The following is a 576,716-nucleotide window of genomic DNA, read 5'->3' as shown; positions in this document are numbered from 1 at the left end:
TATATATACTGTACTGTACAGTATATATATATATATATATATATATATATATATATATATATATATATATATATAAATATTAAAAAATATGTTATATGATAGTTATTACAATAGTATAACTATAAACAAAATTACAATTAATAATACAAATTATATATATATATATATTATTCTTTTGTATTATCATTCTATTGTGGTTTAATTCGTCTTTGTTCATCATTAATGTCATTGTTTTACGCCATGATGGCTAATTCAACATTATCCGTGCCGGTGTTTTTTACCTATAGATATTATAGTTAATACATTACTGGTCTTTAAGCTAGCCTATTCTCGGTTATCTTAATTTCCTGTGGCCTATACATTTAGGATTTTGCAACTTGTTGCGTATTGCTAAAGAAATTGTCATAACACTTATTGATGAAAAACTGTAGCAATAGGCAAATTATCAATACTATTTTATAACTATATAATATAATTTATACATTTTTATACATTTTTGTATTACATCACATGGACGTCAATCCCCTACTTCATCGGGGGCTTTGAGTGGATTGACGGCCCATTCGATGCAATGCATTTTTTACTTACCCGTTTCTGTTTGCATCTATCACAGTTTTGCTATTTAATTGATTCTAAATTCTAAGGTTCTATATATATATATATATATATATATATATATATATATTTATAATTTTATTATTTATATAAAGGTACTAAATAAACATCAATTATAGATCACCACAAAATTAAAAAGATACCGTACACCTTTTTATAATGAAATAAATATATAAATTTTAAAAAATAATGAGTTTAACTAACTTAAACCCAAATTATATGGCACCCCTGGAACGTTGTTGCGGCACCCCGAGTTGAAACCACTGGTGTAAACTATAGTTCCTCTGACCGAGTTACTGACACCAAACTAAAAAATGAATTACGTTCAGTTCCAACGGATATAGAGCAAGGAAATTTCAATAGTTCAAGTAAGCATCTTAGAAAAATTAAGAAAGGTGAAGGAAATTATGTCATGCAATGGTAATTCTATTATCATTCTCAATTCGTAAGTTTTAAAAGCTTCTAATTAATCCATTAAAAATTAGTGACGACATTTTCTGAGTAATATACTGAAAATTTCTTCAGACAGAAAATCTTATTTGAATAGGGTGGGTGAGACATGCACTCTCTCGACTCTAAACGCAAAACGAAAATGTGGATGCGCGCACCAGGGAACGTTTTATGTATGCCTTGGTTCAATGTCCTCTGTTTAAAACAACAGTATTAAGCCATTAGCACATGAATTCTTCATGCTTTTACCACACAGTCCTTGTTACTTTCAAGATAAAGCTTAGAAACTGCACATCTAATTAAAAATTAAACTGAAATCGATTATTTTTTTGAAGTGCGTGTTTTTTTTTATTATTATTAAAAACCAACATCTCGAGTATTCCCGTGTTACTCTGAGCGCACAGCTGTCGAAAAACTTCCTAATAAAAAGTGTTTACTTGTTTCACACTTCTTTTCTCCTGACAGAAACTGTTTCTTCTTTCCACTTCAGTAGCTTTGGTGCCCTTCTCTCCTGCAAATCTGGCATGATGCCAACACCTTTCATTGCTTACTCTTAAAACACGTCCAACGCTCCAAACATTCCTGCAACTGAGTCGGGACATTGTAAGTCCCCTCATATCCAAGCTAGTAATGTTACCAGCAGGAAATGGACTTGCCATACTAGCAGCACGTGCGAAAGGTTTACAGAAGAAGAAAGGAATGGATTTTCTTTATTCCCTTTTTTGCACCGTTTTCTCGTCCATGCTATTTCTTAAAGCTAGGTTTAAATATTATTCTCTATCGAAAATTTGCAAATAAATTGTACTTTTCCTTCCTATTCCTAACTTAAAAAGTGGCCTGTGATGCATTCCCACACCCACCCTGAGTTTAAATTGTTTCATATTCTCTATTTTCCACCGGTAGCAGCTCCAGGATTTTCTAGAGGGGGGGGGGCTTAAGGCAGTTTCCCGGGGGGTCAGGATTTTGTATGGGGAAGAGCAGACTAAAGCAGTGTTCTAGGGAATCATTAAGCTGTAATCAACATGTATTAGTAAAAAAAAAAAAAAAATATATATATACAGTATATATATATACAGGGTGTTTCAGTTAAACGTTTCAGAACTTCTAAGAGGGGTAGGGTACATCCTGACAACTCGAAATCATATAGCAATGTGGGGTCGGAAATGCTTTCCTGAAGCGGTGTTGTACACAGAAGTCGTCGTGCGACGTCGTGCAGCACAGATTCGAATTTCGGTCAATGAATGGGCCGGTATTATGGGAGATCACCTCATCGGGCCTTACCTGTTACCGTGTCGTCTAACCGGACCTATCTACTTGATCTTTCTGCAGCAAGTATTGCCACAACTTTTGAGAGATGAACAGATTTCTGCATCGACGCAACAGACAATGTGGTTCCAACACGATGGAGCCCCTGCCCATTATAGCGGAGATGTTCGTAACTACCTGGATGTCACATTTGGTCAACAGTGGATCGGACGTGGCGGTCCCGTGCGTTGGCCTGCTCGGTCACCCGACCTATCATGTCTTGATTTTTATTTCTGGGGTCATATGAAATCGCTAGTTTATGACACCCCTGTTGACAATGCTGAGGAGCTGGTTGCAAGAATCGCAGTAGCTGCCGAAGAAATTCGAAATTCGCCTGGAGTATTCCAGAATGTTCGGATGTCCATGCGTCGGAGATGTGAGGCGTGCATTGTAGCCCGTGGAAGAAACTTCGAACACTTACTTTAATCCATGTACCTTTTGCTTCTTTTCATGTATTATTAAAACGATTTCTCACTTACGGTCTCTTTTCTTTATGGTGCTTCTGTGTACAACACCGCTTCAGGAAAGCATTTCCGACCCCACATTGCTATATGATTTCGAGTTGTCAGGATGTACCCTACCCCTCTTAGAAGTTCTGAAACGTTTAACTGAAACACCCTGTATATATATATATATATATATATATATATATATTATATTGCATTATTTTGATCATAAAGGAGGTTGTATGGCCCCTACCTAGGACTGCCACTGTAACACCTTCTCTATAAATTTTATTCCTCTATATCCATATTAGCTCCCACTTCTCTAACCCTGGCCTCTCATTTCTACTAAACACTATACGACTTGACAGGTTGGAAACAAAGAATGCCAGAGCCTTTGAAGCACAGCTACAAAGTGAAATGCAACAAAGAAAGAGTTTAAAGGTAATTACACCGATTTTACCGCAGCGCTGAGATTCACATCGCTGAAACCAGTCAAAGATAACGATTCTTCTTTCCCCCCCATTCAAATTACTGGTTATCTCATTAATTTCAGAACAACAAATTATCCACGCCAACCACTTTGCCTCTCTTCACGACTACTAAACCACCAGCAATTAGGCTCTTTCGAACAGTAAGGTTAGTGTAGAATTAATAGGGCGATGAAGTCCCTGCACACCACATAGATATGTGTGACAAGTCTGTTTTAATTACGTCGAAGTCTTACAGGCCACTAGTTTCCGCCACTACACCGGTGTTAATTAGTACCGCTAACGAAGGGGCCGTAACATTTATACGCTGTATGATTTACAGTAGCGTCACGTACATAAATGCACGTTTGTCTGACAGTGGGCGTTGATTTTTGGAATAGGGACAATATTGGAGCATTTATATGTCCTTGTGTCATCTTTGTACATATACCACGTGGGGCAGCTTCAACACATATGATGAACCGTCATCATGTGCATCTCCCATCTATATGGATTATTCAGCAGATGCACTGAGAACAGGTTTTTTTTTATTTTTTTATTTGGTAGTTGTTGGCGCATCGGCTTCTGTGGCCATAATGCACCTCCCAAGGTTTTTGCAGTACTTTGATCCAAGCCCGAGGCGGGATTCCAACCCGCGACCTTTGGGTTGCTAGGCAGGCACTTTACCCACCCGGCTAGCCCGGTCGGCAGAACAGTTGTTATTTAGGGGCTAAATGGCGCAACAGCTATTGGAAGCATATTGTGGCAACATAGTTCATCAATAAAAAATAGGTCGCCATGAAAGTTTAAAAGGGTCCTTATGTTCCTTGGGAGGAGAGTGGGGGACTTCTACACACTGATAAACCATACTGTGCAGTTAATCTAACACACTTTCTCCTTCTTCACGTACACAGTTGCAATTTAACTCGATAAATACATGTTACATGTGGTGTTATGTCGCACGAGATCTGAAAAGTATTGTACTGTTACACGCACTTTTGTCACCAAAAAGCACAAATGAAAATCAACTATGCTGGAAGGATATTGGATCAAAAATAATTGCAATCAGTAAAAAATAACTACAATCAAAAATAACTACAATTTGGTAATCGCTGGCATTAATGCCAGAGATTACTAAAAGTTTAAAAACAATCCTAGACTCATTTACAAATTTTGATTGCTCTTAAAATAAGTGTGTTTTTTTTTTTTTTTCCAAATAATCTAAAACCCGAAAGAGTGTTGATCCAATAGCACTTTAGTATAGTCAAGATTACGGCTTAAAAGCAGGTGTTCTGAACAAATTAAAAGAAAGCAGGGAAATTATAAATGCCAGTTAGAAGTGTTCATGGAAAGATCTGCTAGTGCCAACGAACGCAGTTTTTTTTTTTTTTTTTCTAGAGTAGGTACAAAAAAATATTTCAACTGGAAAAACTGAAAATGTAAGTTTTACACATGATACTTTTAATATATACTGTACATTATAATACCGCATACTGCAAAACGTTTATTACACAGCAATTCTATATGTATGCAACTTGTTTTGAACTATTTACCGAGCTGATCATCCCTGTCTGAAATTATAGAAATAAAAATATTTCACTATGAGCAGTAGAAGAAAGTAATTTACAGCATGCTATAAATCAAAACTTTAATGTATGAAATATAAAATTTATTGTGACAAGCACACACGTGTACTGAAACCATCCTTTGCGAGAACAAATTATGGATACTACAACTTCTATAACAGGACTGCAAGATCAATCAACAAAGCAAATCTGGAGATATTTAACTCCCCTGGACACTTCAAGAGGCAACTGAAATTGCTAACTTCATCCGTTACCCGAACCTTAAAATTGACTCTTCTTGCAAGTTCCAAGACTGATTGTATAATTTGTGAAGAAATACCAGTGCTCTACCTTACTCCTACCTGTTCACTTAAATCTGACTGATCAGTCCAATTTTTATTTATTTAGTTTTATTTTAATCTATAGATTTCAATTTACTGTTTTGTGTTCTCTTTATGTACGTTTACTTTTCGCTTTACTTTGGAAATGTACACTCCAAGCTTCTGCTTTGAAGCTGTGTAATAATGCTTTGTAGATGCACCCTCAGGCACATTTGATTGCTGTTAACAATAATAATAATAACCAATGGGCCTGTAATTCACCGAGCTGAAACGAATATTAAACTACAATGAATACATCATACATATCAGTAATATAAGTCTATCACGTTAGGAAATCCATTATATTTATATATTTCCCTGAAAACTGGCTAGGGAGCAGTAAAACACCGGATATAAAAGAACGCGACTATTTTTGACAGGAAACGGGAGAATCTTACAATCAGAATTATTCTGCACACAAATAAATTATGATCTATCATTCCAGTCAGCGGGGAAAGCGAAGCCATTACATTTTAAAAACTTCCCACAAGAAGTGCAAACAGTGCCACTGATTAAGTAATGGTAATTGGCTGCTGTATGGTTAACACCAACAGGACCAAGAAATATCCGGGTTCGCAATGATAGTCCATAATTCGTGTAGGGAAATCGATAAGTTACTCATTACATAACAGCTTATTTCCTTTGCAAAGACGGAAGTACGCACAACGAAAATATTCTTTGTATGAAAGTTTTAACTCCCCATTCTATTCCGCTATTTACAATCTACGACCTTGGAAGCCAATAGCAAATACTGCTGCTACACCATTTATGACGGTGTGTGATAATGACAAGGTTCCAAAATGCCATTGGTGCTTTCGTGATCATAAAAACATTATAAATAAAGAGTAACGAGCCTTCAGGCACGGATACTAACAGCATGTCGAAATGCGACGATCTGTCCTTGGAAGGTGACAACATATACTCAATGTTAGGACATAAAGAATAATAATAAAATAAACCCACAGAATGTCGGCACGCAATTTCCTCGCTGTTACTTAAACATCAGATCAACTGTCTGTGTAATGAAATAACTGAAAACATAGTCCAGTCGAGTAGGCAGTTTTGAATCTCGCTAGAATTCCATAAGATTTTCGAAGATCGCTTCCCTTAAAGATTTAATTTAAAACAGATTCGCCATTACAAACAGCCCTGTGCACCGTGTGAGTTTTGTTGAATGAATACAGATTATTGAAAAGTTACCTGACGTTATGTTTCGGCCTCTTATTCCGGCGTTCCGAAAAAACTTTTTGGGATGGTGGTGCATCTGACATTTGAGGGAGGGGGGGAGAGTGAGAAGAGTGCAGATACGCTGTAGATCAGTGGTTTTCAACCTTTTTTTAATAACGGCGCCCCTAAGTAATTTATTTTATTTTGCGGCACCCCTACTCAATTTTCTCAATATATATATATATATATATATATATATGAAATATTATAAATATAAATGTTATATGATATTTATTTATTACATTTCATAATACAAATTATATATAAATATTTATTACAAATTATATATAAATAAATGATAAATATTTATTATATTTCATAATACAAATTATATATATACAGTTCATAATTTTATTCTTTATGTAGAGGTACTAAGTAAACATCAATTATAAATCACCATAAAATTAAAAAGATACTGCACCTTTTTATAATGAGATAAACATTATAAAATGTTTATTTCATTATACTTAAACTCATACCCCTGGAATGTTGTTGCGGCACCTTAAGATGCCGCGGTACCCCGGTTGAAAACCACTGCTGTAGATCATTAGTAACTTTTGCAAACATTACATGACAGTACAATCATATAAGGTGAAAACAAAAGTTATTGGGGATGACTTTAGCGCTCCTTAGACCCTTCCCACGTGAGCAAGCCTATGCTTCAGAACAATCTAATGTCCGGAAAAGAAATTCTTGTAAAATAGTGTAGAAGAAAAATTTTACAATGCCAAGCAGAGTTACGTGACTGCTTATTTTTCAATATAAACAACGCTGTCCACTGAACCACTGATGTTATCTCTTAGAGGAATGAGGAAGCACAGTTGATCAATCAGTTCTAATAAAAATGATTTTTAAGTACAAAATCTATACGAATACATATATGTATACATTTTATGCGTCAAATATACTGCTATCGAAATAAAAATTTTGTTGTCCCGGTTCACCTCCAAAGAGAAAAGAGAAAGAAGAAAAAAAAAATCCAGCAGCTCTAATTACTGTGTATATAACGATTCAAAAACATAGCTTGGTTCTAAAGATGTGAAAAACCTAAAAAAGTTTTCTTTCTCCTGCATCTATCTGGGCGATTAGTTTTCATTTGAGCGATATATTTCTAATAACCGATAGTCGTGTACAATTCCTATGACATTTATAGAAAGGTTAAAAATATCAGTAATGTCAGGAAGGGTATTCAACCGTAAATGTTCAATGCTAATCAGTAACAGAATTTCAGAACGAGCACATAGCCTGTAGAACTTTCTCTGCAGGCCACAGAAAGGCTGGAAATCGACTGCCGGGATAAATCCATTTCATTATGCCTTTGAAACAAACGGTTTCAAAGGCATAATGAAACGGATTAATAAAAAAAAAAAAAAAAAAAACATTGCTGGGATAGTATTTACTTACTATTAATTATTTTTTTTCCCTATTATAAATTCGTGTATATTATTCAAGTTTACTTAAATATTCTTTCATAATGAATTCTGGTTTACTCACACGAGTTACTTAAAATCTCGAACTGTTTTCCCCCCATCCTCCCCCAACATATTTGTGATATGTTACCTGGTTTCCGTAGCCCAGTGGTCAGGAGCGGGAGTGCAGTAGCACATGCTCCTTGAGTAGACCGCGGTTCAAGCCCCTGACTGCTAAATACGGTCGATCTGCCAACCCGCACTGGACCAGCGTAGCAGATTATCGTCCATTTCCCTCAACGTGAATTGTTGAGGAGGCTTCCATCCTGCAGTGGGTTGATAATGGCTGCAGTTTACCTTTTTTTTTTACCTGGTGGTGATGAGCATAATCGAATGATCAGTAATCGAGAGTTTTCAATAATTAAGTTATTTTCCATAATAGAATAATTTGTCAAAATCTAATGATTCCCTATATTCGAAATAATCGATTATGACCATCACAAATGCTATCACTTCTAAAGAGGTGAAGTACACTGAAAGGACAAAAATCGTGGGATACCTGGTTCCTGGACAAAGCAACGCTGTCACCCCTTTCGCTAGTGTACAAACTCACCGCTTGGCAGATATATAGGTACGCTGCATTCACATTGACGGTAATTCTATATCAGTATGGATAAATGTCGTGAGTTAACATACTTTGAAAGAGGTATGATAGTGAGTGCACAACGCATGGATCACTCTATCGCGGAGGTGGTACAGAAATTACACTATCCTCGTTCGACAGTATGAAGAGTGTATCGGGAATAAGCCATTTCCGGAATAGCATCTCGTCGTGATCAGCGCTGTGGACAGAGAAAGGTGGTGAATGAACGTAGCCGTCGACGTCTGTCTCGCATTGTTTCAGCCAACCGGAGAGGACAATGGCACAAATAACCGCCGTTTTCAACGAGGGAGATGCCAAACATGTCTCCACCAGGACGATTAGGAGATCATTAGCTGCAATAGGTTATGGGAGCAGCCGACCACCAAGAGACTCATTGCTAACAGCACGACACAGAACTCCTCTACGCCTCAACTGGACGAAAGAACATCAGCACCGGACATTGGAGACGGGTCTCCTTTTCAGGTGAGTCCCGTTTCCAGTTATTTCGAGCGGACGGGAGGGTGCATATCTGGCTGAAACCGCACGAAGCTATGCACCCGTCATGTCAACAAAGAACTGTTCAGGCAGGGGGACAGTCGATGATGGTCTGGAACGTGTTCAATTGGCATAAGTTGGGACCTCTGGTACTTCTAGACACGTGTCTGAACGGTCCCGGTTACGTGTCCATCCTTGCAGACCATCTGTATCCTTTCGTGGTCACGTGCACCCACAGGGCAATCGACTCTTCCAGGACAAAGTGTCTCCCCACAGAGCCGTTGTGACTAGAACATGATTCGAAGAGTATTCTGCAGATTTTACCACCAAGGAATGGCGTCCCCGCTCACTCGACATGAACCTTGTGGAGCATGTTTGGGATGGTGGAGAAAGGTCCATTCGAGCTTTAGATCCTCTACCCAGGAATGTGACGGAATTATGGACAACAGTGCAGCAAGCATGGATGGCAATACCTGTAGAACGCTTTCGTGAACTAGTGGACTCAATGCCTCGCCGTGTGACTGCCCTTATCCGGGCGAAAGGTGGGCCTACCAGTTACTAGGTAGGTACCCCCATGATTTCTGTCCACTCAGTGTATATTGCTCATTATTGTAAACATAAGCCTGGTCATATTTCCATTGCGAATACCAATGAATACACCAAGGAATGAGAATAGCTTCCTTGAAAAATATCCGGAACTCCACTTTGTATTATTGTTTAACTGAAATTGCATTTCAAATAAACTATGATTCCTCTGGTAATGTCACCATTTTTGCATTGGAAATTTAATTATGACCATCAATAATTATAGTTTCTGATAGAAAACAGCAGCATAGGAGTAATACAGTGAACGGGTAATAATGAAGCTGAGACAATTACCATTATTATTATCTTTCTATACATTAAAATAATTTTCCTCCTAGTGGTATTTATTCAGCCAATGGGAGAAGATGGATGAAGATTACATGGTAATACTAAAATACATAACACAAGCTTCTGTTTAGCGTGATCATACGAGATAAACCTAATGCACGCGCACAAGGTTTATCTAGCATGACCACGCGGCACCATTCTTGATTTCTATATTTAAAGTATTTCTGTATTCATAGCTGAGGAACAAACACACAGTGTCAAAAGCTTCTGTAAGTGTTTTATTTTATCAAAAGAAGCGAGCGCAGCGAGTAGGGGAGAACAAAGCCCCCTAGATATTATTATTGTAGTAGTAGTAATAATAATAGAGGCGTGTGATGCAAGAAAGCAAGCGTCAAAGGGGAGGGGGAAAACAATACCAGACAACCATTCCCTCTAAAAGTTTGTCCAGTTCCTCCTTGAATTTATTTAAGCTAACAACTTCCACAACGACAGATGGAAGTTTGTTCCAGCAATTAACTTTGCTAAAGGCAAATTTCCGCACGTCTATTCTACAACCATCTTTCCTCAATTTGAATTTATGCCCCCTTAGGTTCGCAATTTCAGCAAGCGGAAGAATCACATCAGAATTCAGCGTGCTCAACGTTGTTGCTGCTCTTATATTATTTCTCCCTGACTGGGAGGTTCCACCCCGTGACGGGTATTGCTACCAAGTACACAGGTTGGTTATGTCTGGTGTTACTGCAGGTCGAGGAACTCTCTGAATATCCTACAAGTGTTCAGGATTGCGACCTTCTGGAGTTCCTTGTAGGTGTTCTCTGGGAGATCTACTGCTGCTAAGCTGTTATGTAGGGTCTTTGACACCATACTGGTGGTTGACACGATGATCGGGATGGTCGTTACTTGTTGCATATGCCACATCTCTTTGATCTCCTGTCTTAGGTTCGTGTACTTGATTTTTTCTTCATGCGTTTTCTGGAGGTTGCCAGTGCTGAGCACCGCTATGTCAATCAGATAGGCAGCCTTTTACTTCTTATCGACAAGGGTTATGTCCGGTTTGTTGTGCGGGATCATCATCTCTAGGAACCTTCTTACCCTCTCTCAGCTTCTATCCGGAAAACTGAAGTCACCCGATATTTGGGATATCATCGCCAGACCGTCCGACAGGAGAAGATGCCAGTCCAACACCTCCCCATACAGATCAAAGCTGCGTAGCATGTCCTCCCTGGACAACATGTTTCCACACAACTCCTTTCAGATATTTAATAGATTAGCCATAGACGTTGAGAAACTTTGCAAGGACAGAACATACAGAGCTTCCATTCTTGCAGACATGTATTCCTTAGTCATGTTCTAGGTGGACTCTCTGTGATGCCGCACTATCCACGCTCCGATGTATCCGTATGCACTTTTATTTGTTGTAACTTTATGTTTTTGTATCTTCACCAGTGGCTGTTTAAGGCCGTATATTGTATCTGGCTCTGTATACAATGTATTTGTCTGTATTTTATGTATTATCTCTGTATGTAACTCATGTCCTCTAGCTGCATAGCTGTAAAGGGACATTTCTTCGGAAAATAAATTGATATTAATAATCCGTTATTATGGCGCGGTCCCAATACAGCTTGTTGGTTGGGGTTTCTAGTACTGCCTGGAGTTTGTTTTATTTCACATAATTTCACTTGATAAAATTTCACTTGTCAGAGGGGGCGCCGTTAAATTTCTATTTAATTGGCTTTCGAAATCTAATCAATTATTATTTTATTATCCTTACATTTAGATGTTCTAAATTTTCTTAGTGAGTTTCTGCTGCAATATTTTTACTCTTGTTACCCCTCTCTTCCCTTCCTGTTGTTTATCGTTATGTTTAATTTTGGTTATTTTCGCTCTTGTCTTGCCATACTGCTGGCATTATTTTTATTTTTAATTCCTATATATATATATTGCAATCAGTGAAAAATTTTGCATGTATACCTGATGCAATGCCCATAACAGCAGGCAACAATACTAGTGGTTATATTGGATCATAAGATGAGGGCATCGGAGACCAGTGAATTCTTGTCTAGTGCGCCAGAATTCTACTGCGTACGTCTTCTTTCTAATATATTCGAAGTGAGGTATGAAAGTTAATCCTTAAGGCCAAGGTCGACACGTGCGGAGGCTTTTTGAATCTGGTGCTATTCACACATATTGTAATTGAGTTTTTCTTCTTTTTGTTTGTGAAGGTCATTTGGGCGGTTTTATTTTCATTTAGTTTCAGTCCAATGTAATGTAAGTACTCTTCAGGCTTCCTACTTGTCTTGTTTGCTTCCTCGGATAGATGAAGTGTAGTTTCTTGTTCTTTAGAGGTAACAAAAAATTTCAAACCATCTGCATATGCAATGAATTGTTCACAGTTTTTAGCTAAAAATGGAGCTAGTGCCATTGCGAACGTGGCGGACAGTAGCCCCGCCCCCTTGGAGTACTCCCCTGGAGATACGGTAAATTGCTGTTTGCTTCCAGTTAATTCCGATAATTTTCTTGAAGGGTGTTGGTCAGGACGCAGAAGGTGCTTCCTGCAATGAGGAAAATTCCTTCAGGATTACTGTCATAGTTGGGATAGAGATGTTGTCGAAGGCTGCTGCTACATCCAGGAAAATGACATCCAACTGTTGTTTATTATTTAATGCTCGCTGTATCTGTATTAGTGTCTCCATTAAATTTGTAATAGTCGACCTTCGCGGAAGCACAGAGTGCAAGTATTCTGGCCTGTCCCCAAAGTAGTGCTGATTTATGATGTTTAGGATTGCTTTTTCAAATATTTTTTGCAGAGAGCATCCGATTGCAATGGGCCTGAAATCTTTACTGATTTTTCGGTTGTTTATTTTTGGAACTAGTTTTACATAATATCTTTTCCATGCTGTCGGGATAACCGCCTCAATCAGTATCCGTTGGAAGAGGTGGTGGATCAGGTCGATTACGTATGCACTACATATTTTTACCACGAATAATGAGAACTGGTCCGGCTCGATCGTTGCGATACTGGGGAGAGAGTTTATTGCTTCCCTTAAGTTTTCCCTGGTAATATTAATTTCACTTCATATTACGTTTCTAACTCTATTCTGGTTAGTGTCAGCGGTTTCCAACAGCTTTTTAATAATTTGCTGCACCTTGCGGATGTTTTCCTCAGTTTTTCTAGTTTTCATTTAAAGGCTTTCCGAATGTGGCTTCTGTCTATTCTCTAAAAAGCTGGTCCGACATTTTTTTTGTTGTTGCTTTTCTTGCTTACTATTCTCTTTCCTTTTTTTAGTTTCTCTCTCATCATCTCGAAGTATGTTCGGAAGTCTTTAATACTTTCACTGTTCCTAGACAGGCAATATGCGAGAGAAACTGCGAAATTTTGTCTATGGCTTCTTCAGTAGACATTTTATAAAGGCTTTTAAAGTCATATTCTGCTAGGCATTGTAAGATGACCTCGTTTTTAATATATTTTGTGGATCACATCCGATTCATTACGCTAGTATATAACGTAGTCGGTAACCTGTCTTCACAGAGAAACTTCCATTGAGCACAGTGGTCAGAGGAAAATCGTAAGGAATTGTCTATTAAGGTAATATCTTGTGTGTTATGATAGATTAAATCCAGGCAATGCAATCCTCTTATCGCTGGTGTCGTTGTTTCATTCCGAGTGCTTCTACTATGGTGTCTAGCTCTGCTTTCTCATCTTTATAAGGCGCAATATGGTCTAAGCAGCCCTTGCGCCAAAAATAACAATAACAACATCATCTTTATTCCTCGGCATAGGCATATTCAGATCTCCCAAGATGATTATGTCAATATTTACTTCTAAATTTGAGACTAGCCAGGTAAAAACTCAGTTGTTGAAGCCACACCTTGTAACCTACAGTAAAGACAGTGTAGCCTAATGCAGTGTTTCTCAAACATCTTTTTTCTGGCGACCCCTTTTGAAGTGAACTAAAATCTGCAGCCTTTCTTCATTTGATACTGTGATTTATGTTTAATTTATTATGGTAAATCACAACCTTCCTCCACCCTAAGGTATCTAATAATTTTATGTACTGTATTAATTAATTAATAAAAATTATCATTCTTATTATTAAACTTTGACAATTTTGGATCACTTGGATGTGTCCGAGATTTTATGTAGAAAACTACATTCGATTACATGAGACAAATAAATAAATTTATACTCTCACAGAGAGTCAGAGGAATTTGTATTACAAGAATATTAGCATATTTTGTAGTATCACGGTGCATTCAAGCACACGGATTAACATGCTTGAATGCATGCAACCCTATACTTTGGAACTGGCCACTTGGCTACAGTCTTGTCAATCGAACAGTACAATTCATACGTTTCCCTGCAATTTCTTCTGTATATATCAACAGGTTACCAAAATCATTGTGCACTTCAAAATTTCTTTTCTAACAAGAAAAAGAAAGTGCGCTTTCTGTTGACGGCAATGTTCCGCGCATGTGAAACCTACCACGATCAGGTAGGTGACTATCAAACAGAGGTGTATTGCTAAAAAAAATAGTACCGGAACGCTCGTTCTCCAGAACACTATATGATAACGCCACATCAACTGTACAGTAACTGAATCAGACTTCAAACTCACGGTTCATAGAACAACCAGTTCTAGCGTTCAGCTCATGGCGAATCAAAATGCAGCGTTCGCACGCATTACAGTATATCTCATTCGTTGGATCTCTTTATCTAACACATTGTACTTTAGTAAGAAACGTTCAAGTTTCATTGCGAAATTTATATTTTTGTTTTTAAATAAATTTTTAAAGAAATCTATTAATTTTAAAGATTACTATTAATATATATTTTAGTAGCAATGGGTAAAATAGATATTTCTCCCTCCCCTTTGATTATGCCATTGTTTCATAATATTAGGTGTATAAATTTAATGATTTTCTATTATGGCATTTAGAAAAAAGTACCGGTGCGTTCGGCTCGAATACTCTACTGCTATCAAATGTCTTCCCAAAACATTATCATTCTAGCAAACATCACTATACGAATTCAAGAAAGGGACGAGAAACTTAGCTTAGCTTAGGGGTGTGCGTTAATCTCCAAAGCAACTACGGCTGTGAGGTGTCAGTATATCGAATCAGTTATTGCGTGTCTTCTTCGGTCGGTTTGCTGTATGAAAAACGCAGAGTTTCCAGGGGAAAAATTCGTGCAACACTCGCTTCAGAAAGAGGTTATGTTGTAAAAAAATCCCATAAAAATTCCTTGCATCACTGAGAGGTTTCGAACTAAAGGCTTTTCCACCTGGCGTGGGAGGTCGGTGATAATAATGACTACCCGCGAGGGCTTGGGCGAGAATCCAGATGTAATCTGATCTGAGTTTTTTTTTTTTTTTTTTTAAACAGGAAATGCGTCTACAATGAATTCAATTCTTAAGGTAATTCTTACTCAGTGTTTCGAAATCGGTAAGAAGGTAGAGAATATCTCTTCTGGAAACAGAAATACAACGAAATATTCCGGAGAGAGAGAGAGAGAGAGAGATGTGGAAAAGAAAACAAAAAAAAAAAAAAAAAAAACCAGCGCGGTGGCCACAGCCCGTAACAGTCCAGAAGCGAATTCGTTAGACGATCGATACCTACAGAGAGAGAACATTTCCAAGGTGCAGTCCAATGCAATGTTCAGTGAAGGGTACTGTAACAGTTCCATACGGATTTCCCTTTGCATTTTCCCCTCACCATCTGCCTTACTTTATTTGAATCTAATTTTGTTAAGGACCTGATTTTGTTAAATAGAACAAACTCTCCATTCAAATGTTCGTTAAATCCTATTTTAGTTTCCTTTAAAAGCTTTTCCAATTGTCTTCTTATTCCCACAGCAAATTAGGAATGGATTTTCTAACGTGGGAGCAGTGATGGTGAAATGCAAGCAGTGTAAACAGAAATCATTTCAGTACCTTTCACTGCAATCTCGTTTGAATTCGTTGATAATGTATCGACAAACACTTTTGTGAAACTGTATTTTAGAATAGTACATCTTCCCGATTCATGCACATACGATGAGACATAAATGAATACAAGCTTGGCTTCAGCTTTATTTTTGACAACTGAAAACTGGGACAAAGCACTAATTAACGAACACAGAATACTGTAATCAAATAAAGAGAAAACTTTATATGATGAATAGCCATTGAATGCAATGGTTACTAAAAGCCCGAAATCCGGTAAATTCTAAGATTTACCACGGTGAATTGGTAAAAGGCCGAAATATCAAGCATGAAATATTAAAAAAATGTTCAATGGTTCATTCACTTCTGATTTTTAAACAGGAGCAGGAAAGGGGGATATATCTGCTATCCCTAAATAGGTGTTTGTGTTACATACTCGTATATTCAGAATATAGCGAAAATGCAACACAAACAACCCATTCGGGAGGCAGATATATTTCCTCACTATGTTTAAAATAATAAAATTGAAAAGTGAATGAAATTATCACTGCTTTCCTTTTCGCACTGTTAAAACAATCTTTCGGAGATAGGAAATACATCCTCCCTATTCCCTTGTTCAAAAATCGGAAAAGTGATAATCAGACAGTGTGTAAAGGCAAAAAATGATAATTTCCAGTTTCATTCACGTTTCGATTTGGGGGGGGGGGGATTTCATCCTATCCCCACAAAGTTGCCTGGGTAAAATATTCACTACATTCGGAATGCCTAATATACAGTGCTTCAGTCATAATGGGGGAGGGGGAAATCGCAAATGACATACCAAAAGGCTTTTACCAATTTTTAATGTTAAAATACTGCGATTTAACTAGGATATAGCAACTGTGGGGCCGATCAGATGAGCAGAATGGGGATAAAGAAAGAATAACTGAATTGTAATTTAACTAAAAAATACGAAAATTTTTATTATCTACGAATATCAGTTATTATAAAAACTTTTTTTTTTTTTTTTTTACAAAAGTACAATCTTACAGATAATTATTTAATAATATTTTTTATAATTTAATTAATATTATAATTAATTCAAAAATGTTAGTTAATTAATATTTATGAAAAATACGCATTTCTGATACTTCGCTATAGGCGTCAAAATTCCTAATTACGCTTCTACTAGGATTTACTGTATCACAGCAGTAAAAGTCCAAAATATAGTTAAATTTGTTGATACGTATTTCAGGGTTAATTACATTGCTTAGTCGGATAATGGAAAATATTCGGACTTTCATCAAAGCGAATTTGTAAATCCTAGGATTTACCGAATTTAACTTATATAGTAGCATATACAAGGGCGTTTTATAAGTAACGCACTATAAACTGTAACATCCTTAGTATATGAAATATTGTAACCATACTTCACATACATACAAGCTTCTAGTTCTATTACAGCCAAGACTGTAATAGAACCAGATGCATTGCTACTTTTGAGATTCGCTAATGTCTTCTTCTCTTATATGCCCTTGTGAACATCGACCAATTGTGTGCCTTATAAGAGCTCTCTGCCCGACTGATGTAAGTTAAAGCTACTGAGAGTAGAACGGCCATCATGGCTTTGCATCTACTAGTGATGCATATGACCTGAATTTCTCTATATAATCCATGGTTGCTGCTGCTGCGTCTCCTTGTAGCGCAATTGGATGCATATCCTATTGGTGCTTTACTTACGTACTACTCAATGGTCATTCTGTGGTGCATGATCACTCTCATCCCCATGCCTACTGTGGCGTAATGGGCTTATCTTCTCATTCTTACTGAAACACCACATCTATCTTCTCTCATGATCAGAATACTCTAAGGGAGGAACTACCGCTATCTTAGTGTTCCAACGTCGGGCCTCAGCAGGGGTCTGGCGGCTAAATGGCCAGAAGAACAACGGTACACGACATCACACACCTCAAGATCCATATACTTTTAAATCTCTGGCCTTTACAGTGAACTGTATCACACCACAATGTAAACTACGCGGAGATGGGGGAAACCCCTGGTGCCGTTTGACCCTAAACACACTTTACCTTAAGTGTTCCTTGTTGCATCTTCTTGTGGCGCACTGGAATGTCGATCTTTGATTTACATCTAAACAGCAGCTGGATGGACGGGTTCTATGAGTACGTATTCTCTGATTAGAATTGTATTCTACGACTATGTGAGTGTAGCGTACAGCTCGTCCTTGGATACGCAGATATGTCTGAAAACTGTACAGTACTGTAAAGCGGCGCCTCCGTAGCCAGGTGGGCAGAAGCAGCAGTGCATAGCACACGCTTCTTGATTAGACCGGGGTTCGAGCCCGTGCTCACCAAATACGGAGGATGCGGAAAGGTCAGGGAATGACCACCGCATATCCCTGGAGCAATATGGCCTTAGTCGCTAATGCTCCAAATAAGAAACAAACAGTACTGTAAATAGGTGGCAGGGATGCTGGAGAAGCTGACTGGAACCGCCTGATCTAATAAATAAAAAAAAGTATATCAACTTTGTGAAAATATCATTCAATGTAAAAACCACCGCACTCGCTGCATTTTCCCCGGCATTCTTTCCAGGCAGTGAACGCACTTTTTTTGGTAAAATTCAGAAGGCTTACGTTTACACCAATGTCAGAAATGAGTTCCATATCACTCTCAAAACATCTTACCACACAAATCAAACTGATAGGGCAGGGTGAGGCATTATGCTCCACCCTAGTTGGGCAATCTTTGACAGTGTCATCTGTGCTGTTTGCGGCACTGCGTTATTCTGATGAAACTTTATGTCCTGCTGATTCAGTTCAAGTCTTGTTTCAGAGCTCGATTAAGCTTTTCCAGGGATAACTAGTGTGTCCATTTCATGGATTGTCGCTTGGTTCGTGGCAACCAAGGCAACCCCTCTAAAACACTTTAAAACATAAGGTAACCCCTTTAAAACCCTCTCAGAACCACCAGCACCAAACCTCTCCAGATGATCTTCGCATATCTCTTTTCTCGCAGCCATTATCTCTGGTGTGAACAGCTTAGGCACCCACCGAGAACACATATTTTTCTGTACCCTAGTCTGTTGATGAAACTGTCAAAACACTTCCCGTTGGCATTTTCTCAGCGTCCATCACTTGTCTGGTGGTTATGCACCTGTCATTTGAATGAGCCAGTCAATGAGTTCTTCGTTTTCACTGTTTGTGACAGACGGCGGTCTTCCAGCTCTTGGTTTGTCCTTGATATTGAATTCACCTTCCCGAAACCTTTGGAGCCACCACTGGACATTACTTAGATCAACTGTATGGTCCCCATAAACTGCAAGAAGATTTCGATGAATGGGTAGCCGACTGATCAAGCGATTTAAACAGGAATTCCATCACACACCATTGCCGGACTGTCGCTTTGTCCCTCCATATCTTCAGATTTAAAAAAAAAAAAAAAAAACAGGAAAAATGATATTAGGTATATCAATGGGTAATTGGTAGTACGAGTGTACATTTGTACATCATAAATTCCCCTCCCTTCCTTATGCACGCACGTATGTGAGTAATGTGCATTATTTATTGATCTGCCCTTATATATTTCAGTGGCTATTGAGTGCATAGTGGATCCAGAATTTTTTTCTGGCGTGTGTGGGGGGGGGGGGGTATACAAGCTCCCATGCCAGTTATGATAGTCTAGCTTGTCTAGGTTATACAGGGTGTAACTCCGGTACAGTAAATTTATTTTTTTCATATCAGGACAATCACAAGGATCAGGAAATTGTAGTAAAACAAATTCAGAATTCTAATAAACTTAAATTTTTACATACATAACTACCGCATAAAACGCATTACATAATTCACTGCTAATTCCCTTACAGGGTTTCAAAGATAGTTCAAGTTCAGTGTCCTGATAAGTTTTCGACAGAAGATTTCTATCACCTCTTTCCTTCTCTATCCGGCGTAACAGTACGTTAAGATAAGATGTTGTTACTAATACCAATTGGGGGGGCACGTGCCCCTACCCTAAATCCGCCTATGATTGGGCGTATAATAAGTTTATATACATTGAATGGTAACTGAAATTATGATGTCCATTTACGGCATGTTGGATCCCCCTCGAAGTTGCTAACAGCTTGAACAGGTCATGTTAAGGATGTCATGAAACTGCGAAACACATCCAGAAACAGCCTGTCATGTTGCCTGTAAAGCATTCCCTATTTTCCCACAGCAGCCAATGGTGGATCCGCAAGTCGTAAAATCAGGATAGCTAGTGAACTAAGAGAGGACAGGGAAACCTTTAAATGGCCTGGGAGCCATATCTGTACACATCTAGCAAGGACGCACCCGCCGGTATTGCACTACATCCGGCAGGTATTAGGTATTTGGTATGTTCGGGGTCTGACGGCACATGGGATTTCTCCCATCTACTCGTATGTTCTCTGTATCGGACAAGCCAGAGATTTAAAAGTGTGTGGGATATGTACTGTGTAGTTTGTTGTGCCCATTGTTCATCCGGCCTGTTAGCCGCCGGGCCCCTAGTGAGACCCGACGTTACCAATACCCGCCACAGGGAAGCCGGCCGGGTGTTACCAATATTTGTACTCTGGCTGGTCTTGCCACTTACTTTCCTGGGATTTCAGTGGCTAGGACCAAAAAAAAAAAAATAAAAATAAAATAAAATAAATAATAATAAATAAATAAATCGAGGATGATATCAGTGATACTTAGCAAGTTAGTATTAATAGTATGCGACGTGGGGCTGTGCGGTGAAAGTGAGTTTTAAAAACCAAATAGGTTCGGGCAAGAATTTTGATGTTCTCTTTTGATTTTGAAATGTAGGGCTCAACGCTGTGCAAGACAAAAGTTTGGGGGGGGAGGATGAAGACTGGGGGGGAAGAAATTGGAAATAAGGGGCCGACAGAGTAGATAGCTCCTGTAGGTAGTGAGGCATGCCCGTGCCCCACCAGAGTGAGAAAATTGCGGAGGCAAGGAAAGGCAACCCTCTCCACCCCAGGAGTTTGGAAAGAAAGATCCGCTCAAGAGAGTGCGGATTTGGGTCGCCAATAGGCTGTTCCGGCGGGAGAGTGTCACCGAATGTCGTCTCCATCAGTTTGCAGGCCCTAAAAAGCTGACCGTTGAGTCTCATCTAGGTGGGACACTAATAGGGGGTTAAATCTGGGATGTCATCTTTCCAGACTGAATGTGGTCTGGGTCCTATTTTCTGGTCATTATCTTGGGGTCATAATCAAGTCTACTGGCTGTCATTATGGGGTTTTATCCCTTCCGTAATGTTTGATAGTCCTCACACTACCTTTTATCATTATGTAGTGGGTCTATGCTGCAAGGTCTGGGGACAGTGTCCCTTTGTTCTGATGTCACAACTATTTAAAGGTGTTTTTTTTTTTTTTTTTCGCTTTCATTGGCGGTAATCATGACTCTTGTGGTTAGACAATATATTGTCACTTGTCTTTTCCCAGTTCATTTTGTACTCAGTCCAAGGTCCTATATAGTCGCCTCCTCTGTGTCATCTCGCTGCTATTTGCAAGTTTGTTTTGTCTCATTCCTTTAACGTCTTCTGTATATGGCGGTTAGTGTTTGGCGCCTGGTAAATAATCCCTGGGCAAAATCAGTTAAGGCTAAATATTCCTCTTGTGTATCTAGTAGATGTGACTCAAAATCCCTCGGTAGATAGTGAACTCTAGTTATTAGTCTGCATCTAAGGTCTTCGTATTGGGCACACTCAAACATAATGTGCACCCAGCTTTCTTGTTCCCCACAAGTACAACGCGGATCCTCCACTATTCCCAATGCTGTAAGCTTTGCATTGAAAGCCCCGTGACCCGTAAGGAAGTAGGTCGTGTAAAGTCCGGGTTGCAGCCAGGTTGGAAGAATGGGGGTATACTCTGTCTACGTCCGGGTGTGGTATTTTAGTGCGCTGAGCACTGACAGTGAATAGTAGACCCGGGCCTGGCTCCTCGAACCTAGGGATGGGCATTAGGCAGCAGCTGCCCAGGTGTTGGCTGCTCCCTGGTGCAAAGAGGCCTGACACTAACAACAGAACATACACACAATACTAACACACACATACATCAACACTTTTATCAGGCCCGTTTCGCAGAGGTTCTGCGTCGTCACAGGAGAACAAGGTGGAGATGGGCATATGCCTAGGAGCTACCCTGAATCAAGAAAATACAAAAAAAATCAACACCATTCACAACAGGAATATTAATAACATCAGACATTGTTACAGTTGTGTCATGTGACCCAAAGACTTCTAAAGGAATTTCTCGGACGATACAAATATGTCATTAAAATAAGGGACATGGCAACGAAGGAATCAGTAAATCGTGCATCCTACGGTCTGTTTGGGTCTCACAGCTGTATAACAGTTACCATCAGTTCTTTCACACACTGAAGTAAAGGTATAGATTCGAATCCCGTCTCGAAGGGAAAAACTGTTATCGGCTTTTTTTTTTTTTACAGCGTGAGCGAGTTTAGTCGGTTTCATTTTGCATAGTGTTTTTCCTCCCTTGATGAAAATCAAGGTTTCTTGATTTTTCATCACGCAAAATAAGAAATCCAACCAAAGAACAGGCAAAATTTACAGACATGATACACTAATGCTTCACATACGGTGCAAATTCAAAACACCAAGAAACAAATATGGTCGTTTTGCATGTTTAAGATTTAGTCAGACATGAAATTTTCCACTTCTGACTGCACCGTAAAGCGCATGGAGTGAAAAGAGGCGGTTAGTAAGGCACATGGTGTCTTGTCTGTGATATATAGCACTTTAGCAAGCAGGAAAAAATTATGTCATTATCCATTTGTACAAGACGAAGATGAGACCGCATTTAGAATATGGTATTCAGGTCTGGTGACTACACTTTAAAAAAGACAACTTCATCAAAGGGTTCAAAGAAGAGCAACCAAATTGGCGAAGAACGGTTTAGGTGCTGAATGCGAAGCTTGACAACTGAACACTTTACGGGGATCTGTAGTTGTTATTTGGTTTTTAGGAGCATTAGCAACTAAGGCCATATCGCTCCGAGGATATGCGGTGGTCATTCCCTGACCTTTCCGCATCCTCCGTATTTGGGGGTCACGGGCTCGAACCCCGGTCTAATCAGGAAGCGTGTGCTACGCACTGCCGCTCCTGCCCACCTGGCTACGGAGGTGCCACGGGGATCTGATAGAGGTATAAAAGGCTCTGAAAGGAATCAGTAAAATAAACGAGAATGGTATATATTTTAGAGTTTCCAGAAAGTGGGGGGTAATATCCACCTCTCTCCCGAGATTGACTTAATTGGCCAGAGCAATCGTTATCACTGTTCAATCTGAATGATTCATGATATGGCTGCTATGAAACACGCGCGCCTTTACTGTGACGGGGTAATCACATTTCAATGGCCATTGATTGTACATATGCACTTCAGAAAGTATTGTAAATGGCTAATAAACTCTGATTAGGATATCATAATTCGGGAATACACGGTGCGAAAGGATCTCAAAAAGATAAGCCATTCTTTTGATAAATATATAGGGACCAACAGATAATTAGTTGCCTAAATAATAAATGATTACTGTGTATTTTCTTTTCAAACGAACCGAAACTTACAAATGAATAAATTCATAAATATACAGAAAGAAGACAGAAGAATAGATTAAAATCAAATAACTACAGTTAGTAAATCAATATATAATAACTCAGATTATCCTACAGGTTTGAGAAGCAGAAATATGCAGAAACTTTAATGCATATGCCAGTCGAAAGATAGTATAAATTATTTCAGCATTAGCATGGAATGGGCTAGTTCTTTAACAATTTCACGAATTCGTTTTCTTAATTGAGTGAGACGTATATAAGCTGATAGTGCTCGGACTAAATTTAGACTATGTATATATTAAGTGCAATAGCATCATTAATACTCATTAATTAATCATTATTAATTAATACTCATTAATTAGCATTATTAATTCATAATCATTAAAAACATCTTAAAAACACTTTTCTTTAATTTTATTATATTAATTAATTATATTACTTATTTAATTAATTATATTACTTATTAATACTCTTTCAAAAGAAATTCTTAATGTGCATAACCACATATTATAAACTGTACTTGAAAACTCTAGTATTTTTTGTTTAATTCTTCTTCATCTACAGAACTTCATGAACATAGTAAATTTCAGAGTAGGAACTTTAACAGTAATGTAGGCAACACGAGGGAATATAAAGCTGCGAAGATAGCCTGGAAAACATACACCGACAACAGACTCCTATGATCTATACATAACATTAAGCAGATGGAACCGCGTAATAAAAACAACCCAATTAATAATGTACACATGTTGTGAAACATTTATAACAGACCGATGTACTGGACAGATGAAGACTGAAACCAGACTTGAGCAGTCTGCTCTGCTTAATGTTAGTTGCTATCAGTATGCCTTCAAGATGACCATGTATAAAAATGAATAACAAACGTGTACAAAAGTCAAATCGTTTTAATTAAAATCATGGATAGCAGTGTAATAAAATGCAAAAAACAGTAAAAAACATTACTAACCAAAAGGCATGTACGTGACTCGTGAGAAGCACACAGCAACGTCCAGATGATATAACCAGAGGCCTAATTAGGGTATGACGAGTACGTCCCAACCACAGGCGTCGATTCATCATAAGGTAAAAGAAAATCTTTATTGTACAGTAAAGATACAGATACAATAATGTGCCCGCCACAGCCAGGAGGCCAGGGGCTTGACAATGATATGGGGTAATATAAAAATATGTACAGTATAAAAGATAACATAACAATTAAAAACGTAGCATTAATCATTCAATAGATATGAGTATGTACATAGTTGTGAGGCAGACAGTACACCAAGGTATCTCTCTCTCTCTCTCTCTCTCTCTCTCTCTCTCTCTCTCTCTCTCTCTCTCTCTCTCTCTCTCTCTCTCTCTCTCTCTCTCTCTCTCCACAATTATTCTCAATATGTAAATTATTAACATGTACACGTTCATATATACAAAGCACATATTTAAGCATATTCACACAAGTCAGAATATTTCACAGTGCCCAATTGATGTTCGGTATTGCATTTTCTTGTGAAACAGTTCGTCGATTTGCCTGTGACGTGCCGTTCTGCGCCTAATAGCAGATAGCAGGTGGAGGTGTCGGTATGAGTCGACATCAGGGGCCAAACAAAAGGGGGGAACAAGTTCGGCCAAAGAGCGCCTGTAATTGCGAACAGAAGCGAATTTCTGGAGGTCAACTCCGATCATTAGCAGGGCTTGTACATTAGGAAGTACGTGTCCAGGTAGGAATCTGTCACTGATCTTCAGCCTGTTCCGTTGTAGCTGAAGAAGAGAGGTGGCTCGTAAGGAAGGAAGTGGAACATGCCACTGGCATATATCCCAGAAGTCAGGGGAGTTGATTTTGCCAACCAGCATTTTGACTGTGGTCACAGTTCTCCTCATGCTGATTATTTGAGGCAGCCGCGGGATTTGGAGTTGGTCGGCCATGCTGGTGGTCCTCCGCTGGGGGGGGGAGCCGATGTTTGTGGGTTGCCCACTTCAATATCCAGTATTCACTGGCGAAGATGGGCTTCATGAGAGAAGGTACTGCGGATGCCCATATTTCAAAGGCATACAGAAAGGTATGATACACAACGGTTTCCAGGTATCTGATTGTGGTTCTTGCATCTGTGTTATGAAGAAGAAGATGTTGACGGGCAATCCAGCGCATTCGGCTGATCTTGCGTAGAACACTTTCGATGTGACAGATGAACCTATGGTTTGGGCCGAAGGTTACACCGAGATCTTTGTGTTTAGGTACACTTGGAATAACTGCACCCTGCAGTGAGGGTTGTATGGATGTGGGACACTTCTTCAGAGAAAAAACCATAATAACGGATTTTTGGGGGTTCAGTTTAAGACCGAAATGGTTGAGATGGCTAGAGAAAGCTGTGATCATATTACAGATTTCCGATGTGATCACTCCTCTGTCGGCTGATGGTGGTATTTCCGTTAGGAACTTTATATCGTCGGCATAGATAATAACATCATCTCTGTTACACACAAACGGAATAAGGAGGGCGGTAAAAAGTAACCCCGATAAAACGCCACCTTGCGGCACACCTGCATTGATGGATTGGGTATAGCAGAGGTTGCAATGAGTGAGGTACACTGTTCTATTCCAGAGGAGCGAGTGCAGAAAAGCGAAAACGTCACCTTTGATCCGAAAGAAATTGGTTAGGAGATTCAGAAGGGCTGAGATGTTGAGGCTATCAAAAGCAGCTTCGATATCGGCATAAACAACCGCCATTTCTGATCTGGCCTCAAATGCATTTAGAATTTCCGTTTGGACTGCCAGAAGGTTGGAGACAGTTGATCTATTAGGGAGAACATAATGGAGTTATGTTCCCCCTAATAGATCAACTACATAAATCAACTAAATAAATCTTTATTGCCGAAGGTATACATATAGTATATCTAATGTTAATTTTAAAGAAGGAAATTACTAAAGTGAAACTAGTTAACATCAGAACAGATTAACACAATAGAGAATTGATCAAGTATTAGATCCGTCTTGAATGTGCACGTGCTATTGAAGATGGAATTCAGAAAAAAAAATTGTTAGTTAATAAAAAGCCGAACGGTTAGATATACATTGTTAGTTACAAATGCTTTATGGAAACATTCACTGGATGTGTTCTAGAAGCTACATATTCTTTTGTTCCAGTTCGAAAGTTCAAAAATAAAAATAAAAAAGAAAGAAAAGAAAAGCCTGGTGGATAACAAGAGAGGTTTAAGCTTCAAGTGAACAAAAGGAGAAAGTGGAAAAAAGGGGGCTGTAAAAAGGACACATGTGAGAGCATCATCCCGTTGAGGATGTAAATAAGATCATCATTAGATTCCGGGACTAACTCCTCCATGGAGCCCCTCTATCTAACGTCTCCCCACTCCATAAAGGAGATGAAGAGGAAGTACAACTACAGAACAGTGAGTTTGAATTCAGTGGTGGAATAGATCACGCAATCTGTGGTGAAGGATACAATACACAATTATATCGATAGGAACAGAACCTTAATGGATTACATCATGGGAAACCCTGCATGACCAATCTGGTAAATTATTATGACGAAGTTATAAAACAGATAGCTACAAGAAACTACTTGTTGGGGGAGATGGATGATTGAAAGTTTATATTATTTTCTTATTATTATTTACTTAAAAATTTGCAATTCGCTGAACACCCTATTGACGTCTTTATCACCCCCACATACGCAAATCTGACTACAATTTTCCGAAAATCCCAGTTTCTAGGGCGTGTAAAGCGGTTGTTAGCAGAACATTAAAGCCACACATTTTGTTTACAAAATTTAACAAACTTTTAATGAGATACAACAACATTTACATAAATACAGTATTTACTAAGATGCATTTAGGGCTAAAGCTTCAAGCTGCGAGCAAATTTAGACTATGTATATATTAAGTGCAATAGCATCATTAATACTCATTAATTAATCATTATTAATTAATACTCATTAATTAGCATTATTAATTCATAATCATTAACAACATATTCTGTTTATTCAGAAATAGCTGTGTATTAATGATGCTGTTGCACTTAATATATACATAATACAGCATTTACATAAAAGAAACAAATAATTACATACAAGCATCCTAATTTCATATACATATGTAAACCATGTTACAATACACTACTCTCTCTCTCTCTCTCTCTCTCTCTCTCCACAATTATTCTCAATATGTAAATTATTAACATCAGTTTGTATCAGTTGTATTTTACATAAATTTGACTCCACAATGATCACTCAATCATTCTCTTACCTTACCAATTTCTTTTTTGTCTTTCTCTTACATCAATAATATTTACTTCAGCTCTTATTACTCCTTTAGAATCTTTGTTCTAGCCTCTAACACATGAAGCGTATTACATCTGGTACCCTCTTATCTCAATAAAATTCCTTATAGGTCACCCATTCTGCCTTAATTAATATCGTAGACACCCTAGTTATCACCTTAGTCATCCCTCTTTACTCATGAGGTTTATCTATTAATAAAATTTATTTCTCTTTGCACCTCATCGGATATGTTACCTTGTTTGGCACTTAATGACACAGGTTAACCTATGTCATTAAGGTTAACCTATCCCTACAGTACTACCCATATAAATATAATTTCTTTGCTAATTCCTTTACATTATTACTTTGATTTTACTACTCCTGAACCACCCTTACATTTATTCATAATCATTAACAACAGGAATGTTCCTTTCTTTTACAAGGACTATCGCTCAATGGCTTACAGAGCTAGGTTATGAGTCCTTGAGTTCAGGATTCAATCCAGAAACAAGGAACAGACTTACTTCAGTTTCTTGGGCTCTCCGGTTTTCCTTTGAGGCTGACAGGCTTACTTAAGTTTCTTGGGCTCTCCAGTTTTCCTTTGAGGTTGACAGGCTTAGTTCAGATCCTCGGGCACTCCGGTTTTCTTTCGAGACTGACAGGCATGCTTTCTCTTCTGGGGCACTCTTGACATGACGCACCTTCTTGTGTAGACGATATATTCACAGATTACTTCACAGATAAATTCACAGATAATTTTAGAAATAAATGCCGCTGTAAACTGATTAAGTGAATCCTGTTAGCTATTTCATGTGTAGAATTTCCTTCTAAATTAAACGCAGCAGCCCTTATCCTATGTGGTATTAATTGTGAAAACTTAGTCACCGCAATAACACAGAATAATGGGCTAGTGGCATATGCACGGAATTTATACTACTGCTAGTAGTAGTAGTAGTAGTAGTGGCATGTGATGCAAGAAAGCAAGTGTATGAGCTTATGCAGCATCAGCCAAAAAAAAAAAAAAAAACACCATTCCGTTCAAATTCCTGTCCAGTTCCTCCTTAAATTTATTCAACCTATCAACTTCCACAACGACAGATCGAAGTTTGTTCCAGCAATTAACCACCCGCTGGCTAAAGGCAAATTTCCGCACACCTAATCTACATCTGTCTTTTCTTAATTTGAATTTATGCCCCCTTAGGTTCGTAATCTGAACAAGTGGAAGGATCCCATCAGAATTCAGCGTGCTCAACCCATTCAAGGCCTTATACACTTCAATCAGATCACCGCGCAGGTGCCTAGTCTCCAGCCACTGCAATTTGCAGAACATAAGCCTCTCTTGGTAAGAGGATCCCTTCATTCCCCTCACCAATCTTGTTGCCCTTCTCTGTACACGCTCAAGTAAATCTACATCCTTCCTAAAATGAGGCCTCCAGACCTGTACGCAGTACTCAAGGCGTGGCCTGACCATTACCTTATACAGAGGGATAATCACCTCCTTTTCCCTGCTAGCAAAATTCCTATATATCATTGACAAAACCACATGACCCGCCCTGGCAGCCTGTCTGCATTGCTCAGAAAACTTCATATCTGACTGCAGAATCACTCCCAAGTCTTTTTCATTTTCTACCACCTTAAGTGTAGTACCACACACGTGGTACGTTTCTCTGGGGTTACTTCTACCCATATGCAGTACTTTGCATTTTTCAAGGTTAAACTTCAGTTGCCACTTCTTAACCCATCTGCTCAAATTATCTAGATCCTGTTGCAGTAGCACACTGCCATTACTGTCATTAACAACCCTGCCAACCTTTGTATCATCTGCAAACTTCGACATTAAACCTGATATACCTTCATCAATATCATTGATAAATATACAAAACAACAGTGGACCTAACACCGAACCCTGTGGGACTCCACTAATAACATTAGTCCAAGAAGAGCAGCACCCATTGATTACCACCCTTTGTCTTCTCCCACTTAACCATCCATTTATCCATTGTAGCAACTTACCCTTAATACCATTCTGCTCCAATTTGTACAATAGTCTTCCATGCGCAACAGTGTCGAAAGCTTTCCTGAAATCCAAATATATGATATCAAAATTATTTTTTGCATCCTGTTCCTTTGTAACCACATCATAATATCCTATCAAATTTGTCAGACAAGACTTTCCCTTAACAAACCCATGCTGTGACTGAATTATTGCTGCAGTCTTGTCTAGATGATCCTGCAATGCATCTTTAACTAGTGACTCCATTATTTTACCCGGAACAGAAGTTAAACTAACTGGTCTGTAATTACTCGTGTCACCCTTCGATCCCCCTTTGTGAATTGGGGATACATTTGCACTTCTCCAGTCCGTGGGAACCTCCCCTGAGTCCAAGGACGCTCTCATAATTATGGCTAAGAATTTGCTTAGTTGCTTTGCGGCCTCCTTTAATATAACTGGATAGATCCCATCCACCCCAGGTGCTTTTCTTATGTTTAACTTCAACAATTTCTCCTCCATTTTGCTTTCAGTTATTCCAAAATCATTAAGTATCCTACTACAATTTGATAACCTTCTGCCATTTTCAAACCTTAATAATTCCTAATGTGTGAATGTAGATGCAAAATACTCATTCAGTTTGTTTGCTATCTGAGCAGGATCATCAACAGTCGAACCATCGATGTCAAGTGGACTAATCAGATTCATCCCCTTCCTTTTAGAGTTTATATAAGTAAAGAAATCCTTGCTGTTTTTCTTAGCATCTTTTGCCAAGGATTTCTCGTAATCTGCCTTCGCCTGCCTAACCTCCTTTGTCACCTGATTACAGACTAGCTTATATCTGCCATAGGCTGATATAAGCTGATAGGGTGATGCAATCATGTATGGCACGTGACATCATTTAAGAGTGCTAGATGGAAGATGAAACAGGGTAACACTATTACAAAACATACATGATATACAGGTAGTTCTCGACTTTACGAGTTAATTCGTTCCTAGAGCATGCTCGTAAAGCGAAAACCGTTAAGCAGGAATTTATTTCCCATAGACATAAAGTTAAAAATAGAGGTTACGTTCTCAACAATGAAAATAGTTAGCTAATTAGTTTATGTTTAAACAATAATTGATTTATCGAAAGATATGAAAACGTAGCCTGTAAAATCAAGCAAATTATAATAATAGAGAAATTATTTACGACTTACAAATGTCGAAGAATGGCTATTCTTCATCATCATCGACTAAATGCACACTCGTTGATCACTCATCATTGGTTCGGCACTCGATGGTTAGTGGCACTAGGAGTCGTCTTCTTCAGAAATGCTTCAAGAGGCGTTTGTTCCCAAGATGATCTTCTCTTTTAATTATAAATTTCACGATTGCATGCATAAGCATTTTTTAACAGCACACACAAATTGCAACTAACACGATTCACGTGGAGTAACGATTTACGAAGCATAAAAAAAAATAAGGAAAGAAGAGAAGATTCCGAAAAAAAAATTTTAATACGATTGAAGATTAATCAATCATGTAAAGGGGAAACACATTTCACCATAATAACGTAAAAAACCACACAATTCCAGCTGTCGGTATTTTCGCAAATGCAAGAAGATCGAGTTTACTACCCGTTTATAACTGCTTGCAGTAACCGAAAAGACCGATAAACCGGAAAGTGCAAAATGTTTTTATTGTTTTATGGTCCTGACCTCCAGAAATGTGCTTTAGAAAAAATATCAAAAAGCCATTCAAAAAATTGGTTCTTATAACGGAACATATGATAACGATATATGTGTAGTGCATTTTAATGATTTGAATTGGTAACTAATACAAACCAATTTACAAACTACGCTACATTTACAATTTACGACCTTTTATATGGATTTAAGGTCACGATCGTGACTTTAAAAATGACATTTTAGGGAGATAAATAGCTTAGTTATACAACGAAAATTTCAACATCCGAGATCTTGAAACGAATTACAAAAAAACAATGTGTTATTGGGTTCACATTACGATATTTTGATGATATGATGGACATCTGGAACTGACTAATATCGTAAAGCTGGTACACTGTATTGTATAGCTACGCACGTGGTTTGGAATGCGGTATTTATGAAGGTTTAACATTCATTGTTTGCAATTAATGTTCATATTTTCGATTTTGTCGATACTTGGGAAAAAAAAAAAAAAACTCGTAAACCCGGGAACTCGTAAATCGAGAACTACCGGTATTGCGAAATTTCACAGATATTCCATGAATGTTGCAAGTGACGCAATTTTTTTGACCATCACAGTAACTCTCACTATAGTTACTTAGCATTAGCAAGGGCACACGACACAAGAAAGCAAGCTTATATAGCATCAACCAAAAAATACACCCCCTTCTCATTTCACCCATCCACTCGCTCCAAACCTTTCTCTAGGTCTGCCTTGAATCTGTTTAAACTATCAACTTCCAAATATATGATATCAAAGCTATCAAAATCCAAATATATGATATCAAAATTATTCTTTGCATCCAGTTCCTTTTATGACTACATCATCGTATCCAATCAGATTGGTCAGACAAGACTTGCCCTTAACAAACTCATGCTGTGTCCGAGCTATAACTGATATCTTGTCTAGATGATCCTGCAATGCTTCTTTAACCAGTGCCTCCAATAATTTCCCTGGAACAGAAGTTAAACTAACAGGTCTGTAATTATCTGTGTATCCCTTTGATTCTTCTTTGTGGATTGGGGTCACATTTGTACATTTCCAGTCCGTGAACACTTCCCCTGATTCCAAGGAAGCTCTCATAATTATGGCTAAGGGTTTGCTTACTTCCTTTGCTGCCTTCTTTAATATAACTGGATAAATTCCATCCACCCCAGGTGCTTTTCTTATGTTCATCTGCAACAATTTCTCCTCCACTTTGCTCTCAGTTATTACAAAATCATCTAGTTCATTTACAGAGTTTAATTCACCTCTGGAATTCCCCTCCCTGAATAACTCCTCATGTGTGAATGTAGATGCAAAATACTCATTTAGATTGTTAGCTACCTGAGCAGGATCATCAACAGTTGAACCATCGATATTTAGAGGCCCAATCTGATTCATCCCCTTCCTTCTAGAGTTTACATAAGTAAAGAATTCTTTGCTGTTTTTATTTGCATCTTTTGCCAAAGATTTCTCGTAATCTGCCTTTGCCTGCCTAACATCATTTATGACTTGGTTACAGACCTGCTTATATCTATCAGAGATTCTGTGTCACCCATTGTTTATCCCATGCTTTTTTCTTCTCTGCCACATCTCTCATTAGTTCATCTGACATCCATTTAGGCCTAAACCTTGAACAATATCTCTTAGTTGATATGAAAAGCCTAGTAGCTTCCAAGATTATTTCTTTAATGGTTACCATTTTGAATTTACTGTTGGTAACATCATCAGTTGGTCCTACCGTATAGAACTTAATTACTGTGTCGTACCACCGTAGTCACCTTTACGAAAGCAAGAACCTTTCCTTTTACCCCTGATGGCAGTTACGTTTAGAGTAAATCCCACTTCAGCACATTGTGATCACAGCCACCGAGTGTTTCCTTTATCTGCTGATTCTTAATGCGTGACGAATCACTACTGATAATCAGACCAAGAGTATTACTCCCTCTAGTTGCCTCCTGAACATGCTAATGTAGAAAACAATCATCCAATAAATCCACAAAAGCCTTGCTAGTGTGTGAGTGACCAACCCACAAATTGCAGTCATTCTCTGGTAAATTAAAATCCCGTATTATAAGACACTGATTTACTGACCCACTCTATTTCTCTGCACAATTGCTCATTATACTCATCAGATTCATTAGGCCTACAAAACACGCCTACTCTCATTTTTCCTTTCCCAGTGCTTATGTCACACCAAACAGACTCAACATTGCATTGTCCACCAACATCAATTGGATGCACTTTCTTAGATTTTATGTGTTTCTTAACTAACAGAATAACCCCTCCTCCCTTCCTATTGTGTATGTCCTTTCTGTACACATGGTACTTCCCAAATTCGAATTCTGCACTGCTTATGTCTGTGTGACACCACGTCTCTGATTTCCCAAAAATATCTGCTTTTGATGTTTTGACTAGCACTTCAAGCTCATCAAATTTATTAACTATACTTCTAGCATTGGTATACCTGCAAGTATACATGCACCTGTTTCTACTCTTAGTTGCCCTAACACAGTCCATGTATTTACTTGTTCCACTATGACTCTCAGCAGTCTTGGAAATCCCCAATGCCTTGCTGCTGCCCAATTGCATTTTTTGTTTTATGTAAACCCCAAATACGAGAGGTATTAGAACCTATAGTACTTAATACCGTGCTTGGGTTGGAGTTTGAGAAGAAGGTATTTGTTGACATTGGACTTGAACTTCTGTAGACTGTAATTTTCCGGAAATGCGTATGAAGGAAGGTTGTTGTTCCAGAAAACGGCAGTTGAACGAATAAACGAGAAAGATGAAAAGTTGGTTCTGTCAGTTTGAAGTTTAACAGTAAATGGATGTTGGCTGGTGGCGGCACGCGTATGGGCTGTTTGAAAAAGAGAGAGTGGGAATTATAGAAGCCAATTCAGAAGAACAGTGCCCATGGAAATATCTGTAGAAGAGGCATGCAGCCGAAACAGTACGTCTATAAGACAGCGAGTGGAGAGACACTGTTAGAGATGAATCATTAATTAAACTAACTGCCCTCTTCTGGACGGATCAAGAAGCTTGAGTGAGGTTTTGGGGGCACCACCCCAGATGTGGGAACAATATTCCATGGTAGGGTGGATTTGCAATTTGTACTTTGTGAACAGCAGTTTGGAAGAAAAGTAACGCCGAGAGCTTTCGAGAAAACAAAATTTTTTAGATGCAGAGGAGATAATGTTTGTAATGTGCTTGTTCCAAGAGAGATTAGAAGTCAGGGTAATGCCCAAAAGAGATATATCATTTTGCCTAGAAATTGGAGTGTCACCAAAGATAAGCATAAGAGCAGAAGAATCCTTTTAGCGAGATATAAGACATGACTGAGTTTTAGAAGGATAGAAATCAACTAAGTTGTCTTTGCCGCACTGGAGAATTACCTGGAGATCGGCCTTTAATCGGCTGCAATGTGCAGTCATCGGCAAAACTATGGCTAGAATTTCCAATCAATGGAAGATGGTCATTGATATACAAGAGACAAAGAGTGGGGGAAAGTACTGAACCTTGGGGGACACCGGCATTAATGGAGAAGTTAGAAGACAGAGAGCCATCTACCATCACCCTCAGTGAGCGATCAGAGAGAAAACTGGATAACCAATTACAAAAAACAGTTGGCAAACCATAAGATGGAAGCTTGTTTAGAAGACCTTTATGCCAAACACGATCGAAAGCTTTTGAAATGTCAAGAGCAACTGCTTGTGTTTCACCGAACTTTTCTATTGAATTAGTCCATAAAAGGGTAACATAAGCCAGAATATCACCAGTAGATCGACACTGATGGAATCCATACTGGCGACCGTTGATCAGACAGAAGGTTTCTAGGTAGTTTAAGAGTTGGCGGTTAATTGATTTCTCTATTACTTTAGAAAGAGTAGAAGTAATTGCAATGGGACGATAATTGGATGGGAGGGATTTGCACCCTTTTTAGGAACTGGCTGGGTATGAGCAAATTTCCAAGCAGAAGGTAAAACACCTTTGGAATGAGAAGGTGAAAAAAGGCGGCAGAGAACAGGAGTAAATTCGGCAGCACAGGTTTTGAGAACAAGTGGAGAAATGCCATCGGGACCTGGAGCTCTCTTAGCATCAAGATTCGTCGAAATCCTTTTGACGGAAGACCACATACATTCCATTCACCTTCAGCAAGTCCACCTCCTAAGCCTAGGCTTATATGTGGATTATGCTTCTTCAATGATATTATCTTAAGCTGTTCTTAAAAATATATTATAATAATAAAAAAATACTATTTAAAATTCAACATCACAACACATCTTAGGAGAGCACTAATCCTCTTAGCCGCAGCCAAGAAGGATATAGTCTTAGCTATCGTCGTCTTACATATCCTAATTGGCTGTGTTACTGTCCCCAGCCACGAAGAGGCGGAAGCTACTATCTAGCCCTGCTCTCCGTTTAAAAACTAGACTCACAATTTTATTAAAATACCATAGGGGAGCCCTATCCATGAACATGATCCAAAGATCTTGTTGTTCAAGTTTACCTAGACTTATCTCCAATTCATGTCTTAGATCAATATATTGATCACAATGGAGCATAATATGGACACTAGTTTCTTGTAACCCACAAGAACATAAATCATTTTCCACAAGTCCCAACTCATGGAGTCTTTTTGCCAATCCATGTCCAGTAATAAGAAAAGTGGCATGTAGTCCAAATTGCTGCCAAGGATTTGCCCGCACATTTAATATGTCAACTCTCGGTAAATACATATGGGTGACACGTCCTTTTTCACTCGTGTCCCACCTCTGTTGCCATACAGCCATCAGTTCATTTTTAATTCTTGCCTTCTCTTCTTTATAATCAGATCTTGAATATATCCTATTTAGACCTTGGCAAGAGGAAACTCCCAACACAGTTTTCCTGATGTTCTTTATAGTACAGTATAGCAACGCCGACAAGATGGTCTGCAAATCAGCCGGAAATGGCCCAGCCAAGACCTGCAGAGCATCTGTCGACACTGTTCTGCAGGCCCGTGTTGTGCATAGGAGAGCGAACCTCTGCGCTTGGAGCAAGTACTTCTTTTCAACAGTATTAGTAATTCGGTGCAACCAAACCACAGAAGAATATGTGATTATGGGGACAAATACACAGTCATAAAGGAAATTCAGCACTCTTCCTTTTATCCTCCAATCAGTTCTAATCATTCTTCTCAGCTTGGCATACAGCACTCAAACTTCATTTTTTAAGTACTTCATGTGCTCCAAAAACGCCATCCTCTCCCCTACACACACACCAAGGTACTTTACAGAAGTCACATACCTAATTGACGTATCAAATGCTTTAACAACTGGATTTATATTCATACTCAGTCGTCCTTTAAGCAGCATCTGTACAGTCTTTGTTTTTGAGATCTGTAACTTATACAATCTGGACCACTCTATCAATTCCTCCATTATTTGAGAGGCACGTGCCTCTAGTTGGGACCTTGCGTTGCCATAAACCAGAATTAACAAATCATCGGCATATGCCACTACATTCACACCCACGTGATTTCTTCTCAAACAGTCATCCATAACTATTGTCCAGGCGTGAGGACCAATCACCGAGCCCTGTGGACAACCTCGTTTAACATTCCTTTTTACTTCAGTATATTTTGTCCTGATAATTATCTTTCTATTTGAAAAATATTCTTTAAAAACTAAATACAATTTTTCAGAACATCCAATGGTTCTAATGCTGGAAAGGATTCCCTCCCACCAAAGCATGTCGAATGCCACAGGAGGAATTGAATGGAGCATGTTGGGAATGGTGGGAGGTGTTTTTACCAAGATAATTGGCGCCTCTGTAGCCAGGTGGGCAGTCGTAGCACACCCTTCTTCATTAGACAAGAGTTCGAGCCCGTGACCACCAAATACGGAGGATGCGGAAAGGTCAGGGAATGACCACCGCATATCCCCGGAGCAATATGGCTTTAGTTGCTAATGCTCTTAAAAACCAAATAAATAACAACCAAGATCATTAATACATGAGTTGGAAGAAAAATGGGATGCTAGCAGGTCAGCTTTATCCTTGGCTGAAGTGAAAACAGAACCATCTGGTTTGGACAGATGTGGGAGCAGACATGGGCAAAATTTGCGGCCTATAGCTTTGGCAAGAGACCAGAAATGCTCGGCTACCATTAGAGCAAGAAACAAGTTTTCTACTCTTAGCCTGTTCAAACTCTTGTTTGGACTGATTAATAACTACTTTACAATTGTTGTGAACTTTCGTGTAGGCAGAAAATGAAACTGAAGAATTAGAAAGAAGCCAATTACGATATGTTACGTTCTTCTCTTGACGAGCCTTAGCACATTTATTGGAAAACCAAGGTTTAGATAAAGGACGAGATTTTAAAGTGGAGTGTGGGATAAAGGATTCCATTCCTGCAAGAATAATTTCACTGACCGATCTGAGCAAACGTTGACATCAGAAGTTTTGAAAGAGTGTTCCGACCAAGGAAAAGAAGAAAAGAAATCTCGCAGGTCATTTCCATTTTGCATTTTTGTAATGCCAAACAATACGAGGTTGGGAATAGCCATGTGTTAAAGGCTCCATTGGAGAAGAGACAATCACCAAGTTGTGATCTGAGGTGCCTGAAGGACCTCTCACTTCAACCGTGTACTTAGAAGAGTTTTTTGTGAGAAAAAGATCAAGCGTGTTGGCTGTATAATTAGGATTATCCAGTATTCTTGTAGGTAAATGAACAATCTGTGCAAGGTCATTAGTAATTGCAAAAGCCTCAGCATCTCGACCAGCTGGGTCGGTGTGACTAGAAAACGGAAGCCAGCTGAAGTTGTGAACATTAAAATCACCAAGGAAAATTACTTTACTGTTAGGAAAGTTGGAATGGAGAAAGTCAAGTTGCAAAGAGAGGAAGTCAAAGAGCTCCAAGTGATTAGTGGAGTTGGGAGAACGGTAGAGACAACAAATGAATTTGACACAATGAGGCAGAGAGATTTTAAGCCAAAGAAGATCAAAAAGAGGAGATTCCAAATTACCAAGTCTCTGACGGGGAATATCGGAACGAACATATGCCCAAGTACCACCTTTGAGGCGAAAGGAATCATACAGCGAATAATTTGGGCATCTGAGATGAGCAGTAGTTGAATCAACCGATAACTGAGATTCTGTCAGAAAAAGTATGGGGTTTGGCAGACTGCAAGTGGAAATGGACATCGTTGAGAATAGAATTCAGACCATGTATATTTGTGAAATGAATTATGAAGCGTTTGGGAGGTTTAGATCTTTTGGCAGATAAGTTTACTCTATTAGTTTACCAATTCATGGTGTATTCAATAGCAAGAAAAAGTGGGTGGGACATTCTGTATGAAGTAATCAAATTTTTGGATATGGCGTACACATGGTAACAATATACCCAGATCTATGAAATAACCTGGCCTCGACAATTCCCCCCCGCATGCACTCTACTCAGACTCCCTCCAGTCACTATCTGGCAGAGTAGAGGTAATAGGAGTATTCACTAGCTGATCCGGAAGCCTCCTAGAGAGTTACCAATAGGTTCGGTCCGGTGTACTAATTAGCGGCCGGATTGCGAACACCGTTTTAGAGCTGTACCCTCGAAATGTAATGAACATTGGATCTCGCCACGATGTTCATCATAACCTCAAAAGTCATCAATCAGACTGTACGATGGAAGAGATGGGGAAGGGTTGACTGGAACTTGAGGGTTTCAAGATCAGCTTAAGGGAGGTCCTGTCTCCAATAATGGACTCTCTTGCTTGCATTAGTGCTGAGAATAGAAGGCTCAGAGCCCAAAATACAGAAATCCTGGATGAAGTTCTCTTGCTGAACGATCAACTCAGAGATTTGAAAATCTTGGATGCTGTGTGAATGCTGTCTTCCTTCTAGTCAGACGTCAGGGATCAACAATCGGGAACCCCAGGAGCGTTTAAGTGAAGGAAATGAGCCCCCCCCCGATCCTCAGTCCAAACTGTTCGATCCCAGAAAGGGACAACTGATCCAAAAAAACTACTGAGTTCACCTCTAGCTACAGAGAGGTTTACTCAGCAGATCTTCACTCCTGCCGTTCAGCTGGACCCACTGGATACGCATCCCTCGCATTCTGACCCTGTTGAGCTTGATTTGCCCATGGTTGCTGATAGTCTACATACCCAGGATCAATGTTGGAATCTGGTTGAATATCCTGAATCGTGTCAACCCTGCAGATTACAACAGAAGAAGCATGGTTGCCTGGTTTCGAATCAGCCCAACCATGATAACAACATGATGGAGATGAGTGAACCCCCACGCCAAAACAGGAACGGACGGACCTTTGCTCAGGTGGTTGCCTCGAGTCATCTTCATCAATTGAACCCTCAAGCACAATCTTATAGCCATAACCCTCAAATGGCTATTTCCACCCATGACATTTTGACAGTGAAACCCCAAGGGAACAGATTGCCAATACAGGAGACACAAGTTTCTGTCCCTAGCCAACTGGTTTTGGCCACTCAGTCGAGAAGACTGGAAGAGATTTATAATATATCAGCTGTTCACACCAGAGAAAGAATATTTGTTTCGAGACCGGGTCCTTTAACGCAAGCAGAAAGTATCAAGGCCCTCTTTGCCCATGAACATGGAATTAAGATTGATGCAAAGGCTATCAAAGCGAGGTTTCCGACCTACTCTTCCTTTATTATCTCCTGCCCAGCGAATGCGAAGCATATCGTCTTGGATTCTAGCTGCTGGCCCCTAGGCTCCCTCATTAGGCTGTATCAAGAGAGGAGTAGACCGATCGCGTGCAACGGACCCAGACAGGACATACAAGCATAGCAACAACAAAAGGGCCATATGCAACCAGGTTCACAAGGCGGAAAGCTTTTGTGGTTCATGCAGAATGTACGCAGCATAAAAAACACGCTTCACTCCCTCCGACCATTCTTTTTCTTGACGAGTTTGACATCATTTGTCTTACTGAAACATGGCTATCGGCGGATAGGCAGCTTGATCTTGTGCCTCTTAACACTCCCTTCAAGCACATTGGGAATTCAAGAAACACCAGACGAGGTGGTGGTGTAGAAATCTTTTTTAATGGTCGTGTTCAGCCAATAAGGACAAGAGTAAGCCAGAGTCATTTGTCTTACTGAAACATGACTATCGGCGGATAGGCAGCTTGATCTTGTGCCTCTTAACACTCCCTTCAAGCACATTGGGAATTCAAGAAACACCAGACGAGGTGGTGGTGTAGAAATCTTTTTTAATGGTCGTGTTCAGCCAATAAGGACAAGAGTAAGCCAGTCGAACAACTTTGATGCAATCTGTACAACGCTAAGGAGTCCTCTTATTCAAATTCAGTGCTGCCTGGTTTTCATTCCCCCAGATTACAATGAAGACTCTAGATCTGAGCTGCTCACTTGGTTGGCAACAAATTTAGTACCTACAACTCCAACTATAGTTGCGAGCGATTTCAACTTGCCAATCCCTAAGCACGAAGATGCCCTTGTGGGTGTTGAAGTCACTCTTCGAACCCTTGACCTTACACGGTTCTTAGCGCCAGCTACTAGAGGAGGCCAAGCACTCGACCTAATATTTCATAACCTACCAGACATCAAGTTCCTCCCAGCAATTTCCAGTTTCAATCGAAACACCTGCCAATTGCATGCCAGTTATCCATGCATGGCAATTCCCCTGAGTTACTTGATGAGTATGCTGCTGAACTGCCTAGGGTTGACTTCCCCACGAAATATCTCAAGCCGGACATCATTTTACAGTGTTTGAGCGGATTTGACTGGGGATGCCTCTATCGATAGAGGATGCCACTATGGCCTTGTCCAAACAATTGAAGTTAATTGCACTCCGGGGTGAATCCAAGAAAATTAGGATTTGTAGCAAGTCGAATCTGTGTTTTAATAAGGAAACCAAATTGGCCTTCATCAGGAAGCAGAAGGCCTACCGTAAATGAAAGAAATATCAATTTTCCTCAGACCTCATTATATTTAAGAAAGAAAGAGCTTATTTCCTAAAAAAGAAAAGACAAGTCCTAAACCAAGCTGTTCTTAATAGGTTGAAGAGGGGTAGAAGGATTCTATCACACCAAACAAACCATCATATCATTGATCAAAAGCTTGTCCAGGAATGGGTACAGTGCAACCTCCTGCAGGCAAATTTTCCCGATCCAGATTCCCCTCCCTCACAGGGGGACTGGTTACCTAGGGCACAGATGAATGATAGAGAAATATCTAGGGAGACCCTGATTGATGTCATCAACAAATTACTTATCAAAGCTACTGTAGACGGTTTTTTTTAATATGAATAATGGGAAACCAGACGGTTTCCCATTATTCATAGTAAAAATATGCAGCACGTACATCGTTGACCTTCTACTCCACATTTTCAACCAAATCTTACAATCTGGAAGAGTTCCATCAATTTGGAGATCTTACCACGTCAAGCCCATTCCAAAGATTAGGAAACCTAAATCTCGGAAAGATCTACGACCGATTTCCATCAGTTGCTCTTTACTTAAAATCTTGATAAATCTATTCAGCCCAGCACTGCTTTGGTCACAGGCCCGAGTACCTTCATACCGTTCTGCACAAGAGATCAACAACTACAAATCTTCTAGATATCCTATTCAGAATCCAACAGGCCATCAATAACCAAGCTTTACTATTCTGAAGCACTATTTCGGCCTGGCAGATACCTTGCTACAAATCTTTAAGTCAGTCCTACTTTTCAGACACCTGTCTGTTACTGTCAACGATTTCCAGGTAACTTTCGAAGTTACAAGAGGCATCCCGCAAGGGAGTGTGCTTTCAACAATTCTCTTCGCAGCAGTTTTGGAACCTTTCCTGGCATGTAATCCTAACTTTGTCTCCTATGCCGATGATCTGAAGTTCTACATGAGTTCAAACCATCCTGATCAGATCCTGGATATTAACCAACAGGCCTCTACACAGATAATGAAACTGGAAAACTATCTAGCCATAATTGGGTTGCATCTGAACCCTTTCAAATCTGCTCAACCACAGATAACCAAAAACAAAAAAAGAGTTAAAAATGATGTTGAAATCTTCGTTGGCGGGGAAAGGGTAACTTCCCACACAGACCTAGGCCTCACCTGGGATGTTAAACTCACCTTCCAGCCTCACTTTGTCAGGATGAGACAGAAGATGTAGGATGTTTCTTGTTTACAGCGAGATGATCTTCTGCTCCTGGATACCCAATTGCAGGCTTGCATTTGTGGATGGACTCTAAAGTGGAGATAATGTTAATGTTATTGTTTCTAAGTGTTAAGTTAATGTCGTTCTAAGTGTATGTATTTGCTATTTACATGTAGATAATCGTATAATGTTGCTTTTGTTCAACAAGTGTACATTGTTCTTAGTTGGAAAATTTTTATTTTATTTTATTTTATTATTTTTTTTTTTTTTCGCTGGCCTCCAAGTTTGGGCAGCCTTGGGGGCGGGATTGCTAGCACCTACTAGTATAGCACTACTTCCGGTAGGTGCAGGATTTGTGCATTACAGCACACATAGAGAATGGTGGATCCAGGTGTTAGTTAATCCCTGGTGGCGAAATGGCCTGACATAATGCTCTTTTTTTCAGGCCTGTTTTGCAGACGTTCTGAGCTTTCTCAGGAGTAAAAGGTGGAGATGGGCTTGTGTCTAGGAGCCACCCTTCATATCAGGACACACACAATCAATGTACAGAAAGAGTACAGTATATATAAGAGCTTGTATATAAAATCTGTATATAAATATTGTATATAAATTGATTAATATTGTATATAAATTGATTAAGATATCTTGAGAATGTATATACCGTTGTGTGTTAATAAATAAAAAAAAAAAAAAGAAGATGTACACGGCACTTTGGGCAGTGCGTCAGGAGCTCGGTGGTGTGCATCAGCCAGCGCTGCTTTGTCGGTACATCCTGAGGTGCATTACCACTATCCCTCTCTACGCATCTGAAATTTGGTCATCTGCTCCTGCCTCCCACCTAAAAAAGTACCTCAGTCTGGAATATTGGTTGCTCAGATGGATGAACAGGGTGGTGGGTCGCCCTTTTACTATCTCTAGATCCATCCTCCAAGCTAATCTAGGGACCACTCCCTGGAGACTTCTCATTACCACAAAAATATACTCATGCTAGCTCGGCTTATCACAAGCCCAATAGATGCTCCATATGTATCCACGTTAATCTCTGGCACAAAGAAGACAAGAGGTGAACGCCGCGACTCCTGCCACCCTCTCCAGTTTACACTTCCAAACATTGATTCCCTTAGGAGCATGTTTCCGGCCAACTGCCTCCAAATCTATAATAAACTAGGCATCAACCCTGATACATTCTGTGAGGACAAGCTCTACAGAAAAGAATGCCTCAAGAACTGTTGCCAACTATTGAACCTGTGACGACCGCCTACACCTGGACTTTTTGCCTGTTGCATTTTTATTTTTATTTTTTTCTATTTATTTGTTTATTTTTATATTTTTTTAAATTCAGATGTCTATTGCTATAAACTTTGTTTTATTTGAAGTGTATGTAAGTTCAATTATGTAAATATCTCGGGTCGAGCATGCATGAACTCTTGTACACTGTACACGTGGTTCCTCGCACCTCAGTATGTAAATCTCTCACCCTCCTGGCACACTACCGTCCTGGGGTGACCCACAGTTTCTTGTGGTTAATAAACGGATAACTTAGCTCTGGAGACTAAACATGGGTTCCACAACTTCAAGCCACCAATAAGCAAAGTGGTGGTATTGCACCGGTTGATGAGAATCATCTACCACCTAGTACTGCCTGGTAACACAGAGGGGTGGCATTCCTCCATGTGGTGTGGATGCCACACTCGACCCCTGCTTACGAACCCTTGGTTCACACCCACCGCGCCCTTGTGCATGGAGGTTATACCCAGGATTACTAACAGTCCCACCATCGTGAAGGTGTAAGCAGAGGATTTGGCTGACACAGACCATCCGGACTTCGCCGAAATTGGGTCCACTTGACTTGAGTGTCACCCAAATATCAGTTCCATCAGCGTTTTAGACTCCCACGTAGCAAGTACAGCTTGTCTGGCATATCTGAGAGAATGTCTGTGACAACCTCAAGGACCTCAATTTCAATAGAAGCAGTGCAAGAATCACTTTCACCTCTGCCAGCGGCTACTGTTAATCTATTAGTCCGTGTAATCCCCCAAAGCTAGCAGTTTTCCGATTCACCTAACTTTGCCTCGATAGCATCAGCAAATATCCTTGCACCCTTTCTATTTAAGTGTATCCCCTCCACGTAAAAGCAGTCTCTCCTGTTAACAAACGCAGACCAGGCTGATAAAATTCTACCCTTGGAGCCTTGCACAATATCTCCAGGGCCGAATTGATCGACACGGCTCTCATCATATACTCCCTCCTATCGTGTCTGGGAAGAATTGCAAACACTTTCAAATACAACCCTAACTTACGGCTTTTTTTCAACATTGACCTGTACTTGTTAAGTAATTCCGCCGGTCTCCTACTCTTAGTAATCTCCCTCATGAGACCTGACTTTGTCAGGTTTCATAAGGGAATCTGTGTAGTGATTGCTAGAGAAAAAGTGCGAGGCCACATTTTGTTCAGTAATATCTCTCCGGATGAAAAACTCTCGTTTTCGGCAAAAAAAAATAATGCAACTCTAAGCAAGAAAAACGAAGTCGACAATGGTGCGAAAAAAAGCCCATAAAAGTTCTCCCCGTCGAGACGAAAGGTCCCGGGATACGAACCCAGGCTTTTATAGACGTTGTGAAAGAACAATGATTGTAATCATTGTTAGACTTGAGAGAATGGGGGAGTGTACTCTGAAATAAAAAAAAAAAAAAAAAAAAACACAGTTTACATTAGAACACCATCAACACTGAAGCAGTTACGGCGGGTGCATTCAACCTTTTTTAGCTAGAGTCGAAAATGGATAAAATGTCGAAGATCGCAGGTCACATGGGTTCTCATGGGAAGCAGGCCCCAAGAACACTTCCTTACTACTAATTACACATTTTTTTTCGAAGTAGAATTCAATTTTTGTTATCAGCGTTTACATTTAACGATTAAATACAAAAATCCAACAATTATTAGATAACACTAATAACATTCTTACTATGTATAGGGTTACACAATGGTGTGCAAAATTTAAGGACCAGTCAAGTTTTCAGCGCCTCATAGGAGTGGCCTGGATATGGGAAAAGCATACCAAAGGAACCTCGTGAGGTACAGAAATGATGAAAGAAACAACACCGACACAGCAACGGAAACAAAACATTTCAGAGGGACTTGATTCAAAAACGGCAGCATAGCACTGGCTGCCATGATACCGTTGCATCGCTGTCAAAGATGGAACAAAGGGAAGAAAGAGGTGGTCCTCAGTAGGTGTCGATGCAGGCTTTGCACCGCCTGTCCATACTTAGAACAATGTTGTTAATAAGTTCTTGCGGTAACATCGTCCATTCCTCTGTCAGCGCCATGGTGAACATTTTCTGGTGGGTGTGGACATGCCGCTAGGCGTCTCCCCAGAGCGTCCCATATGAGTTCGATAGGATTTAGATCGGTAGGAACAGGCAGGCCAAGCCATACGAACAATGTCCTTACTTTCCAAAAGCATATCACAGCTGCAGTGCGATGGGGTGTGGCGTTATCATCCATAAACACGAACTCCGGGCCAATGACACCTCGGAACAGACGCACATGGGGAAGGATTACCTCAGTACAGTAACGTGCACCGGTTACAGTACCGCCTTCCAGTATCTGGAGATGTGTACGTCCATCCAAGATAATGCCTCCCTAGACGATAACACCTCAAACGCCATATCGATCCCTTTCAGTGATGTTTGCGGGGTGATACCGTGTGCCAACCTCTCGCCAGATTAGCTGACGTTCAGAATCGCAGCTGAGACTGAATCTACTCACCAGTAAAGAGTACCTTAAGTAAAGATTCCGTGGTTGTAACCTTTAGAAATAGAGTTGGTCCTTAAGTTTTGCACACCAGTGTAATATGGTTACTGTTAAATACTAAGAGGAGGCTTCCATCCTGCAGTGGGTTGATAATGGCTGCAGTTTACCTTTTTTTTTTTACTAAGGAAGACACACAAACCGCCACAGAAAAGCAGTACAGGAAATTCGAATACAGTATTACAAATGATATTTTAAAAAGCCATTGTGAAACGTTAGTTTTCAACCCGGCACATGCATAACGCTTAAGGATGCTTACATGGCACAATGTGAAGGAATGGGCCATACATGGCCCAAATTACATGGACAAATTCAATGGAAAAGTTCGGTGAAATACAAGCAGTTGCTCTTCACATCTCAAAGGTTTTCGATCATGTTTGGCATAAAGGTCTTCTAAAAAAGCTTCCACCTTATGGTTTGCCAACTGTTTTTTGTAATTGGTTATCCAGTTTTCTCTCTCACCGCTCACTGGGTGGTAGAGTGCTCTCTGTCTTCTAACTTCTCTACTAATGCTGGTGTCCCCCAAGATTCAGTTCTTTCTCCCACTCTTTTCCTCTTGTATATTAATGACCTTCTTCCATTGACTGGAAATCTTATCCATAGTTCTGCGATGATAGCACATGGCATTCAACTTTCCATTTTGAGAAACCTTGCCCTACTCAATCAGCCTCAACTTCTAGAATATCTGATACCAATTCCTTAAATGCCGATCTCCAGTGGGGCAAAGATAATTTAGTTGATTTCAATCCTTTTAAAACTCAGTCCTCTCTTATATCTCGCAAAAAGGATTCTTCTGCACCTATGCTTATCTTTGGCGACACTCCGATTTCCAGGCAACATGACATATCTCTTTTGGGGATTACTCTAACTTCTAATCTCTCTTGGCTCAAGCACATTACAAATATTGCTTCCTCTGCATCTAAAAAACTTGGTTTTCTCTTTCGCTCTCGGCGTTACTCTTCTTCCAAACAGCTGTTCACTCTGTGCAAATCGCAAATCTGCCCTACCATGGAATATTGTTTCCACATGTGGGCCGGTGCCCCCCAAATCTCTCTCAGGCTTCTAGATTGGAAGAGGGCAGTTAGGTTAATTAATGATTCATCTCTAACAGTCTATCCCCTCTCTGTTTCCTAGACATGCTGTTTCTGATGCATGCCTTTTCTACAGGTACTTCCATGGGCACTGTTCTTTTGAATTGGCTTCTATAATTCCCACTCTCTCTTTTAAAACAGTCCGAACACGTGCCGCCACCAGCCAACGTCCATTTACTGTCCAACTTCAAACTCACAGAACCAACTTTTCATCTTCCTCATTTATTCATTCCACTGCCGTTTTCTGGAACAACCTTCCTTCATACGTATTTCAGGAAAATTATAAATGTCAACAAATATCTTCTTTCGTCTTCTCAACCTCCAACCCAAACACGATACTAAGTACTACAGGTTCTAATACCTCTCGTGTTTGGGGTGTTCATAAAAAAAAAAAAAAAAAAAAATGAACATTCAATTTTTTTTCTTGAAGGAATCATTTTACTGAACCGTTCTTCCTGCAAGATGGGACATATCTGCACACTTCCAATTCTATTCCTGGCATTTCAGAAAATCATTTCTACTTATAATAAAATGCAGGTGGGCTTGTTACTAGGTGGCTGTTGTTATTGTTATTTTGGTTTTTAGGATCATCAGCAACTAATGCCATATCGCTCCGGGGATATGCGGTGGTCATTCCCTAACCTTTCCGCATCTTCCGTATTTGGTGGTCTCGGGCCCGAACCCCAGTCTAATCAAGAAGCGTGTACTACGCACTGCTGCTCCTGCCCACCTGGATACGGAGGCACCATTTTCGTGGCCTTAATTTATGCGATTACTTTTTATGGAGGCCACCTAAAAAAGACGGTTTACAAAAATCGACCACTCAGGATCTGATAACTGAAAATATGTCGTGTCACTGAGATTACAGCGGCGTTGACTAGGCCAATACATTCCACATGAATTTGAACCAGGTTATTGAAGACGGCGGAACGCACACTGAACGTTTTCAATTAGATTGCTATTAAAAAAAAAAAAAAAAAAAACCCTCCACACTTCATTTTTTAAAGTTAAACTGAAATTACCTTTCAGTTTAACTTTAAAAAATTAAATTTAATTAGTAATCTAATGATTACTAATTAAGATTTGGTTATATACATTTTGATTATTTGTGTTTTTTTTTTTTTTTTAGTTTGTTTATATTATGTGTGTGTATATATGTATTTTATTTTATTTATTTATTTATTATTATTTTATTTTTATTATTTTTTTTTTTTTTTTTTTGCTGGCTCTCAGGTGTGGGCAGCCTGGGAGCGGGATTGCTGGCAGCCACCGGTATAGCACTACTTCCGGTGGGTGCGGGATTTTTGTGCATGAGGCACTTAAATTAGAAGACCAGGCCCAGCACCAAGTGAATATGGGCGGCCATTAGGGTCTCTTCGCCAGCGGGGAGCGGCTGTGCAGGTGACAGCTTCTCCCTGATGGCGAAGAGACCTTCCATACAGGTCTATTTTGCAGAGGTTCTGCACAAAGTCAACTTTATCAGGTGGAGATAGACGGAAGTCTAGGTGCCACCTTAGACATAATAATAATAATAATAATAATAATAATAATAATAATGAAATTACCTTTGCAATTTGTGTGTCTCAATAAAAGTTACTGTTAAAAAAAAAGTCCTTGCATTACAGAAACCACCAAATCTGCAGCCACCCTCTATAATCTCAAACAATTTCCCAATAACAGGTGGGCAATATAATTATCAGAGAACGTCGAATTAGGTTGCCCACACTTTTATAAAGGTGGGGGAGGGAGAAAGAAGTTAAGAACCACTTTTTTTTTTTTTCTGTTAACAGTCTAATAAAGGGTGTGAAGCAATGTGAAAAGTGATCTGCTTGAAATCCTAGGACAAGCGCTTCTGGCTCTTTCCTCACAACATCCATACTTTAAGTTTTCTTTAAGCTAGTAAAACTATCCTGTTTCATTTCGCATAAAACTATGATAGAGTCAGCCTATAGAAGTTTAGAATTATACTAGTACAGTCTAAGTCTGTACATAGCACTGAACAAACTGAGTTTACTACTAAAGTACATAGACCTCACATATTGTGGAAATCTTTCATCACGAGTTGCCTCGGTATTTCACTATGCACTTTAAAAAGCACTACTCCAATGGTGAAGAATAATAATATAGCTCTCTCGCAGAATAAGGGCCGCTGCTCTAAATTTGACGAGCTTCTACAAATATTCCACATTTCTCTGTCTGGAATAACTACATATTTCTTACAATAAATATATGAAAACTGTAGCTTCTATCTACGGATACAAAAATTAGTTCTCGATTTTAACCTGAGCTGTTATTATTTTATTTTTATTTATTTATTTATTTATTTTTTGATAAACTATCAACTCTACTGCACTTATGAGGAAACCGCATTCTCTAAAATGCACATGATGCTAAAACCTCCTTAAAAATCGCAAAAATCATCGATTCTTTTCAAAAGAGAGAGCAATTAGCTTAATCTGTGATCCCTCTCTCTATCTCATTGATTCACTCCATATAGCGGTACAGTTCGCGCTGTATTATACAGCCTTGGAAACTTTCCTGCCTTCGGTGAGAAAATTGGTTCTACATCGACAAACATGAAGGGGAAGAGCTGTAAGAGAACATACTTAATCAGAATGTGATAAGCAACACAGTTGGTGGCTGAAAATTATATGGGCTGATTTATTGAGCGAAAGTTAAATTTACAGAGATAACAGACTTTAATGATGTGGAATATTTCATGCGGTTAGGATTACGACTACTCTCCTTCAACCAGCTGGAAAAGCTCATCGTAATGTCAATTTAACAATCCTACATAACCGTACGCCAGTTTTCCACTTTTAGAGGAAAAGTAGTTCAACAAACGCTCGGTGAAGTAAGATGGTCGGTCATGCGTTAAACACCGTTTTTAACTATGCATTTGTATACTGTAATATCGTCTGGCCCCCTTGGGGCTTACTCGATTTCTGTTCGCTTTGATCTCACGGGATTACTCAAGACTTTTCTTGACAATAATACCGCTACGAATTCAATAAGCCGAAGAAATAGTACTGTACCGCACTGTGTAAAATTTATACTGTAGATCATACCTCCCTAGTAGAGTGCTTGCAAGACCACTACGTCAAAGGAGTTTGCAATCAATGATTTTGATAATAAATACACTCATTAACCGTATTTAACAGTCGACTGGCTTGAACCAAAGTTCAAGCCAGTTGACTCAAAGCACGTGTGCTTCTGCAACCTCGAATATGACCACTTACGTTTCCTGCTTCAATACCAGTCTCCTCCAAGGTATCTCAGAACAGCAACCAGGGCCTCTACTCCAAACAGCTGACAATCTAAAGGCATTCCAATCCTATGCTTCCCAAGTCTTTGAACGCAGCAAGCAAAGCTACATAGTTGTTTACTGCACCAAACAATACCTCTTCAGTGACTTAAGGGTTCCATATTCGCATGCCACCACCTTCTTTCTTCTTCCTTTTTTTTCCCCCCACGTACTGTCTGGAGTTCCCACACTAGTGCAGCTAGTTTATTTATTCATTTATTTTCATTTCATTTCATTTATTTTTTTCTTTATTTTAATATTTTATTTTTTATTTTATTAAATTATTATTTTCCTTATTTTTTGTTATTATTATTATTATTTTTATTATTATTTTTTTTTTTTTGTTATTCACGCGCTCTGCCTTGAGTTCCCACTCTAGTGCACCCAAGTTATTTCATTATTATTATTTATTAATTTTTTAATTAATTTCTTTATTTTGTTATTATTTTTTTCCCCAACTGCACCACGAGTGGTTTTTTTTCCCCTCCTTTTTTTTTTTTTTTTTACGCTCTTCTTTCTTTTTCCACCTTCCTCTGGAATGGACAACACTAGGTGGGTCAGAGTCTTTCTTGAGACAGTATGTGTTTTGCTAGGACTGGCCCACCTTCCCGTGGTGTGGACGAGTACCCAGAATCATTTGTCCAGGTAACTGATGCTTCTGGGTAGCCAAGAGGCCAGATATAACAACAGAACACACACATAATACACACAAACCTACGTCACACACACATCTGGCCCATTTGTAGTGATACTGTCCTTCACAGAGATACGAGGCGGAGTTGAACAAACGTTCTAGGTGCCGCCCTTACATATACACATGTCAGCAGATCATCGTATTCAGAGCTGTAGGAGGGTATGAAAGCGGTATCACGCAGGGCGTCTCAAAGCTGGTATGAACTTGCTGTTTTTCTCTGCGAGAGAGAGAGAGAGAAGAAAAGTGAAAACATGAGAACAACAATTAATGAGAACATTATTTTTAATTTCTTGCATAATGGCAAGGGACTAGGATTAATCAAAAGGGATAATAGTAATTAATGAGGTATGGCTGAAAAGCTTTGAACCAACTTGAAATCCCAATAAGCACAAAATTTCACCTTTTGCCAAAGGCGGATTTATCATGAAGCTAATGAAGCTTAAGCGTCAGGGCCCTCACTTGCACGACCCCTTCCAAGGCCCTGAGATGGGGGCCCCTAGCAATATGGTCACATGTTTTTTATAAACGTTGCTAAAGCAAGATATTTTAACCACAGCGGTTAAGACCGCTGTCTCTTTCCACTCAGATTGCCATCAATCAACTTTGGGAAGGGTCCTTTGTCAGTTTTGAAGGAACATTCATCCCTCGATTTTCACTACGCCACTCGTAGATAACCGGAAGAAGTTATCAAGACTTAATTTTGTAAGTTCTTGATAACTCCTTCCTCCTTGATAAGTTATCCCTCCTTAGGATTTCCCCAATTTCTTTTCTTCCTGCAAATAGATATATTGGAATTAAAGCATGAGCAATTTACACAACACACACTCCTTGATGTTAATTTTAAACAACCTATGCCAATCAACACCATATGTGGAATTCCTTTGCTTAAAATTTCCGTGTATAACTTTTTTTTTTTTTTTTTTGACCGCCCATTCAGTGACGGACTCAGTTGGGACGCAGCAGGGTCATTATACCTTTTAACGCCGAAATCAGACGCTCTGACGCCTTTGCTGTAGTTGGCATCTGCTGAATTACTGCTGAATTTCTTGACGAATGGAGGTGATTAAACGGTAGATTGAGAAAGCATTCGAAGCAGGGCGTGCGATGTGGATGGTAAGGATTTTCGTTTCTCCACTTCTTACTTTAGCTACGTTGCAGAACAGCAAATCTTTTTGGTCAAGATGAACGTACTGAATGGCTTGCCAGTTAACATGATTAGATGGTTTTGGTTTATTTAATCAAGTTCATCTGAATAAAAAAAAAAAAAAAAAAAAATTGTTAGTTGTTTGGAATGGTAATATAACAGAATAAAATTTGATTTCGAAACCATGATGCACTTTCATTATAAAGTTTCGTCGGGGTGATGGATGATTGCGACTTGTTGAAGAAGGATCCTGTTTCTAATGAAATACCCTGCTGGCCAAAATCTTAGGCCGATTACCCATACAAAGATTTCTGCATACTTAAATAAATCGAGTTATACATTTTTTCTCAGAATACTTATAAAGACATTCTTTCAGTGAAGTACTGCGAGGTTCCATGGCAAAATTCCCTTTGTAAGTGGTTCCTGAAGCTTATAATTTTGTGCTTGTTTGGATCTCCGAACCTCCGTGCCACTTTCCCATTTCAAAGGGGTTACAGCAAGGTGGCATGCTCACTTCCACACATTACGACGCTGCCTTGCAGCATTTCTTGGCTAACAACATCAATTTTATTGTGCCTGCTGATCATTTAATTTTTTATCACTTCCAGCAGGCAAGAATCAGTAAACGTCAGCAAGCTAATAGAAAGATACACAGCCTAGGGAACTATTGAGACTGCATTTGAATCTAAGCAAATCCGCGCAAATGATTACCTCCAATAAGAAATTTAAGAATACTATGTCAGTTACCGTAGGGGTAAGGTGTTGTAATGGAAACCACACATTTAGATCTCGGGTTAATGCGGAATGATTTTTTTTTTTTTTTTGTTGTTGTTTGTTATTTGGAACATTAGCAACTAAGGCCATGCTGCTCCGGGGATATGCGGTGGTCATTCCCTGAACTTTCCGCATCCTCCGTATTTGGTGGGCACGGGCTGGAACCACGGTCTAATCAAGAAGCTTGTGCTACGCACTGCTGCTCCTGCCCACCTGGCTACGGAGGCACGGTAATGTGGAATGAAGGTCAAGCTAAAAACACACTGTACTACGGACCACCAGGCAGAAGTCAGCGTGAATTCTGAAACCTGCATCTCCACTGAATATATCGTTATATGCGTTGCAGATTTGGTCCTCAGCGCCAACTAGTCACCCTCAAGCTTTTAGGGATTGCTTGCAGGGAAATCTTTCACCATCTCACGAACCATGCTATATCCGAATCTCAAATTCAAGTCTGGAAACTAAAAAAATTAAAAGAAATTTGCTCATGTTCGCACAGCTTCTCACTAGGAAGTTAGATCTGCCAAAGGTAGAAAATATAATTCGTCGCTAACGGCTCAATGCGAAGATCTCTGCTCCCCAAATCTATCACAGTACGCCCTCGCTGAACACACTTCGTAGATTCTTCCCAATAAACACATTTGAAGCATATAACACCTTAAACCCCGAAAATTTACATGAAGATCCCATATACAGAAGACAATTTCTGGGGATTATTTTATTCTAATCCAATGTGCATCTGTGCGGAATTATTCCTGCTGTATTTTGCGAAATGGTAGTGTTACGTAGATAGCTTTGAAAATCAACCTTTGTAAGTAAATATGTCAAATTGCAGAGTCCACACATTCTTGTTTTATCAATGCTTACTCATTTTGTAAATAGATTTACTGTGTAATACGAGCACAGGTGGAGAATATCTCACAGGTGGAGCCGGACATGTACTGCAATAAAACGTTATGTGCACATTGTAAGATGTAGAATCTTACAAATTAATTAAAATAAAGATATTTGGTGTTTTTTATCTCAAAGTAAGATTAAAATAGAAGAACGTTAGATTTAGAGATGGGATAATTTAAGCGTGAGAATTAGGAATGGTAGCAAAGGGGTAAACTATCAATTCCCATAATACAAAAGAGCGAACAGGGACAGCAGGACTAGGTAAAGGGGTGCCATTTGAGAATAGGCGTGAAAAGGGTTGCTTGAGAACGAACAATAGGATGGGAGACTGGATTAGATGAAGCGCCTCCTTTGATCTTCAACACCGTCAGACTACAATAGGAAGGGAGTGCTCGTCCAGTGTTCGTTTCAAATTAAAACCAGCGTCAGGCTGACTGATATTTGAGTTCTGATACTGTTAGAAAGAAGGGGGCGATAATAAAATCAGTGTTTGTGGAGGTTGCCGGTGGACATCAAAGGGTCATGCTGCCTGTAAGAAAGGAATAAGAATGTTCGAAAAGGGGGATGGTTTGTGCGCTGCAGAGACAGCCTGGGAGAAAGGTGTTCGCGAATGAAACGGAATGTGGATTTAAACTGTAAGAGGAAGATTGGTTAGAGTCCTTGGGGGAGGCGTGCCAGTCTTGAGGGGGAAATGTAGAGTTCGGGGAACAAAAAGAGAGAGCGCGCGAAAAAAAGAGGAGAATTTATTGGAAAAAAAATGTAAGAGTTGAGTGAAATATAGTGAGGAGATAGTCGACGGAAAAAGTCGAAGTGAGGTATCGGAAATGTAAGGGAGTGAGAACAAAAGGAGTGAACGTGTAAGGGGTAGTTAAAGGGAGTTCGGCAAACAGTGAGAATGAGAGAAGAAGAAGATTCACATAGATGACCAAGTTCCACCAAGGAAGGCGATAATACTCTGAAATAGTCTTGAAAAGCAAAGTAGCAGCCCCGGAACAGAAGGTAGCGGTCCTGACAGGCAGAGTAGCAGATCCCAAAAGCTGAGTAGCAGTCCTGAATGTCGTATAATATTCCCCTGGAAGCCGTAAGATATTGCTCTGGATGGCGGAAGATAGCAGCCCTGAATGAGGAAAAGGTAGAAGGCCCTAAAAGAGACATCCAGCCAGAAATTAGAAGTAAGTGCCAAATTAACATAAGCACTCTTTAAATTATACTATAGGAAATAATAAGAGAATTATAGGGGAAGGTCATATGGGAAATTATACACTAAGATATATGTATGTACATGTAGATGAGTATAGTTGTGGTGTTAGAACATAGTACTGAACGGAGAATATATGGAGATGGTTAATTTACATATGAATGAATAGAAGTAAAGTAGCTAATATAGACAGGGAAATTAAAAGAGATAATTAAGGTAAATACTGTTATATATGATGATCCAGTTGTACTATGGTGACAAGTCAGAAAGTTTTTTTGTTTAGTGCTGGTATGAACCAGATAATTAAGATAAAAGCTAGTTAATAGGATGGTTTCAATTGTATAATGGTAATTTAGCCAGAGGAGGTTTTGTGATTAGTATTGCTATATAAGAAGGAAGGATTGTATAAGAAAGTTGAATGTGGAGATTGAGTATGATCCCTAAGAAAAATTGATGATACATTAGAGAAGTTATCATAATGGAAATTCATGAAAGTTTAATGTCCTTGTGCTAAAAAAGTGATGTAGTTGAATATGAATTTACATAACCAATTAGTTCATACAATGTGTCATATATGTGGTTTTATCATGTTATAGTATGTGTATAATTATCCTTAATTTCTTGTCCTGTATATATGTGTAATAAAGATTTGTATATAGCCTTAATGAAGTTGTGACTAGTCATTTTGAACACACAGCTCAATCCGAAGGAGGAATATACTTAATATATAAATTCCCAAGAACCCGATTTCTTCTGTGAGGTATACGAGTCAGGTGCGGAAGGTGGGGTAAGGAAAGGAGAATAAAGTAAAGGTTCAAATAAGAATATAGGCATTCATAAAGATTAAAATCCCCCCCCCCCCACAACATGATTGTTGCCGATTTTGTTGTAGGGTTTTAGGCGCATGAGCGAATTAGACCGTATTGCGCCGTTATGTCTGAACACGTGTGCGTTTACGAGTCGACATGCATGTTGTGTGAGCTGAAAAAGCCGGAATAAAGCACGGGGAAACCTTACTCCTCCGCCTGAGATCGGCTAAGTACAGCCCCAACTGAAGAAGCCTTTAGAGATTCCTCCAGTCTAAGACAGGACTCGAACCCAGAACTCGGTAATATGAGCTAGTGTGGTCCGCTAGGTGGCGGAAGTCTGTAAAGAACTGAATTTTGGTGCTAATTTAGTAAGGATAATGGCTCTCAAACTAAGCACATTTTGTATCAGCGGGTAGCTCTCTTTTTCAACTACTGAAACAAATACCAGCAGAAGACTAAATTAAGCAGGTAAATCTTATTTTTAAGATTAAAACGCGAATATCCGATCGGACATTTTCCAGTATAGCTTAATTGCAATATGTCCGCCCACCGAGGCAACAGACCACACTAAGTCACTACAAGGTCATAACACCCTGCTGATTCCCCTACCCTAATAGATATTGCTATTAGTGCAGCTGGGCTGAAAGGCTTTAGAACAGCTTCAGTAGCCCACCTTCTCTTGTGTGCCCACAGGGAATTAAATACCTTAAAAGCAAAATTGCGACACAGGTCTAACTTAGAAAGAATGGATAAATTTTTGGGATCAGAAGTAACTGAACAAACATATAGCTTATGCCAAAAAGTAAATAAATATACAGTACTATTAAATGCATAGGTTGTAAGGCAGTTATTGGGAGATGTTGCTCTTCAGTTAACATATCTCGCCTGAACAGAAGTAGAAAGAAAAAATTTCTCTGTTCATCGTGTAAAACCAAGAGAGAGAGAGAGAATGATGGGAAAGAGCCAGGAAATAAGACATCTAAGGAACTGTCTAGCGAAGGCGAGTCAGGTGTCGACGACTGCAGTGATCCCGAGCCAACGGACTTCCGGCAAGGTAGCTGCTTTCTGATATCCGGAGAACGAAATGATATAATTAATGACACGATAATAGAAATTCTCGGGTGTGACGCATGCCCAGATGACTGCGAACATCAGAGACGTGATAAGAGAACCCAGGACGGTGATAGAAATTCAGACTTCCCTGTACAGGCTGATGCAAAAAGTCCGAGGCAACGGGAGAAAATGAACTCTACAGCTCGGAACCGAACATGAACAGACATGAATATCACTTAACAGAACTCCTCTCTCCGATGTACAAGGCCCTGCGGGAGATCCAGGAGGAGAACGACGAACTAAGGAAGCAAAATATTAAAATTATTATAAGTCAAAAATTATTGGAGGAAAAATTAAATACAGTACTGGCGCAATTACAATTGCGCCAGTACTGTATTTAATTTCTTTAATTTCTTTAATGCCTTCACACACACACAGCAAACCACTTTACATAGCAAAAAAAAAACAGCAAAATAGGGCAATAACCAATGATGCGGACACGATGAAGACAGAACAACATATACGGATGCAGAGTGATATAGAAGGAAAATTAAGGAATGATAGGTGTAATATCTTACATAACGAGGGTGGCGAGACACTTAAGCAAGCAGAGTATCAGTAGCCGAAATATCCACCGAGAAAGACATCATGTCTAAACGAGGAACAAGATCAGACCCTGCCAAAATTTTTCCTAAACCCCCTACCAACCCAGAACCCAAAGACGACAGAAATAGATATTGGTCTCACTAGACAACCTACGTTCGCGCAAATTGCAGCTCTTCACCCGAAGTCACAGAAGGAAAACGCGTCAAGTGAATCTGCCACATGGATGCCTTCACACACACACAGCAAACCACTTTACATAGCAATCTTGTAGGCTACAAGTATCAAAAAATATCACAAAGCAATGATGAGCACAATAGACCTGACACCGCGCCGAAACGTTCGTTAGGACACAGTCAGAGACTAGAGGACAGATTCAACATAACCTCTGTACAAAACAGAGGAAAAATATTTATCTTAAGACTCGACCCGCAGACGAAGCCAAATCTCATAAAAGAAATGTGCAACAGAGGAATAGGGATCGACGTAGAAGTTAAGAAAATTCGCACAAGACATCCAGCATACGCTTCTTTCGTAATCACCTGCCCAGTAAACAATGAAGACCGTTTCTTGGACAGAAACATCTGGCCAGTAGGATCGCTTGTGAAACCATACAGAGAAAGGGCTGGGAAGCCCACATGTAGGAACAACGCGGCGAACTTGCGAACTGCCCAATAGCAATCAGCAAACAACTCAGCTGACGAAAAAGAATCTAATGGGATCATTATTTTCCTGCAAAATGTAAGAAGTATTTCGAATAAGCTGCACACACTACAAAGTTTATTGCTTAACTTGGAGCATGATTGCATATGTTTAGTAGAAACATGGCTCCAAAATAACAGGTACCTTGATGCCCTTGCGCACTCCTTCGGTTACTATTACCTAGCAAATGAAAGAGAAAATAAGAGAGGAGGCGGGGTAATGATTCTGTTCAAAAATGGATTCTCGGTGGTCAGCGAACATGAATCGCAATCGGAAAATTTCGAGGCTATCATTGCCATCTTTGGAACAGAAATGAAGAGATTTCAATTATGTTTAATATATCTACCCCCAGAGCATACTAAAGAAAACAGAGCTGAGCTTTTTACATGGCTTGCCTCAAACCTGAGCGCGAATACAGATACAATAGTAATGGGGGACCTCAATATGCCACTACCAAAACATCGGGAGGCAAAAAGTGAATTGGATGGTACAATGCAAGACTTAAATATGAACCAGTTGAATACACCAGCAACAAGAGGAACTCCGTGCCTGGACTTGATTTACTACAACACTTCAGATATAAGGTTGAAGGAGAAAGTTATGAAATTCGCGTCAGATCACCGACCACTCACATTTGAAGCCATATTAAGAAGATAACGAGACATCCGACAATCTGGTTGGCATTCGAAAAGTATAACAGGTAATCTTCTCAATAAAATATATCAAAAATGACGTCACTGTAAAACAACTTACCGAATACAACTGGCAAAACCTATACCTCTTGAGCACCGATGCTGCCTTAACAACACTCTCGCATTCACTTTTACATATAGCGCAAGAAGGAGCTTCTAAGGAACTAAAAGTGTCAGAACAGGCAAACCCTTGGTTCAGCCCACAATTAAAAATAATTTTCAAAAATAAACAAAAACTGTACAGGAAATGGAAAAGAACAGGGCATCCAGAGGATCACATCCGGTACGTGCATGAAAGAGCAGGTTTCACGAAGGCTAATAAACAGGCACACCTTGAAATGATTATAACAGAATTTAAAAAGAACAAAAGAATTGCCAAAAAAAAAAAAACCAAATGCATAAAACGACTGAGAAAACCTTTAAGGATTGGGCTGAAGCTAAATTTGGAACATCCCTCAAGGAAAATCAAGTTAACAGTGAAGATAACATTAACAAAATGCAGGATGTAATCAAGAAAATTAAAGACATTAGGAACACTAATCAAATTGTGACTAACAACGAAGAATTGAAGGAAATTAGTATCAGCAGAGACAACTTAAAAAGAGCAATCAACAGTCTCCCAAATAAAGCTAAAATCGGGCCAGACAAATTCCCACTTTTTATGATTAAAATACGTAGCTGTTTCATCATCGATATATTATAACACCTATTTCACAGAATAATGGTGGAAGAGGATTTCCCGAAGCTGTGGAAAAGCTATTACGTAAAACCTATCTCCAAAATAAAAAACCCTAAATCTGTAAAAGGCTTCAGACCAATCGCTGTTGGATGCCCTTTGCAAAAAATCTTCGAAAAAACAATCCTGGACATCATCATCCAACATTGTTTCAAACACAGACCTGAATACCTGCACTCAGTACTTCCTCAGAGATCGACCATCACCAACCTCATGGGAACACTACTAAGGATCCAGCAAGCGCTAAATGACAAGCAGCAACTGGATGTTGTTTTTCTAGATGTGGTAGCAGCATTCGACAACATATCCATCCCAGCTCTAATAGTTATTCTGAGGGACTACTTCCTCATTACGGGAAATGTCCTCCATTTTTTAACGAACACTCTTCTGCGCAGACAAATCACAGTAACAAACGGGAATGTGTGCACTACATACCAAGTCAATAAAGGAGTCCCACAAGGCGGCGTATTGTCCGCCACACTCTTTGCCATAGCCCTCCAACTCTTCTTAGCTCAAAACAGGAAGCAATTCATCACATATGCGGACGATATAAAAATTTTTATTACCTCAGAAGACCAAAAATCTGCCAACTACTGCAACCAAGTGGCTAACGCCAAAATAAAAGAACTACAAAAATACCTCGACTCTATCGGGCTACACCTAAATGAAGACAAGACTGCGCAAATGACCTTCACAAATAAAATAAATCCAAACAAAATAACAATATCCGTGAACGACATCATTGTCCAAAAGGTTCGGTCACATGTTGATCTTGGACTCAAGTGGGACGAAGGACTGAATTTCCTTCCGCACTATGCTTACATCCGTATGAAAACAAACGCGGCGCTCTGAACAACCAGGCAGGAGCTCACCGGTATTAGAAAACAAAATTTAATGATTCAGTATATCAATAGATGTGTTATCCCTGTTCCTCTATATGCGTCTCAAATCTGGTCTTCAGCTCCCGAAAGCACTATAAAGGCTTTTCTAGGAATGGAATACTGGCTCTTGAGATGGCTGAACAGAATTTCAGCTAAGCCTTTTACCATCTCAAGAGGTATACTATACTCCAATTTAGAAGTCACGCCCTGGAGACAAACGATCACTACAAAGAATATAATGACACTTGCTCAGATCTTATCGGGACGGCTGGATTCCCCGAAAGCTCGAGAGTGGATAGTAACACCCGCAGAAAAACAAAGACTAGTTGCAGGTAAGGAACAGCAACTCAAGCCCGCATTTACGCAATTGGATAGTCTGGGAAGATTCTTTCCAGCAAACACTCTAAAGCTGTTTAATACCCTAAAAATCAACCCTGAAAAACTCTGCACAAGCAAAACATACAGAAAAGTTCTCGAAAACTGCTACCTGCAGATACAGATGTAGGAAAAAATAAACAGCACTAAGAACCTCCATACAGTAGCTGACAGGAATCCCGACCTCATCTGGTAACACTCTCCTGGATGTCTTACCAATCCACTCTACTCTACTCTACTCCCACAGAAGAAACAGACTGCTGAAAACAGTAAAAATGAACTTTTACGCTTTTTACTCTGTATTATATTGTATTCTGTATACTGTTCTGCTGTGAATATCTGTGCTAATGTCAATATGGTGATGTTATGCTTTAAACGCAGCAGTATAAAATTTTTTTCGTTTATTTTTTTATTTTTATTATTATTATTTTTTTTTTTATGAGAACCCCAAACACGACAGGTATTAGAACCTATAGTACTTAGTACCGTGCTTGGGTTGGAGGTTGAAAAGACGAAAGAAGATATTTATTGACATTGGCTTGAACTTCTGTAGATTGTAATTTTCAGGAAATACGTATGAAGGAAGGTTGTTCCAGAAAACGGCAGTTGAATGAATAAATGAGGAAGATGAAAAGTTGGTTCTGTGGGTTTAAAGCTGGACAGTAAATGGATGTTGACTGGTGGCGGCACGTGTTCGGACTGTTTTGAAAGAGAGAGCGGGAATTATAGAAGCCAATTCAGAAGAACAGTGCCCATGGAAGTATCTGTAGAAGAGGCATGCAGCAGAAACAGTATGTCTATGAGAAAGCGAGTGGAGAGACTCTGTTAGAGATGAATCATTAATTAACCTAACTGCCCTCTTCTGAACGGAATCAAGAAGCCTGAGAGAGGTTTTGGGGGCACCACCCCAGATGTGGGAACAATATTCCATGGCAGGGCGGATTTCCGATTTATACAGAGTGAGCAGCTGTTTGGAAGAAAAGTAACGCCAAGAGCGAAAGAGAAAACCAAGTTTTTTAGATGCAGAGGAAGCAATATTTGTAATGTGCTTGTGTCAAGAGAGATCAGAAGTCAAGGTAATCCCCAAAAGAGATATATCATTTTGCCTAGGAAATCGGAGTGTCACTAAAGATAAGCATAGGAGCAGAAGAATCCTTTTTGCGAGATATAAGACAAGACTGAGTTTTAGAAGGGTTGAAATCAACTAAGTTGTCTTTGCCCCACTGGAGAATTACCTGAAGATCGGCATTTAAGGAATTGGCAGCAGATTTTCGAAAACTTGACGCTGATTGAGCAGGACAAGGTTGCTCAAAATGGAAAGTTGAATGCAATGTGCTATCATCGGCAAAACTATGGATAGGATTTCCAGTCAATGGAAGGTCATTGATATACAAGAGGAAAAGAGTGGGGGAAAGAACTGAACCTTGGGGGACACCGGCATTAGTGGAGAAGTTAGAAGACAGAGAGCCATCTACCATCACCCTCAGTGAGCGATCAGAGAGAAAACTGGATAACCAAATACTAAAAACAGTTGGAAAACCATAAGATGGAAGCTTGTTTAGAAGACCTTTATGCCAAACACGATCAAAAGCCTTTGAGATGTCAAGAGCAACTACTTGTGTTTCACCGAACCTTTCCATTGAATTAGTCCATAAATGGGTAACATAAGCCAGAATATCACCAGTGGATCGACACTGACGGAATCCATACTGGCGATTGTTGATCAGACGGAAGGTTTCTAGGTAGTTTAAGAGTTGCCGGTTAATTGATTTCTCCATTACTTTAGAAAGAGTAGAAGTAATTGCAATGGGACGATAATTGGATGGGAGGGATTTGTCACCCTTTTTTAGGAACTGGCTGGATATGAGCAAATTTCCAAGCAGAAGGAAAAACACCGTTGGAATAAGAAAGTGAAAAAAGGCGGCAAAGAATAGGAGTAAGTTCAGGAGCACAGGTTTTGAGAACAAGTGGAGAAATACCATCAGGACCTGGAGCTTTCTTAGCATCAAGATTCATCAAAATCCTTCTGATATCCTTTTGACGGAAGACCACAGAAGGCATTGAATGGAGCGTGTTAGGAATGGTGGGAGGTGTTTTACCAAGATCATTAATACATGAGCTGGAAGAAAAATGGGATGCTAGCAGGTCAGCTTTATCCTTGGCTGAAGTGACAACAGAACCATCTGGTTTGGACAGAGGTGGGAGCAGAGATGGACAAAAGTTGCGGCCAATAGCTTTGGCAAGAGACCAGAATGCTCGGCTACCATTAGGGCAAGAAGCAAGTTTTCTACTCTTAGCCTGTTCAAACTCTAGTTTGGACTGATTAATAACTGCTTTACAATTGTTGCGAACTTTGGTGTAGGCAGAAAATGAAACTGAAGAATTAGAAACAAGCCAATTACGATATGCAACATTCTTCTCTTGGACAGTTTATTTATTAAGTCTTAAGCAGATTACAAGTTATTAATGTATTTGTATAATTCTGATAATAAGTACTACATGCATTTTATAATTTAGTAACGAGTGTTACATATAATGTAAAATTGTATATAACATTATTCTCTGTTGCATAACAGAATATGTATCTACACCGCCTAGTCAATGGCTGTAACCGGGTGTCTCCTAGGAGAAATAAAGATAATAATAATAACTCTCCAAAAGAGTGACAAGTGGTGAAATTGCTATGCTGTCACGAAGAAAGTGCATTTCCATCGACGGCCAAATTTGGGAAACACTTCCTGTCGGTACGGGAGGAAATTATGTACTGTATTTATTATTATTTTTCCCTCTCTTCCCACACAGTGGCCAAGTTAGTTGCAAAGATTTAACTCCAGAAAAATCCAGTTTTTCAATTCCTTAAAACAGCAAGTCAATCATAGAATACATACAAGCAATTTACGGATATTCTGACGCCTCGTTGTCCTCACTGCAAATCTAAACAACCTAGCAAGTAATAGGAACGTTCAAGTGTGAGGTTGACGATATGAGAACACAGCATGCAGTACTGAACCATTTTGCACGAATGCTAATAATAATGATAATACTAAGCATTAAGAATAAAGTAAAAAAAAAAAAGCCTTTACACTTTATTAAAATTAAACAATTACATTTTTTTTTTCTTTCATTTTTTTTTTTTTTTTTTTTTTGCGAAGCAATCCCCAAGTATCTGTCCCAAAATAATTCAAAGTTGTAAAGCCTCATTAAAATCCAAGAGATTTGCTTTGAGGCTTGCTTCAGTAATTGACAAGATACCATTGCTCAACATGATGCAACTGATACAACTACAACTGTTCCTGCTCGTTCAAATAAAATGAATAGGATTTTATGTTCCGCCACCACCAATATATTTCCTGCAATTTCGAAGCGTAAAAATCTTAAAATGTCATTTAAATGCTAATGGCAATTTTCAGAAATAGATACACAAGCCAAACCCCCGATCAAACTTTAATGCGATAATCATTTCCTAGCCGCGAGAACTAATGACGAAATTACTTCATGCAAGTAAGATAGCAAAGTTGGCACCGTTCTAAACAGTCAGTTATAAAGTGGAATGGGATACACACGGATTAAAAACTAAAAGCGCGAAAGATATTTGCATCCATTTAAAACAAATCGATTCCTCCACATTAATAGGAGAGATTAAGCTAGTCTGCTGAACTAAATAACGAACACGAATTTTCGTGACTATCTGAAGGAGCTCTATTAAGATGTGCCGAACAGCTATTCTTTAGGTTATAATGCGAAAGCATTCGGAGAACGAAAATATATAATTACATCTGTAGCATACATGAACCATGCCTTTCACACCTCAATAAGCCACACTAAGTTGCAATAAAGTAAATCTTTACTTAAGTAACATCTTTGAAGCAAACTACTTAAGTAAACGTTTTATAAGAAATCACCCACCCCTTCTTGTTCCTGCTTCCACATAGTTTCAGCGATATTTCCTTGAGGAAGAAAAAAGAAAAAAAAAAAGTAAATCCTCTGACCATTTTTCCGGCCGTGAAGAGAACTCTGCCTACATATCTATCTCGCTGTTAGTACACCGATGAGCCAAAACATTATGACCACCTACCTAATATGATATTTGTCCTCGGCGTGCAGCCAAAACAGCTCGTACCCTGCGAGCATGGACGCTACAAGATTTCTAAATGTGTCTTGTGGTATCTGGTACCAACACGTAACCAACAGATCCTTTAACTCGTGTAAGGTCCGTGGCCGAGACGCCGCAGATCGGAGTTGCTGTTCCAACATAAACCACAAATACTCGATGGGATTGTTGTCTGTGGAATTTGGCGGTCAGAGCAATACCTGGTATTTTCGTGTTCCGCGAACCGGTCTCGAACAACTGGGGGGTGTGGCATGGCGCATTATCCTGCTGAAAGACGGCACCGCCAGAGGGGAAGACCGTAAGGTGGTCAGCCATGTTTAGGTAAAGTGTGTTTAGGGTCAAACGGCGCCAGGGGGTTCCCCCATCGTGCGTAGTTTTCATTTCATGTGATACAGTTCGCTGTAAAGGCCAGAGATTTAAACGTGTATGGATCTTGAAATGTGTGGTGTCGTGTACCGTTGTTCTTCTGGCCATTTAGCCGCCAGGCCCCTGCTGAGGCACGACGATGCCCCACTTTAGCCCCGCGGAGGCAGACCAGGTACCTAGTAGTTTGCATTTACTCTGACAGATCTTGCCACCTATTTTCTTGAGATTTCAGTGGCAAGGACCCAAAAGTTAAAAAAAATAATAAATTTTTAAAAAATAATAAATAAATAAATACAATTAAAAAAAAAATTGTGCATTGTACATTGATCACATACATGTTTCCCTGACTGAAGGGATTGCATTTGATAATTTAATGGCCGAGGAGCAGGCGAAATAATTTAGAGAAGCTAGAATTTTGGTGTGGGTCTTGTGCCAGCGGACAGATACAGAGGGGAGGAGACTGAAGGCTGGGGGAATAGCTAGGAAGGACTGGGGTTAATAGAGTAGATGACCCCAGTATGTGCCAGTGGGGCATGCAATAGAATCTGTTAACTCAACCATAGGAATGGACAATTTCAGTAGTAACACTGCTATAAATAGAACCATGGATGGGAAAAACACCAGGATCCCTTTGTCTTGATGGATTATCTTGATGGTGACTGTCCGTGCACTTTATATGGTTGTTTGCAAAGTCATATATTGTGGGCCTCGGAATTGCTATTGTGGCTGTGGGGCCGGAACAGTATGCCTTCTGTCAAAAAGATCTTGTGCAAAGTTTGCCAGTGCTTTGTAGCTGTGCTCCTCCTCCAGTAAGCATTCCTCTTGATTCACTGGTACATAATGTAATTCCATAATTAGTTGACATCAGAGGTCTTCATAAAGCTTGCAATGGTGCATTAAATACTCACGTTTCCACTAAGCCACTTTTCTCAGTCCAAAGGTCATCAGTTTGAATCTGATGGCGCCATGGCCAGGTAGGAGGTACGTGGCCAGCAATCCTGGGGAGAGCCAGCTTGGGTATTTCGGGTATACGGCCGAGACAGGGGGGGATTTTCGCGTTATTTGCCCTTTTGTTGAATTGTGACACCATGTTTACCAAGTTTGCTGGAGATGTACAGTTAGTCTTCTTTCCTTTATTTTCGGATCGCTCGTTACATTTAGTGTGAAATTTAGGCAGGTATCCGGTATGCTTCTGGAAAAGCTGTAAAGGAGTCCACTGCATATCACTTCCAGTCCAAAGGGAGGATACCGGTGAGCACCTGCAGCGCATGTGTACTCACTGTGTTGCAACCACGTGAGATAGTCAGCAAGATGTACCTCTGTATGGTTTCTAGTTTTCTTTTGTTAGCTGTGGTGGTTGCTTTCTTGTAATAGACCTCCAAGGCATAGAGGATGACTGGCAGGAAGACAGTTTTGTGAAAAAAGAGCAAGAGTTTTCTTCTTTATGCCCCAGTGCTTCCGGGTGATTCTAGCAAATAGTGATGAGTAATTTCCGATTTTGTTTCTGGGATAGTTAAGGTGGGTGGGGATAGGTTTCTATCGAGGACAACCAGAAAAATTTAATTTCTGTGGTCAGCTTTACGATGGCTCCCTGTACTTTTATTTGGGGAGATTTCCTGATATCCAGGGTTCCCCGAAGTAGGATCGAGCTTGTCTTAGTGGATGATATCTTCAGGTTACTGTCGTCAGCCCACTGTTGTAAGGTGGCGAGTGCCTGGTTTGCTGTGTTTTCCAGCTGTGCCCCAGAGTTCTCCGCCAGCATCAGGACAAGGTCGTCCGTATATGCCTGGGAGGCTGCATTTCCGAGGTTAAGGTTGAGGAATCCGTCCAGGACCACGTTCCAGAGCAATAGGCCCAGGACAGAGCCCTGTGGGCATATTCTGCGTCTGATTATTGTACAGTAAGGAGCGGTGACTTTTACTGATCTGTTGCACAGGTAAGTGCTGATGCAGTACAGAGTACAGATTACTTAGAATTTTAATTCTAAGTACAGATTACTTAGAATTTTGGCCTCACGGAGCCTGCTGAGAATGCTTGGCCACCAGAGGGTGTCAAACGCCCCAGCGAAGTCAACTGAAAAGTATTTTCGGTCTGTTTCTGTTGCAGCGTTGATGATGCTGCGTAGGGCATTGGTGGTGGAGTATCTTTTTCGAAATCGAAATTGTTTGGGTGATTATAGGCCTGCGTTTATGTAGTGCTTCTCTATCCTGTTTCGCAGGAGATGTTCAAGAAGCTTGCTGAGAACTGTCAGGAGCACTATCGGGCGATAGGACCCTGGGAGGTCCTGCCTCTTCGTGGGATTCTTCAAGATTAGCCAGAGCATTGCCACCCTCCAACCGCACGGGAAGTAGCCTTCTTCGAGGCATTTTTTATATAGTTTCAATATTTCATTCTGGATGGTGTCCACTGCTTTCTTGATGATCTCTGGCTCTAGGATATCTTCCGTTGGGGACTTTTTGTTTCTCTGCTTGGCCGCCGCAATCTCCAGCTCTATCTTGGTGAAAGGTTCCTCGATTTGCTGGGTTGTGTATGTGCTGTGCTTTTGGTAGAACAGTACTTGTTCTGGCGTGGTGGGGATCAATGTGTTCCTGGAACATAGCATCCAAAACATTGTTAACTGTTTCGTGTCACGTCTTTGTGAACTCCCCTTGTGGTTTCCTTGTTGCTGGGACTACCGCCCCTCCAGGGAGCCTGTTTGTAGTCACCCAATAGACCACTCCCAAGGATAATCATTTTCTGTGGAAACTAGGTGCTCCTATGTACGCTGTTTTCTTTCTCTGATTTTTGCTGTGTATTGATTCCTTGCAGTACGGTATCGTTCCCGAAGCACCTCTACTTCTGTGATAGGCCAATCACGTCTAGACCGCTGGAATTTTTTCCGACAGGTATTTAAATTATGATATTAGGGGTCACTGGTAAATGATTACATCTACCTATATATTTATTTTTTTTGTAAATTGCGTGTGTTCTCTGGTCGATTTGCCTGTTTTGCTGGACGAAAAACCTCCAGTTTCTGGGGAAAAAACCTTGCTATCTACGCCTGAGAGCGACTAACTCAGCGACGGAGTGAAAAAAGCCCATTAAAGTTCCTCGCGTCATCGATGGGATGCGAACCCTGGCCTTTTCGACCCGGTACGGGGAGGAAGGTGACGATACCACTATGCTACCCGTGGAGACTCCGACGGGTTTTTGCTGCCTGCCTTAGTTGCTGGAGCTCAGGATTCCACCAGGGTACCATCCCCGGCGATGGTTTCTTTCTTTCGATGGATTTGTCTGCCGCTTCTGTGATGTCTCACCAGTTTTGCTTGGTGTTGGTCTGGGGTTGTACCTTCTGTGTTGAATGTGTGGGTAGGGTTTGTTGGAATTTGGCCCAGTCTGCTTTTCCTATGGCATATCTGTTCTGTATTTGTTTGGGAGTTGTGCATCTGGCTATTGTTCGGTTTAGTTGGAAGGTTATTGCTCTGTGGTCCGATGTTGCCCAATTTTCCGTTACTGTCCAGGCTGTGATGTGATTAGTGACGGATCTTGTGGCACGGGTGACGTCAATTGTTTTCTCCCACATAGTGGTGGAGACCGTTGGGAGGTTGTTTCTGGTTAAGTATATTACAGCAACTGTTTGTGAGGTACTCTTCCAGACGCTGCTCGTTCACAACGCCTCTCCGTCCCTGGGGTTTCGCTATACCACGCCGGTGAGCGGCAGTTTACGTCTGCGTCTACAATTATTTTGGTGTTCGGGAAGTGTGTGCATGGTCTGTAGATAGTTAATAGTTGGAGGATGTCTTCCCCTGGTCGACTGTATATTGAGACAGAGTAAAATTCCACTAGTGCGGTGACTATGTGGGCACATGCAGCCCAGGGGAGGCAGTAGTTTGACAGTTTAGTCACTGTGTAATCCGGATTTCTAATTAGGATGGCTGCCCACGGAGTTTCAGCATCAGTATGCACGATCTTATATTGCAGGGGGTATCCCTTGACTTCTTTGCTGTGTGTATATGGCTCTTGCATGAGCATAATGTCGATATTTTCTTCGTTAGCCATTTATACCAAATGGGCGGCAACCGCGCTAGACCTCTGCGTGTTGAGCTGTGTGAACTAAACTTTTAGTTATGTATACAGTTTAGGGCGTGCTTCCATAGTCGAGTCTTGTTTGGTATACTCCCTTGGCCTTGATGTATACAGGGCACTTGTATGATTGAATGGTCTGCCTGGATTTTGTGCGCCTTGCAGTTTGTCCATGTTGGCGGATCCTCTCTCTTAGGGCATGTCTTAAATTCGTGTCCTACTATAGCACAGTGCCCACACGTTGGTTGCGTTTGGGTGCATGTGTGGGTGGTGTGTTTGAAGCGGCCACACCGGAAACATTTGGGGACTGTCACGTGTTCTTTGTAGCGATGACTGCCCCAGTTTATGAACACTCTTGTGTTTGTTTATAGTATTACAGGCGGCAGGTGAAAGCTCGATCACCTAGTTTGTAGCACTACCTATTCGGGATTTGGTTTGATACCTCGGATTTATAAGTGAAGCTGGATCTACCTCCGGGTGTTCCTGCTAGAGGTTTCTCATATACAGTTCTTCTCAAAGAGCTGTTGGCGTGAGGTCTTTGTCCGTGTTGAAAATAATTATACTAGGCTCTCTTTTTGGGGGCGTTGCCTGCAGGCCAAGGGTTTGTATTTTCGGATTTGCTATTATTATTTCGGCATCTTCCTGCGTATGCATTTCGATTATTACGCCTCTGTTGCGCGTTTTCCGTACTGATTTAATTATTGTGGCCTTGAGGTCCTCCACTAGTTTCGTCATTACTGTGCTTTTGACTGCTTCGCTGGAGGTGTACTCCTCTGTAGTGGTTGGTCTGAGGATGACCAAATTCGGCGTAGGGAGTTGCGTCTTCCGCCTGGGTGCTGGGTGGAGTGTAGTCTCTGGTGGTCCCTGGGTTCTGGTCCTCAGCACTTGAGTGTATGTGGGGGCACTGTGTGGCATTTGGTTTGCCCCACATTCAACGTATGCTTGTAATCACAAAGTTGCTCTTTCGCATTCGACATGAGTGTCAGAAGTATAGTTTCAATTTTATGGAAGATAGTAACTATTCGGGCCCTAAGGCCTGTGGATACTCTGTTTGGGTGGTCCTTGAATAAGTTTTTGAGGGCCATCTTTAGGAAGAGACACTTCCAGTAGACAGTACCCTCTGAGAAAGCAGAGTCAAGTAGTGAGTCATGTTGCTTTTCGTCGTTCTGGTCCTTCTGTGTGGCTATGTTGTGTAATTGGTCTCTCGCTTAAGTCTGAGACCACGTTTTGCATTCTGATTTTGGTACCATTCTTTTGATGTTCTTCCGTTTGGTTGCGAGGGCCCCCGAGCAGGTGTCCTCCAGGGCTTCTGACTGTTCTGCGATTATTTGGATGTCGTCGCATTTATTAGGTTGCTGTGTCCTTCATTTTGTCTGTTTCCCCGTCCATGTCTACACAGTTCGGATTAACGGGGTGATCCAGATTAGCAGAATTTTGTTGATGATTTCTGCTGGCAGATGATGTCAGCCACATGTTCGTGATTTTTTTTTTTTTTTTTTTTTTTTTTTTGATTTGGTAGTTGTTGGCGCATCGGCTTCTGTGGCCATATTGCACCTCCCAAGGTTTTTGCAGTACTTTGATCCAAGCCCGAGGCGGGAATCGAACCCGCGACCTTTGGGTTGCCGGGCAGGTACTTTACCCACTCGGCCAGCCCGGTCGGCCACATGTTCGTGGGTATATTAGTTGACTTGCAGTAAGCCGTTCAAGTTTGGGTTGTACCCAAAGTCAAATGGGAAAGGGAAAATAGTCTAGTACAAAAATACTCCTGGGAGAGCAGGGTGCTTTCTTTGTGGTTTTCACGGACGACGAAGTTTCTGGTAATATTAAAAACTTATTTGGCGCATTGGGAAAAAGATGATAATGGGGGGGGGGGAACATTGTGGTCATTGTTCCTTAAAACGAAGAGCACAAAAATCGCTTAAAATCTGGGAACAGGACATAGTCCAAATTTACTAAGCTGATTCACCTCCCCAGTCAAGTCGCCCGATAGAAGCGTGGCGACCGCGTAATATCGGTCACCTCTCTGCACTCCAAGTGTTAGCCACATGGTGACCATGCGGTCTGACACAAAGAATACAAATAAAAACGTTTCTAGCAGGCTAAAAACCCAGTAAAGTACAGAAAGACACTTTTACTGCGAAGAAAAACACTTTGTGCACAATTTCAGGCAAATCCACAAGCGGCATAACATGGCAGCACGAAAGGCAGCCATATTGGCGACCATGAAGAAAACAAATAAAAACTAATGATAAAAATAATGATCATGATGTTTAGGTAGGTGGTAGACGTCACAGTGGCCGGCACATGGATGACTGGACCAAGGGTATCCCAGCAGAACATCTTCCAAAGCATGACACAGCCATCACCGGCTTGTTTTCGTTCCACAGTGCATCAAGGCGGCATCACTTCCCCAGGTAAATGACGCACACGTACCCGGCTGACCACATAGTGCAACAGGAAACGTCACTCTTCAGACCAGATGACCTTCTTCCAATCACTCAAGGTTCAATTTCGATGTTCGCATGCCCATTGTAGGCGCTGTCGCCAGTAAACCGTGGTTACCATGGGCACTCGGAGTGGCCTGCAGCTATGCAGCCCCATTTTCAGCAGAGTTCGATGTACTGTGTTGTGACGCAATACTTCCATCACCAGCAGTCCAATTACCAGCGAGATGCGCCACAGTCGCCTTTCTGTTGCCACGTACCATCCGGGAGAACTTTCGCGCACCTCGAGCATCGATGAGCCGTGGTCGTCCAACACCTCAAAGGCGGTTCGTGGGTTTTCCCTCCTCGGACCACTTTCGGTAGGTATTAACCACATTTGACCATGAGCATCCTACCGGCCGTGATGTTTCGGATATGCTCTGACCCAGTCATCTGGCCATTACAATTTGGCCTTTGTCAAACTCGCTTAAGTCCGCTGCTTTCCCATCTGAAGAACAAGCATAACACTCATTAACGGATCTTAGTATCAGTTGTTTTTTATACCTGTCCCGACTCGCGCACGCGCCGTAGTTCACCTGCAGTTGCTTCGATTTGCATAACGACTCGCTGGTCATAATGTTTTGGCTCATCGGTGTATATATTTATATCTCCAGCAATAAAGATTTATTTAACTTAAAAGAGTGGATTAATGCATTTCATGCTCTAGGTCCAACTATTATTAGATGAATGAAGACGATTTTTAATTTATATGGAAAATTACGATCGAGAAGCCATTATGTAGGAATACTGTTTAAGTAAGAACGTTTAATAAACACTTTTAAAAGCCAAGGAGCATAAAAATGGTTTTATCTTTATTCAAAGTAATCTTTGATTGAATGCACTTATTACAGTTCTAAAATTTTCTGAAAAGAGTCAGAGAAGGCGCCCAAAGAGATGATATTCAGTTCGGCGGTGACGTTTTTCTTTATTTGCTTTATGTTCTTAACTTCCCGAAATCTTTCTTTGAGGGCAGTTTCACCTTGGGAAACAGGAAGTAGTGCTAAATCGAAGTCTGCACGGTAACACAGTGGTATCGTCACCGTCCTCCCAACACCAGGTGGAAAAGGCATGGGTTCGAATTCCGTCGATGACGTGAGGTACTTTAATGGGCTTTTTTCACTCCCTGGCTGAGTTAGTCTATCTCAGGCGTAGATAACAAGGTTTTTTTTTTTTCCCAGAAACAGGTTTTTTCGTCCAGCAAACAGACAAATCGACCACAGAACACACGCAATTAACTGGCATAAGACACAGCACGGCAGATGAATTTAATTATTCGGATAGCCTAAATATAATAGTTTGGTTTTTTAGTGCTAGATTGGGAGAGTAGTGTGGATGGTTTATCTGTATACAATGCCATGTTTCGCCAGAAACATCTTCATAACAAGTGTGGAATGGGCGGGTGCATTGTCGTACAACAAAAACCAGTTGACTTTCTCTGGAAATTGCGGTGTCATCAGGGAAATGTGCTTCACTAGTCTTTGAAGCACTTCTACGTAGAACACAGCATTGACTCTCTCCTCTTCAGGTACTAAAATTCCTTGCGAATCACACCGTTTGTCAATAATATATGATCAGCATAGTCTTGATCCTAGACTTCTGTAAAAGAAATTATTTGGAACTTGGTGATAATTTTGAAGTCTACTGCATGCGCTGACGCTTCGTCTCTGGGTCGTACTGAAACACCCAACACTCATCTCCAGTGACAATACAGTTCAGGAAATTAGGATTTTCTCGACAAGTCTGGATGACGTTCTTCGCATGATGACACTCTTCGTTGTTCCTGCTCATCCGCGAGGCTGTGCGGTACCAATTTTGCAAAGACCTTCCTTGCTTTTCCCTAAATTTTCGTGTAGAATTTGACGAATCGTTTCCATATTCATATCCAACTCATCAGCCACCATTCTGAGGGTCAAACTACGATCTCTTACCACAATTTCCCGAACTTCTGCAACTCTTCTTCATTTTGAGAGGCTGACAGACGCCCACTTCTTGGGTCAGTGCGAACTTCCTCCTTGAACCGCTTATAACATTCAGACACACTGGTACGACTTAACGTTTCATCACCATAAACAGGTTTTAACATTTCATACGTTCTTTTTTCAGGTTTTCCGAGTTTAAAGCAAAATTTGATATCCGTTCGTTGTTCCATTACAAAATCGTGACACGGAACGTTAACGCTACTAATGAAACTGGTTGTCACTTGCAACTTGTCAGCCTATTGGGCAATCTGTTGGAGGAAGTTTGAACTATAACATACTACTTCCATCTATTTTCAAACTCATTGAACACGACTGCGTCAGACATTGCTGATACAATAGCACCATACCGGGAACTTTATTATCACACCTCGTATAATTAGCTTATTGGTATTCAGGGATAAATGGATACAATACTCAAACGGCCCCAATAATTTCAATGTAGAAATCCAAAAAGTAGCCAATTTTATCTAATTATTGGGACTGTTTTAGTCTAACTGTATCAATTTATCCATATATAACAATAAACTAATTGCAAACCATGTAAATTTAAAAACTGCACGTGGAAAAGTATGTTCATTAATTATTTTTAATTTGCATGTGGAAAATCAAACTCATTTTGAGATGAGACCTGGAATTAAAACTTATTTAGAGGAAAAAGGAGGGATCGTATGACAAATCGTATAACTACGTCCTGCAAAGGAGAGAGCAACTTCTCTTCACTGATACACCTGTCATCACTTAATACTAATGCTTCCAGCTTAAAGACCTACTCTGCGTCTATCTTCTTTAATATTAGTTCTCGCATCCTTGATGCCATTTCAACTAATGTTCCACTGGTTCTGATTCCATCACAAACTGATGCATAAACTACATGTACCACATTGCTATGGAAATAATTTATGGAGTTCTCAACTTTCTTTCCACACATTTCACAATGACGTCACCTGATAACTTGCTGCACTCTGGCGTTTCGTTGTCAACCAAATTCCAACTAAGAAGTCAGAACTGTCATGACCTGACCTTCACCTTCAAAGCTTGTGAATTACTTCCTCTTTCGGCTCTTACATGTGCCAATCTGTCTATCGTCTTTACGGCTTCCATCTTTCATTGGCACGTCCTGCAGAGCTACCTTCACGAGCAGCCTCAAAATTGTTGCACCATCAACAAGAACTAATGAACGGCATACTACTAAACTCTTTTTTAAACAAAAGCAACACCTTCATGGCATTTGCAAGACTACAGGCGAGAAGACAAATCGATTTCAATTCTTCAAAGTTCACTCTAAAAAAAAAAAAAAGAGGAAAAAAAAGCAACTGATATCAAAGCAGTTCTAGAACTGCTGAACAGTATTGGTTCAAACAAAGAGCTGCTTCTTGAAATAAATTTCATGTTTTTTTTTTCACTGACAATCCTTTCTTTGAACAAACAGTTTAAAGAAAGAATTGTTTCTTCTCAACCCTTCTTCCAAAAAAAGTAATAAATTTGTATGACCCTAACAGAGATACTTGTTTTCAAATGATGTCGGTGTTCTGCAGAATGCGATATTTTCAGAACCTGTCTAACCTTTTACAGTAAACGGGACTGTCTACCAGCTTATCCAGTTGTCCATCTCAATCAACTCGGCCAAATCAGCTTATTTCACATCTTTCTTTCTTTCTTCAAACTCAACCCAGATATTACCAATTTTGGGTGATATGACAATTTAAACAGTTCCTTTTTATCGTGAAATGGGCATCACTGATACCAAACTTAGTTTCTGACACCATGTTGAAGCTTAAATACCAGTACGATACTCTACAGAAGAGAAATTTGAGCTTCTGCTGTCCGAGCTAATAACATGACTCGTTTTTGATGAATACTGGCATATTTAGCCATTGTGGGATAGCACAGTTGGTAGAATCGCTGTCCTCCCAACAGCAGGAGGAAAAGACCTGGGTTCGAGTCCCGTCAATGAAGAGAGGAATTATTATGGGCCTTTTTCACAACGTGGATGAGTCAGTCGGTCTCAGGCGAAGGTAGCATGGTTTTTTCTCCCAGAAACTCGAGATTTTCGTCCAGCAAACAGAAAATCGATCACAGAACACACAATTTATAGACAGTGTATATATGGAGCCTTAGTCGCAAATGCTCCTAATACCCAACAATAACGGGCATATTTTCTGGATGACATTTAAACAGAAATAGGTCCAACCTCCCCAAAGATATCCACCATACGAGTCCTTCATAAAGGCAGTGGACCACTTAAGTCATTTGGAGAGATCAGATTTGAATTCTGTCGGAGAACAGAGGAACTCTTAAATGTATATTCTATTTGGAATAGTAGTAATTAGCCGATCATACTAACTTTGGGGGAGGGAGGAAATATGGTTTCCCTCTGAGTTAACCGGAATTTTTCAGTCCACACAACATGCAAATTCGCTCATGAATGCGACACTTGTAGAGCCAGAATACAATATAAACCATATGAACTGGTTGGAACAAGAACTGGTAATAGAAAAAGAACTATGGTCTGAGTGGTCATTAACTAAAAATTACCAGGAACAACATTACGCTGTGCTAGTGCTATTCAACTCCCCATTCAAACTCCACTAAACTAAACCAAACTAATTGCTATCGCCAAAATGCTGCCACTTTCTGCCCCAAGTAATACGGCCTTAGTCGCTGATTCTCCCAAAACCCTACTACAACATCTTTCAATCAACCTATATAGCATAAGTATCTCTATTAACACATAATTTATGCAACAATTCAACATTTTTTGGGGAAGTCCTACTTTTCAAAATTACATTAATTTGGTATTTTTCATGCCTGTTAAGATTTTTCTAATGAACAAAACAAAGGAGATCTCTCCTAAACATTGGAATATTCCCCTAATATTCATCGCTCTCAAAATACTACAGGACGGGTAGAGTTACTACACAAACTAATTTTTAACAATAAATATTAATTAAATTAAAACTTGGAAAATACTCGTATACTATATATAAAAGTCTTCAAAACAGCCAATTTAAAACAGTCATTTAAAAGTCTTCATAACACGCCATTTCTAACATAGTACTAATATAATGCATTTAAATCCAAATAAAAAATGCAATATACTGGTAATAGCCTATATAAAAAAAAAAAAAAGGTTAATTACACAGAAGAGAGGAAAGTTCTATGAAATTTATTTCCAACTCGAAAAAATTTATTTTAAAAATAAGTAATCCAGACTTACTGTTTAGGGGATGTGATAAGCTATTGGAGGTAGTGGATATAACATCGCTCCTCTCACACCGGGTGGAAATGTGGTGTAATCTCTCCACGTTAGCACCACATCCGAGGTACCTAAAGCCAGGAAGCGTAAGTGTATCGTGGCTGCAAATTGCGTTTATACTATGGCCATTTGCATCTTTTGTGCGTTAAAAAAAATCCGAGTTTTCGGAAGCAAATAACAATAAAACTCTCTCTCCCACGATGGAAAAAATGTCCATAAAAGCCTACTCCCTGTCCATACAGGATTAGAGCCCAGGTTTTTCATCATACTTTGGAATGACAACAATTATAACTATCGTGGTACAGGCGAAGATTCCAGCTTATGAAAACATCAGATTTTGCCGTTCCAAAAAATCCTTTTCTACTCCTCCGAGGTAAGTTGCTCAGAGCACGAATTCACTGTACTTGTTACTGTGTGTTAACTTACATGATGAAAAGTCAGTGGGCGGCAACTCGTTTGTGGAACCTTTGTTGAAGAAACGCCCTGCACGCGGTACGCGCATTGACAATTACTCCGGTACATTCCGTCCCTTGAGTGAGTCTTTGGGCGCGGCTCTTCCGGACAACGCAACAAACTGTTCAGAGAACTTTCATTACCAAAATAAACGGCCTCCAAAGTCGGAGTTATATAATATACATATACTACACCTGAAGCACATGCCTTTAGAGGCGCTAAAAATAAGGTCTCTGGACCAACAGGAATTGCACTGTTCCGGGTCCCCTTCCAGCTATCTCAAGGCTCTGGAGAAACTGCGCCAATGAGTGTCGGTAAATCCGTCCTTGGCGGCTTCCCTCCTCGATATTCTACTTTGGATTGGTCATTATGCGTAAGCTGAAGGCTTACACATGAAGATTTACATGGAAGTTTTTTGGATGTCAATAAGCTGTTAAATTAAAATAACCTGTTCCTCATCACCTGTTCAAATTCAATGCGATTGTTTCCATGTGGCATGGTTATTGCAAATTCCACCTCCAACTTATTAATGTCTTATTAAATATGCCTGGGTTTGAATTACGTATGCCTTATTCGTTAGTGACTCATTACTTTTAACAACACTTTATTATGATATTGACTTACTACCTATGTAATGTAATCACACTCCTTGTACAATACGCTATTCTGCTGTTGTTTCCTCACACGATTTTATCTGGGAGTACCAAGGCTACCGCTACTTTGCACTGTGAAAATATATACAGGATACGTTTATTCTGTCTATCTATCGAGGCGCTCTCTCTCTCGTCCATAAAGATATCTTCAACAGCTAAACAGAAAACAAGCACACTTCGGGAAGCAGCAGGTGTTTCTTGTAAGTTGAATAAGGGGGGGAAAGAGATTCCAGAAAACAGTTTAACGGAATTTGCTCTACAAATATTCATCATAATTATTATTAATTAAGGCTATAATTAAATTATGAGTAGATATGGTAACTGTATCATTACAGTTACCATTGTATCAGAAATGGTAACTGTAACAAGCATTTCAATAAAATAAATGTTAGCACAATAAAAATAAAATATCCACAGTAAAATGGAGAGTACAAAAGTGGTTGGTTAATTAATGAAACCGATTTAAAATATGCATAGAAAAAGCAGCTATAATACTGTAATTGCTGTGTTTCTGGAACTATTTTTCTCAGGTGAGTCCTATCTACTTTGTGAAAGCGGTGCTGATGATCACACTTCTGAAGAGCAACAGGGAAGATAATCTCTACAAAGTAATGATCTTATACACGTGATCTTGTATGTAACACCAATTCACGTTTCACTGAAGCAGCATAAACATTCCAGAAACAAAACTAATTTCAGTCGTGGATTTCAATCTGTCCATTAGCAAACGAAAGGAACAAGACAACCTCACACTCCCCAACAATCAATATCAAAGTACGCGTATGTCATAGTTAGGAAAGGACGTTACGTGGTGATTTTCCATGAAATTCATTTCTCTAAATAACCACTTTTATACCACGTGAGTTTTTTAAAGTTAGTTTATTCAGCCTATTCACTAAAGGTACTATACAATTAGGTAACGTTTCGGGAACCTTATAAAAACCAAACATCAGACCATACTTGCCTGTACCGTTAATGGCTTCCTGAATACCTAAATACTGAATACCTAAATTTTCTTCATTCAGAGCCAAGTCTACCACCCAAGGTAAAACAAATTACTCGTGGAATTGTAAATGCGTAAGGCACTCAGACACAAACCAATACAAGCCTCGACCCATATCCAGATTCCACCCTTTGCAAGAGAGAGAGAGAGAGAGAGAGAGAGAGAGAGAGAGAGAGAGAGAGAGAGAGAGATCCATGCAAGTTTGGGACTGACTGAAGGAAACTTTGGCATTCGGCAAGCAGGAGGCTTTTAACTGTACAACCAAGTATAGTCTGACGATTGGTTTCAGCAAGGTTCCCAAAACGTAACCTAATTGTTTATTTGCAATACTTCTCACATTTTGTGAGAAGTATTGCGAAGAAACAGATATCCTCCTCTGTTATTCATGAATAACACTGAACATAAGCGTGAATAATGATAGAAAAGAACAGCAAGAAGGTGGTGTTATCATCTTCTGTGCAGATGAAATTCAAGCTCACACACACACACACACACACACACACACACACACACACACACACACACACACACACACACACACCATTCCTTAAATTTCCTTGAATCTGAAGCATAACAATACTACTGTACTGGCGATTTCAACATGCCGCAGACGCCAGGAACGAACTCGAAGCTGCTCTCAACAAAATAGGATTAACGTAAGTAGTGGCGGACCCGACAAAAGGGGAAATCAGACATTTTTTTTTTTTTTTTTTATGTGAACCCCAAACACGAGAGGTATTAGAACCTATAGTACTTAGTGATAGGGGTTCGCGCGTGCGCGTGCGCGTGTAGTGTGTTGACAAGTGATTTGTATGCTCTTCAACTTTTTAAAAATTTAAATAGTTTCTTCCCGTTTATCAAATCTAAACTTATACTAATAGATGCTTTATTGGATGTTCTTCTCGTCCTTCAACTTATATTATGCAGATTGTCATCAGGTAACCTTTTATTTTGAAATTTTCCTATATGATATGTATATGTGTTAAGACACTCTGTTCGCTGCAGTGTGACACAAGGTCAAAATTCTCAGCTACAAAAGCTTTACAGTCAACGACGGGAAAACACAAGGTCAAACATTCCTATTTTTGCAGGCGTTAAGAGCGCCATCGTACCTCCCTGCTAATAAATAGCCTTACTTGGGATTGTGGTGACCTTCCGATCTGAAGGCGATTAATTAACGGAACACAACAGTTTATTCTGTCAAACGCAGCGGCCTTGTTTCCAATGCATTTTTCGGGAACAATTTCCTATACTCTAGCAGTGATTAACATTTATTAATTTGATTGCTTGCTGAACTATTTACATATTAGGTATTAGGTATGTTCGGGGTCTGACGGCACCTGGGATTTCTCCCATCTCCGCGTATGTTCTCTGTATCGGACAAGCCAGAGATTTAAAAGTGTGTGGGATATGTACTGTGTAGTTTGTTGTGCCCATTGTTCGTCCGGCCTGTTAGCCGCCGGGCCCCTAGTGAGACCCGACGTTACCAATACCTGCCACAGGGAGGCCGGCCGGGTGTTACCAATATTTGTACTCTGGCTGGTCTTGCCACTTACTTTCCTGGGATTTTAGTGGCTAGGACCAAAAAAAAAAAAAAAAAAAAAAAAATCGAGGTTGATATTAGTGATACAAGTTAGTATTAATATTGCGCGACGTGGGGCTGTGCGGTGAAAGTGAGTTTTAAAAACCAAATAGGTTCGGGCAAGAATTTTGATGTTCTCTTTTGATTTTGACATGTAGGGCTAAACGCTGTGCAAGACAAAAGTTTGGGGGGAGGATGAAGACTGGGGGGAAGAAATTGGAAATAAGGGGCCGACAGAGTAGATGGCCCCTGCAGGTAGTGAGGCATGCCCGTGCCCCACCAGAGTGAAAAAATTGGGGAGGCAAGGAGAGGCAAGCCTCTCCTCCCCAGGAGTTTGGAAAGAAAGATCCGCTCAAGAGAGTGCGGATTTGGGTCGCCAATAGGCTGTTCCGGCGGGAGAGTGCCACGTATGTCGTCTCCATCAGTTTGCAGGCCCTAAAAAATTGGCCGTTGAGTCTCATCTAGGTGGGACACTAATAGGGGATCAAATCTGGATGTCATCCTTCCAGACTGCATGTGGTCTGGGGCTTATTTTCTGGTCATTATCTTGGGGTCATAATCAAGTCTACTGGCTGTCATTATGGGGTTTTATCCCTTCCGTGATGTTTGCTAGTCCTTACACTACCTTTTGTCATTATGTAGTGGGTCTATGCTGCAAGGACTTGGGGCAGTGTCCCTTTGTTCTGATGTCACGACTATTTAAAGGTGTTTTTTCGCTTCTATTGGCGGTAATCATGACTCTTGTAGTTCGACAATCTATTGTCACTTGTCTTTTCCTAGTGCATTTTGTAGTCAGTCCAAGGTCTGTATAGTCGGTTCCTCTGTGTCGTCTCGCAGCTATTTGCAGTTTTGTTTTGTCTCATTCCGTTAAGGTCTTCGGTATATGGCGGCTAGTGTTTGGCGCCTGCTAAATAATCCCTGGGCAAAATCAGTTAAGGCTAAATATTCTTCTTGTGTATCTAGTAGATGTGACTCGAGATCCCTCGGTAAATAGTGAACTCTAGTTATTAGTCTGCATCTAAGGTCTTCGTATTGGACACACTCAAACATAATGTGCACCCAGCTTTCTTGTTCCCCGCAAGTACAACGCGGATCCTCCACTATTCCCAATGCTGTAAGCTTTGCATTGAAAGCCCCATGACCCGTAAGGAGGTAGGTCGTGTAAAGTCCGGGTTGCAGCCAGGTTGGAAGAATGGGGTATACTCTGTCTACGTCCGGGATGAACTTTTTGGTGATGTTCCCTTTTGTTGTGTTTGTCCAGCGGTATTGCCAGGTTTCTTTTAGGTATTTCTGCAGCCTGTTCTTTTCAGCCTTGTGGGTTGCATTGTTATCCACTGTGTAGTCTTGGTGGGTGCAAGGCATTCCTTTGGTTATATAATAGGCTATTCCAGTACGTATGATGTCCAGGTCAAGGGGAAGGGCTCCGGCCAAGACCTGTAGGGCAACAGTGCTAGTGGTGCTACAGGCTCTGGTAATGGTTAACAGGATAGTTCTATGGATTGAGTCGATTATGCGTCTATTTACGGCGGTTGATGCCTTGTGATACCAAACCGCAGAGGCGTATGTTATAGCTGGTAGGAATGTCGTTTTATAATATAAGGAGAGCACGCGACGTTTAAGTCCCCAGTCCCGACGAACCACACGTGCTAACAGTGCAGAGTACTTCCTTATCTTTGTTCTTAAATGTGTGAGATGCTGCTTGAAGGAAAGATTACAATCTAATATCACCCCCAGGTACTTAAGCTGGCTTTGGAGTTTCACTATTTACATAGTGAACTAGCTGTGCTGTGTGTTAAATTATGCAAATTTAGATTCGTTATGGTCCTGAACATAATTTGAATATGCAAATCTGCTACGCCCCCTGGCGGATTTAGTAGGACTCATTGGAAAATTGGTAGATTATGGTATAACAGCCCGAAGAGGAGGACTCCCGTTCTGGATCGCAACTAACCAAGCGGAAAAATCCAAATCAACTGATCCCTAGATTGGGGCGGGAAACACGTTCCCATACAGAAACTAAAGAACAGCCAGAAATAGCCGCATCACAAAAAGACCAAAAAGAAGACATACAGCAGGACTCACCCCTCGACCCTGCCATACCGGAGGGTACCATATACGAAAAGACGCTCTCTCTGAAAACCGCACTTGAGAACATTTTCAAGGAAAACTCAAATAGAGTGTCAGCAGCACTCAGATCTGAGATTGTCACAATCTTCCACAAGATGGAGACAATCTTACATGATGAACACCTTGACAGAGAGAGAGCTACCACACGGCTACAGGCCTATATGGAATGTGGGGCAAGTCAAATGCCACAGCGCGCCCCGACATATTCTGATGCGCTGAGGAATCAAACTGCGACAACAATGGCTATCACAAACACCACCAACACCAAGTCTGCACCCAGGAAGACGCTGCTGCCTACACCACATCTTGTGGTTCTTAAACCAACCACTACTGATACTCTTAAAACTAGCGAAGAGGTCAAGAAGAAAGTCATTGACTCTCTGACGCAAGAATTCAAAACAGCCTAGATTAGAGCCATCAGGAAAACGCGTAACACTGGGGTAATAATCGAGACGGAAACAAAAGACGATGCCAACTTGATCATAAATAACGCCAAGATACCGACGCTCGGACTCTCTGCTGAGCTGCCTAGAGAAAAAGGCCCCTCAATTGTTATATTCGGCACAGACCAGATCTGACCCCCACTTCCATCTGCGAGGAGATATACACAAGAAACCTCCAACAACATCTACCAGACAGAGACCACGCAAGTCTAAAAAAAGTCTACTGGTACCTAAACACCAAACCAAGAGCGGGAATGGTAGCTCAATAAACTGGGTGGTCGGACTGGCCCCCGAGGCATGGAGGGTGATAACAAAACAAGAGAGGATATATATAAACTGGAGCTCCCACCGCTTCAGGGAACACATCGCAGTCCCAAAGTGCTTCCGGTGTGCCGATTCGGCCACACCAGCCACACGTGCGTCCAGCAGGAGCCAACTTGTGGACACTGTGCTGAGAAGGGGCACAATTATGCAAACTGTCCAAATAAACAAAGCGACCCAGCCTGCGCAAACTGCAAGTGGCAAAAACTCCCCCACACACATTCAGTCAGAGATAACAAATGGCCGGTATATATTAAAGCAAAAAGCGCCCAACAATCAAGAATATATTATGGGGACTCTTCCTAAAAGTTACAACAGCTGCATTAAATTCCTCCAACTTAATGCACAACGAGCCATCGCTGTAGAGGGACAGATAAGGAAAAGGGCCGAAGAAGAAAATCTAGACATTCTCCTGCTGCAAGAACCTTATACCTGTGCAGGCGCTGTCCGAGGATACCCACCCAGCTATAAAACTGTCCAAATAGATGGAGCAACCCGATGGGCTGCAGTTGTTGTACGAAACCCCAACATAACTGTCACCAAGATCTCACGCCTGTGTCACGAGTGGGCATCCTGTGCACACATCATAACTTCTCTAGGGGAACTCTACATCATTTCCCTGTACTGTCGTCCAGAAGCAGATCTCCTCCCGTACATTCAATATCTGCATAAAGTGCAAACCGAACTAGCAGGAGCCAAGATATTTGTATCCGCCGACTTAAACTGCCACTCACCTTTGTGGCAAAGTGAGACCCCAGAGCTTAGAGGCTCCAGAAATGGGCAACACATGGAGGAGTTCCTGGCCAATAGCAGCTTTGTTGTCATAAATCGCTCTAATAATCTACCAACATTCAGTTCGACTCTCTGGGAGGCCACACTGGATGCCACCATGGCAACTAGATCCCTAGCCGGTCACCTCAATGACTGGAAAGTGCAGGAGGATTGGACCTCCTCCGACCACAGGGCTATCACCTTTTCTATGCATAGGTCACTCCACCGTACTCAGACAAATTGTTACAAACAGAATAGATATGCTGTCAACAAAGCAGACGGGGGAAAATTCAAAGAAGCCATCACTAGAAATGCACAAAACTTGCCATCCAACCAGCCCCACAAACAAACTCCAGACCAACACCACGCGCTGTCACCAATGCCATTGTAAATGCGGCTAATCAAGCAATCAGGAAAAGGACCCCTCGGCCGGGAGCCGTTCTGTGGTGGTCGCAAGAACTTGATATTTTAAGAAGAGAAATGAACCAGAAGAGACGCGCCTTCCAAAGAGCCAGACGGACCTTCCCCCCCCCCCTGAGATGGAACCACTCAGGCAACAGTACAGGGAGGCCAGGAACACCTATATTGCGACGATCAGGCAGCGGAAAAAGCTGTCCTGGGAGCATCTGGTCTCTACTGTCGGCAACTCTGACCCCTGGAGTATCATCTATCGGATAGTCACAAATAAGCTGCCAAGGGGGGGAGGTAACCCCTTCCACCATCACTCCCCAGGGTGCCATGACCAACAACTGGCACGATACTGTAAACAATATACCAGACGCCACTTTTAAATCCATTGAAGGAGACAACACTCCTGAACAGCAACTGCTATGCCAAGCCAACGATGCATACAAATCCCCCAGGACGGAGGAGCCCTTCACCCAAGCAGAACACCAAATTGCTATTAACAAGATAAGAAACAGGAAAACCCCAGGATTAGATATGCTCGAGCCGGAAATAGTAAGGAAAGTGGCTGAGTACATCCCGAATCTGCTCCTGGACCTTTACAACCACTGTCTCCACTCAGGCTGGTTCCCTACAGACTGGAAGGTGGCAAACATTAAATTGATTCTTAAAAACCCTTCAAAACCACAGCACAAGCCGGACTCCTATCGGCCAATAGCCCTCCTGTCTGTGCTCAGCAAAGTGTTGGAGCAGCTGCTCAGACATAGGATTGAATCACACTACCTCACAGCTAGCTTAACAGCAAACAAACAGTTTGGCTTTAAACCTGGAAACTCAACCCTCGACGCACTGGAATGTATCCTTAACATGGCGGAGAGCTGCCGACAAAAATACTTTCTCCTCATCTCTATAGACTTTGCGGGGGCGTTCAACGCCCTCTGGTGGCCGAGCGTCCTCGCAAGACTCAGGGCAGCCCAACTGCCATCAAATCTATTCAGTTGCATAAGAAGCTACCTAACAAACAGACGGATCCTGGTACAGGCCCCTTACTGCAAGGTAGATCGACAGATACACTGAGGATGCCCCCAGGGCTCAGTATTAGGCCCCCTCCTGTGGAACTATGTACTGGACGAGTTCCTCTCCCTCGACTTAGGGGGTGTACAGGCATTGGCCTATGCAGAAGACCTGTCCCTAGCCCTTACTGCAGATTCAAGAGCCCAACTAGAAACTCTCGCGAATGCAGCAGTAACCACACTGCAAGAATGGACGGAAAGGCATCGGCTCACCATTTCGGCCACCAAGACTAAATCCATCTTAATTAAAGGCTACCTAACCCCAACTAGAGCGCCGCAAATAAGAATCAACAATAGGACAATTAAGCTAGTCACAGAACTAAAGTACCTGGGAGTTATCCTGGACCGTAATCTGTCTTCCACCCCACACCTAAAATATATACAGGCTAAGATGAAAAAATACGCTGCCATGCTTGCCAGAGTCACACGTTGCGACTGGGGCCTGAAAAGGCGCACACTTGCGATCCTTTATAAAGCAGCCATTATCCCGGCAATCGTATACGCCTCCGGTGTCTGGTTCCACAAAGCCTCAACAGCGGTAAACCACAGACGACTGGATATCATACATAGACCCATCCTATTGACCCTCACCCGAGCATGCAAGACAGTCTCTACTCATGCATTACAAGTGATCACGGGCGCTCTCCCTCTTGATCTTGAGGTGACTCGCAATGGCATGCTTCAGCAACTCAGATGTGGCAAAGTCACAACCTTCCAGGACCACGCAAACCCACCAAAGCGAGGACCCAAAGCAACAGGACAACCCTCTGGATCCTACTCTCCCTGAGGGCACTGTCCTGGAAAGAACCCTGACACTTAGAACTGCCCTGGAAGATATCTTCAAAGACCAATCGAACAGGGTCACAACTGGGGTCAGGGGGCAGATAGTGTCCCTCTGGACAAAACTGGAGACCATGCTCCTCCAGACTGACAAGGCAAGGGAAAAAGCTTCGACAAAACTGGAGGCATACCTAGAATGTGGGACAAACCAAATGCTACAGCGTGCTCCCACATACGCACAAGCGCTGAGGAACTCAAACAATGCAAACACTACAGTCATGAGTGCCCAACCAAGGAAACCCCCACTAATAAAAACCCCAAATGTGGTAGTGATAAGACCTACAGAGACCAGCGAAACCCTGACCAGTGAAGAGCTGAAAAATAAAGTTATGTCGAACCTCAAAGATGACTTCAAAACTACCAAGATTAAGGCAATAAGAAAGACAAGAAATGTAGGTATTGTCATAGAAACGGAGACAGAGAAAGACATGGAGAATATCCTGACCAACACCAAGATAACTACCATGGGTCTGACTGCAGAGCCACCAAAGCGGACAGGACCATCAATTATTATCTTTAATGTAGACAAAGGAGTCACCCCACAAATCCTAATACAGGAAATATACACCAGGAACCTGTCAGGAGCACTGCCAGATCAGGAACCTCAGGCTGTGGTACAGCCGAAGTACTCAACGAAATCGAAGACCGGGACTAACAAAAACTGGGTTGTAGAGATTGCGCCGGCCGCCTGGAAAACACTGAAATATCAATCCAGGATCTACATAGAATGGGGAAGTCATCGCTTCCAGGAGCGCGTGGCCGTGCCCAAATGCTATAGGTGCTGTCAGTATGGCCACACCTCCCATACATGCACCCAGGTTGCTGCCACCTGTGGCCACTGCTCAGAAAAAGGGCATGACTATAACAACTGTCCGAACAGGGCTAAACCACCGACCTGCGTAAACTGCAAAGCACTCAGACTGGAGCATAACCACTCAATCAGAGACCCCAAATGCCCTACCTATCTCAAAACAAAGAGTCTTTACCAACAAAGAATAAATTATGGGGACTAGGCCTAAGCACTACAATAGAGCTCTGCTAAAAATCATGCAAGTCAATGCACAACGAGCTCGAGCAGTGGTCGAGCAACTTCGAAAGAAAGCCGACGAGGAAAACACAGACATACTGATCCTTCAGGAACCGTACACGCATGTTAAAAAAAGTGCGAGGTTATCCAGCCAATTACAAGATCATCCAAACTGACGAAGATACCCCCTGGGCAGCCATCATTATCCGAAACCCAGCCATTACAGTAACGCGAATATCTCAACTATGCACGGCCTGGGCTGCTTGTGCCCATATTATCTCCCCATTGGGCGCTTTCTTTGTGGTGTCCCTGTACTGCAGGCCAGGGGAGGAAATAACCCTCGCAACTAGATATCTTCAGACCCTCTTGGACACATTGCCTAATCAGAGGATCATCATAGGGGCAGATGTAAACTGCCGCTCCCCGGCCTGGCACAGCATGACGCCAGACAGGAGAGCCACGAGAAATGGCCAGATCCTGGAAGATCACCTGGCAAACACTACATTTGAGATCCTCAACTTGCCACACCAGCTGCCAACTTTCTGTAACACTCTGTGGGAGGCCACAATAGATGTATCACTCGCAACTGCGAACGTCGCCCGATATATTAAACACTGGACGGTCCAAGACTCCTGGACCACTTCTGACCACAGAGTGATTACATACCAGATACAGAACCAACTCAGTAGAACCCCGATGACAAAAACATCACTAAACCGCTTCGCAGTTAATAAGGCAAATTGGGAAACTTTCAAGGAAAAACTCACTGCTGAGGTTAGGGAGCACTACCAGACTGCGAGCCGACCCAGAGAGGCAAATGACCTGCAAAGAAAAGTAACTGAAATCATCATAAAACCTAGCGAACAGGCAATGAAAAGGAAAATCCCAAAGCCAGGCGCCATGCCTTGGTGGATAAGTTTAAGGCTCAGCTGGACAGGTATTTTGAACGAACAGAGGGGTGAAGTGGAAGTGGTTTTTTTTTTTTTTTTTGGCTGATGCTGCATAAGCTTGCTTTCTTGCATCAAATGCCTCTACTAATGCTAATGCTAATGCTAATGGACCCCCGACATTGAAAACCTGAGAAATGAAGTAATGAGACGACGAAAGGACTTCCAACGGGCCCGGCGATCTTGGCCGGTCGCTGAGGTCGCGGCCATGAGGGATAGGTATAAAGACGCAAGGAATCGATACACAAAATTAATAAAGGACACCAAGCGCAAAACCTGGGAAAATCTTGTTTCCACAGCAGGGAACGCTAACCCCTGGGGAGTTGTTTATAAAGTAGCCACTAACAGACACTCCAGAGGAGAAGTCGCAGAAGCAACAATGACCCCGCTGGGTACCCTGACCACTACGTGGGATGACTCGGTGACCAATATCCTAAACACCATCTTCCTGGAACAGGTAACTCCTACCCTCCCAGAACAACTGCGGATCTGTCAAGAAAATGACTCATACTTCACTGACCAACAAGAAACACCCTTCACTGTGGATGAGCTGCATGCGGCCGCCATGCAAATCAGAAGTAAAAAATGCCCTGGCTCAGACCTAATTGAACCGGAAATTGTGAAGAAAACGGTGGAATACACCCCGGATCTGTTACTCACGCTATATAACACCTGCCTCAAAGAAGGAACCTTTCCTAATGACTGGAAAATTGACAACATCAAACTTAAATTGAAAAATCCATCAAAGCAGCCAGAAAAACCAGTCTTACCGTCCGATCGCCCTACTCCCAGTTGTAAGCAAACTATTTGAGAGAATGCTGCACAAGAGGCTACTCCACTATTACGAAGGGGCAAACCTAACAAACACAATGCAATTTGGATTCAAACCTGGCCTATCCACGATCGAAGCTCTCAAGACACTGCTGGATAAAGTAGAAGCCTGTACTACCAAATATTTTCTAGTTATCAGTATTGACTTCGCGGGGGCGTTTGACGCCATCTGGTGGCCGAGCGTCCTCGCGAGACTTAGGCGGGCTGGAGTGCCCCTAAACCTGTATAACACAATCAGGAGTTACCTAACACAGAGAACGATCGAAGTACATGCACCGTATAGGAAGCTAACTAGACAAATCCACAGGGGGTGCCCGCAGGGCTCTGTCCTAGGACCTCTGTTATGGAATATGATTTTAGATGAATTCCTGGCCCTTGATATTGGCGAAGTCGGCGCCCAGGCTTTCGCCGATGATTTGATAATAACTGTTGCTGCTAACTCACGAGCGCAGATCGAAGAAAAAGCCAACCACGCGATAGGAATTTTGCAAAACTGGGCTACAATCCATTGCCTGCGGATTTCTCCAAGTAAGACCTGCTCGGTACTCCTGAAGGGCAGACTCGACCTTGCCAGACCACCGCAAGTGAAAATCCAAGGCACCACAATTAAACTTGCTACAGAAATCAAATATCTCGGGATCATCATTGACAAAAATCTGTCTTTTCAGCCCCATCTAAAGTACATTAAACAAAAGATACGGAAATATTCTGCATTGGTTGCAAGAGTGACCAGGAGGGACTGGGGGCTAAACAAGCGGACCCTGTCCCTCTACTACAAATCTACCTTCATCCCGGTCATCACATATGCTTCACCAGTTTGGTACAAAAAGGTAACCACAGTGGTAAATAGAAGAACCTTGGACAGCATCCAGCGGTCAATAATTCTGACAATCACACGAGCTGTCTCCACAGTCAGCACGCACGCACTCCAGATTCTGGCCGGAGTCCTCCCGCCGGACTTGGAAATCATCAGATGCACCCTGACATATAATATGGCAAAAGAAATACCATGCACTATCCTGAACTTCACGTTGGATCTCGCCAACAACAGGAAACTTGAAAAAACCAGACTTCTCGACCACCTCCGACAGGAATGGCAGGATCGGTGGACAGAATCCACTAAAGGTGAAATCACCAAGAAGTTCCTCCCTAGCGTTAACAGAGTCTTTCCAAAACCCCCGAGTTGGTTTCAACCAGGACTCCACGTCACCTTTCTGCTCACGGGGCACGGGCCATTTAATGCAAAACTATCTAGCTTCCGAATCACTACTGAGGATCCCCGTTGCCTCTGTGGCCACGAGGAGACATGGCAACATCTCATGTATGACTGCGACCAGTATGAAGACCTGCGATGCAGGCTCACCACTGCTATCACCTACTTCCCGCAGAACATGGAACAGCATCTTCTCGACTCGGAACAAGAATACAAAGCCCTTACCATTTTTGCACAGAAACTCTTTGCTAGAAGGCGTGCACTTATAGCAAACCACCATGCACAGCACCCAGAAGCTGATGATGAATCCCAAAACCAGGACTAGAGAAAACCGGAATACACAAGAAAACTGTACCAAATAACCCACGAACATGACCATCATTTAGCCTTGTTCACGAGAGAACTGACAACCAGGAAGACCTACGTCTGAACCAGAGACAACCTGACACAGGACTTGATTCATGTATGACCCTGCGACTGGGATCTGACTCCCACATTGAAAAAGAACACCAAAGAAGATCCGGTTCGGATCACTTGGACCCGCACGTGCTCACAACTGTCAATGCCTGATGGCGATCAGTACCGGGCTCCCTTGCCTGGTACCTTTACTCCCTTTCCCCTGGTGGGGAGGAGGAGACAGTCTTGTCTCCTCCCACCTCTGCCAACCCTGATTCTTCTCCTGGTGGGGCTTGGGCCTGCCTCACTGAAAATCCTGGGGTCGTCTTCTCTATAGTCCCCATACTTCTGTCTTTTCCCCCCAGCCTTCAGTCTCCCCCTACTCTGCCTAATACGCCAGCGTATAACCCCACACAAACTGCAAAAACTTAACTTCGTTCAAATTAAATCGCATACACCTCAATTGGCTTTTCTAATTCCAGCGCTCACCCCTACCGAGTTTTTTTTTTTTTTTTTTTTTTTGGCCCTAGCCACTGAAATCTCAGGAAACTAGGTGGCAGGGCCTGCCAGAGTAAAATTTCATTCTGTGTACCTGGTCTGCCTCCACAAGGCCAAGTGTGGACAACGTTGGGCCTCAGTAGGGGTCCAGCGGCTAAACAGCCAGATGAACAACGATACACAACATTACACATATACAAAATCCACACACTTTTAAATCTCTGGCCTTCCCAGTGAACTGGTACACCTACAATGAAAGCAACGCGGAGATGGGAGAAATCCCTGGTGCCGTTAGACATCAATACACTTTACACTTTACTACAGACCTGGCTAATAACTGTAAAGTTGAGAAATACAGGGTGCAACCGTACTTGACATCGATATGGCAACAACGCTGGACGATTTCTGACAAAGGAGACATCACACGAAGGTTCTTTCCGAACTTGCAAAAGGTGTACCCAAAATATCCGACATGGCTCTGCCCTGGTCTCCACGTCACCTACCTTCCCACAGGACATGGAGCTATCCGCCACAAGCTAAACCTCTTTGGACTGACAGGCAACCCAGCCTGCGCATGTGGTTCCCTCGAGACCTGGGACCACCTGCTACACGAGTGTGAACTCTACGAAGATCTGCGTGGACACCTCATCGCACGAGTCCAGTTCAACCCCAAAAATCAGGAGCACTACGTACTGGAGGACGAGGGAACCTACAATGCCCTAACCAACTTTGCTCAGTGCCTCTTTGTAAGACGCCAGACTCTTCCTTTGCCGGAAAACCTAGGACAACTAGGATAAATACAACAACAATCACAACAAATGATGAACCAAGATAAAACTGGACTGTGCCTGAAATGCATTCTCCCAAATACTGACCGATGGAGGACACCGATTCCATTTGAGAACTGTTAACCAAACGCATTGACTACAATCGGACCTTCGGGAGTCCACCCTGACTGTGACTGAAGCCTATCCTACTGAATATCCACCAGTGGACGGACCTGGATCCCACGAGTAACTACTTAATAAAAGACCAAGCATGATCTGCACAAATGTCAGACAGACCTGGACTGAAAACCTGGACAGAGATATCTTCACTCCACTCCTGGGAATACCAAATGGGGCAGCCCTGACGCCATGGCACCCGACTGAAGCCACCCCACATGTATGCCCTGTTGGCGAATAGGCCAGCTCCCTTGCCTGGCATACTTTCTACCCTTCCCTGGCAGGGGATGAGGGGACAGCCCTGCTGTCACCTCCCCTTCTCGCCACCCCTTCTTTTCCTTCTGGTGGGGCATGGACATGCCCACTGTAAACTGGAGTTGTCTTTCTTATCGGCTCCATACTTCTATTTATCTCCCCCCCCAGTCTTCAGTCTACCTCCCCACTCTACCTGCACGCTAGTGAACGCCCCACACAATCTAAATTTCACAACTGAAAATCAATTTCGCCCACCATTTCTTTTGACCTCCTAGCGCTTCCTCCTCAACGTGATCACATTTTTATTTATTTATTTATTTATTTTTATTATTTTTATTTATTTATTTTTTTTAGGTCCTAGCCACTGAAATCTCAGGAAATTAGGTGGCCGGACCTGCCAGAGTGAACTATATTCCAGTGGATACCTGGTCTGCCTCCACGGGGCAAAAGTGGGGCAACGTCGGGCCTCAGTAGAGGTCTGGCGGCTTGACCAGATGAACAACGGTACAAGGCATCACACATATTTGTACAAAGTCCATACACTTTTAAATCTCTGGCTTTTCCAGTAAACTGGTTCACCTACAATGTAAACTACGCGGAGATGGGGAAATCCCTGGTGCCGTCTGACCCTAAAGACACTTTACACTTTAGTACTTAGTGATACTGTTTGTCTCCACAGAGTATACAAATATATGGCGCAGATGTGGGAAACCACCGGAGCCGCCTTTCCCCCAACACTATGCACAGTACTTAGTACCGTGCTTGGGTTGGAGGTTAAGAAGACGAAAGAAGATATTTGTTGACATTGGACTTGAACTTCTGTAGATTGTAATTTTCAGGAAATACGTATGAAAGAAGGTTGTTCCAGAAAACGGCACTTGGATGAATAAATGAGGAAGATGGAAAGTTGGTTCTGTGGGTTTGAAGTTGGACGGTAAATGGATGTTGGCTGGTGGCGGAACGTGTTCGGACTGTTTTAAAAGAGAGAGCAGGAATTATAGAAGCCAATTCAGAAGAACAGTGCCCATGGAAGTATCTGTAGAAGAGGCATGCAGCAGAAAAAGTATGTCTATGAGAAAGCGAGTGGAGAGACTCTGTTAGAGATGAATCATTAATTAACCTAACTGCCCTCTCCTGAATGGAATCAAGAAGACAGAGAGGTTTTGGGGACACCAAAACCTCTCTGTAGATGTGGGAACAATATTACATGGCTGGGCGGATTTGCGATTTATACAGAGTGAGCAGCTGTTTGAAAGAAAACTAACGCCGAGAGCGAAAGAGAAAACCAAGTTTTTTAGATGCAGAGGAAGCAATATTTGTAATGTGCTTGTGCCAAGAGAGATTAGAAGTCAGGGTAATCCCCAAAAGAGATATATCATTTTGCCTAGAAATCGGAGTGTCACTAAAGATAAGCATAGGAGCAGAAGAATGCTTTTTGCGAGATACAAGACAAGACTGAGTTTTAAAAGGGTTGAAATCAACTAAGTTGTCTTTGCCCCACTGGAGAATTACCTGAAGATCGACATTTAAGGAAATCGTAGCAGATTTTCGAGAAGTTGAAGCTGATTGAGCAGGACAAGGTTTCTCAAAATGGAAAGTGGAATGCAATGTGCTATCATCGGCAAAACTATGGATAGGATTTCCAGTCAATGGAAGAAGGTCATTGATATACAAGAGGAAAAGAGTGGGGGAAAGAACTGAACCTTGGGGGACACCGGCATTAGTGGAGAAGTTAGAAGACAGAGAGCCATCTACCATCACCCTCAGTGAGCGATCAGAGAGAAAACTGGATAACCAAATACTAAAAACAGTTGGCAAACCATAAGATGGAAGCTTGTTTAGAAGACCTTTATGCCAAACACGATCAAAAGCCTTTGAGATGTCAAGAGCAACTACTTGTGTTTCACCGAACCTTTCCATTGAATTAGTCCATAAATGGGTAACATAAGCCAGAATATCACTAGTGGATCGACACTGACGGAATCCATACTGGCGATCGTTGATCAGACGGAAGGTTTCTAGGTAGTTTAAGAGTTGCCGGTTAATTGATTTCTCCATTACTTTAGAAAGAGTAGAAGTAATTGCAATGGGACGATAATTGGATGGGAGGGATTTGTCACCCTTTTTAGGAACCGGCTGGATATGAGCAAATTTCCAAGCAGAAGGAAAACACCTTTGGAATAAGAAAGTCAAATAAGGTGGCAAAGAATAGGAGTAAGTTCAGGAGCACAGGTTTTGAGAACAAGTGCAGAAATACCATGAGGACCTGGAGCTTTCTTAGCATCAAGATTCATCAAAATCCTTCTGATATTCTTTTGACAGAAAACCACAGGAGGCATTGAATGGAGCGTGTTGGGAATGGTGGGAGGTGTTTTACCAAAATCATTAATACATGAGCTGGAAGAAAAATGGGATGCTAGCAGGTCAGCTTTATCCTTGGCTGAAGTGACAACAGAACCATCTGGTTTGGACAGAGGTGGGAGCAGAGATGGGCAAAAGTTGCGGCCAATAGCTTTGGCAAGAGACCAGAATGCTCGGCTACCATTAGGGCAAGAAGCAACTTTTCTACTCTTCGCTTGTTCAAACTCTAGTTTGGAATGATTAATAACTGCTTTACAATTGTTGCGAGCTTTGGCAAGAGACCAGAATGCTCGGCTACCATTAGGGCAAGAAGCAACTTTTCAACTCTTCGCCCGTTCAAACTCTAGTTTGGACTGATTAATAACTGCTTTACAATTGTTGCGAGCTTTGGTGTAGGCAGAAAATGAAACTGAAGAATTAGAAACAAGCCAATTTCGATATGCAACATTCTTCTCTTGAACAGCCTTTGCACATTTATTGGAAAACCAAGGTTTAGATAAAGGACGAGATTTTAAAGTGGAATGTGGGATGAAGGATTCCATTCCTGCAAGAATAATTTCACTGACACGATCTGAGCAAACGTTGACATCAGGAGTTTTGAAACAGTAATCCGACCAAGGAAAAGAAGTCTCGCAGGTCATCCTATTTTGCATTCTTGTAGGGTAATGCCAAACACACGAGGTTAGGAATAGCCATGAGATAAAGGTTCCATTGGAGAAGAAACAATCACCAAGTTGTGATCTGAAGTGCCTAAAGGACCACTAACTTCAACAGTGTACTTAGAAGGGTTGTTTGTGAGAAAAAGATCAAGCATATTGGCTGTATGATTAGGATTGTCCGGTGTTCTTGTAGGTAAATAAACAATCTGTGCTAGGTCATTAGTAATTGCAAAAGCCTCAGCATCTCGACCAGCTGGGTCGGTGTGACTAGAAAACGGAAGCCAGCTGGAGTTGTGAACATTAAAATCACCAAGGAAAATTACCTCACTGTTAGGAAAGTTGGACTGGTGAAAGTCAAGTTGCAAAGAGAGGAAGTCAAAGAGCTCCAAGTGATTAGTAGAGTTGGGAGAACAGTAGAGACAACAGATGAATTTGACACAATGAGGTAGAGAGATTTTAAGCCAGAGAAGATCAAAGAGAGGAGATTCCAAATTGCCAAGTCTCTGACAGGGAATATCAGAACGGACACATGCACAAGTACAACCTTTGAGGCGAAAGGAATCATACAGCGAATAATTTGGGCATCTGAGATGAGCAGTAGTTGAATCAACCGATAACTGAGATTCTGTCAGACAATAAGAAAAAGTATGGGGTTTGGCAGACTGCAAGTGGAAATGGACATCGTTGAGATTAGAATTGAGACGATGTATATTTGTGAAATGAATTAGGAAGTGCTTGGGAGGTTTAGATCTTTTCGCAGATAAGCTTGCTCTATTAGTTTGACAATTCATGGTGTATTCAATAGTAAGAAAAATTGGGTGGGACATTCTGTATGAAGTAATGAAATTTTTGGATATGGTGTACACGTGGTAAGAATATACCCAGATCCTTGACATAACATGGCCTTGACAATGCTCTCCACATACACACTACTCGGACTCCCTCCAGTCACTATCCGGCAGAGTAGAAGTGGCAAGATTATACACTAGCTGATCCGGAATCCTTCTAAAGAGTTACCAATAGGTTCGGTCCGGTGTACTAACTAGCGGCCGGCCTGCGAACACCGTTTTAGAGCTATACCCTCGAAATGTAGGGAATATTGGATCTCACCACGACGTTCATCATAATCTCAAAAGTCATCAATCATACTGCATGATGGAAGAGTTGACCGGAACTTAGCTCTAGAGACTAAACATGGGTTCCACCACTTCAAGCCTCCAATAAGCAAAGTGGTGGTATTTCACCGGTTGATGAGAGTCATCTACCACCTAGTACTGCCTGGTAACATAGAGGGGCGGCGTTCCTCCATGTGGTGTGGGCGCCACACCTGAACCCCTGCTTGCGTTGGTTCACACCTGGGTGGTCACCCACCATGTACTTGTGCATGGAGGTTATACCCAGGATTACTAACAGTCCCACCATCGTGAAGGTGCCAGCAGAGGATTTGGCTGTCACAGACCGTCCGGACTTCGCTGAAATTGGGTCCACTTGACTTGAATGTCACCCGAATATCAGTTCCATCAGCGTTTTAGACTCCCAGCTAGCAAGTGCAGCTTGTCTGGCATATCTGAGAGAATGTCTGTGACAACCTCCCAACGATTAAAGCCATGCCAGCTTTCAGATTTACTTAAGACCATACTAGACTCCTTCTTATTCAATGATTCTGAATTCTCGTACTATACGATGACATTAAACTTTATTGCTATCAGATGGCACGGACAACATGCCTACAATCCAGGAAAAAGATAAATAAAAAGCTAGATAATTTCGTAAGCTACCTAAGCACTATTGCCTTACAGATCAACATTGATAAATCTGTCCAAAAGACCTCTACCAGAAAACGGTTCGAAGAATGAGAAAAAGAACTACACTGAAAGGATAGAACTCATGAGATACCTGGTTCCTGGACAATACAACGCTGTCACCCCTCTAGCTAGTGGATGTACCCACCGCTTGGCAGGTATAATATATACGTACACTGCATCACTACATTCACGTAGACGGCAATTTGGTATCATTATTGATAAATGTCGTGAGTTAACAGGCTTTGAAAGAGGGATAATAGTGGGTGCCCGACGCATGGGTCACTCTAACGCGAAGGTGGTACAGAAACGGCACTATCACAATTCAACAGTATCAAGAATGTATCGGGAATACGCCATATCCGGAATAACATCTCATAGCGGACGGGGCTGTGGGCGAAGAAAGGTGGTGGATGAACATGGCCGTTGAAGTCTGTCTCGCATTGTTTCAGCCAACCGGCGAGCGACAGTGGCACAAATCACGGCCGACTTCAACGAGGGAGGTGCCAGAAACGTCTCCACCAAGACCATCAGGCGATCATTAGCCGCAATAGGTTAAGGGAAACACCAGAGTCCCATTGCTAATTGCTAACACCACGACACAGGACTCTACGCCTCAACTGGACGAAAGAACATCGGCACTGGACTTGGGATGACTGGAGACGGGTCTCCTGGTCCGATGAGTCCCGATTCCAGTTATTTCAATCGGACGTGTATCTGAGGGTGTGTATCTGGCGGAAATCGCACGAAGCTATGCACCTGTCATGTCAACAAGGAACTGTTCAGTCAGGTGGACAGTCAGTGATGGTCTGGGATGTGTTCAACTAGCGCATGTTGGGACCTCCGATACGTCTAGACGCATCTCCGAATGGCCCAGGTCACGTGTCCATCCATGAAGACCATCTGCACCCTTAATGGTCATCGTGCACCCACATGGTAATGGACTCTTCCAGCAGGACAATACACCTCCCCACAGAGGCGTGGTGACTAGAACATGGTTTGAAGAGCATTCCGTAGATTTTACCACCATGGAATGGCCTCCCCGTTCAACGGACATGAACCTAATGGAGCATCTTTGGAAAACTGTGGAAAGGTCCGTTCGAGTTTTGGATCCTCAACCCAGGAATGCAATGGACTTATGGGCAGCGGTGCAGCAAGCATGGATGGAAATACATGTGGAATACAGAATACTTCCATTCAGAAAGTACAAGCACACACTGACCTAGGTCTAATGTGAGACGAAAATTTTACGTTTCAAAGTCATTTCAGTATTACAAAAGGAAAAGCCTTTGCGACAGTGGACCACGAATAAGAGCAGTTGTGCGTAACAGACACAAAACTGGTTGTCCAGTACGTACAAAGATGCCTTACTTCCGGTTGTTTTTCATGCGTTTGCCATTGGTCATCCGCTCCCAAACCCTACATTAGGAAATTCCTCACTACTGAGTACTCAGATGTGCTCATAGATAGATAGATAGAGCTACCAACAATTGCTTTACCACCTGGAAGTCAGTTCTATTTGCAATGCTCAACATGACTTCGTGTAAACAGATTCTAATAGAAAGAAAAATTGCTACCCTAGCTCAATTCTTTTCCAGTCGAATGGATGCACCAGAAGTCTATCAGCTCGTAAACCGAATTCAATCCATGAGAGCTGTAAAAGATGGACACACAACTGCGTTCTCCACAAGGTAAGTTTCCCACAAACACCTCAAAACTGTGCAATACGCTTAACATCGATTATGAAAAACTGCGTAGTGATAAGAAGTATAGAAATATAGTAATGGCAGAAATCTACAAGAAGATAGAATTCTAAACCTCCTTACATCCTTCCCTAAAGACAGTTCAGCACAATTAATATACTTGTGTTCTTCATGACATGTATTTAATGTTATTAATATAAATGCCTTGAATATTTATACAAACGCTATGCTGTACATAATAACGTATTGGTACACTCTCCTAGCCCACTGGCCACAGCGGTGAACTTATGGCAATAAACGGATAATAATATATTTGTTAAGATTGTTGTTGTAGTATGGTTTCGGGAGCATCAGCGGCTACGCCATATTGCTCCGTATATACTGTCTGTAAATTGCGTGTTCTTTAATTGATTTTCTGTTATGCTGGACGAAAAACCCGAGTTTACGGTAGGAAAAAACCCTGCTACCCACGCCTGAGAACGACTAACTCAGTCACGTTGTAAAAAAAGACCCATAAAAATTCCTCTCGTCATTGACGGGATTTGAACTCAGGTCTTTTCCATCAGGTGTAGGGAGCACGGCGATTACATCAACTGAGCTACCCATGAGGGCTATATTACTTGAGATCCACCATGTAATACATATACATCAGTAAACGAACAGTACGGTATCGTCACCGTCCTCCCACACCGGGTGGAAAAGGCCCGGGTTCGAATCTGTCGATGACGCGAGGAACTAATGGGCTTTTTTCACTCCGTGGCTGAATTAGTCGATCTCAAGCGTAGATACCACGGTTTTTCCCCCAGAAACTGGGCTTTTCGTTCACCAAAACAGGCAAATTGACCAGAGAACACACGCAATTTACAAACATAATATATAAACGGGTATATGTAATCATTTACGGAAGACCCTAATAATAATAATATGAGTACTGTAGGGTTGAACCTTTAACAGCAATTAAGGTTGCCGTGGTCAGACGCGAGGGTGCATGTTTATCTTTATTTAAATTTCGTTTAGCCGTTTCCAGTACACTCTGATTTGTCTTTGTTCGATAGAAAATTTTCTGCGGCTGTCGTTGATGGACAAAAATATCCATTCTCGAATGAAAATGAATATTACTGTTGCTTTCTGAAGGATTTGTCACCTGTGTTTTTTTTTTTTTTTTTTTTTTTTTTGTTAGTTGTTGGCGCATCAGCTTCTGTGGCCATATTGCACCTCCCAAGGTTTTTTGCATTTTCTACTCTGATTCGAACCCGCGACCTTTGGGTTGCCAGGCAGGCACTTTATCCACCCGGTAGCCCGGTCGGCTGTCACCTGTGACAACTGCATCTCATTTAGTTGCTGTTGGTTGTCGTAAGGTGTTTTAAGAACATCACAAAACTCAGGCCATACTGCGCTGTATATAATATCTGTAAATTGCGTGTTCTGTAGTCGATTTGCTGTTTGATTAACGAAAGATGAGTTTCGAGGAGAAAAATCATGCTACTTTCGTCTGAGACAGACTAATTTAGCCACGTTGTAAAAGAGACCAATAAAAATTCCTCCCGTCATTGACGAGATTCGAACTCAGGTCCTTTCCACCCAATGTGGAGAGGACGGTGATTATACTAACTGTGCTATCCATGAGGGCGCATCTCCATTAAAGAATGGTAGGGTAGTGCAAATTGTGAACCGGAAATCCACAGCTCGGCTTATGATTCATTAAAAACTATATAGCAACTTAATTTACTCTTTATTACAAATCAAATGGCAGTGTAACAATCTTTTCACACAGAAACTAAGAACCGATCAGTGGATTTTTATTAATCTTTCCACTATACTGTAGTCAATTCATGTCCCATTAGATTAGAGGATATTTTTAAAATAGACCTAGATTTTATGGTCGAGCGATTCCCGGCAACACGAAGACCATAAAAGGATTTCCTTCACATTAAAGCTTAGAGATATTTTTCAGAGAGAGAGAGAGAGAGAGAGAGGGAGAGAGAGATGCTCATCCATACAAGATATAGGTTATCCTCACAATAAATATTTGACTTATCCACCAAAGGAAGATGTGCTACATTTTTCTGGCCTAGTGTAGTTTCTGAACGGTCTGGCCATTTTTTTACCCCGTATTGGCAATCCTTTACTCGGCTGTCCCACTCGCATAAAAAGCAGCAGTAGTTAGTGTATCCACCCTGCAACTCAGTCAGCAAAGCTACCACTTTTAGGTCGGCACAGATATTCCATTTGTATTTTTGTAACATGTTTTTTGCAAAAGAACTTGTAAGTTCTCGTACGTTTCCTTCAAATGAACTGCATGAAACAGTGGTATCGATTAGCGTTTCCCAAAATGTGTGTTCCGCGGAACACTAATGTTCCGTGAAAAATCGTAATTAATAATTTTTAAAAATAATTATAAAATATATAAATTTTTTGCTTATTTGTAGCGTACAGCACTTTTTGTATCATTATAATTTTTAACATTTTTTTTTTCGGTTATTAATATACTGGCATAGACTAATAATCAAATAGACCGCAGAGCACTTTATTTTGGCGAGCTTTTGCATAGAGACGTATGTGTAGAGGTAATGACATCTACGAAAAAGTGGCAATGTAGTGATCTACATTGCTATCATAACTATCATAACCGATATCATAACTAATTTTGTTTTGATAATTATCAGTATTTCGAAAAATATTACTCTATACTTTAAAAACGTTTTCCTCCTAGTGATATTTATTTGAGCCAAGGGGAAAAGAGAGCGAGGCAATTACGTTACTACAAATGCAATTAATTATTGAGAACTGCCTCCATAACGTTCACCAACCTCATGCACGTGATTCAGTCTAACATTTGATGTTCCATTGTAACTTTTTTGTATATTAATGAATATTGTATACAGTATTTGTAAATATTTTAGTGCTGCTCTTTCGGATGCAACAATATTCTTCATGCATTATGGAATCCGAAGCAAAAGGCCTTCTCCTAAGTGACCTATGTAAACGCAGGTACATAATTACATAGTGATATTTATTCGATCTTCAGAATGCCGCGCACTACAAATGCACAGGTAAATAATTACATAGGTCATTTCATGATTAGATATCGATCATAGTGACATAGCGTTTTTTGTCTGGCGGCACCGGGGATTCTCCCCAACTCCACGTTTTCACTCTGTGTAGAATACAATACTCAGGGTGCCTCCGTAGCCAGGTGGGTAGGAGCAGCAGTGCGTCGTATGTAATAAAAAATTAGACCGGGGTTCGAGCCCGCGACCACCAAATACGGAGGATGCGGAAAGGTCAGGGAATAATCACCGCATATCCCCGGAGTAATATGGCCTTAGATGCTAATGCTCCTAAAAACCAAATAACAACAATACTCAGCATAGTGTATGTTTTGTGAACCATTAGTGTGGGTTGTGTTGTTCCTCTGCCCACTTAGCCTTAGGGGCCTGTGGAGAGCCACTAATACCCCCAGTTTCTGTCACTGCCCCAAGGAGGTGGGCCAGGATACATTAGGAGAGAAGAAAGCTCTGGCGGGATGAACCTTGGGTAGCCAGGCATCTAAGGAAAGCACAAAAAAAAAAAATGATTGGAAAGGAGATAATGGGGAGATACGAAGAGGGTGGGATAAAAGGGGTAGAAAACAGAGAGGGGGAAGTAGTGAGGCACTCGCCTGATTTAAAAGGGGAGACAGTAAGTGTACCCCTGGTACAGGACGCCCATCCTGATCCAGAGGGTGGGAGTTCAAAGTGGATAGTGGGGTTAGTCACCAGGCAAAAGGGGTAGGGCCACGAAGGGTGGGGGGAAGGGAATTAGGTGAAGGAGACTCAACCGCCCCTGGTGGTAGGAATAAAAGAACATAGGGAAAGGTTCCTATGGTGGAACCTGCTTTTTGCAGCTCTGTCCCACCTGGCCTGGAGGTTACCCTAATGGCCAGTGTCAGCATCCCATACCGTGCCAGCTAGGAAAAGCTACAGCATGGTGTCAGCTTGGATACCCATGAGGCCCCTGAGGGCCTGCATAGCCATCAGTCTGTCTGGTGAAGAGGCTAAGATTGAACATACAATTAATAATCATTTTCATTCACTCATCATTCACACAATTTTACTTTTTATAGTTTTTCTTACACTTTCTATTTTCTTTTATATATTAGATTAGATATCGATCAGTGCATTTCGACAGGTGTGTCTTTTAAGTAGAAAAGATTTGACTTACTCCGTCATACCTCTATATTACGTAGAGAAGCGTGCGCGGCGGTTGGTGAGCAAAGCGAGAAGGGGCGGAGCCCCCTAGTTAGTATTAAAATAAATTACCATGGATTTGTGGTTGAATAAAGGATCTTTAAAACGAGAAGCAAGTACTTCTAGTAGTGCAAATGTGATCGATGAAAACTAACACAATATTGTCACACTTCAAAGTGAGGATGAACAATCGCAGCCTTTTGTTCCCAAAAAGCCGAAGGAAAAAACAGGAACCAACTAATGAAAGATCAAAACGAAAGTATGATGACAGTTATTTGAATTTCAGTTTTATATGTGTTGGATATAAAGATGCTCCTGATGCACTGTGTGTCGTATGTAATAAAATATTAGCAAACAGGTCTTTGGATCCAGCTGAACTTGTGTTTCGTAAGTGTTCCGTAAATATATTGTGAGATAAAGTGTTCCGTGACTAAAAAAGTTTGGGAAACGCTGGTATAGATGGATATTTATTTCCACTATGGAGAAAAACTTCTTTCAAACTGACCTTGGATGAATAAATGAAAAGCCTCCACAACTCGGGGACGTGCTCCAGATATAACTCTTTCATTAATTTCTGGAAATTTTAACAATAAACTAAAGCACCATCCATGGAATAATAAGTAGTTATGTTAGATTGCCTCTTCCTATAAAAAGACATCTTGACACCTTTTTCAAGAAGACTCCACTGCTGAAGCCGTGACCCTAGTAATTGAGCCTTGGTTTTGGAGAGGCCCAAATCTCTGACCAAATCGTTCAATTCTGCCTGAGTGATTAGATATGTCTTTGCAGTATCAAAAGTTGAAAATTCTGGATCTGTACTCATTCTGGATTCTGCATCTTATGGAGATTCCTTTTCCGATCATGAATCAGAGTCAAGTCAATAAGTTTCGTGGCTTTGACACTGGCATTGTATCATTATGTTGGGATACTCTACTTTATGCTTGGATTTCCCAGAAATATTGGTCATACAAAAGTAGCAATCGTTTATGTGGTGGCGAGTTTCCCGCCATATCACCAAAACAGCAAAAGTCATCGATTTATGACTACCTCTAAGTCACCTGTTAATGTTCTTGAACATGAGCTACAGGAAATCTTTGAGTTCATAGGCTTTTCTCACAAGTTACGGCTTTTGCTGCGATTTTAATACCACTTCTCTGTAAATGTAGCAAAAGCTCTGAGGCTTATTTCGGCAAAGACGCGACACATTTCAGGTACGCGCACATAAGAATACAATTAAGAAATTGTGGATTTTTATTTATAACACATGTTTACAAATACTAGTTCACTAAAACATTTGTTCACTTTGTTCACCACTCGCTCTATGAAACACACAATTTTTGAAATACGAAAATGCTTACTTGGTGCGGAAGCAACTCGTATATACAAAGCCGTGCAAATAGGGGTGCCGCACCACGACCTCCGATCTAGGGTGCCCAATCGAGGGAGCCATGAGAGTCTCAACATAGGTAAACGAGATCCCTTAACTCCTTTTGCATCCGGGCCCCCAAGTACCTTTGCACGACCCTGCCTATATAATATATATATATACACCGATAGAGAAGTTTCTAGAAGGATCACAATGTTTCTAGAGAACTCCATCGAAAGTTATAGAACCCTCCAGAAACATCACGACCTTTCTTCCGCAAGTAACAATATTCTAGAACGTTCCGGAACATTCTCGAATGTTGTAGAAAGCTCCCGAATGTTCTAGAAGTCTCCTGAATGTTTTAGAAAAAAACTCACAAATAAATAGATAAAACAGATGGAAAAGGTGATTAAACCAACTACAGATTTTGGTTTTCGCTCATTAACCTACGATATTTGAAAACTGAGGGTGACGAGAACTTTAAGCACATATCTGAGTTTTTGAACATATTTCCTACGAGAATGGGTCGAAATTATTTCAGGGAGGAAATTGATACCGACTAGTGAATTATTATTACACGCTGTTAGTTTCAAGGCTGCGAAAATTCCGATATTAAAACTAACAGGGCTTAACTGATTCGAACCTTACCTCTAAAACTGTATGGTTAATTCGTGAAGAATGAGAATAATTAAAAATTCAGCAATTAAAACCCTTGAAAAAAAGGTGCACCCTTTTTTATTGTGTCATCATTATGTGAACTAAAAACACGAGAGCATGAAGACACGGAAATGAACCAATCATTCTAACTTTGGTACGATGAGAAGGCTTTATTGAGGGGTTTTCAGTTCCCAAAACTTATGTTCAATGCGTGAGCTGAAAATTTTACGTATTTCAACAGTCATATTGATGAAAGATTTCCAGGTAATTTTACAATCTGCATGTTCTGTCAAAACCACTCGATATCCATGGCTTAATGTATGAATAACTTATAGTTGGAGTTTAATTTCATTAACATCTTAGCAGAATCAATAAGAGAGGCGTGGGAAGATGAGTGTGCATGTTGGCTGAGTTCCGTGGTGGAATATTTTGTGCTGAGGTTAAATTAATGATAACAGGTTAAGTATTCGCTGTTATAGATCCGAATTTAACAGGTGCTGCTATGTTATTTCAGGTTTTTTTGGCATTAGCTGTCTCTTAGTTGGTTCTTTATCGTGTCTTCGTAGTCTCATGTTTTTAGTTCACATAATGACAAACCACTGGAAAAGGGCGCATCTGTTTTCCAGGGGATTCAAATGCTAAGTTTCAAATTTTTATTTATTTATTTTATTTTAATTCTTCTCACACTTTATGAATTAACCATACCGTTTTGGAGGTAAATTTCGAAAAAATTAAGCTTTGTTAGTTTTAGATCAGAGTTGGCAAATATTTTAATTCTTGAATCAAGTTGAGTACCCAATTGTTATCAATTACATATTAGTAAATAAAAATTACTTAAAGAAAGAATACTCACGCGTTATCTGTATTTATCAAGTACCTTACACAGAATGTAAATTTAAAATTTTAAACTACCTATACCCTTAGCTTGACATTAGGGAGTCTAAGCTATTCTTGCTAGGAGCAGAATAGTTTGAAAGTTTTAAATGTATTTATTATATAATTTTGCAATGACAACTAAACGAATGTGCTTCCTTTTATCTATCTTGGCAATTATTTTCCCCGATAAGTAACAATTTTTCTATGCTACCTTCAAACAGAGAAATAATCGAATTTAGATCATAAAATAATTGGTTGTTTTTCTTGTTTACAGAATTAGGCGATTACAGAAATTCTTGCATTTCCACGAATTACAACGAATTAGACAACAAATGCCAAATAGAATAAGCCAAGTGTTATAGTTTTATCAGCATATATGTGGATTAAAGAAGCGAGAATTACTGTAGGGTTAAGGTTCATTCACTAACATTCCACGACGCATTCTCGTACAATTTTCACCTCTTTTCATCAATAAATTGTTAGTCTAAGAAACTTGCTTACTTGGTGCGGAAGCAACTCGTATATACAAAGCCGTGCAAATAGGGGGTGCAGTGGATGTGCCGCACCAGGGCCCCCGATCCAGGGTGCCCCAATCGTACTGCTTACGCAATCAGTAGCACGAATTATGTGGGTGAAATGATACGGAACGGAAGAGAAGAGGACAGCTAATGAAGGCCTGACCTTCATTGGCTGTCTGTGGAATTTCTCTTCACTATAGTTTCTTCTAAGAAATGCAGTAAACTACAGAATTTGAACTTATAGAACTGGACCATGCAGGAAGATGAGTGTGGCGTACTCTACTTGAGACTCGAACCAATGATGAATAGTGACTGAGACACTCGATTCGGTGACTCAAGTCATCTAGCTAAATAACTCAAATCAGAGCAGAGCCATGACTACCTAACATGGTTTTTTTTATTATGAATTTTTCTCATTATGGGATTTTTTTTCATCCCATGATGGGTACTTGGTACAAAGTGCATGGGGGTGGTTGGTTTGGTCCGGTTACTATTATTATTATTCATACAATACAGGAATAATTCCATTTTTTTGTTTTTCATTTCTTCATGCATTAATTAAAATGCATGATGAAATAAAATTGTAGAACCTTGGGATTTTTCCTGAATTGCATGAATAATAATAATAATAAAGATTAAATGTGAAATCAAAGTCTTAGGCTAACAGAGTAATCATGTTTCCCGATTCGAATCTAAAAAAAAAATATTGAAATAAATGTACAATCGATACACGGAATACGCAAGGGGTGTGTGGGACGGGGGTAAAGCAAGAGATTTACAACTTATGCTATATTTACATTTGTAATAATATTATATTAAAAGTATTTGTGACTGTATTTTCGGAAACTTTTATTCTCCCCCTCCCCACCAAAAAAAAAAAAAAAAAAAAAGGCTGAATTCACCCTTGAGAATATAAATAATTGGATTTCCAAGGGAACAAACAAACAGTATGCCCCCTGCGAGCTCCAACAGTACATAGCTGAAAGTAGTATAGAGGGGTTAGTAATGGCGACAGGAAAAAATCAACTAAAATGGATTACCTGATCATTCGGTTGTTATCCTAACCAGTCGAACAATTATTCGGTAAATTGCAACCAACTGGCTTGCAGAATACAAAACGAATGCAATGCACCATTATATAGCCAGTGTATAACGAGATTCGAGTTATATTTTGGCTACTCGGATGCTATCGAGATAGTGTTAGGTGATTCGAGTATAACAAGATTCACAAGTATTTGTGAATCTCGCCAGGGGGCCCCTGACGAGATTCACAAATTTCCCTTTGATCCTTAACAACTATGCTAAACCAAACGTTCGCTCTAACGGGAAGGCGTGAACGTCTGGTTTGCCACCCGAAATGATAGTTTCGCCATTGCAACGCACTATAGGCGCCTCCGTAGCCAGGTGGGAAGGAGCAGCAGTGCATAGCACACGCTTCTTGATTAGACCGAGGTTCGAGCCCGTCACCACCAAATACGGAGGATGCGGAAAGGTCAGGGAATGATCACCGCATATCCCGGAGCAATATGGCCTTAGTTGCTAATGCTCCTAAAAACCAAATAACGAACATCAAGCAACGCACTAAAATAACTATCCTCCAGACTTTAATCATCTATTAATTCCACTTCAGAAACAACCAAACAGTTTTAATTCGATTGTGTTTTTACCTGGCGTGCAGAGCGAGTCAGCATAATACCGTTCAGCTAATCCTAGACCGACACACCATGAATTTCATTTTTTTCCCCTCAATAATTTCATTTTTATCGGTTCACTACAGACAGCTGATCATTTGTATAGCTGCCTGTCATCACCCTCTGGCAGATTGAATCTTATTAATATTCTACGACTAGAATCAGTGATTCACTTAAATTCTTCACTCACTGGCCACTGTTACAATACTGAATGGCGACTTATTTCACCCATAATAAAAGTGACTCAAATCATCGAGTCGATTTTCTTATGGTGCGGGATTTTTGTAGTTGTAGAGGCTTTCCCTCGTACCATTTCTCACTACAAACTTCTACAAGTCAATCATTTCTATCTTGTACACCCACTTATGGTGACGGTTACCCCCTTCTTCCATCTCTTTTTCCCTCTGGTGGAGCATGGGCATGCCCCACTGTAAACTGGAGTTACCTTCCCTTTCGGCTCCATATTTCTATCTATCTCCCCCCAGTCTTCAGCCTTCTCCCCACTCTATCTGACAGCAACGTGAACACGCCCCACACAATCTCAAGTCACCAATCTAAATTAATTTCGCCGAACATTCTGGACTTCTCCCTAGCGCTTCCCGCGACGCGTATGCGATAATTTTTTTTTTTTTTAAGGTCCTAGCTACTGAAATCTCAGGAAATTAGGTGGCAGGACCTGCCAGAGTGAACTATATACTAGTGGGTACCTGGTCTGCCTCCACGGTGCGAAAGTGGGGCAACGTCGGGCCTCAGTAGGGGTCTGGCGGCTAAACGACCAGAAGAACAACGGTACACAACGCTACACATGTACAATATCCATACACTTTTAAATATCTGGCTTTTCCAGTCAACTGGTTCACCCACAATGTAAACTACGCGGAGATGGGGGAAATCCCTGGTGCCGTTTTGACCCTAAACACACTTTACACTTTATGGTGACGGTCTTGCTAGACCGCAAGGCACCTTTCATCAAGAAATTCCGTGTCACAGGGCGACACGGGTGTTGCACATTGGAGAGCAAGCCGTCCGACTCTTCAATTCAGTACAATGTGAATACTGTTCTTTACAACGATTCTGTGATGAACATTTATTCGTTAATCTATATTAAATTTATTTTATGAAGCAAAATTATTTTATCCTTTATATTACAGGCGTTTAGAATGAAATTTCTTTTTGTAATTATCAAAAATAGTTCATAGAGCCAGGGGAGAATCAGTAAGGGGGAGAGCAGTTATCGATTCTTGTAGCTTCTGGATCTGCCGCTAGGTGGCACGCGAAACATTTCCTGTGTGTGGAACGCTACAGAAAATGGTTCATCTTCAGCCATTTTCAATTCACTGCAGGATGAAGTTCTAGTTCCTTCTGTTTTGTATAATGGCCATCCATTTACTGTCTACAAACCCTTGAATTTCATCTGTCCATCTCCGTTGACTTCCAGGTTTTCTTTTAGCTCCTCTTGGGTACCATTCTGTTATTTTCTTGGTCCATCTATCGTCATGTCTTCGAGCTATGTGTCCTGCCCAAGTCCATTTCAGTTCTGTAGTTTTGATAACAATGTCCCCCTTACTTGAGTTTGCTGCCTAGAAAAAAGGTTACTCACCCTTAGTCTAGATCAAATCACAGAAATATTTTTGGCTCCAAACCCCTTTTTATTCCTAGCTTTACCAGCGGAATCCCAAAATAAAATACCACTTTGTTTAATTCTTCTCATTGCGATTAACAAATAAAAATATTTCCAACCTCATTTCGATGTTCAAAATTTGCCCCTTCCACTTTTCAAAATATGTAGATTTTAAAAACACAGTACAATTAAAAATCTAACCGTCTGCCTGTCAATCATCAGTATATGACAGTATCCAGAAATACCAGAGGAAAAAGTATTTAACAGCTTACTTCCCAAAATTAGTGTTAACAGCAGCAAACGACGCAAGAAAGCAAGCTTATAAAGCATTAGCAAAAAAAAAAAAAAAAAATAATAATAATAATAAATAAATAATAATGATTAATAAATAAAGTTCTTCCTTTAATTTATTCAAACTACCCACTTCCACAACAACAGATGAAAGTTTGTTCCAACATTCAACCATCCCCTGGCTGAAGGCAAGCTGCTGTACATCTATCTTGCAACCATCCTTCCTCAATGTGAATTTATGCCCCCTCACGTGTGTAGTCCAAGCTTGTTATTGTTATTTGGTTTTTTTAGGAGAATTAGCAACTAAGGCCATATTGATCCGGGAATATGCGGTGGTGATTCCCTTGACCTTTCCGCATCCTCCGTATTTGGTGGTGACGGGCTCGAACCCCGGTCTAATCAAGAAGCGTGTGCTACGCACTACTGCTCCTGCCCACATGGCAACGGAGGCGCCTGTATCCAAGCAGAAGGAAGAATGCCACCAGTACTGAACTTGCTCAATCCATTCAAAACCTTAAACACTTCATTCAGATCACCTCTCAGGTGCCTAGTCTCCAGAAGCTGCAATCTGCGGAAATGCAGCCTTTCTTGGTAAAGCCACCCTTTTGTCCCCCCCCCCCCCGCCACCAATCTCATTCCCTTCTTTGCACCATTCCATACATCCTTCTTACAATCAGACCTCTAGACCTGTATGCAGTACTCAAGATACGGCCTAACCATTACCATGTACAATGGGATAATCACGTCCTTATCCCTGCTGGCAAAATTTATGTATATCATTGACAAAAAACTCTATGAGTTGTTCTAGCAACCTGTCTGCACTGCTCAGAGAACTTCATATTTTAACTGCCTATTTGACTGCACAATTACTCTTCCCGGGTCTTTTTCATTTTCCACTACTTGAATGTAACATCACACAGTTGGCACGTTAATCTGGGATTACTGCTACCCATATACAGTATCTTGCATTTGTCAATGTGGAACTTAAACTGCCTAATTTTTCTAGATCTTGTTGCGGTAGCTTGCCCTGATTACTGTCATTAACCACCCTGCTAAACTTATCTGCTGCAAACTTAGACAGTAAGCCTGATATACCTTCAGCAATATCTTTAATAAACATAACAACCATGGGCCCAGCACTGAACCCTGGGGAATCATGAAGAGTAGTGTCCATTAATAACCACTCTGTCTTCTCTCATTCTAAGTTACCGATAACTGTAACTTGCCGCTAATGCCACACTGCTCCAATTTGTATAACAGTCTTTTATGTGAAACACTATCAAAAAGTTTCCTGAAATTCAAGTATCTGATATCAAAATTATTTTTTTACATACAGTTCCTTTGTTACTGTGATAGGTGAGTGCTGTATTTTTTGCTATGTAACTTATTCGTGGAGTACATAATGAGCAGCAAATCTACCTTCTTGCGGGCCAATATGGACCACAGTGTGCAAGTCACTGTTTCTCATGTAACCTTTTCGACACCAAGGATCACTTTTTAATTAAATAAGTTTTAATTCTGACTACCAATACATTTTCATATTTTTATTTTATTAATATAATAAAAATTATTATATAAATATTAGCACGAATTCAAAAAAGATATTTACTAAGGAATCGTACTGGTTATAAAAATAAATAAAACCTCCTTTTTATATAGAATCAGTTTACTGATCTTTGATGAATGCACAGAGCACCTATTAAATGCCAGATGACCCCCAAGTTAGAGGCACTTGTCTTTATACTGATCTGTGGGGTAAAAAATGCAGTCCGTGAAGAAATTTGAGTTTCTCGCCCTTTTGTTGGCAAAAACGCCTGGGCGTTGTTGCTAACTGGTCTATTACTAAATTAAATTAGTTGGGTGCCATCATAATTAAAGTCGTTCTGGTAGGTAATATGCGTGCAATCTTGTTTACACTCCGGCACGACCACCAGGTCAGTGGAGTTTACAATAAATTATCAATATAAACGTTAACCGTATTTAACAGTCACGGACTTGAACCCAGATCCACTCAAAGAGCGGGTGCTACTGCACTCACGCCCCTGACCACTCGGCTACGTCAGGCCTATCTGTCAACCTAGGAGGCACTATCGTATCCAGGTATCATCTTAATTCTAATTAAGATGACCAGGTTTTTCAGTGTTTTTTTTTTTTTTTTTTACTGTCATTAACCACCCTGCTAAATTACCCACTTAGATAGACCTAGGAATGCTTATATGCATGGTTAGGGGGGCATATTCCCCTCCTCTGAATACGCCCCTGCCCTCTCTTCCTGAGTAGTGCTGAATTTCAACTGAAAGCCATTATTACAAGTAGTTACAACTGTTGTAACGAAATGCATTTGAATGAAGGAACGAGAAAAGTGATCGCTGATGCTTGGTAAACAAAAAATAGATGTAAACTAGCTTGAAAGTGTACTGTAATGCATAATTTAAGCTAAAATTGCATCTTACAGTAAAAATAAATCATCACAAGCAGTGATCTTTCACTAAAAGAAAATAAAGAACTGCTCTCAAAAGTTACCGCAATAACCTATGGCATCTCCCCATCCCATTTTGTAATCTCCATTAACGAATCAGAAAAAAAAAAAAAAAAAAAAATCTTAAAAGTTTCCTTTTGGTGGTGTACATAAAAGGACGTGCAACGCACTTCTAGAACGTGTGCATGTAAAGCCACGTAACATGTATGTATCATTCATTCCTCGCATGTAGTTGGTTAATCCCTGAAGTTAACTTGCCATCATCTCGATACCTGGCTGTACGGTTGCCAAGGGAGCTGTTTAGTGTCGAAGTACTCCGCTCATTCGTCAACAATGAGTCACGTAGTGGGTATTCCACTTGGAATTGCTGCAAACGCAAACACATTACTTGCGCAATGCACGAGCGCCATTCGCTATTACTTTCGATGTAAACAACTGGTAAAAATCTCAATGTCTTTTAATTGATTCCGTTTTCTATAGTAAACCAACCGGATTTACTCTGTAACGAAAACGTAAAAGGAAAGGAGTGCGGAGGTTGTAATGAAAACGCTGTCGTCGTTTCTCATGAATATTTAACCGCCCTTGGCAACTCTACACTAGAGTATGATATAAAAATCAATAGTTTTATTTATTATTATTATTTTTTTTTAAATTTTTAGTGGACTGCTCAAACAACAATCTGAAATACTGAAAAAAGAAAAGAAAAACCGCAAAGAACAAACAGAATGTAAATGTAAACCTGTGATTCATACTGTAAATATATATTAATTCAAGTTTGTTTAAACAATTTAATTAATAATAATAACAACATACGCTACAGCGACAGTCATTAGTTCTAATGTATCTAAATAAGACGTGAAAATAAATTAGCTTTTAAAATTTTCATATAGGATTGATTCGTTAAACCTTCCAATATGCACAACTGAAAGGGCTTTTGAACAGAATGTACAGTGCACGATTCACTAAATTTGAACATAATATGCATCAGAAATAATAAGTAAGCGACTTTATTTATTTTATTATTATTTTTTTTTTATAAGCGAACAACATTCTTCTTTCTACAGCGTCATCTAAATTGCCATACTTACTATTGTCCCGGCATTGTTTAATAAAGAAACTGTTTTAAATACAGCAAACACAGCCCAAAGATCTAAACTAGAAAGAGTTAGGAATGAATACATAAGAAAAGCAACGGATGCTCAAATAAACATCATCAAACAAAAGAGAACAAAATCGATTAGCATTATTAGAGGCATACGATGCAAGAAAGATAGCTTATGCAGCATCAGCCAAAAAAACAAAAAAAAATCCTCCCATTTCACCCCCTCCATTCGTCCAAATGCCTGTCCAGCTCAGCTTTAAATTTTTTTAGGCTATCAACTTCCACAACAAAAGATGGAAGTCTGTTCCGCCAATCAACCACCCGCTGGCTAAAAGCAACCTTCTGCACATCTATTCTACAACTGTCTTTCTTCAATTTGAATCTATGCCTCCTCAGGTTCTTAATCTGAGCAAGAGGAAGAATCCCATCAGCAGTCAGCTTGCTCAACCAATTCAAGGCCTTATACACCTCAATCAGATCACCTCGCAGGTACCTACTCTCCAGGCGCTGCAATTTGCAGAACTTAAGCCTATCTTGGTAAGAGCACCTCTGTGTTCCCCTCACCAATCTTATTGCCCTTCTTTGTACTCGTTCTAGCAACTCTACATCCATCCTAATATGAGGCCTCCAGACCTGTACACAGTACTCAAGGTGTGGCCTGACCATTGCCTTGTACAACGGGATAATCACCTCCCTGTCCCTGCTAGCAAAATTCCTATATATCATTGACAAGACTCCATGACCCGCCCTGGCACCCGTCTGCATCGCTCAGCAAACTTCATATTTGACTGCACAATTACTCCCAGGTCTTTTTTCACTTTCCACTTTCCTGAGTGTAGTACCACACAGTTGATACGTTTCTCTTGGGTTATTGCTACCCATAGGCAGTACTTTGCATTTGTCAATGTTAAACTTCAGTTGCCACTTCTCAGCCCATTTGCCCAACTTGTCTAGATCCAGTTGAAGTAGCATACTGTCGTTAACAACCCTGCCAACCTTTGTATCATCTGCAAACTTGGACATTAATCCTGACATACCTTCATCAATATCACTGATGAATACACAGAACAACAATGGCCCAAGTACTGAACCCCGGGAAACTCCACTAATAACATTTGTCCACGAAGAGCAGTATCCATTAATTACCACTCTCTGTCGTCTGCCACTCAACCGTCCCTTTATACATCGTAGCAACTTACCATTAATGCCATACCTCTCCAATTTGTACAGCAATCTTCCATGTGCAACAGTATCAAAAAGCTTTCCTGAAATCCAAGTACATGATATCAAAATTATTTTTGACATTCAGTTCCTCTGTGACCACATCATAGTATCCAATCAAATCGGTCAGACAAGACCGATTAAGGGTTCGCCTCTGCTTGCGGCCACTTTTAACCTTTAGTGTATGTAAATCCCACCAAGGTAGCAGTTTTCCGACCCATATAACACTGCCTCGATAGCATCAGCAAATATTCTTACACCCTTTCTATTTAAGTGTACCCCATCCCTGTTGAAGCAGTCTCTCCTGTCAACAAGCACAGACCAAGCTGAAAAAAAATTCTACCCCTTGAGCCTTGCACAATCTCTCCAGGACCGAATCGATCAATAAGGCTCTCATCATATATTCCCTCCTATAGTGTCTGGGCAGAATTGCAGACACTTTCACATTCAACACAATTGTTTCAACATTGACCTCTACTTGTTGAGTGGGCGCCTCCGTAGCCAGGTGGGCAGGAGCAGCAGTGCGTAGCACACGCTTCTTGATTAGACCGGGGTTCGAGCCCGTGCCCACCAAATACGGAGGATGCGGAAAGATTATGGAATGACCACCGCATATCCCAGGAGCAATATGGCATTAGTTGCTAATGCTCCTAAAAAAAACCAAGTAACAGTAACTTGTTGAGTAAATCTGCAGATCTCTTACTTTTAATGTCATTAGTTCCAACGTATTAGAATGGTATGTACATGTTATGAGAATAGGGGAAGATATATTAACTAAAAAAGCAATCGAATGGACATTCCACTAGAAAAAAAAGGAGAGGAAGACCTAGAAGCACATGGATGGAGAGAGTGGAGGCGGCTATGGAAAAGAGGAAATTGAAGAATGGAGACTGGGAAGACAAAAAAAGAGTGGAGGAACAAAATTACATTATAAAAAAAATAAGTTAGGTCGAGGATAACTGTTGATAGAACGGAGAAATCCAAGAAGAAGAAACGGTATCGTTTTTGCAAACTATAAAATATAAATAAGCCACAAAATTACACTGCATTCCTTGCCAATAGTAACTGACATGGGTATGAGATATTCCCTGTCATTAGTAGCTTAATAAACCAAATGTAACAAAGAAAGACTTCATTAATTGTTTTCGAAAACTGCGGTCACCTGAGGAAAAGGCGAATTAATAAACAATTACATGATGGATATTAATAAATAAATAAATTACATAATGAATATTATCTTTTCCCTGTGTGTTACTAAACAAAGTACTGAAATAATTAATAATTGCATATTAATTATTCACCATTAACTGAATATTGAATAATTAATTTATACACAAACACTATTATCTAATTTCTTTCAATGTCTTCGTGGATCTAACAATACTTGTTAAATTCATTCCTGTGTCATCCAATAAAATATGGATACAATAACCAACAACATTTTGGATAGCTATTGTACTGTCACATCTTTTAGTTCTACAGAACAATACACCTGTAGAATGACAAAGCAAACTTATTTGTTCGTAGAAAGAATCAATAAATTCAATTTCTGTTGAATTCACTGACTGTTAAATTCAACTTATATTGAATTTACTGACTGTTAAATTTAACTTATATTGAATTTACTGACTCTTTCTAGGAACAAATAGGTCTTCGTTTTAGCAGTGATAACAGCAAACGATATTAGATTACAAGAGCTTCTACAATACAATGCCTCGCCAAAGCATACAATGTACATACACTGAAAGAATACTCGATTAGATTAAACCCTTCGTGTCATTCCCTACGACATCCTGTCTTTGAAAAACAACAGCGACACGCGAGCGCTAACGCCCACCAATCAGAATGAAGACGTTTATTGTTGAGAAACAGGTGACATCGTACAAGCGTAACTCATTACAACAAACGTTCACGATTTCCTCTATTTGCCGATTCACTTCCTCGGTTTCTTTGTTGGTGCCCTCTCTCTCTGAGAGAGAGAGAGAGAGAGAGCGCGCGCGCATTTCCTCTCGCTCGCTACTTGTTGAAGCAAACCCCACTTACAAACCTCAGTATTAACACATGCTTATTATCGAATCGAGTGGCGCGCGCACAATATCATGAAAGCTGCTAAATTTTCATGTCGGCTCTTTATATAAAATGAAAAGGGCTATGCGAAAACAGCTCTGTTCATCAATAGATGACTACTTAAATGGGTCTGTTATAACAAACTATATGATCCGCGCTTCGCTTGATTTTTAATACATTAATTCCTAATTAAACCTGCACAAAACGACGAGTCAACGCTTCATCATATAATATGCGGAATACATTTAAATTTACTAGGAAAATTATTATATAAGTATAAGCAAATATTTATATACTTATAATTAAATATATAAGGAATAATTACCTATAATTAAATTAATTTAACATTAAAAAGTTATATTGTTTCCTTAACCCTGTCTTTAGACGACTGATCCAGTACATAATTAAATAACTAATAGATGACAGAGCTGTAATGGCTCAATACGTTCTACGTTATATATCATTTAGTTAAGAAAAGGAGGAATTACCTCTACGATGTCTTGTAGAACACTTCTGTGCTGATATTCTCTGTAGTTGAATTAACTATGCAAATAATTTACATGAATTCCCCACATTCTTGGCGCCTCCGTAGCCAGGTGGGAAGGAGCAGCAGTGCGTAGCACACGCTTCTTGTATTAGACCGGGGTTCGAGTCCGTCACCACCAAATACGAAGGATGCGGAAAGGTCAGGGAATGACCACCGCATATCCCGGAGCAATATGGCCTTAGTTGCTAATGCTCCTAAAAACCAAATAACAAACAAACCCACATTCTTAGACAGAATCCATAATCCAATGCACCACGGAATCGGTGGACAGCGGACCCCAAATGGCGTAATCATTCAACATGCTTTTTTTCTTTTCTTTTTTTTTTTCAATCCTCCTTTTTTTCGATTATCCCTTGCTTGTTTAGCCCGCTCCTTATATCTATGCTAATCTTATTAAAAGCAACTGAAGTGCTACACCAAAATTACACCGAATCACCAACCTAAATCTTTGAGTGCGAGAAGACAATAAGTCCATACTTTAATAACAATTTAAATTTAAAATTCATGTAAATTATTAGTTAATTCATAATTAATTCAACAACGGAAGAGTATCAGCAAAGAAGTGTTCTACAAGATAACATAGAGGTAATTCCTCCTTTTCTTAACTAAATAACCTACCTATTCTTCGTGGATTACTTCTATTAAGAGCTAATTTCAAAAAATACAAAACTTCAAAATTACTCCCCAATACTGAAAAATTACGGGTGAAATGAATGAATTCCTCAGTTATATTGTTTATAACTTCATGGTTATAAATTATAACTTCATAATTACAAATTCGTGATCTGACAAATTAATAAATTTAATACTGTAATATTTTTATTATATTTAATAAATTGTTTTTTTATTATTTAATCATATACATTTATTAACGAATGGATAAATGTCATAATTTATTTTTATAAATTATAATGACATTGAATGAAAGGACTTTGATTCTCAGGGCTGTAGCTATCTGCAGTTTACTATCAAAGGTATTTTATCGAGAAATATTATAATATTGTAATTGGTGGCTGTTTTTGAAGGCCATATTCCGAAGTCCTCCGAGACAGTACAGTGGCTTTCTCCACTTTTCACTAGTTTGGAAAAGTCTGGGTTCAAATCCCGTTACAGAGTGGAGGAATTCTTAAAGGCTTCTTTGTGGCGCCTCCGTAGCCAGGTGGGAAGGAGCAGCAGTGCGTAGCACACGCTTCTTGATTAGACAGGGGTTCGAGCCCGTCACCACCAAATACGGTGTATGCGGAAAGGTCAGGGATTGACCACCGCATATCCCGGAGCAATATGGCCTTAGTTGCTAATGCTCCTAAAAAACCAAATAACAACAACAACAGCTTCTTTGTGTAGTTGGGGTATCTGAGGCAGATGGAGTAGGGTTCTTCGATCCCCCTCCATATGAATTATTCCAGGTTATTCAGCCCACGAAACATGGAATTGATCATTGAATATACACACAATGCAGTATGACCTTAGATACTAATCTGCTGTGTAAATAATATTGTGATAGTACAAATGATATCTGGTATTGACAAGTCACATCAATGGCCGTTAATCTAACAACAGTGGTTTTCAGTTCAATGACATTTTGTCCGAAATATCACATAAGTAAAAATTCTTTCGGGATTTTTACAACAAAGCAAAGCAAAGCAAACACATAGATATGCCACCAAATCTAACCGCTCATAGTTGGAGGCTATTTTTCAAACTTCTACTTGGCTAAAGCCCAACTTCTGCTGTTCACAAAGTCAAATTGCAAGAGCTAGGCGTAACCATTCAACATGCTTTTTTTTTTTTTTCTCTCAATCCTCCTTTTTTCGATTATCCCTTGCTTGTTTAGCCCGCTCCTTATATCTACGCTAATCTTATTAAAAGCAACAAGTGCTACACCATACTGAATCTGAGGGCAAGGTCTGGACTAATTGCCTGGAAGGAGTGCAAACGATACAATGATGAGGATATGTTTGATCGAGAATAACTGAAATAAAATCATAGAACACACAGTATTTGTTCCGATTCACTCAGGTTTTCTAGTGGAGGGATCTGGACTCTGCTAGAGTTACCATTACCTCGGAAGTGGAGGGGGAGCTTCCCGCCACAAAATTGAAGCGCAAGGCAAACATCTTACAGAAATTCAAGAACTGAAATTAAGACTCCAGTACAGTATTAGCAATAGTGTACATTCTGAGAATCTGGAGCTTCATCTTTTTATTTGATTCTTTAATGTTTCTTCTAATTAATAGGTCCTTAATATTTGCAAATTCTATTTTTAAAAAAAATAAAATGGTCTTCCGAGGGACGCGACTTTCTCTTCACTACTTTGCATTATTCGTCCGATATTAATTAAAAATACAAGGTTTGATCGAAAAGTCGACGAACCAAAAAATTAATTTCATCCCATGAAAGATGTTTATATTGTGATTTTTCTTTAATATAATCTCTTTCTGCAACTACACACTTATTCTATCATGCTTTCCACTGATCTGAACCCATTTTGGACATCTTTTGTGGTCTTGTTACTTTTAGACGGTCTGTCATGTTTGATTGGATTTCTTGAATCAATTAAAATTGTTTTCCTTTCCATGTCCTGTTTTAATTTTGGGAACAGTCAAAATTTGCTAGGTGCGACAAGAACAGAATGTTTCTTTTGGCAATCAAAAATTGGTAGGTAGCTTTGCCACAACAATGCACCGCGGTAAGGCTCATTGTCGTGGTGAGGGAGCCAACTATTTCTCAATTTTTCTGATTTACGACGGATCGCATTTCTCAACCGTCTGAAAACTTCTTGGTCTATACTCAAAAAAAAAAAAAAAAAAAAAAAAGGATATAATCGCTTATGTTGGCTTCCCTTCCCTTCAGCAAAATTCAAATTTTAAAATTATTAACATCCAAAGCTCATTTCTTGTTATAATTTTTGTTAAAAATCCGACACAGATTACTCGAACAACTAAGGAGAAATGAGGATTCTATGCTGTGATCTAGAGTGAAAATATGTGGAATAAGCTTGGTACTCCCTCGCCTCATACCCAAGTTCTCGTTTAAAATGACCTGAACCGAACCAAAATAAAGAGACGTATCCCAAACAATTTCTAGAATGGTCGTCAAGCCTATAAAAATGATAGTGTGGATTTCATTTTTGGGATGCTGACAGGAGACGACTTCTGTCTTCATCTTTAAGCAAAAAAAAAAATTTCTCATGTAATCTGTGAAACCACTTGAAACCTTTTTTTCATCATAACATGATTTCCGTAAATTGTAACATGCATTTCATTGATTTCCGTGGCTGATTTTGCTGTAAACTTTCCAAGTTTATAACAGTATTTAATGTTTGCACTTTATTCCAATTTCGTTAAATTCAGTACAGGTGACAAATGAGAAAAACAACCGTTCACTAGACTGAAGCATAAGAAGTAAAAACTTAGTGTGCACATGATCAAAAGACGTTCGTCCTGACTTACAATCTTTTCGCTACTGCTATGCATTCAAGAATTATAAATCATTCACTGAACTTTTTGATCAACTCTTCTGTATTTATGAACTATAAAATATTTAGGAGAAGCAAGCGAAGATAATTCAGTGACTTGTTCAATATTTGACTGATAAAATTTGTAAATAAAACGAATTTTTATAAGTAAACACCGGTTTAAAAAAAAAAACTGGAAAAAAGAATACCTCATTATTTTCGGTGATTTCATTATTAAATTTTCGGTGATCAGGTTGCACTATCCATACCCTATAAGGATCTAATCGCTTATGTTGGGCTTCGTTCAGTAAAATTAATATTGGAAAAACCATTAGGTGCCCAAACAGGAAGAGCCAACTTTAAATAAGGAAATAAAAACGCTATATGCAAGTACCTAAATAATGTAGAATTTTTTTAAAAAAATAACTGAGTAGATAGGCAATATGCCATTTTGACGATGTTAAAAATACTAGCTTTGAAGGAAGCATTAGAAGGAAATAGAATACCGAAGTCGGGATTACTCTACGAATCTTTGATCTTTAAAATAGCACAATTAATTAGTTAGCATTGTAACATTATGAGAATGACAACCTTATATTTAGGAATGTTTAAAATACAACTAGTCAACTAACAACTGCAGAGGTTCATTAAAATCTTGGCCCTGCTCCAGAGACGAAATCTAAGCGAAGGGTTTGAATTTGTCAGCATGAACTACCAACAATACTGAAGAATTTTAATGCGAGCTCATTGATGTAAACATTAAACAGCAAAGGTCCAAAAGGATCCTTTGCTTATATTCTATCCGACTATAAGTCCTTCGGGACCTTATATTCAGAAAACTTTTAAAGCGTCACTATTAACGAAACCTTTTAAACTTCTATAAGATACGCCAAGTAATCAAATGCGAGGGTGCAGTAGTACACGCGTTTGAGATGAACGTGGTCCTTCTCGAATATCCACCACCAATTCCTTACATACTGATTTCTAGATCATTCCCCAATGGGACGAAGAAAACTTGGTTAACTTCAATCGTTCTAAAACTCCGTCCTGTCTTATTTCTTGCAAAAAGGAGTCTACTGCTTGCTCTCACGCTCATCTTCAATGACACTTAGATTTCTAGACAAGTCACATATTTCTATTAGGGATTACTCCGACTCAATCTCTCTTGGCATAAGGACATTACAAATATTGCTTCCTCCACATAAAAAAAACCCAGGTTTTCTTTTTCGCTCTAAACTACTTTTTACAAATCTCAAATCAGCCCTACCCTCGAACATTTTTCCCACATCTGCGGTACTGCTCCAAAACTTCTCTCAAGCTTCTTGATTCCATTCAAAAGAGGGCAGTCAGGTTAATTAATGATTCATCTCTTACAAAGTCTCTCCGCTCCGTCTCACAGACATTCAGTTTCTGCTGTATGCCTTTTCTATAGATACTTATATGGGCACTTGTTCTGAATCGGTATCTGTAACCCCTCCACTCTCTTTCAAACCAGTCCGAACACGTGCTCCACCATATCAGCAACCACATCTTCCACTTCTATTTTACTGAACAACCTTCCTTCATATGTATTTTCCGAAAAATACCATCTACAGAAATTCAAGTCATGTCAACAAGTAACTTCTGTCTTCTCAACCTTTAACCTATACAGTACATGTATTAAGTACTATAATTTACATTTAAAAAAATAAAATAAAAAGAGTGACCATTAATACAATTACTGTATTTTCTCTATTTTGTAAACTCATCTGACCCCTAGGTGGCCGTCCCGGGGTTTAAACAAAAATTTCCTTAGTATTTATATATAATTATATATTACACATAAAACTATAATAATAGTATTTATATGTCCTATTCCTTAAACTATTTTAACAGCGGATCTCTAATACCGGGCATTCTTAGTAGGTAAGTAATCCGTCATGAGGTAATGAATCGAAGACAGGTCAGTGTAAATTACATCGACCTATCGGCCGTTAACCGAACAACGCAACGTGAACATAAAAAGAAAAGGCAAAAAAAAAAAAAAAAAGATTGCTGATCTTTGCTGAACTTATTTATTTTACTTATCTTTAGAATTCTGAACCTATTCAACAATGGAGATAACAAATCATTGAAATAAGAAGCTAATTTATAAAAGACTACATAATCAACCATTTGCCTATTCAGTGGGTATCCATTTTTTCGCCATGAAATTAGCATGATATTTAACTAATTTTTTTCATTAACAAAAACAAAATTAAATTAATCAACAAAAGATAATACCTAAAGATTTTTTTCAAAATATCAATGAAATTCCTTCAAGCCACGCGATTTATCCAAAAGTTTAGAGAGTATGTCTTTAATTAGCTTCAGAGAAATTAAGGAGACCGATAATTAAGTCTAATTTCTGACTCTTCGACAAGTTGGCTGAAATTAAGTGCAACATTATCAGGCTCTTGATGGAATTCAAAAAATGTATTAGATATCCATATTTGATTTTTGATTTTTTTTTTTTTTTTGAAAACCTTCACGAATTGTGCACAATTCCATTTTATTTGTCAAGAAATTTACTTCCTTTAAGCATCGGAAAGGTTTTATATTTAAATTGTAAACGTCGTATGACATGGCGTAAATGATGGCTATACTAGTTAGACTTTTCTTTTTCACGAGTTCCACGGCAGAAAAAAAACACTGCCGTATATGTCATTATTTTTTCGTTAATTTGAAACAGAACTCCGCTTCTGAAGAATTTCTTAAATATTTTATATAACAACACATAACTAGCTAGACAAAATGACTTATACAAATCAACACAACCATATCTTAATCGTGGATCTTCGTTAAAGGAAGCTATTACACTATCATAAAAATGTAATAAAAATAATGTTTTCGCTCTCCATCACCCATCATCCTTGTAATTAACTTATCGAGATGATAAATGGTCATGCCTTATTTTGACGACCCACAACCATAGTCACAATCACTTTTCCATGGAACGATATCACGCCTACTTTTATTAGTCGCAAAACAGTTACTAAAGCCACTTTAATAAGAAAATGCACTGTACTTAATTATTACATTAAAATCATCATTAATTAATCAAGTGCCCAACTATGGTCATAAAAAATGCCCTCCCTAGACAATATCTTCGCATAACAAAGGAAATATATTTGATGTTTGTTACCTCACAGTATTCAGTAAGGTTTTTTTTTTTTTTTTTCTCCTTTCCTTTCTTTTTTGGTGGGCTGGCAATAACAGCGAGACCATTACTTTTTCAAATATATCACAATTCTTTATTTCATTTCGAAAAATTTGGTAGCTATTAGAAATAATTCTGAAGCGCGTGATTTTTGACTGAAACTTCACAGTTTTAGTCAAAAATCGCAAATCAAACAAGGTTTTCAAAAATCTGCAACCTAACAGGCCATAAATAGAATACAAGATTTCATATGATAACATACGAGTATGATATCAGACTCGTATGTTACATACAAACAGTATGGAAGCGCCGATCCATATAATACACTGTAATTTTTTTTTTTCACTAAACTGTGGGTAAAATGCACTTTGTCATCTACTTCCCCGCTACTACTCAAGACAATAATTTGTGAAACACGTATAACGACAGAAAGCATTCATATTCAGTAATGCAATGTCACAATAAAAATTTTGTTTATTTATTTCTATCATAACTCGATTCCTTGTAAAACCCTTTCGAATGATATATTAAATTGACTTTTGAAAGTGAGATCGGACAAACATATATTGAAGGACATGGTTTTGATAACATAGTTTAACACAGGATTCCACTTACTCCCGCATCCTACGTGACAATACGGCGGTATTGCCACTTATCACTTGTTTGGAGAGGTTTGGGTGCGAGTCCCTCATACACTAGAGGAATTTCTAAAGGCTTCTTCATTCGGGTTTGCAGTTGGCTGATCTCAGCCAGACGGGACAGGTTCGGGTTAGTTAGTCCGCACAACAGGCAAATCGGCCAGTGAATCCACCTGTAAAAACATAGTACACACGGCGCAATAATGCTACAACAAATGACAACCTACTCCCACTCTTCAATAATTCGACAACTGCATTTCCAATCGCTGTCCTTCCTACGCCCTTCTCGTAACAAGTGGAGCATAATTACTTGGCTTGTCCTGTTAACAGAACGCGAATCAGGTACGCTAATCAACCATACACAGCACCCAGGAGGAATAGTCTGCACAGACGAGCTGGGATGAATAACAAGTGAAACTTCCTATTCATCGTAGCTAAGACAATGATCATGGCCTCATGTGAAGTCTAAATGTGAACATGGCAGAATCTAGTCCATTTCAGTAGAAAGCGCAACGCAACAGCCAATGAAGAGCTATTGGCTGTTGAAGAATTAACGTGCAAACTGTTGAGGACTATGTTATGTATGTGTGTGTGATTGGTACATAAACTAAATATGTTAAAGTGGACTTATTGATTACATTAACAAAAAAAAAATAACAATAAATAAATACACACACACATATATATATATATATATATATATATATATATATACACTTTGTGTTTCATTCACTCACAAAATCCCCCTACACAAGGATTGCAAAGTAACTTATACTAATACTGTATTTTTTTTTCCTGTAATTACTTCTACGAAGAAATTGCGCATATGTTTACCTATTCCCCATGCACTTCCAATAATGCCAAGAGGTTGCACCTGCTCCTGGCTTCATTCATGAGATAAAAGCCACAACAGTAAGCAGTGCAAGTGTAATGGAGCAGGTTAAAGCAGGATTCTTATATTAAAATTGAAGTGGAAGTGTGAAGTATTCCAGATGTCACAACAAACCTAGCATAAAATACAGAATAAAGAATGGAAAATTCTTGTTTATTATTTTCTTCTAAAGTTGGTCCTTTGGAATATTATTATTAAAATCTGTTTATTAAGTCTAAATTCTTGACACCCCTAGACAAGCAAGTACTGATTCTGTGTGCGTTGCCTTTTTACTGAATGAAAAGCCAGACGTTCCTAAAAGCTCATAAAATTATTCCTCCTCCCTACAGGAGTCAACCTAGGCACAAATAAATTAACGCAGTTAATACCCCAGCAGTGATTTAAGTTCTCAATTACCAGCTCATGGTAATTAGCATCAAAATTGATCAAGGAAGGCTCGTCAACACTCTCAAGCGATTTGATGCTTCATTAACTCGCCGAACTTTTGGAACCAGCACCAATGAGGGATTTCCGTCCAAACTCTCAGACACAACCATTTCTACACTACAACCATAACTGACTTTATCCTGCATACATATACTTTCCTGTTCAAATACTCTCTCGCATCCAGGAGCTTAACGTTCACTACCAGCGCTTCACCACTGCCATGTTCTTTCCAATTCTTTTTCAATGTTCTTACTAAAGGATGGCTGGAGACATGAACGTCGTCCAAACGTTCATCTACCGATAATCTTTTAGTGTTATCTTTCTGAATCATGTTGAAAGCTCGTTGAGTCATGGCCAACTCCAGGATGGCCGGTCCACTACGACTTACAATCGGAATTCATTTTCAGTCCTAATGCTATTCATAAAGCGGCAGCCTCTTTGAATTGTCTCGCCTTACCTGTTACCAACCGAAACGTGATGTGAGAATCAACGTGAAGGGCGCTGATACGAATGTTACAAAGTTTTGTATTTCATGGCAATAAAGATTTATTTATGAGGTGAAAACAACTTACTTCAATGGATCCTTCATGAATGATGCAAAAAGTATAGACCGACAATGGCGTATGGCAATACAGTTACTGTATTTGGTTAAGAATTTCTTGAATTTTGTTTATTTACGCAGACGGTTGGTTAAGAATTTCTTGTACCCTGTATACGTGTGCAGCAACACCTGCAGATTATCTGTGTATTGCTGTAGATCCAGTGCAGTCGTTAAGACGTCCACTATCAATTTGCGATTACCACTGGTTTCCAGCTGCTATATCAAGATTTTATTAAATGCCGTTTATGAGGTTGTTAGTTTAAGGAAATAAGATAATGGGATGTATTTCAGGGTCCAAAATCAGAAAAAAAGAAAAGTCAAACACGTGCCCGATTCCGAACGGTTACGGAGCCATGGCTGTTTAAATTTTAAAAACATGTCTATGGAGTTTTGAAAAGTAAAAGTGATATAAAAGAAGACACTTAGTAGTATTAATAAACATTTTACCACGAGCATGTAGACTTATTCTTATTTATTTTTATTATTTTTTTTTCATTCAAAACTCAAAACTTTTTTTTTTAAATTCAAATTCACATGTTGATATGACTTCATTTTAGTATTTTGGATCTAAAGAACGTCCCAGGAACTTTTGCACATACTTTTTTTGAAACATCTTGTATATCCCAGCCATATAAAATATATACATACTTATAATTATGCGTATAACTTGTTATATTTAATTTAATAAAAATAATTTAATTATTAATTCATTATTTATGTAAATTAATTTTACTAATTTAATTAAAATTAAATACAGTCATCTTTTCGAAAGTAAAAAAAAATATATAATAATAATAAAAGGGAGAAAAGTAGGAAATTTTCCGGAAAAAGCAAGAAGTTTTTTTTTTTTTAATCTGCCATGCACTAGAAATTAAATTTCACTGGCAACATAGACATTTTATATTAAAATATAGTCATAGGGTTGTTCACCAGTGCAGTATGCTTTCAAATATTACCTTACCTAGAATTTTTGTGTCTGTGAGTTTCTGTTTCCATTGTCTGTTAAACATCAATTGATTACAGCTGCTTTAAGAAAGACAACTGTTGTACACTTTCCTTCAGAAATGCTGAGTCAAGATTTTGTTTATAACAATGGCTATCCCGGCTTGGATGTCAAGAACATTTTCCATCAGCAGAAAGAGATCTAAATTCAGTTTTTTCTCACTTGGTGGAATATCCTCTCACACCACCACCACTGAGGAATTGTTGAAATGCCAGAGATGACTTGCAATAATATGTTATATTTCAAGCTCCTTAGGCATCTCTCAGTTCTCCAACCAAAGGCCACTATACATCAATTCTCTTTCTCCTTTCATAATAGCTCTCATAGGAAAACAAACCGAAGAGTACAGACATGGATAAAATTCTTAATAAGAAAGGTAAAATAAATAAGAACGGTCCTGAAATAAAGTGCGGACGCAGAGGCGCCCCCGTAGCCAGGTGGGAAGGAGCAGCAGTGCGTAGCACACGCTTCTTGATTAGACCGGGGTTCGAGCCCGTCACCACCAAATACGGAGGATGCGGAAAGGTCAGGGAATGACCACCGCATATCCCGGAGCAATATGGCCTTAGTTGCTAATGCTCCTAAAAACCCAAATAACTAACTAGCGGACGCAGATTAACACATTGCAACATCGAGGCAACAACAAATAGTACACAGCCCATTGTTAGCTGCTGCATTATGTCGGATGGGAAAAAAAGTTACAATGAAGTACTCTTATAGCTTCGGAAATTCAGAGTATAAACGGGCATTTACTTTGTAATTTACTTCCTTTAGCAACAAATTATCAAACGTACCGACAGTGGCAACTGATTTTTTTTTTTTATTCTGCAAAATAAAATTCTGATAGTAACTAAAAGTTGAAACTTTTGTTATGTATTTATGTGAAGTGCGCAGGATGACTGAAAAGTTCCAGCGCACCTACGGTGCATTAATGAAATTAAACCGTATTATGCAATTTTAATAGTAGTTAATAGTAATTCAATTAGCGGACCCTAGGGGCACAGAAACTTTTAGATTCCACATGAGTTATTATGGGAATCTAAAACACTTGTACAATATATTTATAATGTTTAGATCCTCCGCTAATTTTTATGACCAACGTAAAAGACCAATTCACTACATTAAATTTTCTGTTTATACTCCGGCACGACAACCAAGTCAGTAGAGCTTACAATAAATCGTCAATACAAATATTCATCGTATATTTAGTAGTCACGGGCTTGAACCCCGGTCCACTCAAGGAACGCATGCTATGCACTCTCGCCCCTGACCACTCGGCTACGTCAGGCCTAATAATGGTTAACAGTGGCGCCCACAGACGGACGGAAACAAAACTTACAAAAAATGAAAGCGGAATATGCAAAATTCCTTTTTGCGATACTGTGCAATTTAATAAATAACATTACATAAAAATTTATACTATATTTAAATTTTTCTGACACTTTAAATTTCAAAAAAAAAAAAAAAAAACAGAAAAGAAGTTTCTTTAGACTATGCAAGATCACATATTTTATATGTGATCTAGTATTTTACGGCGCCTCCGTAGCCAGGTGGGAAGGAGCAGCAGTGCATAACACACGCTTCTTGATTAGACCGGGGTTCGAGCCCGTCACCACCAAATACGGAGGATGCGGAAAGGTCAGGGAATGACCACCGCATATCCCGGAGCAATATGGCCTTAGTTGCTAATGCTCCTTAAAAAACCAAACAACAACAGTATTTTACAAGTTAGCTTTGGCTATAAGCACATTTCCGGTAAACCAAAAAAATGAAAAATGACTTTTCCTTGGTTAATTACAAAATGAATTTGAAGTTAACGTTGTTTGACACTAAACCCTCGATTTCCTCGAAGTATAAATTTAAGGTTTACTGCAATGAACGCAATAAAAAAATAAAATAATACAATAATGATAAATCACAAAATTTTAAGACAAAGCAACGTAATCCACCGATTCCTAAAGGAAATCGAGGGTTTAGTGTCAAACAGCGTTAAATACAAAATCGTTTTGTAGAAAACGTTTTTGTAATTAACCAAGAAAATGTCATTTGACATTTTCTTGGTTTACCGGAAATGTGCTTATAACCCAAGCTAACTTGTAAACTACTAGATGAATACATTTCTATGACATTATACGCATTGTATTTGTATAAAGTTGTTTCAAAACAAAAATGCAATTTTGTAGTTAATGTTGTTTGACACTAAACCTTCGAAATAACAAAAAAATTGCCTCCCCCTTACTTTGATGCTTTTAACAATTAAAAATTTTAAATGCAGAAGGCAGAGGTGGGCAACAGCCGGCCCGCGGGCCACATCCGGCCTGCGACGATGTTGAATCCGGCCCCCTCGGTAAATGCATAAATATAGAAAATCCATACCTGACTACACTCGCCGTAAACGTTCGGCTTAATTCGGTTCAATCGGGAATCGCGGCCAGTACAACAGTAACCAAGTGATTCTACGCAGCGTCAAAGAGTTATTTCCTAATTATTATTGTAGCATCGATCGAACGAAGTTCCTTTGGGTTTGACTTCTTATTGAAAAAAATAATATTGGTGCGAGATATTTTATGTTTTATGCCTTTTCTAATTATTACAATTTTTAATTTAATATAATTTATAGCCCATAAAATGAGCCAATTAAAAAAAAAAAGAAAAATTGATGCCGAATGCCGCATTTTCAATGATAATTGGACATTCAGATATATTTTTTAAAAATACATTAATAATTTGGTAATTCAAGTAATATAACATTTTTTAGGTTCTGATTTGTTTTATTAAATCGTTCAATATATTCCGGCCCGCATCATGATGCGAAAATTTCATTCGGCCCGCTGACGAAAAAAGTTGCCCACCCCTGCATTAAGGGCTTATATGCCTCAGACTGCAAGAGAATTAGACTACGTACAAGTTAGTGAAAATGCATCATATTAGTACAGAGCTGAATTAGCAAAATTTTTGCAAAGGCGGCATCATTTAAGTTATATCTCATATTGTGAATACCTTCACAACGAGTAGCCATGATATTGCACTACTTCGAATAAGTAACGCTTCACCAAAAGGGGAAGACTGTTGTTACTTATTAATTGGGTGGTCTGGGTGGTGGTATCCGCTGAAAATAAATAGCAACAGTCTTCTCCTTTTGGTGAAGCGTTACTTATTCGAAGTAGTGCAATATCATGGCAACTCGTTGTGAAGGTATTCACAATATGAGATATAACTTAAATGATGCCGCCTTTGCAAAAATTTGCTAATTCAGCTGTGTACTAATATGATGCATTTGCACTAACTTGTACGCAATTAAAAATTTGTAACTAAACACATCTTTCAAATACTATATCGAATCAGGATGCAAAGTTCCAGAGAATGGGGAATGAAAAAACACGTTCACTCTACATTAATATGCTAGCAAAAGTGATCACAGATAGCTACGATGGGGAAAAAAAAATGTTTCTGATTATATCAGGACGTGAGAATATCATAAACATTTTCCTCCTAACATGAAAAAAAAAAATGAATTAGAAGTACAATTCGCTATTCATTAAGAAGCATTAGTTCTTTTATTAGCGTACCATGTAGTAAATTAATTTTGGGATAGCTGTACCAAGCTATCCTAAAATTAATTAGATAATAAATATTATTATCCTAATATTAGATAATAAATATTTCATATGTGTCTTAGTTTCGCTGAAATGGGACATACAGTCAGTTAAAAAAAAATTATAATCCTCGTTAGTTAGCGGTAAAACCACCAATTTCTATACATCACTGAGATAGCTTTGGTTTGGGCAAAGCTAAATCAACAGTCACTGCAGAGAAGTTGTCTACCAAATTGCATTTGTGACAGCGGAAAGGGTTTGGGTTGTCTGTTATAAGGGGAAGACAGAAGGCAAGAAACGTCAACGAACCGTACCTCAAAATTGCGTGTATTTTAGGCCCGTTCAGATGCGAAAAGAAAACCCTGTAACTATGTCTCATGTTAAGGAACCGTTCTGAAAAAAATCTATAGAGAATTGTTTCAAGTAAACATTATCTTTTCCAAAGCCACTATATTAGTATTTTTCAACTTGCGTTTAGTATAGCTACTGTTATATCAAGTACACATCCCTTTTATTTTAAAACAGGTCTCGAAATGGACCGGAGAATACTGGAACGCTGTTCCAGTTCGTCACACGTTCGCCGGTAATGTCGTGTACTTAGCTGATTAAAATAAATTTTATTAACGAGCGTTCCGTTTCGTAAAATTTTCTATTTCGACCTCAGTTTCAAAGTGCACAAAATATCAAAATGTATACAAGTAAACATTTTTTAATGGAACATTTTGCGAAACGCATAGGAAATGAGCATGTAACAGAGTTGAAAAATACTGAAATATATCGTAGAAAGAAGCAGAAATTCAAATGTTTCCACAGCAAAATCCTCTTTTTGTAATTTCCCGCTGTTAGTCAGTGGCGGTTCCAAATAGGGGCCATAACTCCCCTTCCCCTTATGATACAAATAATGTTTCTCTGATACACTACTTACCCCCCCCCCCACGCCGCCTTTATTTATTTTCTTGAAAATGAGTGATCAGTGGACACGTATAAAGAATTTTTCCCCATTTTAAATAAATTAGGTACAATATGCAATTATGATCTATAGCGCTCGTATCACGAAGCCTTTAAGAAAAGTTCCTTATGCGACGTAAGATTAAAAAAAAAAAAAAAAGTAACTTAACTAACCTTAATTTAGATTACTAAATTATATTTTATTTATTTATTCAGTTTATTGCTTTTTTCACAAACACCCCTAGATGCACGCTAGAAGGGTGCAAAAAAGGAAACAACAGAAAATAATTACAATATTGATCTATAGAAATATGTATGATTGATATTTGACATTTACATAAATATAAGGAATTGGACAAACTTGACTTTAGATAGGAGAGTTCACTGGTTCCTCAGATCAAGGGAAAAAACACAGTTGGTTCTTTCAACTAGACATTTCCAAGGGGTTAAGGCGTGGCTCATGCTGGAAATATATTGTTCAGGAAGGAAAGGTTGTTGAGTTTCATTCTTAATGGAAACAGAATTCTGTCTGCTTCTGTAACGGGATCTGGGACCACTTGGACAATGGACTCTTTTTCCTTTCGAGAGGCGACCGCTAGAGGTCAGCAGCTGTCATCCGGAATACAGCATTCCTGAGATGTGTGATTAAATTGGTCTGGACCTTTCTTTTACCAATCTCGATCTGGTAGTTGTTGGGCAGGATGGTGCACACGCGATGCACAATTTCAGTCTGGTAGTTCTTTTCTTTGTGAAATCGGTCACAGTCAATGTAGAGGGTTTTTTTTTTCTTTATGTAAACCCCAAACACGAGAGGTATTAGAACCTATAGTACTTAGTACCGTGTTGGGTTGGAGGTTGAGAAGACGAAAGAAGATATTTGTTGACATTAGACTTGAAGTTCTGTAGACTGTAATTTTCAGGAAATACGTATGAAGGAAGGTTGTTCCAGAAAATGGCAGTTGAATGAATAAACGAGGAAGATAAAAAGTTGGTTCTGTGAGTTTGAAGTTGGACAGTAAATGGATGTTGGCTGGTGGCGGCACGTGTTCAGACTGTTTTGAAAGAGAGAGCGGGAATTATAGAAGCCAATTCAAAAGAACAGTGCCCATGGAAGTATCTGTAGAAGAGGCATGCAGCAGAAACAGTACGTCTATGAGATAGCGAGGGGAGACACTCTGTTAGAGATGAATCATTAATTAACCTAACTGCCCTCTTCTGAATGGAATCAAGAAGCCTGAGAGAGATGAGGAACATACCTATGGTATTGGAAGAGACATCCGGTCAGCAGATTCTATCCTGTTCCTGGGTGGCTGCATTGTAGTTTGGCTATGTCGACGGACTCTGCTGGAAGTTGGGTGGTGAAAGACAATCTCAGCTATGCTAGGGATTTCTATCTTTTTGCTGATGAGTTTTGAGAGGGTAGAAATGTTCATTTTGATTAGTATCAGTTGCCAGGGTACCCAATCTAGATTTGCTTGAAGGGTACTTCTAGAGGTGGTAAATGTGATTCCAGCGGTTTAGGTAGCGGTTAAGCCACTTCAGGATACAGTATTCCAAACATAGGGTGATGGGAGAGACACATCTCACCACACAGCGTGTTACGAGATTATAACTTCGTATCCTTGTCAGTTTCTGTTTAACACGCCACAGAGCCCCAAGGGTTTTCTTTCTTGCCGCTACGAGGTGAGGGGCAAAGGTGAGTTTTCCATCCCAAGGTCTTTGTATTGTTGCACTCTCTGAACAGGATGCCCATTGAGGAAAACACTGATATCATTCTTCAGCCTCTAACATTTGTTTAGATTAAACAATAAAATCGCAGAGAAAATATTGTGAAACGTATTACTTTTAAACTGCATACAGTATTAGTAACAAATACATTTTAAACGCAATACAGGGTGAGGCGATGCCACATAATTTTGTTATTAGCGGAAGCAATGGGGGAACCATACTCTGCCTGCCTAAGTAATGAAGGTCGCAGAATGCAATCGAAACTGATATGAATACATATTTTTTCTCTTTATATTCCGGAACGATCATATGGTCAAAGGAGTTCACAAGATAGACTACAAGAAACAAGCACTGTATTTACCAGTCACGTGATTTGAACCACGGTCACTCAAAACACATGTATTTCTGCACTCTCTCACTTCACCTCTCGACTATGGCGACCGTTCGTGGGGCGTTGCGATTATCTATTATTTTTTAATTTTAGGCGTAAATCGTGTGATACGATTTCAGCAATCGAATAACCCTAAAAACAAAATATACAGTATACCGCACTATTAAGCACTGTATTGGGAACGTATTGAATGTCTTGCAAAATGATAGATTTTTATACGATGCAAATACATACAGTAACAATAATGTACAGTCTAGGAAATATGTAAAACAAAGAAAAATTAGCATGAAAAAAAAAAAAAAAATTGCAGGTGCAGGATTTAAGTTCAGCTAGTTTATTTTTCCCCTGCTCTTGTACGGGGAACTACTCTCCAAGAAATATTTTTAAAAAATGCTGCATTTTTGATTTTATACTGATATATGTTACTGTAAAAAGCCCGGAATCCCACAAATCCTAGGATTTACCTGTTCGCTTTGGTAAGCCAGAAATAACAAAAAATGCTCCACATCAATGGGACATTCTCTTTTCCCATTTTTAAATAGGGGCATGGGCTATACGCCCTTATAATGAATGTGGATAATATATTCATTATATTCTGAGAGTCTAATATATACAGTACTAAAGTCAGATAATGAAAAAGAATTTGCAAATGAGATTATCACACGTGCTTTTACCAAAGCGAACTAACAAATCAAGGATTTACCGGATTTCAGGCTTCAGTAACGCATGCACAATTTATTAGGCAACGGCCAATATATAATCAAATAAAAAATATTTCATAACCTTGAAGTTATGACCAACATTTAGCTTTTGTTTTTTATATTTTAAATTTTGAAGGTTCACGGAGGTTATATTTCCGTCTTGCATTTATTTACTCCATGTTTGGAATAAGTAAAATAAAAAAAAATAAAATAAAAGATATATATATATATCCAAGTATGAAAAAGCAAATAGTAAAATTTATATTAAATATAAATATTATAATAAATATTAAATAGTCACATAACCAATTAATGCCATCTAAGACGATTAAACATTACATCAGTCTGTATAAACATGAATATGAGTTGAGTTAATAGTGGTAAGAGTTTTTAAAAGTTAAAAAATGATATACTAGCTTATCAGGTAAACCAAAAACCATAGCGGGTACCCAACGTGACCTCGAAAAAATATAAATATATGCCATGACAAAAGCAATAAATTATAAAAGTATAAAAAACTACCATTAAAATGTTATAAAAGTATAAAAAACTACCATTAAAATGTTAATTATGGCAATGAGATATATTGAAAGGGACTTTTTCGAGGGCTAACCCTTTCAATGTATCAACCATAATTAACGAGCTATCCGTTTCTGTAGTCATCGTCCAGCATAACTATGTCCAAATTTATGTAAAATAGTAAGATAGAGCCAAAAAAGTAGTGACGAGAAGCAAAAAGCTTCTCGTCACTACTTTTTGCTTAGACTACCGTGACTGCATTTACTATCAACTACGCACATATGCCTAATAATAATTATAGCTCTTTCTCTAATTTAAATTTTGACTATCCGTCGGGCTAACAGTCATCTTGCCAGCTTACTGCTAAATTTGGGATTAATCAACATAATTTTATTCTCGTCACTACTTTTTGGCTCTATCTTACTATTTTACATACATTTGGACATAGTTATGCTGGACGATGACTACAGAAACGGATAGCTCGTTAATTATGGTTGATACATTGAAAGGGTTAGCCCTCGAAAAAGTCCCTTTCAATGTATCTCATTGCCATAATTAACATTTTAATGGTAGTTTTTTATACTTTTATAATTTATTGCTTACGTCATGGCATATATTTATATTTTTTCCAGGTCACGTTGGGTACCCGCTATGGTTTTTGGTTTACCTGATAAGCTAGTATATCATTTTTTAACTTTAAAAACTCTTACCACTATTAACTCAACTCATATTCATATATATATATATAAATATTATTATTTTTTTTTATTATGCAATGTATAACCTGGTGTCATTACTCTAGCAGCTTATACGCTAAACTGTGTCCACCTTGTATTCTACATTTTTAAAATTAAAATAAATAAACGATTTTGATTATACAATTTGTTTTTCATTTATTTAGGTACGTATAGATCAATTTTAGCGATATCATCATCAGCCATTTTCAATCCACTGCAGCATGAAGGCCTCTCCAGCAACTTTCCAGTTCCTTCTCTTTTGTGCAATGGCCACCCATTTACTACCCACAAACTCATGAATTTCATCTATCCATCTCAGCCGTTGTCTTCTAGCTCCTCTTGGGTACCATTCTGTTATTTTCTTAGTCCATCTGTCTTCGAGCTATGTGTCCTGCCCAAGACCATTTTTAGCGATATATCATTGCTAATATATAAATGTTTGCGCAAATTCCAGCTTTTCCACCAGTTTGGCCGAAATATCAACACGTTTCACTTTATTTCCGATTTTTACCGTTTTACTGCAAGTTCGTTTTGATAAAAAGGATGATGAAAGTGAACTTTAAAAACCAACAATTCAAAACACGTAAAGTTTTTTTTTTTTTTTTTTTTTTTTGAAGGACTGTTTTTACGAATTTCAGTGTATTTCAGAAACATAATCGGATATGATTTAATACTTTATTTGTTGTCACATAGTAAGCTTCTATGGCACTTCAAATTTTTCATGTTAGTTTCTCGTTTTCTGTGACTAGAAAACGAGGCTTTTGCAGTTCCTAATGACCAAGCACAGATTATTCATTTACCTATCAGAATACCATGCAATCCTGACCACGCTTGATCTATCTCTTTCTTACAAACAACCCTTCTAAGTACACAGTCGAGGTGAGTGGTCCTCCAGACACCTCATATCACAACTTGGTGATGGTCTCTTCTCCAACGAAGCCTTTCTTTTGTGGCCATTCTCGATCTAGTGTTGTTTAGCATTACAAGAATGTAAAATGGAACAATCTGCAATATATCTACTGTATTCTTCTTTTCCTTGGTCAAATTACTGTCTAAAATCTTCTAATAAAATCTTCTAATTTGCTCAGATCGTATTTTTGTAGGGTTGAAATCCTTTCTTCCACACTCCACCTTAAAATCTCATCCTTTATCTAAACCTTGTTTTCCAATAAATGTACTACGGCTGCTCATGATAAGAATTTTGCATATCGCAATTGGGTTGTATCCATATCTCCAAGTTCCTTTTCTGACTACACCAGGTTCGCAACAATTGCAAAGCAGTTATTATTAATTAATCAAAACTAAATTTCGAACAGGTTGTCTTGTAAATGGCTTTTAGAAACATTTCAACTAAGGCAACATTGTTCCGTATATACTGTCTGTAAATTGCGTGTGTTCTGTGGCCGATTTTTTTTTTTTTTTTTTTTTCTGTAAGAAAAACCAGTTTCCGGAAGAAAAAACGATCTACCCTCTCCTCAGACCGACTGACTCAGCCACGTTAAGAAAATGGTCCATAAAAATTCCTCACGTCATCGACGAGACTCGAACTCAGGTCTTTTCCACCCGGTGTCGGGAGGACAGCGATTCTACCATCTGTGCTACCCACGAGGGCAACAGGCTAAGAGTAGAAAATTTGCTTCTTGTCCAAATGGTAGTTGAGCATTCTTATCTGTTGCCAAAGCTATTGGCCGCAACTTTGGCCCATCTTTATTCCCACCTGTCAAAACTAGATGGTTATATTACCACTTCAGCCAAAGATAAAGCTGGCCTGCTAGCATCCTACTTTTCCTCCAAATCGTTTATTGATGATCTTGGGAAACCGCCTCCTACCATTCTCAGTACACTCCTTTCAATACCTCTTGTGGACCTCTGTCAAAAGGATGACAAAAAGATTTTGAACAATCTTGATGCTAATAAAGCACCAGGTCCTGGTGGTATTTCTCCACTTGTTCTCAAAACCTGTGCTCCTGAATTTACTCCTGTTCTGTGTGGCATTTTTTTCTCTTATTCAAAAGATGTTTTCCCTTCTGTTTGGAAATTTGCTCATATCCAACCAGTTCATAAAAAGAGTGACAAATCCCTGCTATCCAATTATCGTCCCATTGCACTTACTTCTACTCTTTCTTAAGTAAAGGAGAAATCAATTAACCGCTAACTCTTAAATTATCTAGAAACCTTCATGTGATCAACGATTGCCAGTATGGATTCCGTCAGTATCGATCCACTGGTGATATATCTATGGACAAATTCAATGGAAAAGTTCGGTGAAACACAAGCAGTTGCTCTTGACATCTCCAAGGCTTTCGATCGTGTTTGGCATAAAGGTCTTCTAAATAAACTTCCATCTTATGGTTTGCCAACTGATTTTTGTAATTGGGTATCCAGTTTTCTCACTGCAATTGATGGTAAATAGCACTCTGTCTTCTAACTTCTCCACTAATGCTGGTGTTCCTCAAGGTTCAGTTCTTTCTCCCACTCTTTTCCTCTTGTATATTAATGACCTTCTTCCATTGACCGGAAATCCTATCCATAGTGGAATGCACATTGCATTCCACCTTCCAATTTGAGAAACCGTGCGTTGCAGAAACAGCTCCAACTTCTCGAATGTCGACTAACAATTCTTTAAATGCTGATCTCCAGGGGGGCAAAGACAACTTAGTTGATTTCAATCCTTTTAAAACTCAGTCATGTCTTATATCTCTCAAAAAGGATTCTCCTGCTACTATGCTTATCTTCGATGACACTGATTTCTACACAAGATCACATATCTCTATTAGGAATTACCGACTTCTAATCTCTCTTGGCATAAGCATATCACAAATATTGCTTCCTTTGCATCTAAAAAACTGGGTTTTCTCTTTCGCTCTCGGCGTTACCTTGCTTCCAAACAGCTGTCCACTGTGTACAAATCGCAAATTCGCCCAACCATGGAATATATTTCCCACGTCTGAGGTGGTGCCTCCAAAACCTCTCTCTCAGGCTTCTACAGTCCATTCAGAAGGCGGCAGTTAGGTTAATTAATGACGCATATCTAACAGTCTCTCTCTCCTCTCTCTGTCTCATAGACGTCCTGTTTCTGCTGCATGCCTTTTCTATAGATAATTCCATGAGCACTCTTCTTCTAAACTGGCTTCTATAATTCCCGTTCTCTCTTTCAAAACAGTCTGAACACGTGCCGCAATCAGTCAACATCCTTTTACTGTCCAACTTCAAACTTACAGAACGAACTTTTCGTCGTCCTCATTATTCATTCAAATTCCGTTTTCTGGAACAATCTTCCTTCAGACGCATATCCTGAAAATTACAATCTAAGAAGAAATTCAAGTCTAATTCAAGTCAACAAATATCTTCTTTCATCTTCGTAACCTTCAGCTCATGCACGGTACTAAGTATATACACTGTGCTGCCACTTTAGTAGGTACACCTACCTAATAGCGTGTTGAGCCTCCTTTAGCCTTCAAAACAGCTTGAATTCGTCTAGGCATGGATTGAACAAGATGCTGAAAAAGTTGTACAAGAATGGAGTACCATGCAGACATGAGTGTGTCACGCAGTTCCTCGAGATTCGATGGAGGTGTAGGCCTGCAGCGAACAGCCCTTTCCAGCTCATCCCAAAGATGTTCAATAGGATTGAGATCCGCGGACTGAGCGGGCCACACAGCAAGCAGAGAAAAGTCATTGTCATGTATCTGTCAACCATTCCATAGTGATTTGGGCTTTGTACACCGGCGCATTATCCTGCTGGAAGTAACTATCTGACTGAGGATAAACTATCAACATGAACGGAAGCACTTGGTCAGCAACGATGTGGCATTCAGACGTGAATCTATGAGTATCAATGGACCCAACGTGTGCCAATAAAACATTCCCCCACACCATAACACTGCCTCCACAATCTTGCACAGTAGTCGTCAGACATGACGGGTCCATGGATTCATGTTATTTTTGCCAAATTCTGAGCCTTCCATCAACATGATGCACCAGGAACTTCGACTCGTCAGACCAAGCAATTGTTTTCCAATCCTCGATAGTCCAGTGCTAGTGTTACTGTGCCCACAGAAGGCATGCTCTCTGGTTCTTCATTGATAACAAAGGTATGCAATGTGGCCGTTGGCTGTTGTTGCCCATTCGCGACAAAGTGCGACTAGTAGTCCGTTGCGATATTTTGTTCTGCGCACCAAGGTTGTATTCTGACATGATGTGTGACATTGTGGTCTGTCTATTTGCTTGTACAATTCTAGCCATCCTCCTCTGACCTCTCTCGGCCCAGCGGCTAATTCTCGTTGCACCATTCTCGATACACCCTTGACCAGAGGAACAACGGTACACGACACTACACATCTACAATATCCATAAACCTTTAAACCTCTGGCATTAGCAGTGTTCTGTTTCACACCCACAAAGTATACTACGCGGAGATGGGGGAAACCCCTGGTGCCGTTTGACACTAAACACACGCTCATCAACAAGCGATTTTCTTGCACAGGAGTGCCGTTGAGAGGATGTTCGTTGCACCATTCTCGATACACCCTTGGCCGACCGGGCTAGCCGGGTGGGTAAAGCGCCTGCCTGGCAACCCAAAGGTCGCGGGTTCGAATCCCGCCTCGGGCTTGGATCAAAGTACTGCAAAAAACCTTGGGATGTGCACTATGGCCACAGAAGCCGATGCGCCAATAACTACAAAAAAAAAAAAATAAAAAAAAAAAAAATACACCCTTGAAACTGTGGTGCGTGAAAAGTTCAGGAGAACTGCCATTTCAGAGATGCTTTGTCCAGCACGTCTTGCAGCTACTACCATGCCACGTTCGAAGTCCGTTAGAGCACTCCTTTTCAGCATTCTTGCTACGGCTTGTACGTTTAATTGATACTAGAAAGGTTGTTCTGTTGCATTTATATCCACAACTTTGGTCATGTGACTTGCAACGTTGTGGGCCAAACCATTTGTGTGCACAACAGGGGTGTACCTATTAAAATGGCAGCACAGTGTATATATACACACATACACATATATATATATATGGTATGACTGCTCAGACGGGCTGGAGCGCGATGGTTCACTCAAACTCGTGTGCAATTGCAATCTTCAATTTAACCACTTGGCTACATTGGGCTTCAATGTTGAAGTATATCAATTTGGTCAAGATTGATTTTTCATACAAAAAGATCTCAAACATCCAAGTGTTATTCAGTGCCGAGATGAACCACGTCCATAGTTTCATCAAACTGAAGTAGATTGCAGTAATTCACTTCTCGTTTGATAAACTCTAAGTCGGAGCTGCAGTGAACCAAGTCCACACCACATGTTGCTGGGTTCGTCTAAACAATGAAAAAAGAGTTGCATCTCAGGAGGGCTGAAACGGCAAGGATGTCTTTGAACAAAGATAAAGAAGCAGCTTCAGAGAATAGGCATGTCTTTTGATCTTTAGAAGGCTCTTCCTTTCTGTAAGCTCACTGTTCGCTGTCCACTCTTTTAACAAGAACCAAGCATTCACGCACATGTAGGATGTTCACAAACAGGAGTTCTTTTTAAACATCTTACACAAGGCCGGATTAAGGATGAAATAGGTCCCCAGCCATACATAAATTTGAGGCCTCTTCCCCGGCCATATATACATTTGAGGCCCCTTCCCCAGCCATATTTAAACATGAGGCCCATTTAATATATATCCCCTGGCATTGCTGCTGTGAAGGGTACATTGTATATATCCTTTTGTATGCAATAAAGGATTATATACAAAGTGGCCGCAATTAAAGTATCCTTATTCAGAGCTCTCTGTAGCTCTAAGTAATAAGCGGAATGCCACCAAAATTACTAAGAAAACTATTCAAGGCATGGGGAGAAGGATCCCGTGAAAAAAGAATTAGTTCCAAAATCTGCCGATAGGGGATAATATGGCACTGTACAAGAGGAAAGACATGACAAAGTACCATCAAATAAATAAGACAAACCTTAATGAAATTACAAATTTTTATTTGTGCTCTTTACAAAAAAAACAAAAACTGAACTAAACTGCCAGAGGAAATGGTTTCACAGCTCCAAACTCACTCACAGTTTACTCCCAAAGGTCGATGATGGTGGAATTAGTTTTCGATGTGATTATCATTGTTCTAGACGAGAAATTGCATTCGATGCAGTGTGCAACATCTCTGGAGTAATGTCTGCACATGCTGCATTACGTTGTCCTGACAGCCAAGTTAGGGACACTTCCTAGCCAGACATTGGCCTTGTGGTAACCCCACAGCCAAAAATCACACGGTGTAAGGTCAGGCGAACGTGGTGGCCATGCAATGGAAAACAAACAACTAATGACTCTTTCTGAAGTAAAGTGATACCAGAGAAGCCGCTGTACTGGTCGTGCGATATGAGGAGGAGCCCAATCTTGCATAAATATTGTCTCATCCAGTCATCCTCTTTGCTGCAATTGAGGAATAATGAAACTGTTCAGCATGTGATGATATCTTTGTGCTGTAACGGAACAGGTGGCTGCTCCTGCTGGGTGCAATTCCTCGAAAAAGTATGGCTCTAGGACGAATTTGAAGTCACATCACACCAGACGGTGATTTTCGGCGAGTGCAATGAGATTTGCTGAATAGCATGAGGTGTTTCTGAAGTCCGTATTCGGCAGTTTTGAGTGTTCACATTCCCATCGAGATAAAAATGGGCCTCATCTCCCCATAAAATGTTCCATGGCCAGGCATCGTCCACTTCCATTCTGGCCAAAAACGTTAGAGCAAATGCCATTCGTTTTTCAGGATCATCTCTTTGCAGCTGCTGCTGGCGACTGATCTTGTATGGATAATAGTGGAATAGTTTCCGAAGAATCTTCCACACACTGGAATATGGGACAACCAATTGCTTCGCTACTCCCCGTGTGCTGCTACTAGTTCCAGCAGCTGTATCCATGGGTCGGTCGACGATAGCCGTTGCAGCTTCCTCTGCTACCTGAGGTGAAACAGGTTTCCTTCCTCTCTCAGACTTAACAACAAAGGACTCAGTTTCCTCAAATTTGTTAATCATCCTTCTAACTGCCGCAGCTGATAAAGGACCTTGACGTAAGTTCCAACAGTATCTAAATTCAGGCAGAACAGTTGCTGCATTGTATCCATTGCAGAAGAACTTCGCAATTAAAGCACGACCAGGGAGAGTGAGACGCATTGTTAACAGTAAACTTAGAGAATGCGCTTGCAATATTCGCGCTGTGACTTTACAGCTCTCTGCTGCTGGGAAAATTAAATTAACTCAGATTTATGCAAATTTTCTGTTCTCTTAGGTGTCTTATTTTTTAGTTTGGATTTAAAACTTTAGTGCAATTCAGTTTGTTTGTTTGTTTGTTTTTTTGCAAAAGAGCACAAATAAAAATTTGTAATTTCATTAAGGTTTGTCTTAGTTGTTCGTACTTTGTCATGTCTTTCTTCTTTTACAGCGCCCTATTATCCCCTATCAGCAGATTTTGGAACTTTTTTTTTTTTCCACAGGATCCTTCTCTCCATGCCTTGAATAGTTTACTTACTAATTTTGGTGGCACTCCGCTTATTACTTAGAGCTACAGAGAGCACTGAATAGGGATACTTTAATTATGGTCACCCTGCATATTGTACATACATATAAATACAAATACTACTTATGTTTTTTTTATATTGGGAATAATAATTCCTTGATAAAAATGTGTTATGTTTTTTGACTTGAAAAATAAAGTAATAATAAAAATCATTTTAATAGAAACGTTTAACTTATTTATTGTACAATAAAAAGGTATAAGAATAAAATTTAAACTTAACAAGTTAAGTTTAAGTATGCTTTTATAACACATGTTTTCTTGGTTTATTATTATTATTAGAAATTTTATCACTACTTTAGAAAATATTTGCAATGAAAATGAGGCCCCTATGGTGAAGCCCCCGGCCATGGCCGATTTGGCCATAGCGTTAATGCGGCCCTGATCTTTCACCTCTCACTGTGAGTACATCATCTTTTACTCTGATGCCTGTACTGGAAAAAACTGAAATTCAAAACTGGCTGTATTTCTACTGAAATTGGTAAACGGGACAGCAATCTGAGCAAATGTTATCAATTTGAAATTCGTGGTTTTGGATCATTCATTCTTACCTAATGACAGTGACTTTGTGTTAATTGAAAAAGCTACCTCAAAAGAAGCCACCTATTTCATTCTGTAGAGTAGATTTAGACAGAGTTGAGTTGAGTTGAGTTAATTGTTTTGTGTAGGAGCATTAGCAACTAAGGCCATATTGCTCCTGGTATATGCGGTGTCATTCCCTGACCTTTCCGCATCCTCCGTATTTGGTGGTCACGGGCTCGAACCCCGGTCTAATCAAGAAGCGTGTGCTACGCACTGCTGCGTCTGCCCACCTGGCTACGGAGGCGCCGATTTAGACAGAACATCAAAACAAAAACCTCCGAAATCTGATGTTACAGTGATGAAAATAGATGAGTTCCTCTCAAACAGGGACTTAGAAGCAGAGGAATATTGACTTTGAGGGAAGGCCTGTAAATTGGCTGAAAATTCAATCATTGCGTTTCCAGCGGGGATCGTCATTTCTCATAAAATTTTAAAGAAAGTACTGTTAGAAAGAAACTGTTAGATTTCCAGAAATGTGTACAGAAAATAAAAAAAAAATCAGCAGGAAGAAAGTTGTTTTCATTTAACAATACTGAATTGCAGTTGCTGTACACAATAAGAAAAAATGTCACCAAGCAGAAGGAATATGCTGAGAATAGTAAGTGCAATTGCACCTGTTGCGCATACCTAACGGCAGCTCTGAATAAGATAGGTAGAAAGAAATAACAAAAAAAAAAAAAAAAAAAACCTTTGAAAGTGGAGTTACCAAATCCGATCTCAGGAAACTGCACACCCGCTACAAATTACTAACAGTGCTAAAACTGCTCAAGAACAGATCGTACATCTAAAATAAAAATAACACCTCCAGATAAAAGAAAAAAATTGTTCACCGAGGCAACAAGATCGCAAAATGTCTAAAACTTTAAAAGAATTTTTAGAAACTTCTGGAGCGAACATTACTGAGAGAACAATTAGGTAAAAAATAATTTATAGGCAAGAAAACCATTTCTCAATGAGAAATAGTAATATTACTATATAAATGGAGGCATCAATGTGTAAACTGAACTAAAAGAAAACAGACCTGACAGATGACTGGGCAAAAGTAGTTTGGAGTGACGAGACACATAATTTCCATATTTGGCAGTGACTGTATCTAATACAGGTATGTACATCGACGGTTTGGAGAAAACTTGTTGCCGAAATATACAACCGTGATAAGGAAGCATTCAGTTAGTGCCATGTGTGGGGATGTATGTTAAGGGATGGTATGGTACAACTGAATGTTATCGACCAGAACGTGTCGTTCTCGAATGGAAATTGCTGTCGTCAATAACTAAGTGAGTCCACCTTTCTGCATGACGGCGCACCTTGCTATACAATAAAAATCGGCAAAAAATTGGTTGAAAGCCTTGTAGTAGTAGTGGCAAGTGATGCAAGAAATCAAGCGTATGAGCTTATGCAGCATCAGCAAAAAAAAAAAAAAAAAAAAAAATTACAAAACAATCCCCTCTAAATATTTGTCCAGTTCCTCCTTAAATTTATTTAACCTATCAACTTCCACAACGACAGATGGAAGTTTGTTCCAGCAATTAACCACCCGCTGACTAGAGGAAAATTTCCGCACATCTATTCTACATCTGTCCTTCCTCAATTTCAATTTATGCCCCCTTAGGTTCGTAATCTGAACAAGTGGAAGAAATCAGCGTGCTCAACCCATTCAAGGCCTTATACACCTCAATCAGATCACCTCGCAGGTGCCTAGTCTCCAGCTGCTGCAATTTGCAGAACTTAAGCCTCTCCTGGTAAGAGGATCCTTTCAGTCCCCTCACAAATTTGTTGCTCTTCTCTGTACACGCTCAAGCAAACCTACATCCTTCCTAAAATGAGGCCTCCAGACCTGCACGTAGTAGTAGTAGCAGTGGCATTTGATGCAAGAAAGCAAGTGTATGAGCTTATGCAGCATTAGCCAAAAAAAAAAAAAAAAAATCACACCATTCCCTCCAAATGCCTGTCCAGTTCCTCCTTAAATTTATTCAACATATCAACTTCCACAACAACAGATGAAAGTTTGTTCCAGCAATTAACCACCCGCTGGCTAAAGGCAAATTTCCGCAGATCTAATCTACATCTGTCTTTTCTTAATTTGAATTTATGCCCCCTTAGGTTCGTAATCTGAACAAGTGGAAGGATCTCATCAGAATTCAGCGTGCTCAATCCATTCAAGGCCTTATATACCTCAATCACATCACCGCGCAGGTGCCTAGTCTCCAGCCACTGCAATTTGCAGAACTTAAGCCTCTCTTGGTAAGAGGATCCCTTCATTCCCCTCACCAATCTTGTTGCCCTTCTCTGTACACGCTCAAGTAAACCTACATCCTTCTTAAAATGAGGCCTCCAGACCTGTACGCAGTACTCAAGGCGTGGCCTGACCATTGCCTTATACAGAGGGATAATCACCTCCTTTTCCCTGCTAGCAAAATTCCTATATATCATTGACAAAACCCCATGACCTGCCCTGGCAGCCTGTCTGCATTGCTCAGAAAACTTCATATCTGACTGCACAATTACACCCAGGTCTTTTTCATTTTCTACCACCTTAAGTGTAGTACCACACAGTTGGTACGTTTCTCTGGGGTTACTTCTACCCATATGCAGTACTTTGCATTTTTCAATGTTAAACTTCAGTTGCCACTTCTTAGCCCATCTGCCCAAATTATCTATATCCTTAATAACTCCTTATGTGTGAATGTAGATGCAAAATACTCACTCATTTTGTTTGCTATCTGAGCAGGATCATCAACAGTCGAACCATTGATATCAAGTGGACTAATCAGAGTCATCCCCTTCTTTTTAGAGTTTATATAAGTAAAGAAATCCTTGCTATTTTTCTTAGCATCCTTTGCCAAAGATTTCTCGTAATCTGCCTTCGCCTGCCTAATCTCCTTTGTGACTTGATTACAGACTAGCTTATATATATCATAGGCTTCTGTGTCGCCTGATAATTTATATGCATCCCATGCATTTTTCTTCTCTGCCACGAGTCTCATTAGTTCATTTGACAACCGTTTAGGCCTAAACCTTGAACAATATTTGTTAATAGGTATGAAACGTTTAGTAGCGCCCACTATTAATTCCTTGAATGTTTCCCACTTAGAATTTGCTGTTGGTAACATCATCAGTTGGTCTCACTGTACAGAATTTCTTGTGCTCCAACAAGAAAAACTAGCCATCGCTCCCCTCTCCCTCCACCAATGTTTTATCACTGAATAAAAGGTAACTGATTGAGGCCATTGAGGTAACTAATTCAGGTCTGGTTAAGGAGCAGAGGCTAAAGCAACCAGTAGATACAATTATAGCTCCCAAGAAATTTATACATTTTACCATTATTAGTTCAAATTATTACAAACATCGTCTGTTAATGTTTATTACTATCCACTTTAAGATTGTATTAAAAACGAAAGGGTCCAAGACTTAGTTTTGCAAGTTAAAATAGAAGTGGATTTTTTGTACGTGCCTGGTTCCTGGGCAACGCGACCTTGTCACCCCCTCTCAGTAGTGGACGAACCCACCGATTGGCAGGTATATACGTACGCTGCATTCACGTAGACCAGTGGTGTCCAATCTACGGCCCGAGGAGAAAGTGAACCACAATAGCATTTTAAAATTTGTTAATTATCAAAAAAAAATCTCAATAAATGTTTTGTTCAGTAAATGCAATTGTGTATTTCATTTGCTATATAAAATTTTCGAACACTTTCAATTTTAGGTGTATCATTATATTTATCTATTCACCTTAATATTGAAAAGCAGTGATCCTTTTCAGGTTGTAAATTTTCTAAAGTGAGCATTTAAAAGCAAAAGTAAGGTTTTATATTATATATATATAGTATTTCCAATTGCAACAGGTCTCCTCAGCCTACAAGTTGCTTTTTGGTGGCAATTTTTTTCCCGCCAGAAAGTGCGGTTCACGATATCATCGTCAGTTAGACCTCGAACTGTCATGCACTCCCGTACTCCCCCTATCCACGTCCCCCTAGGTCTTCCTCTTCTGCTCCTTCCTGGTGATAACCATTCCAGGATTGCCTTTGGATATCTGGTTTCTTGCATCCGTTTTACATTCCCTCTCTCTCTTATGTATTCATTCCTTTTTCTATCTCTCCTACAGGTTCTTGCTGAGAGTCTCCAAAAATCCATTTCTGCGGAGAGCAATTTGTTTTCCCCTCACCTGTTCAAAATCCAGGTCTCAGCTCTGTATAATAAAAGATACTATCGTTTGAAATATGTTTATTTGTGTGATTAAAATATTTCTGCTCCATAGAACAGAATTTAACAGACCGACAGCCATTCTATCGTCGGTAATTCTCTTCTTGGGATGATCCGTCGTTTTGTAAGAGTGATCCAATAGATATAAAAATATTTTTTCTATTTAAAAAAAATAATAAAAAAGATTGATCCTATGACAGAAAAGTAAGATAAAAAAAAAAAAAGTAAGTCACATTTTTATAATTTTAATAAAATCTAATAAAAAATCACTGACATATATTTGTTGCACATTCCGTGTTGGGAATTTGCATTTTTTATATGTAGCCTGAAAATAAAAAAAAACGGTAGCATGAAAACAGAAACTTCCTTTTACATGTAACAAGATAGGGAAAACATAACACTATTTTTTCTCGAATCACTCAGTGCGGCCCGCGAAACAAATCTAACTGTGATTATGGCCTCTGTACGGAAAGATTGGATACCAATGACGTAGACGGTAATTTGATGTCAGCATGGATGAACGTCGTGAGTTAAATGACTTGGAAAGAGGGATGATGGTGAATACCCGACGCATGGGTCACTCTATCGCGGAGGTGGCACAGAAATTGCACTATCCTCGTTCGACAGTTCCGGAATAATCTCACCGTGTACAGCGCTGTGGACGGAGAAAGGTGGTAGATGAACGTAGCCATCGACGTCTGTCTCGCATTGTTTCAGCCAACCGGAGAGCGACAGTGGCACAAATCACCGCCGACTTCAACAGTGGAGGTGCCAGAAACGTCTTCACCAAGGCCATCAGGCGATCATTAGCCACAATAGGTTATGGGAGCCGCCGATCCACCAGAGTCCCATTGCTAACACCACGACATAGGACTCTACGCCTCAACTAGGCCAAAGAACATCAGCACTGGACCTTGGAGACGGGTCTCCTGGTCTGATGAGTCCTGTTTCTAGTTATTTCGAGAGGACGGGAGGGTGTGTATTTGGCAGTAACCGCATGAAGCTATGCACCCGTCATGTCAACAAGGCAAGTGGACGGTCGGTAATGGTCTGAGGCGTGTTCAACTGGCACACGTTGGGACCTCTGGCATGTCTATACGCATCTCTGAACGGTCCATCCTTGCAGATCATCTGCTTCCCTTCATGGTCATCGTGTACCCACATGGCAATGGATTCTTCTAGCAGGACAATGTGCCTCCCCCACAGAGCAATGGTGAACATGCTTCGAAGGGCATTCCTCAGATTTTATCACCATGGAATGGCCTCCCCGTTCATCGGACATGAACCCCGTGTTGAGGTCCGTTCGAGCTTTGGATCCTCCACCCAGGAATGCGACGGAATTATGGACAGCGGTGCAGCAAGCATGGATGGAAATACCTGTGGAACGCTTTCGTGAACTAGTGGACTCAATGCCTTGCCGTGTGACTACCCTTATCTAGGCGAAATGTGGGCCTACCCGTTACTTGGATGTATCCCATGATTTCTATCCACTCAGTGTACTATAGCAGATGTATATACACCAAACTCTTCAATACGAATTTCGCCACTGGTCCCGTGTCATCACACTTGAACTACGGCGTTTAGTAGACTCTATGCCATGTCTGAAATTGTTTTAAAGGCAGATACCCAACAAAACATTAATGTACTAATATAAATAAAGCACTCTTAATTCCTGATGAGATTTTGTGATTGTCCACATTTATTTTTTAATTGATGCATTTTGTATTCCAGTCTTGTTTTTAAGTTATTTGAAAAAAGAGATTCGTTAAATTGTAACTAATTTGACATATTTTTCAAAATTAATTAAAATAAAATAGCTTTGAATTCAAAATTAAAGTAGTAACACTGATTATAAGTGGAATCAGTGGCTGATCCAGGAGGGGACGATTGTCCTCCTCCAGAGCCTGAGTGAATTAAACAAATACTGTGTTATGATATTAAGTTGTATGGAAACTATTAGTGTTGTGTGCGTATATTATATAAGGCTGGTTTAAAATTCTAGATAAATTCCAGCTTAATTTTCAATTACATATATCACCATTGTTATAACATCCCCTTCCCAGAAATATATCAAGATCGTTAATTTTTAATTGAAAAGCCTGTAACAATTCTACGACCCCCCCCCCCCCACCTCCAATAACGCATCGGTAACTTTTATCTTGAGTTACGTAATTTATTATAGAAGTATATAGACTACAGTATATATATATATATATATCAATATTTTATCAATTTTGTAATTATTTATTTCTTATTATACATATTTTATTTGTTATCTTCTGCCTCTCATTTTTTTTTTTTTTTTTTTTTTTTTCACTTTATTGTCCATGCTCTGCATAGGTTTAGCATTTGCTTCCTTTAACTGCACTAGACTTCCCATTTTAATCTCGTCCTTTTCCATTTTTCTGCCTTCTTATACAAAGCACACACAATATACGTGTTTTTTTTTTTTTTTTGTTTTTTTTCAGCTGCAACTAAAGCAATTACATTTCTTTCAAATACAGTAACTTAAAAAGTGCAAACTACATATATTACTGTGCTCTAGATATGTATTTATCGGAACGAAATAAATTCAATTTAGCTGCAATGTAAAATGAAAATTGTATTAACCATTATGTCGTCATTAATTTGATAATTATGTTATTTTTAAGAAATTTTAATCAATCAACAAATGAAACTTCCACCCTTCAGGCAGAAATTAGGAATGTGCTAAAAGTGCTAACTACATATATTACTGTGCTCTAGATATGTATTTATCGGAACGAAATAAATTCAATTTAGCTGCAATGTAAAATGAAAACTGTATTAACCATTATGTCGTCATTAATTTGATAATTATGTTATTTTTAAGAAATTTTAATCAATCAACAAATGAAACTTCCACCCTTCAGGCAGAAAGACGGGTCTTCTTTGATTTGACATCGACACGACTGACCAGAGAAGGAACGAGGTTTTTCAGCATCTGACTGAGCTATTCCCAAGTGCGCTCGTTGTATCAAAGATGTACATCCCTCCTGCATAACTAAGTACGCATATCATATGAACCAACTCTAACGATTAAATTTAACGCTCGTGCCTCCGCTATAACCTCGTCCCAATTAGGCACTCTATATTATATGGAAAGAACCACAACCAAAGAATAGTAAAATATCTACCCTGCCGAAAGCGGCATTTTATCTTGTGTTAAAATAAAGTTGTCACTATACAAGTAAGTTTGCTGTTTTAGGAATGTTTTCGACTGATGGATTCCTTTCTTTCTGGCATACTTTTTTGGTTTTCCTCTTTATATTAAAAAATACTTAGATAGTATGAATCAGAGCTGTACTACTCAATATGTTCTACGTTGATAACAATATTAGTAAAATAATAAGTGGAGTTTCCTCAATACAGTGCGTAGAACACTTCCGTATGATACCCTCCAGAAATTAAAACGGAAAAATCGACAACTTACCGGTACATTAGAGTAAAATATAAATAATTAAATAATCAATTTAACACAATTCAAATCAATTAAAAATCAAATTAACGCAATTAAAAGAATTAACGAAAATATTCAAAACGATTTTCCTTCCTGAAGCTGCCAACGCTTTTCGACCGTATGTGAGTATTTTCGTTATTTTGAATATTTTCGTTAATTCTTTTAATTGCGTTAATTCGATTTTTAATTGTTTTAAATTGATTTGAATTGGGTTAAATTGATTATTTAATTATTTATATTTTACTCTAATGTACCGGTAAGTTGTCGATTTTTTCGTTTTTTCCGTTTTAATTTCTGGAGGGTATCATACGGAAGAAGTGTTCTACGCACTATATTGAGGTAAACTCCTCTTATTATTTTACTAATATTAAAAAATACTGTAAGATGCAGAAAATTTTCACCTGTACAGAATTGCCGCCTACAAATAACCCCACCGCAGCCTTATTGTAACATGCTTTCTGGTGATTAACGTAGTTCCTTCAGATTATATACGATTGGTAGATATTTCATGCAAGAAGTAATTTCACTGAAAACAGAAATATTGTTTGGCCTTTAGCAATTATAAAAAAAAATAGGTAAAACTGAACGTATGTATCATATTTAGCCTCCAAAATAACAAAAACAATCTATTGAACGAGAAAGTAACAACAAATCTTACCTGATTAATCCTCAAATAAGATAGAGCTTGTACGTTTTCTAAAATTTGTTAATAATTTAAAAATAAAAAAAATGCAACAGCGCAAGATGTTTCAAAACTTACTTTCGGTTTTTTGTACTTCTGTTTAGGCGCCGTATTCAGATCTTCGTGTACTTTGTCCAATAACCACAACAAAAATTCTTGGGCGTCGTGTTGATTATTTCCTTCGTATTGCGAGCCATATTTGGCTACCAATGTCTTAAATTTATTGGAAACTTCTGCTGAATATTGACATGACCATATTGACTTCAACAGGGCCGATAACTGTTCTGTTACTTCACCTTTAGTTCCATATTTCCGGGAATGAATTTTATTTCGGCGATGAAAATCAACTTTATACTGGTCCATAACAAAATATTCTGCAAAGAAATCAGTGTTACTTAAACATTGAATAACAGCATTCATAAAACAAGTATTTCCGTGATTTCTAATGCCACAGACGGCCGGCGTTTTGTCTTTGAAATATTCCTGACTTTCTGATAGGTTAACAGTGTGCGATCTTATGTCTGTATTAGATGCCGAGAGCAAGCGCGTCTTCGGCTTGCCGTTAGAGGTAGCACCCGAAGGGGACGAATACGAAAAAGCTCTTAAAAGTTTATTTAAAAATCCTCCAGTCTTTTTTCCTTTCTTTTTCAAAGTTGTCTGTTTTCCTTCTAGATTTTCAAGTGCAGTGTTATCGAGCTGAGTAGATACAGGTAAATCCACTTTGATCTCACGTGATTTTCTCTTTCGTTTCCAACGTTTGCTCGTAAACGCACGAGGCAACGTTGAACTGATGTACTGAGGCTTACTAACCTCCACTGGTAGAAGGTGATCATTGGGAAGCAATTCAGCCTCAGCTTCATCCTCAACGTCGGCAAGATTGCCTTCCGAAGCTGATCGTGAATATTTTTGACACTTTTCCTCCGTCATTTTACACGCCTAATCACCGCATTCTTCCATATTCACGTGAGAGTGCTAAGACACCACAGGTAATTGAGGGAAAAAAAAAAAGAAGAAAACTACCGGTGCACACTATACTAATACACACACACATACACTGACACGACGCACAATTAAGCCACCACTATCTGCTACCCTTTAACACGACATAATCCAGGGTTGAAGAGCGTACTTGCCCTTTTGCTTACTCTCAAACCAACATTAGCCAGTGATAGATGGCGCTCAAATACAAGCGGAGAAACACGTAGGTATACAAGGAGATAAACAGTGAAGGACGTTAATTTCGTTTAGCAGGTTGTGATTATATATATATATATATGGTTATCATTTTGTTGAGGAAGGATGTGATAATCCACTTTAGGAAGTGCTAATAAATAGATCAACAGTTTTGAAAAAAGTACCCCATATTTCAAAGTTAACTGTGGTGGTCGCATTATGTGTAAGTAGGTGTGATTAAGTCGTTTAGTGCATTATTGACGTATGCAGAAAGTGAGGGAGAATCTTACTAGTCCATTATAAATAAACTGAAATTCGATTATGTATTCTCTATAGCCTGAAAACGTGTTTGTGTTTGCGCGCTTGTATCTTGGGATTCGCCCACGGCCTTGAATCTTTAGGAACCCCTCGACTGAAATTTTCAGGTCAGGTTATTATATAAATGCCTTTATTCAGCCCAAGTATTTGAGGAATTAGCAGTCTAAAGGGAGCTTAGTGTTAAACTGATTTTAATAATAATAATAATAGTACAAAATCTTGCAACGTTACTGTAGTTTTAAAAAATAAATTTCACATATCATAGAATTAATTTCGTAATTATTCTGTGAACTAAACACAAAGATAAATAACAAACATAAAAATTACTCTGCTAAAAAATAAAAAGCATTAAAAAATTTCTTCCACTGAGTGCACCCTATGAAATCAGCCATTTACGAAGAAACCAATATATGTTTTTTAAGCATGTTTAATTGTAAAAACGCATATTAATATAATTTTACTCTTTCTTAAATTAACAAATTAAATGTATGCCATTATCTATTTTGTTAATTTATTTCATTGTATTAATCTAAATTCACCAATTATTTTTCAGACCTATTTTTTAAACATATGGCCGCTTGTGTCTATTGCAAGGCACTGCCACAGCTCCTGCAATAATAATTCTGTGTGTCTGTATGTATATATATATATATATATTATATTATATAAAAGGGGAAATGGAAAAAGGGAGTTTATGGACAAGGGCCACTGAGAGACAGAAAGCACCCAGAGACCATAATGAATATATTAATAATATAAAATATTTAAGGGCAAAAGCCTCATGCTACGAGATAGAATGACTAACGTATGGGTAAGTGCGAAATCATCAATTAACATAGCTACCTACTAAAGTAGTTAGTTAAATTGGCATCTTTTTGATTATATCTCATATTGTGAATACCTTCACAACGAGTTGCCATGGTATTGTACTACCTCGAATAAGTAACACTTCGCCGATGGAGAAGATTACTGTTACTTATTCTCAGCGGATACTGCCACCCATATTCGAGGTAGTACAATACCTTGGCAACCCATTGGGAAGGTATTCACAATGTGAGATATAATCAAAATGATGCCAATTTAACTTAAATACTTTGGTAGATAGCTATGTTAATTGATGATTTTGCACTTACCTGTACGTTAGATATTAATAATAGCAAGAAGAAACATAGAAAAAAGATAAAGACAAATAAGTAATAGAGCAAATAAAAGTATTAAAGAAATTACTTTGAAAATAAAAATTTTAAATATACATAAATACACAAATAAGTATATTGTTGCATATCACATAAACCTGATGTTATCTAGAGTCAACTACCATTGCACGAAATTCTGGTGGTCGACCCTAGATAACCACCAGAATTAATTTCTTAGTTTTTAATCATGACATGCCAAAGCAAGTCACTTTTAAAAAATGGTGACTAGGGGAGAATTTAATAAAGTTAATGAATTTGAAATATGATATCTCAAAAGTGATATAGGCCAAAGTGATAAATGGAGAACACATAATGCAGGCACATGGTTCGCAGTTGGCTTGACAGAGGAACAATTACAAGAACCTAGTTCTTGTTATTGTCTAGAACTTTAGCCTTATGTTCTTGGAAATAACAAGAACATAAGGCAAAAAAAGGTAGTATAGGAAGAATATAGTTTCTCGCATGTGAAACTAATGGCTCGTGTTGTTGTTATTTGGTTTTTAGGAGCATTAGCAACTAAGGCCATATTGCTCTGGGGATATACGGTGGTCATTCCCTGACCTTTCTGTATTTGATGGTCATGGGCTCAAACTCCGATCTAATCAAGAAGTGTGTGCTGTGCACTGCTGCACCTGGCTATGGAGGTGCCAATGGCTCGTGAGAAATAAAGAAGAATATGGGAAACAGAAAAAAATGGGATGCCCCAGGCAGTTCAGAGATGCAAATTCCATTCTTGTACAAAGGACCTAGAATGGATTTCTGAATCATGAATTTAAAGACAGTTATGAAATAATAATGTTTAAAACAGTTATGAGATAATAATATTAAAAAAAGTAGTCAAGGGTACAGCAATCTGTATTCATGTACAAGTATTATGCATTGATAGGTACAATTGTATTTGCAATCAAAATTTACAAATCTTATACTAATTATGCTATGTTAGCAAAGGCAGAACTGTGGATAAGTGTTTTCGTTTCTGTGTTGAGCATAAGTCCAAGCCTTAGCACTAAGGCTTTGACTGGAGCTAGTATTTAGTATTAGTAACGGCCGCATGGTGCAAGAAAGCCTATGGCTTATGCTGCACCAGCCAAAAAAAAAAAAAAAAAAATATCCGAACAAAACAATGATTAAATAAATAAGTAAATAATAATTAATAAATAAAAATAAAATAAATAAAAAGGAAATTAAACCTATCATCCTATGCGCTTCCCTTACCCGAAAGTACTATCCAGATGACCTTTGAATTTCCCCAAACTATCGGCGTCTACCACTCATGAAGGCAACTTATTCCAGTAATTTATAACTCGCTGGCTAAAATAAAACTTCCTGCAGTCCAATCTAAACATTTCCCCCATAACTTGAATTTATGTCCCCTAGTTCTAGCATCATTTATAATCTTGAAAATTTTGTCCTCATTCATTTTACTGATGCCTCTCAGAACCTTAAACACCTCAATCAAATCTCCTCCAAGGTGTCTAGTTTCCAAACTCTGCAACCCACATATTCAAAGTCTTTCTTCATAAGGACGCCCTTTTGCCGATCTCACCAGACGAGTTACCCTTCTTTGCACCCTTTCAAGAAGCTCGATGTCTTTCTTTAGGTGCGGTCTCCCTACTTGAACACAGTATTCCAAGTGTGGTCTAACATAAGCCTTATATAAGCAAAAGCAAAAGCAAAAGTTACATAAGCAAAAGTTTGATAGATCATCGATAGGACACCATGGGCCTTCCTTGCAACCTGTTTACAATGCTCAGAGAATTTCATGTCTGACCGTATCGTAACACCCAAGTCCCTTTCCTCCAGTACTGGGTTTAGTTGAACTCCACCAAGTGAATAAATTTTTTTGGGATTACTGTTTCCCAGGTGTAATGCCTTATACTTTGTTGGATTAAAGCACAGCTGCCATTTTTCTGACCATTCCTGAAGTCTATCTAGGTCTCTCTGAAGAAGCTCAGCTTGACAGTGATCATTAACTACTCTACCAATTTTAACATCATCTGCAAATTTAGACATCACGCCCTCTATCCCTTCATCAATGTCGTTTATGAAAATTAAAAACAACAGTGGTCCTAATACTGATCCTTGGGGAACCCCACTTCTTACATCAACCCAATCTGAGGAATAGCCATTTATCACAACCCTCTGCCTCCTGCCCTGAAGCCATCCTTCTATCCATCTAAGGATTTTCCCAGTGATTCCAACCTGTTCCAACTTATAAAGCAACCGCTCATGTGGGACTGAGTCAAAAGCTTTGCTGAAATCTAAATAAACAATATTGAAATTATTCCCTAAATCCAGCTCGTGAGTGACCCTTTCGAAATAGCGAACCAGATTTGTTAAACATGATTTTCCCTTTACAAAATCATGCTGAGTGTCCTTGAGAATTTCAATTCGATCCATATGATCCTGAATTCCACCCTTGATCATTGCCTCCATGATTTTCCCTACTACTGAAGTCAGACTAACAGGTCGATAATTTCCAACTTCACTTTTAGAGCCACCCTTATGTATGGGAGATACATTTGCACTTTTCCAATCCAAGGGAATCTCCCCAGAGTCTAGTGATGCTCACATAATTAGCCTCAGTGGTTCAATGCACTCGCTTGCCACCTCTCTTAAGATTATAGGGTATATTCCATCAACTCCAGGAGCCTTACTGGTCTGTAGGCTCGAAAGTTTTTTTCATTAAATAATCTTGCGAAATTTCAATATCATTAATTACATATTTTTTAACTTCGCTCCCACAATTTCCCATTGCCACAAAAGGCTTTTCATTTGTAAATATCGATGCAAAATAACTGTTGAGTTCATCTGCAACGGCAGCTGGTGTATTTATTACTATCCCCTTTCCCTTACGTAAAGGTCCGATCTGGTTTGTCCTGCTCTTCTTGGCATTTATATATGTGAAGAATTCTTTATCCCCCCCCCCCTTTGCTCTGTTTGCTAGTGATTTCTCATAAACTGCCTTTGCCTGTCGAACCTTTTCTGTGGCTCTATTACACATCACCTTGTAGCTGTTATAGGCTTCAGTACTTTTTATTGCTCTGTAACCTTTCCATGCCACCTTTTTCTGCTCAAGTAATGTGGCAACTTCACTATTCATCCAACTTGGAACCCTTCTCGTGGAGTATTTTTTTTTTTTTTTTTTTTTAATGGTATATACGCATTCAAGGCATCTGTGATTAATGTTTTAAAAGCGTACCACAATTGTATTCATTCTCTGCGCGATATTTACCCAGTTAATAGAGGCCGTGTTAGTACCTTAAGGCATCGTAATTTCCTTTTCTGAAATTAAAACCCATTCCTTTGCCTTTTACTTCTGCTACCTCTCTCGTCGTCATCATCCACCGTAGAACTCCTTGATCACTTCCTGCTACTGGTTCCTCTAAATTTTCTATTCTTAATGAAGAGCTAAGGCTCTTCATTAAGAATAGAAAATCTCTGTTCTTAATTGGATGTGGGTAACATAAGAGTTAATTATCACAGTCCATTAATTCCAAGCAAAATAAATTAGTGCTTTTTATGTGTATTATAGAAGTATACTAAATGTGTAATCATAGTATTAACTCTTACCATTTAAAATGTGCATTTTCAAATATCTTTGAATACTGTTGGCTTTTGAAAAATATTAATTACCAAATAAAATCATTACAAGATCTTACCAGGCAGTATGCCAAATTCCCACCTTATATAATATGATATGTAAATAGAAAGAAGCACTTTGCAAAACTATAAAAAAAAAAAAAAAAAAAAAGTAAGTTATTCAGTCTCAAATATTCTATAAAGCATTTAATTTTTATATTTTTTTATCTTTTTTGAAATATTGAGAAATTAAGTTGAATATGTATAAGATTAAATTTAACCCCAGGGGCTCACATCTAGTATGGGCTTGGCACACCCAGTGTCTTGAGGTGGGTATCATCGTTCTTCTCTTTCTTGGTGATTTTTTTTTCTACTTCTGACTCACTCTCTCTCTCTCTCAGGGTAATTGGAAATTTTTTTTTTTGGCTGGTGCAGAATAAGCCTCAGGCTTCCTTGCACTATATGGCTAGTAATAGTAATAATAAAAGTAGTGTGGATCTAGAGCGTAACCTATCTAGGGTTTATCTTTCATTACAAACCGTGCTTTATTTTTCCAACCAGGTCCTCTGAAATAATGAGGGAAAGCACTGCTGAAAATTAAAATGTTAATATGCGACTACAATATAAACCACTATAAAAATGTATAAATAGTACAGAATGATTAAAATTTGTGCAACCCAAATTGTAAGTGTTCATTCATCATTGACAACTTGACGGAATTTGATTATAATTACCAGAGTAGCAGTACTGGTTATCTCCGGGATATGTTGCTGTTATATATTAGCTTTCATTCACTAATCCCCAGTGGTTTTCAACTGGTGCGCTGCAACAACATTCTAGGGATGCCATGTATTTATTAAATAATAAGTTAATAATTTAAATTATTAACTTATTTTATTTTTTTGAAATTTGTATATTTATTTCATTATAAAAAGGTGTATGGTATCCATTGTACCGTATCTTTTTAATTTTGTGGTGATCTATAATTGATGTTTATTTAGTACCTCTATATAAAGAATAAAATTATTATATAAGTATATATAATTCATATTATGAATTTAATTTTGTTTATATTAATTTTATTATTATAATAACTATAATATAACATGTTTTTTTATCTATACAATAAAGTTTTCTTCCTAGTGATATTTATTCGAGCCAATGGGAGAAGAGAGCGAGGCAATTACATCACTACAATGCAATTAATTATTGACAACTACCTCCATAACATTCACAAACCTCGTGCATGTGATTCCTTGTCTAACATTTGATGTTCCATTGTAATGTTTTTTGTATATTAATGAATATTGTACATTTGTAAATACTGTGGTTTAATATTTTGTAAATATTTTAGTCCTCTTTCGGATGCAACAATATTCCTTATGTATTTTGGAACCCGAGTGACTATGTAAATGCAGGTAAATAATTACATTGTGATATTGGCTGAAGTCCAGTATATTATACACCGGCAGGTACTTCGATGAAAGTGAGGAAGACTGCAATAATTGACAGATGACAGCACCTCCCTTTTTGATTGTTTTGTGTCATCGAGGAGGGGGGGGGGCTCAGCTTAGTTAGGATGTTTATCCCTCCCTCCCACTGTTTTAAAATGGGAAAACGAGTTCTTGATTTAAAAACAGCGGCAAATGTGGGGAAAAACATCCTAGGTATATCAAACATAGGAGGACAGTGGGCAGGGAAAGCAGTGGCATCTGCTAATCACTGCTTAGTTCTTATCCATTTGCCAAAATATGTGAACTGTTTTTCCACTTTCCCACTGTTTTTCTTGCCAACATGTTGGAGGGTGTACAATGTTCTGGAGTTTTATAGTGATATTTATTCGATCTTGAGAATGTTACGCACTACAAATGCACAGGTAAATAATTAAATGGGTCATTTCCTGATTAGATATCGACCAGTGCATTTCGACAGGTGTTTCTTTTACATATAAAAAAAGATTTGACTTACTCTGTATACCTCTACATTTTACGTAGAAAAGCATGCATGGGAGTGGGTGAGCAGGGGGCGAAGCTCCCTAGTAATATTATTGAAAAAATATACAGGGTGATTCACTACCAGTGCGACAAACTTGCAGGAGGTGTAGGGGGCACAAAGACGAATCGGAATCACATAGCATTGCAGGGTCTGAAATGCCTTCGTCATGCGGAAGAGGACGTTGAACGGGAGGTTGCGTGAACAGCAATCCCGCTGGAAGTCAGCATTTGCGAACCATTTCTGTTGAAGAAACCAAGTAGCAAAAGTCCTCCGGAGTGGATAATCCGCAGGCTCCAATGATTGGACGCGTTGCAGATGTTATGAACTCATTTGGTTTGTTGACAGTATCCTCCATACAGTGGATTGGGAAATACCAATCGTTGGCGTTTTGCTCGAGTACCCGTACTCGGATTGCCTTCTGCAAGACATAGGGCATTCACCTCATTGTTTGGCGTCCTCGTCGTTCGCTCTCGATTCATGGTACCTCTCGTGAAACAACCAGTCTCACGTAACCTTCTGTGCACACGTGCGAAAATTGTATGATGAGGAGCACGCCTGTGCGGGAAACGTTCCTGGTACAAGCGCAGAGTGACGCGCCCGTTACAGTCCGCAGCTCCATACGTGAGGTGCATGTCGGCCAGTTCAACGTTTGAATACTCGTCCATCCTACTGCCTCGGGAACTGGTTCGCAAATGCTGACTTCCAGCGGGATCGCTGTTCACGCGACCCCCCCCTTCAACGTCCTCTACCGCACAATGAAGGCATTTTTGACCCTGCAATGCTATGTGATTCAGATTCGTCTTTGTGCCCCCTACACCTCCTGCAAGTTTGTCGCACTGGTAATGAATCACCCTGTATGTTATATGATAGTTATTTATTGCCTAGGAGCACTGTGAAAATACTACTGGGACACTTGGGGTGCAGTGAACTGAGAAAGTTAGGGAACCTCTGCACTCACCAGTTGGGGTTTTTTTTTTTTTTTTTGCTGCATATCATTACCTCCATGCACAACACATGTTCATAATTGAACATCAGTTATTCCACAGATTTTTATCTTTTAAGACTACTTAAAAGGAGTGGTATACACTAAAAACTTTTGCATATTGTCAGCTTAAGTTATAAAAGTCAACATTGAATCTCAAATGTTTTATGGATAACTGTCAAATACTCTGTCAATTCTCTCATAAAACACAATTTATCACTTTTATGAAGGATTTGTGCTTACTGGGAAAGAGGATACTTTCAGAATTTATACCATGACAACATTTATTGTAATCTGTGTTTATATTCTGCGGTTCTTGAGGTTGTCACAGACATTCTCTCAGATATGCCAGACAAGCTGTACTTACTACCTGGGAGTCTAAAACGCTGATGGAACTGATATTCGGATGACACTCAAGTCAAGTGGACCCAATTTCAGCGAAGTCCGGATGGTCTGTGACAGCCAAATCCTCTGCTTGCACCTTCACGATGGTAGGACTGTTAGTAATCCTGGGTATAACCTCCATGCACAAGTACATGGTGGGTGACCACCCACACCACATGGAGGAACGCTGCCCCTCTATGTTACCAGGCAGTACTAGGTGGTAGATGACTCTCATCAACCGGTGAAATACCACCACTTTGCTTATTGGAGGCTTGAAGTGGTGGAACCCATGTTTAGTCTCTAGAGCTAAGTTCCGGTCAACCCTTCCCTATCTCTTCCATCATGCAGTATGGTTGACGACTTTTGAGGTTATGATGAACGTCGTGGCGAGATCCAATATTCCTTACATTTTGAGGGTACAGCTCTAAAACGGTGTTTGCAGGCCAGCCGCTAGTTAGTACACCGGACCGAACCTATTGGTAACTCTTTAGAAGGATTCCGGTTCAGCTAGTGTATAATCTTGCCACTTCTACTCTGCCGGATAGTGACTGGAGGGAGTCCGAGTAGTGTGTATGTGGAGAGCATTGTCAAGGCCATGTTATGTCAAGGATCTGGGTATATTCTTACCACGTGTACACCATATCCAAAAATTTCATTACTTCATACAGAATGTCCCACCCAATTTTTCTTACTATTCAATACACCATGAATTGTCAAACTAATAGAGCAAGCTTATCTGCGAAAAGATCTAAACCTCCCAAGCACTTCCTAATTCATTTCACAAATATACATCGTCTCAATTCTAATCTCAACGATGTCCATTTCCACTTGCAGTCTGCCAAACCCCATACTTTTTCTGACAGAATCTCAGTTATCGGTTGATTCAACTACTGCTCATCTCAGATGCCCAAATTATTCGCTGTATGATTCCTTTCGCCTCAAAGGTTGTACTTGTGCATGTGTCCGTTCTGATATTCCCTGTCAGAGACTTGGCAATTTGGAATCTCCTCTCTTTGATCTTCTCTGGTTTAAAATCTCTCTACCTCATTGTGTCAAATTCATCTGTTGTCTCTACCGTTCTCCCAACTCCACTAATCACTTGAAGCTCTTTGACTTCCTCTCTTTGCAACTTGACTTTCTCCAGTCCAACTTTCCTAACAGTGAGGTAATTTTCTTTGGTGATTTTAATGTTCACAACTCCAGCTGTCTTCCGTTTTCTAGTCACACCGACCCAGCAGGTCATGCTGCTGAGGCTTTTGCAATTACTAATGTCCTTGCACAGATTGTTCATTTACCTACAAGAATACCAGACAAGCCTAATCATACAGCCAATACGCTTGATCTTTTTCTCACAAACAACCCTTCTGAGTACACGGTCGAAGTGAGAGGTCCTTTAGGCACTTCAGTTTATCTCATGGCTGTTCCCAACCTAGTGTTGTTTGGCATTACAAGAAGGCAAAATGGGATGACCTGCGAGACTTCTTTTCCTTGGTCGGATTACTGTTTCAAAACTTCTGATGTCAACATTTGCTGAGATCGTGTCAGTGAAATTATTCTTGCAGGAATGGAATCCTTTATCCCACACTCCACTTTAAAATCTCGTCCTTTATCTCAACCTTGGATTTCCAATAAATGTGCTAAGGCTGTTCAAGAGAAGAATGTTGCAAATCAAAATTGGCTTGTTTCCAATTCTTCAGTTTCATTTTCTGCCTACACCAAAGCTCGCAACAATTGTAAAGCAGTTATTAATCAGTCTAAAGTAGAGTTTGAACAGGCTAAGATTAGAAAACTTGCTTCTTGCCCAGAGGCGGATTTAACGGTGGGCGCACCAGGCCTGCGCCCTGGGCCCCGACTTCTGAAGGGCCCACACAAAACCCCAACAAATTAGTTGAACATATTAGTTCAAAACTTTGTGATTATTATTATGCTATTATTAATTATATTATACATATATTACATTCAAATTTTATTGGAAATAAAACATTAATAGTACATAATATTTTTTATTTATTTAAAAAAATGGTTAACATGTATTTTTATTTTCCCTGTCTCTCTCTTTTTTTTAAGGGGCCCAATATTTTCTTCTGCGCCCGGGGTCTCAACCAACCTTAATCGCTCTTGTTCTTGCTCTAATGGTAGCCGAGCATTCTGGTCTCTTGCCAAAGCTATTGGCCGCAACTTTTGCCCATCTCTGCTCCCACCTCTGTCCAAACCAGATGGTTCTGTTGTCACTTCAGCCAAGGATAAAGCCAACCTGCTAGCATCCCATTTTTCTTCCAGTTCATGTATTAATGATCTTGCTAAAACACCTCCCACCATTCCCAACATGCTCCATTCAGTGCCTCCTGTGGTCTTCCGTCAAAAGGATATCAGAAAGATTTTGATGAATCTTGATGCTAAGAAAGCTCCAGGTCCTGATGGTATTTCTCCACTTGTTCTCGAAACCTGTGCTCCTGAACTTACTCCAATTCTTTGCCGCATTTTTTCACTTTCTTATACCAAAGGTGTTTTTCCTTCTGCTTGTAAATTTGCTCATATCCAGCCAGTTCCTAAAAAGGGTGACAAAACCCTCCCATCCAATTATCGTCCCATTGCAATTACTTCTACTCTTTCTAAAGTAATGGAGAAATCAATTAACTGCCAACTCTTAAACTACCTAGAAACCTTCCGTCTGATCAGCGATTGCCAGTATGGATTCGATCATTGTCGATCCACTGGTGGTATTCTGGCTTATGTTACCCATTTATGGACTAATTCAATGGAAAGGTTCGGTGAAACACAAGTAATTGCTCTTGACATCTCAAAGGCTTTTGATCGTGTTTGGCATAAAGGTCTTCTAAACAAGCTTCCATCTTATGGTTTGCCAACTGTTTTTAGTAATTGGTTATCCAGTTTTCTCTCTGATCGCTCACTGAGGATGATGGCAGATGGTTCTGTCTTCTAACTTCTCCACTAATGCTGGTGTTCTCCAAGGTTCAGTTCTTTCTCTCACTCTTTTCCTCTTGTATATTAATGACCTTCTTCCATTGACTGGAAATCCTATCCACAGTTTTGCCGATGATAGCACATTGCATTCCACTTTCCATTTTGAGAAACCTTGTCCTGCTCAATCAGCTTCAACTTCTCGAAAATCTGCTATCAATTCCTTAAATGCCGATCTTCAGGTAATTCTCCAGTGGGACAAAGACAACTTAGTTGATTTCAACCCTTCTAAAACTCAGTCTTGTCTTATATCTCCCAAAAAGGATTCTTCTGCTCCTATGTTATCTTTAGTGACACTCCGATTTTTAGGCAAAATGATATATCTCTTTTGGGGATTACCCTGACTTCTAATTTCTCTTGGCACAAGCACATTACAAATATTGCTTCCTCTGCATCTAAAAAACTCGGTTTTCTCTTTCGCTCTCGGCGTTACTTTTCTTCGAAACAGCTACTCACTCTGTATAAATCGCAAATCTGCCCAGACATGGAATATTGTTCCCACATCTGGGGTGGTGCCCCCAAAACCTCTCTCAGGCTTCTTCATTCCATTCAGAAGAGGGCAGTTAGGTTAATTAATGATTGATCTCTAACAGAGTCTCTCCACTAGCGTTCTCATAGACGTACTGCTTCTGCTGCATGCCTCTTCTACAGATACTTCCATGGACACTGTTCTTCTGAATTGGCTTCTATAATTCCCGCTCTCTCTTTCAAAACAGTCCGAACACTTGCCTCCACCAGCCAACATCCATTTACTGTCCAACTTCAAACCCACAGAACCAACTTTTCATCTTCCTCATTTATTCATTCAACTGCCGTTTTCTGGAACAACCTTCCTTCATACGTATTTCCTGAAAATTACAATCTACAGAAGTTCAAGTGTAACGTCAACAAATATCTTCTTTCGTCTTCTCAGCCTCCAACCCAAGCATGGTACTACGTACTATAGGTTCTAATACCTCATGTTTGGGGTTCACATAAAATAAAAAAAAAAAAAAAAAAATATATATATATATATATATATATATAACGTAATTATAACATAATTGAATTATAATTTATTCTAACCACTACTATATTTATAATAACAATTGAAATAAAACTGAAAATATACTGTGGGTTGTATCTTTTGAATTGCCCTGTATTTACATTAAAAATAAAGTTATATTTATAATAAATAAGTAGGGTAAACTTTAGTAGTTTTATGATATTATTTGTAAAGATATGAATAATTTCTATAGTTTGTGGTGATATAACCAACAGTATGATCCCTACCAAATGTTGGTTATACAGGGCAATACATTGTGTTGAAAAATAAACTCATCCTAGGGGCTAATATTTTGTACCAACGGAAGAGTTTTAGTGAGTAATGAAAGGATCTCTCTTTATGAAGAGAGCCATGTTACTAAGATGATTCAAAGTTTCAGTTAAATAAAATATTGTTAACACTAAGTAAGACTTTGTACATTGATTATCTGTATAATTTTAGAATATTTAATTTTAAATTTTACTCTCTCTCTTATATACTCTTCCATAGTTTGGCATAAATGTTAGGCTTTAGTTTTTGACACTAAAGACACTAGTTCATATAAATTAGGGCTATTTGGGGAAGCTGGGATTAGCATTAGTAAAGGCATATAATTCAAGAAAGCAAGCTTATACAGCATCAACAAAAAAAAAAACCCTTCCATTTGCTCCAAAAGTTTGTCCAGTTCTTTCTTGAAAATTTATTTAACGGCATATGTAAGTTTGTTCCTGCAATCAACACCCCACCGGCTAAAGGCAAATTTAAACATTTCTTTTACAATTGTCCTTCCTTAATTTGAATTTATGCCCTCTCAGGTGCATAATACTGTATGAGCAAGAAGAATCCCATCAGCATTGAACTTGCTCAAATCATTCAAGGCTTTATAAAGCTCAATCAGATCACATCGCAGGTGCCTAGTCTCCAGGCACTGCAATTTGCAGAACTGAAGCATTTCTTGCTAAGAGCAACCCTCTGTTACTCTTATCTCATTGTCCTTCTCTGTATTCCAGTGCTTCTACTACATCCTTCCAAAAATGAGGCCTCCAGACCTGTATGCAGTAGTGACGATTGCTTTATACAAAGGGATAATAGCTTTCTTATCCTTGCTACAAAATTCCTCTATATCATTTACAAGACTCCATGAGCTGCTCTTGCAGCCTATCTGCAGTGCTCAGAAAACTTCATATCTAACTGCATAATTACTCCCAGGTCTTTTTCATTCTCCACTACCCTGAGTTTAGTACTGCACAGTTGGTACATTACTCTGGGGTTACTGCTACCCATATGCTGTACTTTGGATTTGTCAATGTTAAATATCAGATGCCACCTCTCAGCCCAACTTTTCTAGATTCTTTGTAGTAGTGTACTGTCATTAACAACCCAACAAACCTTTGTATCATCTGAAAATTTGATTTAACTTGATATACCATCATCAATATCATTTGATAAATATACAGGGTGTTTCAGTTAAACGTTTCAGAACTTCTAAGAGGGGTAGGGTACATCCTGACAACTCGAAATCATATAGCAATGTGGGGTCGGAAATGCTTTCCTGAAGCGGTGTTGTACACAGAAGCACCATAAAGAAAAGAGACCGTAAGTGAGAAATCGTTTTAATAATACATGAAAAGAAGCAAAAGGTACATGGATTAAAGTAAGTGTTCGAAGTTTCTTCCACGGGCTACAATGCACGCCTCACATCTCCGACGCATGGACATCCGAACATTCTGGAATACTCCAGGCGAATTTCGAATTTCTTCGGCAGCTACTGCGATTCTTGCAACCAGCTCCTCAGCATTGTCAACAGGGGTGTCATAAACTAGCGATTTCATATGACCCCAGAAATAAAAATCAAGACATGATAGGTCGGGTGACAGAGCAGGCCAACGCACGGGACCACCACGTCCGATCCACTGTTGACCAAATGTGACATCCAGGTAGTTACGAACATCTCCGCTATAATGGGCAGGGGCTCCATCGTGTTGGAACCACATTGTGTGTTGCGTCGATGCAGAAATCTGTTCATCTCTCAAAAGTTGTGGCAATACTTGCTGCAGAAAGATCAAGTAGATAGGTCCGGTTAGACGACACGGTAACAGGTAAGGTCCAATGAGGTGATCTCCCATAATACCAGCCCATACATTGACCGAAAATCGAATCTGTGCTGCACGACGTCGTATTGCATGCGGGTTCTCGACCGCCCAGATATGGTCGTTATGCGTGTTGAAAATTTCTTCCCTTGTGAAGGATGCCTCATCGGAAAACAACACTTCAGTAGGGAAAAGGGGATTTGTAGCACATTTTCCAAGGTACCACTGTGCGAAAGCAATACGAGGTGCATAATCCTCCGGTTGCTGTGTCTGGACACGCTGCACGTGAAACGGATGCATGTCTTGTTCTCGGAGAATCCTCCAGACGCTGCAATGGGAAACCCCGACTGCGTTTGCTAGACTTCGTGTACTCGTTCTTGGATTCCCCTGTACATGCTGCAGCACATTCTGTTCGATGGCTGGAGTCCGTGCTGTTCTTACCCTGTCTCTGTCAGCTCTTTCAAATGAACCTCTCTCAGCTAACCTCTGGTGCAGTCTTGTAAAGAAATTATGACTGGGAATACGCCTCGTCGGATATCATTCCGCGTACAAACGCTGTGCGGCTGGCCCACTACAATTTGCAGCCCCGTACGCCAAATGCATATCGGCTAACTCTGCGTTCGTGTAATCATCCATCCTACTAACTTGGCGTTCTTGTTCAAGAAATTCGAAATTCGCCTGGAGTATTCCAGAATGTTCGGATGTCCATGCGTCGGAGATGTGAGGCGTGCATTGTAGCCCGTGGAAGAAACTTCGAACACTTACTTTAATCCATGTACCTTTTGCTTCTTTTCATGTATTATTAAAACGATTTCTCACTTACGGTCTCTTTTCTTTATGGTGCTTCTGTGTACAACACCGCTTCAGGAAAGCATTTCCGACCCCACATTGCTATATGATTTCGAGTTGTCAGGATGTACCCTACCCCTCTTAGAAGTTCTGAAACGTTTAACTGAAACACCCTGTATAATAGGCGCCTCCGTAGCCAGGTGGGAAGGAGCAGCAGTGCGTAGCACATGCTTCTTGATTAGACCGGGGTTCGAGCCCGTCACCATCAAATACGGAGGATGCGGAAAGGTCAAGGATTGACCACCGCATATCCCGGAGCAATATGGCCTTAGTTGCTAATGCTCCTAAAAACCAAATAACAAACAAACAAATTTGATAAATATACAAAACAACAATGAGCTCAACCGAGCCCTGGGGGACACCACTAATAGTATTAGTTGAGGCATATGATGTAAGAAAGCAAGCTTATAGAGCATCAGCCAAAAAAAAAAAAAAAAAAAAACACCTTCCCATTTCACCCATTCGGTCACTCCAAATGTTAGCATCAGCATTGGTAAATGCATATGATGCAAGAAAAGAAAGCAAGCTTATACAGCAATAACAAAAAAAAAAAAAAAAAAACCACCCTTCTCATTTCACCCATCCATTCGCTCCAAAGGTTTGTCTAATTCTGCCTTGAATTATTTAAGCTATCAACTTCTGCAGCAACAGATGGAAGTTTTGTTCCAGCAATGAACCACACGCTGACTAAAGGTAAACTTCTGCACGTCTATCCTACAACTGTCTTTCCTCAATTTGAATTTATGCCCTCTCAGGCGATCATTCTAAGCAAGAGAAAAAATTCCCATCAGCATTGAGCATGTTCGTCTAGTTCAGCTTTAAATTTATTTAAGCTATCAACTTCCACAACAAAAGATGGAAGTCTCTTCCAGCAATCAACTACCCGCTGGCTAAAGGCAAACTTCCGCACATCTATTCTACAACTGTCTTTCCTGAGTTTGAATCTATTCCCCCTCATGTTCTTAATCTGAGTAAGCGGAAGTATCCCATTAGCACTGAGCCTGCTCAGACCATTCAAGGCCTTGTTATTCCTCAATCAAATCACCTCGCAGTTGCCTAATCTCCAGATGCTGCAAATTACAGAATTTAAGCCTCTCTTGGTATTAGAACCCCTTTGTTCCTCTTGAGTACAGAGAAGTCTAGAAAGAGTACAGAGAAGGTCTTGTCGACCTTCTCTCTACTCTTTCTAGACTCTACATACTTCCTAAAATGAGGCCTGCAGACCTGTACGCAGTATTCGAGGTGTGGCCTGACCATTGTCTTATTCACAGGTATCATCACCTCCTTGTCTCTGCTAGAAAAATTCCTATATATCATTGACAAAACTCCATGACCTGCTCTGGCAGCCCGTCTGCACTACTCAGAGAACTTCATATCCAACTGCACAATTACCCCCAGGTATTTTTCATTCTCCACCTCCCTGAGTGTAGTACCACACAGTTGGTACGTTTTTCTTGGGTTACTGCTACCCATATGCAGTATTTTGCATTAGTCCACGAAGAGCAGTATCCATTGATTACCACTTTGTCTTCTCCTATCCTTTTATCCATTGTAGCAACTTGCCCTTAATGCCATACTGCTCCAATTTGTACAGCAATCTTCCGTGTGCAGCGGTATCAAAATTTTTCCTGGAATCCAATATATGATATCAAAATTATTTTTTGCATCCAGTTCCTTTGTGACCACATCGCAGTATCCAATCAAATTTGTCAGACAACACACCCCCTTAACAAACCCATACTGTCTGAACTATAATTGCAGTCTTGTCTAGATGAACCTGCAATGCTTCTTTAACTGGTCACTGCATTATTTTCCATGGAACAGAAGTTAAACTATCAGGTCTGAAATTGCTTGTCACCAGAGGTGGATTTACCTTGAATCTAATAAAGCTTAAGCTTCAGGACCCCTTCCAAGGCCTTGGGAGGGAGGCCCCAGCAATGTGTTCACATAGTCATATGTTTTTGTAAAATTCTCAAAATTAAGACATTTTGATCACAGTCAGTTAAGACTGCTGTTTCTTTCCACTCATACTTTCCCTGATTCAGTGGCATACTATGGTCATAGATGCCGATTCACCTAATAAATCCCCAAACAAACTCACTCCTCATTGGAGTGGCCACGTGCACTTTTGGGATCCGACTAATAGGAAGTTCAGTTGGGATATATTTAGTTTTTGGTTTAGAGGGATATATTTATGTGGTTTTCAGTTACTTCAGTGTACAGTTAAGTTATTGCCAGCTGTCCCCATGTAAGAATGGCTTACAGGAATACTCCTGCCACCAATGATGATAACATAAAACGTAATACACCACTGCAACAAGGACATTGAAGACAAACTGGTTAACGAGCGCCGTCAATTCAGAGTATTTAAAATTAGTGAACAAAGAAAACTTGAAATGACCCGTAAACTTACTGCTCATATATGAAACTTGATAGAGGTTTTCCCAAATTTGACAAAAATATCTCCAGGGGCTCACATCTGGTGAGTATGGGCTTGGCACACCCAGGGTCCTGAGCTGGATATCATCATTATTGCTACCCCCCCCCCTCTCTCTCTCTCTCTCTCTCTCTCTCTCTCTCTCTCTCTCTCTCTCGGTAACTCCAGAATTTTTTTTCTGGCTGGTGCAGCATAAGCCTCAGGCTTCCTTGCACCATATAGCTAATAATAACGATCCTAACAATTTCCATGACATTACCAATAACGAGTTGTGAAGCCAAAAGAAACTTTTTTAAACTATCAAAGAGTATGCAGCCAAAAAATGCAAAAAAAGTATTATAGAGGTGTGTCAGACAGTTAATTAAAAAATATATTTCCGAATTTTGTGATGTTTGCAGTATTTGTCAGCTTTTTTAAATTTGCAATTTGTTGTGATGTCTTTTCTCATTCTAAATAAATATTCACTTTCATACTTAAATGTTTATCTGTAATTTTGTATTCTTTTATTTAGAGGGCCCCAAAAATCTGTGGGGAACTCCCTTGAATCCATGGATGTTCTCAATTATATCTAAGGATTTGCTTACTTCCTTTGCTGCCTACTTTAATATAACTGGATAGATCTTGTCCACCCCAGATGCCTTTCTTATGTTTAACTCCCTGTTAGAGGTTGATAAACTTCTGGCCTCCACTTCCCTACAGAATTCCTGACATGTGAATGTTGATGCAAAATACTCATTCAGTTTGTCAGGTACCTGATCAGGATCATCAACGTTCGAATGTACCAGATGCTTGCTGATATATAAAACATACTAAATTGTGTCTACTTATTATACAGTGCACTACAGTTGATTTATGTGCACTTAGGAACATTGGATTTCTATGAATCAATTTATGGTCTTAGCAACAATTGGTAATAGCAGGGCCATACTTATAAATAGGCACGTGAGGCACTAGCTTTGGGCCTCATGATAGAGGAGGACCTCTGTAAACTCAAATTTTTAAAGTGATTTCTTTTTTTAATGCCCCAATCTAAACTAAGGCCCAGTTGTTCCTACTATGTAAATAAAGACAGTACTTAAACAACAGACTCTCAATTTACCGGGACATTTCATGACTCCAAAGCAAAAAAAAAATATATTCCCTGGAAATCATAAAATTGAAGTAATAAATGGAATAGGCATAAACAGATGTTTTGCAAGTCGTAAATGAGCGACAAGAAGCAGTGTTATAAGTCACGATTGGGAGATGAATGTACCTATTATCCCGCAACCCCTGCTGTCTTCGCACCCGCTGCTCAAATAAAAAATGGAAAGAGAACAAATGTTTAGTCCGTTTTAGTTCATAGTGTGGATTGTTGTTTCATTGCACCAAAAAAGACAAATTTCATTTCAGTATTTGTCAGGAGTGTTTAAACTTTTTTTTTATTGTAGATATTTTTTGTTTAGAAATCGCGAAAGTGATGTGTAAATGCAAAAGAGTTGTTTTTTTTTTTTTTTTTTTTTTTTTCAATTGAACAAAAACTTGAAAATATTCAAAAGTTTGAAAATAGTGCATCCGTTAAATCTTTACCGAACCATTATAATGTTCGTGACCAAATCATACATGCATCGTAAAAAATAAAGCAAAAGCTATTGGATTTAAAATCGACATCATAAAAAAATAAGTAAAGCATCCTATTGGACATGCGTGTAGCGAGTCGTTTTTTTTTTTTTTTTTTTTTATCTGTCATCATATTTTTTGGGTACATTGCTGAACATTTTTCGATCTTTTTGGATTAACCGGGAATTCAATTATCCGGGATTTTATTTTTACTATCTATCCCGGAAAATCGAGAGTGTACTTTGGATTTTTATTATTTTTAAACACTCTTGCCCAGAGATTTTTAGTTTTGTTGTCAGTTATTATCATCACCTATTAAAATGTAAGTGCACTCACGGGGTTCCCTGAACTAGTGTTTCATAAAATGAAAAGATAGTATAAAACACAGCTATGATAATAAAATAAATTTTCTGTTTATACTCCGGGACGATCAAAGGTCAGAGGAGTTCACAAGATAGACAGAATACAAGAAACAGCACCGTATTCAGCAGTCACGGGCTTGAACCTCGGTCACTCAAGGCACGTGTACTTATGCACCCATGCGCCTGACCACTAGGCTACGGCGGCCTTTTGTGCTGAATACATTCTACATTATGCCTATGGCGTCCTGAAAGTGATAAGTACAATGGGATGGACCCCTCCCCCCTGTAATCAGTGTTTTGTTCCCATGGTGTTTAGAGAGCAAATAAACAATTACCAGGCAGTGTACAGTGTCTACTTCAGTTTGCTCCAAAGCATGCAGTTTGGTTAAATTTATGGTTTTGACGTTCATTTGCAATTTTCACAACAAAATGAGGACACTGACTTTGTCCCTGGCCATGAACAAAAATGTTATGATCCATTTGTATGCATCTGTTATGTTTAGATACAAAGAAACAGATAAAATACCCACTAAAAACAGTGGGTATTTTGGAATTAACCCCAATTTTATTTTTATTATTGAATTTCAGTCTAAAAATTTAATAAAAAAAATGGAATCTAAGAAGTTATCTGGTGCCCAGAATCATAAATGTAAGGCCGCGAAAGCAAGGCCGCCTTTCAAAAACAAGCCGGTGCTATAACTCATTTCATTAAAAAAGTGAAGAATACTGTGGACTTAGACTGTATCCAACTTAACACATCATCAAAACCAATTGTTGACGAAGAGACATCCAACCCAAGTTCATCAGCCAGATCAAATGAGAATATTATGACTGATCAAGACCATGAGGAAATAATTGGTGATCTAGATCTCGAGGTAATTAAAATTCTTTAAATCATGACATGGAAAACGTCTTAAGTGAAGAATCGTTTCGAGATAATTCGGAGCAAGACATTGTTATAAATGAAAAATCGTTAGTTAATGTAAATTTAGAAGACCCAGCAAAATGGACAAATATTGGTGACAAATTAAGAATAGTTTCATCTGAAATGGGACCTATTCAAAATAAAAATTTAATATATCTGAGAGATACAAATGGACGTAAATTTAGCAATTCATATGATAATAAAAAAAAATGGAAAACGGAGAGTTGGTAACAAGGACATGGGTTATTTTTATTTTAACCAGAAATTCTGTTTTTGTTGTAAGCTTTTTACACCTGCTGAGAGTAGTAGCCTCATAAAAGGATATGATGACTAGGGAAACATATCCAAAACTTTACATAGACATGAGACCAGTATGACTCGCATGAAAATTTTTTTTATAATGGAAGGAACTTGAGAAGAATCTGAAAAATAAAAACTGTTTACTTTCAAACACAAAACATGTACGAAATGGAAAAAAGACATTGGTGAAATGTTTTAGAAAGATTGATTGAAATAGTAAAATTCCTTGGTGTCCAACATTTAGCATTTCGAGGATCATCAGATATGTTATATCAAAAGGATAACGGAAACTTTTTAAAATTAGTCTAACTGTTTGCTAAGTTTGACCCGGTTATGGAAACCCACATAGAAAGAGCTCTATGGCAAAAAGGTTGTATTCACTATATAAGTAAAGACAGTCAAAATGAAATATTGCAAATTTTAAGCAATTGAATAAGGGATAAAATCTTATCAATTCAAAAGGCTAAATACTATTCAATGATCTTGGACTGCACACCTGACGTAAGTAAAACAGAACAGATGAGTATTATCATATTTTTTGTTTGATACACAGATGGAAAAGTCGAAATCGAAGAAAAATTTTTAGGTTTTGTGCAAGTTGATAACTCTACAGGCTACGGTTTATACGAAACCATAAATAAACTATTGGAAAAATGGAACATTTCAATTGAGGATATAAGGGGTCAAGGGTATGACAATGGGGGCGAATATGAAAGGGAAAAGAAATGGGCTTCAAAGTATGCTCTTAAACACAAATCCTTGTGCCTTTTATATCCCCTGTGCTGCTCATGCTCTAAATTTAACAATAAATGATGCAGCAAAAGTCAGTGTAGACAGTTTTTTTGCAACTGTGCAAGAATTATATAATTTTTTTTTCATCTTCTCTGAAGCGATGGAGAATTCTTTTAAAGAACATCTCACATTTAACATTAAAGCAGCTTTCAGACACTCAATGGAAAAGTAGAATTGAACAAATCCGGCCTTTACGATATCAACTAAGAGAAATTTATGATTCGCTGTATGAAATTATGGACCATGACAACTTCAATGAAGAAATACAACATGAAGCACAAAGTCTGTGTTAAATAAAAGATTATAAATTTATTTACTCCTTGATAATTTGGCATGATATACTAATAGAATAAATCCTGTCAGCAAACAACTCCAAGATAAAAATATGAACCTTGCACTTCTCTTAGAATCCATCGGCAATTTAAAAACATTCGTATTAAGATATTGATCAGATTCAAATTACAAGGATCTTCTTGAAATAGCAAAAAAACTTAGTGAAGATGTGGATGGAGAACCAGAATTTAAATCTATAGTTGAAGTTTGCCGAAGGAAAAAAAAAACACTTGAATTTCAGTATGAACATCTTCAAATAAGCCTCTGGGGTTGAGAATATTCATATTCATAATAACTGCACAATCATACACCAACTGTTATTAAAAATATAAATAGTGTTATGTTATATTAAAATAATGATGTAGATAAATGAAATGAATAGAATGATATAATTCCACCGGATAAAACTGATAAAAAGGTAACTGTCTGTACAATAAAATATGAAATTTTAAACTGCAAGAGAATTATTTGCAATAAAACAATGCAGAAAAAGCAAAAGATGATAAAAGTGCTAAAACACCATAGCTTTCAGAGGCATCCACCTCCTTTTTTAACAGTGAGGTTTATCATACAGCACATCCTTAAATATCAGCGGGTTCTCAGCCCGTGTTTCTACGGGAGCATGAACAGTATTCTCCTCATGTGCACTGGAACCGGAAATGGCTTGGGAGCGTACTAGGCGGAACGGCTCATCCCATCCAAGAACCACTGCCTCAAAGAGGGGATGAATGCGGATTCCCCTGTCTCTATTAATGGTATTGCTCTCAGAGGAACAAATCCACAAGCTCTCGAGCCATTTATGGTCCCAAAATTTATGTGACGGTTGACTATAACAGCTTCGTCTGGGGAGATTTGATGGTGCTCCTCCCAAAAATGTTCTGCCACAGCAGACTTCCCATAATCTGCGATCTTTATTGCATTCATACGCCTTCCCTTTCCTTGACGTGTTGGTACGTAGGGAAGGCCCTAGGCTGAAAACCAGTGTATATAGGAAACCCATGTGCCGGGGCCAATATACACATTACGATACGGCACAAACCAACCATCATAAGAATGGTGTTATTAGGGCTGGGTCCCATTGCAGCACCCCCCCCAAGGATAGAAAAGAAGAAATTAAATATGTCACAGCAGATATCAGAAAATGCAGCTATCCCCAGAAGATCATAGATAAATATATCTGAGGAGCGGAGCACGGACGAAGAGAACCGTTTACACCAGTTGCCACTGCATACATTCCCTACATCCGGGCATAACTGAGCGTATAGCTCGGGTATTGTGCGATTGCCAGACACGCTGTGTACAGCTTCCAGGCCAGAGGTTGCACACAGTTGTGTCACAGGTCAAGGACCCCATACCAAGGGAATTTACAAGTGGGGTCATGTATGAGATCAGGTGCTCAGATTGTGGGGAATGTACTGACATTCCTTTGAACTGACATTTGGTGAAACGAAATGTCGGTTCAAAGATTATCTGGGTGAGCATATGAACACGATAAAGACCGCAGATTATGGGAAGTCTGCTGTGGCAGAACATTTTTGGTTGGAGCACCATCAAATCTCCCCAAACAAAGCTGTGTCGACCGGGCACATAAATTTTGGGACCGCAAATGGCTCGAGAGCTTGCGGATTTGTTCCTCTGAGAGCAATAACATTAATAGAGACGGGAATCTGCATTCATCCCCTCTTCGAGGCGGTGGATCTTGGACGGATGAGCAGTTCTGCCAGGCATGCTCCCAAGCCATTTCCGGTTCCAGTGCATACGAAGAGAATACTGCCCATGCTCCTGTGGAAACACTTGTTGAGAACCGTGAGCCTGCTGATATTTAAGGATGTGCCGTACGATAAACCTCACTGTTGAAAAAGGAAGCGGATGCCTCTGAAAACTACAGTGTTTTAGCGCTTTTATCATGTTTTGTTTTGTCTACGTTGTTTTATTGTAAATAATTCTTTTGCAGTTTAAAATTTGATATTTTATTGTACAGACAGTTACCTTTTTATCAGTTTTATCTGGTGGAATTATATCATTCTATTTATTTCATTTATCTACATAATTATTTTAATATAACATAAACACTTTATATTTTTAATAATGGTTGGTGTATGATTGTGCAGTTATTATGAATATTCGGTATGAACATCATGACAAATCACCGCGAATGCCAGAAGATAATATCAGATTATGTTTTTTTATATGATTTTGGATACCGCTTGGACATCATTGAATGAACATTTTGAACAAATTGGAAATTCATAGTGAGCACTTCATTTTCTAACATAATTCAAAACCCTTTTGATGTTCTTCAGTTTATTGTATCTAATAATTTATCCTTTCCTAACTTAACGATTGTTTTAAGAATATTATTGACCATTCCTGTTACTGTAGCAAGCAGTGAACATTCATTTTCTAAATTAAATTTAATTAAGACATATTTACAACAAGTATTTCACAAGAGTGGCTTAAACCTTGCATTAATAGCAATTGAAAATGATGTATGTGCTGAATTAGATGTAAAGGAAATTATTTCTAATTTTGTAAATATGAAATCAAGAAAAGTAAAAAATTTTGTGAATAAACTTGTTTCAAATAAAATTTCGTATTTATTTATTCTAATATTCTGTTCATGTTACACCAAACCGTGCAACATATCTTTTTCGATATTTTTGTTTGTAAAGGGGCACCAGCTATTTTGCAGACAGGAGCCGAACAGCCTAGTGCCTTGGTTGTTCAGCACCTTGGGACACTCTACCCAAGGGTGTCCCACTCACGTTCAATTGGATTTAAGTCTGGTGATCATGCTGGCCATGGCAGTTGTTGGATATCTTCAGTTTTAAGATATTCCTTTGCCACTTGAGCTCTATGGGCAATGGCATTGTCGTGCATGAAAAGAAGATCTGGGCACCAACCACACCCCTAAAAAGTGTCACATAAGGTTTGAGGATCTGTTCTCAGTACTTCTGCACATTTACAGTAACCTCTATCAAAAACACAGAGGGGTGCGGCCATTGATCATTATTCTGCCCCACATGAGAACATCGCCTCCGCTTACAATGTTACTTTCTCTGATGTTGGAGGAATGCTATCGCATTCCCATTTGTCTCCAGATGAAATAACATTTGTAGGCTGAAACAGGACTCATCAGAAAACAGAACTATACCTCATTTGTCAGGGCTCCAAGTCACATGTTCATGGCACCAGTTTTGATGAGCTCTGTGGTGGTTTCGGAGGGGAAACCTCTGGCTTCCTTGTGTAGAGTCCACTTGAATTGAGCCTTCGTAATACAGTCTGGTTGGAAATGTTTTCACCTGTGGTTGCAGCAACCTCAAGAGACAGTTGATGACAAGACATTGTAGGGCTCTGTCTAGCTGTTAGAGCCAGAAAGTGATCTGTTCTGTGATGTAGCCCTTGGATGACCTTTGTTAGCTCCTCTTGCGCCTCCGTAGCCAGGTGGGAAGGAGCAACAGTGCGTAACACACGCTTCTTGATTAGACCACGGTTCGAGCCTGTCACCACCAAATACGGAGGATGCGGAAAGGTCAGGGAATGACCACCACCACATATCCCAGAGCAATATGGCCTTAGTTGCTAATGCTCCTAAAAAAAAAAAAAAACAGCTAGCTCCTCTTGTAATTGTTTCTGTTTCCTGAAACTGTTTCCATTGTGCCAATATGATACTGTGTGACACATTAAGTCAATGTGCCATCTGCGACTGCCTGTCTTCAAGTCATCCAAAAGCCTGACATTTCAAAGAATTATCTAAACAATGATGACTTGTCATCCTGAGTACTGGAAATGTGGCTATCCCACTGAACAAATCAAAAAGAGGAATGAAATGATGCTGTTGCAACCAGTGTTTTTATAGGCAGGAATGCTTTGCATAATGTGCAGCTCTGTGGGGTGGTAGGTCAATTTCTGTTGGATACTCAGAATTTGTATACCAGGACTCCTTTTATATCAAATATTTGCCTTCAGCAACAGTATTCACAATAAAATATTCATGAAAAACATTTTGTTGAGCAGTGTATTTATTCATTAAAAATGCGAAATTATGTAGATCCAATACAATGTTGACAGCAGTGAACCATGCTCAATATAAGGGTGTCTATAAGATTCTGTGGCAACAAATCCCATTCTTCCACCAGCGTAGACCTTAGCTCACCAAGTAATCGAGAAGTTGACTGTCAGCATGCAGTGCGACACCCAAGGGTGTCCCACACATGTTCAATTTGGATTTGTTGTTTTCAAAACTACTATAATTTCTTTAGTGTTTCTTGTGAAACACCAAAAGTTTCATATAGGTGAAGAAATGCTTGTCTTACTTTGCATATATTTGTGTGTGTGTGTGAAAAGTTGAATTAGTAAGAACAGTGCATGAATAATAAATTTTCCGTATAAAGTTTTGGATTTGCCTTACAGCTGTAAGGAAAATCCAAAATTGTATCTAGTAATTGTAGCAAAGAGTGCATGCCAGTCAAACTAATTTGTTACAGTTTGTGTACAGTAAACCCTTGATTTTACAGACTAATAGGCAAGGACTGGGTGTGCATTGTTGTCAGATGTCTGTTTAATAGAAGGTTTTTTCCCAGCAGTACCTTTACCTCATGTAATTGACAACTTAAACCGTTACTGTGTGTTTATTAGAAACGCCAAAATAAACAAAAAACAAGCTTTTATTTACCTTGATTTTATTGGTTGATACATAGTCTATAGCAGATAATATACCATGACTTTATTGGTGTCTGGAAAATCTGTATTTGGAGTCGGAGCTAAAAAGTCAAAGTTGAATTTTGTTGGGAACAGTATTCCCAATGCATTCAGCTCGCTTTTTACCAGCTGAATTCACTTCAGCACCACATTCTCCGATATCAGCTAAGCACTGTTGTACAAAACATTTATAAAACTACATCTTTGAGGTTAATACTGGTCGCTACTTAGCATTAGTAAAGGCACATGATGCAAGAAAGCAAGCTTATATAGCATTATCCAAAAAAAAAAATCTATTTTCACCCATTCACTCGCTCCAAATGTTTGTCTAGTTCTGTGTTGAATCTATTTAAGTTATCAACTCCTACAATGACAGATTATTACTACTACTGCTTAGCCACATGGTGCAAGGAAGGCAGAGAGGTAGAAATGAATCACCAAGAAAGAGAAAAATGATGATATCCAGCTCAGGACCCTGGGTGGGCCAAGCCCATACTCACCAGATGTGAGCCCCAGGGGTGCTGGAAGTTTCTTCCAGCAATCGACCACATGTTGGGCTAAAGGCAAACTTCCACACATCTATCCTACAACTGCCTTTCCTCAATTTCAATTTATGCTCCTTCAGGCAATTAATCTGAGTAAGAGGAAAAATCCCATCAGCATTGAGCATGCTCAAACCATTCAAGGTTTTATATGCCTCAATCAGATCACCTCGCAGGTACCTAGTCTCCAGACACTGTAATTTTCAGAACTTAAGCCTTTCATCGTAAGAGCAACCCTTTGGTCCATTTGCTAATCTTGTTGCCCTTCTCTGCACTTTTTTTTTATTATTATTAGCTATATGGTGCAATTATGCTGCACCAGCCAAAAAAAAAAAATTCAAGTTACCCAGAGAGAGAGAGAGAGAGAGAGAGACACAAAAGTAGAAGGGAATCACCAAGAAAGAGAAGAGAAGAGATATCCAGCTCAGGGTCCTGGGCATGCCAAGCCCATACTCACCAGATGTGGGTCCCTGGGTTTATGCAGATCAAGAAGCTGAAACTTTTTCAAAAAAGAACTTGTTAAATTTATTGAAGAGAGGTATACTTCTCAACAAGTTTTTAACTTGCTCCAGCAGCTCTACATCCTTCCTAAAATGAGGCCTCCAGACCTGTATACAATACTGAAGGTTTGGCTTGATTATTGCCTTACACAAGGGGATAATTACCTCCTTATTCCTGCTAGAACAATTCTTGTATATCATTGACAAGAACCATGAGCTACTCATGCAGACCATCTGCACTGCTCAGAAAACTACATATCTGCCTGCACAATTATCCCCAGGTCCTTTTCACTCTACCACTGTCAGTGTAGTACCACACAGTTGATATGTTACTCTGGGGTTACTGCTCCCCATATGAACTACTTTACATTTGTCAATGTTAAACTTCAGTTTCCACCTCTCAGTCCATCTGCTCAACTTTTCTAGATCCTGTTGCAGCAGCCAACTGTCATTAACAACCTGCCAACCTTTGTATCATCTGCAAATTTGGACATTAAGCCTGATATACCATCATTAATAAATACAGAAAACAAAAATGAACCTAACACTGAACCCTGAGGGATTCCTCTAATAACATTAGTCCACAAAGCACAGTGTCCATTGATTATCACTCTGTCTTCTCCCACTCAACCATCCCTTTATCCATAGTAGCAATTTGCCTCCAATGCCACACTGCTCCAATTTGTGCAGCAATCTTCCATGTGTAACAGTATCAAAAGCCTTTCCAAAGATCCAAATATATGATATCAAAATTATTCTTTGCATCCAGTTCCTTTGTGACCACATCATGGTATCCTATCAGATTTATCAGACAAGACTTCCCCTTAACAAAACCATGCTGTATCTGAGCTATAACTGAAGTCTTGTCTAGATGATCCTGCAGTGCTTCTTTAACCAGTGCCTCCATTAATTTTTCTGGAACACAAGTTAAACTAGAAGGTTTGTAACTACTTGTCACCCTTTGATCCTCCTTTGTGAATTTGGGTCATATTTGCACATATCCAGTCCATGGATACCTCCTCTGAGTCCAAGGAAGCTCCCATAATTATGGCTAAGGGTTTGCTTACTTCCTTTGCTGCCTTTCTTATGTTTATCTGCAACAATTTCTCCTCCACTTTGCTGGCAGTTTTTACAAAATCATCTAGCTCACTGCCAGAGTTCAATTCACCTCTGACATTCCCCTCCCTGAATAACTCCTCGTGTGAATGTAGATGAAAAATACTCATTTAGTTCGTTTTCTACCTGAGCAGGATCATCAACAGTTGAACCATCGATATCCAGTGGACCAATCTGATTCAACCCCTCCTTCTAGAGTTTACATAAGTAAAGAACTCTTTGCTGTTTTTCTTTGCATTCTTTGACCTGCCTAACTTCCTTTGTGACTGGGTTACAGACTAACTTATATGTATCATAAGCTTCTGTGTTACCCATTAATTTATATGTATCCCATGCATTTTTCTTCTCTGCCACATGTCTAATTAGTTCATCTGACATCCATTTAGGCCTAAACCTTGAACAATATTTCTTAGTTGGTATGAAAAGTCTAGTAGCTTCCAAGATTAATTCTTTGAATGCTTCCCATTTTGAATTTGCCATTAGTAACATCATCAGTTGATTCCACCGTTTAGAATTTAAATACTGTCTCAGACCTCAGTAGTCACCTTTACGAAAGTAAAAACCCTACCCTTTACCCCTCATGGTAGTTACATCTTTAAGTAAATCCCACTTCGCACACTGTGATCACTGCCACCTAGTGGTTCCTTTATCTGCAGGTTCTTAATGCATGAAGAATCACTACTGAAAATCAGATCAAGAGTATTACTACGTCTAGTTGGCTCCCAAACATGCTTATGTAGAAAACAGGCATCCAATAAATCGACAAAAGCTTTGCTAGTGTGTCCAACTTAGTGACCAACCCACAAATTCCAGTCAATATCTGGGAAATTAAAATTCCCCATTATAAGACTCTCTGATTTACTGGTCCACTCTATTTCACTGTGCAGTTGTTTATTATACTCGTCAGAGTCATTAGGCCTATAACACACTTGTACTCTCAATTTGATTTCCCAGTGCTTATGTCACACCAAACTGACTCGACACTGCACTGTCCAGCCATGTCGATTGGCTGTACTTCCTTGGATTTTGTTTCTTAACTTATAGCATAACCACTCCTCCCTTCCTATCCTGTCTGTCCTTCCTGTACACATTGTACTCTCCAAATTCCAGTTCTGCATTCCTTATATCTGTGTGACACCACACCTCTGATATCCCAACAATATCTGCCTTTTGATGTTTTGACCAACACCTCAAATTCATCAAATTTATTTACCAAACTCCTAGCATTGGTGTATATGCAAGTATACATGCACCTGTTCCTATTCTTAGCTACCCTAACACAGTCCATGTGTTTACTTGTACTGCAATAGCTCCCAGCACTCTCTGAAGTCCTGCATTTTGTTTTCCAGGCTGCTGTTCATTCCAATAGAAGCAGTGCCCAATAAAAGCAGTGCAAGAATCACTTTCACCTCTGCCAGCAGCTACTGTTAATCTGTTAGTCCGTGTATCCTCCCCAAGCTAGCAGTTTTCTGACCCACCTAACACTGCCTTGATAGCATCAGCAAATATCCTTGCACCCTTTCTATTTAAGTGTATCCCATCCCTGTAGAAGTAATCTGTACTGTTAACAAACACAAACCAGGCTGAGGAAAATTCTGCTCTTTGTTCAAGACTCAATCTCTCCAGGCCAAATTGATCGACAAGGCTCTTATCATATACCCCCTCTTATTGTGTCTGCACAGAATTGCAGACACTTTCAAATTCAACCCTAATTCACGTTGGTTTTTTTTTTTTTTTTTTTTTAACTGTTGAAGCACCACTGTCAGTGTTATATTATTTGAAAGTAAAAGTTTGAAGACAGTTCGAAAAAAAAAAAAAAAAAAACTTTGCCTTCACTTGTGAAGACTTTTTTTTGCTGTCAGCATAAAGTCCATTGCATTAACATTATGAAACTTAGAATTGTTTGTTCATAATTCATGTTTTAATGTTTTAAATTTCTTTCAGACTGTCATAGTTATTTGGTAAATAGGAGATTTCATTTATTTGAAAGTAGTGTAATACCAGTGCAGCTTGTTTTGAAGGCAAAGTTTGTTTTGCTGTGAACAAAGAAAAGTAAAATAACTGCCTATAGTTATGAGTGTAGCTTTTTTACAATATCTTATACAGTTTGTTTTTTCACTATATATTTCTCACAGAGGCAGGAAATGGACACCAGTGTAACTTCTGGCAGCTTTAAAAGTTACACTGGTGTAACTTTTAAAGCTTTAACTTCTTTGTGACACTCAGATGTACAAGCTTTTTCTTCTTATTAGTTTTCTTAGGGCCATGATGATACACTGTACATGAGGCTATAATAAAGAAATAGAACACAGATAAGCATTTAATGTTATGATAGTGAATTTATCCATAAACACTGTGCTTGTTCTGACTCATGAGTTCTCAGTTTACACTCTAATGCCAATCTTTTTTCATCTGTTAAATCTGATGTCTATAAAATCTAGGGTTTACTGTATTTTTTTTAAAAATGAAATATGATGCTGCTTCCAATCTTAAATTACACTTTGCAATGCATTTGTCAGTGTTGAGAATATTTTATATTAAGTGAATTGAATGTGATTTATTATTTTCTTATTTATTTATTTTATTTTTTATTAGTGAATCAAGAAAAAATAACAGGTGTAACAAATAAAATTACATCAAATTTTAGAAAGAAATGTGTTTGCCGATATGGACCCACCAATTCTTATTTGATCAGAAGTCCCATTGGTGATATTGAATTGATATGTTGCCCAAGTGGACTCCATATGGTTAGACAGAAAGCTGGCATTAACGATAAAACCTTTTCACCTAATTTAGAGTAAGTTGGTTTGATTTTCTACATACAGGTGACCCTGAGCTCACAACCTAATTGATTCCTGGAGAACTGTTGTAATAGTCCTTCATGACAGTGTAGTGGTTTTGCTGCTTGTCACTCGTTTGGAGAGCTATGGTCCAATGAAGGCTTTAGTTAGCTGATATCAAGTGGAAGGGGTAGGGTTCCTTTCTGTGAGTTATTCCAGATTTTTCAGCCTGCACAACATGCAAATTGGCTTCTGGACATAGGCTTGTACATTTAATACATGGTGCATATAAAACCTAACAGCAACAACTGTTGTTAGTCACACCCTCATTTTCCATAGGAACTGTGTTATAAATGGCAGTTTCATTTCTTGGAATCCATTTCATACCCTAAAAATATCAAAATCGACTACAAAAATGGAGGAATACAAAAATAAAACATTAATATCTTTATAAACATTTATTAACCAAAAACAAGTAATTCAACTTAAATTCTTAAGCACAGCATCATTTGAGGTGATTGGTGAGGCTATTGGAAAAAAGTAGAAAAGAAAGGGAGAGGAATGCAAATAGGTCAACTGGATTATCAAATCTGATCTTTGCAGTATAAAGGGCTATTGGAGGGTCTTGACTGAGACAAACTTTGTTTCAGGTGGGTGGAAGGGAGGGTTTTTTGGTGGACTGGACTGATCTTTTTAACCCTTTTATGTGAGGGAGTTTGTTTAAGGTGTGCACAGACTCGTTAGTAAGATTTCCTGCTACAGGCAAACTCCAAGGAATGGTTTTTATTGTGGAATTTTAAGAAATTGTAAAAATAAACTAAAGTTTTCAGTACTTTTCACTATCATTGAAGATAAAGAAATAGATATTTTGCAGTTCAATTTTGGGTCTTTTTCTTTTCACAAGAAATAGTAAAACTGTTAAAATAAATTTTTAAAAAAAATATTCTCTGAATTTCTTTTTAATTTCTTAAAGAATATGGAATGAGAATAATTTGAAATGCACCCTTTACCATAATTGTTCAGTTAGACAAACAACAATGCAGTGCATATAATTAATACCCTCTTCCAACTTAGAAAACCATAAAGATAAATAAAAGAACTTAAAAGTTTATTAATCCTAAAGTAGTCATTCCTATAATTGTTACATATGTACTTGGACTTCATCTGAAAGATCCAGAAAGGAGATGCAAAAGGAAATTCAATAGTGTGGCACCTATGAAAATTTCTGAATCCTCCCCTCTTCCCAAGTTATACTGTTCAGTTCACAAAACCAAAATTTCTTATTAATAATCAGTTATTTTATTTTATATTTTTTAAATTATTCAGTTTTGTTCTTTTCTTTCTTTTGATGTGACTGGCTTTTGGAAGTTTACATTGCAGCTTCCAATAACTAAATTTCCTTGAAATTTTGTTAAAAAAATAAATAAGAAAGATAAGCATATAAAGGAAAGATTTTTGTAACAATAGAATTTTCAAACATAATTTATGAATGGCACTCCTCTCCTCATCTTTTACATTTAAAGTTTCAGTTTTCAGAAGTAATTTATCAGAAACATGAACTTTTCTTTGCATTCAAGGAAACAATTATAGTGTAGTTCTTTTCTATTCTGATCGAAACATGTGAGAACATGCAGGTGCCTTAGCTGAGCAAACAAGCTATGGCCATCACGCATTAACCGATTTCTTACAGTTAGTGTGCAAACCATAGACAATTCAAAAATCCAACAAATAGTGAGAGCTCTATGCAAAATGAGCCTAGCTCGGATGCTTTCTTCCACTTTCTTATGGTAAGAATAAAATAAGTGGCTAAATAGAATTTCTTACTTGATCCAACATTTTTCCCATTTTTGTGATAACTAACAGAGGCTTGTAAAATTTTCAATGAGGAAATCAAAGAAAACCACATTTTTGTTGAAAGGTATTTGAAGAGTTTCAGATTTGTGGATGGAGTAGATGAATAGCATGAAATTTTCAGGATTTGATCTGTATCTAGCCAACCCACCTTAAATATTTATGGGTTAAAAACTTATATAATTAAAGATTTATTTTCAAAGAAAATAAATTACTCTTGTTCAGCTCCTAACTTGCATGCCAATATAGTCTAAAAATAAGAACCAAAACACTCTCCTGCCCATCAGTGAATTAGTAAAGGCTACCTTCCTTGTCAATCACAATTACAACAGACCAATGAGAGACAATATTATATAAATATAGAAACAAGTTGATGTGATTAAACTTTAACCTAAACTGGTTTATACAAATGGTTAAAAAAAAAAAAATAGTGCTGGCTTACACGTTGTGTCGTTGAGTTGATTGTATGCCAGTATGATTCAATGAAGTGTTACAGTTTTGGATATTTAATATGCTCATGGCAGAAACTGAATGACCCAATGAATAAATTTGTTAAATTGAAGACTTAGTTTACCAGTCAGCATGATTTTCAGTCATCAATTCTAAAGACCAAAGTATGTTTCCTTAGATAGTTATAAGTTGACTAGTGCCCCTAACAGAATTCATACATAGTAAATTGCCCAATTGGGCTATCAGAAGTATTGTTAAATAGTAAGTTTACAATGTAACTTTGGCCAGATATAATCTTATTTGGGGAACTAATTTGTCATCCAATAATGCTATTTAAAGAACAAGTTTTTGAACTAAATTGAAATGAATAGATTTTACAAAAAAAAAAAAAAAAACCAATTTGTTACTACTCACTGTCGTTGATCGTAAAACAGTAGATATTTTGCAGATCATTTCTTCAGCTTCAACAATGTGAGAATCTTCCAGATGGTATGAAAGAAGAAAGAATTGATGTATGAAGCAATCCTTGATCAGAGAACTGATGAGTGCACAAAGAAGCATGAAATATGAAAGTTATCCCAGGTCATTCTTGGCATTATAATAATTCCTCCAAGCAATGAAAAGTATGGTAGTTTTTAAAAACACACTATATGGGTAAACAATCCTGTGACTATATTTGAATATAAACTATGTTTTGTCAGGAATATTAATTTCTATTGCCATGGACTTTGAAAAGACCTTCTTTTTTTGAAAACTTTTTTTTTTTTGGAAAGAACTGCTTTTTGTTTAAAAAAAAAAAAACCTTGTTTTGGCCAAAAAACCTCCTGCACAGAAATATGTAATCTCCAACCTTTCAAAATTTTTCTTCAGTTATGGGCAGAGATGGTCCTTGAGTGCCTCAAGTATGCCAAGCTAGGGCTTGCTGCCTAAAATGCCAATGGAGCTGATATTCAGGTGACACTCAAGACAAGTGGACCAAATTTCAGTGAAGTCCAGTCGTTCTGTAACAGCCAGATCTGTTCACACTGCTCAGAAAATTCATATCTGGCTGCACAATTACTGCCAGGTATTTTTCATTTTCTACCACCCTAATGTTCAGCTGGCTTCCATTTCCTAGTCACATGTGATTGCTACCAAAGACTTTGCAGATTTGTTCATATAACCACCAGAATACCAGACAATCTTAACCACATAGCCGACACTTGATCTTTTTCTCACACACTACCCTTCCGATACATGGTCAAGGTGAGTGGTCCTCTTGGCACCTTAGATCGTGACTTGGTAATGGTCTCTTCTCTAATGGAGCCTTTTTCTTGTGGTCATTCTCAAGCTAGTGTTGTTTGGCATTACAAGAATGCAAAATGGGATATCTGTTCTTTTCCTTGGTTGGTTTACTGTTTTAATTCTGCTGATGTCATTGTTTGTGCAGATTGTGTCAGCAAAATTATTCTTTTAGGAAAAAGTCCTTTATTCCACACTACACCATAAAATCTCTTCCTTTATATAAACTTTGGTTTTCCAATAAATATACAAAGGCTGTTCAAGATAAGAATGTATATTGCAATTGACTTGCATCCAAATCTCCAGGTTCGTTTTCTGTGTACACCGAAGCTTGCAAAAATTACAGCACAGTTATTAATCAGCCCGAACTAGATTTTGAACAGGCTAACAGTAGAAGACTTGCTTCTTGCCCATATGGTAGTCGAGCAATTCTGGTCTCTTGCCAAAGCTATTGCCCGCAACTTTTGCCCATCTCTATTTCCACCTCTTTTTTTTACAACCAAATAGTTCTATTGCACTTCAGCCAAAGCTGACCTGCTGGCATCCTACTTTTCTTCTAACCCTTTATTGATTATCTTGGTAAACCACCTCTCGGCATTCCCAGTACAGTCCATTCAATGTCTCCTGTAATCTTCCTTAAAAAGGATGTCCAAAGAATTTTGAACAGTTTTGATGCCATAAAAGCACCAGGGTTTACTCCTGTTCTGCATTGCCTTTTTACACTTAATTCCACTGGTGTTTTTCCTTCTGCTTGGAAAGTTGCTTATATCCATAAGCATAAAGGTCTTCTAATTATTATACCATCTTATGGTTTGCCAACTGTTTTCTGTAATTGGGTATCCAGTTTTCTCTTTGATCACTCACTGTGAATGATGGTAGATCACTATCTGTCTTCTAACTTCTCCACTAATGCTGGTGTTCCCCAAGGTTCAGTTCTTTCTCCTGCTCTTTTCCTCTTGTATATTAATGGCCTTTTTTTTCTTGACTAGAAATCCTGTCCATATTTTTGTTGAGGATAGCACATTGCATTCCACCTTCTCGTTTGAGAAACCTTGCCCTGCACAAACAGCTTCAACTTCTTGAATATCCACTGCCAATTCCTTAAATGCTTCTCTAGGTAATTTTCCAATGGGGCAAAGATAGGTTAATTTTAATCTTTCTTAAACTCGGTCTTGTCATATATCTTGCAAAAGGATTCTTCTGCTTCTATGCATATCATTGATGACAGTCAGATTTCTAGACAAGATCACATTATCTCTATTACAGATTACCCTGATTTCTCATCTCTCTTGGCATAAGCATATCACAAATATTGTTTCCTCTGTATCTAAAAAACTGGGTTTTCTCTATTGCTCTCCACATTACCTTTCTTCTAAATAGCTACTCACTCTATACAAATCTCAAATCCACACTACCATTGAATTGTCCACATAAGCTCTCTCAGACTCCATTGCAAAGAGGGCAGTTAGGTTGATTAATGATCTCCACTCTATCTCAGAGACATTCTGTTTCTTCTGCATGACATTTTGGCGCATCTGTAGCCAGGTGGGCAGGAGCAGCAGTGCATAGCACACACTTCTTGATTAGACCGGGATTCGAGCCCATGACCACCAAATACGGAGGATGCGGAAAGGTCAGGGAATGACCATCGCATATCCCCGAAGCAATATGGCCTTAGTTGCTAATGCTCCTAAAAACCAAATAACAACAACAACAGCATGACATTTCTAAGATACTTTCACGGGCACTGTTCTGAATTGGCTTCTGTAATTCCCCATCTCTGTCTTCCAAAACAGTCCAAGCACATTCCATAACCAGTCAACATTTCTTTACTGTCCAACTTCAAACTCACTGAACTAACTTTTCTGCTTCATCATTCCTTCAACTTCTGTTTTCTGGAACAACCTCCCTGCACACATTTCCTGAAATTTGCAATCTACAGAAATTTAAGTGTAATGTGAACAATTATCTTCTTTCATATTCTCAACCTTCAATATACCTTTCATGGTTGGAGTCTGTTTTTAAAAAAAAAAAAAAAAAAAAAAAAAAAATGCATGCCGCTGCAGGCTAGCAAGTCTGTCTAACATTCATTTCTGGTTCCTGTTTTAGGTTTGAAGGTTGGCATATTGAGTGTCATTGTATGATACCATATGATTGTGTGGTTGTAAGTCAGGGGTTGCCTGTATTATTATAAAACAGAACTTTTATTTATTATTTAGACCCATATTTTCATTTTATTCAGTGTTATTTTTTGCTTATAATAATTACTTAATAGTTAATGTGTGTATTCATCTTTGCACAAATCGCAGTCATCAGAATTGTATATAGGTTATCTTAATTCATACACACTTTACCTGTGATATAAAGGTCATCGGTATCTATGAAGCTCAGATGAACTGTTGCAGAACATTGCATGAATTGGGAAGTTCTGGATCCTCTACACATTCTCAGTGCTTCTGATGTATTATCCTAATTCATGATTATGAACTAATTTATAGTTTTATAGTTATGAACTGTATTGTGCATATTTCCATTCTTTGTGAAGACAAACATGGCTATGTCATCCTTTCATATACAGTATTTGGTGGATTTGCAAGAGTACTCTAAACAGCCATGAGGAGGGGGTATATGAAACAACCCACCTGTTTTTCCTTAGTACTATAAACTCTGGATTCTTGTCAATTTATCTTTCCTCCTTGCAGAGTTTGGATTGATTCTACAGGTCTCATGAACTGCGTTTCGAGGATGCTAAACAAAAGATTCATTTTCTCAGTTTAGAAGTGCAGGGTGCTGAACAGATCAGTATCTGTGTTTGGAAGTTGACTATGGCTGAAGTCATCTACCCATTGTACACAGTTTTTTATCTTGAGGCCACAGAAAACATGAGAATGTGTCAGGCTTTTGCCACTCAGTTGTGTATATGTGGCACCAGAATTATTTCAGGAATGTGATCTTCATGGATGAGATTTTTCAGTGTATTCAATTTTTCTTCAATCTGTTATCTTGTAGATTTTGATTTGGCATCAACACATAAGCTATTTTCTTCAATGCTTTATTGCAGGCAAAGGTAATAAGGAGGTCAGGATAGCCATAGCTTTGTACCTTTTCCATTGCATCCTGAATATGTTTGTATGTGATGAGGACACCTTTGAAACAGGAAGTAAAGTGATCAGTTAGTGTGTTGTCAACAACTCCATCTGTGTTTAAGGCATCCAGAGGTGAATATAGTTTTTAATTCAGTTTTCATTTGGTTTATTTGAATAAGTATCTACCTTCCTATTTCAGGTTTAGTATACATATCCACAACAAATAGGCAAAAGGGAGCTTTTTGTCACAAAATATGATCAAAACTTCTAGCTTGCAGTAATAGCCTGTAGACATAATTTCATAGCAGAAATATCTGGGTTTGAATTTCTGTTATGGAGTTTTTGTTACAGTTGAAAATGGTAACCGCAAGAGAATACATTATATGTACTGTGTGTTCCACTCTTTCTCTAGAGAAAGTTGTTTCCGAGTTACAGTATAGTCTTGATTTGTTTTAAATTAGTCAGAATGATTGCTACTTCTGATTCAAGCACTTGTACACTCACTAGTTGGAGTTTTGTCTGCGTAAATAGTAATGTTTACTATTAAAAATTTTAAAAATCACTCTGGAGTAATTTTTTTTCTGTTGCACACTTTAAACTCGTGCTGAATGGCAAGCCAGTTTATTTTTGCTTAAAATGTCATATTTTCTTGAATACTCTGTTCCCTTGAATAAGTCATGCATCCCATATTTTAAGCAATGAAAAAAAAAATTGAATTTAATGAAGCATCCTTTTCTCAAATCAGAGTTTTTTCCAATATCAAGACAAAAATATACTGGTATAGTTACTCTTCTCCACTGTTTTTATCCTCATCAGTTGAGCTCATGCAGTTAGGACTACTGTGTGATAAGTAGTTGTCCTTGGTACCTTCAAGCTTATCAGATATTCTTAAGTTCATAAAGTTATTTTCAATGAAAGTTAGCAAAATGCATGCACACATTAATTGAAACCCAGAAGTGTCCACTCTCCAGTCACTTGATTTTCCCCCATTGGTGATAACTTATGCTCCCTGGTAGCTATCCATTGCATATGTTGTTCTTTCAACAAGACTTAAATTTCTCATTTAAAAAAGCATCCAGTGGTTGTAGCATCGATGGCAGTCCTCCTGGGATGATAACTTTATCTATATTTATGCTTATAGGGCATTTTCACTTCTGTTATATTCCTATGGAAACTGTCTAAGCTAGCTTGCTACAATGATTGATAGCATTACTGGGCAGTTCTGCCATATGCATTTGATCCAGTCTAGGATCAGAGCATTGTTCGTCCACTCTGATTCTTGTGCATAGATTGTAACACCTTTTACCTCAACTTTTGGTAGTCTTTCTTTTTAAGACAAATGTATAACAGTAATTTTTTGCTATGTGTCGTGATGCACAGTGTTGCACTGCATTGTTGTTTCTGATTATCACCAGTTCTTACAATAATAAAGTAATATTCTTCACGCCTATGATGCATATTCTTGTATCAAGGAAAATTTGAAAATACATGGGTGTTTAATCAGCATTGTAACCATTTGGGAAAGAATGTAAGAATGCTGCTGCTAATGCAAATTGATAGCAATGTACTTCATAGGCATCCAGAAGGCACTGGGAAATATTTATTTTTCTTTTAAACACGTATGTTGACGGTTCCCCCACCATCCCTACCATACTTGGCTTGCTGGCAATCCCTGTATCTTGCATTCTGCCAGTGCATTCCGCCACCCTCACTGCATTCATAAAGCTTTTCTCCTATTTCAGAATATTTTGCTTTCTGTCCACAAGAAGCCCTCCTTTTACTGCTGCTTTGTACCATCAACTGCTTCTTCTTTCCCCAGTCTTTTGTACAACTTTCACTAATGTCTTTCTACCAGTAGTGCTATGTATTATTTTATTTTTTCCTGCCTCTTGAATTGTTTTTGGTTTTTCCCTAATGAGGAAAAATCATAACTGCATGCCTTTGGTACTCATTTTAGCAGAGCATATAAAGAATGTCAAACTTAAAATCTCAAGCTGCATGAAGGTGGATCAGGTGATTGCTGTCATGGGTAAGGGGAGGTAAGAAATCAACATGCCCCATTACCTGCTATCTTCCATTTCCACTGAGTAGTAAGCAACATTGGTGTTATTATCTAGCAAGGCTTTTGTGGATTTATTGGATGATTGTTTTCTACATCAGCATGTTCGTGCAGCAACAAGAGGGAGCAGTACTCTTGATCTGATTATCAGTAGTGATTCTTCATGCATTAAGAATCTGCAGATAAATGAACCACTAGGTGGCAGTGATCACAGTGTGTTGAAGTGGGATTTACTCAAGGAGGTAACTACCATCAGAGGTAAAGGGAAGGGTTTTTGTTTTCGTAAAGGCGACTATGATGGTCTGAGACTGTATTTAAATTCTATACAGTGGGACCAACTGATGATGTTACCAACAGCAAACTCAAAATGGGAAGCATTCAAGGAACTAATCTTGGAAGCTACCAGGCTTTACATACCAACTAAGAAATATTGTTCAAGGTTTAGGCCTAAATGGTTGTCAGATGAACTAATGAGACATGTGGCAGAAAAGAAAAATGCATGGAATACATACAAATTAATGGGTGACATGGAAGATTATGATAGATATAAGTTGAATTGTTACCAAGTCACAAAGGAGATTAGGCAGGCAAAGGCAGACTACGAAAAATCCTTGGCAAAGGATGCAAAGAAAAACAGAAAAGAGTTCTTTACCTATTTAAATTCGAAGGAAAGGGATGAATCAGATTGGTCCACTGGATATTGATGGTTCAACAGTTGAGGATCCTGCTCAGGTGGCTAACAATTTAAACGAGTATTTTGCATCTACATTCACGCATGAGGAGTTATTCAGGAAGGAGAATGACGTGGGTAAAGTAAACATTGGCAGTGAGCTAGATGATTTTGTAATAACTGAGAGGAAAGTGGAGGAGAGATTGTTGAGGATAAACATAAAAAAGGCACCTGGGGTGGATGGGATCTATCCAGTTATATTAAAGGAGGCAGCAAAGGAAGTAAGCAAACCCCTAGCCATAATTATGAGAGCTTCTTTGGACTCAGGGGAGGTACCCATAGACTGGAGTTGTGCAAATGTAACACCAATTCACAAAGGAGGATCAAAGGCTGACACAAGTAATTATAGACCTGTTAGTTTAACTTCTGTTCCAGGTAAATTAATGGAGGCACTGGTTAAAGAAGCACTGCAGGATCATCTAGACAAGAATTCAGTTATAGCTCAGATGCAGCATGGTTTTGTTAAGGGCAGGTCTTGCCTGACCAATTTGATTGGATACTATGATGTAGTCACAAAAGAACTGGATGCAGGGAATAACTTTGATATTATATATTTGGATCTTAGAAAGGCTTTTGATACTGTTGCACATGGAAGACTGCTGCACAAATTGGAGCAGTGTGGCATTGGAGGCAAATTGCTGCTATGGATAAGGGGATGGTTGAGTGGCAGAAGACAGAGAGTGGTAATCAATGGACAGTGCTCAACGTGGACTAATGTTATTAGTGGAGTTCCTCAGGGTTCAGTGTTGGGTCCGTTGTTGTTTTCAGTGTTTATGAATGATATTGATGATGGTATATCAAGTTTAATGTCCAAGTTTGCAGATGATACAAAGGTTGGCAGGGTTGTTAAGGACACTACTGACGCTATGCTGCTGCAACAGGATCTGGAAAGGTTGAACAGATGGGCTGAGAGGTGGCAAATGAAGTTTAACATTGACAAATGTAAAGTACTACATATGGGAAACAGTAACCACAGAGCAACGTATCAACTCTGCGGTACTACACTGACAGCGGTGGAGAATGAAAAGGACCTGGGGGTAATTGTGCAGGCAGATATGAAGTTCTCTGAGCAGTGCAGACGAGCTGCAAGAGTAGCTCATGGTGTCTTGTCAATGATATACAGGAATTTTTCTAGCAGGGATAAGGAGGTGATTATTCCCTTGCATAAGGCAATGGTTAGGCCACATCTTGAGTACTGTATACAGGTCTGGAGGCCTCATTTAAAGAAGGATGTAGAGCTGCTGGAACGGGTACAGAGAAGGGCAACAAGATTAGTGAATGGAACAAAGGGTTGCTCTTACGAAGAAAGGCTTAAGTTTTGCAAATTACAGAGTCTGGAGACTAGGCACCGGCGAGGTGATCTGATAGAGGTGTATAAGGTTTTGAATGGTTTGAGCATGCTCAATGCCAATGGGATTCTTCATCTTGCTCAGAATAATCACCTCAGAGGGCATAAATTCAAATTGAGGAAGGACGGATGTCGGATAGATGTGTGGCAATTTGCCTTTGGCCAGCGGGTGGTTGGTTGGTGGAACCGACTTCCATCACTTGTTGAAGTTGATAGCCTAAACAAATTTAAGGCTCAACTGGACAGGTATTTCGAACGAACGGAGGGGTGAAATGGGAGTGGTGTGTTTTTTTTTTTTTTTTGGCTGATGCTGAATAAGCTTGCCTTCTTGCATCATATGCCTCTACTAATGTTAATGCTATTTGAGTCCTCCCCTCCTTTTGATTTTTCTTAACCTGTCACTTGCACATCCAATTTTAACAATCACATTCATGTAGTGTGTGTGATCTTTTCTTTTTAATTATAAAAAAAAATTAATTTTAGCTCTTTTACTGAATTTAAAATGATTAATTATGATTTACTAAACCCAGTTAAAAAAATCAACAAAAAATTAATAAAAGAAACTACTACTATAAATAATAATAGTAAAAGTTTTTATTGTATATTTTTAGAATTTAAGGTCACTAATCCCTTAGATTGAAACCGAGACATTCACATGACATCTGGAAGGTGCACGAACATCTGTATTTTTGTCACCTGTTTGCATTTAGCTGACAAAATAAAAGCTTTGTGACAAAATTAGACACCTGTTGCTGACATCTTACAAATGCCATGTGGGAATGGGAATTGCCTAGAAGAAAGATAAATGCTTTTGCTCACCTGGGATCTGTTAAATTCTATATAAAAAATTACTGTTTTGTAATTCGTAGCATATTAAAATGAAAACAGAAAATACTTATAATCAGTTAGAGAATATTGGTAAGCAAAAGGGCATAGGAGAATTTGATTTCAATTGCTAATAAAAAAAAAAAAAAAAAAAAAAAAACGAAATCTAAACAAGTGACACTTGTCAGATTCCATGTTTAACAATGGAAGTTTGAATTTTCCAGTCAGCCTAAACACTGGACGCTATTGATATTTTATAAAAGAGCCTGATCACTGCCTTTAAAATGTTCAAAATTGTGTCACTTATAATTTCTAACCTAAACCTAACACTACCTGAAACTGTGCATCTATTACAATCCTGTCAGGGTTGACAGTCTGGCTGGGTAATTTGTCAACAAAAGCTAGAATAATCCAGAATAGATTAAACCTGCATTCAAAATGTGTGTGGGGACTCTGCACCTTCCCCATAAATTTCATGTCTTCAACTAGTTCATTTCATGAAAAAAAAATAATTATTTAAAATGTTTGTTTGTTTGTTTGTTATTTGGTTTTTAGCATTAGCAACTAAGGCCATATTGCTCCGAGGATATGCGGTGGTCATTCCCTGACCTTTCTGCATCCTCTGTATTTGGTGGGCATGGGCTCAAATCCTGGTCTAATCAAGAAGTGTGTGCCACGCATTGCTGCTCCTGCCCACCTGATTTAAAATGTAATCTTAACCTAGCACGGTGGCATATAAAATGTAGCAAAAACAGAGGCAAATCACCTGATAAGTGACAACAGAGTATTTTTAATTTTTGGAACAAAAAAAAAAAAAAAAAAAAAAATTCCCTATTACCGAGAGAGAGAGAGAGAGCAAGAGAGAGCAAGCAAGCAAGCAAGCAAGCAAGCACGCACACACACACCAAGAAAGGGAAGAATGATGATATCCAGCTCAGGACCTTAGGTGTGCCAAGCCCATACTCACCAGATGTGAGCCCCTGGGACAAAATGTATGTTGTTCACACAAAGTAGCATCTATCTTGAGAGAATATCAGGTTTTCTGTTTTTGTCTTCATTATGTGAAAACAATGTCTTAAAGACAACTAAGGAAGGTTTTAGATATATATTGAAATAGTGGGAGAATAAATCAAGTAACCTGAAACTACAAAAAGGCATGTAATTTGAAACTTTGTGGCAGGTTATCTGACAGGTGACTCAGCAAGCTAATAGATGCAAAAGGTGATGAAATTGACAGGGTCTCGCATTCACTCTATCAAAACTGTAAAAAATCACTTCAGAGATAATGGTAGTTAAGGTTTGCCTAGCAGGTATGGGGTGGCATTGTTCCTGTGCTAATTTTCAAGAGTTCTAGTACTGGTTTTCTTTAGGAAGGTAGAACAACATTTTAGATTTCTTAGTCAACAATTAACTGTTAACATGGTTAACTTTTATCCAAACTGTGGACCAAGGAGTGATTGAAAATTAAAAGTACCAATATCATAAATATTTTATTTGTTTCATTATAGAAAAGGAGGAAGCGATGCAGTTTTAAAGACATGTACTGTAAAAGATGTACAGACTCTATATTTATTTATTTTTTTGTGCTGCAGAGGCATGGACTTTTGCAACTACAGTTCAGCATTCACAAGGGAAGATTTTCCAACAATATGTATCAGTTCAGAACAGACAATTAATGAAAACACTACTGTAAACTTTCTTCAAATTATGAAAATTTGGCTTGATATTAACTACAAAGGACTGAGTTTTAAAGCTAGAGATAATTGTGATCAAAGGAAGAATTGCACACCAAGAAATTCTTGAAGCAAATTAAGTGATTTAGTAAATTAATGATTTCAAATTAAGTGATTTAGTAAATTAAAGATTACTTTTATTCAGGCTCTGAGAGTGTGACAGATGCAGTACTGGAATTTTTAGAACAACTAGATATTACTGACTACATTGATATACTTTGTGCATAAAATATCCAACTTCATTTGGGAGAGGGAAAAAAAACTTTGAGGAAAAGGCAATGTTTAAAGACACTATCTTTCTGCATGATGATAAGCATTTGTTTTCTTATGAAACTGTAGTATGGTTGGCGCCTCCGTAGCCAGGTTGGCAGGAGCAGCAGTGCGTAGCACATGCTTCTTGATTAGACCAGGGTTCGAGCCCGTGACCACCAAATACAGAGGATGCGGAAAGGTCAGGGAACGACCACTGCATATCCCCGGAGCAATATGGCCTTAGTTGATAATGTTCCTAAAAACAAAATAACAAATGGGCTGTAGTATGGCACAGTAAGCTGGTAAATTTACTACAGTAGTACAGTACATCTGCATGCAATATAGTGTTTGTGTCTTATTTAAAATGTTTCTAGATTTTAAGATAATTGTTACATATTCTGAACTTGGACTTTAAAGTTAAAAATTTAGTACTATATTGGAAATAGTACTAAAGGTTTTGTATTCTACCAGTATTGTAATTCCAATAAAATTAACCCTTTACTGGGCACATTAAAATATAACATTAGCAGGCACAATAGTGGACTTTCTTTACTGTTGTTATGCTGGTAATAAAGGCATGAATTAATTCAAAATTGTTCACTTTTTGAAGCCACCTTTATTTTCAATCTATTATGAACACAACTGTGAAAGATCCATTTTTTATATTGAAAACATTTTTAAAGTAAAATGCTCCTCAATGTGCTTAACATATATATTTCTTATATAATGTTTTTAATGCCTACATTTGGGTATTTCATATCCTGTTAGTGAGCAAAACTTCAAAGAAACAAAAATGTAAAAATCCGTGCACTGCAATGACTAAAGAAATAAACAACCACTAATGTCAGCGACTGTTTCCATTAGCTTGCTTGGGATAGCTCTTGTCTTTTATTTTATACTACAGATACCACTAATTTTAAATTCTTGCTCTAGGGCACTTGATAACTATATGCAAGAATTGGCTTCGTGAAGTATGACTACTCTATATTTATTTTTTTTTTTATCACCTATGTTTTATATAGTGTTTTGTGAAAAAAAAAAAAAAAAAAAAATTAATGATACTGATTAAAAGTAAAACCTATAATGAAGGAATACTAAAATGCACATTGCTGTCGCTTTAATAAATATTTTTATTTTCAAATTTAAGTTGTTTTGGTTGACATTCACCACCAGTGTGTCTGGCAAAGGGTTAAATAAGTGTTTTTCTTCTCAATTATTAGCACAGATATTTCACTCTTTTTAGATACTTTAACTGTACAGGGGGGGGTTCAAAAAAGATTTGTATTAACCAGAAGTAGTTGTGATAGAAATAACTTTTTTTTTTTGTAGTGCTGAATGAAGTGAAGTGTCACAATGAATAAAGTGGAATAGAGATCAGTGATTTAATTCCTTTTTCTGCAAGGGAAAACGCCCAACACAATCCACAAAGAAATGGTTGCTGTTTGTGGAGAAGACTGCCTAGGTTACGGTGTGTGATGAAACCCCAGAATGCCTAGCAACTGCCGTAACAAAAGTGTTGAAAAAAACACTGTTGTAAACTTTTGGCATTAAGGCATTGATCCTGGAAGATTGCCATATTAGCATCAAAGAACTGTCTGCAAAGCTCCAAATTAGTGTAGGGTATGTGGAGAACATCATCCATCTGCTAGATGGGGTCCTGGACTTCTGATGACTTACCAGAAGAAGGAAAGGGCACAGTGTGCACGTGAAATGTTGTCAATGTGCCAAGAAAAGCAAAAGGAGTTTTATTTTTATTCACAGCTAATCACTGTGGATAAAGCTGGGATCCAGCACTATGATCCTGAAACTAAAAAAATGTCAAAACTTACCATTACTTCTTCCAAAAAGTTCTTCTTATACAGCCTCTTGCAGGCTGCAGTTATTCCCTGGTCCATTGGCTGATAAACTGAAGTTGTGTTAGGAGGCAAAAAAAAGACATTTTAATTCTGCCATCCTTACAAACTAACTTCTCAGAACTAGGATGAGCAGGGGCATTGTCAAGAAGCAACATTGCCTTTACATTATTGGAGGAAATTTTCAGAACATCTGTCTAGAAGCACCTCAAATCAGGGACCAAGTGGTTGAAGAACCGGTCAGAAAAAATCTCTGAAGTAAACCACGCATTCTTTGAGCTGGTGTAAATATCAGGAAACTGATTCATAATGTCTTTAAGGGTTCGTGGTTTCCTTGATTATCAAAACAATAATGGAAATAAGTAATTATTATTAATTTTTAATTAATAATAACACTGAAGTTCTGTATAACCTAAAAAAAAAAAAATATGGTCGAGATTAATATGTACATTACTGTATTATTTGACCGGTCCTTTAAATCCGAATTCGTTACATTGGGGTCCGTTAAATTGAGGGTTTACCGTACTTGGAGTGCATTTTGTAATTAATCTTCTATTCAGCATCAGTACAGCGAACTTTATTTATTTATTTATTTATTTTTTTGATTGGTACTCTTACGATGAATGACTTCAGTTCTGCAAATTGAAGCCTTGTGAAGAGACCTCGTTCGAGTGTTTAAGGGCTTCAGATGGATTGAATAAACTAAATGCTGATGGCATCCTTACCCTTTCTCATACAACATGAATTGAATGAGTAGACATAATTGAAAAAGGATGGATACAGGATAGATGTGTGAAAGTTTGGTTTCAGTCAGAGTGAATGGGTGTTGGAACAAACTTCCACCTGGTGTTGTGAAAGTGAATAGTTCGAATAAATTTAAGTAAGAATTATCCAAATTACTCGAAGGATGGATATCCTTCAAGTAATTTGGATAATTCTTAAGTGAATTTAAGAGAAAAAAAATTTCACGAAGTTCTCTCTTTTTTTTTTTTTTGCTGATGCTGCATAAGCTTGCTTTTTTTGCATCATTTGCCACTAGCAATACCAGTTTAAATAAATATTTGAAGATTGTCCACTTGTGAACATACATATTTATCTTATGGAGCTTGGTTCACATGCACGATGCAAATGCAAGTTTTATAGTAACTACTGGGCTGTTCAAATGAGCAGGAATCATGTGATCAATGCAGAGCTGCAAAGACAGCAAAATTTGCTCTCCCAATAATAAACTTACAGCAATAAAAGGGTGTATTTTTTAAATATATGCACAATTTATCATCTCTTGAGCATTTTGGATTTGTGTTGCTTTTAGTACACTCATAATGGGTAAGGTATCTTACCCATTATGAGTTAGCATATAGATAAAAGTTAATCACATAAATAAATTTAAAGACTTAAATTTCTTTTGATTTTTAAAGCCACAGAATTCGATTAGCAACAAGCTTTTCAGTATTACAATGTGAAATTGATATTGGCTGCTTTAGGAAGTTGGCATTACATGAATTTGATGATAAAAAGCAAGGTAAGCACCAATATTAGCATTAGTAAAGGCACATGTGCAAGAAAGCAAGCTTACATAGCATCAGCCAAAAAAAAATAAAAAAAGCCTTCTCATTTCACCCATCCACTTGCTCCAGATGTTTGTCTAGTTCTGCCTTGAAGCTCTTTAAGCTATCAACTTCTACAACAACAGATGGGGCGCCTCCGTAGCCAGGTGGGAAGGAGCAGCAGTGCGTAGCACACGCTTCTTGATTAAACCGGGGTTCGAGCCCGTCACCAACAAATACGGAGGATGCGGAAAGGTCAGGGAATGACCACCGCATATCCCGGAGCAATATGGCCTTAGTTGCTAATGCTCCTTAAAAAAAAAAACCAAAAAAAACCAATAACAACAGATGGAAGTTTGTTAGCAATCAACCACCTGCTGGCTAAAGGCAAACTTCTGCACATCTATCTTACAACTGACTTTCCTCAGTTTGAATTTATGCTATCTCAGATGATTATTCTGAGCAAGAGGAAGAATCCCATCAGCATTGAGCATGCTCAAACCATTCAAGGCTTTATACACTTCAATTAGATCGCCTCGCAGGTGCCTAGTCTCCAGACACTCTAATTTGCAAAACTTAAGCTCTTTCTTCGTAAGAGCAACCCTTTGTTCCTTTCACCAATCCTGTTGCCCTTCTCTGTACTCGTTCCAGCAGCTCTACATCCTTCTTAAAATGGCGCCTCCGTAACCAGGTGGGCAGGAGCAGCAGTGTGTAGCACGTGCTTCTTGATTAGACTAGGATTCGAGCCCGTGACCAAATACGGAGGATGCTGAAAGGTCAGGGAATGACCACTGCATATCCCTGGAGCAATATGGCCTTAGTTGCTAATGCTTCTAAAAACCAAATAACAACAACAACATCCTTCTTAAAATGAGGCTTCCAGACCCGTATACAGTATCAAGGTGTGGCCTTGAGTACTGTGTACAGGTCTGGATATTATCATGTGACTCAAGTTTACCATATAATGGTTTCCAGAGTGTGTGTGTGTGTGTGTGTGTGTGTGTGTGTGTGTGTGTGTGTGTGTGTGGCCCTCCCTCCCCCGGTGCTAGCAACTAACTTTTGGCAGTGGTTCCTTGACCTTGAATAGGTTTTTCGAGGCCTGTGCTATGTAGTTCTTCCTATTGCAATATTTATTGTTTTACATAGTCTATACTTCATAAACATTGCTTAACAAACTTTGACTCTGTTTTATATGAATGGCTTGTGCTAAAATTATCTGTGGAAGAACTTTAATTTTTGGACCGTGGTTCATTGAAAAAAATCTGTATTTATCGTTTTTGTATTAATGAATTTTGAACCATTGGTTATTAATTCCCTTGATTGTTGTAGTTAACCATAGGTATCTTCCTGATGAGATAGAACATGCATTGAAGAAAATGAAGAATCGGAAAGCCCCGGGGGAAGATGAAGTTACTGTAGAGTTGTTAAAATTGGGAGGAAGAGACATAACACAAAAACTGGCAAGGCTCTTCACAAAGTGCATTAGAAAAGGTGTGATGCCTAAGCAGTGGAATAATGCAATCATAGTTTTGCTGCATAAGAAAGGAGATAAATCAGAAATTGGAAATTATAGACCAATTAGCTTGTTATCCCATATCTACAAGTTGTTCACAAGGGTCATTACTAACAGATCAGAAAGAATACTTGATGAGAATCAACCGAAAGAGCAAGCTGGCTTTAGGACAGGATTCTCAACTATGGATCACCTTCACGTAATATCACAGCTAATGGAGAAATCAAATGAATATAAAACACCATTATGCCTGGCATTTGTGGATTATGAAAAGTCATTTGACTCCATACAGCATAAGGCAATGTTTCGGGCACTGGAAAGACAAGGTATAGATACTCCATATATTATGATTTTGAAGAAAATATATGAGAGTGCTACATCCTTTATTAGACTAGACAAAGACGGTAGCAAATTTAAAATCGAGAAAGGAGTTCGACAAGGAGACACAATATCTCCGAAGCTGTTTACTGCTGCCCTGGAGGAAGCTTTCAGAAGATTAGACTGGTCGCAGAAAGGAGTCAATGTGAACGGAGAGTACCTAAACCATTTACGATTTGCAGATGACATTGTGGTCATAAACCACGATCCCAAAGAATTAGAGGAAAATCTTAATCAGTTATGCACAGTTAGTAAGGATTTTGGACTAAAGATGAATATGGCTAAAACAAAAGTATGAACAAGTAATTATGAACAAGTATGCCACGGAAAGAGAAATAATGATTGAAGGAGCAGTAATTGAAAAGGTGGAGTCATATACTTATCTGTGAAAAGTTATTAGCTGTAATAATGATAAATGGCTGGAAGTCAAGAGAAGAATAAATTTTGGATGGATAGCATTCAGGAAATATAGTCACATACTGAAGAGCAATATCCCAGTTTGTCTGAAACGTAAAATAATGAATCAATGTATACTCCCCACCATGACTTATGGAAGTGAAACTTGGGCACTCACCAAAAGAATGGAAGAGAAGCTAAGAACTACACAGCGAAGAATGGAACGAATTATATTGGGAATCAGACTGTTAGATAAGAAGAGAAACACATGGATTAGGCAGCAAACTCAAGTAAAGGACATTCTTATCAAAACTAAAGAACTAAAATGGTCTTGGGCAGGACACATAGCTCGAAGACATGATGACAGATGGACTAAGAAAATAACAGAATGGTACCCAAGAGGAGCTAGAAGAAAACCTGGAAGACAAAGGCGGAGATGGATAGATGAAATTCATGAGTTTTTGAGTAGTAAATGGATGGCCAGTGCTCAAAACAGAAGGAACTGGAAAGTTGCTGGAAAGGCCTTCATCCTGCAGTGGATTGAAAATGGCTGATGATGATAACTCTCATCTGCGTTTTTTGATTATCCAGCTACCCTAGAATTCCATGGAAGCCAGATAAACAAAAGATTATTGTATTTTTATGAAAACTTTAAAAATTATATTATATGATTGTTACGTAACAGTATATTCTCTGCATATTCGTATATTTTTTTATTTTTTTTTATGGTTTGGTGCTTGTTTCATAATTTTGTTTGTGTTTTGTAATCTATATTTAATTTTACCATTTTTCCATTACAAAAATGTCTTTTCCATATTCACTTAATCCTGTTTTTTTTATTTGTGTTACTAATGGGCTTGTTTACATATTTAACTCTGCAATCTGATTTTTTTGATTTCAGTGTAGAAGTTGAATTTGTATCACAGTTATGGAACGACAATGGATACACCTATAAACCTGCTCTTCAGTGTATGGATTGGCTCAAGATGTACTTCAAAAATCCCCAAAATCTTCCTATGTCTGTTCCACCAATATGCATTTCTGTTCGAGGTACAAGTGGTAAGTACATCTGCTCCTTTAATCCATCTTATTCAAGCAAATCTTTAACATGTTAAGTGCCATAGACATTGACAATTGCCTCATCCTTTGTGGGACAATATTCCTTTAAGCCTGCGTACCATTTCACACAGCTTAATTTTTTTGAGTGCTGTGAAACAGCAGATACCTCCCATTGTTCATCGTAATATATGGATATTTCAAGTAGGTGGCCTGGCAACCCACTTTCGTGTAACTGCAAGATTTTGCCCTGCAGTTACATGAAATTATCTAATAGGAATTAAGCTGCTTTATTGAACACCCCTTTACATGTTTCCCTCATATTTTGGAGGGAAACTATGGAACACTATTGAAAAATACAGTAATGCAGATATAATAAAGCATAGTATTTCAAATTTGCTAAGAAAAGGAACTTGTATAACAAACAAGATTTAAAAATCTTTATACAGTAGAGCGTCAGTTATCCAGAATAATTAATGTCAGACCTCTTCCAGACAGCAAAGTTTTCCGGATAATCGAAGGTAAGGTAAAATTAAATAAATTCTGTTATAATGTATTAAGGTAAAAGAAAAATACTTTAAATAGCATGAAAAAAAACTAATTTATTTAATTAAAAATAATAATAATAATAACTTTGCACATTTACATATGAATGTATATATATGTATAATTGGATAAGTATTTTACTGCAAATTTTATGTGAAAAAAAATTTAAAGTAATTTTTTATAATAATGTTCATTTTTTATTTTGCTTGGTGTTTTTTTTTTTTTTTTTTTTTTTGCTGCGAAATCTCTGAAGTTCTCAATATAAATTTGATTATATTACATTTTCCTGGTTTTCTGCTCATTTCAGTGCTGTTTCTTTTTGTTGACGTTTTACCGTAAAAAAAAAAAAAAAAACTGAGAAAAATAAATTGCACAGTTTTGGGCCGATATTATTCTTACTGAATCTGGAGCTAAACTAAACATAATATGAAATGGAGAGAACAAAATATGTAATGGAAAATTGGAGTCACAGAAGTGAATGACTAAACTCTATCACTCATGGTTTCCAAAAAAACCCATTAGTCCTAATCCAACATTTCACCAGGTGTACGATGTAAAAAAAACATTCAGAACTACTCTCATAGCATAGTAAACATTTGTCTCAAATACTACCATTAATAAAAAAAAAATTAAAAAGAAAAATCAGCCTTTCAAATTATTCTTCAGTAAGTAATTCAGTAATTAAGCAAACATTTACTATTTATATTATGCCATGCAACTTCACAAACTCCTGTCAATTGGAGAAATAAATATAAACAAGCCAAACAGAAAAAGTGTTAGGAGATACAGCATGTATCTCAAGGGCAGAAGTGACCATTTTTATAATTGGGTCTTGTGAAGTAAATCTCATGAGAAAATATTTTTCCAACGAAAACATTTCTTTACAGACACAGAATTTCTAATTGATGAAAATAAAAAAATAAAATTAAAACTAACTGGGCAGGCAGTCGCATGTGCTCTGCATTATATGTGATTGCCTATCATGTTATTGCAATTATATACAGATATTGCATCCAAAATCTGGCTGCCCAAAAAGCAGAATTATCTAAAAACTAGGCATTATTAATATTTGTGTGTATATATTTTTAGCACTCCTTGGGTCACAAATCTTATTCTCCAAGAGGCACCGATGTATGGCAAAGTGGGTTCTCCTAATCTAATTATAACATCTTGTTGCTCCCCAATATATTCAATGTACTAATGAGTGCATTCTGTGTTGGCAGCCAGCAGATTTTTACTAATGCTAAAACCTTATGGACTCGCAGCAAAAAAAAATTTTGCTGACTGCCAAACATAAAATGTGTTTATTCATATACTGAAAGCATAGTGGAGAGGCAAGCCACAATTAAAAAATATTTCTGAAGTTAATACAGTTATTAGGGATAACAAAAGTATTTATTTCTAAATACACCGGTGTTCAAAGAAAGTGCATCACATAGGAATTTCACATTTCTAACCCTTTTTTGCAATGTTGTGTTACATTAATGACTAGCATCACAAATAGATATATAAACAAAAGATATTTATTAATAGTTAAGGCAAAGCTAAGTAATATTTGACAGGTGCTCTCAGAATATTCCAAAATCAGCATTTACATCCTTTATACAACAATTTTGGTAAACGCAACAATTATGGCCGAAATGTTAGCAGAAGCCCTCAATTTGCTTCAGTTTATCATTTTAAATTGAAAACAAAATGAAAAGTTCACCAGGTGCAAACTAATATTTAGCTGAACCACCTCTGGCCCTGATGACAGCAGCACACCATCAAGGCATTAACAAGATCAATTTCTGAAGATAATCAACTGATAGTTCATGGTTCCAGACACGAGTTATGGATTCCTGAAGTTCACAAGGGTCTTTGGTTTCTTTCTGGCAACTGCAGATTCCACACGATGCCAACAGTTCTCTATAGGATTCAGATCCGGGCTGTTTCCTGGCCAGCTAATAATTGTAATGGACCATTCTTCCAACAATTTTTTTCACCTGTAACAAATGTAAACACATTACTGTCGAACCTCTAATGCAGAAATGAAGCTAATGTAACTACAGAAGTGCCTACTAACACTTTTCGCCCGATGACAAGGAGCAGAGTCATCCTGAAAGATGCAGTTACTTGGCATGTTGAAATGGTCTCTAATGGTTGGCAGCAATTTGCCTCAATTAGTTCTCTGCAGCGTTCGACTTGCACCTGTCATTGCTGGCTATTAATGAAGGTGGAACAAACTGCACACAGACCTTCATTTTCTTCAGATACCAGGTTATTATTTGTCAAATTATTTTCATGTTAATGCAGAGATCTTCGGAAGTCATTCAGAGTATTGCACATCAGTCATTAATGATTTCCCGCACTTTTTCAATCAATTCTGGCATTCAAATTTTTTTTTTTTTTTTTTTGCTGGGCCTGGATGTTAACCGTCTTCCAGTGATTCTTTTCCATGGGCAAAACATTCTTTCCATAATCTTGCTTCATCATTTAAAATGTTTCCATGGCACTTTTGCCCAATCGAACACAAAACTTGATGTTTACATTTTGTTCCATTGTCCCTCTTCCACGCAGACACAGGAGAAACGTGCAGTTCAGCTCGCTACATTCTGAAATGGTGGCAGGTTCTGCTGATTTGACTGTACTGCTAGAGAACAATCTCACTTTTTTTTTTTTTTTTCTTTTTCATGTTTCCTTCTATTGGAAACATGAAAAAATCATCTCATGACGTCTCGTTTTCCAATTGCCACACTATGTTGCAGTATAGAATCTTCCCCCCCCCCCAATTATAACTATATATGTAAGCTGGTCAGAGAGCACGTATGAACTAGGGACCAGTTTGACATTACTTCAGAATAACAGAGAGAGCAAGGGAGAATATGCCTTCTATGTGGGTACAGCTGAAAAATGCATATTTGTTTACAATTGTGGGATTAAAAGCATATTATAGTTGTCCCTGCTGATTCTTCTCTTGCTCACCACAATAATATAATCATTCATTTTACTAAACTCCACCCCCCCAGGCCATTATACACCTCAATCAAATCTCCCCTCCTTAGCGCTAAACATGTTGCTGTGACTAAGATCTGCAAACTATCTTCTAAGCCACTGCTCATCAGAATAATTCATAGCTCACATAGAACTCATTCTATCACTCATAACTGACAGCATGAGTTCCACAGTCAAACTTTACCATGGAAATTGCTTCAGGAAGGTTCTGTGTGTGTGTGTGTGTGTGTGTGTGTGTGTGTGTGTGTGTGTGTGTGTGTGTGTGTGTGTGTGTGTGTGTGTCAATGCTTATATGCATTGAGGGAGCAAACTTGCAAAACAGCACTAGGACTAATGTGCCTCAGTGCATATCTGCATTCAAAATGCACCCAAGTGCTGTGCCATGATACATACAAGTGGTCATTCATAAGCGGTCAACTAGTGAGTGCCATAAACATAAAAGCACATGAAATTAACAACTACTCAGTACTGGCACACCAAGTGCATTGAAGTAATGCTTGGTGTTTGTTTATAGACTTCACAGATAATTTTATTTGTTTTTTGCTTATGTTGATATTAAGTTTATGTACATGAATAAACTTTTTATAAAATTAAGATTTGTTCTGATTTTACAGCTCAGCACAAAAGTGTTTGCTTTTAGCAATGAATGCCATACTTTTAATTATCGACCATTATGTACAAATTTTTGGAATGCCGGGGATGCTGTAATGTTGTGGGGGACGGGTGGGGGAAAGAAATTAACATTTCAAACATTATGCCACACTGAATGAGTTCTCTCATATTTTAGGGGTAGCAAATGCATTAACCACATTACATTGTATTCAGAAGTAACAAGTAATTGATACTATTCTCTGATTTAAAATTTTGTCTATTTCTATTGGACAAATAGAATCCATGATGTTGTTGTTGGTTGTTTTTTTTTTTTTTTTGTCCCATTTCCTTTCGTACTCAGTAATTAAAATTGCTTAAACTGGAATTGAGATCTCTTGATTTTGAGTTATTTAATTCTATAAAAATATGCTTAGTTCGCTTTTTCTTAATGCTTAATGAAACGTTATTAAAAGTTAATTTCTTGATAAATAATGCTCTCCCTCTCTCTCTTTTAGGATCTTATCGTGAAAAGGTTTGGCAGACACTAATAGAAAAAGTTCCTTCAGGTAGTACTATCACATGTGGACAGTTAGCTAGGTTAATAGGTAGTTCTGGTAGTGCCCAAACTGTTGGTTCTGCTATGAAAAATAATCCAATTCAGCTTGTAGTTCCATGTCATCGAGTGGTAAAAAGTGGTAGAACACTGTCACTAATTGCTGATGGCACTCAAAATACAGTCAAAGAATGGCTCTTACGGCATGAAGGAGTAAAATGTATTTGTACATAATTATATTTTAACAAGAAAGTTTCACAGAGTTAATAGTGTTCATACTTTAAAAATTTAATACCTTTGTTAATTTACAGAAAAACTAAGTATTTATACATATAATAATAAATATATATATATGCACATACAGTATTTTGTAGAAGGTTTTTATGAAGAAAAAACTTTTTTTTCTTTTTTTTTTTTTAATCCTGCTTTCCCATTTTACTTTTCCGAGTTTTGATTGGGCATGGTTTTTTCATATACCAGAAGGAAGATGTCTAAAATTTTTTAATGCCATAGTTAATGGAAATAGTTATTAGGCAGGTTGAAAAATTGTGAAATATGGGGAGAAAATGTGAACTAAATGGCAGCATGTGTTCAGTGGATCCTTGAATGAATAATATATATATATATATATATATATATATACACACACACACACACACACACACACAAATACATACAGGTAGTTCCTGACTTTGAGTTAATTCGTTCCTAGAGCACGCTCATAAAGTAAAAACTCGTAAAATGGGAATTTATTTCCCATAGACGTAATGTTAAATAAAAGTCAGCAGAGCAGTAGTTTATGCTTAAACAATGATTTATTTATTTATCCAAAGAAATGAAAACATAGCCTTTAAAATCAAGCGAATTATAATAATAAAGAAATTATTTATATCATACAAATATTAAAGAATGCTAATTCTTCATCATCATCACTAAATGCACACTCATTGTTGGTTTGTTGGAAGCACAAGGAGTCATCTTCAGAAATTCTTCAAGGGTTGTTTGCTTCCAAGACAGTCTTCTCTTTTCTATATAAATTTCACGATAGCATGCATAAGCATTTTTTAAATTTGTAGCAAATTTTCTAGTGCGCTTGAAATTTGAATCTTGTGACTCAAGAATTTCAATTGCTTTTTCTGTGTTGAAAAGCTTCGTCAAGCCCCTTGAGAGTGAAGGAATGAACAGAAATTTCAGCTATTAAATCTTTTTCCTCAGCGTCTTCACATTTTGCCATTTCAAGGAGGTCTTCATTTGTGAGCTTTCCATTGTGTGCTTGAGGCAAATCAGTGTCAGTTGTAGAAACCTCAAAACTGCATTTAGCAATATTAATGACTGCTTCTGTTTCATTTTGTATGATCTCTGCTGTAGTAGTGTATTGTATACAATACAGTGCACAGTAGTACTCTATTGCATAGCCGTATTTATGAATGTTTGTTATTTATTGCAATTAATGTTTATATTTTTGATTTCCGTAAAGCAAAAATGTGTGTTTGGGGGAACAAACCAGGGTTCAAAATATAATTCAGTTTTTCTCCTAAAATACCAACCCAAACCTACTTCTCTGATATACAATAAGAAATATTGTTTGTTTAAAGAAATATTAATGTTCATATTTTTGATACTCGAAAAAAAAAAAACTTGCAAAGCAAAAACTCGGAGTGTGACAGGACAGGGTTCAAAGCATAATTCACAATTTTTCTCCTAAAATACCAACCCAAACTTACTTCCGTGTCTGGTTCTGTGATATACAATAAGAAATATTGTTTGTAGAAAGAGGTCTCTGAAGACACCGAAAAATGTTGCATGGGTAAAGGAAGTGATTATTTACATACAAATAATCTGTGAAACAATTGTTCAACAAGACATTTTTATCAAAATGCAGATGCACCCTTACCAAGTTGACAGAGAAGAGTGGCTTGCCTTTTGCAATTGATTTCATCAATACTTGGAAACATGCATGTATGGGGCAGTGAGAATCCCCACATCTTTTAGGCTGTCCCTTGTTTAAATTCTGCTACCAACTTAACCATGGAATAGGTTACAATGTCTCCAGTGATGGATAAATCACTACATCCCCTAAAAAATGCATAGTGTGGTGCTCAACTGTGTAGTCAAGTGTTCTAACTATGTAGTCCAGTGTTCCTGGATGATGCAGTTAATGTGAAATACTTTCTGAAACTCCTCAAAGAACCACTTTGTTCCAGCTCCTCAGGGCATGGGTGTGAATATGGAAGAAACATTTTTCATTTGATGAATGCAGTTCATTTTTCTTAAAAAAAATGTTTTAATGATAGGGGCATTCCTGAACAGTTATTCTAGATGTTGTCAGACTTGGTCACCATATTCATCGAATCACACTCCCTCTGATTATTTCCTTTGGAAATTCCTGAAGGACAGTGTCTGGAAGAATAATCACCATAGTGTTGATGAATTAAAAGGCAGAATCACAGCTGTGGTGGATGGAGCTGCTGAAGAAACATTGGCTGCAGTTATGGTAAACTTCATTTGACATCTGTAAATGGCATTCATAATTGCTGAATCTTTTCTTGATGACCCTACATATTGCTTTCTAAACTTTTTTGATGCTAACACCTATGTACATACTAAAAATAAATCCAAACCACACCCAAAATTTTGTAATTACTTAACGTCCACCCTTTGTTCCTGAAAGTAATATAACAGCATGTAATTTCCTTTGTTTTGGAGCAAAACATCTAAACAAGAGTAAGGGAGAGGGAAAATATGTGATACTAAGCTTAACCAGGCCATCTGAAAGAAACTGTCAGTTATTAGCTTTCAAAGAGAACGAATTTATCTAGAGCTCACTGGCCACAAAGTACAAAGGGTACTAGGAAAGTTTTGCAATACAGCTTTGTTTATTTAATTTTTTCAAAGTAATTTCCTCTACATTCAATACACCTCTCCATCCTCCGAAACCAATCTTTAAACCAGTTCTGCCAAGTTTCACTAGGTAGTAAAGGACACTCGTTGTCCCAAGCCCGTAGAAGGTCCTCATCTTTGACCCAAAAAAAAAAGACCCAAACTTTGTTTTGAGCCTTGGTCGTCAGATCGTAATAGTACAGCCAAGTCTCGTCACCTGTCACGATGTTGTTCACATACTGGAGATTGTCCCTTATCAAACTTTTTTAACATCTTCCGGCACCAAGTCACACGTCGTGTCATCTGCTCTTCAGTCAGTTGATGCGGCACTCAGAGAGAACAAAGTTTCTTTACGTGCAAATGATCTTGCAGAATCGAACGAATTGCTGGTGCATTTAGGCCCAAAGTATCCTCTATCTGTTGGTAGGTCACTCGCCTGTTTTCGTCAAGCATTTTCCTCACAGCAGTAACGTTTTCCTCCGTAACTGACGTTCGTGGCCTTCCCGGCCTCTCAGAATCCTCCAGAGTGAAATTTCCCCTTTGGAATTCTCTATACCACCTGAATATCGTTGTACGATGTGGACAATCATCATCTGGTGCAAGAGTCATTTCTTCTAAGCACTGGTCTATGGTTAAACCACGCATGAAATTATACCGCAAAACTGTCCTTATCTCATTTCGTGACCACGATGCCATGGCAAGCACTTTACACTCTCACTACTAATGAATAACTGAGCCCATCGACTTGGCGCGGCGGCTACTATGCACGTATGAACATGTCTCAACATGTAACAACAAGCAGCTTCCTGTGATTCATTGTTGCATCATATTGCAAAACTTTCCGAGTACCCTTTGTATAAAACACATAAAGAAATGTCATAAATTTTTAATGCATTACTCAATGACTGTTTAATCAATCAATTATATCAATATATATATGCTGAACAGAAATCAGCATAAAAAGAATGCTGATATGAAGCCAAAATTTGGCAGCATACTTTGGGACATACTTTTGAATCTGATTGGTCCACTTGACATCAATGGTTCGACTTTGATGATCCTGCTCAGATAGCAAACAAACTGAATGAGTATTTTGCATCTACATTCACACATGAGGAATTATTAAGGTTTGAAAATGGCAGAAGGTTATCAAATTGTAGCAGGATACTTAATGATTTTGTAATAACTGAGAGCAAAGTGGAGGAGAAATTGTTGAAGTTAAACATAAGAAAAGCACCTGGGGTGGATGGGATCTATCCAGTTATATTAAAGGAGACGGCAAAGCAACTAAGCAAACCCTTAGCCATAATTATGAGAGCATCATTGGACTCAGGGGAGGTTCCCACGGACTGGAGATATGCAAATGTATCCCCAATTCACAAAGGGGGATCGAAGGGTGACATGAGTAATTACAGACCAGTTAGTTTAACTTCTGTTCCGGGTAAAAATGGAGTCACTGGTTAAAGATGCATTGCAGGATCATCTAGACAAGACTGCAGCAATAATTCAGACACAGCATGGGTTTGTTAAGGGAAAGTCTTGTCTGACAAATTTGATAGGATATTATGTGGTTACAAAGGAACTGGATGCAAAAAATAATTTTGATATCATCTATTTGGATTTCAGGATAGCTTTTGACACTGTTGCGCATGGAAGACTATTGTACAAATTGGAGCAGAATGGTATTAAGGGTAAGTTGCTACAATGGATAAAAGGATGGTTAAGTGGAAGAAGACAGAGGGTGGTAATCAATGGGTGCTGCTCTTCGTGGACTAATGTTATTAGTGGAGTCCCACAGAGTTCGGTGTTGGGTCCTCTGTTGTTTTGTATATTTATCAATGATATTGATGAAGGTATATTAGGCTTAATGTTGAAGTTTGCAGATGATACAAAGGTTGGCAGGGTTGTTAATGATAGTAATGGCAGTGTGCTACTGCAACAGGATCTAGATAATTTGGGCAGATGGGCTAAGAAGTGGCAACTGAAGTTTAACCTTCACAAATGCAAAGTACTGCATATGGGTAGTAGTAACCCCAGAGAAACGTACCAACTGTGTGGTACTACACTTAAGGTGGTAGAAAATGAAAAAGACCTAGGGGTAATTGTGCAGTCAGATATGAAGTTTTCTGAGCAATGCAAACAGGCTGCCAGGGCAGGTCATGGGGTTTTGTCAATGATATATAGGAATTTTGCTAGCAGGGAGAAGGAGGTGATTGTCCCTCTATATAAGGCAATGGTCCGGCCACGCCTTGAGTACTGCGTACAGGTCTGGAGGCCTCGTTTTAGGAAGGATGTAGATTTACTTGAGCGTTACTGAGAAGGGAAACAAGATTGGTGAGGGGAATGAAGGGGATCCTCTTACCAAGAGAGGCTTAAGTTCTGCAAATTGCAGTGGCTGGAGACTAGGCACCTGCGTGGTGATCTGATTGAGGTGTATAAGGCCTTGAATGGGTTCAGCACGCTGAATTCTGATGGGATCCTTCCACTTGTTCAGATTACGAACCTAAGGGGGCATAAATTCAAATTAAGAAAGTACAGATGTAGAATAGATGTGCAGAAATTTGCCTTTAGCCAGCGGGTGGTTAATTGCTGGAACAAACCTCCATCTGTCGTTGTGAAGTTGATAGGTTGAATAAATTTAAGGAGGAACTGGACAGGCATTCGGAGGGAATGGTGTGATTTTTTTTTTTTTTTTTTTTTTTTTTTTGGCCCATGCTGCATAAGCTCATACACTTGCTTTCTTGCATCACATGCCTCTGCTGTATATGTATTATGGATAATATTTTGCACATATGATCCGTATTTAAAAAAAAAAGTTTCATTATCATTTTTACTTGCCAATTAAATTACTACATCTTAAAAACTTGCAGTAAACAGATAAATGAGGTAGTGAATAGTGATATCTTGAATTGTTAATTATGGATGAAAGGACCTGCTTTATTGCCATTTACAAAATATAAAAAAATATAATATGCTATCCTACATATGAAACTGAAAGAAATAGGCTGTTGTGTGAGAAAAGGAAAATTTATTATCTGGTTTTGGTAACACCACAGTATTCACTTCCAGAAAAATTTTTTTTTTTTTTTTTTTTTTTCTCTCTTTGTAAATGCTGGAAGTTTGTGTCACTTGCCATCCATGACAGTGGCTGGCTCCTGCAGAGAAGTTGGACATTCTGGTCTTTCACTTGCAGCTCCACAATATCCATAGGTTTTAGAATAGGTTAAATGATCCAGAAGAAGGCAGTATTATGTATCATCAGTCTGTAAAAAGAATAATAAAAATATGTTGCAATTCATATATCCTTATCACCTACCTTTACATGTATTTATCCAAATATACTGCTCAACAAAATTAACAGAACAAAATGTTTTTCATGAATATTTTATTGTTAACAGCTTTGCCAAAGGTGAATATTTGATATAATAAGCATCCTGGCATGCAAATTCCAAGTATCCAATAGAACTCAATCTACCACCTTATAGTGCTGCACATTATGCAAATTATTCATGCCTATAAAAACACTGTGAACACATTTCATTCCTTTTTTTGGCTTGCTCAGTGGGATAGCTACATCTCCAGTACTCAGGATGGCAAGTCATCATTGTTCAGATGGTTCTTTGAGATGGTTGGCTGTTGGATGACTTGAAGCCGGGCAGTTGCAGGCAGAGGTGGCTTAATGTGTTGCACAGTGTCATCTTGGCACAATGTAAACAGTTTCAGCAGACAGGAACCATTACGAGAACAGCTGGTCAAGGTTACATTAACCAGTACAGACTGCTATCTGTTTCTAACAGCAGTGTGGAACCCTACAATCCTGTCATCAACTGTCTCTTGAGGTTGCTGCAGCCACAGGTGAAAACATTTCCAACTGAACTGTTAAGAAGGCTCAACTCAAGTGGACTTTAGTCAAGGAAACCAGTAGTTCATATCCCATTAGCCCAAAACCACTGAGGATCTCGTTGAAACTAGTGCCCTGAACATGTGACTTGGAGCCCTGATGAACGGGGTACATATCTGTTCTCTCTGAGTTCCGTTTTAGCCTACAAACAGATTCTGGGTGGTATTTCACCTGGAGACAAATGCAGTACCATCCCTCCAACATCAGAAAAAGGAACACTTACAGCGGAGGCAGTGTTCTCATGTGGGGCAGAATAATGATCAACAGCTACAACCCTCCATGTTTTCGATAGGGGTACTGAAACAGTTCAGAGGTACTGAGAGCAGATCCTCCAACCTTATGTGCGACTTTTGGGGGATGACTGCCTAGTTTTTTTTTTTTTTTTTTTTTTTTTCCATGCTCAGAAAACGCCACTACACATTGAGCTCAAGTGGTGGAGGAATACCTTGAAATTAAAGATATCCAGTGACTGCCATGGTCACCATGATAACCAGACTTAAATCCAATCGACATGTGGAACTCCCCTGGGTATCACATTGCACACCAACCGCAACTCTTCAGTCACTTGATCAGCTAAAATCTGTGCTGGTGGAAGAATGGGATTTGTTGCCACAGAATCTTATAGACACCCTTATATTGAGCAAGGTTTACTGCTGTCAGGCCTGTTTAGCCATTGGAGGGGATCATGTGACCATATTTTTGAGCATCGTACATCAACTTCTGTAATGTGACCGTTGCGTTAATTCTTATATAATTCCTATAAATGACCCTTATACCTGTCAGAAGTTTCTCACTGTCTCCACATTTCATCATTTTTTTGTAGTACACAACCATACCAAATTTTGTCCCACTTCACTACAAGCTGTACGAGTTGCACTATGTTTTCTATGTGTTATGTTAATTTTGTTGAATAGTGTACTTCATCCTATCTAAATTTGTATAAACTCTCCAGTTCTATAAAATTTAATTTTATATTTAAAAAAGAAAATTTTTTTTTACCAAGTCTCAGTCCTCTATGAAAATATACTGGGTTTGTAATGTTTTTGTAGGATTGAAATGTTATTAAGAGACTGGAATTCTTAAAGATCTCTTTCATTGCGTATTACCGTTTCTGGTGGTATGCTGATGAAGAAGTAGGCTTTTCCCCAATAAATTATTACAGGTTTTTCAGTCCACAGAACATGCAAATCAGCCATGAATGCACACTGTTTTAAACATAATACATGATCAAGACAACATAAATTGGCATATTATCGCAATTAACAATCACGCAGCAGACGTTTTTATTTTTAGAGCACTTATGTGAAAGTTTCAGCATGAGATAAAATCGAAGGCAGGCAGATCACTGCAGTATTGGATTTATTTAGATTATTTTGACAAATGTGTGATCTGTCAAGGCTATTACTTGCATTAAAGGAAAAAAAATAAATTTTTGTGAAAAAATAAGTCAGTCTATGCAAACAAGAACTCCCAGTCAACAATGGACCTTCCTAAATTTAATTAACATATTCCTGTTTCTGCTGCCTGATAAAGAAGAGATTCCATCCATCTTCTAATTTACTGAGCCTTGTTAAAGCCTTAAATACCTTGATCAGTAGTGATGTACTATCTCTACTGAACATGAACTAGCCTGGATAAATCTAGAAGAAGGGATAATGACAAGCAAAGACAGAAAACATATCTTAGTGCTAAATGAAAATAAGGTAGTAGGAAGACCACGGTAGAAAATGATGATAAAGGAGAATCAGTAATTAATGAGAGAATAAGCTAGGAAACTACACTCAACAAAAGTGTTAAAAATGGTGGTGGGGGAACAACAAGCTAAGTGCCAAAAGAATTATCAAATTGTGTAATAAAGTTGAGTCTTATTGATAGCAACTCTTGTGCTAATGTTATTGTTTTTTTGTTTTTTTTTCCTGTTTGTAAATTGGTGTTCTACTGATATAATTCAAAAAAATAAAATATAACCACTTTTTTACAAAAAAAAAAAAAAAAAAAAAAAAAAATTGAGATGCTAAGGAAACTCTGCTGATTATGGGTGTGGTACTAGTAACTTACACGGATCTGTTATCTTACATTTTAGGAAGGATGTAGAGTTACTAGAAGGGTAACAATGGTACCTGCAAGGTGATCTGATTGAGGTGTACAAGGCCTTGAACGGGTTTAGCAAGCTCAATGCTGATAGGATTCTTGCTCAGATTACGAACCTGAGGGGGCATAAATTCAGATTAAGAAAGGACAGATGTAGAATAGATGTGCGGAAATTTGCCTGTAGCCATTGGGTAGTTGATTGCTGGAACAGACTTCCATCCCTTGTTGTGGAAGTTGATAGCTTAAATAAATTTAAGGCTGAACTAGACAGGCATTTGGAGTGAATGGATGGGTGAATTTTTTTTTTTTTTTTGGCTGATGCTGCATAAGCTTGCTTTCTTGCATCATATGCCTCAACTAATGCTAATCTCCAAGTTTCAACTTACAGACTTTAAATATGTAGCTTAAACAAAGTTTATTTACAGTGTAAAAATTAATAAAATTCAGATAGCAAGAAATTAAACTGACTGCTAGGAATGTTCATCAGTTTACTGATATTTATGAAATCAAAAGTTCAGGGTTTACAGGTAAAAGATGTCTTTGTGGACTAATGTTATGAGAGGAGTTCCTCAGGGTTTGGTTTAGGTGTTTTCTGTTGTCTAAGTATTGTGATTGATACAAAGCTGGATAGGGTGGTAAGTGACAGTAATCAAGATATGCTACTCCAACAAGATCTGGTACCCTACTCATCACATTAGTCACTTTAATTCCTGTGACTTAACCATCCCTTTATACCTAGAAGTAAGTGTCTTCCACTCAGGAGAAGACACTTGACATGATTAGCATTGCTCTTGTAACAGATCACTTCATTACATTAGCAGGTAATTGATATCATCATTGTATTTCTCTTGCTTTTGTTAATAGATTGTTTTCATCAAATGTCTACTTCCAAAAAGAGTAAACTTATTCAAAGTTTGTGAATTAATTTAGCAAGTGAATTCTTATCATGAAGAGTCTACAAAAAATCAATTATTAGAAATTTCTCAAAAGCATGCTGCAGTGGCTACAGTTGGAAGTCTTAGCACAGTTAACAATTAAGCAGCAGACTTATTTTTAGAGCACTTGTGTGAAAGTTTCAGCATGAGATAAAATCAGAGGCAGGTAGGTAGGTAGGCAGGCAGGCAGATCACTGCACTGTTGGTGATTTTTTTTTTTTTTAGCTTATTTTGACAAATGTGTGATTTATAACAAAGGAATTTTATATTTTAAAGAGAAAAGTGCCATCTCTGTCACGACTGTGCATAATAAGGCATAGACTTATTGTTGGCTTTTATAACAAATGGAAAGGCCCAATATGGAGGTACAGTTTTCTGCACAGTATGGAAAAATGTCAGGAGGAAAAAGGTATAATTTATGTTGATTAAAGGTGGGTAGGTAGCAGTCCCACTATAAATGTTAGCAGAATGATACCATTAGCACTCGGGTGAATGTAAACATAGGAAATTGTCATCCATACAGTTCTTCATGCAAAATGTGCTGTATGTAAAGCTGGATCCACTAAAGATGATCATCATGGGAAAATTATAATCATCAATGAAATTACTTGTTGCTAACCTCAGGATGGAACCATATCTGTTAGCCCCTACAGTATCAGCTTTAGACAATTTGGTCAGCATCTCAAAGCCATTCATTTTGTGAATGACACTGGACATTACTTTATGAACACCAAAATGTTTAATTTTTCCTACCCTTATTTGTCCATTATAGCTGCTCCAGTAAGTTTTATTGATTTTTGTGTACCTTACAGTTTCTCTTACTTTCCATGCAGCGGTGTAGTTGTAATTAGCAGAATGTATACTCTATGAATGTTATAACGGTTAATATTTTAATAATATTTCAAAAACTAAAAGGTTTACGCTATTCAACTAAAAAAAAAATCCAGAGTGTATAGTACATATACGAGTCACTACAGTCCTGCTCTTGTGTACATTATATGACCAGAGGTATCCAGATACCTGTGGTATTTACAAAATGTGAATAATCTGTCATCCACATGTCAGGAATAGGCACACAACAACAACAAAAAAAAAATCAACTGTGTTCACTCCAGCAGTAAGCAGATCAAAAAAATGCAGTAGGTGGGTTGAGGTATTGAACTTAGTGACTTCAAATGGGTAGATATCAAAAGATGCCACACCAGCAATCAATCTGTTCATGCTATTGCAGCAAAACTCTAAATCAGTGGTGGATGATGCAGTGCACAAATGGAAAGGTCATTCTAGTGTAGCCAAGAAACATTCAAGTATACTCCAAAAATTGATGAGAAGGGAGAGTGCTTAGAAGAGTTTTACAAAGATCCCATCATTCCTTGTTGAATACCATCAACCAGGAATTTGGGAAGGCCATAGGAACAGATATTTGTACAAGGACAATATGTAGGGAGCTATGTGGCTTTGGATCTTATGGAAAAGCTGCAGCAAACAAACCAAACATCATAATAAATAATGCACATGGCTTATGTGGTGAACAAACCATTGTAATTGTTTCCTGCAACACTGAAAAGCTGTGCTATAGAGAGGAATTGAGGCACAGTTTTCTGATGTGATGTTTGCATTTGGCAAATACTCAAAACATTATTTAGCAGTCATTTCACCTGGGAAGTTTGGCAGAGGTGCTGTCACCATCTGAGAGTTGTTTCTCTTGGTCTGTGCTTTGACTATTGCTTGTTCCTGGAACAGTGACTCTTGCAGAATGTTGGCATTGCATGCTGTGGCAGCAGTAGAGGAGAGTCCTTTTCCGTTCAAGCCTGTCTGTGCACCATATGCAAGTCACTTCCAGTAGTGACTTGAAGTTATTGTCATGACTTCAAAGTTCCATTGACCTGTCCTGTGCCCCATTCTTAAAGCCTATTGAACACCTTTAGGATGAACTGAAAGCCACGCCAAACTGTCTAATCAGTAGCTGAAATGACTATTGTGGTTGAAGGAGAAATGGGACAAAACATCACCTTCATGTTAACAAAAATTGCCAACTAGGATACAGTACATAATTGTGTAAAAATGCAATTAAACATACCATGGATGACTGAAAGTGAAACTACATTACTTATCTTTGGCAAGAAGTAGTGGCAAGAGTGATTGGCAGAAACAAACTATCCAATAAACTGATATATCAACTTTCATCCATCGTAGGCTTAACTGCATTTTAGCCGAAAATGAAAACTAATAATTTTCATTTTCAGCTAAAATAAGTAACAGAAACAGAAAATAAGTATCTCAAGCAACAGTAGCTTTTTTTTTTTTTTTTATGAAAACCCCAAACACAAAAGGTATCAAAACCTATAGTACTTAGTACCGTGCACTTGTTCAGATTACAAACTTCAGGGGGCATAAATTCAAATTAAGAAAGTACAGATGTAGAATAGATGTGCGGAAATTTGCCTTTAGCCAGCGGGTGGTTAATTGCTGGAACAAACTTCCATCTGTCGTTGTGGAAGTTGATAGGTTGAATAAATTTGAGGAACTGGACAGGCATTTGGAGGGAATGGTATGATTTTTTTTTTTTTTTGGCTGATGCTGCATAAGCTCATACACTTGCTTTCTTGAATCACATGCCACTACTATTAACAAGCGATGAATATTTTGCATCGACATTCACACATGAGAAGTTATTCAGGGAGGGGAATGCCAGCGATGTATTCAACTCTGGCAGTAAACTGGATAATCTTATAATAATTGAGAGTAAAGTGGAGGAGAAATTGTTGAAGCTAAATATACAAGAAAGGCATCTTGGGTGGATGGAATCTATCCAGTTATATTAAAGGAGGCGGCAAAGGAAGTAAGCAAACCCTTAGCCTTAATTATGAGAGCCTCTCTGAACCCAGGGGAGGTACCCATGGACTGGAGATATGACCCAATCCACAAAGGAGGACAAAGGTAAACAGGCAATTACAGACCTGTTAGTTTAACTTCTGTTCCGGGAAAATTATTGGAGGCACTGGTTAAAGAAGCATTGCAGGATCATCTAGACAAGACTTCAGTTATAGCTCAGACACAGCATGGGTTTCTTAAGGGGAAGTCTTGTTTGACTAATTTGATTGGATACCATGATATAGTCACAAAGAAACTGGATGCCAAGAATAACTTTGATATCATATATTTGGATCTTAGAAAACCCTTTGATACTGTTGCACATGGAAGACTGCTGTACAAATTGGAGCAGTGTGGCATTGGGGGAAAACTGCTGCTATGAATAAAGGAAAGGTTGAGTGGGAGGAGACAGAGTGTTAATTAATGGACACTGCCCTTCGTGAACTAATGTTATTAGTGGAGTCCCTCGGGGTTCAGTGTTGGGTCCATTGTTGTTTTCTGTATTTATAAATCATATTGATGATGGTATATCAGGCTTAATGTCCACGTTTGCAGACAATACGAAGGTTGGCAGGGTTGTTAATGACAGTACACTGCTGCAACATGATCTAGAAAAGTAGAGCAGATGGGCTGAGAGGTGGCAAATGAAGTTTAACATTGACAAAAGTAAAGTACTACATATTGGTAACAGCAATCCCAGTGTAACGTATCAACTCTGTGGTAGAGAATGCAAAGGACCTGGGGGTAATTGTGCAGGCAGATAAGAAGTTTTCTGAGCAGTGCAGACGGTCTGCAAGAGTAGCTTGTGTCTTGTCAATGTTATACAGGAATTTTTATAGCAGGGATAAGGAGGTGATTATTCCCTTGTATAAGGCAATGGTCAGGCCAAACCTCGTGTACAAGTCTGGAGGTCTCATTTTAAGAATGATGTAGAGCTGTAGGAACGAGTACAGAGAAGAGCAACAAGATTAGTGAATGGAACAAAGGGTTGCTCTTACGAAGAAAGACTTAAGTTTTGCAAATTACAGTGTCTAGAGTCTAGGCACCTGCGAGGTGATCTGATTGAGGTGTATAAAGACTTGAATGCTTTGAGCATGCTCAATGCTGATGGGACTCTTCCTCTTGCTCAGAATAATCACCTGAGAGGGCATAAATTCAAATTGAGGAAAGTCGGTTGTAGGATAGATTAGCATTAGCATTAGTAGAGGCATATGATGCAAGAAAGCAAGCTTATTCAGCATCAGCCAAAAAAAAAAAAAAAAAAAACACACCACTCCCATTTTACCCCTCCGTTCCCTTGAAATACCTGTCCAGTTGAGCCTTCAATTTGTTTAGGCTATCAACTTCAACAACAAGTGATGGAAGTCGGTTCCACCAACCAACCACCCGCTGGCCAAAGGCAAATTTCCGCACATCTATCCGACATCCGTCCTTCCTCAATTTGAATTTATGCTCTCTGGGGTGATTATTCTGAGCAAGATGAAGAATCCCATTGGCATTGAGCATGCTCAAACCATTCAAAGCCTTATACACCTCTATCAGATCACCTCGCCGGTGCCTAGTCTCCAGACTCTGTAATTTGCAAAATTTAAGCCTTTCTTCGTAAGAGCAACCCTTTGTTCCATTCACTAATCTTGTTGCCCTTCTCTGTACCCGTTCCAGCAGCTCTACATCCTTCTTGAAATGAGGCCTCCAGACCTGTATACAGTACTCAAGATGTGGCCTAACCATTGCCTTATACAAGGGAATAATCACCTCCTTATCCCTGCTAGAAAAATTCCTGTATATCATTGACAAGACACCATGAGCTACTCTTGCAGCTCGTCTGCACTGCTCAGAGAACTTCATATCTGCCTGCACAATTACCCCTAGGTCCTTTTCATTCTGTACCACTGTCAGTGTAGCACCGCAGAGTTGATACGTTGCTCTGTGGTTACTGTTTCCCATATGTAGTACTTTACATTTGTCAATGTTAAACTTCATTTGCCACCTCTCACCCCATCTGTTCAACCTTTCCAGATCCTGTTGCAGCAGCATAGCGTCAGTGGTGTCCTTAACAACCCTGCCAACCTTTGTATCATCTGCAAACTTGGACATTAAACTTGATATCCCATCATCAATATCATTCATTAACACCGAAAACAACAACGGACCCAACACTGAACCCTGAGGAACTCCACTAATAACATTAGTCCACGTTGAGCAGTGTCCATTGATTACCACTCTCTGTCTTCTGCCACTCAACCATCCCCTTATCCATAGCAGCAATTTGCCTCCAATGCCACACTGCTCCAATTTGTGCAGCAGTCTTCCATGTGCAACAGTATCAAAAGCCTTTCTAAGATCCAAATATATAATATCAAAGTTATTCCCTGCATCCAGTTCTTTTGTGACTACATCATAGTATCCAATCAAATTGGTCAGGCAAGACCTGCCCTTAACAAAACCATGCTGCATCTGAGCTATAACTGAATTCTTGTCTAGATGATCCTGCAGTGCTTCTTTAACCAGTGCCTCCATTAATTTTCCTGGAACAGAAGTTAAACTAACAGGTCTATAATTACTTGTGTCAGCCTTTGATCCTCCTTTGTGAATTGAGGTTACATTTGCACATCTCCAGTCTACGGGTACCTCCTCTGAGTCCAAAGAAGCTCTCATAATTATGGTTAGGGGTTTGCTTACTTCCTTTCTGCCTCCTTTAATATAACTGGATAGATCCCATCCACCCCAGGTGCCTTTTTTATGTTTATCCTCAACAATCTCTCCTCCACTTTCCTCTCAGTTATTACAAAATCATCCAGCTCACTGCCAGTGTTTACTTTACCTACATCGTTCTCCTTCCTCAATAACTCCTCATGCGTGAATGTAGATGCAAAATACTCGTTTAGATTGTTAGCCACCTGAGCAGGATCCTCAACTGTTGAACCATCAATATCCAGTGGACCAATCTGATTCATCCCTTTCCTTCTTGAGTTTAAATAGGTAAAGAACTCTTTTCTGTTTTTCTTTGCATCCTTTGCCAAGGATTTTTCCTAGTCTGCCTTTGCCTGCCTAATCTCCTTTGTGACTTGGTTACAGATCAACTTATATCTATCATATGCTTCCATGTCACCCATTAATTTGTATGTATTCCATGCATTTTTCTTCTCTCCCACACGTCTCATTAGTTCATCTGACAACCATTTAGGTCTAAACCTTGAACAATATTTCTTAGTTGGTATGTAAAGCCTGGTAGCCTCCAAGATTAGTTCCTTGAATGCTTCCCATTTTGAGTTTGCTGTTGGTAACATCATCAGTTGGTCCCACTGTATAGAATTTAAATACTGTCTCAGACCATCATAGTCACCTTTACGAAAACAAAAACCCTTCCCTTTACCTCTGATGGTAGTTACCTCCTTGAGTAATTCCCACTTCAACACACTGTGATCACTGCCACCTAGTGGTTCATTTATCTGCAGATTCTTAATGCATGAAGAATCACTACTGATAATCAGATCAAGACTGTTGCTCCCCCTTGTTGCCTCACGAACATGCTGATGTAGAAAACAATCATCCAATAAATCCACAAAAGCCTTGCTAGTGTGCGAGTGACCAACCCACAAATTCCAGTCAATATCTGGGAAATTAAAATCCCCCATTATAAGACTCTGATTTACTGGCCCACTCTATTTCCCTGTACAATATCTTATTATACTCATCAGTGTCATTAGGCCTATAGCACACTCCTACTCTCAATTTTGATTTCCCTATGCTTATGTCACACCAAACTGACTCGACACTGCCCTGTCCATCGATGTCGACTGGCTTCACTTCCTTGGACTTTATGTGTTTCTTAACTAATAGCATAACCCCTCCTCCCCTCCTGTCCTGTCTATCCTTTCTATACACATTGTATTCCCCAAATTCCAGTTCCGCATTCCTTATATCTGTGTGACACCACACAGCAATGCAGACAGGCTGCCAGGGCAGGTCATGGGGTTTTGTCAATTATATATAGGAATTTTGCTAGCAGGGAAAAGGAGGTGATTATCCCTCTGTATAAGGCAATGGTCAGGCCACTCCTTGAGTAGAGGTCTGGAGGCCTCATTTTAAGAAGGATGTAGATTTACTTGAGCATGTACAGAGAAGGGCAACAAGATTGGTGAGGGGAATGAAGGGATCCTCTTACCAAGAGAGGCTTAAGTTCTGCAAATTGCAGTGGCTGGAGACTGGGCACCTGCGCGGTGATGTGATTGAGGTATATAAGGCCTTGAATGGGTTGAGCACGCTGAATTCTGATGGGATCCTTCCACTTGTTCAGATTACGAACCTAAGGGGGCATAATTCAAATTAAGAAAAGACAGATGTAGATTAGATGTGCGGAAGTTTGCCTTTAGCCAGCGGGTGGTTGATTGCTAGAACAAACTTTCATTTGTCATTGTAGTAGTTGATTGGTTAAATAGATTCAATGCAGAACTTGACAAACATTTGGAGCGAATGGATCAGTAAAATAAGGATTTTTTTTTTTGGCGGATGCTATATAAGCTTTCTTTCTTGCATTATGTGTCTTTGTTAATGCTAAATGAAAATTATTTTATACCCTGTATAGCTCCTGAGGCAGAGAGTTTAATTTTATATGGGAGCATGCTGGTTCACTCACGCAGACACTGTCAGTGTACCTTACTCTGCATAGGTTACATTGGCTTTTAGCATGTTTGTGTAGTTGGCTAGATGGCTACTTCCCCTGATAACCCCTAAAAACTTATAAATTCAAGGTAAAAGGGAATGGCTTTTGCTTTCATTAAGGATGACTGCAGTAGTCTCAAACAGTTTTTAAATTCTATACAGCGGTTGTAGGGTTTTGGGAGCATCAGCGTTTAAGGCTATGTAGCTCCGTGTAATGTCTGTAATTTGCGTGTATTCTGTGATTTCTGTTTTTTTTTTTGGACCAAAAACCTTAATTTCTTGGAGAAAAAAGCCATGCTACCCTCGCCTGAGACCAACTCACTCTGCCACGTGAAAAAAAGAAAATCCTAAATAACTAGGAAATACTGTTCAACGCTTAGAGCTAAACGGATGTCAAATGAAATAAGGAGAAATCTATCAAAGAAGAAAAATGCTTGGGATGCATATAAATTAACCGAGGATGCCAGACGTTTATGAAATTCTAACAGATAAATGATTTTGAAATAACTAACAGGAAAATTGAAGAGAAATTATCGAAGTTAAATATAACACCTGGTGCGGATGGGATGAATCCAATTATATAACAAAGACAGCAAATGGGATAAGGAAACCTTAATCATAATCATGAGACCATCTTTGGATTCAGGAGAGTGCCCTATGGATTCGGGCTGTGCGAATGTTTTCCCAATTCAAAAACTAGATCAACAGGTGACTTGAGTAATTACAGACCTGTTAGCTTTACTTCTGTTCCAGGGAAAATAATGGAGTCACAGGTTAAATAAGTAATGCAAGACCATCTACATAAAAATGCAATTGTACTGCAGTCACGGCATGGATTTGTTACGGGGCGTCCTCTCTAACCAATCTGATTGTTTCTATGATGCGGTGACCAAGGAACTGCTAGCAAACAATAATTTTGATATCACACTTGGATTTCGGGGATACTGTTGCACCTAAAAGACTGCTGTACAAATTGGAGCAGTGTGGGGCTAAGGGAAACATAATGCTATGGACAACGGATGGTTGAACGGGAGAGGCAGAATAACAGCAGAACACTGCTCTTCCTGTATCAATGCTATTCGTGGGGTCTCCCAGAGTTCAGTGCTGGGGCTATTGTTGTTTTCTATATTTGTTAATGATATTGCTGTTATCTCCCAAAAAAGTGTAACATAAAATAGGGATAAATAAATTATTATTATTATTATATCTATGAAGATATATTAGGCTTAATGTCTAAGTTTGCAGATGATACAAAGGTCAGCAAGTAGTTAATGATTTTAACAGAGCTAAGCTACTGCAATACGACCTAAAAAATTAAAGTGATGGGCTAAGAAATGGCAGTTGAAGTTTACCTTAACATTGACAAATGCATGGAACTGCATATGCATGGAACTGCATATGGGTAGCAGTAATACTAGATTAACATACCAAATTTGTAGTAGTACATTCAGGTAATAGAAAATTAAAATGAACTGGGTGTACATTTGCAGTCAGGTATGAAGTTCTCTGAGTAGTGCAGAGAGGCTGCCACCATAGCTCATTGGGTTTTGTCAATGATATACAGGAACTTTGCTAGCAGGGATAGGGAGGCGATTATACCATTGCACAAAACAATGGTTAGGCTGTATCTTGAGTGCTGCATACAGCTCTGGCGACCTCATTTTAGGCCCTCGTGGGTAGCATACTTGGTAGAATAGCCGTCCTCTCCATACCGGATGGAAAAGACCTGAGTTCGAGTCCCGTCGATGAGGAGAGGAAATTTTATGGGGTTTTTTACAATGCGACTGAGTTATCTCAGGCGAGGGTAGTATGGTTTTTTCTCCCGGAATTTTTTATTTTTTGTCCAGAAAATCGATCTGTGATCGATTTTCTAGACAAAAAATGGCAGTTGATTTCATATGGGTATCGGTACATGACTATACGCAATTTACGTATAGTATATACGGAGCAATATGGCCTTAGTCGCTAATTCTCATAAAAATCCAATAACAATTACAAACCTCATTTTAGGAAGGATGTAGATCTGCTGGATTTTGGTAGCCTCACCAACCTCTAACCTCTCTGTGGGTGCTAAGGTCACGAGACTGGTGAGTGGCAAAAGGTTGGTCTTACCAAGAAAGCTTTCAGTTCTGCAAATTGCAGCGTCTGGAGACTAGACAGCTGTGAGGTGATCTGATTGAGGTGTTTTTATGGATTGAGCAAGTTTAGGGCTAGCGACATTCTTCCTCTTCCTGAGATTATGCACAGGAGGAGACACATCAATTCAAATTGACAAAGGATCATCAAGAAATGTGAAATGTGATTGCAACTTTTAGGCTGGAGTGTATGTGCAATGGAAGTGATTACGAAACATTCCGATTTTTTCTTGAGCTCCCACACGGATCTGCGCGCGTAGCACAGTGGATATAATCAACATCCTCCCTACTCAGGGTGGGATAAGGCTTGGTTCGAAACCCATTAATGATGCGAGAAACCGTTATGGGCTTTTACACTCCGTGGCTGAGTTAGTCGGTCTGAAGTATGAACAGCAAGGTCCCACTTCTCCGGAAATTCGTATATTTTGTTCAGAAAACGGGCAGATGAGTTAGTTCTCGGATGGCTCTAGTGTGACACTTTCCCCCCCCCCCACTTAGTACAGTTCATATGGGTATCGGTATTCTTACTCTGTGAAAGAAAGTACTGTGCCTATACTCCTTCAAATTGTTTTCAGTTTAATTGCTATTATCCTGCAAATTGTTATCGTTAGAACCCACAAATTGTCGGGCAGAGACAGAAAATGAACATGACTCGTCTCAACCAAAGAAGTTAAAAATCATTTCCTCTACGATTGAGTTTCCTGCATTCTTAATAATGCATTCTGTAGTGATCAGAAGAAGCAGCGTACACTGCATTAAAAAAATGTAGTCGCTCCTTACATTGAGAGCACTATGTGAGAAGTAATATTCCTGTATGACAAGAACTCGGCGCAATTTTATCCTAAAGAAAACTAAATTACTGTATCTACCAACGCGTCAACAATGCATAGTGTAAAATCCATGATGCCACTACAGTCAGCTTCATACTTTACCACATTCCGTTCTGTATGAACATGATGCTTATGTACGCTTTCAGATACTTGAAAAGCAATTACGAATTAAATTTCGATGCTTATCTCCTGGGTGTCCTTGTGCAACCTTTGAAGATTGTTATAAACACTAATCACCACAATCCTGACTGAGAACTGATCGGCAAGTGCTCCTCTCCTAAAACTAATTAGCACATGTAGAATAATCACTGCTCGGATTGAACCAGAGCAGACCGGAATGCCATTTCGGTTTGTCTCATGCATCGTAATGTAATTTGTATGTTTGAATGTTAAAAATAATATAATTTATTAACAAGCGTTCGCTTTCGTAAATTTTTTCATTCTTACCCCCGAGAGAATAACTAATAATATTCATCAATTGTTATTATCAGTCATATATTCCTTCAAGGTAATTGACTGCTATTTTATTATACCAAATTAAGGGATATTAGTCACCCGCTCTTATTGTGACTGTTATTCTTGTGACTCTTATAGACACCACTTCCTATTACAGTCAACCCTCGATTTGCGCGGTCAGTTATTTACTATCAAAATTTTAGATTTCCCGGTGAGTTTCGCTACCTGTGCGATTTTTGTTTATGAAGCTTCAAAATGAGAAATGAAGCGCAGATTTTGAAAATACTGTGCATAATTGAAGATTTCACTGAAGGGAAAACACATTTCACCATAATATCGCACATAAAATCCCACAGAATTCCAGTTGTCGGATTTATTGCAAATGCAATAAGGTCGGATTTACTACCCGTTTATTATTAGATTACACTAAAAGAAAAGCCCAGTAAACCGGAAAGTGCAAATTGTTTTTAAGATCCCGTTTACTACCCAATAAGATCCAATTTACTACCCGTTTATTATTAGATTACACTAACAGAAAAACCGAGTAAACCGGAAAGTGCAAATTGTTTTTATTGTTTTATCGTCGTGACTTCCAGAAATGTGCTTTAGAAAAATATCACGAAGGCGTTCAAAACTGATTCTTATAACCAAACATAGCAATAAACGGTTGTGTGTTCGTCCGGTTATTTTTGATACAACATCCTTAATCGAGACACCCTTCATCAGTTATCCTACGTTAGCTGTTCAGACAGAATCTTTTTCTGGTAAACGCAACGCAAGGTATTTTAATCGGTGAGCACTGCTTTTGCTAATTTAATATTTCTTGTCTGTATAAAGTGCGTGTTTAATTAGTGCCTAAAATGAAGAAAGCTACAACAAAAAAAAAAAAAAAAAAAAAATTAATTTAGAGAAAATATTTAAAATCGTCAAGGAGTCAGAAAATGGCGAAAAATTGGCCAAGAAATACAGCATAAATGAATCTAGCATTGGACGAATTAGGGAAAATATTGAGAAAATTAAAAGTTCAGTTATCTGTTACACGTCTAGAAGTAACATACCTAGTGTTCAAGGTTTAGGCCTAAATGGTTGCATATAAATTATCATGCGACACAGAAGCCTATGGCAGATATAAGCTAGTCTGCAATCGAGTCACAAAGACGATTAGGCAAGCGAAGGCAGATTGCAATAAATTTTTGCCAAAGAATGCTAAGAAAAACAGTAAGGATTTCTTTATTTATATAAACTCTAAAAGAAAGGGGGTAAATCAGATTGGTCCACTTGATAGCGATGGTTCGACTGTTGATGATCCTACTCAGATAGCAAACAAATTGAACCACTATTTTGCATCTACATTCACACATGAGGATTTAATCCCGGGGACTCACATCTAGTGTTTTGGAATCATTTTAGACTCAAACCTATCCTTCAAGCAACATCTCCTCTACCGGAAGGAGAAACTCAGAAAATACACGGCCATGATTGCAAAAATCACTAGAAAAGACTTTGCACTAAAACGAAGAACTCTGGCACTCTACTACAAAGCGATATTTATCCCAGCAATAACCTACGGCTCGCCTGTATGGTTTACCAAGGCAGTTACAGTCGTTAACAAAAGAATTCTTGTCACCATCCATAGAAATATTGTACTAACTATAACTCGTGCCTGCTATACGGTGAGCACCCATGCCCTACAGACCCTGACAGACGTGAATCCCCTTGATCTAGAGGTGGTGCGTTGTGGGCTAATGTACATGCACTCAAGAGGAATCCAAACAACCTTCATAGGGTACACAACAGATCCAGCGAATAATCGGAAACAGGAAAAAACGCCGCTGGTGCTGCACCTGCGGCAGGCATGGCAAGAGAGATGGTCAAACTCCTGCAAAGGAGAAATCACAAGAAAATTCATACCTCAAGTCAGCAGAGTGTACCCCAGAACCCCACATTAGTTCTTCCCAGGATTACACACTACATACCTACTGACAGGTCATAGTGCCATAAATGCCAAGCTAAATAATATGGGAATTGCAGACGACCCAAATTGTGGATGTGGAGAGTTAGAGACTTGGCAACACATAATGTATGAATGTGAATATTATGAGGATCTACAAAGCCTTCTGATAACCAAGACTACATACCTTCCTCGTAATCGGGAACACCTTTTACTGGACACGGAAGAAAAATACAAAGAGTTCAGTGTTTGCACAGGATCTTTTCGCAAGGAGGAGGACATTGATTGCGCTGCACAACAACGCAGGAGATTAACAAAGTAGATCAAAGTAGATCGCACCAAATGAGCAAGAAAAGAGCAGCAGGGAACCTAAGTAAGGGAATGGTGCCCCTAACAACAAATCCTTACTGACTGAACACCCAGAAATGACACCTAAACTTGATACTATAAAATAGAAAAGGCAATGAACAAAGGAGGATGGCTATGGCGACAAGACACTGGTGATGGATAAGTCCCAAATCAGCCTCACGTCTGATGGACCAGAACTGACTACCCACAATGTGCCAAGTAAGAGTACAAGATTCCCTACCAAAACCGAAACTAGCAAATGGAAGAACTGGAAATGCAACTGAAGTATAACAAATACCAAATAATGGAACAATGTTCTAGTCTCCCAGTCGGGGTGTTAGGAAGAGCCACATCCTAAATCTGACCTTCTGCCATTCGGTGATCTAAACTGGGTCCCCTACCCTGGATTTCTCTAAATCCAGGGTAGGGCACCCAGTTTAGATCCAATCCCTGGCAGGTGGGCAGTGGACGATTCGCGTCTCCTCTCTTCCTTAAGGTAATATGGCCGATTGGCGACCCAAAACTGCACTCCTTTGTGCGGATCTGTTTTTTGTGGAGGGGGAGGAGGGTTTCCCCTCTCTTTACTCCCCTCCTCGCCTCCCCATATTTTCACTCTGGTAGGGCATAGGCATGCCCACTGAAAATGGGGGGTTACTTTCCTATCCGACCCCTCTTCTTCCTATTTCACCCCCCCATCTTTACCCCCCTCCCAACACTCTCTTGTACAGCGACTGCCCCAGACGTCAAAATTTAAATTCACATCAAATTTTTTCTGACCTTTTAGGTTCTGTAGAAATAGTTCTTTCAGCGTAAAACCCTACGCATCACTTTCTAAATGCAGTTTTACCGAAATCAACCGCGATCGTTCTAATCTTTATTCTAGGTCCTAGCCACTGAAATCCCAGGAAGGTAAGTGGCAGGACCTGCCAGAGTATAATTAGTCTCTTGGTACACCCGGCCGGCGTCCCTGTCGCTAAGTATGGAAAGGCGGGGTCCACTAGGAGCCCGGCGGCCAACAGGCCGGATGAACAATGGGCACAACAAACTACATACCACATGACCCATACATTACTTTTAAACCTCTGGAGTCTGTGCGGGTAGCACAGTGGTATCGTCACCGTCCTTCCCACACCGGGTGGAAAAGGCCTGGGTTCAAATCCCGTCGATGACGCGAGGAACTTTAAATGGGCTTTTTTCACTCCGTGGCTGAGTTAGTTGGTCTCAGGCGTAGATAGCAAGGTTTTTCTCCCCAGTTACTGGGGGTTTTTCGTCCAGCAAAACAGGCAAATCAACCATAGAACATACGCAATTTACAGACACAAATACGGGTTAATGTATTTAATTACGGGCAACCCTAAAATAATAATTTTTTTTTAAACCTCTGGCATAGACAGGGTACTTTCACTCGATACATAGAACATACGCGGAGATGGAAGAAATCTCCTGAGCCGTCTGATCCTCAACATACCTATACCTAATCTCCTGGCATAGAAGGGGGAACCACAACGGGGAGCTCCTGGAAGACTTCCTCTCTGGATCACGGCTGACAGTCCTAAACAAACCGAACCAGCTCGCAACCTTTTGCAACCTACAGTGGGAGGCGACGATTGATATCTCAATTGCCACAATCAATTTGGCCTCACTTGTCGCAGACTGGAGGGTAGAGAACTCCTGGACCACATCGGACCACCAGGTAATCACCTTCGGGATCAAAAGAAACCTTGCCAGAATTTCAGCAACTAGGCATCAATTCAATAGGTTCGCCATCAACAAAGCTGATTGGAACCTCTTTGAAGAAACGCTCACTGAAGCAATCCAGTCTAGATATCAAGAAATCCAAGTGGAGACTGAGCCGGATGCCCGGCAACAAAAAATTACAGATATCATAACAAATGTCATGCAAATTGCAATAAAAAGAAAAAATCCTATGCCCGGAGGGATCCCATGGTTGTCCTTGGAGCTACAGGAACTGAGGAAGGTGGTAGCAAGAAGAAGAAAGGACTTCCAGTGAGCTCCCAGAACGTGGCCAGTGCATGAGGTAGAGGCACTAAAACAACTATACAGGACAGCAAGACACCAGTATGCAGACAAGGTTCAGAGAAATAAAAGAAACGCATGGGAACAACTAGTGAAAACAACAGGAAACAACGACCTCTGGGGAGTGATGTACAAGGTCACTACAAACAAATTCCCTAGAGGTGAGGTACTCACAAGAACTCCCAAAAGCCAGCTAACCACCACATGGGAACAATCAACATTCTGGATACTATCTACAGAGAGCAAGTGGCGCCGAGAACTGAACAACAGCGAGAACTCTTCCACCAGAATGATAACTATGATCCAGCAGCAGAGGGACCCTGCTTCACCTTGGAAGAGCTGCAGCAGGCAGCAGCAAGGATTAGAAGCAGAATATGCCCGGGCACAGACCAGATGGAACCTGGCATCGTCAAGCGAGTGGTTGAATTGGCACTCATCGTACTTCTGCACCTATATAACTGCTGTCTGAAAGTGAGATACTTCCCAAAACAGTGGAGGACAACTAGTCTAAAATTAATCCTCAAAAATCCTGGCAAGAACCCTGAACAACCAGAATCATACAGGCCAATAGCGCTCGTAACCGTGGCAAGTAAACTCTATGAAAGACTCCTACACAAGCGACTACAGCAACACTATACAGCAGCGGACTTAAATGCACCAAACCAATATGGCTTCAAGCCTGGATCCTCCACTACAGACTCCATGAGGAATCTCCTCATTGCAGTGGAAGAATGCCAAAGCAAATACTTCCTGGCCATTTCGGTGGACTTTTCCAGGGTGTTCGACTCCCTCTGGTGGCCAAGACTCCTTGGCAGACTCCGAGAAGCACAACTCCAACAAACCTCTTTCATACCATCAGCTCCTACCTGCCACAGCGAAAGATAGAAGTGATAACCCCTTACCAAAGATTAGTCAGAGAAGTACACAGAGGATGGCCGCAAGGGTCAGTTTTGGGCCCACTGTTGTGGAATTTTGTCTTCGATGAGTTTCTGCGTATCGACCTGGAAGAAGTCAAGTCACAGGCATTCGCCGATGACCTAATATTGACAGTAGCGGCTAACTCCAGAGCCTAGTTGGAAATGACAGCAAACAGAGCCCTTATCACTCTACAGGAATGGGCAGAAGCGAACTACCTGGTAATATCGCCCACCAAAACAACATCTGTACTCCTCAGGCGAACCCTTGATCCAAGAATACCCCCACAGATAAAAATAAACGGAGCCACAATCAGGTTCGTCCCCGAAATGAGATATCTTGGCATAATCCTCGACAGAAAGCTCACGTTCAGGCCACACCTCAAACACCTGAGAAAAAAAATTAGAAACTATGCTGCCATGGTAGCCCGAGTCACGCGGCGAGACTGGGGACAAAACAAAAGAACACTGGCTCTTTATTACAAAGCCACTTTTATCCCCATAATCATAAACGCAGCTGCCACATTCTACCACCAAATGAGTGTGTGTGGGTAGCACAGTGGTATCGTCACCGTCCTCCCCACACCGGGTGGAAAAGGCCCGGGTTCGAATCCCGTCGATGACGCGAGGAACTTTAGTGGGCTTTTTTTCACTCCGTGGCTGAGTTAGTTGGTCTCAGGCGTAGATAGCAAGGTTTTTTCCCTCAGAAACTGAGGTTTTTTTCGTCCAGCAAAATAGGCAAATCGAACAAAGAACACAAGCAATTTACAGACACGAATACGGGTTAATGTAATCATTTACGGGTAACCCTAATATAGTAATTTTTTTTTTATTTTTCTACCACAAAATGAACACTGCAGCCAACAAAAGGATCCTAAACTCAATACAACCGTCAATATTGTTGGAAATAACGTGTACTTGTAATACAGTCAGCACAGAGGCGCTCCAGGTTCTGGCGGGAGTCTTGCCGCTGGATCTGGAAATCATTACGTGTGGCCTGATATATTATATAATGAAAGGGATTACCATTACCTTCTTGGGGCCTACAACAGAACTGGAAAACGGAAAAAAATAAGAGAAAGCACGATTGCAGGCACACTTGAAACAAAAGTGGCAGACAAGATGGTCCACCTCACACAAGGGCGAGGTAACGAGGAAATTCATCCCCCTTGTAGAAAAAATCTACCCAAAATCACCTGCGTGGCTCCACCCAGGCTTCTACACAACACCTTCATGCTGACTGGCCACGGGCTCTTTAAAAAGCCGAACTGGTTGGGCGTTCTTTGTCCTGTAGTGGTGATCTTGTAGACCACCTCTGAGGGGACGTTACTGCTAGTTGTTGGACCAATCTTTGCCAAGTGCCCTGCTTGCAGTGTCATATCTGTGCGGTGTAGGCATTTCTCGCGTCTGTGTCCGCTGCTGTTGGACCTACACTTCTGCAGCCTGGCCAAGATCTTCTGGCCATTTGAAATGCCTTGCGTCGGTTCTGAGTCTCCTTTCTAAGGCACTGCAGGTCCCGGTTCCACCGTGGCACCGCACTTGGGGATGGGTGGTTCCTAGGTACTGCAGCTTTGCAGGCCTGAGTAATGAGAGCTGTTGTCTTCCACTGAAGGAGTTCCGGGTTGCTAGTGGTCTGGAGTTCGACGGTACGTTGCTGTAAGGCAGCTGAGATTTCAGTCCGGAAGGTGTTCCAATTTGCTTTCTGAATAGCATACCTGTGCTTTATTTGTCTTGGTACTGTGTTCCCAGTTAGTGAGCGGGTAAGCTCGAAGGTTATGGCACGGTGGTCGGAGGTGGTCCAGGCATCTTGGACCGACCACCCAGTAATATTGCTGGCTATGTTTCTGGACGCCATGGTGACATCTATATTTGCCTCCCGCAACGTATTGCAGAAGGTCGGCAGAAGGAAGGTCTTGGTGCGTTTGTCAGGAACTCCTCCAGTTTTTGACCGTTCCTTGTGCCCGGTCGATCAGGTGTGTGACTGGGCCACACCGGGGACCCGCAGTTGGCGTCTGCGCCGATGATTATTCTCGAGTTTGGAAAGGTGTTGATTATCGTGTGAAGGTAATTGATGGCGAAGGTGAATGTCCTCACCTGGGTGGCAGTACAGGGCCACGACATAAAGGTCTCCCATGGCAGTAACAATGTGGGCACATGCGGCCCAAGCAGGGCAGAGATGTGTAATTCTAGTAGCCGTGATGTCCGGATTCCGAATGACAACGGCTGCCCAGGAATCTCATCCTCCGCCTGAATGATCTTGTATTTCAGGGTATACCTCCGTACCATTTTCATGTGGGCGATGGCTCTTACAAAATTAAGATGTCAATGTCCTTCTCTTCAGCTTTTAAGTCGTAAATGATCGGCCAGTGTTCTGGCCATCTGTGTGTTATTTGTATGAAATTAACCTCGACAGTGTTGTACTCCTTAAGGCGTGTACCCATAATCGAGTATTCCCTGGTATAAACTCTTAGCCTTAAGAGTTTCCACGGGGAATTTCCAAATTACTTTCGATCTGGATAGAAGATCCTAATAAAAAAAGAATGCCTCTTGGTTCAGATCTTATTCTCGCCAAAGCCCTGCCAATTTTTAATCGCTCACAAGAAGAATAAGAAGAAGCCGGTCCATCCAATGGAGACGTATTTCAGGCCAGAAAGAGATGGTTTAAAAATTTAAAAAAACGTCAAATTCTTCATAATCTAAAATTAGCATTGGCATTAGCAGGAGCGGATTAAGGTCGGGTGAGACCCCGGGCGGAAGAAGAAAATATTGGGCCCCTTAAAAAAAGAGAGAGACAGGGAAAATAAAAATACATGTTAACTATTTTTTAAAATAAATAAAAAATATTATGTACTATTAATGTTTTATTTCCAATAAAATTTGAATATAATATATGTATAATAAAATTAATAATAGCATAATAATAATCACAAAGTTTTGAACTAATAGTTGAACATATTAGTTCAACTATATAGGAGTCTATAAAAAATGCCTCCAGCCTTAGGGTTTATGCTTATGACCCAAACAGAGCATCCCTTACATCAGGGGTCGGAAACCTGCGATCGCAAGCCGCATGCGACTCAATATGTCGAATTAGTTGAACTAATTCGTTTGCCCACGAATAAGTTAAACTAATTTGTTCAACTAATTCGTGGGCCCTTAAGAAGTCGGGGCCCAGGTCGCGCGCCCGGTGTGCCCGCCGTTAAATCCGCCTCTGAGCATTAGCATTAGTAGAGGAATATGATGCAAGAAAGCAAGCTTATGCAGCATCAGCCAAACAAACACTCCCATATCACCCCTCCGTTCGTTCGAAATACCTGTCCAGTTGAGCCTTAAATTTATTTAGGCTATCAACTTCGACAACAAGGGATGGAAGTCTGTTCCACCAACCAACTACCAGCTGGCTAAATACAAATTTCCGCACGTCTCTCCTACAGCTCTCTTTCCTCAATTTGAATTTATGCCCTCCCAGGTGATTATTCTGAGCAAGAGGAAGAATCCCATCGGCATTGAACATGCTCCAACCATTCAAGGTTTTATACATCTCTATCAGATCACCTCGCCAGTGCCTAGTCTCCAGACACTGTAATTTGCAAAACTTAAGCCTTTCTTCGTAAGAGCAACCCTTTGTTCCATTCACTAATCTTGTTGCCCTTCTCTGTACTCGTTCTAGCAGCTCTACAGCCTTCTTGAAATGAGGCCTGAAGACCTGTATACAATACTCAAGGTGTGGCCTGACCACTGTCTTATACAAAGGAATATTCACCTCCTTATCCCTGCTAGAAAAAGTCAGAAAACGTCATATCTGCCTGCACAATTACCCCCAGGTCATTTTCATTCTCTACCACTGTCAGTGTAGTACCACAGAGTTGATACGTTGCTCAGGGGTTACTGTTTCCAATATGTAGTACTTTACATTTGTCAATGTTAAACTTCATTTGCCACCTCTCAGCCCATCTGCTCAACCTTTCCAGATCCTGTTGCAGCAGCATAGCATCAGTAGTGTCCTTAACAACCCTGCCTACCTTTGTATCGTCTGCAAACTTGGACATTAAGCTTGATATACCATCATCAATATCATTTATAAATACAGAAAACAATAATGGACCCAACACTGAACTATGAGGGACTCCACTAATAACATTAGTCCACGATGAGCAGTGTCCATTGATTACCAATCTGTCTTCACCCCATCAACCATCCCTTTATCCATAGCAGCAATTTGCCTCCAGTGCCACACTGCTCCAATTTGTGCAGCAGTCTTCCATGTGCAACAGTATCAAAAGCCTTTCTAAGATCCAAGTATATAATATCAAAGTTATTCCCTGCATCCAGTTTTTTTGTGACTGCATCATAGTATCCAATCAAATTGGTCAGGCAAGACTATCCCTTAACAAAACCATGTCCGAGCTATAACTGAAATCTTGTCTAGATGATCCTGCAGTGCTTCTTTAACCAGTGCCTCCATTAGTTTTCTTGGAACAGAAGTTAAATTCACACTTCTATAATTACTTGTGTCAGCCTTTGATTCTCCTTTGTGAATTGTGGTCACATTTGCACATCTCCAGTTTATGGGTACATCCCCTGAGTCCAAAGAAGCTCTCATAATTATGGCTAAGGGTTTGCTTACTTCCTTTGCTGCTTCCTTTAATATAACTGGATAGATCCCATCCACCTCGGGTGCCTTGTTTATGTTTATCCTCAACAATTTCTCCTCCACTTTACTCTCAGTTATTACAAAATCATCCAGCTCACTGCCAGAGTTTATTTCACCTCTGGCATTTCCCTTCCCGAATAACTCCTCATGTGTGAATGTAGATGCAAATACTCGTTTAGTTTGTTAGCCACCTGAGCACAGAGGCGGATTTAACGGTGGGCGCACGGTACGTGCGCCCTGTGCACCGACTTCTGAAGGGTTCTCCAAAACCCCAACTTTACACTTTTTTCTAATGACACTAAGTTTGGTTTCATATGTGCAATTTTAATTACGTACAAGTGTACAAACGGCGGTAAAACCTAATAGTATGTTTATATTCGCTTATTTTCATTATTTCATTACTACGCTGCATAAGCCCCGCGCGGCTGCGCTACCGCTCATCGTAGCAATAGAATCGTATTTGTTACTTTCTACTTACAAAGGTTCTCCTGCAGTGCAGATTTATGATTTACGCAAATACGCGTATATCGTATATTGTTGAAATGATATTAAGATAAAATTAATTCCTTTTGTTACATCAGCGCCTGGATTTTCGTAGTTTATGAATAATTTTTGAATTTTCATTAATCATTAATTTATTGCACTATAACGAAAAATCTCTTCTCTAGTATTCTAATCATTCACACTGTTAAATTTTATATTGTTCTTTTCATTGGTAGGCTACAAATGAAATTTTTTTAAGGGGTCCAATATTTACTTCTGCACCCGGGGCCTCAACCGACCTTAATCCGCGCCTGCCTGAGCAGGATCATCAACTGTTGAACCATCAATATCAAGTGGACCAATCTGATTCATCCCTTTCCTTCTAGAGATTACATAGATAAAGAACTCTTTTCTGTTTTCTTTGCCAAGGATTTCTCATAATCTGCCTTCGCCTGCCTAACCTCCTTCGTTACTTGGTTACAGATCAACTTGTATCTATCATAGGCTTCTGGGTCACGTGTTAATTTGTATGTATCCCATGCATTTTTCTTCTCTGCCATATGTCTCATTAGTTCATCTGCCATCCATTTAGGCCTAAACCTTGAATAACATTTCTTTGTTGGTATGTAAAGCCTAGTAGCTTCCAAGATAAGTTCTTTGAATGCTTTCCATTTTGAATTTGCTGTTGGTAGCATCATCAGTTTGTCCCACTGTATAGAATTTAAATACTGTCTCAGACCATAGTAGTCGCCTTTACGAAAGCAAAAACCTTCCCTTTACCCCTGATGGTAGTTACCTCTTTGAGTAAATCCCACTTCAGCACACTGTGATCACTGCCACCTAGTTGTTCCTTTATCTGCAGATTCTTAATGCATGAATTATCATTACTGATAATCAGATTAGGAGTATTACTCCCTCTAGTTGCCTCCCGAATATGCTGATTAACGGGGAAAGCAGCCAGTGCAGATACGGAAGCTGTTTCTTTGAATCCGAAAACTTTAATCAATTTATTGCGACTGAGGGCTATCTAGCAAGTCAAGTGTTTAATGTTGATGAGACCGGCTTATTTTGGAAGCGTATGCCAAGCCGAACATTAAATTTAAAAGAAGGGAAAACCGCCCCAGGTTTCAAATCTGCAAAGATAGGTCAACATTTTTGTTATGTGGCAATGCACAGAGTGACTTTAAGTGTAAACCGCTTCTAATTTATACGTCAGAAAATCCTCGTGCTTTTAAATGAATATCGAAAACCTCCTAACCAGTTCATTAGAAATCTACCAAAAAAGCCTGGAGGACAGCTGAAATCTTCGAGGATTGATTTTTAATTTGCTTTTGTGTCGAAACAAAAAGATACCCAAGGGGCTCACATCTGGTGAGTATGGGCTTGGAACACCCATGGTCCTGAGCCGGTGTCATCATTCTTCTCTTCCTTGGTGATTCCTTTCTACTTCTGACTCTCTCTCTCTGTCTCTCGCAGGGTAACTAAGAATTTATTTTGGCTCGTTCAGCCTAAGTCTGGCTTCCCTGCACCACATGGCTTCCTCAGGCTTCCCTGCACCATATGGCTAATAATAATAATAATAATAATAATAATAATAATAATAATAATAATAATAATAATATTGCCTGAAGAAGAACATAGCATTCAAAATCTTGCTCATTCTTGACAATGCGCCCAGTCATCCTGCACATTTGTCTGATCTGCACCAATATATGAAAGTTACCTTTCTTCTAGAGAATACAAGTTCATTAATTCAGCTGCTGGACCAAGGTTTTTGTTCCGCAGTGGTTTCTGTCATATTATGCTCTTGTCAATCAATGTACTCGTGAATCCTCGCTGCAGCAAGCCAGCACAATATCATGTGAATCCAGTAACCCTGGGTTTTAAATGATCTATCTAGCGGTTCAAATTAGGACAAAATATCTAGTGTTCTAAATTTACTCTGAAAAGTAAAAAGCAAATTGCAACATCTAGATGCGCTGTGATCTTCACCCAGAGGTCCCTCTTAGATAAGGGGCCCCCAAAATGACCGCATTTAATGGCTCTTTGAATAGCTCATAACACTAGTGTATAAGTAAGGTGTGTCTAGAGAATGGCCATCAGACAAGATTAATCCAACAAAACATGATTTAATGTATATTACACAATACAGGGATATTGTCACAGGGATAGTAATGTGGAATAGGGATAGTAACATGAGAGTAATTTGTATATATGTATATTGGGTCTAGATACGACCCGAATACCTCTCTGTCTGGTTCATCGTTTTCATGAACCGGATATGAATAATGTGATAATAAATCAATATTTTAACAGCAAAGGCTCATAACTTCCCAATACTGCCATAAGAATCTGATAGTGTACATCTTTATCAAGGGGTCACCTTTTGAGGAGTCATGTGGGAAAATAAAGAAAGACTGTTTGATTAAAAGGTGGGTGCTTGTGTTTCAGAGTTTATATTCTGTGTCTACTTTAATTAAATACTGGCTTAACCGAAAATAACGGAGTTTCCTCCTGGCCTCCCAGCTCCCGACAACGATCCATGGGAAAACGTTTCATTCTTTTTATTTTCACTCCCCGTCAGAGAAAAACGCTTCTTGTTATTTGTCTGCTCCAAAAACTATCTCTCAGCCTCAAAGGACTACTTCGCAACCCGTTTTCAATTCTAACTGCCCCCTCCTTCTTTTCCCCTTCTTATATATATATCGTCTTCTTTCCCCTTTTTCTTTGGTATTTCCAAAGGCTTGCCCTAATTCACTGAGACGAATAGACATTTTCGAGGGGTCATCAAGAGAATTATTATATTAGTGTCGCCTTGCATTTCCAGACAAATAGACCTAGACTCATTTTCTCTCACAAGGGGTCCTCGTAATACAAACACGGGCTAAATGCCCGGTTCAAGTTACGATCGGACAATAATCTCTTTTCGAAACTGTCCTTTCTCCGCCCGCAATCGTAACTCTTGCTCCCCTTTTTATATAAACATTGCGTAACACACTGGTCCGAGCGCTTGAGCTATCTCTCTCTCGTCATCCTCGAGCCGGACATCTGATATGTCTAATTGTTACGATCTACGCTCCCACGCCTAACAAGCGCACAGCAGGGCAAAGAAGCAAACATTCTGAGAGAGAAAATGTTATTCTATGCCTATATGTAGTGGCAAAAGTATAAGACGACTGCTCTCTCTCTCTCTCTCTGAGACTGTACTCACCAAGTGAAAATGTAGACTCTTACACATTTTATAGCTTCCTTTAAACTTTATTACCTAAGAAGATTTTTTTTAGAATTGGTAGAAGCTACTGATGAAATAGGCAGTCTTTCAATTCGGGGTTATTAGCGGAATTATAACATTCTTGATGCTGTAAAAAATATTGAATTCGCGTGGGGTGAAGTTAAGAACTCAACAATGAATGCAGTGTGGAAAAAGCTGTGGCCACAAAGCTGCACCAAAGAAGCGATGGTCGAAATGCCGGAGGTAGTTGAGATTGTGAGAATTGGCAAAATGATTTGCGGAGAGAGATTTTAAAAACTGGAACCAACAGATATCGCAGAAGTCCTTGAATCTCATAGAGAACAATTATCAGTGGACTATATTTTTTTTGCAATGTGAAGAAGAAGAAGCCCACAAGAATTTGACAACGAAGTGACTAGCTGAGTTTGTAAGAATTGCAAATCAGCTTAACCAAGAAGCTCTGGATATGGATCCTAATTTGGAGAGGAGTTTAAATTTTTACAGAACTTTATCATCAGCTTTAGTTCCTTACGAACACATTTATAGAAAAAAACTGTGCTGCTTAGAAGCAAACAATTTTAAGTAATTTTTTTTTAAAAAAGTCCAGGATACTGATAATAATAATAAATTTATCACAGGAAAACAGCGGCGAAGAAGCAATGAATTTATATTAAAAATCTAGAGGTAAATATTAGCAAGGTTAATTTTATGGATATGTTTCTGATTTTTTTCTTTTTTTCTTAACGAATGAAAACAATTTTTTTCAATTTAATTTTTTTGCACATTTTTTGTTTTGTGTACAGATCCGAACCATCATTATATCTTATAAACTACGTTTCGCATTGCGCGGATTTGGGTTCGGGCTGGTGTTTTCCCAGAACATAATCCCCGCACAAATTCGGGATGACTCTATGGGCTAACAATTTCCAGGAGGCTAGCTGCCAAGAATCTCAATTTTAGTCTCTTCTCAGTCAATCTTGCAAGTTCTTGTGCCCTATCTGTCCGTCCACTTTCCCTATCCATTATTGGCTGGGACGTTTTCTTCTTTTTTCCCCCTTCAATTTTACATTTTATTTATAATTTATCTATGTAATTTTTTGTATCATAACTTGCGAATACTGGTACTTCTCATTACTATGTTTATCAGTATAAGTTTAGAATTTACCATTTGCAGTACGTCTTTATTATTTTTTTCGTCATATTTTCATCATTCTTCGATATACTCACATTTCAAAAGCGTTTTTTGTATTTGCGATATTTTGATTATTGTACACGTTTCTACTCTATATGAGAACACAGTGCACAAAATATTTATTACGAGATAACTATAATTAAAATCACTGCTACTCCGTAATTATTACTTTTATAAAGATCCTCACATACCAGTCCCTTGATCACATGCACACATATTCTCAGTGGTTTCGATGTCCAGCAAATAAGATGATATCATAAACGTGGTACCAATCGAGCCGTGACCTCGTTGGCACGGTCCTGTTCCCCTGTTTGTCCCCTTTATTTTTACATCTACAATTAATTTCGGATCTTTTCAGTTTTAGCTAGCAGTGCAATATTACACTAAACATCAAATTTTGGGTCATATCTTGTTTCGGGCATGAAAGTAAGTTTACTTTATATATTTTTGGGAACTAAACACGGAAATGGTGCTTAAAATGGCAGATTGACTCTTGTTTCCGAAACAAGTAGTTTTTTTTTATTTATACAAGAAATGTTTTCTTTATATGGCAGTAAGATGTCGCTATGACTATAGCTGTATCAAACACGGGACCTTTTCGCGTTTCGCTTATATTCAGTTTCGGGGCATCCCTTTTCACCATCCAATAATAATCGGTAAACATGGCTGCACTCCCTTTGCTTTGGTATCTTTGTTCCCTCGCTGCGATGTCTTGATGGAAGCGCTCACCATGTTCGTCACTGACGGCACCACAGTTTGGCGGGTAGAAGTCCAGGCGCGAGTGCAAGAAATGCATCTTCAATGACATGTTGCAACCCAGTTTTTCGTAAGAAGTAATGAAATCTTCCACACGCTGCCTGTAGTTTCCGGCTTTAACCTTTCCTAGAAAACCAGTCGAAACATTTCGAAAGGCTTTCCACGCTAGTTTCTCGCCATCATTAAGAACACATTCGAACTGTTCATCTTGAAAAGTTGGCGTATTTGTGGAACAATGAAAATGCTTATCTTAATCTCCTCTGTACTAAGCCTTGGGAATTTCTCTTGCAAGTATGTGAATGCAGAATGGTTCACTTCCAAAGCCTTCACAAACTTTTTCATGAGCCCCAGTTTTATTTGGATTGGTGGAAACAAAACTTTATTTGGATCTACCAGAGGGTCAAATGCCACGTTCTTCATTTTTGGTTTTAATGATTTTCTTTGAGGCCAACTCCTTTTTTCGTAATCCATATCATTTGATGTCTTGACCAGCACTTCAAATTCATCAAATTTATTTACTACTACTAGCCTTGGTGTACATGCATGTATTCTTAATACTCGAATGATCAATGCACCTATTCTTCTTCTTAGTTACCCTAACACAACCCATGTATTTATTTGTTTCATAACTGCCATCAGTCCCTGAAACCACAAGCACCACTCGCTCCAGGCAACTGCTGCTTCTAATAGAAGTAGTGCAAGAATCACCTTCACCTCTGCCTGCGGCTACTTTTAAGACGCTTCAAAATTAGCCTTAAGACATTTTTATTACACAATGGAAATATGCTACCTTCAATATTTATTGAGTATGCCGTCCACAAAAAAGAAACATACGCAAACATGCAGAAGATCTCCTTAGGTGTACATTATCAGAAGTATGAGTGGCAGATATGTGTTGATTTAAAGGTAATCACCATTTTATTAAGTCTACAAAAGGGTTGCATTGAGTATTGTTGCTTTGAGGATGGTATAGCGGTGCCAAGTTCTTTTGGTAACATCGTCTATTCCTCTGTCAGCACCATCTTTAGCTGGTGAACATTTTCTGGTGGGAGTGGACCTGCCGCTAGGCATCTCCCCAGAACGTTCGATATGTGTTCGATGGGATTTTGATCGGCGGAACGATAGATCAATCCATACGAACAATGTCCTCACTTTCCAAAAGTATATCACAGCTGCAATGTGATGGGTGCGGCATTATCATCCAACAACACGAACTCGTGGCCAATGACACCTCCGAACAGACGCATATGGGGAAGGATTACCTCAGTACAGTAGCGTGCACCGGTTGCAGTATCGCCTTCCAGCATCTGGTGTTGTGTACGTCAATCCAAGAAAATGCCTCCCCAGACGAGAACACCTGGACCGCCATATCGATCCCTTTCAGTGATGGTTGGGGGTGATACCGTGTGCCAACCTCTCGCCAGATTAGCGGGCGTGCAGAATCGCTGCTGAGATTGAATCTACCCTCATCAGTAAAGTGTACCTTAAGTAAAGATTTTATGGTTGTAACCTTTAGAAATAGTGTTGATTTTTAAGTTTTGCACACCAGTGTATGATGTGGTTAGCATTAGCATTAGCATTAGTAGAGGCATATTAGGCAAGAAAGCAAGCTTATTCAGCATCAGCCTAAAAAAAAAAAAAAAAAAAAACCCTCTCCCATTTCACCCCTCCGTTCGTTCGAAATACCTGTCCAGTTGAGCTTTAAATTTGTTTAGGCTATCAACTTCAACAACAAGTGATGGAAGTCGGTTCCACCAACCAACCACCCGCTGGCCAAAGGCAAATTTCCGCACATCTATCCGACATCCGTCCTTCCTCAATTTGAATTTATGCCCTCTGAGGTGATTATTCTGAGAAAGATGAAGAATCCCATTGGCATTGAGCATGCTCAAACCATTCAAAGCCTTATACACCTCTATCAGATCACCTCGCCGGTGCCTAGTCTCCAGACTCTGTAATTTGCAAAACTTAAGCCTTTCTTCGTAAGAGCAACCCTTTGTTCCATTTACTAATCTTGTTGCCCTTCTCTGTACCCGTTCCAGCAGCTCTACATCCTTCTTGAAATGAGGCCTCCAGACCTGTATACAGTACTCAAGATGTGGCCTAACCATTGCCTTATACAAGGGAATAATCACCTCCTTATCCCTGCTAGAAAAATTCCTGTATATCATTGACAAGACACCATGAGCTACTCTTGCAGCTCGTCTGCACTGCTCAGAGAACTTCATATCTGCCTGCACAATTACCCCCAGGTCCTTTTCATTCTCCACCACTGTCAGTGTAGTACCGCAGAGTTGATACATTGCTCTGGGGTTACTGTTACCCATATGTAGTACTTTACATTTTCAATGTTAAACTTCATTTGCCACCTCTCAGCCCATCTGTTCAACCTTTCCAGATCCTGTTGCAGCAGCATAGCGTCAGTAGTGTCCTTAACGACCCTGCCAACCTTTGTATCACTGCAAACTTAGACATTAAACTTGATATCCCATCATCAATATCATTCATAAACACCGAAAACAATGGACCCAACACTGAACCTTGAGGAACTCCACTAATAACATTAGTCCACTTTGAGCAGTGTCCATTGATTACCACTCTCTGTCTTCTGCCACTCAACCATCCCCTTATCCATAGCAGCAATTTGCCTCCAATGCCACACTGCTCCAATTTGTGCAGCAGTCTTCCATGTGCAACAGTATCAAAAGCCTTTCTAAGATCCAAATATATAATATCAAAGTTATTCCCTGCATCCAGTTCTTTTGTGACTACATAGTATGGTTACAAAGGAAATGGATGCAAAAAATAATTTTGATTGTGTATGAGTTGGTTACAAAGGAAATGGATGCAAAAAATAATTTTGATTTCTTATAGTTGGATTTCAGGCAAGCTTTTGACACTGTTGTGCATGGGAGACTACTGTACAAATTCGAGCAGAGTGGTATTAAGGGTAAGTTGCTACAATGGATAAAAGGTGGTTGAGTGGGAGAAAACAGATGGTGGTAATCATTGGACGCTGCTCTTCTTGGATTAATGTTATTAGTGGAGTTCCACATGGTTTGGTGTTGGGCCAAATGTTGTTTTGTATATTTATCAATGATATTGATGAAGGTATATCAGGCTTAATATCGAAGTTTTCAGATGATACAAAGGTTGGCAGGGTGCTAAATGACAGTAATGGCAGTGTGCTACTACAACAGGATGTTGAAAATTAGGATAGATGGGCTGAGAAATGGCAACTGAAGTTTAAAATTGACAAATGCAAATTTCTGTATATGGGTAGAAGTAATCCAAGTGAAACGTACCAACTACGTAGTACTACACTTAGGGTGGTAGAAAATGATAAAACCTGGGAGTAATTGTGCAGTCAGGTATCAAGTTTTCTGACAACAGACAGCCTGCAAAGACAGCTCATAGGATTTTGTCAATGATATATAGGTATTTTGCTAGCAGAGAAAACGAGGTGATTATCCCTTTGTAAAAGGCAATGGTCAGGACCTCAAGACCAGTACTGCGTATAGGTCTTGAGGCCTCATTTTAGGAAGGATGTAGACTTGCTTGAGTGTGTACACAGACTCTCAACGAGATTGGTGAGGGGGAATGAAGGAATCCTCTTACCAAGAGAGGCTGAAGTCCTGCAAATTGTAACGGCTGGAGACTAGGCACCTGCTTGGTGATCTGATTGAGGTGTATAAGGTCTTGAATGGGTTGAGCACATTGAATTCTGACGGGATTCTTCTAGTTGCTCAAATTATGGACCTAAGGGAGCATAAATTCAATCTGAGGAAAACAGTTGTGGAATAGATGTGTGGAAATTTTTTACTTTATCCAGCAGGTAATTAATTGCTGGAACAAACTTTCTTCTGTCGTTGTGGAAGTTGATAGCTTATATAAATTCATGTAGTAACTGGACAAACGTTTAGAAGGAATAGTTGTGTGAATTTTTATATATTTATTTATTTTTTTATTTTTTGGCTGATGATATATAAACTCATATGCTTGCTTTCTTGCATTATATGCCTCTATTACTATTAAGTGTCTAATGTTCTTTGCTGCCTTGGACCATAAACATCCTTACAACTAGTAAGTTCATCTTCTGTTTGATAGAACTTATCATAATATTTTATTTCTAGTACGAAATGTTGTCACTTTCACAGAATTATCTAGATTCTCTGTTCTAGCTTCATGTTCTTAAGCTCTGCCTTATTCGAAATCCCTGATGAAGTCATTCATCTCACTTTCTGTGATCTTATGTGGTTCGAGAGGGATAATGGTTTGGACCAAATGGTGGATTGCCTGACGTAGGTGGCTCCTGTACTTCTTCGTGTATATCAAGTTGATATTCATCAGTGTCAAATGATGATATTCATCATCATTTTCATCCGAGTGTACAGAAAAACGGTCGGGTTGTTCAGGAATAGCTAGTACTTCACCATGAGCACGGCACGAATTGCAGACGATATATTTGGGTACGTCACTGTCCACTTTTTTTTCATTTTTTCCCTTTTCTAATAGGAGTCACCATACAGAAATAACAGTCTCTGACTTGATTTTTTGGCGCCCTTCATATCATGGGCACTGTGAAGGCATAAAGCCTCCCTTTCGATTCACTCATGCGTTGAGTTTTGATGAACTGGTAGTGCAGTAACTGTGTGGAGCCCAGTTCTTGTCCTGGTCACCTACTTTAAATCCAAAATACAAGAAGAAGATCCTTTTTTATGGCTCGAGTTAAGGAACGCTTTCTTGAAGCTAACGCGACACCTCCACATACCCAATTGCGGGGCATATTAATTTTATACCACACAAATACTGCGCAAAAGTAGGAATTTCACAAAGATCAACCGTTAAACGAGAAGAAATCACCAATACCTAGCTGTGTTCGGGGATTACCAACAGAGTTGAAGATGCATTTGAGGCGACAGCAACTTATCACGTGTTGCAGAGCGAGGCGACAGTTGCCGATCACGTGATAAGGGCACATTGGTACTGAAACTGCGGTGTTGCTATGGGTTTTGCTGAGAGCTATAGTTTATAATGTAGAGTAACTCTATCTTCGCGCGTAGCACAGTGGTATCGTCGCCGTTTCCCCACACCGGGTGGAAAAGGCCCCGGTTCGAATCCCTTCAATGACGCGAGGAATTTTAATGGGCCCTTTTCACTCCTTGGCTGAGTTAGTCTGTCTCAGTCGTAGATAGCAAGATTTTTTCCCCCAGAAACTCGGTTTTTTTCGTCCAGCAAAACAGGCAAATCGACCAGAGAACACACGAAATTTACAGACATAATACATATACGGGCATATGTAAGAAATTATGGGTGGGCCTAATATAATAATTTTAAATTTTAATTTTTGTAGAGTATCTCTGTAATATGAGACTCCAACTGTAATTTGAAAACAAGAGCCAATCAACATAATTTTAATCTGAGTTTCCTGTTCAGCCGCATAAAATTAGGCAAGGATTAGGTAACATTTTACGTGGTGACCAGTGTTATCAACATATCATAGTTTATTTATATTTCTTCAAACCATTTTAACCCCCTTTCAGCTCTTCAGTTTCTCTATATATCATTTCTCTGTACAGGTTGTTATTATTCAATATTTGTATGATTTCTGAATATAAATCATCATTGCAATCACCAAAACATCTGGTGAGTATGGGCTTGACACACCCAGGTTCCCGAGGCTCTCTCTCTCTCTCTCTCTCTCTCTCTCTCTCTCTCTCTCTCAGGGTAACTCAAGAATTACCCCAGGGGCTCACATCTGGTGAGTATGGGCTTGGCACACCCAGGGTCCTGAGCTGGATATCATCATTCTTCTCTTTCTTGGTGATTCCCTTCCCCCTCTCTCTCTCTCTCTCCGGGTGGTTCAGAAATTTTTTTGGCTGGTGCAGCATAAGCCTCAGGCTTCCTTGCACCATATGGCTAATAATAATAATAATAATAATAATAATGATTTTTTTTTGGCTAGTGCATTATAAGCCTCAAGCTTCCTTGCACCATATAGCTAATAATAATAATAAAATCAAATTGATTCATTAACTGGGGCATTCGATTGGATACTAACGACCGAACCCGATCCTCCGCCCGTTGGTTCAGCACTTCTACACTACCCTGTCATGTAACCATATATTGTAAGCGTGTACAGCGTTCTATTATCATGTTTGCTGATCGAAGTGAATGTGGTATCGAGGTTATTCATATATACTTGAAATTAGTAATTTAATGTAAGTGCGGGTGACTGGAGGAAGTAGTACGGTGGTTTTAATGGTCATATGATGAGTTATTTGATGTTTGAAGTTTAATTTACACTGTATTAATTTATGTAAGTGGCGGTATATTACTATTACTGTGCTTTGAATTTTGTCTCTTGCCTTCTGATATTCATGGGGAAAAATAACAATGTAAAAAGTTTTGGTAAACAGTTCTGTGAGGATGTCTTTTAATTATATAAGCACAAAATCAGTTTATACTAACAAGTAAGTCTTTTGATAGGTAGGAAAAGTTTGTAATGTCTTAAGTATTCTTTTTAAATGAAATTATCAATAATAGACAAGTGTTGTGTAAGCTTGATTGTAATAAGGTGCATATATATAAAACGAATAGTATCATGTTTTTAAATTCTGATAAATATTGTTCATCAAATTAGATATCGTATTTTTGAAAGCAGGTTTTGTGCATTTAAAATCTCTTTTCTGGTGGTGGTGGTGGTGGTGGGGGGGGGGTATTTTGATTAGTGCCAATCGAAGTTGAATATGACAACCTGTAGCAACTTGAGGTTTTGATTCACCATGTCGTGCTGTTTTATTAAGAAAATTAGTTAGTAGTGTTACTTTTCAGCTTCCTTATCTGTGTAGCTCTTTTCATAGCATAAAGCGAATGAGTAATATGATACGTCAGTTACCTACATACTCATTCTGTTTTTGGAAGAATTTCTCCATTTGTTTACAAACAATTGGGTATTTCCACTTTGCAGGCACATACAGACGTTGTGTGCGTGTAATATATGAGAATTGAAATTTCTCATATATTACGAAAAACGAGAACACACGATCCATTAATGATTTTTGCCCTTTTTTTAGTGCGCGGTTTTGGGGGAGGGGGGGGTGTGATAAGAGAGAGAGAGAGAGCCGTTTATGGTTTTATACTTCTGAAGGCAGCTTTTTTTTTTTTTTTTTTCACTGTTCAGATTATTGATGGTGAAGCCAATGCATTAAGTATAATTCTATATTTGTACATTGCAGTTTGACATAGCTGCTTCCTGTAGGACTTGTCTTTATTTCATGACCGTGTGATGGTGGCTTGGGTATCATGGCTGGTTTTCAAGAGACCTACCCACCTTTTGCTTTAATTAAGTTATAATCATTTAATGACGTTTAATGGTCTGTTTCCCCTCTTCTTTATTGAGACCTGAATACCTCATGTTTACTATGCAGACCTGAAATTATGAAAAAGGCCATATGGTCCAGTTTGGGCTAGATTCAGTTGGTTTAAATCCAAATAGCATGCAGTACTGAAAATAATCCTGTGAAATGAATGATGATAACATTGCATAAAAATTGACATTCCCTCTCCACCTTTGAGAATGAGAAATGCAGTTTTGCACGTAGGTTTTGCTGAGATAAAGTATGCACTCAGTAAGGTCATGCACATTGTGAAATCAGCTCATATGCTGCCACAAAAAATGCACAACCTATTGTTAACTGTTGCATTTGTATGTTAAATGAAGTTGTGAATTCTTTTAGTTCCACAGAGTATAAATAGAAATTTTTTGCTAGCAAAAGCACTTCATAAACAGATGTAGTTGACAAGGTATTCCCTGTTTACCAGTTACTGCTTTAAGTTCATTTCTTTGTTGAGTAATCTTTTTATTGCAGGATTTGCTGTATGTAGGGCTGTAATTAGTGTACTGCTTTGGAGCCCTCTGTAACAGTATAGTGTGGCAGCTGGCAACAGTTATGGTGGATCAGATTAAGAGTAATAGAAGCAAGAAAGGTCAACTGTTTCAAGCATACTATTTGAAATATTGTTCATAGATGCTCAGAGACGACCTTCCTTGAAACAATGTGGTTAATTGATCAAGTGTATGAAAATAGTCGGACCTCTATAAAACGAAATAAATCGTTCCCTTGAAAAAATTTGTTAAACAGAAATTTCATTATAAAGAAATATGACCTTTTTGGCAATGAAAAATACTGTAAATTAGAAATAAATTAAGAAATGACTACTTACATTATGCACATGATATATTAATGTCTTTTAAGAATTGTGTCGTAAAATATTGGTGTTTTTTTCTTTGTTGTATGTTGGATTCTACTGTACACCATTCATAAAAATGTTAAACACTCAAATATAGTACATTTTCTTCCCACTGAAGGTCTCAATGCAAATTTTCAAATACTGCCAACATTTCTTGTTTGGAAGGTTTAATGTTGCCCTCATTTTCATCCAACTCGTCGATATTGTTTAGTTCTTAAAATACGCTCCAAAATGTTGGCCACTCAGATATTCAGCTACTATGACATCATTATCAACTTCTAAAAATTTGTCAAGAACAATTTCTCCACTAATTACACCTCCCTCTTCCCAAAATTGCTCAATGTCTTGTAGTAGTTCATCCCTCTCATTGCTGTTAATTAGGATTTTAGTATTTGCTAAAACACTTAATGCTATAGGTTGGTTGGTTTCTATTCTCAGTATAATTTTTTTCAGTATGCACCCTTGGTAGTGCATTTTCAGATTCGTGATAATGCCTTAGTCCATTGGCTACTGCAGTTTAGACGAGATATTGGGGGGGAAGAAAACAAGCTTCACATTTGTTTTGAGACTTTTAAATCTTGAAATTACTGAATGAAAGTTGGCAGGGCAGTTGTCGACAATCACTGCAACTTTTCTGTTTTCCTGTATCATCTCATTACCAGCCATATTTGCACCAACCAAAACTAATTCTCTCCTTACTAATTTTACCATCTAGACATTTATCACCTTGAAATGTCAGTGTCTTGTTTGGCAAACATTTAAAAAATAGACCGGTTTCATCAACATTGAATATGTCTTTGGGCTCATAGTTCTCCATAATTTTTTCAAAACTTTTCTTTCCAATGGGTATAGTCTTCTTCGATTGTAACTCCACTCTTATTAGAAATAACTTTTTCTAGTAAGCCATCGCGCTCTTTAAATTTATCCAGCCAACCAGAATTGATTTGAACGTTTTATGACCCAGAAAAGATGCATACTCCGTAGCCTTTTCTTTCATTAATGTCCCTGATATTGGCACGTTTTGATCTGGAATAAACTTCATCCACTTAAAAACTTCTCCATCTACACCTTCACACAGGCATAATTTTGCACTCTTCCGACTGGGTTCCGGTCGGAACTGTTCCCTCAAACAGTTTGAGAATCGAAACATGGTTTTTCAGTTGACATCCTACTGGCAGAGATACTAAATTTTAAAGCAATTTCTTTTTTTTTTTAATTCCCTGATCTACACTATTAAGCACTTCCACTTTTTCACACTACACTCAAGCATTTCCTCTTAGACACTGTATGGTTACTGGGTTACAAAAAAAAAACTGATTTAGGGACCACTTTTACCTACTAAGTAAACAGAGACAGGTGAAAGTGTGGATGACTCATTTCTTCAAAACAACAGATGAATTTTCAGGATAATGGAAAATCACTCTCTCCTAATTCTCTAATAGGATGCTTACAGCAAAAAACAGGTTGACAAGAGCCAATGTCCACGTTGGGAATATGCCTTATTCATTTGACCAGCGTGACTTCTCGGTACAGTGGTGCATAGGTTTTGCTTCTTTTTAGCCATTGCTGACCCACTGCTGGGCAAAGGCCTCTTCTAAAACCTTTCATCTTTTTATATCCCGCACCGGCCCCTCCATAGCCAGTTGGGCAGGAGCAGCAGTGCATAGCACACGCTTCTTGATTAGACCGGGGTTCGAGCCCATGACCACCAAATACGGAGGACGTGGAAAGATCAGGGAATGACCACCGCATATCCCCGGAGCAATATGGCCTTAGTTGCTAATGCTCCTAAAAAAAAAAAAACTATTCCGCACCATGGTTGGTGAGTTTCCTCCTGCAGGGTTTAACTGGCACCACTAAATTGTAAATGTTTTAGCTCTTAATTCATGCTTTCTACAGCATCAGCTTTATTGTCCAAAGGCCAGAGGTGCGAACAATGCTTACCCAGGTCTCTCGAAATCAGTTCACTATATGGAAATTTTCTTCATTATACGGAAACTATTTTCAGTGTAATGACCAAGGGGAATTCAAATAAGTTTGCTACGTAGAAAAAATTTGTCATAGAAAAATTTGCTATAAGAAAGTTCGTTAAAGAGAGGTCCATTTGTAAATATATTTAAAATGTTAGGATGTATTTCTCCCGTAAAACATTTATGTATATAAAGATTGCGAGATTTTTCTAGCTGGGGAAGCCTCTAAATGGAATGGAATATTTCATCCTGATTTTGCTAGTGGGTTGCCTGTTGTCAGACACCAGTATGGTGGACAGCATAGTTTTCACCTTCTAGCAACTGGAATTGGAAACTTTTTTTTTTTTACTATGGATCAGTCTTCCGACTGGGATATGTGAGAATAGTCTTAAAGAATATTTTCTTTCATGACAGTAGAGTAGTTTGTCACTCACTTAGAGAAGTCTGTTTGATTCCTGTTTGATTCCTTCATTTATGGCTGTAGTTATCAGATCTTAGATGAAGGGTGTCGGGTTCCTTCATGTGGGTTAATCCTGGTTTTTCCAGCCAATACAACACACAGATCAGCCTGTGAACCAGGGCCATGCTGAGGGTGAGGCGAGCGAGACTCTTGCCTCAGATTAAGAGCTGAAAGGGGCGCCAAAAGAAAGATTAAATAATTGCCAATGTTTTTAATTTTATGTTTTGATTATTCCAATCTGTTTATTATCTTGCTTTTGCAAGACGAAAATCTTTGCACCACTGTACCGGCATGGCCCTGCTGTGAACACACACACACACACACACACACACACACACACACACACACACACACACACTTGTATAGATATAATACACACTGGTGTAACATACTAATTACTGTTAAATAACTAATTATTTAACAAGTACAGGTCACTGTTGAAAAAAAGCCGTGAATTAGGGTTGAATTTGAAAGTGTCTGCAATTCTGCCCAGGCACTATAGGAGGGAGTATATGATGAGAGCCTTGTCGATCAATTCAGCCCTGGAAAGATTGTGCAAGGCTCAAGGGGTAGAATTTTTTTCAGCCTGGACAGTACTTGTTAACAGGAGAGACTGCTTCTACAGGAATGGGATACACTTAAATAGAAAGGGTGCAAGAATATTTGCTGATGCTATCAAGGCAGCGTTAGGTGGGTTGGAAAACTGCTAGCTTGGGCGGATACAAAGACTAGTAGATTAACAGTAGCCACTGGCAGAAGTGAAAGTGATTCTTGCACTGCTTCTATTGGAATGAGCAGAAGCTTGAAAAACAAGATGCAGGATATTTCAGAGACTGCTGGGAATCATTGCGGTACAAGTAAACACATGGGTTGTGTTAAGGTAGCTAAGAATAGAAACAGTTGCATGTATACTTGCGTGTACACCAATGCTAGCAGTTTGATCAATAAATTTGATGAATTTGCGGTATTGCTCAAAGCATCAAAGGCGGATATTGTTGGGATATCAGAGACGTGGTGTCACACAGATATAAGGAATGCAGAACTGGAATTTGGGGAGTACAACGTCTACAGAAAGGATAGACAGGAAGGGAAGGGAGGAGGGATTATGCTATTAGTTAAGAAACACATAAAATCCAAGGAAGTGAAGCCAGTCGACATCGCCGGACAGTGCAGTGTCAAGTCAATTTGATGTGACATAAGCATTGGGAGATCAAAATTGAGAGTAGGAGTGTGCTATAGGCCTAATGACTCTGATTAGTATAATAAGAAACTGTACAGGGAAATAGAGTGGGCTAGTACATCAGAGAGTCTTATAATGGGGAATTTTAATTTCCCAGGTATTGACTTGAATTTGTGGGTTGGTCACTCATTAGCAAGGCTTTTGTGGATTTATTGGATGATTGTTTTCTACATCAGCATGTTCGGGAGGCAACTAGAGAGAGTAATACTCTTGATTTGATTATCAGTAGTGATTCTTCATGCATTAAGAATCTGATGATAAAGGAACCACTAGGTGGCAGTGATCACAGTGTGCTGAAGTGGGATTTACTCAAAGAGGTAACTACCGTCAGGGGTAAAGGGAAGGGTTATTGCTTACGTAAAGGCAACTACGATGGTCTGAGACAGTATTTAAATTCTATACAGTGGGACCAACTGAAGATGTTAACAACAGCAAATTCAAAATGGGGAAGCATTCAAAGAACTTATCTTGGAAGCTACTAGGCTTAACATACCAACTAAGAAATATTGTTCAAGGTTTAGGCCTAAATGGATGTCAAATGAACTAATGAGACATATGGCAGAGAAGAAAAATGCATGGGATACATATAAATTAACACGTGACACAGAAGCTTATGATAGATACAAGTAGATCTGTAACCAAGTTACAATGGAGGTTAGGCAGGCAAAGGCAGATTATGTGAAATCTTTGGCAAGGGATGCAAAGAAAAACAGCAAAGAGTTCTTTACTTATGTAAACTCTAGAAGGAAGGGGATGAATCAGATTGGTCCACTTGATATCGATGGGTCAGCTGTTGATGATCCTGCTCAGGTAGCTAACAAATTAAATGAATATTTTGCATCGACATTCACACATGAGGAGTTGTTCAGCGAAGGGAATGCCAGAGGTGTATTCAACTCTGGCAGTAAGCTAGAGAATCTTGTAATAACTGAGTATAAAGTGGAGGAGAAATTGTTGAAGATAAACACAAGAAGGGCACCTGGGTGGATGGGATCTATCCAGTTATATTAAAGGAGGCAGCAAAGGAAGTAAGCATAATTATGAGAGCTTCCTTGGACTCAGGGGAGAGGTACCCACAGACTGCAGATGTGTAAATGTGACATCAATTCACTAAGGAGGATCAAAGGCCGACACAAGTAATTATAGACCTGTGAGTTTAACTTCTGTTCCAGGAAAAGTAATGGAGGCACTGGTTAAAGAAGCACTGCAGGATCATCTAGACAAGACTTCAGTTATAGCTCGGACACATCATGGTTTTGTTAAGGGGAAGTCTTGCCTGACCAATTTGATCGGATACTATGATGCAGTCACAAAAGAACTGGATGCAGGGAATAATTTTGATATTATATACTTCGATCTTAGAAAGGCTTTTGATACTGTTGCACATGGAAAACTGCTGCACAAATTGGAGCAGTGTGGCATTGGAGGCAAATTGCTGCTATGGATAAAAGGGTGGTTGAGGGGGAGAAGACAGAGAGTGGTAATCAATGGACGCTGCTCGTCATGGACTAATGTTATTAGTGGAGTCACTCAGGGTTCAGTGTTGGGTCCATTATTGTTTTCTGTATTTATATATGATATCGATGATGGTATATCAAGTTAATGTCCAAGTTTGCTGACGATACAAAGGTTGACAGGGTTATCAAGGACACTACTGACACTATGCTGCTGCAACAGGATATGGAAAGGATGGGCTGAGAGGTGGCAAATGGAGTTTAACATTGACAAATGTAAAGTACTACATATGGGAAACAGCAACCACAGAGCAACGTATCAACTCTGTGGTACTACAGTGGGAGAGAATGAAAAGGATCTGGGGGTAATTGTGCAGGCAGATATGAAGTTCTCTGAGCAGTGCAGATGGGCTGCAAGAGTAGCTCATGGTGTATTGTCAGTGATATACAGGAATTTTTCTAGCAGGGATAAGGAGGTGATTATTCCCTTGTATAAGGCAGTGGTCAGGCCACACCTTGAGTACTGTATACAGGTCTGGAGACCTCATTTCAAGAATGATGTAGAGCTGCTGGAACAGGTACAGAGAAGGGCAACAAGATTAGTGAATGGAACAAAGGGGTGCTGTTACGAAGAAAAGCTTAATTTTTGCAAATTACAGTGTCTGGAGAATAGGCACCTGCGAGGTGATCTGATAGAGGTGTATAAAGCCTTGAATGGTTTGAGCATGCTCAATACTGATGGGATTCTTCCTCTTGCTCAGAATAATCACCTGAGAGGGCATAAATTCAAATTGAGGAAAGACAGATGTAGGATAGACGTGCGGAAATTTGCCTTTAGCCAGTGGTAGTTGGTTGGTGGAACCGACTTCCATCACTTGTCGTGGAAGTTGATAGCCTAAATAAATTTAATGCTCAGCTGGACAGGTATTTCGAACGAACAGAGGGGGGAAGTGGGTTATTTTTTTTTTTTTTGGCTGATGCTGCATAAGCTTGCTTTCTTGCATCATATGCCTGTACTAATGCTAACATGGTCTAAGTTGATTCACCTAAAATCCAACAGTAATCAACAAAATATTTTATCAAGATTAAAAATAACTGATTAATAGGCTGTTTAAGCATGGGTAATGCCTCTCCATTTCTACTACCCAGGTAGTATGCTTGCAGCATTTTATTATATCTCATATTGTGAATACCTACACAATGAGTTGCCGAGGTATTGCACCATTTCGAATAAGTAATGCTTCTCTGGTAGAGAAGACTACTGTAACTTATTCTCAGATGGACACCACAACCCAGACAGCACCGTTTCTTAGCTGGTTGTATATGTGTGGGATAATAACTCTACTATCCACTTGTCTCTATTAGACTTAGAAAAACAAAAAAGAAGAGGGAAAGTTATAGTAGGAGAAGAAGAAGAATAGAAACAGTGTAGAAGAATGAAAGGGACTAACCTTAACTCACGCCACTCAAAAACTCACACTCCTTGAATAGGCAACACTTCTCTAGTGGGGAAGACTGTTGTTACTTATTCTATACACTTAAATAGAAAGGGTGGAAGAATATTTGCTGATGCTATCGAGGCAGAGTTAGGTGGATTGGAAAACTGCTAGCTTGGGGGGGGGGTACAAGAAGTAATAGATTAACAGTAGCCACCGACAGAGGTGAAAGTGATTCTTGCACTGCTTCTATTGGAATGAGCAGCAGCCTGAAAAACAAGGTGCAGGGGATTCCAGAGACTGCCTTGTAATTGTGGAACAAGTAAATACGTGGTCTGTGTTTCATCTTGCTAAGAATAGGAACAATTGCATGTATACTTGTGTGTACACCAATGCTAGGAGTTTGGTAAATAAATTTGATGAAATTGAGGTGTTGGTCAAAACATCAAAGGCAGATATTGTTGGGGTATCAGAGACGTGATGTCACACAGATATAAAGAATGCAGAACTGGAATTTGGGGAGTACAAATGTGTACAGGAAGGATAGACAGGATAGGAAGGGAGGAGGGGTTATGCTATTAGTTAAGAAACACATAAAAGCCAAGGAAGTACAGCCAGTTGACTTGGCTAGACAGTGTAGCGTCGAGTCAGTTTGGTGTGACATAAAAACTGGGAAAGCAAAATTGAGAGGAGTGTGTTATAGACCTCATGACTCTGATGAGTATAATAAACAACTGTACAGAGAAATAGTGGGTCAGTAAATAAGTGTCTTATAATGGGGGATTTTAATTTCCCAGATATTGACTGGGATTTGTGGATTGGTCACTCACACACTAGCAAGACTTTTTTGGATGATTGTTTTCTACAGTAGCATGTTTAGGAGGCAACTAGAAGGAGCAATACTTTTGATCTGATTGCCAGTAGGGATTCTTCATGCATTAAGAATCTGCAGATAAAGGAACCACTAGGTGGCAGTGATCACAGTGTGCTGAAGTGGGATTTACTGAGGTAACTACCATCAGAGGTAAAGGGAAGGTTTTTTTTGCTTTCGGAAATGTGACTACGGTGGTCTGAGACAGTATTTAAATTCTGTACTGTGGGACTAACTGATGATGTTATGAACAGCAAATTCAAAATGGGAAGCATACAAAGAATTAATCTTGTAAGCTGCTAGGCTTTTCATACCAACTAAGAAATATTGTTTAAGGTTTAGGCCTAAGTGGATGTCATATGAACTACTGAGACATGTTTCACAGAAGAAAATTGCATGGGATACATATAAATTAACAGGTGACATGGAAGCCTATGATAGATATAAGCTGGTCTGTAACAAAGTCACAATGGAAGTTAGGCAAGCAAAGGCAGATTACGAGGAATTTTTGCAAAGGATGTAAAGAAAAACAACGAAGAGGTCTTTACTTATGTAAACTCTAGAAGGAAGGTGATGAATCAGAATGGTCTGCTTGATATCTGTGGTTCAACTGTTGATGATCCTGCTCAGGTAGCTAACAAACTAAATGATTATTTTGCATCTGCATTCAGACACGAGTTATTCAGGTAGGGGAATGCCAGAGGTGAATTAAACTCAGGCAGTGAGGTAGATGATTTTGTAATAAATGAAAGCAAAGTGGAGGAGAAATTGTTGCAAATAAACATAAGAAAGGCACCTGGGTGGATGGAATCTGTCCAGTTATATTAAAGGAGGCAGCAAAGGAAGTAAGCAAAACCCTAGCCATAATTATGAGAGCTTCCTTGGAATCAGGAGAGGTACCCATGGACTAGAGATGTGCAAATGTGATCCCAATTCAAAAAGCAGGATCAAAGGGCCAGACAAGTAACTACAGACCTGTTAGTTTAACTTCTGTTCCAGGGAAATTGTGGAGGCACTGGTTAAAGCAGCACTGCAGGATCATCTAAACAAGACTTCAGTTATAGCTCGGACACGGCATGGGTTTACATGGGTTTACTAAGTCTTGTCTGACCAATTTGTTTGGATACTATGATGTGGTCACAAAGGAACTGGATGCAAAGAATAATTTTGATATCATATTTGGATCTTAGAAAGGCTTTTGGTGCTGTTGCCAATGGAAGACTGCTGCACAAATTGGAGCAGTGTGGCATTCGAGGTAAATTTCTGCTATGGATAAAGGGATGGTTGAGTGGGAGAAGACAGAGTGGTAATCAATGGACACTGTTCTTCGTGGATTAATGTTATTAGTGGAGTCCCCCAGGGTTCAGTTTTGGGTCCATTGTTGTTTTCTGTATTTATTGATGATGGTATATCAGGTTTAATGTTTGGAGATGATATGAAGGTTGACAAGGTTGTTAATGACAGTGTGCTACTTCAACAGGATCTAGAAAAGTTGAGCAGATGGGCCGAGAGGTGGCAACTGAAGTTTAAAATTGAAAAATGTAAATTACTGCATATGGGAAGCAGTAACCCCAGAATAAAATATGCACTGTGTGGTACAACACTGACAGTGGAAAAGAATGAAAAGGACCTGGGGGTAATTGTGCAGGCAGCTATGAAGTTTTCTTAGCAGTGCAGACTAGACAGTCTGCAAGAGTAGCTCATGGTGTCTTGTCAATATATACAGGGAATTTTTCTAGCAGAAATAAGGAGGTGATTATCCTCTTGTATAAGGCAATGGTCAGGCCACACTTTGGGTACTGTATACAGATCTGGAGGCCTCATTTTAAGGAGTATGTAGAGCTGCTGAAACGAGTATGGAGAAGGGCAACAAGATTAGTGAATGGAGCAAAGGGTTGCTCTTACGAAGAAAGGCTGAAGTTTTGCAGAATAGTGTCTGGAGACTAGACACCTGTGTAGTGGTCAGATTGTGCTATATAAAGGCTTGAGTGATTTGATTGTCCCAGTGCTGATGGGATTCTTACTCTTGCCCAGAATAATCGCTTGAGAGGGCATAAATTCAAATTGATGAAAGATAGTTGTAGGATAGAAGTGCGAAAGTTTGCGTTTACCGAGCGAGTGGTTGATTGCTGGAACAAACTTCCATCTGTTGTTGTGGAAGTTGTTAGCGTAAATAGATTCAAGGCAGAACTAGACAAACACTTGGGCCCTCAAAGTCCTGAAATGAGAAGGTTCCCCCCCCCCTGGCTAATGCTATATAAGCTTGCTTTCTTACGTCATGTGCCAATGCTAATGTTAACTCCGGGCAGCATAAAGCACTCTCTCGTGGCACTGTTTTATTATATCTCACATAAACGATGCATGCATACTTCCTGGGTAGTAGAAATGGAGATGCATTAACCATGCTTAAACAGCCTTTTCTTACTTTGACAGCTAGTCAAAGTACAAAAGTACAAAGGTTACATTTAGATTAAACCATGCATATCATCTAGCATCTCTCATAATGTGGAATTATACATCATAACTGGGTTGTCACTATTGCAAGGGGTATCTGTCGACGCATCCATGATGAAGCAAACCAGCTTCGAAACGGTGCCGTCTGAGTGGTGGTGGTGCCCATCTGAGAATAAGTAACAGTAGTCTTCTCTACCAGAGAAGCGTTACTTATTTGAAGTACAGTTACCCAGTACCTAGGCAACTCTTTGTGAAGGTATTCAAAGTATGAGATATAATAAAATGATGCATGCATACCACCTGGGTAGTAGAAATGATGCAGATGCATTACCCATGCTTAAACAGCCTTTCCATACTCTTTGACATTTAGTCAAGGAATATATTTAGATTAATTTATTAATAAGTGATTATTGCATGTCATATAGTATAGTGCAAAAACTGTGCTTTTCATTGTGAAATACAGGAAATTTTTTTTAAAGGTTATTTGCTTCATTTAACAGTACTTTATTTTTATTCTTTTCTATTTTTATTTGTTGTTATTATTATCGTTACTTATTTTTTTTAATATGTGGTATTGGTTATTAGAACTACTTTTGCATTACAATTCTTTTTATTTTGCTGGTGGCTGTGTATGTGGTTGTATTTAATGCACTACTTTGCAGCCTTCTATGATGTCATAGGTCATGTATAGTGTCATAGGTGATGTATGGATATGTATAGAAGGAAAAGCAGAAGATAAGTACTATTGCTGAGTAATAATAAGTACAATACTACTACTGACACATCAGTTACGTCAGTAGCTGTAACTGAGTGGTGTATATAGATATCATCTGATTTAATGTAATAAGTTAGTGTATTTTTATGTGCTGAAGTGCAATTTCATGGTAATGCAGACCTTCTTCAGTGTGCTGTCTCTTTGCCGAGGTTGGCTGTCATCTTCGCAATGGACAAACGCAAGGTAGAAGCCCTAAACAAACCCTCATTACTCTGATCATACTACTCTCCGAAGTTTGCTAACCAAGATTTCCTTCTTTTCCCATTCACCCACTCTCCCATTCAACTTCTTTTTCCATTTACCTTGCCCTGGGTTATCAATTGCAACATCTTATATTTGTCATTCCTCATCAAATGTCCTGAATATTTTAGTTTCCTCTCCTTAATGGTGTTAGTTATTTCTGTCTTTTACTTCATTCGTCTCATGATCTCATCATTCTATATCTTATCAGTGCGTGACACTCGTAATGTAGACATATAAAGGTTTATTAGCAGTTATGCTTTTAAAGGATGAAATATAGTATGTCATAGGAAAGTAGAAAACCTCTTTTCACTTGGAAACCTAACAGTTCAGGGTAGGTGGGAACCACTGGCTCTGGAGCCACATCCATCTCTCATTTTGTGTGTGTTGAGTGAAATAAAAAAATCAAATATTTCTATTTAATCATTCATATAATTAAGCACAAACAATGCTAAAAGATATATGATACCAGTTATCTTCTGTTGTGGTGTTTGTCATGTTTAGTTATTTTTAAATAATTCTGTATAATGTTGCCTTACCCAAAATTTGCCTTTTCATTCTTTTTTGCTGATTTGGTCCTTGTCTCAAAAAACAAGTTCCCAGTCCCTAGTTCAGAATGTGGAAAGAACTAAACACAGGAAGTAGAAAGAAAAAAGTGATGAGCAGAAAAAGTGTAATCCAATAAAACTGGTTTGTTGGGTTGGTCTTTCCCATCATAATAGCTATATAATTTACAAAAATCAAGTCAAAACTAAACTAAAATAAATTTTTTTACAATTAACAGACTTGTGTATCCAAAGATCAGTTATCTATTGCAGTTTCCAACTGTTCAAATGTTTACATCTGGCAGTTAAAGCTAAGAGAGAAAGAGAGAGATAAGTAGTGTTTTATAGGAAATAAATTACCCGTTACTATCGAAATGTAATAGTTCAGGAGGTGAAAAAAAATCGGAAGCAGATATTATGAAGTGAAGAGGCAAAGGTGTAATACCAAGTACAATGCAGTTCTACTGCAGTCATAACCCATCCCAATAGATATGGAGGGCCCAACTATTAGAACAGGACCGATGATTAAAAGTCTGAAAGCTGTGCCACTAAAAAAGACTATGTAAATGTGTTAGAGGAGATCAAGTATGACTAACAAATGGGACAGTTGTAGGGCCTTCAAGATGTTGGTGTTCTGGGTTTGCAAGGTGGTTTCACCAAGCGACTTTTTCTCTTCTTGAGGGACAGCAGGGCAGTAGATCAGTACACTTGGAGAGTGGGTACTAGAATTGAGATGCAGTCTTTGGAGCCAAGGAATTATAATAAACAATCCCTTGGCTCCAAGAAAGCATATTGCTTCCACCACTCTTGGGATTGGTCAAACAATTTATTAAAGCATTGGATCTTCAAGATGACATCTTCATGCATATAATCTGTTTCCAAAATTGTCTGATGCAAACGTGAAAGGTGGCATATTTTTTTTTTTGGTCCACAAGTTAAGATGTTGGCTTCACAAGAACTGGAAAGAAAAATGACTGATTCTGAATGCATTGTATGGTAATGAATGGCTTTCTTGGTAAAATTGAGAGTGAAAAGTACAAAGAGCTAAGTGATATTTTCATTGAAAATTATAGACAAAAGGGGTACAGAACACGAATCAAGCTCCATTACTTGCACTCTCACCTGGCTTTTTTTCTGACTGAATCTGGTTAATGATGATCATGGGAGAGATTCCTCCAGGATATAGTCAGTAAAGAAGTGGTGTCAATAAGGGTGTGATGACACTATGATTGGTGACTATATTGGTTCTTGGTTTGAGATGGTCACACTGACCACAAGACAAAGATATTCAGATATGTTAAGGAAATTTTTTTTGATTAACCCAAGGAGAGTTTCTCTATTTTTTAATTTGATTTTTTAGCTTCTTTACTCAAAGAAAAGATTATTACTTGATTTTGTATATATATTAACCGTTATTAATAAATTTAATATAGTGTTATTGCATATTTACCTTTCTTTCATTTTTGGACAAAGCATCTATGATATACAAAAACAAAGGTCATTTGGAATTGGCATACCCAAATTCATAACATCAAGAAATATAGATGAATGAACAGCAAATGCAGATGAACAGGATGAAAACCAAGCTCTTTAATTAAATAATGTACAGTGACTTCTTTTTTTATGCTTGTTTAAATTATGCAAATTTAAAATAACGTGTGGCAACCATATTTATGGAAAAGTAAAGCGTAAGAAGGGGTGTACATATCCAAACAGATATTCAACCTTGATGAAACAGGTTTATATTGGAAAAAAATGCTAAATCGCACTTATATTTCCATTGCTGAAAAGACTGCACCTTTAAGGTGGCAAAAGATCGGTTAACAGTTCTGTTTGGTGCTAATATCAAGGGTCATAAACTGAAACCTGTATGCATTTACCACTATCGAAACTCTTGTGTCCTTAAAGGTTACTGCAGGTCATATATGCCCGTGTACTGGTACTCAAACTCTAACTGGTAGATGACTGCTGTTGTTTTCAGAAGTTACCTTAGATCTCAGTTACGACTAGAATTGGAAGTGTATTGCAAGCAGAAGGAATTCCATTCAACATCATACTTATTCTTGATAATGCTACATGCCATCCACTCAGTATTGTTGTTGTTGATGTCTGTTTCAATATCAAGATTGTTTTTTCCCAACAAATACAATCTCAATACTCCTAGCCATGGATCAGCATGTGATTAAATCTGTTAAGGCTCAGTATTTAAAGGGTATTCTGGCTGATCTAATTGACCATGAACAGATGAGTGTTCAGCAATATTGGCGAGCTTTCAATATAAAAGATGCTTTAAAATTCATTGATGCTGCATGGCATGAAGTTCCGCATAACTGTATTCAAAGTTTGTGGCATAAGTTATGTCCAGATCTTAGTAACTCCTTTAAAGGCTCTGATACCGATGAAGATTATGCACAAACTAAAGACAAATGTGTGAAACTCGCTAAAAAGATAGGGTTCACCGAAATGGAGGCAACTGATGGTGATGATTTAATTGATTCGTATCATCAAGAATTGTCAAATGATCTGTTTGCACTGGAGCAGCATCGCATTCAAGAGGAGGAAACAACAGTGAGGGAAAGCCTAGAGGTTAAAGAAGAACAGAGCTTGAGAGTGAAAGGAATATCGAAAGCATTAAATCTTATAGATGAAGACCCTAATCTTGAACGAAACTCTAAAGTGCAACGTAAAGTTACGCTGGAACTTAGTTGCTACTATGAGTTGTTACGTGAGAAGAGGTAATGCACAAAGCAACTTAACTCTGGGTTCCTTTTTCATGTGCTCAAGTGCAGTAGATCATGTGCAGTAGATAAGGGAGCAGTCAAGTGAATCCTCCACCTTTCAGGTTAGTGTAACCCCCCACACCTATCTGGTTCAATTCCTAGGGAATTAAATCTGACCATGACGATCCATCTCATCAATTGCCTAAGGCAATTCTCCACCCCAGTTCTCTCTCTCTCTCTCTCAATTGTTGTTTGTGTTGAATGTATATGTTGATTATAGTCAACATACTCTTTCTTACTATTAAAAAAAAAAAAAAAAAAAAGTAAAGATGAATGAATCTCTTTGTTTGCTCATCATTTTCTTTAGAGTGCCCAGTCTTCCAACCAAAGAAAACAATTTTTTTTTTTTTTTTTTGGTGATTATTTACACTACGCGTGAATTTAAATTGAGTGAGACGTTCTGGAACATAACCCTCGCATAAATTAAGAAATCACTGTAATATGTTTATGAGTGAACAGTCTTTGAATATTTAGTTTTCCTGGAATTAAATATCTGATCAAATATAAGTGAATACATGCTGTCAGGCATCAGTCTGCCATTCATTTGGAGAGTTGTGTTCAATTCCCAACTGGTGTTATTTATTTATTTTTTTTCCTGTGAGGAATTTCTAAAATCCTCATTCAAAGCAGGTTTTTCAGCCGACACAGCATTCTAATTGGTCTGTGAACACAGATTTGTACGGACATAATACACTTATGATTATGAGCACATTCTTGGGGGGCTATTAATACCAATACTTATTAATGTAAATGTTGTCGATGTTTAGCATTTGTAGTAAGAGTCCACCATGTCCCCCCCCATTTTTTCAAAATTTTGCCAGTGCTTGTCAGTATAGTGACCACAGAATTCTCAGTTCAACCTCATAGCTACTATATTGACCTCATTAGTGAATCATACTTTATATTTCTGTTACTTTTTTTTTTTTAATAATAACTCCAAACACGAAAGATGTTAGAACCTATACCACTTAGTGCCATGTGTGGGTTGAAAGTTGAGAAGATGAAAGAGGATATTTGTTGACATCAGACTTGAATTTCTGTACCCTTTTAATTTTCGGGAACAACTTGTGAAAGGAGATTGTTCCAAGGAGGTTCTTCATCATTTATTCCATTAGCTTCTAGAAAATGGAAGCTAAAAGAATAAATGAGCAAGAAAAGTTGGTTCTGTGAGGTTTAAGTTGGGCTTTTTTTTTTTTTTATTTATTATTATTTTTTTATTATTATAATAGGTATTCCCTGCCATATCATACAGTACCATAATTAGAGACATAGATACTTGAACCCACTTATACAATATGCCTAAATACACATAAATGCATATTTAAAAAAACACAGATCTAGTCCAGTAAAAGATGCTTAGGAACTACAAACTCATTAAATAAGAAGCTCACTAAAATGCCAGCAGCCCATTAATTATAAAAGTGCACATTGATGAAGTTCACATTTAACAAATAAGTCACCAGAAAAAAGAATCCATGTTAGCTAAAAGACTTAATTCAACAAAGTCCAAAAGAAGTGATAGGTTCATGAAAGATGTACTCTCCACACGAGGCACATCTTGGTAGATTGCAAACACTGTTAGCAGCAACTCCAGATAAGCTAAATTAAGTCCACCCATCATCAGTAGTCCATGAAGTATATATGATTACTAAATCAGAATATAGTTTAAATATTCACACACGCGTATATATTCTTCTTCTTCTGGCATTATAATCCAGAGTGGGTCTTAGCTTTCTCAACGATGTTCCACCAGTAAGCCCTCTCAGAAGTCAAACTTCTCTGTCTTATTCTCATGATCTTTAAGTACTTTTCTACGTCATCCATCCATCTTTTCCACAGTCTTACTCTTGCCCACCTGCCAGTAGGTTTCATTTCATTATCCTCTTAGTTATTCTGCTGTCATCCATTCCCATAACATGTCCCAACCAGGCAAGTCTCTGGCTCTTCAAAAATCTGATGATGTCTGCACCCTGAATAAGATTGTCAAGTTCATGGTTCATTCTGATCCTCCAGGATCCATCATCTTGTATGGGACCAAAGACTTTTCGCAAAATTCTACGCTCAAACACTCTCAACAACTGATCATCTTTACTCGTTAATGTCCAAGCTTCACAACTGTATGTTACAACTGGTCTAATGAGGCTTTTGTATATTCTTAATTTTAAATGTCTGTTCAGTACTCTGGACTTCATTAGTTTTTCATTTGTGCATAGAAGCATCTGTTTCCACTCAGGATATGGGACTTAATTTCATTAGTAATAGAGTTGGACTGGTTTATCTGCAAACCCCCCTCGACGTGGGCACCTGTACGTGGTGAGGGGACCTCCCAGTGATGCTGCTGGACTTCCAGACTAGCATCACTGGGATCCAATGCCCACAGCCCAGGTTCCAGGCTTACATCAATGGAATCCGTCGTGTTTTCTGTGCGCTGGGACTCGTGAAAATTCGGAAAGGGGGATCCTGGTGGTTGAGGGGCCCAGCTTCAATACACCATTTTAGCCCCTGCTTCGACAAGACGGGTGGTCCTGGAAGGCCCGGCTAGGATCAATCGGCTAGTAGGCTCGCCTGCGAGGGTCAATTGTGTCAATGCCACGCCCCTACCTTCATGGTCCGAGGGACAGGATTCAGGCTATGCCGGGTAGTGGGCGTCCCTTTGGGCTCCGTGGTGGGTGGGGAGCCCGGGCACTGAACAATTTAAAAAACTATATGAATCCTGATAAACTTACTTCTTTAGGGGCCCCAACCCGGTCCCTATCTGAAAATTTAGACGGAGAAACAGATAGCATTATTGCTAAAAAGAGGCAGCGAACGGAATTACCATCAGGGCCTGTCCCAAGGTTTTTAATTATGCATTCTACCAATGAGACACCGATTGGTAAAATGTCGCCCTTTTTTATTCAAAAAGGGTTAGATGGGTTAGTAGGTTCACCCAAATCAGTTAAAAGGCTTCGTTCTGGAGACCTTTTAATTGAAACTAAAAATGACAGGCAATCTGAACATCTACTCCGAACAACATCAATTGGAGGAATCCCTATAACAGTGACACCACACAGAACACTCAATTCATCGAGAGGTGTCATTTCGGAGTGGGATCTTGACATAACCAAGGAGGAAATCTGCTCCAAATTAAAACCACAGGGAGTCATTGCCGTCAAGAGAATCACTGCGCAATGGGATGGAAAAATTGTTAAAACCAGGAGTGTTATCCTGACTTTTAACTCTCCTAAACCTCCTGACGAGATTAAAGCTGGATACATCAGCTGTTCAGTGCGACCATACGTACCGAACCCTTTACGGTGTTTTAAATGCCAAAAGTATGGACATTCTCAAATGGCCTGCCGTGGAGTCCTTGCTTGTGTTCGATGCGGTGCAAAGAACCACGAAACAACAGCATGTTCAGCCGCAAAACCCACCTGTATTAACTGTGAAGGCGAACACCCGGCCTATTGACGAGCATGCCAGAGGTGGAAAGAAGAAAAAGAAATTCAACGGCTGAAGGCAGAGCTAAATATATCATACCAGGAGGCAAGGAAATCGGTCAAACCCCTGAATATCAATAAACCTACCTACGCACAGAAGGTAGCAGGGAAATGTTCCGTCGGAACTCAGACGGACATGACCATTCCTCCAAAGGAGTCTTTCACTCCCATCGCGCGATATCTTTTAAGTTCTCAAAAACCTGCACAGAAGGACCAATCAGCTGCCACTCCTATATCGGTACCTCCTAACGCTCCAGAAGTAACAAAGGTAACTATGAAAGAAAAGAATAAAAAAGGGGAAGTCCCCCCTAGTACCCAAGATAAGATGGATGTCGAGCAGAAGGAGGTACCCGAAGATTCAGTCTTGGAACTCTTTGCGAAGGAAGAAATGGACACGGGACAGCGTCCATTCTTCCCCAAAAAAGATAAATCCAAGACTGATAAAAGTAAGCCCTCAGCACCTCGGAAGCCGCCTGATGGACCCACCAAGCCAAAATAATTGCTAAATTCCTACAATGGAATTGTCGTGGATTCCGGCGAAATATTGATGACATCAAGGCCCTCCTGCAAAAGTACGAGCCAGTTTGTTTTGCTTGCAGGAGACATATCTAAAGGCAAATGATGATCCCACCATGCACATCACCTTTTTTCGAAAGGATAGAATTGCGGATGGCCCTGTACATGGGGGAGTGGCTATCCTTGTGGGTAACCAGACCCCAGTGCAGCCCTTGCTAATTACAACCAGCATAGAGGCTGTTGCAATTCGCCTTTCAGTGGGTTTTTTATTAACCGTGTGCTCCATTTATTTGCCACCTGGGACTGACATCTCCCAGGCAGACCTTGATGATCTTCTTACGCAGCTGCCTCCCCCTTTGTTACTTCTCGGGGATTTTAACGGACATAACACCCTGTGGGGTAGTGCTAACATCAACGGAAGGGGACGAGTCATAGAGCGTATGCTCAATGACAATGACCTTTCCCTTCTAAATACTGGAACAAACACCTTCTTCCACATGCCTCCCTGTACTTTTTCTGCCATTGATCTCTCTATCTGCTCCCCTTCTCTACTCGCTTCACTCACTTGAGAAGTGGAGGAGAATCCATACGGAAGCAATCACTTCCCCGTGATAACCTTGTTACACAGTGGGAGACCATGTCTTCCTTTTAGATTACCACGGTGGAAGATTGATCAGGCTGACTGGACTGCCTTCCAACATCAGGAAAATTTTGATCTTAGCACAGTCAGTCAAGAGCCTACCAATGATGCAGTTAAGTACATCACAGAAAATATTATCCAAGCAGCTGCGAATGCTGTTCCAAAAACATCTGCCCGGTTTCCACCATTTCCTAAACCTTGGTGGAATTCACAATGCACAGCAGCAAAAAAGCTCAAAACAAAGCGTGGGGGATATTCCGCCGATATCCTACCACGACCAACCTTATAGCCTTTAAACTTGCACGAGCCAAAGCACGATATATCCACCGTCAGAGTCAAAAGGAATCGTGGATCCGTTTTACATCATCTATTGACCAGTCTACCAACTCTAAGGTAGTCTGGGATAAAATCCGGAAAATGAAGGGAAAATATACATCCCACCCTTCTTCAATCCTAGATTATAATGGATGCGCTATTGCAGATCCAACTGCAATAGCTAATTCACTTGGGGAAACATTCTCTAACATCTCTGCAACATCTTCGTATTCCCCAGAGTTCCTGGTCCTGAAATATAAAATCGAAAAACAGGCAATTAGCTTTAAATCTAAGAGCATTTATCCCTACAACGGGGATTTCACTATTCAGGAACTGAAAAGAGCCGTCGCTCTTTCCAAAGCAAGTGCCGTTGGACCAGATGGCATCCATTATGAAATGATTAAACATCTTTCACCAAAATCTATGGATTGTCTGCTCCTTCTGTATAAAAGAATCTTTACTGAAGGGCAGTTTCCGGACTCCTGGCGAAAGGCAGTCGTCCTTGCCTTCCCTAAGCCAGGAAAGGATCCAAAAGTCACCACCAACTATCGTCCTATTGCTCTGACTAGCTGTCTGTGCAAAATCCTGGAGAGAATGGTTAATTCTCGTTTAATATGGTATCTCGAATCAAATGACCTTCTCTCTAACATCCAGTGCGGCTTCCAAAAGAACCGGTCCACTTTGGACCATCTTATTGATTGGAAGCATCCATCCGGGATGCTTTCCTAAAACACGAACACTTGGTGTCGGGGTTCTTTGACATGGAAAAAGCGTATGACACAACTTGGAGATTTGGCATTTTAAAAGATTTACATAGCCTAGGCCTTAGAGAGAATCTCCCCTTTTTTATTCAAACCTTTTTAGTCAATCGATCGTTCCAAGTTCGTGTGGGATCCTCACTCTCTCGCTCCTTTGGCCAAGAGGAGGGAGTACCACAAGGATCAGTATTAAGTGTCACGCTTTTTGCCATAAAAATAAATTCCATCACAGAACAACTTCCTCCGACTGTAAACTGTGCCCTCTATATTGATGACTTTAGCATATTTTGTCAGTCATGCAACATGAGGGTTATTGAAAGACAACTGCAGAAAGCCATTGATCGCCTTAATTCCTGGGCACTTGCAAATGGCTTCAGGTTCTCGCCGGAGAAGACCGTTTGCGTACACTTTTGTTGCAAGCGTAATCTCCATCCTGAACCTGAATTAAGGCTCGGACAAAATGTTATTCCAGTAGTGTCAGACACAAAATTCTTGGGACTTGTGTTTGATAAAAAGTTGACCTTTCTCGAACATATTCGTCAACTTCGTACAAAATGCACGAGGGGACTCAATATTCTCCGCTCTCTCTCTCCTCAACACGTTGGGGAGCAGATCGATGCACCCTACTACGGCTTTACCGTGCACTTGTATGACCCAAATTAGACTACGGGGCCCAGGTATACTTTTCAGCCAGAGACAGTGCCCTTCGATGGCTTGACCCTGTCCATCATCAGGCCATCCGTATCGCTACTGGAGCATATCGCATATCTCCTGTCCAGAACTTATATGTCGAAGCAAACGAACCATCTTTATCCCTTCGACGTAAGCAGTTGTCTTTAAACTATGCTTTAAAGTTGAAATCCCTGCCAGACCATCCTACGTGGACATCCGTTTTTGAGCCACGTTGGGAAAACTTGTACAATACACGTAAGACTGCCAACCGACCTTTTGGGATTCGTGTCCAAGAGCTATTCAGAGAGTTTAACATCATGGTAGACAAGGTTGCACAAACACGAAAAGAAATTCCTCCACCCTGGCATGCTCATCCCCCACCGTGCGACTTTTCCCTTAAGAAATGGGTCAAGTCTGAGACCTCATCATCTGTCTACCAGAAGCTCTACTCTGCACACCAAGCTGAGCACTCAGACTTCCTGCCCATTTACGCAGACGGCTCAAAGTCTGAATCGTGCGTAGGATCTGCTGCTGTCTTTCCGGACACTATAATATCTCAGCAGATTCCTCCTGAATCCAGCATATACACTGCTGGATGCTATAGAGCTAGCCTTGGATCACATTCGAACTTGTCAATTCCAAAGGTCAATAATATATTCTGACTCTTTGAGTGTATTACAGGCTTTATTATCTCTGAGACACAATTCTCATCCAGTTCTTTGTCGGGTTCAGCAGAAGATACATTCTCTTCATGAATACAAGTTTGATATCTGCTTCTGCTGGATTCCTAGCCATATTGGGATAAAGGGAAGTGATTTGGCTGATGCTGCAGCCAAATCAGCAACACCCACTCATAATTGCTGCCTGTCAGTCCCCTATACAGACTACAGGCAAATAATACGCAACAAGATATATTCCCAATGGCAAGAACTATGGCAGACAGAGAACAAATAAATTATACCAAATAAAGCCTGTAATAGAAACATGGCAGTCTAGTCTGCGCAGGAATCGGAGCGAGGAAGTTGTTCTTGCTCGACTCCGCATAGGACACAGTCATTTGACACTTCTCTGCTGAGGGCGGATGACCCTCCTATGTGCGAGTCTTGCGACACCGTTTTAACTCTAAAGCATATTTTAATAGATTGCGTTCATTTTACCCATGTTCGCAATATACATTTTACCGCTTTTACTCATCCGACTGGGCCTTATACACTCAGTCAGATTTTATCAGACAACGACCATGTGTCGGCAGTTTTTAAATTTTTAAAAGCTATTAATATATACACACATATATAAATAACAATTTGATGAGGTAACCTTTTTAAAGGTTACCAGAATTTATCCTTATTGTTATTTTAATCGTTTCTTGGCACAGTATAACCTTAGTTGTTTTTGCGCCAATAAACCCAAAATCAACCAACCAATCTGCAAACCTAGATAGGTGAAATTTTGAACATGCTCAAATGAGAAGCTGCTGGTTCTTAAATTTTCCGTGTGATCTGCTGTTCTCCTGACTTCCAAATATTTTGTCTTTGCTTCATTTATCCTAAGTCCTCTTTGTGCTTCACTATCCAGCCTAGCCACTGTTTCCTCCAGTGCTCCTTTAGTCCTACTGATAATAGCAACATCATCAGCAAATGCACAGACCTGCACTGTCTTTGTGCGTATATGTCCAGTCACTTCTAATTTTCTGACCGCTGCCTTTATATATTCATATAGTCAAAATATTCTAAATATTCTGTTTCCACATATCTTTTGATGATCAGATTATTGAACCTTGCCATATTGACACTGTTAATAGCGCAAGATGACAGTATGAAACATACTAACAGCTGCATCTACTGCTATCTCACAATCACAGTAAAATAACTATAGACCTGTAAATTATTGGTAGAAGACTGTAAGAGTGCAAAAAAAAAGAAAAATCAAAAAGGAAAAGCAACTAAATGGCAAATTTCTGCCATTATCCTCTCCACTTTTCAACTGGAATGGGCAGGAGCCCTCTACTTCTGCAGAGATTGAAAATGCACTGGGTACTGTATTTTCTCAGTTTGCTTTGACTGCACGTGATTCATCATTTCAGAAGAGTAAAGCTTTAGCTGAAAGATCCCAACTGAACTTCAGAGCCATATTTTTTTTTTTTTTTGGTAGTTATTGGCGCATCGGCTTCTGTGGCCATAGTGCACCTCTGAAGGTTTTTTGCAGTACTTTGATCCAAGCACGAGGCGGGATTCGAACCCGCGACCTTTGGGTTGCCAGGCAGGCACTTTACCCACCCGGCTAGCCCGGTCGGCATATCTTTTGTACCCTACAATCAACCACTTATGCTTGAACTTGAAGAAGCCATATCTACCTTAAGGAACAGTGCTGCTGGCCCCAATGAAATATGTTACATAATGCTCAACACTCGGATAATAAAACATTATTTTTGTTGCTGACCTCCTTCAGTTGTATTTTCCCTGAATGTTCATTTCCCAGTTCGTGGTATCACTCCTGTATGCTGTCAGTTCTCAAACCAGGGAAAGATTGTCCCTCACAACTATAGATCCATTTCTCTTACCAGCTAATTTGGTATCTTGAGGTCTAAAATCTAGTCTTTGATAATAAAATTGGTTGCAAGAAAAATCAGTCCTGGATCATCCAATCCCTGGATCATCCAATTGTCAGAGATGAATCAAACATCAGGAATGTATTTATCCAAAACAAGCATCTTGTCATGGCATGCCTTGACACAGATAAAGCCTTCAACACCACATGGCATTCTGGTGTCTTGAAAGATACCAGAATGCAAATCTCTATTCCCTTGACCTGAGAGGTCACTTAGCATATTTCATACAAAACTTCTTTCAGTATAAACCCTTCAAGTTCTCTATTGGCAAGTTGTGTTTAAAATCCATGTACAAGAGGAAAGAGTTTCACAAGGCTCTGTTAAGAGTGCTACCTTATTTTCAATAAGAATAAATCACATGACCAAAAATATTTTAAACACTGAAACTTGTACCTCTGTTGTTGATGATCTAACCATTTCTTAGTTAACAGAATGAGCTTCATTGAAAGGTAACTCCATATCTCAATCAGGGCCATTCCTGGTTACTTGGCCACCTGCGTGCAGCAAGTATTGGCACCTCTTAACATCATAATTTTAAAAGGAAAAAACTTTTTTCAGAAAGCTTAGTTTTTACTAGTAATATGAACACTGACAATTTTAAATGAAATTTGTACTGAAACATACAAAAACTACACAATAATCTTACCTATACATAATTCTTGAAGTGTCATTCTGCCCATCTGTCTCCTGTTTTATTTTAAAAATCATTTGACTTAGAGAAATACGGTAAACTTTGTTTCTACTCCCTGGGAGGTCCCAGGAAAGCTATTCTCATTTTTGACCCTAGAAGAAAATAGTTTCCAAAATAATAAACGTAAAATTCTATTTTTCAACTTGCAGCATCATTTTCTTTTGCAGAATTAAATTACTGTTTATTAACTACAATGGGACATGCATCATTTTAAAGAAATAAGATTTTGGGGTAGCATTGCCTTGTCGGCCAATACCATATTGAAGTGTGCTCAAGATTTTCGTTACTGCCTATGAAAAAGACGGTAAAAATTGGTCTGAAGATTAGTAATAGAATAATTTTTTTGGAATTTAGAGATGTTTATTCAGATTAGAACAACTTTTATAGTTAGCAATCTATTTAATAATATCTTTAAGCAGCACCATTTGTATTGACTCTCTTACAAAAAATGCAGTTATAATCGACTTAACATCTTGTATGGGACCAAAGACTTTTCGCAAAATTTCAAGCTCAAACACTCAACAAAAGAAAAAGGAAACCTTTTCATTCATTTTGGATATACAATTATTGTAATTGTTACAAATAACATTCCATATTTATGATTGAGAATCATGAGATAACGTATTAAGAAATCATCAGATGAAGGTACCTTTTCTACATAGTACCTTTTCGTGCTGCTTAATGGGCATTTTCGTAATTACTCCGAAAATTAGTTTTGATTAAAACAATATTTGAGTTTTAATAATTTCCATGAGATGAACTTCGTATACGCTCCTGATTTGCTAGGCTTTATTTAACAGGTAAACTTATGGAACTAAATGCCAGTAAAATGATTATGGAGCTTCAGGGTTCTTTCTATTCTCACTGCATACATTCTTTGATACAATGACAGGAGTTCAGTACATATTCCTACTAATTATGTTTCATTATAACTAATTTTCTAATTGTAAGGCGTAATATAACTCTCAGAGAATAAAAATTCATATAATGAATGTAGTTTACTATTTATGGTTCCTAGGGGTATATGTGCCTGCATTTTAATTTAAAAAATATGCCTTTTAAAGTAGGAAACAATAGACAATTTTAGCTTAGAATTTTTTTATTTCTTATTTCAGTTTCAATATACAGTATTATTAAGAAATTTCTTAATAATACTGTGCCAATATACAGTATTATTAAGAATAAAAATAACTCTAAAAGACACTAAAGTACAAAAAATAATAAAACATTAAAAAATACAGGCAACCCCTGTATAACATGGTACTTCTACAACACTGTTTTGCTCTAACACAATTGATAAATTGCGGCATTCCTCGCACAACATAGTACTTATAACACAGTTTCGCTCTAACACAGTTAGAGAATTTCGGTAAACCTCGCATAACAGGGTATTTTTGAGCTTTTGTATGGGAAAACCCTGCTATTATGTTGGATGTAATTTTTCAGCATTTACACTCTTTTTGAATCCTCACTGTTGACTCACTAATCAAAAAAAAATTATTAAGAAATCCGTGTATTTTATTTTGTTGGGAAATTCCTGTGTTACGTTCTGTGCTGTTGAACTTGTGGAAAAATCTAGATTTTTCCACAAATTCAACAAGTACAACATTTGGATGGCCTAGTATGCTAGGCCATCTAAATACAACTTCTTTCATTCAGCCATTAGATCAATCCACCTTTAAAACTCATTACATCAGACAATTGTTACAATAGATTTTGGAAAAAATTGATTTCGAATCTGTTGAAGTAATGGAGGCATGGAAACATTTCTCAATTGTGGACTGTGTCAGAATCATAGCTTTATCACTGAAAGAAGTAAAACCGTCAATGTTAAATGCGTGTGGAAAAATGTATGACCAGAGTCAGTTCATTTGGGAAATATGGTCGAACGGGCAGAAAACGGAATCGGTGTGATAGTAGAACTTGCTATGTCAGTAGGAGGGGAAGGTTTTGATGATATGACTACTGAAGCCCTCGTGGGTAGCACAGTTCATAGAATCACTCTCCTCCCCACACCACCTGGAAAAGACCAGAGTTTGAATCCTGTTGACGAAGGGAAGAATTTTTATGGGTCTTTTTCACAAGATGGCTGAGTTAGTCGGGTTCGGGTAGCATGGTTTTTTTCTCCAGGAAACTCGTTTTTCTTCCAGCAAAATAGAAAATCAACCTCAGGACACTCAATTTATGGACTGTATAAACAGAATAACATGGCCTTAGTCACCAATGCACCCTAAAGAAATAAAAAAAGATATGATTACTGAAGACGTTCAAGAATTACTGGTAGAAAAGAATCGCAAATGGAGTCGGAAGTAAAATCAAATCTATTCAGATGATGATATCCCAGATAAATTCTAAACTTCCAAATTTTACACTAAAAGCATACGGGAAGGCATAAAGTTAGCCAGGCAATTAGAATCTTATTTTTTGAATGCAGATTCTTGAATGAAAGGAGCCCAAAGTTCGAAAGGGAGCTTCAAAAATGCTTAGTTCCATACAATGAAATTCACAAAGATTTATCAGGCAAAAGGAAACAAACCCAGATTAATGATTTTTTAAAGAGAGCAGAAGATACACGAAATCTAGAATGGTGTATTTTAGTTAACATTTTGTTAATGAAATAGTGTATTTTTGTTCGCTTTTGGAATGTAAACCCCCCCCCCTTTGTACTTTTTCTTAGTCCTATATAACATGGTTTCACACAACATGATATTTTACAGAAACCTAATAACCATGTTATAAGAGTGTTACCTGTACTTATGCATTCAGCTTTTAATTTTACATAAATTTTCATGCTGTGATTAGCATTAGTAGAGGCATTTGATGCAAGAAAGCAAGCTTATGCAGCATCAGCCAAAAAAAAAAAAAAAAAACCCACTTCCACTTCACCCCTCTGTTCGTTCAAAATACCTGTCCAGCTGAGCCTTAAACTTATTTAGGCTATCAACTTCCACGACAAGGGATGGAAGTCTGTTCCACCAACCAACCACTTGCTGGCTAAAGGCAAATTTCCGCACGTCTATCCTACATCTGTCTTTCCTCAATTTGAATTTATGCCCTCTCAGGTGATTATTCTGAGCGAGAGGAAGAATCCCATCAGCATTGAGCATGCTCAAACCATTCAAGGCTTTACACACCTCTATCAGATCACCTCGCTGGTGCCTAGTCTCCAGACACTGTAATTTGCAAAACTTAAGCCTTTCTTCGTAAGAGCACCCCTTTGTTCCATTCACTAATCTTGTTGCCCTTCTCTGTACTATTTCCAGCAGCTCTACATCCTTCTTGAAATGAGGCCTCCAGACCTGTATACAGTACTCTAGGTGTGGCCTGACCATTGCCTTATACAAGGGAATAATCACCTCCTTATCCCTGCTAGAAAAATTCCTATATATCATTGACAATACACCATGAGCTACTCTTGCAGCCCGTCTGCACTGCTCAGAGAACTTCATATCTGCCTGCACAACCACCCCCAGGTCCCTTTCATTCTCTACCACTGTCAGTGTAGTACCACAGAGTTGATACATTGCTCTGGGGTTGCTGTTTCCCATGTGTAGTATTTTACATTTGTCAATGTTAAACTTCATTTGCCACCTCTCAGCCCATCTGCTCAACCTTTCCAGATCCTGTTGCAGCAGCATAGTGTCAGTAGTGTCCTTGACAACCCTGCCTACCTTTGTATCGTCTGCAAACTTCGACATTAAGCTTGACATACCATCATCAATATCATTTATGAATACAGAAAACAATAATGGACCCAACGCTGAACCATGAGGGACTCCACTAATAACATTAGTCCATGACGAGCAGTGTCCATTGATTACCACTCTCTGTCTTCTCTCCCTCAGCCACCCCTTTATCCACAGCAGCAATTTGCCTCCAATGTCAGACTGCTCCAATTTGTGCAGCAGTCTTCCATGTGCAACAGTATCAAAAGCCTTTCTAAGATCCAAGTATATAATATCAAAGTTATTACCTGCATCCAGTTCCTTTGTCACTGCATCATAGCATCCAATCAAATTGGTCAGGCAAGACTTCCCCTTAACAAAACCATGCTGTGTCAGAGCTATAACTGAAGTCTTGTCTAAATGATCCTCCAGTGCTTCTTTAACTAGTGCCTCCATTAATTTTCCTGGAACAGAAGTTCAACTCACAGGTCTATAATCACTTGTGTGAGCCTTTGATCCTCCTTTGTGAATTAGGGTCACATTTTCACATCTCCAGTCTGTGGGTACCTCCCCTGAGTCCAAGGAAGCTCTCATAATTATGGCTAAGGGTTTGCTTACTTCCTCTGCTGCCTCCTTTAATATAACTGGATAGATCCCATCCACCCCGTGTGCCTTTCTTGTGTTTATCTTCAACAATTTCTCCTCCACTTTACTCTCAGTTATTACAAGATTCTCTAGCTTACTGCTAGAGTTGAATACACCTCTGGCTTTCCCCTCGCGAAATAACTCCTCATGTGTGAATGTCAATGCAAAATATTCATTTAGTTTGTTAGCTACCTGAGCAGGATCATCAACAGTTGACCCATCGATATCAAGTGGACCAATCTGATTCATCCCCTTCCTTCTAGAGTTTACATAAGTAAAGAACTCTTTGCTGTTTTTCTTTCCATCCCTTGCCAAAGATTTCTCGTAATCTGCCTTCGCCTGCCTAACCTCCTTTGTAACTTGGTTACAGATCAACTTGTATCTATCATAGGCTTCTGTGTCATGTGTTAATTTGTACAAAGGGTACTAGGAAAGTTTTGCAATATGACGCAACAATGAATCACAGGAAGCTGCTTGTTGCTGCATGTTGAGACATGTTCATACGTGCATAGTAGCCGCCACGCCAAGTCGATGGGCTCAGTTATTCATTAGTAGTGAGAGTGTAAAGTGCTTGCGATGGCATCGTGGTCACGAAATGAGATAAGGACAGTTTTGCGGTATAATTTCGTGCGTGGTTTAACCATAGACCAGTGCTTAGAAGAAATGACTCTTGCACTAGATGATAATTGTCCACATCGTACAACGATATTCAGGTGGTATAGAGAATTCCAAAGGGGATATTTCACTCTCGAGGATTCTGAGAGGCGGAAAGGCCACGAACGTCAGTTACGGAGGAAAACGTTACTGCTATGAGGAAAATGCTTGACGAAAACAGGCGAGTGACCTACCAACAGATAGAGGATACTTTGGGCCTAAATGCACCAGCAATTCGTTCGATTCTGCAAGATCATTTGCACGTGAAGAAACTTTGTTCTCTCTGGGTGCCGCATCAACTGACTGAAGAGCAGATGACACGACGTGTGACTTGGTGCCGGGAGATGTTAAAAAAGTTTGATAAGGGACAATCTCGGTATGTGAACAACATCGTGACAGGTGACGAGACTTGGCTGTACTATTACGATCTGCCGACCAAGGCTCAAAACAAAGTTTGGGTCTTTGATGATGACGACACACCCGTAATTGTCAGAAAATCCCGATCTGTAAAGAAGAAAATGATAGCTGTATTTTTCAAATCGAGTGGAATTGTGGAACGTGTCGTTTTGGACACGCAGAAGACAGTCACAGGCTAAGTGGTATACCGAACAATGCCTGCCTAAAGTCATTGGATCTATGAAGTACCTGCGGCCAAAGTCAAGAATGGACACCTGGTACCTCCATCACAAAAATGCTGCAGCTCACCGCGGCAAAGCCTGCACCGAATATTTGACCACGACAGGACTGAAACTTCTCGAGCACCCTCCCAACAGTCCAGACCTTGCTCCCTGCTACTTTGCACTGTTCCCGCATGTGAAAATGAAGCTAAAAGGGAGGCAGTTTTCCAGTGATGAGGACCTTCTACGGGCTTGGGACAACGAGTGTGCTTTACTCCCTAGTGAAACTTGGCAGAACTGGTTTAAAGATTGGTTTCGGAGGATGGAGAGGTGCATTGAATGTAGAGGAAATTACTTTGAAAAAATTAAATAAACAAAGCTGTATTGCAAACCTTTCCTAGTACCCTTTGTATGTATCCCATGCATATTTCTTCTCTGCCATATGCCTCATCAGTTTATCTGACATCCATTTAGGCCTAAACCTTGAACAATATTTCTTAGTTGGTATGTAAAGCCTAGTAGCTTCCAAGATAAGTTCTTTGAATGCTTCCCATTTTGCATTTGCTGTTGGTAACATCATCATTTGGTCCCACTGTATAGAATTTAAATACTGCCTCAGTCCATCGTAGTCGCCTTTACGAAAGCAATAATCCTTCCCTTTACCCCTTATGGTAGTTACCTCTTTGAGTAAATCCCACTTCAGCACACTGTGATCACTGCCATCTAGTGGTTCCTTTATCTGCAGATTCTTAATGCATGAAGAATGACTGCTGATAATCAAATCAAGAGTATTCCTCCCTCTAGTTGCCTCCCGAACATGCTGATGTAGAAAACAATCATCCAATAAATCCACAAAAGCCTTGCTAGTGTGTTAGTGACCAGCCCCCAAATTCCAGTCAATATCTGGGAAATTAAAATCTCCCATTATATAAGACTCTCTGATTTACTGGCCCACTCTATTTTCCTGTACAGTTTCTTATTGTACTCATCAGAGTCATTAGGCGTATAGCACACTCCTACTCTCAATTTTGGTCTCCCAATGTTTATGTCACACCAAACAGACTCGACACTGCACTGTCCAGCGATGTCCACTGGCTTCACTTTCTTGGATTTTATGTATTTCTTAACTAATAGCATAACTACTCCTCCATTCCTATCCAGTCTATCCTTTCTGTAGACGTTGTACTCCCCAAATTCCAGTTCTGCATTCCTTATATCTGTGTGACACTACGTCTCTAATATCCCAACAATATCTGCCTTTGATGTTTTGAGCAATACCTCAAATTCATCAAAGTTATTTACTAAACTCCTACCATTGGTGTACACGCAAGTATACATGCACTTATTTCTATTCTTAGCTACCCTAACATAACCCATGTGTTTACTTGTACCGCAATGACTCCCAGCAGTCTCTGAAATATCCTGCATCTTGTTTTTCAGGCTTCTGCTCATTCCAATAGAAGCAGTGCAAGAATCTCTTTCACCTCTGCTGTTGGCTACTGTTAATCTGTTCGTCTTTGTCTCCCTCCAAGCTAGCAGTTTTCCGACCCACCTAACACTGCCTCGATAGCATCAGCAAATATTCTTGCACCCTTTCTATTTAAGTGTATCCCATCCCTGTAGAAGCAATCTCTCCTGTTAACAAGTACAGTCCTGGCTGAAAAAAATTCTACCCCTTGAGCCTTTCACAATCTTTCCAGGGCCGAATTTGTCGACAAAGCTCTCATCATATATTCCCTCCTATCGTGTCTGCGCAGAATTGCAGACACTTTCAAATTCAACCCTATTTCACGGCTTTTTTTCAACAGTGACCTGTACTTGTTAAGCAATTCTGCCGGTCTCCTACTCTTGATATCATTAGTGCCAACATGTACAACTTATAGTAAATTATAGTAAATACTTTAAAATCATCCATATTAATGCTCTGTCAAATATCATTTTCCAAGGAATTATTGCAAGGTCACTTAGTATTGAAGTATTGTAGATCTTTAATAATTTTTAATAATCTTTAATTTAGGAAAAGATCTTTTACTGGTTGAAACAGAAACTGGAAGAATCGATTCTCAGTGTTCTCACAATATTTGGAACTGCATTTATTATATTATTGTTACATATCGTTTTAAGAAACTCTTTTGGATCATCACTACTAATATTTAATGCTTTTAATGATTTCAGCTCTTCAAAAAGTTCTTTGTCGTTTATATAACTTTCATGTGTAGAAGGATCTGTCAATTTTATATGTAAATTACTGCAATGCATTTTAAGGTCTTCATTTAAATCAGAAAATTTAGTAAGAAGTTGAAACATGCATTTATATCTGCTAACATGTCAAATCTGGTTTGTATCGAATTTATTGCTGTATCTAAAAGTGTAAAATAAGTCAACCTTATATTTTGATTTTTGGTCTGTGATTTTGTTGTCTGGCGACTCATAGTCAAATTGATTTTTTGCGCGTCTTGTTCTCAATGCTGCTGCTGCAGGAAATGTGGTTTTCAAATCCAAGTCATTTGATAATGAGAAAGCCTCAGAAATACACTTCAAAATATTTGTCAGACCTTTTCATTTCAAAATATTTTATCAAATTGTTCAAAGCTTCTGTATGTTCTGCAATATTTATTTTAGGATTTTGCAACATCTTACTAACAATGTTGACTTTATTTAGAATATCATACCATACGATAATCGATATAACAAATTTAAAAGAACAAATCTTTGTGGCAAGGGTTTGAGTAAGATTTTTAGTACTTATGCCTCTACTTTGGTCAGATATTAATTGTAACAATGTGTCATAAATTTCACCAAGTTGAAATCTTAATGGCGTAACTGCTTTTATCCTACTTTCCCAACGTGCATTGCTCATGGATTTTAATGTGAATTTTGGAATATTTTCCCTTAATTTTTTCCATCTGTATGAGGAGGAAGAAAAGAAAGTGTATAACTGTTGCACAATATCGAAAAATTGAACAATTTCAAAAGTGACTTTTGCTGAATCATTGATTACTAAATTAAAGTATGAGAATTACGTGGTACGAACATTGCATGACTATTTGCATCTTTGGTAAGTTTTTGAAGGCCAATATATTTTCCACTCATATTGGAACTGTTGTCTTAACCTTGATCCCCTCATGTTATTTAGCTTTAAGTTATATTTTGGGAATAAATCATTTAATACTAATGTACATAAACGTTACCTGTTGTGCCATTAATTTGATGAAATCCAAAAAAATGCTCCCTTATTTCTACGTCACAATATACAACAAAACATATGGTAAAAGGTTAATTGTTCAACATGGATGCTGTTAGGGGTGCAATCTAGAATAATTGAGAAATACTCACTATTTTCATCTTTACTTAATATTTCTCTCCTTATTTTGCCAGCAATTAAAGAAATAATTTCATTCTGAAATTTACTTGCCAGGTAATGTGGCATATGGCTAATAGTTTTTTTTAATATTAGAAAAGTGGATCAAATTTAGCTAATATTTCAATCGCTTTCAAAAAATTGCCATTATTGGGAACATACATTCACTTGAGGAACCATGAAATGCTAGAGATTAGCCAGCTAAATATTGAACAACAGCAAAAATTTATTTCAAAATTTTAGTCCACCAATTTTTCACTAGTTCATACAAGTGGCATTGTTCTTTGTCTACAGTTGTTTGTTTTGTTAACATGGACTTCATTGCAATTTATTGTTATTAGAAATATGAGTACAAGATATATCATGTCATTGCAAATTAATACTAGTATGCTTCCAATTAGAAAAGCCAGTTGAACATAATTGAATATTTGCAGTTCCAAATATTTTACAACAAAAACAATATATACTATTTGTTGAAAGTGAATATATTAACTAGTCACGATTTACTTTTTTGTTGTTTGCTAATGCCCTTGTATAATATAAACTTGAAAATTGTCCTTTTTCATTCGAAGGAAATGAAACATTCACTTGTTTAGGTCCAGTTTCCGCCAACATGTCTATCCACTTTCTTAATAAAATTTTGGGCTAACGACCAGGATCCTTGATGGCTTCTATGGGAATGTTTTCATCCACCGCTTCTGATTTTTATCCTCCAATAGAAGCATAATTTTCTTGCTCCACTGTAGGTTGTTCCATTACTTTATCATCATCAAAAATTTTCTCTGATTCATCACCTTTTTCTGCATATGCAATAGTTGTAATACACTTGCAATAATTTAAGGTATTTACTTGTTTTTTGTTTCTTCTTGTTTTTCTATTCTGCTCCACTTAAATTTCTTCCTTGGAAACATCTTACCTGGGTAAAGAATCCAATAATTTTTTTTAATGATTTTAAAAATTAGAATTTAGTGTATTTTGCTCTAAGATATTTGAGTAATTTTAAACTGACTCTTCTATTAATGAGTTAAAAACACTTACCATTATTATTTGTGCTAATCATAAAATTTTACTCCTATTAAATTAATAAAAAGGTTAGCGATAGAAATGCTTTTCTAAATGATAATGTTCTGTCTTCTCATACGCTGTGTCTACTCTTCTCTTACTTTAGTCCCAATTGAATCCTTCTCTTGTACAAACACAAGTACATTGTCTGCAACTTGGCACCACAATACAAATCCTTTTTAATACAAATTCTGCACAAAGTACAGGGGCACCTCCGTAGCCAGCTGGGAAGGAGCAGCAGTGCGTAGCACACGCTTCTTGATTAGACCGGGGTTCGAGCCCGTCACCACCAAATCTGGAGGATGCGGAAAGGTCAGGGAATGACGACCGCATATCCCGGAGCAATATGGCTTTAGTTGCTAATGCTCCTAAAAATCAAATAACAAACAACATAACAACAACTTTCCCTCAGCCCATCTGCCTAACTTTTCTAGTCCCTGTTGCAGTAGCATACTGTCTTTACTATCATTAACAACCCTGCCAGCCTCTGTATCATCTGCAAACTTGGACATTGATGTGGTTACAAAGGAACTGGATGCAAAAAATAATTTTCATATCATATACTTGGATTTCAGGAAAGCTTTTGACACTGTTGCACATGGAAGACTAATGTGCAGATTGGAGCAGAATGGTATTACGGGTAAGTTGCTACCATGGATAAAAGGATGGTAGTGGGAGAAGACAGAGGGTGGTAATCAATGGGTGCTGCTCTTCATGGACTAATGTTATTAGTGGAGTCCCACAGGGTTCGGTGTTAGGTCCACTGTAGTTTTGTATATTTATCAATGATATTGATGAAGATATGTCAGGCTTAGTGTTGAAGTTTGCAGATGATACAAAGGTCGGCAGGGTTGTTAATGACAGTAATGGCAGTGTGCTACTGCAACAGGATATAGAAAATTTGGGCTGATGGGCTGAGAAGTGGCAACTAACGTTTAACATTGACAAACGCAAAGTATTGCGTATGGGTAGAAGTAACCCAAGAGAAATGTACCAACTGTGTGGTACTACACTTAAGGTGGTAGAAAATGAAAAAGACCTGGGAGTAATTGGGCAGTCAGATATGTAGTTTTCTGAGCAACGCAGACAGGCTGCCAGGGCAGGTCATGGGATTTTGTCAATGATATACAGGAATTTTGCTAGCAGGGAAAAGGAGGGGACTGTCCCTCTGTATAAGGCAATGGTCAGGCCATGCCTTGAGTACTGTGTATTGATCTGGATGCCTCATTTTACGAAGCATGTAGATTTGCTTGAGCATGTACAGAGAAGGGTGACAAGATTGGTGAGGGGAATGAAGGGATCCTCTTATCAAGAGAGGCTTAAGTTCTGCAAATTGCAGTGGCTGGAGACTAGGCACCTGCGAGGTGATCTGATTGAGGTCTATAAGGCTTTGAATGGGTTGAGCACGCTGAATTCTGATGGGATTCTTCCACTTGTTCAGATTACGAATCTAAGGGGGCATAAATTCAAATTGAAGAAAGACAGATGTAGAAAGATGTACAGAAATTTGTCTTTAGCCAGTGGGTGGTTAATTGCTGGAACAAACTTTCATCTGTCGTTGTGGAAGTTGATAGGGTAAATAAATTTAAGGAGGAACTGGACAAACATTTAGAGGGAATTGTTTTGTAAATTTTATTTATTTATTTTTTTTGGCTGATGCTGCATAAACTCATACACTCACTTTCTTGCATCACATGCCACTGCTGCTACTACTACTATTAAGCCTGATATACGCCTCCGTAGCCGAGTGGGCAAAGCAGGAGTGCAGTAGCACATGCTCTTTGAGTAGACCAGGGTTCAAGCCCCTGACTGCTGAATACGGTCGATCTACCAACCCACACTGGACCAGTGTGGCAGATTATGGTCCATTTCTCTCAGCATGAATTGTTGAGGAAGCCTGCATCCTGCAGTGGGTTGATAATGGCTGCACTTTACTTTACTTTTTTACCTTCATCGATATCATTAATTACTGCTCTACATGGACTAATAACATTAGTCCATGTAGAGCAGTGTCCATGTATTACCACTGTCTGCCATCTCCCACTAAACCATCCCTTTATCCATTGCAGCATCTTGCCCTTAATGCCATACCGCTCCAATTTGTACAGCAGTCTTCCATGTGCAACAGTATCAAAAGCTTTCCTGAAATCCAGGTATATGATATCAAAATAATTTTTTGATTCCAGTTGCATTGTGACCACATCGTAGTATCCAATCAAATTGGTCAGACAAGACTTCCCCTTAACAAACCCATGCTCTCTCTGAACTATTATTGCAGTCGTGTCTAGGTGATCCTGCATCACTTCTTTAACCAGTGACTCCATTATTTTTCCATGGAACAGAAGTTAAACTAACAGGTCTATAATTATTTGTGTCACTCTTTGTGAATTGGGGATACATTTGCACATCTCCAGTCCATGGGGACCTTTCCTGAATCTAAGGATGCTCTCATAATTATGGCCAAGAGTTTGCTTACTTTCCTTGCTGCCTCCTTCAGTGTAACTGGATAGATTCCATCTGCCCTAGGTCCCTATTTTATGTTTAACTTCAACAATTTCTCCTTCAGTTTGCTCTCCATTATTGCGAAATCATTTAGCTCCCTGTTAGAGTTTAGTAAACTTCTGTCCTCGCCTTCCTTATATGTGAATGTAGATGCAAATACTCATTCGGTTTGTCAGCTATCTAAGTAGGATCATCAACAGTCAAACCACCGACATCAAGTGGACCAATCTGATTCATCCCCTTTCTTCTAGAGTTTACATAAGAAGTTTTTGTTGTTTTTCCTTGCATCCTTTGCCAAGGATTTCTCATAATCAGCCTTCTCTTGCCTAACCTCCTTTGTGACTTGATTATAGACTAGCTTATATCTGCCATAGGCTTCTGTGTCACCTGCTAATTTATATGCATCCCGTGCATTTTTCTTCTCTCCCACGAGCCTCATTAGTTCATCTGACATCCACTTAGTATTTCTTAGTTGGTACGAAAAGCCTAGTAGCTTCCAAGGTTGATTAAACAGTGAATTCTAAATGGGAGGCCTGAAGGCCTCCCATTTAGAATTCACCATTTTTAATGTCATTAGTTCATCCCCTTGTATAGAATTCAAAAACTGCCTGAGACCACTGTAGTTACCTTTATGAAAACAAAAACCCTTCCCTTTACCCTTGATGGTAGTTACATCTTTAAGTAAATCCCACATCAGTGGACTGTCATCACTGTCACTTTATCTGCAAATTCCTAATGCATGCATCATCACCTGATAATCAGATCAAGAGTATTACCTCCTCTGGTTGCCCCTCGAACATGTTGCTGTAGAAAACAATCCTCCAGTAACTCCACAAAAGTCTAGCACGTGAGTGACCAATCCACAAGTTCGTCAATATCCGGAAAGTTAAAATCTCCCATTACAAGACATTCTGATTTACTGGCCCACTATTTCTCTGCACAACTGTTCATTGTACTCATCAGAGTCATTAGGCCTATAAAACACTCCTACTCCATTTTCCCTTTCCCAGTGTTTATGTCACACCAAACTGACCCAACATTGCACTGTCCACCCATGTCAACTGGATGCACTTCATTAGATTTTGTTTTTTTAACTTACAGCATAACACCTTCTCCCTTCCTACCCTGTTTATCTTTTCTGTACACATTATACTCCCCAAATTCTAATTCTGTGCTGCTTATATCTGTATTACACAATGTCTCTGATATCTCTACAATATCTTCCTTTGATGCCTTGATCAGCACTTCAAATTCATCAAATTTATTTACTATACTTCTAGCATTGGTGCATGCAAGTATGCATGCACCTGTTCTTACCCTTAGTTATCATAACACAGCCCATGTATTTATTTGTTCCCTGATGACTTCCAGCAGCTCTTGAAGTCCCTAGGAACTTGTACACTGGAAGTGTCTTATAATGTACACTGTAATTGTTACTTTAAGTGTCTTACACTTAGGGAACAGCAACCCACAAATAAATTATATACTTAGTAAGGTGGAATTAAAAATAGTGGAGGAGGAAAGGGATATTGGAGTTAGAATATGGGCAGTGTAAACAGGCAGCCAGGAAATCCCATGGTGTCCTCTCGATGATTTGTTGAACGCTGTGCTCTTGAAATAGGAAGGTCATAATCCCACTGTATAATGCAATTGTAAGACCACATTTGGAATACTGTGTTCAAGTATGGAGACCTCATCTGAAAAGAGATATTGAGCTTCTTGAAAGGATCCTAAAACAGGCAACTCAAATGGTGAGATCGGCAGAAGGACGCGACCGTATGAGGAAAAGGTCTCTGATTATGTGGGCTACAGAGCTTGGCAACCAATACACCTCAGAGGTGACTTGATTGAGGTTTATAAGATCTGAGAGAGATTAGTAAAATAAATGCAGGTAAAATTATCACTGTTATAAAGAATTTTTTAACTAGGTGTCATAAATTCAAATTACAGGTCTTGAGTTTTAGATTAGATTGTAGGAAGTTTTCTTTTAACCAGCGATCATTGCTTGTTGCAACGAATGGCCCTTGCAAGTTGTTGAGACTGACAGTTTGAATAAATTCAAACATCAACTGTATACTTACTTATGTGAGGATGGAAGCATATAATTTGTTTTCATATCTACTTAGGTGGCTTGCTTTTTTTTTTTTTTTTTTTTTTTTTTGCCAGTGCAGCAAAAGTGTGGTTTTCTTGCACCCTATGGCGATACTGTTACTAAATCCTAATATGTATGCAGGACTATATTGTCCTGCATACATATTATGATTGTACATCTTAAATGTCGGAAAACTACTAGCTTGGGGGGATACAAGGACTAATAGATTAATAGTAGCCACTGGCAGAGTTGAAAGTGATTCTTGCACTGCTTCTATTGGAATGAGCAGAAGCTTGAAAAACAAGATGCAGGATATTTCAGAGACTGCCGGGAGTCATTGCGGTACAAGTAAACACATTGATTTTGTTAGCGTAACTAAGAATAGAAACAGGTGCATGAATACTTGCGTGTACACCAATGCTAGGAGTTTGGTAAATGAATTTGAGGTATTGCTCAAAGCATCAAAGGCGGATATTGTTGGGATATCAGAGACGTGGTGTCACACAGATATAAGGAATGCAGAACTGGAATTTGGGGAGTACAACATCTACAGAAAGGATAGAGAGGATAGGAAGGGAGGAGGGGTTATGCTATTAGTTAAGAAACACATAAAATCCAAGGAAGTGGAGCCAGTCAACATCGCTGGACAGTGCAATGTCGAGTCAGTTTGGTGTGACATAAGCATTGGGAGATCAAAATTGAGAGTAGGAGTGTGCTATAGGCCTAATGACTCTGATGAGTATAATAAGAAACTGTACAGGGAAATAGTGGGCCAGTACATCAGAGAGTCCTATAATGGGGGATTTTAATTTCCCAGATATTGACTGGAATTTGTGGGTTGGTCACTCACACACTAGCAAGGCTTTTGTGGATTTATTGGATGATTGTTTTCTACATCAGCATGTTCGGGAGGCAACTAGAGGGAGTAATACTCTTGATTTGTTTATCAGTAGTGATTCTTCATGCATTAAGAATCTGCAGATAAAGGAACCACTAGGTGGCAGTGATCACAGTGTGCTGAAGTGGGATTTACTCAAAGAGGTAACTACCATCAGGGATAAAGGGAAGAGTTATTGCTTTCGTAAAGGCGACTAGGATTGTCTGAGACAATATTTAAATTCTATACAGTGGGACCAACTGAAGATGTTACCAACAGCAAATTCAAAATGGGAAGCATTCAAAGAACTTACCTTGGAAGCTACTAGGCTTTACATACAAACTAAGAAATATTGTTCAAGGTTTAGGCCTAAATGGATGTCAGATGAACTAATGAGACATATGACAGAGAAGAAAAATGCATGGGATACATATAAATTAACACATGACACAGAAGCCTATGATAGATACAAGTTGATCTGTAACCAAGTTACAAAGGAGATTAGGCAGGCAAAGGCAGATTACGAGAAATCTTTGGCAAGGGATTCAAAGAAAAACAGCAAATTCATCGCTTTCCTTCTAGAGTTTACTTATGTAAACTCTAGAAGGAAATGGATGAATCAGATTGGTCCACTTGATATCGATGGGTCAACTGTTGATAATCCTGCTCAGGTAGCTAACAAACTAAATGAATATTTTGCATCGACATTCACAGATGAGGAGTTATTCAGCGAGGGGAATACCAGAGGTGTATTCAACTCTGGCAGTAAGCTAGAGAATCTTGTAATAACTGAGAGTAAAGTGGAGGAGAAATTATTGAAGATAAACACAAAAAAGGCACCTGTTTTGGATGGGATCTCTCCAGTTATATTAAAGGAGCAGCAAAGGAAGTAAGCAAACCCTTAGCCATAATTATGAGAGCTTCCTTGGACTCAGGGGAGGTACTCACAGACTGGAGATGTGCATATGTGACCCCAATTCACAAAGGACGATCAAAGGCCGACACAAGTAATTATAGACCTGTGAGTTTAACTTCTGTTCCAGGCAAATTAATGGAGGCACTGGTTAAAGAAGCACTGCAGGATCATCTAGACAAGACTTCAGTTATAGCTCGGACACAGCATGGTGTTGTTAAGGTGAAGTCTTGCCTGACCAATTTGATTGGATACTATGATGCAGTCACAAAAGAACTGGATGCAGGGAATAACTTTGATATTATATACTTGGATCTTAGAAAGGCTTTTGATACTGTTGCACATAGAAGACTGCTGCACAGATTGGAGCAGTGTGGCATTGGAGGCAAATTGCTGCTGTGGATAAAGGGGTGGTTGAGGAGGAGAAGACAGAGAGTGGTAATCAATGGACACTGCTCATCGTGGACTAATGTTATTAGTGGAGTCCCTCAGGGTTCAGTGTTGGGTCCATTATTGTTTTTGGTATTTATAAATGTTATTGATGATGGTATATCAAGTTTAATGTCCAAGTTTTCACACTACTGAGGACACTACTGACACCGTGCTGTTGCAACAGGATCTGGAAAGGTTGAGCAGATGGGTCGAGAGGTGGCAAATGAAATTTAACATTGACAAATGTAAAGTACTACATAAGGGAAACAGCAATCCCAGAGCAACGTATCAACTCTGTGTTACTATACTGACAGTGGTAGAGAATGAAAAGGACCTAGGGGTAATTGTGCAGGCAGATATGAAGTTCTCTGAGCAGTGCAGACGGGCTGCAAGAGTAGCTCATGGTGTCTTGTCAATGATATACAGGAATTTTTCTAGCAGGGATAAGAATGTGATTATTCCCTTGTATAAGGCAGTGGTCAGGCCACACCTTGAGTACTGTATACAGGTCTGGAGACCTCATTTCAAGAATGTAGAGCTGCTGGAACGAGTACAGAGAAGGGCAACAAGATTAGTGAATGGAACGGAGGGGTACTCTTACGAAGAAAGGCTTAAGTTTTGCAAATTATGGTGTCTGGAGACTAGGCACCAGCGAGGTGATCTGATAGAGGTGTATAAAGCCTTGAAATGGTTTGAGCATGCTCAATGCTGATGGGATACTTCCTCTCGCTCAGAATAATCATCTGAGAGGGCATAAATTCAAATTGAGGAAAGAAAGATGTAGGATAGACGTGCGGAAATTTGCCTTTAGCCAGCGGGTGGTTGGTTGGTGGAACAGACTTCCATCCCTTGTCGTGGAAGTTGATAGCCTAAATAAGTTTAAGGTTCAGCTGGACAAGTATTTTGAACGAACAGAGGGGTGAAGTGGAAGTGGTTTTTTTTTTTTTTTTGGCTGATGCTGCATAAGCTTGCTTTCTTGCATCATATGCCTCTACTAATGCTAAAAAAAATAATTTTTTTATGATTGATGGGAGCTTGAACTCCTCCCGAAATGGAGGTGGTAACCTAACCTTTTTTCTTTAGAATCATGGGTGGACTAGCGCATAAATTGTTTATTAACAAAATATTAATTTTTCAATAATGTACTTTTATTTTTAAGGTCAGGTTACGAAAAATAAAGAAACCTTTTCCTTTTTTCGTAACCTAACCTAAATCAACAGTATAGTAAAAACACTCATGAACTCCAAAAATCTGCTTTTAATAATGAGAAAAAAACATAATGAAGAACTCAGAAATAAACATAACGAAACTTTTATTAATTTAGTTTTCATCAAAAAATCAACCGTTTTATTTTCCTTCCAAATTTCTTCCATCTTTAAAAGATTTATCCCTACTATTACCTGTTTACCGTTCATCACTAAACTATTATGCACCGTTCTTTACTCATAAATACACATTATGCCATCCAATGACTACACAATAGCTTGTTCTCTGTCCCGCCCACCACCAATCATTTCATTGTTTGCCATGCCTAACTGTCAAAAAGTATATCCTTCTTGATTTCGACTTGAGTTGGTTTACCAAGCGAGCAGCGCTAGAGTCTAGTGTCGGGAAACTAATTTTCCGTGTAAGTTATCCGACGTTTCTCATAATTTTCATGTTGGCTTTCTTTACCTTAGACCCATTTTCTTAATGGTTACTGGCGATTTAGGTAAATTGCTAAAACCTGTCATGTTCAAGCCTTTTATAATATTAATGGAAGTAGAGAAAAGGTGGAATGGTAAGCTGTCATACGAGCCAGTACTTCTGGCAGTTTTCTCTTTTATTGCTCTTGAAGTAATCAGTCAATAAAAATTTTGGCTTTGCCTCTTTTGTTGTAGTATGTTCATGTTCATCTCTTCTTCAAGAGGAGTGTTTCCATTTACAATGGGTTTCCTCAGCCTACAAGTTATTTCTTGTTAGGAATTTTTTCCTGCCATAAAGTGTGGTTCAAGGTGTCTTGGTCTGTTAAACCTCAGGCTGTCATCCACTCCCATACTCCATCCATCCATGTTCTCCTAGGTCTTCCTCTTCTCCTTCTTCCCCCCTCGACGTGGGCACCTGTACGTGGTGAGGGGACCTCCCAGTGACGCTGCTGGACTTCCAGACTAGCATCACTGGGATCCAACGCCCACAGCCCAGGTTCCAGGCTTACATCAATGGAATCCGACGTGTTTGCCGTGTGCTGCGACCCGTGGAAATTCAGAAAGGGGGATCCTGGTGGTTGAGGGGCCCAGCTTAAATACACCACTTTTACCCCTGCTTCGACAAGACAGGTGGTCCTGGAAGGCCCGGCTAGGATCAATTGGCTAGTAGGCTCGCCTGCGAGGGTCAACCGTGTCAGTGCCATGCCCCTACCCTCATGGTCCGAGGGACAGGATTCAGGCTGGCGGCGGTGCGGGTATAGTGTCTGGGTAGCCCTGGCGTCCCACTCCCGAGCGCATTTATTGCATGCCGGGTAGTGGGCGTCCCTTTGGGCTCCGTGGTGGGTGGGGAGCCCGGGCACTCAACAATTAAAAATCTCCATGAATCCTGATAAACTAATTTCTTCAGGGGCCCCAACCCGGTCCCTATCTGAAAATTTAGACAGAGAATCAGATAGCATTATTGCTAAAAAGAGGCAGCGAACTGAATTACCATCAGGGCTAGTCCCAATGTTCTTAATCATGCATTCTACCAATGAGACACTGATTGGTAAAATGTCGCCCTTTTTTATTCAAAAAGGGTTAGATGGGTTAGCAGGTTCACCCAAATCAGTTAAAAGGCTTCGTTCTGGAGACCTTTTAATTGAAACTAAAAATGACCGGCAATCTGAACATCTACTCCGAACAACATCAATAGGAGGAATCCCTATAACAGTGACACCACACAGAACACTCAATTCATCGAGAGGTGTCATTTCAGAGTGGGACCTTCTCAACGTAACCGAGGAGGAAATCTGCTCCGAATTAAAACCACAGGGAGTCATTGCCGTCAAGAGAATCACTGCGCGATGGGATGGAAAAATTGTTAAAACCAGGAGTGTTATCCTGACTTTTAACTCTCCTAAACCTCCTGATGAGATTAAAGCTGGATACATCAACTGTTCCGTGCGTCCATACGTTCCGAACCCTTTACGGTGTTTTAAATGCCAGAAATATGGACATTCTCAAATGGCCTGCCGTGGAGTCCCTGCATGCGCTCGATGCGGTGCAAAGAACCACGAAACAACAGCATGTTCAGCCGCAAAACCCACCTGTATTAACTGTGAAGGTGAACACCCGGCCTATTCACGAGCATGCCAGAGGTGGAAAGAAGAAAAAGAAATTCAATGACTGAAGGCAGAGCTAAATATATCATACCAGGAGGCAAGGAAATCGGTCAAACCCCTGAATATCAACAAACCTACCTACGCCCAGAAGGTAGCAGGAGATGTTCCGTCGGAACTCAGACGGACATGACCATTCCTCCAAAGGAGTCTTTCACTCCCATCGCACGATATCTTTTTTAAGTTCTCAAAAACCTGCACAGAAGGACCAATCAACTGCCACTCCTATATCGGTACCTCCTAATGCTCCACAAGTAACAAAGGTAACTATGAAAGAAAAGAATAAGAAAGGGGAAGTCCCCCTCCCCCCAGTACCCAAGATAAGATGGATGTCGAGCAGAAGGAGGTACCCGAAGATTCAGTCTTGGAACTCTTTGCGGAGGAAGAAATGGACACGGGACAGCGTCCATTCTTCCCCAAAAAAGATAAATCCAAGACTGATAAAAGTAAGCCCTCAGCACCTCGGAAGCCGCCTGATGGACCCACCAAGCCAAAATAATGGCCAAATTCCTACAATGGAATTGTCGTGGATTCCGGCGAAATATTGATGACATCAAGGCCCTCCTGCAAAAGCACGAGCCAGTTTGCTTTTGCTTGCAGGAGACATATCTAAAGGCAAATGATGATCCCACCATGCACAACATCACATTTTTTCGAAAGGATAGAATTGCGGATGGCTCTGTACATGGGGGAGTGGCTATCCTTGTGGGTAACCAGACCCCAGTGCAGCCCTTGCTAATTACAACCAGCATAGAGGCTGTTGCAATTCGCCTTTCAGTGGGATTTTTATTAACTGTGTGCTCCATTTATTTGCCACCTGGGACTGACATCTCCCAGGCAGACCTTGATGATCTTCTAACGCAGCTGCCTCCCGCTCTCTTACTTCCCGGCAATTTTAACGGACATAACACCCTGTGGGGTAGTGCTAACATCAACGGAAGAGGACGAGTCAATGAACGTATGCTCAATGACCTTTCCCTTCTAAATACTGGAACAAACACCTTCTTCCACATGCCTACCCGTACTTTTCTGCCATTGATCTCTCTATCTGCTCCCCTTCTCTACTCCCTTCACTCACTTGGGAAGTGGAGGAGAATCCATACGGAAGCGATCACTTCCCCGTGATAACCTTGTTACACAGTGCGAGACCATGTCTTCCTTTTAGGTTACCACGGTGGAAGATTGATCAGGCTGACTGGACTGCCTTCCAACATCAGGCAAATTTTGATCTTAGCACAGTCAGTCAAGAGCCTATCAATGATGCAGTTAAGTACATCACAGAAAATATCGTCCAAGCAGCTGCGAATGCTGTTCCAAAAATATCTGCCCGGTTTCCACCATTTCCTAAATCTTGGTGGAATTCACAATGCACAGCAGCAAAAAAGGCTCAAAACAAAGCGTGGGGGATATTCCGCTGATATCCTACCACGACCAACCTGATATCCTTTAAACGTGCACGAGCCAAAGCACGATATATCTGCCGTCAGAGTCAAAAGGAATCGTGGATCCGTTTTACATCATCTATTGACCAGTCTACCAACTCTAAGGTAGTCTGGGATAAAATGCGGAAAATGAAGGGAAAATATACATCCCACCCTTCTTCAATCCTAGATTATAATGGATGCGCTATTGCAGATCCAACTGCAATAGCTAATTCACTTGGGGAAACATTCTCTAACATCTCTGCAACATCTTCGTATTCCCCGGAGTTCCTGGTCCTGAAATATAAAATCGAAAAACAGGCACTTAGCTTTAAATCTAAGAGCATTTATCCCTACAACGGGGATTTCACTATTCAGGAACTGGAAAGAGCCCTCGCTCTTTCCAAAGCAAGTGCCGTTGGACCAGATGGCATCCATTATGAAATGATTAAACATCTTTCACCAAAATCTGTGGATTGTCTGCTCCTTCTGTATAACAGAATCTTTACTGGAGGGCAGTTTCCGGACTCCTGGCGAAAGGCAATCGTTCTTGCCTTCCCTAAGCCAGGAAAGGATCCAAAAGTCACCACCAACTATCGTCCTATTGCTCTGACTAGCTGTCTGTGCAAAATCCTGGAGAGAATGGTTAATTCTCGTTTAATATGGTATCTCGAATCAAATGACCTTCTCTCCAACATCCAGTGCGGCATCCGAAGGAACTGGTCCACTTTGGACCATCTTATTAGATTGGAAACATCCATCCGGGATGCTTTCCTAAAACGCGAACACTTGGTGTCGGTGTTCTTTGACATGGAAAAAGCGTATGACACAACTTGGAGATTTGGCATTTTAAAAGATTTACATAGCCTAGGCCTTAGAGGGCATCTCCCCTTTTTTATTCAAACCTTTTTAGCCAATCGATCGGTCCAAGTTCGTGTGGTATCCTCACTCTCTCGCTCCTTTAGCCAAGAGGAGGGAGTACCACAAGGATCAGTATTAAGTGTCACGCTTTTTGCCATAAAAATAAATTCCATCACAGAACAACTTTCTCCGACTGTAAACAGTGCCCTCTATGTTGATGACTTTAGCATTTTTTGTCAGTCATGCAACATGAGGGTTATTGAAAGACAACTGCAGAAAGCCATCGATAGTCTGAATTCCTGGGCACTAGCTAATGGCTTCAGGTTCTCACCGGAGAAGATCGTTTGCGTTCACATTTGTCGCTAGCGTAATCCTCATCCTGAACCTGAATTAAGGCTCGGACAAAATGCTATTCCAGTAGCAGCAAACACAAAATTTTTGGGACTCATATTCGATAAAAAACTAACCTTTTTGGATCATATTCGTCAACTCCGCACAAAGTGCACACGTGGGCTTAATATTCTCCGCTCGCTCTCCTCTACATCTTGTGGAACAGACCGATGTACCCTTCTTCGGCTTTACCGTGCACTTGTGCGATCCAAACTAGATTATGGGTCCCAGGTATATTCCTCAGCCAGAGACAGTGTCCTGCAGTTGCTGGACCACGTCCATCATCAGGCCCTGCATATTGCTACTGGAGCATATCGCACATCTCCTGTTCAGAGCTTATACGTCGAAGCTAACGAACCACCGTTATCGCTTCGACGTAAGCAGTTGTCTTTAAAGTACGCTTTAAAACTGAAATCCCTGCCAGACCATCCTACATGGCCATTCGTTTTTGAGCCACAATGGGAAAATTTATACAATACCCGTAAGACTTCCAATCGTCCTTTTGGTATTCGTCTCCAAGAGCTACTCAAAGAACTTAATATCAAGGTAGACAAGGTTGCCCAAACACCAAAGCAACCCTTTCCACCCTGGCATGCTCATGTCCCGGCATGTGACTTGTCCCTTAGAAATTGGGGAAAGTCGGACACTCCATCGTTGGTCTACCTGCAGCTTTATTCAGCACATCGAGCTGAACATTCTGACATCGCGCCAGTTTACACAGATGGCTCGAAGTCGGAATCATATGTGTGATCTGCTGCTGTCTTTACAGACAGCTCTACATCGGAGCAGATTCCCTCTGAATGCAGTATATTTACTGCAGAGCTGCATGCTATAGAGTTAGCGTTGGATCACATTAGTGAATGTCAATACCAACTGTTCATTTTATATTCCGATTCTCTCAGCGTGTTACAGGCTTTAATATCTGTAAGATATAATCCTCATCCAGTTCTGTCTAGTATTCAACAGAAGATTCACTTCCTCCTTGGACGTGAATATGATATCTGCTTCTGCTGGATTCCCAGCCACATTGGGATTAGGGGAAATGATTTGGCTGACACCGCAGCCAAATCAGCAGTCCCCAATAATAATCGCTGCCTGTCAGTCCCCTATACAGACTACAAGCAAACAATACAACAGAAGGTACATTCCCAATGGCAGGATTTGTGGAATAGACAGACTGGGAATAAACTGTATCGTATAAAGCCTGTAATTGAACCGTAGCAGTCTAGTCTGCGCAGGAATCGTAAGGAGGAAGTTGTTCTTGCCTGGACCTGCATAGGACATAGTCATTTGACTCATTCTTTTTTGCTGAGGGCTGATGACCCTCCTATGTGTGAGTCCTGTGGCACAATTTTATCAATTAGACACATTTTAATTGAATGTCCAGATTTTACCAATATCCGTTTTACCGCTTTTAACCATCTGACTGAGCCGTATACACTCAGTCAGATTTTATCTGACAATGACAATGTGTCTGCTGTTTTTAGCTTTTTAAAAACAATAAATATTTTTACTCGTATATAAAATTTTTACATTTTTCTTTTATACCTTTTGACATAGTGACCTAACTGATTAGGTCACTGAAAATTTTAAAATTTTTTATAAATGACTTGGTCTTGGTGCATTATAGCCTTAGTAGCTAATGCGCCAATAAAACCAAAACTAAACTAAACTAATTCTCCTTCTTCCAGGAGGTATCCGTTCCATTTTGATAGCCTTTGGATATCTGTTTTCTTGCATCCGTTTTACATGTCCATAGATGCTTTTCTTTGATGGTGTCAATAATAGTCTTTTTCACTTCCATTTTGTCCATTATGTCTTCTTCATTCCGTTTTCTGTCTCTTCTAGAAGTTCCTGCTGAGCATCTCCAAAAATCCATTTCTGTGGAGAGCAGTTTGTTTTCCGCCGGCCTATTCAATGTCCAGGTTTCCGCTCCATACAATAGAAGACTTTGTACAATCGTTTGAAATATAAGTTTCTTCATTTTATTTAGGATATTTTTGCTCCACAGAACAGAGTTTAACATGCCGATAGCTTTTCTGCCATCTGCAAGTCTCTTATTGATCTCTGCTTGGGATGATTCATCACTTTGTAAGGTTGATCCCAAATATTTGAATTATCGACTTGTTTGATTTTAAAACCTGCAATATTTAGAACGTGTCCTGGCCCTGAAGACAACATTTCAGTCTTGCTAAAATTGATTTTTAGACCCCATTGTTTATATTCCTCAAACAATTGACGACATGCATACTTTGCATCTTCTAAGTCTTGTGCTATCACCACCTAATCATCTGGAAAAAGTAAATTGTGAATATAGGTGTTCTTATTAATCGGCAATCCCGTTTTATTATGTTTTTTTTTTTACCAGGATCTTAGGCAGACATCGATATAAACTTTGAAAAGTGTTGGCGACATGCAACAACCTTTTAATACACTTTTTGTGAAGTGTGGAATTCAGGTGACAAAGCTGATCCCATCCCACTTTAATTCTGCATCTATTATTCCTGTAATTGCCTTAATAATATTAATCAGTTGTCCATCGATATTCACCTCTTTCAGTGCTTCCCATAAGAGTTTTCTTGGAACACTGTCATATGCCTTTTCAAGGTCAATGAAAATCATAGATTTTTTTTCCCTTTTGATTGGCATTTTTCAAGGATCTGTCGTACTGTTGTGATATGGTCTATACCTGACCTCCCGGCTGAAGAACCACTTTGTTCTTCTGGTACCTTGATTCAGGCTTTTAAATAGTTCCTGATCCATTTTCCAAGGATCTTTAACAGCGGGTTCAGGGCACATATTCCTCTGTAATTTGAACAGCTTTTCCCTTCTTATCGCCCTTCTTATAAATTGATGTAATATATCCTGTTATCATTTCTTTCAGTATTTCTTCTCCTCCCAGTATACTATTTAACAGTTTTTGTATAAGAACAGCCACTCCTCTTCCTCCACATTTCAGAAGTTCCATGTAAACTCCTCCAGGTCCATGTGATTTGCCATTCCTTCCTTCAGCAGGAGTTCCAGTTTCCTAACAGAAACTTTTAAGCTCGAGTCTTCTACACCAAAATCCTCCATAGTCTTGAACTCTTCCCGATCTTCTTTTAAAAGTCCTTCATAGTACTCCATCCAGTCTTTCAAAGGTATTAATTGCAAACCATCGTTGTGTTTATTCTGTTTTCTCAAATCTTCCATGATTCCGCTGATTGCTTGAAGCTCAATTTGCTATTAATAGTTGCACATTTCCTTTCCCAGTCTTCATTTTTCGCTTCTACTACCAACCGATTGGCTATTTTCTTTTTTTCAACATAAATGTTCCTATATGCATCATTCCTATCACCCAGTCATTTCTGATATGCAAGTTTCTTTTCCTTTACAGCAGCTCTTACTTTCTCTGTAATCCAGGTCTTTTTTGGTTTTTATCCACTTGTAGCATTTCTCCTTCTCTGCATTGTTGGTTGTCCACACATATTTTCTTAATCCAGTTCCACCTCAGTGTTGTTTTAACAAGAAAATGGTCAGATCCACATTCAGCTCCTCTGTAAACTCTGACATCTTTCAATACATATGTCCCTGAATGTTTTGTAATAATGTAATCTATAACTGATCTAATTTGTCTTGTCTCCTGTGACCAAGTATATTTATGGATATCCTTGTGTTGGAAAAATGTGTTTATTCTCAAGTCGAACTGTTCACAAAGATTGCATAGTCTATCTCTGTTGTCGTTACTCTCTTTCTCTCCAGACCTTCCAATAACTTTGCTATTTTGTTCAGTTCCTACTCTTGCATTGAAATCTCCCATTAGAAATATCTGTTTGTTCTTAGGAATTTTTTCTATTAGTTCTCTCAGATCCCTCCCAAAATTCATCCTTCAAGGCATCGGCGGTGTCATTAGTCGGGGCATATATTTCCAAAATACATATTTCTCTCCCATACATTTTCAGTTCTAATGAGATCATTCTTTCATTAATAAATTGCCAGTTTCTGATGTTGTCTCAATTTCTTTTTAACAGCAATAGAAACTTCTGTTCTTGCTCTTTCACTCTTATCGACTCCACTCCAAAAATGGTAGTACAGTAATACCCCGACTTACGCGAACTCTGAGTTACGCGGTTCTTGATTTTTTCGTTTGGCAACACTGCCGCCCACTATCTTCAAGGTCGTTTTTCATATTTTATCGATATATGGTGCAACGGCGGAGAGTGAGAGCAAAAGATGAGCAAAATTCAACTTTGCTGTGCATGAGCTGCACACATATACAAGAATTTGTATTCCAACTGTCATATTTATATGTGTGCATTCGAATTCGTGCTCAACGTTTGTCGGAAATTACATCGTTTTCATGAGAGAAATGGATCGCGTCGGTCGAGCCGTATACACTCAGTCCTCGTATAACACGTGTTTACACTACACGAATTCGATCATACGCTATTTATAAATACAGTAACGATATCTTATAATATAACACGAACCGAATTGGCTTATGCACGATTCGCCTTTGTGTTTACAAGAAATGGCAGTCGAACGCAGAATCACCCCAACCGAACGCAACACGATAGGAATGAAGAGGAGATTCTGAAAATGTAACAATTCCAGCTATCGGTATTCAATTAGATCGGGTTTACTACCAGTTTATAACAGATTCCACTAGCAGAAAAGCAACTGGATTTTTATTGTTTTATGGTAGTAACCCCTAGAAATGTGAGGTGTTAATAGTGTATCTCTGCCTTTATGGTGTTGTTTATTCAGTTGCTACATGCGTGCAGCTTTGTTTATGTGTATCAAGCGTGTCTCCTCGTTTTGTAATTGTGCTTTATTCCCTAAAAATGAGTAAAATACTTAAAAGGTGTGAAAAGGAAGTGTCCTGGTGAAGACACTGCAGATTCAGAGAGAAAAAGAAAAGCAATTATCGATAAACAGAGGCGGACTGGGTCAAAAATTCTTACCCGGGAAAATTTGTAGTGGCCTCATACTATGGTTTATGGGCAAAATCACACAAGCCCACCAGAATTTCCCCGGTAAGGCTTATGACCAGTCTGCCTCTGTCGATAGAGAAAAAATATGAAATTGTGAAACGCTTTGAGCGAAATGAAAGACCATGTGATATTGCACATGCTACAGGCCTAAATGAGGCAACGGCGAAAAGCACATGACAATTGCAAACTTGACAGGTCTCAGCTCAATTGAAAAGGGCTTAAAAATTTTAGAAAACATAGACTACAACGAAGAACGCGTTATAGCTACAAAGCAAGGAATAAAAAAATTATTAGCTTGCTACGAAGAAATTCTGCGTGAAAAAAAGAAGTCTCTGTGTCGTCAGACGAATTTGTTAGATTTTATGAAGCCATCGACATCGAAATAACTTTTTTACGTAAGTCATTTATTTTTTTAATACATATTTTATATTAATATGTATAATGAACTGCAATTTTATTAATATTTTTCTTCTAAACTAGTTTTTGTTAGTCCTTGGTCCCAATTAAACAAAATTTTTATTATTTATATGCAAAGTTGTACCCCGACTTACGCGAATTCAACTTAAGCGATTTTCGTCGGACCCACCTATCGCGTAACTTCGGGGTATTACTGTATTCTCCCATTATTTCCTCTCCCCATCCCTTTTTCTTTGTCTCTGATAACATGACGATGTCTAACTGGAATTTTTGCAGTTCATCCGGAAGAAAGTTTCTTTTAGTTGAAAGGCCTTGAATATTCCAGCATCCCAAAATCATAGTCCTTTTCCATTTGCCGAGTCATGTCTGAAAGTGCAGTCAATTTTCATTTTCACTTGTAGGTCGTTTAGCATTTGTGTATTTTTTACACCGAAAGAGAGCTAGCCCGTTGCGGCAACCCCCAACCTGGAGGGCCGGGGTATTTCTCTCTTAGTCTGGCCCCTACCCTTTGACCTGTTCGGCTTGGGAGGCCCTACCAGTAGCTAAGCTATCGCTGACTTAGCTCTCCGGGTCATCGGGACATGCAAGCCCCCCCCCCCCCCATCATGACAAGGTGGAGAATACCATTGGGGGAGATGTTCATCATTCTCTAAATTAAGATGCCCGTGCATATTTTTCTTAAATGTATATCATGTATTGTCTTCAAATGTGTATGGAGCCCACTTGTAAATCCCCCACCACGTCGAATTTCTTTTGAACATTTTTTACATTGTGCTAACTGACTATTTTTTTCTATCAAATAATAAAATCACACTGAAGACATCGCTTCCTTTTCCGTGTTCTATGGAGACTTTTTTTGTGTCCATTGGGCCTAAATTAATTTAAATTAATAACAATTCAAAATTAATCAGAAATAAAAAAATATTACCTTTTTGACTTTTTATGGCACTGTATCCATATTAACAAAAGAAATGGATTGACATTTAAGCTTGGTGAGGAAACCAGATCTGAGTTTCATAAAGTTTTCTGGTTTTCGTTACATTTGAATTGTGTATAACAGTCCCTCAGATGCAAATTCAGTAATATTAATGATTTGTTGTTGATTTTATAACCTTTATGTGAATAAATCATATACAAATATTTTTTAAATCGGTACTGAAAAACCTGTATTTTTGTATCAATATCGGTATTTGAATACCGGAAAACAAATGACGCGGATCTTGGTATTGTAAGCTGTATTAATAATTCAAGATACCTGCCCATGAGTAGTATCACTGAATCTGTAAAATCCGATTACCCCGCAAGAAGAATGTCATTGATCATTCATTGATCCTTGGCAGGTTAACATCATTCTCTAGTTTGAAGTGATTATTATCATTGGCCCAGTAAATAGAGGTTTGATGATTCAATTGAATGTTTAATATGAACAACACTTCATCTGATCATATGATTACATTCTGGAAATCACCAGCTGCAGTGTTACACAGTGAAGTTGACAGTACCACTTACAAAATTGTGCTGCTTCGGTTAGAAACATCTTGAATTGTATGCGATAGCCGAGATATGAAAGGTTTGCATTTTGTCCTTTAAGATTCTTGTAATACCCAATCGACTCATTGAGCGTTGTCTTGTCAACTTCTTTGGTGATATGCACTTCTAACAGCTTGGATGTTTTTGGAACTTTATTTTTGTTTTCCTCCCACAACTTTCATTAATAATGTTGTGAATAGTACCGTATTCTTCTTCAAACTTATCACTTAAAACTTATCTTGAGTTGTCATTGATATGGTTTCTGAAATGGTACTGAAAGTATGAAAACATTGAACAGGGTGAGCATATATGAAATAAAGTAAATTTATTCCTCATTGTTAATTGGTTATTCTCCATAATCAGTGGATTACCACTTAATCTGCAACATAAAGAAAACTTAATTGATAAAAACTTGTTTATTGAAAGTGATCACTCTTGTCTACAAAATGTGGCTATTAAAATGAAAGCTTGCTGGCTCTTGAAAAACATGATATAGAATTATATGTAAACACTTTAAATAGCCATATTTTATAGGTAGAATGATCAATTTCAACAAAAAGTTCATTGATATATGAAGACCAAACTTGTACATAGTTTGATTTTATAAGAATTCATCTGTACTAATTTTTATTTTATTTTTTTTCTTTTAGTTAATCTCACAAAATCATGAGTTTATATGCAAATCAAAATTACAATATTTCTCAAGTTGCAGAATGGTTTCATGCTTTTCCTCATATCAATATAACATTTAGACAAGTAAATTCCACCTTTGAACCAAGCAGTAGTACATATCTAGAGGTAAGCATTTGTAACTTTAAGTGATGAAAATATTTGAAATGTTTTTTGAAAATAATTTTATAGTGTAAATTTATTTTGTGTATTGCATGTAAGTTAATTTTGTTATTTAACAAGAGCTAGTTTTGCCATTCCATTTCAAATGAACTAAACTTAAAAAAATTATGTTAGGCTTTGCCCATTCTATTTTTGTAAATAAAAATAAAATAAAAAGAACAATAATAATTCCAGAATGTACCCCCAATTCCTCTTCATTTATATTAATTTTCCCCACACTTCCATTAATTAACTAAATTTAATCTATTAGAGTTTTAGGGTTCCATTTTAAAAAAAACCAGTAAATTACTAGCATAAATATTAACATTGATTTCTGTTTATAAAGGTTAAATATTTTATTATTGGAATATTAAATTTTATCAGTATGGCACATATTTCATTATAATAGCAGGTAATTTTTATACTGGTGCCTGATGTCTGTTTAAACAAGGTTTTGAAGCGGTATTTCACTTTGTTCCCTCACAAAAATAACTCTTGTCTTGCCACTTTGAATTTATATGTTTTAGCCGCTTTTTTTTGAATTTACTTCTTTACCCTAGGGGGTTGTTCACATGCATTTTTATGGTGTAAGAATTACAGCAATACCCTGCATAGCACAGATAATTAGTACCAAAACAGTTCCGTGTTATGTGAAACTATGCTGATTGAGGTATAATTATAATGGGTTTTAATTGAATGGTACCAGAGAAATAGTCTATAAACAAATTATAATAAATCTATAAACAATTTGAGCTTGATAGCCAATTAAAAGGATTTGAAATAAAAAATATTGCAAAAATTTTATTAATGAAAAGGTAACATCATGAGAAATGAGAAAAAAGATTTATGGTTTATTTAGGTATTTCAATAATGAAGTCTTGTGAAGTTGTCTCTTCTTTTTCTTGGCATACAAGTCTTTGTAGCATCAAATCCCATCTTGTAAAAATTACTGTATCTTGATGCTATGTTCAACATTCAGATCTCCATTCATAATCGTCTTGCAGACCATGTCAACCTCTTCCCCCCAAAAAACTTTCTCCAATTCTTCTGTTGAAAATTCTTTTGATGCCACTTCAGTGTTATCCACTTCAGAATTATTTTCCTCTTCTTCATATGCAGTTCATCAATTTCAATGAGAGTTGCATCATCTAATTTGCATGTGAGTCAATGCAGTCATGTACATTGACAGCATCCAAAGTTTTGAACCCCCAAGTCTTTTCTGATCTTCACAATGTTTTCGGCAATTGTCTGAACTTGTGATTCAAAACCAGTGAACTCATTTGCCAAATAGGACAAAACATGCTGCCAAACAAAACGCATGTTGTTGGCAGTGATTTCTAGCCAAAATGCAGATATATTTTCGATCGCATTCCTGATGTTATAATTTTTCCGAAATGTTTGTAAAGATGATGATCCCACTCCTGTTGAAGCTTCAATCGCTTGGAAAAAATTTCGCCGCAGATAATATGCCTAAATGTAGCAATTATGATTTGATCCATGGCGTGTAAGGGAGACGTTGGGTTAGGTGGAAGAAAGCATATTTTTATATTTTCACTGAGATCAGAAATTTCTGTTGGACGGCCTGGTGCATTGTCTAAAATCAACAAAACTCTGAACTCCATCCCTTCATCTTTGCAGTAACGTTCAACTGTTGGACAAAAATAATTTGTGAACTATTCTGTAAACAATTCTCTTGTAATCCATGCTTTCTTATTGGATCAACAAATTACAGGCAATGTGCTTTTTATGCAACCCTTTAGAGCTCTTGGGTTTTCTGCTCCAGCCTATGTTTTGTTCACGGATGAGGCTTATTTCACTCGGGAAGGCTTATTCAATCAGCACAATGCTCATGTGTGGGCTCACGACAACCCACATGGTGTGTACCCCCATGTGGCACAACATCGCTTCGCAATAAATGTGTGGGTGGGCAGGTATGGTCGGTGACTGCTTATTTGGCCCATACCTGTTACCATCCTGTATGAACTCCGCTAAATATTGGATCTTTCTTGAACAAGTTCTACCAGAGTTACTTTACAATGTTCCAGAAAATGTGAGACGCAACATTTGGTTTCAACATGACGGGGCGGCTGCCCATTATGGAAGGTGTGTTCGTGACCATTTGAACAGGCGTTTTGGGTGTCAATGGATTGGCCGTGATGGACCCGTTGCCTAGCCTCCATGCTCACCTGATTTATCAAGCCTTGATTTCTTTTTGTGGGGGTCCTCAAATCTATTGTGTATGAATCGCCTGTGGAGGCGGAAATGGATCTCGTAGCGAGACTTGTCTGCGCTGCTGCTACTGTCAAAGAAACTCCAGGTGTGTTTGACTGTGTCCGCCAATCCATGCAGCATCGGTGTCATGCATGCATTGCGTCTCATGGTGGAACCTTCGAGCATCTGTTGTAACATCATGAAATGCATCCATCTCGTCCTCCATTGTTAATATTATGTCAAATAAATGTTTGCCATTAATTACTGTCTTGTGTTATTTCTGCTTCTTGTGCCTCTGTTACTACTTTCCCGTGACGTTTCCGGTTATGGATTCCTATGCGATTCACATTCCTTTAGATGTCACCTACCTCCCCTAAATTGTACCAATATTTTTGAGACACCCTGTATAATAATTATTACTTGTATTCTACTTTAGATATTGTAATTTTGAATATAAATCTTTTATTATTTGCAAACAGTTTTGTTTGATCATTAACCCTTTACTTACTGTGCCAATTTTGAAGTTATCTTCAAGTCCTGAATTATTTAAAAAAAAATTAGAATCATTAGAAAAATTAGAAAAAGAGAATTATTTTCTTTTGAAATATTTGAGTGCTCCAGCATCTTTGTCAGTGTGGTCTGTAGTAGTATACCTGTATCTAGTACTCCTTGGAGTGTCTGTAGAAGTGTACATCTTAGTGAAGTTTGGTATTTTTCTCTGTTACTTTAAATATAAGGCTTTTGAAATAGAAAAGTTTTTGTTGGGTGATTAAAAAAAAAATGTATGAGGTACATCTCCCCAATTTGCAAATGGGGATTTAAAAGATAAATCGAGTCATTACAGATCTGTAAGCTTAACATCTGTTCCAGTGAAAATCAGGGAGTCACAGATAGAAAAATTATGCAGATGGGCTGAAAAGTGGCAGTTGAGTTTAACATTGACAAATTTAAGGTACTGTATGTGGGTAGCAGTAATCCCAGAATAACTTACTGTGTAGTATCACACTGAAGGTAGTTGAGAATAAGACAAACCTGGGCGGAATTGTGTAGTCAGACATGAAGTCCTTTGAGCTACTGCTAGCACAGCTCATAGGGTTTTGTCAGTAATATGTAGGAATTTTGTCAGCAGGAATAAGGAGGTAATTCTTCTCTGTAAGACAATGGTTAGGCCCCAATTTGAGTACTATATATAGGTCTTGAAGCTTCATTTTAGGAGGGATGTTGATCTATCGGAATAGGTGCAGAGAAGAGCAATAAGATTATTGAGGAGAACAAAAGGCTGCTCTTACTAGGAAAGATTTCAGTTCTGCAAACTGCTGCACATGGAGACCTGTAAGGAGATCTGATTGAGGAGTTTAAAGTTTTGAATGAATTAAGCTAAATGGTAATGGCAATCTTACTCTTGCTCAGATGACACACAAAAATTTGCATAAAATTAAATTCAAGATATGTGTAAATTAGAGGGTAGTTAATTGTTGGAACAAACTTCTATTTAGTGTTGTGAAAATAGGTAATTGGAATAAATTTGAGAAGGAATTAGACAAATTATTAGACGGAATGGCCAGGTGATATGGGAAATTTCCTTCCTTTGGCTAATGTTGTATAAGTTTGCTTCCTTGCATCTTTACTAATCTGGTAATTCACTAATAACAGATTAGTAAGGGAAGATTTCTCCCCATCATGAAACAATTCCAAGATACAATTAGAATACCATTCTTGTTGAGTTTTTTTTTTTTTTTTTTTTTTCCATCTTTAACCATAGGTTCCATAGTCTCTTGTTAAATGTTGCATAATCTATGGTTTGACTTCTATGTTCTTGCCAACGACAGAAGTCAAACTCACTGGTCTTACTCTTCCAGGAATTGTGGGGACAGGTGCAATTATTATACCTGTTAGGGACTTTTTTTTTTTTGTTATGAGCCATTTCAGTCCATGCCTATATTTAGAACTTTATAACAATAATTTATTTCCATCATTTGTTAGGTGTTGGGTAATTTTAAGATTATTTTTATATTAGTCCAAAAGAAAAGAGAGCAATAACACCATCCCTCTAATGCTGAACTTCAACTACCACAGCAGAAATGAGATGACCATAACTTGTTTTGAAGTTGTTTATATGCAGTGCAATTTTTAGGGGTAGAATTTTTTTCAGCCTGGACTGTACTTGTTAACAGGAGAGATTGCTTCTACAGGGATGGGATACACTTAAATAGAAAGGGTGCAAGAATATTTGCTGATGCTATCGAGGCAGTGTTAGGTGGGTCGGAAAACTGCTAGCTTGGGGGGATACAAAGACTAATAGTTTAACAGTAACCGCAGGCAGAGGTGAAGGTGATTCTTGCACAACTTCTATTAGAATAAGAAGCGACCTGGAGCGAGGGGTGTTGGGGGTTTCAGGGACGGATGGCAGTCATCCTGGAATAGTTGGGTATATGGGATGTGTTAGGGTAACAAGGAATAGGCATAGGAGCATGTATGCTTGCATGTATACCAATGCTAGAAGTATAGTAAATAAATTTGATGAATTTGAAGTGCTGGTCAAGACATCAAAGGCGGATATTGTTGGGATAGCAGAGACGTGGTGTCACAAAGATATAAGGAATGCAGAACTGGAATTTGGGGAGTACAATGTGTACAGAAAGGATAGACAGGACAGAAAGGGAGGAGGTGTTATGCTGTTAATTAAGAAAAACATAAAATCAAAAGAAGTGCATCCAGTTGATATAGATGGACAGTGTACTGTTGAGTCAGTTTGGTGTGACATAAGCACTGCAAAAGCAAAGATAAGAGTAGGAGTGTGTTATAGGCCTAATGACTCGAATGAGTACAATGAACAATTGTACAGAGAAATAGAGTGGGCCAATAAATCAGAATGTCTTATAATGGGGGATTTTAACTTCCCAGATATTGACTGGAACTTGTGGGTTGGTCACTCACACACTAGTCAGACTTTTGTGGATTTATTGGATGATTGTTTTCTGCAGCAGCATGTTCGAGAGGCAACCAGAGAAAGTAATACTCTTGATCTGGTTATCAGCAGTGATCATTCGTGTATTAAGAATTTGCAGATAAAGGAACCACTAGGTGGCAGTGATCACAGTGTGCTGAAGTGGGATTTACTCAAAGAGGTAACTACCGTCAGGGGTAAAGGAAAGGGTTTTTGCTTCCGTAAAGGGGAGTACAGTGGTCTCAGACAGTTTTTAAATTCTGTACAGTGGGATCGACTGACGATGTTACAAACAGTAAATTCTAAGTGGGAAGCATTCAAGGAATTAATCGTGGAAGCTACTAGACTTTTCATACCAATGAAGAAATATTGTTCAAGGTTTAGGCCTAAATGGTTATCAAATGAACTAATGAGACTCGTGACAGAGAAGAAAAATGCATGGGATGCATATAAATTATCAGGCGACGCAGAAGCCTGTAGCAGATATAAGCTAGTCTGTAATCAGGTCACAAAGGAGGTTCGGCAGGCAAAGGCGGATTACGAGAAATCTTTGGCAAAAGATGCTAAGAAAAACAGCAAGGATTTCTTTACTTATATAAACTCTAAAAGGAAGGGGCTGAATATGATTGGTCCACTTGACATCGATGGTTCGACTGTTGATGATCCTGCTCAGATAGCAAACAAACTGAATGAGTATTTTGCATCTACATTCACACGTGAGGAATCATTACAGTTTGAAAATGGAAGAAGGTTATCAAATTGTAGCAGTGTGCTTAATGATTTTGTAATAACTGAGAGCAAAGTGGAGGAGAAATTGTTGAAGTTAAACATAAGAAAGGCACCTGGGGCAGATGGGATCTATTCAGTTATATTAAAGGAGGCGGCAAAGCAACTAAGCAAACCCTTAGCCATAATTATGAGAGCATCCTTGGATTCAGGGGAGGTTCCCACGGACTGGAGATGTGCAAATGTATCCCCAATTCACAAAGGGGGATCGAAGGGTGACACGAATAATTACAGACCAGTTAGTTTAACTTCTGTTCCGGGTAAAATAATGGAGTCACTGGTTAAAGATGCATTGCAGGATCATCTAGACAAGACTGCAGCAATAATTCAGACACAGCATGGGTTTGTTATGGGAAAGTCTTGTCTGACAAATTTGATTGGTTATTATGATGTGGTCACAAAGGAACTGGATGCAAAAAATTATTTTGATATCATATACTTGGATTTCAGGAAAGCTTTTGACACTGTTGCGCATGGAAGACTACTGTACAAATTGGAGCAGAATGGTATTAAGGGTAAGTTGCTACAATGGATAAAAGGATGGTTAAGTGGGAGAAGACAGAGGGTGGTAATCAATGGGTGCTGCTCTTCGTGGACTAATGTTATTAGTGGAGTCCCACAGGGTTCGGTGTTGGGTCCACTGTTGTTTTGTATATTTATCAATGATATTGATGAAGGTATATCAGGCTTAATGTCGAAGTTTGCAGATGACACGAAGGTTGGCAGGGTTGTTAATGACAGTAATGGCAGTGTGCTACTGCAACAGGATCTAGATAATTTGGGCAGATGGGCTAAGAAGTGGCAACTGAAGTTTAACCTTGACAAATGCAAAGTACTGCATATGGGTAGAAGTAACCCCAGAGAAACGTACCAACTGTGTGGTACTACACTGAAGGTGGTAGAAAATGAAAAGGACCTGGGAGTAATTGTGCAGTCAGATATGAAGTTTTCTGAGCAATGCAGACAGGCTGCCAGGGCAGGTCATGGGGTTTTGTCAATGATATATAGGAATTTTGCTAGCAGGGAAAAGGAGGTGATTGTCCCTCTGTATAAGGCAATGGTCAGGCCACGCCTTGAGTACTGCGTACAGGTCTGGAGGCCTCATTTTAGGAAGGATGTAGATTTGCTTGAGCGTGTACAGAGAAGGGCAACAAGATTGGTGAGGGGAATGAAGGGATCCTCTTACCAAGAGAGGCATAAGTTCTGCAAATTGCAGTGGCTGGAGACTAGGCACCTGCGCGGTGATCTGATTGAGGTCTATAAGGCCTTGAATGGGTTGAGCACGCTGAATTCTGATGGGATCCTCCCACTTGTTCAGAATACGAACCTACGGGGACATAAGTTCAAATTAAGAAAGGACAGATGTAGAATAGATGTGCGGAAATTTGCCTTTAGCCAGCGGGTGGTTAATTGCTGGAACAAACTTCCATCTGTCGTTGTGGAAGTTGATAGGTTAAATAAATTTAAGGAGGAACTGGACAGGCAATTGGAGGGTATGGTGTGATTTTTTTTTTTTTTTTTTTTGGCTGATGCTGCATAAGCTCCTACACTTGCTTTCTTGCATCAAGTGCCACTACTACTACTACTACTACTACTTTGTACCACAAATGATATGCTTCACCTGCTGTAGTATCCACAATATGGCAGAACAAGTCTGGAGATACCTTACACTCATTTAGTATCCATAGAAAACTTAAAAAAAAAAAAGAAAAAACTTGTTATATGAGTACTACAGGCTCTTATATGAGGGAGTATCAAAAAAAAAAGTTCGTACCCTGACCAAGATAAAACAACAGTAGGACGATGCCGTTTTTTAATATAAGTTGTCTACATATTCAGTAACTAACATGTGAATTTCATTCCCGTAGGTGATCGTACACCAGAGATGGAGCCCGGAATCTCAAGGAGGACGCTATGGTTGACAAAGTGGAGTATCGAGCAGTGATCAAGTTCCTGCATTTACAGGGCAAGAAAGCTCAGGAAATTGGCGAAGAAATGAAAGCTGTGTATAAGCAGAATTGTCCATCCTGTGACACTGTAAAAAAGTAGAAAGGGGAGTTCCAATGTGATCGTACAAGTGCCTTTGATGAGCCAAGAGAAGGAAGGCCATCAGCATCCACAGACAGTGAGACGGTTGCAAAGGTTGAGCAGCTGGTGCTGAGTAACAGATGTGTGACAATTCATTTCATTGCAAATGCAGTGGGAATTAGTTATGGGTCTGCCCACTGTAATTTACATGACATATCTACATATGTCTAAAAGTCTCCGCACAGTGGGTTCCAAGATTTCTGACGCCTTTTCAGAAGCAATGTCAAATGCAGTGTTCTTGCCAACTGTTGGATTTGTGTAATGCAGATGTTCAGAACTTTTTTTGGTGGCAAATGACGAATGCTGGGTATACCAGTGTGATCCAGAGACTAAAGACATGTCAGAGCAGTGAAAGCACACCTCCTCCCCACCTTCCAAAAAGGCAAAGCCACTCCATCTGCGAAGAAGAAGATGATGTGTGTGTTTTGAGACAGAAAAGGGATTATCCTGACAGATTACCTACTTAGTGGTTCCACACTTACCGGAGAATACTACAGAAATCTTTTGAAAAATTTATGCGATGCTTTGAAGGTGAAAAGGCGTCGTATGTTAACCAAAGGTGTCAGTCTTCTGTCAGACAATGCACCAGCTCACATGGCCGTTGCCACCACCAACTTTATTGCCCAATATGACTTCGAACTACTGCAGCACTCACCCTATTCTCCTGACCTAGCACCATCATACTTCTTGTTTTGAGGAAATGAAGAAACCATTGCAAGGACACTGCCTCGATTCATCTTAGGAAGTCATCAGTGAAGTGGAAACGTGGTTTCAGGCAAAAAGTGCGGACTTCTGTGATCAAGGCATTAAACAACTGATCCATAGATGGGAGAAATGAGTTACTATACATGAAGAGTACATAGAAAAGGATTCAAGTTCCTGTGAAGTTTCACCTTTCTAGGGCTATTATTTCCAGGTAAGGGTATGAACTTCTTGATACTTCCTCGTATATCACAATATTGGTACCCACCATTGTAATACATAAATGCTTCAGTTGTTGCTAAAATATTGATAATAGAGAGAAACCAATGACATAGATGAATTTAGCTCACAAAATGAATGTAAGAAATAGTTAATGCAACAAAATTTTTTTTATTACATAGTGCAATCAGGCTTTTACTAAAGTAGAATAAAGATGGACCACATTGGAGATAAAATGATTCAAGGTGTGGCATGCCTTTTCAGAGTTTCATTTGAGAATGTGGAATGCAGTCTGTTTCTTCCCCCCCCCCCCCCACACAGTGTACGAGAGGGGCCAGCCTCCTCTTGCATCAACTTCACTATTTAGAGAGAAACTGGATTAATAGATTTCTAAATATCACTGAAATCAAATAATGATGGCCTATTCCAGAAAAAACTAAGTTAATAGATAGAATTTTCTCAAAAGTTTTTCTGCCATAAATTTTTTCTAAACATTTGATACCTGTTATTACTGTTTATCTGCTAACAAGCTCTAGTAGAGACAATGAAATGAATAAATAAATGACTAAATGCAAGTAGCCTGTGTCTACACAAAACATATATAGGAGTAAACTGAATGCAGAGCTTAAATTAACAATGTACATTAGTATCACAATAATATCAACACCTTTGCTCAGCTAGCGTCAGATTCATCCTTCATGTTAAATTGGGTATTTAGACTTGTTATTTATTTTTATTCTGATAAAATATAATTTTTTAAAAAATGTTTTAGGTCTTTCTAGGTGATTTTTATATATATAATTTAGTAATTTTTTTGTCAGTAAAGTCCCCCCCCCCAGCTCATATGATGGAATTAAATATATTGGTATTTCACACTGAGCACCTTGACTTGGGCAGGTGTTCTGCCCAACTGAACAAGTTTGAGAATCATAATCTCGACAACATTATCCAATTAGTTAGATAAAATTGTTTTCTAAAATTCACTGGAGTATAGGATACTCATATTTTTTAATACAGTTATTTATAAAATAAATGGGTATTTTATTTATAGGCTCTTGGAATTATTGTAGCAATTCCAGGCTTCTGGCTTATCCTGACACTTCTTGCATTTCTTATTTTCTTTCTGTGTCGTTGTTGTGATTCAAGTTTTAAAAGGAAAAAGAAGATAACTTGTTTAAAATGGACGTTAACCATATTTGCTATCTTATGTTGGTAAGTATATCTTAAATACAAAGTTCCTGAATATATATATTTTGTAATGGTGGTTGTGCATGTATCGTATATCTACTGCTAGAATGGTACTTATATTGTTGGAAAGTAGTAAATAAGCAAGAAAAGGTTCGGGAGTACAACACGAGAAAGCTAATGGTAAGTAGAGGAAAGCATGGGTAATCAAATTGTTTTATCACATGCATTAGTTTTTTTAATTTTGATAAAGCATGCGTAAGAGTGATCTCTGGTTATAATCTGACTATCTGTAACATTGATAAAGAATGCAGGAATAATTGTTAAAGTTTTAAATTTCCAGTAGATAAAACTATAAATGAATAAATTAGGTTGTCATTGTGTTGACATGTTCTTTGATTTTTGTTGCCCATTTTTCTCTAATATGGGCATTCCTCAAATTATGTTATTAATGTTTTTTCTGTAAATTGTTGCATAATGCAAAAGTGTATATCAATTAAATGATTTCCCCTCAAAAAAAATAATGGTATAAAGCTAGGTTATGTTCTATTTTATTCAGATTTTTTCTTTGATACCCCCCATCCCCACACACTTTTTTTTTTTTTTTATGAAAACCCCAAGCACGAAAGGTATCAAAACCTATAGTACTTAGTACCGTGCATGGGTTGAAGGAGAAGTATTGGGGGGGGGGGGGGCTGGAAACTTTGCTCTAGAGACTAAACATGGGTTTCACCACTTCAAATCTCCAATAAGCAAAGTGGTGGTATTGCACAGGTTGATAAGAGTCATCTACCACCTTTGAAATGTCTAAAAATATATTAATAAAAAATACATAAATGTATTTTTTATTAATATATTTTTAGACATTTTTAACTGGAGCACAATTCACTGATTTGGGCTGCCTTCGTTTCTTATATATGCATTTTAATTTATGCATGATGAAGATTTTTTTTAAACAAGTATTTAACCACTTAATAGGTTTTTTTCATGAAAATGTTTTAAGGACTGTCACTACATTTTTTTCAGTCTACTTTCAAAACACTGGCTGGCTTTTGAGATTGTGTGTGTGTCTCTTAACTGTAACATTTGCTCTATGCTGGAAACTTTGCTCTAGAGACTAAACATGGGTTTCACCACTTCAAATCTCCAATAAGCAAAGTGGTAGTATTGCACAGGTTGATAAGAGTCATCTACCACCTTTGAAATGTCTAAAAATATATTAATAAAAAATACATAAATGTATTTTTTATTAATATATTTTTAGACATTTTTAACTGGAGCACAATTCACTGATTTGGGCTGCCTTCGTTTCTTATATATGCATTTTAATTTATGCATGATGAAGATTTTTTTTAAACAAGTATTTAACCACTTAATAGGTTTTTTTCATGAAAATGTTTTAAGGACTGTCACTACATTTGTTTCAGTCTACTTTCAAAACACTGGCTGGCTTTTGAGATTGTGTGTGTGTCTCTTAACTGTAACATTTGCTCTATGCTGGAAACTTTGCTCTAGAGACTAAACATGGGTTTCACCACTTCAAATCTCCAATAAGCAAAGTGGTAGTATTGCACAGGTTGATAAGAGTCATCTACCACCTTTGAAATGTCTAAAAATATATTAATAAAAAATACATAAATGTATTTTTTATTAATATATTTTTAGACATTTTTAACTGGAGCACAATTCACTGATTTGGGCTGCCTTCGTTTCTTATATATGCATTTTAATTTATGCATGATGAAGATTTTTTTTAAACAAGTATTTAACCACTTAATAGGTTTTTTTCATGAAAATGTTTTAAGGACTGTCACTACATTTGTTTCAGTCTACTTTCAAAACACTGGCTGGCTTTTGAGATTGTGTGTGTGTCTCTTAACTGTAACATTTCTGTTTATAGTCTGGTTGAAACCAAATTTATCACATACATAACATCCCCCCCCCCCCAATTGTGAAGCTTGCTTGCAAACATAAGTTAATGAAATATGCACAGTATCGTAATAACAAATATTTGTTTTTTTAATTGTAAGAAAGTAATAAATCAAGTAGGATGTTTGTTCTTTCCCTTACTGTTTCATTAGCATTATTTGAGGCATACGATGTAAGAAAGCAAGCTTATAGAGCATCAGCCAAAAACAAAACAAAACTTTCAATTTCACCCATCCAGTCACTCCAAATGTTTGTCTATTTCAGCCTTAAATTTATTTAGGCTATCAACTTACACAACAACAGATGAAAGTCTACTCCAGCAATCAACCCGCTGGCTAAAGGCAAACTTCTGCACATCCATTCTACAACTGTCTTTCCTCAGTTTGAAAATATGCCTCCTCAAGTCTTTAATCTGAGCAAGCAGAAGTATCCCATCAGCTTTGAGCTTGCTTAAACCATTCAAGGCCTTGTATACCTCAATCAGATCACCTCGCAGGTGCCTAGCCTCCAGATGCTGCAACTTGCAGAATTTAAAAATTTAAGCCTTTTTTCGTAAGCACACCCCTTTGTTCCTCTCACCAATCTTGTTGCCCTTCTTTGTACTCGTTCTAGCAACTCTACATCCATCCTAAAATGCAGCCTCCAGACCTGTATGCAGTACTCAAGGTGTGGCCTGATCATTGCCTTATACAAAGGTATAATCACCTCCTTGTCTCTGCTAGCAAAATTTCTATATATCATTGACAAAACTTCATTGACCTGCTCTGGCTGTTGTTGTTGTTATTTGGTTTTTAGGAGCATTAGAAACTAAGGCCATATTGCTCTGGGGATATGCGGTGGTCATTCCCTGACCTTTTCGCATCCTCCGTATTTGATGGTCACGGGCTCGAAACCCGGTCTAATCAAGAAGTGTGTGCTGTGCACTGCTGCTCCTGCCCACCTGGCTACAGAGGCACCTACCTGCTTTGGTAGCCCGTCTGCACTGCTCAGAGAACTTCATATCCAACTGCACAATTATCCCCAAGGCCTTTTTCATTCTCTACCTCCCTGAGTATCACCACTCAGTTGGTACGTTTCTCTTGGGTTACTGCTACCCATATGCAGTACTCGAGGTGTGGCCTGATCATTGCCTTATACAAAGGTATAATCACCTCCTCTCTGCTAGCAAAATTCCTATATAGGGTGTCTCTAAAATATTGGTACAAACATTTAGAGGAGGTAGGTGACATCTAAAGGAATGTGAATCACATAGGAACCCATAACCGGAAAAGTCACTGTAAGTCGGTATGTGGCGCTGTTCATCAGTTCGCGCGAGAGAAAATTTCTGGTTTACTCATTCAAGCAGTAGTAGCCGTGCGAAGAGCATGCATCGATATACGAACTGTGAGCTGGTAGATATGCAACTAGTGTATGGATTAGCAGAGGGCAATGGATGAGCAGCTCAACGAATTTACAGAGAACGCTTCCCAGACAGACATGTACCGGACCACTGTTTGTTTGCACATGTGCATCAAAATTTGTGTGATTATGGGTCATTTAGAGGTAACAGGAGTAGTGCGGGCAGGCCACGTTCGACGCGAACTCCCGCCATGGAAAAAAGTGTGTTGAATGCTGTCCAGAATTAGACCGGGGGTCTAATCAAGAAGCGTGTGCTATGCACTGCTGCTCCTGCCCACCTGGCTACAGAGGCGCCTACCTGCTCCGGCAGCCCGTCTGCATTGCTCAGAGAACTTCATATCCAACTGCACAATTACTCCCAACGTCTTTTTCATTCTCCACCTCCCTGAGTGTAGTACCACTCAGTTAGTACATTTCTCTTGGGTTACTGCTATCCATATGCAGTACTCAAGGTGTGGCGTGATCATTGCCTTATACAAAGGTATAATCACCTCCTTGTCTCTGCTAGCAAAATTCCTATATATCATTGACAAAACTCCATTGACCTGCTCTGGCTGTTGTTGTTATTTGGTTTTTTAGGAGCATTAGCAACTAAGGCCATATTGCTCCGGGGATATGCGGTGGTCACGGGCTTGAACCCCGGTCTAATCACGAAGCAGTGTCTGCACACTGCTGTTCCTGCCCACCTGGCTACGGAGGTGCCTACCTGCTCTGGCAGCCCGTCTGCACTGCTCAGAGAACTTCTTATCCTACTGCACAATTACCCTCCAGGTCATTTTCATTCTCCACCTCCCTGAGTGTAGTACCACTGAGTTTGTACATTTCTCTTGGGTTACTGTTACCCATATGCAATACTTTGCATTTGTCAATATCAAACTTGAGTTTCCACTTCTCAGCCCATCTACTAAACTTTTCTAGATCCTGTTCCAGTAGCATACTGTCTTTACTATCATTAACAACCGGTAAACCTTTGTATCATCTGCAAACTTGGACATTAAACCTTATATACCTTCATCGATATCATTAATAAATACACAAAACAAAACGGACACCAAGTATTAAATTTCAAAGTTGCTATCTAAATTCAAAATAAACCAAGGAGCTTGACTAGGACTATAAGTTACTTTTAGAAAATAATTTAACGTAACAGTTAAGTCAATAAAACAGCTAAACATAATTAAAAACTTGGCATTCGCCGGACTTGCAAAATCTTGTCCAACACATGGATACCCTTGTACCTGAAATTATCAAATAATAGCAAACAAAATTGTATGCTAGTGATGCCATTCACACAGATTTAGGAATGTTCTTTCTGATTATTACTAGATATATTACCACTATTATACCACGTGAAATTAATAATATAGTTTATTAAGCTATTCACCTAAACTGCTATACATAAGATAATGTTTCAGGTATCTTACCGATACCCATCATCAGACCATATGGTTGGGGAAACAAAAATAAAGGGTTACAAATTTGAATACAATTACCAATACTACAATTATCAATATTATGCTTATAATTACCAATATTACGAATATTGCAATTACTTGTGTAATGGAATCTTGATGCAATCTTTGCTCTCCTGCTCTGGTTTTCTATCCTAGAACTGGGACATTTGTGTAGTGGAATCCCGAGATGACTTTTGCACTCCTCTCAACATTAGGGTTGGTTTTCAGGCTGGTTCTGGTGGTCTGGAAAAGGATTGTATGTGGGTTACTCCTCCGGACAAGTGGCCTATTTTCTCTTCCTGGTTTTTCATTTCTTCTTCTATTTTCGTTTTAAAAAGAGGAAAATATTGCGGGTTGAACTCTACTCCCTGTTTTCTGTTGATGGCTGTGGCTCCAGATATTTTTATGAGAAATGCTTCTTTGAATTTCCTTCTGTTGTATTGCCTATTGTAGAAAGGATTCTCGTGTTCAAGAAATCCAAAGTGTCATCACACTGCAAAGCATCGGGGGCTGTGTCGGACTGCAGAACTCTCCCACATTGTACATCTTTTTTATGTGTTCTTTTATTCTGCATTGTAGACATGTGTATTATTCTCCTATTTATTTGTCCTCACACCTACAGTCTGTTTATAGATAGGAACTCTAGGATTGTCAGGGTTGTTGTAAGATCTGCTTGATAGAGGCTGAACTTTTGAAGAAGGTGAAGAGACCAAATTTTTTGGCTTCTTCAGCTATTTTAGTGCTGACTGATGGTATATACTGTCTACATATGGATGCTCTCCTATCCTTGCTGGGTTGGGGCTGTGTGATGGTTTTGGAGGTGTCTTCTTACTTTTTTGATAATGTGTTCCGGAAATCTGTTCTTAATGGCAATCCTAGTTATTATTTGTATTTCCTGTTGTAGACTGTTTTCTTTACAGATTCTGTGAGCTCTTAGGAAAAGGGACTTTAGAATGCCTTTCTCAGCGATTTTTGTTGAGAAAGGTTGGCAGGATTTGTAATTTAATATGATTCCAGTATCAGTGGGATTCCTGTAAACTTCCATATGTAACTCTGTGGGTTTTCCTTGTGAACAGGATATCCAAAAAAGGAAGGTTGCCATTGTTTTCTGTTTCCATTTTTAATTTGATTTTTTAGTAGTGGTTGTTGAGAGCCTCAAAGAATTTATGTAGGTTTTCTTTACCATGGTTCCAGATAGCTGTGATGTCATCAATGTACTTATTTCAGAATTTAGGTTTATTTGGTTGGTTTTCTAAGAATTCTTCAAATTTTTGTCGTAAAATTTTCCAACACGAGAGGGTGTTTGTTACCCATGATGAAGCCAGAAATCTGTGTATAGATTTCTGGCCTCATCTACCAGAAATCTGTGTATAGATTTCTGGCCCATTGAATGTGAAGTACCACTTTCCTGTGGAAAGATCTATGAGATCTATTATTTTCCTGTTATTAATTAATTACATCATATTTAAATGGAAATCATGCCTTAGACTAGAGCAGCAAAGTAACATGCACGAAGTAGCGGGAGTGCTATGGCTCGGGGAAGGACCGAAGGGGGGCGATTCTCCAATGCATCCCAGCCTAAAAAATGTGCAACTTGTGAAATGTTTGCATACCTTTCTGAAACAGGACATGATTTGGATGATGTCTTTGTATGTGTTGGCGCAGAGTGTCAAGAAATTAGACACAAACTCAGCATTTTGATGGGTGTCTATGAGAGTTTGAAGAGTATGCCCTCGAAGGAATTAAAATGGGGGCCCATCAAATTCTCAGCTGACCAACTCAATGCCAGAGCTCATTCTTGGGCATCAGGCAACGCAGCAGCAACCTTCAGGGCAGAATGCTCTGGTCCCACAGGAGATAGTTATTGTCGGAGACTCTATTGTCAGGGAGAGGGGAATTATATTGTGCAAAAAGGATAGGTGGAAATAGCAGTGTATGTCTGCCAGGGGAAAAAGTTGATGACATTGTAGAGCAGATATCATCTTTTAAGGGCACAGGGGGTGATATTATTGTACACATTGACACTAATGACATTAAGAGTAGGAGATCTGCAGACATACTTAACGAGTACAGGTAAATGTTGAAAACAAGTCGCAAGTTAGGGTTGAATTTGAAAGTGTCTACAATTCTGCCAATGCATGATAGAATGGAGTATACGATGAGAGCCTTGTAAATCAGTTCAGCCCTGAAGAGGTTGAGCAAGGCTCATAGGGTAGAATTTTTTGCAGCGTGGTCTGTGCTTGTTAACAGGAGAAATTGTTTCTACAGAGATGAGATACACTTAAATAGAAAGTGTGCAAGAATATTTGCTGATGCTATCGAGGCAGTGTTAGGTGGGTCGGAAAACTGCTAGCTTGGAGGGATTCACATATTAATAGATTAACAGTTGCCGCAGGCAGAGGTTGAAAGTGATTCTTGCACTGCTTCTATTGGAATGAGCAGCAGCCTAGAAAGCAAGGTGCTGGGGATTTCAAAGACTGCTGAGAATCATCATGGAACAACTAAATACATGGGTTGTGTTAGGGTAACTAAAGGTAAGAATAGGTGTGTGTGTATACTTGCATGTTCACTAATGCTAAGAGTACAGTAAATAAATTTGATGAATTTGAGGTGCTGGCCAAGACATCAAAAATGGATATTGTTGGGATATCGGAGGCATGGTGTTACACAGAGATAAGGAATGCAGAATACGAATTTGCAGAGTAGAATGTGTACATAAAGGATAGACAGGATAGAAAGGGAGAAGGGGTCATGCTGCTAGTTAAGAAACACAAAATCTAAGGAAGTGCATCCAGTTGAAATGAGTGGACACTGCAGTGGTGAGTCAGATTGGTACAGAGTTGATACGTTGCTCTGGGGTTACTGTTTCCCATATGTAGTACTTTACATTTGTCAATGTTAAACTTCATTTGCCACCTCTCAGCCCATCTGTTCAACCTTTCCAGATCCTGTTGCAGCAGCATAGCGTCAGTGGTGTCCTTAACAACCCTGCCAACCTTTGTATCATCTGCAAACTTGATATCCCATCATCAATATCATTCATAAACACCGAAAACAACAACGGACCCAACACTGAACCCTGAGGAACTCCACTAATAACATTAGTCCACGTTGAGCAGTGTCCATTGATTACCACTCTCTATCTTCTGCCACTCAACCATCCCCTTATCCATAGCAGCAATTTGCCTCCAATGCCACACTGCACCAATTTGTGCAGCAGTCTTCCATGTGCAACAGTATCAAAAGCTTTTCTAAGATCCAAATATATAATATCAAAGTTATTCCCTGCATCCAGTTCTTTTGTGACTACATCATAGTATCCAATCAAATTGGTCAGGCAAGACCTGCTCTTAACAAAACCATGCTGCGTCTGAGCTATAACTGAATTCTTGTCTAGATGATCCTGCAGTGCTTCTTTAACCAGTGCCTCCATTAATTTTCCTGGAACCGAAGTTAAATAACAGGTCTATAATTACTTGTGTCAGCCTTTGATCCTCCTTTGTGAATTGGGGTTACATTTGCACATCTCCAGTCTATGGGTACCTCCCCCGAGTCCAAAGAAGCTCTCATAATTATGGCTAGGGATTTGCTTACTTCCTTTGCTGCCTCCTTTAATATAACTGGATAGATCCCATCCACCCCAGGTGCCTTTTTTATGTTTATCATCAATAATCACTCCTCCACTTTCCTCTCAGTTATTACAAAATCATCCAGCTCACTGCCAATGTTTACTTTACCTACATCATTCTTCTTCCTGAATAACTCCTCATGCGTGATTGTAGATGCAAAATACTCGTTTAGATTGTTAGACACCTGAGCAGGATCCTCAACTGTTGAACCATCAATATCCAGTGGACCAATCTGATTCATCCATTTCCTTCTTGTGTTTAAATAGGTAAAGAACTCTTTTCTGTTTTTCTTTGCATCCTTTGCCAAGGATTTTTCGTAGTCTGCCTTTGCCTGCCTAATCTCCTTTGTGATTTGGTTACAGACCAACTTATATCTATCATAGGCTTCCATGTCACCCATTAATTTGTATGTATCCCATGCATTTTTCTTCTCTGCCACGTCTCATTAGTTCGTCTGACAACCATTTAGGCCTAAACCTTGAACAATATTTCTTAGTTGGTATGTAAAGCCTGGTAGCCTCCAAGATTAGTTCCTTGAATGCTTCCCATTTTGAGTTTGCTGTTGGTAACATCATCGGTTGGTCCTACTGTATAGAATTTAAATACTGTCTCAGACCATCGTAGTTGCCTTTACGAAAACAAAAACCCTTCCCTTTACCTCTCATGGTAGTTACCTCCTTGAGTAAATCCCACTTCAACACACTGTGGGCGCCTCCGTAGCCAGGTGGGAAGGAGCAGCAGTGCGTAGCACACGCTTCTTGATTAGACCGGGGTTCGAGCCCGTCACCACCAAATACGGAGGATGCGGAAAGGTCAGGGAATGACTACCGCATATTCCCGGAGCAATATGGCCTTAGTTGCTAATGCTCCTAAAAACCAAATAACAAACATAACAAACAATCAACACACTGTGATCACTGCCACCTAGTGGTTCATTTATCTGCAGATTCTTAATGCATGAAGAATCACTACTGATAATCAGATCAAGAGTATTGCTCCCTCTTGTTGCCTCACGAACATGCTGATGTAGAAAACAATCATCCAATAAATCCACAAAAGCCTTGCTAGTGTGTGAGTGACCAACCCACAAATTCCAGTCAATATCTGGGAAATTAAAATCCCCCATTATAAGACTCTCTGATTTACTGGCCCACTCTATTTCGCTGTTCAATATCTTATTATACTCATCAGAGTCATTAGGCCTATAGCACACTCCTACTCTCAATTTTGATTTCCCTATGGTTACGTCACACCAAACTGACTCGACACTGCCCTGTCCATCGATGTCGACTGGCTTCACTTCCTTGGACTTTATGTGTTTCTTAACTAATAGCATAACCCCTCCTCCCCTCCTGTCCTGTCTATCCTTTCTATACACATTGTATTCCCCAAATTCCAGTTCCGCATTCCTTATATCTGTGTGACACCACGTCTCTGATACCCCAACAATATCTGCCTTTGATGTTTTGAGCAATACCTCAAATTCATCAAATTTATTTACCAAACTCCTAGCATTGGTGTACACGCAGGTATACATGCGCCTGTTTCTATTCTTGGCTACCCTAACACAACCCATGTGTTTACGTGTACCGCAGTGACTCCCAGCAGTCTCTGAAATATCCTGCATCTTGTTTTTCATTGAAGGTAGATATTGTTGGGAAATCAGAGACTTGGTGCCACTGAGATTTAAGGCATGCTGAATTGTGGAATTTGGGGAGTACAATGTGTACAGAAAGGATAGGAAGGTATGAGGGGGGGGGGTTATGCTGTTAGTTAAGAAACATAAAATCTAAGGAAGTGCATCCAGTTGACATAGATGGACAGTGCAATGTTGAGTCAGTGTGACAAGCTATGGGAAAGCAAAAATGAAGGTAGGAGTTTGTTATAGGCCTAATGACTAATGAGCAAAATGAACAATTATATAGAGAAATAAAGAGTGAGCCAGTAAATCAGAGTGTCTTATAATGGGCTATTTTAACTTTGCAGATATAGACTGGAACTTGTGTGGTCGTCACTCACACAGCAGTAAAGCTTTTCTGGATTTATTGGATCATTGTTCTGCAGCAACATGTTAGAGAGGCAACAAAGGGAATAACACTCTTGATATGATTATCAGCAGTGATTATTCATGCATTAAGAATTTACAGATAAAGGACCACTAGATAGCAGTGATCACAGTATACTGATGTGGGATTTACTTAGATGTAACTACCATCAGGGGTAAAGGGAAGGGTTTTTGCTTTTGTAAAGGCAACTACAATGGTCTTGGAGATTTTTTTAGATTCTATACAGTGGGACCAATTGATGATGTTATCAACAGCAAATTCTAAATGAGAAGCATTCAAGGAAGTAATCTTGGAAGCTACTAGGCTTTTGCTTCCAACTAAGAAATACTGCTCTAGGTTCAGGCCCAAATGGATGTCAGATGAACTAATAAGCTTGTGGCAGAGAAGAAAAATGCATGGAATGCACATAAATTGTCAAGCGAAACAGATGTGATTTGATTACATTGGCTAGTATGTAATCAAATCACAAAGGAGGTTAGGCAAGTGAAGGCAGATTATGAAAAATCTTTGGCAAAGGATGCAAAGAAAAACAGCAAAGACTGCTTTACTTGTAGAAACTCTAAAAGGGAGGGGATGAATCAGATTGGTCCACTTGATATCAATGATTTGACTGCAGATGATCATTCTCAGATAACTGCCGAACTAAATGAGTATTTTGCCTCCTACATTCACACATGAGGAGTTATTCAAGGAGGTAGGGCCAAATGTTCATCAAACTCTAAGAGGGGGTTAAATGATTTTCTAATAAATTAAAGCAAAGTGGAGAAGAAACTGTTGAAGTTAAACATAAGGGATCTGAAGTGGATGGGATCTATCCAGTTATATCAAAGGAGGTAGCAAAGGAAGTAAGCAAACCCTTAGCCATAATTATGAGGGCATCGTTGGACTCAGGGTGAGTCCCCACAGACTGGAGATTTGCAATTGTATCTCCAATTCACAATCATCATCATCATCATCATCAGCCATTTTCAATCCACTGCAGGATGAAGTCCTCTCCACCAACTTTCCAGTTCCTTCTGTTTTGTGCAATGGCCATTCATTTACCTACCCACAAACTCATGAATTTCAACTATCCATCTCCGCCGTCGTCTTCCAGGTTTTCTTCTAGCTCCTCTTGGGTACCATTCTGTTATTTTCTTAGTCTATCTGTCATCATTTCTTCGAGTTATGTGTCCTGCCTAATACCATTTTAGTTCTTTAGTTTTGATAAGAATGTCCTTTACTTGAGTTTGCTGCCTGATCCATGTGTTTCTCTTCTTATATTATTATTATTATTATTATTAGCCATATGGTACAAGGAAGCCTGAGGCTTATGCTGCACCAGCCAAAAAAAAAAAAAAAAAAAAAAATTCCCCGAGTTACCCCCTGAGAGAGAGAGAGAGAGAGAGAGAGAGAGAGAGAGAGAGAGAGAGAGAGAGAGAGAGAGAGAGAGAGAGAGAGAGAGAGAGAGAGAGAGAGAGAGAGAGAGAGAGAGAAGTATAAAGGAATCACCAAGAAAGAGAAGAATGATGATATCCAGCTCAGGACCCTGGGTTTGCCAAGCCCATACTCACCAGATGTGAGCCCCCGGGGTTAAATATAACAGTCTGATTTCCAATATAATTTGTTTCATTCTTCGCTGTGTAGTTCTTAATTTCTCTTCCATTCTTTTGGTGAGTGCCCAAGTTTCATTTCCATAAGTCATGGTGGGGAGTACACATTGGTTCATTATTTTACGTTTCAGACAAACTGGGATATTACTCCTCAGTATGTGACTATATTTCCTGAATGCTATCAATCCAAAATTTATTCTTCTCTTGACTTCCAGCCATGTATCATTATTACAGCTGATGACTTGTCCCAGATAAATATATGACTCCACCTTTACAATTACTGCTCCATCAATCATTATGTCCCTTTCTGTGGCATACTTATTCATCATTACTTTTGTTTTAGCCATATTAATCTTTAGTCCAAAATCCTTACTAACTGTGCATAACTGATTAAGATTTTCCTCTTGATTCTTTGGGATTGTGGCTTATGACCACAATGTCATCTGCAAATCGTAAATGGTTTAGGTACTCTGCATTCACATTGACTCCTTTCTGCAACCAGTCTAATCTTCTGAAAGCTTCCTCAAAGGCAGTAGTAAACAACTTCAGAGATATTGTGTCTCCTTGTCAAACTCCTTTCTGAATGTTAAATTTGCTACTGTCTTTGTCTAGTCTAATAAAGGAGGTAGCATTCTCATATATTTTATTCAAAATCATAATATATGGGGTATCTATGCCTTGTCTTTCCAGTGCTGAAAACATTGCCTTATGCTGTATCGAGTCAAATGCCTTTTCATAATTCACAAATGCCAGGCATAATGGTGTTTTATATTCATTTGCTTTCTCCATTAGCTGTGATATTTCGTGAAGGTGATCCATGGTTGGGAATCCTGTCCTAAAGCCAGCTTGCTCTTTCGGTTGTTTCTCATCAAGTATTCTTTCTAATCTGTTAGTAATGATCCTTGCGAAAAACTTGTAGATGTGAGATAACAAGCTGATTGGTCTATAATTTCCAATTTCTGATTTTATCTCCTTTCTTTTGCAGCAAAACTATGATTGCATTATTCCACTCCTTAAGCATCACACCTTTTCTAATGTATTTTGTGTCAAGTCTCTTCCTCCCAATTTTAACAACTCTTCAGTAACTTAATCTCCCCTGGGGCTTTCTGATTTTTCATTTTCTTCAACGCATGTTCCAACTCATCAGGAAGAATATCGGCTTTGTCATATGTGTTACTAATTTGCGATCCATCTTTCCCACTGCTGGCGTCATTCCCTCGCTCCTTGTATAATTCTCTATAGTAGTCTGTAATACAGAAAGACAAATGATACTGAAACTGAAGAATAGCGATGATGTACTTATAAATAGCAGAGAAGGCATAATTAAAATAGCAGATGGCTGCTGATTTAAGTCCTTTGTTTTCCCTTAATGCTTGTTCTACTTTTCTTGTGTTAAATCTTTTTATGTCCTCTCTGAGTCTTTCTCTAATGGCTTTGCAAAACTCAGTATACTCAATTTTCTCCTTGTCAGTGTTTATCTTGCTCTTCATTTGTCGCCTTCTGTTCATCATGACAAGTGTTTCTTGACTAATTTTTTCTTCTTTGGATTTCTTTTTACTTATAGGTTTCTTGGGCTTTATCACTTTCAGAAAGTTGTAATATTTCTTGTTGATATCTTGCTTGGTTCTGAGCAGTCTGCACAAGCTCAAACCTGTTTTTAAGTTCGAGTACATACTGCTTTTTCTCCTCCTCTCCAATTCACAAAGGGGGTTTCAAAGGGTGACACAAGTAATTACAGACCTGTTAGTTTGACTTCTGTTCCATGGAAAATAATGGAGTCACTGGTTAAAGAAGCATTGCAGGATCATTTAGATAAGACTGCAGCATAATTCAGACACTGTATTGGTTTATCAAAGGGAAGTCATGTCTGACCAATTTGATTGGATGCTATGATGTGGTCACAAAGGAACTGGATGCAAAAAATATTGATATGAAATGCTTGGATTTCAGGGAAGCTTTTTATACTGTTGCATATGGAAGACTACTGTACAAATTGGAGCAGTATGGCATTAAGGGCAAGTTTCTACAATGGATAAAAGGGATGGTTGAGTGGGAGAAGACAGAGTGGTGGTCAATGGGTACTGCTCTACGTGGACTAATGTTATTAGTGGTGTCCCTCAGGGTTTGGTGTTGTGCCCAGTGTTGTTTTATATATTTGTCAATGATATTGATAAAGGTATATCAAGCTTAATGTCAAAGTTTGCAGATGATACAAAGGTTGGCAGGGTTGTTAAAAACAGTAATGACAGTATGCTGCTGCAACAGGATCTGGAGAAGTTGGGTAGATGGGCTGAGAAGTGGCAACTGAAGTTTAACATTGACAAATGTAAAGTACTGCATATGGGTAGCAGTAACCCCAGAGAAATGTACCAACTGTGTGGTGTTACACTCAGAGTAGTGGAGAATGAAAGAGACATTGGGGTAATTGTGCAGTCAGATATGAATTTTTCTGATCAGTGCTGCCAGAGTAGGTCATGTGGTCAATGATATACAGTAATTTTACGAGCAGGGATAAGGGGGTGATTATTCCCTTGTATAAGCCAATGGTCAGGCCACACCTTGAGTACTGTGTGCAGGTGTGGAATCCTCAGAAAGGCATAAGTTCTGCAAATTGCATCTTCTGGACTAGGCACCTGCGAGGCGAGCTGATTGGGGTGTATAAGGTCTTGAATCGATTGAACAGGCTTAATGCTGATGGGATTCTTTCTCAGATTACAAACCTTGAGGGGTCATAGATTCAACTGAGGAAAGACAGTTGTAGAATATATCTGCGGAAGTTTGCCTTCAGCCAGTGCGTAGTTGATTGTTAGAACAAACTTCCATCTGTTGTTGTTAATAGTTGATAGTTTAAATAAATTCAAGGCAGAACTAGACAAACATTTGGAATGAATGGATCAGTGAAATGGAAAGTTTTTTTTTTTTTTTTTTTGGCTGATGCTGTATAAGCTTGCTTTCTTCTATCATGTGCTTCTACTAATGCCAATGCTATAAAAACTGCGAAATATATCCAGTAGAAAAGGCGCCTCCATTGCCAGGTGGGCAGGAGCAGCAGTTCGTAGCATACGCTTCTTGATTAGAATGGGTTTCGAGCCCGTGACCACCAAATACGGAGGATGCGGAAAGGTCATGGAATGACCACTGCATATCCTCGGAGCAAATGGCCTTTGTTGCTAATGCTCCTAAAAAAACAAATAACAACAACCAGTAGAGAAGGGAATTTACCAAGGAGTTAACTATTTTCCATAAACTATTTACTGCAGCATTGGAAGATGCATTTAGGGGCTTGGACCATCAGGAGGAATTAATATAAATGAAGAGAAACCTTACCAGCTAAAATTTGATGATGTGGTATTGATTACAGAAGACATGTTGGATTTAAAAAGAAGACTAAGCAAATTTGAAGCTCTAGTAAAATGGACTAAAACATAGCTGAAACAAAGAATGATCAGTAAACACATGCCTATGAGAACTGTTGAAATAGCAAAACCAAGAAATAGAAAGGACTTCAGTATATATATCTATGTGGAGCAAAATTAAGCATAGAAGATGGACAAAAGGAAGAAATTGGTGGAAAAAAAGAATTTTACTTGGCTGAATAACATATGAAAAAATGAGAAATCTATTTAGAGATGAAAAAATTCCAAGAAGTCTGAAATGAAGAGTATTTGATGAGTGTGCTTTGCCTTTAATATCATGTGGAAGTGAAACATGGTGATAAAACAGAAAGAGTGAGCCAAAGATTGAAAGTAACAACAGAGGATGGAAAGAAGCATGTTGGGAATTATTCTAAGAAACAGAAATACAAATGAGTGGAACAGAGGGGGGGGGAAAGAGACATAACTGACGTAACACATATTAAGCACATAAAGTGAAAATGGACTGGGCACATTGCAAGATATAGTTATGAAAGATCTATGAAAAATTAATGGAATAGAAACCAATGGATAGTAAACAAGGAAGAGGAAAGCCTAGAGTATGATGGAATCCAAAAAACTTCAGGAGTGCAGTGGATTGGAGCTGCAGCAACAACAAATGTATGAAGAGATTTAGGCGAGACCTTCATCCAGTAGTGGACTAACAATGGTTGAAAAGAATAAGTGACCCAGAAGTATAGAAGAAATGCTGCAGTAGAAATAAAATAGGATAAATAATCAATGTCAAATGGAGTAGTTGACATCTAGGTAAAACAACAAAGCTGACATTTATTCTGCTCTACCTTATTCTCCATATATAGGTAGTTCTGACTTTACGAGTTAATTCATTCCTAGCATGTGCTCATAAAGCGGAAATTTATTTCCCATAAATAACATTAAAAACAGAGGTTACGTTCTCAACAATGAAATTTTACCATAGTAATGTTAAATAAAATAAACAAAACAATAGTTTATGCTTAAACACTGATTTATTTATCCAAAGAAATGAAAATATAGCCTATAAAATCAAGCAAATTATAATTAAAAAAAAATAATTTTTGACACACAAATGTTAAAAAATGTTTATTGTTCATCATCATCATTGACTAAATGCACACTTGTTGATGGCTCAGCACTCATTAGTGTGTTGGAAGCACAAGAAGTCGTCGTAGTGTTCTTCAGAAATCCTTCAAGAGTCGTTTGTTTCCAAGACAGTTCTCTTTTCTGTATAAATTTCATGAAAGCATGCATAAGCAATTTTTAGTCTGTAGCAACTTTTCTATTGTGCTCCAACTTTGAATCTTGGGACTCGAAAATCTCAATTACTTTTCTGTGTGTTGAAAAGCTTTGTCATGCCCCTTGAGAGTGAACTGGGGTTTCAGCTGTTAAATCTTCTTCCTCAGCTTCTTTGGATTTTGTTATTCCTCTTTGCTGTTTCCTTTTATTAACATCATTCTTCGTAGTATTACTTCGGTTTGGCATACTGTACAGTATTAATAAGGGGGACAAATTTGAAATGAGACGACAGCAAAAATGAAGAGCAACACAACCACTCTTTTTAATGTTAGTGTGGCAACTACTTTATGTTATGTGAGCGAGTGAGACACCCTTGTCTGCCTGAACAAACAAACAAACAAATGCACGCACACACCATAGTACTGTATTGTATAGCTACATGCATGGTTTGAAATAGCATACATACTACCATAAGTATGGCACACTATAGCCATAGATGCCGATACGCAAAAAAAATTCCAAACAAACAAGCATGGTTGAAATGCCTTATTTATGAATGTTTGGCATTTATTTATTGCAGTTAATGTTCATATTTTTGATTTTGTTGCTACTTGATACTTGAAAAAAAGAACTCGTAAACACAGCAACTTGTAAAGCTGGAACTGCTTGTATATTGGAGTTATGAAGTTATCTGGCTTCACCAAGTTTGAACACTTAGGAGCTGGAACAGTGTAGTAATATGCTTCCAGCCAGAGGGATCCAGTGCCTTAGCAAGCTTAATTGTAAAAGTCACCTGAGATGTATAATATAAAGAATCTATCTTTTAATTTTAAAACAATTCTGGAAGCTGTGAGACCCCTATAACAGAATAGTCACAGAGAGGGAATTGATTAGTTGCTTCAGACTTGAATGTGTGTGTGTGCGAGAGAGAGAGAGAGATTTGTTACCATGTTGATAATTGGCAAGTCACTAAAAACTGAATTGCTAAGTGGAGGAGATTCTTAGAATCTGGTGAAGTGGCTGGCCAAATATTCCAATTGAAATTTTAGGTACTGTGATGAGCTGTTTTGATCCTCTGATCATGTTTAGATGTATCATAGACATAATGAGAAAGGGTATGAGAATTAGTGATGTTAAACTGCAATCTGGTGTCAGTAAAAGAAAGCATAGTATTTCTCAGGGGTTGTTTTTATATTTCCTGAGCCTTTTGTTTGTCTTAAAAAATGCTCAATGAAGCAGCATTCCACCATGGTTTACGGTGATCTGAGAAGTGGCAAACAGTGGAGATTACAGCCCTTGAAATGAAACTAAGCCAATGGATCAGCCCAGTCCAGGCTGACAGAAGTGGGATCAGTAAGCAGATGGACCAGGAGAAGATGGTAAAGTGATATTTGAAAAGGTCTTGATTAAGGAACAGAGGTAAGATGACAACTTTACCAAGGGTATCCTTGAATAGTTTCATCAACTGAAGCTGTGAAGTAATGGTGAACATGACCTAAAGAGGGAGATGGTCTGGTTCAGTGTGAGTTGGGATGGTCTTGGAGACAACAGAGGATTGAACATTGATGTAGATCCAATCAAGTATTGCAGTGGATATGGTAGCAGAGGAAGGAAGTTCCACACAGTGTATGATAACATTGGCACTGGCTACAAAAGCAAGTGAAAATATCTCAGGAAAGAGAATATGCCATGTTTGGAATTGCTGGCACTGAGAAAGATATCAACCTACTTAAAACAAGAGAGTGCCTAAGTTTAAGCTAGCAAGGTTCTGTTAAGATGGTTAAACATATAAAACTTCCAATTGGAGTTTCCCAAGATTTTTTGCCAGGTTCAAGTGATCATTCACATCATCATCATGAACTTGGTCCGGCTTAGGTCTTTTAAGACCTGTTCCGTTGTAGCTCTTGGAGGTATTTTTGATCTCGCCATCGTTGTCTTGGTCGACCAACATCTCTCTTGCCTATAGGTTTGTAGTTAAAGCCTAATTTTGGGATCCGGTCTGGGCTCATTCTTTCTACGTGGCTGATCCATTTTGCCTGATACTGTTTTATGTCATTTACTATGTTATCTACTTTTAATTTCTCGTGGATATCTAAATTTCTTTGGTGGTCTAGTCTTGTAAAGCCTAATAATGGTCTTAAAAATCTCATTTGTGCTGCTTCTAGTTTGTGCACATCTTTCTTATTTATGACCCAAGTCTCACAGCTGTAGAAGAGGGCTGGTTTTGAAGTGATGTTGTGCAGTCGTAGTTTTGTTTCAGTTATCATTTGTTTTCCAAAGTGGCATTTAATCGTTCCATTCATTTTATTATATTTTTGTAGTTTAGTGTGGATGTCTTTCCCTTCGTTTGATATTAAATTTCCCAAATAGGTGAAGTCAGATATTTGTTCTATTATTATTTATTCATCTATAACAATTTTGACTCTTTGTAGGTTTTTTCCACATAATCCCATCAATTTTGTTTTTGAGGTGGAGATTTTCATCTCATACTTTTTATTTATTTTATTAAGTTCGTTTGCTGCTATCTGTAGTTCATCTTCGGATTTTGCAATTATAACTTGATCATCAGCATTTAATATGGTTTGGATTTTATTCCTGTTGTTCAACTGTATTCCGTTGTTAATTTTTTGTTTCCATTCTTTAAGAATTTTATTGATGTAGATATTAAATAAATTTGGTGATAGTCCACATCCTTGTTTCACTCTTTTATTGGTGTTAATTGGGTCTGATAGTTGGCCATTAAAATATTTTATAGACTTTTGAGTTTTTATATAGGCTTTGGATTGCTTTCCGGAGTTGGGTTGGGATATTTTCTTCATGTAGAATCTGCCAGAGTTTTTCTTGGTTTACATTGTCAAAATCTTTTTCATAATCGATAAAGAGCAGAAATGTTGGTAGATCGAATTCTCTTCTTTTCATTCACACCATGAACATCAATTGAATAACTAATAAATAGTATAATAAAAAAAATAAAAGCAAACTTTAATAAATTTCTTTAATTTTAACATGCAAAAAATGTATTAAATTATATATGCCCTTTCATAGGTCAGTTGAACAATTCATGTAACAAAATGCATAACACGAAGTAGGCCATTCTTGTCAAGTGACATTTTTTCTTCTTCTGCCTTTAATAAGAGTATAAGCCAATAAACTGAGTGTTTTAGCTTATTGCTTCCAATGTTATATGAACAATTTTCAAGGAGTAACACAATTTTTGTTGCAGTGTTTGTCTTCAAAATTCTTCCTTCCTCCACTCAAGAACCAAAACAAAAGCTTGCCTTTTCTTCATACATAGAATAATTGTTGACTGAGACCTACTTTTTCATCAGAAGGAAAATCAGCACAGTACAAGTTAAAAGCAAACTTGTTCTTTGAAACACACACACACACACGCACACAACGAATTCTACATTTTTCAAACCACATGAAACAAACTTTAACCGAGCAAATTAGCTTGCCACTAGAAACTTCTGATCATTATCAAAACTTCTGTTTTGTAAACTTTTTTTTTTTTTTTTGCTTTCTTGCATCACATGCCACTACTACTACTATTATCACACATATTAATTATTATTTAAACATGACAGCATTTCTGATACTTCTCTCTTCAGGTATCATCTACTTTCTAAAAAAAATAGGTGGTAGATGACTTTCATCAACCGGTGAAATACCACCACTTTGCTTATTGGAGGCTTGAAGTTGTGAAACCCATGTTTAGTCTCTAGAGTAAAGTTTCTGGCATCTCCCCCCCCCATACTTCTCCTTCAACCCATGCACGGTACTAAGTACTATAGGTTTTGATACCTTTCGTGTTTGAGGTTTTCATAAAAAAAAAAAAAAAATTATATCTAACATAAAAATTCCTTTGCTAGCTGGAAGATTCTCAATACATATGTGAACATATTCCACATTATGTATGTGTTCTGCTGAGTGGTGTGAACAGTTGAACAGTACTTCATTGTAGTTACAGGTAGCCATTATTTGTTTCACCAAACTGCAGTATGATTTACATACAGTTCAGAGTGATTTTAGCACAGAGTTTTGTGCATTAAATCAGCGTTTCCCAAACTTTTTTGCTTGCAAGCTGTTTTGGCTTCGAAAAATAACCACAGATCCTTACATTCTCGTTCACTTAAATATAGTGTGTCCAGATGATAGGTATCCAAAATCAAAAATTTTTATCCCAGAACTGATTTATTATATGTTTGCAATCTAACTTTTTCAGACTAACAATAAACGTACCTCACTGGCTACTAGTGTGAAGAATGATGTTTTTTCATCTCACAAAGTTGGGAGTAATTGTAGATAACTGAATTCTCATGTCTAGTGTAATAATATAGCTTTTTACTATATTTAGATTTTGTTGCCACATACCTTGAAAATCCAGCTTCACACAGATAAGTTGTGGGAAATGGAAGAGGTTTGAGCATCACATATTTAGACTCTTGTGGCTATTCTTGATGAAGACCCCCTCCAGAATTCAACTAGAGGAAGCTCACTGAATTTCTATTTCAAGCTAGTATCAGATGTAATAGCTATCAAATACTCATAATTTTGCACAGGCATGCTATCCGGTTTCTCTGTAATGCAAAATGGATTTCAGATCCAGGTAGCATCATCGGTAGAAAATGGGAGGTATTTCTGAAATGCTTTTTGGAAACCATTTAAAATGTTTGACGATGCTACCATAAATAGTTTCTTCCAGGCTAGATTCTGTTTCTATCAAAAAGTCATTCACAGTTGGAAAGCATTCATATTACCTTTTTCCTACACACTTCTTCCAAAATTCAAGTTTACACTGAAAAGATGCAATTCTGTCCCTTGTTGTGAATCTCTATACACACTTTCCTTCATATGAGAGATTTAGTTCATTAATTCTTGTAAAAATGTCATCTAATTATGCCAATTTTTGCAGCCAAGATGTATTTAACAAACAGCAAGAAAGATAAACTTGGTGATCAATAAAAAAAATAATAAATTTCCGAACAAAGTTCAAAAACTCTCACAAGAACTCTTTCCCTAGAAAGCCACCTTATTTCTATATGAAGAAATGGGCAGTTGTGTTCACTGCCCATTTCTTCGCGACTTAATGACTAGGCTACTTAATAACGAATTTCTGCAAAGTTATTATTTATGGCCTAGTTATGTTCACCAGATTTAATGTGGTTCACTATCTTTACAGCATCATCCAACACAGTTTTTAGGTCTCTTTCCATTGTTTTGGCAAAAGCGCTTGTTGATGGAATGCATCACAACTAATTGAACAAGGTAGCACCAACTCTTTGATATGTGCCACCACCCCAACCGTTTTTCCTATCATTGCTTAGACACTTTTCCCAACTGATTTCTCTCATGTAACTAGTTATGACGTTAAACATTTCTTCTCCAGTCGTGTGACTTTCAGGAGATTCACAGGGCAGTCAACTTTCCTTGATTTTGTCCTGCAACAAGTAACATACAAATACAAGTAATACTGCTAGCTCTGAGGAGTCTGTTGATTCATCAAGTTGCAATGAAAAAGCAAAGCTCGATTTAAGTCACAACACCAATTGTTTTTCTATATCTGCTAACAGATCTTCAATATGACGTTTAACGGTATTATTAATTAACTGAACCAGTTACAAGTTTCTTTTTTGACTTTTCATCAAGCACAAAAGTTGCCATTGCTGCACATGACTTAATTAGGGTTTCTGCAATTGTATATAGTCTTCTTCTGCAAGTGCAGGTTGGTAACTTATCCCGTAGGAGGCCTCTGTAGCATTTTCATTATCAGTTTTTGAACTTTTCACCATAAGGCTCTGACAGTTTTTTAATGCCTCAAGCTTATGCTTGTAAAAAACTAATATCTTTGTTCTTATATTCAAGGTGATTAGTATCATGATGGCAACAAAGTTTGGCAGGTAACTGTTTGATAACAGTTTGTTGCACAAGATGCATAGAATATCAGGGGCAAGTTCATCACCTGTGTACATAAACCCCAGAGACAAATAGGAATCATTGTACATCCATTTTTTACTACTTTCTGCAGTAGTAAAACTGCTGATACTGGATGGCGATGTAAAATGTTGAGATTCACTTACATTAGTTACACCCGTACTTACTGTAGTTCTTTATTGTTTACTTAAACTACCTCTTTTTAGCCTGTGATCTATGATAAATAAAAACACAAATTGACATTAATGTTACTGTGTGTTATTTCACTGATACTACTGTAGCTAATAAAAATAACTACTTCACTTCCCTTGTAATTATGTTAATGCTATATGAACTGTAACTAAACTGAACTGGTGATCTGTGGTGGTGGAAGTCACAGCTAAAGATTACTAAAATCTGTAGCAGGTGCAATAATACAAGTTGCTAATTTAACTTGCATATTTTTCTTTTTGGGTCCACATGCAACATACTTTGTAATCAGATACTACAAATACACATCGGTAGCATATGTAACAATGCATTGCATGATTTCACCCTAATTAAACTGATTGTCACTTGCTTCATGGGTATAGGGTGTTTCTTAGCTGGATATTCTAATGGTCATATGAAATAAATATATTGCCAATTAAAGAAGTTTTGCGATTATTTTTAACAAAACATTATTCCTGTAATTAAAAATATAAGTAAAATTCAAAGTAGCCATTACAGAAATGTATCCACGGATACCCTGGGAACTGTTTGTGGATCCCGCTGAGCACAGTTTTGGAACCACTGCATTAAACCATCCAGTTATTTATATATCACTATGTCAAATATAATAAAGTAGTTTGAAGAAAGGTAAGTGCAACGTAGTTATAGCATTTATATTTCCTCTCTCTCTCTCTGTCTCTTTTTTTTTTTTTTGTAGCATAACTTAGAGATGACTAACATGTCTTACAATTACAATTTTTTGGGCCTAATTTTAAGTGTGATAAGTACATAGCACAATAATATTTAGCATACAAAACCTTAAAATTGCTAATTTAAATACATCTTTCAGAATTAATTCTGATCGTAAACCTTTTAAAACCTTAAGAAGTTTACAAATATGTGAATGAATCCCACAAGAGATTAACCAGTAACAAAGATCTTCAAAAGATAGAGGTGACTAGAGGAGACTACCCAATGATCATTGATGTGTTCTGGATTGGATTTGAATGCCAGTTGCTCCAAAAGCGAATTGGAATTTGGGGAGTACAATGTGTACAGAAAGGATAGACAGGGTAGGAAGGGAGGAGGGGTTATGCTGTTAGTTAAAAAAACAAAATCTAACGAAGTGCATCCATTTGATGTGGTGAACAATGCAGTACTCTGTTTGGTGTGAAATAAGCACTGGGAAAGGAAAAATGAGAGTAAGTGTGTGTTTTAGGCCTAATGAATCTGATGACTATAATGAGCAATTGTGCAGAGAAATCGAGTGAGCCAGTAAATCAGAATGTCTTATAATGGGGGATATTAACATTCCAGATATTGACTGGAACTTGTGGGTTGGTCACTTGCACACTAGCAAGACTTTTGTGGATTTATTGGATAACTGTTTTCTATAGCAACATGTTCGAGAGGCAATCAGAGGGAGTAATACTCTTGATCTGATTATCAGCAGTGATTATTCATCCATTAAGAAATTGCAGATAAAGGAACCACTGGGTGACAGTGATCACAATGTACTGATGTGGGAATTACTTAAAGATGTAACTACCATCAAGGCTAAAGGGAAGGGCTTTCGCTTTAGTAAAACTGTGACTACAGTGATCTCAGACAGTTTTTAAATTCTGTACAGTGGGATCAGCTGATGATGTTACCAACATTGCATTCTAAATGGGAAGCCTTCAGGGACTTAATCTTGGAGGCTACTAGGCTTTTCATTCCAACTAAGAAATACTGTTCAAGGTTCAGGCCTAAATGGATGTCAGATGAATTAATGAGGCTCATCGCAGAGAAGAAAAATGTATGGGATGCATATAAATTATCAGGTGACACAGCAGCCTATGGCAGGTATAAACTAGTCTGTAATCAAGTCACAAAGGAGGTTAGGCAGGTGAAGGCTGATGATGAGAAATCTTTGGCAAAGGATGCAAAGAAAAACAGCAAAGAGTTCTTTACTTATGCAAACTCTAGAAGGAAAGGGATGAATCAGATTGATGAGTTAATATAGATGGGTTAACTGTTGATGATCATGCTCAGGTAGCTGACAAACTGAATGAGTATTTTGCATCTACATTCACACATGAGGAGTATTTCAATAAGGGGAGTGGCAGAAGTTTATCAAATGCTAACAGGGAGATAAGTGATTTTGTAATAACTAAGAGCAAAGTGGAGGGAAAACTGTTGAAGTTAAACATAAGGAAGGCACCCGAAGTGGATGGGATCTATCCATCCACTCCAGGTGCCTTAAGCAAACTCTTAGCCATAATTATGAGAGCTTCCTTGGACTTAGGGGAGGTCCCCATGGACTGGAGGTGTGCAAATCTATCACCAATTCACAAATAACACAAATAACTCCAGACCTGTTAGTTTAACTTGTGTTCTTGGGAAAATAATGGAATCACTGGTTAAAGAAGCATTGCAGGATCATCTAGACAAGACTGCAGTAATAGTTAAGACAGAATGGGTTTGTTAAAGAGAGGTCTTGTCTGACCAATTTGATTGGATACTATGATGTGGTCACAAAGGAACTAAATGCAAAAATAATTTTGATATCATATACTTGGATTTCAGGAAAGCTTTTGATACTGTTGCACATGGAAGACTGCTGCACAAATTGGAGATGTATGGCATTAAGGGTAAGTCGCTACAATGAATAAAGGGATGGTTGAGTATGAGATGACAGAGAGTGGTAATCAATGGACACTGCTCTTCGTGGACAAATGTTGTTGGTGGAGTTCCCCAGGGTTCGGTGTTTGGCCCATTGTTGTTTTGTATATTTATCAATGATATTGATAAAAGTATATCAAGTTTAATGTCCAAGTTTGCAGATGATACAAAGGGTGGCAGGGTTGTTAATGACAGTAAAGACAGTATGCTACTCCAACTGGATCTAGATAAGTTGGGAAAATGGGCTGAGAAGTGACAACTGAAGTTTAACATTGACAAATGCAAAGTACTGCATATGGGTTGCGATAACCGAAGAGAACGCACAAACTGTGTGGTACTACACTCAGGGAAGTGGAAAGTGAAAAAGACCTGAGAGTAATTGTGCAGTCAAATATGAAGTTTGCTGAGCAGTGCAGATGGGCTGCCAGGGCAGGTCATGGAGTCTTGTCAATGATATATAGGAATTTTGCTCGCAGGGACAGGTGATTATCCCATTATACAAGGCAATAGTCAGGCCACTCCTAGAGTACTGTATACAGGTCTGGAGGCCTCAGGTTAGGAAGGATGTAAAGTTGCTAGAATGAGTACAAAGTAGGCCAACAAGATTGGTGAGGGAGAAAAAGGGGTGCTCTTACCAAGAAAGGCTTAAGTTCTGCAAAATGCAGCACCTGGAGAGTAGGCACCTGCGAGGTGATCTGATTGAGGTGTATAAGGCCTTGAATGGGTTGAGCAAGCTGAATACTGATGGGATTCTTCCTCTTGCTCAGACTAAGAACCTGAGGGGGCACAGTTTCAAATTGAGGAACGATGGTTGTAGAATAGGTGCGTGTAAATTTTCCTTTGGCCAGCGAGTGGTTGATTGGTGGAACAGGCTTCCATCTTGGCTGATGCTGCATAAGCTTGCTTTCTTGCATCATATGGCTCTAGTAATGCTAAGGGTGAAAATTTACTCTCGTTCTTCAGTGGATGGTGATGTGGTCCATAAACAGTGTCTGTGTTAGGAAAGGATATCTACACTCCTAATCCTCTTCCTTATGTTCTTCTTTATGAAATACTCTAATGCTTTTTGACAATAACAAAGTCATTGGGTGTCCTCTCAGTCAAAACCTGCAATTCGTCATTATTGTTTCACATGCCTTTGTAATAGCTAGGAGTGCAGATCTTTGCATGTTGCAATATGATGTCACTTATTCATAACATTATACAGGGTGTTTCAGTTAAACGTTTCAGAACTTCTAAGAGGGGTAGAGTACATCCTGACAACTCGAAATCATATAGCAATGTGGGGTCGGAAATGCTTTCCTGAAGCGGTGTTGTACACAGAAGCACCATAAAGAAAAGAGACCGTAAGTGAGAAATCGTTTTAATAATACATGAAAAGAAGCAAAAGGTACATGGATTAAAGTAAGTGTTCGAAGTTTCTTCCACGGGCTACAATGCACGCCTCACATCTCCGACGCATGGACATCCGAACATTCTGGAATACTCCAGGCGAATTTCGAATTTCTTCGGCAGCTACTGCGATTCTTGCAACCAGCTCCTCAGCATTGTCAACAGGGGTGTCATAAACTAGCGATTTCATATGACCCCGGAAATAAAAATCAAGACACGATAGGTCGGGTGACCGAGCAGGCCAATGCACGGGACCACCACGTCCGATCCACTGTTGACCAAATATGACATCCAGGTAGTTACGAACATCTCCGCTATAATGGGCAGGGGCTCCATCGTGTTGGAACCACATTGTGTGTTGCGTCGATGCAGAAATCTGTTCATCTCTCAAAAGTTGTGGCAATACTTGCTGCAGAAAGATCAAGTAGATAGGTCCGGTTAGACGACACAGTAACAGGTAAGGTCCGATGAGGTGATCTCCCATAATACCGGCCCATACATTGACCGAAAATCGAATCTGTGCTGCACGACGTCGTATTGCATGCGGGTTCTCGACCGCCCAGATATAGTCGTTATGAGTGTTGAAAATTCCTTCCCTTGTGAAGGATGCCTCATCGGAAAACAACACTTCAGCAGGAAAAAGGGGATTTGTAGCACATTTTCCAAGGTACCACTGTGCGAAAGCAATACAAGGTTGAAGAAACTTCGAACACGTACTTTAATCCATGTACCTTTTTGCTTCTTTTCATGTATTATTAAAACGATTTCTCACTTACGGTCTCTTTTCTTTATGGTGCTTCTGTGTACAACACCGCTTCAGGAAAGCATTTCCGACCCCACATTGCTATATGATTTCGAGTTGTCAGGATGTACCCTACCCCTCTTAGAAGTTCTGAAACGTTTAACTGAAACACCCTGTATACTGTCTCCATGCAGGGACAGAATAAATCATTATAGAAAGAAAGACAAAGCTTTAAATCACACTCAGGACTGTTGCCTGAAGACTCCATCCAACTCTGGAAGTTCTCCTAAGCTTGGAAATAGTTTTTTTCCCCCCTTATAAATAATTTATGTTAGGAAGGAAAGACATCCTGCCATCCAACATAATTTTCAGACATTTAAGACATGAAACATAAGAAAATTGACTCTCTTTACAATGCCTTGTATTAATTTACCTTTAACTAACATAATAATGAACTTCTCAGTACATATCAACGGTTTTTTTTCATTTTACACCAGATGTTTAATCTGCTCATAAAACTTAGAATACTTAGTCTCAACTACAGAACACCATTAACAAAATTATTTTTTTGAAACTTTATACAACCCTTCTAGAGACAGCAAAATTGTTTGTTCAGCTTTGGTTTACTGTAGACTGGTAATCTAAAAGAAGAGATACTTTCAGTATGGAGTCAGCTTCTGAACTGTTGTCACAATAGGCAGCTGTAGCATATAGTGATTTGATGTGTTGTTAAAGAAATAAAGATACTGCAACAATTATATGAACCGGAATATGGCATAGACTGAAATGAAGGATATACTAATGGGAGGTTTAGAAAGAAATTTGGGACTTTTTCTTGGTTCAACCCTGCTATTTCTGACCCGTAGCTTTCTTACCTTTATGAAATCTCAAGTACAATTTTAAATGTTGGTCAAAGACACTCTTAGGGTAGTAGTTTTCCCGTAGCACATAATAGAAGCTGTTTTTTCATAAATGAGAGAACCTATGCAGCCATTGGCAGTTAATGACTGCAGTTTCCTTGTTAACTTCATTTTTGAAAACTATTATTACTAGGTAGATTGTTTCTGGAGCATGAAATGAAGAAGATTCTAAAGTAAGATAAAGTACATAATTATCAAGTGGAGTGAGCAATTATATCTTGGATGATGAACATAACAGGTATAATATTTTTGCAGTTGAAAAGTTAGCAGTAGCTAAGTAATCATCTATTATATAAACTTAGCATCTGAAGCAAGCAGTTAGGTTTGACAGTAAATGTTATCAGGGCAAGACTAGTGGTAGCAAAAAAATGAATTATACATTTAAAGTGACTAAACACGAATCCTCTAATAAGATTCCCCCCTCCTCCCCATATTGTTGGGGAAGAGGGAGAAATTACTTCCATAATGCATCAAAATTACAACATCCTGAACTACATATTTTATTTATCTATTTCAGTGGAGCTCTTTCTGTGGGTCTGTATGGAAATGAGGAGGCTCATATTGGAATTCGACATCTAGGAAAGCATCTAGAAAGTATGGCAAAAATAATCAACACTGTCAAGAACCAGGTTAGTTAGTCTGTTTGAAAATGTTATTTCTTGATTTTCTTCCTTATTTAGTTGTAGTCCCTGCATTTTACTTAGTAGTAATGATCATTGTTTAGGATTATATAATTCTTTTACATTAATAAATTTTGATGTGCATTGATATATACAAATATTAAAGGAATAATGTAAACATTTTATTTCAGATTACAATATCATATTTATAAAATCCAAAACTTAAAAATTAGTGACACACACACACACACACACACACACACACACACACACACACACACACACACACAGCTTAGTTGTATATGACATTTTTTGATAGTTTTGAGTATAAAATTATAGGGATATTTGAGAACTGGCAATTGCCTGCAGCTGCCACTTTTATCAGCTTTGGGGAAAAGAGTAAACTTTCCTTAATGAAGGGACCAAATGGTCTTTCAAATGTTACAAAAAAATTGTTTTTCAGTTTGAGTGAGTTCATTTAATTATATTAGGAGTGTCTGGCTTAGATTTTATGAATACAACACTGACTGTTTAAATTTACCTTTTTACTTAACTAAACCATGTCAGGCTTTAGATTAGTTTGTATCCTCTTCTATTACATCATGCATTACATGACATTATTATTAAAACATGTACAAATTTTGTTATTAAAATATAAATACATTTCATTATTATACTATCATTTCATTTGTTGGTGACTATAATTGAGTAAACAAATTGTACTTACTTTTATATGTTATTATTTATCCATAATAGTAGCTTAAAATAGTTAATCCTAATAGCACAAAGGTTTTTACAAATATTCTGGTGTTTGATGACACTGACGAGATGTAAACTTTCTGAGCTCCAGTGAAATATGATGTGTTGGAGAAGTTTCTCTAACACTTCATATTTATGCTCCTTGGTTTTTGTGCCCTTTTTCAATGCAGAAATTCAACGGTCATTCAGTCCTCTTCCCCACTGCTTCAATGCATTGTCCACCTCAATCAGATCTCTGAGATAACTTGTTTCCATATTTGCACCAAACAAGCTTTCCTGCCTTTGGACTCTTTCCAGAATTGTAATGTTTTTTCCTCAACTTTTCCCTCCTGAACACAGTATTTCAAATGTGGTTTCACCATTGAGTTGTGTGATGGAACTATAACCTCTTTTATTCTAGATGCAACAGTAAATAATTGATAAACCACCATGTGCCTTCTTGTTTACACTGCATGCTGACCTTCGTGTCTGACTATATCAAATTCTTGGCCTGGTACTGGATAGGAAACAACTTTCAAGCACGTGTGGCCTATCTTCGAACCATCTGCTTGAAGAAATTGAATATCCTCTGGTGTGTGTCATCCACGTCATAGGGCACTGATCGACATACTCTTATCCATCTTTATAGAGCTCTCATCAGGTCTTGCTTGGACTTATGGCTCTCCAGTGTATGGCTCTGCAAGGAAAAGTACTTTAGCGTGACCAAACACGATCCAGCACAGTGCTCTGAGAGTTTTTCTCTAGGAGCTTTCAGAATCTCTTCAGTTCAGAGCCTTTACATTGAAGCCCACAAATCTCCCTTGTATCTTTGCAGGAAAACATTACTTTTGATGTATGCCACAAAAATCTGAGTCTTCCCTCTCACCATAGTTGGAGATGCCTGTACAATATTGAATGGAGGTCATTCTACAATAGCAAACTGAATGAAAACCAACCTGCTGCACTTAGATTTAAAAAACTGACTCAAACATGGAATATAGATATCGGCAATAGGTATCAGGACATGACACTGCCTGATCCACCTTAGACAAATAACCCTGCAATTTATGATGACTATTTCCAACAGTGGGAAAAGAACACTTTGTCTCCCTGCCAATGTTCTTTCCCCAACAGTGGAGAAAGAACATGGTAGATATGAAGTTTTCCGAACAGTGTAAACGGTCAAGAAACAGCCAAGAAAGCCCATGGTGTCCTATCAATGATTTATCAAACATTATCCTGTAGAAATCAGGAAGTTATGATCACATTGCAAGGCAATTGTAAGACCACATTTGGAATACTGTGCTGAAGTGTGGAGACCTCATCTGAAAAAAGACATTGAACTTCTTAAAAGGGTCCAAAGACAGGAGATTTGGGGAAGGGTTGTAATGCCACTCCTTCTAAATAACGTTTATTAATTATGGGTCTGATTAAGTACCCCGAATTCACCAAGATCTGTACTGATGGTTCAAAGTCTGACAATCAAGTGGGTACAGCTGCTGTCTTCCCTAATTCAACTGTTTCGTTTTCACTTCCAGCTGAATGTAGCAGTTATACCGCTGAGCTTCATGCCATTATGATTGCTCTGAAAAATATCTCACTGCTGTCAATAAATAAAAGTATAATATATACTGATTCACAAGGTGCTATTTTAGCGAAAGGCACTTCCTCACCTAACAATCCTTTATTAAAACTCATAAGACATAAGCTGATGCAGCTTCATGAGCATCAACAAACTGTTATCTTTTCTTGGATCCCTGATCACAGTGGTATTCGAGGAAATGAATGTGCAGATGATGCTGCAAAGCATCCTTCCAAAATAGCCTCAACAAATTATTTAGTCCCAATAGCTGATTATAGACACAAAATATGGAGAACATGCATGGAACAATGGACACTTCTGTGGAAAATGCAAACAAATAACAAGCTATTTCAAATAAAACCCTAACCACAATTATGGACTTCTAGCCTTTGTAAAAATTGAAAAGAAGAAGTAATCTTAGCCAGAATCCAAATAGGTAACACTCACCTCACCCATCTATATCTGCTTACAGGGAATGATCCTCCTCAGTGTGTGCACTGCACGCAACCACTTACAGTAAAACATATACTCCTTGAATGTAGCTTGTTTAACAACGTCCGATGAATGGCTTTTAGTTTCATCTCAGATCTGGAGCAACCTCTGTCTCTCAATAGCTTCATAGGTAAAGAAGCAAATCTCTCTGAATTATTTCTCTATTTAAAACAAATTCAAATGTATAACCATTTCTAACTGCTGTACAAGCAGTTCCTGTATGTAAAGTCAATTGATTTGCGAGGTGCAATATGGCCTAAGTTGCCCTTGCACCAGAAAACACCACAACAACAACAACAACCAAAGACAGGAAACTTACATGGTGAGATCAACAAAAGTGTGACCATATGAGGAAAGACTCTGTATATGTGGATTACAGTGGTTGGCAATCACACACCTCAGAGATAACCTGATTGAAGTTTATAAGGCTTCAGTAAGGGTTAGTAAAATGAATGAGGGTGGAATTTTCACTATTATAGTGAATTCCAGAACTCGTGTGCATAAATTCAAATTAGTATTAGTATTATCAATGGCCATGTGGTGCAAGGAAGCCTATGCCTTATTCTGCATCAGCCGAATAAGGCATAGGCTGCATCAGAAAACAACAATGGAACCAAAACCGAACCCTGGGGGACTCCACTAATAACATTAGTCCACGAAGAGCAGTGTCCATTGATTACCACTCTGTCTTCTTCCACTCAACCATCCCTTTATCCATAGCAACAATTTGCCTCCAAGCCACACTGCTCCAATTTGTGCAGCAGTCTTCCATGTGCAACAGTATCAAAAGCTGTTCTAAGATCCAAACATATGCTATCAAAATTATTCTTTGCATCCAGTTCCTTTGCGACTACATTATAGTATCCAATTAAATTGATCAGACAAGACTTCCCCTTAACAAACCCATGCCCTCCTAGCTATAACTGAAGTCTTGTCTAGATGATCCTGCAATGCTTCTTTAACCAGTGCTTCCATTAATTTCCCTGGAAAAGAAGTTAAACTAACAGGTCTATAATTACCTGAGTCTCCTTTGATCCTCATTTGTGGATTGGGGTCACATTTGCTGCCTCCTTTAATATAACTGGATTGATTCCATCCAGCCCATGTGCCTTTGTTATGTTTATCTTCAAAAATTTCTCCTCCACTTTACTCTCAGTTATTACAAGATTATCTAGCTTACTACCAGAGCTTAATACACCTCTGGCATTCTCCTCCCTGAATAACTCATGTGTGAATGTAGATGCAAAATATTCATTTAGTTTGTTAGCTAGCAGGACCATCAACAGTTGAACCATCGATATCAAGTGAACCAACCTGATTCATCCCCTTCCTTCTAGAGTTTACATAAGTAAAGAATTCTTTGCTGTTTTTCTTTGCATCCTTTGCCAAAGATTTCTCGTAATCTAACTTTGCTTGCCTAACCTCCTTTGTGACTTGATTACAAACCAGTTTATATCTATCATAGGCTTCTGTGTCACCTGTTAATTTATATGTATCCCATGCAATTTTCTTCTCTGCCACATGTCTAATTAGTTCATCTGACATCCATTTAGGCCTAAATCTTGAACAATATTTCTTAGTTGGTATGAAAAGCCTAGTAGTTTTCAAGATTAATTCTTTGAATGCATCCCATTTTGAATTTGCTGTTGGTAACATCATCAGTTGGTCTCACCGTATAGAATTTATATACTGTCTCAGACCACTGTAGTCACCTTTACGAAAGCAAAAACCCTTCCCTTTACTCCTGATGATAGTTATCTCTTTGAGTAAATCCCACTTCAGCACACTGTGATCACTGCCACCTAGTGATTCCTTTATCTGCAAATTCTTAATGCATGAGGAATCACTACTGATAATCAGATCAAGGGTATTACTCCCTCTAGTTGCCTCCCGAACATGCTGCAGTAGAAAACAATGATCCAATAATTTCACAAAAACCTTGCTAGTGTGAGAGTGACCAACCCACAAATTCCAGTCAATCTCTGGGAAATTAAAATCCCCTATTATAAGACACTGATTTACTGAACCACTCTATTTCTCTGCACAATTGCTCATTATACTCGTCAGATTCATTAGGCCTACAAAACACGCCTACTCTCATTTTTCCTTTCCCAGTGCTTATGTCACACCAAACAGACTCAACATTGCATTGTTCACCAACATCAATTGGATGCACTTGCTTAGATTTTGTGTTTCTTAACTAACAGCATAACCCCTCCTTCCTTCCTGTCCTGTCTATCCTTTCTGTACACATTGTACTCCCAAAATCCCAATTCTGCACTGCTTATGTCTGTGTGAACCCACATCTCTGATATCCCAACAGTATATGCCTTTGATGTCTTGACTAACACTTCAAACTCATCGAATTTATTAACTATACTCCTAGCATTGGTGTACATGCAAGTATATATGCACCTGTTTCTACTCTTAGTTACCCTAACACAGCCCATGTATTTACTTGTTCCACTGTGACTCCCAGCAGTCCTGGAAATCCCCATTGCCTTGCTTTCCAGGCTGCTGCTCAATTGCATTTCAATAGAAGCAGTGCAAGAATCAACCATTCAGATTGAGACACTTTTATATAAACTTCTTTCCAGTGTTTCATGTCCTGAAAGTATGGCGTACATGTTATAAAATTTCCTGTGTATTTTAAGAGTTCACAATGTTTTACTTTCCTTTTAAAACCAAAAATTCGTTGGAGTAATGGTTTTGCAAACCACAACTGTGGTTTGCAAAAGCATAGCTCACTACCCATGTATAAACAGACAATTCATGGAATATGATTTTATATGTAAATTCTGCAAAATCTTTGCTGCTGCATCAAACCAGAATTGTAGACACTTTCAAATTCAACCCTAACTTGCAACTTTTTTTCAACATTGACCTTTACTTGGATGCACTTCCTTAGATTTTATTTAATTAATTCTGCAGATCTCTTACTCTTAATATCATTAGTGCCAACACGTACAACAGTATTACCTTTTGTGCCCTTAAAAGATAATATCTGCTCTACTATGTATGATATTTTCAGTCATGATTCAGCTTGCTAAGGATGAGCATATATTGAATTATTAATTGCAGTATAAGCCCTAACAAAACATAATTTAAAAATAAGTGATAATGTTATGCTTACTCATGCCTGAGGGTAAAGTTCTGCAGAATACCAAGCTTGAAAAATATTAATCTAGTTACATGCATAGAAACTGCACAGAGAATAGCATCACTGTTCATTTGAAGGTTTTAGACCATGCTGGTTATAATAAAATGAGAGAGAGAAAGAAATTTTTCTTCGTTAAAGAAAATATTTAAGGATCTTTTATTGCTGCAAGATGAAGAAAACTCGGTTGTGTGAAAAATCACGGACTTCTGTTGAAGATGTGTGCAACATTCTCAGTATATTTTCGAAATCAATAGGATTTCGGTTCTTTATTCTTAACTTATAATTGAGAACTTTCAAATTTTGTTGCCTGTATCCACTTCCTAGTCCACAATCTTCTTTCTTTCAATTTCGATAGTCATTTCTGTATTTCTTCTGCCAATAAACCACACATAAGAACACATTCTTCTGCCCAGTACCATCTCTTATCAAACTAGCTACACTGCCTGCATATAAACACCTTCACAATTCATTCCAGGAAAATTATTAATGAACCATGATTATGGTTCATGCTATATATAAACTTGGTTCTATATTGTTATTTGTGTTTCCTGTAATCACATTCATGGAAATTCTGTGAATGTTTCCTAAACAATAAAGTAAAAAGAGTACTTTGAGACTGGCCCATAGGGTTGCATAGAATTTCCTCTTGTGGCCCAAAAGAGTTTACTGTATAACAGATGTCATTTGGAATGATTGACAACCAGGCAGCTGAGGGGATTGGGGGAGAGGATCTGAGCAAAATGAACAAGGGTGGCATATTCTTGCTGGTAGAGGAGAATAGAACTATGGGGGAGGGGCTAATATTAACGACTGGGGATAACAATAGACTGGCCCTTGGTATAGTTTACCTTTTTCGAACAAACTGACTGCTGGAATAAATTGTCCCAGGTTCAGCTTGTTTTGCAAATGCAGCAAAGACCTAGCTTCATTTCATAATATAGCCAGTGTTTTGCTATTGTTAATAAAACTAGGCTGTGACTTCAATCTGTAACTATAGAAAAAGTAATCAGACTATGGAAGATCCATATTGCCCATTATTAGCATGAGATGGTATGCTGAAGAAAGGATAGCATTGATTCTCAGAGCTTCATTGTTATAGTTTTTCGTATGGTTATTGGTTGCATTGATATCTGAGTTGTTAATCTTTTCCCTTACACCTCTTATGACAGTTAGCTGTCGCCCTTAGTGAAAAAAATACCTTTAAGAAATTCCCCAGTCATTGGTAGGATTTGAACTCAAAATTGTAAGTTGAGTGATGAGTAATTGCTGAATATTATCAGAGAATCCACACTTTTTTTGGAAAATAAAAGTGAATGAATGGTGTGCTGTACTTCCTCATTACATAGTCAGGAGAAATAAAGTCCATTTTGTGGTCTGTTCATTTATCAATTTTAATGCCCTTAGATTTTCCCCTTTTTGACGTATTGTGAAGGACACTACTTTTCCAGATCGAACTCTGGTTGGTTGATTTCACAGGCCAAATCAGTTTTTTGTGCTGTGGAAGTAATCACTCTGTGTGCTCCTTCCATCACTTTGAATATCACTTCATATTTGATAGGAAATATATTTAATAAATTTATCATAGTCTTGTGTTCTTTCTATCTTTTCATTGATGAAGTCATAAGGCAGTAACATGTATTGTTTTCTTGCTATTACAAAGTAATGTCTGGTAATTTTTATATAGAGATCTTGTATATTATTTTATATAATATTAAGCTTTATTTTATCTGCAATGCATTCATAGTCATAATAGTAAGATTGAATAACTTGTATTTTTTGTTTAAACAGACCACTACTATTGAGTTTATTCTTGATGATGACATGAAGAAAGATATTACAAAGTTGGATAATATTTTCAAAAAGTCCATTGCTAATGTTACTCTACATGCACTACTGGAAAATGCATTGTTCAGCTTACGTAATAATACAAACGTTGTAATTTCCTCAAATACTGAAATCAGTAGTGAAATAGGAAATCTCGACCTTCAGCCCATTCCTGATATTATCCGCCAAGCTGAAATAATCAGGTAAATATAACAATTTTATGAACCTAATGCATTGAACTTTTTATTAAATTAAAATTGCATTTCGTATAAAATTGATTCACCATCTAAATCAATAAGATAATATAATAAAATATGGGTTTAATAGTCTTAAAATATTAATTAATATGATAATATTAGGAATGATTTTCAATTAGAAATTAGAAATAATCAATGGACACTGCTTTTTGTGGACAAATGTTATTAGTGGAGTTTCAGGGTTCAGTGTTGGGCCCATTGTTGTTTTGTATACAGTATTTATCAATGATATTGATGAAGGTATATCAGGTTTAATGTCCAAGTTTGCAGATGATACAAAGGTTGGCGGAGTTGTTAACAACAGTAAAGACAGTACGATACTCCAACTGGATCTAGATAAGTTGGAAAAATGGGCTGAGAAGTGGCAACTGCAGTTTAACATTGACAAATGCAAAGTATTGTATATGGGTAGAAATAACTGAAGAGAAATATATGAACTGTGTGGTACTACACTGAGGGAAGTGGAAAGTGAAAAAGAAGACCTGGGGGTAATTGTGCAGTCGAATATGAAGTTTGTTGAGCAGTGCAGATGGGCTGTCAGGGCAGGTCATGGAGTCTTGTCAATGATATATAGGAATTTTGCTAGTAGGGACAAGGAAGTGTATCCCATTATACAAGGCAATGGTCAGGCCACACCTAGACTACTGTGTACAGATGTGGAGGCCTCATTTTAGGCAGGATGCAGAGTTGCTAGAATGAGTACAAAGAAGGGCAACAAGATTGTTGAGGGGAACAACGGGGTGCTCTTATGAAGAAAGGCTTAAGTTCTGCAAATTGCAGTGCCTGGAGAGTAGGCACTTGCAAGGTGATCTGATTGAGGTGTATAAGGCTTTGTGAATGGGTTGAGCAAGCTGAATGCTGATGGGATTCTTCCTCTTGCGCAGACTAAGAACCTGAGGGGGCACAGATTCAAATTGAGGAAAGACAGTTGTAGAATAGATGTGCAGAAATTTGCCTTTAGCCAGTGAGTAGTTGATTGGTGGAACAGACTTCCATCTTTTGTTGTGGAAGTTGATAGCCTAAATAAATTTAAGGCTGAGCTGGACAGGCATTTGGAATGAATGGAGGGGTGAAATGGGAGGGATTTTTTTTTTTTTTTTTTGGCTGATGCTGCATAAGCTTGCCTTCTTGCATTATATGGCTCTACTAATGCTAACGATAAATATGTTAATATTAAAAGTGGAACACTGAACTGATACTGCATTGGAAATGCAGATTGGTTCGGTGTTCTACTTCTAATATACAGTAAGCACGAGTTACAATGAACACACTTGCAAATTGAATTTTGATTCTAATAAACAGTGATTGTAATAAGCAAAAATCGTCAAATATTATCCAGAGGCTATAAAAATAAAGATATAATGCATGAATTTACACTTTACTGCCAAAGATTTATTATCAAATAAATGATATGTGAAAATTGCAAAAATATTATCCACAGATTAGCAAAATAAAAATAAATTTATACTTATGTACATAGCTTAATTAATATACATATTAATTAAACATAACACTAATATGATTATAATTTAAAATAATCACTTAATTTAGATTGCTTTAAATTATCACCACAAAGTCTGTTTATAGATTTTTCAATGTTGTATAACAGTCTATATTTACGATGACTTGTACCAGTTTTTTTCCAGTGCTAACAGATTGGGCAATTTCTTCATCTGTTAAAGCTGTAGTAACTTGTAGATCACCTATGTCCACCCAATCATTAAACTCCTGTTCACCCATTTCTTCAGGCTTTTCATGACAGTTTGTTTTCTAATTGCGTTTACTGAAGAGGAAATCCATTGAATTGCACCTAGGATTCTGATTTTCTTTGCAAGGTCACTCGCACATGTTACATCGTTCATGTTTGCAATGAGATGTCTTAAAACATGTTTTCTGTAGTGACGTTTAAAATTTTTTATTATCTCTTGATCCAAGGGCTGACACTCTGCAGATGTGTTTGGTGGCAGAAAAATGATTTGAATGTTGGACAATTCAGTGTGCGGGTGAGATGCAGCATTATCCATGAAAAGAATAATTTTTCTGTTTTGACGAATCATGTTTTGGTTAAAGTGACTTATCCATTCGCTCATGATATCTCGTGTCATCCACGCTTTTTTATTAGACTTCCAGTCAACATCCAAAAGATTCAACTTTATGCCCTTGAAACAACGAGGATTTTGTGGGTTTCCTATAACAAGAAGTTGTTCAAAGTCTCCCAGCATATTTGTACACAATAGTACAGTCAAGCGTTCCTTAGAAATTTTTCCGCCCTGGCACTTTTCGTTTTTTAGACTCGTGTTTTCAGGAAGAGCTTGAAACTTTTGTCACAGTTTCAAGCCCACCTTTATGGTGAGGCCAGAGGCTGGCGCCTCGTGTGCCTGTTCGTAAGTATGCTCTTGGCCATGGATGTGAATGTACAAAAGTTGGCCCTTCCGACTTTAAATTCACATCCGTGAACTAACTTGAAACAACACCAATGGCGCCGACCAGGCTAGCCGGGTGGGTAAAGCACCTGCCTGGCAACCCAAAGGTCGCAGGTTCGAATCCCACCTCGGGCTTGGATCAAAGTACTGCAAAAACCTTGGGAGGTGCATTATGGCCACAGAAGCCGATGCGCCAGGAACTACCAAAGGAAAAAAAAAAAAAAAAACGCCAATGGTATGGAATGGACATTATTGTGCTGAAACAAGCATTGGTTTGTACCAGTGAATTTTTTCAGCTCCCTATCACACTGTTCCTGTCAAAGAATTTGACGGGAACAGTGTGATAGGGAGTGTGGAATTGTCCAAAATGTTAAAGTAGCTATTGGTGCCCATGGTTCCCTGCACAACCACCAAAGGCTCTAAGCCATACTATGAGAAATGGCCATCATAGTCACACCTTCTTCAGAATTCATCACTGGCCCAATGCAATTCAGCAGCATATTTTCTCCAGGGCAACCTCTACACCTGTTTAGAGACAGCAGATGCCTTTTTTGTGTCTGCTAGAACTTTTTGAATTGTTATTAAAGCTTAATGCATTTAATATTGTGCATTATAGAATTAAATGATCATTGTGATTTAGGCCTAACGTACATGCATAGTGACTGCAAGCTGCTTCCTCTGCATTTAAAAAAACCTGGTTTTCTCTTTCGCTCTCTACATTACTTTTCTTCCAAACAGCTGTTAAAATTGCTCTGTACAAATCGCAAATCCGCCCTACCATGGAATATTGTTCCCACATCTGGGGCAGTGCCCCCAAAACCTCTCTCAGGCTTCTAGATTCCATTCAGAAGAGGGCAGTTAGGTTAATTAATGACTCCTCTCTAACAGAGTCTCTCCACTCGCTGTCTCATAGACATACTGTTTCTACTGCATGCCTTTTCTACAGATACTTCCATGGGCACTGTTCTTCTGAATTGGCTTCTATAATTCCCGTTCTCTCTTTCAAAACAGTCTGAACATGTGCCGCTACCAGCCAACATCCATTTACTGTCCAACTTCAAACTCACAGAACCAACTTATCATCTTCCTCATTTATTCATTCAACTGCTGTTTTCTGGAACAACCTTCCTTCATACGTATTTCCTGAAAATTGCAGTCTACAGAAGTTAAAGTCTAACGTCAAGAAATATCTTCTCAACCTCCAACTCAAGCACGGTACTAAGTACTATAGGTTCTAATACGTCTCATGTTTGGGGTTTTCATTTAAAAAAAAAAAAAAAAGCTGCTTAGGTTGTTTTATGTAATTTTTGTGAAGAAATTGAATCACTGGGATCCAGTGCCCACAGCCTAGGCTCGAGACTATCATTATAGGAATCTGGCATCTTAATGTGAACTGTGGAAACTTTTCATACAGAAGGGTTTAGTGGGGTTAGCAGATTCCCCAAAATCAGTTAAGATTTTGTAATAACTTTATTAGTTTAGTTTATAATATTATTGATTTATCCTTGTAAGTTACAATTGTGTCAAATTGTAATATGTGCATTTCATAATTCATTTCAGTTTTTCGCTCTGCTCTCAACCCCTCGATGTGGGCACCTGTACATGGTGAGGAGACCTCCCAGTGATCCTGCTGGCCCTCCAGATTAGCATCACTATGATCAAGTGCCCACAGCCTAGGCTTGAGACTATCATTATAGGAATCCGGCATCTTTTCTGTTCACTGTGAGCACTCAGAAAGGGGGATCTTCATTGTTGAAGATCCCCCTTTTAGTAGTAGTAGTAGTGGCATGTGATGCATGAAAGCAAGTGTTTGAGCTTATGCAGCATCAGCCAAAAAAAAAAAAATCACACCATTCCCTCCAAATGCCTGTCCAGTTCCTCCTTAAATTTATTCAACCTATCAACTTCCACAACAACAGATGGAAGTTTGTTCCATCAATTAACCACCCGCTGGCTAAAGCCAAATTTCTGCACATCTATTCTACATCTTTTCATACAGAAGGGTTTAGTGGGGTTAGCAGGTTCCCCAAAATCAGTTAAGAAGCTTCATTCTGGGCATCTCTTAATTGAAACAAAAAACAATGAGCATTCTGAGCAGTTATTCCAATCAACATCAATCAGAGGAATACCAATTACTGTGACACCGCACAGAACATTAAGTTCATTACAGGGTGTCATCTCAGAGTTGGACCTCCTCGAGGTCACTGAGGAGGAGGAAATCTGCTCTGAATTACAACTACAGGGAGCTGTTAAAAGAATTTCTGCAAGTGGGGATGGAGAGTTAGTACCAATTAGAAACCTCATCCTTACATTTAGTCCCCCAACATCTCTGTATTTGACAAATGCCAAGTACATAAATTGCGATGTAAGGCCTTCACTGTGATACTCCAATTGCCAGAAATATGGGCATTTGCAGTTGACTTGCTGTTACCTGCCTGTGCTCGTTATGGTTCAAAAGACCACGAAAGCAAAGCCTGTACAGCCACCAAACCTAATCGTGTCAACTGTCAAGGTGAGCACTCTGCATGCTCAAGGGCATTCCAGTGGTGAAAACAAGAAAAGCAAATACAACGACACAAAGCCAAGTTAGATATTTCTTATCAGGAGGTGAGAAAACTGGTCATGCCAGTAAGTAGCAATAAGCCCACATGTGCTCAAAAGGCTGTGGCAAGCAATCGTTTGGAACCCAAACTGATGTGACAGTTCCACCAAAAGAATCTTTTGCTTCTATTGCATGCAACAGGAGCATATAATTTAACATTATATGCTCCTCTCACATTGACCTCAATCGCATAGTATGTTTGAATTAATACTGATTGAGATCAGTGAGCAGTACCATATGGTACCACAAGAATCACTTAAATTTTAGCTGAGTGGTCAGTTAAATTCACTGGGCGGGCACCCATTCGATAAGTCCTGGGAAGAAGGACCTATCGAAAGTTGACGAAGGATCAGGGAATAGTGAGAGAGAGTTGGGAGATTAAACGGAAAAAAACTAAGTGGGGATTTGAGAGCTGGAGGCATCCACCAGGGAAAAGGGTGCTGGAGGCGGTAGGAAGAAGGGAAGTGTGTATGGGCTCCCTGTTGAAAGCCCTATTCTGAGCCTGTAGAACTAGTGGAACAGATTGGAAGGTTGTATGAGGGGGCCCATCCATCAAAGCCAATATCACATTTTTAGTTAAAACTATTCTGATTATAAATAGGGGAATATTTCCATCACCACATAAATTGGTGAAAAACGTTCCAAAAGACTGTATATTGTATCATAAGCTAGAGGATGTATTATATTGTATTAAAATTCAAAAATAATTGTCTTATCTCTTAGCATTCCAGTTCTTTTGGTAACATAATGTATATGTGGGCAGCTGACTAGTCTCTTCATATAAGTTCTAAATAAGGCCAAAGCCACCATGCTGGTTTACATGTGGTAACTTTTATGCAATTTCACTTTTTATACAGAATACTATAACAATCAGTGTATTTTTAATACTTTTTTTTGTAGTCTTTTATTTAAAACTTGTCATGCATTCTCAAAATAACTAGATTTTTTATTTTAATACAGGTGGCCAGTTACAATTGCTGTTTTTGGTCTCTTGATTATCTTGTGCCTTATCCTAATCTGGGGAGTAATTCGTCATTCTCGGTGTCTCTTGATACTGTAAGTTCAGCAATATGAAGTATAACATTTCATCAAAGCATTTAAAATGTTAAAATTATTGTAAATTGTTAATTTTTAACAAAATTTTATTAAATTTGTTTTAATAATTTTATCAAAAAACCAACACAAATTAATGGAGGAAGTCCTAAAAGTTTTTAGGACTTGCTCTATTCATTCGGTAGGTTTTATAATATACAAAGGCAGTGAAAGAATGTCCCCCTCCCCTCACCTCCCTACCACCACAAAAAATCCAGTAAGTTTGAAGTTTGAGATTGATGTAATTTTAAAAACCTACATTTTCAAGTTCTTGTCCAAATTCAGTGAAAATTATACTGTGTGCTCTCAAAAATATAGTACATTTAGTATATTATAATACAGTCAGTCCTCGTATAACACGTGTTTACACTACACGAATTCGATCATACATGTTTTATAAATAGGGGAACGATATCTTATATAACACGAACTGAATTCGCTTATGCACGATTCGCCTTGTGTTTACAAGAAATCGCAGTCGAATGCGGAATCACCCCAACCGAACGCAACACGATAGGAATAAAGAGAAGATTCTGAAAATGTATTTATGTTTCTTATATCAGTGAAGGAGAAACACATTTCACCATAATAACGTAAAAACCAACACAATTCCAGCTATCGGTATAATCGCAAATGCAATTAGATCGAGTTTACTACCAGTTTATAAGCGATTCCACTAGCAGAAACGCAACTGGAAATTTTTATTGTTTTATGGTAGTAATCCCTAGAAATGTACTTTAGTAAAATGTGAAGTGTTAAAAGTGTATCTCTGCCTTTACGGTGTTGTTTATTCAGTTGCTACATGCGCACAGCTTTGTTTATGTGTATCAAGCGTGCCTCCTCATTTTGTGATTGTGCTTTATTCCCTAAAAATGAGTAAAATACTTAAAAGGTGTGAAAAGGAAGTGTCCTGATGAAGACACTGCAGATTCAGAGAGAAAAAGAAAAGCGTTATCGATAAACAGAGGCGAACTGGGTCAAAAATTCTTACCCGGGAAAATTTGTAGTGGCCTCATACTAGCGTTTATGGCCAAAATCACACCGGCCTCCAGCCCACCGGAGTTTTCCTGGTAAGGCTTATGGCCAGTCCGCCTCTGTCGATTGAGAAAAAATATGAAATTGTTGAAATGCTTTGAGCGAAATGAAAGACCATGTGATATTGCACGTGCTACAGACCTAAATGAGGCAACGCCGAGAATTACAAAGAATGCAAAGAAAATAAAAACAACTTTGATAGCAGGAACAACTCAAAGTGTAATTAAAATCCATTAGATTAAGACACAAAGAATTGGAAGAGATGGAACAGCTGTCATCTGTTTGGATAGAAAATCGAACAAAAAACAAGTTTGCTTACGATAGAAGCAAAAGCATTAGCAATATTTTATTACGTAATAGCCGTAATAAAATACGTAAGTATTTTATTACAATTATTTATTGTGTTCGGTAATGTTTTGGTTTGTGTGTTCAATCTTGGGTGGCCGGCACCTAACCCTATTTTTCCCATAGGGCCTGTTGTTTATATTGCATGATTTTGTATTGCACGAGGGTTTCTAGGAACACAACTGTCGTGCTATACGAGGACTGACTGTATAGTACATTTTAGTATAATGCAGTTTGCACATCTTCCAACATGTTGGAAGATGTGTAATGTTGGAAGGATGCCTAAACTGCTGTATTTTAGTTGAACAAATTCTACAGGATCAGTAATATTGATCCTCTATGATAGGATCAGTTAAAATTGTCAAAGGATTATCACAGATATCATTAGCCAATGTGGTGGGGGTCATAATGCACAGTTTATGGCATTTCAGCAAGTTTGATTGTTGGATGCGATGTTGGTTGTTTGTCATTGTATAACATACTGTTAGTCTATATGAATTTTCTTAAGTTAACTCTAGCTGAAATTGACACCATAGAGTTGCATAAATATTCATCCTTACAATATAGAGAGAGCACAATGTACTGGGTGTTTCAATTAAAAAGTTCACTGGGTCTATCTCACTCATTTTTATGTTTAGGCCATTTGTTGCATGGAGCTTTACTGTCATATTTGAGCTGAAATTTTTGATTTGATATTAATATTGAACTAATTGTTACCATTTATTTTGATTTCTAAATCTAAATTTTGCCCAATCAACTCCTTTATTATCTTAATGGGAAAGTTGTTCTCTGGCCTTTGTATATTCTAAAAATGTCATTAAATCTTAAATCAAAAAATGATGATATGTGATATTTACTTTTCAATACATGTGTTTAGCTGTCAAGAGCAGGTATGTGTCACATTTCATCATGCAACCATTGAGTTTGTTTTTTCTCTTTTCTTCAATAAAAAGTAAAATCAGTTTACGTTTGTTTCAGAAGTGCACCAATGATGTTTTTAGACTAAACCAAGGACAGGAACAGCTTTTCCATTAAAGAAAATTCAAATGTAGAAATCATAAACGTAGTCCAGTAATACTTACTCCTATTTTAACATGAAATTAAAAAAAATGCAGCCAAAATATAAGGGGGAGGGGTCAGCAACAAATGGTCTAAACCTGATGTGTGAAATCAGACTAATACCTTTTAACTGAAACACTGTATATAGAGTTTTGCATTAATGAGTTTAGGCCTAAGCATAAATTAACAGTGATTTGCATAACATAGACTTCAGTTTTAAGTTAAAAAACTTGTCTGATGGTAAGTTTATTTTAATGTAAAAAATTACTATACTATATGAATAGATACAAATAGTGCAGTGAAAAATTAACCCAACATTAGCAACATGAATTTATTATTTTGTACTGTACAGAATGTTTTTATTTTGCTAAATGGTAACCTTGAATTTTTTACTTATGTGTAAAATGAAATTGTTTGTCATATCATACTTATTTAGTTTAATTGTTTTCCACTAGATAACTGAATACAAGAAATTTTGCTAGATTTTAAGTTTATGGTGTCAGTTGCTTCTTAAAACACAACAGTAACTGCCTTACTAACATTTAAGCTTAGTGGTATTTTATATTCGAATGTATTTTACATATTTTTTTACTTGATAATTCATGAGCTCATGAATTATCAAGTAAAAAAATATGTAGAATGTTGGGTGGGAGAGTGAGATATATATATATATATTTTTTTTTTTTAACTGACTAATGTGCTGATTCACATCAGTATGTTACCTTCTAAAAACAGTTCTCATTGAGAGCATTTAATCTGGGCTGTGCCTTATTTTCTTTCCCAAAACACATCAATATACGAGGAATTTCAATAATATATTTGTCATCTAGCTAGCCAATACCAGATTTGAAAAAAAAATGGGAAATTAATATAATCCACTCGAAACTGCTTAAAACATGCCGACAAAATATTGTAAATCATGAAATCTTTAAATCTATCTTTAAATCTGAAATAATGGCTACTGAAACCTGTCAATAATTGTTTAAAAAATCACATACCGATTTGTTCTTAAATCACATACCGATGCAATAAGAACAGTTGCATAAGAATGTCAGCCAGTCATGGGTTCTTGCATTGCAGCATTGAAACTAATTGGTTTCAGTAATCATTACAAATTTCAGTTGAAACAACATGCAGGGTGTGAGTCTGCGACAGAGAAAGATTCTATCATGGAGGCTCATAAAATAAATTCTGATTTCTGTTATATTTTCCATCAAAATTTGTAATTGTTTCTTTCATTTGAAAGATGAATGTGGAAATGACTACCTGTTTATAACATTAGTCTGCCATTTATGTCATCTGTCTATCTTTTAACACTTTCCATTGAGAATTGAAAGTTCAATTATTGGAGTATTTGAGTTTTGTTTAGTTTCATTGTTTATTGGTGTTTTAAGAATAATTGGTTTATTGTAAATACAACTTCATATTTCATGTTCATCACAGCAACTTCTTGTTTCTGCTTGTGGTCCCCCAGCTTTGCACCCTACCAATTTTTTTGCAATTCTTTTATCATTAATCAGTGTCAGATACTTTACTTTGCTTAATTCTGTTCCGATTATTTCCTAAGAAAAAAAAATATATTTTTTATTTTCATCTTATTTATTTTGTGATGTTTCAGGCTGAAACTGTGGAATCCATTTGTGAAGGTACTTCATAAAGTCTGAAACTGAAAAAAGTTGAGATAAATTTTATTCCACTTCTTTACAAAGCAAAACAATTAATGATTCTTCTGAATAAAAACATTTTTGTATTGAAATAGTGATTATTGACCAGTTTTTAAGAAATGAGAATTCATGATGATAATGCATTTATAGATAATGTGCATAATAGGTTAAGATAAGCTATTACAAGAATGAAGAAGTCAGACTGATCTGGTTGCTTAGAAATTTTTGTGCTTTGAGTTGCTTTAAAAAGTGAACATGAATATAGTTTGCCTTAAAGGTGTTCTGAATATTCTGGTGTATAATGTGTTGATCAACATCCAATTAATTTCTGTATTTTTTATTAAAAATTTTAGTTAATTTTATTAAATGTCTATTATGTTATAGATATTTCCTGCATGTTTTGGCATTTTAATTTATTTATAAACATGCAGGAAAAGTCTCTATTATATATATCAGGAATTTTCTGTTTTAAATTGTAACTTCATTATTCTTCTATCTGCTTTTAATTATGGAAAATGTAGACTGGATATATTAAGAAAATTTGCCTTTATGAAGGTCATTCAAAAGGTTTTGCCAAACATATACTCAAGATTTAGTCTAGAGTATATGTTTTTTGCATATTTGCCTATTTGCATCCTACCCAGGTGGTAGGATGCAAATAGGCATAGTAATAAGAGATAGTCTTATTGGTATCTGAACAAAATTTCAACCATATAACTTATTTGATTTCTTTTTGGCAGGTGTGATTCTGAAGTCTGCTGACAGTTATGCCAAAAATGGAAAAATTCAAGTATCGAGTGGTTATAAAATTCCTAACAAAAGAGAATGCTTGAACAATATATATGGTGAATCTAATCCACACAGAGCATACAACCTGAGGTAGTTTACTGAATTTAAGCATGGCCGAGATTGCATTGAAGATAACCCAAGGACTGGGCATAGTGTATAGTGTTAATTGTAATGAGACTCTGGGGTTCCCCACCAACTCCACATCAGGCAATGTGATGAATACAAAACTCTGTAAAGGCCAGATTTATGTAGGTTAGTGAGTGTTCGTGTGGGGTTGTGTTGTTCATATGGCCTCTTATCCTAAAGGCCTATGTTTTCACACAAAAACCTCTAGTTTACCCTCCAGTGCCATGAGGAGGCAGGCCGGGCAGTAGCGAGTGGGGCAAACCCTACGTAGGCAAAGCTACAGACAAGGGGGCCTGATAATAATAAAAAAAAGTGAAAGTGGAAGATATTAGTGGGAAGGAGGAGAGTGGTAGAAAAATAGAGGGGGACAGTAGTCAAGCAGCCTGCCTGAGTGAAGGGGCAGACAGAAAACAAGCCCCCAAGTCAGGATGCCCATCATACTCTGGGGTGAGAGTTGACAGATTACCCACTAGGCAAAGGGAGGTACCACCCAGGTTAGGGGGAAGGGGATGGCAGAATGAGAGGTCAACCAACCCAGGTGGTAGGAATGAAAGAACATGGAGAGACCTCTATGTTGGAGTGCCTGATTAGTGCTCTATCCCACACTGGCCAGGGGGCTAGCCACTCCTCTGCCCATCCAAGCAGACACAGCATGGTGTCTGCTTGGATGGGCAGGGGAGCCTAGGTTATCCACCCATCATCCTATCAAGGGGGGAGAGATGCACATTTACTTCACTCATAATCCACGTTCACACTCTACTTCCATTCTATTTTTGTACTGTTTTCTTCCATTTTAAGATTTCCCCCCCTTTTTTTTCTAACATTTTCTGTTAATTTTAAAAATATTTTTTTTTCCCTTCTCATTCATCTCTTTCTCACACACCGGGGAGGGGAATGCAATGGTGTGTAATGTAAATTTATATATTAATTTAGCTATTTAGCTTTAATCATTAGTACATAATGATTAAAGCTAATACGTTGGCATTCGAGGTGAGCGGACACGCTTAGATAGTGCTCCTCAGTTAAGTGGTTTACTTTTGGATAGTGCTTTTAAATATTTGATTTATTTAGATATTGTTGGATTATTTTGTTATAGGTTTTCCTGTAACTGTTTGATTTTAATAATATTATAGATATAATTTTTTAAAGTTACTTTCATTGATATTTATTTAATTTTATAATGGTAGTTACGAGATCTGCCTTAAACACGTCACAGGGTATCGTGACTCACACGGAAATAGCAGATGGCGATTTACGGTTGAGTCATGATTTAATCCGTTGTGGAACCTGTGGTATGTTTTCCAAGGTCGACCTGGTGACTAATCCTACCTCACCTGGAGATTCTTTTCTTTGTGATCGATGTAAGGAGTGCACCGATCTTAAATTACAATTTGGTGCACTGATGAAACAATTTGAGTCCCTGAAAAAACGAGTGCTTGCCCTCGAAAATAATGCATCTGGGAGCTCGTCAGGGACTCAAAAACTCCAGCAATTTACCAAGTGATGCACACCCGATTTGAGCCTCAAAACAGAAAAACCAAGTGCAAACTACTCTGGTTAAAAAGGACATTGTTTTATTAGGAGACTCCATTGTCAGGGAAACAGGGAATATTTTTTGTAATAAAGATAGGTGGAGCAGAACCAGGGTATGTCTGCCGGGAGCAACTATTGATGATGTCACCAACAGATTGTCAGATTTTAAAGGGGGTAAAGAAAATATTATTATTCATGTGGGGACAAATGATATTAAACATACACGATCTGAAGATTTGTTGGAAAAATACAGGACCATGCTGAGGAAATGTCACGAGCTAGGCCATAATGTCTATGTGTCTGCAATTCTGCCCAGACACGATAGGAGGGATTATATGTTAAGAGCCTTGTGGATTAACTCAAAACTTGAAGGAATCTACAAGGCTTTAGGGGGTAAATTTCTATCAGCATGGCCCACACTTGTAGGTAGAAGGAATTTGTTTTGTAGAGACGGGATACACTTAAACAAAGGTGGTACAAAGGTTTTTGCCAGTATTATTGAGGATACCTTAAAGGTTCAGGGAAACTGCTAGTTAGGGGGCATGTGGGTAATACTGACACGTGTTTATCTGATAATATTGGTCAATGTAACTCTTGCACATACCTTAAGAGTTTTTATCTGTTACCCCAACTGGACGTATTATCTAGATGTTCTGGGGGCAAAGACGTTTCACATGAGCGGGTAGCTAATATCAGGGAAGAGAGCCTAAAAAACTTCAAGGGTTGTGTTAGGGTTGTTAAATATACAAGAACAGTAAATCTTAATTGTTTATACAGTAACGTTAGAAGTGTTGTCAATAAAATGAGCGAATTCGAACTGCTGGTTAAAACAAGTAATGCGGACATAATAGGGCTTACAGAGACGTGGTGCCACCCGGAAATTGGGGATGATGAGTTTCAGTGCAGCTTGTATAATGTATTTAGGAAGGATAGGTTAGATAGAAGGGGTGGTGGTGTAATGCTTCTTATCAGAAGCAGCCTGAGTGCGACGATAGCTTTCCTGGATTCAGACATTTCACATGCTAGTATAGTCTGTATGGTGTGAGATAGTTGGAAACAAAGGTATAATGCGAGTAGGAGTAATCTACAGACCAGGTGATTGTGAAGATTATGACAAAAGCCTCTACATGCAAATGGAATGGGCAAGTAAGCGTCAATGCCTCATTATGGGTGATTTCAATTTGCCTCTAATTGATTGGAGTAAATGGGAAGGAAACTTGACATGGGTAACAAAATTTTTAAATCAACTAGATGACTGATATTTGTATCAACATGTCAGGGAAAGTAGTAGAGAAAAGAATATCCTAGACCTCATCATCACACATGAATCAGATGAAATAACAGGGCTGACAGTAGAGGAACCAGTAGCAAGAAGTGATCACGGAGTTCTACGGTGGATGATGACGAGAGAAGTAGCAGAAGTAAAAGGCAAAGGAATGGGTTTTCATTTCAGAAAAGGAAATTACGATGCCTTAAGGTACTACATGGCCTCTATTAACTGGGTAGATATCACGCAGAGAATGAATACAATTGAACTGGGGCACGCTTTTAAAACATTAATCACAGATGCCTTGAATGCATATATACCATTAAAAAAATACTCTACGAGAAGGGTTCCAAGTTGGATGAATAGTGAAGTTGCCGCATTACTTGAGCAGAAAAAGGTGGCATGGAAAGGTTACAGAGCAATAAAAAGTACTGAAGCCTATAACAGCTACAAGGTGATGTGTAATAGAGCCACAGAAAAGGTTCGACAGGCAAAGGCAGTTTATGAGAAATCACTAGCAAACAGAGCAAAGAGGGGGGATAAAGAATTCTTCACATATATAAATGCCAAGAAGAGCAGGACAAACCAGATCGGACCTTTACGTAAGGGAAAGGGGATAGTAATAAATACACCAGCTGCCGTTGCAGATGAACTCAACAGTTATTTTGCATCGATATTTACAAACGAAAAACGTTTTGTGGCAATGGGAAATTGTGGGAGTGAAGTTAAAAAATATGTAATTAATGATATTGAAATTTCGCAAGATTAATGAAAAAACATACGAGCCTACAGACCAGTAAGGCTCCTGGAGTTGATGGAATATACCCTATAATCTTAAGAGAGGTGGCAAGCGAGTGCATCGAACCATTTAGGCTAATTATGCGAGCATCACTAGACTCTGGGGAGATTCCCTTGGATTGGAAAAGTGCAAATGTATCTCCCATACATAAGGGTGGCTCTAAAAGTGAAGTTGGAAATTATCGACCTGTCAGTCTGACTTCAGTAGTAGGGAAAATCATGGAGGCAATGATCAAGGGTGGAATTCAGGATCATTTGGATCGAATTGAAATTCTCAAGGATACTCAGCATGGTTTTGTAAAGAGAAAATCGTGTTTAACAAATCTGGTTCGCTATTTCGAAAGGGTCACTCACGAGCTGGATTTAGGGAATAATTTCGACATTGTTTATTTAGATTTCAGCAAAGCTTTTGACTCAGTCCCACATGAGCGGTTGCTTTATAAGCTGGAACAGGTTGGAATCACTGGGAAAATCCTTAGATGGATAGAAGGATGGCTTCAGGGCAGGAGGCAGAGGGTTGTGATAAATGGCTATTCCTCAGATTGGGTTGATGTAAGAAGTGGGGTTCCCCAAGGATCAGTATTAGGACCACTGTTGTTTTTAATTTTCATAAACGACATTGATGAAGGGATAGAGGGCGTGATGTCTAAATTTGCAGATGATGTTAAAATTGGTAGAGTAGTTAATGATCACTGTCAAGCTGAGCTTCTTCAGAGAGACCTAGATAGACTTCAGGAATGGTCAGAAAAATGGCAGCTGTGCTTTAATCCAACAAAGTGTAAGGTTTTACACCTGGGAAACAGTAATCCCAAAAAAACTTATTCACTTGGTGGAGTTCAACTAAACCCAGTACTGGAGGAAATGGACTTGGGTGTTACGATACGGTCAGACATGAAATTCTCTGAGCATTGTAAACAGGTTGTAAGAAAGGCCCATGGTGTCCTATCGATGATCTATCGAACTTTTGCAAGTAGAGATAGGGAAGTGATAATCCCATTATGTAAGGCTTATGTTAGACCACACTTGGAATACTGTGTTCAAGTATGGAGACTGCACCTAAAGAAACACATCGAGCTTCTTGAAAGGGTGCAAAGACGGGTAACTCGCCTGGTGAGATCGGCAAAAGGGCGTCCTTATGAAGAAAGACTTCAAATATGTGGGTTGCAGAGTTTGGAAACTAGACACCTTAGGGGAGATTTGATTGAGGTGTTTAAGGCTCTGAGAGGCATCAGTAAAATGAATGAGGACAAAATTTTCAAGATTATAAATGATGCTAGAACTAGGGGATATAAATTCAAGTTACGGGGGGAAATGTTTAGATTGGACTGCAGGAAGTTTTATTTTAGCCAGCAAGTTAAAAATTACTGGAATAAGTTGCCTTCATGTGTGGTAGAGGCCGAGAGTTGGGGAAATTCAAAGGTCATCTGGATAGTACTTTCGGGTAAGGGAAGCGCATAGGATGATAGGTTTAATTTCCTTTTTATTTATTTTTTATTATTATTTTTATTTATTTATTAATTATTATTATTTAGTTATTTATTTTATTTTTTGTTTTTATCATTGTTTTGTTCAGATTTTTTTTTTTTGGCTGGTGCAGCAGAAGCCATAGGCTTTCTTGCACCATGCGGCCGTTACTAATACTAATACTAATTAATGCTAAATAATTAAAATTTTTAAAGATTAAAACTAGGGTTAGTATAAAAGAGGTTGTTTATGCATGGGTATGGCACTTCTCTCATTTATACTATCCAGGTAGTATGAATGCATCATTTATTCATATCTCATATTGTGATCATGTTCACAAAGAGTTGCCAAGGTATTGCACTGCTTTGAATAAGTAACACTGGTGAAGTATCCCTTGCATAAGTATAAGAACCTTTTGAATAAGTATCCCTTGCTTAATATTTATTCCGATAATAATCGAGAAGACCAATGTTACTTATTCTCGGCGGATACACCACCCAGACGGCACCGTTTCGAAGCTTGTTGGCTTACTCATTGGTGGGTGGCAGGTACCCTGTTGTTGCAATAGTGACAATCCAGTTATGAAGTATAAAACCACAATATGAGAGATGCTTGGTGGTGTGCATGGTTTAATCAAAAAATATTTCTTGACTGAATGTCTAAGAGTATGAAAGAGATTGTTTATGCATGGGTACGGCACTTCTGGGTGGTGGTATCCGCCGAGAATAAGTAACATTAGTCTTCTCTACTGGTGAAGCATTATTTATTCAAAGCAGTGCAATACTTTGGCATCTCATTGTGAAGGTGATCACAATATGAGATATGAATAAACAATGCATTCATATACTACCTGGGTAGTAGAAATGATGGAAGTGCCTTACCCATGCATAAACAACCTCTTTCATACTCTTAGACATTCAGTCAAGAAATATTTTTCAATTAGGGTTAGTATATATTTAATTATAACACATTATGGTTTGTATTCTTTCTCTCTGCACTGCACTCTCTGGGCACATCAATTTACTATTATTCTTCAATTGAGGTGCAAACCCTGCTGCAACTTTTGCAGGTCAGGGAGAATGCAGTGAGTGTGTGGTGTTAGTATTAGAATAATTTTTGTTAGTATATACAGGGTGATTCACTACCAGTGCGACAAACTTGCAGGAAGTGTAGGGGGCGCAAAGACGAATTGGAATCACATAGCATTGCAGGGTCCGAAATGCCTTCACATGCAGTAAAGGATGTTGAATGGGAGGTCGCGTGAACAGCGATCCCGCTGGAAGTCAGCATTTGCAAACCGGTTCCCGAGGTAGTAGGATGGACAAGTATTCAAACGTTGAACTGGCCGACATGCACCTCGCGTATGGAGCTGCAGACTGTAATGGGCGCACTGCTCTGCGCTTGTACCAGGAACGTTTCCCGCACAGGCGTGCTCCTCATCATACGATTTTCGCACATGTGCACAGAAGGTTACGTGAGACTGGTTGTTTCACGAGAGGTACCATGAATTGAGAGCGAACGACGAGGATGCCAGACAATGAGGAGAATGTCCTACGTCTTGCAGAAGGCAATCAGAGTATGAGTACTCGAGCGATAGGCCAACAATTGGGTATTTCCCAATCCACTGTATGGAGGATACTGTCAACAAACCAAATGAGTTCATACCATCTGCAACACGTCCAATCATTGGAACCTGCGGAATATCCACTCCGGAGGACTTTTGCTACTTGGTTTCTTCAACAGAAACGGTTCGCAGATGCTGACTTTCAGCGGGATCGCTGTTCACGCGACCTCCCGTTCAACATCCTCTTCCGCATGGCGAAGGCATTTCGGACCCTGCAATGCTATGTGATTCCGATTCGTCTTTGCGCCCCCTACACTTCCTGCAAGTTTGTCGCACTGATAGTGAATCACCCTGTATAACTAATGTGTGTTATTATTAAGTTTGTATTCATTCAAATTACATTTGAATGAATTGCATTGAAATTACATTTGCTCCTTCACTCATTTCCATTTACCATGACACTCATTCACTCTCTCTAGCCCTCATACTGGGTCATTCTCTTTCACCAAAGCTAACATTCATTCCCTTTTACCATAATTCCTATTTTACTTGGTGCCTAGCCCATTTGCTCCATCTTTCATCCTCTTTCATTTATTCCTTTCATTCTACATTGCATTCCCTTGCTACTAGCTTACTAATATTTTTCAGCTAATATGCTTCCCTGGCCATCTGTACATTTCCCCCCTACATAGTTACTAATTTTTGTGGATCTCATGTCCACACACAAAACAGAGTGCTCCTGGGGTGGAACCCTAGTCAATCTGGTTAAGTCAAAATCAGTTTTCTGTCAGGGTGCTGAATACAGTATCCCTAACAGTTTTGAAAGTTATCATTTGGTCGTGGTGGGAGACATGGGCATTTTTGGCTATTGATTGCTGTTTAACTGCTGGGGAGCTGAATTGCCTCTCTCTGGATTGATCTATGCATTTCGAATACTTTCTGTATGTAGGTTGTGAATGCTTTATAATTTTCTTCTTCCATTATAAATAGATGTTATTGGCCCCATGGTCAGGGGTCCAATCTGTGCTATCAACTGTGAGGATGCCATAAATTATACATTCATATAGAATGTGTGCCCAGTCTTCACTCTCACTACTGCTACAGTTGGGGTCATCAGTCAGCCCAAAGGAGGTTAATTTTGCCTTTAGGAGGCCGTGTCCTGTCAGTATAAATGTTATGAAAAGTCCTGGGGCATACAACTTAGAAAGCTTTGGGTTAACCATTGCTACCTGTGGCAGAAACCTTTTGATAACCAGACCTCTGGTTTCCTACACCCAATTTGTTTGCCATAACTCTTGGAGCTTTGTGGCTATTCTTTCAGTCTTGATGGTATTGGCTGTATCAAGGGCTATCCTCAGAAATTCTGTAGGTATGCCCTTTTTTAATCTGTAATATAAGCCTCTTTCGGCTACTTCCTAGTAGATTGGGAGACCTCCAGCCAACACCTGCAGTGCAGGTGTGCTTACAGCATGCTCTGGTGATAGTGAGAAGTATATTCCTCTGTATTGATTCTAATTTATTCCTGTTTCTTACTATGGCTGAGCAGGTGACCCCACACACTGGCTCCATAGGTTATAGCAGGTAGGAACACTACATAGTATGATTGCCAGGGTCTTTCTTTTGAGTTCCCATCTGCTCGACTGATCCTGGCAGTCATGCCTGCATAATTTCCCACTTTCTTTGCAAAATAAGCCAGATGGGGCGGGGAGTTAATTTTGAGTCAAAGACATCTCCAAGTTATTTTAATTCTTTTACCATTTTGATAGTAGTTGTGTTTATTTTAATTTGTGGGCAACAGCCCAAAATGAGGAAATGGTGAACAAAGTGCATAAGTTAGTTCTGCAAGATTATAAAATGAACATTGAACAGATACTAGATGGTAGATGACTCTCGTCAACCGGTGAAATACCACCACTTTGCTTATTGGAGGCTTGAAGTGGTGGAACCCATGTTTAGTCTCCAGAGCTAAGTTCCGGTCAACCCTTCCCCATCTCTTCCATCATGCAGTACGACTGATGACTTTTTAGGTTATGACGTACATGGCGAGATCCAATCTTCCTTACATTTCGAGAGTACAGCTCTAAACCGACATTTGCAGCCGGCCGCTAGTTAGTGCACCAGACCGAACCTATTGGTAACTCTTTAGGAGGCTTCTGGATCAGCTAGTGTGTAATCTTGCTACCTCTACTCTGCCAATAGTGACTGGAGGGAGTCGGAGTAGTGTGTATGCGGGAGGGGGGGGGCATTGTGTCAAGCGTCTGGGTATATTCTTACCATGTGTATGCCATATCCAAAAATTTCATTACTTCATACATCATGTCCCCCCACTTTTTCTTACTATTGAATACACCATAAATTGTCAATTATTAGAGTAAGATTATCTACGAAAAGATCTAAACCTCCCAAACACTTCCTAGTTCATTTCACAAATATACGTGATCTCAATTCTAATCTCAACCATGTCCATTTCCACTTGCAGTCTTCCAAACCCCATGTACGTTTTCTCACAGAATCTCAGTTATCCGTTGATTCAATTACTGCTCATCTCAGTTGCCAAATTATTCTCTATAATTCTGCCCAGACACGATAGGAGGGAGTATATGATGAGAGCCCTGTCAATCAATTCGGCCATGGAAAGATTGGGCAGGGCTCAAGGGGTAGAATTTTTTTCAGCCTGGTCTGTACTTGTTAACTGGAGAGACTGCTTCTACAGGGATGGGATATACTTAAATAGAAAGGGTGCAAGAATGTTTGCTGATGCTATCGAGGCAGTGTTAGGTGGGTCAGAAAACTGCTGGATTGGGAGGGATACAAGGACTAATAGATTAACAGTAGCCACTGGCAGAGGTGAAAGTGATTCTTGCCCTGCTTCTATTGGAATGAGCAGCAGCTTGGAAAATAAGCAGCTTGGAATTTTTTTTTTTTTTTTTTTTGGCTGATGCTGCATAAGCTTGCTTTCTTGCATCAAATGCCTCTACTAATGCTAATGCTAATGCTAATGCTAATAAGATGCAGGATATTTCAGAGACTGCTGGGAGTCATTTGGGGTACAAGTAAACACATGGGTTGTGTTAGGATAGCTAAGAAAAAGAACAGGTGCATATATACTTATGTACACCAATGCTAGGAGTTTGGTAAATGAATTTGATGAATTTGAGGTATTGCTCAAAGCATCAAAGGCGGATATTATTGGGATATCAGAGACGTGGTGTCACACAGATATAAGGAATGCAGAACTGGAATTTGGGGAGTACAACGTCTACAGAAAGGATAGACAGGATAGGAAGGGAGGAGGGGTTATACTATTAGTTAAAAAAACATCAAATCGAAGGAAGTGAAGCCAGCCGACATCGATGGGCAGGGCAGTGTCGGGTCAGTTTGGTGTGACATAAGCATTGGGAGATCAAAATTGAGAGTAGGAGTGTGCTTTAAGCCTAATGACTCTGATGAGTATAATAAGAAAGTGTACAGGGAAATAGAGTGGGCCAGTAAATCAGAGAGTCTTATAATGGGGGATTTTAATTTCCCAGATATTGACTGGAATTTGTGGGTTGGTCACTCACACACTAGCAAGGCTTTTATGGATTTATTGGATGATTGTTTTCTAAATCAGCATGTTCGGGAGGCAACTAGAGGGAGCAGTACTCTTGATTTGATTATCAGTAGTGATTCTTCATGCATTAAGAATCTGCAGATACAGGAACCACTGGGTGGCAGTGATCACAGTGTGCTGAAGTGGGATTTAGTCAAGGAGGTAACTACCATTAGGGGTAAAGGGAAGGGTTATTGCTTTCGTAAAGGCAACTACGATAGTCTGAGACAGTATTTAAATTCTATACAGTGGGACCAACTGATGATGTTACCAACAGCAAACTCAAAATGGGAGGCATTCAAAGAACTTATCTTGGAAGCTACTAGGCTTTACATACCAACTAAGAAATATTGTTCAAGGTTCAGGCTTAAATGGATATCAGATGAACTAATGAGACATATGGCAGAGAAGAAAAATGAGATACATATAAATTAACATGTGACACAGAAGCCTATGATAGATATAGAGGGAGCAGTACTCTTGATTTGATTATCAGTAGTGATTCTTCATGCATTAAGAATCTGCAGATACAGGAACCACTGGGTTGATCTGTAACCAAGTTACAAAGGAGATTAGACAGGTGAAGGCAGATTACGAGAAATCTTTGGCAAGGGATGCAAAGAAAAACAGCAAGGAGTTCTTTACTTATGTAAACTCTAGAAGGAATGGGATGAATCAGATTGGTCCACTTGATATCGATGGTTCAACTGTTCATGATCCTGCTCAGGTAGCTAACAAACTAAATCAATATTTTGCCTCTACATTCACACATGAGGAGTTATTCAGGAAGGGGAATGCCATAGATGAAGTAAACACTGGCAGTGAGCTAGATGATCTTGTAATAATTCAGAGTAAAGTGGAGGAGAAATTGTTGAAGATAAATACAAGAAAGACACCTGGGGTGGATGGGATCTGTCCAGTTATATTAAAGGAGGCAGCAAAGGAAGTAAGCAATCCGTTAGCCATAATTATGAGACCTTCCTTCGACTCAGGGGAGGTACCCAAAGACTGGAGATGTGCAAATGTAACCCCAATTCACAAAGGAGGATCAAAGGCTGACATAAGTAATTATAGACCTGTGAGTTTAACTTCTGTTCCAGGAAAATTAATGGAAGAACTGGTTAAAGAAACACTGCAGGATCATCTTGACAAGAATTCAGTTATAGCTCAAATACAGCATGGTTTTGTTAAGGGCAAGTCTGGCCTGACCAATTTGATTGGATACTATGATGCAGTCACAAAAGAACTGGATGCAGGGAATAACTTTGATATTATATACTTGGATCTTAGAAAGGCTTTTGATACTTTTGCACATGGAAGACTGCTGCACAAATTGGAGCAGTGTGGCATTGGAGGCAAATTGCTGCTATGGATAAAGGGGTGGTTCAGGGGGAGAAGACAGAGAGCGGTAATCAATGGACACTGCTCATCGCGACTAATGTTATTAGTGGAGTCCCACAGGGTTCAGTGTTGGGTCCATTATTGTTTTCTGTATTTATAAATAATATTGATGATGGTATATCAAGTTTAATGTCCAAGTTTGCAGATGATACAAAGGTTGGCAGGGTTGTTAAGGACACCACTGACACTATGCTGCTGCAACAGGATCTGGAAAGGTTGAGCAGATGGGCCTAGAGGTGGCAAATGAAGTTTAACATTGACAAATGTAAAGTACTACATAAGGGAAACAGCAATCCCAGAGCAATGTATCAACTCTGTGTTACTATACTGACAGTGGTAGAGAATGAAAAGGACCTAGGGGTAATTGTGCAGGCAGTTATGAAGTTCTCTGAGCAGTGCAGACGGGCTGCAAGAGTAGCTCATGGTGTCTTGTCAATGATATACAGGAATTTTTCTAGCAGGGATAAGAAGGTGATTATTCCCTTGTATAAGGCAGTGGTCAGGCCACACCTTGAGTACTGTATACAGGTCTGGAGACCTCATTTCAAGAATGATGTAGAGCTGCTGGAACGAGTACAGAGAAGGGCAACAAGATTAGTGAATGGAACGGAGGGGTACTCTTACGAAGAAAGGCTTAAGTTTTGCAAATTACAGTGTCTGGAGACTAGGCACCGGTGAGGTGATCTAATAGAGGTGTACAAAGCCTTGAATGGTTTGAGCATGCTCAGTGCTGATGGGATACCGTCTCTTGCTCAGAATAATTGCACGAGAGGACATAAATTCAAATGATGTAGGATAGATGTGCAGAAATTTGCCTTTAGCCAGTGGGTAGTTGGTTGGCCGAACAGACTTCCATCCCTTGTTGTGGAAGTTGATAGCCTAAAGAAATTTAAGGCTCAGCTGGACAGGTATTTTGAACGAACGGAGGGGTGAAGTAGAAGGGTTTTTTTTTTTTTTTTTTTTTTTTTTTTGGCTGATGCTGCATACGCTTGCTTTCTTGCATCATATGCCTCTACTAATGCTAATGATTCCTTTCGCCTCAAAGGTGGCACTTGTGCATATGTCTGTTCCGATATTCCCTGTCAGAGACTTGGTAATTTGGAATCTCCTCTTTTCGATCTTCTCTGGCTTAAAATCTCTCTACCTCATTCTGTTAAATTCATCTGTTGTCTCTACCGTTCTCCCAAGTTCACTAATCACTTGGAGCTCTTTGACTTTCTCCATTCCAACTTTCCTAACAGTGAGGTAATTTTACTTGGCAATTTTAATGTTCAGATCTCCATCTGGCTTCGGTTTTCTAGTCACACCGACTCAGCTGGCCGAGATGCTGAGGCTTTTGCAATTAATAATGACCTTGCACAGATTGTTCATTTACTACAAGAATACTAGAGAATCCTAACCATACGGCCAACATGCTTGATCTTTTTCTCACAAACAACCCTTCTAAGTACATAGTCAAAGTGAGTGGTCCTTTAGGCATCTCAGTTTACAACTTGGTGATTGTCTCTTCTCCAATGGAGCCTTTATCTCATGGCTATTCCCAACCTCGTGTTGTTTGGCATTATAAGAACGCAAAATGGGATGAACCGCGAGATTTCTTTTCCTTGGTCGAATTACTGTTTCAAAACTTCTGATATCAACATTTACTCAGAATGTGTCAGTAAAATTATTCTTGTAGGAATGGAATCGTTTATTCTACACCCACTTTAAAATCTCATTCTTTATCTAAACCTAGCTTTTCCAATAAATGTGCTAAGGCTGTTCAAGAGAAAAATGTTGCATGTCGTAATTGGCTTGTTTTCCATTCTTAAGTTTCATTTTCTGCCTACACCAAAGCTCGCAACAATTGTAAAGCAGTTATTAATCAGTCTAAACTAGATTTCGAACAGGCTAAGATGAGAAAACTTGCTTCTTGCTCTAATGGTAGCAGAGCATTCTGGTCTTGCCAAAGCTATTGGCTGCAACATTTGCCCATCTCCGCTCCCACCTCTGTCAAAACCAGATGGTTCTGTTGTCACTTCAGCCAAGGATAAAGCTGACCTGCTAGCATCCTATGTTTTTGCCAACTCATGTATTTATGATCTTGGTAAAACACCTCCCAACACGCTCCATTCAATGCCTCCTGTGATCTTCCATCAAAAAGATGTCAGAAGGATTTTTTGACCAATCTTGATACTAAGAACACTCCAGGTCCTGATGGTATTTCTCCATTTGTTCTCAAAACCTGTGCTCCTGAACTTCTGTTCTTTGCCACCTTTTTTCGCTTTCTTATTCCAAAGGCATTTTTCCTGCTGCTGGAAATATCCAGCCGGTTCCTAAAGAGGGTGAAAAATCCCTCCCATCCAATTATCGTCCCATTGCAATTACTTCTACTCTTTCTAAAGTAATAGAGAAATCAATTAACCACCAACTCTTAAACAACCTAGAAACCTTCCATCTTATGGTTTGTCAACTGTTTTTTGTAATTGATTATCCAGTTTTTTCTCTGATCGCTCACTGAGGGTGATGTTAGATGGCTCTCTGTCTTCTAACCTTTCCACCAATGCCGGTGTCCTCCAAGGTTCAGTTCCTTCCCCCATTCTTTTCCTCTTGTATATTAATGACCTTCTTTCACTGACTGGAAATCCTATCCATTGTTTTGCCGATGATAGCACATTGCATTCCACTTTCCATTTTGAGAAACCTTGCCTTGCTCAATCAGCTTCAACTTCTCGAATATCTACTACCAATTCCTTAAATGCCATTCTCCAGTGGGGCAAAGACAACTTAGTTGATTTCAATCCTTCTAAAACTCAGTCTTGTCATATATCTCGCAAAAAGGATTCTTCTGCTCCTATGCTTATCTTTGGTGACACTCTGATTTCTAGGAAAAATTATATATCTTTTTTGAGGATTACCCTGACTTCTAATCTCTCTTGGCACAAGCACATTACAAATATTGCTTCCTCTTCATCTAAAAAACTTAGTTTTCTCTTTCGTTCTTGGCATTAATTTTCTTCCAAACAGCTGTTCAAATTGCTGTGTACAAATCGCAAATCTGCCCTACCATGGAATATTGTTCCCACATCTGGGGCAGTGCCCTCAAAGCCTCTCCGAGCCTTCTAGATTCCATTCAGAAGGGGGGGGGGGCAGTTAGGTTAATTAATGACTCGTCTCTAACAGAGTCCCTCCACTCACTGTCTTATGAATGTACTGTTTCTGCTGCATGCTTTTTCTACAGATACTTCCATGGGCATTGTTCTTCTGAATTGCCTTCTATAATTCCCGCCCTCTCTTTCAAAACAGTCCGAACACTTGCTGCCGCCAGCGAACATCCATTTACTGTCCAACTTCAAACTCACAGAACGAACTTTTCATCTTCCTTGTTTATTCATTCAACTGGCATTTTCTGGAACAACCTTCCTTCATACGTTTTCTGAAAATTACAGTCTACAGAAGTTCAAGTTTAATGTCAACAAATACAGGTTGACTGTCACTAATCCGGCAATGTTTGGACCTGTAGGGTGCCAGATTAGTGAGTTTGCTGGATCACCGGTGGTTATTTTAGCACGTACAGCTTACCCAACAGCTAACCACCTCATCTTACCTTTAACACCTTGTCTGCCAAGCTAGTTTAAGAAAAAAATTCCCCATCGGCCGAAAAATATTTAGCAAATAATTTGATTAGTAATTCTAAAATAAATATTGTAATGTCAGTGTTGTTATTTTTTCTCTTAAAATATCAAAAAAAAAAAAAAAAAAAAAAGTATTTTTTTATGTTGTATATACATGGCTGACGTGGCCCAGTAGGTTAAATCTTGAGAAGCTATATCGGCCACATACATGTGATACTATTATGGCATACATATGAAGGTCGTTTGTGATTAGTTTATTGCATGCGCGGCGAGCACTGCATAAAACTAATTGTGATAAAATAGACTCTCGAATGTCGCAATAAATTGTCAGTATTGTTAAAGATTTTGTGAAAACAAGTTCGTCAGTGTGCTGTATTATCCACCATATTGTGTTGTGTTTTTCTGCAAGTTTGTACAAGTGTGTTGTAAAAAAAAAAAAAAAAAAAAAAAATCTGAAAAGGAATGGCTAAAAGAAAATTATTAAAATAAGAGGAACTGAGAGAAATTGCTGGAATTTACAATTAAGCAGAGTTAAACTTCTCACAGACACCGCTGTCGAGTTTTTTCAGAAGTTCAACTTTATGTTATGGGCAATGTACAGTGTGTGTGCTTTACACCACGAGAGGCACTCCCTTTATGCATTCGAACCATGGCTGGGGTTAAATGTGAGCAGATTATAATAATAAATGCAGAAAAACAAGTGGGAATGGCTTGCCAGTGTTTACAAGTTCACACCAACGGCTGATGCTGCAACCAACGCCACCAAAACAGTAGCGACAGGTCGGTGCACCGACCTGGGAAATTTGAAATTACGTTTGCGGAAATTATGTCAGAATTAACAGTGGAACCGGATCACCTGTGGCCGGCTTTGTGATGGTCGACCTATATCTTCTTTCATCTTCTCAACCTCCGACCCCAGCACTGTACTATAGACTATAGGTTCTAATACCTCTAGTGTTTAGAATTTTCATTAAAAAAAAAAAAAAAAAATTAAAGTAAGGATTAGCCCTGCATCAGTACATGCCATCCCACATGAGCAGTTATGCATGACAAAGGTGTCCTGCTGGTCTCTTTTGGAATATGCCACTCTGAATAAAGAAGAGTTTTAGAGTTTTTTTGCCTGAATTGTTACTAATGATAAATGTTGGGTTTACTACGTTGATCTAGAATCTAAAGTTGCTGCCATGCAGTGGAAAAACACTGAGTCACCCATTCCAGAAAAAAAAAATTCAGAGCGTGAGCCTCAGCTGGGAAGATTCTGTTGACAGTCTTCTGGGATTATTCTGAAGTACCACTCATTGATTTCCTTGTAAAGGGTATAACTGTGACAGAGAGGTACTCTGTAGTTATATTAACCAAATTACGAGAAAACATCAAGCAGTAGTGATGAGGAATGTTGTCTTGAGGAGTGCTGTTGCTGGGTGAGAATGCCTCACCTCACAAATGTGAACTGACAGGAACAGCAGTGGCCAAACTGGGGGTCGAGTCTTTGCCACCCAACTTATTCAACTGATATGGCCCTATCTGACTTTTAGTTGTTTGGAAAATTGAAACAGCATCTTCATTTGTGGATGATGAACATCTAAAACAGGCAGTGACTGAATGATTTAATGAGTGAAATGCAGACTTCTGTGAGGAGATTTTCAAGTTGAAACAGATGGGAAAAATTAATAACTGTGGGTGGTGACTGCATAGAGAAGTCTTAACACATGCCTTCTGAATTTCGTCAGTCTAGGATTACAGGAGCTATATGTTTGACAAAAAATTTTGAATTCCTCTCATAGCCAGAGTAATCAGCTATCAGAATGAGTAACCATACCTCGTCTTGTAGAGTCATAGAGCTTTTATAGATTTGAAGTTGGGTTAAGTAATATTTGTTAGTAGATGAATATAAAATTAATGAGACAACTTACTTTTTTATGTCAGATGTTATATAAGATTTGCTTCCTTGCATTTATCTCCATTCTGATACTAATTCTAATTTTATCTTTTTCCCAGCTTTTCTGTTCTTGGACTTTTGTCAGTGGTAATCTGTTGGGCTCTGGTATGCCTGTATATTGGTATATGTGTGGTAAGTTTCTAATTCATTTAATAGAAATAGCAAAGTTTAAGTCAATTAGTCATTAAGTTTTTATTGACTCTGCTTGTTTATTTTGTAAAGCATAAAAATTGCTTAGATCTTTATTTGCTTTCTTGTTTATGCTGTATTATATAATGTGTGGCCAATTCATTAGGCCATTTTCTAAGAAATAAACTACTTGATCAGATGTGGTGCTGGGTGAGACCAGGCTATATAAAGTATGTAGTCAGATACACAGGAATAATATATATGCAGTTCAGCAAGAGAACAGGCCACTGTAGCAGCACAACTGACTTTTGAGTTATATAGGCTGAAATTGTGTACAGCTTCCTGGTTTGCATGCATTTGGTGCCAGATGCAAGTGCATGTATTATGGGTGCTGCAGCCTTGCTGGAGTGTTCACTCACAACAGTGTGTATGAGTCTAGCGTGTACCAAGAATGTTCCAACAACCAGCCCTCCAGCCAATAGGAGTCCTGTTGCTGGAGACAGCTTGTTGATGTAACAAGCTGATGGAAAGTAGAAAAAAAAACACTGCAATTTAACAGATGGCCCACAATTGGTATTGCAGCGTGGCACAAAAATGTTTCACACAGGGGTACATTAGAATGCACAGTGCATCAGAATCATCAGTCTTGTTACACAGAAGCAGACCGCAGACCACTTCAACAGTTTTCATTTTTTTTTTTTTTTTTATACAGTGTTAACCCCCGCTATTCGTGGGGGTTATGTTCCTGAGAAATGCCGCGAATACTGAGTTATGGCTCTCATTCGTAGCCATATTTTTATGGCTACGAATACACGTTAGAAAGAACTTGTCCACAATAAAGTCACTTTCTTCTGTTAACACACTCGAAAAAGTGTGTTTTACATTGCAAAACGGTAGATTTATCACTTTTGTAAGCATATAAATTTATAAATGGATAAATTTATTCAATTTATAAGCATATAGATTAAAAGCATGACCTTCCATGACAAGCGCATAACATATACTGAATACGGATTAGCGAGAAACATCCACGCTCGCGATTTTATCACCCCTCTCCCCTCACCCACTGAGCGCTGTTTTGACTGGGGAAGATAATTTTAGCCACGCCCATGCTTTTTTTTTTTTATGGCGAAAAATGTTCACGTCGCTTTAAAATTCACATTTTTTTTTTTTGTTTCATTTTATGTTAAATCAGCGACCGCGAATACAGATACCGCGAATAGCGGGGGTTTACTGTATATATATAAAATTAAGTAGCTCTGTGGAAAGATGGTGCAGGAACACTGGACATTTGAGAAGTGAAAGAATAGTTTCCTGGTCTGAATTCTGGTCCAGTCATCAATGCAGAACAAAAATGTTCTGTGCTGATTGCAGGATTGGGTTATGGCAACAATAGCATGGATCAGTCATGCAAAATGTAAACTGAAGGCTAATGGTGGAAGTGTATTGGTGTCAAGTCCTCTGTATGCATTGGAGGCATGGACCATTAAGAATGGCACCAGTACCATGAGTGTGACTTTCATGAGGTGAGGTGGAATGAACTGTTTGGGGTAGGAATCTCATCAAGTTTGCATGGGCCAACATCCTGTGGAATGCTTTCAGCATCTTATGGAGTCCATGCCCTGACAACTCGACTCTCTTCTGAGGGGCTAAAGGAGGTGTTACTTTTATAACACCTCCTTTAGCCCCTAGTCAGAAAGATTGAAGCTGTCAAAAGCATATACTGTATGTATACTCTTTTGACAGTTTCAATCTTTCTGATAACTTCTGGTAGGTACCAACCAATATTCACTCCCGTTCCTCTTGCTAAGCAGATACTAAAGCAAGTTTGAAAGAAGACCATTTTAGCTGCAGCCTAATCTAACATTCCAGTTCGTCTTGCAAGTGTTCTGAAAAGCTACACACTCAAAGATGTGACATCATTAATTTCCAGTATGGCTTCCTGAAGGCAGTTGTGGAACAGTATGCTGACCAAAGGAGTAGAGGAAATATTAGTGATTCTAGTGTTACTGTCACACCTCTCACTATGACACATGTACCCTTCTGCCAACATCCTGTGGAATGTAATGGAACATGTTTCTAGGATCTTACAGTTAATATAATTTTCACTGTGTGTACAGCTTCCTGATAGCAAGTTTTGCACGGTGGTCTCACAGATTAAGATTTCAGATCCAGAAGAATTTAGCAGTGAAATTATCTATAGTCTAGTGCTTGGATTGTAAGGCATGTATGTCAGTGAGATAAGACATCGCATTAGTGATAGGGTGAAGGAATATAGGGATACCATAAGGGAGGCCAGTTTTGATCATTTAGTTATTGCAGTGCATGAGTGGGAGGAAGATCACTGGATATGCCCTGAGGATGTTATGATTGTTGACAGTGCATATATGATTTATGACTTAGGGGGAGTGGCTTGAAAACCTTCATATTGTGACAACAGAGAGGTTATGAAGCATGAATAAAATTGGTTTATACATATCTTGCTGTTGAGGCTGTTTCCAGGCTGGATGTGTGTTGGCAGCCTTCTAGAGGTTGGTATACACCTGGTGGTAGGTATGGTAGTTGGATCATAACAAGAGTCACATGTTGTCATTGCAATACTGCGTCGTGTATTCTTGTAGCACATTTAATGTGTGTTTGCAATAATAGTTTGTGTGTTGATGAAGAAAGCTTAGGCTTTAGAAAGCTCTGGAGTAGTAATAGTTTTATTATTTCTTTTATCTTATTGCTGTTATTGGAATTGTATATTTTTTATTTATCTTTATTGCTTTTACGATTTTAAATTATAGCTATATTAAAATACCAGTTTATAATTTTATATTGTGTGGACTTATTTATTTAGTCACAGCAGCAGCAGAGTATGCAAGAAAGTGATATGATAAATGCTTTCCTCAGAAACAAACACCTGGTCATGGTTTGCTTCGACACAACCTGATATCATACTCCAACACTGAAGTGATCTTAGAATAAGAAAATGCCTCCTAAAATCTGTATTAAACTTCCTGGGTTAGCATTAGCATTAGTAGAGGCATATGATGCAAGAAAGCAAGCTTATTCAGCATCAGCCAAAAAAAAAAAAAAAGCAAAAAGAAAAAAGCACAACCACTACTCCCATTTCACCCCTCCGTTCGAAATACCTGTCCAGATGAGATTTAAATTTGTTTAGGCTATCAACTTCAGCAACAAGTGATGGAAGTCTATTCCACAAGCCAACTGCCTGCTGGCTAAAGGCAAATTTCCACACATCTATCCGACATCCGTCCTTCCTCAATTTGAATTTATGCCCTCTCAGGTGATTATTCTGAGCAAGAGGAAGAATCTCATCGGCATTGAGCATGCTCAAGCCATTCAAAGCCTTATACACCTCTATCAGATCACCTCGCCGATGCCTAGTCTCCAGACTCTGTAATTTGCAAAACTTAAGCCTTTCTTCGTAAGAGCAACCCTTTGTTCCATTCACTAATCTTGTTGCCCTCCTCTGTACTTGTTCCAGCAGCTCTACATCCTTCTTGAAATGAGGTCTCCAGACCTGACCTGTATACAGTACTCAAGGTGTGGCCTGACCAATGCCTTATACAAAGGAATAATCACATCCCTATCCGTGCTAGAAAAATTCCTGTATATCATTGACAAGACACCATGAGTTACTCTTGCAGCTCGTCTGCACTGCTCAGAGAACTTCATATCTGCCTGCACAATTACCCCCAGGTCCTTTTCATTCTCTACCACTGTCAGCATAGTACCACAGAGTTGATACGTTGATCTGGGGTTACTGTTTCCCATATGTAGTACTTTACATTTGTCAATGTTAAACTTCATTTGCCACCTCTCAGCCCATCTGCTCAACCTTTCCAGATCCTGTTGCAGCAGCATAGCATCAGTAGTGTCCTTAACAACCCTGCCAACCTTTGTATCGTCTGCAAACTTGGACATTAAGCTTGATATACCATCATCTATATCATTAATAAATACAGAAAACAACAATGGACCCAACACTCAACCCTGAGGAACTCCACTAATAACATTAGTCCACGTTGAGCAGTGTCCATTGATTACCACTCTCTGTCTTCTGCCACTCAACCCTCCCTTTATCCATAGCAGCAATTTGCCTCCAATGCCACACTGCTCCAATTTGTGCAGCAGTCTTCCATGTGCAACAGTATCAAAAGCCTTTCTAAGATCCAAATATATAATATCAAAGTTATTCCCTGCATCCAGTTCTTTTGTGACTACATCATAGTATCCAATCAAATTGGTCAGACAAGACCTGCCCTTAACAAAACCATGCTGTGTCTGACAGCTATAACTGAATTCTTGTCCAGATGATCCTGGAGTGCTTCTTTAACCAGTGCCTCCATTAATTTTCCTGGAACCGAAGTTAAACTAACAGGTCTATAATTACTTGTGTCAGCCTTTGATCCTCCTTTGTGAATTGAGGTTACATTTGCACATCTCCAGTTTACGGGTACCTCCCCTGAGTCCAAAGAAGCTCTCATAATTATGGCTAGGGGTTTGCTTACTTCCTTTGCTGCCTCCTTTAATATAACTGGATAGATTCCATCCACCCCGTGTTCCTTTTTTATGTTTATCCTCAACAATTTCTTCCACACTTTCCTCTCAGTTATTAGAAAATCAGCTAGCTCACTGCTAATGTTTACTTCATCTGTGGCATTCCCCTTCCTGAATAACTCCTCATGTGTGAATTAGATGCAAAATACTCGTTTAGATTGTTAGCCACCTGAGCAGGATCCTCAACTGTTGAACCATCAACATCCAGTGGACCAATCTGATTCATCCCTTTCCTTCTTCAGTTTAAATAGGTATAGAACTCTTTTCTGTTTTTCTTTGCATCCTTTGCCAAGGATTTTTCGTAGTCTGCCTTTGCCTGCCTAATCTCCTTTGTGACTTGGTTACAGACCAACTTATATCTATCATAGGCTTCCATGTCACCCATTAATTTGTATGTATCCCATGCATTTTTCTTCTCTGCCATATGTCTCATTAGTTCATCTGACAACCATTTAGGCCTGAACCTTGAACAATATTTCTTGGTTGGTATGTAAAGCCTGGTAGCTTCCAAGATTAGTTCCTTGAATGCTTCCCATTTTGAATTTGCTGTTGGTAACATCATCAGTTGGTCCCACTGTATAGAATTTAAATACTGTCTCAGCCCATCATAGTCGCCTTTACGAAAGCAAAAACCCTTCCCTTTACCTCTGATGGTAGTTACCTCCTTGAGTAAATCCCACTTCAGCACACTGTGATCACTGCCACCTAGTGGTTCCTTTATCTGCAGATTCTTAATGCATGAAGAATTACTACTAATAATCAGATCAAGAGTATTACTCCCTCTAGTTACCTCCCGAACATGCTGGTGTAGAAAACAATCATCTAATAAATCCACAAAAGCCTTGCTAGTGTGTGAGTGACCAACCCACAAATTCCAGTCAATATCTGGGAAATTAAAATCCCCCATTATAAGACTCTCTGATTTACTGGCCCACTCTATTTCGCTGTTCAATATCTTATTATACTCATCAGAGTCGTTAGGCCTATAGCACACTCCTACTCTCAATTTTGATTTACCCATGCTTATTTCACACCAAACTGACTCGACACTGCCCTGTCCATCCATGTCGACTGGCTTCACTTCCTTCGATTTTGTGTTTTTTAACTAATAGCATAACCCCTCCTTCCTTCCTATCCTGTCTATCCTTTCTGTAGACGTTGTACTCCCCAAATTCCAGTTCTGCATTCCTTATATCTGTGTGACACCATGTCTCTGATATCCCAACAATATCTGCCTTTGATGTTTTGAGCAAAACCTCAAATTCATCAAATTTATTTACTAAACTCCTAGCATTGGTGTACATGCAAGAATACATGCACCTGTTTCTATTCTTAGCTACCCTAACACAACCCATGTGTTTACTTGTACCGCAATGACTTCTAGCAGTCTCTGAAATATCCTGCATATTGTTTTTGAGGCTTCTGCTCATTGCAATAGAAGCAGTGCAAGAATCTCTTTCACCTCTGCCAGTGGCTACTGTTAATCTATTTGTCTTTGTCTCCCCCCAAGCTAGCAGTTTTCCGACCCACCTAACACTGCCTCGATAGCATCAGCAAATATTCTTGCACCCTTTCTATTTAAGTGTATCCCATCCCTGTAGAAGCAATCTCTCCTGTTAACAAGTACAGTCCAGGCTGAAAAAAAATTTCTACCCCTTCAGCCTTGCACAATCTTTCCAGGGCCGAATTGATTGACAAGGCTCTCATCATATACTCCCTCCTATCGTGTCTGGGCAGAATTGCAGACACTTTCAAATTCAACCCTACTTCACGGCTTTTTTTCAACAGTGACCTGTACTTGTTAAGTAATTCCGCTGGTCTCCTACTCTTAATATCATTAGTGCCAACGTGTACAACTATATCACCTTTTGTGCCCTTAAAAGATGATATCCGCTCTACGTCATCAACCTTTGCCCCTGGCAGACAACACCCTGGTCCTGTTCCACCTATCCTTTTTACAAAGCATGTTCCCCATTTTCCTGACAATAGAGTCACCAACAACTACTAGTTCCTGTGGGACCAGCGCATTCTGCCTTGGTGGGGGCTGCCTCTGTGGTGCAAGATGACCAAGTGCAATCTCTGGCATTGATGTGGGCAGCTGAGAGCTTGATGGGCCCCTCAATTTATTTCCTTCGAGGGCATCCACCCTGTCCTTCAAGGTCTCATATAGGTTCATAACAACGCTGAGTTGTCGCCTAATTTCCTTGCACTCCTTGCATCGTGCACACACAAAGACATCCCCCATGGCAGTATCATGTCCCGTACCCGAATGCTCCGCAAACATCAAGCAAACAGTGCATCTTAAAAGGCTGTGATTCAGAGGGCAACTGTCCCCCTCAGTTCTCCCCTGAGCCACAGCACTCCCATTAACTTGAGCCTTTTGCTTTGCTGCTCTGGTTTGAGTCATGATTTCGATTTAATGTCAATAAAATTACAATTTCAGAACAAAATTAAAACCTTAAACTTTTATCCTAACTCAGTGGTGCCTCCGTAGCCAGGTGGGAAGGAGCAGCAGTGCGTAGCACACGCTTCTTGATTAGACCGGGGTTCGAGCCCGTCACCACCAAATATGGAGGATGCGGAAAGGTCAGGGAATGACCACCGCATATCCCCGAGCAATATGGCCTTAGTTGCTAATGCTCCTAAAAACCAAATAACTAACTAACTAACTAACCTAACTCAGTTTTAACGCTAGATTTATTTTTCAGTATCGAATGTTATCTATGAGTTCCCTTTATATAACTTCCGTATCAAGTTATGTATTAATTATTTGTTACGTTTGTACTCTAAGTCGTTATATATATAGTTAAAAGTACAATTTAATTGACAATGAAGTTTAACAAGATTAATAGATTTACTGATTAATTGACAATATTATATTATGCACTATACTATACAAAGCTAATGCTATCGAATTTCTGGTTATTGGCGCTTTCAAAAGGAGGGGTTCCTCAAGGCTTAGTCCTCAGTGTATCTATTTGCATGTGTAATCAATTCAATAACTAAAAATGTCAGATGAATTGGTTGAAACAACAAAGGCTCTCAAATGTAGTATTGACAGGAGGAATTGGAGATAAGAGACCACCATGAAGACCAAACAGGATTGAACAAAATGTAACTGCCCCCCCACCCCCCGAACCTCACTAACTTTTGTTCATCAATTTCTGCATATTCTACTTAAATATATTGAGATAGTTCCAAAACTGTTCCAAAAAGTTGCTGCAGCTACAGTCATTCCAAATCAAATCATATTACAACTTCTGATTGAATGTAATGTATGCACTGCTGACATGTACACCATACAAATATCCATAGGTATGGCTCATCTTTTTCAGTTCTGCACTATAACATGTGGTGCCTCCGTAGCCAGGTGGGAAGGAGCAGCGGTGCAAAGCACACGCTTCTTGATTAGACCGGGGTTCAAGCCAGTCACCACCAAATACGGAGGATGCAGAAAGGTCAGGGAATGACCACCGCATATTCCCAGAGCAATATGGCCTTAGTTGCTAATGCTCCTAAAAACCAAATAACAACAACAACAACTATAACATGCACAAATTCACAAGCGCTTTTTGGGTCTTACAGGTGACTACCTGTAAGACCCAAAAAGTGCTTTGCACCTTTGCTTAAAAAAAATAAAAATACAAGGGTATTAGTAAAAACTTGAGGAAACCACCTATTATCAGGATTTGCTTGTTTCCTTTTTTTTTTTTTTTTTTTCCTGGACATGTAAGAATCACTGGAAATGAGTATGCTGTTCAAGCAGCTAAGACAGTTGCACACCCTATTGATGCAACATTTAGAGTACTCTACAATATGTGCTCAGAATTCTTCAAGCAAAAAGAAAAAGTAATTTGGTAAAAGATACAGCAGGAACAAGCCAACAATAAGCTTCTTCAAATTAAACAAGAATTATGATGCTGGAAATTCTGTACTCATTCAAAAGACAAGAGCAAATAACAACTGCTAGAGCTTGAATTGGACATACCCACTCATATGTATCTACTCTCATAGGAAGGTTCTCCATTGTGCCTTGGCTGCCACACTCTGTTTACAGTGAGTCAATTATCCTTGACTGCCCTCTCCATCTTCCATCATGCATAAACATAAAATCATGACCACTTGCCTATCTCACTAGCTACATTGCTGTCTTTGGGCACCTTTGAGAAGCTCAGTGTCTTATGTTTTTTTTTAAGATGCAGTCTTCATACATGGAAACAGTTTTCCAAGTGCAGTCTCATCATTGTGTTATATAGTGGGATTATGAACTCCTTGTTTCTACAAGAAAATGTTCAGTACATCATCAATAAGACACTATGATAGGTTCTCCTTGTTGCCTGTCTACTTTGCATGGAGAACTTACCTGCCTGGATTGTACCCCTAAATATCTCTCTCTCTCTCTCTCTCTCTCTCTCTCTCCCCCCCCCCCTTTAATTCACCTCTTTCCTCTTTTGTCTTTTATTAGTTATGTTGGGGTTGTTATTTTCAATGTATAAAATTTTGCTTAGCTGCAATTTTTCTGACCATTTCTTGAAGCCTGTCCAAGTCATCCTGGAGGAGTGCTGCTTGGAACTGGTAATTAACCACTCTACTGATCTTGGTATCACACACTATCCCTTCATCAGTATCCTCTAAGAAAATCAGAAACAGCAGCCACAGCACTGATTTTTTAGGGAACCTACTTCTAACACTATTCCAGTCTGAAGAATGAACATTAATCACAACTCTCTGCTCCCCTCTGACCCCACAATTCATCTAAGGACCTTACCCATGATACTACCATGTTCCAGCTTATATACAAATCAAAATACAATAACCTGTATTTTGATTTGTATATATTGATTATGAAATGAAAGAACTTTTGTATTGTAAACATTTTATTGAACATTCACAAATTTCCATAATTTCAGCTGGAAGACAAGATACAATGGATTTATGATAACTAAAGTAAGAGACATATACTTGCAATTGCAATGTATCTAAATGTGTGGGAAACAGCATCTATTGAGGTGTCCGATCTTATAGTTGAAATTGATGGATTATTGATGGACTTTTAGAGTTAGATTGAATGTTTCTTGCAGGAAACATTTGATCTAATTCTAATCATTCAGTTGCTTGCAAGGAGATGATATGAAGTAACATCAGAACGTCTGAGTTTGCTCGTTGCCATCACAAACAGAGTCACACAAATTCTCTCTGAACATTCTGAATTGTCCAAGATAAATGCTGGGAAAGGATAGTTCCTCTGTGTGCTCATCAAACAGTAAGCTCTGTGGTATGTTGGTTTCTCCTGGGGCGACAAACGTTGTTGTGGAGTGACGATAAGATATTTTTGTCTCTCCACAACAATGTCTGCTGTTGGAAGATGAGACTTTCCTTGATCAGAACCGCTTCACTTATGTCTTGAGCCAAATTGTTTTCCATGTGACTGTTGTCAAAGAATGACTGATCTATCATGATTTGACACAATTGATAGAGAGACATGTTGACCAAGTATTGAAGCCACACGTTAACCACTCGCTTTCTTACTAGCCTGATCAAATATCTGAACTTGTTTATTTTCTTTCATTTTATATGCATGTTTATACAGTGATTGTCGTCGTCAGTCTCCCTTGGCAAGCGATGGACAATGATCACTTGTCCCAGAATGCCATATTGTCCATATGTGTGTCTCAGGTGCCTTATCTGCATGAATGGTAAGTAAGGAGAAATGAGCCTCTCTGTCACTAAATCCAACTTTGGTAGATGCGATGGAATTTCTGGGTAGACAAAGCCATTCAACTTAGATGGCACTGGAATGGTGTCATTCTTAAGTGATCCTCTACAGCTATTAGCACAAGGATCCCGTTGATGTCAACGTCGGGAAATACAATGCGTACCAATGGTGTATCTTTAGCAGCTGGTTTCTGTGTCGTTTTCAAACCATAGATGATCGCAAGTGTAGCATACAGAACAGAAATCATTTTTCATAAATATCCTTTCAAACCCTCAATGTGCATTCTTATGTAAATAGTAGTCAGCTGAAGGAAATGGAGCTTGATCATTTAAACTCATCTGCTCTGCAATTGGAGAAATGTTCTGTTGTACATAATTAATACTCATTTCAGGTACATCATTATTAGATGGAGTGGCATTGCTAGTTGAAGGCACTGCTAAATCCAATGCTTGATTTCTGTTTGTCTTTTATGCAATTTCGATAGTCTTTTTCGTTTTCGCGCACTTATTGCTATCTCCGTCTTTATTTTCTTAGGGTGGCTTGCTCTATACTCTTGACAGCGCTCTGCATTTGACTGAGGCATCGTTGAACACTCAGCTATAGCAGTGTGGCAATTCAGTCCCTTTCACTAATCAGAAAATTATTGATGTGAAAACATCTATCGCAGCACCTAACAATGGAATGTAATGAAACTGCAGATCACAACAATACAAGTACTTGTATTGTTGCATTCAACAAATGCCACAATACAAGTATTGTTGCATTTGTTGTTTGTATGTACAAGGTACGCACGCTGTTTTTTTCCCCATTAGGTGTCTCCTGTTTGTTTTATATTCTCCAGATGACAATGCAAACCAAATAAAGCATTTATTAATAAAATACAGACATCCTTTTCCCTAGCAAGGTTTTATTGATCATTGTTAGTATACTCTGTGCACCTGCTTGCCTTGCAAAGAAAACTGCTTGTCTTTTTGATTGCATTATATCCAAAAGTGAGGGGCTGCAGGTAATAAGTTGGAAACAGATAAGGGATGACAGCATGCACCAAAAAAATTTCATGACAATTTGCACATTAACTAACATATATTTTTATGTCTGTTAATGTACAAATATTCACAGATAATGCTGAGAAAAGTTTTACCCATGAGCTGTATATAGTCTCTCCAGGGTCAAACTGTTTGATAAAGGCTGGCATCATGTATTTCCTCCCCATCTTACCCGAGAAAAATTCCACACACTTTCAATTTCTGCCCTAACTTGTGGCTTTGTTGACATCACCTCATACCTGTGAAGTAAATCCTCAGAGCATATTTGCCTATTCTTAATGTCAAAGGCCTAAGGTCATTAAGAATAATGAGATCATTGTTTTTAAGTTATTTCTTATGTATATCAACTATATGAATCTTGATAATTACTTTAATTATAATGGCATTAATTTTTTTTTTTTTTTTTTTTTTTTCAAGGCTGGCTCAGACTTCTGTCTGGATCCACAACCATTTTTATACCATCAGGCAGAAGGGGTTATAGAAACCAGTTAAGTATTATTTTCTTTAAGTCTCTTCTAAAAATGGTAAATTTTGTATTCAATAAACTTTCAGTTATCAAAACTTAAGGGTGAGGAAATCATAAATAATTGTAAAAACATAGATAATCCAACTTTTTTTTTGTTTGTTTGTTTATTTTAATAAAATACTAGGGGCTTTGCCCCTGTTCACTTTGCTTACCCTCCCCTGCGCATGCTTTTCTACATAAAAGACACACCTGTCGTTACGCACTGATTAGGAAATGACCTATGTAATTATTTACCCATGTTTATATAGGTCACTTAGGTAAAGGCCTTTTGCTTCGGGTTTCATACTGCATGAGGAATATTGTTGCATCCCAAAGGGTAGGACTAAAATATTTCACTGAAATATTTACAAACTATACAAATATTTAAAATATGCTAAATTATTTACAAATACTATACAATATTCATTAATATACAAGAAAAAAAAAAAAAAAGTTACAATGGAACATAAAATGTTAGACAGGGAACCATGTGCACGAGGTTGATGAGGGTTATGGAGGCAGTTGTCAATAATTAATTGCATTTGTAGTGATGTATTGCCTCACCCTCTTCTCCCATTGACTTGAATAAATATCACTAGGAGGAAAACTTTTAATGTACAGAGAGAAATATAACAAAGCAACCAGTTACTGTTTATAGCATGTGTCTGTCCGTAATACATGTATAGCCTTGCTTTAACAAACTATGTGGGGATAATGCCCATCTTCTAAATCGCTGTCCAATAAAATTGAAAAAAAAAAAAAAAAAAAAAGCATGCAGCCACCACATGTTATCAGAGAGTGCTCTCCTATGTATTTGCAGGGTTCTCACAAAATTTCATAATGCATTGATTTAAAATGCTACATAAAAATAATTAGAATTTTAAAACATATTAATATAAGGAAAAAAAATGAATGCACCTGAAATGTAATGTAATATGTATATTTCCTAACTATTTTTTGTTTTATTTCACAAACAGTTTGTACTTCTGTCCTGCAATCTCCTGCCAGTTTTATCACTATATCCCATTTTTGAATCTCTCAGTTAATTTCAGTTCACTTCTTTATTTGTTTGCACAATTTTATTTAATTTTTTAGCCATTTTACCTAAAATTTAAACACTGCCAGCACAGATTTATTTCTAGGATTGTTATTAGTGGTGTGACATGATTCATCACTGTGACCTTGAAAGAAAAATCCAATCAAAAACTGGAAACAACAGCATTGTTCCCTCCCAAAAATACCCATAAGAAACCATTAGCAGGTGTGATCTTTGATCTTTTGGGATTGTGAAGGATTATTCCAATTGATTACAGAGTCTGAGGATATCTACCCAGGAGTAGCTCACCACTGCTCTTCAAAACTGGGTTTTGGCAACCCATTGTCCATTTTTCACCATTTTTATGGTGTGATGTATTAACCTGGGCAATGGTTCTGTTCCAGTTTGTTGGAAAGGGAGTTCATACAGCACCTGACAGGTGGCCAACTTTGTCTTTTATTTATGGAAAAAGTTTTTGATTTTTTAAAATTCTGCTTGCAGTAAACCAGTGTCTGATCTTTTATTAATCGATTTAATTATTGCATGTGACTTCTTAATTTTTAATAAAAAATCTAAGTATTTAAAAATGTTTTTAAGCATTTAAAAAATATATATATTATTTATGCTGTAAATGAAACAAAAAAAAAAACACATTCATAAAATATAAACATGAGACTAATAGCTACTTACATTTTCCAGTTAAGAGCACAAAATTTTAAAATAATATATCTGCATATATTTTTATGTATGTATTTTGTATGGAAGCAGAAATTTTCAGAAACTTTTTATTCTGCTGAAAATGAAAAAAACCCTTTACAATTATTAAAATATAAACATGATCCTGGTAGTAACTAGTCACTTCCATTTTCCACTGCAGAAAAACTTTGAGTTCAAAATGATGCATCTGCATATATTTCTGCTTGTATACATTATTATATATGGAAAGAGAAATTTGCAAAAACATTTATTAATGCTATGAAACTGATATTCACTTACATTTAGTAGTGCAGAAAACCATTGAGGGAAATTTCAAAATTACATGTGAACACTTTTTTTTTCTGCTGAAAAATCTGGTCTGCAGGCTCAATTACATATTCAGCTGTATTCCTTAATTCAAAATATTTTAATACCAGAAAGATTAAACAATTTTATGTTAAAAAAAAAAAAGATGAAAATCTAGAGTGCTTACTATTCATTCACTCAAAAAGCTTGACTCAAATTATTACAATTGGGGTTGCAGGGAACAATCCTTTACAGTTCTTGTTCTGTAAAATTTTCCTCCAAAAGTTAGAGAGTAACAATGAGTTACCTTGAACTAGAATGGTAGTAACTACCGTTCAGTGCTGAATCAAAATATTGGAGTGAGGCATGTTAGGGCCCACATGCTGCACTTTTTGCAACTTTCATGTGAAAGTTGGCAAAATTTTCTTGGTGCATTTACATAATTACTCTGTCAAAACTATAAAATACTGCCTTTGAAAACAACTAGAATAAAACTGGATCAATATTTAGGAAGGCAGGGAAAAAGTTTGTCATTTAGCCTGAATCACCAAAAAATTGCAAATTTTTTGTTCACTTGGAATTTGACAGGTCCTACATGACCACTGCTGTATGCCTGCTGAATGAATGAAAATGTGCTGCCATTATAGAATTAAGCTAGCCAAATTGGTTAAATTATAGGTTGAAACTTTTGAGTATGGTAGAACAAAGTAGTCAAAACACATGCCAGCTGGGGAAATTGTTGAGATCAACAAGGTTCCCAACACTAAATATTAGTAACGAAATGGCAAAATGATGAAAGGAAGCACACATTTCTGAATCTAAAAAGGGAGGGGGAAGAAGGAAACAGTAAGTTTAATAAGCAAAATGAAGCAATTGCCAAAATAACTGTTACAATAAAACCATTGCTTGTCATTCAAGGTGTGGTTACATACAAAATTGCCAATGTTAAAAAATCTCATTCAGTTGAGAAAGTTCATTTAATTGTTTTAACAATGAAATATCCTCTTAAACTTCTTAGCATGCAAAATTAGTGATATCAAAATTACTGGAACAAGTGAAATCCTCTTTGAACAATGATAGTTACCTTGGCCACAGTTTCCCTTTAAAATTTGGCTGCTTTTTGAACATAATGCTTGTTTAGAAAACGAAATTCCTCTTACCTTGTATAAATTATTCGTCGTGAATCTCATTCTTTCCATATATATAATTTCCAGTTATTTCTCTACCTTCAGTAGAGAAATAACTGGGAATTCTCCAACAAGAAGTTTACCACAGTTCTGTTTAATCTAGAAGAAAAGTACAAAAGTTCTTTGCTAATCAAAAAACTAGACAAATTCCATTATCTTTCAAACCATAAATTATTCTTGCAAATGCTTTATAAACAAACTTTTACTGGAGGTGGTCAGATCCACATTTAACTATAACTGACAGTGAAAGACGTTTCTGCACAACATTAAAACTCAATAAGCAGCTGAATAAATATTGTCATTTTTATGACTATGCAGAAAATTTTTAAGGCGGCATCGTTTTAGGTTATATCTCATATTGTGAATACCTTCACAACGAGTTGCCATGATATTGCACTACTTCGAATAAGTACACTTCACCTAAGGAGAAGACTAATGTTACTTATTCTCAGATAGGTACCACCACCCAGACGGCACTGTTTCAGGGCTATTTGGCCCTTCTTCGGTGAGTGGGTAGGTACCCAAGTGATGCAGTGATGGCAAAAACAGTTATGAAGTATAACTCCACAATATGAGAGATGCCTGATGGTGTATGATGTATTTAGACTAAGGCGCATTTAGGGCTAGAGCCTCAAGCTGCGAACAAATTCATCTCTCATATTGTGGAGTTATACTTCATAACTGTTTTTGCCATCATTGCATCACTTGGGTACCTACCCACTCACCGAAGAAGGGCCAAATAGCCCTGAAATGGTGCCGTCTGGGTGGTGGTACCTATCTGAGAATAAGTAACATTAGTCTTCTCCTTAGGTGAAGTGTACTTATTCGAAGTAGTGCAATATCATGGCAACTCGTTGTGAAGGTATTCACAATATGAGATATAACCTAAAACGATGCTGCCTTAAAAATTTTCTGTTTATTCAGAAATGGCTGTGTATTATGATGCTAAAGCACTTTATATATACATAGTCCAAATTTGTTCGCAGCTTTGAGGCTCTAGCCCTAAATGTGCCTTTGTCATTTTTATGTTAAAAGCCTATGTTACTCCATAGGTCCCCCCACTTTTTCTTTCAATTTCTCCTCACATTTATCGCTATGGGCAAGCAACACTAACAATTAGCAGCCACATGCAAATATACAACAAGAAACGTATTCATAAAAGTGCAGGAACATTGGACATAAAAGCAGAGTGGGGAAATAATTATGCCTCAAATACAAACTCAGTGATATGTATGAATTATTTAGACTTGGATTATTCATAAATATCAGTAGATTCCCAAGAGTAACAAGGTAAACAAGTATCTAACTATATATATATGATACAATGTAAGTTACTTCTTATAATTGGTAATTCTTCTTTAATGCTGCCAAATGGCATTTGCGACTTCGTTTTGATATTGTTCTCTGTCTAGCGCTGCGTGTAGAATTTGTGCTGTTGTCATGTGAAGCCAGGTGTTGATGTTATCTAGCCATGCCATTTTCTTTTTGCCTGGGCGTTTCTTGCCTTTGATCTTTCCCTCCAGGATGAGTGGTAGTAGGTGATATTTTTGTTGGTTCCTAGCAATGTGACCTAGGTATTTACATTTCCTGCTGATGATGGTTTTGAGCAGGTCCCGTTCCGTGTGCATGTCCTGCAGGACCTGTACGTTGGTTATCTTGGCTGTCCACGGGATTTTCAGCATTCTTTGGTAGAGCCACATTTCGAAGGCCTGGAGCTTTTTTGTAGTGGCTGATGTTAGAGTCCAGGTTTCTATACCGTAGAGCAGTATTGGCCAGATGTAGCATTTCAATGTGCGTAATTTGAGTATGATGTTCAAGCTTCTGTTGGTGAGGAGGGTTTTCCACTTGGTGAATGCCTGCCTGGCTTGTTCAATTCTGCTTTTGATTTCCGCCTCATGGTTCAGCTGGTCATCAATGAGTACTCCGAGATACTGAAGCGGTGTATTTGCTCTAATTTTTCATTGTTTAGTTTGATCGTGATTTTGCTTGCAGTCCTGCTGACCTTCATCACCTTGCCGGACGCCTTTTTTTTATTGGAATTGGGTCTGTCAGGTCATTGTCATAGCAAAGCCGGGCTGTTTGATTCCAGTAGAGAGTGTAATAAAGTTGATATCATTGTTTTCAAGCCCAAGTTTTCTCAGTCGGTCAATTAGACGGTCATGGTCTACTGAATCGAAGGCTTTCTCGTAATCAATAAAACATATATACACGTCTTTTTGATATTCATAGCACCTTTGTAGCAATATTTGTAAACAAAAAATTGCTTCTCTGGTGCCTAGTCCCCTGCAGAATCCGAACTCTGTTTCCTAGTGCACTTTCGCACTTACATCTTATCCTTTGCTGAATCACCTTGAGGAAGACTTTTAGCACCTGGCTCATTAGACTGATCAGCCTAAAGGCTTCGCATTTCCGGCTGGTAGCCTTTTTTGGTAGGGCCACGAAGATGGATTGGAGCCATTCGGATGGAATGTCATTGTTGTTGTAGATTTGATTGAACCATTTCGTTAGTTGTTGGATGTTGCTGTAGTCTAGTTGTTTCAGCAGTTCCACATGAATCTGATCAGGTCCACAGGCCTTGCCTGGCTTTGTTATTCGGATGGCATGTTCCACTTCAGATGTTAATATGTGGAGATTGTCTTCCTGTGTTTGTTGTTGCATTTCTGCCGGTTTTCTGTTGGTGCTGAACAGATTGTATATATAGCTCTTCCAGGTGTCGAGTTTGGCTTGTTTGCTTAGTATAGGTTGATTGTTGTCCGTATATAAGCTTGGGATAGGAGCCGGTTTGTAGATGTTTCCAGCTTCTTTAAGCTTCTTGTGCAGGTTAAAGTTGTCATTTTTCTTGATTAGATCTTCGATTTCTGCACACTGATCTTCCATCCATTTTTCCTTCGCCTTCCGGATTTCCTGTTTGATCTTTTGTTGTATTTCTTTGTATTTTTCCCGGTTGTTGTTGCTTTTGAATGTTCTCCGTTCATCCATTAGGTCTAGTATGTGCTGGGTCATCCACCGTTGTTTCTTTATTGACGCCTGATGTCCTAGCAGGATTTCTGCTGTTTCATTGATGCACTGTTTGAGTGAACACCCAAACGCTTGCACGTCTGTTGTTACTGCTTCGATCGATCTGATTGTAGTGTTGAGATGAAGCTGTACTTGTCGCCTGTTGGCGTTGTTCTTCAGTTTCTCCAGGTCGATTCTTTTTGTTGTGCTTGTGCGTTTGACTGCTCGTAATTTGAGACGTAGTGTTGCTATTACTGGGTTATGGTCTGATGATATGTCAGCTCCAGGGTAAGTTTTTGCCTTGAGGACACTTGACTTATATCTGATGTTGATTAAGATGTAGTCAATTTGGTTCCTGACGATATTGTTGTCAGAGTCTTGTGGTGAGGTCCAGGTGTATAGTCGTCGAGGTGGTAGTTTAAACCAAGTGTTGGCAATGCTAAATTTTCCTTCTTGGCAGAACTGGACGAGTCTGTCGTCTCGTTCATTCCATGTCCCCAAGCCATGTTCTCCGACTATGTTTTGTAGCTTTCCTTGACCGATTTTGGCATTAAAATCACCGAGGATGACCGTAATGTCGTGCTTCTTCAGCGACTTTAAAGTGTTGCTTAGCTTGTCGTAGAACAATTCAGTTTCTTGATCGTCTTTGTCCGCTGTTGGTGCGTAGACCTGGAGCACATTCAGGTTGATCTTGTTGCCTGCTAACTGTAGTATTGCGATTCGTTCCGATATTGGGATGAAACTGGTGACTTTGTTGGCCAGTTGTTTGTGGACAACAAAAGCGATGCCGTACGTCTGCTTGGTGTTCTCTTCTCCTCCGGAACAGAAGACGTGGTGGTCGTTTGATATAAACTTCTTTGTTCCAGGCCATTTGGTTTCACTTAGCCCAAGTATGTTGATGTTAATGCGTTCCATTTGTTGTAAAGCATTGGCTAGTTTTCCTGGTTGTAGTAGGCTTCTAACGTTCCATGTAGCTAGTTTCAGAAAATTCTTCGACGCAAGCTCGGAGATTCTTAGCACCCCTGTCCCATTCAAGGGACGCCGAAACTCAGGGCCGTGGTTTATTTTGCTTGCTATCATTGAAGTTTTCAAGGGAAGGATAATCCAAGTAGTTTCCCGTTGCTTTCTTGGATCACAATTTAGTTGAAAAGGTCGTGTGTGGACCTTTTGAAACGGGTTTCGTCTGACGTCTCCACTGAAACCTTTCCGCCATGGGAGGCCCTTCTGGGAGCATATAGCTCCCGATGGTATAACTTTCAGTTTCTTTAACGTACGCAAACTCTCTTGCCACGTTAAGGCACCGTTTCTAGACATTATAATGATGTCAATTGTTGATGTAATTGGTAATTACATCAACAATTGACATCATTATATAGCAACAATATGGTGAAATACAAGAAGATAGCATATTTCACCATATTGTTGCTGTATGGTGAAATATAAGGTGTTTTACAGGAAGTTACAAGAACTATTTAGTCTGTTTACAATCCTTTTAAAGACAATTCAAGAAATAAGATTAGTTCATAAAATTTTTATGAAGCACATCTTCTACAATATGATGGTAGAATGTATAGCACTTCTATGCTGTTGTGAATCTCTCTCTTACATGCCAAAGTGCTTAACAAGTGCTTAACATTTGCATTTACAACAGAAACAGCCAAATTTAAGTGACAAAAATAGCATTGATAATGATGCAGATTTATTTCACAATGAAAGTTTCATTCAGAAACTAGCCTATTTAGTAGATATTTTTGAAAAACTAAATATTTTGAACAACTTGGGCAAGACCCATGTCTTGTCCAAGTTGTTCAAATAAGTATCAGATGGGGAAAAAATGCTTGGAGTTAAAAATTAGAACAAGGGGAAGACTATAAAAAAAGTAGTCAGAAAGAAAGATAATAGTAAAGCTAAAATAGAAGAGGGCATTTTAGAATACTTTGAAATGAAAGGAAGAAAGGAACTGAAGACATTGCTGAAATGGAGGCAATCGCAAATAGTCTGTTTTTGTGGCAGAAAAACATTATGAAAAATATTATGGGAAGGCATATAACAGTTATAGATTAAATTAGACCTGAAAGCTGAAGGTAAAATAGTATCAAGGATACTTTGCATTATACGGAAGTGTTTTTTTTTTTTTTTTTGAGTAAAAATGGTTGTTAACTGTACCAATATATAAAAAAGAGAAAGCTAAATGTGAAAATTACAGAGGAATTTCACTCCTCAGTGTACTAGGTAAGATGTATACAAATACAGTCGATTCCGGTTATTTGGGACAAATCGGGACTAGTACATTTTGACCCGATTAAGCAGCTACCCCAATTATCCAAAGTTTCACGTAAATAGTTAAAAATACAATGTACCCCCCTCCCCCTTTTACAATTAGTTCACTGTACAATCAAATCACGTTACGACGAACTCACATAGTAAAGTACCGTTCACTATACGATGTGCAGTAAGCGTCGGTCATTGTGATCACGTTTGTGAATTTAATTTTAATTCTATTAAACAGCGATTCTAATTAGCGAAAATAGGAATATTATCCACAGGCTATAAAAGTAAAGATATATTAAGCACAAATTTACCCTTTATTACCTTACCAATTAAAAAATTAAACGATACGTGAAATTCGGAAGAATATACGTGATAATCGGAATAATTAATACGTACTGTAATATGTACATACTAACTAAACTAGTTGACATTTCTGTTCACTGACATTTGTGGGTGGGGTTAAAATATTAAACAGTAAAAAGATAAGCAATCAATAACAAAAAACATGGCGCACACAAATTGCAAGTAACACAATATGCGTAAGTGGAAACGGAGTAACGAGTTACAAAGCTTTAAAAATAGGAATGAAGAGAAGATTCTGAAAATTATTTTTTTTATATGATTGAAGATTCCATAGAAGTGTAAACACATTTTACCATAATAACCTACAGAATTCCAGCTGTCAGTATTATCTCAAATTCAGTAAGATCGAGTTTACTATCTGTTTATGATAGATTGCACTATCAGAAAAGCCCAATAAACAGGTGACTGCTAATTGTTTTTATTGTTTTATGGTTGTGACCTCCAGAAATCCGACCGAACCACGTGGTACGGTCAGAGACAATCGTAGGGTAATCTCCAGTGCTGCGGTCTCCTGCCCCAATTAAATGGCATTTTGTCCCAATTAAGCGAAGTAAACCCTGGCTATTTTCTTGATTGGGTTCTGGTTTTTAAGATTTGTCCCAAATAAACAGCTGCCCCGATTAACCAGTGGCCCAAATAACCAGAATCCACTGTATTTTGTGGAAAATGGTTAGAAGCATTATTGAATAGTCAATTTTTGTAGCAAACAGAGGATGTCAGATAAATTATAGAAAAATTACTGAAACATAACAAAAAAAAAAAAACTGTATTTTGGATTTGCTGGTTTTGAAAAAGCATATAAAAAAATTTAGAAAATTGTGGCATCAAAGGTCCTCTTACCTTTTAAGAGGAATAGACTGTTTATAATAATGGAAAGTTGGAGGAAGTATTGGAGAATAGTTTAATTAAACTGGGAGTGACGCAGGGTGGCACCTTATTGGCACAGCTTTTTCTAATTTTCATGCACCATTGAATAAAAGAATGAAAATTACTAAGAATTTTACCATGGGAAATGTAAAAATTGGGTAATCATTGTATGCTAATGAAATTTTGCCATTAAACAATGACTTGTAAGAAGAATTTCTGAATAAATAAATACGGATCTAGAAATAGTCTTTAATGAAGATGGAAGATTAGACATAGATATCGGTATATAATTAAAGCAGAAAGTGTTTAGAAAGCAAGTTAAAGATTTTCATTTGATGCAAAAAAAAAAATGTATCAAATTGAGCTGAGAGTTGAGTAAAAAAAAAAAAAAAAAAAATGTGTGTGTGTGTGTGTGTGTGTGTGTGTGTGTGTGTGTGTGTGTGTGTGTATATATATATATATATATACACACAGTCGAACTTCCCTATAACGAATTCGATAAATCCAGCAAAAAAATTCGTTATAGAGAAATTTCGTTATACAGAGAATATCTTTTTTATTAGAAATTGTTATTTAATTAGAAAATGAAAATGAATATACATTTATTTTTAATGTATTTTATTTCAAAAACACTTATTTAAATTACTTTTACACAATTTTCGCCTGTAAGTATCACAAATTTAAAAAAAAAATCTGTAATTTTCATTTGCACAGTACAATTAAAAAATGTCTGATTCTCAAAGAAAACCTCACATTGGTTCAGAGCATTAAAAACATTATCAGGAACATTTTCACAAAACTGTAGTCCCATACAAACCGTTTTAAAAGCGTTAATCATTTATTCACGAGTTGGCTTTTCTACGGGTTGTTCTGATGTGTCTTCAGCGTCATGGTTAATTTCTTCGTGATCATGGTTGCATCTAACACTGTTCAGCAGTATTTCATCTTCATTTGGATGTTCTGTTGTAGTCAGATCTTGATCTCCATAAACATAACTATCCAGTGTTATTTCATTTTCGGTGTTTCCGGATGATTCTAATAATGTCCAAAAGTTTTTCAGTTGTGAAAGGGGTAGTTCACCTTGTTCATCCAGTCAATGTTCAACTTCTGTATTCAATGCAAATCCCGCTTTCGAAAAACAATTTTGAATAGTGTATTCAGTGATATCGTTTGTCCAAACTTTTGCCAGTTCAGAGATGCAATCTCTAAGGTTAATTGTAACCTCCAAGTTTCTATTTTCTGATAATGCATTGACAATCTTCAATATTATTCTCTTTCGATAATGAAATTTAAAATTTTTAATAATGCCTTGGTCCATTGGCTGGAGTTTTGACGTCACGTTTGGTGGTAAAAACAATAACTTCACACTTTTAAGTTTGGCAGAAATACTGGCAGGATGTGTTGGACAATTGTCCGTTACCACCACGATTTTCCTTTTTTCTTTTGTTATACACTTGTCTAGTTTTAATATCCAGTCTTCAAAGATATCACTGGTCATCCATGCTTTTTTATTAAAGGTGTAGTCAACTTCCAAAAATTTTGTGCCTCTAAAACATCTTGGGTTTTTTGATTTTCCGATGACTAAAAGTCTTAATTTTTCACTTCCTGTCATATTTGCTCCAACTAGCACAGTGATTCTTTCTTTGCTTTGTTTTCCGCCAAAACATTTATCATCCTTAAAAGCAAGTGTTCTATTCGGTAAACATTTAAAGAATAAACCCATTTCGTCAGCATTAAAAACATCCTTAGGTTCATATTCTTCCAAAATCTTCTTTAAGGTATTGTTCCTCCAACTGTTCCAATCTTCTTCATTTTCTCCACAAATAACCTTTTCCACAATTCTGTGGCGCTTCTTAAATTTATCTAGCCACCCAGTGCTCGCATTAAATTCTGTATGTCTCAGGGACTGTGCAAATTTCAGAGCTTATTGCTTAATTATTGGACCTGATATTGGTATATTTTTTTCACGTATCATTTGCACCCATTTTAGAACAGCTTTATCAATATCTTCGTATATACACAACTTAATTCTCTTCTTGTCTGCTCCTCCTTGAATTGCATTTAAAATTGATTCTCGATTTTTTAAAATCATAGATAAGCTGCTTGCAGGTATGCCATATTTCTCCGCAATATCTTTTTTCTTAAAACCCTGATCAATATCATGAAGAATCTTTACTTTATCATTAATACTTAAACACTTTCTCTTTGACATTGTTTTCGCAAATGTAAAAATTACTGGACTGCAGCTCTTGCTCATACATACCACAAACTTCGCTGCGCTGGCCATATAGTGAATTTTTAGTACAGTCAGTCCTCGTATAACATGTTTACACTACACGAATTCGATCATACACGATTTATAAATAGGGGAACGATATCGTATAACACGAACCGAATTCGCTTATGCACGATTCGCTTTTGTGTTTACAAGAAATGGCAGTCGAACACAGAATCACCCCCAACTGAACGCAACACGATAGGAATGAAGAGAAAATTCTGCAAATGTATTTGTTTTTTATATCAGTGAAGGGGAAACATATTTAACCATAATAACGTAAAAGCCCACACAATTCCAGCTATCGGTATTATCGCAAATGCAATTAGATCGAGTTTACTACCAGTTTATAACAGATTCCACTAGCAGGAACGCAAGTGGAAATTGTTTTAATTGTTTTATGGTAGTAATAAATATATTAAAATAAATTTTCTGTTTATACTCCGGGACGACCAAATGGTTTACAAGATACACAGAATACAAGAAACAGCACCGTATTCAGCAGTCACGGGCTTGAACCCCGGTCACTCAAGGCACGTGTACTTATGCACCCGCACGCCTGACCACTAGGCTACGGCGGCCTTCTAACCCCCAGAAATGTGCTTTAGTAAAATGTGAGCTAGTGAGGTGTTCATAGTGTGTATCTGCCTCTACGATGTTGTTTATTCAGTTGCTACACGTGCACAGCTTTGTTTATTTGTATCAAGCTTTCCTCCTCATTTTGTAATTGTGCTTTATTCCCTAAAAATTAGTAAAATACTTAAAAGGTGTGAAAAGGAAGCATCCTGGTGAAGACTCTACAGATTTAGAGAGAAAAAGAAAAACAATATCGATAAACAAAGGCAGACTGGATCAAAAATTCTTATCCGGGAAATTTTGTAGTGGCCTCATACTACAAACATATAGCCTGCGTTAATGGCCAAAATCACACTGGCCTCCATTCGGCCCACCGGAGTTTCCCCGGTAAGGCTTATGGGCCAGTCCACCTCTGTCAATAGAGAAAAAATATGAAATTGTGAAACCCTTTTGAGCGAAATGAAAGACCATGTGATATTGCACGTGCTACAGACCTAAATGAGGCAACGCCGAGAATTACAAAGAATGTAGAGAAATTAAAAACAGCTTTCATAGCAGGAACAACTCAAAGTGTAATTAAAATCCATTAGATTAAAACACAAAGAATTGGAAGAGATAGAACGGCTGTCATCTGTTTGGATAGAAAATCAAACAAAAAACAAGTTTGCTTACGATAGAAGCAAAAACATTAGCAATATTTTGTTACGTAATAGTCATAATAAAATACGTACGTATTTTATTACGATAATTTGTGTTTGGTAATGTTTTGGTTACAAATGTGCGTTCAGTCTTGGGTGGTCGGCACCTAACCCTATTTTTCCCATAGGGCCTGTTGCTTATATTGCACGATTTTGCATTGCACGAGGGTTTCTAGGAACATAACTATCGTGCTATACGAGGACTGACTGTACCGTCTGCTCAATGACGTCCGCTTGCCAATTCAATAGTGTCACGTGACTTTTCCTATCAATCACTTTGGAGAAATATGCGACTTTCATTCAGAAAGAAAATTTACGGTTAATGTATGCTGTATGTTAATTTTCAGAAAAAAAGCCGACCGGGCTAGCCGAGTGGGTAAAGTACCCGCCCGGCAACCCAAAGGTCGCGGGTTCGATTCCCGCCTCGGGCTTGGATCAAAGTACTGCAAAAACCTTGGGAGGTGCAATATGGCCACAGAAGCCGATGCGCCAACAACTACCAAATCAACAACAACAACATTCAGAAAAAAAAAAAAAAATACAAGACCATATAGTTTATTTGATTGATGACAAATTATTCTAAAAGAATGAAATTAAAAAAAAAAAAAAATTCATAAACCATCTACTGGGAGTCCAGTTAGATGAGAATGGACATATCATATAATGATTGATAGGAAGGTCACATGGTACGGTTGAGGTGAGAAGCGAATGTCACTCAGTAGGCGTTACTAAAAACCGACTATGATAGCATTCTATGTATTGCTGCCGCAGCACACTAAAGGCTTACCGCAGCGAATTTCATTTTCCCCTGAGCCAACATCAATTTACAAATGTATCCTATTTATTGTAAAGTTTATGACCACTTTTAAGAAAACCCATTTGGTTTTATAACTGTAACAAAAATGAAACAAAGACCCTCCTACAGGCATCAATGGCCACAAGTATTCACTAAAAGGATGATTAATTCCAGATGCTAATGCTTAATTTCGGAGGGAAGGAGGTCGTATATTTGAGCGACTGTTTCACAGTAAATGCTTGAAAATCATCAAAAATGCTTTTACTAATTTTTTTAAAAATTCGTTATAGAGAGACTAACACTTCACTACATGGGGTTAATTTTACATGTAATTTCGTTTCAAGGTGCAATGTTTTGTGAAAAAATTTGTAATATAGAGATTCGTTAAATAGAAGCTCCACTGTATATATTTATATATATATATATATATATATATATATATATAACAGCCTCCGTAGCCGAGTGGGCAGGAGCGGGAGTGCAGTAGCACACGCTCTTTGAGTAGACCGGGGTTCAAGCCCCTGACTGCTGAATACGGTCGATCTGCCAACCCGCACTGGATCAGCGTGGCAGATTATGGTCCATTTCCCTCAGCATGAATTGTTGAGGAGGCTTCCACCCTGCAGTGGGTTGATAATGGCTGCACTTTACTTTTTTTTATATATATATATATATATATATACACACATCATTTTTGAAACATCCTGTATATATATATATATATATATATATATACATCATTTTTGAAACATCCTGTATATATATATATATATATATATATATATATATATATATATATATATATACAGGGTGTTTCAAAAATGATGGTCAATAATTTAAAGGTGAAAAGTACAAACTAAAATAAGCAAAAAAGTCCCAGTGAACATTGGGCCGCAAATGAACCGTTTCCAAGATAATGCACATTTTCTGTTAAGATCCACCACTGACTATGAGAGCACTAGTTTAGCAAAAAGCTGTGAATCCTTTGCTAAGGGTGGTTTTATTAAACATAAGATAATACATTTTTGGTTTCAACACCACAGGATTTTATAGATGTTACATGTTACAAAAGGTGTTCAAAATGCTGTTCTTGCATCTGTATGCAGTGCTGTAGTCATCTCTGCATTGAGTTTGAATCCTCTCAGGCATTCCTGGGTCATTTCTGATTTGCGGAAAGGCTCCTTCAACCTGATGCTGCAATTCCTCATCTGTGTTAATGTCAGAATAGTACACCAAGCTTTTTACACTACCCCAGATACAAAAATCCATAGGATTTAAGTCTGGTGATCTGGGAGGCCATATTACAGGCCCACCTATCCACCGCTGACCGTACCTTCTAGTTAGATACCGAGTCACAACTTGAACAAAATGTGCCAGTGCACCATAAACCACATATTCTAGCGTTGCTGAAGTGGAACATTATCATCATCAAGGTGGTCTGGAAGAACATGCTGCAGAAACTGAAGGTACAGCTCTTCTGTTAGCCTGTTTGGCAGAAAGTGTGGTCCAATTACGCGGTCTCCTAGTAGTTCTGCCCAGACATTCAACAAGAAATGTTGATGTCGTGACTCGTGAATTTCATTAGGACTTTTGTTGGACCAAACGGGACAGTTATGAAAATTAAAAATACCATCACGAGTAAACTCAGCTTCGTCAGTGAACAAAATGTTGTTTAAAAATTGGGGGTTCAGGATACACTGTTGCATCCACTGGCAGAAGTTCACTCTGGGAGGGTAGTCTGTATTGCTGAGACCTTGTACATGCTGGATATGGTAGGGGTAAGGTAATTGTAAAATTCAGCACACTATGACTCAGTACACACTCTTGCAGAGCAACCCTCCTTGTCAAAATTCCTGGATTTTGTTCTGTTCTTTCTAACACCCTTTCCTCCACATTAGGTGTTATGCTTCTGGTCCTACCTGCTCGTACTCCATGTGTGAAGCGCCCATGTTCTCTAAGGCGTTGATGTACCCTGGTGAATGTGTGCCTGTTGGGCTGCCTTCAGCGGTGAAATGCTTCCTGGTACAAATGTGCAGCCTCGAGTGCACTGCCACTGGCTTTACTATATATGAAGTGCATGTCCGCATACTCTTCGTTGCTGTAACCTCTTTCCATGTTGACTATCCTTTGACAAGTACTAATATGCCTGCTACATCTCAGAGCATTGAGAGAGGGGGAAAGGGAGAGAATGAGCATAACCTAACCTAAACAAACAAGTCAGTGGTGATTTTGCTTATGGACCCATGTTTACTAGGATTTTTTGCATATTGTGCTCTGTACAGTTAACCTTTAAATTATTGACCATCACTTTTGAAACACCCTGTGTACACACACACACACACACACACACACACACACACACACACACACACACAGGGTGTTCGTGTATATATATACAGCAGACTCTTGATTTACTGGGATTGGATTAACCGGAACACTTCAAGATTCCAAACAAAAAAAAAAAAAAAAAAAAGGTGTTTTTTTTTTAACTAGAATAACTAGAATAGGTGTTTTGCAAATCATAAATAAGCGACAAGAAGTGATGTTATAAGTCGTCATTGGGAGATTAGTGTGCTTGTATAATGTATTTAGGAAGGACAGAGTAGATAGAAGGGGTGTTGGGGTAATGCTTCTTATCAGAAGCAGCCTGAGTGCGACGATAGCTTTCCCGGATTCAAATATTTCACATGCTAGTATAGAGTCTGTATGGTATGAGATAGTTGGAAACAAAGGTATAATGCGAGTAGGAGTAATCTACAGACCAGGTGATTGTGACGATTATGACAAAAGCGTCAATGCCTTATTATGGGTGATTTCAATTTGCCTCTAATTGATTGGAGTAAATGGGAAGGAAACTCGACATGGGAACAAAATTTTTAAATCAACTAGACGACTGTTATTTGTATCAACATGTTAGGGAAAGTACAAGAGAAAAGAATATCCTAGACCTCATCATCACACATGAATCAGATGACATAACAGGGCTGACAGTAGATGAACTAGTAGCAGGAAGTGATCACTGAGTTCTACGGTGGATGATGACGAGAGAGGTAGCAGAAGTAAAAGGCAAAGCAATGGGTTTTAATTTCAGAAAAGGAAATTACGATGCCTTAAGGTACAACATGGCCTCTATTAACTGTGTAGATATCGCGCAGAGAATGAATACAATTGAACTGTGGTATGCTTTTAAAACATTAATCACAGATGCCTTGAATGCGTATATACCATTAAAAAAATACTCCACAAGAAGGGTTCCAAGTTGGATGAATAGTGAAGTTGCCACATTACTTGAGCAGAAAAAGGTGTAGGAGAAGTACTCCTCTGAAGAAAGTGATCAGTCAGTGTGTACTGATACTCTAAAACAGCCTAACAAGTATTTATTGCTATTTAATAAATACGCCATATGCTTGTTATTAGATTCAATCATTTTTGCTGCACTCACATGCACGTGGAGAATTGACAAAATACATCTACATGTGCTGCCCCCTAAACTAGAGTGAGTGAGTGAGTCAGTCTAGTCATCTGGTCTAAACTTTAGGTGTAGTGTGTTGTTAGCTGTGGCAGTGTGAGGTATGTATCACGCTGGCTGTGTTTACAAATCATACCGTACACATTTGGAAAAGGTAATTTTCATTATATTATTTTTAGTTTATTTAAAATAATATAATGAATATTCAAATCCTAATTTTCATCTTTTTTCTTACCCAGAATGAGTGCTACAAAATGTCCTTATCTGCCAGACTTCATTGAGCTAGGCTTCACCTATATTGAAGACAAGGGAGTCGGGAAACCACAATGTTGTGTGCTCTGCCGTTCTATGCAATGAATCATAGAGAAAGAGTAAGTTCCAAGGCCACATGAAGCGGGAACATCCAACATTGTTGTCCAAGCCTCCATCATATTTTCAATGTTTAGAAGGGATTATAAAGAAGCAGTGACTTACTAACAAGGATTCCACAGCAATTAATCAAAAGGATATGGCAAAATCAAGCTTTGAAGTGGCTTACATGATTGCAAAATCAAAGATGCCACACACACAATAGGGGAAATGCTCATCCGGCCAGCTGCTATTCGCATCAACAAAATAATTTGTGGGTCTGACCAAGCACAAAAAGTGACAGCAGCACCATTGTCCAATAATACCGTTAGTCGCCGAATTGAAATCATTACTGGAGACATAAAGGCAAAACTTATTCGACATATCATTCGGAGTGATAAGTTTACTATTCAACTGGACGAAACCACAGATGTTTCCAACAACTCGCAGTTGATGGTCTATGTTCGTTATAAGTTTGAAACAACCACGATTGAACAAGATCTTCTTTGCTGCACGTCTTTGAAAACGACATGTAAAGGAATGACATATTCCACACTATTCACGTATTTTTTAGCAAAGGCTTAACATGGGATTCCTCTGTAGGGTTTAACAGTGATGGTGCTCCTTCAATGTTGGGTCAGCATTCAGGCTTTATAGCTCATGCAAAGCAACACAACCACAAAATTCTGTCAACACATTGTATGATTCACCACCAAGCTCTGGCCATCAAAGGTCTTGTTCCTGAACTAGAGGAGGTCATGAAAAACGTCATTACCATAGTGAACTTAATCAAGGCAGGCGCTTTAAACACGAGACTCTTCAGAACCTTGTGATCCAAAACTGATTCATTACATAAGAACCTTGTTTTCTACGCGGAGACCCGTTGGCTCTCAAGAAGGAATGTTCTGAATCGCTTTTAGGAACTGAGGACTGAAACTGAGATGTTTTTGGTTGAAAAGAAGAATGCCCTCATTGAAAGAATTTCCAACATGAAGTGGTTAGCTCAACTTAGTTATTTAGTTGATATTTTCTCCAACATGAATGCACTTAATCTGCAACTGCAAGGAAAAAAAGGAAAATAGGATTTCTGCAAGTGAAAAAAATAACAGCGTTTCAAGAAAAGCTTGAGTATTGGCTAAAAAAAAGGTAGGACAACATAAAATTTCATCCTTCCCCACCCTTTCTTTGTTCTTGGAGGATGCTGATGGAGTTGATTTCAGTGAAATCAAGGATGATGTGATTACCCACTTAACAAAACTATCTTTGCATTTCAAGGAATACTTTCCTGAACTAGAAAGGTCTATAAAGGGTGATTCACTACCAGTGCGACAAACTTGCAGGAGGTGTAGGGGGCACAAAGACGAATCGGAATCACATAGCATTGCAGGGTCCGAAATGCCTTCGTCATGCAGTAGAGGATGTTGAACAGGAGGTAGCATGAACAGCGATCCCGCTGGAAGTCAGCATTTGCGAACCGGTTCCCAAGGCAGTAGAATGGACAAGTATTCAAACGTTGAACTGGCCGACATGCACCTCGCGTATGGAGCTGCAGACTGTAACGGGCGCACCGCTCTGCGCTTGTACCAGGAACGTTTCCCGTACAGGCGTGCTCCTCATCATATGATTTTCGCACGTGTGCACAGAAGGTTACGTGAGACTGGTTGTTTCACGAGAGGTACCATGAATCGAGAGCAAAGGACGGGGACGCCAGACAATGAGGAGAATGTCCTACATCTTGCAGAAGGCAATCAGAGTATGAGTACTCAAGCGATAGGCCAACGATTGGGTATTTCCCAATCCACTGTATGGAGGATACTGTCAAAACAAACCAAATGAGTTCATACCATCTGCAACACGTCCAATCATTGGAGCCTGCGGATTATCCACTCCGGAGGACTTTTACTACTTGGTTTCTTCAACAGAGTGCGACAGACAGCACATTTGCTGCATCCGTATTGTTCATGGATGAGGCAAGTTTCACAAGAGAGGGAATCTTCAATCAACATAACGTCCATTTGTGGGCTTTGGAGAACTCCCATGGTACACGAACACGTGCAACTCAACACCATTTCTCTGTCAATGTTTGGGCCGGCATTGTTAGAGAACACCTCATTGGTCCATTCCTTCTGCCTCCTCGTCTGGACAGTAGGGCATACTTGATCTTTGTACAGCAAGCCTTGCCCGAACTTATTGAAGAAGCACATGTTCTTCAGTTGTTGTGCCGCTAAATGTGGTTCCAGCATGATGGGGCTCCCCCCAATGACGTCCGCCAACACCTAAACGTTACATTTGGACAGCATTGGATAGGTCGTGGTGGTCCGGTTCATTGGCCTGCTAGATCGCCAGACCTATCATGCCTGGACTTCTTCTGCTGGGGTCAAATGAAGACATTGGTGTATGAGACTCCCCCAATTGATTCAGTTGAAGACCTCATTGCTCGCATCTCTGTAGCTGCTGGGGAGATTCGAGACATGCCAGGAATCTTCCAGAACGTTAGGGATTCCATGCGGCGGCACTGTGAAGCCCGTGTGACTGCTTCTGGTCGAACTTTCGAACACTGTAGCATGTCTTTTTGCCAATGTAAAACTTGTCATTAAAATGATTTCTGTTACACTAACAAGTTGCTGTTTCTGTTCTTTTTCTTTGTTCATGCGATCTCCCGCATGATGAAGGCATTTCGGACCCTGCAATGCTGTGTGATTCCGATTCGTCTTTGTGCCCACTACACCTCCTGCAAGTTTGTCTCACTGGTAGTGAATCACCCTGTATATCAGTGGATTGTAAACCCATTTTTATGTGACTTGACTGAAATCCCCAATAGTGTTAATGGTTTTGCAGAGCAAATGATGGAGCTTGGGTCAAGCAGTCAGTGCAAAATGTTATTTGAAGAAAGACTATTTGGAGTCTTTCTTCAAGGAGTTTCAATAGTCTTTCTCCAAAGACTATTTGGAGTCTTTCTGGTTAGCAATTCACGGTGAATATCCTGTGGTAGCTGGGGAGGCCATGATGCAATTATTGCCGTTTCCCAAGCACCTACATGTGTGAAGTACAATTCGCCACTCTTGCCTTCATAAAAAGCACAAAACGAAACTGTTTGCTGAACCCCAAATACGATGTGAGGTGTGCTCTGTCTCCAATTGCTCCCAATTTTGCAGAACTATTAAATAAGATCGAGCAGTGGCATTATACTCATTAGCTGGGACCTGGGTGATGAAATATTCATGGTGAACAATTACCAAATTTTTTGTGGCTGCTGAAATATTAAAAATAAAGACATTGCATCAAACATATTGTTTGCTTCCTATTTTTTACCAATCTCTCTTCATTTGTCATATATATTTTCTGTGCAGTTAGTGTTTTACCTACGTTGGGTAAAAAGAACTTTCTGATAAGCAGTTTTGGGTAATGAAGGAAAAAGTTTGTGAAGCATTGCCTTAAGGTATCCTCAATGAAACTGACAAAATCCTTGTACCACCTTTGTTCAATTGAATACCATCTCTATAAAATAAATTCCTTCTGTCTACAAATGTGGGTCATGCTGATAATTTCCTCACTGGCATATTCTCTTAAGTCTGAATTAACCCACAAGTCTTTCAGAATATAATCCCTCCTAACATGTCTGGGCAGAATTGCAGACACACATACATTCTGACCTAACCCACCTCATAATAATATGTTAGGATCTTTTTCATATGTTACTAAAGTAATTTGTACTTCTTGCGATTCATTTAATCTAGAAAGTAAGATTTCACTTTATATGTACAGTGAAATCTTACTTTCTTTAACACCCTATTTATCCAACAAATGGTCTGGTTGTGTTTGTTTAATATCATTTGTTCCCACATCAATAATAATGCTCTCTTTCACAATCTGTTGTTAACATCATCAATTGTTGCTCCCAGCAAACACTCTTGTTCTGGTCCGCCTATCTTTATTACAAAAAATAAAAAATTACTAATTTCCCTGACAATCTCCCAATAAAACTAGATCACCTTCAACTACAGGTGTGCATCACTTGGGATGTCACAGGATACTTGAATCCCTGGCAAGCTTCCAGTTACATTTGTTTCTAGCCTCAATCAGGTCACCTCTGAGGTGCCTGGTTGCTTAGCTCTGTCTACTAGACCAACCTTAGAATACATGCCACAGGCTATACAAGTGACGATTTTGTCAATCATACTGGAATTGCCTGCAGGCATTTTTGTCTGATTACGATATCCTTGAACATTTGTATTTTAAATGGATCTTGTAGCAATCATTATTTAGATGAAATTTGAACATTAGAAAGATTATGAAATTTAAATTTACAATATATTACAAAATTTAAATTAACAAAATATTACATAAATTAAACTGTTGATAAAACTTAACTATAATCACTAGAGAAGTTAAATTTAAGTTACCAACTGAAAATTACAATATGCCTGCCAAAATATCAATAACAAGGGCTATCTGAATATTAAGCTGTAGCTTTCCAAATACTTATTTACATACAAAAGTAAACAAACCTATGTGACTATGGGAATTCAAACTATATATTAACTACAGTTTAGTATATTAAATGAAATAAAAAAAACCCTCAAAATTATTTCAGAAACTAACCTGCTATGACAAGCTTCAGAAATACAGCCTCACAGTCGACTTACTTGTTTCAGCAACAAATAAAATACAGTCGGTCCTCGTATAACATGTTTGCATTACACGAATTTGATCATACACGATTTATAAATAGGGGAACGTTATCTTATATAACACGAACCGAATTCGCTTATACACGATTCGCCTTTGTGTTTACAAGAAATGGCAGTCGAATGCGGAATCACCCCAACTGAACGCAACACGATAGGAACGAAGAAGATTCTGAAAATGTATTTGTGTTTTATATCAGTGAAGGGGAAACACATTTCACCATAATAACGTAAAAACCAACACAACTCCAGCTATCGATATAATCGCAAATGCAATTAGATGGAGTTTACTACCAGTTTATAACAGATTCCACTAGCAGAAACGCAACTGGAAATTGTTTTTATTGTTTTATGGTAGTAACCCCCAGAAATGTGCTTTAGTAAAATGTGAGGTGTTAATAGTGTATCTCGGCCTTTACGGTGTTGTTTATTCAGTTGCTATACGCGCACAGCTTTGTTTATGTGTATCAAGCATGCCTCCTCGTTTTGTAATTGTGCTTTATTCCCTAAAAATGAGTAAAATACTTAAAAGGTGTGAAAAGGAAGCGTTCTGGCTAAGACACTGCAGATTCAGAGAGAAAAAAAAGAAGCAATATCGATAAACAGAGGCGGACTGGGTCAAAAATTCTTACCCCGGAAAATTTGTAGTGGCCGCATACTACGGTTTATGGCCAAAATCACACCGGCCTCCGGCCCACCGTGGTTTCCCCCGTAAGGCTTATGGCCAGTCCGCTTCTGTCAATAGAAAAAAAATATGAAATTGTGAAACGCTTTGAGCGAAATGAAAGACCGTGTGATATTGCACGTGCTACAGACCTAAATGAGGCAACGCGGAGAATTACAAAGAATGCAGAGAAAATAAAAACAACTTTGATAGCAGGAACAACTCAAAGTGTAATTAAAATCCATTAGATTAAGACACAAAGAATTGGAAGAGATGGAACGGCTGTCATCTCTTTGGATAGAAAATCAAACAAAAAGCAAGTTTGCTTACGATAGAAGCAAAAGCATTAGCAATATTTTATTACGACTTACATATTATAATTTATACTTACGTATTATAAAATACGTAAGTATTTTATTACGACTATTTTATTTAACATAATTTTTTTACGAATAAAATACGTATTTTATTCGTAAAAAATACTTTTTTAGTATTAAAAAATACTAAAAATACTTTATTATAATATAATGTTATTTTTATTACGTATTTTAATCGTTATAAAATACATAAGTATTTTATAACGATTAAAATTACCCGATTATTTATTGTGTTTGGTAATGTTTTGGTTCCAAATGTGTGTTCAATCTTGGGTGGTCGGCACCTAACCCTACTTTTCCCATAGGGGCTGTTGTTTATATTGCACGATTTTGCATTGCACGAGGGTTTCTAGGAACGCAACTATCGTGCTATACGAGGACAGACTTATACATTGAAACAATCAGTTTTTCCCTCTCTAGGTATTGATTTATCACTTCTGATCAAATTAATTTTAATTTTAATGTTTGTTTTTACCTCTTGATTTGGTACTTTTATTTATTTAACACCCTGATTTACACTTATTTTACTTTTTTTTTTTTTTTTTTTTTTTTTAGAATTTCCCTTTTACTTGGCAGTCCCAAAGATATTTACGTGGAAAAATGTTTTGCTTCTTCTTGGCTCTACATCCGTTCAGAAATGTAGAGCTTCTCATAGTGACGTTTAGAATCCAGTGACTATTACATATTCAAAGCTCTTAAATCTAACCTTTATTGGAACAGCTTTTCAATGGTGATGCTACCAAAGTTTGACTATTTGGGGAGCAGGTTTTCAGATTTTATTTAACAGATATTAAAAGTTGAATGGAATGAATGCATTGAAGCAAAAGTTATAATCTTATTGAAGAATAAGATTGTAACTGAAACTAGTATTTCGTTTATACACAAGTTGCTAAACTTTTTTTTAAACATCCCTCATAATGTTAGGATCTTTTTCATATGTTACTAAAGTAATTTGTACTTCTTGTGATTCATTTAATCTAGAAAGTAAGATTTCACTGTATATGTAAACAGTTTCTGTTTTACAGGCATTCTTTCATACTATCTTCAGTGTAGTGCCCAGAGTGTTAATCCATTTTCCAAGGTAAGATATTAATATATATGAACTACACCATATATTTATGTTATGGTTATTTCTTTCTGCAGTCAATCAGGTGTATGGTGCATTGTGGGATTAGATCTCAAAGTTTATATCTAACCTGATATCAGATGAACTGATGATACTAATAATAGAGAAGAAAAATGCATAGAATGATTATAAAACATCAGCGGACATAGGAACCTACAGTAACTGTAAAGTAGTCTGCAATCAAGTTACTAAAGGAGTGGTATGCTAAGGCAGATTGTGAATAGTCTTTTGGCTAAGAATGCAAGGAAAAATGTTAAAGAATTCTTTCCTTATGCTAATAAAAGAAGGAAAGAGATGAACCACACTGGTCGCAGTGGTTGTGAATTGCATAACTGTCGATGATTCTGTGCAGGTTGCTGACAAATGGAATTAATATTTTTCAAGACAGTTGTGCAGAAATTTGGCTTCAACTAGAGTAATTTATTGTTGGAATAAATTTTCAGCAATGAATATTGTTGGAGTTTATTCCTGGTATTGTGGAAATGGGTAGTTTCAATAAATTTAAAAGTATAGACAAATCCTTCCATCATTTGCTAATACCTAAGTAGATCACTTTCGTTGCTGGTAACCCAGAAAGTCAGTTGTCACAGTATTTTGTTTGGAAAGTGATTTATTATAAATAGAACTTTGGGCAATGTGATCAACTGCAGAAAATAGTCCTTATTAGAGTTTTTGCTGAACATTTTATTTTCATTTATTTATTTTATTATTTATTTATTTTTTCATTAATTTAGTCTAAAATTAAATTGAATAAACTTGTTTTGATAAGATCACCAATTGACAATTTTGGTAAAAATTTCATGTTAATGGTTATAGTTGTATTGTCCTTGGTAAATTATGTGGAAAAACACCATATACACAAAAAAAAAAGAATGATAAATGTTCAGATTGTATCTCACACTGTGGGAATTGCCAATTAACTGTCAAGCATATTATTTTCTGGCAATTTTTGCTCATAGTGGCTACTGACTAAACCAGTAATGTTGAGAGAGAGAGAAATTAATTAAAATTTATTTGAAATTATTTTATTGCAGTCTTAAAATAGATTTAAACCACATAAGGAGAAATAAAAGTAGCATTCTTTATTCATTCAAAGACTTTTCAGTTGTGCAAAAAAAAAAGTTTAAAGAGAGGGCTGCTTGTCCATTAGAGATGATCCTTACTTTGGCCACTTCCCAACTTCAAAAACCAGTGATTCAATCAGTCATATTCGTGATCTTATCAGAAATGATCAACATTTAACTATCTGAAAAATTGCCAGTTGAAATTGGCATTTCTTATGGAACATGATTACAGAGAGTGACAAGTTCTTGCATATCAAGGTATTTGTCATTATGCTGCTAACCCACACCTTGTTTCTTCCATTATTACTCGTGAAAAATCATGGGTGGGTGGATGGATGTGACCCAGAAACAAAGGCTCAGCCTTTGTTTCTTCTCAGTGGAAGACTCCATCTTCTCCAAACCCAGAAAAGGAAGACAATCTCAATCAAATGTTGAAGATCATGCATATAATTTTATTCCTGCAGGGCATCATTCCTTATGAATTTGTACCATGTAATCAAACAACCAACCAGGAATATTGAAAAACAGTTTTAATGTGATTGTATATCTCACAGGATTTAGATCCTGTGAAATTTATATATATATATAAATGTGTAGTTTGTAGCATAAGTATATAGTTTGTAGCATAAGTATAGAGTCTGAAAAGATGGAAAAGAGAAGTACACAGTGCCTGAACTAAAAGAGGTTTAAAGGAAAGTAGAAAAAGGAAGTAAAGTAGCAGTGAAAAAGTGAAAATTTTAAAAACCTAGTGCAATAATGAAATGGGACTGTGGAAGAAAACATACAAAAATTACAAATTACCAAATAAATAATAAAGAGATATCACTGTATTCAGATATGGGAGGGCAAATTTTGGAAAGAAGGCCGAATATAGGGATGGCAAATATGCAGAATCTGAGTACAGTAAAAAAAAAAAAAAAAAATACATGGCCAGCCATTTCATCAGAGGACTACTCCTGACCATGTATCAGGCACTGCATTTCCAAACTTGTCTATCGTACAAGAAAAGGGAAAAAGCAAATATCCGGCCCCTATCTTAATACCATCAGACAAGGTAGTCCCTATGCAGTGTAAAAAATTAAGTAAATAAAGTTAAATATAATACAAATATACAAAGTTGTGTACCATGCTGTAAGGGGAAAAAAACAGTAAGTTGATTAAAAAAGTGTAGGTAAGCAAAAGTGTAGCCAAGTGAAGGGTAAAAATTCTTGAGGATGGGGAAAGGGAGAAAAAGTAGTTAAAAGAAGGCGAAAGTAGCTATAGGATGAAGGATAATCGGAGCATTCGTATCACCCCTCGTATTACAATAATAGTTTTATGAACGAGAAAAAGGAAGTGAAAAGATAAAAATTGTAGAAAAAGTCAATAAAATTACTGAACTTACTGGGTGTGTAAGGCTCAACTGGTATTTGTAAGCGTTAGTAAAAATAGGCTTGTAGAGAAGAATGACAAACCGAAACGAAAAGTAAAATCAGAAGAAAGCATTACCTGGAGTCATTAAGCCAAACGGAGGAGAGATGCACACAACCTAGACGCAAAAGGGAAACAATAACCAGTCACCGTGTTATATAGCTGTAAAAATGTGAATAGGGATGACCTCTATTGTTGAAACTGGACACATAAAAAAAAAAAAAAAAAAAAAAACCATTGTACTATGGGAAAGATGGTATAAAGGCCTAAATACATATAACACTAGACATAAGGCCGAAAGAATAAATATTTGCAAAGGAACACGTCAAACAAAAACAAGTATAATTCAGATCTACAGGAGATGACTATCCAGTGAAATTTTAGATGATCAGAGAACAGGGTCTAATTAATCATGGCTCAAACTTCTAAATTAACTTGCAGCTGTAGATAGAGGGATGCACTTTTTGAGTTCATCAAAGGTGAGTGAATCCATTGAAGAGAGTAACAGTGCATCCAGCAAGGAAAGTAAAAACTTTAAAAATTCGGGGAATCAAATACAGCTAGAGTCCAGTAGCTACTTTTTACTTTATTTACTTAATTTTTTACACTGCGTAGGGACTACCTTGTCTGATAGTATTAAGATAGGGGCTGCATATTTGCTTTTTCCCTTTTCTTGTACTATAGACAAGTTTGGGATGCATTGCCTGATACATGGTCAGGAGTAGTTCCCTGATGAAATGCCTGGCTATGTATCATTTTTTTATTGTACTCAGATTCTGCATATTTGCAATGCCTATATTCAAACTTTTTTCCAAAAATTGCCCTCCCATATCTGGATACAGTGATATCTCTTTATTATTTTTTTGGTAATTTGTAATTTTTCATATATTGTTTTCTTCCATAGTCCCATTTCATTATTGTACTAGGTTTTTAAAATTCTTTCACTTTTTCACTGCTACTTTACTTCCTTTTTCTACTTTTCTTTAAACCTCTTTTAGTTCAGGTACTCTGTGTACTTCTCTTTTCCATCTTTTCAGACTCTATACATATGTTACAAATTACACATTTTTATATATGTGTAATTAAAATTTACATCAGAAAATCTTTTGCTTCCTCTACTGCCGCCCTGCATGTTTTAGAGCATTTGACATATGATCCCTTTCATAAAATTTCCATATTTTTCTCTCAACTGCTTTGTTTACTTCTAGACAATACAATATTACTACTAATATATATATATATATATATATATATATATATATATATATATATATAATATACACACACACACACACCATGTTATACAGGCAACCCCATATAACACGATACTTCTACAACATGATTTTGCTCTAACATATTGATAAATTGTGGAAATCTTCGCACAACACGGTACTTATATAACCAGGTTTCGCTCTAACACGGTTAGAGAATTTCGGTAAACCCTGTACAACAGGGTATTTTTGGTTTTGTGCGGGGGCAAACCCTGCTATTATGTTGGATGCAATTTTTTGAACATTTCCACTCTTTTTGAATTCCCACTGTTCATCAGCTAGTGAAAAAAAATTACTAAGAAATCCTTGAATTTGTGGAAAAATCTAGATTTCAAAGTTTTATTACTATTGTATAGCACATCAGGCCATCCAAAAGATTTAAGTCATCCACATGTTGAAGTTATGTTCCTACTACCACCTTTGTTGTACTAGGTTAATACAATTTCTTTCATTCAGCCATTAGATCAAGGCATTATATCCACCTTTAAAACTCGTTACATCAGAAAATCTTTATAATGGATTTTGGAAAAAATTGATTCAGAATCTATTGAAGCGATGGAGGCATGGAAACATTTCTCAGTTGTGGACTATATCAAAATCGTAGCTTTATTGCTGAAAGAAGTAACACTGCCAGCGTTAAATGCATGTGGAAAAATGTATGGCCAGAGTCAGTTTATTCAGGAAATACGGTCGAACCACCAGAAAACAGAATCGGTGTGTTAGTAAAACTTGCTATGTCGGTAGGAGGGGTAGGTTTTGATGATGTGACTTCTGAAGCCCTCGTGGGTAGCACAGTTGATAGAATTGTCCTCCCCCCCCCCACTGGGTGGAAAATCTGAGTTCAAATCCCGTCGATGACTGGAGGAATTTTTATGGGCCTTTTTCACAACACGGCTGGGTCAGGCGAGGGTAGCATGATTTTTTCCTCCCAGAAACTCTGGGTTTTCATCCAGTAAAACAGAAAATCGACCTTGGGACACACAATTTATAGACAGTATATACAGCGTAACATGGCCTTAGTCACCTATGCTCCTAAAAAAATAAAAAAATTATGATTACTGAAGACGTTCAAGAATTACTCATAGAAATAGAGGCTCATGAAGCAATTTGGTGGAAATTGCATCGGAGGTAAAACCAAATCAATTCAGAAGATTGATAGCACAGATGAAAATTCTTAACATCCAAATTTTACACTAAAATGCATATGGGAAGGCATAAAGTTAGCCGAGCAATTAGAATCTTATTTTTTGAATGCAGATTCTTGAATGAAAAGACCTAAAGATCAAAAGGGAGCTTCAAAAATGCTTAGTTCCATATGATGAAATTCACAAAGATTTATCAAGCAAAAGCAAACAAACTCAGATTACTGATTTTTTAAAGATAGCAGAATGTACTCGAAATTTAGAATGGTGTATTTTTGTTAGTTTTGTTAACATTTTGTTAAATAAATAAAATAGTGTATTTTTGGAATTTAACCCCCCCCCCCTTTTTGTACTTTTTCTTTGTCCCGTATAACACAGTTTCGCACAACACGACATTTTATAGGAACCTAACTATCGTGTTATGCGAGGGTTACCTGTATATACAAGGAGGTATGAAAAAGTCAGTACTCTGACCTGGATAAAGCATCAGTAGGAAGATGCTGTTTTTAATATAACATGTCTACATATTCAATAACTAATATGTGAAATTTCATTCCCATAGGTGATCGAACACCAGAGGTGGAACCCGGAATCTGAGGAAGGATGCTATTTTGACAAAGTGGAGTATCGAGCAGTGATCAAGTTCCTGCATTTGCAGGGCAAGAAAGCTGAGGAAATTGACAAAGAAATGAAAGCTGTGTATGGGCAGAATTGTCCAACCTGTGACACTGTAAAAAAGTGGAAACAGGAGTTCCAGTGCAGTTGTATAAGTGTCTTTGACGAGCCAAGAGAAGGAAGACCATCAACATCCACAGACAGTGAGATGATTGCAAAGGTTGAGCAGCTAGTGCTGACTGACAGACGTGTGACAATTCATTTCATTGCAAATGCAGTGGGAATTAGTTATGGGTCTGCCCACAGCATTTTACGTGATCATCTGCATATGACTAAGGTCTCCGCACAATAGGTTCCAAGATTGCCGATGCCTTTGCAGAAGCAATGTTGAATGCAATGTTCTCGCCAACTGTTGGATCAGTGTAATGCAGATGTTGAACTTCTTTAGGGTGAACCTGCCCTATTCTCCTGACCTAGCACCATCAGACTTCTTATTTTGAGAAATTAAGAAACCATTGCATGGACAGTGCTTTGATTCATCTGAGGAAGTCATCAGTGAAGTGGAATCGTGGTTTCAGGCAAAAAGTGCTGACTTTTATGATCAAGGCATTAAACAACTAATCCATAGATGGGAGAAATGTGTTACTATACATAGAGAGTACATTGAAAAGGATTAAAGTTCCTGTGAATAGGACCCCCCCCCTTGTGCGTGTGTGTGTGTGTCCCCAAGCTTGAAAGGTCACAAATTTGCAATGACTGAGAAAATTATTCAGAACACAACACAGGAACTGTTAGCAGCAATAAAGAAATCCTATTAGGATGTTTGCAGAAGTTGCTGCATTGGAATCTGCATATAGTATGAGGGAAAACTATTTCGAAGGAGATTCATCCAAATAGCTGGCAAGCTTTTTTATCTTCGAAATATTAGTTCAGTCTCTGAACTTTTCAAAGAGACATACAGATTCCACCAGTGTCAATCCATTGACAATATCTTGGCAATGTTGCTGATCTATGGAAGAATTCCGTGAAAAAGACTGGAATAAGTCATGGAGTTGCTGTCGGCATTAGGTGCCTCTGTAGCCAGGTGGGAAGGAGCAGCAGTGCGTAGCATATGCTTCTTGATTAGACATGGGGTTCGAGCCCGTCACCACCAAATACGGAGGATGCGGAAAGGTCAGGGAATGACCACCGCATATTCCCGGAGCAATATGGCCGTAGTTGCTAATGCTCCTAAAAACCAAATAGCTAACTAACTAACTGTCAGCATTTCTGAATCTATTGATCTTGTTTTGAATAAAGGTCTTCTAAGCTTGTTTCTGTCTTATGCTTTGCAATTTTTGCAGTTGGGCAGACAGTTCTGTGTCTTACTTCTCACTCACTCTGTGATGGTAGATCTAGACCCTCTCCAAAAGAAGGCTGTCAGGTTAGTTAAATAATTCTTGTCTTACAAATTATTTCCATTTTCTGTTAAACATACATTCTATTGTATTTCTTGTTTACTGATATTTCTGGCACCTCTGTAGCCCACGCTTCTTGATTAGACTGGGGTTTGAGCCTGTCACCACCAAATACGGAGGATGTGGAAAGATCAGGGAATGACCACCGCATATCCCGGAGCAATATGGCCTTAGTTGCTAATGCTCCTAAAAACCAAACAAACAACTGATATTTGTGCAGCATGAATAGAAAGTGTTTTATGTGTTTAAAGAATGAGGTAGAAATAAAAGAACTAAGGAATTACAGAGGTGAAATTACAAGTGTTCTTGTATTCCTTTCAAACTTGTTCAAATACATTTCTTCTAGTACATTCACAGTTCAATTCTATATTCATTGAACTAACATTTCCTGTTCTTCATTTATTCCTTCTACTTCTGTTCTTCAGAACAAACTTCCTTCTGTATTTCCTGAAAAGTGCAGTCTATAAATTCAAGTCCAATGTCACACGATCTTCTGTCTTCGTAGCCTTTAAACAAAACAGTTGGTAAATTACTATAGGTTACAATACTTTGTTTAGAGTCACCATAAAAAAAAAAAAAAAAAAAGCCATAAATATTTGATCTTTAGTATCTTGATGAATAGCTGCCTGCTAAATAAAGTGTAATCCTTTGTATTGTTTGTTTTTGAGTGCACACAATCTTGATTGTGATTTCTTATAGGCACCAGTGAAACAAATCCTTTACTATTATTCACTAAAAGTAGTTAACAAAATTGTGTTCAAATCATTAAATCATTTAATTTTTTATGGATTGTTAGTGTTATCATATATAATGTAATTTCATTGAACTAATATTAGATGTAACTATCATAGCTATCATTGATTTTAATTTGCATTTCAGGCAATAAGAGAAGGCAACAAAGCTATTGATAATATTCAAAATTCAATAGAGAAAATCATTGAATTTGTGCAGTTTATATATCCTGAAAAGGAGGTAGGTAGGAAAATTTTATTTTTTAAAAACTCATATAAAAAAATGTCACTATAAGCATAGTTTTTGTTCATTTGTATAGAATGCAAATGTATCATAACTGTAAATTGAATTATCTAAGACACACCTATTTGAGTTTGTGTGAAACGCAAGCCTCGTTGTAAAGGTTTTTTTAACATATTACATGCAATGTCATTAAAATTTTATTTATTATTATTATTATTTATTTTTTTCATATTACACCTTGTAAATTCTGGAGTTAATTGGTTGTTAATCTGACCTGTAACATTACTGCACGGAATGCCAGGTATTCAGACTGTTAAATAGTCTGAATACCTGGCATTTAACAGTTGTTAAATTAAACAGTTGTTCTACCATGATGCTATAATCTCCTGGCACCATACTGTTTGATTCCAAAGCACCTTGCTTGATATAGTGCCATGTTATCTTTCCCACACATTTCAGTTATAAATGTTCATGCCTGCAGTGGGAATATTATCAAAATATTCACAGTGTGGTATAATAATTTGGGATAAACAACCACTTGCTGCAGCCGCTGAGTCATTCTTTTAGTGAACTCTTGTGTTTTTGTCTTAAAACACACATTGGCGTGTTTTAAGAAACTGTGCTTTGTAAAAAGCACAGGATTGTCTTTTTCTTTGCTTTTTCAATTTGCAGATGTTAACCTTTTGTGAGTATACATTTATACAGGCAAACCCTGTATAACACCATACTTCTACAACACAGTTTCGCTCAAACATGGTTTGAGAATTGCGGGAAATCTCGCATAACACCGTATTTTTTCGCTTTTGTGCTGGGAAAACTCTTCTATTATGTTGGATATAATTTTTCAACATTTCCATTCCATTTTGTGAATCCCCACTGTTGACTCGCTAGTCGTTATCACCTTGTGATATTTTTCTAAAGCACATAAAGAGTTCTTTACCTATGTAAACTCTAGAAGGAAAGGGATGAGTCAGATTGGTCCACTGGATATTGATGGGTCAACTTTTGATAATCCTGCTCAGGTGGCTAACAAACTAAATGAGTATTTTGTATCTACATTCACATATAAGGAGTTATTCAGGGAGGTGGAATGCCAGAGGTGTATTAAACTCTGGCAGTAAGCTAGATGATTTTGTAATAACTGAGAGGAAACTGGAGGAGAAATTGTTGAAGATAAACATAAAAAAGGCACCCGGGTTGGATGGGATCTATCCAGTTATATTAAAGGAGGCAGCAAAGGAAATAACCTTAGCCATAATTATGAGAGCTTCCTTGGACTCAAGGGAGGTACCCATGGACTGGAGATGTGCAAATGTGACAACAATTCACAAAGGAGGATCAAAGGGCGACACAAGTAATTATAGACCTGTTAGTTTAACTTCGGTTCCAGGGAAATTAATGGAAGCACTGGTTAAAGAAGCACTGCAGGATCATCTAGACAAGACTTCAGTTATAGCTCAGACACAGCATGGTTTTGTTAAGGGGAAGTCTTGTCTGACAAATTTGATTGCATACTATGATGTGGTCACAAAAGAACTGGATTCATGGAATATCTTTGATATCATATATTTGGATCTTAGAAAGGTTTTTGATTGGAGGCAAATTGCTGCTATGGCTAAAGGGATGGTTGTGTGGGAGAAGACAGAGTGGTAATCAATGGACACTGCTCTTCGTAGGCTAATGTTATTAGTGGAGTGCCTCGGGGTTCAGTGTTGGGTCCATTGTTGTTTTCTGTATTTATAAATGATATTGATGATGGTATATCAGGCTTAATGTCCAAGTTTGCAGATGATACGAAGGTTGGCAGGGTTGTTAAGGACACTAATGACAGTACGCTGCTGCAACAGGATCTAGAAAAGTTCAGCAGATGGGCTGAGAGGTGGCAACTGAAGTTTAACATTGACAAATGAAAACTACTACATATGGGAAGCAGTAACTCCAGAGTAACGTATCAACTCTGTGGTACTACACTGATAGTCGTAGAGAATGAAAAGGACCTTGGGGGTAATTGTGTAGGCAGATATGAAGTTTTCTGATCAGTGCAGATGGTCTGCAAGAGCAGCTCATGGTGTCTTGTCAATGATATACAGGAATTTTTCTAGCAGAGATAAGGATGTGATTATCCTCTTGTATAAGTCAGTGGTCAGGCCACACCTTAAGTACTGTATACAGGTCTGGAGGCCTCATTTTAAGAAGGATGTAGAGCTGTTGGAACGAGTACAGAGAAGGGCAACAAGATTAGTGAATGGAACGAAGGGTTGATCTTACGAAGAAAGGCTTAAGTTTTGCAGATTACAGTGTCTGGAGACTAGGCATCTGCGAGGTGATTTGATTGATTGAGGTGTATAAAGCCTTGAATGGTTCGAGTATGCTCAATGCTGATGGGATTCTTCCTCTTGCTCAGAATAATCACCTGAGGGGCCATAAATTCAAATTGAGGAAAGACAGTTGTAGGATAAATGTTTCGAAGTTTGCCTTTCGCCAGCAGATAGTTGATTGGTTGAACTGACTGCCATCTTTTTTTGTTGAAGTTGATAACCTCAAATAAATTTAAGGCTGAGCTGTCCCAGCTCAGCCTTAAGTATTTGGGACGAACGGAGGAGTGAAATGGGAGCGGGGTTTTTTTTTTTTTTTTTCTCACTGATGCTGCATAAGCTTGCTTTCTTGCATCGTATGCCTCTGCTAATGCTAAAACAATTTGAATTTCCGTTTTATTGGGCTTTTCTGTTCATGCAGTCTAATTATAAACATATAGTAAACTTGATCTTCTTGCATTTGCTGTAGTACTGACAGCTTGATTTCTGTGGGTTTTCACAATATTATGGTGAAATGTGCTTCCCATTCCATTAAATATTCAATCATATAAAAACATAAATAATTTTCAGAAACTCATTACTCCGTATCTCACTTATGACTTGTACGTGCCCTGTTATTAATTCCTTATCATTTTTACTGTTTTAAATTTTACAACAACAAAAAAAAAATGTCAGTGAACAGAAATATCAATTAGTATGTACACATTACAGTATGTATTAATTAAGCTATGTATGTAAGCATAAATTTATTTTTATTTTTCTAACTAGAAAATATTCTTCCAATTTTCATGTATCATTTAACTTTGTTAATTTGTAAGGTAATAAAGTTAAATTTTGTGCTTTATATCTTTGCTTTTATAGCCTGTGGATAATATTCCTCCTATTTTTGCTTATTATAAATGCTATTTAAAACAGTATTTTATTATGAAGAGTCTGTCGTAAAGTGATTTGATTAAAGTGAACCAATCGTAAAGCAAGGGTCCGCTGTATTTTTTGGGAGACCTCTGGGTTAGAATCTGTGCTTGTTTTTTTAGAGCATAAAAAATTGTGACTTTGAAGCCTGCAGTTCGTGACTTTTAAGGTTTTTGTAAATGGTTATTTTGGGTTTTATTTGATTGTTTATTCATTTTTCTGGGTATGTATTACTGAACTTTGTTCTTTGTTGGGAATTAAATTCCAGCCCTAAATTATGTCCATGGAAAGCAAAAATGCACTGCTCAAAAGAAACTATTTCTTTAGAATCAAAAATACAAATTTTGGATTGTCTTATAAAAGGGGAAAAGGTATCGTACATTGCAAAAAGTTTAAACGAAGCAACAATCCGGACCATAAATTAAAACGAACAGAAAATTAGAATTGCTGTTGCTATAGGAGGATCTTTCATTTCTGCAAATGTGACAGCTCGTCCCCGAGCACCAATAATTGAGAAAATGGAAAAAGCACTCAGCATTTGGATTGACGATAGCAGTAAAAAACAGATCCCATTAGACTGAAATGTAATTAAACAAAAGGAACTAAAAATTTATAACCATTTAAAAGAAAATGGAGATTCTTCTGTTAACCCGAAGTTTGCTGCCAGTAAAATTTGGTTTGAGCAATTTAAAAACTGCTTCTCGTTACATAACATAAGAATTCAAGGAGAAATGCACCGGCAGTTTTCAATCAAGTTTTCAATGCCGATGAGACAGACCTTTGGTTGAAAAAAATGCCCAGCAGAACGTTTATTTCAAAAAAAGATAAAACTGTACCAGGTTTTAAGGCATCAAAATATCATGTAACGTTACTTATGCGCAGTACCACATCAGGAGATTGGCAGCCTGTCTGGAATTGAAGGCCAGAACATACAATATTCCTGCACTTTTCGGTCAGGTAAAATTACACGAGACTGGATTTCCTATTCAACCTATTGTTTCCTACAGGAACTCTGTGTTTTCATCCTTAGCCACACATGTATATAGCATTATAAAACCCTTTAGACAGGTAATACAATTTGGGATTAAGAACTACGATACATTATTTAATAATCTTAAAGACTGTAGACTTGGCGACAATGCCAATTTATTCTCACTAGATGTTACCTCGTTATATACGAATGTAAACGTTGAATACACATTAGATATTATTTGGGATATGTTAAATAAAAACTCGATACCGATTAATTATACAAAGCTACCTATTAAGGAAATTTTTCACTTAATTAAACTGTTAGTTGAGGCCAACTATATCACCTTTCGAGACAAGGTGTACAAACAAATTTTTGGATTACCAATGGGTTTGAGCTGAGCGGCTTAATGTCAGAGATCTATCTCTCAATGATTGAGCATATACATTTGACATTTATACATTTTCGACCCCGTATCACATACTATGGGAGGTATTTAGACGATGTTCTAGTTATTACTGATAGTAGTACTATCCAAGACATTTTACATTCTTTTAATAATATTCATTATAGACTCAAATTTACATTGGAAAGGGAGGATAAGGATACAAAGTCATTAAACTTTCTAAATTTCACACTTACTCGGGACTCGAATAAAATCGAATTTAGCATCTATCGAAAACCTACAAAAGATCGATTATCTTTAATCAATTTCTAAATGCCTATAAATATTCAATGACGTAATCTGCTTTGGGCTCAGAAATAGAAATATTAACTAGCAGGTTCTTAAACAGGGATTATCCCCTTTCCACAATAAACCGAATTAGGGTACAGGCTAAGGATAGGATACAAAATACTACACCAACCAACAATAGTAATATCAAAAAATACTTTATTTCTGTCCCATGGGTTGAACAGTCACACAAACAGCTTAATAGATTCTTTAAAGATACTGAATTTAAAATTGTGGACAGGCTAATACGGAAATTATACATTATACTGAATAATTGCTCGGTTCTTTCTGCGTTCGCAACACAAATTAATGATCTGGTATACAACATTTCTTGCGGTGATTGCAACTCGTCTTACCAAGGTTTAACGCGATTTTCTCTGAATATTCGTGTAGATCAACATGAAGCCTCAGTTCGTGCTTCCCAGTCAGCACCGCCTTTCATGCCATTAATGAAAAACATACTTTTTTGTTTAACGAGGCCAAAATACTTAATGTTCAACGTAATTATACGCGACTATTAATTGCAGAAACCGTAGAAATTAAATTACACAAGAATTCTGTTAATGTTTGGCGGCCATATTTGATCTCTGATGCGTGGACCTTTACGTGCATGGACGAAGACAAATAATCACTATTGAAGTTTCAGGTTCAACCCTATTCGGTAATTTCATTCTTGTGATCACGACATAGTCGAAAAGCATTGTCAGCTTCAGGAAGGAAAATCGTTTTGAATATTTTCATTAGATTCTTTTTCATTTTTAATTGCGTTAAATTGATTTGAATTGTGTTAAATTGGTTTTTAATTATTTATTTTTTACTCTAATGTAAGTTTTCGATTTTTTCATTTTAATTTCTGGAGAGTATCATATGGAAATATTCTACATACTATATTGAGGTAAACTCTTATTATTTTACAAATATTAATATCAACGTAGAACATATAGTATTACAGCTCTGATTCACATTATCAATACAATATAAAAATGAAAATTAAATGAAGAAATATATTGACTTACATAATTTAGAATGGTTTTTGTCTAGATTTGGCATTGGCAAAATCATTAATTAATTTAGAAACATCCATTCAGTTTTCTTGCACTTCTGTGCTAAGCAGTGCTAGTGCCGATAGCATTGTTGTCCCATGATGTTTTTCAGATAATTCTTTAACCAATTTTAATTTCGAGCAAGAGCATTACGTGGTTGATACAGCAACCCGAGTTGTCAAAAATAATATCAATAAGCAGCACACTTCTGAAAAACTAGCACTCATATCATAGTATTTTACTATGACTACTTCTGCAAATTCGTGAATAATTTTAATTTTTGCAATTTTACTTTTTAATGACTTTGTGCAAAGTGTTAATTGCGTTGAAAATGATTCTGAAAAGCCACTTTAAAATTTCTTTTGCACCTTCTCTGCATTTTTTATAATGGAATTTTGATCCATTTGAATTAATTGAGTTGGATTAAGAAGTGCAAACAAGTCAGAAAATGTAATTAGTCCTTGAAACTTTTTGTGCAGTTGGGTAGTCACTAAATCACTTTACACAATAAAAAATACTGATGATATTTTAAGGAGTCCTTATGTGCTGTGATGTAATGACTAGATCGTGGATATAGCTTAGCTTATTTTTCAGCACTCACCTCATAGTAATCTGCTTAGTTGGTTGAAAGTTTTGCCACGTGCATAGTGGTTAAGAGATTCTAATAACCTACGGGGATTATAAATTTAAAATACTTTAACTATTTATTTACACCTCTTCCACATGTCTATCATTTCCATGTTTTCCCCAATGCATTCAGATCTGCACGATAGGAAACTTCATTTCACAAAACTATTAATCAGATACTTTTCCGACAAACTCCACATTACATTCTTAAAGAAATGTCTCATGTATGACATAATCCCCAATTTCGCTCATAACTGCTCCAAAAATACTGTTAAAAATACCCTTTTATTATACAACAAGCCTCTATTGCCATAATTAAAGCTGAATTGCCAAAAAGATACCGAGAAAAATATCTCCTTTTAGACCAAATACATACCCTCCAATTCAAGCTTAAAAGAGAACTAACCCCCACAACTTGGTACAATTATGTACAACAGAACACCACACAAATTCAGGCAACTTAAATCAGATTACACAAAAGCACATCAAGAAATGGGATACACTCACCAGAAGACAAAAAAATTCCCAACAACTCGGTTGTTAACATCTCTACACATTTTCCCCTAATGGACTTTCTAGTCTAGAATATGGATTCGATTTCGCCATTAACAGCAACCACTACCCAGTAAAAGATGCCACGATTGAAATACAAACTAAACTTGACAACCACCCAGATAAATATCGTATCATACATGAAACCAATGCTGTTTTTAACTCCCAATTAACTAGTAAACCTAATATTCACCAACAACAATTAACCCACATACGAGACTTCATGAAAATTCCGAACATTGTAATACAATTGCATTCAAGGAATTAATCGTGATGCTACTAAAAGTTTCATACCTATTAAGAAATATTGTTCAAGGTTTAGGCCTAAATGGTTATCAAATGAACTAATGAGACTTGTAACAGAGAAGAAAAATGTATGGGATGCATATAAATTATCAAGCGACTCAGAAGCCTATGGCAGATATAAGCTAGTATGTAATCAAGTCACAAAGGAAGTTAGGCAGGCGAAGGCAGATTACGAGAAATCCTTGGCAAAAGATGTTAAGAAAAACAGAAAGGATTTCTTTACTTATATAAACACTAAAAGGAAGGGGATGAATCTGATTGGTCCACTTGAAATTGATGTTCGACTGTTGATGATCCTGCTCAGATAGCAAACAAACTGAATCAGTATTTTGCATCTATATTCACACATGAGGAATTATTAAGGTTTGAAAATGGCAGAAGGTTATCAAATTGTAGCAGGGTACTTAATGATTTTGTAATAACTTAGAGCAAAGTGGAGGAGAAATTGTTGAAGTTAAACGTAAGAAAAGCACCTGGGGTGGATGGGATCTATCCAGTTATATTAAAGGAGGTGGCAAAGCAATTAAGCAAACCCTTAGCCATAATTATGAGAGCATCCTTGGACTCAGGGGAGGTTCCCACAGACTGGAGATGTGCAAATGTATCCTCAATTCACAAAGGGGGATCGAAGGGTGACACGAGTAATTACAGACCAGTTAGTTTAACTTCTGTTCTGGGTAAAATAACGGAGTCACTGGTTAAAGATGCATTGCGGGATCATCTACACAAGACTGAAGCAATAATTCAGGCACAGCATGGGTTTGTTAAGGGAAAGTCTTGTCTGACAAATTTGATAAGATATTATGATGTGGTTACAAAGGAACTGGATGCAAAAAATAATTTTGATATCATATATTTGGATTTCAGGAAAGCTTTTGGCACTGTTGCGCATGGAAGACTATTGTATAAATTGGAGCAGAATGGTATTAAGGGTAAGTTGCTACAATGGATAAGAGGATGGTTAAGTGGGAGAAGACAGAGGGTGGTAATCAGTGGGTGCTGATCTTCGTGGACTAATGTTATTAGTGGAGTCCCACAGGGTTCGGTGTTGGGTCCACTGTTGTTTTGTATATTTATCAATGATATTGATGAAGGTATATGAGGCTTAGTGTTGAAGTTTGCAGATGATACAAAGGTTGGCAGGGTTATTAATGACAGTAACGGCAGTGGGCTACTGCAACAGGATCTAGATGATTTGGGCAGATGGGCTAAGAAGTGGCAACTGAAGTTTAACCTTGACAAATGCAAAGTACTGCATATGGGTAGAAGTAACCTGAGAGAAAAGTACCAACTGTGTGGTACTACACTTAAAGTGGTAGAAAATGAGAAAACCTGGGAGTAATTGTGCAGTCAGGTATGAAGTTTTCTGAGCAATGCAGACAGGCTGCCAGGGCAGGTCATCGGATTTTGCCAATGATATATAGGAATTTTGCTAGCAGGGAAAAGGAGGTGATTGTCCCTCTGTATAAGGCAATGGTCAGGCCACGCTTTGAGTACTGCGTACAGGTCTGGCGGCCTCATTTTAGGAAAGATGTCGATTTGCTTGAGCATGTACAGAGAACGGCAACAAGATTGGTGAGGGGAATGAATGGATCCTCTTACCAAGAGAGGCTTAAGTTCTGCAAATTGCAGTGGCTGGAGGCTAGGCACCTGCGTGGTGATCTGATTGAGGTGTATAAGGCCTTGAATGGGTTGAGCACGCTGAATTCTGATGGGATCCTTTCACTTGTTCAGATTACAAACCTAAGGGGACATAAATTCAAATTAAGAAAAGACAGATGTATAATAGATGTGCGGAAATTTGCCTTTAGCCAGTGGGTGGTTAATTGCTGGAACAAACTTCCATCTGTCATTGTGGAAGTTGATAGGTTGAATAAGTTTAAGGAGTAACTGGACAGGCATTTGGAGGGAATGGTGTGATTTTTTTTTTTTTTTTGCTGATGCTGCATAGGCTCATACACTTGCTTTCTTGCATCACATGCCACTACTACTACTACTACAAAAAGCAGACAAAGGCGACACCATCGCAATCATGGACAAAAATACAAGATTATCCTTTAAGACCCATCCATTGTTTCCTATAAACAGTCTGCCTATGCCAATCTATCCATATTCCTCGTCAAAATTATTTCACCTTTAATGAAATTTTCTCGGTTCAGAGTTTACAATACTAAACAGGCACACGAACATATAACTTCCATGACCATATCTGAAAACGATATTCTCGTGTCCTTCAATGTTGTCTCCCTATATACAAATGTACACATCGAAACCATGCTACTGGCTCTTTAAGAACTATTAACTAAAGACGACACTTTGACAAAACGTACTGACTTAAACATTAATCACATTTTAGAACTCAAGTCACTGTTACCTGACGCCAAACAATTTAAATTTCAAAACAACATCTATGAACAAATTTTCGGCTCCCCCATGGACCTTGGTATCTTTGCCCCTTTATCCGAAATCTACCTCGCTTCTATTGAAGAAAAAATACTCCAACCCTTTCCCCCAGGGATTAAACTATATATGAGATATGCCGACGACGTCCTCTCAATAGGCAACAAAACCACTATCGATACTTTACTGAACACGTTTAATACAACACATGAGAAACTCAAATTTACCCTCGAAATAGAAACCGATAATAAAATTAATTTTCTAAACCTCACTATATACAAAATAGGTACATCTTTAGGCACAAAAATATACAGAAAGAACACACATACAGGTAACTTCTTACATTACCACTCACACCATCCTCTATACATCAAGAAAGCAGTTCTATAGCAGTTCAATTGATATCATAAAATTGCAATACCACACCAAAAAATTCATTGACAGGAAATACCCATTACAACTAATAAAAGAAACCATCACCGAAGTCCATAATAATAGTAATAACCCAAGCAAAATTAATAACCACGTAAATAAGAATAAGATACACAAACCCCTTATCACCCTCCCATACTATCAACAATATGCTAGACGACTTCAACAGATTTTTAAAAATACAGATATCAAATTAATATTTACATCTTATAACAAAGTAAGTTATAAATTCAATTCATTCAAGACAACGTACGAGTACGAGTATGGGACACAAGATCATAATAACATTATATATTTCATTAGATGCCAATCATATTGTCAAGCATGTTACATAGGCAGTACAACAGCAAAATTCGGGACATCAAAAATTTCTAACACGCGTGCATACTACCACTTTAATAGCTTCAAATCTAATTTAGCAAGTACAGAACTAACACAACATGTTCAATCTTATAATCATAACCCACTCATCAGTTCAGCGATCATAGTTAAACTAAATCCCATTCTGATGGGATCCTTCCACTTGTTCAGATTACGAACCTAAGGGGGCATAAATTCAAATTAAGAAAGGAGAGATGTAGAATAGATGTGCGGAAATTTGCCTTTAGCCAGCAGGTGGTTAATTGCTGGAACAAACTTCCATCTGTCGTGGAAGTTGATAGGTTGAGTAAATTTAAGGAGGAACTGGACAGGCATTTGGAGGGAATGGTGTGATTTTTTTTTTTTTTTTTTGGCTGATGCTGCATAAGCTCATACACTTGCTTTCTTGCATCACACGCCACTACTACTACTAAATTCCGTTATAAAATCCTTCAAAACGAAGCCCTCGTCATTGAGCGGTTTAACATATTAAACAAAAAGATTCCCGCCAACTTCTCCTCTATTTGGAATTTAGCACGTATTAAGTTTCCGCGTGCACTGAAATGCATTTCGGTAACCCAACCTGTATATAACACACTCGCGCGCTCTCCCCTCCCCACTATAGCTAACTGAAGACGATTTCAAAAGTCACTCCTGCGCGGCTATTAGCTTTTATTTCACTTCATTTAATTTATTTTAATTAGACAACCATAGAATGGAAGGTGCACTTTCCTTTCTTAGGAAAATTTTGAAAGCCCATAACTTAGTTTTTAAATTTATAATCCCCATAAGTTATTAGAATCTCTTAACCACTATGCACGTGGCAAAACTTTCAACCAACTAAGTGGATTACTATGAGTTGAGTGCTGAAAAATTAAGCTAGGCTATATCCATGATCTAGACAATAAAAATATTAATTTTAAAGAGCAGTTCTGCATTTTCAAATAGGTAATAGTCTGCCAGTTCATCAATTTGTTTCTTAACAAATCACCACCGTTCATTTGCAAATTGACAAGGTACACCCCATTTCTGTGCAATAGATGATGCTTCCTTGACGGTATTTTCAAATTCATTTCTTAATTTTTTTCACATTGATTATACAATGTTTCTGTGCCTAATGCAGCTTGACCAATATCCGTATTCATTCTATGAAAAATCATTGATGTTGAATTAATGCTCGACAAGATTTTCTTTCAGTATGGTGGTTAACACAAAATCAAAATTTTGTAATACTCAGAAACATTACCCCAGTAATACTAAGAAATATTTTAGTTGCAATAGTAATATTGACCCCTAATAAATGGGTCCTACCCCCAATAAGTGGGCCCCTATTTGACTTTGGCCACTGCAGTCACAAATCCTTAAAAATTGCCCTGGAAGCAATGGCTATGCTTTTTTCACCTTTTCACCTTTATTCACTGTAGTTTTGCTACTACTATTTCTTGAGTTGGCAAAATGCGATTTGGAAATACGATTGATGGAAATTTCTCGTAGATGAAAATACCTCAAATTTATCATTTCATTGTTTCCTTTTAACTTGAAAGACTTCCGACAAAGGATCTATTTGTATATTCTCAGTCCCCTGAAAAAGTCACATATTGCATTTATTTTCCCACTTGTGCATAGAGTCAGGCGCCGGAGGCAACGGCTGTACAAAAGAATGGACGACTAGGTGCTCTATATATTTTCATAGCCATAGATCACTTACAGTCAAAATTTAGAAATGCATTTTTTTAGAGACTATTTAATTTATTTCTTTTGCTAAATTGAGGGAATTGACACGTTTATGTGCATGTAAGTGGAAAGAAGGTGGTGAGTGTCTTAAGCCATATGCGGAAGGACCTGAAATGAAAGGAAATAGAACCAAAGAATCGGCAATATTGGCTTCGGGTACTTGAGAAATTTTATGATGAAATGTGCAAATTGTAATCTTCCAAAGTGCCACATTTGGCGCATGCACCATAGGTTGGCCACCCCTGCCTTATATGAATGGCTTACAATCATCATTATCATAAAAAAAAAAAAAAAAATCATTATCATAAACAGACATTAAATCTAACAAACAATCTCCTCCCCCCCCCACTTCTCCTCATTGGACTTTATCACATTTTAGTATCAGAGACTCAGGGTGAATATGGATACCCCTTTACTTGTTCATCACATTTCTCACATTCCATGTGTATTGTCTCTAAACAACAGTGATATTTCTGGTTATCTTAATACCTGATAATAGATGCCAGACAGGGATTTACATGTACGTTCTTCTCACCATGCATGTGCTATAGCAGCGGAATTATAATCTCAGTTTTTGTGTGGCGTCATGATTTCCCAGCCTATCCTTAAGATGCCTCTTTGCTTTGCCAATGTGGCTTGCATCGCATGTTAAGCAGTAAATTTTATAAATGACCCTGCCCTTGGGCATTTCAGAGTAGGGAACTTAATTGGAGGGAATATACCATATAGCAATTTTCCAGGCATTTGCGAGCATATCGTACTGTTTTGGTATTTCAGCCATTTTCCCAGACATGCCATGGTAAAATGGTATATGCAAGCTATACCAGCATTGGTAGCCCACTCACCTAGCACAGCTCTTTGATTGACCAAAATTTCCTATATTTACCTGGAATCCAATCTGGGAAATCATGTGGCTGCTGTCCACTTCCTGTTCCCTGTCTGTAGAAGAACGGACAGGGAACCACCAGGCCCTAGTCATTAAAACAGTGTGCTGTTTTTATAGGGCAGAACATGAAATGTATTATATTTAGTAAATTGATCTGTACCATTATCATCCATGTGATTTCCCAAACAATTCTTAAGACATCTTATGAATCAGCTAGGAAATCACCTGGATACCTTACTAAAATACAAATTTCAGTTCAGCTGTTGCAGTACACATGTATGGAAAGGAAACCGGCACACCTAATGCAAGAAATAAAGCCATGCATGACCATATTTGCTCTTTTTTTTTTTTTAATCTAATACTGCAGTGAGAACTTCCAATGAGAAATAAAGGTGGGGACCTGGTTTTATTAGGTTTTAACTTTGGTTTTTAATAATGATATCAGTCATTCACCTGACAAACACCCATTTTTTGAGTATATTTAAGAAGCCACTAGATACGTCATTATGGTTGAAAAAGATGGTCTATTTATCAAAAGCTATGGTATTTTAGTTAATGTATAAATTAATTATACAAAATATTTCATGTTATATTTTGGAATGTAAAGTTTTAATTGTATATGAGTTCTGTACATTACATTTTATTTTTTAAGAATTGTACAGCATATTTTATGTAAATTGACTCCCAACATTAAAGAATTTTTGGAATACAGTTTGGTTGATGTTTGATAGAATTTCAACATGTATCATATTCCCATCTTCAAAGGGATCTTTCAGTAAATAAATACGTACTGAGTAATAGAAAATTTTTTGCTGTATTTTAAGATGTAGAGTAATATATATTTACTATGTGATGTCAGTTGTATATTATAATTTCTTTTTTCTTCTATTATCTTAGGTAACCAGCATTTTGGACCATTTGTCACACCACATGAATGAAACAGATAAGTTATTCTTTCATGCTTCAGCATTATTGGATTGCCAGAATATGCATGAAAACTATATATCAGCTATGGATGCTGTATGTACAGATACACTGTATGTATTTTGTGCTAAAATTTTAAAATAAGTTTAACCCTTTTGCAAATGTAAGCATATATGTGAGGTGTGGCAGTGAAGTTCCTACACAGGTGCAATAAAAATAAAACAAAAAGTGATGGAGCTCAAAAATGGTTTTATTTTTAATCAATTTAATCACCTGATTACATTGATTAATAATAAAAAGAGTCAGCAAAATCATTCAAAAAAGTGATGTTTAGTTTGGCAGTTATGTTTTATCTCTGTCCTCAACATCCTGAAATCTCTTTCCTTTAAGGGCAGTTTTCATCTTGGGAAAGTCCACTGGTGCTAGATTGGGAGAGTAGGGTGGGTGGCTGATCTGTATGGTGCCACATTTCATCAGAAACTTATTCACAAGTACAGAATGGGCAGATGCTTGTCATGCAAAAAGAATCGGGCCTTTCTCTAAAAATCAGAGCCTCACCCAGGTGTTGTGCTTCGATGGTCTTTAAAGCACCTGTACATAGAATGCTGCATCAACTCTCTCCCCTTAAGGTACAAATTACTTAGGAATCACACCCTGTTTGTTGGAAAACATTATCAACATAGTCTTCATCCTGAACTTCTCTAAACGAAACTTTTTGAGCCTTAGATTTTCAAGTCCTTGTAAGCTCTGAAGCTTCATCTCTGGGCCATACTGAAACACCCAATGCTCATCTCCCACTGACAATACAGTTAAATAAATTAAGATTGTCTTAAGAGTCAGAATGAAGTCTTTGAATAATGACACTCTCTGTTGCTTCTGCTCATCCACGAGGCTGCATGGCCGCCTGAATTTTGTGTTGACCTTCCTTTTCTCTAAATCTTCATGCAGAAGTTGACAAATCATCTCCTTATTCATATTCAGCTCATCAGCCATCATTCTGAGGGTCAAATGATCACCATCTCCTGCGACAATTTCCCGAAATTTTTAAATGCTGTCCTCATTTCGAGAGGTTGATGGACTCCCCACTTCTTGGGTCATCACGAATATCCTCATGTCTGTCTTTGAATTGTTTATATCATTCAGAAACATTCGTATGGTTATGACTTAACATTTCTTAACCATAAACAGTTTTTAACATTTTGTACATTTCTTTTAAAAATTTTCCCGGTTTAATGCAAAATTTGATATTTGTTCATTGTTCCGTTATAAAATTATGACATGGAGCGTTAACGAAACTGGCTGTTACTTGAAACCTCTGACTACTAGACAATCTCTGTACAACCACCATCTGTTGGAGGAAGTTTGAACTACAAAATACCACTTCCGTTTATTTTTAAACTCATTGAACATGACCACAACAGCACCGGTCCAGAAACTTTGTCTCCACACCGTGTATGTGTGCATACAAAATTACTATGTAGAGTACAAACGTATATATGTTTTGAAGGTTGTTTCAGTAGTGTCAAAAGATCATCTGTATATATGTACAGATTGGCTCAGCTGTAGGGACATTTTGTCATTTGTTAACACTGTGTGTGTGTGTGTGGTATTAGCCATTTTTATATTTACGATAGTTTTTAAAATCTGCTGTCCTTCACGCAGTCTTGAACAAAGTCTGGGACAAACGTGGGTTTATGTAATCCAAAATCGAAGAAATTTTCTGTAATTCATAATACAGAGGTAGATACACATAGAACTGTAGAGGATATTATAATATTAAAAAAAAAAATATATATATATATATATAGGCCACCCCCGTATAACACGATACTTCTGCAACATGGTTTCACTCAAGCACGATTGATAAATTGCGGCAATCCTCTTGCAACCCCTGCTGCTTTCACACCCACTGCTCAAAAAAGAAAAAAAGCGAGACCAAATGTTTAGTTTGTTTTAGTGCATCGCTTCAATTGCTGTGTTCCGTCGCACCACAAAAGGACAAATTTTGTTTCATTATTTATGTCAAGAATATCAATTTTTTTTATAGTAACTTTTTTTTTTTTTTGTTTAGAAATCCTGAACATTTTTTGATACAGTAAGTCCTCGACTTGCTCAGCTCCAGACTAAGGTTACATTATTTATATTTTTACATACATTTCACTATAATAACGTAAAAACCCATAGAATTCCAGCTATCGGTATAATCACAAATGCAATAAGATCGAGTTTATAATTAGATGCACTAACAGAAAAGCTCCCAATAACCTGGGAAGTAGAAATGGTTTTCATTGTTTTATGGCAATGACCTCCAGAAATGTGCTTCAGTAAAATGTGAGCTCTTGTGGAGTGATAATAGAGTTTTTGCCTTAACCCTGTGAAGTTCTTTTCAGAAAATTTAATTTTGACTGTTATCATGGTGCCGACTAAGAGAATAAGTGACAGCAGTGCTAGTAATACAGTTTCTAGGGTATAACAATGTAAACCAACACGGGTTATCTTAGTCTTTATAGGTTCTTTTGGCTGTATGGCCTGCTGAGTACTTTATGCCAATGTTGTAATACACTTTGAATATCTATATAGTATCAATTATACTCTTACAATAGTAATTAGATTACAGACTGATGTAATGTTCAATCTACAGTTGATAGCATTAATCTGATCTGACATACCTTTTACATCTATTCCAATATTTAATAATAGATTTTATATATATATATATATATATATATATACACAAACATACATATACAGGGTGTCTCAAAAATATTGCTACAAATATTTAGGGAGGTAGGTAACATCTAAAGGAATGTGAATCGCATAGGAACCCATAACCGGAAACGTCACCGTAAGTCGATAGACGGCGCTGTTCATCAGTTCACGAGAGGGAAAATTTCTGGTTTACTCTTTCAAACAGTAGTCACTGCATGAAGAGCATGCATCGATATACGAACTGTGAGCAGGCAGGCATGCACCTAGTGTGTAGATTAGCAGAGGGCCCACGGGGTGTGCGCCCCCATGTGGCACAACATCGCTTCACAATAAATGTGTGGGCAGGTATGGTCGGTGACTGCTTAGTCGTCCCATACCTGTTACCATCCCGCATGAACTCCGCTAAATATCGGATCTTTCTTGAACAAGTTCTACCAGAGTTACTTGACGATGTTCCAGCAAATGTGAGATGCAACATTTGGTTTCAACATGACAGGGTGCCTGCCCATTATGGAAGGTGTCTTCGTGACCATTTGAACAGGCATTTTGGGCGTCGATGGATTGGCCAGGGTGGACCCGTTGTCTGGCCCCCCACGCTCACCTGATTTATCGAGCCTTGATTTCTTCCTGTGGGGGCCCTCAAATCTATCGTGTATGAATCGCCTGTGGAGACGGAAATGGATCTCGTGGTGAGACTCATCTGCGCTGCTGCTACTGTCAAATAAACTCCAGGTGTGTTCGACCATGTCCGCCAGTCCATGCTGCGTCGGTGTCACGCATGCATCGCGTCTCATGGTAGAACCTTCGAGCATCTGTTGTAACATCATGAAATGCACCCATCTCGTACTCCATTGTTAATATTATATCAAATAAATGTTTGCCACTAATTACTGTCTTGTGTCATTTCTGCTTCTTGTGCCTCTGCTACTACTTTCCCGTGATGTTTCTGGATATGGGTTTCACACACCTACCTCCCCTAAGCGTTTGTACCAATATTTTTGAGACACCCTGTATATATATATCAGATCAGACATAGCAATACAAAGCTTGGGAATCAGTGAAAGTTGATATAAAAGAAAAAAGTACACTGTATAGTCTCCTAACAGTTTGAAGTAGTGAAATCCTACATAACCTAAATGAAATGGCAAATGATTTGAAATGATTTTTATAATTGAAAGCATGTTTAAACCAAAAGGAAATAGTGAAAAAGAGTCAGCTTGCTATAAAACAATCTTTGAGAAGCATAGCAGAAAAGCTAATGTGACTAAGACCCTAGGGGTTGAATGGTATACATTCAGTTGTATGAAAAAGTGAGTATATAAGTTTACAAAATCATTAGTAATTTTAACTTCATTAGTTTCCCAGATGATCCCCATAGACTGGTGAAGTGTCAGTGTTTCTCTGATCCATAAAGGAGGACCTAAAAATGTGGTAGGGAACTGTAGATCACAGAGAGACATTTGTGGTAAGCACGATCATTGAGTGTTTGGTTAACCTTTTCATAAGTAAGTTTTCCAAATGTCGGTTGTTCTCCCTGTAGAACAAACCCACCTTTGGTTTCTGACAGATGTGTAGATAGTTTATGAACTCAAACTTTTTTTTCATAAACTCACTCTACTTCAATAGCTTTGTTATTGTTAAAAGTCATACCAGAATTTTTAAAAAATGCAAAAAAATAAAATAAATAAGTAAAAAAATCAAATTGTAATAAAAGTAAATTCATTATTTATTTATTTATTTTTAATTGAAGCAGTAATGTCTTCTACATCTGTTTGTGTGTTGCTTAATGAGATTAACTTTCGGATCTGACATTCCAGAGAATTTCTTCACTTTTGGCTTTTGTAAGCTGAGATCAGAAAATAGTAACTGACAGGTGCATGCAATGACCTCTTCCAGTTTTCACAAGCTATTTTTATACTGCCATTTATTAAAACTGTCTTCTATTGGAAACAGATAAGAGATATCAGCATGTACTAGAAAAATTTGAAAACAGTTCATCCATAGACACATTATTTGAAATGCCCTTGTAAAACATAATCTACATGTGTACTCCGCAAAGTCCATACATGAAAAATGTAAATCTATGCATGTACTTGAGGAAGAGTTAATGACATGTACAGAACCACCCTTTGATAAGAATGGATTCCAAAAGGGATCAGGGGGCACACAGAATGGCCTCTTTTTTTTTTTTTTAGGTAAATAAATAGTGAGTAGGTCCCCCTTTAACTCTCAGAACAGCTTAGATTCTTTGACTCATACTGTCAAAGGCATGTCTTAGCAGTGCTGGTCCACATTGACACATTTACTTCCCACTAATTCAAATTAATTTTGATGGCAGATAAATGGGTGATTCATGCATTACTGCAGCTAGATGAGTTACTAAACATGTTATGACAACTCGCCACAGTTTCAAGGTACAGATCAGTCCCTGAACTTTATAATCACATATTTAGAGGTAGTATGTTACTCTGTATGCTGGAAAGTACGATATTCTGTGTATAAGTCAGAGAAAAGAAAGTGGGTTTGCAATTTGCACAGCTGTGACAGTAAATATCACATAGTGTGAAAAGTAATATTGTTCACTGTATCATGTGGACTTCTTATATCTAAAGTTACGACAGATGTGCATATTTGATTTTTTAATAAAGGTTTAACTTTTAATACAGGTAGTTCTATACTTTACAAATTAATTCGTTCCTAGTGCGCCCTCGTAAAGCGGGAATTAAATCCCATAGACAATGTTAAAAATAAGGGTTACGTTTTCAACAATGAAATTAGTTAGCTAATTAGTTTGTTTAAACAATGATTGATTTATCCAAAGAAATTAAAACGTAGCCTGTAAAATCAAGCAAATTATAATAATAAAGAAATTATTTATGATTTACAAATTTTAAAGAATGTTTATTCTTCATCATCGACTAAATGCACACTCGTTGATCACTTATTACTTGCTCTGCACTCGTTGGTTTGTTGCACAAGGAGTCGTCTTCTTCAGAAATGATTCAAGAGGCATTTGTTTATAGGATAATCTATTTTCTTTATAAATTTCAATAGATGCATAAGGATTTTTTAACGGAACGCATAAATTGTAACTAACACGATTTGCGTGGAGTAACAAGTTTACAAAAAAAAAAAAGAATGAAGAGAAGATTCTGAAAATTTATGTTTTTTATATGATTGAAGATTTCAGTAAAGGGGAAACACATTTCACCATAACGCAAAAAAAACCACACAATTCCAATGCAATAACATTGAGTTTACTACCCGTTTATAATTGCTTGCAGTAACAGAAATTGTTTTTATTGTTTTATGGTCGTGACCTCCAGAAATGTGCTTCAGAAAAATGTCACAAAGGCGTTCAAAATTGGTTCTTATAACAGAACATATGATGATGAAAGAGTAGTGCATTTTAGTGATTTGAATTGGTAACTAATACAATTTGCACTATAAAAACGACCTTTTAGAGAGCGTTATAGCAAAAATTTCAACTTCCGAGGTTGTGGAACGATACGATGGTGTCTTTGGAACAGATTAATATCGTAAAGTTGGGTATGTGCGTGGTTTGAAATGCAGTATTTATGAATGTTTAACATTCACGTTTTGCAATTAATGTTCATATTTTCGATTTTGTTGATACTTGTACATTGAAAAAAAAAAAAAAAAAAACTCGTGAAGCGAAAACTTGTAAAGTGAGAACTGCCTGTATCTAGTTTCACTGCTATTTTTTATTTATTTATCTATTTATTATTATTATTTATTATTATTTTTTTTTTTTATAAGTAGCATCACCTGGTTTTTGGGTGGTTTGTTCTGTGCCATGTAATGTATTTTTTGTTATTAAAAGAAAGTTAGATTACTTGGTTGGTAGTCAATTCACCATTAGCACCATCTTATGGTTTGCCAACTGTTTTTAGTAATTGGTTATCCAGTTTTCTCTCTAATCGCTCACAGAAGGTGATGGTAGATGGCTCTCTGTCTTCTAACTTCTCCACTAATGCCGGTGTCCCCCAAGGTTCAGTTCTTTCCCCCACTCTTTTCCTCTTGTATATCAATGACCTTCCATTGACTGGAAATCCTATCCATAGTTTTGCCGATGATAGCACATTGCATTCAACTTTCCATTTTGAGAAACCTTGTCCTGCTCAATCAGCTTCAAGTTCTCGAAAATCTGCTGCCAATTCCTTAAATGCCGATCTTCAGGTAATTCTCCAGTGGGGCAAAGACTACTTAGTTGATTTCAACCCTTCTAAAACTCAGTCTTGTCTTATATCTTGCAAAAAGGATTCTTCTGCTCCTATGCTTATCTTTAGTGACACTCCGATTTCTAGGCAAAATGATATCTCTTTTGGGGATTACCCTGACTTCTAATCTCTCTTGGCACAAGCACATTACAAATATTGCTTCCTCTGCATAAAAAACTTGGTTTTCTCTTTCGCTCTCGGCGTTACTTTTCTTCCAAACAGCTGCTCACTCTGTATAAATCGCAAATCCGCCCTGCCATGGAATATTGTTCCCACATCTGGGGTGGTGCCCCCAAAACTTCTCTCAGGCTTCTTGATTCCATTCAGAAGAGGGCAGTTAGGTTAATTAATGATTCATCTCTAACAGAATCTCTCCACTCGCTTTCTCATAGACGCACTGTTTCTGCTGCATGCCTCTTCTACAGATACTTCCATGGGCACTGTTCTTCTGAATTGGCTTCTATAATTCCCGCTCTCTCTTTCAAAACAGTCCGAACACGTGCCACCACCAGCCAACATCCATTTACTGTCCAACTTGAAACTCACAGAACCAACTTTTCATCTTCCTCATTTATTCATTCAACTGCCATTTTCTGGAACAACCTTCCTTCATATGTATTTCCTGAAAATTACAATCTACAGAAGTTCAAGACCAATGTCAACAAATATCTTCTTTCATCTTCTCAACCTCCAACCCAAGCACGGTACTAAGTACTATAGGTTCTAATACCTCTCGTGTTTGGGGTTCACATAAAAAAAAAAAAAAAAAAAAAAAAGCAGGGTGCACAGACAACTTCATGGCACCTCCGTAGCCAGGTGGGAAGGAGCAGCAGTGCTGCTTAGCACACGCTTCTTGATTAGACCGGGGTTCGAGCCCGTCACCACCAAATACGGAGGATGCGGAAAGGTCAGGGAATGACCACCGCATATCCCCGGAGCAATATGGCCTTAGTTGCTAATGCTCCTAAAAACCAAATAACAAACAAACAACTTCATCCCTATTAAGGAACATAAAGATCTTAAAGAACAGAATGAGAGAGAGAGAGAGAGAGAGAGGTTAGGTTTTAGGTATCAGCAACTTAGACCATATTGTGCTATTATATAGTATGTCTCTACAAGTGTGTGTTCATGGATATTTGCATGTTATGAAGGCTGAAAAACACAAAACTCACAGTTGGAACCTTACTCCCTCTTTCTGAGTTTGGCTAATTACAGTTTCATTTGAAGAAGACTTTAGAAATTCCTCCAGTCATAAATAGCAGTAGGTACCACTACTGGAGTATGTACTAGGAATTGAATTCAGACCACTGCAAACAAGTAAGGTAACAAGTGGCAATGACAAAACCACTATACTGTCAAAGAGGATGTCAAAAGATCTTTAAAATACAGTTATTGCATTTAGATTATTTAAAATACAATTATTGCTTCATGGCGAAATATGTAATTTACCCACTGTAGTATATGAAATGCATTAATTAGTTATCATTAAATTAATTTGCAAGAAAAGTCTGGGAACACCATTTGGACAGTGCCAGAAGCCATATTTTGCATAGAAAAAAATACATCCAAATTTCAATTTCTGAAAGTTGGCAGGTGTGGAATTTTAATGTGTATCAGTATAATAAAATAAAAAATTTTGTGCCATTAGGTGTAATCTTAAATTTAATTTACAACATGTGGAATATAGTATTACTAAACAAATAAAACTTGAAAGATGCAGATGTTCATTACTCTGACATCTACTTTCTTTACTCTGTCATCTACATATTTTCTCATTAAAGTAAAGTTCAGCCATTACAACCCACTGCAGGATGGAAGCCTCCTCAACAATTCATGCTGAGGGAAATAGACCATAATCTGCAACACTCGTCCAGTGCGGGTTGGCAGATCGACCATATTCAGCAGTCAGGCTTGAACCCCGGTCTACTCAAAGAGCGCGTGCTACTGCACTCCCGCTCCTGACCACTCGGCTACGGAGGCCACACATTTTCTCATTACATACCTGCAATTGTAGGTCTGTAATGAGAAAATACAGTTACAGGTCTGTAATGAGAAAATGTGTGGCCTCCGTAGCCGAGTGGTCAGGAGCGGGAGTGCAGACGCTCTTTGAGTAGACCGGGGTTCAAGCCCCTGACTGCTGAATACGGTCGATCTGCCAACCCGCACTGGACCAGCGAAAATAGAATGTGTCATCTATGTTCAATATACAGTTTACAAATAATTGAAAAGAGTTGAAGTTTGGTATTATTACTGCCTTATAATCACCCTCTTGTAGAAAACCACATTAGTGTAGATAACTTAATTTTTTTTGAGTTACTGAAGTTTCTAATGCATTACAATTATTTTAGGGATGGTACTGCTTTCATGCTGGTATCTGCAGCATCATCTGGGCTCCTTCTTACTGTTCTTATATGGGTTGCTTCTCATACCTGGATACACATTAGGAAAAGGTAAGTTGTATATTGTTTGCTTTAGAAAGCGTTTAGATGATTTATAGAGCTTCTTAATGTACCATTATGTAATCAACTTAATAATGAAAATAGCAATAAGCGCTTAATTGACAGTACTCACCTCAATAGATCTGCTTAGTTATATGGTATTGAAGTGGAAATGAAGTTTAAAATAAGTTAAAATAAATAAATATGGAATTGCTTGTATTGCCAATATTGAGCAGCTAGTGCTGGCCGGAGAGCCATGATATCACGACGCAAAAATCATAGGCTTCTCACACAATTTCAGAATCCTCCATTGGCTGGAATCAGCACACATCCAATTTTTGAGCCTCTCATAGTCCACGAGCTCATTAGCTGCCTACAACGGCAGTCAACCATCTCCCTTCCTTGCCCGTGTCACCGTTTGCAACCATCTCCCTTCCTTGCCCGTGTCACCGTTTGCAACCATCTCCCTTCCTTGCCCGTGTCACCGTTTGCAACCATATCCCTTCCTTGCCCATGTCACCGTTTACAACCGCCTGTAAACCACTCTCCCCTGCTTTGTGACCTTTCGTGCTTACGTACTCAATGGTCAGCTATAGCACATAAAAACACCACTTGCCACTGCTCAATTAGTTGAAAAAGGCTACATACAGTAGCCAAAAGCTTCTATGTATATTCTGTATTTTAAAAAAAATTTAATATATGTTATCTCCTAAATATCTGTGCCTTGTGTCAGTTTTTTATGTGTTACTGTGTTTACTCTCTCACTTACTAATTAAGTTCTTTTCACTTGACCAGTGCAAGCAAGAAATCATTATGCATCCAAATCTTGACCTCACGGGCTTCAATCATCATTAGATTTCTGGGAATAATATTAGATAGCAAACTGAATTACCCAACTAACATCAGTCATCTCCAGACTATTCACTTAAAACAGTTAAATACACTTTGATCATTATTTGAATATGGCTCACTGGTTTAAGACTCTGCCAAGAGAAGTACTTTGCAATAGCTAAACATCATCCGGCACATTGCTCTGAAAACTGCTCTGAGAACTTTCAGTAGTTCACCCAACCAAGCCTTTATATCAAAGTGCATGATCTTCCCTTACACAGTCTTGGGAACTTTTCTGTTTTCTATACTGCAAAGATCTGGAATCTTCCAATGCATCCTGGTTGGGAGAACCTATATAATATTAATTAATAATACTAATTTATACAGGTGTAGTTCCTTCTACAATAGCAAGCCACATGAAAACTGATCTGCTTCAGTTGGGCTTAAAAAACTAGTGCAAACTTGGAACATTTGTCTAATTAAAATTTTCCACATTGCAATTCTACTTGTTACACTTTGGATGTTTGCAGGCCGGCCGCTAGTTAGTACACCGGACCGAACCTATTGGTAACTCTCTAGGAGGCTTCCAGATCAGCTAGTGTATAATCTTGTTACCTCTACTCTGCCAGATAGTGACTGGAGGAAGTCCGAGTAGTGTGTATGTGGGGAGCATTGTCGAGGCCACGTTATGTCAAGGATCTGGGTATATTCTTACCCTATGTATGCCATATCCAAAAATTTCATTACTTCATACAGCATGTCCCACCCACTTTTTCTTACTATTGAATACACCATGAATTGTCAAACTAATAAAGCAAGCTTATCTGCAAAAAGATCTAAACCTTCCAAGCACTTCCTAATTCATTTCACAAATATACGTGGTCTCAATTCTAATCTCAATGATGTCCATTTCTACTTGCAGTCTGCCAAACCCCATGTACTTTTTCTGACAGAATCTCAGTTATCGGTTGATTCAAATACTGCTCATCTCAGATGCCCAAATTATTCGCTGTATGATTCCTTTCGCCTCAAAGGTGGTACTTGTGCATATGTCCGTTCTGATATTGACTGTCAGAGACTTGGCAATTTGGAATCTCCTCTCTTTGATCTTCTCTGGCTTAAAATCTCTCTACTTCATTGCGTCAAATTCATCTGTTGTCTCTACTGTTCTCCCAATTCCACTAATCACTTGGAGCTCTTTGACTTCCTCTCTTTGCAACTTGACTCTCTCCAGTCCAACTTTCCTAACAGTGAGGTAATTTTTCTTGGTGATTTTAATGTTCACAACTCAAACTGGCTTCCGTTTTCTGGTCACACCAACCCAGCTGGTCGAGATGCTGAGGCTTTTGCAATTACTAATGACCTTGCACAGATTGTTCATTTACCTACAAGAATACTGGATAATCCTAATCATACAGCCGATATGCTTGATCTTTTTCTCACAAACAACCCTTCTCAGTACACGGTCGAAGTGAGAGGTCCTTTAGGCACTTCAGATCACAACTTTGGTGATTGTCTCTTCTCCAATGGAACCTTTATCTCATGGCTATTCCCAGCCTCGTGTTGTTTGGCATTACAAGAATGCAAAATGGGATGACCTGCAAGACTTCTTTTCTTCTTTTCCTTGGTCAGATTGCTGCTTCAAAACTTCTGATGTCAACGTTTGCTCAGATCGTGTCAGTGAAATTATTCTTGAAGGAATGGAATCCTTTATCCCATACTCCACTTTAAAATCTCGTCCTTTATCTAAACCTTGGTTTTCCAATAAATGTGCTAAGGCTGTTCAAGAGAAGAATGTTGCATATCGAAATTGGCTTGTTTCTAATTCTTCAGTTTCATTTTTTGCCTACGCCAAAGCTCGCAACAATTGTAAAGCAGTTATTAATCAGTCCAAACTAGAGTTTGAACAGGCTAAGAGTAGAAAACTTGTTTCTTGCCCTAGTGATAGCCAAGAATTCTGGTCTCTTGCCAAAGCTATTGGCCGCAACTTTTGCCCATCTCTGCTCGCACCTCTGTCCAAACCAGATGGTTCTGTTGCCACTTCACCCAAGGATAAAGCTGACCTGCTAGCATCCCATTTTTCTTCCAGCTCATGTATTAATGATCTTGGTAAAACACCTCCCACCATTCCCAACACTCTCCATTCAATGCCTCCTGTGGTCTTCCGTCAAAAGGATGTCAGAAGGATTTTGACAAATCTTGATGCTAAGAAAGCTCCAGGTCCCGATGGTATTTCTCCACTTGTTCTCAAAACCTGTGCTCCTTAACTTACTCCTATTCTTTTCCGCCTTTTTTCACTTTCTTATACCAAAGGTGTTTTTCCTTCTGCTTGGAAATTTGCTCATATCCAGCCAGTTCCTAAAAAGGGTGACAAATCCCTCCCATTTAATTATCGTCCCATTGCAATTACTTCTACTCTTTCTAAAGTAATGGAGAAATCAATTAACCGCCAACTCTTAAACTACCTAGAAACCTTCCGTCTGATCAACGATCGCCAGTATGGATTCCGTTAGTGTCGATCCACTGGTGATATTCTTGCTTATGTTACCCATTTATGGACTAATTCAATGGAAAGGTTCGGTGAAACACAAGTAGTTGCTCTCGACATCTCAAAGGCTTTTGATCGTGTTTGGCATAAAGGTCTTCTAAACAAGCTTCCATCTTATGGTTTGTCAACTGTTTTTAGTAATTGGTTATCTAGTTTTCTCTGTAATCGCTCACTGAGGGTGATGGTAGATGGCTCTCTGTCTTCTAACTTCTCCACTAATGCCGGTGTCCCCCAAGGTTCAGTTCTTTCCCCCCACTCTTTTCCTCTTGTATATTAATGAGCTTCTTCCATTGACTGGAAATCCTATCCATAGTTTTGCTGATGATAGCACATTGCATTCCACTTTCCATTTTGAGAAACCTTGTCCTGCTCAATCAGCTTCAACTTCTCGAAAATCTGCTACCAATTCCTTAAATGCCAATCTTCAGGTAATTCTCCAATGGGGCAAAGACAACTTAGTTGATTTCAACCCTTCTAAAACTCAGTCTTGTCTTATATCTCGCAAAAAGGATTCTTCTGCTTTTATGCTTATCTTTAGTGACATTCTGATTTCTACGAAAAATGATATATCTCTTTTGGGGATTACCGTGACTTCTAATCTCTCTTGGTACAAGCACATTACAAATATTGCTTCCTCCGCATCTAAAAAACTTGGTTTTCTCTTTCGCTCTCGGCGTTCCTTTTTTTCCAAACAGCTGCTCACTCTGTATAAATCGCAAATCCGCCCTGCCATGGAATATTGTTCCCACATCTGGGGTGGTGCCCCCAAAACCTCTCTCAGGCTTCTTGATTCCATTCAGAAGAGGGCAGTTAGGTTAATTAATGTTTCATCTCTAACAGAATCTCTCCACTCGCTCTCTCACAGATGTACTGTTTCTGCTGCATGCCTCTTCTACAGATACTTCCATGGGCACTGTTCTTCTGAATTGGCTTCTATAATTCCCGCTCTCTCTTTCAAAACAGTCCAAACACGTGCCGCCACCAGCCAACATCCATTTACTGTCCAACTTCAAACCCACATAACCAACTTTTCATCTTCCTCGTCTATTCATTCAACTGCCGTTTTCTGGAACAACCTTCTTTCATACGTATTTCCTGAAAATTACAGTCTACAGAAGTTCAAGTCCAGTGTCAACAAATATCTTCTTTAGTCTTCTCAACCTCCAACCCAAGCACGGTACTAAGTACTATAGGTTCTAATACCTCTCGTGTTTGAGGTTTACATAAAAAAAAAAAATAAAAAAAAACTACCTTTTATTATAACTGTTTTCACCATTGGTGAAAGAATGTTTATACCTCCTTGTGATATCAAATATTGCATTTGGCACACTCCATCCTCAGCTTGGAGGTCTGTAAAATATATACTGAAGGACTGAAAACTAGCATTAGCTTTAGTTGAGGCATGTGATGCAAGAAAACAAGCTTATACAGCATCAGCTAAAAAAAAAAAAAAAAAAACCTTCCTATCCGGTCACTCTGAATGTTTATTTGGAATCCAAATGTTTATTTAAATGCTTAAATTTATTTAAGCTGTCAACTTCCACATCAACAGATGGAAGTCTATTCCAGCAATCAACCACCCACTAGCTACAGGCAAACTTCCACACATCTATTCTACAACTGTCTTTCCTCGATTTGAATCTATGCCCCCTCAGGTTCTTAATCTTAGCAAGAGGAAGAATCCCATCAGCATTGAGCCTGCTCAATCCATTCAAGGCCTTATACACCTCAATCAGATCGCCTCGCAGGTGCCTAGTCTCGAGCTGCTGCAACTTGCAGAACTTAAGCCTTTTTTCGTAAGCGCACTCCTTTGTTCCTCTCACCAATCTTGTTGCCCTTTTCTGTACTCGTTCTAGCAACTCTACATCCTTCCTGAAATGAGACCTCCAGACCTGTACACAGTACTCAAGGTGTGGCCTGACCATTGCCTTATAGAAAAAGGATAATCACCTCCTTTTCTCTGCAAGCAAAATTCCTCTATATCATTGACAAAACTAAACTCCATAACCTGCTCTGGCAGCCCATCTGCACTGCTTAGAGAACTTCATATCTGACTGCACAATTACCCCCAGGTCTTTTTCATTCTCCACCTCCCTGAGTGTAGTACCACACAACTGGTACGTTTCTCTTGGGTTACTGCTACCCATATGGAGTACTTTGCATTTGTCAATGTTAATATTAATCTTTAACTTTTCATTTGTCAATGTTAATATTAATCTTTAACTTTTCATTTGTCAATGTTAATATTAATCTTTAACTTTTCATTTGTCAATGTTAATATTAATCTTTAACTTTTCATTTGTCAATGTTAATCCTTACTATTATTAACAACCCTGCCTATCAACCTTTCTATCATCTGCAAACTTGGACATTAGGCCTGATATAACTTTGTCAATATCATTGATAAATACACAAAACAACAAAGGGCCCAGCACCGAACCCTGGGGAACTCAGCCAATAACATTAGTCCACGTAGAGCAGTGTCCATTTATTACTACTCTCTGCCATCTCCCACTCAACCATCCCTTTATCCATTGCAGCAACTTGCCCTTAATGCCATACCACTGCAATTTGTACAACAGTCTTCCCTGTGCAACAATATCAAAAGCTTTCCTGAAATCCAAGTATATGATATCAAAATAATTTTTTGCATTCAGTTCCTTTGTGACCACATTGTTAATATCCAAGCAGATTGGTCAGACAAGACCTCCCCTTAACAAACCCATTCTTTGTCTGAACTATTATTGCAGTCTTGTCTAGGTGATGCTATATCACCTCTTTAACCACTGACTTTATTATTTCCCCTGGAACAGAAGTTAAACTAACAGGTCTATCCTTATTTGTGTCACCCTTTGAGAACCCCCTTTGTGAATTGAGGATACATTGCACATCTCCAGTATAAGGGGGATCTCCCCTGAATATAAGGATGCTCTCATAATTATGGCTAAAGGTGTGCTAACTTCCCTCAATTGCCTCCTTCAATATAACTGGATAGATTTCATCTGCCCCCAGGTGCCTTTTTTATGTTTAACTTCAACAATTTCTCCTCCACTTTGCTCTCAGTTATTAAAAAATCACTTAGCTCCCTGTTAGAGTTTGATAAACCTCTGGCATTCCCCTCCTTGAATAACTCCTCATGTGTGCGTGTAGATGCAAAATACTCATTCAGTTTATCAGCTACTTGAGCAGGATCATAAATAGTCAAACCAGTCTGATTCATTCCCTTCTAGAGTTTACATAAGTAAAGAACTCTTTGCTGTTTTTCTTTTTATCCTTTGCCAAAGAGTTTTTGTAATCTGCCTTTGCCTGCCTAACCTCCTTTGTGACTTGATTACAAATTAGCTTATATATACTGTAGAGTTCTGTGTCACCTGATACTTTATATCCATCCCATGCATTTTTCTTCTGTGCCACGAGCCTCATTAATTCATCTGACATCCATTTAGGCCTGAACCTTGAACAGTATTTCTTAGTTGGTACGTAAAGACTAGTAGCCTCCAAGTTTTAGTCCCTGAAGGCTTTCCATTTAGAATTCACCATTAGTAACATCATCAGTTGAATCCCACTGAATAGAATTTAAAAACACTCTGAGACCACTGTAGTCAACTTTACAAAAACGCTTCCATTTAAAGATATACAAAGAATTTTGTGTATCTAATATGACTTTAAAATAGTAATAATAATAATTTTTATCTGGGTTACTATTAAAATATAGATAAAAAATTTTTTCTATCGATGGTGAACAAAAACAAAACGAAATATACCCAAAATTTTCAGAAGGAATGGTTAGCTTTTCCACAATTCAAAGACTAGTTAGTAGAGATTCCAGGACATCCAACTCGAGCAAGATGTAAATATTGCAAGTCTGATTTTACTGCTAAAATTTTGGACATTAAAAGTCATTTAAAAACTTACAAACATTAAGTCAGCAGAACCATTTTCACCTAATAGATCAGGCAACCAATCTAAATTAAATTTTCCCACCAAGAATTTACAAACAGCTGAAGCAACGTTAAGTTTGTTTGTTTGTGCTCACTCGTCAATACTGGCAATATCCTTGGTGAATTATGTAAGAATGCATTCCAAGATCAAACAGCCAAAACTTTAAAAATTCACCGAACAAAATGCAGCGGCATTATAAAATACATCCTACAACTCCACTTTCAGAAAGATTTATTGAAGTCAGTGCTCAATGGTTTTTCACATTATAGTTTGTTACTAGATGAATCAAACGATATTAGTGTAACAAAACTATTAGGTATTGCAATTGTGTATTATGATGAGCAATTCGATAAAAGAGTTTCTACATTCTTAGCTCTTGTAGAATTAGATCAATGAATGCTGAAAATATTTCAAATTCAATTAAAATAACACTGGAAAATTTTAAACTTCCTTTAAATAATCTTGTGGGTATTGGGACAGATAATGCTAGTGTTATGATTGGAGTTAATAACAGCATTTATACACATTTGAAGTCCGATGTACCGAACTTGATATTAATTAAATGCGTATGTCATTCTTTGCAATTAGCAGTATCTCATGCAACCCGCGAAACATTCCCTAGAAGTCTAGAATTCATGATCGCTGAAACCTATAATTGGTTTAGTAAATCCACTAGCCGACAGAATCAATTCAAATATTTATACCATGCCATAAACGATGGTGCAGATCCGAAAAAGATAGTTCATTTGTGTCAAACATTGAAGTTATCCATTGAAGTTGCTATAACAAGAATTTTAGAACAGTATATTAAATTAAAAGCCCAATTTGAAATAACTCATTTGACTGACAAATGTTATACTGCAGAACTTCTTTATTCAATGTTCAAAGGTGAAAGTAATTTAGCATATCTTTTATTTTTAAAACCTATCTTATCTGAAGTACAAAAAGTAAACAAATCTTTGGAATCAAATACTGCTGATCCTACATTATTGCTACATGATTTAAACATGCTATTGTCGATGATTTCCAAAAAAACTTTTTTTTACCAAATACACATATTGGAAGGATAGAAGAGGACATTAATAATCATTTAGACCCTAAGCCATATTTAGGTTACCAATTTGAAAGAAAAATAAATGAATTAATAATGAATAAACTTATCACAACAACAGTCAACAATTAAAACAATGCCTTCCAGACAACATAAAAGAATTAGAAAAACATATCGTTAATCTCAGTTTATTACAAAATTTAAAATTGTCTGAAGTAGAAATTTAAAAAAATTGAGCAACAGTATATAAACATTACTTTTGTTAAATGGGAAAACATCAACAATACAATGAAGTTTTGGTCAGAAGTTTCGAAATATCGAGATGCAAGCGGCGAAAATCCATTTAAAGAAATTAGCCAATTTGCATTGGGTAGGTATTTTAATTTTGCCATTATCCAATGCAGATGTGGAAAGAATATTCACCAACTTAAATCTAGTAAAACACAAAACACACAACAGAATGAGTGTTAGCATGGTTAATGCAATTTTATCAGTACGATACGGGCTCAAAAGAGTTGAAAAGTGTTGTAAAAATTGTTTTACCTGAAGAAGTACTTCGCAAAATAGGTACACAATAAGCATATGATGAGGAGGTATTGAATTTTGAAATTATTTTAGATTTTTAGATATTGATTGTATATTAAAAACAGAAAAAAAATAACTATTTATATGTACTATTTGTTTGTTTGTTTTTAATCCCTACAAACAAATGAAAATTTAAAAAATTTGGCGGTTTAAGTGTTAAAAATAGCGGATTTTGAGCATGTGGCTAGCGGGAAATAATATTATTAAGAGTCGGCAACACTGTTCTCATCAGTTGCCTATCTCCCTCTTTGGGGAGATAGAGATATCTCTTCAAGGCCGAATTGATTGACAAGGCTCTCATCATATACTCCCTCATATCATGTCTGGGCAGAATTGCAGACACTTTCAAATTTAACCCTAACTCGCAACTTTTTTTCAGCATTGACCTGTACTTGTTAAGTGAATCTACAGATCTCTTACTTTTAAGGTCATTAGTGTCAATGTCTACAACATTATCACCTTTTGTGCCTTTAAAAGATGATATCTGCTCTACAGCGTCATCAACTTTTGCACCTGGCAGATATACTCTGGTCCTGTTCCACCTATCAACACTGTTAGGTACTGCAGCAGTTTCTGCCATATCTTCACTGCTGAACTGGACATCATAAAGTTAGTATTCAACCAAATTTTCATCTCACGTACTTTAATCTACACTGATTCTCTCACTGCAGTCTCTGCCATAAGAAAGAATTTCTCATCCTAAAGCATTCACTGAAAAAAAAAATTCACTCTCTGAATTACTCTCCTGCAATGGGTTTAAACAGTTAGTTGCATTTTGCTGGATCCGAGACCATTGTGGCATTCTAAGAATTTCATTTCCCTTCTGCTAAGCAACATCATACCATACTCTCACCACATTTCCAAGGACAGCCCTGACTCATAGCCAGTTTGCTACTGACTATTATTTGTGATGCCTACTATGATAACTGGGCTGAGATCTTGAAAAGTAATACCAACAAAACGTTTCTAGATAAAAAGAGATTCAAGCTGCAGATATCTCTCTTTACATAAAGTTGTTCCTCTGGTTTCCAATAGAGCAGCTAATAGGAACTAGTATTGGCAAGGCTATGAATTGGACATGCATGTCCTGTTGCATTCAACTTGCAATTTTTCATTTACTGGTTGATTGTCCTAATTAAAACCAGAATTGACTGGTTTTGTCTCATTTCATTTTGAATTATGTAAACATAAAATCTTATAGGCCTTTACCAAAATATATAATTCAACACTTATGATAATTTCCTTCTAAATAGTCTAATAGACATAGTTAAGTCTGAGACAAAAGCTTCAAACTATGAAAGCTATATTGTACCCGTCAGATGTAGCATCATTTTGTACATAACTATGAACAGACTAGGTTTGCTTCTTGTGCATTGTTATTTATTATGGAGGCACTTATTTATTATATGAGATAGGACTAGCTGAAATCAAAACTAAATTGTAAAAAAGAACTGCCTAGTGTTGCTACTGCGCAGCTAACGGCAACTCCCCCTCCCCCCCATCAGGAAATGACAGAGGAGTTGCCATTTTATAGCAGTGGAAACAGAAAGTGTAGTACAAAAAGAAAGTGTAGTACAGAAAGTGTCTTGTTCACCACAAGTTGCCGTGGTATTGCACTGTTCCAATGATAAATTTTTATTTTAAGTGTATGACACTATCCAGATCCGGATTTTGATCTTTTTTGGGATCTTATCAGTGGGCAGGTCGGCATTATGAAAACCTGAACCCAGTGTTTGCGATAGCACTCTGTATATTTTGATGCCCTCCCCCAGAGTTGTGCACTGTTCCCTTGAAATAGTGCTATTCACTTCAAACATCTTGGGAGTATTTACTGATTAGCTTGTTTGTGTGAGGCCATGTCAAAAAAAAAATTTTTTTTTTTTTTTTTTGACATCTTTGGTTCCATTTTACAAAAGTGCAATTCATAACACTTGCCTTTGAAAGGGTATTCTTTGATTTTTTTTATGTGATCAACAAGAAAATGGCTTACCAGCCAAACTGAAAATATTACACATCATTTCAACTTATAACAAGAAATTTTCAAAGCTGCCTGTTTATTGCAACCAAACATTTTTTCATGTCCATGAGTAATTTACATTTCTGTGTTAATTTTATATAGTTTGTACTGCACTTTCTGTTTCCACTGCTGTAAAATGCTACAGTCACTTGCACCATTTCTTGCATATTACAAAATTATACACTTTATACTTCCTGGCAGTGTTATATGAAAGAGAATGCCTGCTTTGGTGTTCTAATTAACTGAATTTTATTGAAATGTTGTAAAGGCAACTCCTCTGTCATTTCCTGATGGGGGGTGGGAGTTGCCTTTAGCTGCAAAGTAGCAACACTAGGCAGTTCTTTTTTACAATTTAGTTTTGATTTCAGCTAGTTCTATCTCATATGTTGTTTATATGCATTTTGTGTCCATGTGATTTTTTTTTTTTAAATAGCATCAAAGAGATCAAGTGAGTCAGTTGCTAATAATGCAAAGGTAGCTATTTGAAAACTTGTCATTGGAAGCTAAATAATACATTATAAAAAGACTGTATGCAGAAGAATGCTAGATTTACACTACATTTACTAGTTTTGAGAAATTTGAAAAATTAACAAAATTGAAAGCTGTTATTGTAATAATGTAAATACAGTATAAATGAGGTTCTGTAATTTTAAAGTAAGTTTTCTTGCATTTTCTTCAACATATACTATTTATCTTTTATTGCATTATTTATCTATTTACAGTGTATATTTGAAGGTCTAAATATTTCTGCCACATTTAGTATTGTTATATAAAAAAATGGTGGCTTAAAATCAGAAACACTGGTCACATCAACCAGTTAAAACTAATTACATTTTTTCATATAAGTAAATCTTCCCCGCTTAACATGGATTCACTTAGCACACTGTTTTTATGGCCCCAATTAAGAACACTTAACAGAGAATGGCTGTATTGCTTTTTTATGACTTTTAACTTTATGCCTACATCACATGCTGCACTTCTCGCATTTCACATATTGTGGATATATCTCATCACTGGGCCATTCAAGTCTTTATAATTTTTTTTTTTTTTTTTTTTTTTTATGTAACCCCAAACACGAGAGGTGTTAGAATCTATAGTACTTAATACCGTGCTTGGGTTGGAGGTTGAAGAAAATATTTGTTGACATTGGACTTGAATTTCTGTAGACTGTAATTTTCAGGAAATATGTATGAAGGAAGGTTATTCCAGAAAACAGCAGTTGAATGAATAAATGAGGAAGATGAAAAGTTGGTTCTGTGAGTTTGAAGTTGGACAGTAAATGGATGTTGGCTGGTGGCGGCACGTGTTCGGACTGTTTTGAAAGAGAGAGAGCGGGAATTATAGAAGCCAATTCAGAAGAACAGTGCCCATGGAAGTATCTGTAGAAGAGGCATGCAGCAGAAACAGTACATCTATGAGACAGTGATTGGAGAGACTCTGTTAGAGATGAATCAGTAATTAACCTAACTGCCCTCTTCTGAATGGAATCAAGAAGCCTGAGAGAGGTTTTGGGGGCACCACCCCAGATGTGGGAACAATATTCCATGGCAGGGTGGATTTGCGATTTATACAGAGTGAGCAGCTGTTTGGAAGAAAAGTAACGCTGAGAGCGAAAGAGAAAACCAAGTTTTTTAGATGCAGAGGAAGCAATATTTGTAATGTGCTTGTACCAAGAGAGATTAGAAGTCACGGTAATCCCAAAAGAGATATATCATTTTGCAAGATATCAGACAAGACTGGATTTTAGAAGGGTTGAAATCAACAAAGTTGTCTTTGCCCCACTGGAGAATTACCTAAAGATCGGCATTTAAGGACTTGGTAGCTGATTGAGTAGGACAAGGTTTCTCAAAGTGGAAAGTGGAATGCAATGTGCTATCATTGGCAAAACTATGGATAGGATTTCCAGTCAATGGAAGAAGGTCATTAATATACAAGAGGAAAAGAGTGGGGGGAAGAACTGAACCTTGGGGGACACCGGCATTAGTGGAGAAGTTAGAAGACAGAGAGCCATCTACCATCACCCTCAGTGTGCGATCAGAGAGAAAACTAACCAATTACTAAAAACAGTTGGCAAACCATAAGATGGAAGCTTGTTTAGAAGACCTTTATGCCAAACACGATCGAAAGCCTTTGAGATATCAAGAGCAACTACTTGTGTTTCACCGAACCTTTCCATTGAATTAGTCCATAAATGGGTAACATAAGCCAGAATATCACCAGTGGAGCGACACTGACGGAATCCATGCTGGCAATCATTGATCAGACGGAAGGTTTCTAGGTAGTTTAAGAGTTGGTGGTTAATTGATTTCTCCATTACTTTAGAAAGAGTAGAAGTAATTGCAATGGGGCGATAATTAAATGGGAAGGATTTGTCACCCTTTTTAGGAACCAGCTGGATATGAACAAATTTCCAAGCAGAAGGGAAAACACCTTTGGAATAAGAAAGTGAAAAAAGAGTAAGTTCAGGAGCACAGGTTTTGAGAACAAGTGGAGAAATACCATCGGGACCTGGAGCTTTCTTAGCATCAAGGTTCGTCAAAATCCTTCTGACATCCTTTTGACAGAAGACCACAGGAGGCATTGAATGGAGTGTGTTGGGAATGGTGGGAGGTGTTTTACCAAGATTATTAATACATGAGTTGGAAGAAAAATGGGATGCTAGCAGTTCAGCTTTATCCTTGGCTGAAGTGACAACAGAACCATCTGGTTTGGACAGAGGTGGGAGCAGAGATGGGAAGAAGTTGCTGCCAATAGCTTTGGCAAGAGACCAAAATGCTCGGCTACCATTAGGGCAAGAAACAAGTTTTCTACTCTTAGCCTGTTCAAACTCTAGTTTGGACTGATTAATAACTGCTTTAGAATTGTTGCGAGCTTTGGTGTAGGCAAAAAATGAAACTGAAGAATTAGCACCAAGCCAATTACGATATGCAACATTCTTCTCTTGAACAGCCTTGGCACATTTATTGGAAAACCAAGGTTTAGATAAAGGACGAGATTTTAAAGTGGAGAGTGGGATAAAGGATTCCATTCCTTCAAGAATAATTTCACTGACACGATTTGAGCAAACGTTGACATCAGAAGTTTTGAAACAGTAATCCGACCAAGGAAAAGAAGAAAAGAAGTCTTGCAGGTCATCCCATTTTGCATTCTTGTAATGCCAAACAACACAAGGTTGGGAATAGCCATGAGGTAAAGGTTCCATTGGAGAAGAGGCAATCACCAAGTTGTGATCTGAAGTGCCTAAAGGGCCTCTCACTTCGACCATGTACTTAGAAGGGTTGTTTGTGAGAAAAAGATCAAGCGTATTGGCTGTATGATTAGGATTGTCTGGTATTCTTGTAGGTAAATGCTTACCTGCCTAACAGTGAGATCCCAAAAAGAATCAAAACCGAGGTCTGGGTAGTAACATACACTTTAAATAAAAACCAAGATACATTCCATTCTCGCAGTGTTTCTTATTTGTAACAGTGCATTACCGAACAACCTATGGTGAAGTGCCTCCACAATATGAGGCACTTCACCACAAGTACTAAGTAGCAAACCCAGTTTGTTCACAGCTCTGTAGAAAGAAGTCAGCCCTGATGTGTGCAATGACTTTTTATTGCTTGAGGATTTTGCCTTAAACTTAATCATTTTTTCTGGCAACATAGCACATTGTGATGTCTGTTAACAAGAGTCAAGCGATACAAGGGAACTGTTGCATATACAGACCATGTCAATGTGAAGTTTGCTGCCTTCCAAAGCTTGGGTGTTTATGATTTTTTCATGGAAGCTCCCAAAATAAGAACAGCAATGAGTTGTGCATTCTTAACAGCAGAAAAGGTGTGTCACACCATTCATAGACATATGTCTGCAATTTATTGTGACCATTGCATGTCTTTGACATGTGTGAAGAAATTGCAACTTTTTTTGTGAAATTGAAATTGATTCATGATAATGATTGGCATGGACAAGCATTTTATGGGTCACACTTCAGGTGCATTCATTCAGAAGATCAATGATGCCATTTGTGAAAACAGAAGTGTAGCATGGATGTCATCACATGGTTGGTAGGCACTAGCCATGGATTTGCACACACTCACCACAAGACATCTCCATTACAGGAAGGCTTATGCATGTTGGATGCATTGTGAAATGAGCAAAAGGAGCCTTGAATGGCTTTTACATTAGAGACATTTGACTTGGCTCCTTGATGAAGGAAACTTATTATCCAATAGGATCATAACTGGTGATTAGTCACACTGGTTATATGAAGTGCCTGCTTGCTTTTAGGTGAAATGGTTCTTTCCCAAAATAATGCCCATTCCTGTACATTACTGTTCAACCAAGGGCACACTTGCCACATTTTTATGAGATGCACTTGCATGCCTTGCATACAGTAAACATTTCCCCTCAACAGCAAGCGTTTTTTTTTATTCAAAAAAAAAAAAAAAAAAAAACCTGAAAGTGCAATGTCAAAAGTCAGGCTTTGGTGTAAATGAAGCAGTTCGGTATTGGTTCCACCAGCAAATAAGAAAATATTACCACATTATGCAGCCTGCATGACTGCTAAATACTATGCAATGTCTTGTATTCTCACTTTTGTGATCTCCTCTGCTGGAGCATAAAGCAGAAAATTTATTTATTTGGCTCAACATAGCTGAGTGATCAGGTGTGAGGATGCACTTTAGTGGATAGTGATTCGAGCTCACATGACTGCAAAATATAGTTAATGACTGTATTCTTTGTCAAAATAATTAATGTAAATTCTTCTGGCCTAGTGATTGTGACAGAATATAAACAAAAACATTTTTTTTTCAGGCTATCTGACATAGCAGAGTGGTCAGCAGTGAGAGTGCAGGAGTATGTGCTCTTTGAGTGGACTGTGGTTTAAGCCAGCATGTCTGTTTAATGCAATTAAAAGTTGCATTTGTGATGTATTATTAACTTCTCTGACCTAGCAGTCATGTTGCAGTATAAGCAAGAGCATAATTTTATGGGACATCAGTACAGCAACTTATGGAACAAGTGTTTCCACATTTATGGGAAATACACTTTGGTACATTTTTTTTACTTGGGCCCATTTTCATTTGATTGATCTAAGTATTTCTGTGGAAATCAGAGCATGGTGGGAGCACATTTTATGAAGTAGTTTTCAAAAAAAAAAAAAAAAAAATTTCCTTTTTCCCCATTCTTTTTCTTTTATGCTCAGTTATCTTTTATCACCCTGGAAATAGCATGTATTCCTAGTATTCCTGTAATATATATCACAAAGTTTACAGCTATTCAGTGGCTTAGTTTGCTGAGAAACATTTATTTTTTAAAATTGTTAATTCTGCATTCAAGTAGAGAAAATTCTTTGTTAAGAATGCTAAACATTAAAGAAGGCATAAAAATATTTTCTGCTATTTATACAATGAGCATGAACTTTTAATAATCGTTTATATGACTGACATATTTGAAAAGTTGAAAAATTCTTATTCTCATAAAAATTATAAAAAATTACTGTAGTCTTTTACTTGCCTTTAAATCTAATTTCAGATCACAGCCAGAGCATATTGATGAGGAAGATCCTTTCTTACCACGTCCCACATCGACATCATCTAATACAAGAAGGAGCCGTGACACGTATGGCAGTACTGGGTTTCGTCCTCGTTACAGCCACACCCCTCCCCAGACCCCTCACTTCACTGCCTCGCCGTGAGCACTATTTGTTTTGTTTTGTTTATTTTGAAGCACTCTTTTAGGCAGTGAAGTGCTGCATGACTTCTTTATCTTTATTTTCATAATTTAAGTGCACTGGTAATATTTTCTTTTGCAAAGTGCTGTTTATTTAATTCTTGTGATGCTTTTGCTGCTGTATGCCTGATTGCATTCTTAAAACTCTTCCTGCATTTTACTCAATTTCATTCATAGCTGCCAACCTTTCATTTTCGGAAAGCAAGACAATTCATAATTTTTATTGGGGGAAAAAAAAAAAAAAACAGCAGGAGAAAGCAGATTTTTTAAAATCCACACTTTGCTTCAAAATTAAATTTCACTAACAATATACATTATATTAAGGAATAGCTACAGGATTGTTTAAATTTATTCAAACTACCCACTTCTACAACACCAAATGGAAGTTTGTTCCAACAATCACCTGCCTGCTGGCTGAAAGCAAATTTCTACATTTCTACCCCACAACCGTCTTTCCTCAATTTAAATATATGCTCTTTTGTGTGTTTCCTGAGCAAAAGTAAAGATGCCATTAATGTTTAGCTATGTAGCTTACTCAATCCATTCACAACCTTAAAAACTACAATCAGGTCCCCATGCAAGTGCTAGATTCTGCAATTTGCAGAAGTGGAGTCTTCCTTGGTAAGAGTAGCTGTTTGTTTCCCTCTCTAATATCATTGCTCTTCTGTGCACCTGTTCCGATAGATCCACATTCTTCCTAAAATGAGGTTTCCAGCCCTGTATTCGGTACTCAAGATGTGGTCTAACAATTGCCTTATACAATGGGATAACCACTTCCTTGTTCCTGCTGATAAAATTCTCGTAAAACTTTAACAGAATCCCATAAGTTGTCCTTGCAGCCTGTTTGCACTGCTGAAAGCTACTCCAAAAACTTTATTTCAGACCATACAATTATCCACAATTGGGTGGTAACACTTTCAGTGTGATACCACTGAAATTGATATATTATTCTGGGATTACCTCTGGCCATATACAGTACAGTACAGTACCTTGTATTTATCAATGTCAAACTTCAGTTGCCACTTCTCGGCTCACTGCCTAATTTTTTTTTTCTCTTGTTGCATACCATGATTACTGTCATTAACTACCTTGCAGTCCTTCATATCATTTGTGTTCTTAGACATAAGCCCAATATGCCTTCATCAGTGTCATTAATAAATATTGAAAACAACATTAGACCCAGCACTGAACCCTGGGGAATTTCACTAATAATGTTAGTCCAAAAGAGCAGTGCCTGTTGATAACTGCTCTGTTTTCTCCCACTCAATCAACTTATCAGCCCACTGCCTAATTTTTTTAGATCTTGTTGCAATAGCATACATTGATTATTATCATAACCACCCTACCAACCTATGTATCATGTGAACTCTTAGACATTAAGCCTGATATGCCTTCCAGTATATCCAAGCTTACCACCGTTTTACTAGTTGAGTTAAATATTTACCTGAAGGCAGCCAATGTATATGACATGCTTCAAACCTCCTTCAATTTGGTGGCATGCATTAATTGATGTTATTTCAATCTGCCTTTCCTTTTTTGCATGTCTTTCTAGATACATTAGTAGTAGTAAATGTCTACCAAATATCTATCTGATTTCACAAGAAGGCATGCAGTCCCCTTTTCAGCACACAAATTAATCAGATGACAGAGTCAGCTTATTATTACCAAGTGCTCAATCTCCTCTTTTAACATCCTCAGCATTCCAGTTTTTAGGCATATCCATAATAGGAGCATTATCAATGTTAGAAAGTACCAACCACTTTTCTGAAGGAAACCTGCATGTTTTCATCTTGGCCAGAAAAGGATGCCTAATTTTTCTCACTGCAGATTCACCAACACTAAGAATGGCTACTTTCCATTTTTAATATCTATATTAGAAATGGTCATCACAATGGGATTTAGTTTTGAATCCTTTGATTACTGCCATCTGTAAAAGTTGAAAGTGGCACCTTTTCAGAGCCACAACTAACTTCTTTTTCACTTCTCTATCCAGTTTCACTAACAGTGCCTTTTTTTTTCCCCCCTCTCAGGAAATATATTTCTAAATAATGTGTATCCAGATCAGCACAGCCCAGAGGAAGATTGTTCTGTGTAAAACAATCAAGAATAAATATTCAGTATGTATGATGCTATTATCTTCACTTTGAAACACTACATTAATTTTTGCATTTCTCTCTATATATTACACATTCTTTTTGTGATTATTTATTTGAAAATGCCTCATTTCCTATTACTCAGCTGAAAAATCACATCTACATATAATACACCAAGCAATCACATTACCTTTCCAGTTTTTATAATATGTGAAAAATCATAGGATGTGTCTTCTTGAACACTACATCTATTGCTCTGTCATCTTACTGAAGGACATTTGTTAAATCAAAATTAGTTTCACACTGCACATACAAAGAAAATATAGTTTAAGCATTATAGTAAATTAACAATTTTTTGTGTATGTGCCATATATTTTATACAACAGAGACTAGAAAACCTTGTGTAATTTGTTAACTATTTGAATATATAACTAGAATGGATTGATATACAATATTGACTATATTTGAACGGATTCAGCAAGCTCGGTGTTGACAACATTCGTCCTCTTGCTCACAATACACAGGAGGAGGCATAAATTCCAATTGAGAAAGGATGGTTGCAGGATAGATAAGCAGAACTTTGCCTTCAGTCAGTAGGTGGTGGTTGATAGTTGCAACAAACTTCTGCTTGTTGCTGTGAAAGTGGGTTGTTATAATAAATAGAAAGAACTAGATATACTGTTGGAAAGGATGGATAGGTAATGTGTTAAGTTTTTTTTTTTTTTTTTTGCTGATGCATTATAAGCATCATTTGTCACTGCTAATACTAACTAGACTTGAACAATGAAATTGAATACACAAATTTGTAGAATTTTTTACAAGTTATGAATTTAACAATGACAAAGCTTGTAGGCTAAAGTTTTTTTTTTTTTTTTTCTGAAAAAAATGTTAGAATGGTGTGCAGAATAGGTCAGTGAAACAGTTTTGTTTGTAAGTCTGGAAAAGTTGGCAGCTATGTTTTTGCATCCCTGTCTGTTATTTATCCAGATTAAGTCCTAGTTTCAAGTGGGTGGGGGATATTTTCTCAAATTAGTTTGTGTTCATAAAATAAATGTTGTTATATATATTTATTTTAAATTCGTGTAAAGACATTTTTTATAATTTCAAAGTATTAATTACTAAAAATTTGTTACTGATGTTATAGTTCAGGTGGTACCATCTCTTCTTTTCTCTCTCTCTCTCTCTCTCTCTCTCTCTCTCATTTTTTTATAAAGTTTAAATTACTAATTATGATGATTTATTCAAATTGATGTTTTATGAATATATTTATTTAGTCTTATCTTTAAACCAAAATGTTTATTGGCCAGTGATAAAGTAAAATTTTATAGATCATATTTGAATGAAATCTTTGTGTGTTGTGACACTTTCTCATTAATGAAAATAGTTAAAATTTGATCACTCTCTTTCTCTTTTACACATTATGAAGGGGTAATTCGATTTCTCCTCTTTGCTATTTTACATTAATAAATCAGATATTAGTGTAATACGAAAGCACATGTCCTACCATATCTCTATATTCTTATGTGTACAACTTTCTTATTGCTGTTATTACTACTTCCTCTTTCCTTATGGTCATCAGCAGTGCAGACAGGTAGTGGGGGGGGGATCCATAGTGACATTGTGATTTATTGAATAATTCCATGTGCAGGCAGGAGATTATAATTCCACTCCATTCTACCTCATTTGTGAGACTGCACTTAAAATACTGTGTCCTTATAGGGAGACCACACACTAAAAAGATATAGAGCTTCTTGAAAAGATCCAAAGATGGACATTAGATTAGCTACAGTGCTTGATAAATAAGTAGTTTAGAAAGGATCTGATTGTGGTTTATAAGTTTCTGAGAGGGGAGTAGTAAAATAAAATAAGATAAATTTTTTAGGTATTAAATGATACTAGAACCAGGAGGAAAATTTAAACTGCGAGGGAGTGGGGATAAAGGTATAGACTGAAAAATTGTTGATCATTGGAATATGCTACATCTGTTAGTAGTCGAGGCTGATAGCTTTGTGAAATTCCGAGGCCAGCTGGATTAGTACCTATGGGAGGAGGAGGAAAAGTTTGTGCACACGTAACAAAAACTAGATCCCATCGACTCTTTGGCCAGTACTAGTCTTCCAATTTCTCCTGCATTCTAGCCAGACCGATTCCCCCCCCCCCCCCAGTTTTTTGTGAAAACATTGCTCTTTTATGCATAATAAATCAAATATCAGTCTAATACAAAAGGTCAAGCACAAGTCCTGCCAGACATCTTATCTGTGTCTCTGTATTCTTATGCATAAACTTCTTCATTGCTGTTACCTCTTAAAATTACAGTTAGTATGGTAGAATAATGTAAAGCTTATGCAGTAGATTCTCATTTACCTTGAGGGGGGTTAGATTAGATTGGGTCTGTATGACCACAGAAGTCTAAGTCAGATAACAAAGAAATATATAGTCTGTTACATTGTGAAATTGTTCGTAATGTTCCTTTACACAAGAGCCCTTGAATTTCTTAGAAACTGCATCTTCATTTGTGCTTTTGTTCTCTAACTCATTTTAGTAATATTTCAGTAATCCTTCACTTTTATTGCTGTATAGTTAATTTAATTTCAACATTTTTTTAAAATTTTTTTTTTTATTTGAGTCTGTACTTAAAACAAAAAAGGAAAGGGATTGTTCTTTCTATTGAACAAAAACTTCAGCTTGTAAATAAACATTAAAAAAGGTACTAAAGTGCAACTTTAAATGGATCCTTATTTGACTACATGGAATTTCAAGGAGACACCACTCTCATTGTCATGATGATTCATAATGTATGTATAGTACATTCAAAGAAAGGCAAACCAAAATGTTTATGTTAAATTTTGTGTCAGATCTCATGCTGCAATATACTTTTATATGTATGTAAATGAGAATTTTTTTTTTTTAACATTTATGGTTTGTCATTCATTTTGTGAATTATTTAGGGTTTCAATTATTGGGACAATTTTGTTTCCCAGCCACTGTGGATAACAAGCAATTTACTGTATTGCACCTGCTGTGTAATAAAATGAAATATAAGATGAAGTTAAATATCTTTAACATTTTATATTTTATCTGTTTATCTTGAGGCTGGTGCCGAGGTTGTGGACTCTGGTACACCAGTAGAGTTAGGAAAAAGGATTAGCTAAGCTTTCCACGGCAAGCTTAGTTTTGAAAAATCTGAAGCTTCAAAAAATCTTATTCAGTGAGGCATCGTGGCTGTAGATCCCTACGGACATCTTCAGCCATCTAGTGGAGCAATGCCTAGATGAACAGCGGCTGTTATCCATGCGAATGATGGCCCGACACAGTTATTCAGTAGCCAGTGATAATTCAGTGATTACTGTGTGTGTGCGCAAATGTATAAGCAAGAGTCCTGCAGAATAAATATAGTATTGTAAATAAAAAAAAAAAAAAAAAAAAAATTACGGAGCATTGCTTTTGGAGTGTATTAAAAAAAGAAAAACTCAAATCCAATAAAATAAATATACTGAAAAAAATTTGTTTCAAAAATATAATAAAATAGTTTGATAATGATTACAAATAAAAAAAAAAGCATGCTGTGATTCGGCATAAGATATTCTGACAAAGTAGAATTCTGTAGCTAATAGTAAATAATTTATAATGTGACTCATAAATATTTATTAATATTTTCATTCTTTATAATAAATAATATGGCTTCCAACACATGGTTCACGAATGGAAGGCTCTTCCCCAAGACCGAAGGAGTCATGCTCACCATCCAAGACCAGGTAATTCCTGGTTAACACCAGGATGGTGATCAACACCAGGAATTACAAGAAATGCATTGTCAAGGACCCTAGAGTAACAGATGACACATGTCCAACAATGCCACTTGGCTCCAGAAACAATCCATCACATCACCATGGGATGCAAGGTGATCACCCAATCAGAGTACACTCACAGACGTGACCAATACATCAGAAGGTAGCACAAAAATACCAGCTGATCAAAGAAAGTGTACCGTATTATAAGTATGAATCTCAGGCCATATCAGAGACCCCTGCACATAAACCATACTGGTATCATGCCATAATAATGGACAACACAATCCCACACAACAGACCAGACATAACCTTATCAACAAGAAAGAAATGACTACCTACCTGATCAACATAGTGCCCCAACACCAGCAAACTCCAGGAAACTTACAAGGAAAAGATGAGGAAGTACTCAAACCTAAGACAGGAAATCAAAGAAATATGGCATATGGAACAAGTAATGGCCATTCCCATCACTGTCAAAGAGCCACCATAAGAACCTAGCAGCAATAGGCCTCCTGGGAGAACACTTATGTGGAACTCAAGAAAGCCTTGATTCTGAACACTTTGTTAAGAGAGTTCCTCGACCAACAGTAATAACAATAATAATAATACACTGCTCAACAAAATTAACAGAACACATAACAAACGTTAACTCGTGCGATGAAGCAGGGCAAAATTTGGTATGGTGTTGTGCCATAGAATAATGATGAAATCAGGAGACAGTGAGAAACTTCTGACAAGTATAAGGGGCATTTATAGGGGTTGTATGAGAATTACCAAAAAAAAAAGTCAATACAAAATGCTCAAAAATATGGCCACGTGACATCAGTATGGCATATGATGAACCATGCTCAATATAAGGGGTTTTATAAGATTCTCTGGCACCAAATCCAATTCTTCTACCATCATATACCTTAGCTCAACAAGTGACTGAGGAGTTGGCTGTTGGCGTGTGATGTGACACCCAAGGGCATCCCACACATGTCCGATCAGATTTAAATCTGGTGATTGTGCTGACTGCAGCAGTTGTTGGATATCTTCAGTTTCAAGATATTCCTCCACCACCTGAGCTCTGTGCATTGACATTGTTGTGCATGAAAAGAAAATCTGGGCCAACTGTACCTCTAAAAAGTTGCACATAGGGTTTGAGGATTGATCTGTTCTTGATAACCCTGCTCAGTTACGGTACTCCTATCAAAAATGTGAAGAGGGATGCAGCCATTGATCATTATTCTGCCCCACAGGCGAACACTGCCTCCACCATAACTGTTCCTTTCCCTGATGTTGGAGGAATGGTACCACATTCCTTGTTGTCTCCAGATGAAATAACTTCTATATCTGTTTGTAGGCTAAAGTGGGACTCATCAGAGGACAGAAATGTACCCCATTTATTAGGACTGCAAGTCACATGTTCATGGCACCAGTTTTGACAAGCTCTGCACGATGGTTTGGGGTTAATAGGATACAAACCACTGGCTTCATTGCATAGAGTCCACTTGAATTGAGCCTTCTTAATACAGTCCAGTTGGAAAAGCTTTCACCTGTGGCTACAGCAACCTCAAGAGACAATTGATGACAGGACATCTTAGCATTCTGTCTTGCTGTTAGAGCCAGATAGTGATCTGTTATGCTAAGGTCGGCCAATGGCTATGTCAGCCATTGGCCGACCTTAGCCAGCTCTTGTAATGACTCCTGAAACTGCTTCCATAATGCCAAGATGACACTGCCTATGACATTAAGCCTTCAGCTGCCTGGCTTCAAGTCGTCCAATGGCCCAGCATCTCAAAGAATCATCTAAACACCAATGACTTGCTATCCTGAGATGTGACTATCCCACTCAGCAAAAAATCCCAAAAAATGGAAATGGAGTAATGTGATCATAACCCATGTTTTTATAGGCATCAGTGAATAATTTGCATAATCTGCAACTCTCTAAGGTGGTAGGTCGATTTATCATTAGCATTAGTTGAGGCATATGATGCAAGAAAGCAAGCTTATATGGCATCAGCCAAAAAAAAAGAAAGAAACCTTCCCATTTCACCCATCTGGTCAATCCAAATTTTTGTCTAGTTCAGCCTTAAATTTATTTAAGCTATCAACTTCCACAACAACAGATGGAAGTCTGTTCCAGCAATCAACTACCTGCTGGCTAAAGGCAGACTTCTGCACAGTACTCCTATCAAAAACATGAAGGGGGTACAGCCATTGATCATTATTCTGCTCCACAGGAGAACACTGCCTCCACCATTGGGTACTCGGAATTTGCATGCCAGGATGCTTGTTATATCAAATATTTGCTTTTGGTGACACTGTTTGCAATAAAATATTCATGAAAAACATTTATATCTGTTTATGATAACTGAGCAGGGTTATCAAGAACAGATCAATCCTCAAACCCTATGTGCAACTTTTTAGAGGTACAGTTGGCCCAGATTTTCTTTTCATGCACAACAATGTCAATGCACAGAGCATTCTTGTTAATTTCGTCAAGCAGTGTAGTAACTAGACACAACCAACCACCCTGTGCACTTGGTAACCTGTCACATGGTGGAAAAATCCCATAAAGGAGAAAATGTTATAATAATAATCTGTATTTTTTTTTTTTTTTTTTTTTTTGTGTAATCCACTCTTTCAGTGGATTACACCAAACTTATCAAGTGTATAAATTGAAGCAACATGAAAATTTTTTATTTAAAACAACTGAGTTCATTACACTATACATGAAGGTCAAGCATCATATGTTTGACATAATACTAGTGGAGAAAGCTGTTTATTTATTTTCTCTCTCTAATTAAAACTGCTATGGTTAGAAAGCATGAATAAAGAAATTGAAATTCAATGGCCTAAAGGTCTGAAAAAAGACTTCTAAATTGCATAGCTCATTGCGTAATGAGCTATGCAATGTCTTATCAAAATATGATATTTCAGTTCCTTTAAACATTCAACAGGAAGGGTAATGGTTTATCTTATGTTCTGAGGAAATGGATAGTGATTAGGATCTCAAAACAGTATTGTTTACTGCTATATCTGATGTTACTTTTTTTTTTTCTCCAGGAATGGTCATTCTTCTGGCCAAGAAGATCATGCATTTCTCCAAGGAAGATATTCTCCACCACCAGCTGTAAGTATTTCAAAGAAATTGATTACAAAAAAAAAAAAAAAAAAAAAAAAATCCTTTAATTTGGACTATTGCATCTGATATTTGGTTAAAATCCCAGTACAATATTAAAATATTGAACATAAAATTGTAAAGTAGGGTTTTAGAATATAATTCTTTCTCTTTATGATTGCCAAATTTATAGAAATAATCACAAAAGGTGTACACTATTTTTCTCTAATCATGACTGCTGTCATGATTCTCCTACTCTCTTTACATGTATTCTCACCAGGATGCCAGACTTGTGACACTATCCAGTCAGTCCAACACATATTAATAGACTGTCCTCTTTATGCAAATGAATGCAAACTAGCCTTAAAAGATACTTATAGGACACATAACACCATTACCCTAAAGGATCTCTTGAATAATAGAGATGACTTCACAGATGTTTTTACCTTCCTTAAAGCTATTAATTTATACCATCTATAAGGAAGTAAACATAAGCAAAAGACTAACCCAATGAAGGAACGATTGAAAGGAACGATTTAAATCCAAAGTAAATACCTCTGAAACACATCATACCAAATGAACTTGCACATTATGACCCACACAGTCCATGCGCCACTAAACTCCAATACAAACCAAAAACTACTCTCATCGTGAACATTTACTACACCTAGCACTGAATAATTCCTGAATATTTTCCTTAAATCTGTTGTTTGTCGATGGTTGAATATTAAGACCAACTATGGGACATTTTTTTTCTTTATGTAAAACGTTAAGACATTTCTTGCTGATTGGCTGTTCGGATAATAACGATTTCAGAAAGAAGTTACTGTTGTTCTGTTTGCATTTTGTTTTGTATTGTCCCATATACATGCTTTTTTTTTTTTTAACATAATGCTTCTAATTTTAAAATGATCATATAAGTAAGAAAACAGCCAATGAACGATCCACGGTGCACCCAGGGAAGGAGAAAAGGTGCTGATCTTCAATCCTCTTCTTTCTCCCCCCCACAACACACACACACACCCACACCAAAGAAAAACTGAGTGCTCTATTCTTTCCTAGTTTACCAAATGGAGCTATTTTCCAGCCACTCACAAGAAGTGCTCTGATAGTAATTCCAGTGAACAGTGTTTGTGCAGGATGATATTTTTGAAAATACAGCAACATCCTATGAGACAATTGACAAAGTAAAAAAGAAGAGAATTTAATTATGAATAACACACCATATTGAAATCCATCTCTTTTTTATTTGAAATATAAGGTATGAATTGAATCTAATGAAGCAAATCATTTTGCATGTTCTGTTCCACCCCCCCCCCAAATACTGCTTTGTTAATGCAAGCATCATACGTGAGAATTTTATTGCTTTTTTTAAGTCCACAAAACAGGATAAATTAATATTTACACTGTAAATTTGGTATTTTGGAAATATCTGGTGTAAAATTCACCTTCTGGTGATCATTGGTAAAACCAAATCTCTGCAAATCTCCCAAAACAGGAAAAAATTTACTTTAGAAAACCTTGCTGCTTGATTTATGTCTAAAAAGAGCATTTGCATTAATAACATGGGTGTGTTTGAAAACATACTCAAGTTATTACTCAAAAAAACAAACTGCTTCTACAAAACAGATTCTTCTATAAAATATTGTCCTATGAAGTAAATTATTCTACTACTTTGTTTCCATTTTAACTGTTTCTTTATTTTTAAAATTTTAAAAATAAAGCAACATTTAAAATGAACTTAATTTTAAAATTATTAAAATAACTTTTAAAAGTATATTAAAATAAATAAATGAGGTACAAGGAAGTCTTGCAAAAAATGTTATTATACTTCAACATGTTCCTATGAAGGAGAAATTTTGTCTTAGTGAGTTAGGCAAATGGGAACAATGCATAAATATCAATAATTATCCATCTCACTTCTCATGTAGAGGAGAAATCGGTAGTTATAAGATCTAAAGAACACAGCTAGAATTCCACATATCCATGTCTTTGGATATGTGGAATTCTAGGCTTAAAGTCTTTGGCATTAATTCAGAAATACCCACCCATCAAGGGGCATCTTGCTAGACAAATTATTTCTATTGCTGTTCTTTCAGGACATGGTAGCTGAGATATGCTTTTACACAAAGTGATGGTGATTAGTTGTAGCCATTATAGAATGTTGTGACAACATGCCATCAGGACAGTTGACTAAGAGTTTACAAAATTCTTTTTGTCAGTCTAGAACCTCCTCATCTTAACTACTTTAAATCCTTTCATGAGTATATACAGTGATCTAAGTTTTCATATATGCATTCTGGGAAGTACGTGTAAGGATCCATATTTCGAGGGTTTAGCGGAAAATGTTAGCTACAAAATTGCCTTTTTTTTTTTTTTTTTTTTGAGACAACTTTAGTTTTACTTTATACAAATAATGCATGTCATGTTATAGAACTGTATCTCTCTAGTACTTTTAAGTCAGCTTGGGCGGTAAGTACGTTTCCTGTAAACCAAGAAAATATCAAATGACTTTTTCCTGGTTAATTACAAAATTGTTAACTATAAAATAATTTTGTAGTTAATGTTTGACACTAAACCCTCCATTTTGAAGGTTGCTTCAAGCAATGTGTGCTAGCTTCCTGTAGTAAGTTTTCAATAGAGGTGGGCTCTGTGGAGTGAGTATGAATTTTTGTAAAAATTAAATCTTTGTACAAAATATACCTTTATATGTTAATTTTTTCTTATTTTTGCTTGATTTCCCATTATTAAATGAAAATTTTCTGAAATGAAACCAGAATTTCTTTAAAAAAAAAAAACATTAAATAATTGTTAGCCAACTGTCCAGTAAAGTATACCTTTGCTTCAAAAACTGTTTTGAAGCTATAATATCCTCCATCTATTTATATATCACTTAATTCAATTCCATCAACTTCTGAATCAAAACTCCAGCCAATTTTGACTTTTATAGGCAAAAAGCTTAAATAAATTCAAGGAAAATTGAGCAAACTTTTGGAGCAAATGGATGAGTGAAATAGGAAGTGGATTTTTTTTTTTTTTTTTTTTTGGCTGATGCTGTATAAGCTTGCTTTCTTGGATCTTATGCATCTACTAATGCTAAAAATGGTTGAATAGATATGTCCTTGACCAGTTTTCAAATCCATTTAGACTGTTAGTTTGAAACACAGATAAGAGATAGCAGCACTTACTGAAAAAAATTTAAAACACTTTGTTTATAAAAAGGATTATTACATGAAATGATCTTCGAAAACATGTCTGTATGTATTCAAAGCCCACACATCAAAGACATATATCAATGTTTTCACACCTTAATGGGTTAACATATGAATTTGTTCTCAGTTTTTTTTTTTTTTTTTGTAGTTTATGCTGCTATCTCTTATCTGTGTTACAACTAATTGTAGCTGACCGGGCTAGCCAGGTGGGTAAAGTGCCTGCCTGGCAACCCAAAGGTCACGGGTTCGAATCTCGCCTCGGGCTTGGATTAGAGTAAAATGCAAAAACTTTGTGAGGTGCATTATGGCCACAGAAGCTGATGCGCCAACAACTAACAAAAAAAAAAACTAATCATAGGCACAGTTTATAATAGATTGCAGCGTGAAGTTGGCGTTAGACATTTGAGGCAGAGATCTAGTCTGTTAGCTTTAATTGCTTTATGTGGACTTACAAAAGCTGAAATGGCAAAAATTCTCTGGAATTCATATCCAGAAGTTGACAAAATTGGACCAAGTGACACATAAATGTTAAGGTATTACTCCATCAAAAAATTTAACAATTTTTTAAAAAATTTTGGTTTGATTTTTGATAATAATTTCACTCTACAATTGAAAAGTCCAATTGTAGAGTGAAACAAAAAGAAAAATAAATAAGAACATATTAATACTTAAAGGCATTTATGTACACAGTTTTCATGTTTACTGAGCTTCAAAATTCTACAAACTTTCTAATGCTTTCTATTGATCCTACTGATATTTAAACCTCATTATGCAGAGCATATACATGCTCCGTAAACTCACTTATGAAAGGGTCCTGTTGGTTGGGGACTGCATTGTTTAAAAGAAGTAATTCAGGCAGAATACAGTGTACGCAGTTTATTCATACTAGGCTGATTGGCTTATTCTAATGTGAACATCTTTTGGTAACTGTTACATGCTTGTCACACTCAGCACTTTTTGTGTAACTCACTGCTTCATCCCCTTCCATTGCCTCTACACATTTTGCTCCAATACTTGATGCATTAAATCTCTCTCTCTCTCTCGATATTGTTTAAGGGTTATAAAAAAATAGTAAGGGTATTAAAACTGAAACCGCTATAATGCACTTCATGTTTCTCAGCTTGCAATATATTACCATACCATGCTCAGCAAACAACCTCTCCTCATTTCATAAATTGGCCACTCAGTATTACTGTAAATTTCCCTTTATGGCAACATATGATTATACACTGTGCTGGCTTATGCATCTTTTACTTGTACTTTTTATACCTTATATGTGCACTTTTATACCTTATACAGCTTCACCATTTGTGATTTATTGTTACCCTTTTAAATGTTATTCCTTTTATTATGTGTAACTGTGGACTTGGCACATTATGGCCACAGATTTTGCTGCACCATAAAACCACAAATCAACCAACCATCTCTTTATGGCAATGTTTTAATATTTTTCTGGGATACCCTGTTTTATGGTGCCATTTTTTAATGAACTTACCTACTTATTACCATTATGAAGTGTATTTTATATATAAATATACATTGTACAAAAGGCTCCCTCAAAAAGTAATGCACCACATTTAAATAAATAAATGCCTACCAGTAAAAGATGAACCCTTCTGTGCCATAAGCTTTAATTTTCCCATTTTTAGTTGCAGTTTTGAAAGATTCCTGCTAATTGCAGTACAGTAAGTACTCATCAAAATGGTGTCAGATAGTAAAACGCCCCACAAACAGCTTCAGAATATTAAAATTACCTTTCACTATTTGGCTTGTATATTATAGGAAATAGGACTATCTTGCCTCCTGGAATGTTTAGCCTCCTGAAGAGCTTCCAGCTACCATTTTCACCTTTGTTACAAGGTGCCTGAGTATTGCATTACTTTCAAATCAATAGCATTGCCAAAAAACTTGTCCTGTCATTTATTTAAAAGACAAGACAATACACTTTTGTGCTAGTCCATGCTGAGACTCATTGGTTCCTTTTCATTTAACAGATAGTTCTCTAATACAGTTTTTTTTGAAAAAATAATAGTGTTTTATATGGGCTACCTTGTGTTATATAAATTTCAGTTGCAAAGAATTTTCTACTGTGATAAACTGTAATCTACAGTAATAATCAGTTTTTCATAGTATAAAATGAGTTAATGTTCACAAAAGGCTAAAGCCATCTCTAGAACACTGGATAAAATTGCAGTTGGTTGCTAGGCAAGGTAAGTCCACATGTCAATATAGGAAAATGATCAGTGCCTACTTTGCAATTTTAAAGAAACTTAAGTATATAAAGCATTCTTGATTGTAATGAAACAGGGAAGATGTGCTACTTGAATATAACAGTTCCCTTGCTGCACAGTTATGAGGACCTGAAGCAGTCATAAATTTTCCCTGCTTCACCATCATATAGCCCATGTCTCTCTGTAATTTGAATTCGAAAAATTTAAGTCTGGGTATGGATTTCAAATGGCAGAACAGGACTTTTCTTGTTTCCTGCAGCTTTATGCTATTGGAAATGAAAGATTATGTGAAAAATTAATACATGTGCATTCAAGATACCCTAATATTTCTATGGGTAATTTTGTTCTCCCCCCCCCTCCAATAAATTTTGGCCATGAAAAAGAATATGGTACATTACTCCTTTTTGGGGACATGGTAACCCCCCATAAATGGTAAAATTATTTATAGTAACCTACATTCTGTGAATATTTCATTTTTTAATTGGGAAATACCCCTGACTTTATTTTTCAAAAAAAAATTTTTAAGTTTAAATGCAATGACAAGGGTCAGCTACTGAATTTATATTCCACATGCTTTTCTTTTTTTTTTTTTTCCCCCACTTTTTTTTAGTTAGCATGGCAGTTTTAATTTATATCGCTTTTTATTCAATGCAGTTTTATATTCCAGCTGTTTTAAATTTATGATTATAAATTAGCCAATTTTAGTTTACCATTTTGAGTAGTGTTCTAAAGTGTACTAGTTGCTAATATGCAAAGCAGTGATTATCGTAATGAAGATATTAGTTGCTGGGGGGGGGGGGACATACGTTTCAATCGCTTTTATACTTCCATTTGGGGTAATAATATTTAGATATTTGATTTTCCACATATCAAAATTTCCCACTAATTGTCATCTGAATTTTGATTACACTTTTTATGATTCTTAAAGTGGCACTTATTGGCATTATGAAAAATTAAATTTCTCTACCCCTACTTCTATTCTGTTTTGTCTCATTTTTCCATCTTTTTTTAGTATATTAAATGTCATCTTATTCTGAATTTCTTCTGCATGAAGACAAGGAGTGAGAAATGATGACAGTAGATTCACATGTGTTAAATACCTATATTAAAATAATGCCATAACTGAAATGCAAATGAACCTGAATCCAGGTTGTGATATTTATAAATGTAATTTGTGCTTGTAGGGGGGAGAGAGAGAGAGGAAAGACCCTTCATTAATTTTATTTAGTTCATACTACAGGTCACTCATTGTTTGGAAAGTATCTTTGCATAATGAATTCTTGGCGTAGAGAGAGTAAACACTTTACTGTTTTAATATTCATGCTGATATTTTTCACGTCACTCCCAATGCAACATAAGTACTTACTTTAAAAAAAAAATCCCACACAGGAATGGAATGGCCAGTCATACTGAGACCTTCAGTACTTTTCATCAAAAGATTGTGAACTTTAATTTGATTCTTTCCAATTTCTATACATATGTACACTGCCCTACCATTAATATCCAGACACCTGCCTTTAGACAAAAAAAAAAAAAAAAAAGAGCTTTTATTGTGTCATTTAATATTTTGTTCTGAAACCTTTTGCTTTTATGACGACCTTCAATCTTCGCAGCATACTCTCAACCAGCTTTTTATAAATGTCAGTGATATGTTCCTCCACTCGGCTTTTACACAGCCACCAGTTCGACCTTGTTCTTTGAGCGATCTCGACATGCACGTACCCGACAATCCAGTACAATCCCAAAGATGCTTAATAGAGTTCAGATCAGGACTCTGAGCTGGCCGGCGCTCCGTAGCCAGGTGGGAAGGAGCAGCAGTGCATAGCACACGCTTCTTGATTAGACCGGGGTTCGAGCCCGTCACCACCAAATATGGAGGATGCGGAAAGGTCAAGGGAATGACCACCGCATATTTCCGGAGCAATATGGCCTTAGTTGCTAATGCTCCTAAAAACCAAACAAACAAAAAAAAAAAAACAACTGAGCTGGCCAATCCAATTTTTCCACACCCATGTCCTCAAACCACTCTGTTACGATCTGAGCAGTATGGCATGGCGCATTGTCTTGTTGATACAGGTATGGGCCTTCCCCGAAGTATTGCCATAATGTTGGAAGAGCATAATGTCTAGGATGTCTCGGTATATTGCACAGCATTCATGGTTTTGTCAATGACAACTAATGGGCCCAAGCCAAACCATGAAAGGAGCCCCATACCATGGCACTGCCTCCACCAAACTTCATTGTTAGGAGGATACAATTGGGAAGGAACTATTTCCCTGGCATTTGCCACATCCAGGAATGGCCATCAGGCTGATAGAATGTGAACCTCAACTTGTCTGTCCATAGGACTGTTTTCCACAGCTCTACAGTCCAGGATTCACCTGCTTACACCATGTTAATCTGCGTCTAGCATTTGTTGAGGTGATCATTAGCTTGTGGACAGCTGCACAACCATTGTAACCCATATCATGGAGTGTCCTTCATATTATACTAGTGCTGACATTATTCCCAGTACTTTCATAGAGGGTTTGTGTGACTTGAGAAATGGCAAATTACGATTTGCACATGCAGTTCTTCGCAGAATTCTCTTGTCTCATTCTGTTAGTTTTTGTGGTTTACCGGGCCATTTTTGGTAAATTCAGTCCCATTCCTTATAGAAGCACAAACCAGAAGAAAGGCCTTTCGGCAAGCCAGGTGCTCCTGGCTGACGGCAGAGGTCGAAGTACTCCAACAATGCTACGAAGAAGCAAGGAACACTTACACAGCCCAAATCAGAAGCTGCAAACAGCAATCTTGGGAGCGCCTGGTCTCCACTACGGGAAACAAAACCCCTGGGGAATTGTCTACAAATTGACCATGAATATTATTATTATTATTATTATTATTATTATGATTAGCCATATGGTGCAAGGAAGCCTGAGGCTTATGCTGCACCAGCCAGAACCCGAGTTACCCTGAGAGAGAGAGAGAGAAGAATGATGATATCCAGCTGAGGACCTGGGTGGCCAAGACCATACTCACCAGATGTGAGCCCCTGGGGTTATAATTCCCCCCCGAGGGAAAGTTATTGCTGCCACCATATTGCAGCAATAACTTTCTGCAACCTGGAGGCATGTCCGCAACCTGGGACAGACCATTTCCAATACCCTGGACACAGTATTCCACCCGGTTATACAACCGGTGACAACAGAGCAGATCCAATGCTGCTTAGAAAATGAAAGCTATCAAACAGCAACTACAGAACCTCACTTTACTATGGAGGAGCTCAACAGTGCTGCCACCCTCATTAGGGGAAATAAATGCCGTGGACCGGACCTTTTGGATCCCGAAATCATCAAAAAGACAATAGAGTGTGCCCCAAACCTGTTGCTCAACCTCTGCCTTCACTCTGGCACCTTCCCGACCTCATAAAAGAAAGCAAACGTCAAACTAATTCTGAAAAATCCAACCAAACCGCCAACACCTCCCAGACTTGTACAGACCAATTGCACTTCTCACAGTTGCAAGTAAACTACTCGAACGCCTCCTCTATGGATGAATACAGCAATATTATGACAGGGCTGGCCTGGCCTTACCCAACCAATTTGGCTTCAGGCTGGATCGCTCAGCCATGGATGCCTTAATGCACCTACAAGAACAAGAAAGAAGATGCACCAAGAAATATTTCCTCGTGATTGCCGTGGACTTTGCTGGGGCGTTTGACTCACTTTGGTGGTCGAGCGTCTTGGCGAGGTTTTGGGTTGCTGGGATCCCAGGTAACCTCTACAGCGTCATCAAGAGCTACCTCACAAACAGATCCATCACAATTGTTGCTCCCTATGGAACCCTCTCCAAGAATATGTTTCACGGCTGTCCACAGGGTTCGGTCCTTGGACCACTACTGTGGAACGTAGTAATGGACTCCTTCCTAGCCATACCTTGACAAGGTAAAATCACAGGCCTTTGCTCACGACCTCATACTAACAGTGTCAGCGGACTCGAGGGCACAACTGGAGACATTGGCAAACCAGGCACTGGCCACCCTTCAGGAATGGGCAAAGCAAAATCAACTTAGAATATCCCCTGCAAGGACAAACTCCATCCTGCTCAAGGGGTGCCTCAACCTCAGGCGGCCTCCACAAACCAAGATTGACCAGAAAACAGTTAACTTCTCAAAGCAGCTAAAGTACCTAGGCATGATCCAAGATCCGAACCTATCGTTTCAGGACCACCTGAAATACTTGTGCATAAAAGTCAGACGGTACATCACATTGGTTGCCAGAATCACTTGCAGAGACTGGGGGCTAGACAGACGGGTGCTATATCTTTTCTATAAAACCATCTTCACCCCAATAGTCATGTGTGCATCTGGCACGTGATATCACAAAGCCACAGCTGTTGTCAATAAACGAATCATTGACTCAATTCGCCGATCAGTCCTTCTGACCATTACTTGAGCTTGCAGCACAGTGAGCACACATGTCCTGCAAGTCCTTGCTGGCGTCCTTCCACTGGACTTAGAGATCATTCAACAGGGCCTCATGCACCACCTGGACAAGGGTGGTGAATCCCACAGACATGTTTGGGATTCACCACTGGCATCACCAATAGCAAGACTATGGTGAAGGAAAAGCTGCATGCTCACCTGCTGCAGGTGTGGCAGGATAGATGGGCCACCTCGCAAAAAGGCAAAATCACCAGAAAGTTTCTGCTCAACATTGGCTGGGTTTTTCCGAACCCCCACCCTGGTTCTCCCCGGGCCTACAAGTAACATACCTTCTGGCAGGACATGGAGCTTTGAATGCAAAGCTATTCCTACTCAGAATACAGGAAGATCCAACCTGCATCTGCGAGGGGTGGGGGGGGCTGGAGAGCTGGCAGCACCTTATGCATGATTGCCAGCTCTATGGCAACCTCCACAGTGCATTCATCACCAAAATACAGTATCTACCATATGGCCAGGAGCACTACATCTTGGACACCAGGGAGGAATATCAGACTTTCTCCAACTATGCACTGGCCCTGTTCACAAGATGGAGAGCTGTTATCGCAGTGAACCGCAACCAACCACTGACACAATAAGGAAGTGAACAAACCTCGAAGGCAATCGTCCCACAGAAGACACCTGGAACCAAATGGCCTCCAATGATCAAAGCACTAAACCCTGATGTGGATCTAAAGTCGAATCATTGAGAAATTGCTATAAACAACAGTGACACAAATACCACATAGATGGGAAATGACACAGGAAAGACCCCACAAACGCCGACAAGCAAACCCGGACCTTTTGACTGTAAAGACTGCAGAACGGATGGGAACCATCCCATGAACGATCACGCTCCGGTCCGATTTCTGCTGGGAAAGGACTAGGACCACCAGCAGCTCTGCTGCCAAATGCTATTTGGCGATCTGAATGGGGTATCCTAACTCTATTCATCTTTAATTCCTTATCCCCAGCAGGAGGGAGAGGAGACATGCTCTATTTCCTCCCTCCCCTGCTGATCCATCTCTTCGCCTGGTGAGGCATGGGGCTGCCTCACTGACCACCTGGGGTCACCTTCTCTATCGTCCCCATACTTCTGCCTTTCACCCCCCCCAGCCTTCTGCCTCTCCCCCACTCTACCTGTATACCCTGTCCATGGCAGGGGGAGATAACTTTTCTTCGTCTCCCCCACCTGCCATCCAAACTTCCCTCTTCTGTTACATGAACATGTCACACTGCCTAGCAGGGGTCATCTCCTCTATCGACCCCTTACTTCTGCTTCTACCCCCCCAGTCTTCAGCCTCCCATCCCTTCCTCCCAGTATTATCTTTCATCTAGCATATAGCCCCCACGTCTAAATTTAATAACAACAACAATTTTTCCCGACCTATTAGGCCTTTTAACACATCTCTTAACGTTCAGCCCCAACCAGCAATTTCCTAACAGCAATCTCATTAAGAATTAACATCAAACGTGTGGATTTTTTTTTTTTTTTTTTTTTTTTTTTTTTGGTCCTAGCCACCGAAATCCCAGGAAACTAGGTGGCAGGATCTGCCAGAGCAACTTGTCGTGATTCTGGACACACCCAGCTAGCCTCCACGTGGCGAGGTATGGGCAACATCGGGCCCCACTAGGGGCCTGGTGGCCAATAAGCCAGACAAACAATGGGCCCAACACATCACACTGCACAGACATGGCCTACACACTTTCAAGGCTCTGGCTTGACAGTGTACTGTCCTCGATATAGCAAACACATGCGCAGAGGGGAGAAATCCCAGGTGCCATCTGACATGAACATGCGTTATATCTTCCATTTGCATATGACATCACTAACCGTTGACCTAGGGATGCCCAGAGTGACTGATGTCTTGCTTATGTGGCATCTTACTATCATTCCACATTGGAAGTCTTAATTCTGTTGAACGTGTCATTTTGCAATTGTCTGTTCGAATCCCAGTGTGCATATTTATAGCAGGTTCTGTGACGATATTAATCCATTCCAGAGACACCATCATATTGTGAAAATATCGAACACAATTGTACATTGTTTTTTCGTAATTCGTTCCAAGACCTTGGAAGTTGGAATTTTCGCTCTATAGCTAAGCTATTTATCTGTCTAAAGGGTGATTTTTATAGTGGAAATTGTACATATTAATTTAAAAAATTGATTAAAACTAATATATTTATTAAAGCACAACACGAAAAATCACTTTACCTAAAAGTTGCAAAAACAAAACATGCAGCCAACATTTACAAATGCTGCTTTTGGCTGAGAGGAAGGACCATGTGATTCAGTCAGAGACAATCATAAGCCTATCATAAAGTGAAATAAGTAGGCGCAGGTTACCATGATCACTAATTAGTAGAATCGGCTGCTTTTTAGAATCAAAATTCAAATCATTAAAATGCACTACGCTTTCATCGTTATCATATGTTCAGTTATAAGAATCAATTTTGAATGCTTTGTGATATTTTTCTAAAGTGCATTTCTGGACCATAAAACAATAAAATCAATTTGCAGTTCCACTTTATTGGCCTTTTTGTTAGTTATTATAAATGAGTAGTAAATTCAATCTTATTGCATTTGCAATAATATCAGTAGCCACAATTCTGTGGGTTTTTACGTTATTATGGTGAAATATGTTTCCCCTTCCATGAAATGTTCAATCATATAAAAAGCATAAATAAATTTTCAGAATCTTCTCTTCATTCCTATTTTTTAAGCTTCATAAACTTGTTACTCTGCATCTTACTTGCACATAAATTGTGTTATTTTCAATTTGTGTATGCCATGTTCTTTGTTGTTGATTGCTTATCTCTTTTACTGTTTTAAATTTTACAACCCCTCCAAATGTCAGTGAACAGAAATATCAATTATTTGGTATGTACATATCACATTATTAATTAAGCTATATACGTATGCATAAATTTATTTTTATTTTGCTAACCTGTGGAAAATATTCCAATTTTCACATAATTTAATTTTTTTTTTGTTAATTGGTAAGGTAATAAAGTGTAAATTTGTGCATAATATATTTTTACTTTTATAGCCTGTGGATAATGTTCCTCCTATTTTCACTTATTAGAATCGCCATTTAATTGAATTAAAATTCAGTTCGCAAACGTGATCACAATGACCTGCGCTTACCATATATCATATGGTAAACGGTATTTTATTATGTAGAGTCCATCGAAAATGACTTGATTTGATTGTATAGTGAACCAGTCGTAAAGCGGGGATCCACTGTATATGAGGTTTGGTAATAAAGTTCCAAGAGTGGTGCTGTTGTGGTCATGTATGGTGACTGAAAATAAATGGAAGTGGTATGTTGTAGTTCAACCTTCCTCCAAGCGATAGTAGTACAGAGATTGTCCAGTAGGCTGACTGGTTTCAAGTAATGACCAGTTTTTTTAGTAGCATTAACGTTCCATGTACCGATTTTGCAATGGAGCAAAGAACACATATCAAATTTTCCTTTAAAGTGGGAAAATCTCCAACAGAAACATGAAATGTTAAAAAGGGTTTATGGTGATGAAATGTTAAGTTGTATTATCAGTGTGTTAGAATGGCAAGCAGTTCAAAGATCAGATGAAGATGTTTGCAATGACCCAAGAAGTGGGTATCATAAATCACTCAAAATGAGGACAAAGTTACACAAATTTAGGAAATTATGGCAAGAGACCATTCATTTGACTCTCGGAATGATGGCTGAGTTGGATATGAATAAGGAGAAAATTCGTCCAAATTCTGGGAAAAGGAAGTCTGTGGACAATTTGTGCCACAGTCTCAGTGATGAAGTAGAAAGACTTCATCCAGACCTGTCAAGAGAATCCTAATCACTTAACTGTATTGTCACTGATGATGAGTGTTGGTGTTTCAGTATGGCCCAGAGACAAAGTGTCAGAGCATGCAGTGAACTTCAAAATCATCACCAAGGTCCCAAAGTTTCATTTGTAGAAGTTCAGGTCCATGACGATGATAATCATGTTTTCCAACAAATGGGGTGTGATTCAGAAGTAGTTTCTACCTGAAAGAGAGCGAGTCAATGCAGCATTCTACGTATACAGGTGCTGCAAAGACTTTGAGCGCAGTTCCTGGTTGAGGCCATGATTTCAAGAGAAAGGCAGCTGGTTCTTGTTGCACAACCACTGCCTTCCACTACACAGTTACGAAGACATTTCAGATGAAATGTGGCATTGTGTAAATCAATCATCCTCTCTATTTACCTGATCTAGCACTAGCAGACTTCTTTCTCTTTCCCGAGGTTAAAACTGCTTCCAAAGGAAAGCAATTTCAGGATGTTGAGGACAAAGAAAAAACATAACTGCTGAACTGAACATCATCTCTTTGGATGTCTTCACTGACACTTTTCAAAAACTTTTAGAATGGTATAATAAGTGCATTCAGTCAGATAGTGATTACTTTTGAATAAAAAATAAAAACCATTTTTAAGCTCCTTCATTTTATATATTCTTTTTATTGCATGAGTCCAGGAACTTTATTGCCAAACCGTGTGTGTGTGTGTGTGTGTTTATATATAAATTAGCCGTGGGCAACCTAAATCATACTATTCTCAAAACTACATGATCTGAGTATAGTTTGAATATACTTAATGTTATATGTTTGTCCATTTCACCGTTACAGTTGTTTTACCCTTTCATCATTTATTAAATTTTTATAAGCACAGGTTAAAACAGAAGGAAGGGCTCTTTATCTTAATTGTCATTCAGTTCTTTGATTAATCAGGTACTTCTGATATAGGTTTTGATGTTTGTTATTTCTTTAGTACAATTTAAAAATATCACTAGAATTTTCACCAGTCTTTTCAAGATTCCACCTATAGGTGCTACTGTTCCCGGTTGGTGCACTATGGCCATAGTTGCTGATGCGCATAATAAATCCCTAAACAAACAAACAGCTGCTGTTCCTGGGAAAGTAGTTGTTGTAATTGTAGTATCACAGTTCCTGTGATACTACAATTACAACAACCCTATATGTATTATTGATATGGTAAACCCTTGATTTTATTGACTGATGGGAGAAGGGAGTGCTCATTAGTGATTAAATGTCCTTTAATTTGAAAGTTTTTTCAAGATCATTTGTATCCTACATAACTGAAAATTTAAACGGTTACTCTCTCTCTCTCTCTCTCTCTCTCTCTCTCTCTCTCTCTCTCTCTCTGCGTGTGTATATAAAGTGAGGGAGGAAAAAACGGTGAGGCGATAGTGTAATAGAAAAGGGGACAGAAGGGGTAACAAAAATGTATAATAAGAGATAAATAATTAATATATTGATAAAATAATTACAAATTTGACAAAATAACAATGTTGTTATACAACTTACAAAACGGACCTCTCATCAGGTGCCAACAGCCAGGATTACAAGTAAAATAGCAACATATGTCTTCATTTCTGATCTAAACCACAAGCCAAAGATAAAAAGCATCTGCATAAATAAATAAAAATGAGAATAAAATTTCTTGACTGCTTCCTATTTTTTCCATTTTTCTGTCTAGAAAAATGGAAAAAAGACTAAGAAAATATAGAATTAGAAGGATTACAAACACAATAATTCATAATAAGGTTAAACAATAAAAAAACAAGCTTTTTATTCATGCTGACTGTACTGGTTAATATATAGCACATAGTTAGCATTAGCATTAGTAGAGGCATATGATGCAAGAAAGCAAGCTTATACAGCATTAGCAAAATAAACAAAAACCCTTCCCATTTCACTGATTCATTCGTACCAAACGTTTGTCTATTTCTGCCTTGAATTTAAGCTATCAACACTTCCACAACAACAGATGGAAGTTTCTTCCAACAATCAACTACCCACTGGCTAAAGGCAAATTTCCGCACATCTATTCTACAACTGTCTTTCCTCAGTTTGAATCTATGCCCCCTCAGATTTGTAATCTGAGCAAGAGGAAGAATCCCATCAGCATTGCTCCTGCTCAATCCATTCAAGGCCTTATACACCACAATCAGATCACCTCGCAGGTGCCTAGTCTCCAGATGCTGTAATTTGTGCAACTTAAGCCCTTCTTCGTAAAAGCACTCCTTTGTTCCCCTCACCAGTCTTATTGCCCTTCTCTGCACTCGTTCCAGCAACTCTACATCCTGCCTAAAATGAGGCTTCCCGACCTGTATGCAGTACCCAAGGTGTGGCCTAACCATTGCCTTATATAATGGGATAATCACCTCATTATCCCTGCTTGCAAAATTCCTGTATATCATTGACAAGATCTCATGAGCTACTCTTGCAGCTTGTCTGCACTGCTCAGAAAACTTCATATCTGACTGTTACATAACTGACAATTACCCCCAGGTCTCTTTCATTCTCCACTACACTGAGTGTAATACCACCCATTTGGTACCATTTCTCTGGGGTTACTGCTATCCATATGCAGTACTTTGCATTTGTCAATGTTAAAATTCAGTTGCCACTTCTCAGACCATCTGTCCAACTTTTTCAGATCCTATTGCAGTGGCATATAGTTATTACTGTTATTTACAACCATGCCAACCTTTGTATCATTTGCAAACTTTGACCTTAAGCCTGATATACCTTCATCAATATCATTGATAAATATACAAAACAAAAATGGGCCTAACGCCGAAACCTGAGGGACACCGCTAATAACATTAGTCCATCTAGAGCAGTATCCATTGATTACCACTGTCTGTCTTCTTCCACTCAACTATCCTTTTATCCATTGTAGCAACTTGTCCTTAATGCCATACTGCTCCAATTTGTACAGTAGTCTTCCATGGGCCCCCGAATGCCAAGCATTATAGTGATCAAGCAGATTTGTAAAGATTCTGAGTGATTTGTAAAGCGTTTTCTCAAAGCTACAGTTTCGTTCATTTGTTAAAATTTTTTTATGTTATCATTAAGTAATAGTAAACTTAGTTTTACAAATTGTAAGTTTCAGAAAGGAAAAACAACCTTTCTCTTTTTCCTTTAAGCTAACTTACTAACTTTCATACCGCTTGGTCACTCTAGCGGCACTGCTTCTGCCTCCCTGTGGCGAGGCCAGTAACCTGAGAGAAGAAATTCACTCTTCCAGGGCTGAAAGGAGCAAAGTTGGAAAACAGTATATTTCCACCTTTAGAGCCATCGAGCTCAAGACTACCTAACAAAGACACCGAAAATGAATTCTCTCAACCCAAGAGGTTGAAAACAAATCCTCAAGAAGAAATACCAACATTCCTCATACTGTTTTCTCTCAGACAAGCCTCTGAGTCAACTATCCCCATTTATTGTGCAGAAATGCATTGAGTCTGCCGCAGGTTCATCAAAAGCAGTAAGGCGACTCCAATCTGGGGATCTTCTGGTAGAGACCATGAGATCCCAGCATTCTTCAAAGTTGTTAAAGCTGACCACTTTTGGCAGACAACCAATAAAAGTTACTCTTCATGCCACCCTAAACTCCTCAAAGGGAGTAATTTCCAAATGGGATTTATTAACAGTATCAGAGGAGGAAATTGTGAATGAGCTAGGTGAACAAAGTCATCCAAACAAGGAGAATCTTTACTCGGAAAGATGGTATTCTAGTTCCAACTAGGAGGATAATCCTCACATTTAGCTCGCCCATCCTACCAACATCTGTCAAAGTAGGATATCTCCATTGCCGTGTCCGTCCTTATATCCCAAATCCCATTAGGTGCTACAAGTGCCAAAAATACGGACACCTCCAAACTGCATGTCGAGGTGAGGCAATATGTCCTAATTGTGGATCAAAGGAACACAATCAATCCAAATGCACTGCTACCACTTCTCATTACCCAAACTGTAAGGGTAATCACCCGGCTTTCTCCAAAATATGTGATCTATGGAAACAAGGGAAAAAAATCCAAAAATATAAAGTGGAGAACAAAGATACGTGAGGCGAGAAGACAAATAATGAAAACAGAGCCAAAGCATATATATGCCACAGCTGCTCAACAATTTCAGTCCACAGCTATTCAAACAGATATTTCAGTTCCTCCAAATATATCCATCGCTAATTGGGCACGTTCCATACTCTCTCCTTCCAAACAGTATGCTCTGCAGCAAAAAACCAAACAAGCCAGTAATACCCCAGTTACTATTCCATCCGGTGTGGTGCATTATAGCCTTAGATGCTAATGCGCCAATAAAATCCAAATCAATCAATCAACCATCCAATGTTCCTCCAACAGCAAAATCAAAAGTGACAAAAACCACAACCTCCGATTTCAATCGGAATGGATATTGATTAACAGAATGAAGCCGATGATGGAATTTTGCAACTTCATGCAACCGATGAAATGGACACGACATGGCCTTGCTTTCCTAAGAAAGAAAGGGCAAAAATAGATAGACACAAACAAGCTACAACTAAAAAGCAGTCAGAAACTAAAACAACCAAAACCGCTTAATGGAAAGAATACTTCAATGGAATTGTGGAGGCTTTCGCAACACAAAAGATGATTTATATGATCTCATCGAACGCTATGAACCAGCAGGCATATCCCTTCAGGAAACCTATTTAAATTCACATGTGTGTCCTAACATAAAAAATTGCACTATTTTCAGACGAGACAGGAGTGACGCACCAGCTCGTGGAGGGGCGGCGGTTCTTATTAGAAACAACATTCCATCGAAACACCTTGTTCTTCAAACTCCTTTTGAAGTAGTGGCAGTACACGCTGTAATTGGGACCACTCTTACAATAGCATCTATATATATATCCCTCTTAATTTCTCATTCTCTTCAGGTGACCTAGAAAATCTAATAGACCAACTACCATATCTGTTCTGCTTGCTTGGAGATTTCAATGCCCATCATTCTCTGTGGGGGTTCTCCAAAAATAGACAGGAGAGGTAAATTAATAGAATCACTTCTTAATAGAATTAATAGAATCACTGGCAAGCCTGCCTATATTCATTTTTCTACAGGATTCATGAGTGCAATAGATCTATCAATCTGTTCTCTATATATATATATATATATATATACCAATACAGAGTGGTTTGTTCTTGAAAATCCAATGAGTAGTGATCATCTACCGATCCTCTGCAAGCTGCAAACACAGGTAAACCCCCCCTTCACTGCGTCACTCCACTTGGAAATTTATAGGACACATTGGAACGAATTTTATTTATTATTATTATCTGGTGAGTATGAGCCCATACTCACCAGATGTGAGCCTCCCACACATATGACGAAATAGTCCGTTTAATGACGAAATAGTCCATTTAATGAGGAAATAGTCCGTTTAATGACGAAATAGTCCATTTAATGAGGAAATAGTCCATTCTCAGCCCATAGATAATGTTACAGAACACAACTAACCAAATATTGCAATTTACCAATTCTGCAATACCAAAATCTTTGCAGGGGAAGCACAAACACAGTAATTCCTGGTGGAATCAGGATTGTACACACACTAAACAGGAAAAAAACAAAGCTTGGAACTTGTTTTGCAAATTCTCCACAACTGATAACTTAATCACCTTTAAAAGGATGAAAGCCAAATTCCGCCAAATAAGACAAAAAGCAAAAAAAGATGCCTGGATTAGCTTTTCCTCAAGTATAAATAAGGACACAGACAGCAGAATCATCTGGAGAAAAATACAAATGCTTAAAGGCAAATATGTTCAGTCCCCAGCTACAATAGTAAATTGGGAAGGGATGGAGTTGTCATAACCGGTAGAAATAGCAAATGTGGAATCATTTGCTAGTACATCAGCAATATCCACCTACAACCCAACCTTTCAACAAATTAAAGAATCTGCAGAACAGCAAAAGATAAATTTTTCTACGATAGTTTCACATCCATAGAACCAGCCATTCACATTAACAGAACTTTTAGGGACACTCAATAAAACATCCAATAGTGCTGCTTGTCCTGATGGGATCTGCTACATAATGTTAAAGCAACTTGACAACAAAGCCAAAAGAACACTGTTAAAATATTACAACAGAATATTCTTATAAAATACCTACCCAATCTCCTGGCATTACTCAATTGTTCTAGCCTTCCCGAAGCCAGGAAAGGATCACTCCTTTCCACATAACTACCATCCTATTTCACTGTCTAGTTGTTTAGGCAAAGTCCTGGAAAAAATGTTCACAGCCGGCTAATGTGTTTCCTGGAAACAAACAACTTGCTAAACAATAACCAGTATGGATTTCGGAAGAAGCAGTCCACGCTAGATGTGATGATAAAAGCAGAAGCAAACATCCGTAATGCCTTCATAAGGAGAGAACATCTAGTCATGATTAATCTCAATATTGAGAAAGCATTTGATACCACCTGGCGATATGGTGTACTTCAAGATCTTCATTCTTTTGGCTTGAGAGGGCAGTTACCCCAATTTATTCAAAACTTCCTATACCACAGAACGTTTCAAGTTAGATACATGAACAATTTATCCAAATCATTTGAACAAGAGGAGGGTGTACCGTAGGGTTCCATTCTCAGTGCAACATTATTTTCAATAAGAATTACAAACATGACACGGGATGTACCAAATACAGTAGAAACGTACATGTTTGCCAATGATGTCATTATCTCTTGTAAATCCCAAACTATGAATACCATTGAAAGGCAACTTCAAATTTCCATAGCTAAAATAGAATCATAGGCATTAAGGAATGGTTTCTCTCTAGCAGAAAAGAAATTGCAATTCATTTTTGTAAAAAACACGAACTACATCTGTACCCAGAAATATATTTTAAAAAAATGTCTAATTCCTGTTACCAACAAGTTCCGTCTATTGTGGTTATACTTAGACAATAATGTAGCTTATCTGCGGCCAGTTTGTCTTAAAAAACTGAACATCTTAAGAGCAGTCTCTGCTATGTCCTGGGGTGTTGATAGCTTTCTCCTGCATCTCTGTAGAGCTTTAATAAGATCATGATTGGATATGGATCACCGGTCTGATTCCACAAGGAAAAGTTCCCTACTACGTCTGGACATCATTCAGCATAGTGCCCTTAGGATAGCTGTGGGAGCCTTCAGAATATCCCCAGTTCACAGCCTGTATATTGAGGCAAATGAACCTCCTCTTCATCTCAGAAGAAAAACTTTACTGTGTAACTATGCAGCAAAGATTAAATGTAATCCATCCCACCCCACTGGCAGTACTTGTTTGAGACTCAGTTCACCATGCTATATCACAATAAACCCAACAAAAACCGCAGAGCTTCGATTGCAAGAACTCTTATTCAATTGGGATATTAACTTTCAGAACGTTTGAGGATCTTGCTACTCCAGAACCTCCATGGACTGATTTCTCACCTGTCTGTGACAATTTTCTTTTTAAGATGGGGAAAATCCTCCCTAGCAAATATCACCTTTCAACAGCTACACAAATCGCATTCCATGGCCAACTCAGAGAAAATACAAATTTATACCAATGGTTCCAAAACAGATGCGGCTGTCGGTACTGCAGCAGTTTCTTTCACCTTCTGAGTAGCTCTATCTCTTCCTACTGAATGCAGTATCTATACCGCAGAATTATTTGCAATAAAACTGGCTCTAGACAACATAATCAACTTCCATATTGAGAAATCTCTTATTTATACAGACTCCTTAAGTGCAATAACTGCCGTTCAATCTAATCTTTCTTCCTATCACCCCATTCTTAAAGACATTAGGTCTAAATTATCTTACTATCAAACAGACAACCAGAAAGTTACCTTCTGCTGGATCCCTGTCCATGTCGGCATCCCAGGTAACGAACATGCGGATTCCGCTGCTAAACATCCCGACTCTGGATTTTCAACTCAACTGAAAGTGCCCTTCACTGACTACAAATCCATTATGAAAAAAAACATGTAGAAAACAATGGTCTCATCTCTGGCAAGCTCAAATCAATAAACTTGTTGCTGATTAAAAAAAGAGCCACAACAGTGGTCATCTAGTTTCAGGAGAAGCAGACAACAAGAAGTGATTATGGCAAGGCTCTGCATGCATCGGTCATTCGCATCCAACTCACCTGTATTTGCTTATGGGAGAGAACCCTCCTCAGTGTTTCTTTGTCAGTCGCACCTAACAATAAAACATATACTCATTGAATGTTCTGAACTTTCAACTGTCCGAAAATCCAACTTTAGCTCCCTATCCAACTTACAGGAACTTTTAACATTATCACATATTCTCGGTAATAAAGCATATTTGGAGAAATTGTTTCGTTATTTAAAACGCATAAATTTGTATTATTATATCTAATTATAGTAATGGGAAATTAGTAATAGCTAAATCAAGAACAGGCACAATATGACCCAAGAGGCCCTTGTGCCAAAAAACCTCAAATACTACTACTAGCCTTCCATGTGTAACAGTATAAAAAGCTTTCTTGAAATCCAAGTACATGATATCAAAATTATTTTTTGCATCCAGTTTTTTTGTGACCACATCATAGTATCCAATCAAATTGGTCAGACAAGACTCCCTTAACAAACCCATGCTGTGCCTGAATTATTACTGCTGTCTTGTCTAGATGATCCTGCCATGCTACTTTCAAAGGTAATTTATCGTGCCCGTGTAGTAGTGTCGGCGAAAACTTTGTTCAAACCTCAAGCTGAGATACTGTTGAACCTTCCGAGTTACTCTTTAAAAACTCCTTAAGCATAGCTTTGTCTTTTACAGTATCTGACACTTTTTTTTTTTTTCTCCATGCCATATTCCTCACAGATGTGGCAAATACGTACACCAGAATCTAACTTTTCTAACAGCTTTAATTTCTCTGCAATACTCAGATGCATACACTTTCTATTTTAATCAGTTTTCTTAGAGGCCATGATGATAACACAGCAAGTGAGATTATAATAAAGAAACAGAGCACAATATGATGGCAAGCTTATCCACAAAAAAAACTGGGACACTTGCTGTTTTCTCTGTGTTGTGAATGCACTCTAGTGCCAATGAAGTTTTATTTTTGTTTGTTAAATCAAAAGTCCATTAAATTGAGGGTTTATTGTAAAGTGATTGTAAAGAAATTTTAACAAAGGTACTGATAATGCCAAATGAGTAGATATGATTATGGATCAAGAGACAAAGGATGTGGAATGGTCAAATATCTGTAATATCAACAATAAAGGCCTTGCACCTTTCTTTTTTTTATTATTATTTATTTATTATTTTTTTTTTTGGTAAGTTGCCTCAGCAAAATAAAAATGGTCTGTGTGGCCATGGTTTGCCCTTTCTGTGCTGGGAATGTCCATTATATAGATATATCAAGCATTTGGTCTATAAATAGTCCCTATTTCGTTTTCCAAATGGTTATTAGCATTAGTCGAGGCATATGCAAGAAAGCAAGCTTATGCAGCATCAGCCAAAAAAAAAAAAAAAAAATACCCACTCCCATTTCACCCCTCCCTTTGTTCGAAATACCTGTCCAGCTGAGCCTTAAATTTATTTAGGCTATCGACATCCACAACAAGGATGGAAGTCTGTTCCACCAACCAACTACCCACTGGCTAAAGGCAAACTTCCGCACATCCAACCTACATCTGTCTATCCTCAATTTGAATATATACCCTCTCAGGTGATTATTATGAGCAAGAGGAAGAATTCCATCAGCATTGAGCATGCTCAAACGATTCAAGGCTTTATACACCTCAATCAGATCACCTCGCAGATGCCTAGTCTCCAGACACTGTAATTTGCAAAACTTAAGCCTTTCTTCATAAGAGCAACCCTTTGTTCCATTCACTAAAATGAGGCCTCCAGACCTGTATACAGTACTCAAGGTGTGGCCTGACAATTGCCTTATACAAGGGGATAATCACCTCCTTATGCATTCTAGAAAAATTCCTGTATATCATTGACAAGACACCGTGAGCTACTCTTGCAGACCGTCTGCACTGCTCAGAAAACTTCATATCTGTCTGCACAATTACCCCCCAGGTCCTTTTCGTTCTCTACCACTGTCGGTATAGTACCACAGAGTTTATACGTTACTCTAGGGTTACTGCTACACATATGTGGTACTTTACATTTGTCAATGTTAAACTTCATTTGCCACCTCTCAGCCTATCTGCTCAACTTTTCTAGATCCTGTTGCAGCAGAGTACTGTCATTAGTGTCATTAACAACCCTGCCAACCTTCGCATCGTCTGCAAACTTGTACATTAAGCTTGATATACCTTCATCAATATCATTTATAAATACAGAAAACAACAATGGACCCAACACTGAACCCTGAGGGACTCCACTAATAACATTAGTCCACGATCAGCAGTGTCCATTGATTGCCACTCTGTCTTCTTCTTCCACTCAACCATCCCTTTATCCATACCAGCAATTTGTCACCCAATGCCACACTGCTCCAATTTGTTCAGCAGTCTTCCATGTGCAACAGTATCAAAAGCCTTTCTAAGATCCAAATATATGATATCAAAGTTATTCCCTGTATCCAGTTCCCATAGTATCCAATCAAATTGGTCAGGCAAGACTTTTCCTTAGCAGAACCATGCTGTGTCTGAGTTATAACTAGATGACCCTGCTGTGCTTCTTTAACCAGTGCCTCCATTAATTTTCCTAGAACAGAAAGTTAAAATAACAGGTCTGTAATTAAAGGGTTTTCCAATAGTAACGCTCGATGTTTGGCAACAGCGCATGACGAAGTCGACAGTCACACAGGTGGTATCTTTGGTAGCCTCAGTTAGTCTCTGCATTTTATTATGGAGCGTTACACGACTGAGCAACGAGTCGAAATTGTAAAAAATTATTATCAAAACCAATGTTCTATTCGTCAAACGTTTCGTGCACTCCGTGCAGTTTATAGTGTCGACGAACGTCCTTCAGAATCCACAATTCGCCGTTTAATAAACAAATTCGAAGCAACTGGGTCTGTGGCAAATCTGAAAGTGCCTGTACGTCAGCGAAACGCAAGATCCGTTGAAAATATTGCTGCAGTCCGGGAAAGTGTGCGTGAGAATCCGCAACAGTCCATTCCGCGTCGGGCTCAAGAACTTGGCCTGTCTTCGACGACAACTTGGCGAATCCTGCATAAGGACTTAGGGCTTCACCCTTATAAAGGTGCAATTAACCCAACAACTAAAGCCCAACGATCATGCGCAGCGGCGTGCATTCGCTGATTGGGCGCTAGAGCAGTTGGAGGTCGATCCTGATTTTGGGCGAAAAATAATGTTTAGTGACGAGGCTCATTTCTGGTTAAGTGGCTTTGTTAACAAGCAAAATTGCCGAATTTGGAGTGACGAAAACCCACGGGAGATTCATGAGGTCCCACTACATTCCGAAAAAGTTACTGTATGGTGTACACTTTGGTCCGGCGGAATAATCGGTCCGTATTTTTTCGAAAACGAAGAAGAAGTGGCACTTACGGTCAACGGTGAGCGATACAGGACTATGATAAGAGATTTTTTTTGGCCTGCAGTGGATGGAATCGATCTAACAAACATTTGGTTTCAGCAAGATGGTGCTACGTGCCATACGGCACGTGATACAGTAACACTATTGCATGAAAAATTTGAAGGTTCCGTTATATCGCGAAATGGTGACGTTAATTGGCCGCCCAGATCCTGCGACCTAACGCCACTGGATTTTTTTCTCTGGGGCTTTCTAAAATCCAAAGTCTATGCTAACAAACCACGGACGGTTGCCGCCTTAAAGGCCAACATTAGGCGCGTTATTGCTGAAATTGAGCCACTTTTATGCGATAACGTCATCACCGATTGGGTATCCAGGATTAACCAAACCAGACAAAGCCGCGGCGGACATTTATCTGATATAATTTTTAAAACATAATGTTAACACATATACTTCATAATAAAAATAAAAACAGATCAATATCACTCTCACAATTTGTTTTATTGCGTTACAAAAATCGAGCGTTACTATTGGAAAGCCCTGTACTTGTTGCCTTTTGATCCTCCTTTGTGAATTGGGGTCAAATTTGCACATCTCCAGTCCATTGGTAGCACCCCTGAATCCAAAGAAGCTCTCATAATTATGTCTAAGGGTTTGCCTATTTCCTTTGCTCCCTCCTTTAATATAACTGGATAGATCCCGTCCACCCCAGGTGCCTTTTTTATGTTTATCTTCAACAATTTCTCCTCCACTCTCCTCTCAGTTATTAAAAAATCATCTAGCTCACTGCCAGAGTTTAATTCACCTCTGGCGTTCCCCTCTCTGAATAACTCCTCATGTGTGAATGTAGATGAAAAATACTTATTTAGTTTGTTAGCCACCTGAGCAGGATCATTAACAGTTGAACCATTAATATCCAGAGGACCAATCTGATTCATCCATTTCCTTCTAGAGTTTTCATAGGTAAAGATCTCTTTGCTGTTTTTCTTTGCATCCTTTGCCTGCCTAATCTCCTTTGTGACTTGGTTACAGACCAGGTTACAGACTTGGTTATATCTATCATAGGCTTCCATTTCACCCATTAATTTATATGTATCCCATGCATTTTTCTTCTCTGCCATATGTCTCATTATTTCATCTGACTTCGATTAAGGCCTAAACCTTGAACAGTATTTCTTAGTTGGTATGTAAAGCCTAGTAGCTTCCAAGATAAATTCTTTGAATGCTTCCCATTTTGAATTTCCTGTTGGTAGCATCATTAGTTGGTCCCACCATATAGATTTAAATACTGTCTCAGACCACCATAGTTGCCTTTACGAAAGCAAAAACCCTTCCCTTTGCCCCTGATGGTAGTTACCTCTGAGTAAATCCCACTTCAGCACACTGTGATCACTGCTACCTAGTGGTTCCTTTATCTGCAGATTCTTAATGATAAAGAATCGCTACTGATAATCAGATCAAGAGTATTACTCCCTCTAGTTGCCTTCCGAACATGCTGATGTAGAAAACAATCATCCAATAAATCCACAAAAGCTTTAGTAGTGTGTGAGTGACCAACCCACAAATTCCAGGCTATATCTGGGAAATTAAAATCCCCCATTATAAGACTCTCTGATTTACTGGCCCACTCTATTTCCCTTACAGGTTCTTATTATACTCATCAGAGTCATTAGGCCCATAACACACTCCTACTCTCAATTTTGATCTCCCAGTGCTTATGTCTCACCAAACTGACTCGACACTGCACTGTCTAGCGATGTTGACTGGCTTCACTTCCTTGGGCTTTGTTTCTTAACTAATAGCATAACCCCTCCTCCCTTCCTATCCTGTCTATCCTTCCTGTAGACATTGTACTCCCCAAATTCCAGTTCTGTATTCCTTATATCTGTGTGACACCACGTGTCTGATATCCCAACAATATCTGACTTTGATGTTTTGAGCAATACCTCAAATTCACCAAATTTATTTACCAAATTCCTAGCATTAGTGTATATGCAAGTATACATGCACCTGTTCCTATTCTTAGCTACCCTAACACAACCCATGTGTTTACTTGTCTGCAATGACTCTCAGCAGTCTCTGAAATATCCTGCATCTTGTTTTCCAGGCTGCTGCTCATTCCAGTAGAAGCAGTGCAAGAATCACATTTACCTCTGCCAATGGCTACTGTTAATCTATTAGTCCTTGTATCCCCCCCCCAAGCTAGCAGTTTTCCGACCCACTTAACACTGCCTCGATAGCATCAGCAATCGAGGCAGTAGGGATTATTATAACAGATTGACTTGGCAATACACTGACAATTGCTGTGTATTGAGCATACTATTGTGTCTGCCTTAATCAGGCTCTCTTGCAATGTCTGTCTTTATAATGTACAATTTGGTCATACTCTATTCAAATTCTGCCTCTCCATTGTCAGAGTGACACAGTGTTTCCCTGTGATTTTGGCATTTTGATAGCTTAAGGAATACTTAAAACTTCATCAGATTTATTTATATATTTACTCTTTTCCTAGCATTAGTGTACAAGCAAGTTAGTGTTTGCTGCTTTGTTTATTCTAATACAGATCACATAAACTTACAAAAGAGTTTTATCCTATTAACTTCCAGTTGGAACTGCAGTTAGCTTTGATCATCTTGATGCAAAGTTCAATGTTATTTGAGTAAAAGTTTTTTTGCTTTCAGTGCAGATTTTTACTTCAGTCTTTAGTTGTCAAATGTGTAACTTCAGTGTGATACTTGATAATTATCAAACATTAAAATCAACTGTAATAAGTAATTGTCACTTCCTCTGTCAAATATGCAATAAAAATTTTTTGTGATTACACTGAATTTTTATCAGTACTATAACCTTAATTCTGCAATCTTGATTGTTTTTGAAGTGGAGACTGATGCCATAGACTAATCAAATAGCAAATATTCTCTTATTGCAAAAAATTAAACATTGAAGGCCCACTCTCAGGAAATTTTTCATCCATTCTTCTGAAATGGAATAGTTGTTAGTTGTTATGGAGCACTTTGTTCTCCAATGCATTTTTTGAAACTTCTATCTACATTAAAAAATTAATTTGTTTTGAACCTAAAAAAAATTGTTTACCAAAATGGCAATACCAGATCTAATGTCATTATTTTAGTATTTTGGTGCTTCCTTGCACCGGGTTAGCCATAGTGGTGCAAGAAAGCCCTGAGCTTTTGCTGAACCAGCCAAAAAAAAAAATCCCTTATGTATTTACCTCCACATAAGTGCTAATCCAGTTGACCTTTGAATTTCTCCAAGCTACCAACCTCAACTAACAAAGGAGTTAACTTATTTCAAGAATTTAAAACTTACTGGCTAAAAGAAAACTTCCTCCAGTCTAGTCTGTACTTCTTCCCTAATAATTTGAATTCATAGTCCCTAGTTCTAGTATTATAACCACAAAAATTCCACCTCCATTCATTTTATGTTCTCTCTGTCTTACAGACTTCATTTGGTTATCCCCTCCCCCTTTCTAAGGTAATTGGCTGGCTAGCTCTGTAGACCACATATTTGGAATCTTTCCTGTTGCTGATTTCACCAAGAGTGTTACTCATCTGTGTTTTTTTTTTTTTAGGTGTAGTCTCATTATTTCTTTTACAGAAAGATTATGATCTCTCTCTCTCTCAGAAAACATTCAATAAACTATTGATAGGACACCATTAACCCTCCTTGCTGCCTGTCTACACTACATAGACAATTTCATGTCTGCCTGGCCTCTCCTACCATCTTTAATTCAGGTCTTACTGCATAAGTTACAGTTCTTGATATCGTTTGCAGAATTTGGTATCATATCCTCTACAGTCAGTTCTACTATAACAAGCATTTTAGCAAAGCGAATTTGTTCCACCTCAATTGATATATTAGGGAATAATGTGAGTATAATGCAATTTTTGCTTTGGTTCGTGCGCAAGTTCATCTGTGAGTAACATCAAGTGAACAAAAAACTTGGCACCAAGCTGAACATAGCAGCCTGCTCAGCAATACATAAAACACGCACACAAACCTCGTGTATCTCTTACTTCAGTTCACCCACGTGTGTTTTTCAGTAAGTATATCTTGGACTGTTCTTCTGCATTTATTAACTTTTCTTTATAAAAAGTATTCATACAGCATCTAGACATGGGAGTATTTCCTACTAACCATTAGAAAGACACAATATGGCTCTAGCAGCCTATGTGTCGTTAAATTTCATCACAACAACAACAACCAGTGAGTGCAAAAAGAAAGCATTAAGTATAGAAGAGAAACTTGAAACAAAACATTTTGAAAGAAATGACGGAACATATATCTCGAGAGCAGCAGGCTTAAGTGAATCCGAGTTGCGTACCATCAAACAATGCCATGAAAATAAATGCTGTGTATAGCTGGAACAACTTCAAGTGCCACAAAGGCAATTAGAACAAGGCCTAAAGAAATAGAAGAAATGGAAAGACTGCTGCGCATATGGATTGAAGACCAAACCAAAAAAAAAATTGGGAGCAAGCTTTCTCATAGTGAAAGAGAAAGCACTAGCTATATATGAAGGCCTTAAAAAGAAATCACCAAATCCTGCAGAAGTGGCTCCTTTTAATGCTAGTAGTGGCTGGCTTCAAACACTGCTACTCTTTTCACAATATTAGGCTGTCTGGCAAAGCCGCAAGTGCAGATGAGGAAGTTGCAAAGGCATTTCCAGCTGTGGTACAGAAAATAATTGAAGGCGGCAACTGTACATTGGATCAGATTTCAATTTTGATGAAACAGGACTCTGTTGGAAATGTATGCCTTCAAGGACCAAATCTCTAAAGCAGAAGCACATGCCTCAGGATTTAAGGCTGCAAAAGATTGCTTAACTGTAATGTTCACCACCAACACTAGTGGAGACTTGAAGTTAAAACCAGTAGTAGTTTATCACTCTGCCAACCCACAAGCTTTAAAAGGAATTGTGAACTCTAGCCTTGGTGTTCACTATAGGTCTAGCAAGAAAGGTTGGATGACTGAGCAAATCTTCACTGATATTTTAGTTTAAGCTTACCATGATGTTTTCAAGAATTATTACAAGAAGAAGAACTTAGATTTTAAAATTTTTATAATTCTTGATAATGTACCAAGCCATCCTCAGAGGGTTGCTGAACTCTCTCCGAATATCAAAGTCATCTTTTTACCTCCGAACACAACCTCTCTACTACAGCCCCTTGACTAGAGTGTGATAGCAGCATTTAAAGTGAACATTCAAGATATTAATTGCTGCTACTGAAGGTGACAAGGCACAAACTGTTATAGAATTTTGGAAGTGATTTGCCATCAAAGTTGCCATTGATATGATTGTAGAAGCCTGGAATGAGGTAACAAATGACTGTTTGTATCGTGTGTGGCAGAAACTTATCCTTCATTTAATTCGTGATTTTGAATGCTTTGAACCTTCAGAGCAGCTAAAACAAATCAAACCACATGGGCTGATATCTGGTGAGTAATGGGCTTGGCACACCCAGGGTCCTGAGCTGGATATCATCATTCTTCTCTTTCTTGGTGATTCACTTCTACTTCTCTCTCTCTCTCTCTCTCTCTCTCTCTCTCTCTCTCACACACACACACACACACACACACACACACACACACACACACACACACACACACACACACACACACACACACACTCAGGGTAACTCAGAAATTTTTTTTTGTCCAGTGCAGCATAAGCCTCAGGCTTCCTTGTACCAGGTGGTCAAAACCAAGAAGTTGATTTTGAGGAAGTAGAAAATGAAGGTGCAGAAGAGCTTCTAGAATCTCACACTGAGGATCTATCTACTGAAGACTTGCAACAACTTGTTGCAGCCAGCCAAGAAGACGGTGATCTGTCCAAAGTCTGTATGTCAAAGCAAATGAACCATCTCTGTCTCTACACACTATCCCTTGAACTCCCTGCCAAACCACCCCACACGTACATCCGTTTTTAACCATGATGAGAAAATCTTTATAACATACGTTGGACTTTCAGCTATCCATTCAGTATTTGTGACCAAGACCTACTTAGAAAGCTTAACATAATGGTAGACAAGCTTGCTCTAACTCCAGCATGTGACTTCTCCCTTAAAAACTGGTTGAAATCAAATACACTGCCATTGCACCATGTTTTGTTTGTAGTGAACTGCCGCGAAGTAGATAATTGGTATTGTTTAATTGTACTATGTTCACATTTTAATTGCTAAAAGTTCACTACGAACAAAACATGGTGCACTGGCATTCACCCATTCACTAGTGAGTCTTACGCATAGTCTCATGCTTTATGCAAGATAATCACCTTAGTTTATACTATTGCACACCATCAGGCATATCTCATATTGTGAAGTTCATAACTGGATTGTCATGATTGCAACACCAGGTACCTACCCGTCCACTGAGGAGAGGCGGTGCCTCCGTAGCCAGGTGGGAAGGAGCAGCAGTGCGTAGCACACGCTTCTTGATTAGACCGGGGTTCGAGCCCGTCACCACCAAATACGGAGGATGCGGAAAGGTCAGGGAATGACCACCGCATATTCCCGGAGCAATATGGCCTTAGTTGCTAATGCTCCTAAAAACCAAATAACAAACAAACAAAGAACTGAGGAGAGGCCAACAAACCTTGAAACAGTACCGTTGGATGGTGGTATCCACCGAGAATAAATAACATTAGTCTTCTCCATTGGTGAAGCGTTACTTATTCAGGGTAGTGCAGTACTATGGCAACTTGTGAAGGTATTCACAATATGAGATACAATTAAAACTATGCTAATTTTCTATTTCGGTAGTTCACCACAAAACAAAACATGGTGCAATGGAACTAACCCATTCACTAATAAAAAGATGTGAATTGAGTTGTGTGGGTCATACAGATACATTGTTCAGAAATATGTTTCCTGATAGCAAATAGTAAAAACATGCATTTGTAGAAGAACAGAAAGTAGGCATTGTTAGTGACATTGCACAGATAGGGAAAGAAGTGGTAGTGATGGCTCTGAAAAATGGACCATTTTCAATTGCTACAGATGGCAGTGATCAAAGTGATTCTGAGTTATATATCATTATGGTGACATTTTGTAATTTAAACAACAAAAAAAAAAAAAAATTAAAACAGCTTACACTTAGTGCCAGCACGAAGGTGACTCTGCAGGCTACAATAATGGACACCTGAACATCCTGAAAGCTTGTGGGAATCGTTCAAAAAACTTTCTAGAACTTAATTATGAAATTGTCTGTTATAGTAGGCCAAAAAACTGGAGTAGCATGGATGTTATAAGAGGGCTTCAACACGTGGTGGTAAGATTGTCCATATCACTTTATTAATTGCGTGCCAATAAAGGAACTGCATGCTTAACTGTGAAACTGGATGAATATTTGGTAGACATTCTCTACTATCTAGAGAGACATGTTAAAAGGATAGATAGATTTAAGCAATTTCAACTGATGCATGCCACTGAGGCAAAAATGAAATTGAAGCAAAATTGAAATTGAATGTTCCAGAAGAAAGAGCCAAGGATTGAACCCTGTGGGCAACCTTTATTCACAGGGTGTGTCAATTCCTGGAATCTTGTGCGTGCTGAGACGCTTCTGTCTGTAAGGTAGCTGTTTTATTACCTTATAGAGGTTTTGTGGGGCATTTGCCTGGCAGAGTCTCCTAAAGACAGTAGGCCACCAGAGTTAGTCAAATGCCCTAGCAAAGTCAATGGAGATTGCCAGCATATATTTCTCCTCTGAGTTTTTAACTGTTGTCAGTAGGTGGTGCATAGCATCCTCTGTAGAGTTGCCCTGATTAAAACCATACTGATTGTTGGATTGTAAACCTGCTTCTGTTTAGTATTGAGCTAATCTACTATATATTAGTCTTTCGTATATTTTCCCTAGTACAGGGAGTAGGGCTATTGGTCTATATGATTTGGGATCAGTTGGGGGTTACTCAGGGTTTTGAGAATTAATCTTAACAGTTTTTTTCCACGTTTTTGGGAATATACCTTCTGTCATACAAGTTATTGTATAGTGCTATTAATTTGTGTGGTGTTATTTGTGCTAATATTTTGATGATCTCAACCTCTAAGAGCTCAAAACCTGGGCATTTATTGTTTTTGGTTTTAGATAATGCTATTTCTAAGTCTTGTGCAGTAAACAGACGTTCAATATTGGCATTTTCATATTCAGCATTTTCTTTTATAATGTCTAGCTGGGTGGGGGAATGATTCCCGGTTTCAGTCTGAATAATACTGTCTAGGATGTTATTTACAGAATCGGCCCAGCACATGGTTGGGGTTCCGTCTGGTTTTACAGTGGTTTCCAAGACATCTCCTCTTGGCAGCTTGTTGGTAACTATTCTGTAGACAACTCCCCAAGAGTTATTGTTTCCAGTAGTTCCCACCAAGTGCCTCCAGCATTCCTTTTTCTTAGCTCTTATGAGAGCTGTGTACTGATTCCTGAGAGTTCTATAAGAATCTCTCAGTGCATCCACCTCATTTTGTGACCAAGATGTTCTGGCTCTTTGAAAATTTCTCCTTGCCAGGCGCACCCTTCTCCTGAGTATAGTCAGTTCAGGGTACCACCAGAGGACTGTCTGCTTCCTCGGCTTTTTCCATGGGATAGACAGTTTTGCTGTTTTCTTATTCTTATTAATACTAGCCCTATAGTGCAAGGAAGCCTGAGGCTTATGCTACACTAGCTAAAATAAATTTCTGAGTTACCCTGAGAGAGAGAGAGAGAGAGTGAGTAAGTGGGAAATAGAAGGGAATCACCAAGAAAGAGAAAAATGATGATATTCAGCTCAGGACCCTGGGTGTGTGCAATGCTTGTCCGGGCTACAGTTGCCTGATCTAGACCACTCGTTTTCCTGTTTTTGCAGCTCAGCCGCTGTATGTTCTTCGAAAATCTGCCAGTTTTCCTTTTTAAGGTTATACCTGATATCCAACAAGGAGTTGTTTGTAACTCCGAGTTTAGTTTGAAGGTGATGGTTCTATGATCTGATGTAGTCCGGGCTGGCTGGACATACCAGTCTGTAATTTTATAGGCTGTTGAATTGGTGGCAAGAGTGACATCAATGCCACTCTCCCACATGGTACTGCTAAAAGTTGGTAAGTTATTAGGTTGATTTATCACTTGAAAGGGTGAGGTGGCTATAAAATCTGATAATATCTGGTCATTACATGTGCCTGCTCTGTCTTCTGTATGGCTATGCCATAAGGCTGACTGACAGTTGACATCAGCACACACTATGATATTTGCAGTAGGTAACAAATTTATGACTGCATGTAAGTAATCTATAGTAAGGTTTATGTCTTCACCTGGTCTTGCATAAAGAGATATAATACAGAACTGTTCAACTGCACTGGTGATATGGACACACACTGCCACTGAGGAGCAAAGGTGACCCACCTTTGTGACTGTGAGGTTAGTGTTTCTTACCACTATTGCTGTAGAAGGGACACCTGGGGTGTATTCTATTATTTTGTAGCCTCTTGGGTATCCTTGAACCCTGCCCATATGTGTATAGGGCTCTTGGAGTACCAAGATATCTATATTATTTTCTTCTAATTTGAGTTTGATCCGATCTACAACAGTTCTTGTCTTTGAGCATTCAATTGGACAAGATTTAAAGCCCTAGTCACATTTCTATTTTCAGTCTGGCCCATAGTTGGTCCTTAATTGTATTTGCTTTGTCATTTTCTTATGGCAGGGGCATTTTTCATCCCTGATGCTGCGTGCATAGTCAGTCAGCTGTGCTGTCTTGCAGGTAGCACATTTTGGCTGCTCCGCTGATTTTTATTTTTACAGTTTTTATAGTCATGCCCAACTACTGCACAGTGGCCATAGACAGGTTCTTTCTGACTGCAATCCCTGGCAGTGTGTCCAAATTTATGACAATTATAATGTCTTGTTACAGGAAAGTGTTCCCTAAATCTATGGCTGGTCCAGCCAGCATAGATTCTTTGCTGCCCTTGTAGATGCCTCCAGATTTTTGGGGAAATCTCCACTATGATATTTATCTGCCATTTTTCATGCTTTTTATGGCTCTTTTGAGTTGGAACTATTCAGCAAATTCTTCTATGTCCATTATTTTTTGGAAATTTTTATAATATATATCTGTCATTAATTCCTTCTCAAGAGTAAATTGTATGACATCAAATAGTAGAATATGTGGGTTCTTTCTCTTTGGTTTCTCTGGATTTAAGCCAAGTTTTAAAATTTTGGGGTTAGTTTCTACCTTTTTCAAATCTTCTTTGTTTGCTACTTCCAGTAGTACCCCATTTTCTCTCACTTTCCTCATACTGCTTATTCTGATCTCCTTTAGGTGGGGTTTCAGTTGAGTCACAACAGCTTATCTGACTGTCTCACTAGTCTTGTAGTCAATGTCTGGTTTTGCTTTTAATATCACTATATTGGTTTCTTTAGTCCTGAGTATTTCCTTAGGTTGATTATTTTCTGTTTTACTTGCCCTTGCTAACTGGACATAACTTAGGGTGTTAATTTCTTTGTAGTTATTCCTTTCCTTCGTTATATTGCAAGGGAAAGGACTATTACAAGGGAAAGGACTATTTATTTTTATATGTATACAAATGTCACATCGTTTACGAGAAAACTCGAGTTATTTTCGCAACAATTCCTAAATAAACAATTAACTCACTTTCCAATCTTACAAAAAAGAGAAAAAAAACTTAATGTTCTGATTTTAAGAAATATGAGGCTATAATCAGTGACTTATTTAATGAATTTACAAGAAGATTTGATGATTTTCAAAAAATTTCTAAAGATCTATCTTTAGTAAGCCTACCATTAAATTTTAATGTCAATGATGCACCACCTTGTATCCAGTTGGAACTGATAAATTTACAATCAAATTTAACATTAAAGAATCAATTTGTTGAAAAAACAATAACGGACTTTTATGCCTCGTTAAATCCAGAAATGTTTAAAAATATTCTGGATAATGCACAGAAATATATGGCATTCTTTGGATCGACATATCTATGCGAAACTACATTTTCTTTAATGAAAAATACAAAGAGCAAAATTAGATCAATAATAACGGATGAAAATTTAGGAGCAGTTCTACGAATAGCCACTAGTGAATTGAATCCTAATTTTGATGAAATCATAAATCAACAACATTCCAAATGTAATCCCTCACATTAAAGTTTTTGTTTTCTGCATTTACTTTGTTATCATAACAATATAAATGTTTATTCCAAATTGTAGTTATCTGTACCTATCTATAATCGACTTCTATTTAAATATTGTATTTACTTTTTTTTAAAATACATTAATAATTTGGTAATTCAAGCAATATAACATTTTTTAGGTTCTAAATTTTTTTTGTTAAATCGTTCAATCTATTCCGGCCTGCATCATGATACGAAAATTTCATTCGGCCTGCTGACGAAAAAAGTTGCCCACCCCTGATTTAAAGCCTTAAAACTTCAATCTGATCTTTCACAGATGCTTTGTTTCCAGACACTGAAATTTACAGAACCTGTCTTGGTAGGAGTACCCTTTTGTGTTTCTGACTAGTCTTATTGCTGTTTTCTGCAATTGTTCCAACATATCTACATAATTACCCCTGTTAGTCTGAATTACTGCAGTTTTAATTCCTTAGTTACTGACCTAATTACCAAATTGAGTAAATTTAATAAGAAAAATATTGTGTTATTCTTTAATTTACAAAGTTAACCACTGCAATTCGTACAGAAGTCACTGAAATAAAACTTATGTTGATTAAAACTGATTAAAAATCAAAAACTTTTTATGTTCTGGATACTCATAATGATTTATGATGCAAATTACTTTTTCCTTAGATAAAACAGAAAATTATAATAATCATATGTCCATCTGTTATTACACTCAAATCTGTTTTTCACTTGTTAGAGGCAGAAGATGATGTTACATTTTTTTTTTAATTACCCTGAAAAGGAGGACATTTTAAAATGCATTAAAATTAGGTTGTGAGGCTGATCTGTAAAATTGAATGCTACTTTGATTTCCTTGCAGTTCACTGTTAACAGTTCTATTCAGGAAATTCAAATAAAATCATAACTGTAAAATACCTACTTCTAATTAATACAAAATAAATACCTGAATTGGCAAAAATGTTACTACAGTAGACTTTCAAAATAATGGCACCTTCGGGGATTCAAGATACCGTTATTTCAATATTTCCGTTATCTAGAAAGTTTTATTTTTAATATATTTAATGCAGAAATAATGAGGCTAAATAAGAAATAGAGAGATTAAAAATGCAGTTTTATTAACTGCACATATCGGCGCCTCCGTAGCCAGGTGGGAAGGAGCAGCAGTGCATAGTACATGCTTTTTGATTAGACCAGGGTTCGAGCCCATCACCACCAAATACAGAGGATGCGGAAAGGTCAGGGAATGACCACTGCATATTCCTGGAGCAATATGGCCTTAGTTGCTAATGCTCCTAAAAACTAAACAACAACTGCAGATAAAAAAACAAACATATTGAAGGTCCAAGGTTATATTCTGCCATTAACACACTTCTTATGCCCCGTTCAAATCCCGTCATAGACAGGATTCAAACCAGGGACTTTTAAAGACTTTTTTTTCACTCCATGGCTGAGTTAATGGGTCTCGGGCGTAGATAGCAAGGTTCCCCCCCCCCCCCCAAAAAAAAAACTGGGTTGTTTTCGTCCAGCAAAACAGGCAAATCAATCAGAGAACACATGCAATTTATAGACACAATATGCATGAGTATATGAATTAACATTCTGGTGACCCCAATGTAATAGTTTGGATTATATCAAGTTGGTCACTAAGCTTTAATGTTGTTGTTCTTCTTTTCTTCTCTGTATGAGGTTTATTAACTTTAGGAGCCATAGTGAGGGGTTTTTAATTTAAAATAAATGTAAAACAGCGGTATAATCCGTGATATCAGTACAAAATTCACTTTAAAGATGGCAAACGTAAACAAATACAGTAATCACATGACATGCTGTTTTCTTTTTTTGGCACTACAAGACATTTGTGCTGTATGTGTACTGTACATCCTATCTCAGTGTGCCATTATTTCAACAGTCTACTGTATATTAAGATCTGCAAATAAAGGATTGTTTCTCTACACCCAGCCTTTAGTTGGACCTTGAAAAGTTTGTTTTAAATACCAATTTTTTTTATGCTGACACAAAATGGCCTAGTTAATCTGAGAAGCTGTGAGTGACAACAGATTGATTCCCTTCTTCAGATGACTCCATTCACATTAGAGATTATATAATTATTATCACATAATATACAGGATGTCTACAAATTATTCACCTGATTTTGAAGCACAATTAAAATTTATTGTAACAGGTATTGTAAAACAGTTTGCTGCACTTAAAGAAACTCAATTTCTTTTCCCAACCGTGCTTCAGTAAATCTCAACACGGGCACCTCTGGTAGCCGATTTCATTCCAAGTGTTTTGAAGCATCTCTTAAGAAACGGAAGTCACTGCCTATTCAGTCTGGTCTTTAACTCTGTGATGTTCTTAACTTTTTTTTTTTGCATACACCTTGTCCTTTACGTAGCCTCATACAGAGAAATCCATAGGTGTGATATCTGGAGAACAAGGAGGCCATGTAATGGGACTATCCCAGCCTGACTATCAGTTAGAAAATTTTTTATTGAGGAAATCGTGCACATGCAAGCACCAGTTTGGTGGTGCCCTATCTTACTGATGATACTAAGGACATTATTGGGAATGACAGTAGCCTTGTTCGGGCAAAGTGTTTACGGCTCCAGAAAATAGAGAAGTTTTTTCTGTTTTATTAACTTAAATTGGCTTAAATTGGCATACTAACTTATTTTCTAGAGTAACTTTATATTCCTAGTTACAATACTTAGTTTAATTTTTAACTTAGAGATTTTGTAGGTTATTACTTAGTATCGGTAAGGATATCCAATCCACATGTTTTTAAGTTTTGCAGATCCAGCTTACAGTAAGTTTTTTAGCCATATTTAGCTGCTTTATTCACTAATTGTATAATAACTTATTTTCTATAAGTAGCTTATAGACCGAGTCAAGATCCTTGGTTTATTCTGAATTGAAACAGCAAGATTTTGGAAGTTAATTAATACTTAAGTGTCCATAGATTTACCGTTCGTAACTTGCCGCCATTGTTATACGATACAACACTATATTCCCGAACTAGATAGCATTAGCTTAGTATAGTATAGTATATAATATTATCAATTAATCAGTAAAATTTATTAATCTTGTTAAATTTCATTGTCAATTAAACTGTACTTTTTAACTAAATACATATAACGACTTAGATTTTACAAGCATAACATAATTAATTAATACATAACTTGATACCGAAGTTATATAACGGAACTCAAAGATAATATTCGATACTGAAAAAATATATATAGATATATAGTGTTGTAACTGCATTGGGATACAAGCTTAGGGTTATAATTTTGTACTGAAATTGAATCGAAATCATGACTCAGACCAGAGCAGCAAAGCAAAAGGCTCAAGCTAAATGGAGTGTTGTGGCTCAGGGGAGAACTGAAGGGGGGGTCAGTTACCCTCTGAATCTCAGCCTTTTAAAATGCACTGCTTGCTTGCTTGATGTTTGTGGAGCAATCAGGTACGGGACATGATATTTCCAAGGGGGATTTGTATGTCCGCGATAAGGAGTGTGAGGGAATGAGGCAACAACTCAATGTTGTTGTGGGCCTATATGAGAGCTTGAAAGACAAGGTGGATGCCCTTGAAGGATCTAAATTGAGGGGCCCATCAAGCTCTCAGCTGCCCACATCAACACCAGAGCTTGCACTTGATCATCACGCAACATAGCGGCAACCCCTAAGGCAGAATGCGCTGATCCCACAGGAACTAGTAGTTGTTGGTGACTCTATTGTCAGGGAAACGGGGAGCATAGTATGTAAAAAGGATAGTTGGAACAGGACCAGGGTATGTCTGCCAGGGGCAAAGGTTGATGACGTTATTGAGCGGATATCATCTTTTAAGGGCACAAAAGGTGATACTGTTGTACATGTTGGCACTAATGATATTAAGAGTAGGAGACCGGCGGAATTACTTAACAAGTACAGGTCACTGTTGAAAAAAGGCCAAGAATTAGGGTTGAATTTGAAAGTGTCTGCAATTCTGCCCAGACACAATAGGAGGGAGTATATGATGAGAGCCTTGTCAATCAATTCGGCCCTGGAAAGATTGTGCAAGGCTCAAGGGGTAGAATATTTTTCAGCCTGGTCTGTACTTGTTAACAGGAGAGACTGCTTCTACAGTGATGGGTAAGGTTCGGATTTTTATGTGTTATCATATTCATTTTTCGTTTACATAAAGGCATAAAACTTAGTGTATCCATGTTACATGGTCTGAGGATCCTAAAGAAGCATGTTTGTAATTTCATATTTCGTCATATTTTACACATTAGGTCATAATTTCAAAAAAATATCATATTTAAAAGCATATTTTATACTTGTCAACATGAAATTTTCATATTTGGACAAAATTTTAATAAAATTGACAAATTATTTATCAAATTGATTAAAAATATATTTCTAAAAAACCGTGGGAATTTGCATTTAATCATTTCACATTCCAGCGTGGGCGGGCACGAGCGACCAAATCCCAAAGTTATTTTAATTGGCTCTTTAGGCACTCACACAAAGACACCGTAGCGTAATCTTAGCTATAATTTAAAACTTTACCGTAGTTTCGCTTTATACTGAGTTCAACTTATTTTATACAGTAGAAACTTCAGCTGTTGGCGAAATAAAGCCAAAATTGAGCTTTTTAGAAAATGGATTTCTTCTGTGGTTAAAGAAGAGTCCAAAGACACATACCAAACAGATGGAAAAATAATATATTGCAATGCGTGCAATAAAGAGGTACGTAAATTAATTAATAAATATAATATTGGTTTAGATACAGCATAGATAACTCTTAAAGAACTATGATATTAGTGAGAAAGGCATCATTTCGTCTGTATCTCATATTGTGCTCTTCCTACAACGAGTTACCCATGTATTGCACTACCTCGAATAAGTAATGCTTCACTAATAGAGAAGACTGTTGTTACTTGTCTTCCCACTACCCACTGATGAAAAACCAACTAGCTTTGAAACGGTGCCGTGTGATGATGGTACTCACTGAGAATAAGTAACAATAGTCTTCTCTATTAGTGAAGCGTTACTTATTCGAGGTAGTGCAATTCATGAGCAACTCGTTTTGAAGGAAGAGCACAATATGAGATACAGATGAAATGATGCCTTTCACACTACTATCGTAGTTATTCTTAATCTATGGTGTATCTACTCCAATATTATATAGAATCTTAAACTCTTAAATATTATGCCTTGTTGCATTTAGTTTATTTAAGTAAATTAATTACCTGGTAATAGATCTATCATAATTTTTATTTTTGGATGCTTCAATATATGGACATTCCAAATTTAATGCTCATGCATATTTAGTTTTAATATGCATGACTTGTACTTAGTTGCTAAAGTACTTAGCAACTTAAGTGTTAGTAGCCTTAGCCTATACATTTTGGTTTTTGTATGTTTAAAAAAACTTGCAAATTGGGATTTGCAAGTTTTTTTAAACATTTTCATTATATTACTTGTTAGAAATTTGTATAACAAGTGGTACAACTTTAAAAGAATAAAAAAAAGTAATTATCATTTATACGGTATGTAAAGGTAAATTATTTAGTCATATTTAAGGTCATATTTGGTTAAATTTAATGACATATTTACATGTTTTGACATTTTTAAGGTCATAAAAATCCGAACCATAGTGATGAGATACACTTAAATAGAAAGGGTGCAAGAATATTTGCTGATGTTAGGTGGGTCGGAAAACTGCTAGCGTGGGGGGGATACAAGGACTAATAGATTAAGAGTAGCCACTGGCAAAGGTTGAAAGTCATTCTTGCACTGCTTCTATTGGAATGAGCAGCAACCTGAAAAACAAGATGCAGGGTATTTCAGAGGCTGCTGGGAGTCATTGCGGTATAAGTAAACACATGGGTTGTGTTAGGGTAGCTAAGAATAGGAACAGGTGCATGTATACTTGCATATACACCAATGCTAGGAGTTTGGTAAATCAATTTGATGAATTTGAGGTATTGCTCAAAACATCAAAGGCAGATATTGTTGGGATATCAGAGATGTGGTGTCACACAGATATAAGGGATGCAGAACTGGAATTTGGGGAGTACAATGTATACAGGAAGGATAGGAAAGGAGGAGGGGTTATGCTATTAGTTAAGAAACAAAATCCAAGAAAGTGAAGCCAGTCGACATCGCTGGACAGTGCAGTGTCGAGTCAGTTTGGTGTGACACAAGCATTGGGAGATCAAAATTGAGAGTAGGAGTGTGTTATAGGCCTAATGACTCTGATGAGTATAATAAGTAACTGTACGGGGAAACAGAGTGGGCCAGTAAATCAGAGTGTCTTATGATGGGTGTTTTAATTTCCCAGATATTGACTGGAATTTGTGGGTTGGTCACTCAGTCACACAAGAGCAAGGCTTTTGTGGATTTATTGAATGATTGTTTTCTACATCAGCATGTTCAGGAGGCAACTAGAGGGAGTAATACTCTTGATTTGATTATCAGTAGTGATTCTTCATGCATTAAGAATCTGCAGATAAAGGAAACACTAGGTGGCAGTGATCACAGTGTGCTGAAGTGGGATTTACTCAGAGGTAACTACCATCGGGGGTAAAGGTGTTTTTGCTTTCGTAAAGGCGACTATGGTGGTCTGAGACAGTATTTAAATTCTATATAGTGGGACCAACTAATGATGCTACCAACAGGAAATTCAAAATGGGAAGCATTCAAAGAATTTACCTTGGAAGCTACTAGGCTTTACATACCAACTAAGAAATATTATTCAAGGTTTAGGCCTAAATGGATTTCAGATGAACTAATGAGACATGGCAGAGAAGAATAATGCATGGGATACATATAAATTAATGGGTGGCATGAAAGCCTATGATAGATATAAGCTAGTCTGTACCCAAGTCACAAAGGAGATTAGGCAGGCAAAGGCAGATTATGAGAAATCTTTGGCAAAGGATGCAAAGAAAAACAACATTAACTATGTAAACTCTAGAAGGAAAGGGATGAATCAGATTGGTCCACTGGATATTGATGGTTCAACTGTTGATCCTGCTCAAGTGGCTAACAAACTAAACGAGTATTTTGCATCTACATTCACATATGAGGAGTTATTCAGGGAGGGGACTGCCAGAGGTGAGTTAAACTCTGGCAGTGAGCTAGATGATTTTTTAATAACTGAGAGGAAAGTAGAGGAGAAATTGTTGAAGATAAACATAAAAAAGGCACTAAAGTGGATGGGATCTATCCAGTTATATTAAAGGAGGCAGCAAAGGAAGTAAGCAAACCCTTAGCCCTAATTATGAGAGTTTCTTTGGACTCAAAGGAGGTACCCATGGACTGGAGATGTGCAAATTGACCCCAATTCACAAAGGAGGATCAAAGGGCAACACAAGTAATTATAGACCTGTTAGTTTAACTTCTGTTCCAGGAAAATTAATGGAGGCACTGGTTAAAGAAGCACTGCAGGATCATCTAGACAAGACTTCAGTTATAGCTCGGACACAGCATGGTTTTTCTAAGGGAAAGTCTTGCCTGACCAATTTGATTGGATACTATGATGTGGTCACAAAAGAACTGGATGCAGGGAATAACTTTGATATTATATACTTGTATCTTAGTAGGCTTTTGATACTGTTGCACATGGAAGACTGCTGCACAAATTGGAGCAGTGTGGCATTGGAGGCAAATTGCTGCTATGGTTAAAGGGGTAGTTGAGGGGGAGAAGACAGAGAGTGTTAATCAATGGACACTGCTCATTGTGGACTAATGTTATTTGTGGAGTCCCTCAGGATTTAGTGTTGGGTCCATTGTTGTTTTCTTTATTTATAAATGATATTGATGATGGTATATCAAACTTAATGTCCACGTTTGCAGATACGAAGGTTGGCAGGCTTGTTAAGGACACTAATGACAGTACGTTGCTGCAACCAGATCTAGAAAAGTTGAGCAGATGGGCTGAGAGGTGGCAAATGAAGTTTAACATTGACAAATGTAAACTACTACATATGGGAAGCAGTAACCCAGAGTAACGTATCAACTCTATGGTGCTTCACTGACAGTGATAGAGAACGAAAAGGACCTGGGAGAAATTGTGCAGGCAGATATGAAGTTTTCTGAACAGTGCAGACTGTCTGCAAGAGTAGCTCATGGTGTCAGTGATATACAGGAATTTTTCTAGCAGGGATAAGGAGGTGATTATCCCCTTGTATAAGGCAATGGTCAGGCCATACCTTGAGCACAGGTCTGGAGGCCTCATTTTAAGAAGGATGTAGAGCTATTGGAACAAGTACAGAGAAGGGCAACAAGATTAGTGAATGGAACAAAGGCTTAAGTTTTGCATATTACAGTGTCTGGAGACTAAGCACCTGTGATGAGGTGATCTGATTGAGGTGTATAAAGGCTGGAATGGTTTGAGCATGCTCAATGCAGATGGAATTCTTCCTCTTGCTCAGAATAATCGCCTGAGAGGACATAAATTCAAATTGAGGAAAGACGGTTGTAGGATAGATGTGCATAAGTTTGCCTTTAGCCAGCAGGTAGTTGGTTGGTGGAACAAACTTCCATCCTTTATTGTGGAAGTTGATAGCCTAAATAAATTTAAGACTGAGCTGGACAGATATTTGGAACAAAGGGAGGGGTGAAATGGGAGCGGTTTTTTTTTTTTTTTTTTTTTTTTTGCCTGATGCTGCATAAGCTTGCTTTCTTGCATCATATGCCTCTACAAATGCTGATACTAAGAACACATGGCTGCATTTCTTCCAGCTAAGTTACAGCATACAATTCGAGCATATCTAGGTAATTTATGGGTTCACAGTGTGTTTGTGGAAGAAAAGTGGTCGAATCACTTGGCTGAAGGACAGTGTGTACCACATATTTATCTTGGGACTATCATGCTCATGTTCATGAAAAGTGGGAATTTTTAGATACTCCTATGTGACAGTTGTGTCTGTTAGCTTTATCAGACAGGTGGAATATTGTTTCATTACTAAAAATTACATTTTCCAGGAGGTGCTCATCTTCATCTGTATGGTTGAAAATGTGAACAGCAAATTCTTCTCTTCTATTTCATCATGAAGCTTAATTTTCTGGATGATTTGCACATTGTAAACAAATTTTCAGTCTTTTGTGAACCACCCTGTGTAGTGATGTGCACAGTATTTGCAGCTGCAGACTCGCTCAGTAGATTGATTTTGTAGGACTTTGGGTAAACACTTTTTTAATTCACTGTCTTTTTTTTAATTCACTATCTGCAGATAAAGTTTTAATTTTAAAACTTTGTCTGCCTGCTCCTTTGTGGTGGAGCACACTGCTGGTTTCTTGACTGTTTCAACAATCACCTTACCAGTGGTTCCATGAGTAGATCTTTCTGGAATTTCCATTGAAAACATTTCTTTACAGGCATTGAAGATTTGGCATCCCACAGCAGATTGCTTTCTCCTGTATTGTCACCATTTTAATACTCTGCTGTTGCAATGCTTTCTGGGAACAAGGCTGCCATCCACATGAGAAAAAACTCATTGAGTTGCTTTGATAACTGCAAAAAAACATTTTAAGATACCCATTACAGTAAAATTTTAATCAAGCTTCATATTCAGGTGAATAATATATAGACACCTTGATATTCTTTTGATGTACAACTAGATGGAAAATACTTTCCAGTTGTATACTTTGTGGCATTTTGTTCTTCCTTACGCAATGTTCACATCTTAGAAAATTACTAACTGATGTAATAGGTCTTGTACCCCATCCCATAATGTATATTAAGAGGAAATGCATCTTATGAGATTTTACTAAAACTGCATTGTTTCAGTGAGTTTACATGATGAGCTCACAGTATCTTTTATTGTTATTTTCAGCTTGTTTTTTACAATTCCACTAATTTTGTTTCTTTGCGTTGTTACCATTTTCTTGATGGTTTTGCTTTGTTGATTCCTGTAATAATATTCTTTCCTTTCTTAGTATCAATATCCAAATTGTTTCCACCTTCTACTTATGCAAAATATTGTTTACACATTAACTTGTTGTGCTCACTTTTAAAATACTGAAAATCTCATAATTAAAAATTGAGAAGAGACTTTTAAACATGTCTCAAATCAAGCATTCTTTATAGTAACCTAGTTTTGCTCTATTCTTGATCAGAATTTTTACATTTGTGTAAATTAAATAAAAGAGAGGGCAATGTTTAATAAAATAGTTTGTACAAAATACTCCATACCTACAACAGACTCAAAATCAATTTTATGCAGTAAAAATATGCATTTTATTGGAAACAACGTACTTTACAGGAATGTGTCCAGTTAACACCTTTTCAAGTGCATTTTTTGCTTTGGCATAAGAGCCGTAGTGAGTTGCATGCACCAGCTTGCATGATGTAGCACTTTTAGTTTTATTTGTTTATAGCGTGGATGTTCAGTGTCTGACCCCTACCATCTCCCTGTTCGTTAGTATGAACAGCTGTCAGGGGGACTCCTGATTGGAAATGCAGGAAATAAACTGAACTACCAGCCCTGAATGTCCCTTCTACTGTAGCCTGACTCTGACCTCACTTGTGCCACCAAGTTTTGAAGGAACTGCTCTTACTCCAATTCCTTGAACAACAATTACCTGAAAATTATCCATTATTAGAAGAGATCACCACCACATTTGTACTGCTGTATCTTCAAGTTAAGTATAAAAGTTTAAATTTAAAAAAAAAATGAAACTGAGGGTTTCCTGTAAAAAAGAAAAGAAATAACTATCATAGTAATACAATTTATCTAATGTGATACTTGTATATTTTTTTTATTCCTTAACATTCATTTTGATGTGGAAAATGTCTTGTGATGTTAAACTTTACACTTTATATGAACTATTAATTCATTATACCAAAAACCTATTACCTGTTAGCATGTAGGCTTAGAACTGAAGAGCAGTTTATTGTAATGTCATTTCTGTATGAATTATATGATGATCTGTAGGAAGAACATTACCACTTAGAATTCAAGAAATCTTTTCAGTAGTGGTAATTTTGAAACTTGGCAAAATGTTACTGAATGTAAAAGTGTTTCACATGGCTCTATCTCTCTGTCTCTCTCTCTCTCTCTCTCTCTCTAAATATAAAGATATATATATGGTGCTCAATGTAAATAATGCAGAATACATTACCTGATACATTATTTTAATTTCTCACTTTAAATATGGAAATTTTGTTTTCCAAGAATTGTATAAGTGTTTAAAACTTTCTTTGTTTTATTTATTTTTTATTCTGCTTGAACAAATTGTAATTGTTTTCTTCCATTTAGCTGTTGTTATTAAAAAATAGTATATATTGGAAAAATAATTTAATATATGTTTATTTGAATGTTTTCCATAATGTATTTTATTTTATTTTTTTTTTTTCCCTTTTGTATTCATACAAGTTTGATTGCTAAATAAGTTAATGCAGTTCTAGATTATTACAGTAGGGCCCACTCATACAGTGGGTTAGGTTCCAGACCCCCCCCCCCGCCAAAAAGTGGAACATAGCTTTTTTTCACTTGCAAATGCATATAAAAGATATAAAAGCCTAATAACATGTTTATAGCATCATATGCTGTAAACAGACTGAATCACCAACAATAAAATGGTACTCAATGCCCTTCTTGGACTCAGCTGCTGAGCACCGTGCCAAAAAGGCGGAACAAGCGCAGAACATAATGAACGATATACTGTAATTGAAAACCGCCGTATTAGTGGAACACCACGAAGTGGAACGCTGAAAGGCAGGGCCCTACTGTAACTGTTTTCCCTTTGATGTTAATACTCTTAAATTTGTAAATTTGGTGACATTCTTAGCTGTCTTAATTTCACATTGAATATATAGGCATGATAGTTGTTTTGTTTCTTAGTCCAAACCTATTTATCATCTCTGAAAATTATTCTTGTGATATAAATATAATACACATTATTTTGTACTAAACTGCACTTTCAAATTTTATTTTGTATCCCATCAAAATCGGAAAAGATTTACATTATTGCCCAGTATGTGTTTGCTTTATGCGGTTGAACCTGATTGATACCAAGAAGATGTAAAATGTTTGTTATTACTTGTTGAGCACCTCTAATACAAAAGGAGAAATGTTTTATTTAATATTTTAAAATTGAAATAGATATTGCAAGATTAACCTTGCTTTTTACAGAATTTCTCCCCCCCATGTTACTTTTTTAAAAAATTTTATATTAAACTCTTTAATATAATCTATATTCACATTCCTTATAGCTAGCACAGTGTGGTTACAATTACTGTTCATTCACACTATTTGAAGAAGGTCTGGGTTATGGCACCTCCATAGCCAGGTGGGCAGGAGCAGCAGTGCATAGCACACGTTTCTTGATTAGACTGGGATTCGAGCCCGTGACCACCAAATACGGAGGATGCAGAAAGGTCAAGGAATGACCACCACATAATCCCGGAGCAATATGGCCTTAGTTGCTAATGCTCCTAAAAACCAAATAACAAACAAACAACAAACAGGTCTGGGTTTCATAGTGGCTGAGGGTTGCACTGTTTTTCTCTTGGAAAGTGGTTTTTTTTTCAAATTCCAAACCACCCATACACCAATACAGACAGGATGTGACTTGGCCCTAGCTGCTTGAGCAATTATTCTAAACAACCAAACCAATCGTATATTGACTGTTTAATTTGTTTTACCATTCTTGTGAATTCAAAAATATAAGAACCCCTTTAGAGTTATAAAAGCTTCATATTTTTGAAATACAAAAATATTACTTCATAGCCTATATGTTTCTAATTCTTAGTTTACTTCATGATAATGATGACTTCCTATGTGTGCAAGAAAGACTATCTTTTATGAAATAACTTGCATTTATTCAACATCAGCATTATTGTTTTCAAAGTATCTTATTATGAATTACATGCACCTTCCTGTCTCCTCCATAATGTGTTGGAAGTCATTCTTCTACATCCTCTTAAAATTTGCCTCAGTAGCTTTAAAAGTTGTATCACACACACACACACACACGATTTATAACATTCACACATACTTTGCTTATCATCAGATTACTAGTTGGCTTAACTCACTATATGGCATTCCACAGGAACCTGTTCTTGTAGATTTTATCATTCACCAGTTTGAAACTATGCATCTAAATCTTAAATGGATTGGAGTATCTGCCTCAGTGGAAAATAGGTAGGGGTGAGTCTTGTGGGACATGTAGAGACAGTACTGCTAAGTTGGATTGGTATATCCTGCACTAGCATATATCCCATGCATTGGATGACAAAATTATTCCAACTAGCATTTTGGCTGTTAGTCACTTTTACAGTGGAAGGTATCTTCATGAAACCCAGGTATACACTATCTCTGTAGCTTTCTGTTGGGGAAAGGGGGTATGCAATTTGTAGCTTATCAACAAGAGATGTAGATATTTGGAGGAGTAAATCTACATTGGTCTGGGCAACTAATGACCAGATTTCACGAGCATATAGTATTATGGAATAAACGTTAACATAGCTGTATCTGTATATAACTCTTACAATCCGTGAATACAGATGATGCGGAAAGGTCAGGGAATGACCACCGCATATACCTGGAGCATATGGCCTTAGTTGCTAATGCTCCTAAAAAAAAAAAAAAAAAAAAAAAACACAACCGAATTGTACGTTGAAGAAGTTGCTGTTTTACAACACACCCAACACAGTTGGCAGCACATGGCTTGAAGTTTGTTAATGTGGAGATGAAATGTTAATTTGGACACTACACCTAAATCAGTGCACTGTGCAACATATGGTATTGTTGACCTTCAAGGGAAAGGTGGAAAATGGTGGATTACCATTTGAGCAGACTTGGCTGGACTGATAGATGGATGAAAGCTGTTAAGATACTCTCAAAATTCCCAAAGCTTTTAATTCCTTAAGACAGTGATTATAGCGAGATAGTGTTACTCAATCTTGGTTATGATTGTGAGGTCATCAGCATAACAGATTGTCTATTCTGTCTTGTATGTAGAATACTGTAAATAGGATGGATGCTTCAGGAGGACACCTTTTTTGCACAGCAGCTGTGAACATTTTCCTATTAGTAACTGTTTTGTAGTTCAGTACTATAGATCTCTGACAAAGTAGAGCATTTAGGAACCACCAAGAATTGCCTTGGATACAATAGACCTTTTCCAGGATCTATACAAGAACTGAAACACTAACTGCATCAGATGCTGCTTCCAAGTCAACATATATAATGGGAAACTCCATTCTGTTTTCAAAGGCATGCAGGATCGGCATGATTGTGACAGTTAAATTAGTGTTGATAGACCTGCCCAGAATGGCATAATGAATCTTGGGAGGTTTCTGTGGCATAATCTGATAATTGATCACAAGAAGCAGCACTTTTTCCCATTACTTTTAGCAGATGGGATGCACATGAAATTGTTGCACAGATTTAATGCATGGGGAGGAGTCTTGTTATATAGCTGTTCCACATAGATGGAAAGTAGTGCTGATTGTGTTCCAGTGTGTGTGTGTAATAATGGATCAATGATATATGTCCTCAGGCAATTATAGACTGGTGGTTTAGTTTTTCTTCTGTTGTTGCTTTGGTAGGCAGGGAATTAATGGCTGTAATTAGCTGCTGCTTGGTAATCCTAATTTTGGCTAGCCATGACATTTGAGATCTGACTCATTGGTAAGGTGCTGATATTTTATACAGAACAGTTAGCAAACCAAGATATGTGATCCAGCCACTGTTCCAACTCTTGGTAGGTGCCTCCGTAGCCAGGTGGGAAGGAGCAGCAGTGCGTAGCACACGCTTCTTGATTAGACCGGGTTCGAGTCCATCACCACCAAATACGGAGGATGCGGAAAGGTCAGGGAATGATCACCACATATCCTGGAGCAATATGGCCTTAGTTGCTAATGCTCCTAAAAACAAAAAATAACTAACCAACTCTTGCTTGTGTTTCAATGCATCTGCTAACAAGCTGCTGAGGAAAAGCCTTCCTTTGTGCACAGAGGGAAATGCTGATTAACTTGCCTTCTGTTGATTAAACCTTGCTCTAGCTTGTGAAAAGGCACTACATTAAATGAAAGCCATACCCTTTCTGTAGATCTAACTTTATTCCATTGATCAACTTTTCCTAAGTCTTGAGCAATATCAGCAATTATTATATGGAAAAGAATTGAGATGCCATTTTGAAAGTAAGTAATCTGCAATTTTTTTTATCTTTCAAATGCAGGGACAAAATGGTTAACTATTGTAAGTAATCTGCAATTTTTTTTATCTTTCAAATGCAGGGACAAAATGGTTAACTATTTAAGAATATAGTAAATACACATGTACCATTAATTCTGTATTTCCAGGTAGAGAATTAAATAGTTATTATTATTAAATAAATGAAATGAAAAATTATTTAATTAATCTGATAATTATAGTTAAATGTTAATTTTAATACATTTTAATAATTAGATAATAAAAATAATCTAATTATTGAATTATATGAAGTTAGGAAGAATATCATGTCCCCTCTTTTTGTCTGCCAACTGTGCTAAGTTAATGTCTTAATACTGACATCAGAGCAAACTTTGCTTCACAATAAGTTGCATTGATATTGCACTACTTTCAAAAAAAATTGTCACAAAAAGGACCATGGCATCCCAATGACCTCTTCACAAAGCTCCAGAAATCTTTAGACATGATATACTTTTGAGGGAAAAGTACTGGAAGAATTATTGAAGAAAAGAACAGTTTAATTTTCCACTTCAGAATACAACTCATCTACCATTTATTTAAAAGATGGAGTAATGGCCAAATAATAGCTTAACCTTTTTGGCAATGTAATTCCATCTCTAAGAGTTAATCTGTCCACTAGTTTAAAAACAAGTTTGAAAGCAGTGCAATACCAAGACAACCAATTGATATAAAGCAATGGTTTTTCCTGTGGTTTGAAGCAACATTTGCTATACCTAGGATGATCAGATTATCAGGAATGAAAATCTGCGCAAAACACCTTCTGAATATGGAAAAAAGTGACAAAATGCGGTCATACGAAACAAAATCGGGGTATTGGTTATCAGTAAGACTAAATGATGCAATGAAGCAAACTTTTAATCAACCAAAAATAAAAAAATAATAATAAAAAATTAAAACAAAATACAGGAACTCCCCGACTTACGTAATACTCGAATTACGGAAATTCAACTTTACATAAGTTTTTGCCAGCTGGTGCAAACTTAAAAAAATCGTGGACACATATTTTGCATCCCATAGGAATAAATGGAGGTATCGTGAAAATATCGTAATGTGAACCCAATAACACATTTGGGTTTTTTTTTGTTTTTTTTTGCAATTCGTTCCCAAATCCTTGGAAGTTGAAAATTTCGCTATATTATAATGATGTTATAATGAATTACATTATAAATTCATATTTATAATGGAAATTGCACTACCCTTTTATCGTTATCATATGTTCCCATTATAAGAATCAATTTTGAACGCCATTGTGATATTTTTCTAAAGCACGTTTCTGGAGGTCACGGCCAAGAAACAATAAAAACAATTTGCACTTTCCCATTTATTGGACTTTTCTGTTAGTGCATCTAATTATAAACGGGTAGTAAATGCGATCTTATTGCATTTGCGATGATACCAATAACTGTAATTGTGTGGGTTTTTAAGCTATTGTGAAATGTGCTCCCCTTCAACTGAAATCTTCAATCATATAAAAAACAAATTTTCAGAAACTTCTCTTGAATCCTATTACAATAATGAAGGGAAAGGAACCAATGAAAAGTGCAAGTGGTGGTAGTGCCAGGAAATGAAACAAAATTGATTTAGAAAGGAAGATGAAAATGATTAAGAAGTACGAAGCAGGACAAAATTTGTCATCTATTGCAAAGGAATTAGGTCTCACTGCTTCAACAGTGAATACTATTTTAATGGACAGTGCCCATATAAAAGAACATGTTAAAAGATCAACGTATTTAAGATCAATAGTGATCACAACTGAAATCTTCAATCATATAAAAAACAAATTTTCAGAAACTTCTCTTGAATCCTATTACAATAATGAAGGGAAAGGAACCAATGAAAAGTGCAAGTGGTGGTAGTGCCAGGAAATGAAACAAAATTGATTTAGAAAGGAAGATGAAAATGATTAAGAAGTACGAAGCAGGACAAAATTTGTCATCTATTGCAAAGGAATTAGGTCTCACTGCTTCAACAGTGAATACTATTTTAATGGACAGTGCCCATATAAAAGAACATGTTAAAAGATCAACGTATTTAAGATCAATAGTGATCACAAAACAGCGTTCAGGTGCTCTATTGAAGATGGAAAACTATTAATAATATGGATGGAAAATCAGATTCAGAAGCGAGTGCCCCTGAATCTAATGACCATTCAAGCAAAAGCAACAAGTATTTATAAAGATATTAAGGATAAGTACAGCAAACCCCAACCCAAGTTCGTGGCAAGCAAGGGGTGGTTTAATAGGTTCAAGCATCGCACTGGTTTTCACAACATTAAAGTATGCGGTGAATGTCACCAGTGCTGATTCTGCAGCTGCAGTTAAATTTTTGTGATGAGTTGGAAAAAATTATTAATGAAGGCAACTATTCAATGCAGCAAATTTTTAATGTTGACGAGACTGCTCTGTATTGAAAAAAAAATTCCGGATCGAACATACATTGCCAAAGAGGAAAATACAACGCCAGGGTTCAAGGCATCAAAATATAAGGCCATGCTCTTGCTTGGGGCTAATGCAGCGGGAGATTACAGCTTAAAACCACTGTTTGTGTACCATTCTGGAAATCCTTGTGCATTTAAGGTCATCACACTTGCTTGGGGCTAATGCAGTTGGAGATTAGATTAAAACCACTGCTTGTGTACCATTCTGGAAATCCTCATGCATTTAAGGGCATCAATAAAGCCACCCTACCCGTGCATTTCCAATCGAACCAAACAGCATGGATAACTGTCTCTCTTTGAGGATTCGTTTAAATGCTTCTTCATTCCTGATATTGAAAAATATTGTAAAGACAGCGACATTCCTTTCAAGATTTTGCTTCTATTAGATAATGCTCCGGACATCCTATGCATCTAGATGATTTCAATTCAAACACTACTTCACTCATCCAACCTATGGATCAGGGTGTTATTTTGAATTTAAAAGCATACTATTAACACAAAAAATTTGCTCAGGCATTGTCTGCAGTAGACGATGAGAAAAAATTTACGTTAAGAGACTTTTGGAAACCTTACAATATTTACTGTGCCATCTTAAACATTAACAAGGCCTGGATGGAAATTACTAAAAGTTGTTGTTGTTGTTATTTGGTGTTTTAGGAGCATTAGCAACTAAGGCCATATTGCTCCGGGATATGCGGTGGTCATTCCCTGACCTTTCCGTATCTTCCGTATTTGGTGGTGACGGGCTCGAACCCCGGTCTAATCAAGAAGCGTGTGCTACGCACTGCTGCTCCTTCCCACCTGGCTACGGAGGTGCCACTAAAAGTTGTTTAAATGGCACATGGAAGAAAATGTGCCCACAGCACGTAAAAGGCTTCAAAGGATTTGAAAAAGAAGAATCATATGAAGAGGTTACAGATAAGATTGTAAAGGTTGCAGAGCTACTTCAGTTGGAGGTTAATGCCAAAGATGTGGAGTTAATAGAGGAAGAAGAGAAGAAATTATCTAACAAAGAACTTATTGACTTGCAGGCAGCGATAGTGAAAGAAGAAAATGCTGACGAAGCTCAGGATGAACCAAATGCAGAGCCGAGACGCTTCATCACCAGAGTTGCAATGGCAATTTCATAAAATTGCATTCGCAATGGCAAGGTTTGAGAAAGATGGATCCTGACAGCGAACAGTTCTTAAAAGTTTACAGAGGGGTGAATTTTTATATGCTTGCTACAAAGAAATCTACTATGAAAAGAAAAAAAGCCGCCGTCCAGTCATGCATTAATATGTTCTTTCGTAAGATTGAGCGGCCAACCCCTTCTAAATCAGCACAGCCCTCAACCTCCGCAGCGGCGTACTTATCAGTTGAAGACATCGATTCTGGCAATGATGCTCGAGAAGTAAAACTTACTGACGTTATGCCTGTCTGCTCTCTCTTTTTGTAATTTTATAATTTTGAAATTTTTTAAATTGCATGATTTTGTAATTTTTCCTACAATGAGATAAAAAATTGAATAAATACAATAAATAATTCTATTTACATGTTCGTCGAACATTTCTTTTTTGATTAAATCAATTCAGTGAGCACAGTTGCAAGTGCCGCACAAGCATGGGGGAAAATTCCACTTAAGTAGCGTTCCGCGGAACACAACCCTTGCATAAGTAGGGGAGTTCCTGTATTCATAATATTCTCATGAGGTATAAATACCCACTGCCTCCATGTGGAGAAGCAGTTCATCCCAGTGATCAACAATCTGCTGCCTATAATTGAACTCTATGAGAATCCAATTTTCTGCTCTTCCCTGAGATTTTATATTTATGTCCCCTGGGTTGCATCTCACCTGTGAGAGAAAACAGACCATTTGTTTACTCAATCCCTTCAGTACCTTACACACCTCAGTTTGGTTTCTCCTTAGATCTCTAGTTTTCCAGCTTTCCAGTCCCCACTTTCTAAGCCGTTCTTCATATATGCTTCACTTCTCTTCACCATCTCCAGAAGTTTGTCTTTTTTATATGCAGTCTCCAGACTTGAATACAATATTCCAATTGTGGTCTAACCATTGCCTTGTAAAGAAGAATAATGATGTCCTCCCTACTACCAGAAGCCCTATAAATCATTGACAGGACACCATATGAATTCTTAGCCATCTATTAACACTGCATGGAAAATTTCATGCTAGACTGAATTGTAACATCTGTCTTTTTCATGTTGAACCACTTTTAGCTCCTCTCCTCAAAGCTTGTGTGTGACTCCAAAATTTCTGGTCCCCAAATGTGTATAACCTTACATTTAGAAGCATTTTAAACTTGAGTTTTCATTTTTCAGACCATATATATAACCAGTCCAATTCTTTTTGAAGCAACATGGCCTGGCCCAAAACGATTTCCTGAGCTTATCAGAACTAATTTCCTGGACCAAGCTATGAAAGTCAAGGCAATGCAATTTTTAACTCCTTAGCATTTTGTGGAATTCTAATTTTAGCAGCACTAATATTGTGCCATAAACCAGTACATGAATAAATATGTAACTTAATTTTTTCAGTCCATTATCTATAGGAACACAAAAATCAAAATACATTTCAGGAGGGAGAATCAGCAAGTAATAAAGTAAGGAAAAAAAGAAATAAGCAAGGAACTAAGTTGAGCGTAGCATTTATTTTTCCACATAATCACCAAAAAAATTTCAGTGCTTTGTTCAGATCAGTTTCCTGCTTGTTTCTTTTTAGCTTTATAAAAACACACACACTGGTAATACTATTCATAATTATTAGCCATGTTTTTAACAAGGTATTTGTTTTGTAACAGCTATAAAATTGCAAGACATTGCTAAGGAAACTCGGATTTTCATCTACCTTGGTTGACAGAAAATTGCAAAACTCAAATGTTAGGGGTGCAGTTCCTTCTTTCGAAGGATCCTCCAAATCTAAATGTGCTTGATTTGGAAGAAGCTTCCTAGGTGTAACAGGAAGAAAGCAACACCTTTCTGAACATATCTCAAATTCTGTACACATTTGTATCCTTTATTTATGCATCACACTTCCAGTTAGAATAAAGTGATCCACAACACACATAATTATGGTATGTGATATTTGCTGCCTCTAGGGATATCTCTTGGAAAATAATCTTGCTGTTTCTCTAGCATTTCAGCCACACTCTCAATACAGTAATACCATCTCGCATAAATGTTTTTATAAAACATGCTTTCATGCAATTTTACAAATGTGCACGTAAATAAACACCAAGAAGCACTTCTAATGAATTTTTCTGCACTCTTTATTCAGTTTATGTAGATCAGCAAATACTGTGATATGTAAATTTCATGCATCTGCCATGTGCCAGTGCATGTTCTGGATTTTTCTGAAGAGTCAATTCATGCCTGTGTTTGATAAAATTCTGTATTGCAAGGTATTTGTCATCCCCATTTAAATCAGATGTTGGCTCTTTATTCTGTACTGTGGTTTACACTCTATTTGAAAACTATACTGCCTGTGTCATTTAAATTATTACTCGATGTACCATTCTTTCCTTTAAACAATGTAGAATTTTGTAAATTATTTGTGTTTTCTGTATTTGCTATTTTAAAATTATTCATTTTAACAGCAGATTAAAATTATTTGAATCTGCGATTGTTGTTGTTAGTTACATTGTTACCTTTCATTTTTGGAAATAAGAAATACCAGCAACCATACAGTGTTGTCAAACATAACTGATATTTGATAACAAAAAGCAAAAATCTGAAAGCTAAGCACCGAATATCCATTCCCATTTCATTTATCACTTTTATTTCCTGATAATGAATTTATGTTCTTTTTCCCCGCAAACTTGTATTTCATGACATTATTGCTTTCCATGCCATTGTTTTTTTTAATGATTCTTTTGAATGTTTTTCTTTTTTCATTATTTGCAAGTGGAGATGCAACACAGCTAAACATGCCTCTCTAAAAGTGACCATCACATACAACCATTGTATTTGTTTGTTTTTTTTTTTTTTTTTTTCAAATAACATCTGTTATATGTTAGTTTCAAAAATATGCCAGTGATGCTTTAGACTAAACTGACAATGGGGAACAACTTTCTCATTGAGAAAAGGCAGCTGATTAGGCAAAATTTAAATTTAGCCTAATCAGCTGCTTAGGAAATCTGAACAGTAATACTTAGTTTAACATCAAATTCAAAAATTTCAGCTCAGATTTGTCCAGCTGAGCCTAAACTAAAAATAAGTGAAATAGGTCCAAGTGCATTTTAAATGCCCTTTATGTATATAAATGATAGCTCTTCACACAGATTGTGGCTTTTTTCAGCATATATACCTGACATGTGGGCAGTTTGTGTTAACACTTTAACATTCTTATCATTTTTCTGTTTGCCTATTGAACCGTCCCCATCCCGGCTATTTCTTACCTTCCAATGGACTTTGTTGTGGCATATTCAAAGACAGCGACTACAAGTTCCTCACTTTCTGTTGACTATTTTGCATAGTAAACACGCACTGCTTTGAGGCAGCATCTCTGTTGTTGATTCTTCTCATAATTGGTGATCAAAGCTGAGGGGGTTTATATGAAGAACTCTCTGCCATACATGTTCAGAAATAGATGAGCTGAATCCTGTGTTTTGTATGGTGTCCACGTGCCCAGCCAATCCTTGAGGTCTCTTTGCTTCACCGGCATAACATGCATCACATTCTGAACAGCAGATTTTATATAAATCACTCCACTTCTAAATATTTCACGAGTGAAGGATTTAATCAAGTGGGATGGGATTTTAGCATTAGCATTAGTAGAGGCATATGATGCAAAAAAGCAAGCTTATGCAGCATCAGCCAGAAAAAAAAAAAAAAAAAAAAAAAACTTCCATTTCACCCCTCCATTCGTTCGAAATACCTGTCCAGCTGAGCCTTAAATTTATTTAAGCTATCAACTTCCACAACAAGGGATGGAAGTCTGTTCCATCAACTAACTAGCCGCTGGCTAAAGACAAATTTCCGGATATCTATCCTACATCTGTCTTTCCTCAATTTCAATTTATGCCCTCTCAGGTGATTATTCTGAGCAAGAGGCAGAAACCCATCAGCATTGAGCATGCTCAAACCATTCAAGGCTTTATACACCTCTATCAGATCACCTCTCCGGTGCCTAGTCTCCAGACACTGTAATTTTCAAAACTTAAGCCTTTCTTCTTAAGAGCAACCCTTTGTTCCATTCACTAACCTTGTTGCCCTTCTCTGTACTCGTTCCAGCAGCTCTACATCCGTCTTGAAATGAGGCCTCCAGACCTGTATGCAGTACTCAAGGTGTCGCCTGACCATTGCCTTATACAAGAGAATAATCACCTCCTTATCCCTGCCAGAAAAATTCTTGTATATCATTGATAAGACACCATGAGCTACTCTTGCAGCCTGTCTGCACTGCTCAGAGAACTTCATATCTGCCTGCACAATTATCCCCAGGTCCTTTTCATTCTCTACCACTGTCAGTATAGTACCACAGAGTTGATACATTGCTCTGGGGTTGCTGTTTCCCATATGCAGTACTTTACATTTGTCAATGTTAAACTTCATTTGCCACCTCTCAGCTCATCTGCTCAACTTTTCCAGATCCTGTTGCAGCAGCATAGTGTCAGTAGTGTCCTTAACAACCCTGTCAACTTTTGTATCGTCTGCAAACGTGGACATTAAGCTTGATATGCCATCATCAATATTATTTATAAATGCAGAAAACAATAATGAACCCAACACTGAACCCTGAGGGACTCCACAAATAACATTAGTCCACAATGAGCAGTGTCCATTGATTACCACTCTCTGTCTTCTCCCCCTCAACTACCCCTTTATCCATAGCAGCAATTTGCCTCCAATGCCACACTGCTCCAATTTGTGCAGCAGTCTTCCATGTGCAACAGTATCAAAAGCCTTTCTAAGATCCAAGTATATAATATCAAAGCTATTCCCTGCATCCAGTTCTTTTGTGACTGCATCATAGTATCCAATCAAATTGGTCAGGCAAGACTTCCCCTTAACAAAACCATGCTGTGTCCGAGCTATAACTGAAGTCTTGTCCAGATGATCCTGCAGTGCTTCCTTAACCAGTGCCTCCATTAATTTTCCTGGAACAGAAGTTAAACTCACAGGTCTATAATTACTTATGTCAGCCTTTGATCCTCCTTTGTGAATTGGGGTCATATTTGCACATCTTCAGTCTATGCGTACCTCCCATCAGTCCAAGGAAGCTCTCATAATTGTGGCTAAGGGTTTACTTACTTCCTTTGCTGCCTCCTTTAATATAACTGGATAGATCCCATCCACCCCAGGTGCCTTTCTTGTGTTTATCTTCAACAATTTCTCCTCCACTTTACTCTCAGTTACTACAAGATTATCTAGCTTAGTGCCAGAGTTGAATACACCTCTGGCAATCCCCTCGCTGAATAATTTCTCATGTGTGAATGTTGATGCTAAATATTCATTTAGTTTGTTTGCTACCTGAGCACATCATGCACAGTTGAACCATCGATATCAAGTGGACCAATCTGATCCATCCCCTTCCTTCTAGAGTTTACATAAGAAAAGAACTCTTTACTGTTTTTCTTTGCATCCTTTGCCAAAGATTTCTCGTAATCTGCCTTCGCCTGCCTAATCTCCTTTGTGACTTGGTTACAGATCAACTTATATCTATCATAGGCTTCTGTGTCATGTGTTAATTATATGTATCCCAAGCATTTTTCTTCTCTGTCATATGTCTCATTAGTTCATCTGACATCCATTTAGGCCTAAACCTTGAACAATATTTCTTATTTGGTATGGAAAGCGTAGTAGCTTCCGAGATAAATTCTTTGAATGCTTCCCATTTTGAATTTGCTGTTGGTAACATCATCAGTTAGTCCCACTGTATAGAATTTAAATACTGTCTCAGACCATCGTAGTCGCCTTTACGAAAGCAATAACCCTTCCCTTTACCCCTGATGGTAGTTACCTCTTTGAGTAAATCCCATTTCAGCACCCTGTGATCACTGCCACCTAGTGGTTACTCTATCTGCAGATTCTTAATGCCTGAAGAATCACTACTGGTAATCAAGAGTATTACTCCCTCAAGTTGCCTCCCGAACATGAACATACTGATGTAGAAAACAATCATCCAATAAATCCACAAAAGCCTTGCTAGTGTGTGAGTGACCACCCCACAAATTCCAGTCCATATCTGAGAAATTAAAATCTCTCATAAGACTCTCTGATTTACTGGCCCACTCTATTTCCCTGTACAGTTTCTTATTATACTCATCAGAGTCATTAGGCCTATAGCACACTCCTACTCTCAATTTTGATCTCCCAGTGCTTGTCACACCAAACTGACTCGACACTGCACTGTCCAGCGATGTCGACTGGCTTCACTTTCTTGGATTTTGTGTTTCTTAACTAATAGCATAACCCCTCCTTCCTTCCTATCCTGTCTATCCTTTCTGTAGACATTGTACTCCCCAAATTCCAGTTCTGCATTCCTCCATTCCTGGATGGAGGATATACTTGTAATTTCTTGCCTGAATTAAAACAGTATAATATTTGCCTACAGCAAATATTATACTGTTTTAATATTTTTGCCTTTTTTTTTTTTTATCCTGGGGAACAATTTTAATGTTCTTTCTATCATGAATTTTTATCTCCTAAAATTGTATAATATTCACTCTAGGCAAATGCTAGGCAATAAATTGAGTTAACCCCCCCCCCCCCATTAAATCCCTTACTCCTGAAATGTTTAGGAGTAGAATGATTATAAAATCAATTGTTCAGTGTGTGTGCGTGCTGCAAGTTACATTGGTGAAGCTGATAGATACCTCGAGGATCCCACACAGTATATATATTGATCATTGCCTATTTAGAAATGATGCACATTTTTTATTATATAGGGAACAGATACTGGCCAGTAATATTGTATGATCTTAATTCTCTTGAAATCTTCCTTTGATTATAAATCTCAGGGTTCTGTACCATACCACTGCTTGCACTACTGCTTCATTACTTGCAGTCTCCGAGAGTTATTTATAGTAGTAGTATTAGATCACATGCGAATTCATCATGAAATGATTCAATTGGCAGGTAAATGTCATCAAGCAGGTGATAATAATGCAGACTACCAAAGGTGCCACCTCTCGGTGCTGCTAACATATTCTACATGATCCACCTGGAGCATGCCAGTATTACCAATGAGTTCTTGATTTCCTCTGCTTGAATTTTTATCTCCTATCTGTTACAAGGCAGCTTAAAATTTGTTAACACATGATTCACATGTTCATTGGGTAGCTGACATCTGCTGATGTTTAAGTATCACATTCTTCTCTTTGCAATACTACACAGATTTTATAGTTTAATTTATTCTTTTTTTTTTTTTTTTAATTTTAAGCCACTCCAATAGTTCTGTTTTAACCATGCTTATATTTTTGCATGATCACAGAGATTACAGCACACATTTTATGGAGATATATATATATATATACACACACACACACACACACAGAGATTTTACTTAAAGATTTTAAAATCGTGGTAACTAATCCAAAGGTGATTTGTTGGGGTGGGGTAAAAAAAGCTATTCTGAAAATTTTTCATGTAAAATGCATTTTTTAACCAAAAATTAATTTGTTAAACATTTATTTATTGGGAAAATAATTTACTGGGAGGATAATTTACTTAAATCCAAAGGATCCAGATCAAACTATTTGTATATAAACATCTTAAGACAATGAATATAAAGCACATTCACAAAAAAGGGGACAATCATCTGCTACTGAATATTCACCTAATAAAACAAATTCTACAAATAGCATTAGCAAGGGCACATGATGCAAGAAAGCAAGGCTTATATAGCATCAGCCAAAAAACAAAAAAAATACACACACACACACCCTTCTCATTTCACCCATCCACTCGCTCCAAATATTTGTCTAGTTTTGCCTTGAATCTGTTTAAGCTATCAGCTTCTACAATGACAGATGGAAGCTTCTTCCAGCAATCAACCACCCGCTGGCTAAAGGCAAACTTCCACACATCTATCGTACAAATGTCTTGCCTCAATTTGAATTTATGCCCTCTCAGGCAATTATTCTGAGCAAGAGGAAGAATCCCATCAGCATTGAGTATGCTCAAATACCTCAATCAGATCACCTCGCAGGTGCCTAGTCTCCAGGCGCTGTAATTTTCTAAACTTAAGCCTTTCTTTGTAAGAGCAACCCTTTGTTCCATTCACTAATCTTGTTGCCCTTCTCTGTACTTGTTCCAACAGTTCTACATCCTTCTTAAAATGAGGCCTCCAGACCTGTATACAGTACTCAAGGTGTGGCCTGACCATTGTCTTATACAAGGGGATAATCACCTCCTTATCCCTGCTAGAAAAATTCCTGTATATCATTGACAAGACACTATGAGCTACTCTTGCAAAACGTCTGCACTGCTTAGAAAACTTCATATCTGCCTGCACAATTATCCCCAGGGCCTTTTCACTCTCTACCAATGTCAGTGTAGTACCACACAGTTGATACGTTACTCTGGGGTTACTGCTTCCCATATGCAGTACTTTACATTTGCCAATGTTAAACTTCAGTTGCCACCTCTCAGCCCATCTGCTCAACTTTTCCAGATCCGGTTGCAGCAGCGTACCATCATTTGTGCCATTAACAACCCTTCTGACCTTAATACATTAATTGCATAGCTCTGGGAGTACCTGTTTAATTATTATTATTTTTTTTTTAATTCCAGCCCTTCTTTCTTAAATAGTTATTAGTCTTTTTAAGTTCCTTGAACCAGCAATAATCTGATCGAGAATGTTCACCAAGTGTGACAAAGTCCTTGAAGTTATTAGTTACATGGCTGAAGGAGCACCTATTTAATGGATTTTTTCCATTCTGGCCCTTCTTTCTTAAATGGTCAGCCTTTTTTAAATTCTTGAAGCAGCAAAAAAAAAAAAAAAAAAAAGTTCACTGTTACAATACCTGATCACCATAAGCAGCCTGTCACTTATAAACATATTGCCGACCGGGCTAGCCGGGTGGGTAAAGTGCCTACCTGGCAACCCAAAGGTTCGAATCCCACCTCGGGCTTGGATCAAAGTATTGCAAAAACCTTGGGAGGTGCATTATGGCCACAGAAGCTGATGCGCCAAAAACTACCAAAAAAAAACTTATAAACATAATTCACAATCATGTCATTACATGCATGGGCACAAGAAGGAACTGTTGTTTGGTTCAGCCAGTCACGATCAATAAGATAAACAAATGACAGAATTTTCATAGTAAATTTTTCGATTATAAAAAAAATTGAAAAAATAAAATCTCAGGAAGACTTTGAACGACCTTCATATAGTCCAATTATTATTAGAAGGATGAGTCATTTAATTTTTACTCTCTATATATTGCAGAAAATAAAATTGTTGTCGTAATTACAAAAATTTAAAATTTTTTCATCATATTTATAAATCTTTTAACATGTTTTATTTGAATCAGTCCATTTCTATGTATTTAATATTTGACTATATATTTGGAATTTCAATGTATGTTTTAAATTTTCCCTCCCTTTTTTTTAAACATTTATCTTGAGTGCTCGGTAGAGTTCATTGCCTTCATTAATTTAATTGCAGCTTTAGTTTTTGCATAGTATCATTAACTTTTTTCTCCAAATATACACACACCCACACAGTGAAGCCTCTTAAAACATTTTTCTTATTACCCTTTTCTTGCATTTTCCTCTTCAGTTATCAGTAATAGTCTGTATAAATGTTCTTTTCTTCTGTTTAATATAAAACCTTTTTATGATGTCCTCAAATGAAATTTAGGACTAAGAGAAGTCTAATGTGCTGTATTTATTTTCATTTTCAATTTATTTCTTTTAGTATGGCACTGTCTGCAGAAAAGAATAACTTGAGTAGTCCACCCTGGCCACTAGAAAAGAGGTGTGAAATCATTATTTTGCAAGAATCATTCAGTCTGTCCAAAAGGAATCCTTGTATTGTCCAACTTGAAATGGATAGTGCAGCTTAGTGTTTTGCAGGTAGTATGCTTCATGGTCTTATTATACAGTGGCTCAGACACTGTACAATTTTTTTTTTTTTTTTTTTTTTTATTTATTTTTATTTATTTTTTTTTAAGGCTGGACTGTATTCAAATGACGTTCAACAGTATGGATATCATATTTCAGTCTGAAGAGTAGTGTTTTTCCAAAATATATTATTTAGATTTCTTGGTCCTTTGGTAAATGTTATAAAGAGGTTTCACTGTGTGTTTGATGAGGTATTGAGTAATTATTTGTAAATTGCACCATGTAGTCTGCTATTTCCGAAGTTTGTGTAATTTGCCCCTTGAAGTATCAAATTTTAGCAGTTTGTTCAAGGCTTGACCATTAGTATCTCCTTAAAATTTCAAAGGCATTTTATAAGTTTTTTAAAGTTTATTTTAATAAAAATTGAGTTGAGTAATTATTTCATTTTACTTTTAGAAAAACTTGAAATTAATGTAATAATAATAACTTATATGTTATACATAGCTTAGTGAAGTTGGAATTTTTTGAATCAAGTAATTATATTAGCCTCCAGAGACATAATGACATTAAGATTACCCATTTTTTTTGTATACTAAGCATTGTTTTAGCTATAAAATGAAATAGTTAATTATATTATAAAAACAGAATGAAAATTCTGTTTAAGAACTATGATACAGAATAAAAACTATGATCAAATAGATAGAAAAAACATTCTATCTATTTGATCATAGTTTTTTAAAATTTTTTTGGTAAAAAAAAAAAATTAAGCATGACTTTCTCTGGGTGTGCATAAGTATAATGTTTTAAATTAATTGGATGGATCAAATAAGTACCTACCTATTTGTCAGCAATTTTTCAGAATATATAATTTTGTAGCATTTATGTTGTTGCCCATGTCTAAGATATATTTTCATAAAGTTAGCACAGTCATCTTAGCTTCACTTTTTGATAATGAAATAGAACTGAGATGTTGAATGCTGACTTGTCCTTCCATCCTGTGGTATATAATTTAGAATATGCATATTGATCAAATACTTCTGTTTATCATATTATTTATGGACAAATATATTCCTGAATATCGATGAAAAGTTTATATAGTATTCTGAATTTATAAAATAAGTACATCAAAATTAATACTTTTCCATGAATTATAATTTTAATCATAGTCATGAGTTAATTATTCTTAAATAGATCAAGTTATGCAATAATTCTGAGGAGCATACCTAATACAAAAAATGAATTTAAAAAATGCGTGTAACTTCTTAAAATACGCATGAATTATATTTTATATTTGGAATAAACTGTTGTGCTGTTTTCCTTATTTCAGCATTTTATAAGTATAAAATTCTTTTATTAAAATAGATTTCAGTATATGTTTTGATATAATTCTTACAAGCTGATTAAGAGTTCTTAGAAAATTTAATTTCTTTGGGATGAATGAGTATAAGTGTGTTCTGTCTTCACATCTGGTTATTGTTTTCAAAAATTAGTATATGCTTTTCACACCGGATGGATTGTAACTAGTCATACTTTCAAGTAACTTAGAAATTTCCATATCATGAATATGGAAATTTCTAAGTACATTAAATACATTAAAAAAGTACAAAATTTACAAAAAATACAAAAAAGTACATTAAATAAAAAGATTAAACTACAAAAATATGATAATTGGCTATCTTTTCAATTAAATATAATTCCGTTCATTGCTTGACTTACATTTAATACTCAATTATCACTAAATAAATAACCTACTTTAGATATTCCTAAACATATCTTAACAGAAAACATTGAATTAAGTTCTCTGACTAATACCACTAAAAAGTTTTGGATGTTCTTGAGTTATTATAACATTCCTTTTATAATATGTAATGTATGCATGCTGAAAGAAGTAACATTAAGTCACGTATGTCACCTATTTTCTGTATTAAATATGTGTAGAATTGATATATGCTATCTTTTCCCATCCCGTTGTGTGTACTATAAATATTTGTGTTTTGTATAACTTTTTGAAGTGCTATATACATACATTTGTTTGAGACATTTGGTGTTGTCCATGTGTGAAAGCATCCTACGTTTTGGATAAATTTTCTCATGGTTTACACACATGTAAATGATTTTTAGAATGTTCACAATTATTAAACAGGAAAAAATTATGGTGAAAATTGTATAAATTTGTAAATTGTGATGTTTACCATATTGTTGAATGTGATTAAATTAATAATCATTAATGAACCAAGCAATGAACTATTGATCATTTATAGGCTATTTATTTGGAAATTTTATGTTGAAAAAATATTCGTGGCTGACTTTGTTAAGAATGTTATTTTGGAGGGGAGGTTAAGGATCAAGAATTTGCATGCTGCTTCAATCATCATTATAGATATTTAGTATTGTTAAATGCAGAAGTTACCCGTTTTGATATGTCTGTATATTGTCATTTGATACCTTGTTTTACAAAACTATGTTGTTTAACTGTAACAAAATTTTGAAAATTTTATATTGCAGTACTTTTTTGTATAATTGTCAAGTGACAGTTTAACAATTCCTGTGCTATATTTGTATGACAAAAGTAATAAAAATTTTCATAATTAATAACAGACCCCGGTAACTCACTTTCCAAATAAGGATTTAACTTGCTCATAAACTAGTAATTTTCATTCAAAGGAATGTTTTTGTATACTTTGAACTAGTTGTTAAAGTGCATAGTATGCCTTCATTGTGTTCATGTAAATTGTGTTAGCCATATTTTGCCAGCTAAGTTTACTTTGTGATTAATACGGTAAGGGCACTGGACTCGGAAAATCTGCATGGAAAATTATCCTTTTTAATTAGGCCTTAACTCATAAGCAGTGACCCGAAGGTGATAGTTCCCCCCCCCCAACAAAACTATAAAAATATTCTTCCCTTCCTCATTAACACAGAAACAACCTTTGATCCTCTGACTGTACATTTTTCTGACATCATAAATGTCTCGTCCTCAATAACTTTATACAGGTAACCCTCGTAGAACAAGGTAGTTAGGTTCCTATAAAATCTTGTATAGTGCGAAACCGTGTTATACGCGGACTAAGGACCAGTACAAAAAATGGGTTACATTCCAAGAGCATACAAAAATACACCATTCTAGATTTCATGTATCTTCTACTCTGTTTAAAAAAACATTAATCTGGGTTTATTTGCTTTTCCTTGATAGATCTTTCTAAATTTCATGTTATATAATTAACATTTTCAAAGCTCCCTTTTGAACTTTGTTGGGATAATGTTGGGATATCTGAACTTTGTTGGGATAATGTTGGGATATGAGACATGGTTTCACACAGATATAAGGAATACAGAACTGGAATTTGGGGAGTACAATGTGTACAGAAAGGATAGACAGGATAGAAAGCGAGGTGTTATGCTGTTAATTAAGAAAAACATAAAATCAAAAGAAGTGCACCCAGTTGATATAGATGAACAGTGCACTGTTGAGTCAGTTTGGTGTGACATAAGCACTGCGAAAGCAAAAATAAGAGTAGGAGTGTGTTATAGGCCTAATGACTCGAATGAGAACAATGGTACAGAGAAATAGTGGGCCAGTAAATCAGAATGTCTTATAATGAGGGATTTTAACTTCCCAGATGTTGACTGGAACTTGTGGGTTGGTCATTCACACACTGGTCAGACTTTTGTGGATTTATTGGATGATTGTTTTCTGCAGCAGCATGTTCGAGAGGCAACCAGAGAGAGTAATTGATCTGGTTATCAGCAGTGATCATTTGTGTATCAAGAATTTGCAGATAAAGGAACTACTAGGTGGCAGTGATCACAGTGTACTGATGTGGGATTTACTTAAAGATTTAATTACCATCAGGGGTAAAGGAAAGGGTTTTTGCTTCCGTAAAGATGAGTACAGTAGTCTCAGAAAGTTTTTAAATTCTGTACAGTAGGATCAGCTGACGATGTTACCAACAGTAAATTCTAAGTGGGAAGCATTAAAGGAATTAATCGTGGATGCTATTAAAAGTTTCATACCTATTAAGAAATATTGTTCAAGGTTTAGGCATAAATGGTTATCAAATGAACTAATGAGACTCGTAACGGAGAAGAAAAACGCATGAGATGCATATAAATTATCAAGCGACTCAGAAGCCTATAAGCTAGTCTGTAATCAGGTCACAAAGGAGGTTAGGCAGGCGAAGGCAGATTACGAGAAATCCTTGGCAAATGATGCTAAGAAAAACAGCAAAGATTTCTTTACTTATATAAACTCTAAAAACAAGGAGATGAATCTGAGTGGTCCACTTGACCATCGATGGTTCAACTGTTGATGATCCTGCTCAGATAGCAAACAAACTGAATGAGTATTTTGCATCTACATTCACAAATGAGGAATTATTAAGGTTTGAAAATGGCAGAAGGTTATCAAATTGTAGCAGGATACTTAATGATTTTGTAATAACTGAGAGCAAAGTGGAGGAGCAATTTTTGAAGTTAAACATAAGAAAAGCACCTGGGGTGGATTGGATCTATCCAGTTATAATAAAGGAGGTGGCAAAACAACTAAGCAAACCCTTAGCCATAATTATGAGAGCATCCTTGAACTCAGGGGAGGTTCCTACAGACGGGAGATGTGCAAATGTATCCCCAATTCACAAAGGGGATCGAAGGGTTACACAAGTAATTACAAACCAGTTAGTTTAACTTCTGTTCCGGGTAAAATAATGGAGTCACTGGTTAAAGATGCATTGCAGGATCATCTAGACAAGACTGCAGCAATAATTCAGACACAGCATGGGTTTGTTAAGGGAAAGTCTTGTCTGACAAATTTGATAGGATATTATGATGTGATTACAAAGGAACTGGATTCAAAAAATTATTTTGATATCATATATTTCGATTTCAAGAAAGCTTTTGACACTGTTGCGCATGGAAGACTACAAATTGGAGCAGAATGGTATTAAGGGTTAGTTGCTACAATGGATAAAAGGATGGTTAAGTGGGAGAAGACAGAGGGTGGTAATCAATGGGTGCTGCTCTTCATGGACTAATGTTATTAGTGGAGTCCCACAGGGTTCAGTGTTGGGTCCACTGTTGTTTTGTATATTTATCAATGATATTGATGAAGGTATATCAGGCTTAATGTTGAAGTTTGCAGATGATACAAAGGTTGGCAGGGTTGATAATGACAGCAATGGCAGTGTACTACTGCAACAGGATCTAGATAATTTGGGCAGATGGGCTAAGAAGTGGCAACTGAAGTTTAACCTTGACAAATGCGAAGTACTGCATATGGGTAGAAGTAACCTCAGAGGAACGTACCAACTGTGTAGTACTTCACTTAGGATGGCAGAAAATGCAAAAGACCTGGAAGTAATTGTGCAGTCAGATATGAAGTTTTCTGAGCAATGCAGACAGGCTGCCAGGGCAGGTCATGGGGTTTTGTCAATGATATATAGGAATTTTGCTAGCAGGGAAAAGGAGGTGATTGTTCCTCTGTGTAAGGCAATGGTCAGGCCACACCTTGAGTACTGCATACAGGTCTGGAGGCCTCATTTTAGGAAGGATGTAGATTTGCTTGAGCATGTACAGAGAAGGGCAACAAGATTGGTGAGGGGAATGAAGGGAACCTCTTACCAAGAGAGGCTTAAGTTCTGCAATTGCAGTGCCTGAGACTAGGCACCTGCGTGTGATCTGATTGAGGTGTATAAGGCCTTGAATGGGTTGAGCATGCTGAATTCTGATGGGATCCTTCCACTTGTTCAGATTACGAACCTAAGGGGGCATAAATTCAGATTGAGAAAAGACAGATGTAGAATAGATGTGCAGAAATTTGCCTTTAGCCAGCGGGTGGTTAATTTCTGGAACAAACTTCCATCTGCCATTGTGGAAGTTGATAGGTTGAATAAATTTAAGGAGGAACTGGACAGCAGGCATTTGGAGGGAATGGTGTGATGGTTTTTTTTTTTTTTTGGCTAATGCTACATAAGCTCATACACTTGCTTTCTTGCATCACATGCCACTACTACTACCAACTTAGCAAATTCTACTATTGCACCGATTCTGTTTTCTGCCGGTTTGACCATATTTCCTGATTGAATTGACTCTGACCATACATTTTTCCAACACATATTTAATGTCGACGGTTTTACTTCTTCGAGTGATAAATCTATCGTTCCTATACAGTCCGCAAATAAAAAATGTTTCCATGCCTCCATCATTTCGATTTCCCATCAATTCAATTCGGAATAATTTTTTCTACAAAATCCATTCTAACGATTTTCTGATATAATGTGTTTCAAAGGCTGATATAATGCCTTGATCTAATTAAGGAAGTTGTAATAGAAGGTAGGAACCTTACTTCAACATTTGGATGGCCTGTCACGTTATCCAATAGTAATAAATCTTTGAAATTTAAATTATTCCACAACTTCAGTAGCACAGAACCTGACACGAGGATTTCCAAAATTTTTTTTTTTTTTTTTTGTATAATGATTAGCAAGCCAAAAAGTGGGGATTCATAAAAAATAATGGAAATGTTGAAAAATTACATCCAACATAGTTTCCCTCCACACAAAAGCTTTAAAAGTTGTGCAGATGGGCTGAGAGGTGGCAACTGTAGTTTAACATTGACAAATGTAAAGTACTGCATATGGGAAGCAGTAACCCGAGAGTAAGGTATCAACTGTGTAGTATGTAGTAATACACTGAGAGTGGTAGAGAATGAAAAGGACCTGGGGTTAATTGTGCAGTCAGATATGAAGTTTTCTGAGCAGTGCAGATTGTCTGCAAGAGTAACTCATGGTGTCTTGTCAGTGATAGATAGGAATTTTTCTAGCAGGGATAAGGAAGTGATTAACTCCTTGTATAAGGCAGTGGTTGGACCACACCTTGAGAGTACTGTATAGAGATCTGGAGGCCCCTTTTTAAGAAGGATATAGAACTGCTGGAACGAGTAAAGAGAAGGACAACAAGATTAGTTAATGGAACAAAGAGTTGCTATTACGAAGAAAGGCTTAAGTTTAGCAAATGGACTTTTGCAGATTACAGTGTCTGGAGACTAGGCACCTGTGAGGTGATCTGATTGAGGTGTATAAGGCCTTGAATGGTTTGAACATGCTCAATGTTGATGGGATTCTTCCTCTTGCTCAGAATAATCATATGAGAGGGCATAAATTCAAATTGAGGAAAGACAGTTGTAGGTTAGATGTGCAGAAGTTTGCCTTTAGTCAGCAGGTGGTTGATTCCATCTTCCGTCTGTTGTTATAGAAATTGATAGCTTAAATTCCAAAAAAAAAAATTAACAAACTTCCATCTGTCATTGTAGAAGTTGATAGCTTAAATAGATTCAAGGCAGAACTAGACAAATATTTGGAGCGAGTGGATGGGTGAAATGAGGTGTGTTTTTTGCTGATGCTGTATAAGCTTACTTTCTACTGGCAGACCTGACAGTATGGTAGTTTTTCCCATTGCATTTTCTTCTACAGTAGAACATCGGTTATCCGGAATAATTTGAACGACTGATCTTTTTTCTTTTCTTTTTTTTATTATTAACAGTTGTATGGTACGCTCTGGTTATAGTGATCACGTTTGCAAATTGGATTTTGATTATAATAAGCAAAAGATTGCGTTTACTACCTGTTTATAACAGATTGTACAAACAAAAAGCCCAATAAACCGAAAACTGCAAATTGTATTGTTTTGTGGCTGTGACCTCTAGAATCCTATGTGACCTTCAGAAATGTGCTTTAATAAAATATCACAGAGACTACTGAGTTTCCTCGGAAACCATAAGTGAATTTTAGATTAGTTTAGCTCCAGATTCGGTAAGAATAATATTGGCCCAAAACTGTGCGATTTATTATTTTTCTCAATATTTTACAATAAAATGTGAACGAAAAGAAAATGCGTAGTTTTAACATTGCAACAAAAAACCAAAATTATTAATAGAATTAGAAAAGGTAAAAATTTAGGAAATCTCTCCAAAGAGTTTAATGTGGGGACTTCAACAATTTACAACATCAAGAAAAATCCAATGCTATAACCGAATTTGTGTCGATAATGGATAGTGAAGGAGAATCTAGCAAGAAAAAGATGTCAGAACCTGAAAATGCCGCTTTAGAGAATGCACTTTATTTCTGGTTTCTTCCGAAGTGAAGTTTAGGTGAACCAGTGCCTGGCCCAATGTTGTCTGAAAAAGCATTGGATTTTAATCAAAAATTAATAGGCAATGAAGATTTTAAGGCAAGCGCAGGTTGGTTCAAAAACTTTAAACTGAGACACGGTTTACATGAACTAGATATTCAAGACAAGAAACTTTCTCGAGACGAATCGGCAGTGGTGTCCTTTAAAAGTAAGTTTGCTTCGGTTATAGCAAATTAGAGAAAGAAAACGTTTATAATGTTGATCAGTCGGGCTTATTACGGAAAGCATTACCGAGAAAATCCCTTGCCACTAAAAGAGAAATGCGTGTACCAGGTTTTAAGATGACAAAAGAGTGACTTACAATTGCTATGTGTGCAAATGTTACACACACATAGCACACATAGCAATTGCTATGTGTGCAAATGTTACTGGGATGCACAGATTGTCTGTGCTCGTTATCGGTAAGTTGAAAAAACCAAGAGCATTTAAAAATATTTCTAATTTTCCCGTTTTGTATAAAAATGCCTGCGTGAATGTTTCTGTTTTCCGAGATTGGTTTATAATTGTTTTTATTTAATTAATCTTAATTATTTAATATAATCGTAAGGTAAGATTAAATTTATATAATCTTACCAGAAAAAGTATCCAGAAAATTTGGCTATCTGGAAGAGGATGCACCACAGAGATGCCCAGCAACAAGTGAGCACGCAGTCGCCATTTTGAAACGATTTGCAATTTCTGGGCCGATGCTTATTGCCAAAGCAAGGTCTTTTAAGGAGCAAATGGACTTTGAATCAAAGTGCATATTTAGTGATGGATGGCTTAGGAAGCCTACCTGCGCTTGCCTTAAAATCTTCATTACCTATTAATTTTCGATTAAAATCCAATGCTTTGTCACATAACATTGGGCCAGACACTGGTTCACCTAAATGTGACATCAATTATTCCAGATAACTGACGCTCTACTGTGTACAGTAAATGTCCGAAAATCTGGATTCCAAAAATCCGGACCACCCGAGAATCCAGAATTTTCGAAAACTCACAAACTTTTTAAATTTAATGGGCTTTTGTATGTGTGTGCACCTGCATGCGTGAGCACCACAAAGATGCCCAGTGACAACAAGCAAGCTCGCAGTTGCCATTTTGAAACGATTTGTGATTTCTGGGCTGATGCTTATTGCCAAAGCAAGGTCTTTTAAGGAGCAAATGGACTTTGAATCAGAGTGCACATTTAGTGATGGATGACTTAGGAATTTCAAGACTCGTCATCGTATTAGACAGTTAGATATTGCTGGAGAAAGATAGTCAGCTGATACACAAGCAGAAACAGAATATAGTGCAACATTTGAAAAAATTATATCTGACTATGACTTAGGTATTTCGAGCCAGTCAAATTTATAATGCTGATGAAACAGTAGTTTACTGGAAGTGTTTGCCCACAAAAACTTTGGCTGGAAACACCAAAAACAAAATGCAACAAGGTTTAAGCTTAATAAGGAAAGAGTAACCATTCTTATGATTATTATTAGCCATAAGATGCAAGGAAGCCTCAGGCTTATGGTGCACCAGCCAAAAAAAAAAAAAAAAAAATCCTGTGTTACCCTGAGAGAGAGAGAGAGAGAGAGAGAGAGAGAGAGAGAGAGAGAGAGAGAAGGGGGGGGGGGGAGAGTGTCAGAAGTAGAAGGGACTCACCAAGAAAGCAAGAAAGAGAAGAATGATGATGTCCAGCTCAGGACCCTGAGTTTGCCAAGCCTATGCTCACCAGATGTGAGCCCCTGGGGGTAAATGTGTGCTTAGGCTTCAGGTCAGCATAAAATTAAGTGATGATTTGCAAATTTCAGTGCCCACAGGCCTTTAAAGGAATTGTGCACTTAACCTGTGACCTATAAAGCCCAAAAGAATGCTTCAATGGACAAAGATATATTTTGCAATTGGTTTGTTCCAACAGTTCATCAGAACTTGAGAAAATTTGTGAAGCCTGCAAATACAAAGTGCCTGCTACTTCTCGACAATTGTAGGGCCCACCCACATGAATCAAAATTAGTGTCTGATTGCGGGAATATTTTTGCATGTTACTTGCCACCAAACATAACACCATTAATTCAATCCATGGATCAAGGAGTCATTAGGAACTTTAAATATCACTATAAAAATGATTTTATGACAAAAAGTGATGCATAAGAATATCAACCCTTCAGAGTTTCAATGCAGTTTTACAATCAAAGATGCAACATTTTCAATCACGACTGCATGGAATGCAGTCGTGATTGAAAATGTTGCATCAGTCAAGCCAGTAACTCTTTTAAGACCGTGGCGAAAGTTATCGCTGAATGTTATGTTTGCAGATCTACAATCTGATTGAAACGAAGATTTTGAAGAAATTTCACATAAAGCTGAGGCATCTTAAGTGAAAGAACTGATGGAAACTGTTAAATTATGTGCGGAAGATAACCCTCTATGCAAACTTAATGCTGATGACATAGTAGAGTGGATACGCATTGAAGGTGATGTTGCAGTGACTTTCACTGATCGAGAAATTATTCAAAGCATTATAACTCCTGATAAGATAGAAGAGAATTATTCAGAAGAATCTGGTGAAAAAAAACACAAAGTTGAAGAAGAAAAGATATCTTGGGTTACTACAGAAAAGTCCATTGAAATGGTTATTAAATTTATGGAACAGAAGATTCAGTCTTCAAGACGTTATGCATGTGCACATGGTGCATAATAATTTTATCACAAAAAAATTACAGAGTCATAAAGATGATATACAAAAGTATTTAAAGAAAGCAATAGAAGCTTCAAGCAGTGCAGTAGATAGAGTAGAAGCGGCAATTGTTCCATCCACAAGCGTTGCAACAGACGCAACAGAAATCGCGGAAAAGAACAAATAAATATTTGTTTGTTTTTCGAACTTTGTATTTTATATGAAAATGTTTCGTTAATAAACTAAAAACAAATAATTAATTTATGTAAGATATGTATCTTCTGGTTTCGTTTATATACTGTATTTTTCTTTTACATTGTTCATTTTTAAATGCAATTTCAAGCATTACACGCTCTCTTTTTTTGTGGTAAAAATTTTTATCTTTACATCTTTGTCAGGTGTTGACTTTATTTTTCTTTAAAACTGCTCATTTCAATAAATGAAACATGCTTTATTTGCTGATGAATAAACTGTCAAAATTTACCTGGTCATCTCTTCTTTATTCCATCTTAAATTTGAATTTTAAAAGTATTGCCTGAGAATCAGGAAAATCTGGATCGACCCATCCCTGAGCAGTATGGACTTTTACTATATATATATTTTGCTGTTTCATTAATAGCAAAGCAAAGATATGGGGAGATGAGATAATATTCACCACCATGTACCCTTGTATAAAAATCAAAACGATTTTCTTAGATTGTATCTGCATTCAAATGATTTACTGTATCCTTTTCATATCCTCCATAGCCCTTTTACTCACAATTTTCACAGTGCAACAGTGACATAAGGTGCATTGATACACCCCAGTTACAATAAGTATTCAATTAATTCTCACATTTCACTATTTTTTTATTATTATTATTTTTTATTTTTTCAACCAGTTGTGAATAAAATATAATCAGAACACCAGCTACAATGTCTAGGGTTGTCAGGTGACCTTATCAGAAAGACTGGACAGCTATCAATTGTATATATTCACAACTTCTAGTGTAATTTGTCTACAACTTCTAGTTTCGTGCAATTTTGTCAATTACTTCAAAATAGATTTGGCTTGGTTTGTTGGATGGTTTCCAAAAAAAAATACAAGACACACATGAGGAAAGTTTGGTGCAAAAAAAACAACTTCTCATTGGAAGTGGGGTATATCCATATTAAGAAATACTGATCTAAAATATAATGGAAAATAAATTGAAACTTTATACAAAATAATAATCAACAACTTAATTTAAATTAGTATTAGCATTAGTAGAGGCATACAACGCAAGAAAATAAGTTTATTCAGCCAAAAAAAAAAAAAAAAAAAAAAAACTTCCTGATTCACCCATCCTTTCACTCCAAACGTTTTTCTCTTTCAGGCTTGAATTTATTTAAGCTGTCAGCTTCCACGACAGATGAAGTTTGTTCCAGCAATCAACCACCCTCTGGCTAAAGGCAAATTTCTGCACATATATTCTACAACTGTCTTTCCTTAATTTAAATTTATGTCCCCCTCAGGTGACTAATCTGGGCATGAGGAAGAATCACATTAGCATTGAGCTTGCGCAAACCATTCAAGGCCTTATACATCTCAATCAGATCACCTTCAGGTGGCTAGTTTCCAGACACTGAAATTTGCACAAGTTTAGCCTATCTTGGAAACAGCAACCCTTTGTTACACTCACTAATCTCATTGCATTTTTCTGTATTTGTTCTAATAGCTGAACATCTTTCCTAAAATTAGGTGTAGAGATCCATCTGCGAAACTCAAGGTTTGGCCTAACCATTACTTTGTACAGGGGGATAATCACCTCCTTATCCCTGCTGAAAAAATTCCTGTATATCATTGACAAGACCCCATGAGCTACTCTAGCAACCTGTCTCTACTGCTCAGAAAACGTCATATCTGACTGCCTGCACAATTACCCACAGGTCTTTTGCATTCTCCACTACCCTGAGTGTACTACTGCACAGTTGGTATATTACTCTTGGAGTTGCTGCTACCCATATGTAGTATTTTGCATTTGTGAATGTTAAACTTCAGTTGTTACCTCTCAGCCCATCTGTGCACCTTTTCTAGATCCTGTTGCAGTAGTGTACCATCCTGACTGTCATTAACAACCATACCAACCTTAGTATTGTCTGCAAACTTGGACATTAAGCCTGATATACCTTCATCGATATCATTGATAAATACTGAAAAAATGATGGGCCCAACACAGACCCCTGGGGAACACCACTAGTAAAGTTAGTCCATGAAGAGTAGTATTCCCTGATTACCACTCTCTGCCTTCTCCCACTCAACCATACTTTTATCCATTATACAACTTGCCCTTAACACCATACTACTCCAGCTTATACAGTAGTCTTCCATGTGCAACAGTATCAAAAGCTTTCCTAAAATCCTAGTATATGATATCAAAATTATTTTTTGCATCAAGTTCTTTTGTGACCACATCATAGTATCCAATCAAGTTGGTCAGACAAGACTTCCCCTTAACAAACCCATGCTTGTCAGAACTATAACTGCATTCTTGTCTGATGATCCTGCAGTGCTTCTTTAACCAGTGACTCCATTATTTTTCCCAGAATAGAAGTTAAATTAACAGGTCTGTAATGTAATTACTCGTGTCACTTGTTGATCCCCATTTGTAAATTGGGGATACATTTGCATATCTCCGGTCTGTGAGGACCTCTCCTGAGTCCATGGATGCCCTCATAATCATGGCTAAGGGTATGCCTCCATTAATATAACTGGATAGATCCCATCTACCCCAGGTGCCTTCCTTATGTTTAACTTCAGAAATTCCTCCATTTTTCTCTCTGTTATTACAAAATCATTTAACTTCCTGTTAGAGTTTGATAAGCTTCTGACCTTCACTTCCCTACAGAATTCCTCATGTGTGAATGTAGCTGCAAAATACTCATTCAGTTTGTCAGCTACCTGAGAAGAATCATCATCCACAATCGAACTATTGATATCAAGTTGATCAGTCTGATTCATCCCTTCCTTCTAGAGTTTATATAAGTAAAGAAGTTTACTGTTTTCTTTGCATCCTTTGCCAAAGATTTCTTGTAATCTGCCTTTGCTTGCCTAACCTCCTTTGTGACTTGAATACAGACTATCATATCTACCATAGGCATCTGTGTCTCCTGATAATTTGTGTCTCCCATGTATTTTTCTTCTCTACCATGAGTCTCATTAGTTCATCTGTCGGCGCCTCTGTAGCCAGGTGGGAAGGAGCAGCAGTGTGTAGCACGTGCTTCTTGATTAGACCGGGGTTCGAGCCCATGACCACCGCATATCCCGGAGCAATATGGCCTTAGTTGCTAATGCTCCTAAAATCCAAATAACAAACAAATAATAACAAGTTCATCTGTCTGAATTTAAAAACTGTCTGTGACCACTGTAGTCACCTTTACAAAAACAAAACCCCTTCCCTCTACCCCAGATGGTAGTTACATCTTTGAGTAAATCCCACATTATCACACTCCCACCTAGTGGTTCCTTTATCTGTAGATTCTTAATGCATGAATAATCACTGCTGATAACCAGATCAAGTGTATTACTCCCTCTGGTTGCCTCTCGAACATGCTGCTGTAGAAACATGCTTTTCGAACATACTTTGCTGTCTCATAGGAACAGCAAAGAAGTATAGATAACAGGGGATTAGAGCATGATTAGTGAAGTAGAGCAGGCTTTCGAAGGTTATTTAGTATATTGTAAAGTCCATTTTCATAATTTTTTTTTTTTTTTTTTTTTTCCTGTAAAAGTTTGATTTTTTAATATTATAAATATAATTTTTTGAAAGTTTCTTTTAATAATAATTTGTAAATTTTATAATGGCTGTTAGAAGATCCACCTTGAACACTTCGTCAGAGGGTACTCATACGGAAATAGCTGATAGTGATTCCAAGGTTGACCTGGTGGATAATCCTAACTCATTTGGAGATTCTTTTCTTTGTGAGCGTTGTAAGAAGTGCACCAATCTTAAGTTAAAATTTGGTGCATTGCTAGAACAATTTGAGTCACTGAAAAAACGGGTGCTTGCCTTCGAGAATAATGTATCTGGGAGCCCGTCAGAGACTCAAAACTCTAGTAACCCGCCAAGTGATGCACTCCCAATTCGGGACCCCAGAACAGAATAACCAAGTTCAAACTACTCTCGTTCAAAAAGACTTAATTTTATTAGGAAACTCCATTGTCAGGGAAATGGGAAATACTTTTTGTAATAAGGATTAAGTGGACTAGAACCAGGGTGTCTTCCTGGAGCAACTATTAATGATGTCACCAACAGACTCAGATTTTAAGGAGGGTAAAGAAATTATTATTATTCATGTGGGGACTAATGTCATTAAGCATACACGATCTGACGATTTTTTAGACAAATATAAGACCATGCTGAAGAAATGCCACAAGTTAGGATCCGTCCCAGCCATGATAGGGATTATATGCTGAAAGCCTTGTGGATTAATTCAAGACTTGAAGGACTCTGCAAAGCTTTTGGGGTGAAATTTCTATCAGCTTGGCCCGCACTTGTAGGTAGAAGGAATCTGTGTTGTAGAGACGAGATACATGTAAACAAAGGTGGCGCAAGAGTTTTTGCCAGTATTATATTGAGAATACCTTAAAGGTTCAGGAAAACTGCTAGTTTGGGGGGGGGAGTAATATAAATACACACATTTATCTGATAATATTGGTCAAAGTAACGCTTGCAACAGTTCTTGTTTGTTACAACAGAACATATTGGCAAGATTAGCATTAATTGAGCATGTGATGCAAGAAAGCAAGCTGTACAGCAGCAGCCAAAAAAAAGAGGGGGGGGGGGGGAAGAACCTTCCCATTTCTCCCATCCGGTCACTCCAAATGTTTGTCTCGTTCAGCCTTAAATTTATTTAAGCTATCAACTTCCACAACAGATGGAAGTCTGTTCCAGCAATCAACTACCCATTACCTAAAGGCAAACTTCCGCACATCTATTCTACAACTGTCTTTCCTCAATTTGAATCTATATCCCATCAGCATTGAGCCTTTTCAAATCATTCAAGGCCTTATACACCTCAATCAGATCACCTTGCAGGTGCCTAGTCTCCAGATGCTGCAACTTACAGAACTTAAGAAGCCTTTCTTCATAAGCCACCCCTTTGTTCCTCTCACCAATCTTGTTGCCCTTCTCTATACTCATTCTAGCAACTTTACATCCTTCCTAAAATGAGACCTCCAGACTAGGGCTTACAATACCAGGATCGGTCATTTTTTTCCGGTATTTAAATTCCCATACTGATACAAAAACACTGGTTTTTTGGTACTAATTTGAAAAATAGTTATCCATGATTTATTCACATAAAGGTTATAAAATCAACAACAATAAATCATTAATACTGCTGAATTTGCAAATGAGGGATTGTTATACACAGTACAAATGCAACGGAAACCTGAAAACATCATGAAACTGTAAGACATAAAATCTTACAAATATATTTCTCTTAGTAAGTATAATGTGTGTGGAAGTAAAGCACTTAAGGAATAACAAAAGCATCATTACAAAAATATTTCCATTAGTGGCAGTAGGCCTGGTAGTGCAATTAAGGAATATGAAGAACAGTGGTGTGGCAGGTACAGAAGGGTTAAAATTAGCATTAGCATTAGTAGAGGCATTTGATGCAAGAAAGCAAGCTTATGCAGCATCAGCCAAAAAAAAAAAAAAAAAAGTAACATAAATAAATAAAAATAACCACTTCCACTTCACCCCTCTGTTCAATTAAAAGCTTCTGAACAATAGTTTAATCCCTCTATTACACTGCTACTTGAGGATGTGACCCCCTTGTGCATTTTGGGAAAGGGTGTTGGTATGGAGCAGTTCAAAGGTATTGTGAACGGGTGATCTAGAAGTAAAAGATGAAAGTGTTTCGTTGTGTTAGAAAAATATCCTGTTTTTCCCACCAAACAAAGAAGAGTGAGTTTAAAGAATAACACCGTGATTGGGTTGGGTTTAAATTAGATCGGGGGGATACGTAAATGTGTGCAAACCCCTCTGGGGTTTGCACATAAGCTTGCATATAAAAAAAGTAGTACAAGGGGAAATTGCAACTTGCAGTCAATTCAATAAATAAATAAATGAGAAGGAAATAAATAAGGTGCTCGCACCAAAAGAGGGGTTTGTGGTTGTTGTTCGGAGAGGTTGCAGACTTCCAGTGGTAGTTCTGGGTTTAGTTCAGGTCCAGTTCTGGGAGTGCCCAGCTATATAGTGAAGGGTTCTGCCGGGCATGTTCCTGTGCTAGAAGTTGATCCGGAAATTGAATAACAAGCCAGTCAGATAGTGCCCTGGCTTCTACTACTGTGGTAATTTCCTTCAGTCAGAAGGAACAGAGAACTGTTCTCGAAATAAGACAGTACTGGAAGCGCTATGTGGCAGAGATGCAAAGTTCAACTAAAAAGAGAGAGAGAGAGAGAGAGAGAGAGAGAGAGAGAGAGAGAGAGAGAGAGACATCACTGAACTCCATGCAAGGAACCCACACAAAGGAATCCCACTATAAAAGAGAAGGAAAGTAAGTCCTCTGAACTGTGTTGTTTTGGAAATGGTACTTAGATAAAATGGGAGATTATTTTAGAGTAGGGTTGAAGTTGAAGAAACAGGAGAAATAAGTAAATGTTTAGTTTTGAGTAGGTTTATTGGTTAAAGTTGTAAAGAAAATTGATAATGCTAAATTAAGAGAGATTACATGGAATTGTTAGCATTAAGTTAGTGACTTATGGATTGCTGTTGTGAAGAGAATTGATATTGGTGATTAAGAGAAATATGAGGAAGTGATTAAGATTGAATTAGTTTAGTGTTTGAAGCCGTAGAGAGAGTTGAGATTGTTAATTCAGAGAAATTTCATGGAAATGATAGCACGTATTAACAGATTAAATGAGAAAAATGAATAGATTATATGTAAATGAACACCAGTTATGTATTGTAAGTAGATTTGTATGATAAATGACTTTTGTTTTATATTTGTCATTGCTCTTCAGAAACTGACAGCTCACACATAATATATATATATATACTTGTGAGTGGGAAGGGGGAATATCCCTCAGCTCCTGGAAATTCTAATTTTTTAATGCGGTCAGGTAGCTTGTGGGGCTTAGTGCTTGAGGGGAGATGCTGTACGAAAATCATAACAATGGCTACTGAAGGCAATACTAAGGTACAGGGAAATAAAAATTAATACCCCCCTCCACAACTTAGATTTGGTTTCCTCACAAAGCTTAACCATCAGTCCCTTTCTTTCATTAATACAGATATAGTATTAATATATCATATAGTACCATAAAAAGTCAAAAAGCAAATATTTTTTTATTTTTGATAAAAAGAAAATAAGATATTTTGAATATGATGGAATAAGGGGGGGGGGAGGAGGTTAAACTACAATTCGTCTATGACTATCTCAGTACAAAGCACCAACCAGCACAGAATCCAAAAGGACATTTCTGCTGCTAATTAAATATCTACCAAAATTGGATCCCGTTTAAACAATAACACTATTGAGTTTCATAAGAGCTGACTTTATTCGGACAGGTAGTGTGGATGCTTATTTTTTTTGTTTTTAAAATGACTAATTTTAATAATTTTTGCTAGAATATTTATTATTGTAATACAAGTTTGATTTAAAAATGTGAATTAAAAATAATTACTAGATTTTTCCTTATTTTATTGCACCTAATTGTCATAAAAATTTATTGCGAAAAATATTTTTTGGAATACCGGTATCATGGGTTCATAAATTTAAAATATCAAAATACCAGTATTAAGATTTTGACCGGTATTGTGAGCCCTACTCCAGTCCTGTATACAATACTCAAGGAGTGGCCTGGCCATTGCCTTATACGGAAGGTATAATCACCTTGTCTCTGCTAGCAAAATTCCTATATATCATTGACAAGATTCCATGACTGCGCTCTGGCAGCCCATCTGCAATGCTCAGAGAACTTCATATCTGACTGCACAATTACCGCCAGGTCTTTTTCATTTTCCACCTGCCTGAGTGTTGGTAAGCCAAGTAACCCAAGAGAAATGTACCACACAATTGGTACATTTCTCTTGGGTTACTGTTACCCATACGAAGTACTTTGCATTTCTCAGTGTTAAACTTCAGTTGCCACCTCTCGGCCCATCTGCCTAACTTTTCTAGATCCTGTTGCAGTAGCATATTGTGTTTAGTGTCATTAACAACCCTGCCAACCTTTGTATCATCTGGAAACTTCGACATTAAGCATGATATACCTTCATCGACAGCATTGATAAATACACAAAACAACATTGGGTCCAGCACTGAACCCTGGGGACCCCACTATTAATATTAGTCCACGTAGAGCAGTGTCCATTTATTACCACTCTCTGCCGTCTTCCACTCAACCATCCCATTCCATTATCCATTGGAGTAACTTGCCCTTATTGCCATACTGTCCAATTTGTAGAGCAGTATTCCATGTGCAACAGTATCATAAGCTTTCCTGAAATTCAAGTACAGTAAAAACTGCAGCCATTATCAACTCACTGCAGAATGGCAGCTTCCTCAACAATTCATGCTGAGGGAAGTATATGATATCAAAATTATTTTTAGCTTCCACTTCCTTTGTGACCACATGGTAGTATCCAATCAAATTGGTCTGACAACACTTTCCCTTAACAAACCCATTCTGTGTCTGAACTATTGCTGCTGTCTTGTCAAGGTGATCCTGTATCACCTCTTTAACCACTGACTCCATTATTTTCCCCGGAATATAAGTTAAACTAACAAGTCTATAATTATTTGTCAAACTTTGAACCCACTTTGTGAATTGGGGATAGGTTTGCACATCTCCAATACATGGGGACCTCCCCTGACTCTAAGGATGCTCTCATAACTATGGCTAAGGGTTTGCTTACTTCCCTGGCCGCCTCCTTCATTATCACTGGATAGGTTCCATCTGCCCAGGTGCCTTTTTTATGTTTAACTTCAAAAATTTCTCCTCCACTTTGCTCTTAGTTATCACAAAATCACTTAGTTCCCTGTTATAGTTGTGTAAGCTTCTGGCATTCCCCCTCCCTGAATAACTCCTCATATGTCAATGTAGATGCAAAATACTCGTTTAGTTTGTTAGCCACCTGAGCAGGATCAACAGTTGAACCATCAATATCCAGTGGACCAATCTGATTCATCCCTTTCCTTGTAGAGTTTACATAGGTAATGTTGTTTTTCTTTGCATCCTTTGCCAAAGATATCTCATAATCTGCTTTTGCCTGACTAATCTCCTTTGTTATTTATTTGGTTTTTTTTTTTAGGAGCATTAGCAACTAAGGCCATATTGCTCCGGGATATGCGATGGTCATTCCCTGACCTTTCCGCATCCTCCGTATTTGGTGGTGACGGGCTCGAACCCCGGTCTAATCAAGAAGCGTGTACTACCCACTGCTGCTCCTTCCCACCTGGCTACGGAGGTGCCTATCTCCTTTGTGACTTGGTTACAGACCAGCTTATATCTATCATAGGTTTCCATGTCACCCATTAATTTGTGTATCCCATGCATTTTTCTTCTCTGCCATATATCATTAATTCATCTGACATCCATTTAGGCCTAAATCTTGAACAATATTTCTTAGTTTGTATGTAACGCTTAGTAGCTTCCAAGATAAATTCTTTGAATGCTTCCCATTTTGAATTTGCTTTTGGTAACATCATCAGTTGGTCCCACTGTATAGAATTTAAATACTATCTGAGACCATCATAGTCTCCTTTACAAAAGCAAAAACCCTTCCTTTTACCCTTGATGGTAGTTACCTCTTTGAGTAAATCCCACTTCAGCACACTGTGATCACTGCCACCTAGTGGTTCCTTTATCTGCAGAATCTTAATGCATGAAGAATCACTACTGATAATCAGATCAAGAGTATTACTCCCTCTAGTTGCCTCCTGAACATGCTGATGTAGAAAACAATCGTCCAATAAATCCACAAAAGCCTTGCTAGTGTGTGAGAGACCAACCCACAAATTCCAGTCAATATCTGGGAAATTAAAATCCCCCATTATTAGACACTCTTATTTACTGACCCACTCTATTTTCCTGTACAGTTCCTTATTATACTCATCAATCATTAGGCCTATAGCTCACTCCTGTCAATTTTGATCTCCCAATGCTTATGTCACACCAAACTGACTCGACACTGCACTGTCCAGCGATGTTGACTGGTTCACTTCCTTGGCTTTTGTGTGTTTCTTAACTAATAGTATAACACCTCCTCCCTTTCTATCTTGTCTATCCTTCCTGTATTCATTGTACTCCCCAAATTCCAGTTCTGCATCCCTTATATCTGTTTGACACCACATCTCTGATATCCCAACAAAATCTGCCTTTGATGTTCTGAGCAATACCTCAAATTCATCACATTTATTTACCAAACTCCTAGCATTTATGTACATGCAAGTATACATGCACTTGTTCCATCAGTTTATCAGCTGCATGAGCAAGATCATCAATAGTCGAACGATCTATATTAAGTGGACCATTCTCATTCATCTCCCTTCTGGAGTTTACATAAGTAAAGAACTCTTTGCTGTTTTTATTTGCATCGTTTTCCAAATTTTTTTGTAATCTGCCTTCGCCTGCCTAACCTCCTTTGTGACTTGATTACAGACTAACTTATATTTATATCTTTCGTAGGCTTTTGTGTTACCTGATAATTTATATGCACCCATCCATTTTTCTTCTCCGTCACGAGCCTCATTAATTCATCCGACATCCATTTAGGCTTGAACCGTATTTCTTAGTTGGTATGAAAAGCGTAGTAGCCTCCTTAATTAAGTCCCTGAAGGCTTACCATATAAAATTTACTGTTGGTAACATCATCAGTTGATCCCACTCTATAGAATTTAATAACTGGCTGAGACCTCTGTAGTCACCTTTACAAAAACATAATCCCTTTCCTTGATCGTAGTTACAACTTTAAGTAAATCTCACATCAGTACACTGTGATCACTGTCACCTAGTTGTTCCTTTATCTGCAAATGCCTAATGCATGCGCCATCACTGCTGATAATCAGATCAATGGTATTATTCTCTCTGGTTGCCCCTCGAACGTGTTGCTGTAGAAAACAATCCTCCAACAAATCCACAATTCTTTCTAGCGTGTGTGTGTGACCAAACACAAGTTCCAGTCAATATCTGGAAAGTTAAAATCCCCCATTGCAAGACATTCTGATTTACTGGCCCATTCTATTTCTCTGCACAACTGCTCATTGTACTCATTAGTGTCTATAGGCCTATAACACACTGTCACTCTCAATTTTGATTTCTCAGTGCTTATGTCACACCAAACAGACTCAACATTGCATATTGCAACTGTCCATCAATATCAATTGGATGCACTTCCTTAAATTTTGAATTTCTTATCTAACAGCATAACGACTTCTCCCTTTCTACCCTGTCTCTCCTTTCTGTACACATTGTACCGCCAAATTCCAATTCTGCACTGCTTATATATCAGAGACATGGTGTCACTGATATCCCAACCATATCTGCCTTTGATGTCTTGATCAGCACTTCAAATTCATCAATTTTATTTACTATACATGTACTTCTAGCATTAGTGTACATGCACTCTTAGTGACCTTAACCAGCCCATGTATTTACTTGTTCCATGATGACTCAAAGCAGCTCTTGAAATCCCCAGCAACTTGCTCTCTAGGCTGCTGCTCATTACAATAGAAGCAGTGCATGAATCACTTTCGCTTCTGTCTGTGGCTACTGTTAATCTTTAATCTGTGAATCCTCCCCCCCAAACTAGCAGTTTTCCAACCCACCTAACACTGCCTCGATAGCATCAGCAAATATTGTTGCACCCTTTCTATTTAAGTGAATCCCATCCCTGTAGAAGCAGTCACTCCTTTTAGCAAGCACAGACCACTCTGATGTTCTGAGAGCAGAAACGTTTTAAATGAGTGGGTAGCTAATGCCAGGGAATCTAGCTTAAATAACTTTAAGCAGTGTGTCACAATAGTTAACTAGACAAGAACACTAAGTCTTAATTGTTTTACAGTAATGTCAGAAGTGTTGTCAATGAAATGAGTGAATTTGAACTAACGGTTAGAACAAGTAACACTGACATAATAGGGCTTACAGAAACGTGGCGCCACCCAGAGATAGTTTCAGTGTGATATGTATAAAGTATTTTGGAAGGATAGGGAAGATGGAAGGGGTGGTGGGGTCATGCTTTTTATCAAACGCAGCCTTAGCATGATGAAAACATTCCCAGATTCGGACGTTTTGCATGCTATATGGAAACTGTATGGTGTGAGATTGTTGGAAGCAAAGGTATAATGAGAATGGGAGTAAAATACAGACCAGGTGATTGTGAAGATTATGATGAGAGCTTCTACATGCAAATGAAATGGTCTAGTAAGCGTGAATGTCTTATTATGGCTGATTTTAATTTGCCTCTAATTGATTGGAGCAAAGGGGAAGGAAACTCCACATGGGGGACAAAATTTTTAAATCAACTAGATGATTGCTATTTGTATCAACATGTCAGGGAAAGTACTAGGGAAAAGAATACTCTAGACCTCATCACCCATGACATAATAGGGCTGACAGTACAGGAACCAGTAGCAGGAAGTGATCACAGAGTTCTACATTTGACGATGAAGAGAGAGGTATCAGTAGTTAAAGGCAAAGGAATGGGTTTTAATTTCAGACGACGGCTAAAATTAAATTTTAATTTCAATTACGACGGCTTAAGATACTACATGGCTTCTGTTAACTGGGTAGATATCTCACAGAGAGCGAATACATTGAATTATGGTATACCTTTAATTCACGAGGAGGAGTCCAAGTTGAATGAATAATGAAGTTGCCGGATTACTTGAGCAGAAAAAGATGTCAGGGAAAAGTTACAGAGCAATGAAAAGTACTGAAGCCTATAATAGATACAAATTGATCCGTAATAGTGCCACAGAAAAGTTTAGGCTGGCAAAGGCAGATTATGAGAAATCTCTGACAAAGAGAGCAAAGAAGGGTTATATATTCACATATATAAATGCAAAGAAGAGAAAGACAAACCAGATCGAACCTGGGATACTATTAGATACCCAAGCTGAAGTTGCAGACGAACTCAACAGTTACTTTGCATCGATATTTACAGAAGAAAAAAATCTCATATGTACCCTGTATGTGCAAAAGATGTTTTATATGTAAACATCTTTGACGACACCTACTAAATTTCGAACAGCTAGAACCTAAATCATGAAGAATGTAATTTATGCTAATGCCCACTTCAAATTCATCAATTTTATTTACTATACTTCTAGCATTAGTGTACATGCACTCTTAGTTACCCTAACACAGCCCATGTATTTACTTGTTTCATGATGACTCAAAGCAGCTCTTGAAATCCCCAGCAACTTGCTCTCTAGGCTGCTGCTCATTACAATAGAAGTAGTGCATGAATCACTTTCGCTTTTTACATTTATCATTATACACTTAGTGATAAGTGGGATACGCACGGCCCCTGTGATTAGGCTAATTCCCCATTTCATTGTAGCCATTTGTTATATAGTATGATTGCAACAATACAAGTATTTGTATGTTTTGTGTTACAATCATACTATCATGTTACTCAGTCATGCTTTGTTGCAAATTGCACATGCAGCGCTACGAGATCTGCAAGAAACGACAGTATCCACGCATAATACGCTATCGAAACTATGACTTGGCTGAGGATCTCAAAGAGGACAAGCATGAGATGGTAAATCTGCACATTCCTGTCACAGATGAAATACGTCAAGATCTACGACGACAGTGATGAGCTCATACTACATCGTAAATTGTATGAATCGGACATTCGAAAAACGATTGAAATATGTAAGACGATGCGTCGAGACAACTACGACATTGACCCTGACGAAGCATGTGGTAATGACCTACATAGCCTTGTAACGCGACTGCGAAAAGAAGGCCCCTTTCGAAGCTTTTACAATCATCCGGACAGCGAGATGAATGACGATCTAAAGCTCGCCTCGCTCAACCGACTCGGCACAATTGCGAAGACTTGAGGACCAATGACAGACAAAAGATTCTGCTCACATGTAATTTGGAGTCTGTTATTTCCCAGTCGCAAACCAATTCAAATGTTCTTGACCGGCACAGCTGGTTGCAGAAAAAGGTTTATGATTTGCTTCTTGATGGAAATATACAACTACTTCAGTAATACAGACGGGTACATTACATGCACTTCAACTGGTAAAACTGAAGCGCGTATAATGTAATGATCTTGGATGTGCTCAGAGCTGGTTTATGCCAGCTATGAGCACATCCAAGATCACTGCCTTCAAGATATCCATTTCTCTGGTTACCAAAAGGTTTCTGCCACGGGTGCAGAAACCTTTTGGTAACCAGAGGTTAGCCCAAACCCACCTAAGTGGTATGGCCCCGAATCACAAACGTTTATCTGCAATCAGCTGGTTTATGTCAGCTCTGACCACATCCCATTATCTTTTGCTTTAAATGCTAAATGTTGCAATATACCCATTTCTCTGGTTACGAAAAGGTTTTTGCCAACTCCATTCTTTTTGCCTTTCCCATTTTTTCCACAACCAGCTAGTTTATGCCAACTCTGAGCACATCCAAGATCACCTCGCATGATCCTTTGCTTTAAATGCTATACTTTACTTTAAATTTTACAAGATATACATTTCTCTGGTTACCAAAAGGCTTCTGCCAAGTGTGGCAATGGTTAGCCTAAAGCTACCTAAGTGGTATGCCCCGAATCATAATCTATTTTCCGCCACCCGCTGGTTTATGCCAGCTACGAGCACATCCAAGGTCACCTCCCATGATCCTCTGTACGATCTTCTCTCCTGACTCCATTTTTGTTTGTTATGAAACAGAAATGATGTCATTTCCGTTTCATAACAAAGTCATGACAAATTGATTTTACCACCATCAGAAATTTAGTAGCTGTCGCCAAAGATATTTACACATCAAAACCCTTTACGTCAATGAGAAATTATGGGAGAAGTTGAAAAAAATGTAATTAATGAAATTTCAAATCTTGATTTAATATAAACACTTTCGAGCCTACAAGGCCGGTAAGGTTGATGGTTGAGGGCATATACCTTATAATCTTAAGACAGGCGACAAGTGAGTGCATTGATCCATTGTGGCTAATTACCACCAGGGGTAAAGGAAAGGGTTTTTGCTTCCATAAGGGTGACTACAGTGGTCTCAGACAGTTTTTAAATTCTGTACAGTGGGACAACTGATGTTACCAACAGCAAATTCTGAGTGGGAAGCATTCAATGAATTAATTGTGGAAGCTACTAACCGTTTCATACCTATTAAGAATTATTATTCAAGGTTTAGGCCTAAATGGGTTTCAGATGAACTAATGAAACTCATTGCACGGAAGAAAAATGCATCGGATGCATATAAATTATCAGGCGACAGAAAAGACTGGCAGGTGTAAGCAAGTCACAAAGGAGATTAGGCAAGCTTTGGCAAAGGATGATAAGAAAAACAGCAAGAATTTCTTTACCTATATAAACTCAAAAAGGAAGGGAATGAATCAGATTGGTCCACTTGATATGGATGGTCCGACTGTTGATGATCCTGCTCATATAGAAAACAAACAATGAGTATTTTGCACCTACATTCACGCATGAGAAGTTATTAAGGAAGGAAAATGCCAGAAGTTTATCAAATTGTAATGGGGTGCTTAATGATTTTGTAATAACTGAGCAAAGTGGGAGAGAAATTGTTGAAGTTAAATGGAAAGTAGCGTTGCAATGTCATTAAAATCACATGGTGTGCAGAGACAAAGGCATTCGCTAATCACACGTATATATATTTTTTATTTCTTTGAACAAAATTAAATGCATAACACAATGAACTGAATCTTTAAATATCTGTATATTAATATCAAAAAAGTATACAAATAAAATAAAATGAATTGTATATTGAAGTACCATCTAATGTGATCTGACGTTGAAGCTAATTTTGGCCATATACTTCCCAAAAAATGTGTATTAAATCGAATGAATGGGATCACATATTTAAGAATAGGCAGAGACATACACTCATTAGGGCAAACGTAACAACCTAACTAATAGCTTGCCGGACCACCTTTTGTCATATAACCGCTTTCACCCAGCGTGGTATTGATTCCAAAAGACTGCAGAAGGTGTCTTCAGTTGTCCTGGATCATTTCGACCAAAGGAGGTCCCAAAGTTCAGCAAATAACTTTGATATTATATACTTAGATCTTAGAAAGGCTTTTGATACTGTTGCACATGGAAGACTGCTGCACAAATTGGAGCAGTGTGGCATTGGAGGCAAATTGCTGCTATGGATAAAGGGGTGGTTGAGGGGGAGAAGACAGAGTGGTAATCAATGGACACTGCTCATCGTGGACTAATGTTATCAGTGGAGTCCCCAGGGTTCAGTGTTGGGTCCATTATTGTTTTCTGTATTTATAAATAATAATGATGATGGTATATCAAGCTTAATGTCCAAGTTGGCAGGGTTGTTAAGGACACTACTGACAGTATGCTGCTGCAACAGGATCTGGAAAGGTTGAGCAGATAGGCTGAGAGCTGGCAAATGAAGTTTAACATTGACAAATGTAAAGTACTACATATGGGAAACAGCAACCCCAGAGCAACGTATCAACTCTGGTACTACACTGACAGTGGTAGAGATCGAAAAGGACCTGGGGGTAATTGTGCAGGCAGATATGAAGTTCTCTGAGCAGTGCAGATGGGCTGCAAGAGTACCTCATGGTGTATTATCAATGATATACAGGAATGTTTCTAGCAGGGATAAGGAGGTGTTTATTCCTTTGTATAAGGCAATGGTCAGCCAACACCTTGAGTACTGTATACAGGTCTGGAGGCTTCATTTCAAGAAGGATGTAGAGCTGCTGGAACGAGTACAGAGAAGGGCAACAAGGTTAGTGAATGGAACAAAGTGTTGCTCTTTCGAAGAAAGGCTTACGTTTTGCAAATTACAGTGTCTGGAGACTAGGCACCGGCGAGGTGATCTGGAAGAGGTGTATAAAGCCTTGAATGGTTTGAGCATGCTCAGTGCTGATGGGATTCTGCGTCTTGCTCAGAATAATCACCTGCGAGGGCATAAATTCAAATTGAGGAAAGATAGATGTCCGAAAATTTGCCTTTAGCTAGCGGGTAGTTGGTTGATGGAACAGACTTCCATCCCTTGTTGTGGAAGTTGATGGCTTAAATAAATTTAAGGCTCAGCTGGACAGATATTTCGAACGAACGGAGGGGTAAAGTGGAAATTTTTTTTTTCCTGGCTGATGCTGCATAAGGTTGCTTTCTTGCATCATATGCCTCTACTAATGCTAAATAGCAGAGTACTGGAGTGAACTGTATACAGGTCTCAACCTGTATGCAGTACTCAAGGCGTGGTCGGGCCACGCATTGAGTACTGCGTACAGGTCTGGAGGCCTCATTTTAGGAAGGATGTAGATTTACTTGAGCGTGTACAGAGAAGGGCAACAAGATTGGTGAGGGGAATGAAGGGATCCTCTTACCAAGAGAGGCTTAAGTTCTGCAAATTGCAGTGGCTGGAGACTAGGCACCTGCGCGGTGATCTGATTGAGGTGTATAAGGCCTTGAATGGGTTGAGCACTCTGAATTCTGATGGGATCCTTCCACTTGTTCACATTACGAACCTAATGGGGCATAAATTCAAATTAGGAAAAGACAGATGTAGAATAGATGTGCTGAAATTTGCCTTTAGCCAGCGGGTGGTTAATTGCGTGAACAAACTTCCATCTGTCGTTGTGGAAGTTGATAGGTTGAATAAATTTAAGGAGGAACTGGACAGGCATTTGGAGGCAATGGTGTGATTTTTTTTTTTCTGGCTGATGCTGCATAAGCTCATACACTCGCTTTCTTGCATCACATGCCACTACTACTACTGGTAAATGCTGCATACCACAATTATTCGATAGGATTGACGTCGTGGGAATTTGGTGGCCAGAGGAGCACAAATGCTCGGACATGATCCTCGAACCATTCCGGTATAATACAGTCCTTATGAGGTAGAATCTGGCGATTGAAAAAAAAAATATATATATATATTATTTAAGATGTTAGTTTTAGTGGTAGAGTCTAATTAATCGGATATCTGTTGGTTTATTTATTTATTAAATTAAATTTGGTATATGTATTATATTTAGTTTATTGATTATGCATTTTACATACTTTGGATATATCTCCCAAACCCCTACTGCTGCCTATTTTCATCCAACTGTGCAAGCCGGTTGCAGCTGTTCACCTGCTTTCGTTGAATATTCACTCATTCTTCAACATTATGGAGCTGCAACCTTCATTCATCAGACTAAGTGACTCCCTTCCAATCGTGCAATGTCCAGGAATGGTGCTTCTGTGTCCACTGCAGGCCAAGGTGTCGATGACGGTCAGTGAACCTGGGCACATAGCTTACTCCGTAGGCTTATCGGTATGAACATCTGCTGAATGACGTACTCAGAAACATTTCTCTGCGCCCTTATTGTAATCTGCCGTTAATTGCGGAATTGTGAGCCGTCTGATGTCCAGGATGCACCAACCACCATTCGCCTTTAGTGTCAACCAGTGATGATCTCTCAGTACTGGCACAGTGAATACACTGTTCTGCCACTTTAGGTACAACTACCTACTAGCGTATTGGGCCTCTTTTAGCCTTCAAAACAGTCTGAATTCGTCTAGGCACATGGATTCAGAGGTGTAGGCCTGCAGCGAACAGCCCTTTCGAGCTCATCCCAAAGATGTTCAATAAATTTGATATCTGCGGACTGAGCGGGCTACTGCAGCAAAGAGAAGTCATTGTCATGTTCCTGGAACCATTCCATAGTGATTCAGGCTTTGTACACCGGCGCATTATCCTGCTGAAAGTAACCGTCTAACTGAGGATAAACTATCAACATGAATGGATGCACTTGGTCAGCAACGATGTGGCATTCAGACGTGAATCTATGGGTATCAATGGACCAAACGTGTGCCAAGAAACACTGCCCCCACCACCTTGCACAACATGGATTCATGTTGTTTTCGTCAAATTCTGAGCTTTCCATCAACATGATTCACGAGGAACTTCGACTCGTCAGACCAAGCAACTGTTTTGCAATCCTCGATAGTCCAGTGTTGATGTTGCTGTGCCCACAGGAGAGGTGCTCGCTTGTTCTTCATAACCCCAGGGGCTCACATCTGGTGAGTATGGGTTTGACACACCCAGGGTCCTGAGCTGGATATCATCAATCATTCTTCTCTTTCTTGGTGATTTCCTTCTCCCCCTCTCTCACTGTCTCAGGGTAACTCAGAATTTTTTTTTTTGGCTGGTGCAGCATAAGCCTCAGGCTTCCTTGCACCATATGACCATTACTAATACTAATACGCGATGTGGCCGTCGGCTGTTGTACCGCATTCGCGACAAAGTGCGAGTAGTGGTCCGTTCCGATATTTTGTTCTGCGCACCAATGTTGTATTCTGACGTGATGTTGGACATTTTGGCCCGTCTGTTTGCTTGCACAATTCTAGTCATCCTTCTCTGACCTCTCTCATCAACAAGCGATTTTCTTCCACAGGAGTGCCATTGAGAGGATGTTTTCTGTTCGATGCACCATTCTAGATAGACCCGTGAAACTGTGGTGCGTGAAAAGTTCGGGAGAACTTCCGTTTCAGAGATGCTTTGTCCAGCACGTCTTACGCCTACTGCCATGCCACGTTCGAAGTCCGTTAGGTCACTCCTTTTACCCAATCTTGCTACGGTTTCCAAGCTTAACTGATACTCTAGAAAGGTTGTTCTGCTGCATTTATATCCACAACTGTGGTCATATGACTTGCAACGTTGTGGGACAAACCATTTGTGTGCACAGCAGGATGTACCTAATAAAGTGGCAGCACAGTGTATGTCACCTCACGATGTTTTAAATTATATATATCAGACTAATGCGCATTTAGGGCTAGAGCCTCAAGCTGCGAACAAATTTAGACTATGTATATAAAGTGCTTAGCATCATAATACACAGCCATTTCTGAATAAACAGAAAATTTTTAAGGTGGCATCGTTTTAGGTTATATCTCATATTGTGAATACCTTCACAACGAGTTGCCATGATATTGCACTACTTCGAATAAGTAACGCTTCACCTAAGGAGAAGACTAGTGTTACTTATTCTCAGATAGGTACCACCACCCAGACAGCACTGTTTCAGGGCTATTTGGCCCTTCGTCAGTGAGTGGGTAGGTACCCAAGTGATGCAATGATGGCAAAAACAGTTATGAAGTATAACTCCACAATATGAGAGATGCCTGATGGTGTATGATGTATTCAGACTAATGCGCATTTAGGGCTAGAGCCTCAAGCTGCGAACAAATTTAGACTATGTATATAAAGTGCTTAGCATCATAATACACAGCCATTTCTGAATAAACAG

General features: G+C 38.2%; 2 protein-coding genes across 10 annotated transcripts; both read left to right on the top strand.

Annotated features, from left to right (window-relative positions):
* Positions 1-155,084: 155,084 nt before the first annotated feature.
* LOC150076392 (methylated-DNA--protein-cysteine methyltransferase-like) lies at positions 155,085-212,041 on the top strand. Its single transcript, XM_090387638.1, has 4 exons — positions 155,085-155,180; positions 186,562-186,763; positions 206,950-207,107; positions 211,751-212,041. The coding sequence occupies exons 1-4, from the start codon at positions 155,177-155,179 to the stop codon at positions 212,020-212,022; spliced, it is 636 nt and encodes a 211-aa protein (XP_090243764.1). The 5' UTR covers positions 155,085-155,176; the 3' UTR covers positions 212,023-212,041.
* A 42,317-nt stretch (positions 212,042-254,358) lies between these two features.
* LOC150076391 (protein tweety-like) lies at positions 254,359-545,440 on the top strand. Of its 9 annotated transcripts, none has more exons than XR_016547803.1 (16): positions 254,359-254,595; positions 310,688-310,835; positions 320,873-321,033; positions 350,082-350,193; positions 357,945-358,183; positions 364,223-364,318; positions 386,604-386,676; positions 398,422-398,491; positions 423,149-423,204; positions 431,088-431,180; positions 445,351-445,490; positions 454,676-454,777; positions 471,260-471,346; positions 480,393-480,459; positions 527,298-527,431; positions 545,290-545,388. XR_016547803.1 is itself a non-coding variant. In XM_090387163.1 (15 exons), the coding sequence occupies exons 2-15, from the start codon at positions 310,704-310,706 to the stop codon at positions 545,314-545,316; spliced, it is 1,455 nt and encodes a 484-aa protein (XP_090243289.1). In that variant the 5' UTR covers positions 254,359-254,595; positions 310,688-310,703; the 3' UTR covers positions 545,317-545,440. The 9 variants fall into 9 exon arrangements, 7 of the variants coding, with proteins under 7 accessions (XP_090243289.1, XP_090243286.1, XP_090243288.1 ...); XR_016547802.1 differs by having other exon boundaries at positions 471,260-471,418; XM_090387163.1 differs by lacking the exon at positions 527,298-527,431 and having other exon boundaries at positions 545,290-545,440.
* Positions 545,441-576,716: the final 31,276 nt, after the last annotated feature.

The sequence above is a fragment of the Mastigoproctus giganteus genome, chromosome 13 (assembly GCF_048544385.1).
Source record: "Mastigoproctus giganteus isolate SK-2022 chromosome 13, ASM4854438v1, whole genome shotgun sequence".
In the NCBI taxonomy this organism is placed as follows: Eukaryota; Metazoa; Arthropoda; class Arachnida; order Uropygi; family Thelyphonidae; genus Mastigoproctus; species Mastigoproctus giganteus.
This window is presented reverse-complemented; position numbering and strand designations above follow the sequence as displayed.

Excerpts from the sequence above, each read along its gene's own strand:
- LOC150076392 (XM_090387638.1), top strand. Across the intron at positions 186,764-206,949 it reads ACCTTTTCACCTAATTTAGA|TGTAGAAGTTGAATTTGTAT; the intron begins GTAAGTTGGTTT and ends TTTTGATTTCAG. Across the intron at positions 207,108-211,750 it reads TTCTGTTCGAGGTACAAGTG|GATCTTATCGTGAAAAGGTT; the intron begins GTAAGTACATCT and ends TCTCTCTTTTAG.
- LOC150076391 (XM_090387158.1), top strand. The coding sequence starts at position 310,704 with ATGAGTTTATATGCAAATCAAAATTACAATATTTCTCAAGTTGCAGAA. Across the intron at positions 454,778-471,259 it reads TGGATACACATTAGGAAAAG|ATCACAGCCAGAGCATATTG; the intron begins GTAAGTTGTATA and ends ATCTAATTTCAG. Across the intron at positions 480,460-527,213 it reads GATATTCTCCACCACCAGCT|TATGAACAGCTGTCAGGGGG; the intron begins GTAAGTATTTCA and ends CCTGTTCGTTAG.